This window comes from Serinus canaria, chromosome 1A (assembly GCF_022539315.1).
Source record: "Serinus canaria isolate serCan28SL12 chromosome 1A, serCan2020, whole genome shotgun sequence".
NCBI classification, from domain to species: Eukaryota; Metazoa; Chordata; class Aves; order Passeriformes; family Fringillidae; genus Serinus; species Serinus canaria.
Genome location: NC_066314.1, coordinates 2,204,236 through 2,780,951, shown reverse-complemented (window position 1 = coordinate 2,780,951; position 576,716 = coordinate 2,204,236). Strand labels below are relative to the sequence as shown.

The following is a 576,716-nucleotide window of genomic DNA, read 5'->3' as shown; positions in this document are numbered from 1 at the left end:
TACTGGCATTCACAGACATGTGGAAAGATAAGGAAATGCACAACTCACTGAACTCAATCATAAACATTATCTCAGACAACAATAACTGCAGGCAAGGGGCCAAGATGTGCTATGGTCAGAGCTATGCTCCCAGACAGAGAAGGGATTGTTAACCACCACAATAATTAGAACAAAATGATTTCTTGGCCAAAATAATGGTGGTTTGGTTTTGTTTTAATTTTAAAAAAGCTGCATGGAAACCATGGAAAAATGGGTGTGAGAGTGGAGAGCTTTGATGGCAGAGCCCCTGTAAAATGTTAAAAGGACTAAGAAAGTGAAATAGCACTTAGGTACCAATCAGGCTGGGCTTGGGCATGGAATGATAGGATATTCTGAGCTGGGAGGGACCCACAAGGGTCATCAAGTCCAGCTCTAGAGAGAATGGTCCACACAGGGATCTAACCCACAATCCTGGCATTATCAGCCCCACGCTCCAACAGCTGAGCTGATCTCAGGGTCCATGTCAGGCAGGTTAGACTCTCGATTTTACACCTGACCTAGGTCCCAGACATGGTTATTAAGCTTGCTCAGCCAGGAGAAGGAAGCAATTTTACAAGTTAGGAAACTGATAAAAGGATTATTCTGTTTGCCAGGGATTCTGCATCAATCCTAGTGAATGGGCAGAGCTTCCCCTGTTGGGGTTGGGGTCTGCATCAGTCCTGTGCTCTCAAAGTCTCTGCAGCCAAGTCTCCACAGTGCAACCAAGCCATTTCTCCAGGTGGGCAATGCACACCAGCCTTAGACTTCCCTGCCAGTGCTCTCCCTGGAAATTCTCTTTTTTAGCCCACCACCTTCCCCAGTAGGGGTGGAACGTGGCAGTTCAGGTCATAAAGTGATGCACAGTGCAGGGGAAAGAGCTGCAACCTTTCATAAAGCTCACACTCCTGTTCCTGAGCCCAAAAAAACCTGACCTGGAGCTGCAGCAGCAATTTCATCAGGAGCAAGGTGTTATAAAATAGCTCAAAGCAGAAAACGGGAATACAAAGAGAGAAATACACCCAGGCAGAGCATAAAACATCAAGGCAAAATGAGGGTCATATAAAACCTTGAGTCACACAGGAACAAACTTGAACGGTGGTGCTCATTGCCTAAATGAGAAAAACATACAGGAAAGCAAGAAATAAAGGAATAGTTTCAGTAATTGAAATTTCAGGAGAACACAAAGAAGCAGGCTGTGATTTACCATAGGTAAACATCCTCTCTGATACAAATCACCCCTGTGGCAAACATCTTGTAAACTTTATGGGCAGAAGCTCAGCAGTGAGAATATACGGCCGTGGGAGAGGGAGAAATCTCAACATTTGTTTTTCTCCCAATCCTAAGCACGGTTTACAGGGTGGAGATGGCCTTTGGATTGCACTTCCCTGGAGTGCTGAGCAGCAGAGGGGAGGCGAGTGACAGTTCTGGGTGTCAGTGGGATGTTCAGGAGGGGAGGATTTTCTGTTCCCTTGTAGTACCTGGCACGACTTTGGTCAGCTCTTGGGTTATTGGGACCCAGGACATTGCTCTGGCTGCCCTGGGTAATTCCAGACCCTGGCAGGGGGGCTCAGAGACCTTGGCACAGAGTCAAAACCACCTGTGCCTTTGATTTTAAACCACAAAAGCAATTACCAACTTTGTGTGAGGAGTTACAAGCCACAAGGGTTTGAGTAGAATGACAGTGAATTTGTCACAGGGTGAAAAAGTAGAATTTTGGGGATTAGAATGGGGCTTCAAGAGGAAAGATGGAGGAATCTGGGCCTGTCCTTCTTGTCCTCCATCTCCTGCTGTGATGGTGGCACTTTGGGATTGGTTTAGAGCAGAGACAGACTGTCTAACACAGGTGATAGGGATTGGGAAATGATTGTAAATAAAGCACACGTGGTTCTTAGTGTAAAAAGCCAACACCAGCCCAAGGGCAGGGACTGTGCCACAACCCGACCTGCTGGACAGATCTCAGCAGGGCAGAGAGAGAATGGAACAGATAAGAGAAAATAAACAGCCTTGAGAACCAGAGCTGAGGAATCTCGACTTCTTCAGTCTCGGGGCTGTGAAAAAAGACTTTTAATACCTCGGGGGTCATTTCAACCACAGAAACCTGAGATTTGGTATGTGCCAGGTAAGAGCTAGAGGAGAAAGGAAAACTGAGGTCCTTTCCATGGAATGGAATCATGGAATGTTTTGGTTTGGAAGGGAGCTCATTCCAAGCCCTCTGCCATGGGCAGGGACATTCTGCTGCTCACAGCCCCATCCAGCCCAGCCTTGAACACTCAGTACTTAACTCACTTTTCGAGTGAGTTTGAACTGGTGGCCTCAGAAAAGAAACTTTAAGGGAAAGTGCTCCAGGAAAACTTGACCCTGAGCTTTGCAGCCTGCAGAATGCAATGAATCCTCCTCTTTTCCAAGGCCATCTCCACACAGGAGATGGATGGAGAAATGCAGTTTTCTTCCCAGAGACTGCCAGTCACTCCTCTTTTTTTGTGGGAAATGGGTTGCAGCCATCCCAACTGGACCTGGAAACACCCAGCTAGACAAGGAATTTCACCACAGGCTTTGAGCAGTTGGATGTTTTGGTCCCATCCATTTCTAAAGAAATTTTTTTAATATGATTTTTAGAAATTTAGAAAAAGGAACTTTCAGGAGAGCTGGAATAGTGAGGTGAAATTCTCTGAGTGAACTTTCTTCCTGTGCCATAAAAGAAGTTGTATAGAAGGAGCTGTGTGCTTGTGAGAGCTGGGCCTGGGATGGGAGCCCACAGGGATGTTCAGGTGCCAGGTGGGCAAGGCCAAGTGCACTGGTGAGAATTCCTTGAGGTGGGAGCTGAAAGGACCAGGAGGGTTCTGTGTGGCTGGGAAAAAAGCTTTCCCTGCAGTTTCTGCTTGGAGTAAGGCTGCCTGGAGAACAGGGTGCTGACCAGAGTCAAGAGTTTGAAAAATCAAAGGAAAAGATCAAAACCGAGAGTTTGAAGTAGACAAATCTGGAAGTGAATCTTGCTGTTCCCTTTCCACAGATGGTGAATGAAGAGGTGAAAAACTCTTTGTTCTTCCTCCCAGTCCTCGTCCTCACTCTTGGTTTGTCCTTCAGGTTGCTGCTGCTTTTGTGAAACATCCACCAGTCCTGAAAGGAAAGGGGATATTCCAGGCTTTCTGGAGAATGAGCTACAAGCCTGGGACAGCAATCCTGGCTCTGGGGAGGCCCCACTGCCCCCTCTTGCCTCCTCTCTCCCACAGGTATTTGAGACCTGGCTTTGACCTGGACAAGGTTCAGACAGTTTTCAAGGGCAGGGAGTGCCACAAGTTTTAATCATTTTTAGGGTTTGGTCCCAGGATTCACATCATTTCCCAGAGAATTCCCACTCTTGTGCACCATCCCTTTTTCCTATTTGTTTTTTTCAAGAGGTGCATAACACCAAGCTCAGGAATGGCCCTAATTCTGCTCACTGCTGCTGTGCACCTCTCTCACATTTCCTCACAGCACAGAAAAGTCTTTGCCACTTCTTTCTCCTCTGTCCAGCAAGGTCGTGCAGAGACACTGCAGACTTCCCCCTCTGCAGATTTCCCACATCACCAGCTCTTTATCCTCTGCTCCGAGAGGACAGATGATTTGATCAGGAAAGCTATTTTCCTGCAATGTAGATTATAATGGAAATCTGGAGAACAGCCCTGACTCCGAGCCTCCGCAGCTTTATCCTTTTAAAAGCACAAGCCAATTAACCTCAGCCTGCAGGGAAAGAGCCCCTCTCTTAGAGGCTGCCTCTTGGAAAATGAGACGTGGGGGATTTAAATTCACAAGGCTCTGAAACTCCAGCCCAGGCACAGAGCACTGCACAAACCTCCCCAGTGGTGCCACACACGTGGACATGGGGCTCTACACACTCCATGGATGTCGGGACCCAGGACATTGCTCTGGCTGCCCTGGAGGACTCCAGACCCTGGCAGGGGGCTCAGAGACCTTGGCACGGAGTCAAAACCACCTGTGCCTTTGATTTTAAACCAAAAAAACAATTCCCAAATTTGTGTGAGGAGTTACAAGCCACAAGTGTTTGAGTAGAATGACAGTGAATTTGTCACAGGGTGAAAAAGTAGAATTTTGGGGATTTAGAATGGGGGTTCAAGAGGCAAGATGGAGGAATCTGGGCCTGTCCTGTCCTTCTTCTTCTTGTTCTCCATCTCCTGCTGTGATGGTGGCACTTTGGGATTGGTTTAGAGCAGAGACAGACTGTCTGACACAGGTGATAGGGATTGGGAAATGATTGTAAATAAAGCACACACAGGTTCTTAGTATAAAAAGCCAACACCAGCCCAAGGGCAGGGGCTGTGCCACAACCCGACCTGCTGGACAGATCTCAGCAGGGCAGAGAGAGAATGGAACAGATAAGAGAAAATAAACAGCCTTGAAAAGCAGAGCTGAGGAATCTCGACTTCTTCTTCTGTGACAGGCCTGGTAAAAAAGAGACTTTCTCATACCTTGGGGGTCATTTCAACCACACAAACCCGGGACATGGACACACTGGGGTCTCTGAAGCCCCCCCAGGATGTTGCTCCACTTCCCTCAAGCTGCTGTGGAGCTTGAAGGGTCTGGGTTAAGGACTGGAATTCCTGGGGACAGGGATATAATTCATATTGAGGTGGTTTGTGAAGGACGGTGTCAGGAGCTCTCTCACCTGGAGATGTTCATGGAGGATAAAAAACAGCCCAAGGCCCAGGCTCAATAAAGAAATCACAGGAATGGTGTTCTCACCATGGGAATTGAAGGGCACAAAGACTAATTAGCTCCTCAGGGTTACACCACGAGGAAAGAACTCAGCTCATCCTGAAACAGAAAAGATGCTGGCTCCTGGAAACTTCTGGTTTTCCCCATTTAAGGGGCTGTGATTGGCACCTGGGTGAGCCACTGATGCTTCACAGGATCATTGGGTGGAAAAGATCTCTAAGATCACTGACTCCAACCATTAAACAGCACTGCCAAGGCCACCATTAAACCATGTCTCCAGGGGCCACATCCATGTTTTTGGAACCTTTCCAGGGATGGTGGTTTCACCACCATTAAACCATGTCCCCAGGGGCCACATCCATGTTTTTGGAACCTTTCCAGGGATGGTGGTTTCACCACCACTAAACCATGTCCCCAAGGGCCACATCCACATTTTCGGAACCCTTCCAGGGCTGGTGGTTTCACCACTAACCTGAGCAGCCTGTTCCAATCCCTGACCATCCTTTCAGTGAAGAATTTTCCCTAAAATCCAGTCTCACCCTCACCTGGTGCAATGTGAGGCTGTTTCCTCTGATCTTTTTGCAGGTTACCTGGGAGAAGAGACCGAACCCACCTGTCTACAACCTCCTGTCAAGTCCTTTTTTCATGAAAGAAAATGAATGACAGAGGCAGGGAATTTTCCACATCTCTGCTGGTCTTCCACATCTAAATGTTCTCTGCTTATCCCACAAAACTCCTCTGCCATCTGATGTGCTACCCTGGCACCAACTGTTTCCTGGGGGAAGGCAGGCACACACAAAACACCCTCTCACCAGACACCTCTCCCCACATCATGCTAAATACCTGTCTTTGTGTTCCTTCCATGACAACAGCTCCTGTTTGAGACGTTCACATCTCCAGACATTTGACAAGCAGCTGAGTAAATGTCAACACCCTTCCAGAGGAAGTGTGGGATTTGAGGGAATTTAGCACTGACTGGGAAATTGCAGCTGGTTCTGGGGTGAGACTTTCTGGTTCCTACAGCTGAAGCCATGCCAGCATTTGAGGCCAGGCAGCAAACAATGCTGTACCCATTGGGATGGATGGAGAAATATCCCTGCTCCTTTTAAGTCACAACCTATGAGGGTGTTTTACAGTGGGGGAAATAATTTGGGGTTATTCTGGAGCACTGGAGAAATAAAGGAAATACTCCCTGAACAGCCTTGGATGTGCCTCTAGTAGGTGGCACCCCAGCCCATTGTGGAACCAGGTGATCTTTAAGGTTCTTTCTGACCCAAGCCACTCTATAATTCCAGGATTTAGTGGCTGTTGGTCTTTGATCCTCACCCAGGAATTCCTTGCCAAGTTCTCCTGGACCTGTTCTCCTCAGGAACACATTCTGGCACTAAGAGCAGTCCCCCAAAGAGAACACCAAGGAATTGCTTCAGCACAGCCTCAGTGGAAACAAGTGATTGTAGCATTTCCCAAAACACATATTTCCCACTGGAAAATAATTTCCAATTATTTCCAATTATTCCACTACTTCCAATTACTTTACCAAGCCTTTTCCTGTGAGTTCCTACAGCTTCCAGGCCCACAGGTCATTTCCCTGTGTGGGATATATGGGCTGGGGCTCATTTTCCTAAAGCTTTTTTGGAAATAAACACTGCAGGCACCTTCCTCTTTCTTCATCCCTTTGTAAGGAGGAAGAAACACTGTTATGGAGCAATCCAACCCACCTGGGAATAGATCCATGGAAAGGATGAGATGGACAGCTCCTGGACAATGCCTATGGCTCTCCTTCAACAGGTCCTGCAGGGAAAACACTCGGGGAAATCTCACCTGTGGAATTTCTTCAGGAAAGATGTCCATGATCACAGGGTGTTGGACAAGGTTCACTGAGTCACAGAGCTCTGTTTCTGCTTATTGGAGATATTTAGGGTGAGGTGGACTTGAATGATGATTTCTCCATGCAGATTTCAGGGGTTGTGTTCAGGGAGAACAGACCCTTCCCTCTTGGCCTTTGGATTCTCCATGAAGAGCCATTATTAATTTTAATTCAGAACACAACAGGCTGGTGGAACCCACTGCTGCAGGACATCAGAGTCTGCTGTGCCTTTAAATGGTGGCTGCACTGGAGGTTTGTGTTTTTAAGCAATAACTCCAAGCCAGTGGGTTGAAAGCTTGCTGAAGCTCATTTAGGCAAGATTAACACTGAAAAACATTTTCTAACAACACAAATAGGAACAGAATGTCCATGGGGGATGTGGGATGTCCCTTCCTTCATGAAAAGCCCCAGTGAAGAGGTGGCAGCACAGTTTTGGATGTCCCTCAACCTGCCAGGAGCAGAGGAAGGCTTAAGTGATTTCTCAGGACTCTTCCCTGTTATAATTTCTGGTAGTATGGAAGCCAATTTTTAACATCTTTAATTAAAAGAAAGAGATTGGACGGCATTGTTGAATAGCACAGGTTAAAAGGGACCTCTAGAGGTGCCTGGTTCAGCATCTAGCTCAAAGCAGGGCCACCTTCAAAGCTGGGCTATACCTCCTCCACAGGAGTGGCAAAAGATTTCTCACGTAGAGTTTGCATCACCTGTGTGGGCCCCAGTGCTGGTGCTGGGCCAAATTGTGAAGATTTTGTCCTTATTTCCAGCTGAAACTGGAAATTTCAACCAGTGGCTGCCAGCTCTGGCCATTTCCCTGCCCTTTCTGTCACCTCCTGGAGCTGGTGCCTACAAAGAAAATACTTCTCCTTGCAAGCTGCCAGCCTTGCCCAGGCTGAGCACACCCAGGATTGTGGTGTTTCCTTCCCAAGTCACACCCCCAGCTCACCAATGGGGTATTTCTTCTGGCATCCCAGGGGCAAAGGGGATCCCAAAATCCAGATCCTCCACTGCTGTGTTTGCAGCAGCCTCCATCCCTCTCTGCCTCCAGTTGCTAAGCGATATCTCTGCTCTCCAAAGTCACTGACACAGACCCTTGGCTGCTGCATTTCGCTATTCAATTTGCAATTTAAATTCCCTGACAGGCAGAAGCAACCAAGCTGTTCACTTAAGATTGCAAGAAGTTATATTGAAATCCAGGAAATCGCCAGTGCCTCGAGCTCTTCATAAATTTCACTTTGATAATAATAAAGACAGAGGTTGGAAGAGGGGAGGAGAGAGATAGGTGCTCGTGTGTGGGACAAAGGATGGAGCAGAGACATTGGGGTGCAATCACAGGGGTGGAGTTTCCCCTTTTTTTGTGTTGGTTGTTCCATGTTCTGACCTCTAAGACCTTGTGCTTCTGCTTGGGCTGGTTAAATACCTTTCAGTGAAGTTAAACACTCACTTTTATCTCTTTTTCAATCCTCCTTTTCTCTATTAGCATTTCCTAGAGATGGAGATAAGTTCCCTTTGCACACATTTTCCTTTCCTAAAACACCCACAGAGGGATTGTGGCGTGAGGGAAGTGTCCCTCATCCCAGGCAGGAGGGTCAGGTCCTGGATATCCACTGCTGGGATATCCAGGACCTGACCTGGATACCCTCCTGGCTGTCCCAGCTGTTCCCAGGGATGTCCAGATCTGAATTTTGGCCACCCATAGAAGATGATGTATTTTGATTTTAGTCACCTGTTTCCTCCCTGTACATGTGGGATTCGTGCTGCATGAGGAGGAGAGGGGCATTGCTGAATCAGACAGAAACAGCAGGAATTGTTTGGATGGGCAGCTCTGGGGAGCCTTGGGAAGAGGATCAGGAGCTTCAGTGCTGGGGGAATGGAAGCTGCCCTGGGCAGGAGTGGGGTCCTGACACCGGGCGAAGGTCAGGGACCCTCTGGAGCCAGCGCTCCCCTTTGATTCTCTAAAATAAATCAATGTCTAAATAAAATACAGGAAATAAATGAAATAAATGTCTCTAAACAGATGTTTCCTGTGCTGAAACCCTCGGTGGGCTCGGAGCCGTGGGGTTTTCAGGCCAGCAGAGGGAACCCTGCACCGCGGCCATCCCAGATCCCGCAGCTGCAGGGGATGGGGAGCAGCAGGGCGGGGGGCACTGGGGGCTTGCAGCTCCCCGAAAAGGAGCTGATCCTTCTCTTTCTGTCCACAATGAAGGAATTCCACTTTTTAAACGGGAGCACCTCCACGGATCCCTTAAAATCCTCTGTGGATATCGACTCCCCTTGGGTGAGGCAGGGCAGGGATCAACCTCTGCCTCATCTGCAGTACAACTGCCAGCCCTCCCTGCCCAGCTGTGGGGCAGACTGGGGCAGGAACCTTCCCTAAAAACCTTCAGCAGCAAAAACCCGGCAGCCAAATCCTCTTCCTCAGTGTGAGCCTCTGGATGAGGGGGTTTGGTGCAAGGATTCTCCCCGTAGGGACAGGAGTGTGACACAGGTGACATCCAGTATGACCACGGCAGATGCTCTGCAAGAGGCTGGTGTGGGCATCATTCTTTTTTTTACCTTTTCCTCCTCCACTCTGTGTCTCTCCTGTGTCCTTTGTCTGACAAAGGGCAGAGTTTGGCCAGCCAGGTCACTACAAGGAGGTGTCAGAAGTTTCTCACTGAGATTTGTCCCCTTGGCAGAGGCCACCAGGTGCCCCCAGTGGAAGGAGACAGCTCTGAAAGAGCTTGCTGGAGCTTTTTTCCCATTCCTAACTGCAATGCTTTTCACCTTCAGCTTCCCAAAGTGCCCCCATCTGGGAAATTTTCCCCACAGCCTCCACTTAAATTCCCAGAGGATCTGCTCCCTGGACAAAAAGGGACAGCCCTGGAGCTGCTGCTTTATACCCACGGACACTCTAGCAGAGGGAATGTTTGTAATGCTTTTTGGGAGACAACTTTCTTTTTGTTTTTGCCTAGGACTGGGTGATATCAAGCTACAGACTGGTTCTGGGGAGCAGCCAACAGCTCAGGCTCTTGAATCCTTGGTTTTAAGAGCTCCAGTGGGCATCTCTGGATTTTTCCATCCTGAACACTCTGTGGCAGCAAGTCACTCCAGCACCCCCAGGCCTATGTTAAATACAAGGCAAGGTTGAACTGAGAACAGCAGGGTGGTCAACAACCTGCCCCTGCAAGGCTGAATTTTCCATTCTTAATTTCAATGTTTGAATTATGAAAGCTCCAAAAGGTTAAAAAAAAAAAAAGAAAAAAAAGTACTTAGTCAAAGGATGCTTTGTCTTCTGCTTTGTCTTCTTGCACTTTCTTGGGATTAAAAAAACTGATTTGCTTTCAAAAGCATATTCAGAATGAAGGTTTTGTGTAGCAGGTAACACAGTGGGACACTGGGCTAAGCTCTTCTCCCTCCTTCCCACAACTCAGGGAATGTGACTTGGTGAATTCCCACCTGCTCCTGCAGCACCCACATTTATTCACTGCCCTGCCTTTATCTTTTGTGCTGTTCCTTCTCACAGACCAGAAATGCTGGATAACCCCAGTCCTTGGATGTGTTCAAGTTCTTAAAGGAAGGCAGCTCTGACTCCCTGTCCCTCCAGAGCCCTGCAGTCCTGAGCAGTTTAGGAGCTGTTGAGCTCCCAGCACATCCTCCCCTGTCCTGTGAGACCCCATGGTGCCACCAGCCAGGTGATGCCCTGGCCACTGGGATGGCCCTGTCTGCCCTAAAGAAGGGCAAGGAAAGGGAATGGGTTTCATTCTTCCCTTTCCAGGAAGGTTCAGTGGGAAGGGTGACAGCAGTGCCTGGTGGTTTTCAGCCAGGCCCAACCATCTGGGACATTTCAGTCCTTTGTACTTCAAGTCTGGGGTTGCTTTTGCTCCTTTCCCATCCTTTTTGGGATTGGTCACTCCTGAAGTCACTGCCAAGTGCAGGGGACACAGAACAGAGCTGCCCAGCCCAGCCAGATGTAGGGTTGTGTCCCAAAGCCAGGAACATCACCAGTTTCACAGGGAGATTCCTCGGGAATATTCTGGGCAGGTACTGAGAGTTAAAGGAATTTGGGTGGAATTCCGGGTCCTCAGTGCTGAGCACTGATGGAAGTTGGTGGCCAGGTCTTGTCACAGACAAGAGAAATGACAAGTGCCCATTGTGGTATTTTCTGGGGCCCCTGTTGTTGGAAGGAAATGATGAATCTGACTCCATGTTCTCAGAAGGCTAATTTATTATTTTATGATCTATATTATATTAAAGAATACTATACTAAACTATACTAAAGAATAGAGAAAGGATACAGACAGAAGGCTAAAAAGATAATAATGAAAACTCATTACTCTCTCCAGAGCCCTGACACAGCCTGACCCTGACTGGTCATTAAGTCAAAACAATTCACATGAAACCAAGGAAACAATCACCTGTTGGATAAACAATCTCCAACCACATTCCAAAGCAGCAAAACACAGGAGAAGCAAATCAGATAATATTGTTTTCCTTTTTCTCTGAGGCTTCTCAGCTTCCCAGGAGAGAAATCCTGGGTGAAGGGATTTTTCAGAAAGTATGATGGTGACACCCACCTAACTCTTGGAAGGACAGGGACTGCTGGGGGACACAATTCACCTTCTGCCCCACATTTCCTCCCCATTATTCTCTCTCTCTGCTCTTGCACATTTCTGGATAAATTTATTTTTCTCAAGTTCCTGAAGCAAGCAGGATGCCACATCCCTTCAGCTCAGCCATGAGCAATCCCATTCAGATGCTCCTTCTTCCAGGCCAACAAAAATGCTATTTCAGGTGTTTAGGATCCCCAAGAAGTTGTTGCTCTCTTTTCAGCTGGAGAAAACCTTGTCAAAATCAGATTATTTTCCCAGTGAGTATGGTACGGACCAGCTGCCATGCTCCCCTGTCCTTAACCCCACCTCACCTGTGTGCAGGACCAACAGGCTGGATTTGAGGCAGCACCTGGGGAAGGGCTGGCCTGCCATCCTCCCCTGCCTTTGGGGCTGTCACAGCAGCCTTGTTGGACTCATTGCTCTGTTCCTGCAGAAACAACCTGGCCCCTGAGCTGCAGCAAATTGATTCTCCACGCCATAACTGAATTACAAGCCTGAAATGCTCCCTCTCTCTCCCCCTTTCATCTTCTCCCTTCTGTTCCTGCCTGGCAGGCAGGAGGTGTTTTCCTCCCAGGGAGTGCAGGGATGGACAGAAGAGCTGGGCTGTGACCCATCACTGCCTGACCCTGAGGGACAACTCCACTTTTGTCCTCTGGAAAGGAAATTCAACACGTGTTGGTGGGGAAAGGTCAGAAAAAGAGGCAGTGCAAGGACCTGGATGTGGAAGGAGATCCTTCAGCCTTCAGAAGGAAGTTACCAAATCCTTTTCTCTGTCCCTGAGAGCTGTAGCAACGTCCCCAGCAACATCTCAGGGAAAAAGGTGATTTAGGGGATGAGACTCAAGTTTTTCTGTCCTGAAGTGGAGATGGAGATAAGGACATGCTCTCCCAGAGGTTTCCTTGGTTTGACCACAAACTCCCAAAAACCTCACTTCCTTATCAACCTAGGACACTTGTGAATCTCAGAGCTATGAGCACTGACCACGTGGAGTGACCAAAATGAACTTTACCCCCAGGACAAAGGATGTGGGATCTGCACTTCTCTGGCACCATTCACTGGCCATAATGACAGGATGCTCCTTTTCCTGATGCTCTGTGCCCATGCCCAAGTTTTGGCAAGTTGATTAATTCCTGGAAATTGTCAGTGCTAGGTTGGTCTTGCTGATGATCCAAGGGGAATATGTTTTTCCCTCTTGCACCCTCGTGGGGTTTGGAAAGACACCAGTCTCCAACTGAGTGAGAGAAATAAAGAAATTCTGAGCGTTGAAAAATGTCCTGAGTTCAGGGCAGGTTTGTCCTGTGCCTGGGGTCACTGGGGGAGCGTAGAAAACTGATAATCCCACTTTCAAAAACTGGTTTATGGATCCCAGAGAAAAGGCAGGAGAAATCCTGAGTGCCCAGAGTGGGGGCAGAGGAGCTGTGAGTGCAGCCTGGATTCAGGGCTGCTCTGTGGCTCTCCTCTGCCCTAAGGCTGTCATCAAATTCCCTCTGTAATCAGCACAGAGAAATCAGAGCTGCTTCAGGGTGATTCAAGCCCACTTATCTCACACACCTCTCTCAAGAGGCTGAAATTCCCCTATCTCCTTCCAGAGTGTGGAGATGGGGGCCAGGCCAAGGCCCTGGGAAAGGAGCTGAACTTGCAGGCAGGAAGAGATCCCAGGAATGCATCCAAGACCAGGAGCTCTGCTCCAGATCCTGCAGGCTCCAGAGCAGGACCCACTGATGTCCCAGCACACACTCAGAGCCTTTCAAGGGCAGGGACAATTGTGACAATGAATTTCCAAGGGTTAGGCCATGCTGTGCACCAGCCAGCCTGCTTCTAAGTTTGTTATCAAAGCCTCAGGAATTCGTCAAGGCTGTTGGAACATAAACTGTGCTAAATTAAGAAAAAAGAGGCTGAGGAACCAAACACCAAGACAGCAAGGACTGGATATCAGAGGACTGTGAAACACCTGGACTGTAACCAGTCATGTACTTGGGAAATGCAGGCAGAAAACAGGGAACAAGACAAAGGCACTGATCTAGAAGTGTGTACTTAGTAGTTAGTAGAATCCATAAATGTGTGTGTAATGTGAACAATAAATGGCTTCTGCTTGATCATGTTGGTCAGTCAGTCAGGAGTCTTGGATTTCCTGCAATAGACAATCCCCACTTTGCTGCCACTGTTCACCTCTGCCTGCTTCCAGAAGGTTCCATGCACCCAGGGACCCTCAGCATCCACCACACCAGCCTGTTCTGGAAGCACAGAGCTCCCTCTTCCTTCTTCCCACCTGATTTTTCCATTTTCTTCCCTTCTCAAACATCTACTTGTATCCACAACCAGAAACCCTATTTTTCCTTCCCCCCACACAACTACCAATTCCCCTGTGGAAGTACAGAGCTCTTCCTCCTTCCCACCTGATTTTTCCAACCTCTTCCCTTCTCACACATCCACAGCCAGAAACCCCAATTTTTCCTTCCTATTTTCCTTCCTCTTTCCTTCCTATCTTTCCTATTTAACCTATTTCCTAATTAACCCCTATTTTTCCTTACCCCCACACAACTTCCAATTTCCCTGTAGAAGTACAGAGTTCTCTCTTCCTCCTTCCCACCTGATTTTTCCAACCTCTTCCCTTCTCGCACATCCACTCATATCCACAGCCAGAAACCCCTATTTTTCCTTCCTATCTTTCCTATTTAACCTATTTCCTAATTAAACCCTATTTTTCCTTCCTATTTTTCCTTCCCATTTTTCCTGTTTCCTATTTAACTCCTATTTTTCCTTCCCCAAACACAACTTCCAATTCCCCTGTGGAAGTACAGAGCTTCCTCTTCCTTCTTTCCACCTTATTTTTCCAACCTCTCCCCTTCTCACATATCCACTCATATCCACAGCCAGAAACCCCTTTTTTTCCTTCCTATTTTTCCTTCCTATTATTCCTATTTAACCTATTTCCTATTTGACCCCTATTTTTCCTTCCCCCTACACAACTTCCAATTCCCCTGTGAGAGTACAGAGCCCTCTTTGCCTTCTTTCCACCTGTTTTTTCCAACTTCTCCCCTTCTCACACATCCACTTGTATCCACAGCCAGAAACTCCTATTTTTCTGTCCTATTTTTCCTATTTAACCCCTATTTTTCCTTCCCCACACACAACTTCCAATTTCCCTGTAGAAGTACAGAGCTCCCTCTTCCTCCTTCCCATCTGATTTTTCCAGCCTCTCCCCTTCTCACATATCCACTCATATCCACAGCCAGAAACCCCTTTTTTTCCTTCCTATTTTTCCGATTTGATCCTTATTTTTCCTTCCCCCTACACAACTTCCAATTCCCCTGTGAGAGTACAGACCCCTCTTTGCCTTCTTTCCACCTGTTTTTTCCAACTTCTCCCCTTCTCACCCATCCTGTCGTACCCACAGCCAGAAATCCCTGTTTTTCTTTCCCCATGACTCCCAACAGTGTGGAAGTTGTGCTTTTCTCTCCACACACCTTCCACTCTCCCAGCCCTGCTCCTCAGCCACAGCCAGGTTTCATCTCCAATGGGTAAGACAGAGCTGTCCAAAGGAAATGAGGAGCAGCCTTGCCCTGCTCTCCACGCCCAAGGGGATGGCAGCACTCCTGCGCACTGGTGATAAATGAGATCCACCCCAAATAAATAAATAAAACCCAGAGGGGAGCAAAATCCCCAGGTTATTCCTGTATTACTCAGTCATCTCAAGGAGAGAGCAGCTATCTGCTGGCAGCTGGCTGAATCATCAGCTACCTAATGCTGCCTGGAATGAATACAGATGCTTCGGAATTGCCTTGTGCGAGCTCCACAATAAAGGCAGCGAGAGCAGCTTTGCCATCTCCAGAATGGTGGCTGACAAATTCAATCAACAAACCTGCTCTGAAAGCACTCCTGGCAAAATATGAAAAGGGAATTACAGGCTCTGCGAGCCCCAGAGCCCGTTGCCTTTGTGGCTTTGCTGGGGAAAAGGGCTGGCAGTGCCCTGTCTGCTCTGAGCGTTTAACACCTCCTAATTCATCACAGCCACTTGCTCTTGGGGTGATTTATTTCATTTATTTCATTGCTCCCATTATTCCCAGAGCCTCCCTAGCACTGGCGTGTGCCTGTGTAGGGGCAACAGCCCTCTCCATCATATCTAATGGCAAGAGTCTGTCACCAGGGGCCTGGAGGGATGGGAACAATGGGAAAGGCACGTTGGGATGGATGGACCACCAGGAGCATTCATCTCAGCTGTGAGAAGGAATCAACAAGCCTGGCCTGCAGGACTGACATTAAGGGATGGGAGGATGGGATTTCTAAGGGGCTCACACAGAACCCCATGGCCCAGTTTGCCCCAGCAGAGACTGGGTGTGTTCAAGGACAGCTTTGCCCTCCGGGCTGGGCAGTGCCACTGCAGCCCCTGGCATGTAGGTGTTTCCAGACCATCTATTTTCCCTGCTCTGTGCCCAGGGAAACAGGACCTGGCTGCTGCCCAGCCTGCAGTGGCTGAGGTTTAATTGATGGATGGCTCTAGACTGAACCACAAATTAATGACTACAACACCTACTCATTTTAAATCTTTCTGCTCAAGCTTATGCTTACCAGGTTTCCAGCCCAGGGGAGTCCATGTGCAAGGGAGATCAGTAACCTGCAGGGAAAACATTCACAATTAACTTCTCCCCAGTATCTGCTCTCTGTGCACCCTTTCTTTCACACACTCTCTGTTCATCCCAGCTCCACATGCCACCAGGCTCTTCCTTCCTTCAGCTCCTCAGGGTGGTGGGGACAACCTCTGCTGAGGGACCAGGACTCCTGTCTCCAGCCTTGCTTTGCCACCCTCTGGGTGCAGACCCTCTCCCTCTCTGAGCAGGGCTGGGAGGTGGAAGGAAGCTGCCAGCTCCATGAGCTGCTGCAAAACTGCTTGGGCTGGTGGCTTGTGGCAGCCCCCAGAGATGTCCTGGCTGGCCAGAGACCTGTTTGAAGCTGGAGATGAGGTGTGTTTGTCCCCAGCAGGAGAACAAGCAGGACCTGGGCTCTGCAGCAGCAGGGTGGGAGGGAGCCCAGGACAGAGCACAGAGCAGGAGAGTTTTGGCTGCTTGTCTTCAGCTGCAGGAGGAGGAGGAGGAGGACGGCAGTCGAGAGGGGAAGGTCTGGCAGCAGGAGGGGGAGAGAGATTCCTCCTCTGCAAGGCTGGGAAAGAGGCCTCAAGCACCAGGTTGCCTGGCAATGGCTTTGAGGGTCCATCAATTGCTCTGAGCTGCTCACATCGGGAGCTGGCTCCCAATAAAAGCCTTTCTCTGGTCCTTTAAAGGTGGGGAGGAGAGGCAGGGGGGAGATGCAGCACTTGGCAACAGGATGCTGCCTCTCCCTCTGCACAAAGCTGCACTTGGGATGCTTCAGAGTGTTCCAGGTTCAGCCAAACACTTGGACCTGCCCTGGGGTGAGAGGGAGTCAGGAAAAGTCAGGATGAGGGGAATTAGAGAGGAGAGAGAAAGGTAGAGAAGGAAAGCACTCCTGATGCCCAGGCTGTATTGGTACCAGGGATGGGAGGCACCTGGATTTGGAGAGCTGGTGGCATGAGGCAGCAGATTGTCTGGGATGGCTCTGGGGAAACTGTGATCAGGAAATCACCAGGATTAAATAACTGGAATTACTAAAATGCTGGAATTGCAGCTGGGTGATCCAGCTTGGTCTTGCAATTCTCTTTGGACTCAAGAAAAAAAGGAAACCACTGTCCCCCTCTTCCTGTCCAAAGCCTTCTCTTGACAGTACAGGAGCCAACATTTTTCTCAGGTGTCCAGAACACACAAAGCTGGATTGATCTGCCCCATAAATCCTGCCCCACCCAGCAGGGATCAAGCTCCAAAGATTCTGATGTCTTCAGCTGGCAGATCCACCTTTCCCTTCCGAGCTCAACTGTACCATATGATCGTCAATTTAGAACTAATTGCCAGCTAATTAATCCAGTTTTGCTCACTCCATTTCAATGTCCTTGTGCTGCTGGCTGAACACTCCTGTGCATCCCACTCTGAACCCTCTTCCAAAGCCTTGGCTCTCACCCCTGCTCCTGCCTGGGATGCAGGAAGGGAAAACATTTGTCCTTTTAAAGGTGCAATGTGAAGGTACAACTGTGTGAGAGCAGGATCCAGGGGTTTCCAAACCCTTTTATCTCTGGATACAGGAGAGATTGAAGCACCTTGAATTATTGGGACAGAATGTCAGGGACCAGCTTGGCACTTGGTTTGAATTCCTGGCTCTGTCACTCTGTTATATCCCTGAGTCAGTGTAGATTTGGAGCTTGGAGAAATGGTTTAGTGGTGGACTTGGCAGTGCTGGGTTAATGTTTGGACTTGACAATCTTAGAGGTCTTTTCCAACCTTAATGATTAAAAAAAAAAAGAGGAAAATCTGTCCCTTGCTTTCCCAGCTGCAAAAAGGGCTCCCAGCAACCTCCCCCTGTGAAGGGTTGTGTGGCTTGTTAAACACCCCTTAGACACTCTGGATTTGTGGCATCCCCTGAGCTGCATGATCACACCAGAATAATGAGTGGAACAAGGCAAAAACCAGCCGAATGAAACACTCCTTCACTGAGGCTTGTCAGAACAGACAAAGCACTGCCAACATTCAAAACTTATTCCAAAATCCTGCAACATTTGGGGGAAGTCTTTTTTGGGTTGGGGGCAGACAGGGAAGGCATAGTAAAATCAGGGTGACTCTGACACAAGGCATGATTGGAATCTGACTCCATTGATTCAGAAGGCTGAACAATTGTTTTATTAAACTATATTATATTATATACTGCACTATATTAAAGAGATACTATACTATACTGTAAAGATACATACTAAAGAAAACTCGTGAGTGTCTCCCAACAGTCAGGACAGAGCTTTGAGTGACCGGCCAAGGAAACAAAACAATCCTCAGCAGAATCCAACTGACAAGTCACTTCAGGTAAACAATCTTCCTAACACATTCCACGTGTGCAAAAACAACAGGAGCAGCAAGTAGAGATAAGACTTGTTTTCTCTTTCTCTGAGGTTCCTCACTGTGATTCTCAGGAAATGTGCTTGGGAAGTTGTGCCTGCCTGCTCTCTATGAAGAGAGCTGTGGCTAAAGAAAGGAATAAATTTTTGCGTCCCTCACAAAATGCCTGAATTTAAGTTGGTTCGTTGTTTTAAGCCCTTGCCTCCCCATGGCTTTAAATGACAGAATCCAGCCTGAGCAGTGGCAGAAGGAGCAGCAGGATGCTGGGAAGCAGAGGGGGAAATCAGGGCTTTCAAAGGGCACTGATGGGGGTGCAGGGCTGAGCTGGTTTGTGTTCCTGAGGAAGGGGTTAACTCTGCTGGGGTACACCTGCTTGGGATGGGCTTGGGAAGCCTCTGGTGACTTCAGCAAGGACAGCTCAGCTGGGAGGGGAGGGGATGGGGCTGTGCCTCTGCCCTGGCTGCTCCCTGAGCCCTCCTGATTCCTTCCAGAGGCACGAGGTAAGGAATACATCCTTTGCAGGCTGTGGGAGCTCATTTCCAGGGCCAGCCTTGCAGAAAGGTTCAGCTGTCCTGAAGCCTTGTGAAGGCTGAGCTAGAACAGAGGTTAGACAAACTTAAAAAATAAAGCAGGGATTGATTCCAAGGATCTCCTCCATGGACCCACCTTGGGCAGCACCAGAGCCCAGCCAGGGCTGCCCCCAAGATGACCCAAAATGGCCCCAAAATGCACCAGCGCTCCCGGGGTCTCTCCCTGGGATCAGCTCTGCTCCATTCCCACCTTGCAGTTCATTGTCCCAGCCCAGCTTTAGCCCAGGCACTCCCACCCTGCTTGTTTTTCTCTCTCCAGCCCATGGGGTTTGTGCTCCTGGCCTGGGATTTGGCTCATTTGTCCTTGGTGCCCAGCTGGAGCAGGAATTGTTTTGTCTCCTGCTCTGTGCACAGAGCTCATCCCATAATATGAAGCCCAGACCCACACACCAAAGCAGCACAGAATGTGAAACATATAAAAGCTAAACCTGAGGCATCACTGGGAAAAGGTGAAACAACACCCACAGCATCCAAGTGCAAGAAGGGAAGGATGAGACCTTCACCTGTGCTGCTGCAGAAGGATGTGGCTTCCAAAGAGCTCTCACCTCTGTCCTGGAGCCCTTGGTGTGAGATCCAGAAATCCCAGCCTGAGTTTGGCCCCAGTGAAGGGTGGGAGGGTTAAAGCCCTTCAGTGTGACAGTCCCTGGTGCAGAAACATGCAGGGATGAGATTGGGCTGCAGATGAAGCAGACAATTGGAGTGGCAAAAAAAGTCCTGGAAGGTAAGAAGCAAGAGTGGTGCAGGAGAGTGGGACAGCAGAAAATCCTCCCTGAGCTGCCTTTCACACCTGCCCAGCTTCAGGCCAGTACATTTGTAGCTCATGAGGGTTGATTCACCTTTGCCACTCCCTTGCAGGCGTCCTGGGTAACTTGAGTGTCTGCAGTGACACTAAACGTGATGCTTCAGATCCTGCCTGGGATTGCTCTCCAACATGGCACATCAAAGAACCTTCATCTCCTGAGTCCATGTCAGTGCTCACATAGATAAACAACTGGACAAATTTATGGGCGGAAAAACCCAGCCAGGGCTGGTAAATATAAAAACTCAAAACACTCGTGATCTCTGGCTCACTGGGAGCAAAATCACTCTTACTTGGGTTTATTTTAGATAATCTCTTGGCACCTACTTCTGGCCACTCCTGGCAGCAGGACACTGAGCTGGAATGATCTGCTGGATCTACTCTGGCTGTTCTTATCCTTTAACTCCTGTCAGCTCTGTAACTGATCCGTTGTTTATGTGAGCAGTGGCTCCTCTGGCAGAGCATGAGATCTGCAGCTTCCCTGCATTTCCGTGGATTCTGAGGGGTGGGACTGGTCTCAGTCTCCAACAGCACAAGGAGAGCTTTGGGATGGAGCTGTATTGGTGAGGTTTGCATGGAGCTTTGTGCCTGGATAGGCAGAGGGAACAAGAATGAAAGAGAATCCAGAGCAAAAACCATCGCGGTGATGTCACCGAAACTGCAGGACAAACTAAACCTCTCCAACAGCATTTTTTTTAGTGTTCCAGAATTAAGGCATTACTTTATTCTGGCCAGGATGTGCAATAGAGATAATTTCATCCACACATTGCCCAGATGGTCCTTCATTAGATTTTTCACATACTTATCCACCACAAAACCCAAACCAATTCTTCGGTTCAATGTTCATTGGTCCCAAATGACACAATTCTTAGTTAGTTAAAAAATTTTAGAAGTTGCATCACTTCCAACAGTGATGCTCAGCATTATCCAGGGAGGGATGGAAGAAAACAACCCTGATTTCCATGCTGGTGATGTGCAAGACAAGGAGTCTTACAAGAGGAAGGGAATTTAAATCAGCTTCCATCTCCAAAGACATTGTGAATCCACCACCCAAAGGAATAACCACATCAAGGTGGGAATACCCTGAGCTACTGCTGGGAATGATACAATGCCTACAATGTCAAACTGACTTTAGTCAGGGGGTTTTGTTATCTTTGCCCAGGGGGAAGGGAGTTGAAGTTTCTTTTCAAAGGACTGTTCCACCACTTGAGGGCTGATGAGCTTAACATTTCAACAGACTGGGATTAGCACAGAAGAGACACACAAGAAAACGACCATTAATGAACATCAACTCCAAATATCACCCCTTGGCTTGGTGCAAGACTCCTGGCCTGGGAAAGGAGAGATAAAAGAATGAGGACCTCATTAACATTGCAGGTGAAGGGTTCAATGAGCAATAGGAAAACAAATACTAAAACTTGTGCAACTTGGCACCAATGAACATTGAACCAATGAATTTGTCTGGATTTTGACTGTATAAAGTTTGTGAAAAATCTAATGAAGATCATGTGCGATGGAATGATTTTCTCTTCACAACCCAGGCAATGTGTGGATGAAATGAATCCTGCTGCACATCCTGGCCAGACCTGAGTAATGCCTTAATTCTCTAAAACTAAAAATGTTGGAGAGATTTTGTTTTTCCCACAGCTTCGATAAAACATTCCTCTTATCCCTGAACACCTCACAGCATGCCATCATTTCCCCTTCATCCCTTCTAGGGCAAGTCAAACACCTTGGAAAACCAGTGTGGAAGCCCTGAGCACTGGGCTGGCAGGTGCTGGGGCTCCTCCTCACTGGGAGCAGTGATGGGCATCAAAGCACAAACGATGAGCTGACTTTTCAATGAGCTGATTTTCACTGATTTTCACAGCACCATGGCCTTGAGGGGGTGTTATTCCACACCTGGGAATGTCAGTTCCACTCAGCAAAGCCCTAATGGATTGTTTGATTTTCAGCAGAGTGGGAAATTCGTGGCTGGTTGAATCAGGAAAGGAGCAATTCCCTTGTGGCCAGCTGGGACAGGCAGGATTTGGTGGTGACAGAGGGACACGTTCAGACATTTGATATTTGGGATGCTCTGCCTCGTCTCTCCAGGGAGCCAAAGTCTGGCAGCCACTGGCAGCAGGATGTCTGAAATGCCTTCTCCTTGCTCGTCCTTGTAGCTGCAAAGAAATAAGTTCTACCCCCCTCTGAACAGGCAATTCCTTCTGTCTCAGCCTCCCTGAGACTCTTTCTCCACAACTTAAAATTAAATCACATTCCGTGCACAGATATTTATGCACTCTCACATAGGTGTACAAACAGAGAGTAGTAAATACCCTTAAAAAAACCCCAACAAAACAAGCAGTTTGCAAATGAGTCTAAATTCACACTGAATTTAATGAGTAATTTAGAACGAGCAGATGAAAGGGGAATTCCAGGAAAATAACAATAAAAAAACCCCCTTGTGCTTGGACAATTTCAAGAAGAATGTTTCAGGTGTTTCAAAGTAGGATTTTAATTCAAAGAACTGACCCAATTTTCGAAGAGGACAAGGACCAAAACTGAAAACATCAATATGGAGGGAAATTATTTTCCCTGTTGACTGAAATGTTTTGTCTTTAAAAACAGAAATGCAAACAAAACTGCTTGGTTTCAGGTCAGTGAGTCACAAACACGTCTTCTTCAGATTTTGTAGGTTTATTTCCCATTTAAATAATTATTCTGGGTCAAAAGCAACCAACTTGGCCTTGGCACTTGTGGGTTCTTTTTCAGCTTTGATGTAAAGTGAACCTATTTCTGGCCATTTCCAAAGTCAACAGAAGAGGTATTTTTCTTGTTTGCCTTAAATTTTTCTTATTTCCGGTACTGGGGCACCCCACATCCCACCACACTGGTGGTAGGGAATCCTTCCCAATCCTTCTGGGATGAGTCTTGGATCACTCTGCTGACACCAAACCACCATGGATGGGATATTTCCATATGAGCATGGTCTGGCTGTCCCATATAATTGAGGTGATGGCCCCAGGAGTGTCACTGGATCCTGGGAAAGCTGTTCTGTTGCCTTCTGGATTTTGGAGGAAAAACAGAGGAAAACAGATAAGCCAGTCTGGAAATTGGGCACCAAGTGGAGCTCAATTTGTGAGAATTTAATCTGAATTTGGGTTCATTTTGGTTGAGGTTGTAGCTGGGTCTCACTGACAAACAAACCTCATAATTTTTCATGTCTCCTTCTGACCTACTCAGGTAATTCCCTCTGAGCCCAGGGATGTGACCTCTCCATGCACTGGCACAAATGAAAAATCACATCCTCCAGAAAAAGACCAGGAGTTGGACTTTGCTCATCCTTGGGGGTCCCTTCCAACTCAGGATATTCTGGGGTTCTGTGATGGATCATTTCCTCTTATCATCATCACCATCATCATCATCACCATCCCAGTATCTTGGTCTTGAGCTTTTGAGCCTCTCAACTTGTGGCTGTGAGTTTGAAGAAGCAAAGAGGAATTTCTCTTGGAAGTTGAGAGCCAACATGCAACACTCCCCCCTCCATCTGCAGCAAACCCAGATCCCCTCCCCAGCCTCTCTGCTGATGTAAACTGGCCGTTCTTAGCAAAGATGTCATTTACTGGTGCTTGGAGGATAAAAAGCTTACAGAGCTGCCTGAATAGGGGAATTTGAAAGGACAACTTTTTTGTTAATGAGAATGTTTTTTGCAATTATGATGCTTTTGGGTTTGTGACATTTTAAATCACAGCAGCATTGTTTAAAGGACTTAGGGAGCAGTCAGCAAAGCAAGTTCAGCAGAGCAGGAATATCTGTCACATTCCTTGCTTGGAGAAATGTCCACCACAAATCCTTTCTGACTCCGTGGTGTTTCAAACTCCTGGCAAGGAAAATGATGTCAAGTAGTTCACTCCAAACATTATCCTTTTCCACACCTCATTTGTCTCCCTGGTGACTTTCCCCTGGCAAATGTTGGGTGTGCACCCTCTTTTACTGAAATCCCCTGATTTACAGCAGATCCTGCAGCTCAGACAGCCCATGCAAGGCAAGTGACACAAAATCTGAAGGCAAAAAGAGAAAAAAAAAAAAAAGCCTTGTGAAACTCTCCCCTTCTCTATTCTGGTGTCTCATCACAGAGAGAAAAAAAAAAGAAAGAAAATTAAGGCATTGTTTTTCCTTTTTCTTGTGTGGTGTCAGTGGTGCTTCTCTGCATTAAGGTGCTTTAGGGCTGCTAAGAATTTGTCTCTTGCCTATTGAATTGAATTCTTCTGACTTCTCATTTCTGAGCTCCTCTTATTATTTGCTGTAATTTCTGGCGAGCTGGAACTGGCTTCGACAGCATCTGTCAACAGTTCTTGTTTAATTACAGAGAAGGGGGAGAGGGGAGGTCCTGGGAGATTCTGGGGGACACAGGCTCACCAAAATATGTATGACAGGAAAAAACAAAGGAAAACAGGACTTAGGGAGCTTGGCATGAAGTTAGGCAGCAGTTATCCTGGCAGAGAGGGTGCCTAAGCGTGGCTGAAGAGCTGTGAAACTGCCAGCATGCATTGCTGGGATCCAGAAGGATGGGAAACATCTCCTTGCTGGCTGGGACTGCAGAGAAATGGGGATTTACAGAGCTGATCCTAGAGAGCTGAGATACCTCATGCATTGTGTTGGATAAAATCACTGCCATGACCTTCAGGTGGGATAAAGTCACTGCTGTGACTGTCACTGCCCTCCTGAACCTGAGACCTCGTCAAGAAGAAACCTGAGCACCTTTCACAGAATCCAGGATCGAGGATATTGGGGAATGGTATCTCCAAGCAGACTCCACACTCCTGCCTTCCCACCCTGCCACGAACCAGGATCTCTCCTGATTTTCAGGCTGTTCCTTCCCCTCAGCAGGACCCACACTCTGGGCCTGTCACCTCCTCCAGCCTTGCTCTGTCCCCAAATGTTTGAGCTTTTATATTGTTCACATTCCGTGCTGCTTTTGTGAGCAGCTCTGAGCTTCATATTATGGGATGGTGAGCTCTGTGCCCAGAGCAGGGAGACAAAACAATTCCTGCTCCAGCTGGGCACCAAGGACAAATGAGCCAAATCCCAGCCCAGGAGCACAAACCCCGTGGGCTGGAGAGAGAAAAACAAGCAGGGTGGGAGTGCCTGGGCTAAAGCTGGGCTGGGACAATGAACTGCAAGGTGGGAATGGAGCAGAGCTGATCCCAGGGAGAGACCCCGGGAGCGCTGGTGCATTTTGGGGCCATTTTGGGTCATCTTGGGGGCAGCCCTGGCTGGGCTCTGGTGCTGCCCAAGGTGGGTCCATGGAGGAGATCCTTGGAATCAATCCCTGCTTCCTTCAAGAACTCTGCCCAGCTTCTGTCCTAGCTCATCCTTCTCAAGGCATCATCAGAACATCCTGGGGTGTCTCCTGGGGTGCTCACCATGACCTAGAGCTCCCCTGAGTCCTGGAGGTGGCCTGGGAGCTCCTCCACGGGCACAGCTCAGTTGTTCCACACCCTTTCCATCCTTGCTGTCTTCCCAGATCTCTGAGCATCTCCCTTGGAGTCAGTGAGAACATCCCACTTGGTTTTCCCACATCCTTGCAAGAGGAAAATTCACCACTGCCATGGTGAAACTGGAGGACAAGACCCTTCCAAGGGAAATCCTGGCAGCTCAGATCTTCCCAGACCCAGAGCAGAGAATTCCCACGTCAGACCCTTCAGGAACACACAGCCAGAAACAAAAGTGATTTTTCTCCATGGGGTGGTCTGTCCCCAGACCCCTTTGCTAATCCCTGACCATGTGGATAGAAACTGTAGGACATGAGGCATCTCTGGAAAATGTGGGAGCTCAGGTTGCCTTGTTTCTCCAGCCCTGGAGCTCTTCTGGCCTCACAACCTCCCTCTGTGCTTGCACAGCACCTTTCACGGGCTCTGTGCTTGGCACAGTGATCCCATACTGCTAAAAATATTATTATTATTATTATTATTATTATTATTATTATTATTATTATTATATTATTATTATTATTATTATTATTATATTATTATTATTATCTTATTATTACCATCATCATCATCAGTATTAATATATATTAATTAATATGTATCATCTCACATAACTCTAGCTAAGTGCCTAAAATTAATTGCTTAGTTATGTCTGTTGGCAACAAACAACAGATTAAAGATAACAAATCCAAGCTCAAAAGAGCTACCTGTGAAGGAGCCGATGATGTTAACTAGTTTTGCCTGTTAGCTGTGGAGAAAATATAGACAACTAGATTATTAATAATATATATTATTATACATTATAATAAACTAATAAAATAATAATAAAATAATAAAATAAAATAAATAAAAATAATAATAATGATATTGATAATAATAGTAAAATAATAATAATAATAATAATAATAATAATAATAATAATAATAATAATAATAATAATAATAATAATAATAATAATAATAGTATGGGGCTGAGCACATCACCCCACCAGAGCACTGACTGCAGAGCCAGCCACGCAGCCAAGAATGAAGATTAAAAGTGGGGAAGAAATCTGGCAGAGAATTACCTAATTTAATACATTTGAATCTCAATAATTATTTCTTTAAAAATAGAATTTGCTGAAGCAACTTCTAGCTTTTAATTCTTTTCTTTTCCCTTTTTTCCCCCTTTAATCACTGCATAATAAAGTAATTAGTAATTTGTGTCACTTCTGCATTTTTTTTCCCCTCAGTGTAATCACAAGGGGTGACACATTTTCACAGCACACTTCAAAAAAAAGTATAATGGAGAGAGGCAAAAGTCAGAGCTGGTGTTTGAACCCTATCAAAAGTCAGTACTGCACATCATGTCTGCTCAAAATGATGATTACATCACTGAAGACAACTTATTAATTACAGAAACCCAGGGTGGAGGGCCAGGGCAAATACCCTGGGACAGATTCTGGGCTTGAGTGACCCCAAGGATTGCAAGCAGGAGGACAAGAGGCAGGAACTGATGCACAGGAATTTAACCCTGAATGGGAGGCTCAGAAGGATCCTGTGAATGTCTGAGAGGGATTTTGTAGGAATTCAGGAAGATCCTCTGTCTCTGGCTGTCCCACCCCTGAAAGTGTTCCTGCAGCATCTGGAGCAAGGTGGAGACATCTGGATTTATCCCTTGTCCCCAAAAATGGATGTGAGAGAGACTCCTGAGCCCTCAGGAGCCAAAATATTGCTGGGACCCCTCTCTCTGAGCCTGACCTGACCAAGGCTGGACCAGCACTGCCAGACTGGGACAGAAAATAATACTGAATTCATTGGGCTCAATTCACACACCTTTAGCTGTGGTCTCCAAAGGTTTTGGACTGCTTTGGTCTGGTTCAGAGCTCCCTGAGCCCTCTTAGCCCTGGCCAAGGAGGTAAAACCACACACATGGGCTGAGAGCCTCTGCTGAAAGGAGGGACCCTTCCTCCCAGCCCATTATTCCAGTTTCTCCCCACAATGGTCAATGTCCTCCCCTCCCTCTCAGGATTTCATTCTCAGGGCAATGATCCCAACAAGCAGGCAAACCCTGAGGGACAGGCTTTGCTCCTCAGCAACCCAAATTTTCTAAAAATACCGGAGTCAGGAGATCACAGAGGAGCAGCACACTGCTGCATACATATTAATGCTGCCTTTAATCCCCCTCCATGAATTTCAGGAGCTAAGTGGGAACTGGGATGTCCCCAGGCTGAAGGGTTGCTCACTTCTGTCCCTGCCTGCTGACACTCTGTGCCTCTGCTATTGCCTCCAGTTTCTCCCTGCTGCCAGATGTCCTCAGGTGACCTTCTTGTCCCTTTTCTGGCCTGATTTCCTCCCTAACATCACACAGGAGCCATCACATTTCCCTTTGATCAGAATCTCACCAGTCAGAGACATCATTTACAAACACAAGTTAAGCCCCATCCGCTTCTTTTTGGAAAATAAGTCCATTTTGAAGCTCTTTTCCCCAACTTTCTGCAGTTCTGGTGTCTCCAGAGGCTGGTTCTGAAGCCCTTGGGTTCAATAAAATCTCCTTCTTCAGTATTTGTGCCATATCTAGTTCAGATCCCTGCAAATTAATTAAAAACAAACAAAAAACCAAAGCCCAGCTCTTTGGGTTGCTGGTGAAGCTGCTGCCTGAGGTGGCTGCACATATCCATGGCCAAGACTCAAATCATGCCTGGGAATTGCATCAGGGCATGCAAACTAAAACTAAACTAAAACTAAAACTGAAACTGAAACTAAACTAAACTAAACCTAAACCTTAAACTAAAACTAAAATTAATACTAAGACTAAAACTGAAAAAACTAAAACTAAAAAACTAAAACAAAAAAACCCCAACAACCTAAAACTGAAACTAAAATGAAAAAACTAAAATTAAAACTGAAACTAAAACTAAAAAAACTAAAACTAAAAAACTGAAACACTAAAACTAAAACTAAAAAAACTGAAACTAAAACAGTTAAACTAACACTAAAACTAAAACTAAAACTGAAACACTTAAACTAGAAAACTAAAATACTGAAACTAAAACTATTTCAGGAGCTTCCTAACACCAAAACAGTGCAAGAACTTCTGTTCCTGTCCCTGGGAACATTCCTGCACTGGTGGTTTCCATGTGAAAGGGAAGGTAACACATCACAGCCAGGCTGTGTTTGGTGGACAGAGATTCAAGCCTGGATCTATTCCCAGTTTTCCTGGCTGGAATTAATTGAGTTTATTTCCTGTCAGAGCTCAGCATGTGCAGCCCTAGTTCATGGCCAAGGCAGAGATGGGTACTCCTGGATTCTGATTAATCTGGGCTGTCCTGAGAGCAGCTCTCCCTCACAGAGGTGATTTTTCAGGAACATACAGGCTGCACAGTGCAGAAGTAGCTGCAGGCACCAGCCTTTAATGAAATGTGTGAATCTTCCTTTTCCTTGGTTTCCCTGGACAAGTCACTACGTCTCTGTTTCCCAGCAGAGAAGTGAAGCATTTTTCTTCTCCCACCTCCTCAGAACAGAGAAGGATGTGGCACAGAGGCAGGCTAACCCTCTGATCCTGCAAACCTAATACGAAATCAAATTTATTTTCATTCCCAGTGGCTTTCATGCACAGACACAGGGATCTGGCCATGCTCCAAAGCAGGAAAACTGATGGCCTCCATCCCTCCAGGCACTCTGCACCCTGCAGGAGCCGTGGGTGGGCTGGTGAGGGGCTGCATTCCCCAAAACCACCTCCATCTCCCTTTCCCTGGTGGGTTCAGGAGAGCTGTGAGCTCTCCTTGTCCCCAACACCCTCCTGACCACGCTGGGGACATACAGCTCAGGCAAAGGTGACAACCACGTGCCCTCAACCCTACATGTTGTGGAGAGCAGAAGAATTTCCTGACCATCTCTTCTGCCAGAGTTGAGCACTTCAGGGGCTGCTTTTTGGCTTGAGGTGGGTGCTGCCATTCCTACTCAAATCCCTTAATAATCCAACATAGGAATGCTTGTTCTGGGTGTCAAAGGTTATTTCAGCCTTGTGGAAAAAGGTATCAAAGGGGAAGAGGGATGGAGGGGGCCTGGGGGAGAAGTGGTACATTGAAACTACAGAAAGACGATTTAATCACATTTTTTTTCCCCATCAGAATTTCTGGATGCAAGTGGCTTTATCCCACACTATGAGCTGCCATCACCAGAAAGTTCCTCAGAAGAGCTTGGGTGGATCTGCACAGAGGCAGGTGAACCTGTGGGCTGCAATTTCCAGTTTCTTCTGAGGACAAACACCACTAGCTCCAGCTGGGAGGAAATCCCACAGCCAAAGCCTTTTTGTGCTGTCCCTACAGTGTTTACTGAAGACATTTGTTTCTGTGACAGCTCTCTCAGAGTCCTCGGCATTGCAATGCCCTGGATTTCTTTCTCACTGAGTTAAATCAACATTCCAACAACTCCTCTGTCCCCTGGAAGGAGCTGTGTGAGAGACAAAGGCACAAATCATCCATCCCCAGCCCTGGGCAGTACTCTAATGGCTGGAGGTGTCACTAATGACTGGATGTGGCACTCAGGGCTGTGGTTTAGCTGCTGCTGTTTGGTCAGAAGTTGGACTTGATGACATTGGAGGTCTTTTCCAGCCTTAATGATTCCACGATTCTGGAGAAGCCCAAGCCAGTCCTGAAGTCCAGATGTGTGGTGTTTGTGAGGGTTTTTAGGATGAGGGAAGAGATGAATCTGACTCTATGTTTTCTGAAGGCTGATTTATTAAGAGATGATATTCATGATATGGTATTATATATATAATATAATATAATAATATAATTAATATAATATAATATAATAATATAATATAATATATATCATATCATATCATATCATATCATATCATAATCATAATAATCATATCATATCATACATATCATCAATCATAATATACAATATGTATATAGTTATGAATATACTATGTATTGTATATATAATATGTATGCATAATCTAATATAATATAATATAATCATAATATATAATATAATATATATAATATACTAATATAATATAATATATATAATATCATATAATATCATATTACTATAATCTACTATAATATATCATCATATCATTATAATATATATAATATACATATCTCCTATTATATTATATCATATTATGCTGTACTAAAACTATACTAAAGAAAGAGAGGATACAGACAGAAGGCTTCACAAGAATGAATAATAAAACTCCTGACTCCTTCAAGAGTCTCGACACAGCTGGCCCTGATTGGCCATTAAGTTAAAACAGTTTACATGGAACTAATTAAATATTCACCTGTTGGTAAACAATGTCTAAGCTACATTCTAAAGTAGCAAAAAAGGGAGAAGCGAATCAGATAATTATTGGTTACATTTTTCTCTGAGGCTTCATAGCTTTTTTCCAGAAGAATCCTGGGCAAAGAGGATTTTTCAGGAAATGTGACACTAACACAGATGTGTGCAGCACTGGGCTGCCCCAAGGCCAAGGCTCCCAGGGAGGGGTCAGGGCTGCCCGTGCCACACCCAAAGTGAGCAGCAGAAATCCTGATGGAGCTCCTGCTCCCTCCTTAGGAGGGAATTGGGAGCCAACAGCAAGGGGGACTGAAGGGGAGAAGCAGGCAGACAGCTCGAGGGAAAGCATCCAACATCTGGAATCCCTTCCCTAAAACCTCTGTGCGAATTTCAGCCCTCAGAGGCAGAGCAGACATGGATAATTCAGTTTGGGAAGCTGCCAGGGGGGATGGGGGGCATTTTGTGCTGCTAACGAAGGGATCTGATGAATGTTTCCATGCTGTGTGAACTTTGTGGCAGGAATCTGAACCATTTCAAACAGAATATTTACTTTCTTCCTACAAGATCCAGCGCCCGTCAGTTGCCATGGGAACTCAGCCCACTCACCAGCCTGCCACGTGAACAGGATTGTTTTGTTAGGAGTAGTAATATTCACATTATTTTTGGTGTCAGGGGCTGATCATTGCCACCACTTATGTTCCAATAACTCTTTACTGTAATGTCTTTGATGGGATTGTGCCCAGGGCTGTCCTGGTGAAGAACTGCTGGCACAGGTGCCAGAGTGGCTCAGAGGAGCCTTCCCTTCATTAGGAGATGATCCATTTGCCTGTTGCTGCTGGGTCCTGAGTCCCTGTGCTGGGAGTGAGCCATGAATCTCAGATTGTCATCCCAGCAAAACAGATAAGGGAAAAACCAGAGTGATGGGGAGGTGAGAGTGGGAGTGAGCACTGGGACAGGCACAGAGCTAATGGGGAGAGTCAGGGACTGAGGAGGAGAAGATTGATACTGGAGGGAAGGAGCCTGCCCTCCAGGGCAGTTTGTCAGGCCCTCTGTAGCTCTGGCCATGCAATTTGCAGATCTGCTGGCTGGCTGTGATGAATGGAGCGTGTAACACATCATATCTGCAGGAGAGATCCCTTGGCAAGTGACAGCCACAGAGCCCCCTCGTCAGCTGGGGAGGGCTGGAATGAAAAGGGAAGTTAAGGCAGAGGGTGATAAATAAACAGGGTCTGAGCAGCAGGGGAGGTTTGTGCCCTGGTGGACTGGGTGGTTCCTGCAGAGACAGAGAGAGCAGGGAGTGATGGATAAGAGCAGGGAGGGACAGCACAGCAGGGAATGGCTTTAGACTGACAGAGAATAGGGTTAGAGTGGATTTTAAGAAGAAATTCTTCCCTGTGAGAGTGATGAGGCCCTGGCACAGAGAAGCTGTGGCTGCCCCTGGATCCCTGGATGTGTCCAAGGCCATGCTGGATGGGGCTTGAATCACCCTGGGATAGTGGGAGGTGTCATTGCCCATGGCAGGGAGTTGGAACTAAATGATCTTTAAGGTACTTTCCAACCCAAACAATTCCATGATTCTGTGATTCCACGATCTCAGCATTCTCCATCTCTCTAACTGTGCTGATTTGCTGTCAGGGAGGTCACTCCTGTGCATAAATACATGGATGGAGCTGACACTTACAGGAAAATTAGAGAAGGAGCAGCACTCAGGATGAATTCAGCTCACACTGAAGGGCAAACTACTCCACTTTGGCAACTTGTCTCTCCTGCAAAACATCCAGAGATCTTGACCAAGACAGCAGGGGGAAAGGTTCAGGCATGGGAATTCTGAAATTTACCAGTCTTCTGCATTTTTCAGTCATCAGGATCTGATGTGCCAGACTGGTATAATACCTTCCATTTTGGAATACTTTCCATTTTCACAAGGGAAAACTGTGAGGATCACATCTATGTGTGGATGTGAGCGAGTGGTATCAGTATAAATGGGATGAGGTGGAGGGAGAGCAGCAGTGAGCTGGCACAGGTGCCTTCCCCATCTTAGAGAGGGGGAGAATCACAATTTTACTCCAAAACCCAAAGCTTTGGTAAGAGCACGGCAGAGAAAAGCTGTCTCAGTCCTTGCCAGCGATTCCTGAGCAGAGTGTGTTGGGACATGGGATGTGTTTTCAGGCTTCATCAAACCAGTGATGAGCCTCTTACCCTGGAACAAGTGTTCCTGCTGTTTGCAAACCATTCCTGGTACCATCAGCAGCACTGCCATGCAAATAACACCACTCACAGAGTATGTGTCCTCCTGCTTTGCCAAAGTTTTCCCAAGGAGAAACCTAAAACCTCTTAAAAACCCAAAATCTCTTAAGAAGTTTGTCAGGGCATTGAGCCCTGAAGAGGCCACATGTAGATCCCAAATGTGCTCTGCTTTTGTAGGGAGATAGCCTGTGGTAGTGAACTGTTGTTATCCAAAATTGTGGTGCCATCAGGTTTATGGGCTACACGGGCTGGTGATTTTCTTCCTTTGGATATTTCCCTGCCTTTGTCAGCCATCACAGCATCCTGTTTGCTATTCCTGTGCTTGGTAGAGTTCCCAGGGCTGTCAGCTTTCCCAGCTGGGATGGAAGCAGTGCTGTGCACATTCTGCCATCCAGAACGACGTGGGATGCTCCAGAAGAGCCTCCCTTCCAGAAAAACCAGCTGGACCTCTGCACTCCCCAGGGGAACCAGCTGGGAATCCAGGGCTACCAGCTGCACCACGAGACTGTCAAGGAGTTTTTGCCAGTAGATGTTTACTAGGGGAGCAGAGGAGGTCAAAGATTTGACCATCAGCAGCTCAAATCCTGCTCTGGATCATGAATCCTGCAATGAGATCATTCAGTTACTCCTTGTATTAAACTCATATTAGAGTTTCTCAGGGCTTTGCCATAGTTACTGATCAATAGCAGCACTAACAAACCTCTCCTCTGTCTGACTGTGGAATAGACTGCTTTTGTTTTCCTTTTTTCAACCCACAAACCAGATTTTTTTTCTTTCCTGCAACAAGAGAGCTTTTATACATAATTATACCTGCCATTCAATTTGTGTCAAGCAATATTCCCGGGTATAAATCTCCCTGTACTTGTTCCTGCAAAATAAGAAAAAGAAACCTCAAGCAGGGTCAGTGTGGTGGGGAGCTGTAAAATCCAAAATGCTTTGGTTTCCTGGAGGAGCCACTTGCCAAGTTTGATGCTGTTGTATTGCTGCTCTCTTTCTAACAGCTGCCTTTGATGCAGATTATTCCTTTAGCAGGAGTTTATCCCTAGGGAAATGCAGGGACCTGTATCACCAGAGACCTTTTGCAGTGCATTACTGAGCAGGAGGGCTTTTAAGCAGATTCCCAAAGGCAAAGGTCGTGTGATCAGCCTGAGTGGAAGGATGGAGCTCATCCCAGCAGCTGCAGGAATTACATGCGGACATCACCACATGAACTCCTCATCCAACCCTTTCCTCCCCAGGGAAATCAATAATCTGAGTTATTACAGTCAAGATAATGCCTCAAGAACCTTTTTCTCCAAAAAGTCATCCAGACTGGATCATGAGGAAAAGTCTACTCTGCATCACAGAACAGCAGGAGGAGTAGCTATTCCAAGAGCTGAGGGGATCATTAACAAGTATCTCACTTACTAATAACTATCTCACTTGATCACAGTTTCATCCCATTTGACCTTGATCATCCCTGCTGCAAATCACAACCTGTCATTAGGTGCTGGCTGCTGTCACACTGGCTAAACTTGAGCGTGGTGTGATCCTGTTCTTGGATAGAAGTTATTTGAAAATGCTTTTAGGAGGCAATTTTTAATTTAAAAAAAAAGAAAAAAAAAAGGATTATTTAAGAATGACTGCTGCCTGCATGGCTTTTCCAAGTTCTCCTGTACCCAAGTGATGTGGATAATTATTGGCACATATCAACACATGGAATGATGAACAGCTGGAAATGTTGTCTATGGACACGGCCCTGAAGAAGCTGTAACTCTTAGGTTGAAAGACAAATAATTATCATTCAGCAAGTCTGACTGGAGCCTTCCTTAGGGCAAGGGTGGAGGAGGTTATAGAAACTTAATTAATCAATTGGTCCACATTATAATTAAACCCAAAGCAGAAAAACAATTATGAATAAGTGCTGGTTAGAGGACATTTCTTTTAATGACTTTGCTCCCTTCCATTTTTAGTTGTGATGCACTTGATGAGATGAGGTGGATATGAGGCTTCTCTGTGTAATTCTAAGCTAAAGAGAGCTGGATTATCTCTCCTTAAAGGTGAGAATTCCTCAGATGTGTTCTGTTCTCACATCCACACACTCTTCATCCTCCATGCCCCGCATGCACCATTAAAACAAAGTGCTCTGAGTGTGGAACAGTGGAGCATTAAAAGGCCATTAATCATGGCTTTGTACTCCTTGCTGCTGGATGTTAATTTTAATTTACAGTCACTTATTCAGTTCCCCTTCAGTGGAGTGGCTGGCTCTGCTCCTAAAGGCCAGGACAATGAGGGAAGGGGGAGAAAGTCACCTCAGGCAGGGACAGGAGGGGTGTGGAGGGGTTCCCTGGGGATCCCATTCTTCTGGTCCCTCCTCCTTTCCCTGTGTTTACATCGAGAATTTGATGGTCCAGATGGAGGAGCTTTCAAACTCTACTGGAGGAGAGAATGACATTTCCCAGCTGCTCTTAAATAAAAAGAAAAAAAAAAAAAAAAGGAAGGAAGAGGAAAATTACTGATTAATCATGTCTGGCCCATGGGGTAGCAATTATCATGTTAATTGGGGAAGAGTCAATAGTGAGGAAATCAGGACAAGATCACCTGGTCTCCTGCCAGCCAGTTTCTATTTTCTAGGAGATAATTCCTGCCAGTTTTGGGGACACTGGCACTGCCACCTATGTAGGGAGGGTCAGGTCTGGAGCCACCCCATCAGAGCTGCAGGTAATGGATGGAGAGCTTTGGTTGGTGTCCTCATTGTCCTTCCTGGGCTGCTGGGAAAGCTGGAAGTGACAATGCTCCTGGTGGGAACATCTCAGAGCAGTGCTGGGAAGGAGCTGAGAGGGTGGATCAGCCTGAGGTGATGGATGTGTCCATGAGGTGAGGAATTTGCAGATGTGTCATCCTGGTTGCTCCCAGCATTGGTCATCACACACATTAACTCATGGGAAGTTTGTTATCATAAAATCATGGAATGGTTTGGATGGGAAGGGACCTTAAAGATCATCCAGTGCCACCCCTGCCATGGGCAGGGACACCTTCCACCATCCCAGGCTGCTCCAAGCCCTGTCCAGCCTGGCCTTGGGCACTTCCAGCAATCCAGGGGCAGCCACAGCTGCTCTGGGCACCCTGTTCTTTGTGATGTGAAGAACTGACATCATCATTACAGACATCTTCCTGCTACAACAGGAAGAAGAAAACACCACCAGGTTGTATTTCTTTAATAACAAAACCCAGTTTTGTTTATTTCTAGAGTGTCTACACAAGTTCTGCTGCCTGCCCCCCCTGTCCCTCATTCCCTCAGGGATGCTCTTTTCAGAGCAGTCATTGCTTCTAGAAGTTACAGTTTCTTATGATTCAGGGGTTCAGGGTTAGGGTTTTTCCTAAACAGGCATCATGCTTTTCCTTGCACTGCAGGATGAACTCCATGGTTACAAGCCTTCAGGAAAACATGGAATTTTTTCCATAGTCTATGGAGAGCTCCTCTTCACACTGCTGGTGAATGAGAGCTCTTCCTCACATTGCTGGTCAGGGATCCTTAAACATATGGGATCCCACATTTTTATAGATACATCAATCTACCCAGCACAAAGGGGAGAGGTGGATAGCAGCAATGTGAGGTGCTCTTCAACTGCAGCTGGATTGTTTGGTCTCATTTCAAAAGTGTCAGTGACAGCCAGACCAAAAAGGACAAGATCTGTGAACATGAGCATGTTCCAAGGGTGCATTTCTTTAAGAGGAAAAAAATTTCCCTGTCATCCACCTCTGGCTCCTGCTGGACTACAGTGGGAGTAGCCAGTGACATGGGCAAAATATTGAGTCCTGCTAAGGCTGTGCTGGTTGGCAGCTAGGAATGTCATGCCCCTCAACCTGTTGTTTTCCAAGCCTGATGCCAGGAAATGAGTTTTATGACCTGGAGCGTGACAAAAATTTGCCTGAGTGAGCGTTGTCCCTTTTGGGACAGCACTGGGCTCAATTGGTGCAGCATCTGCACCTGGAGAGCATCCCTGGGAAACTGTCCTGTCAGCTCATCCAGAATCCTGCCTGCAGAGGAGCCACTGGCTGTGGCTCTTAAATAAAAAGGAAAAAAGTGAGGAAGGAAGAGGAAAGTTACTGATTAATCATTAATCATGGATGGGTGCCCAAGAGCCAGAGCTCTCTGAGAGGTGAGGCACAGCCCTCCCTTGGCTGTGAGCAGAGTGCTCGAGAAGAAAGAGCTGAAGCAAGTCTCCATCTCCTGCACCTCCTTCTGTGAGCAGCCCTTCAGAGGCAGCAGATGGGTCCAGCATGGCACCAACACAACCAGAAATAGCTCTGGCACAGCTCCCTGTGTGATTTCAGACTGTCTCGTCCCTGGCCATGTGGCCAAGCTGCAGGAACTGCTGGAAAAAGTCAACTCTGAGCTTGCAGAGCCAGGATCTCATTAGGCATGGCAGGGAGGAGCAGGAAAACAAACACCTGGCACCACCACGTCCCTTCAGCAAGGATTGTGGTGTAAAAGGCAAAGACTGTGGTCTGTGGGAATTACAATTCTCCCTCCCAGGATTTCTCCTGGGGAAGGCAGTGAGAAGCTCAGAGAAGAGAACACAATTCCTATGTCTACTTGCTGCTCCCGTTGTTTGGCACATGGGGAATGTGTTTGGAGATTGTTTAGTGAAGGTGATGGCTGTTTGGATTGATTGGCCAGTTGGGTAAAAGCTGTGTTGTGATGGTTGGAGACAGTCGTGGGTTTTTCTTGAGTGTCTCTTTAGTATTTATAGGTGATATTTTTACCTGACGTCTGGGAGGAATGATAATGACGACTCCATCTTATCAGAAGGGTAATTAATTACTTTATTGTACTATATTATTCTGTATTATATTGCTCTAAACTGAATCATATATTATATATACTATATTATTCTTTATTATATTACACTATGTTACATCACATCCAAATAGAACCTGACAAGCACTCAACTCAACTGCACAACATCTGGTGACTGTCAGCCCAGAGTCCTGAGACACACACACACCTGGATTCAACTGGTCAGTGAATCAAAACCCTCACACCAGAATCCAATTATCAATTCCCTTCGGGTAAACAATCTCCCACAACGCATTCCAATGGTGAGCAACACAGGAGCAGTAAATGAGGTAAGAATTGTTTTGCTCATTCTTTTCTCTGCCTCTCTCAGGTTCAGACAATGTGAATCCCCACAAGTATTCAGTATAGTATCTCTTTAGTATGTAATTTAGTATAGTATTAGTGTAATATGGTATAGCTTACTTAAGCATTTGTTCAGCCTTCCTGAACCATGGAGTCAGAGCACATTATTCCCTGGATGGGGGTCAGTCATCTACTGCAGTGGTCTAAGAGGCAAACCCAGTATTTGCAGAGCATCCTCCCACCTGCCATGGGCTGGGACTGGCAGAAGGTCTCATGGCAGCCATCAGCTGTGGGCATGACAGGATTTGTGCTCCCAGCTTGGGCTCTGGGCTGGTCTCAGGAACTCTGAGACATGCCCACTGCAGCACCCTGGCCTGAGCAATTAGAGGGGTCTCCTATTAGCACCGACCTTTGAGCATGTGAAAGTGAAAAGAGCAGAGAAGAAATAAAAAAAAAAACCAACAAAATCAAGTCCAAGCCAGTGGAATGTCTCTGGTTTATTCATTGCTGCCTGATTTCTTATTTACTATTTATTTATTTACTTGAGGGCGAGGTGACCTTCAAAGCTGCTGCTTGTCACTGGCAGCCTCTTGGTTGCAGGTTGCAGGTTAATTTTGGCTGGGCACTGACACTGAGCATCCCAGGCATCCTGTGGGGGAATCTCTGCCCCTCAATTTCAGTGCTGTTTAAAAGCAGGAGTCTGCTTTGGGTAGCCAGGCTGGGTTTGGAAGCCTAAACCCTAAAAAGCTGTAGGGAAAATGTGAGCCTGGTGATGCAAATTCCCCTTGTTTTTTGTTCCACCTCATCCCACTCATGTGAGGGATGAGTGGCTCTGACTCTGTGCCATGGAGGGACTGTTTGCAGGTCCCACAGCAGATGTGGGAATGTTCTCTCCCTCCAAACTCTGCAGAGAACAATCATCCACCTCCCACAGACCCAATGCCACACAGTTTATTTTCATTTTTAACAGCCTGTAAACCCAAGCATCTTTTCCTCCAGCCTTTCCCACTCACCAGGGATGTCCATGCAGGTCTTCAAGGTGATCTTACAGCCTCCAGAACAGCAAGGTCACCACAAGCACAGCCACAAATGCATCCAAATCGTGTCTGTGGAGAATGACCAAGAGAAGATGACAAGAGGGGCTTCCAGGGCAGGAGCCAAAGGAAAAGATGGGATGACTGTGGTGTTTACAGCACTGCCAAGATGCCAACAATGATGCCAAGCACTTCAAGCCAAGACCTTGCAAGCCAGGCATCTCATTCAGGGTCTGTAGCATGTCCTGGACACTTCCCACCTGGGACATTTCCCTTTATTATTCCAAATAAATGCAGTGCTCTGCTCGGTATCTCAATTAAGGCAGCAGGACCTGACTCTGGGCTGGTGTGAACACAGAAAAACATTTCCCTGTGCTCTCAGACAGATGCCACACTTCGCCCAGAGGTGGAGGGGTTTTCTGGGAGGGAAAATTTGTCACCCTGGGTTTCACTTGTGCAAACAGAAGATTTTGCTCCTTTTAAAAGCAGGGGAAATTAAGGCAGGAAATGAAGGCATGCAAAAAATAAAGACAGGAAACTCATTTCTTGAAGGAGAGGGGGGTGGATGGTCTAAAGTCTTCATTTTCTAACCTTAAAAATGAATTATGGTGAAAACGGTCCCAAAGAGTGGGCAGATTGAATTCATGATAGAGGTGCCACTTTGGTAAACACACAACCTTAACTTGGCAAATCTTACCCATAATTTTGGATGTACATCCCTTTGGGAGGAGCTATTTCTTCCCCTTGGCACCAGGGGCTGCTTCAGAGGTAAGAACAGAGCCTAGGAATGGTTTGGGTTGGAAAGGACTTTAAAGATCATCCTGTTCCACCCCCTGCCATGGCAGGGACACCTTCCACTATCCCAGGTCACTCCAAGCCCCATCCAGCCTGGCCTTGGGCACTGCCAGGGATCCAGGGGCAGCCCCAGCTTCTCTGGGCACCCTGTGCCAGGGCCTGCCCACCCTCACAGGGAAGAATTTCTACCCAATATCCCACCTAAATCTCCCAGTTCTAGTTTAAAACCATTTCCCTTCATGCTCTCAGTATCTGCTGGGGTAAAAAGCCACGCACCTCCTTTTCCATCAGCCCCTTCAGACCCCAGCAGGGGCTCTGAGCTCTCCCTGGAGCCTCCTCCTCTCCAGGTGAGCACCCCCAGATCCAGAGCACAGGGCTCCAGCCCTTGCAGCATCTCTGAAGCCTCATCTGGAGCCACTGCCAAAGGTGCAGGGTGGAGGATGCAATTCCTAAACCCAAATACCTCACTCCCTCAGCTTGGACAGGCTGGGTCATTGCCCATTCCATGCTAAGCCTCTCCCCACAACACTCGCCAAGGTCTGCTCTAATTTTTGACTACTATAAGAGCAGCTCTGCTATAGCAGAGCCACCAAAAATTCCAAGTCACTCGTGATTGTTCCTCTCCACGGAAATCTTTAGTAAAAGGCGAAAGATTTGTTCGATCTGAAGAGAAACCGGAGCATGCTCTGTAGCCCCTCCCCAGGCCCTGCCCCGCACGGCTGTTCCCCTGCAGGACAGGCTGAGCTTCTCCACCTCCCACTGTGACCCTGGGCTCTCCCCAGACGGGTCCCCCGGCAGTGTCACAGCCTGCCCCGTGTCCCCACCCAAGAGTTCCCACGGCAGAAGTGGGAATTTTGAGCAGAGTGAGGCTACTCAGGCCCGCGGTGCACCCTGGGTATGCAAATTAGCCGAATGCTAATGAGACACAGTAAATGAGTTCTAGGGGAGTGTCAGCTGGCTCAGCTCAGCTCCCGTTCCTAACCAGCACAGAATCCCAGGATGGTTTGGGTGGGAAGGGACCCAAAGCCCATCCAGTGCCGCCCCTGCCATGGCAGGAACACCTCCCACTGTCCCAGGTCACTCCAAGCACTCCAGCCTGGCCTTGGACACTGCCAGGGATCCAGGGGCGGACACAGCTTCTCTGGACACCCTGTGCCAGGGCCTGCCCACCCTCACAGGGAAGAATTTCTACCCAATATCCCACCTAAATCTCCCAGTTCTAGTTTAAAATCATTTCCCCTCAGACTCTCAGTATCTGCTGGGGTAAAAAGTCCACGCACCTCCTTTTCCATCAGCCCCTTCAGACCCCAGCAGGGACTCTGAGCTCTCCCTGGAGCCTCCTCCTCTCCAGGTGAGCACCCCCAGATCCAGAGCACAGGGCTCCAGCCCTTGCAGCATCTCTGGAGCCACTGCCAAAGGTGCAGGGTGGAGGATGCAATTCCTAAACCCAAATACCTCACTCCCTCAGCTTGGACAGGCTGGGTCACTGCCCAATCCATGCTAAGCCTCTCCCCACAACTCTCGCCAAGTCTGCTCTAATTTTTGACTAATATAGGAGCAGCTCTGCTACAGCAGAGCCACCAAAAATTCCAAGTCACTCGTGGTTGTTCCTCTCCACGGAAATCTTTAGTAAAAGGCGAAAGATTTGTTCGATCTGAAGAGAAACCGAAGCATGCTCTACGGCCCTCCCCAGGCCCTGCCCCGCACGGCTGTTCCCCTGCAGGACAGGCTGAGCTTCTCCACCTCCCACTGTGACCCTGGGCTCTCCCCAGACGGGTCCCCCGGCAGTGTCACAGCCTGCCCCGTGTCCCCACCCAAGAGTTCCCACGGCAGAAGTGGGAATTTTGAGCAGAGTGAGGCTACTCAGGCCCGCGGTGCACCCTGGGTATGCAAATTAGCCGAATGCTAATGAGACACAGTAAATGAGTTCTAGGGGAGTGTCAGCTGGCTCAGCTCAGCTCCCGTTCCTAACCAGCACAGAATCCCAGGATGGTTTCGGTGGGAAGGGACCCCAAACCCCATCCAGTGCCGCCCCTGCCATGGGCAGGGACTCCTTCCACTGTTCCAGGCTGCTCCAAGCCTTGTCCCGCCTGGCCTTGGACATTCCTGGGATCCAGGGACATCTTGAGAGCCCCTGCTGATGCAGAAAATGAGACTCTTTTGGGTGACTCTGGTGAGAATCTTTGTGACTGGGCTGCTGGCAGGGGCACATCAGCTCCATGCCTTGAGTTAGATGGTCCCAGGGCACAGACTCTCTGCAAGGGTTTGCTTTAATTAAAAAAAAAAAAAAAAAAAAATCCCTTGTAGCACGGGCAGGAGGGGGAGAATCTGTGCTGGAAGGCAGCAACTCCAATGCCATGATTTGAGAAAAAGTCTCAGAGCATTGCCTGCAATCCCTGAGCAGGGCTGACTCAGCCCCTGGATGCAGGGTGAGCGAGATGAGGAGAGTCATTTCTCATCTGGGCATGGCAGAAGGGGGGACACCCTGCTCTGATCTCTGCGCCCCCAAGGGAGCTCCCAGTGCTTGGAGAGACATCAGGAGAGAGCAGCAAAAGTGACTCAGAAGGACAAACTCTGAGCAGGAGATGTGTCAAACTTACCCCGTTCAGTTCCTGGGGGTGACACTGGAGAGGTTCTGGAGATGTTTGGCTGATTCTGCAGGGGAGTTTCAGAGGAAATGAGAGAAAACATTGCTCAAATCAGGCTGCAGGAGGTAAAGACTGAGGTGAATCAGGGAGAGGATTTAGCATGCTGGGAAAAGGTCCTGAGGAGTCTGGTGGATTTTCTGTCGCCTCAGAACAAACTCTGGAAATCAGGCTGTAGTTCAACACAAAGCACTGGATCCCCAACAAGAGCAGGTGGGAATCAACCAGTGAATTATTATATAAAGATATGTAATATTTATGATATTTCACAAGATTTTATTTATTAATTTAAAACATTACATTTATTATATAATAAATGCAAAGTCCATAGTTAATTCCCGGTGGGGAAAAACAAGTGGGTTATGATATAAAGATATGTAATATTTATGATATTTTACAATATTTTATGAATTAGTTTTAACTAATTACAGGTATTATATAATCAATGTAAAGTCCATAGTTAATGCTAAGTATATAAATCTCTGAAATCAAGCCAAACTTCAGGCCAGCAGGAAGGTGGTGCAGCTCAGTCTGGAGCAAGATCCAAACCCTCTGAGCACATTTAAGGCTCCATCACTCTGCACAATTTAATTTTGCAGCCCTGCTCTGATCCAGGGGGCTGAGTGGCTGCAGCTATACAAAGGGAACAGGATGGAGCAGCAGCAGATGCAGAAGTGCAGGAGAATCCTGAGACTGTGATCTGCTGCTGCTGCTGCTGTTGGGAAGAAGCACAGCAGCTCTTTTTTGTTTTTCCAGGAACATCCACACTGATTCCACGAGTTGCTGATGCCCCAAACTGAGTGAAGGCTTGAGCAGGGGTCTTCTTTTCTCTGCTACCCCATTTCCTCCATCACCTATTCCTAGGGATGGTCCTGGCAGTCCAAAGAGCTGAGATTTATTTTCACCTCCTCTTTTCCCAAATTTCATCTTGGAGGGTTCTAACCTCAGCCCTTCTGTTTTTGTTTTTTTTTCCTAAATCACCATCTCTTTCTCACAGATCCACATTCTTCTCCCACTCCCATCAGCCTGTGAAGATCTTGTCCTGCCAGGCTCATCTAAGGCCTCAAGATCTGCTGTCAGAAATGATGAAGACGTTCCCAATTCCCAGGCTGAGCAGCCAGGATAGGGTTTGCAATCAGTTTTAATCACAAGTAACTGAGTGGATTGTGAGCCATAAGCCCCACAGCAGGCAGCTGTGATGTAATGGAGATGACACTTCAGAACTGGGTTTTGGGCAAGGCAGAGAACCACAAAATTAGCCTCAGTGCAGGGGAAAAAGAGAAGGGTATAAAGAGAGTGAGTGCTACAGGCTCACCCACTAAGAGTTCCCTCCCTGCCGGGCAAGACAATAATCAAAATTAATTTGTGGAGGAAGGCAGGCACTCAAAGAGAAATCAAACAGGTGACCACAGCTGGCGTGAAATTTCACAGGATGGGAAAGGAAGAGGGCTGGAAGGAAACAGCTACCAGCTGTCCCTGCCTTCCTGAGCCTGCAGGAACAGAGAGCCCTTTTCTCAAAATGCTTGGATGCTGAATGCATGAGAAACAGCCCTTTGGAAGAAGGAGAAATCTCCTGGGAGCAAACCTGGTGTCTTTAAATGCATGTTCAGGTTAGTCAAGCAGCACATGGCAAGTGATGGATATCATAAGCTCCTGCTCCTGCTTCTCTTTTCCACAGAGCAGAATCCCTGCTGCTGCCTCTCCCCTGCTCTCCTGGATCCACATCCTGGGTCCAGCCTGGACTGCTGTGCTCTGCATCTTAAAACAAAGAATTAATGGCTTTATGCTGGAATAAAGTAGGTTTAGATGAGATGTCAGGAGGAAATGCTCTCTTGTGAGGGTGGGGAGGCCCTGGCAGAGGGTGCCCAGAGAAGCTGAGGCTGTCCCTGGATCCCTGGAAGTGCCCAAGGCCAGGCTGGATGGAGCTTAGAGCAGCCTAGGACAGTGGGAGGTGCCCCTGCCATGGCAGGGGGTGGAATAGGATGAGCTCTAAGGAAAGGACCTGGTTCATGATGTCAGAAGATCTCACACAATAAATCTGCTCCCATCCTCAGCTAGGGAAGATCACTCTGGATTTGTCCCATTTGCACACACACCATGGCGGTTTTTGCCTCTCTCCATCCTGCCCTTGCTGGGTCACTTCAGGCTGCTGGACCATCCATCCACAGCTCTCCCCTTGTCACAATGGATCATGGCACGGCCCCTTCCTGCAGCCTGTGTCCTGCTGCACTGCTGGTGTGCTCCCTCCTGCCCTGTCACATCAAATCACTCCCTGCCCCTGCCTCCAGCCACCTCTAATATTCAATGACTCAGAAAGGAGCTGACCTTTATCAATAAGATGATGTCACCTGCTGGAAGAAAAACCTGATAAAGGTAAGAGCAGGCAACCTGATCTCCTTCCTGATCTCAGTGTCCAGAGCTACAAACCACAACAAAAGGGTCTGTTCCTGATGAAAATTCAGCTCCCTGTGCTGACCTCAGCCTGCTGTGTGCTTGGAGACAGGGATCTGTCCAGGGAAGGGCAACCTGCTGCATATTCACTCCCCAGATAAATTCTTCTCTGAAGCCAGATTGGGTGAAGGTCAGTCTGAGTGGAGGAGAGGAGAAAGGTGGCCAGCACATTTCACTTAAATCATCTTTTGTTAAAAATGTACCTGGTGCATTTTTGCCCTAAATTCCCTTGATTCTGTGCTCTTGTTGTCAGAGGGAAGGAAATCTGAGTGAACTGCTAATGTGGATTAGCTGAACTGCAGGAAAGCACAAGTATTTTTATTCAATTACAGCATCCTTAGCCTGACTCATCCCAATCCCTTTGGGCAGAGATTTTTTTCCCCACAGATGATAACTCTGTGTGACTGCTCCACCTGTCCACTGTGTTCACCACGGGCTATCACTTCCAAATTCTCATGTCCAGCCCAGCTTGGGTGCTGCTCGTGCTGCTCTCCAAGCAGGGGCTGTCAGAAGGAAAGAGTTTTAGGGGATGTCATGCAGGACACAGGGGTTGACTCTCCAATGGGTGCATGACCTCGAGTTGTTGGCTCCTGGTGCACCTCCTTGTCTCATGTTTCTAAACACAGCACTGACAACCATCTGTTCTGCCTCCACACCCAGCCCACACCTTCCCAAGATGATTCTGGCACAGCCTGGGTGCTCCAGGCTCTCAAGTGTGTGTGTGGTCCTCATCACTTCTCCAGGGCTGAAGACACCCGTGCACCTTGGCTTGCAAATGGACAAGGTGAATCCCTCATAAAAACCAACCTGTACCTCAGGTAAGCCTTCATGAGGGATGGAGAGAGAGGGAACAAGGCAGGGCACAGGTAGGGCTGTAAAACACACCTGTCCACAGTCACTCCATGACCTGGCTGAACATCATACCCTGAACTCTGGCATTTCCACTCTTTCAGAAGGGCTTTGCCTCCTTCCAACTCTCCTGTGCCTCACCAGTGAAAATATCCAGCTCTGTCCATGGCAGACAAGATTCCCACTGATTGTTTCTGCTGCTGAAGGGCAGCGAAATATTTCTGAATCATCTGCCTGCCTAAATTTCCTTAGATTAGCTCAGTAATATCACTTAATAGAGTGGGTTTTTTTCCATGGGGAGAGGGAGAGGGAGAGGGAGAGGGAGGGGAGGGAGAGGGAGAGGGAGAGGGAGAGGGAGAGGGATGAGGAGATATGAGGCTGGCTCGTTTGATAGTGCGCGATTATGCTCGTTGAGTATCGTTCTCTTTCTCTGTTACTTCTCGTGCTCTTTCTTGCTTTCTTCCCTCGATCTCTTGCTGCTTCGCTGCACTCTTTCTCTGTCTCTTGGCTTGCGACTTACGTCGTTCTCTTCGTGTTTATAAGCTCTTCAATCTTCTCCACATCATCGCGAATCTAACCTCTCGCTCTCCTTCCGCTCTTCCCGCGCACTCCTCTTCTCTACCTCCTCGCTCTCCGTCTCAGCTCATTTCGTACGTCTCTTCCTCCCCATAACTTCCAGCGCCGCTCCTCTCCTCGTGACCGCTCCTCTCCGCCCTCTCTCTCCCCTCCTCTCCCTCGCTCCTGCACTCTCCTCCTCTACTCTCCTCTCTCTCCTCTCCCTCAGTCCGCTCGCTCAGAGCACGATACTTATTCATTTTTGCTTTTCCTGACAAGTATCTCCCAGCATTCCCCATCATATTCATTCCCTTTGCACTGTGACTCTGCTTCTGGGGCCTTACATGGTCTTGTAGAATTGAATTCTGGCACAGAAAATATTCTTTTGTAGAGTTAAATCCTTTTCCTCTCCTGATCTGCTCCTATTTTGGAGAGTCAATATCAGCTTCATGACACAGCCACAGAGCAGTGAGGTTTGATTGTCCTCCAACCTCCAAGGACCTGAGAAAATTCTGAGGACTTCAAATCCTGCATAACATAATTCAGGAAATGTGAAAAATTAGTGTGGAAAAACTTCTTCAGGAGCCGTGAAGCTTATCCAGCAAAGAATCCAGAGAGCTGCCCTCCTGAAAAGCCAGGACAAAGTCCCAAGTCATTCACCATTTATTCATAGAATAGTTGGGGTTGTAAAATACCTCTAAGATAATTGAGTCTAACCATTAACCCATTATTACCAAGCCCACCCCTAAACCAGGTCCCTAAACACCACATCTACACATCTTTTGAACTCTTCCTGGCATGGTGATTCCCCCATAAATCTTCTGAGGGAATATATTTTCTGGAGGAGACAGGAAATCAAGCACTGATAGCATCACCCACACTCTGGGTCTACACAGCCCAGTTTAGGAAAAGTATAAGGTGAAACACTGGGTAATGCAGATATTTTTATATCCTCTAGAGAACAAAATCATAATTATTTCTGAAGTATCTTTGTATTTACTAGGAATCCCATGAATATTTTCCCATCAAGTTGTTGAACATTTTTCCATTGAGTAAACTTCCAGCATTTGCAGTATCCCTAGGCAAGGGGGGATTATCTCTTGATTACCTTCACCTTGTGTGAAGCAAGTCCTTTGTTCTGACCTGCTATCATCTCAAGCACCCTCTTTTTGTCTTTTCAAAGGAACAAAAAACAATAGTTGCTCTCTTTCATCCTCTTCATGCCACTCATAATCTGATAGACTATTATCATACTCTGCTGCTGTCATCTCTTATTCAGATGAAATATTCCTGGAGTACTTCATTGTTCTGTACCTTTGATCACTCTATTGCCCTTCTGCACATCTTTCCCAGTTCTGCTGCATCCTTTCTGTGGGTGGAACAGCAGAGCTGCTCAAAACATTCCCGAGGCAGACACGCACTGAATTTACACAGGGGTGTAATAATGGCTTCTATTTTGATCTCCATTCCTTTGCTATTAATTCTTAACATTCAATTTGCTTTTTGTCACTGCCATTGAGCACGGAGGTGACATGTTCATAGAACTGCTCATTATAAACACCAACTCATTCCTGAGTAAGTAATAGCCCATTCAAAGCTCATCACTGTAGGCAAAGTTAGGATTGCTTTCTTTTCCCCATGTGCACCACCCTGCACTTATTTCCCCTGAATTCCAGCTGCTCTTTAGTCACAGGACCGCTCGGCAGTGTGACGTCCCTCTGCAAGCCTCCCACATCATCCCTCATCGTTACTGCCTCTCACAGCACCAGCAGAGGGTTTCTCTCACCTCATTACATCACCCAGCACCAGCACACCTGAGTTATGTCCCCCTTGGAGCTCCTGCTCACCTTTCCATGCTGCTGGCCAGGCTCTGCTGCGAGCAGCAGCAATGCACACCCCTGCAGAGACAACACTCCTGTGCTGTTTGCTTCTCCAGGTCCTTGGGCACAGGCAGGTAGCCCTGGCACGTGGGATGGCTCTGCCTTTATGTGTGGGATGTGTGCTGCATTCAGAGCAGGCTGGTTTGGATAGTGTTTTGGTTTGAAAAGAAAACTGCTAAGGAAGGCAGGAGCCTCTTGAGAAATGGAAAATGTAAACTCTTTCTCTCTGAATTATTATGATTTTGAAACTAAGAGGCTCACAGGTAAAGACAGGGGAAATAGGAATAACAGTTCTTTACTAGGAAAATTAAAATACAAATGCAATGGTACAAACAAACAAAAAAAAACCCCAAAAAACTACTGCCAGAGTGAGAGCAGGAGCTGAGCTCTGTGGCTCAGGGTGGTGGCACAGTCCCATCCCAGGGGGGCTCAGGGTGGTGGCACAGTCCCATCCCAGGGGGGCTCAGTCCTCCTGCAGTGCCAGCTGTGGTTCTGCTGGAGCAGGGATCCTGCACAAGGGGGGAGTTTTCCTCTGCAGCTCCAGGGCTGCTGGAGATGGGCCTGCTCTCCCTCTGGGAATGCAGGGCAGCAGAAAGCTGCTCCTCTGGGAATGCAGGGGGCAAAGGCTGCTGGGCTGTTCCCAGGGCAGATTGGATCCAGGTAGGAATGCTTGGCTCCTCCCCTGGGTGGAGCATCTCCCCATGGGATGGTGGGATTTGATCAGCCCTGCAGGGACACTCAGTGGCCATGGACAGCAGAGATCTCCTGGAGGGAGGGTTGGCTGTGGGAGAGATAAAGAAAACTGCCCCATGTACAGAGAAGATAACTGCCCCAGCTCTGACAGATGGTAATTGAATACAGACCCCCAGCTAAACCTGAGAGAGAGAGGCTGTGGAACAGAATCCTCTGTGTGTGGGTTTTTCTGTGGATCTTTTATCTGCTGCCTTTTACGGGTGCGCGCGCGACTTCGCGTGTGGCCTCCCTCACAATTTATTCTCCCGGCTTTTTGATCACAGTAATAATCCCACTGCTAAAAAGGAGCCTTCCCCTTTAAATTCCCCAGTGCCAAGGAATGAACTTTGAAATGTGAAGGTTAGCAAAGACTTTGGGAAGAACTTTGAAAGCAGCTAAGCTGCGAGCGATCTCCGCGTCCTTTAATCAGATGCTCGGCTTTGCAGCTCCAGCCATCTTCATGGATTAACTCCCATCAACTTCCTGAACTGCTTTCATGGAAAAGCACATCAAACAGATGACTCTGCTAAGGGGGAATTAATCAATTAAGTAGAAGCAGGGAGGTCTACTCTCTGCTGAGAAACTGCTCCACGGACACCTTCCTTCTGCCCACTTCTTTCCTTCTGCCTTGCTCCGAAACTCGTTTTATTTATATAAAAGAGAGAGACTGAATTTTAGATTATTAGAATTTTAGTTTCACCACACACACAGAGCCTCCCTTCCTGCCATATTTTTCTGAAATAAATATGTTTTCTCTAATGTGTAGCTGTGAAATTTCAGGGCCCAGCAGCCTTCAGCTGTCGGAATATTCCTGGTGTGCCTTTCCCAGTAAGGCAGACTGACCCATCTCTCACTGTCCTGCATGATGAGTGTTGTGGTGGGGGGTCTTAGCTTTTCTGTCGGCATCTCCAAGAGAAGATATTTGGGATCTGGCATTTGCAGAGCTATCCCAGAGGCCAGCTGAGTGCCCCAGTCAATCAGTTCTTTGCTTCTGCCTGGTCTTGGGTCAGTTGGGCAGGCTTGGATCCAATGCCCAGTTTTAGTCATGTAACAGGTATCTGGCCCAAGCTGGTTTTCCAAGCATTTTCTAGTGTTCATGGAGAGAGAGAAAGGAGTTTCCAATAAAAAAATTACCCTTTCCTGGAATAGGTGTGGATCAGGTGTCATGGAGTGGTCACTGGAGGTGTGGAGGAAGAAACCCATGTGTCTTGGGGCCATCTTGCTCCTTCATGTCATCAGAAATATCTGTATTTATTCAGGCCACCCATCAGTCTCCCAAAGCTGGATTCACAGTGCTTACCTCCTCTTTGTGTGCCAATACAGGGAAACAAGGAATGCAGGCTCAGATGTCCCTTTTATCCCCCCAGATCAGGTTTCTTTTGACTTAAAAAGGGATCCTTCATGACAGCAAGAGTTATGAAATTATGGTTGTGCTGCAGAGGGCATTTAAGGGAAGTTCCTCCCATCTGCTCCCTCTCGAGAGTGGAAAATTCCTGATGTTAAAGTTTTTTTTAAAAGGGCAAAGAATCTGAATTTTTATTTTTGAGAAGATGAATTCTGAGCTGCCATGTCAGCCTTCACATCCACATGGACAACAAGCATGGAGATGCTCTGAAGAAAATTGGGTTTGTGGCCTCTGCAAAATCAGTTCTGCATTTCTCCTGATGTTTGCAGCAACCTTCTCCCCGGAAAAAATCTATTCCCAACTTCAGGAATACTTGGAGCTCAAGTCACAGCTTTTATGAACAGGAGAGCTGGGGTTCCTCTTGCAGAAGTGAGATGATTTCTACATTTCCTCTCAGAAACAATCCTTGTGAGCCTGTCCAGGATAGATGTGGTGTAAGGTCATTCTCTCCCCTGTCACATTCACTCCATCAGATCAAGGGAGAGGGAGGCAAATTAACACTTCTGCTTCTGGTCCTGAGGGGAGGCTGATCTACAGGAAAGGGTGAGTTTTAGCTCTAGTTCCCACCCTAAACCAATTCCTGGGCTATTTATCTTCATTTACACTGATGTTAGCACTGTCATTTTATGAAGTACCTCTTCATCCTCCCTGGTGCTTTCCCCAGGTTTATTTAAGAAAGTGCTTTAATATGTGGAAAACATTTACTATTTTTCAGCTTATTTCCAGCTGGGAAGGTGTTTGAAGTGTGGCTGTGCAGGGTTCAGGTGGCAGGGAGACAGAAATGTGTCAAAAGAACCAGTTAACATCAAAACTCCTTCACACAGAGATCCCTCCTTCTTTCCAGAGGCTACTTCATCAGGTTCTGTGGGATACCTCTTATTTCTGGATACCACAAGAACACCAGTGGTCTAATAATTCCTGCACAGCTCCTTTCCTGCTGTCACCCATCTGGCTCCGTGGATGATTCATGCTTTTGGTTATAGTTTGGGATAAAACTCCAGTTTTTCACAGAAACATTAAATCATGGATTGGTTTGGGTAGGAAGAGAGCTTAAAGACCATCCCGTTCCAAACCCCTGCCATGGGCAAGGACACTTTCCATTATTCCAAGTCTGGACACAGCTTCTCAGGGTAACCTGCTGCAGTGCTCAACCACCTTCACACACACACAAAAACAAAAACAAAAACAACAACAAAACAAAAAAAATTATTCCTTTAAACAGATTTTCTTTATTTATATTTATATATCCAGTATGTCCATGCCTCTCTTGCACTGGGAAGCTCTCCACATATGGCCTCAGCAGAGGGGAAGGATCATCCCCCTCAACAAGCTGTCAATCCTCTTCCTTAAAAGAAAAAAAAAAAGGCCTTCTGCTCTGAAAAACCCAAGACCCAGAAGCAAATCTGTGCTGTCTGTTTGAGAGCTGCAGCACACAGCTGAGCACTGTCAGTGCCCAGCACACTCAGTCCTCAGCTGAGATATTTCTGTAATGGGGAATTCCAATAAAGTCAGAGGATCTGCAGCATTTTTAAAGTTTATCAAGATCACTTTTGCAGCAGTAAGCGGCATTGAAATGGCTTGGGAAGAAATAAAAGGGAGAGGAAAAGGCGTTTTTATTTTGGGACTGAAAGTTAAGACCCTACAGATTGTACCATTTCCTGACTTTAATGAGCAGGGTATCTTGATCCAATCTTTTTCACTGCATTTTTGTCCCCCAGTCACAGGATTTTTTTATTTTAAAGGACACAAACCTGCGAAGATTTTACCCAGCTCTTCTTGAGCCTTCTGGAAAATGATAGGCCAGTTTTGGAGAGGATTGCAGGGAGTAGCTGGCAAAAAGAGTGGGCCTGTGGTTTGTATTTGCATGTTCATTTAGATAAAAAAGAGAAAGCGGCTGATCACAGAGAGGCAGCTCTGCATGTTCAGTGCCCCTTCATTTCCTGACCCTCAAAATCTTGTTAACAGGATACACTCTGTCTGCAGGAAAAAAAAAACTTCTTATTTTTGGCTTAATTACAGTATTAGCAGTTGGATCAAAATACTGATTATCAGTCTGGTTATACTAACAGTGCAAAGCAGCACAGAAAACAGCATCAATAATGAAATCAAAAGCATTATGTGAAATGCCTGTCCCTGCAGCCTTCACCACCCTGCTTCCACGGGTGCTGTAAGGATGCACTGCTGCCTAAAATGGATCCCATCACTGCCAGCAAAACACAGGAGAACACCCTGCAATTAAGTGTCTTGTGGCAATAAAACTGAACCCAGAAGTGTCTCAAAAGCAACATGTGCTCTCTTGGAAAAACCTTCTCCTCTTGAGCAGTTCCTCTGCATCATCACCATTCCTTTCTCCACACTGAGTTGGGGGAAGCTCAGCTTTCCCCTCGATGGGGCTGAAGAGAGGAGATGACAGAGGAAGGGGGGTGAAGCTTCCATGAGACAGCCAGATGAATTTATTGGGGCTGGAATTCCAGGAGTGGGATCCAGCTGTCCATGTGAAGGAGTGGCATGAACAGAGATGGATGAGGAGGGTAGTGGTGCCCTCAGTCTTCAGTGAAGGAGAAAATCTCAGTTCTCGAGACCCCTCAGCCCCAGGGGGTGAATTTGGGGGGGACAGGTGTCCCAAAAGCGAGAGACTGTGCTCTTTTTGGAACTGGGCAAAGCATCCTTAAGAGGGGAACCCTATAAGCAGCTCTGGTCCATGTGCAGTGGTGAGAGCACTGGGCATGGAAGGAAGATGTCACCATGCCAAAAGTTCTCTGGGCGGTGCCATGTGTGACATGGAAACACAAGAGGTTTCAACTGTGTTTCCAGAGGAAGCCTAAGGTACAAGAGGGACTCCTCTCTCCTTGATGAACTGAGAATTGATTATCTGAAGGGTGGTGATGGACCGAGAGTTAGTGATCTGAGGGGTGGTAATTGAATTGAGAATCCAAGGTTTTGTCTTACTGTGATGTGTTGGGAATCTGGTGGGTGGAGGAGGAGTGTTTTTGGAAGGTTTTCATTCTGAGTTCTGTGTATTTCTTTTATATATTGTAAGTTAATAAACTTTTTTTCCCCTTTATTCCTAAGCTGGAGCCTGCTTTGCTCTATTCCTGGTCACATCTCACAGCAGCCATTAAGGAGGATCTATTTTCATGGGGGCACTGGCATTGCACCAGTGTCAAACCAGGACAACATGGAAGGAAGATGTCACGATGGCAAATGTTCTCCAGGTGGTGCAACATGTGACATGGAAACACAAGAGGTTTCAGCTGTGTTTCCTGTGGTGCAAGAGGGACTCCTCTCTTCTGGATGAACTGATAATTGATTATCTGAAGGGTGGTGATGAACTCAGAGTCGGTTATCTGAGGGGTGGTAACTGGATTGAGAATCCAAGGTTCTATTTTGTGTGGTGGTGGAAACTGGGGGGAGGAGGAGGAATGTTTTTGGAAGGTTTTCACTCTGAGTTCTGTGTGTTCCTTTTTTCATATTGTCAGTTAATAAAGTTTTTTCCCTTTATTCCTAAGGTGGAGCCTGCTTTGCTCTATTCCTGGTCACATCTCACAGCAGCCATTAAGGAGGATCTATTTTCATGGGGGCACTGGCATTGCACCAGCATCAAACCATGGCACCCACACAGCCAGCAAATGCCACTTGAGGTGTCCCACATGTCCCACCTGGCCTGTACTTCCAGCCTAGAAGGGCACAGCTCCCCAGCTGGTCCTGTGCCATGTCCCCCACCCTCAGGACATCTCAGGTGGCACTTGGGGGTGCATTTAGAAAAGTGCCTCACCACTCCTGTGACCTCCAGGCCAGGTGAACTGTCTGGCATCCACTGTTTTTCTAAATATAGGCAGGAAACAGAGGAGATGTCTGGGGCTGTTGTCTCCAAGCTGTTCCAAAGTCAGAAATGGAAAAAGAAAGAATATTTCTTGATAACTGCTGGGCTCAGGGACCTGTTTGTCTTGGTTTCATGAGAACATAATTGAAAGCCAGGCTGTTTTCTACTTCATTCTGCAGTTTGGTTCATCCCTTCAGCCATAACTTCCCACAGCCCCTTTTAATGATGAGCACAAAAGCCTGCTTTTCAAAGAACAGCTTTTCCTGTGGTTTTGGCCCTGCTCCTGCAGAGAGAAGCCTCAGAGTAGTGCAAAACAAACACATCGGGTTCTGCCACGTGGGAACAGCCTCCTCCTGATCTCTTCCTTAGTTTAAGAATTTCTCAAGCCTCTTTTCACTCTCAGATGTGCTACAGAAGAGCACTGTGGAGGATCAGTGTTTCTTCCCTGCTCCAGAGCCCAGAGGTTGCCCTGTGGAGGTCCATAACCAAGGAGAAGTATCACTACAGGAGGCAAAACAACACAACACACACTGCTGTCCTCAAGGTGAAAGAAGGGAAGTTTATTTTCTGTCTCCAACATTTATAGATTTCCAAAAGTGACAGTGGGTTGGAGGGTGACAGTGCCACCTCTCCAATGACACTGGAAAAACCAACAGCCCAACAAATTTCTCCTCCTCCATAAAAGAATGCAAAACAATGAGTTATTTACAGAAAGTGTGTGAGAAAGTTCATGATAAGAATGTGAGCATCAGAAGGTTTAGAAAATCTAAAAACATCAGGGAGACAGACACGTCTCCCTGGAACGTGCAGTTGAGGGCTGCTGCCAAAGCTCAACCTGCAGATATTTATCTGTGGAGATTTTATCTCTAATGATACCCCCCAGCACTCTCATCTGAGCTGGTGGATGCTCTAATGCTTTCCATGCCATCCCTTTCCTGACCCGGGGATTGCTGCCACTCTTACTTGGTGTTTTCAAGCAGTCTGAATTCTCCAGAGAGTTGCAAGGCTGTTCTCATTTTCAGATGTTGGTTTTTTGGTCCTGATCTTGCCCCTGACAGTCTCACAGCTTCCCTCCAGGCAGGAAAACAGGAAAGTCCACTTTGTTCCAAGTGCCTGGGATAAACTTTGTGTTGAAAATGAAACTACACCGAGAGCACAGCCACAGCCCATCTGTGTCTGTCCCCAGAGTGAAATTTGGCTTTTCTGAGTCCACAAATCTTCCTGTGCCTTGCAAATAAACTTGACAGGGCGCCCTCCTTCATGTCTTCAATCTGATGGCAGATGCTGGTGTGGTTGCTGCTGAAACCCTCACCTGGCCTCTCCACACAGCCTAATTAAAGCTGAGATGAGGAATCCTTCCTACATTTGCAAGGCTTAGATTTTATCTGGATGAGAAAAATCTCATTTTAGCATGTTTTCCAACTCACAGCCTGGGGAAGGTGTTGGTGATGCTGTTACTGGTCAGAGCACTTGCACACTCAGTGGAGAAGTTCAGAACTGGGGAGAAGAAGAGATAAAATCCCACCAAATCTTATTTCCAGGTGGATCCTCTGCCCTGCTGCTTTCTCTGGTGCAGGTGTGGAGGTGCTGGGACATTTGATCTGCATCAGGCAGGGAAGGGCCCTGGTGGGTGTGGGAAGGGCTGGGCCACCCTGGTGAGACCTTCCTTAAAGGATTCACTGGTCAGGAAGCTGAACAGCAGCTGGGAGGTCCAGGGGGGCTGCAGGGAAGGGAAAGAGCCTGCAGTGCAAAAAATATTAGGAGTAAATTGGTGCTGAGGGATGGAGATTGTGGGACCTCAGCTCTCTCCCTGACCTGGCCTGACTGCATCTTCATGAGGCATCCTTACAGGGACAAAAGGCACCACTTTAACACCTTTTTTTTGTCTCATCTTGAAACTTTGAAAACTTTTTTCTGTTTTCCCCCCAGGGTATTGCTTGTGAGCAATGTACCTCTGCCTGCCTTACCTGCCTGCTGATTCACAGGCCTCTTCCAGACCCACACCACTCTCCTGCCTCTTCATATCCTAAATTTCACCTTAGCAGTGGTGGGGTCTACCAGGCAGACTTGGTGGGATGGATTAGGGACTGATGGACTTTATTCCATGATGAATGAGCACCTCTCTACCCTTGACTGTCAGGGTAAAGGTGACCCAGACACAGCCCTGGTGCATTTGGTTAATTTTTGCTTTCTTCCTTGCTTGTTCCTTATTCTGACAAGAAAAAAAGGAGGGAACAGCAGAGGGGCTGCTCAATTCCTCATCTGACAGGACCCCTGGAAGGTCAAAGGAACACCAAATTGTGATGAGACTGGCACATTTTTAATTCTCTCTCATTACAGCCTCTGTTAAACTACATTACAATAATTGCTTTAGTTCTGCCATGGTATTTTCAGGTCTCTTAATGCAGCTGTCAGCTCAGTGTGCCGGGAACCAGCAAAAAAACCCAAACCAGAATTAAAAAGAAAATGGAAAGGAGAAGAAACACACAAGTGAAAGCCTGGTAGAATGGTAGAGAGGGACCAGGACTGGGGGAAATTTGGGATGAGAGCAGGAGATGGTGAAGTCCAGGTTTGCCAGGGGTGCTGCTCAGATCCTGCTCCTGGGGGACCTCTGTGAGCTGGAGACAAGGTTTTCAGTCTCACATCTCACCACAGGGTTTGCACCAGCCCTGGCCACAGAAATGGTGGAGTTTGGCACTCTGCAAGGTCTGGCATGATGGGAGGAGGATGCTGAAGAGGCATTTGGTATTTTGGATTTGCTTGAGAGGTTTTGAAGCACCCTTCCCTATGGGGCAGTAGTTCTAAGAGCCCTCTCCTTGGGGCAGGAATCTGGGGCTAGCTCAGCTCTGTGGATTCACTGCAGGACTGACATTTACTCACAGCACATGGGCCATGGAGAGGGAGGACTCAGCACCCACACCGAGGTGTTTGCTCAGCTCAGGAGCCCTCCCAAAAGTCAAGGAGCCCCAGTCACAGCTTTTATGAACAGGAGAGCTGGGGTTCCTCTTGCAGAAGTGAGATGATTTCTACATTTCCTATCAGAAACAACCCTTGTGAGCCTGTCCAGGATAGATGTGGTGTAAGGTCATTCTCTCCCCTGTCACATTCACTCCATCAGATCAAGGGAGAGGGAGGCAAATTAACACTTCTGCTTCTGGTCCTGAGGGGAGGCAGATCTACAGGAAAGGGTGAGTTTTAGCTCTAATTCCCACCCTAAACCAATTCCTGGGCTATTTATCCTCATTTTCACTGTCATTTTATGAAGTACCTCTTCCTCCTCCCTGGTGCTTTCCCCAGGTTTCTGTGACTTCAGCTATCAGAGAATTATAGAATCATGGGAGTTGAAAGAGACCATTGAGTCCAACCCCTGGCTCTGCAAAACCCCCCAGAATCCCACCCTGTGCCTGTAAGCATTGTTCAAACACTTCTTGAGCTCTGCCAGGCTTGGGGCTGTGACCATTTCCTGGTGAAGAAGCTTTTCCTGACACGCAAACATTCCCTGGCACAGCTCCATGCCATGGTCCTTTCTGCAGCCACCCCTGGATTATTTGCTGCCATTCTCAGACAAGTGAGCCAGCTGTGCCTGAGCTCTCCTGGCCATCCCACAGCCAGCTCTGCATCCCAACCCCTCGTGTTCCTCCACATCTGCAGCACCATCTGCACCCCAGCCCCACAGATCAGCAGCTCCTCATGCAAACCCTCCCTCCCACCACAAGAGAGACCTCCCCACCCTCAGAAATGCTGCCCTAAACCTCTGCCTGCTTCAGAAAGCCACAAACACACCCTTTGAAGGACAGACACTCCTTCCCTCCCCACATGTGCGCTCCAAAAACAATCCCACCACGAAAACATCCCTTTCTCAACCCCACACCCTTCCACACAAACTGTCACACTTTCTCCATTCCCACAGCCATCCCACGTTCATTAATGCCTCCATAGGAATTTTCAGCTGTGTGGAGAATTGTTCATAATTAGTTAACAGGAAAGAAAAATAAAGTCTCCTAAGCTGTCAGCAATCCTCCAGAAAACCAGCAACAGATCTGAGCACCATTTGGTCTAATTAGCCTTGATATTTCACACAACATATTTCTCAATTTTTGGTGGAGGAAAGGATAAAAAAATCCCTCTGAGGAGAACAACAGGAGTATTTTTGTAGAGGGATTCAGTGGCAAAGCCAAGGGGAACTCTTAATCAACAAATCTGCATTTATATTCCTTTACTGAATCTTTCATAACAGTTCTGCTTCTGTGGGCATGTGCAGGCCTGGGGTGGGGCCAGGCTGCAGCTGACATGGATCAAAATAGTTCTTTTGTCAGTGTATCCTTAATTTCTCTGCTGTGGTGAGCTTGAAAGCCATTGGTACTGCAGGAGGGTGGAGTCTGTTGGTGGAAGGATGCTGAGATTTACAGCATGGGATCCAAGAGCATCATTCCCACCTCAACACCTTCATGGATATCCACATGAATATCCATGGATGTTTCCTCCTCTTCATGGATATCCACATGAATATCCATGGATATTCCCAGCTCACCCCTTCATGGATATCCACATCAATATCCATGGATATTTCCTCCTCTTCATGGATATCCACATGAATATCCATGGATATTCCCAGCTCACACCTTAATGGATATCCACATCAATATCCGTGCATATTTCCAGCTCACAACTTCATAGATACCACATGAATATCTGTGGATATTTCCTCCTCTTCATGGATATCCACATGAATATCTGTGGATATTCCCAGCTCACACCTTCATGGATATCCATCCACATAAATATCTGTGGATATTTCCTCCTCTTCAAGGACATCCCCATGAATATCCATGGATATTTCCTTCTCTTCAAGGACATCCACATGAATATCCATGCATGTTTCCACCTCATACCTTCAAGGCTGCAGCAAGAGTTGGGCTCTGCTGTCCCATTCCTACAAGTGCCCAAGGCCAAGCTGGACAGAGCTGGGAGTAAAAGCTGGTTTAGTGGGAGGTGTCCCTGCTCATGGGTTTGGAACAAGATGATCTTTAATGCCCCTTCCACCTCACACCTTTCTATGATACCCTGATTTTGTGTCTAAGAACAAAATTACGCAGAGCAAGTGAAATCTGCCTCCACTGAGAGGTGCTTTTCAATCCACACGTGGTGTCTCCAGGGTTCCTCACATTCTTGGGTGGACAACCAGAATTTGAGGTGACCCCCTCAAAGTGACCATGGTGGTGGTGGTGGTGTCCCATGGCTTGGGGTAAATTGCAGATTTGTCCTGTCTTAGGTTGGAAATGGAGGTGTGTGTTCTACTTGCCATCTGTCAGAGGTGGGGCAGTTATCTCTGTCCCTGGGGCAGTTATCTCTGTCCCTGGGGCAGTTATCTCTGTTCACTGGGGCAGTTATCTCTGTTCCTGGGGCAGTTATCTCTGTCCCTGGGGCAGTTATCTCTGTTCCTGGGGCAGTTATCTCTGTTCTCTGGGGCAGTTATCTCTGTTCCTGGGGCAGTTATCTCTGTCCCTGGGGCAGTTATCTCTGTTCCTGGGGCAGTTATCTCTGTTCACTGGGGCAGTTATCTCTGTTCTCTGGGGCAGTTATCTCTGTTCCTGGGGCAGTTATCTCTGTTCACTGGGGCAGTTATCTCTGTTCTCTGGGGCAGTTATCTCTGCTCCTGGGGCAGTTATCTCTGTTCTCTGGGGCAGTTATCTCTGCTCCTGGGGCAGTTATCTCTGTTCTCTGGGGCAGTTATCTCTGTTCCTGGGGCAGTTATCTCTGTCCCTGGGGCAGTTATCTCTGTTCTCTGGGGCAGTTATCTCTGTCCCTGGGGCAGTTATCTCTGTTCACTGGGGCAGTTATCTCTGTTCCTGGGGCAGTTATCTCTGTCCCTGCGGCAGTTATCTCTGTCCCTGGGGCAGTTATCTCTGTCCTGGGGCAGTTTTCTTTATCTCTCCCAATGCCAATCCTCCCTCCAGGAGATCTCTGCTGTCCATGGCCACTGAGTGTCCCTGCAGGGCTGATCAAATTCCACCATCCCATGGGGAGATGCTCTCTCCGCCCAGGGGAGGAGCCAAGCATTCCTGCCTGGATCCAATCTGCCCTGGGAACAGCCCAGCAGCCTTTGCCCACTGCATTCCCAGAGGAGCAGCTTTCTGCTGCCCTGCATTCCCAGAGGGAGAGCAGGCCCATCTCCAGCAGCCCTGGAGCTGCAGAGGAAAACTCCCCCCTTGTGCAGGATCCCTGCTCCAGCAGAGCCACAGCTGGCACTGCAGGAGGGCTGAGCCCCCCTGGGATGGGACTGTGCCACCACCTTGAGCCCCCCTGGGATGGGACTGTGCCACCACCCTGAGCCCCCTGGGATGGGACTGTGCCACCACCCTGAGCCACAGGGCTCAGCTCCTGCTCTCACTCTGCCACTGGGTTTGTTTCTTTATTTGTACCATTGCATTTATTTTTTTAAATTTGCCTATTAAAGAACTGTTATTCCTATTCCCAGATCTTTGCCTGAGAACCTCTTAATTTCAAAATTATAATAATTCAGAGGGAAGGGATTTGCATTTTCCATTTCAAGGGAAGCTCCTGCCTTCCTTAGCAGCCACCTGGCTTTTCAAAACAAGACATGTCACCACGTGAGGCATCCAGGAGGGAGGCAGGACTGCAGGTGCCAGTCTCAGCAGTGATTAGGGAAGAGGTCTGGACAATCACCCTGGGATACAATGGAGAATCTGCCTCTGAGCACGTCACCCTCAGTGATCTCTATCAGGAGAGACAGTCGGTGTGGGCACTGAAATTTCGTGCGGTTCATCTCTCATTCTCATCTCTTGAACGACAGCTTTAGCTGCACTGATGATCTCAGCTCGACCCCAGCTGCCTGCAGGGAGCCAGGACACTCAGCTCAGGTGCACATTTGTAGATTAAAGATTCTGCAGAGGGGAGGGGAGTTTAGCCGTGATGTTCGGTGGCATTTGTAGTGAAGGATGGATTTATAAACAAACCCACGCCTGAGCTCATGAAGATCTCAGCATCTGTGTCAGTGATCAACCCAGGGCTCACAAAATCCTCTACTTTAATGTGAGATAAAGCACTTTTTGGTGGCTTTAGGATTTTGTGGGATTTGGCAGGGGAATGAACACCCAAATCCCATTGAGAGCAGTTCCTCACAGACCCCAAAACTCAGGAATTTTTATGGTCTGGTTGACCAGGTGGTGTTGGGTCATAGGTTGGACTTGATGATCTCAAAGCTCTTTTCCAACCTGATTCTGTAATAGGAGATGCTACATTTTAGGTGGAAATATTCATCTGAGATGATCCCAGGACTCTCAGTGCAAGAAAGAGCACAATGGAAGGTTAGATCCCAGTGAGCTGCAGATCCCAGGTTCTACAAACCTTGGCCTTAGGAATGGGATGGATGGCATGGGACATTAATTCCCAGAAAATGTGGGGCATCCCATGCGTCCTGCTGATAAACATCCTCGGAGAAATGACATTTCTGATGAACTCTCAGCTAACAAACTGTAAAAATTGCACCCCCTCCCCCCAGAAAACCCTCTGCAGGAAGTCCAACAGCACCTATTCTAAGGACTTGGAAAGTATTTACATTACACTCCCAAAATATTTTAATTGATTTTTTGTTGTTGCTCAGAAAAAAAAAAAAATCAAACTCTGCTGTTAATTGATCCCTTAGCAGCTCCAGAAAAACTCTTGCATTGTTTATGCAGAATTTTATCAACTTCAGGAGAAAATCAGTCCTGGGATGAGCTGCAGCTTTTACCTCTGCAGTGTCAGGACTGAAAGGAGCAATACTCACTGAGTAAAGGATGGTCATCTTTGGCAGAAACACTGAAAATTAAAGCTTTTCCACCCTAGAGGGATGGGAGGGCACAGAGGACTTTGAAAACAGAAGAAATATGAATTTCTTTCCCCAGACAGAGCAACTGAGGCCCAGGGATGAGAGGCCAGGAGGACATTTCCCAGCACTGAAGAGCAGTTGAGGTGTTGTCCCATCTCCCAGGATATCTCCCATGTCCAGGATTTAACATGATGGATTCTGCAATCAGTCTGGCCCCTAGCCTGGGAATATTAATTTTCCAAAGTGTTTTCAAGTCTATTTTGAGCTTATTTCAATAGTTAGGAGTAAAGGTGACCACTTACAGGTATTTTTGAGGTGTTTAGTTGTAAAAATCTCTGCTTTAAGCTCTTAAAACTCATTATAACCTTAGGAATTCAGTCTCCTGGTAGACTCATAACCATTAGATCAGGAAGCAGGGTCACAGAGCACATGGTGGGGACAAATTTAAAGATTTCCCCATTCAGCCATGAATACAGGAGAGCAAAAGCTGATTTTATTCATATATTTTACATTTATTTCATATATTTTATTCATTTATTTTACACAGTACTGAGGAAGGTGGAGAGGGCTTTTATGGAAGCAGGAAGAGACACGAAGGGGAAGATATTTAGCATCTGGATTGGAACCTGTCTGCAAGTTTAACAGCTGTTTTTACCAAATGGGAGCAAACCTCCCCCAAAACCAACGAGCCGTGGTGTGTACAGCACTAAATCTTCCAGGGGAAAAAAGGAAAAGGAGATTTAAACTGGCCTGCTGTCTCCATCAGTGATCCTGCAGGGAATTTTGCAGTTGTTGAGAGGTTAATGTGGGTCCTGACTGTCCCCCTGACCCAGCTTCTGTGCTCCTCTGAGCTGGATATGGAAATCTTTTCCCTTTGCTGTCTTCAAGTAGGGAACAGCTCAGCCAGGAAGCAGTAATGGAGCCCAGCAGGGAGCAGCTGTGTTCATCTGTTGCTTTCTGGATGAAAAATGTTGCCTGAAATACACAGAAGAAACCAAATCCCTGCTCGCTGCAAACCCTTTGTGGGTTTTGAACCCCAGTGTTTGGTATGGGTGAGGAAACTTTTCACACTCCACAGGGGAAGAGTCTGAGGATGTGAGAGGAGAGGTGGAGCAGTAAAAAATACAGAATTCTTATCCCTGGCTGGAGATATCACCCAGAAATCCATCCCCATGGGTCTGCTCACTCCCTCCTCCTCCACCAAAGCCAAAGGATGTTCCTGAACATCCTCTGGAGTGGATGTCCAGGATGTCCAGAGCTGTACATGACACCAGGAGGGACAAGGGGTTGGGATTCTCTTTTGGATAGGTTTTGGCCTTGCTGCATTTGGTCCTGTATGGCTCAGGGCCATGAAGGAACTGATGGACTAAAGGCAGAGGGTGGTGCCTCATTTTGCACACATTTTTGGAGAGTCCTCTCCTCATAAAACTCAAACCCAGGGCTCCACGCAGCTTCAAAGCAGCTTCCCCCATCATCAGCTCTGCCTCTGCAGCTCTGAGGCTTCACCAGCACACACTCCTTCATGGAAGGGGGCTGGGCAGCCATGGTCCTGGGCTGAACCTCCTTGGAGTTCCTCCTTTGCAGCCTGACAAGCATCAGGAGCTTGGGAAGATCCCCAGAGGCTTTGATCTGTCCTTGTGGGATCTTCTGTGCACAGCTCTGGGTGAGAAGGGAGTCTGACCAGACAAAGAAAAGCTCTTCCCTCTATTTCACACCTACTTCTAGGAGTCACATTCCTTCCTTCCTTCCTTCCTTCTTTCTTAATATCCCTCTTAATTATTCTTGCTTGCTCTCCTTCCTTCCTTCCTTCCTTCCTTCCTTCCTTCCTTCCTCGTCCTTCCTTCCTTCCTTCCTTCCTTCCTTCCTTCCTTCCTTCCTTCCTTCCTTCCTTCCTTCCTTCCTTCCTTCCTTCCTTCCTTCCTTCCTTCCCTTCCTTCCTTCCTTCCTTCCTTCCTTCCTTCCGTCCTTCCTTCCTTCCTTCCTTCCTTCCTTCCTTCCTTCCTTCCTTCCTTCCTTCCTTCCTTCCTTCCGTCTCCCAAATCCCAGGAGAGGCCAAGATGGAAAGGACCCTGTGGGATGATCAAGTCAAGTCCAGCTCCTGGCCCTGCACAGGACCATCCCCACCTTGTGCCTGAGGATGTTTTGTTTTATCTTTTCCAACCACCAATTCCCACTTTCCCCTGTCCCTCTTACTCCCCTGCAGAGGAAGTGCAGACACAGGACACACCAGCCTTGTTCCCACCCAAGGATTTATCTGCTGCCAGAGCTCTGTGCCTCCAGGATCTTCCCAGGTCCCTGCCACCTCCTCCCCGTGCAGGCAGGAGCAGACCCAGTGCTTTATGACCCTTGTCACCAGCAGATTAATGAGAGCTGGGAGGACCCAGGGGGTCACAGCCTGTGAACCACAGACAGACCCCAGCACCACCCACCCCTCTGGCACAGGGATGATTTCTGCCTCCATCTCCCCCCCTGACAAGGTGCAGGACAAATGTGAGCTCTGGTGATCATTAAAACACAGGGCTGGGACAAGCTGGATCACACCCCTGGGATGGGATTTTCCCTGGGATGATGCTGTAGTATGGAGGAGGCTGGATAAGATTTTGGGCTTTCCACACCTCATTGTTTTGTCTAGCACAGCCTGGCTTTGTTTTGCAGCTCCCTTTGACATAATCTTCGAAAATACATCTGAATTTCCTTCCTAGACAAGTATCATACATTTCCTTTCCTGGTGCCATCTGAGATGCTCCAGGCTAGCAGATGTGACACAGACTGAGACTCCCAAACCCTTTGGGAATTGTGCTGGGGCCAGGTAGGGAATGGGATGTCTAAAATGACACCTATTTGCAGACAACCCACGGGCCTGGCTTCTCCCAGGCTCAGCAGCAGCCAAGTAAATTCCTCCTCACGCCTGGAAACATTCCCACCATTTGATTTGCACAATATTCCTTCAAATTTCACAGTTCCTGGCAGGAGGGAGGTCTGAAGTCACCCCCAAAAGTCGTGACAGGTTTACTCACTGAAAGAGTGCCACCACCACGGGTTTATTTAAGATTTTCTGGCAGTAGACAAATAAAAATGTCAGAGAGCAAGAAGTTATTTTAAATAGCTGAGGTTCTTAGCGAGATGAAAATTGATATTATTAATATGGGATGAAGTCACTTTTGTCCAGGATCCCAACTCTAATTTCTGTGGCATTGCCTGCACCTCATCATGGCATTTTTAGACTTAAAATTTACAAAAAAATCCTAAAAAATCTGTGCTGTGACTTCTTGGAAAAGTGGAGAGAAAGGAGGAAAAACCTCAACATTTGGGGATTTGTTTTGGTCAAACTATGCAGGTTTGAGTTTCCCTTGGAAATGTGCAATTTATTATCTCTGTCCCAGCTGTCATCTGTCTGGAAACCTGAGAAGGAATTTGGATGTCTTGCACCTGGGGAGCAGGTGGATTTTGGGAAGGACATTGATTGGGCTGAGGTACTCCTGAGATCCAGCCCAGCCTCCCAGGAGCAGCTGATCACACACTCCATGACTGAATTTGCACCGGAGATGGAAGCAGGAGAGGGACTGAAGAATGAGGAACTGCAAGAGAGATAAGAAGAGGAGGAGGGTAAAAAAACAATCCCCAAAGACGTTTCCAAAATGAACATCTGTTAGAGGGAGTGTGGGAGATAAAATAATAATAACAACAACAGCAGCATGAACAACTTGACTCTCCTACCTGCTTCTGAATCCCTGCTTTTCTCCCTCTTGCAGGAATAACTTGGCTGAGGAGCTGCTCCCTGCCACATCCCAAGCTCTCTGTCAGGAAGGGAAAGTTTCCTGGTGGCTCAGAGGTTTGCAGAGCACATCCCAGGTGTCAGATGCAAGAGGAAAGTGAAAAGAGAGAAAAACTTTGTTCAGTGGAGCATCAAAAGCAAATATTCCTTTGGCACTGTCATTGATTCTACACCTGCTCCAGAAGTTCCTCACTGTTATTTAAATCACTTCATCCTGTTAATCCACAAAAGGCAGGTGAGATGAGGCTGGGTTGGCAGAGAATTGCAAATGTGTTATTGGGATACTTTCTGTGAAGACAAATAGGCCTTAAAGCGCCTTAATGCCTGATGCCAGAACGCTGTGCTTAATTAGGCAGCTACAGGGGCCATTTACAAATGTGATTTCTCCATTGATTACCTATAACTCTCCCTGCAGCCCCTATTAACAGCCTCCTATGGAGAGGATTGCTTCCCATAAGTGGCTCATCCAGGGAGATGGGGTGGCTGCCTTTGCCAGGCGTCCTATTCCAAACCATCAGCCTGAAAATATTGACTAATCAGCAACAAATGGGGATGGGGCAGAGGAGGAGGGATAAATCTCCTCGGGGGCTCCTGGGGGGAGGACAACAGTGATGAATCTGCAGATTAAAAGGCTGTTGAGTTATCATTAGGAAAGGATAGGATGTGTTAAAGTGTTTTAGGCCAGATCCCAAAGCTTGTCCTGTGTGTTTGTGTAGAAGGCTGGGTAAAAACCTGACCCTAAGTAAGAGGGAGAGATTTGGGTGCCCTGTTGGAGTGGCCACTCAGCAAAGTGTCCAGAGGAAACTGTCAGAGCCAGGACAGGCTGGTTGTAAAACCCTTCCCAGAAGGATCTCAGAGCAATATGCAGCATTTTCTAGCATAACTTCCCATTGATTTCTGTGGAGTTGTTCTGCTGTACATCACCTGTTCTCTGCCCTTAAATAACCAAGATTTACAGCCTCCCTGCCAAGAGGCATAGCCAGGGACAGAGCTGGTTCTTTGTCTTCCCATCAGGAGCTGCTGACTGCCTTATGTGCAATTTGAAAAACAAGATTTGGGCAAGACTGGGAAAAAGCACAAGAGAATCCCCCCAAATGGAGAATCCAGCAGGAAGGGCACACAAACACCTGTCCAAAGGACATTTCCAGGGGTGAGGCATCCACAAGTTCTCTTGGCAGGAGAGAGAGATAGCCAGCATCTCTAGCAACAAAAATAACATGATCCCTTGCAGAGAAAAGCCTCCAGATTTCCAAAGACAGGTTTGTTTTTGTTTTTGTTTTTTTTTTTTTTTTTTTTTTTTTTTTTTTTTTTTGTTTTTTTTTTTTTAAAGGGACATTTTCTGCTCTGGAAGGACCAGCCTTGTGTCAGTGAAGCAAAGGCATCATCCCTCAGTTGATGGATGGAGCCAGTCCTATCTGTTGGATTTTTCCTGAGAGGACCATGGGGATAAAATCTGCCTCTTCCCAACTGCCTGTGTGCCCTGGGGAGGAGAGGGAAAAGAAGAAGAAAAAGAAAACACACAGAAGAAGAAAAAGAAAAATAAAAGAAAAAAAAGGAAAAATATGTCAATAATTCAAGAGACAAAGCTCCTGCCACGGAACCCAATCTTTTCCAGGCGCCTGCAGCAGCTTTTGGACACCTTGATTAATCACAACTGGCTACATATTATTTCCCTATAAGCAAACTACAATGTTACTCATACAAACAGCTTAATCTTGACAGCTGCAAAATGCCAGGATTTAATGTGGGACGGAGGGAGTTTTGCCATATGTTGCCACTCCGGGCCTGAGACGTTCTAATCCACAGCATATTGCCTGCTGGAAACAGCCATTTCAGGGAATGCCTCCCTTCCCTTTTAATTGCATTGCTTGTCTCCAGTTCACGTTGGCTCCTCGCTTTCCTGCCAGCACAGAATAAATCAGTCTCTGGGGGGGAGCTTGGGTTGGGTTGTTTTCTTCTCTCTGTTCCTGTTCTTGAGGAAAGGGGTTTGAGTCTCAGAGTCTCTGTGGTCAGGATGACACCGAGATGTGTCAGAAAGTCTCTTTTCCCAGCCCAGCAGTCGAAGGAGGAGTCAGAACTCTTCTGTTCTCCTTCTCAAGGCTGTTTATTATTTCTTATCTACAAAATTCTTTCTCTGGCCTGCTGAGGTCTGTCCAGCAGGTTGGTTCATGGCACACTGACCACCCTCAGGGGCGGTGTTATCTTTTTATACTAAAAACTACGTGTACTTCATTTACAATGATATCCCAATACCCATCACCCATGTCAGACTGTGAGTTTCTACTCTAAACCAATCCAAAAGTGCCAACATCACCCAGAAGATGGAGGCCGAGAAGAAGAAAGAAGAAGGACTGGACACACCCAAATCCCTCCATCTTGGGACCGTGAGCCCCCATTCTAAAACCCTAAAATTCAGCTTTTCACCCTGTGACACATTCACTCTCATTCTACTCAAACTTTCATGGCTTGCAGATCCTCATACAAGGTTGGTAATTTTTTCCATGGGTCAAAATCCAAGGCTCAGGGGTCTTGGGCTCTGTGCCAGGTCTCTGAGCCCCCTGGCAGGAGCTGGAGCCTTCCAGGACAGCCAGAGGGATGTCCTGGGTTCTGACAGTTGAGAAGGCTCTGAGGGTTCCTGTAGGGCCGGGGGTCACAGAGCCATCCTGGCTGGTCCCACTCCCAGCCCACTGTCCCACAGGCTGCCAGGTCAGCAGAGGCTTCCTGATCATGTCTGTGTTCACTGGAATTGCCAGATGGCTTGTGCAGGGGAGACTTTTCATCTCCCACTTGCTAATTTTCCTTGATAAAACAACCTGGAATAGCAATGTTAACTTTTTCCTGCTGTCTGAAATTTGAGGATGTGGTCAAGTTCTCCATCCCTGTTTGGAGATGTGAGCACAGGGAGGTCAGAAGGCAAGAAGAGTGCTCAGAAAAAGATAAATTGTGGGTCCCCACCTTTTTCTCTCTCTCAAGACCTATCCCAGGTAGCAGAATGTGTGGAAAATGCACCAGTGCTGCTTGATCCCGGGCAGGAATGAGGTGCTATGGGCACCATCTGAGTAGTGGTGGACAACAAATAAGGGAGATCCTCTGTATCCTTCATTTTCCAGCACCAGGTAAGACAAGTCTGGAATTTTACACCAGCTGTGATTGAAGCAGAACCCTGGGAACACACAACTGTACAGAAATGACCCAGGAGAAGTGGAAATCAGCCAGGTCACCACCTTCCATGCCAGATCTCTGCCCTGCCTCTAACACAGAACCATTTAGGCTGGGAAGGACCTCTAAGATCAGCAATTCCAGCTGTTAACCCAACACTGCTCCATGTCCTAAGCACTCCTGCCTGCACATCTGTATTTGCTGTCCCTTGGTTTTCTGCAGGTGGCCATCCTTTCTGATCAAAGAAGGGAATTTTTTACACTTTTCCAATTTTTTTACAGAGGTTTGGTTGGTTTGGATCTGTGATTCTGCTTTGCAGCTGCTGGAAAAGGAGAAAGTTTTGGCCCCCAAGTTGTTACAGCTCCTGCAGGCTCTCTGAAGGCTTGGATGCAGTTTCCAGCTCTGTTGCAGAATTCCTGTGTGACCCAGCTCATGCAATTTTTATAAATTTCTTTTTTTTTCCCCTTATGAAGAAGTAAAACAAACAAGATACCTATTTTTCTCCCTGTTCCACTGCTCTTCCTGCTGGTTCTTGCCAATTGCTCTGGAACATCCTTTTGGGGTGGATGAGGCCTCAAATTTAAGTCCCTTTCTCTGACAGTGGTGTCCACCTCACAGTCCCTTTCTATGCCCTAAAGGCAGGATTCTCCACAGACATTGGAGGCAGGAAAGCCATGGGGTTGAATTGCAGCAGAAAGGTTAACCTTGATATTAGGAAACAGTGAAAAGTGAGAGAAAAGTGGGGAAGATTGTTCTGATCCTTGGAGCAATCCTGCTCATTGTTTGTCAGGGAGCAAAACCATTGTCCAACTTCTTCCTGGATCTCTGCTGATCAAGGGACCTTTCCCTGTTCCAGCCCCCTGATGCTCCTGTCCTTTGTCATTCTTCATGGGCTAAATCTCCTTGTCACAGGAAAATCCCAGACTTTGCTCCCTCCCAGGAAGGTGCCTGAGGGCAGACTGCTACATGATGCATTTTGTTAATCAGATCTGTGCCATGACTCAAATGATGGAAAGGCACATGGTAATTCTTTGGGCTAAATAATTCACCTTAAAGCACTTCTTTGTTGCCCCTTTCACCACATAAATCCATAACTCAGCGTGGAAAGGAGAAAGAAAGGTTAATTGCCCACTTGCCCGAGTGGAATTGTGGTGGGATTCATCCTCCCCCATCTCAGATGGCTGGTGACAGTACCCACAACTCAAATTCATGTCTTTTATGCAAAGCAATCTCTGCACAGCTCTTCTTAGGAACACAACATGAGCTGGAAAATCACTGGAACAATTTTCCTGCCCAAAAGGCACTGAAATCTTTAAATATTGAAATCTTTCCTCTAGATGTGGTGCAAGGACTTCACCTGTGCCTGGGAGCTGCTGGGGTGGGAGCAGGGTTCAATTGTGGCTGCTCATAATGAACTAATTGTGGAGTGTTGGAATGGTTTGGGTGGGAATGGACCTTAAGGATCATATTGTTCCAGTTCCTGCCATGTAGGGACACCTCCCACCATCCCAGGCTGCTCCAAGCCCCATCCAGCCTGGCCTTGGACACTTTTAGGGATCCAGGGGCAGTCACAGCTGCTCCGGGAATTCCAGCCCAGCCAGGAATTCCTTCCCAATATCCCATTTGACCCTGCCCTCTGGCAGTTTTAAGCCATTCCCCCTTGCCCTATCCCTCCATCCCTTGTCCAAAGTCCTTCTCCAGCTCTCTCATGGCTCCTTTAGGTACTGGAATGTTCTAGAGGATCTCCCTGGAGCTCTTTCTTCTCCAGCTGCTGAGCTGCTTGGGGAGCTTCCATCAGTCCTGATTTAGGGGACCCTTAGAAGAAAATCAGCTCTTGCCTGGTTACTTGGACAAACCTTGTGAGCAGTGGGAGAAAGGAGCACCTCCAGACACCTCATCCTGCAGGAGGCAGGAATTTTCTCCTTTGGCCTCCAGAAGAAAATTATGGATTGTGCCTTGGATAGGGGAATGATTTGGGGCTGAGTGGCTCAGATACAAACTCTGCTCGGTGGCCAGGGGATGTTGAAGGTCAAACCAAAGGAATTCCAGCTGGAATGGGGCTGGGCTCCATCCACCATCAGCACTCCTCAACACCAGACCAGACAGATCATGGATAATTGTCCAGTGTTGCAGTAGGGTAGAAAAATCATAAAGAAAAGTGTTGGAACCCAGGACATCCCTCTGGCTGTCCTGGATGGCTCCAGGCCCTGCCAGGGGGCTCAGAGACCCTGGCACAGAGCCCAAGACCCCTGAGTCTTGGATTTGGACCCATGGAAAAACTTACCAACCTTGTATGAGGATCTACAAGTCACAGAAGTTTAAGTTGAATGATAGTTAGTTTGTCACAGGGTGAAAAGTTGAATTTTGGGGTTTTAGAATGGAGGCTTCGGGGTCCCAAGATGGAGGGATTTGGGCGTGCCTTGTCCTTCTTTCTCCTTCTTCCTAGCCTCCATCTTCTGGGTGATGTTGGCACTTTTGGATTGGTTTAAGGCAGAAGCTCACTGTCTAACACAGGTGATGGGGATTGGGAAGTTATGGTAAATAATGTACAGGTCGTTTTTAGTATAAATAGATAACACCACCTCTGAGGGTGTCAGTGTGCCTCTGTCTGTCCTGCTGGACAGACCTCAGCAAGACAGGGAACGAATGTTATGGATAACAGAAAAATAAACAACCTTGAAAACCACAGCTGAAGAATTCTGACTCCTTCTTCGACTGCCGGGCTGGGAAAAGAGTCTCTCTAACACACCTTGGGATCATCCTGGCCAGCAGAGATTCCAAGAGAAAGGCTTCATAAAATCAGGCCTTCTCTCCTGGAATCAGAGTCTGGCCTTGTCAAAGCTGGCATTTTGCAAGTTCCCATGTGAAAGCATTCCTGGTGTGAGGAGTTCATTCACATGACAATCTATTCCTGGGTAAAAAACAACCAGCACCTGTACAAACTGGTTTTACACCCTTAGATAGAAAAATGAAAACTCTCTCTCACAAACAACTTTCTCCACATGTACACAGACATGAGAGTTTGAGTGAAAAATAAATACAGAATAAGAATGACTAACCAATAAAGTAATTGGCAAGAAATCTCTTGACCAACTGGAGTCACACACGAGGCCTGTAAAACTGTATGAAAAGGATTTATGTGAATAAAGAATGGCCTTTTTTCCACCACAAAGAAAATGGAGTCCTTGTGATTTATTCCCGTAGTCCAAGACTCTTTCCCTGCTCTGTCCTCTCTTCCTGGCAGTAGATAAAGTTGTTATTTTAAGCATAGCACATTTGCACATGAATGGGGGTCCATGTCATGAGTAATAAATCATGTCTGGATTTATTACTTAGCAAGAGTGGATACCCACACACCTTGTAAGTGCTGTCCCTCCGTCCCCAAACCCACAGCTGCCAGCTCTGGAAAAGGGTCTGGATTGGAGCACACCTTCTGAGCTCCTCATCTCTTTTAGAGCAGCAAAAAGTTTTATTGTTTAATATTATTCTTTTTTGTGCTAGTGAATACTTTACCTGTAAACAGTTTAAAATAAACACTTTTTTCCACTTTTCTCCACAGTATTTTTCCCAAACCACTTAAAAGAAGAGACGATTAAATCTCCTTTAAGAACCCCTTCAGAAGTTCTCTCCCAATTTTACCCTAAACCAAGACACTTACATTATTAGTGACTTCATGATTCTCATATCCCCATTTGTCTGTTTTGCCCAGAAATAAGTTTTACACCCTTAAGGGAAAAATGCTGCCCAGGACACTCATGAGGCAAGTTTTGTTCAAAAGCATCAAAAAATGTTCAGTGAAGTTCATCCTCAGCTCTTCTCAAGAAATATATTTCACTATTGCTGAGAATATTAAGAGCCACACAAGCACACAACCTGTTAAACCTTAATTAAAATTGAAAAAAATTAATTCTGCTTTTAGATCTATAAACTGGGAGTGGGAACCCACAGAAGCTGTAAATTATACAAAATATTTTCTATCTCTGTATGTATATTTAATGGTATCATTATTATCCCAAATTATATCACAAATCTTTGAAAATTTCATGAAACAGGTAAACTATTTATACTTTTTATGCAAAGTATGTCAGTAATTCAGCACCAGCTCAGCCCTGCACTCACGCCTTCGGATTTGCTCTCATTTGCATATTGCTGAATTTACACAGTATGTTTTGCTAATTAATTTTTATCTGGAAGCCTCTAAAGCAGGGCTGTGGTTTTCCCTCCTCCAAGGATGACTTGTGTGGTTGTCTCTTCCCAGAGAATGATTTAATAAGAGAGAGGGACTTTTCCTGGGGAAGTTAATGGGGTTCATAAATTCAAAGTGAAGAGTCTTTTTTATGGCTTGGGTGGTTTTAAACAACACAAAAGATGTCCTCTGGCCTTGACTTAAAACATCCCTGTGAAGAGCTTCTTGTGAAGAACAGGAACTCACCTGATTTCAGAATCACCAGCACAAAGCCTGAATTTTTTGGGGGATGTTTAGAAGCACTATCAGCCCAACCAGAGAAAATCTTTGTGTGCATCTGGAAACTCTTCATGTGACCACAGACTCTCAAGCCTGAACTGATTGTGTGATAACTTGTAGAGGTCAGAGTTGTAATCCTGTGGTTTTCAGCTTCCAAATCATCACAAAATGTGCAGGAAAAATTGCTTTGGCCACCAGAAGAGTTCCCATTATTCTTTTTGTAGCCAGTTATAATGCTGTTATGCAAGCGCCTTGCACTTTAATGTGAGTTTTTAATAGTAATTTCTCCCCTCAAAACTTAGACTCATTTAGGTTGGAAATGACCTTTCAGATGGAGAACAAAATCAGCTTCAGCAAAATCAGCTGAAATCCTTGTAAATCAGAGAAGTGCAGCTTTTGGAGACGCTTTCTCCTCCCTTTATGATTGCAGCTAATTAACATAATGCTCTTTCTGCCTTCCAAAATGTTCATTTCATCCACCCCCCTGAATTTTGCAACAATTCCCTGAAGATTAATCACTAAAAGTGGCATTTCTCTGTAAAACTAAATTAGTCAGTATCATTAGAATTCCCCAGTATGATTGGTACCAGTCAATGTGAGCTTGTGGGTCCAGCGTGAGGCTGAATTCAGAGGGGTTTACATGAAATTAACTTTAGTCAAGCCTTACTGCCAGGGCCTCCAGCTGTGCTGAACTCTCCTCTGACAGGCACTGGAGTAAAATCAGCACCTGCCTTAATCCTGACTGCATTTGGGTGAGCTGAGTCATTCCCTGGAAATGCCAGGATCTCCCTAAAAGTTCCAGATGTGATCACCTATTGCACAGATGTTTGCACTCAGTCAAAAGAATCCCACCCAGGTCTTCAGAGGGTCTTTTGTCCTCATTCTTCTTGCTCTGAAATCATGGGAGGACCCCCCAGTCTCACAAGGTTTTGTCTGAAGGTGCTGAGAGACATTTGAGCAACACAGTAGTGCTGCCCTGTTGATGGCAGATGTGCAACCTCCAGGCACTCAGGGCTGAACTGACCAGCTCAGAATAAAAAGGGAAACCTAAATCTGGCCTGTCTCACTCCCTGCTCCAGACAAAGCTGCCAATGCCATGCTGAGCACTGTCAGGTTGGGAAATAGCAGTGTTTTTAAGACCAACTTCTGCCGTTGTCAAGCAGCACAAGAGAGACACCCTGATGCTTCCTCCTCCTCCTCCTCCTCCTCCTCCTCCTCCTCCTCCTCCTCCTCCTCCTCCTCCTCCTCTTCCTCCTCCTTTTTCCCATGCTCCTGCCTCCAAACTTGGTTCTTTTCCATGCTTTTTGACAGGCCTTTTTCCTTGGGTGATCCCTGGCAGGAATTTAGGATCACAGCAAGGAGTGACCCATTTTGGGCTCTGGGGAAACTGTGGGGAGATGAAACTTGAATTGAAGCTGGCCCAGGAACTGGGAAGTAAAGGTTATTTCTTTAGATGTCAGCAAGGAGAATGAATCAGTCACAAGTACTTAAGGAACCTCGGGGAGCAGTTCAGGCATGTGTGATGCATGAAGGCAGATCTAATTGGGGTGATTTTTTTGGGAAAGGTTCATAAAAACCTGCCTATCTCCATGGCAACTGAACTTGTAAGGGTGCACTTGGCCTCAGTTTGTGACTGTCCATCTCTTAAATAAAACCAAATTCCTTGTTTCCCATCTCTTTTCTTAGGCAGCAGCCTGGCTCTCTTCTCCCAAAGTTACATGAATGATTTTTTTTTTCCTCAAAATACAAAAAGCTGAACAGATCCAGTCTGCTGGAAGTGCAGGGGGGTATCCCTGGATATCCAACCACTTGGTCTCCAAAGAAAACTTTATCCCACATGTTTATTGTGTGCTAAATCTGGCCCAGATGTGGCACATGTTCTAAAAATCACTGGGCCAGCTCATGCAGGGGATGAATCAAGTAAAGCAATCACGACTTCACGTCAAATCTGAGGACTCTGCCCACGGTTTCCATTAGTTAATTGAGTTAAATCCCCACGTGGATCAGTCCTTATCAATCAGCAGGTCCAAACACACTCAGCCAGAACCCTCTGCTCCTGCCCAAAGAATGGGAGTGGATCACTGGGGAAAGCAAAAAGCCTTCTCCAGAACAAATATTAAAGCTGCCTCCAAGTTACTTGACATGGATTGGCAAATACAGGAAAGCAGGGGAATATAAAAGGTGATAAAAATAGTTCTATTGCAGCTCCTAAAACCAAGACTCTTCAAAGGTTATTTTGCTCTGGAGGGGGGGCAGAGGTGCATTGCAGTGTCATTGTTGGAGCTCTTCGTGTAGATCAGTGGATTGGGGCAGTTAATTGTTTTCCAGGATTAGCCCATGGATAAAATCATACAGATCTGGAGGACAGTGCTTTGTGTATTGCCAACAATAGATTAGCTCCTCTTTCAGTTGATAAAATAATTAAGGGCTTGGTTGAAAGGGCATATTTCTCTCTGTGGCCACTGGTGCCTGAAAGCATGAAATTTCAGAATGTTTCCAATAGTTGTTCGTTAAAAGAGGAATAATCTATTTTCTGCCTAATTATTTTCAGGAGAGCAATAAAAACTGAATTAGGAATATTTAAAAATGTAAAAAGTGCTCTACGTTCAAATGGCTTGAACTTTGGTGATGTACCATCGTTTGCAGATGATAATGAAAATGTTAACCTTGGGAGAAACCATTTTGTCCACAAATTAATGACAAATAAGAGGAATATTAGCTGCAGATTAATTGCTAAGTTCACATACTGCAGAGTGTGCTATATTTAAGTTGTCATTTGGTTCTGCAGGTTATATAACTAACTTTTAATTCACTTTTCCTCATCTAGCAAAAGGTTTCAGAATGACAGAAGAGACTTAATAGCTTTCAGTGTGGAATATATGAAAACACTGAGGAATGGCACCAGTAAATGGATGGCTGAATAACCTGAGTGAGTCTGATGACACTTCCCAGTTATTAGAAATTAACTATTATGGCAGAAGAAAATTGATCAGCTACAATTTTCATATTCCTGAAGGATGATGAAAATGGAGATGGTACTTTTAGGAACTCTAACTGGTTTCATTTCTTTTCACAGAAAGTTAAAAGCTGATCTGGGTTGTGGAGTTTCTTGATTTTCTCTTTTTTTTTTTTTTTTCTTTAATGGCACAGTCATAAAAGTAAAACAGTCTGATGTTGCACGAGAAGGAATTTATGATATAATGAGTTCGCTGAAGAGTGAAGTTGGAACAAAAAAATGATAAATCCTTTGGTCACACTGGTAACTCCTATCAGAAAACAAACCATGACAAAATAGAAAATACAGAAAAGGACTTTAGTTCTCTAATGCTTGACTTCACAATTTGATTTCAGCAGGGAAAATCCCATTCATCAAGGACCTATCTCTGAAACACATTTACTCTGGGGCTATTTTCAACCCTCAGTTCTCTCATTTTTTAAAAACTCATGGCAATGATGCTGGGCAGTTTTATCCTAAATGCAGCATGGAAGGATTATTTTTGGAGGCAAAAAAAACCCACTCTGGGCTTGCTGTGCCCTGAGCCAGGTGTCCCTGGGCTCACAAATGTCCTGAGGATTAGGGAAGTGCCCAGAAAAATACCAGCTCTGGGTGTGCCTGGGCTGGGCACTGGGAATCTGACAGCAGCACTGGGGACCAGGGACAACCAGTGAAAATCAGTGTTTGGACAAGGAAATCAGTGTTTGGACAAGGAAATCAGTGTCTGGTGGTCTTTTCTTTATGAGCATGGATTTAAAAGGGCTCTGGGTGAATTCCTGGGTGCAATGGGGTCTGCACATTGGTCCTCCTGCTGCATTTCTCCTCTGCTCAAGTCTAATTCATGCCTGGCCAAGGAAATAATCTTCTCTTGCCTTATGGGATAAACAAATGGATTCCAAGTACAGACTGCAGAAAATGAGTACCCAAAACTATTGGAATTAATCTTCAGTCAATGATTGACTCAGGTACTGCAAGAAAAGCCACCAGCTGCTGAAATGGCCCCTGCTGGGATGTGAACTGAGCTGCATATGGGAAAAAAGAGCAATTTTAGTCATTTATGTTGCCCATGGCACCTGCCCAAGCATCCCCTAGACTTCAGACTGGTGTTAAATTGGCACTGACACCCCTTGCAGGGTTGGGCTGACACCAGCTGCTCCATCCTTCATATGGATTATTCTTGTAGAATAATTAATAATCCATCCTTCATATGGATTATTCTTGTAGAATAATTATTAATCCATCCTTCATATAGATTATTCTTGCAGATCTCACCCAGACTGAGCTGATACTGCTGTTACAAGGTCTCTCCTGCCTGTGCAGCAATGTGCTTCCCAAAATCATTCAAGATACAGTTTGTGAATGTTTGACACCTGTGTTCCCAGAGAGAGATGATGGTGAGAAGATTCACCATCATCTCTCTCTGGGAACACAGGTGTCAAACATTGCTTCAGATGATGGATAAAAGTTTGAATTTTGGTCATAGAGTCCTTAAGAGGTTTGGGATGGAATGGTTCTTAAATTTCGTCCAGTGCCACCCCTGCCATGGCAGAGACACTTTCCACTGTCCCAGGGTGCTCCAAGCCCCATCCAGCCTGGCCTTGGACACTTCCAGGGATCCAGGGGCAGCCACAGCTTCTCTGGGAATCTGTGCCAGGGCCTGCCCACCCTCACAGGGAACAATTCCTTTTTAATATCACATCAAGATCTGCCCACTATTGGTTTCAAGCCATTACTTCCCATCAGTTCATTCCCTTGCAAATGGTCCCTTTTCATAACATCCTCAAAAATGGATATGGGCTCCTCCAAGGAGTGAGGATTGTGTGGGAAGCCAGGGAAATGTCTGTCCTCTTGCTAGCTGAGAAAAAAAGATGGTTTTTCACATCATTTAAATTCTAGGTATATTTGTGGTTGGTTTGTTTGTTTCTTTGTTCGTTTTTGTTTGGTCTTTTTTTTTCCTATTCATTCTTTTCCTAGCTGTACCATCTAGTTCAGATTTCATAAACAAATAAAATAAATACTTTGATCTGTCTTCTGATGGTTAGTGTGATTTTCAGATAACATCCCATCACTTTCCCCTTAGAGGTATCATGATCCTAAAATTGGGTCCAAACTCCAAAGCTTTAACATAGGCTATAAAACACTTTAAGGGATAATGGGATATGCATCCACTTTCTCTGCATGGATGAGCCAGCACTGCAGAGGTCAGGAGAAGGAGAACTGTCTTTAACACCCAGCAACGAGCAGGAAAATTTGTGTTGCAGGGAAGACAGGAACACTCCTGACATGCTGAGGTGCTGGGGAAAGGCTTGGCAGAAAAAAAACAGAAACAAGTTTAAAGATGGCTTTGCAAAAAGACCAGATATTTTAGAGAACCAGAACTGTGAAGGATGTATTGTAGTAAGACCACATGGGGTAAAATAAGAGGTGATTGGTGTTAGAAGTATGAGCAGCATTGTGTGGCAAAAGTTAATATGCTGAAAAACATTTAAAACTAGGAAATAAGTTGGTGTCTGATAGAATGGTATTGAGTTTTACATCTCTTGTGTTTCACTTTTTCACAAGACTGGTAACAGAATAAAATCTTATAAAATGCTTCTCAGCTGCCCCCTCTGCAGAGCTGGGATCTTCCAACAGGGAAAGGCTTCCCTCTGGAAGCAGGGAAGGGCAGTGGGGATGGGGCTGTGACCATGAATCCAATGGCCCAGCCAGAGAGGAGCTGGCTCATAAAGAAAACTGATGGCTGCTCACTCTGGCACTCACATTTTTCAGCCAGACCCCCTCGTGGAAGAAGAAGGATCCATCCTCTCCTGGATGTTGGATGATGGTGAGATTAGTGCCTAGGAATTATGAAGTCCTCCCTTTGACTCCCTCTGGCTGCCAGCATTAATCAGGTGCTTGTCTGGGATGTGAGGTATTTCCACCTGCTCCTTCATCCCAAGGCTCTGTGCTAAATCTTAGCCCTGCTTTGGGCTGGCTTCAGCCAGGCTGGGCTTGGATGCTGTGGAGTTTCTGGCTCCTTTATCCTGCATTTCTGCAAGGAAACAGAAGATGGAGTGAAAAGGGATGGGTTTAGGGACACAAACCAGGTGACATGCCTTGATCTTCTGCTGTTATGACATCTTTTAAATACAATAATTTAAATAAAGGCATTAAGATCCATTTAAGCAGCATGGTCCCTTACCCTATCTCCTCTGATAGCTCCTCTAAACCTTCTGGTTCTGATGATTTAACTGATTTTTCTTAATTATCAGCCCAAATTTATTCATGAGCTCTCTGATCCCTCTCTTTCAGTGTTCATGGTGTCAGTCCTGCCCTTCCTGTCACCTGTCTGAAGAGGTTTTAACAACTTCCCTTGTCTTCATGCAGTCCAGTGGGATTTTTCTGAGTGATAACTTCCTTCAGGAAATGAAATGTGGTGAATCTCCTCTCCTAAAACATGCCTTGCTTCCCCTCAGTCACCTGATCAGCCCTTCCCCGTGCTTGATCCCAGGAAAAGTTAATTTATGGAATAATGTCTTAGGTTGGAAATGCAGGATGTGGGAAATGGGGGTGTGTGTTCTACCCCCATCTGTCAGAGGTGGGGCAGTTATCTCTGTCCCTGGGGCAGTTATCTCTGTTCACTGGGGCAGTTATCTCTGTTCACTGGGGCAGTTATCTCTGTTCCTGGGGCAGTTATCTCTGTTCACTGGGGCAGTTATCTCTGTTCCTGGGGCAGTTATCTCTGTTCTCTGGGGCAGTTATCTCTGTCCCTGGGGCAGTTATCTCTGTTCACTGGGGCAGTTTTCTTTATCTCCCCCACAGCCCATCCTCCCTCCAGGAGATCTCTGCTGTCCATGGCCACTGAGTGTCCCTGCAGGGCTGATCAAATTCCACCATCCCATGGGGAGATGCTCCGCCCAGGGGAGGAGCCAAGCATTCCTACCTGGATCCAATCTGCCCTGGGAACAGCCCAGCAGCCTTTGCCCCCTGCATTCCCAGAGGAGCAGCTTTCTGCTGCCCTGCATTCCCAGAGGGAGAGCAGGCCCATCTCCAGCAGCCCTGGAGCTGCAGAGGAAAACTCCCCCCTTGTGCAGGATCCCTGCTCCAGCAGAACCACAGCTGGCACTGCAGGAGGGCTGAGCCCCCCTGGGATGGGACTGTGCCACCACCCTGAGCCCCCTGGGATGGGACTGTGCCACCACCCTGACCCACAGGGCTCAGCTCCTGCTCTCACTCTGCCACTGGGTTGGTTTCTCTTTGTACTATTGCATTTGTGTTTTTAATTTTACTATTAAAGAACTGTTATTGCTATTCCCTTATCTTTGCCTGAGAGCCCCTTAATTTCAAAATTATAACAATTCAGAGGGAGGGGGTTTGCATTTTCCATTTCAGGGGAGGCTCCTGCCTTCTTAGCAGACACCTGGCTTTTCAAACCAAGACAACACTCATGTCCCAAACTGCACACTGTATTCACCTCCTCACCAACACAAAATGAGATTGTGCTGACCTGCAAAGAAACTCAATTTCACACAGAGAGTTATCAGGGAATATATGGGAGTAGAAGACAGATGGGAGAGGCTGGATATTATTCCCAAGACCATGCCTGAGTCGGGATCCATCACGTCTGGTACCATCAGGAAGCAGTGCCAGCACAACTTTGGCTCTCAGGGGTTCCTTTTATGCGTTTTTTAATCAGCATCAAAGCAACTGGCGATCATGGCTTGTACCAGAGCTGGGAGGCAGCAACCCCCTGGGAGGAGTGGAGACAGCTGTGCCTCGGAGATGTGGGGTCCTGCCCTCTGCAGATGCTGCTGGCTCTGTTCTCATCTGCTGCACCACTGAGGGGTTTCTCTGCAAACCCAAGACCTGCCTGGAATTTCTCTGGCTGGGTGTGGGAGTGGAACCATGGAACCATGGAATCACAGGATCATGGAATCACAGGATGGTTTGGGATGGAAGGAACATCACCTGATTACAACTCCACCTTCCACTGTCCCAGGTTGCTCCAAGCTCCATCCAGCCTGGCCTTGGACACTTCCAGGGATCCAGGAGCAGCCACAGCTTCTCTTGACAACCTGTGCCAGGGCCTCCTCGCCCTCATAGGGAATAATTTCTTCCCAAAACCCAACCTAAATCTACTTTCTTTCAGATGGGCACCTGTCTTTGGGCAACCATCCTCATCTGTCTTTACAGCCTGGGGACTGCATGAGGCTTCTTGATTTAGGACCCAAAAGTTCAGACCTGAGTGCCAAGGATGGGATGCAGCCACATGTCCTGGATCTGGCTAAAAGCAGATTGGAAGAGCCCTGTAGATATTTTCCCCTTTGAATGAGAGCTAAGAGTGAGCTGAAAAGCAGCAACAACCACAGAAAGGAGACTCAGAGCCTCAGGACCTGCTGGAGTCCTTGTGCTTCACAGCTGCCTCTCTCCACATCAGGATTTTATCCACAGAGTCCAGAAGTGTTTTATATGCACATGACATTCCTCACATTTCAGGCTTGCACGGCCACTGCAGTGTGGGGAGTAATTTTTCTCATGGTTTGCTGCTAAGATTTCATCTCTGACAGTGGGATACACCTTGCTCGATATAATACGAGAAGCGGGAAGAATTCTGAGTGACTTTTTGTCTGCCAAGCAGGGGTTGCAGCTTTGTAATTCTGTACAAATAATAAGTTCATTGCTGATTTGTAAACAGGGTTGTACTTGAGGAGGAGGAGCTGAAGAGTTTTCCTTTGAAGGCTCTTGTCACCACTGTCTGAACGCAGCTGGCAGACAAATGCAAAATGAGATTTGATGGCATGAAGGGGAAGGTGGAAAATGAATGAAGGTGGAAAATTTAAAATGAAAATGTGAAGCAAACTTGTCATTTTGGGTTTTTTGGTTTGTTTTTTTTTTTTTTTGGTAGGATAGATCATCAGCAAAATGAATCATCCTGGGCAAGGAGTGAGATAAGTTGATAAGTCCTGCCCTTGAGACCTTTAAAGAATGGGAGAAAAACTTTGCCTGCCTCATAGGCTAAGAGTGAGTGGTCAGATTTCTCTGGAGGTCAGACAGGATCTTCTGGTTTTAATACCAAGGAATCTCACCTTGCAGGGCAGAACCCCTGTTTATGGACAGGGGAAGCAAACCCAGGGGCAGTAAGGGGCATCCTGAAAACTCAGGATGAGGAATAAAGGGAATTCTGCCCAGAGAAGCTCTGGCTGCTCCACCCCTGGAAGTGTCCGTCCAGTTTGGATGGGGCTTGGAGCAACCTGGTCTAGTGGGTGGCATCCCTGCCCATCTCAGGGGGTTGGAATGAGCTGGTCTTTCTTATTCCAACCCAAACTTTTCAGGGATTCTGTGGTTCTCAGGCACCCCAAAGAACTGGTCACTTCCCCTTCTCCAGAGAATGGCTTCTCCCACCTCATGCTTGGCTTTCCATGGGCTCCCAGGAGGTGCAGGCTCAGCCCCACTGCAGGTCCTTGGCTCTGCTCCCATGTCAGGAAGGGCAATGCAAGGAAAGCAAAGCTGCCTGCAGGACTGACCAGTTCTCCCTAAACATAAAATAATGGTTGGAGCTGAAACATGGATCTTGGCCTCCCCTTTTTGCTCTGATACAACCTCCCTCCTCCTCCTCCACGGGGAAGTTCCAGGTTGGGATGATGAGGAAGGAGGATGTTTTCCCCAGATCTCCAGTCTACCCCTGTGAACTGTGGCAAAGAGTCGAAGCGTGATTCCAACACATCACAACTCATAAAGAAACACCCCAGAAAATACACAGAACTTTCCAGAGGAGGAAGAAACCCATAAAACCCAGCTGACACAGCCCTGGGAATCCATGGCTGTTGTCATTACTTGCCTGGTAAGGGGTCAGGACCATGCAGAGATCTGTCACTGCCAGGAGGCTCTTGAACATCTGTGGCAACTGCAGCAGCATCTGAATGAGGAGGGAGAGATTAATCATGCTCTGGACATTCCTGGCTAATGCATCTTCCCTGGCAGCCTGCAGTCAGTGACAGGGATGTCCTGAACTCTGATTTGCAGTGGGCTCAGCAGGGACACCCAGACAGCTGGGAGGATCTGCCCTTAAATAGCTTCATTTAAAAGTTGCTCTCTGGTTAAATTGCTTTCAAATGTTGCTAACTTCTACCTTGTTTTGGTTTTTTTTTTTTTTTTTTTTTTTTTTTTTTTTTTTTTTTTTTTTTTCCACTTAATCCCAGCTTTAAGAGCAGCCTGGAAGGGGATGCAAACAGATTTTGGAGCTGGAATCAAGGTTGGTTTCATCTGAGCAAAGCAATCAGCACAGGCAGCGGGATCCTTCTGGGATCAGAGAATGGGGGTGCAGGTGGGGATGTCACACATTTAAAGGTGAAAAGAGAAAGAATTACAGCCCCTAAAGCCCTGCAGTTGCTGGATCAGTCAGGGAGTGTCTGCCTCCCCCACAGGTCACAGCTTTTGTCCCAACATCAGGAAAGGAAAAGGGAGGGGAATTCACTGGATCCATTAACGAGCTGCACAGAATTATAAAATTATTAAGGTTGGAAAAGACCTCCAAGATCACCAAGTCCAACCTTTGACTGAACAGCACCCTGCCCACAAAACCATACCACAAAATGCTACATCCACTCATTTTTTTGAACACTTCCATGGCTGAGAACTCTAAGAGCTGTCTTCACAGAAGGGTTTACAGGTTTTACAGACTATTAATGTCAGCTGAAGGCACTGGGGAGTCTTCTGTGGCTCATGGTAAGTGGAAGAGGTGGTGATTTAATGGACCCTTCTGTTGGCTGTCTGGTGAACTCTGGCAGTGATGGCTCCATCTCCTACACACCCACTCCCACACAAAAAGATAATTTTTATACTGGATCACAACATTCTTGGCCACCTGAAAAGTCAAAGTGATCTCCACAGTTTCACCTCACACAAATAAGAGTCACTCAATTCTTGGCATCCCCTAAAGACTTCTCCTTTCTGAGCCCTCTGAAAAGGATGGAATTGCAAGGGTTGCATCCCAGCCCCACATTAGGAATAACCAATCTGTCTGTGCAGGTGAGGGGCAGCAAATCCATCAGTGAACATGTCAGGGGAAGCACCAGCAGTGATGATCAGGTAAACTTCCAGGGGCTGAGGTGGTGGAAGGCAAAGTCCTCGAGCTGAGAGCAGGAACAGGCTGTGGAGGCAGCAATTTTTGGTGCTGTGGCATTTCACAGCTCCCTCACATTTTTGTTACATCACAGATTCATGGTGAAAATGGGGTTTTGTTCAGTTTTGACAAGTTCATCTCTCCCTCTGCAAGACAGGCCATTAAAGAAGTAAAGGTTGTATAGCAGCATTTATCTGAAGACTGTGGAAGAAGGAAATAAAATAGGGAGCAAAATAAACTGTTTCTGGCTCTCTGTGAAGGCAAAGCCACAGAAAGCAAAGACCAGATTCAGCCAGGCAAACTCCTCCTGCCCCCCCTGATGTTTCCTGCTGCCTTCAGAGGTGAACAGACATCCAGAACCAGGAGAAATACCACGGGACAATGGACAGTGACACCTGACCTCAGGGAGAAGAGATTTTCCCAGCTCCAAAATACCATTTCTAGGTAATTTTACTACAGATTTTGATGCCACGCTTGTTCTATCTCCCTTGATGAAGCAGAGCAGGGCTGTGGCCATCCCATGCTGGTCACCCCTGAGAAGCCCTGGGCTCTGGACAGAGCATGAGCACAAACCTCAGCTCTCCTGAGCACAAACCTCAGCTCTCCTGGGGGACACAGGAGGGGTTTCAAGGTCACTCTGTCTTGATTGTGGCACAACCAAAGAGCTGTTGGCAGCTTTTGTTCCCAAATCCCACCATCTCAAATCTCCCCCTGCCTGGAACTATTGTATTCTTGGGGTGCCCCGTGGCAGGAAGGAATGATGAATCTGACTCCATGTTCTTGAAGGCTAATTTATTATTTTATGATATTACATGATATTAAAGAATGCTAAATTAAACGACACTAAAGAACACAGGAAGGACACTTACAGAAGTTTAAAAAGATAATAATGAAAACTTGTGACTCTTTCCAGAGTCCCTACACAGCTTGGTCCTGATTGGCCAAAGAGTCAAAACAATTCATATGAAACCAATGGAACAATCACCTGTTGGATGAACAATCTCCAACCACATTCCAAAGCAGCAAAACACAGGAGAAGCAAATGAGATCAGAATTGTTTTCCTTTTTCTCTGAGGCTTCTCAGCTTCCCAGGAGCAAAATCCTGGGCGAAGGGATTTTCCAGAAAATGTGACTGTGACATTGAACCACCTCCTTCCTTCGGGGGCCATGGAGAGCTGGGATTGGCACCTGGGAGAGCTCCCAGAGCAGCTGGGAGTGAAGGCAAGTGGTGTCTCGGGCCATTAGCCCTGGCTCTGTGCCACCAAGCCCTTCCACAGCGTGTCTGTCACCGTGATGGATGATGGCACAGCTCAGCTTGTCCCCAGCCAGGGACTCAGAGAAACCTCCTCTGGGGGCTGAGGGCAGAGAAGGAATAAATAGGGCGTGAAGAATCTGTGGGGGAAGGAGGGAATGTCCATCCCTGACCACCCAGGGACCTCTTCTTCAAGGTGTTGTGGAGTTGGGGGAAGGATAACAGGGGGTGGAAATGAGAAGAAATGTCATTCTCTGGAGAATAGACAGTCAGGAGGCTGCTGGAGGTGCAGGGAATGGGGGTGGGAGAGGGAAAAACTGCTGGAGGGGCTGGGATGAAACAGAGCTGGGGAAGTGCTGCAGCCAGTGGGTGGCAGGGATGGAAAAAGGAATGAAGAGAGGTAATGCCGTGTTTTGGAAATTCAGGTGTCTGCTGAGGAAGGCAGGAGCCTTCCCTGAAATGAAAATGTAAACCCCCTCCCTCTGAATTATTGTAATTTTGAAATCAAGGGACTCTCAGGCAAAGATATGGGAGCAGGAATAACAGTTCTTTACCAGGGAAATTAAAAACACAAATGCAATGGTACAAATAAAGAAACCAACCCAGTGGCAGAGTGAGAGCAGGAGCTGAGCCCTGTGTGTCAGGGTGGTGGCACAGTCCCATCCCAGGGGGCTCAGGGTGGTGGCACAGTCCCATCCCAGGGGGGCTCAGGGTGGTGGCACAGTCCCATCCCAGGGGGTTCAGGGTGGTGGCACAGTCCCATCCCAGGTAGCTCAGGGTGGTGGCACAGTCCCATCCCAGGGGGGCTCAGGGTGGTGGCACAGTCCCATCCCAGGGGGGCTCAGGGTGGTGGCACAGTCCCATCCCAGGGGGGCTCAGCCCTCCTGCAGTGCCAGCTGTGGTTCTGCTGGAGCAGGGATCCTTCCTGCACAAGAGGGGAGTTTTCCTCTGCAGCTCCAGGGCTGCTGGAGATGGGCCTGCTCTCCCTCTGGGAATGCAGGGCAGCAGAAAGCTGCTCCTCTGGGAATGCAGGGGGCAAAGGCTGCTGGGCTGTTCCCAGGGCAGATTGGATCCAGGTAGGAATGCTTGGCTCCTCCCCTGGGCAGAGCATCTCCCCATGGGATGGTGGAATTTGATCAGCCCTGCAGGGACACTCAGTGGCCATGGACAGCAGAGATCTCCTGGAGGGAGGGTTGGCTGTGGGAGAGATAAAGAAAACTGCCCCAGGAACAGAGATAACTGCCCCAGTGAACAGAGATAACTGCCCAGGAACAGAGATAACTGCCCCAGTGAACAGAGATAACTGCCCCAGGGACAGAGATAACTGCCCCAGAGAACAGAGATAACTGCCCCAGTGACAGAGATAACTGCCCCAGTGAACAGAGATAACTGCCCCAGTGAACAGAGATAACTGCCCAGGGACAGAGATAACTGCCCCAGTGAACAGAGATAACTGCCCCAGTGACAGAGATAACTGCCCCAGGGAACAGAGATAACTGCCCCAGGAACAGAGATAACTGCCCCAGGGAACAGAGATAACTGCCCCAGGGACAGAGATAACTGCCCCAGTGAACAGAGATAACTGCCCCAGTGAACAGAGATAACTGCCCCAAGAACAGAGATAACTGCCCCATCTCTGACAGATGGGGATAAAACACACACCCCCTGCCACATCCTGCATTTCCAACCTAAGACAGGTAGCAATATCATTAATTAGATCAGGAAATGATGGGTCTGATCCTATCCCAGCCCCACCTGGAGGCAGGTGGATATCACAGGCTGATAAAAGCCAGTTGCTGCAAGTTGCCAATGCCTTGATAAGCCAGAATTCCAAATAAATCCAGCTGTGCTGAAAGGATTTTCTCCAGGGAGGGTTGCCCATGGTACAGAAAGGTCATGTCCAGATATTTAGTGAAGACCTTTCCCAAAGAGAGCACTTGGGTATATCACTCCTAAAGGTAGAATTATTTTTTTTACTCTGCTTTTTGCACACCTCTGAAAGTGTGTGTGAGTCTTTGGCAGGATCAAGAGTCGTGGGGATAATTTAAGACCATGTGGTGAAGGGAGCAACACCTGGGGAAATTCTGAGTGTAAGAAATCTCCCAAGTGAGAGATTTATTTTTGAACACTGTGGGACTGATCTGATGCCTGCAGGCTGCAGAGAGTTTGGAGAACCAGCACCTGGAGATGATCTCAGCAAGCACAAACCCACAAAAGTCTGAAAGTACCTGGTGCCATGTTAGCTTGCTTAAAGCTGTCTGCAAAAATCCTGTGCTCCTTCAATTTCTTAAATAGAATTCAGCAAAGTTCTTTGTAGTGAGATGAGTTCGTGTAATTTGTGAATAATTCTTCATTAAATCACAGAATGGTTTGGGTTGGAAGGGACATTAAAGGTCACTCAGTTCCAACCCCCTGCCATGGGCAGGGACACCTTCCACTGTCCCAGGATGCTCCAAGCCCATCCAGCCTGGCCTTGGACACTTCCAGGAATCCAGGGGCAGCCACAGCTGCTCTGGGCACCCTGTGCCAGGATTTCCCCACCCTCAAAGGGAAAATATTCTTCCTAATATCCAGTATAAACCTATTTATTTCCCTTTAAAACCACTTGTAAAGTGCCCTTTACAAGGACACTCCATGACCTTCTAAGAATTCTGTCTTCCTTGCCTTGGAAGCAGCAGCAGGGCAGCCCCAGCCCCGTTCTGCCTCTGTTCCAGGGATCCTGATTGTTCCTGATGATAATAACAGCATTTACAGGCTCTAATCAGAGCCAGTGCTGGGCTGGCTCCTGCCTCAAACACCCCACAAGCAACACAGACACCTCTTACAGCTCCCTGTTCTTTTGTGACACTGCTGGAAGGTGTAATTAACCTGACACCAGCAACAAAGCTGCTTCTTGGTATTTTCCCCATCTTGCTCTCCCAAAATTTTCCTTTTCCAGGCCATATTTGAGGTTCACCATTAATTTTCTGTATTTTCTCCAGACACCAAAATGCTGCTCCTCCCTTTACGTGCTACTAACATTACCCTGGAAGCAGAAATGTTGTTTTTGTTGGCTTGTATAAATCACCACCCAAATATTCCAGCACCTCTTTGATTTGTGTAGTCCTACTAATTTCATTCAGGTTTAAGCCCTGTCAGTTATAAACCCAAGGCCTGTGATGTGCTGTAAACCTGAAAGCACATGAAACATTTGTGCCCAATTTAAGAGCAGTTTGATAAAAGAGCAGTTTGCTGTGCTGGAAACCCTTGAAAGCTGTGCAAAAACCACTCAGTTAAGGAAGTAGTAGATGGAGAAATTATGTGTATGCTATAATTCTGATTGTTTGTGGGGAAACATCGTTCAGAGATAAAGAAAATGCTTTGTAAAATTGCCAGGGACCAGCAGAAGGAAAACATTCTGGATCTGCTGCTGGGAGTGCCCTGAACACCAAATGCCTCGCAGAGAGCTGGATTCTTATCCTGACACCCCAAAGACCCAGCTTGTACACCCAAAAAATGATATCTGCCCAGCTGGTGCCACCCAGGTGTCACCTGAGCTGTGATTTCACCTCCCTCCCAGCCAGCCTGGCTTGCAGGACTCCAAGCCCACGAGCTCTGGTGCTGCCAGCTGATGTTCCCAAGAGATAATGAACATATTTCAGCAATCAGTCATTTGGAGCCTGTTTGCTTCCACTTGTGCCACAGCTGAGTCTGGGCTCCTCTGGGGAATTGTCTCACTTCATTGCCATGGAGAGATCAAGTCTTGGGTGATCTTGCAAATATTGTGGACCTACCTCAAAAGTATAAAATCATTCTGCAGGCAAACTTGTGAGGCAACTTATTAGGAAACCCTGAGTGTGCATTGATCCAAGTCACTTATCTCTTCTTCCTCTCTGGGAAATAAACAGATTATTTTTGTTTTCCAAGGTAAAGCAGACTTGAGGCTGAAGTCAAGCCAAGCACACTCTCTTCACTGTTGCTGCTGTCATCTTTGGTGTCCCCATGGGGTTCCTCTCAGCCATCACCCATCCCTGGCAATTTTCCTGGGCTGTGAGCACTGGGCTAGGACAGATCCCCTGGTGCAAGGGGAGGCAGTGTTTCCAATATACAAGCACTGCAGTGGGAAGGGAGAGCTCTCTGCTCTGCTCCTTCCCTGGGCAGAGAGAGAAGCAGGTGGGCAGCTAAAGGCAGAAGCTGGCAAAGCTTGAAGCAGATTTTTTTATTACAAAATATAATGTTCCACAGCCCTCTGGGCCCTGCATTATTTTGGGTTTTGTTGTGGTTCCAAAAGGTGCTGCTCAGCCCTCTCACTGTGAGCTGTACTTGCCTTCTCCTTTCTCCTGTTGTTTCTCACTGTAAAACCATCCATGGCAGAAGAGAAGGGGAGGGATAATTCTTGGATTTTGCTTCTTAAACCATTCCTAACACCCTGAATTATCTGCCCAGCCTCCAGGTGCTTCTGCAGAGCCACAGGTATCACATCTTTCCCATGTCTCCTTTACCAGCCCTGTGTGGGGCTGCTGGCATTTTCAGCCCTCTTGAGTCCAGCTGGTGGATCAGCCTTGCTGATGAATTAAGGTGGGGAGGTTCCTCTGAGCCCAAAACAGGATAAAAACATGAAACATTTGTGCCCAATTTAAGTGAATAAACAAGAAGTGCAACAAGGAGTAAGAATTTAATTTTTTTTTCTCTTGCTGACAGACATCTGGTGTGGCTCAGGTTCACCTGGGAACCAGGAGAAGGCAGGTGATCTGCCCTACCTGCCTCCAAGGAACCAGCCCAGCAAGGAGAGATATTTTAAATTAATTTTTAAATTTTTATTATTTATTATTAATCCTGTTATTTTTAATTCCTGCACCTCATGTGTCCAAGCCAAGGGACAGAGGAGGGATCCCTTCACAAGACAAGGAAGAGAAGAAAAGCTGCATTCCACAGCACTGTGGACTTGAAAGCTTTAGCACAAGAAAGAGCAAGCCCTGGAGCACTACCCTAGCACAAGTTATTCCCATTTCTCCATTCTTCTCTCTTTTCCTCATTTTCTCCCCTTTGATCTTGGCTTGCTGCTCCTGAGGCTTGTGTAATTTTCCCCCTGGGCAAGGGGAAGAGCTGCAAACCTTCCCTTTCCTTCCTGGAGACACAACCCCAGGCACTTTTCTCATCTGGGTGCCTGTGGACAAGATCTGCCTTCCAGCACCAGGTCACCTTCACTTGGGGTCTTTCAGGGACATTTTTGGCCTCAGAGGACTGGCCATGACTTTTCCCCAGAGGCAACTCCACCTGGAATCTTTGTGATGCTGCTGGCTGGCAAGTTTGGAGTCCACAGCCAAGCCAGAGTGGCTTTGGTGTCTGAGGATGGCTCAGCTCCTTTCCCACGTCCCCAAAATGATTTGCTGGTGTCTTAGGGCACATGAATCCATCAGGGTTGCTTGTGCTTGAAATAAATTGAGTTTGAGAGGTGCTTCCATGCATTGCTGAGCCCATGGCAGCCAGGAGAGGAGAGGAGAAGAGCTGAGGTATTTCAGTCCTGCAAGGTGGCACTCAGATGGTCCCATTGGATATTTCTGGAGTGATCTCTGTACAGGTGGATAAAGGCAGAAACAGGATTTTTTTTTCTCCCCAAATCATGCTGTGACTGGAAAAGGAAATATTTCTTCACCACCACTTATTGGCTTCATGGTTTTAGAAAGACTTTTGGGGTTTTTCATCTCTTCATGTGGCTGAGAAAGAGAAAAATGGGAGATTTTTCTCAGCACAGGGAAGTCACCAGCAGGACCAAGGAGCAGTGATGGCTGACCTGGGCTCTCTTCAGTGCTTGAAGGGTTAATATTAGTTTAAACCAAAGCAGAGGTCCCAAAAAACTGCTCAGCAGGCCTGTGGGGAGCCCCAGATCTTCTTTGTGTTCCATCTGCTGCTGCTGACAGATCTCTCCAGATCAGAACACTCTCTCTGTGTGCTTGGAGTGGTTTCCTCCCCTTTGATGCCACTATTTTGAGTTACTCTTTGTCCTCTCTCCTCTGAGACGAAGATGTAGAGGGATTCCCATCCCATCACAAGGAAATACCTGCTGTTCCTAAAGGAGCCAAAATCCAACCCCGAGGAAAGTCTCAGGGAAGAGTTCATCCTCCAAAATCTGCTGCTGGCCCCATGCAGGCTTGAACTGTGGGACTAGACAGATTATTTTGGAGGTTTAACTCATCCCCCAGACTGAGAATTTTCCTGTGAATTATGTCACATTTCTCTTCAAATCTATGCTAGTCACATGTTTTCCAGCATTTCTGTGGACAGGATTTTTAGGGTCCAAACTGCTGTGAAAAGCAATGATGGTTTGTTCTGCATTTAATATTTTAATTATGATTTTTGTTTCTGCTTCCTGACTGGAAAGATTTTTTTTTTCTCCTCTTTTTCTTTGCTGATTGTGAATATTCAAAGACATTGGCCAGGTGCCTGGAGCTGTGCACACTTTTCCCTTGCAGGTATTTATCCTGAAAATATTTAAAGGAGATATTGGCAGTGGTACAAACACTCAACTTACTGCAGAAATCCCACTCTCAAGCAAGTTGAGTAATTTTAAAAAAAGAGAGGAGTTGAAAACCAATGTTTTTAGTGTGAAAATGCCCATTCGGTTACAACAGTGACTGAAGAAATCCAGTTTTAAAGCCCAAATCTGCTTTAAATAAAGTGGTCATGTAAAATGTCTTAGGATCAGCCCATGCTTCAAAAGCAGGAAAGTTGCCTTACATTGAAAATCCTGTTTTTTAAGAATGAGAAAAAATGAAATGAACACTCCTGTGTGCTCAGGACTGCTCTAGAATGGTCTCAGTGTCCTCCACCCCACCTGGGTTCCTGCAGCTTTCATGGGTCTGTCAATCCTCTCATAAGGGAAGGTTCAGCAAGAAACCTTCTGGTGGCTGGCTGATGAAAATATCCAGCCCAAAAGGGTTTTTAGGTGTGCCTAGAGGTTATCTCAACATTTTATGAGTCAGGTGCAGCAGTCTGGGTGCCCCTAATACACTCTTTTTTCTTTTATCATCCTCTTTTGCAGCTGAATGTAGCAATTCACAAAACAACCTCCTTCCCACCCCTCTCATTCCCTCTCTGAAGGGCACACTGATTATTGGTATTTTTTTTTATTTTTAAGAGTAATCTAAGCTTTACAGCACCTCTGCTGTCAGGCTGCTTCAGATATTGCATTGACAATTCCCTGCTAGATTTATCTCCAAGAATATTCAGTGCTTCCCAATGGCATTATCCTTCTGCTAAGTGAAATTCTGTCCTAAGGAAGAAAAAATGAGAGATATCCAAAGGGGGGCAAGAAATAGCAAAGCAAAAAAAGTAAACCAAAACAAGCCTCTGAGACAATTCCCCAGGCTAGAAATCTGGAATAATGTTTTATTCCTTTCCCTTACAGTCAACTTCCCAAGGGGGCTGTATTATCAAATATTACATGGGGTAATCTTAGTAACTAAAGAATTTATACATATAAATGAAACCCCACAAAGCTGATCACAGTCAGGGGCACAGTCCAGTGTCCAGGGCACAGTCCAGTGTCCAGGGCACTCTTCTGCTGGGATTCACCAAGGCTCTTGATGGTTTCTTATCAGTTGGCTTTTTAAGAGTTCAGAGTTGTTTTCATCCATTTTTTCCCAGATGTTTTGTCCCATAACATTTTGGGGTTTGTTATTTGGCCTAGAGCCCACATATGACCCTACCTGCATTTTTGACTGGTGAAAGAACCTTCCCAGAGAGCTGTTTTCAGAGTCAGGACACCAAGACACCCTCAAAATTTGCACCACTTGTCAGGAAAAACCATTCCAAATGTTCTGGGGCTGCTGCCTAGGTCAGAGCACCACAAACTCTTTGGCTTTTTATCTTTGAGCTCACAAAAGCATTTAAGTTTAAACAAACTCAGCAAATCTGCTGCTGGTTTCATTGTGGTTTGACATGGGTACAACTCCCTCCTGTCTTCAAGGGAGTTGGTGATCATTTATATCACAAAATACATGGCAAAAGTGACAGGGAAGGTACAAAAATGACAGGGAAGGTGCAGAAATCCCTGAGCCACTGAGAAATGCTGCCCTGTCGTGTCTCACGGTGGGATGTCCAGCACTTCCAGGTCCTGCTTCTTGACCTATCACACCAAATTCCTGAAGGCAGGAGGTTGTAAAAGTCCTGGTGGAAGGAGAAAAAGGGATACTGAGGAAATGTGAAGTGCCCAAACCCACTTTTATCTCACTTATGCAGACTGACCAGCAGGTTTGGTAGAGGAGATGGGGTGACCAGCATCTTCCAGCCTCAGCTTCGTGCCTGACCCTCGAAAATCCTTCCTTTATGGACTTTATTTTTTTCCTTGCTGAATTAGTGCTGAGGGTATTTTATGGTGCCTCCCAGCTTTAACTTCCAAAGGATTTGCAGTCTGGTTTGTCAACAACTGAAGGGAATCTTTGGGAAACATGGACCAGCTCTGAAGCCCAGGGTGCCTAAAAATCACCCCAAACAAGGTTGGAATAATTTAGTTTTATCTAACTTATAATGCTGAAATATTCCAGACTGGTTTTGTAAATACCTGCATGTAAAGGCCAGCAAAATCATAAAGGGGTGTCCCCAAGCCCCTCCTTGTCCCCTGAACCATCAAAGATAATGCAATTAAGGGAACATTGTTGTTTGGCCCTTGTTTGGCCCAACTTGAAAAGCAGCAGGGTGTGTTTTCATTGGGGAGGTTTAATGTGGGTTGGATGTTTGCAGTCTGGCTTGTGCCAGGGAATGGGTTGTGGATAAATAGGATTGAGGGGTAGAGTGAGTGCTGCTCTCACTCTCTGGGGTGAAGGGAAGGGGATTGGGTGTGGGTGGTCAGCAGTGTGAGACACCCACTGCTTTATATCTCCATTAGGAAGGAAAAGAAGGAGAAAGGAGATGAAGATTGGATGGGTGGGGAAAGTGAGGAGCCCTGGGTGAAGCCTGGAAGCCCCATCCTGTGAAGATGGAAGAGTTGCAGGAAAAGGGATTTACAGCCCCAGATGGCTCCTTGCATTTGTCCTCCTGCAGACAAACAGACCCCCTCTGAATTATGGGGCTGTAATTCTGTTTGGGGACGGTGCATGGGAAGAGGGGGGAGGCTGTGAGAGCTCTTTGGTGGTTTTGTGACCTCCCCAGAAGCCCTTGATGGAATTCCAGCCCCATAACTCACAGCTGCCTCCTCTGGATCCAATTCACCAGAGGTCTCTGATGTGGAAGTTGAGCTGGGGTTGGGAGCTGTGCCTTGCCCCTGCTGGGGAGTTAATCAGATTGCCTTTGCTAATGCAAAGCAGGGCAGGTTTATGAGCTAGTTTCCCTGGATTCTGGCTCAGCTGGGGCACTGGGAAAGCACAGAGCAAACTTGGGCAGTGTTAATGTAATTGGATCAGTGTCTGAACTTCTTCTTTCCGAGTCATCCATCACCAAGAAGGAGCACAGGCCATGGTGTGGCCCCTGAGGTGACCCTGGTAAGCCCTGGAGATTTTCAATGTGGCTCTTCCCAAGGGCTGAAAGCTGCCTGCAGATTTGTCCCCAAATGCAGATGGGCAAGAACCAACTCAGGGCCACCAGCCCTGATCCAGTGCAGGAGATCAGGACTCCTGGACAGCAAACCAATAGAACTGAGCAGAAGCTGTGTTATTGTTTACATTACGCTCTGTATATTCTAAAATAAAATTTCTACATTCTAAAACTACTGCACATGCTGATCACACATTTCTTGTCTGGTTCCTCTGTCGTGTCCTGCATGCACCTCTCAGGATTTGTGATTGGTTACAGTCCAGGTGCACCACCACTCTCTTTTATCTAATTCTTGTGGTCTTGGCGTTCTGTTCCTCAGCCTCTTCTTTCTTAATTTAGCACAATTCATGTCTTAGCAAGCTTAATGAATTCCAGTTATTATGTGGTGATAAGAATAACCAAATGTGGTTTGGCTGGAGCACACTGTGGCCTAAACCTTGCAAATGCATTGCTACAATCCAGGGCATGAGATCTGGCTCAGCTCCACACCTGTGGCCCTGGCCACAACATTCCAGAGAAAGACAGGTCCTGGTGGTGCCTCAGGGTTTGTATTTTGGCACCCCAGTGCTCCTCCAGCACAAGTTCAACCACCCCAACAGGACACCAGGACTAGCTTAACTCCAGCCAGTCTGAGGCAAAGCTGGGGTGTCCTGGGCTATAGCACTTTTTCCAGCGGATAGATTTCCCTCTGGCATCCTCTCTCTGCCCCCAAACTCTGCGTTTCAAAACTTAAATCCAACCTCAGACCATTTTTTAGGGCTCATTCACTTCCCCCCACCAGCCCCAAACAAGTGAACACCACACTCTCACTGTCAGAGCAGACTCAACCTTTAAAGCACCTCCTTTTCCAATGTTTTTTTACAAACACCTCCTGACCCTGTAGACCTTTTCCCAGTATTTTTTTGGTGTAGCTCTGTATATTTGGCCCTCTGAATCCACAATGTCTTAGAGCCTATGGGGCAGAGAGAGCCAGACTGGATGCATTTTTACCCATGAAGGGAAAAATAAATCCATCATAGATGCTCATCCCAATCTGTGCCTGGCCATTTTCTGGGAGAAACTCATCCAGAATTGTGCTGGGGGCCTGCTAACAGCTGAACACCACAGACAACTCATCACAGAGCCTGCTTCTCCTCCTTGGCCTCCTTTTATTTACTAGCACAGATGTAGCCAGGAAAAACACCATGCCTGCTGGTGTTCTGTGCTTGTCATGTCCCTGCCCACAGCATGTTTGTGTGCCTGAGTGCTGACCTGCCTGCCTGTGTTGTGGGAGCGAGGGCTGCATCCCAGATGGCAAACTGAAGGAAAGCTGGCCTGTGGAGAAGTATTGGCATCGTGTTTGGTTTGGGGAGTTATCAGGTCAGTGAGTCCATTTCCCTCTAGAATTTATGAGAAGGCAGGAAATTTAAAGGGAAAAAAAAAAAAAAAAAAAAAAAAAAAAAAAAAAAAAAAAAAAAAATTATTTTATTATTATTATTATTACATTATTATTAAAATAGTAATATAATGTATTGATATTCATTATCATTAATAAGATAATAATAAGTATATAATATATTATATCGAATATTAATTATATAATTAATATATAATTAATTAATATATAATAATATAATTAATCATAATAATATATAATAATTATAATCAATTATAATTAATCAATATATAATAAATGTATATAATTAATTAATATATAATATTATATAATTCTATCTATAATATAATATAATATAATATAATATAATATAATATAATATAATATAATATAATATAATATAATATAATATAATATAATATAATATAACAATATTGTAATAATATATTATTATTATTATTAAATAATATTAATAATTATAAATTATTAACAATATTAATATAATGTATTGATATTTATTACTATTATTGTTAATAATAATAAATAATAATAATAAATAATTATTATTATTAAAACAACAGTTGTTCTTCTCTCAATTTTCTTTCCTTGAATGTCTTTGCTGAAGGCCAAAGACCAAACTGATTCCTGCTTTCCTCCCAAATGCTTGCTGCATTGTGGGAACACACAGCACGTGGCAGAGAAGTTCAGGGCTCTGCTGTGCATAAAACAAGAGAGTTTGTTCCTAAAACAATTACAGTAAAAAAGGTCAAGGGAGAGCCACTGCTGGGATTCATCCCACCTGCCTTTGGAAAGGCACAGTGCAATCCCCTGCAGCTGGGTGAGCTCCTCCCTGGAGCCAGCCAGAGGAAACAGCATTTCCCTCTGTCAGTCCCTGATCTGTTTGAGCCAGCAGGGCTGTAATGAGATTAATTGGATCCTGGAAGGGCTCAGTTTTCACTGGTGGCTGCACAGAGAGACAGGACAAGCCCCACAGGAGAAAACACCCACGGCCCCTCAGAAAACTCCTCATCAGAAGAGGTGATTTTGCAGAGATCCTGCTCTGATCAACCTGATCTAGTGGGAGGTGTCCCTGCCCATGGCAGGGGCTTGGAACTGGATCATCTTTAGGTTTCCTTCCAACCCAAACCATTCTGTGGTTTTGGGAACAAACCCTCATTGATCCCAGGATCATTTTCTTGCCTCTCAATGAGCTGGAACACCTTGACACTGAAGCTGGCAGGTCTCTGCAGGGCAAAGGATTCAGAATTATGGTCCCTACCCCTGTCACTACCTTGGTGAGGAGCACCTGGGGCTGAACACAGGGAAGGGATACTCTGCTGAACCAGAAAACCCCTAGGATGGGGAATGGTGAGGGGAACATCTTAATGCAATCCAGGCAGCTGAACCTGGGAAGAGTCAGAAAGCAGGAAACAGGAAATAATAAAGGCAAATTGAATCCTCCCCGGGGTGCTGGAAATGGTCCCTCTCAGCTGACATCTGGGATTGCTTTGGGAAGCTGAGCTGCAGAGGAGTCACCTGGGAGATAAAGACCATCTCTGAGCTTTGCAGGGCCTTTTCCCCTGCCAGGTTTCTGTGGGACACTTGGGGGATATTATTTACTCCAGGGATGTCACAAACCTGAAGCAAATGGTCACCATTTGATCACTGGAGGAGCTGGAGGAAGGCAAGGACTGAGGTGCAGGAAATAGCCCTGATTTCTCATGGACCATAAAAGCAGGAAAGCTTTGAAAATGCCTCTTTTCTGTAGCTTGTGGGAGGGAGAATCCAGCATGGACAGAGAAACTTTAGGGAAAGGATGTGTCAGCTGGGGACATGGGTTAGTGGTGGCTTGGCAGTGCTGGGATAACAATTGAATTTGGTGATTTTAGAGGGCTGTTCCAACTTTATTGATGGCAAGGTGGCTCCTGCCTGCTTTGTAAATACCTGCTTGGCCTAGAGTATCCAGCTCAGCTCATTTGGGAGCTGGACAGAGGCGTTCTAGAGGCTGGAACTGGGAGAGGAGGCTGTTTCCCCCAGACACACACGTGTGACCACAGCCAAGGTCCCAGGGAGCATCAGAGTGATGCCCTGTCCTGCTGCAGACAGATCCATGCCAGAGGTTTTCCTCCTTCCTCCTACTCTTCCATTAAATCCACAGGGAAATTCTCTGCTCAGCAGCAGCAGCAGCAGCAAGCCCACACATGTAATCCCCCCAAAACCAAACATTTTCCAGCTGACAGCAGGGAGTTCCCACAAGCCTGGAGTCTGTTTGCTTGGCTGTGCTCACTAATTGCAGCTCCATTTAATATTTGGAAGGGTGTTTTTGTGGGAATATTGATGTTTTGTTGTTTTTCAGTCTTGGCATGGAAGACATGAGGAAACTGGTCCAGGATGTATCAACAGGGTCAATATTGGTCCCAGCCATGCTCTGCCTTATGGATTCTCCCAAATCTGCAGCACTCAGCTGTGGTCAGTCACAAAACCAGTGTCTGGGTGGGTTGGGATTGGTATTGGGCTGCAGATAGCTTTGCCTCTGAGATTCCAGGCCATCCATTTCACCTCTTCGTGCCTCAGGTTCCTGTTTCCTGTCTGGTCTTACTGACATGGAAGCTGTTATTTCTACAGGGACATTCTCTCTCTTGTGCAGTTTCTGGTGGAGACACAGCCTAAAACTACTCTGGTGGAAGTGTAAATACAACCACATTGTCTGAAAGGAAGGTTTTAGTGAGGTATTTCAGTTTAGGTTTAAGCAATGCCGTGAAGAACAAAACACTTCATAACTCTTTATTTAGAGGTGGTTTTGGGTTTTACCCTAAACACACTGATAATTCAGAAGAGCCCAAACCTGAAGCTCTTCCTTACACACAGAAGATTTTAGCATCAGTTCCCACAACTCACCCTGCTGGTCTGAGGGGTCTGGTGGGGGATGCTTGTGGGGATGGCACACTGCTGGGACTGGCTGAGCTGGGACTGGCTGAGCTGGGACTGGCTGAGCTGGGACTGACCCCCAGGAGAACACTGCATTGACCTGAGGCCCTGGAGAAGCTTCCAGAATGGAATGATGGAGCTGGGATTGTGGATGTGCAGTTTGAACAGAAGTGTGTGATACCCCAGGGTGGGAAACTCAGAGTTTGAGGGTTTGGAATGCAGTCATGGATAGAAAGCAAGGTGGAGGGTTTGGGGCAGTGCTGGTACTTCTTCTTCACCTTCTTCTCCTCCTTCTTCACCTTCTTCTTCTTCTTCTTCTTCTTCACCTCCTCCTCCAGGGGTTTGGGTGGTTTTGTGTCATTGGATAAAAAGTCCCCATTGCAGCCATGGGTGGTTGGTTATTGGGTTAAAAGTGAAAATAATTGAGGTGTCATTTCTTAATTGGACAGTTTATCCTTAAAAGGCCTTGTATAGATGGATATGGGGCCATTGTGTACCTTATTAAAGTGCTGCAGAACTCAGGGTTTGTGAGACTGTGACAGAGATAAGAACTAATAAACATCCGAGTCCCAACAAGAAATACCAATTCACACATTTAATCCCAACCCTGGCAGAGAGAAGAAGCAAAAGAATCAACATGATTTGAGCCCTGAGCCTTTTCCTCTGTGTCCCAGGGAGCAGCAGGACAGAGATGTCTCATTTCCATGGCTGCATGTGGTCAGTTACAGGTGCACATGTGCTGCTCTTCTGTAGGTACCCAGACACTGCTGAGCAGAACCATCCCGAGGCTGTCAGAGCTTCATTCAACTCCTTTCCCTCTCTGAAATCCACTCTCTTGCTTCCTTTTCATGGAATCCATGGAGCTGAGACTGTGGAAAGCTGTTTGCTTTCCACAAACCTCATACGTGGTTCCTTTAGTAGCATCCCTGAATTGGTGAGCTTGTAAACATTTTTTATTTATTTTTATTTTTTAATAGAGCTGATGACACCTCAAAAGCAAATGGAAAGGAATAACCTGTCTGGATCCCATCTCTGCAAGGAAAAAAATCAAACAATCCAGTGAATGTCTTTTTGTGTGACAGGGAAAGGAAAAGAGAGATGGCAAACAAAGGGAGGGAGGGAGGGAGGGAGGGAGGGAAGGAAGAAGGAAGGAAGGAAGGAAGGAAGGAAGGGAAGGAAGGAAGGAAGGAAGGAAGGAAGGAAGGAAGGAAGGAAGGAAGGAAGAAGGAAGGACAGGAAGGAAGGAAGGAAGGAAGGAAGGAAGGAAGGAAGGAAGGAAGGAAGGAAGGAAGGAGAGGAAGGAAGGAAGGAAGGCAAGGAAGGTAGGAAGGAAGGAAGGAAGGAAGGAAGGAAGGAAGGAAGGAAGGAAGGAAGGAAGGAAGGAAGGAAGGAAGGAAGGAAGGAAGGAAGGAAGGAAGGAAGGAAGGGAAGGAAGGAAGGACAGGAAGGAAGGAAGGGAAGGAAGGAAGGAAGGAAGGAAGGAAGGAAGGAAGGAAGGGAAGGAAGGAAGGAAAGGAAGGAAGGAAGGGAAGGAAGGAAGGAAGGAAGGAAGGAAGGAAGGAAGGAAGGAAGGAAGGAAGGAAGGAAGGAAGGAAGGAAGGAAGGAAGGAAGGAAGGAAGGAAGGAAGGAAGGAAGGAAGGAAGGAAGGAAGGAAGGAAAGGAAGGAAGGAAGGAAGGAAGGAAGGAAGGAAGGAAGGAAGGTTCCAACATGTGTGGATATGGGGACATGGTTTAGTGCTGGACTCAATGATCTTTAAGGTATTTTTCAGTTCCCTCCCTCTGGCTCCATTTGACACAGAAAGCAGCAATCACAGCCTGGGGCATTTTTATTTCTTTATTTTTTTTTAATAAACTTTATTCTATATTACAAATAGTTGGTTTTTTTTTTCTTTTTTGTTCTGGACTGCAAAATAGGAATGCCTTATATTTACATACACAGGTATACAATTAATTATAACAAAGGTACAGAAGCTTTGCCTTTACCAAGTAACAACGGGATTCCAATTTAAATAGTATAGATTTTATTTCTTTCTTTTTTTAACTAGGATCAGTTCAAAAGAAAATCAAACTAACAACAAGAACAACCTAAGAAAAAGGATCCCAACCTCCTTTCTAATGCTGTCTTGACATCTCTTTGAGGCTGTTAGTAACACTGTGGTGAAAGGAAATGTCTTTTCCATTGATTTTAAGTTGGAAGCTTTAGCAAAACAGAGAATGAGACTTCTGGGCTCACGTGTAAGTCCAAGACACGGGGTCAGACACAAGGAAGGGCCTCTCTTGTGACCTTAAATAATCCAGTTGCCTCTCTAATCCTTGGGGAAAACACTGGGAGCATTTAGCTAGCACCTAATCTCTCTGCTTCCTTACCCCAGCCTGGGCTGGAAAGTGGAATTTCTCCAGGGAATGGAGAAAGAGCAGCATAGAAAGTTTAAATAACACCAAGTTTCTCTTAAGATACTTCAGAAAGGACTTCAAGCTTGGACATGTGCCTTGGTTTCTCCAACTGGCTCTTGAGCCTCAGTCTGTCTGAAAGTGAACAGCAACTTCTCCACTGGGGAATGCCAGACCACACCAGTAAAAGAAGCCAATGCTGAGAAGAGCCTGAATGTCCTGGTTTTCCCTCTGTTTTCCACACCCAAGTTTGCTTTACTGAGCTTCCCTGCACACTGCTCTCTGCTGCGAGCGTCTTTGAGGTGATCTGTTCCCAAGCAGAAAGAATTTCTTGAGGTAAACTCTCCATTTTTAGAACAGAAGATTAAAAAAAACCCAACAAAACAAAAAACCCAACAAAACCAAACAAACAATGAACAAACAACAACGACAACAGAAATCAAACACGTGACAGGTTGATTAGACTAAGCAGCTTTGTAACTTCTGTGGGGTTTTTGGTGGGTTTATTTATTTTTCCAAGTGTAAATTGTTTGGGTTTTTTTAACTTTTTTTTTTTTTTTGGACATCTTTCTACAAATTCTTTTTTTTTTTTCTTTCTGTAAGCCTGTGTCCCCTTGGGTGCTTCTCCATCTGTAGAGAACTGGGCCATCCCAAATAAAACATGGTTGACAAGCTCTGTTTTGAAAGCATTCTCCACATAGCAGTTATTCCCAGTAAGACAGCAAGATTTTTTTGGAGAAAGGGGCATTGCACAGTCACAGAGGTGAGGGAAAACTGCAGGATTCCATGGACCAAGCACTACCCTGGAATGGGAGCTGCACCAGGTGCAAAGCAGGAAAATTCAGGCTGGGAATGGGCAGGAGGTTGAGGTTCACATCATGATGCTGAGGTTCACGTGTTTCACCAATTTCCTGCCCCACAGCACACTAAGTTTGGATGGCAAGAGTTAGGAGATCCCAAAACCTCCACCTGCCCTGGAGGACAACTCTCAGGACTTATATTTTCATTTCTCCTCTTTTGGAAGAGTCCCCAAATAGCAGTGTCTCTTCCCAAAGCACTTTGTTAAAGCCTTGGAGAAGGACAGATCTACATTTCATGTTTTGAACAATTAGTTCTGAACTATTTAGTTCTGAACAATTGTCCTTCTGATATTGGCTGTTGTGTGCTTGGGTTTTTACCTCACAGACATCCCAAACTCCAGGAAATTCAGAGGGGACTCAACAGGAAGGCTGACCACTGACTGGGCTCTTTAAATTTGATCTATTGGTTTTCAACAGCACTATTAAAAATAATGACAATTATCTGATTTGCTTGGTCTCATTCCCTTCATGGCAAACATTTTCTTGTGGATGAACGCAGAAGATCGGGAAACTTTGGTAATAATTTTTCAATCTAAGCAATTACCAAATGAAATTCTGGTGGTAAATCTTCATGACCCAATAAATTTTATGGTCTTCAGTGTCAAAGATGCGAGGTAAGACAGCTGCAGTGGTACCACTACAGGGATGAAAATTGGCACAGCCCTCTTATCTAATGGAGCAAGGCTGATGTGTGCTGGGTGTGACCAAACCTTTGGATGTGTTCAGGACAGAATGAAGAATGGGAAGGGAAGGACTGGGGCATGTTTAAACATTCAGACTCTGTCATCTTAGAGGTCTTTTCCAACCCAAATCATTCTATAATTCTGTGCTAGGAGAGGAGGGTGGCTTAATTTCTCCTTGATTGTTCTCCTGTGCTGTCTGTTGGAGGGCAAACCACCTCCAACACCTCATTCCAGACACACACAAATTCCCCCACGCTGGTGTTCACTGGAAGGCTCAGTCTGCACCAGCACATGACCTGATGGATCAGGTCTCAGATCACTGTCACTGACAGCTGAGTCCCACTCACAGGGAGGACACGAGGTGTTTGCAGAGGTGCTGTTCACCCTTTGCTCCTCTAACCCAGCAGCAAAGACCCAGAGCAAACCCTGCAGTGAATAAATAATCTTGACTCTTGCCACAGAACCTCTGAGAGTCTTTGTGAGTTCCCTTTCCCCTGTTTCTGATGGTGCTGCAGGTGCCAGCATTAATTATTTGATTGAAGTGTTTGAGAAATGCCCGTAAAGATCAGCCTACCATCTGGAATATTCTGGATATTAGGAGCCTGTCCATGGGCTTCTAGGAACTTGGGCTCCAGTTCTCTCCATGGGGTTTGAAAAACAGTGTGGGACACTACTTATTTATCAGGAATTTTTGGTCAAGTGTTGAAAGGGAGGTGGGTGGAAAAGAAATCAAAGGAAAAGAAAGCATCCGTGTTGTAGTAGGGCTCATTCTTCTGCTTGCATCTTTGTTTTTAGTTGTATTTTACATGCACTTAAAAAATAGTTAGCTCAACAGGTGAGGCTGGGAAGAAAGATGCCAAGACTTCTCATAGACTGGGGGATTCTGGGACACTGGTTGGAGATGGGAAGGGCACTGAAGGGGACAGGGGAGGAAGCCCACGCATTTACATCACAATTCTGGCACATTTTCCAAGCAAAAAAGCAAATCCAGCTCAAACACCAAATTAAAGAGAAACAGAAAGACAAAAAATAAAGAGGAGATGAAAGAGAAGCAAAACGCAGATTTTCTTTCAAATCCTGGGCATGGGGGAAAGAAGAGGGTGGAGAGAAAGCAGAAATGCCTAAATGGGAAGTTTGGAAAGGGTTAAGACACCAATCTCCTGGTGCTTCCCATTTCCCCTAAATGTTTCATTCTCAGTGTCTCTGAGGTGTTCAAGTTTTTCTCGAAAAATATATATATATAATATACAGATGAAAAACTCCGTACCAGCAAGAAGAAATAAAATAACAACCATGGAAAACAACCATAACAAACCAAAAAACACAGCCCTGAAAACATCGAAAAGAAACAGGGTGAGTCTCAGATTTCCCCTGTGGTGTTCCTCTGACCTCAGTAACAGTACAGGATCACACCAGTTCATTTTGATACTTTTTTTTTTATCTGTTAAACAGCTTCTTCTTCCTCTCGTGTGCGCATGTCCAGGCAGGATCGCCCATCACTCATAACCACTTCCCTCCAAGCCAGCTCTTTGTCCTTAGACTCCTACCATCCAGCTGTGAGTACAAGGCATGACAATAGGGTCCATATTTATCTTTTGTGGCACTTTGTTTGTCAAAACCTTTGGTTTCTTCCTTTTTTTTTTTTATTTTTAAATTTTTCCCCTTTTTTTTTTTTTTCTCCTTTTTTTTAAATTTACGTACTTATAAAAAATACTGTGTTTGTGTTGTTTGTTGTCATTTTCTTACCACTGGCTCTGGTGGGACTTCCCACTTTCACAGCCATAATCAATGGATCTGGAACATGCGCCGACGTTACTAAAATGGATCAACAAAACCATGGCAGAACCAACCAAACCCAAACCATCCCCAATGCGCAGGCCTCTTAAAACTGCTGAGATGTCCATAAGGTGCATGATGAGTCCATCAGCTCAGCAATCCAACAGAAAGCAAGCAGAACCAAAAAAAAAAGAGGAAGGAACGCACACGCGCACACAGATACACACGCACACGCACAAAATAATTGGAATTGTAATCAAGAGAGAAATGTCTGGGGGTTTAAAACCAAGACGTGTCCCTAAGTTTGCTGTTTCAACATGAATCTGGTGATTTTTCTCCCCACAGACATGTCCAGCTTTGGACTGAGTGGTTTTGGACTCGCCTACGTGTGTATCTGCTTGGCTGAAGGAAACCCTCCCGCTGCCTGACTCCTGCTTGCACCACACCATCCCTCACACACTCTCGGGATCTGTCACTCCCAAGAGGTTCTGGTTTGACACCAAGAGACAGGAATGAACCCAAACAAGCTCGCTCTGTAATCAATTTACACACCCTGCACCCCTTCCTCCCTCCAGGTGCAAAGCAGATCCAGGCTGTTGCTCCAAGGATGGGGTGAGGTGGACGTGGGCTGGTTCTCCAGCTGCTCCTCCATCTGCCAGGGAGCTCTGCTCATGGCTGGGGAGATGAATGCTGACCCAGCTGTTGCCTCCCTGGTGAGCAAGGAAGGTTCTCCACACCCCGAGGGTCTCTAATCATGGTGTTATCCGGGCTGGCAGCCGTGTGAATGGAACAGCTGAAGGCAAAAGAGATGCAGGAGCTCACTCCCCTTTGGTTGGCCATGAGACAAGTTGAGATGTTCTGGAGAAGCTGAGCAGAGGATAGCACAGGGACAGGGTGATCCCCCACAATTGTCCCATGGTGACAGCGATCCCTGAAGGGATAAGAAGTGCAAAGAGAGATAAAATCCTTCCTAGGCAGCAACTGTGCCTTCAGCAAGGCCTGTTGGTTCCAGAAGTGGAGGAGAGGAAAGGCCAGGAGTTGGCACCAAAAGGCAGATGGGCTCACAGCAGTTCAGAGACCTCCAGAGGACAGGCAGTTCGTCTGGGGGGATCTAGGTAGAAGAATTTTTTGCAGTGTTTCATTTGGATTTCCTCCAAGATTTCCTTCCAAAATGTGTGGTGACATTTCCTCTTAGGAGCGGCTTGGGAGGAAGGCTGTACCATCAGCCCTGTGCACCACCTCACTTCACAGCAAGCATTTCAGTAACCCTCTGATATTCCACTGTGGGAAAAAAACAGCTGTGTTCCAGTTGAGGAAACAAAATGGAAAGAACAGCTTAAAAAAAAAAATAAAAATCCTTCTGGATCTTCTTTTGAGGCTGAGCTCCTTGCCTGGAACAAACCAAGGCCTGTGGCTCCTGCTTTCCAAGCCAAGGTGGGAACGAGGGGCATGATGCTGTGCTCTCCACGGCCAGGAGGAGCAGGACCACCACCAGAGACAGGATGCCACCCAGCAGAGAGAGCATTTTGCTGCAGTGCTACGACCAACAGGACACGACGGGAAAGACGGAGGGGGACACGCGGCTCTTGGGAAAATAAGAAGAACCATATGAAACACATGGGCAGGGCAGCGCCGGTCTCCTCGTCTCCTCTTGACCCTTTCCCTGCCCCAGCAGGATGAGCCACAGTGGCCCTGCTCTGGACAAAGCTGTGGCATTTTTCGGGGAGCCTCCTCTCCCAGTGGGTGGCTACCAAGGGATAGAATTGCAATGGCTCTGCAGGAGTGGAGCTGGATTGGCTCTGCCCTCCAGGAGCCCTGCAGGCAGGCTGCCCTCCCCTTGGGGACACTTGAGTAATACTGAGTTCATTTCCATGTCCCCTCCAGAGGCTACAGCCCTCGGAGGGCAGTTAAAGCAGCATGACAGAAGTTACCTCCCGGTTTCACCTCTGCAGAGTGAGGATGTGGTGCCCGGGGAGGGTTGGTGGGGTTTTCCTGTGTGTTCAATTGTTTGTCTCTAGGGCAAAAGGCAGAGGGGAAGCTGTGAAAAGGAGAGCTCCACCCAAATGTCTTCAAGGCCCCAGAGCCAAGATTCCTCTGCAGTCTTTTCTTTTAACCCCTGGGGCTCTGTTTCTTTGTCCATAGGTTTGGAAAGAGAAGGAAAAGAGAGAAAGAGAGAGAGGGGGAGGAGAGAGAGAGGAGCGCTGTTCGGGTGGCTCTGCTTACAGCCCATCAAAACTTGCACTTGGTAAAGATGATGATCTTGAGTGAGGCACGACTTGGTTTATCCCTCCCAGGGTGTCCCTGGCAGGACAGTTCTCAGCTGTCTATGCTCATGAGGGTTATAACTTGTTCAAGTTTGTAGGCAAGTTTCTGTTTCCCAGCCTGGTCGTCTTGGTCGAGGGCTCCGAGAATCTGGAAAAGGAGAGAGGAAGACATGATAGGGATTTCAGTTTCTTTCCCCAGAATGACTGAGTCCAGCATTTTAAAGCAGCAGAGCGGGGTTAGCTTTCTCCAAGGCAGGCCCCAGGCTTAGTTTAGCTCATGCAAGGCAAGTCAGTCAGCCAGGAGGGAGCTAGGCAGGGAGCTAGGCAGGACTCAGTGCAGACCTCTGGACTGCAACCAATCAAATGGGTTCTTATCTTGGAGATTCAATGTTTATGAGCTTTATCCATCACCTGGCCATGCCGCTTGAGACGCCCTAAGGGCTCTCACATGGCCTTCAATACAGAGAACCATGCTGGACACCTTCTAGTCTGTGTTGGACCATTTTGGGATGTTTTAGGGTATCTGGAATGATGCTGGGCCCAGTCCTTAAGCAACTTTTGGCCATTGTGGATGTAAAGCTCATGCAGGGCTCCTCTGCAGTGAGTTAACATCTGACCATCAACTACTTCAAACCAGCTGAGCCTGACTGAACAAGAGAGACAAAAAACAGGGATCCAGAGAGGAGTACTGGGGAAACCCAAAATCCCAGACCTTCCCTTTCCAAACCCCAAGTCTTGTCTTCCATTCCTGAAATCCTCCACCCTCCCAGCCAGGATGCAGACAGGTATCAGTGACCCACCAGGGGATGGGTGGGCTGTCCCCTGTCCCCCCAGAGGTGTCCCCAGCTCTCACCTCCTCGCTGTACTTGCCCACGTAGGAGTAGATCTCGGAGAGCGCGCTCATGGTGTTGAACTCGTTCATGTGCATGCGGGACTGCTCAGCCAGGTAAGCATTCATGTCCTGGTCACTGATTGCTGGCATCTTGGCAATGTCTGAGTAGTACCTGAAGGGCACAAACACATGGGGGTTTCTTGAGGGGAAGAGCAGGAGATCAAGAAGTGAAATCCACAAAGGAAAAGGAGGAAAAAATCCACACGTAGTGCTGGGCTTTTCTGGTTCCTCAGGGAAATACCTGCTCGTGCTCTTCTTTTACAGCAAGAAAGGAGACTTAGCCAAGGTGAAAATGACTGAGCACTCATCCTGAGAGCCACATATGTCTTGTATTCACCCCAATCTGAGAATGAAGCCCCAAAAAGTATCCTGTGAGGTTTCCCTGTGCCGTCAATAGGAGCTGGATTGAAGCTGGATCACTCTGTCAGATATTCAAGGGCTTTTAGCCCTGCCTCTCTTCCCAGAAAGACCTTGCTGCCCACTGAGAGCTCAGGATTTCACTCCCACACACAGAAAAACCCCAAATATTTGTATTTTTCCTTGCACCATTCTCACCACTACATCTGCCCCCATTGCTAACATCACCCACCTTCCACACTCAATCCAGTCTACCCCAACAACTCTCTTGTTCAGCATCTCCTTTTTGCCCCATATTTTAAGCTGGCATGATATTTGTGGCAGCAGCCTTCAATTCCAGTCTGGCTGGGAAAAAAATCTGCTTTTCCTAGGAGTCAACAGCATTCCCCAGAGGCTCAGGAGGACTGGGGGGTTTATCCATAGGATCTGGACACCCCAGAACCACTTCCCAGCAGGCTTCATCTGCAGAGTGATGTCTCTTTAAGGAAGTTGCTATTTTTGATGTCCTTCCTCCCCTGGGTAAGGCAGGTCTTGGAGGACAAGGTTTGCAGAAGGTAATCAGTCACTGTCACTCGCAGCTGTGCTCTGCTGTCAACTGGTTAATTAGACACCATCATTTACATTTTTAATTTCTGCAATTTGACATTTTGTGCACAAGGAAAAAAAAAATATAAGAAGAAGGAGGAGAAAAAAAAAAAAAAAGCCCATAGCTGCTGCAATCCACAATTTTATAATTAGGAGGCAGAGGGGACGGGGAGCCAAAAGAGCTGACAGGTGTCCTGTAAACAGCGTGGAGACACCTGCTGAGATGGAGGCTGTGTGCCACTGCAGAGAAATTGGACATGGAAATGCTGTGTGGTGAGAATCCTTGAGGTGAGTGGGTGGGAAAATACTCCGTGACAGAGCAGATGAGCAGCTGCTGGTGTGGCCTGTGCAAGACAGAGCAGTGCAAGAGCATGGGGGGAAACCCTTCCTCAGCAGGAGCCTCCAGCTGTGCTCAGTCTGGTTTTGTGCCCTCCAACCCCACCCTGATTTACCCCAGTGAGTCAGCCTCTGTTGATAACTGGTTCTGGTGGTGGGATGCTGATGTAATCCTTGGCAGAGGGAAGCACAGGAGGCAGAGGTCCTTCTCGCTTGACATTTTCCAAAGCTAAACTCTGTTTCACCATAAAAACTCGTGCAAACCTCATTAATTTTACTGCAACTTCCAGCAGGCACAAAAACATCTCTCTCCCTGGAGTCCTGGCATTTTGTCTTCTGGGCTTAGGACCAGCCAGAAATCTTAGTCTAACTCAGTCCCGTGGTCTAAATGTTCCTCATTGCCAGTGCTCCAGTGAAAAGTGGTGTGAGCTTGATTTTCTTTACACTCTGCCTGACCCTCTGTCCTCAGGTGGACCTGGACAGTTGTCTGTGAGTAAAGTGAGCACCTGGAAATCCCAGGAGGCCCTGTCCTGCAGAACTGCCCTCAGGAGAAGATGCTGAGCAGGAGGAATAAATATTTCTTAGACCTTTGCCACTTGCAGAAAAACCTAAACAGGTCTTGGCATCACCTGCTGGAGAAGATTGGATCTGTGCTGCACACAGGAATTGGTGGCATCCATAACATGGCTGAGAAAAAAAGGAATCTTAGGGTCAAAGAGCAAGGAATTTTTGGGTCAAAAAGCAAGATGCACCTTGGCACTGGAGAAAAAAATAAATCCATGTGCCACCAACACAATTCACAGACTTGTGGGGAAAACAGGCGGCAAAGCAGTGAAATACACTGATTTATGGCACCTGAAAAGAGAGCAGCTCCTCATGAATGTTGGATAGGCACCCTCCTGATGAGTGAAATGAGAAGAGAAGGGGGCTCACCACAGCAAAAACAAATCGGTTTGGTGGAGGACATCAGAGGTGCCAGTCTGGCTCTGATAAGAAGTTAAAATTCTCCTTTTCCTCTCTGGCTGTGCTGTCACAAAGTGGTGGCAGGACAGTGGGTGTAGGGACAGGGTGCTCCCAAAAACTGGAGCACAGACACCACTTAGCAACTCCTTCTCCAAGTTTGTCCTGTTTCCTTTCCACCTGGTAGCAACAGACTCTTGAGTCTGTGACTCACAAGGGTTTGAAAGCTCCCCATCCCTTTCCAGCCCTACAGAGATCATTCCCCAGCAGCACAACACTCCTGTGACTCATCCAAACAAGGAAAAGCAGCAGGAAATGCTCCCTGGAGCCAAGGATGGGATGCACAGATCTGGGTTTCAAGAATCACAGTTTCAGGGCTCTGGCCATGACAGACTCCCTGGATGTGATCTCAGTGCTCTGAGGTCACAGACCATCACCCACCAAAGTGTCCTGGTCTCCTCCAGACTCAATTCCCTGTCATCACACACCTAAGCAGTCATTTCCCATTCAACCAAGGTGTTTTGTGGCAAAAATAAAAGAGCAAGACGTGGAAACAAACATGTGCCAATGCCTCAATCTAGATGAGTGAGAAGACATAATATCCTTCCATCCAAATTCTGCCATGGCCCAGTGACTTATTTATGCAGAAGAGTCTCTAATGAAGCCATCACTGTGCTCTCTAAAGAAATGATGAATGTGTGTATTAAAGCATCCTAGCAGGGAGATGACAACATCCCTGCTGAGTCTTTATTTACCTTCCATTCCAGCCCAGATCCTCAGAGGTACTTAGAGCCTCTCTGCCATTTGCATACCCCTAATGCAAAAACCACTGAGGAGCTGTCACCAAACCCCAGAGGCCCTTACATTCCCACTGCTGGAATTTGCAGGGCTGCCTGTGCTGCTTCCATCACCCCTGCTGCTGACAGCTGCCACAGCAGAGCTGGGCTGGCAGGCAGTGCCAGGGGCAGCGAGGTGCCCTGTCACCTGTGGAGGGCCACCAGGTCTCACCTGAGGTAGGGACAGGTCTTTGACCCACCTCCACAGCCAGCAGAAGGTTGGGAACACAACACTGAGCCGTATTCTCTCAGAATGAGACAGAAAGGTAGCAAAGCAAAGCAGTAAATTCAGTTTAATCTGTCCCCAAAGGGTCAGGAGGGAGAATCCTGAGCAGATTTGCTGCTACAGCTGTACTCCAGTTTTGCTCATCTCCAGTGGATCCTTCCCCAGCTGTTTCCCAAAGATCCTCAGATGGAGATCAGAAGATCCAGCCTTATGTGTCTGAGTTTCCCTGGATTCACAGGAGCAGCCTCCATTCTTACCTCAAGGCTTTCCATCCTCTGATGTGACAACAGGAAATGTGTTCATTAGACTTCATAAGCAATTAAAATCACGAGGAATTAGGGTGAACCCATCATTCCAGCACTCCAGGATGGGAGGATAACCAGGCCATGGGATGTGTCCTCACAGATATCACGGGAACAGCAACTCACCCCAGCCTGCCTTGAATGGAGAGAGAGCCCAGGAGACCCTCCATTGCCAATGGTGGATGCAGAAGGATTTGGGATGTACCAGGATACAGCTGGTACTCTTCCACTGAAAAAATAATTATTCTTGTTCCTTCCAACCTCATCTTTCCCTGGGTTGCATTTTGTTTTTTATCTTGTTTTGTTTTGTTTTGTTTTATTTTCCCAAGGAAAGCGACACAACAGTGACCTGGGCATCCATCACAATGACCTGGGAATATTTTTTGCCCTCTGTTCATCCAGGGATAAACGCTCTTTCCCTCGGCACCGACAGGGAAAGGCTCCTTAGTGGAGCTGTTTCACAAGAATGACTGTGCCTGCTGCCGCTCAGTAACTCATTAACTCATCAAAAGAGAAGAGAAAAGCCACGTTGCCAGCTCTTCCTCCCCAGCCCGAAATTTCCCAGCACAGCCCATGGTTTAGGCAGCTTAGCATGGAGCTAATTGCCTTCCAAAAGATCTTTTTGTCATGGCTGTTGTTTGTCGCTGGGATGGGACTGCACTCATTAATAATCATTTTAGCATATGAAAAGCTTGTAAGGAATCCATGTGCTGCAGACGGCAGACGCAATTACAGCAATAACATAATTAGGGTTATGCAATAGCCGGCTGGATCCAGACCACTGAAGGATGGAGAGGTGTGTGAAAGGGATATGGGGGACTCTTGCAGCAGGGAAGGGCTGGTGGAAAGCTTGGGAGCAACCAGCTGTTTTTTTGGGATGCACTGAAGCAGTGCAAGGACATGCTGTCAGTTCTTGCACTGACACAGAATGGCACTTGGAGTTTCCAGGGGAGCATCTGAGCTGCTGGTGAGGCCCTGGAATAAATTGCCCAGGGAAATCCAGGGATGCCTTATTCCTGGAAATGTCCAAGGCCAGGGTGGATGGTATCAAAACAGGATGACCCCCGTGGCAGGGAGAAATGATGAGGAGGACTCCATTGATATTAGATGGCTAATTAATTACTTTATTATACTATATTATTCTATACTATACTACACTATATTACATTACATCTAAGCTGAATCTGCCAAGCACTCAGCTCTGCACACTCTGCACAGAATCTCATGACTGTCACCCAACAGTCCCAACACACACACACACCTGGCCCTGACAGGCCAAGGAACCAAAGCACCATCCCTGTGGGTAAACAATCTCCATGTTGCATTCTACTTTTGCACAAACACAGGCACAGCCAATGAGATAAAAATTGTTTTTCCTTTCTCTGAGGTTCAGAAAATGTGAAACCCAGAAATATTCTTGGGAAAAATTGTGCCTTGCTTTTCTCTGTGAAGAGAAATGTGGGGACAGGATGGTGCTTGGGAGCAACCTGGGATGGTGGGAGGTGTCCCTGCCCATGGCAGGGGGTGAGATGAGAAGAGCTTCAAGGTGCCTTCCAACCCAAGCTGTTGAAGGGAACAATTCTGTGTGTGCAAGCCCTAGAAAGGGCAGTGCTTTTATTTTGCCTCTTCATGGCTTTTCCTGCTGCTTGTCCCCTGGGCATAAAGAGTGGAGGGCTGATGGACAGCTCTGGTGCACAGGTAGTTCCTCTGGGAGAGGAGATCACCCAGCACCACCTCTGAGCAGAGGATGTGTGGGGCTGCACCCTCCCCATACGGACACATTTTCATCTTGCCTGCTGAAAGCTGCACTGTGTAAGAACAGCTTTTTAGTGTGATGAGAAAACATTGGGATGATTTTTTTGTTTTCTTTTTGAGATGAAAAGTGAAGAAAGACAAGTGAGCAATCTTCAGATTCGCCAAAAGCTGCCCCAGAGAGGCAGGGAATGAGCTGTACCCCCTGCCATGGCAATGCCTGAGCTTTAATTACAGCCAGGGAGATCTTGGTTGCCCAGCAGGGAAAACACTGATGGGAAGGATGGGGAAGCACGGGAATGAATTGCCTGAGGACAGCAGAGGCTCTGTTGTTGGAGGCCTTTAAGAAAGGGGTAGACAAGCATCTGTCAGGAAGGCTTTAGACAGAGCTGATCCTGCCCTGAGGCAGGAGATGGTCGGATTGACCTCCCGAGGCCCCTTCCAGCACTGTTTTTTATTATCTCCACTGACAACACCCCCTGCCTTGACCTTTGGTATGCTACTTCTTGAGCCTTCTTTCCAGCAGAGAGAGAGGGGGCACAGAAAACTCATTTTTTAAAGTAGAGCCAGGATTTGCACCTCTCACGTGATGCTCTTTTTTAAAGCCCTCAGAGTTTCTCCTTAAAACCTCAATAACTCACAATGTTGGGGTACGTGCAGCTTTTTATTGCTTTAAACTGGTTCAGTTTGTCTTTCTTTCTAAAGTTAGCTGCAAAGTGGCCAACAGACATCACAAGCATTGCACAGGTAGAGATTTCCTAGTGACTTGAGAGCCCTGAAACCCCGGGCTGACACACTGGGTGGGTGAAATGCCAAATGGGTACAGGCTGTCTGTTTTGTGTACTCCAAATGTGCTCATAAAGCTCTTCCTAACAAGATCTAGACCTCGACATCTAAAGGCTAATGGGATGCAAATCATCGCTGCTTCATGAATCACCAATTCAAAAATGTTTTGGGTTGGAAAGGACCTTAAAGGTCATCCTGTTCCAGCCCCTGCCATGGCAGGGACACCTTCCACTGTCCCAGGCTGCTCCAAGCCCCATCCAACCTGGCCTTGGACACTTCCAGGGATCCAGAAGCAGCCACAGCTTCTCTGGGCACCCTGTGCCAGGGCCTTCCTACCCTCTGAGTAAAGAATGTCTTCCAAATATTTCATTTAAACCTCTCCCTTTTAGTTTAAAGCTGTTCCCTTTATCCTAAAAGTATCTGTACTTGTAAGGAATAAAAGGTAGATGGGATCATGGCCTCAGGAGTAGCACCAGCTGTGTCAGGCACTGTTTGCACCCAGGTTGACACAATAAAATGCAAATGTTCTAATTCTGAATCCCTCATATCAGATCCCTTTAAGCTTCTTTTGATCCTGAACCTGGCAAGCCTGTTTTGAAGGGTCTTCATTGGATGACTCCTAAGTGAAGAACACTTATGATGTCTCCATTAAGTTTTTCTTAGAGGGGCTCTTTTCAATATACAATAAGCAGCCAAAAGGAGACCGAGTCCCTGCAGGGTTGAGGAAAAAAAAAGAGCACAAGATCCTCTCCTTGCAGCCCTGCAGGTGTTTGGGATACCAGTGTGAAATGGAAAAACTCTTTGACTTCTGCTTTTTGTGCTCTGCCCCTTTTCAGTCTCCCACATCCTTGCCTCCGTGCCAGGCTTCAGTAGGGAAACATCATATTGATTGTGATGCAGGCAATTAAATGGTGTTAATGAAGTTCAAACAAGTGTTATCATAAGCTTGGCAGCATGGAGAGAAATGAAAGGTCAGCCACAGCCCTTTGTCATTTTTCAGCGTGGTGTTGAATGCTAATGAGACAGTCCCAATTAGAACAAGCTCCCCTTTGTATTGCTTGGGGATTGCATCAAATGCTCCCAAGTTCTCCAGATTTCCAGGCTCAAAGGGGACATTTGAAGTAAACTTGAAAAGATGCAGATCTGAAGCTGCTCTAATGTAAATTCAGCAGAGCCTATGGAGTTTTACTAACTGAAGTCAGATGAGATTCTGCTCTATCGTTACCATTCTTTTCCTCTTTTTTTTTTTTTTTTAATGATAATTGAAAAGCCTCCACTTTGTTTTAGAACTACGGCCCGACTCTTCATGGCTTCAACAAAAGCCAAATAGCCTGTCCCAATTTCCTGGGTTAATTGTCCTGCCTCCTCAGGCCTCGTGTTCTGCAGCAGGAAATCCAAGATGTGGCTGCACCAGGACACTTTTTAACCACGTGTTTCTAGCTCTGTGTGTCTCATTTAAACAGGGAACCTGCTTTTTCCCAAAAGCCAGAATTTCTCAGCTGGATTGTTCCAGCAGGCAGAGTCCACCTCTGCTTCCAATAATGTTACAAAAGGACTTTCATAAAATCACAGAATAGTTTGGGTTGGAAGGGACATTTAGAGGTTGTCTAGTCCAACTCCCCTGCAATGAGCAGGGAGAATCTTCAACTAAATTTAACTGATGCACAATAATTTTTTTGTTGCTGTTGTCAGCAAATCCTTTCTCTTGAATAATTATAGAAATGGGCACTAAACCAACCAACCTCCCAAAATGTCATGGAAGATGTCCATTTCTTATATAGTTTTCCATTAGGCCGACTGGATTACAAAAATTGGTAAATTTTAAAATTTCTTAATTAATTTCTTAATTAATTTCTTAATTAGTCATTGTCATGCATCCCAGTTCTGAGGGCAACTCTTGACTCATCACAAAGAAGTAACTGAAAATATGAGACAATCCCACAATAAAACATGAGCCAAACAATCAAACAAAGCCAGTGAAGACTCCTGAGAGTCTTGCTGTTGAAATCTTTTGCAATCAAATTTCCAGTTGACCACCTTGTGGAGGTAGATCACTGGTGAGGCCAGAAGCTGTAACTGTTCCCTTCCCAATGCACATTCCCAGGTGGAAAACAAATACGTGAAGGATTGGAGGGAAGTCCTTTCACCCCTGCCTCCTTCTCATGCCAAGGTCATTCCCTGCTCTGAGTTCTGTGAGCCCTAAAGGCTCCACACCAAGAAACCAGAGGTTTCAAAGGGATGGCTTGGGGTTACCCATCTCAGCTCCATTTCCAGACCTCTAAATCCAGGCATCTTTTAATCCAGAGTGCCTCAAGTTTGGTACAGTCTACCACTGACTAATTACCCTCTTAGAGTTCCCTCTTTGTCAAAGAAGTTCGTTTGATTTCAGGTTTTTCTGATTTACTCAACCACTTCTTAAACTCCCTGACTTTTTATCTCCTGATTCACTCTTTGAAGAAGTCTAGTGGTCTTGAAGGATGCCATCTCCAGCTGATGCTGACTACAGAAATAGCTCCAACCAGCACTGGAAGCCTTTGGATTTGGAAAAACTCCCTCAAAGCAGAACGCAGAACGGAGAGAAGGAATTCATTAGCTCGGGGTAGAACTCAAATTATATTTTATTCATCCCTGATAGGTTTTTTCCTTTCATCTCCCACAGCATCCAGGTGCCACTGCCTTGAGTCAGTGGAACTGACACACAAAAATAAAAGCAGGGAGGAAGCTCTAACCATATTCCAAAACCTGCAGTCTCCCCTTGGGCTGCAGTTCAAGTTGTCAGACATCAGTGCAGATAACAACCCAGCACATGCTGGGGACAGGAATCCAGGGCTGTTTACAAGCAGCAGGAGGTGTTATGTACCTCGTTTGCAAACCCAGTTGTTTGGGAAAACTTCCAAGGAAATGCAGCACCTATTGCTGAAGATCACTGGGCACCAGGATTTAGCTCCAAAAAGTTGTAAAGTAAAATCAATACTGGAAAAAAAAAAAAAAAAAGCAAAATGGAAACTGCAGCTTTTTGTTTAACCAGAGGGAAGAGAGAAAAAGAGGAAAAAAAGGTGTTTGTTGCATAAGGAAATATCCCATTCTCCACTTAAATATCTCAGTTTGTCACTCAAATGTAGCATCTCCCAGGATGAAATCAACAACTTGGAGATGAAAAACATTTGTCCACAGAAACAGCCCAACCACACAGAGTGTTGCTAAAGCATCACTAGAGAATGACACCTTTGGGTCACTGTTGGTGCAAACTTGATTTCTAAATGGAACCTCCAACACTTGCTTCCCATTATCCAGGTCAATCCAGCAATCAGCCTCAATACATAGTAAGAAACTTGGACATGGTACCAAAAGTAGGTCATAATTAAGCAAGGTAGCTCATAAGAGCCTTGCAGGTTGCCTAGAAACGACATTTGCTGAAGTGTTTAACCACATCTAAAAATAATTGTCCAGACAAATCACAGACCAATGGGAGAATGGTTGGAAAAAAAGCTGCCTCGTGCCGAGTATGGGACGGAGCTCTTTGATCAGCCACAGTCCTGTCACAAAACGAGAGAAAATCATCCCCAGCAAAGGCAGTACGGGGATTTATAGCACAGTGTGGGGTGTCTGCAGCAGCAGAGGCCTTGTACAGCCTGCAGGACGTGGTATCAATTTTAGGCCATGCCTGGGAAGTCATCCAGAGGAAATCATGGCTGAAAGCTGGATGCAGTGCACAGGAATGATCTGTAGGATAAACCCGCCTTTGTATTTACAGAGCAGCAACTGTTCCCCATCTGTGCAGTTCCCAAACCTGTCAATAACGCCAGGCAAGTGCAGAATATTGGAAAGCAAAGCCCAGTTCCTGCTGGATGAAGAACAGGATGTGCTGTTTGCTTGTCCTAGGGGAAACCCTATGGAAAATGAGGCCCCAGCATGCTGCAGGAATTGATGTTTTGGTTGTATTCCCTGTGGAGCAGCTTTGCCAGGCACTGACCCTCGGTACAGCAGATGGAAGTACAGCCACAGGTCTTGGGAGTGTGGACAAAATGCTTGGGAAGACCTCTGACCTGACATAAAATACCTGCAGAGCCTCAGTCAGCAGCCTGTCAATCGTCTGTCGTCTCACTCAAGGCACAGAAGAGCCTCCAAGGGAAGTTGCTGGGGGATAATTATAAATCCTTTGGGATGCAGGCAGTGTGGGGACTGTCATAACAGGGCTGAGAGCAGCAAACCACTCCAGGCCTGTGTGGAAAGGCTGAGAAGCCTGTAATCTTCCCAGGGCTCACACACATCACCTCCCCTTCCCTCCTCCCTCTGCCACTTCTCAAGAGTTTCTCTTCAAAGGAAAAAAAATGATGGCAAACACCTTCAACTCCCACCATTAACTAAATTTCCATCTCTGCTGCAAGGCACAAGGCTAATGTGGAGATTTCCACTTAGCAAAAGCCAAAGACAAAAAAAACCCCAGTTGGGGGCAGTTCCCAAAAGCAACAGTGATGCTCCCTCCTACCTCCACCCACAAAGCAGGGCCTGTTGTGCCACTTGATGTCATCCTGTTGGAACCCTGGGTGGTGAGAATTTCAGACTTTCTGTGCTGACAGGCACTGACCCCCAAGAGAACACTGCATTGACCTGAGGCCATGGAGAAGGCTTCCAAAATTAAATTATAGAATTGGAATTGTGGGTGTGGAGTTTGAATAGAAGTGTGTAATATCACATGGTGGAAAACTTAGAGTTTAAGGTTTTAGAATATAGTGATATATACAGCAAGATGGAGATTTTAGGGTGGTGGCTGGTTGTTCTTCTTCACCTTCTTCTCCATGGGCTTGGGTGGTTTTGTGTAATTGGACAGAAAAGTCCACATTATGGGCACAGGTGTTTGGTTATTGGGTTAAAAGTAAAAATAATTTAGGTGTCATTTCTTAATTGGACAGTTCAGCCTTAAAAGACCTTGTAGAGATAGATGTGAGGCCATTTTGTAGCTTGTTAAAGTACTGTAGAACTCACAGCTTGTGAGACTGTAATGTAGATAAGCATTAATAAACATCTGAGTCCAAACATAAAATGCCATCTCTGCGCATTTAATCCCAACCCTGGCCCAGGCAGAAAAAGAAGATAAAGAATCGACATCATTCCATAGCTGAAACTCACCTTTCCACCCAGTTCTTGTAGCTGGGGATGTCCTTGGCATAGAGGAGCTTGTTGGAGGGGGAGTCTTTGCCCAGGCGGTGCTCTGAGGTGGAGCAGGAGTCCATGAAGGTCTGAGCCACCACGGACAGGCAGGCGTCTGTGATGCTGTTTTTGTGAATGTCGAAGACAAACTGTGGGTTCTTGATCATGTTGACCCAAAACCGCAAGGGGAGGCTGCAGGAGGGGTGGCAGAGGGGACACAGTCAGGGCACAGCTCACAGGAGACACCACAGCAGCAAATGGAGGGTGGGGATCAAAGATCGCGCTGTGGGTATGAAGATTCTGGGATAAACTTTGCTATGCAGTGAATTCCTCCCCTACAAAGTCTAGGGATGGTAGAGGCATCACCTTTTGTCCTTGTAATCCTTACAAGGCAGTTTTTTTCAGTCTTAATACAATCTTGTTGAAGGTGCCCATAAATTAATGGGAGTAAAATTGAAGTCATGATGACAAACACTCTGAAGCTCTCTGTGCTAAGCTGCAATGGAAAGTTGACCCTGTTGGTTGCTCCATCACATGACTTCATGTGATGGAGCAACCACAAAAATTGAACCCACAAAAATTATTATGGTGTGGGTTATAAAGCACTGGAACAAGCTGCCCAGAGGAGTTGTGGTTACCCCTTGATCCCTGGAAGTGCCCAAGAACAGCTTGGACAGGGCTTGGAGCAACTTGGGATAGTGGAAGGTGACCCTGCCATGGCAGGGGGTGGCACTGGATGAGTTTAAGGTCCCTTCCAACCCAAATCATTCTGGGATTCTACACATTTGTCATTGAGGGACTTGGCTTCTAGCCCTCACAGCAATCCCATGGGAAGAGAGGCAGGTAGAGCTCCCAGGTGGAGACTGGGAATGCTCATGGCACACCCTGTGTGCTAGGACACCGTGTCCTGTCACTCTCTGCTGCCCCAGCCCAAGCCTGCACATGATCCCAGTACCCCGAGCAGGAAGCAGTTGCTACATGACAGGGAAAGCCCAATTGCCTCAAGCAAAAAAAAAAAAAAAAAGAACTGGGAAACAAGTATCACAGCCTTTGATATGAAAATATATCTGCCCTAACCAAGGAAATGCTATTCCAGTTGCAATCCAAAGCCCTTTTCCCCCTTTTTCTCCAAAGAGCAGCTCATTTGTGTGAGATGCCCTGAGGTCCATGTGTGAGGCACCTCCAGCCTTTGCCTGGAGCCTTTTGTCAGGGCAGATGCACTGCAGTGATCATGGCCCAGGAGCTGGGATGTGTCACTGAGCACAGAGCCCAGCCCCTGTCTCTCTCTCAGGCAGATTGCTAAATCTACCTTCACTCTCTGCATCTTTCAGCTTAGCAAATCCTCCTGATATTCCAAACAAACTCCCCAGTTCCTCCCGTTTGCTGATTGCTTCACAACACTGTAAAAACTCATCCCCAAGCCTGATAGATTTTGGGTAACAACCTTCCTGACAGAGGGTTGACACCGTGTTCTCCTAAACCTCTTTGTGTTCTCCTGAGCAGCAAAATCACAGAACAAACGTAAGGAAAGCTCCACACAGGGAATCTGGTCAGCCAAGTTCAGGAGAAGAGGGAGATGCTGGAAAACACAGAATTATAGAGTGTTTTGGGTGGGAAGAGACCTTAAAGATGATCCAGGTGTAGGGACATCTTCCACTATCCCAGGTTGCTCCAAGCCCCATCCAACCTGGATTTGAACAATCTAGGGATGGGGCAGCCACAGCTTTTCTGGACAGCCTGTCCCAGGGCCTTGGGGAAGAATAAGTAAAAAAGGGCAATGAGACACGATGGAGTTGTGTGAATTTAGGCTGGGAATGGAGAATCATCACTGGGGGGATGAGGTGGATGGGTGAACCCTGCAGAAGTCCTCGTGCAGGTGTTTGGATGACACACACAGCCATGGTGAGGAGCAGAGTGTGTGTTTGTGTGCCTGGCTGTGGGGAAGGGATGGGGGGACGATGTCCCTGGCTGGGAATAATGGAGCCCTGTGATGTGACTTTGAGTTAATTTGATCTGATTGAACAGATTTCTCCACACTGCCCCTTTTCCCACAAACACACACACTCTGCCTTCCCCCCTCCCCCCTTAAATAAACCTCCTGCTCATTTAGCCTGAGTGGCTGCAATCAGCCTTAGATTAGTGCCGCAGATAATGTTAATAATATGCTAATGTTTCATTAGTTGAAAGCCTCTTTGGTGCATGGGGTTTCTTTTTTTATGTCACCGGCACTGTGACGATCTGCCAACTGCATGGCTGGGAAAAGGAAAAAAATGCATGAGCTGGGAGCCCCACGGCTCTCCTCTGCTGCTCCTTTTATAGTCCCTGTGTTTGCACAGGAGAGGGGAGGGAGCCATTCCCCAGGGAGCTCTTTCCAACCGGGAGACTCAGCAGAAAGGAGATTTTTCTCCACTGATCCTGGCTTTTCCCACTGTCCCATTGCTGGGATGAGGAGCTGGAGCAGGGGGCTGATGTCACACTTTGCCACTGATGTCACCCTTTGTTACTCACTCCAAAGAACACTCACATCCAGCTCCAGACCCTTTAAATACTTTGTGCCATGGGAGATGCTCTCCTGGCCTCCAGCTGCCACCCAGGAGGGTACGAGTCTCCTGTGGGTGCTCCACATCCTCTGAGGATGTCTTGGATACCTTAAAATTCTCAGCTGGCCTGAGATACCTCTGTGTGGGCAAACAAATAGAGCTGGGAATTAAAACACCCAGAGCAGATGAAGGCAGTGGTGTTGAATCCTCTCCCATGCTTCCCTAGATATTCCTATGTGAGCCTGGCCATATTCTGGCATATTCTGCATATTCCTATGCAGAGCCTGAGCACTGCAACAATTAAAAACTTCATTTTACCTCATCAAATTCCTCACAAACCCTGCCATTTCCATGTAATACAGGGCAAACTGGGACCTGCTTAGCCAAAGTGCTAATGCTTTAGATTTTGGGATCTTCTGACTTCTCTATTGGCTTGGCAAGACTGAACCTCATCCTTTGAGCCCCACACCAGATTCTTCAACTCCTCCAGCAGTCAGATCCCAAACACACTTCCCTCTAGTCTCCTTCCAGCCCAGTATCCATGCTGGGCTGTCTCACTCACTCACTCACTCACTCACTCACTCACTCACTCACTCACTCACTCACTCACTCACTCACCAGTTGCTCTTCCAGGTGTGCCGCACGTGGGGGTCGTGGATGTTGTGCTTGTCTGCCTGCTCATCCAGGAAATCAAACATGTACTTGATGGCCAGGGGGAGGGCACTGCCACGGTGGGCAGTGCTGAAGATGGTCTCAAAGAGGTCATCCACGAATTTCTGGAGGGTGCCCTGGTGGGAGAAGAAAGGAAGGAAGGAAGAACATGAGGTACAAGTGGGCAGAGGACATTGAATTTTGGTACCCCACTGAAAACAGGGCCTGTCTGTGGATAAAGCAAGGTGTGATGGAAAATTGGGGGCCATCTAATATCAGTTAAATGTAATATCAGACACAACCTGGGAATTTCAATACAAATGTCTTAAAGCAGGAATGTTTATCATCACAAGAACCATTACACCCCATTTCCACACTGATTCCTCTCTCTGCATCCAATCCTCAGTGCTTTAGTGCATCCATGAGACAAAACCCAGACATTTTCCAGGCTGGCTTTCACCCAGGGACATCTTCTAAACTGGGAAGAGAAGTCTGCAGAAGGCTGTAGAGCACAGCAGAAGGTGTCATGGAGACAAAAAGGACAAGAGAACCCAGAGAGGTGGGTGGTTAATGTGTGACTAGAGTCCTAAATAACACAAATTTCATTCCCAAGAGGCCTCCTCATCTTTTATTCCCCATTGGCAGGAGAATCCCAGATCCAGGGCTTGGAAAGTCACCCTTGTGAGGACAGTTGACTTTTAGCAGGAAGGAGAGGAGCTGGAATATCTGAGGGTGACCAGGCTTGGAGAAGGGGACAGCTGAGGAGTTCTAGGCTGGGTTTGGGGTAAAACCAGGCAGGACATGTTTTCTCTGTCACCAGAGCTTCACAGGCATTTATATGTGGACAAACAGCTGCTAAAATAACCAAAAATCAGTTGAATCTCCAACAAACATTCCCTGATATGAAAAATTTCCTTTCCTGAAAGATAAAACTCTGCCCTTTCTCCAAGGACCTAGAGAAGAAATGTCTCCTTTCTAGAAACAAAGCCCCAGGTTCCACCAGAGTGGCTCAAGTTTACCTAGAGCTAACAAACACTTAATTAGAAATCTGGTGTCTCTGGCTGATTCACCACTTGATTTATTCTTTGGGAAACAAACAGAGGCACCTTTTGTTTGTGTGAGCTCCTTCGGGGTGAACAAAGCCCTGCAGCACATCTGACTCAGAAAGGGCTCAGGAGGGGAAATCCTCTTGGTCTGACGTGGAAGAGCTGCCCTCAGGTTCAGTTCCTGCAGGGAATTAGTTCTCTACATGCTCACCCTCATAAATGCCACAAAGACCTCTGAGGCTTGTAGGGGAGAGGCTCTTGGGTATCAGGGGTCAGGGATTTACCAGAACAAAAATCATTGTCAGTTTAACAAAGTCTTCCTGGGGATTGTATTACAGCAACTGCTCTCTCTCCTTCTCTCCCTCAAACAGTCACAATGAGAAAAGAAAATTACTCGGCCCAAGAGGGGAAACAATAAAAACCCAACCTTCCCACTCTTTTTGTTGCTGTGCAGGTTTTGCAGCTGCTTTCCTGATATCTCAACAAAAACAAAACAAAACAAAAACCACAAAAAATCCCTCCACCAAAACCAAAAACCCCAACAACAACAAAAAACACCCAACAAAAAACCCCAACCCAAGTGTTGAGTTTGTGACCCAGAACAGAAAGAAAAAGCAGTTCAGTGTGGGGGGGGTAGGGGCTGCATCCCCAGACAACATAAATCAGCACCAGTCCAATGCTTGCTGGTCTACACCAGCTGGGGCCTGAGCCCTGGGGAGCAACATTTTCCTTTTTCAACATTTTTCGCATGCTGTGTGATCCATAAAAGCCTCCTGATGCCAGGGAATGGGGCATGGACCAGGGGCTAAAGACAAAGCTGCCTTTCCTCCAAATCCCTCTGCAGCTCAGCCGGCCTGAGTGAGGCTGCAGGGAGAGCCAGACATCAGGGGCAAAATGAGCTGAGGGATAAATGAGCAGGTAAATCTGGAAAGCAGGACTTAAACTAGTGATGGAAATGTGTCTGATGGGCAAACTCAGGCAGCATTTGCAAGAGCACATGGAGTTGTGTTTGTGCCTATGAATACCCTGACAAAAAATGAAAAAGTTATGGATGTGTTTGGAGACTCAGGTCAGGATGTCCCTGTTCTGCCCCCACTTGATTTAATCTGTATTTTCTCTCTGTGCATGCTGTTTTCGTGTCTCATTGTAAGGTCAGTTTAACCTTCTCCAAGTCATCAGCACAAGAGTCTTTATTGGCCCAGGGAAAATGTGGAGGAGGATTTGTACCACAAAACTCAGGATTTTGTGGTATAGGAGCCATTTCAGACTGTGAAGCCTGACACATCTTTGGAGCCTGCTCTGAGCACCTGCCTGTTGCCAACATATTTTATGAAAAATCCTTTACTTGGGATTTTTCCTTTCCTGGGAGCTGAGAAGCCTCAGAACAAACTAAACAATTCTTATCTGCTGCTGTGGAATGCCACGGGAAAATCTGTGATTGGCCCCATCAGACTGTTTCAAATTAAGAGCCTATCACAATTCACCTGTTCGGCCTGTCTTGGGCTGAGAAGACTTCAGTTTACACATTCTTTTCTATGCTTAGCTTAGCCTTGTAGTGAAACCTTTCTCTTTACTCTTTTAGTATAGTTTCTATATCTTATATATCATATCATAATAAATCAAAGCCTTCTGATACATGGACAACGTTGTCGTCTCTTCCCTCATCTTGGGACCTCAGAAAACCCCTGTAATACCTGCCCTGGGTCTTCACTTGCTCAATTTTGGTACAAATTACAAACCAGTATAATCGACAACTCCAGCACCTCCTGCTGTGCTTTTCCCACCGATCTCATGGCCCTGGATTGTTACTCCTCCTTGCTTTTCCAGAGTCTCTTTTTGGACTCTGCTTTCAAAGCTCAATCTCCTTCCCCACATGTTTAGAACTCTCCCCTTGCTCTATTTTCCTTCTGTTCCTCTCTTTTTACCCAACCTTGGCATCCTTTGAGTGGCCTCTCACTTCTTGCCGACAAGAAATTCCACCCCACTCTCAAACCCCCTGTCCTCCACCCTCACCACATACCTTGGTGGCCAGTAACCTGGTCAGGTAGATCTCAGAAACCATCTTGCTCCCTCGGTCACCCTCTTTTTGGTCTCCATGCTCGTGGTTCTTGACCAGGTGCCACATCTTGACGCCGCTCTCCAGGTCGGGGGTGATCATGGGGGTGCGCGAGCGGAGGCTGTCGGGGCTGCCCGTGTAGCGGATCATGTTTTCTGCAGGGACACACAAACAGGGTCCCCACGTGTCTCAGCAGCTCTTGGCATTGGGGTTTTCAGGAATTCTGCTGGCAATGTGCATTTTTCAAAGCACTGCCTGCGTGGTTGGCTCAGCAGAGGCAGGCGATGTCACCGAGCCAGGTGTGATGTCAGTGTCGGCACTACTAAATTAAGTGAGGTGCAAACACTGATTTTCAGCTCTCCATAATCTTTACCTCTTATCCTGCTCCCTGGCAAGTGGCACTGTCACTGTCAGACACTTCCCAGGGCTGATTCAGGGGATAGCACCAGTTCCTTTTGGTAACCAGCTCCTTACGTCACTGGTTTTCCCATATTTTACCCATGCCATGCCATGCTGCTTAACATAAAAATATTGATGTCTCTAATGTAATCTCTTATTTAGCTCCTCATCCCCAGATTTAGAAGGAGCTGCCACCCCTCCCTCCCTTGGCATCAAAGCAAACAATTCCTGCCCAGCCATCCCCCTTACTCCCTGCTCCAAAATCTTGTTTTGACAGAAATCAGCCAGAACCCCAGGTGTGCATCCACAAATTTCCTCTCCAAGAATACTTTTAGCCTCCAAATTTTACCTCTCTTTGCCCCTGAGTGATGGCACAAGGCATTCCCCTCTCCCTGACCTTCTAGCAATGTTGCCTTTTCCAGCCATAATTATCAGAAGTGTTGCACCTTTCTGTAGCAAGATCTGAATCAGCCTCATTAATGCATTACCAATCTCTACATATTAATTATCAGATGGAATATCCTTTTTCTCTCTGGATGTTGTTTTCCTAATTGCAATTAACAATCACTTTTTGACCCACCACATCTTCTACTCCCCCTGCCTCCTTCCCTATTCCCTCCTCCTGAAAAAAAAAATCAAAGGGCAAAAGAATTAAAGAAATCCAACAGAAATTAACCCCCCTCAAGTCTTCCTTTCCAAAGGTCACTGTGTCTTTCAGTAATTGCAACAACATGGCAAAGAGGATGAATATTAATAAGGCCTCATGGATCATTTATGTCCTTGGAGAAAGTGGAAGGGGGCACCTCTGGACATTGAGTAACTGCACTTTCCTTTAAGATAAAGGGAGTAAGGAGGATTGGAGATGCTTCCATAAATTAAAAATATGAATAAAGTGATATGACAGCAGCATTCAGCTTGGAGGGGGGTTCACAGCACCCTGGTTGTGCATCAGGGATGTTTTGCTTTGCTGTCCAGCATCAACTTAGTGAGACACAGGCTGGATGCAGTTCTAGTGCAGGGGAGGAAGGTGGGGAGGGGGTGGGTGACGCTCAGGAGGTCCCTGTTTGGCCCTGCAGAAGAGTTCCCACCTGGTGTCCCTTCCACAGCTGTGTCACTCTCTGCTGTCTCATGGGGACAGTGGGAACAACAATCCACTGCTTGAGATCTGCTGATAAAGACCTCAAACTCTAAGAGTGACATTTGGTGATCTAAGAGGGAGGCAGTTAATTATACAGACTCCTCCTTTCATTAATGAGGGAGGAGAACCTCCCAAGAGCAACCCAACCTCTTGGATCAACAGTTTGAACGAGATGCCAGAGTTTTAGATGGCAAAATCCTCTCCTCCTCCCTCATTTCACCATTTAGTCATCTGCCCATCATTCTCCCTGCGGGTGCTCAGAGTCTGGTGACCACTGTGATGTTTGGGGTCTCTTCCCAGTGCTCTCCCAGTCCATCCCCGCACACGTGTCAGGACCTAGGACATTCCTCTGGCTGCCCTGGAGGACTCCAGACCCTGGCAGGGGCTCAGAGACCTTGGCACGGAGTCAAAACCACCTGTGCCTTTGATTTTAGCCCATGGAAGCAATTCCCAACTTTGTGTGAGGAGTTACAAGCCACAAGGGTTTGAGTAGAATGACAGTGAATTTGTCACAGGGTGAAAAAGTAGAATTTTGGGGATTTAGAATGGGGGTTCAAGAGGCAAGATGGAGGAATTTGGGCCTGTCCTGTCCTTCTTCCTCTTCATTTTGTGCTCCATCTCCTGCTGTGATGGTGGCACTTTTGGATTGGTTTAGAGCAGAGACAGACTGTCTAACACAGGTGATGGTATTGGGAAATGATTGTAAATAAAGCACACGTGGTTCTTAGTATAAAAAGCCAACACCAGCCCAAGGGCAGGGGCTGTGCCACAACCCAACCTGCTGGACAGATCTCAGCAGGGCAGAGAGAGAATGGAACAGATAAGAGAAAATAAACAACCTTGAGAACCAGATCTGAGGAATCTCGACTTCTTCGGTCACGGGGCTGGGAAAAAGACTTTTAATACCTCAGGAGCCATTTCAATCACAGAAACCCAAGACACACAAACCCTTACCATACTTGCTGGCTGACGTCCGGGACACCGTGGAGTTGTTGACTGCGTTGTAGGCAGTGACTTGCTTGGAGACCAAAGCCACCACAGATCCATCTGGGACCTGCATTAAAAAAAGGACTGGGTCAATAAACTTCTGAAAAGTGGCTGAGGACCATGCCCAGGGCAGCATGAGCTGCAAATCAGTGTCTCTGTAGGCAGGGCACAGTTTGCCCTCAAAGCTTCCATTTCTTGCTTTATTGAGTTGGTCTAGTAATAAAAAGGGACAAAATCTGCTGTGACACAGCCAGAATCTGCACTTGGACAAAGGGAGAACTGGTGTCAAACAGATTCTGCTCCGTCCAGGCCCTGATTCAAAGCCCAGTGACGACACTGTGAGTCACTGACTCGTTTAGGTTGGAAAAGACCTTTAGGATCATGGAGTTCAACCATTAACTCAGCCCCACTGTGTTCACCACTAAGCCATGTCCCCAAGAGCCACATCCAGAGGCCTTTTAAACACTTCCAGGGGTGGTTTTTGCATTAACCTCGGTAAATCTGACAAAAGGTTCATCCCAGGGAAGCTCTTAGGCAGAGCAGGAGCATGAGAATAACAAAATTATCTGAGCTACTTCAAACAGGTTTGGCTGTTCCATTAGGATGATAAAACCGATGTGAAATGTTCCATTCCTTCCTCCTGGGTTGCAGGTGATATCTGGGTGCCTGGTTCAAAAATTCCTGTCTACAGTTTTCCACTAGGATCCTGTCACCCTTCCCTGTGACAAAGGCATTGCTGGACTGAAGGGACAGCCACAACTTCTTTCTCTTTGTGGTGTCAGAGGGTGGAAAAGCAGCAGGTTTGGAGTGTCTGATGTCCAGGATGTTGTGGGACAATGTTTTGAGGGACCACAGGACTTTTTCAAAGGAGCCAGAATTTCTGTTTCTACAACAAGGCCAATCATGTGGGTCCCATATCAGAAATGTTAACAAGCCCGTGGCTCAAAAGAGCCATATCAGGAACATCTGTGATAAATAAGACATCATAAAGAGGAGACGGGTAAAAAAATCCCTTCTAACGACATCTAACTCATGTCTGTGTAATAATAATAATAATAATTAGCACTTGCATGGAGTTTTCATCTTCAAAGCACTGCAGAGGCTAATTAAATAGCCCCTCAGCTATCAGGGAAGGCAATTATTGGCTCTTTGTAGTTTTAGCCCCACACCACAGATGGGGAAACTGAGGCAAAGGCAATGTCAGTGTCTGTCCCAGCATGATCCATGTCAGCCTCCAGGACAGCCAGGAAAATGATGTTTCCTGAGGACCTGGCCCAGCTCATCATACAGCTGGGAGCTCATTGCCTGAAGCAAAGAAAACATGGAAAAAGCACAAAGAGGGGAGAAAATTATGCCTGGTTTGTTGATCAAATAAAGCAGGAAACGTCCTTGCTCTGTCTGGGGAAAAAAAAAAAATCAAAATCAGCCAGCAATGCTTCAGTCAATATGAAGTAAAAGTTTTGTTTCCTTTTCAAATTATTGCTTGCTGCCTCCTCAGCTCAGCTCTTAAGTGACAAGAGAAAATAATCTTGTTATGAAAGAGAGGTTGCTGAGGTGTGATGGAGGAAATGACAAAATCGTCAGCATCGGATTAAATTTAATGAGGTCTTTTTGTTGGTGTTTTTTTTTCCAAGGGAGAAGATTTTGACCAAAACTTCACTTTTTTCATTAAATCTACCACTTGTGTAAGACATTTTCAGACATCTCTAACCCTCTATTATGAATTTCCAGGTCATGCAGGGAGGAAGGGAAGCAGAGCAGGCTGCTTGGACCAGGTTAAAGATCAAAAAGAAAAGCTCCTTGTAATAAAAACTTCACTGCTCCATGGTTTCCAGCCATGCTGTTTTCCACCTCCCTTTTCCAGTCACCAAGCCTCCCTCTTTCCATTTTTCCCTCTTCCATCCTTCTGAACTCTGCTTGCACTAAAAGGCCATGGATACATTGGGAAAAGGGGCATGGAAGGCCTTAATTTGTTTGTCTGCACGAGAAATGTTAGCTTGTGTTGTCCTCATCTCCTCTTCACCCCCTCCACTCACCAGGGGTGTCCTCTGAGAGGGAAAGAAGATTTTTTCCTACCCTTGGCTTCCTCTCTAGTGCTGTTCAGGATAATGGGACAAGGACAGGAGGGATGTGCTCAACGCAGGGGTTCTGCCCAGTTACTGCCCACTCAACCACCCTTTACCTCTGCATCTTAGCACATTAAAAAACACAGAATTATTAAGGTTGCAAAAGACCTTTAAGATCCTCGAGCCCAACTGTTCACCCAGCACTGCCAAAGCCACCATCAACCCACGTCCCCAAGTGCCACAGCCACAAGGTTTTGAACGCTCCCTGGAGTGCTGATTCCACCACTCCCCTGGGCAAGACAATAATATTTTGCTTTTTTCTTTGCCAGAAAGGAGACCCAACTCCTGCCCACCCTCTCCCACAGGTACCTGGTAGTGTGCCAGCGTGTTGAGTCTCTTCCAATCGTTCTCTATCTTGGTGGTGATGTCCTCATCCTGAAGGATCATCCTCGCCCCGCTCGCCTGCCGCCACTCTGCAAGGAGAAACAAACAAACAAACAAACAAACAAATAAATAAATAAATAAATGAGACAGGTGCTGCCTTTTTCCTGGAAATGAAACTTGAGAAAATTTTAGTAATCTAAGAGCTGATCTTTATTTGAAGGACTTCAGGGGCACTTGTGGAAAGATGTCCATGAAAGTCTCCACCCCTCCCAGGGGTGAGTATGATTTTGTAGGCTTTAGGAAATTAGCATAATTGATAAAAAGCACCAGTTAGGAGGACAAGTGGTGATGCAATTCACCCCGCAGGTCAAGTCCCTTCTCTGGAGCCCCCTTGGCACTGGCTGTGCTTTGTCCATGAGAATGTAACTCAAAAAGTTGTTCTCAACTTTTGTTCCCAGGAAGAACCAAGATAGCACTGGGACCCTGCACCTCCTGGGGCTTGGGGCTCTGGGATTTGTGTTGTCTTTCTGCCTAGGGAAAGGCCATGGGAAATTACTGGGAAAACTAGCCATAAATACAATAGGCTACAGAGCTACCAAAATATGTGTGAATTCACAGAATTCACAGAATCCCTGGGTTGGGAGAGACCTTCAATGTCACAGAGTCCAGGCCAGCCCCAAGGGCTCAGCCAGAGCCTGGCACCCAGTGCCACATCCAGGCTGGTCAAACACCCCCAGGGATGGGCACTGCACCCCCTCCCCAGGCAGCCATGGCAGAACTTTCTCCCCCTGGCTGGAAAAGCTTTTTCCTGCTCTCCAGCCTGGATTTCCCCTGGCCCAGCTCAGGGCTGTGAGCTCTGGCTGTGTCAGTGCTGCTGGAGACAGAGCCCAGCCCAGCTGGGCACAGGCACCTTTCAGGAGTGCAGAGAGTGATAATTGAATAATACAGGGAACATAGAAGAAAAAAGGAAAAACCAAACAGCATCCCAGGGACAGAGCCCTGGCACTCCTGTGCCCAGAATCCACGTGGACACACCTGTGTGGGCACATCACTCATCACCTCTACACCCTGATTATTCACAGTCCTTAACTTTTAATTTACTCACAGCTCTGCTCATGCTCCAACACGGCTGTCCCCAAGACCAGCCTGCCCTTGCCTGTGTTTGTCATCCCCATGGGACAGGAGCAAATGCCACTTGTTCCAGGGACAGAAATCCTGGTGCTCTCTCCTTTGGCAGCACAGCCAGAGCCTTCAGCAGTGCCTGAGATCCGTGTCCCTGACAGGACCCAGCCCAGACAGGGCTCCCCCGGGCACAGCAGAGTCTGGTTGGGCACAGAACCTGTGCTGGGCTCAGCTCATGGCCATTGGTGCTCCCAAAATGCTTCTTGCATCTCAAATCCACTGATGGGCAGCAGGAAGCCCACAGAAAAAATCCACACATTTTTGCTTTTTATATATTTTTCATGTTTGTAGCTCTGTAGAGTGCTATTCCATAGTTACATAGTTCCTAGGATTTTTCCTGCCCTTCCTCTTAGATTTAAAAATAATAAGCTAAGCTTCTAACACATTCCTGAAATACTGTTTAGTCTTATTTTCAAGGAGAGGACCTACATGAAGAACATTTTATTTTCCAGTCAGAATCTGAGAAGACACAACAAGAAATGGGGAAAAGAAGCCCTGGATCAACTCCAATGGAGCAGAACCCATGGGGAAAATTGCCTGAATTCTGAATCCAGGGGGAAAATTGCCTGACCAACTGCTCTTCTAATTGGCCAATGTTTGTTAGATATGATAATTTGTTAAACTTATAAAACCTGTAGAAAGTCAATACTGGGTATACTCATGACCACTGGGGCACCTGGAAGCTTCCAGATAAAGGTGTGCTTTTTATTTTACTATTTTATTTTATTTTACTATTTTAACACCATTGCAAGAGTTTATCTCTAGGCAAAAATAGCAGAGGCACAGCTGGGGGGGAAAGCCAGGGATAGATCCAAATTCTGCTCTGTGGAGGATGTAAATTTTACAGGTTTTCAGCAGCTGCCTGTAGGCAGAAGGGCTCCTGCTTCTGCCACTTCTCCAGCCTCTGCCCTGGAATGATGAATTCCTGCAGCACTGGAGCAGCCCCTCACTTCCCAGGGTGCCATTTTTTTGCTCAAATCCTGAAGAACACTCCATAAAATGACAGAATCATTAAGGTTAGAAAAGACTTCTGAGATTTTGGAGTCTTGAGGAGGATTGCTACGGCTTTCTCCACAGAGGACTCATGGACTTGCCTAAAGCAAGGAAAACATAAACATGACCAAAAGGAGAGGAAAATTCTTCCTGTGCCTTCCTCAACCTGGGCCATTCAAAGCTCTCCTCTTGGTTGTCACCTTTCAGTCACAGTGACCCAACCAAATGCAGCTTAGCCAGAGCCACAGGAAAAAGTCCACTCATTTGCAGGAGTTAATTAAAATGAACTCTTGGATATGGAGACATCACCTGCCACCCTTGCTTGTTTTTCCCAATAGAAAAATGCAAGGACCGTTGCAAATTTCTTTTGGTTTCAGCACTTTTCTTATCACGTAATTAAAATGCAAAGGGAAAGCTGCACTTGCCTTTATTATTCATTTAAATTAGCAGGAAGAGGTCAGCAACTGTGTTTATTGCTGGGTGTTACTTTGGCTGGAGACACTGAGGGTGAGCAAAGGTTCTGTTGGCTGAGCACTGATCCTGAACTGCCCTTCAGCTACTCCAGCTCCTCAGATCCTCACCTGCTGCGGTGGTTTTGCATGGGAGGCATTTGTGGAAGGGATGGAAAGCTTCTAGCTGCTAGAAAATTTTAGACACTCTTGTGACAAACAAATGTTAAAGGTGAAAGAAACTCAGGAACTTTCAGGAGGTACAGGTACCACCTATAAGTAAGCACAAGACCAAAGAATAAACCTAACCATAAACAACATTTCGCAGATTATCCATGACTGTGAGAATACCATCAAACAAACCAAACAAATAAAACCCCTATGGTATAGTAGACAATAGTCCAAATATAAGTATAGAAAAGCCTAACAGATTAATTACATCATGCTACCCAAAGCACACCAAGGTAAACACTGGGGACTCACAATAATAAAAACCATCACTAAACAATTAGAGACCTACCCTACACCTCATGCTATGGCCTGCAACACCATCCTAGGTCTTAAAAAACAAGTTCTTTAAAAACCTAATACCCCTAAAAAAATTGCATCAAACAACAAAACTCATTTCAAAACCAACCTTATCAACACCTAAACTAAAGAATATAACATTAGGTGAATGTACTATATCCCCTACCATACACCAAATACAAAGAAACACAATAAACTATTAAAAACCACTGCACCTACATCACCCCTGTGGAGTCTGAGGATGATGCTCTCTGCTCATTCCCACCTGGGCCAGATCCCTGCCATCCAACTGCTCCCAGACACTGCTTAGAAGAGCAAAAAATGCTGAAGTTTGGGCTGGGATGGGAAATGAGGCTCTTAGGGAGTGCCCCACTCAAGGCCAAAGCCAATTCTGGTGTCACAGAGTGTTTCTTGTGTGCCTTCCTCACGGGGTCGTGGGGACAGTGGCACTTTGACCTCCCTCCTTCACAGCCCTGCATGTTCCTCTGGTCCTTTTCTGCCCTGGCTCACCTTTGGACAGACACACACTCGTGTTTTGGGAGGGATGCTCAGGTTTTTGAGCACAGCTTTTCTCATTTTGGGCTTTATTCCTATCCCAGGGCTGGGCAAGGTGCTCAGAGGAGATTTTCCCTGCTCCAGGGACACCCTGAGATGTTTCCTCAAGCCTTTTGTGCAGAGACTCGGGGGATTCCTGAGCCCTTTCCTTGGCCTTCCTGCAGGGAGGGGCTGTGTGAGGAAGAGTCAGGGCCAGCCTGACTGCACCAGACAAGGAGGAAAACCTTCAGGGCAGGCTTGGAGCCTCCAGTCTCAGTTTTGCAGCCTGATTTCCCTGCCCAAACACAAACCACTTCACCTCTGACACTTCACTGAGCCCCTGAGCAATGACAGGGAAATGTCCCCCATTGTCCCCAGCTCTTCCTGGCCTCACTGCTCCCCTTCTCCAAGAGCTCAGGGGGTCACAAACAGACCTGCAAGGAAATGGCAAGGGAGAAGGTGACCCTGCCATCCATCCTCACAGCACTGAGTGAGCCCCGTCAGCTCTGTCCTGCTGGCAGCACCCTGTCCCCTCTCTGCTGGGATCCAGCCCTCCTCTGAGCCAGCACAAAGGACAGACACACTCCAATCCAATTTGTTACACTTCCACCTTCCAGAGAGAGGGAGGAGAGGGGGAGGGAGGTAAAAATCCCATTAACTTTATCAGGCCTTCCAATCAGGAGCAGTGGTAAATGCAAACTCAGGAGACAGCTGCTGTGAAGCCTTTATATTTCATTCAGCAGATAGTGTATCTTTTTATTGCAAGCAGGAATTACTTCTTTGCTTCTTTTTTTCCTCTCTTTTTTTTTTTTTTTTTTTTTTTTTTTAAGGAACAACCTTTCTGTTCAACTTGACTGGGAAAAAGGAAATTCCAGGGCCCCTTTGACAATGAGGTGAATGCAGCAATGCCTGGCTAGGGGGTGACTCTAGAGGGAAGATGGGGAGATGGCACCCTGCACCTCAAATCCTACAGAAAATGTTACATCTCCCTCTGATCCAGGTCTAGGGAGAGAGGAGAAACTCAGCTCTGTTTCTGGGGTGGAGAAAGGGATGGGAACAAAAGTTTATCTCAGAACATGGAGCTGGAAAATGACAGAGAAATATTTCATCCTGTATGGAGTGAATCATAGAATCACAGACTGGTTTGGGTTGGAAGGGACCTTAAAGCCCATCCAGTGCCACCTCTGCTATGGCAGGGACACCTTCCACTGTCCCAGGGTGCTCCAAGCCCTGTCCAACCTGGCCTTGGGCACTGCCAGGGATCCAGGGACAGCCCCAGCAGCTCTGGGCACCCTGTGGCAGGGCACCATCATCCTCAGAGTAAAGAATTTATTTTTAAAAATCTAATCTAAAACTCCCCTTCTTCTAGTATTAAACCATTTCCCCTTGTCCTGTCACTCCAGGCCCTCACCCAAAGTCCCTTTCCAGCTCTCTTTGAGCCCCTTTAGGCACTGGAAGTTGCTCTGAAATCTTTCTGGAGTCTCCTCCAGCTCTCCCAGCCTGTCTTCAGGAGAGATAAATGCAAACTCCCTGTCTTGCCCTATACACACTAAAGTTAGATGCAGTTTAAATGCTTCCAGTTTAAATGAACCCACATGCCAGCGGTGCAGGGCTGGTGAGGCAGTGAAATCTCACTTGACAAGGTCCAGAATGAACCTGAGACAGCATCACTGAGAACAAGCCAAGCCAGCAGCTCCCTCCTACCACCTCTGACCTCAGCACCACCTTCCAAAAAGCATCCAGACCCCAGGGAAGAGCAAACACCTCGGCATGATGCCACATTCCTGTTTTGTGACCCTCACACCTTAATGTTTTCCCAAGGATGGGGTGTTTCATGTGTGAGAGAGATGTTTTAAAAATGATAATAACAAAAATCACCACCGTGGAAAGAAGTCATTACTCAGAGGGCTGCAATTTGGGGGTTTGGACTAAAACCTAACCTCAGGGTGTCCAAAATAAAGGCTTTCAGCTGACAACCCCCTCCAGGAGTTGCCTGGGCAACTGCCAAACGTTGTGACATTTGCCACACACACAAGTCCCTCTGCCTGCAGCTACCCTGCATTTAACAGCTCAAAACAACTCATTAGCTTGTTTGCTTTCTGCCATGTGAGCAATCTGGCCTGAGCGTGGACAGAAAGCCCAGAAAATGGTGATGGGAGCAGGAAATGATGCTGCTGTTTGAAAGCCACGGGTTCCAAGGCCAGATTGCAGCCATCTGCTCTGCCCTGCTCTGCTCCAGCCCCTCTGCAGCCCTGAGCTCAGGGCAGGCTGATCCTGAGAGCTCTGGGATGGTTCCTGAGGGCCATCAGGGCTTCCTGCACTCCCCTTGCTGCCTTCAGCATCTCTGAAGGGTGCCAGGTGCCAAGGAGCATCATTTCCTGGTGGGAAAGCTGGGATGGAGCTGTGGCTGGGTGTGGGGACCCTCTTGTGTTGTATTTGTGCTCCCCCCAGACGAAGGAAGGAATGATGAATCTGACTCCATGCTCTCAGAAGGCTAATTTATATTATATTATATTATATTATATTATATATATTATATTATATTATATTATATTATATTATATTATATTATATTATATTATATTATATTATATTATATTATATTATATATATTATATTATATTATATTATATTATATTATATTATATTATATTATCTATTATATTATATTATATTATATTATATTATATTATATTATATTATATTATATTATATTATATTATATTATATTATGGAATACTATACTAAACTATACTAAAGAATACAGAAAAGATACTACAGAATGCTAAAAAGATAATAATGAAAACTCTTGACTCTCTCCAGAGACCCAACACAACTTGGCCCTTATTGGCTAAAGAATGAAAACAACCCACAGCAGAATGCAATGAAAGAATCACCTGTGGGTAAACAATCTCCAACCACATTCCACATGAGCACAACACAGGAAAAGCAAATGAGAAAAGAATTGTTTTCCTTTTCTCTGAGGCTTCTCAGCTTCCCAGGAGAAAAACCCTGGGCGAAGGGATTTTTCCAGAGAATGTGAATGCCACACTCTTGTTCCTGTTTCACCCATGCTCCTCCCACCTTGTTATCTGCATTGCTGTTATCTTCTACTGGATAAGGGCTTTTTATTTCTATTTTAATTGTTTCCCCCCCGCCCAGCTGCCTCAACAGTGCTCCTGGCCAGAGCTGCCCATCAGCCAGTCTGTAGTCACTGTGGGCAAACCTCTTCTCTGAGGTTTGGCACATGCTCATGCCAATTTTCTGGAACTTTCTGCTCGTCAGTAGCAGTGAGGAGGTGACAGAATCACAGACTGGGTTGGATGGGAAGGGATCTGAAAGTTCCAACCTCTTTCTGTGGACAGCTTCCACCAGACCAGGTTGCTTCAAGCCCTGTCCTGTCTGGTCTGGAAGAGGCCAGTATTTCCTGAACCAGCAGCAATTCTGGATGCAGAACTGTCAGGCTCCAGCTGAAACCCTGCACACACAAACACTTGTGGTTCCCAGAACTACAGTGGAATCCAGTTAATCCCTGTATTTACAGTGTGCAGGTAAAATTCCTGCATCTCATTATGGACACATCCTTCATCTTCACAGCAGAACAAACAATCCCCAGCCACACCCAGCCTGACCTCTGCAGGAATTGGTCTCTGTGGCCACCGTGGGGCAGTTGATGGGCCAGGAGATGTGTCTGTGAACCCCATTCCTGTGGTGAGCTGTGCCCTGGCACCCTGCCCTGCCCTCCCTCAGGCTCCCCCCACCTCTCAGCACTCCAGAGCCATCGTGGGTCTCTTCTGGATGATGTATGTGATCTGATCTTTACTGCTGCTGGTTTTGGCAGCTTCTTCCGTTATTCCAACTGCCTTTGATGGGCAATTTCTGTCAGGAACTCCTCCCTCCCTTACGCATACACACACTCAGACACTTAACTTCAATCCCTGACCTCTCATTGCTGCCTTCATTATTGCTGTGAATTGTTCCTTGGCCTCGGTCCATTCCTTCTCCTCTTGGTTCCTCTGCAGCTCAGCTGGTTTTATAGACTCCATCATTTTCCAGCTCAGTCTCTTTCACTGAAGGTCACTGAGAGCAAATTCTGGCAGATTCAGCCACAATGGAGTCTCCAGCCCTCCACCAGACACTTCAGCAATGGCCTGAGCAGATTTCTCTACATTTTTTCATATCCTCCAGATTTTTCTACCTTTTTTTCATATTCTCCAGGTGTGGTACCACACCTGTCTGTGGACTCCAAATTAGAGACACCTATTCCTCCAAGCATCCTCACCCCAGGAATCCTTTTTCCAGGGGTCTTTGGCAAGAGACCAAGAACAGCCCCACTCATGCTTTTTCCAGACCTTTGTCCAAGATGAATTCTATGGGCAGAAAAGCATGGAACTGGTCTTTTTAAGGCCAAAGATTTCCTAAGCCAGGAGCATAAACATCACCAGAGTGTGCCCTCTGCCCTCTCACTGTGATTTCTCTGCCTTGCAGGGGTGTGGAGAGGGGCATTTGGTGTTCTTTAAAATGATCTGAGCTGCCCTGCCAGGCCAGCATCTGCTGCAGAAGACCCCAAAATCTCCTGCAGGTGCTGAGCAGTGTCCCCACACCAGTACCCAGCTGGAAGGTGACAGTGGTTACTCGATCTGGGTTATCCTGGAATTTCACAGGAATACATCCGCTCTAGAAGGTGACAGGAAAACTCTGCCTGAGTGAACCACGCTCAATCCCACCCTGGCAGTAATCCTTGCTTCCCTGTTTTCCAGCTCAGCTGGATGAAGGAGCAGGGAAGGCAATTCTTCACAAGGCTGCTTTTGTGTTCCAAGCACAGATGGGGCAGTTGGTGACCCCTGAAAACCCCTAAACACCTCTTTGCTCTTTGTCCAGAGCAAAGTGTCTGGATGGAGTTTGTCCACCTCCCAGCTCCCCTGTTCCCCCCGGCCAGCAGCAATCTCTTACCCAGGTCCATGTCAGCAGCTTTGGGCCGGTGGGAGCAGGGCACGTTCTTGAAGATGGCATCAAGGATCTTCTCCTTGACCTGGGTGATGGTGTCACAGTTCAGGATCTTCACTGGGATCTCAGGGCTGTTCACGTTGTCGGGGTTCACGCAGCTCAGCACCTGAGGGAGAGACACCACACCTGGCACAGGGCACTGGAACCCTCTGGCTGCCCCCCTCGTGGTACCTGCATCCTAGAGGGGTCTAGGGTGCAAAAAATTGTTGTATTTATGGGGTTCCTCGTCATTGGAAGGAAATTATAAATCTGACTCCGTGTTCTTAGAAGGCTAATTTATTACTTTTTGGTACTAGAATATATTAAAGAATACTAAACTATACTAAAGACTATAAAAGGATACAGACAGAAGGCTAGAAAGATAATAATGAAAAACTCGTGACTCTTTCCAGAGCCCTGACACAGCCTGACTCTGATTGGCCATAAAGTCAAAACAATTCACATGAAACCAATGAACAGTCATCTGCTGGATAAACAATCTCCAACCACATTCCAATGCAGCAAAACACAGGAGAAGCAAATGAGATAATATTGTTTTCCTTTTTCTCTGAGGCTTCTCAGCTTCCCAGGAGAAAAATCCTGGGCGAAGGGATTTTTGCAGAAAATGTGAATGGCACAAAAAATGAGTACCAACGGTATTCCCTCCCTCACATGGGCACAGAGGTGTGGTTCACATGGGGGTGTCTTCATTGTATTTAATCATGGAGTCACAGAAGGGTTTGAGTTCGAAGGGGCCTCAGTAATCACCTCATTCCATCCCCTGCCATGGGCAGAGACACCTTCCACTGTCCCAGGCTGCTCCAAGCCCTGTCCAACCTGACCTTGGACACTGCCAGGGATCCAGGGGCACTTACAGCTTCTCTGGGCACCTCTAACCCTAACCCTCACCACCCTCACAGGGAAGAATTTCTTTCTTAACAACAGAAAACCCATGAGCACATTTTTTACTGAGTGCTTTCAGTAAAAAAATGTTAATAGAGATGTCAAGGTGACCGAATTCAGGAGTGGCCTCCTTGCATTGCCACCTGGTTTTGATAATCCCAGTGAAAAACTTTACATTTGTCCATCTGCACAGCCATGGAGCTGAGCAGACCCTCCTCAGAAGAATGTTATTAATCTGAAATGCAAGGCTCCTTAAGAAATGAAACACAGACCAACATCAGCAGCTTTTGCTTTCACATACAGAATAAGAAAATCAACCCAACTGGAGAGGCCTCTCTTTTCTCAGAAAGAAAATTTAATTTTCTCTGCTCTGTCCAAGAGTAAATGCAAAGCACATGGTGAGGGGGGATACCTAAAACACAGAGTATTTCACAGCAATCTCCCTGCTAAGCCTTGGCTGTGCCTCTGTTGATCATTCTGCTCATTTCTGGTGGCACAAGTGTGAAGTCTATAAAGTTTTATAAACTTAGCACACCTTTGCACTTGAAAGGGGTGTTCAGGCTGAACATTAAAATGTTCATTAAAATGTTCCTGTGGCACTTTTACAAGCACAGCTATGTTGGTTTTGGTGCCTCAGACAAATTTTAACTTGACTTAAACTCCCTTCTGCTGTGCAGCATGCAAGAGGTGCTGGACTGTCCATCACTTTGCATCTTCACCTCCTAAAATGCAGTGGGAACTCAAAAATGGGGTGAAATCCTTTCAGCCTAATTACACACTGCCTCACCAGGCTCCCTTTGGGGATGTGGTGCTCAGCCAAGAGGGACTTGTGAAGATACTGCTTACAAAGAGCTCTGTGATCTTGCTGGATGAAAGGGGAGATGCAAATAGGAGATATTGATTAGATCATAATGCTATTATTTGTATGTCACTTCCAGAAGTATTGAAAAAGCATCAATTCAGACCATAATAACAGCACAGATTTACAGTTCTGGGGCACCTTTCATCTCAAAGGATCACAGAATTGTGCACAAAACTCTTGAAATGAGTCCAGTGTGGAAGGCCATTAGTTGGTGTTGTCCTCTGCAGCTCTCCTGGGTTATGCCCATTCCCAGCCCACAGGAACCTCTTCCTCTGCAAACTTCTTGGGTACCTCCAGAAAATCCCACCTGATTGCTGAGAGCCTGCACTGGTGTTTAGTTTATGATCTTGAAGATGTTTTCCAGCCTAAATTATTCTCTCACAGGGAAATGGAGCAGTGATGGCAGCCTGGGACATCTCTTTGGGGTCACACCTGGCTCTGGGGACCAAGTTTCTCTCCAGGTTTCTCTCTCAGTGGTCTGAGCTCAGCTAAAATGAGCTGGTGCCAGTCAAGGCAAGCTCTGTGGTGTGATAAATCCCTGATACAAACAGCTGGATTTTGGGTCAGCTCCCCACAGAAGGAACTTGGTGTTCTTCAAAATGATCTGAGCTGCCCTGCCAGGCCAGCATCTGCTGCAGAAGACCCCAAAATCTCCTGCAGGTGCTGAGCAGTGTCCCCACACCAGTACCCAGCTGGAAGGTGACAGTGGTTACTCAATCTGGGTTATCCTGGAATTTCACAGGGATACATCAACTCTGGAAGGTGCCAGGAAAACTCTGCCTGAGTGAACCACGCTCACTCCCACCCTGGCTGCAGTAATCCTTGCTTCCCTGTTTTCCAGCTCAGCTGGAAGGAGGAGCAGGGAAGGCAATTCTTCACAGGGCTGTTCTTGTGTTCCAAGCACAGATGGAGCTGTTGGTGACCCCTGAAAACCCCTAAACACCTCTGTGTTCTTTACTACGACTTTCAAGGCTCTTCCTCTAACATTTTAGGGAATTCAATCCCCAGGTATGGAAGCCACCCCCATTCCCAGAGCACAGTGGCTTTGGGATGTATTCCACAGGCTTTACATCATCTTTCCAGTGGAATTTTCCAGCTGTTTTTATGTGGAGCATGAAACTTTTTTCCATACTCAAGCCAGAAACAAATCCCACTGCTCCAGCAGTGCTGCTCAGAGCCTTCAACACAATCTCTGATGTCACCTGGTGGGGAAGAGAGCCCATGATGGGTTGTGTTCAACAGGACTGGTCACTCTGAGGGAGGTTCTGTGATGTGGATCTCCCAAATGCAGTGCTGCTGCTCCATCACCCACCACCTTCATTTGGGCTTCAGGGTGACTCAAGGATGTGACTATGTGGGCACTGAGAGCACAGCAGCACTGTTCTGTGCCTCAGAAGTCTGTGTCCCAGCAGGATGTGGGGTCAGCATGGATGGGAATGGGAGTGGGAGCACATGGAGGAGTTGTCTCCAAGCCCTGCTCTCCCACTGACTCCGTGTGGCCTTGGGACATCTCATTTCTCTGGATTTGTGTTTATTGACCTTTTACTCCATCCTTGGGCATTTTTTGTTTTATCTGCCAGCTGTTCCAGCCATGAGCTGTCTCTAAATGTCTGTATACATGCAAAGCTTGGCTCAGCTAAGCCCTAATTTTCACTACACATTAGTGGCATTCAAATACAAAAGGCACAGTTTGTGATTACTCCCTTGGTGACCCTGGGTCTGAGTTTGTGTGCTTTCTCCTGAGACCAGGACATCTCTGCAGTTCCTGTCCCAGGGACAGAAATCTTCTTTCACCTCTGCATTAGTCTGGAATGTTCCATGGGGTTTTCATAAAGTGGGGTTTGGTGGAGAAAAAGGAGAAAGACCCCAAAATCCAAGCATAGGAAAGCATTCTGAGAATTATAGAATTGTAGAATGGTTTGGGCTGGAAGGACCTGAAAGTTGATCTAATTCCACACTCTTGACATGGGCAGGGACACCTTCCACTATCCCAGGGTGCTCCAAGCCCTGTCCAGCCTGGCTTGGACACTTCCAGGGATCCAGGGGCAGCCACAGCTTCTCTTGGCACCCTCTGCCAGGGCCTCACCACCCTCACAGGGAAGAATTTTTTTCTAATTTCCAATCTAAACCTACTCTCTTTCAGTTTGAAGTCATTCCCTCTTGTCTTGTCACTCCAGGCCTCTGTAAATATTCTCTCTCCGTTTTTCTGTTGGAATTCCCATATTGCAACCACTGAATCAGTTCTGGCTTTATTTCATTACTCTATGTTTTTAATAAAAGATGTCAGGCAGCTCAAGGAAGGTAGAAGAAGGACAAAATAAAACAGAAACAGAGAGAAACAGAAACGAAGAACAATCCTATTCATATTCTGCTCCTTCCTAATCTCCTTCACCAGAGCTGATCTCTGTAAATCTGCTGAGATTCCTATCGGGGTATATTTGTCTGCTCTTGAGATGTAAGAGGGAGAGCTGATTATCATCAAACAGCACAAAGCCAGCAGAGGAGAGCTTTGTTCAGCCTGATGTATAATTACTACCCTTTGCTGGCTGCTTCAGATCAAGCCTAAAAGGATCGGGGGGATTTCCTTCGGTGAAAGTGATCACTCTGTGGCTGCATTTTTTTCTCTTTTCTGCTCATTTTGTCCATGTGTGATCAGTCTTCTGAAATTTTAGACAGCCACACATAACAGCAGAGAAGCAGCCCTCTGCCAGTTCAGTAGGAAAGTCACGTTTTTAATATGCAGAATAGAACTGTGGCCTTATTTGAGAATTAAGTCCACCCCCCCCATCAGACTTGGATTCAATCAAAGCTCAGCTCTAGACTGGAGTTAAAGAACACAAAAGGGCATTTCTAGCATCAGCCTGCCTGGACTAAAGTCTAAGACAGGTCTAAGGCAGGGTAAGGTCTAAGACTTGGAACTAAATGATCTTTAGGGTCCCCTCCCAAACCATCCCATGATTCTGTGATTGGACACAGCCCTCAGAGGTATCTGGAGCTAAGTGAGATGAATGCCCCTCATTTGAAAGTGCAAATAAAATCATCTGATCAGTTTAGAGCATCTTCTGACTGTCCTAAAACTTGGGATTTGCTGAGAATAAAGATGGGAGATAGAAAAATTACAAGGATCATTGAAGGCTTAGAAAGTGTTCTTCATCCAGCAGAGACTTAGAGGCTCAGTGGATTTAATGCATCCAGGGAAGAATGAGGGCCCACAAACACTCCAAGAAGAGATATCTAATGCTCTTTAATTGATGCTCTTTAATCAAGTGGGAAGAGGGTGTAATCTCAGAGCAGAAGCTGAAGCTGCACATATGCAGTGTGTATCTTGCCCCATGCAGACAATTCCATTGTGGGGGAAATGGCTCAGTGACAGGGATTGGTTTTCTTTCCCTTGAAATCTTTAAATCAAGTTCCTTTTACTTTGACTTGTGCTTTCTCAGGAGGGAGGACTGCACCAGCTCTAGAGCTGACCTGACAGGTCCCTGCACTTTGCACCTCTGACTATTCCTGGATGCTGAAATCCTCACTGGAGAAACACATTTTTAAATTTTCATAGCCAACCTTAGGCAACATTACCCTACTAAAACACAAGAACAGATCACCCCAGAGGGTCAACCACTGGTTTCTGCTCTCTAAAGGCCCTTCAGGCATTAGAAGATTGTGGATCAGCCCAGGGGAAGGTGTGCCCAGAGCACTCACCAGGGTCTTGTAGTCGATCTGCTGTCGGATGAGCTTGTCCTCGCTCAGCGAGTACCGCGCCTCCCCCGTGATGGAGTCAATGGGGCCCTTCTCCATCTGCTGCTTGATGGCACAGAAAAGGGAGAAGAGAGGCTCCCCAGCACACTCCTGCAGGGATGAGAGGAGACCACGAGGTGAAACCACAGGCTGGGATTGAGAGTCCAGCCTGGGCGTCCCAGTGACTGCCTTGGTTCGCCATCCCAAATCGCTCATGGTGGGTGTCAGTGGGAACCAGTCCAACAGCACAGGATCAGAGGTGACCCTCCACTGCCACAGAGTGCATCCAGCCCTTGGGCACACGGTGGGACCCTTGGGGATGGTCCTGTGCAGCACCAGGAGTTGGACTTGATGGTACAAAGCTCTTGGGCACATGGTGGGGACCTCAGGGATGGTCCCAGGAGTTGGATTTTATGGTACAAAACTCTTGGGCACACGGTGGGACCCCTGGGGATGGTCCTGTGCAGCCCCAGGAGTTGTATTTGATGGTACAAAGCTTTTGGGCACATGGTGGGACCCTCAGGGTTGGTCCCAGGAGTTGGATTTTATGGTACAAAACTCTTGGGCACATGGTGGGACCCTTGGGGATGGTCCTGTGCAACACCACGAGTTGGATTTTATGGTACAAAACTCTTGGGCACATGGTGGGATCCTTGGGGATGCTCCTGTGCAGCACCAGGAGTTGGACTTGATGATCCTTGTGGGTCCCTTCCAGCTCAGCTTATTCTGTGACTCTAAGTGTCCCATCATGGTGTCAGTGTTCCCTGGCAATGCTGGGGCTGTTCAAGGGATTGTCACCAGGCTAGGGCTTTGCACTGGTGGAGCAGGTAGTGGGATGTGTCCCAAATGACCTGGAAGCAGGTTTTAAAGGGAGATGGATGGCTGGTGCCACATCCTGGGTGTCTGGGCAAAGTCCACAGACTCCCTGAGCACTCTCATGCTGCAGGCAAACAGGAATTCTCAGGCCCAGATGTGCCCCTGGACACGTGAGGAGGTGACAGAAGTGTGGGGCCCAGCACAGGATGGCAAAAAGCAGCTCCAGGCAGGCACAGCCCAGCTCATCTGTCCCTAATTTCTCCTTCTCATCGTTTCCACTAGCTCTTCCCACGCTTTTCCTCCCTTGCTGCACTCCCTCAGTGCCACACACCCCGAGCTTTCTGCTCCTGCCTCCCATCCCCTTCATCCCACCCTCCTTCCTGCCCTCCTCACCCTCTCCTCTCGTGTCCCAGCTCAACCAGCCAGGTCATTTTCCTCTGGTGTAAATCCCAGCGAAAACAAGTTAATAATCGGAGGCAAAGTGGCCCCTTTTTCAGTCCCTACACCTGTCTCCCACTTAATTAGCTTATCTGCCAGCAGCATATTGCTTCTGTGTGCCTGTCTCCTGCCCTTATCAGGCCTCTGTTCAGGCTAAGGCAAGAAGACAAGTAGCTGAGTGGGGTGAAAAAAGCCTATTATAAAGGCAGCTCTTTAGAGAGTCACCTCCTTATATCCTTTCCTTTCAGCTGAAAGCAGGGATCTGATACTGGAGTCACTGAAATTACCTTCTAGGGACCTTCAAAACTTCCCCATGTGCTCGTCCTTGAACTGGTTGTGCCTGGGGAGGGCTCAGGGGGATTGGGGTTTATTTGTACAGCCTCAAATTGCCTGGCAGAAGGGGTTATTCTGTCCAAATGAGGATGTGAGGTGGGAGGATATTCAGCAGCTGCAGTGGGAGTGGGGGAGAGGTGCAGAGCTCAGCTCCTTCACAAAAACGCTGGCTCTGAGCTTGGCAATTGTGATTCTTGAGGCTCAGTGTGGGTCCTGCAGAGGAAATTGGATCCCCCCCGCAGTCAGTGGCAGGGCTCAAAGACTGAAAGACTTTTTCAACTCCACAAAGCCCAAGGAGACCTTCCAGGAGGAATGAGAGAGCTCAGGGGCTGCCTCAGATCCTTCCACTCAAGCTCTTTCACACAGCTCTGCTGATGGGCTCCCCCCACTCCTCGTGGGGCTGTGTCTCAGTGCTGCCCCTGAGCTGGGGTGGAAGGAGATCTCCATCCACTGTGCACTGGAAATATGGGTCACCACATGATGGAGACCTCAGTCTGCTGTTCAAAGCACAGCATTTCCACACAGGTCTCAGGCAGGCTCTGAAATCCTTCCCATTTCTGCTCTGACCCTCAGATCCCACCTCTGTACAAGAGAGGGACCTACAAGTTGCCTCTCTAACAAAGTGTCCCTCTTTGTTCTCCCTGGGTCAGAAAATAGCCCAACTCCTATTAGGCAGTGACCTCCTTCCAGAGGCAAAAAAGAAAAAAAAGCCTTTAACTTGTTATCTGGGAAGTTTTCACCCCAACTGATCCTCACCAAGAAGAAATGCTTCAAAGCAGCTGTTTTTCCAGGCATGCTCCTGCTCTTACCTTGAGGAACTTGTAGAGGAGGAAGGTGAACCAGTTGGTGAGCATTTTCTCAGCCACAGACTCTGTCCTAAAGCGGAGAAAAAAGAGAATTGGAAATGAGTTAGTCATGCTGGTCCTATCAAAATTCTGTCCTTGTCCATCTTCCTGCCCAGTCTGGCATGGCACCATCAGGATTTAGCACGTCCTGGGTTCCCTGTTTCGGTTTTGGATTTAGGAAACCTGCAGGAAAACCCTCGCTGCCCTGTTGATTCTCCTGTCCCTGTGTGTCTGTTTTCTAGTTTCTCCAACAACAAAAAGGAGTTGCTGACATTTGAAGGAATCTTCTCCAAAGAGCTCAGGGCGGATAAATCTATCAAATCTGAGGAGCTCAGAGCGAGGCCATATGTCAAGGAGGCTGGATAAATACTCAGGAGAGACAGATCTGAGTCTCTGGGGAGCAGTTATCTGGCACTGCCTATCTCCCTGGCATTTGGGAGTGATTACACTCCTCAATGTGTCACTGTGGCACATACACAGAGCTCATCCTTCTGCCCTTGAGCGCTCTGTCCTCAATCAAACAAAAATCCATCTCGAGGCTTCAGGGTGAGCTTCTCCTGCAGAAACTTGTGCTGGCTCCAGCACATGGACTGGAGAAAATACAAGAGAAACCAAGAGAAACTTGGGGAAGCCAAGAAAAAAAAACCCTGCCTGGAAGAATTAAAGTGGGTCCTTGCCATGGCTCTCACCTAAGCCATGCAGAGGTTCTGGCTTGTTGTTGCTGCTGCTCTCAGCCCAGAAAATCTCTTTGGGGCTATAAATGTCATGTGGGATGAACACTGGACACTGGTGAGGTGGGAAAACCACTTCTACCAGCTCCTTTCTTCTGTCAAACTCCTCCAAAAGATTCCCTTTCACAGACTCGTGGGGAGGGAAGGGAAGCATCATGTTGAATCCAGCTTCTCCAAAGAGCTGTCTGAGCACCTGACACCAACATCTGACCCAAGGCACTGAGCTATTCACATGTTCTGTTCTGGTGCTGCTCAGTGCAGGACTTCCTTCTCTGGCTTCTCCTGGTGCTTCCAGGGTTTGGAACACTGGATGTGCCTTCTTTGTTCACTGGCTCTCCTTCCAAAGGCCACAATTAATGTCCAACCGAGAGGATTAGACTTAGAAAAGAGCTGGAGGAAGGAGAAAGAGGAAAGATGGGATGCTCAGAGTGAGCAAGAAGGGAAGACAAAGAGATGGAGAGAGGGGAAGGAAAAGGAGGAAATGAAGGGGGGAGGGAGTGCCATCCAGCCTCAGAGAAGAAGCACAGGCAGGAAGCCTGGGGACAGCTGGAGGGAGGTCACCAGCCAGGCTGTAGGGCTTGATCACATCAGGGAGTCAACTGACACCAAAGCAAAGCCTCTGCCCCTGGCATTGCTGCCCTGAATGCCAGGAAGTGCCTTCTGCTCCTTTTCTGATGGTTCTCCACTGTGGGCCATGTGCCAGATGAAAAATCTCCCCAGCCCAGCAGGCACCAGAGATCTCCTCTGTGTCCAAGCTGTCCATTGTAATCAGCTGGGGGCTCCTCAGAGTCAGCTCTGAGCTGTGGCAAAGGCCACTCATCTCCAGAAGCACCCCCTGATTTTCTTTAGGGTCCTTGAACCAGGAGGGTTGGTCCAGTCTGTGAAAGGGAGGTGAATCTGATCCTGAAGGCAGAAGAGGGAGCACCTCCCTAGGCAAGGAAAGGACATCAATTACAGAGCAGTGGATTCCAAACTTGAGGTTTCCCCCAGAACTGTGGAGTTTAGACCTTAGGCCAGGCCAAGGAGCATCAATTCAAACTTGTTCCCAGTATGAAACCAGTTCTGTTGTCCCTCTCTTCTGCTGATTTTCACTAACTCCCAGCTCTGGGAGAGAAATGAGATCCCAAAATGCAGCTGAAGACCCTCCAGGTGTCTGTAGTTAAGTCAGGAACAAGAAACAAAGCTGGGAAATCCATGTCCCAGGCAGGAGATGGAAGATGACATCCTCTCACCAGGGATTTAATAGACCGTATATGTGACATTCCTATACACAACGCAATCAGAGTTTTCAGATTAAAAGGAAATGTAAACATAAATTAACATCTTAAGCATGCAAAGAGCCCAAAAGAAGGATTTAGCTCTTTCTCTTCTTGTGAAACTTTCTGGAGGATCCACATGAAAATCCAGAGGTGGATTCATTCTGTAACTTTTGATCATTAACTACTTTTTCTTTAGGGAGGAGACAGAGCAAGATCAACATCTCCAAAGATGATTATGATGTTTATGTGGGCACTGTGGGAAAGGTAAGAAGACTTCCAGAAAGCTATAAAAGCTGGCCTTAGAAACAGAAAGAACAGAAAATTTATAACTAGCTGCAGCTGCAAGTCTGAAAGTAGAAAAAGTTACAATAGTAGAAGCAAGCAAGGACATGAAGCAATAGCTTGAGTTTTAGGCTTGGCTGAGATAGACCTTAAGACTGCAGAAAATATGCTTAGCAAGATAGTAGAAGGTTTTAAGCTCAATAATTGTTTAGGAAGAAGGTTTTAAGCTTAATTGTGTATTGCTAATAGAAAGCATACAAGCAATCATTGTGTGAAGCAGGTGTACATGTGCTTTTAGTAATTGTCTAGAAAAACTGTGTGCAAGCTTTAGCAATATGCTATTGGCTAGAAAGTTGTTAAAATGCTCTGTAACAAAGTGTCTTAGGTTGGAAATGGGTTTTCTATTCCTATCAGTTAGAGGTGGGGCAGTTATCTCTGTTCTCTGGGGCAGTTATCTCTGTTCCTGGGGCAGTTTTCTTTATCTCTCCCACAGCCCATCCTCCCTCCAGGAGATCTCTGCTGTCCATGGCCACTGAGTGTCCCTGCAGGGCTGATCCAATTCCACCATCCCATGGGGAGATGCTCCGCCCAGGGGAGGAGCCAAGCATTCCTACCTGGATCCAATCTGCCCTGGGAACAGCCCAGCAGCCTTTGCCCACTGCATTCCCAGAGGAGCAGCTTTCTGCTGCCCTGCATTCCCAGAGGGAGAGCAGGCCCATCTCCAGCAGCCCTGGAGCTGCAGAGGAAAACTCCCCCCTTGTGCAGGATCCCTGCTCCAGCAGAGCCACAGCTGGCACTGCAGGAGGGCTGAGCCCCCCTGGGATGGGACTGTGCCACCACCCTGACACACAGGTCTCAGCTCCTGCTCTCACTCTGGCAGTGGTTTTTTTTATCTTTGTACTATCACATTTGTATTTTAAATTTCCCTAGTAAAGAGCTGTTATTCCTGCCCCCATATCTTTGCCTGAGAGCTTCTTAATTCAAAATTTATAACAATTCAGAGGGAGGGGGTTTACATTTTCCATTTCAGGGGAGGCTCCTGCCTTCCTCAGCACACACCTGGCTTTCCAAACCAAGGCACAAAGAAATCTTTGGCTTCTGCTGGTTGTACATCAGCTATTGCCATCTTCCAATTATCCCAACCATGCAATGAGGCTGCAGTAAAGCCCAAGCCACATCTCCCAGCAGTCCCATCCTGTCCATGAAAAACCCCAACACAGCCACAGCCCTCCCAGCCCGGCTCCCTCCATGCCCAGGCATCCTTACCTACGGAGCAGCAGCTTGGGGTGGTTCTTGCTCTCCAGGTTTTTGTCGATGAGGTCGGCCAGGAGCTGTTTGAGGACGTCGGTGGCGTACTCCAGCTTGCTCTGCAGCACCGTCATGATAAGCGAGGCCACGTTGCCGCGGTCGCGCATGGAGAAGCTGCGCTGCGACTCCAGCGTGCGGATGAAGGACAGCAGGAACACCTTGTTGTTGATGAGCTGGGCAAAGAGCTTCAGGCCCTTCTCCACCCGTTCCTGACGGTAGCCAGGGACCTGCACAAGAAGAAAGGGAGTTTCTCAGGTTTTGTGTGGCTGAAATGGCTCCCAAGGTATTGGAAAGTCTTTTTTCCCAGCCCCGCGACTGAAGAAGAAGTTGAGATTCCTCCGCTCTGCTTTTCAAGGTTGTTTATTTTCTCTTATCTGTTCCATTCTCTCTCTGCCCTGCTGAGATCTGTCCAGCAGGTCAGGTTGTGGCACAGTCCCTGCCCTTCTTTTATACTAAGAACTATGTGTGCTTTATTTACAATCATTTCCCAATACCTATCACCTGTGTCAGACAGTCTGTCTCTGCTCTAAACCAATCCAAAGTGCCACCATCCCAGCAGGAGATGGAGGGCAAGAAGAAGAAGAAGAAGGAGAAGGACAGGACACACCCAGATTCCTCCATCTTGCCTCTTGAACCCCCATTCTAAAAACCCCAAAATTCTACTTTTTCACCCTGTGACAAATTCACTGTCATTCCATTTAAACTCTTGTGGCTTGTAACTCCTCACACAAAGTTGGGAATTGTTTTTGTGGTTTAAAATCAAAGGCACAGGTGGTTTTGACTCCGTGCCAAGGTCTCTGAGCCCCCTGCCAGAGTCTCGAGTCCTCCAGGGCAGCCAGAGCAATGTCCTGGGTTCTGACAGGAGTTTTTCCTTTTCCCTCATTTTCCCACTGTCAAATGTCCTGTTGTTTCTCTCTCTTTGCTCTCATTCCTCCAGCTCCTCAGCTAAGGAAAGACAGGAAGGGAATCCATATATCATCTAAAGATTAGGAAGTCTGAGAAGACTCCTAGCCACATCCAGATGATTTTTCCAGTCCTGTGCTCCCCTCTCTGATCAGTACATCAGTGGCAGTAGCTCTCTGGCTACAGAGAAACACAACTTTCCCAGGCATTGTCCTGGGAAAGGCTGTGAGAAGAGCAGAGAAAAGAATGAAAAACAATTATTATCTTAACTTGCTGCATCTGGTATTGTGAACATGTGGAATGTGTTACTGAGATTTGTTTACCAAAGAATGGATTCTTAATTAGCCAATGGTGATGGTGTTTTAGAGGACAAATTAGGTCTACCTGCAGTGAACTTGGGTACAAAAGTATGGGTTTCTTAATAAAGATTATTATGATCAGCCTTCTGAAATGCATGGAGTCTCTGCCAATTATTACCCAGCCAGGGGCCTGCTTGTGTTGACATTCATCCAAAAAGGATTTCTGGTGCCTAAATGTGTCACCATGTCACATTATATTTTTATTTTACTCAGACTGAAGTCTTACTCTGATTTCATCCAAAGCTTCTTTCTCATTCCTGAAAGAATCTGGCTTTTTGAGGTGTGGGGCTCAGCTTTAGGGAGCTGGGAGAGGCAGCAAGAGAGTGAATGGGAAAGAGAGCCCAGGGTGAGGTTTTGAGGAGATGAAGAGAGGCAGTGGCTGAGATGGTGACCATGGAACTGGGCCTTGGTTTGAAGAGCAAGGCGGGTGAAGGTGTGAGAGGACACCCTGAGCTCCAGCAGAATCCCTGGGTTTGGGATCTGAGGTGTTTTGGAGACAGTGATTGATAAGTCTCATATTTCTCAGCTGTGAGACGCTGAAGAACTCATTTTTATGTGGAACAATTTAGGACTTCAGTGCTCCACAGAGGTCTTTTTGATCCTTCTGGCTCTAGGTGAAGATGGAACCTAAAGAGAGAACCCCAAACTCATCCCTCTACTTGCTGAAGTTGTTCCAACCTTGAAAACCTTTCTTGGAAGCTGGAGGGTCTCACCACATGTCACCAAGGCATATATGAATTAATAACCACCCAAATTTGGCAACTTTAATACAAAATAAGTTGGCTTGCTTAAACAGCCAAGCAATGCGAGGCCCCTTATAGAGTTGTTACTTTTTAATTCTGGAAATTAGAGTTCTCAACTCTTTTTGCATCCAACAAATAAATTACTTCCTAAATAGATTGAGGCAACCAACCAACCAACAAACCACCACCACCCATCCCGCCAATAATTATTTTTAACTCACTCACTTGAACATTTAATATTGTCTATCCCAGGGTTATTATGGAGAATTAAAACAAAATAACAAGAAAAGTATTTTGGCTGCATCTGGAAGCAGTTAATTAGCAAATGAACTGGAAATAAGTAAGACTGTCTCACTGTGGGATCTGTGCTGGGGCCTTTTGCAATAAATAGCAATTCCTTCTGGGCGCTACAGAGTAGGGAGCAGAATGGGAGCTGCCTTCATGTTGGCAGCCAAAGATGCTGACACTGAGAGAGCTGGTGAAGCTTTACAAAGGATTAAGGAAATAAAAACAAAAAACCAATAAATGGAATGAAAGGAAGAAGAGATCAAAGGTGTTGGGTTGAAACATTAGCTCAGTGTGCATCTACATAGGAGAGCATCTGTGCTAAGGCCTCTGCAGGGGTCAGGTGCTGTTCTGTGATCAGCTGGATGGGGTTAATGAACATAGGGATGGAAATTGGCTGTGGGGATGAGGGAAGTGTTTGTGTGTGTGTGCACACGTGTGAGAGGGAGGTTCAGCACCCCTCATTTCTCCTTATTTTTTGGAGTGCTCGTCCTGAGGGAAAGCAGCCGGATGCCACTCAACCTGCACTCCAAATCTTTATGGTAGCTATGTGTAACTCAGCCTCCTACCCAGTCCCACAAGCCCTCCTTGCTGACAGATCAGGTTCTTTAATGTCTCTCTCCACACAGTCGGATGAATTTTGGCTCTTCCCAGTGGCAGGAGCAAAGCCGAGCAGGCATCACTGATTACACAGCCAGCCAAGCGTGGTCCTGCCTGTGCCAGCTCCTGCTCCTCCTTCCTGCCAACCAAGCCCAGGCCTGGCCTCCAGCAATCTCCCAGGCCCATGCCAGAACCTCTCTGGAGCTCAGAGCCTGCCAAAGGCTTTGCAGAGAGCTCAGCCAACACCTTGGCCATGGTGTGGCTCCCGATTCTCCAGCCCAGGTATTCCTAGAGCAGAGCCTGTCCATCTGCCAGAGCCTGGAGCAGGTTTTAGCCTGGCAGACCTCACCTGGGCTCCCATCAAGCTCCTGTCACCACTCAGGTGATACAGGCTCTGTGCAGACCCCAAGATTTGTGAACAATCTCTCACAAATCTCCATTAAGGGCGTTGGGGTGGAGGAGGAAGATGTGGGCAGGGTATGGACAGACTGACACTGTGGTTTTCTGACCTCACTGCAAACCAGAATGCAGCAAAGGTGAACCTCCCTCAGTGGCAGGGGGTTATTTTTATAGGGGTGGGTTATTTTTATAGGGATTGCCACAAAGAAAACCTGGCCTCATAGTACTGAGGGTCATGCAAAGCTGGATGACACAGGCAAACATGCTCCTCTGTCATACAACAGGTTTTCCTTGCCCCTGCACAGCAGAAAATATTAAATCCAATCTAAAACTCAAGCCACAGAAGGGTTAACACCAAAGAGAAGCTTAATTGAGTAGACGTCTGATTCATGAGTTTTCCAAATAAGTGATTGATCAGACAGAATTTAGCAGGTAACAAGTGACAGGATGAGAGGAAATGGCCTTAAAGTTGTGCCAGGTGAGGTTTAGATTGGAAATTGGAAAAAATTTCCTAATTGAAAGGGTGATCAGATGGTGGAACGAGCTGTCCAGGGGAGTTGAGGGATCACAATCCCTAGAGGTTTTCAAAAAGTGTGTGGATGTCACACAGGGGGACATGGTTTAGTGATGGAATTGTCAGCATTGGGTTGATGATTGGAACCGATGGGCTTAGAGGTCTTTTACAATGTAAATGATTTTATGAGTTAATATGATTTAAAATAACAGCAAACATTTACTCTTTCAACCCAGATTTTTAATGAGGACCTGTTTCACCCCTTGTAGGACACAGCACAATCAAGTCATCACATCCCAACCACTGACACAGAATCTCTGGAATTCAGGACTGCAAAGGGAAGCATGAGAGGAGCTAGAAGCAGGAAATGTTGCTGTTTTACCTCCAAATCCCTCAGGACTGGATGATCTTCAATGCCAGGGAAAAGCACTCTCATCGTGTAGGTTCGGTAGTCGAGGAAAGGGATCCCAGCTCCATCCAGGTCACTTGTCAGCTCATGGATGTCTGTCTGCAGCTCTGCAAAGGCTGGCACAAAAACAGAACAACTCAGGGGGCAGTGAAAATCCAGATCAGCCTCACCAGAATGGGAAAAACCCCTGATCCTCATGAATGAGAATGAGGAATAAGGCAACGTGTGGAGAGGAGGAAGGTGGACGAGAGCAGGGTCACCTTTCCCACAACACAGCCTTTCCCCAGGGACATGTGTCAAGGATTTCTGTGGATTTTGAATTATCAAATCCAGTTAGGAGAGGACTGGGTGAGAGAAAGTCTGAACTTTCCTGAACTCTAGGAGAGGGTGGAGAAAGTCTGAACTGAGGGGAATCAAGGAAAGTCAGATTAGATCCAGGCTCGAGCCGCACCCACAAAGTTCAACACCGTGACATCTTGTCTCAAAGCTTTATGACTGGATGTCTCCCTCCTACCAACACAGTGTCATCCTGCCTCCCTCAGCCTACCTTCTTTGCACTCCAGGGCCACCCTGGACTCCAGGTTGTCCATCTGCATCTGCAGGCGCTTGAGGGTGAGGTCGCTCTCCCTGGACTTGCGCTTGTAGGCGATCAGCACGGCCACGATGAAGATGATGAGCAGCCCGCCGGCCACCGCGATGCTGACGATGGCTGGCAAGCTGAGAGGGCTGTCTGGGGAGATGTAGACCATCCCTGGGGAGAACTCCATCCCTCCCACACGAGCCTAGAGGGAAAGCAGCAAAGAGCTGCATTGAGACTGTCAAACTGAGCAGGAGCGCAGAGGAGCTCTGTCATCGTCCTGGCTGAGGGTGAACGGTGACAGCCCCTTGTCTCCCAAGCCAAAAGGGGAGGTCTTTGGATATGGAACAGCTTAAAAACACTTGAAATGATAGAATCACCTCTGTTGGCACTCACCATGAACCCAGCCACAAAAGGACTTGTGGTGAGACAAGTCGCTGGTCACAATTTCCCCAAATCAGTTTGGATTTCATCCTGGATTTTTCATTCCCCATCCTGATGTGTTGTGTGGGGCACTGATGTCACTCAGGCCCAAAATACACACAGAAAATAGAGCTCAAGGCATGGTTTGATGGCTCCTAACCCCACAATGGGGCAGAGGACACCTGACCCATTGAGTACAGTGGGACTGCAGAAATCAGAATCACTACTTTCTTTTGATTCTCCCACTAGATAAAGATGTACTTGGAAGCCTCTGGGATAGTGAAAATCCACCACAAACCCCACAAAGCCTGGCCCACTCTCTTTACAGCTCCTGTCTTAGGCACAGGTAGTCAGGGTGACTGCAGATGTGCACCAGTAAGAGTCAAACACAGCTTTTTGTTCTCCATGTACTTCCAGAAGTTCCCAGAGCTGCTCCCAGCCTCTGGAAGAAGCTGCTGTGAAAGGGCCTTGGTTTTAACAACCAGAAAGAAACCCTGCAAGTGCTCCTGCTGCAAGCCCAACAAAATGTTCTGCTGAAGCAAGTCCCTTAGAGCCCTTTTTTACAACATGAACACCACTCCCAGCAGGAATCCCACAGGACACAGCTGGCTTCAGGCTAATACAAGGCTGTTCAAAGCTATTTGTAGAGTTGGCAAAGCTTGAGTGGTGGGAGAAAAGCTCTGCTGGCTGGCCTGAAGGCTTCTGGGGCTGTGTTGTGGTTTGGGAGTGCTGGTTGTAGGTCAGCAGAAAGCTGGGAAGATGCCATGCAAAGATCCTGAAGGATGATGAGCCCCATCACTTCACCCCAGCTGAGCTGTGTCACAGAGGGGCACAGCTGGCCCTGCACAAAGGGCAAACTCCTGCTGCCAGGCAGAAATGCAATTAAGACCCAGGACTAACTGTTTCCTGCTCCCACTGCACCTGGGACCACTGCAGTGGGAAATAAACTGTTTTCTTCCTCCATTGTGAGGAGTTCTCCCTCACATTTCCTCAGGTTTCTCCCCCACACCCCAGTCCTGCATCCCACTGGCTCTCACCTAATCTCCAGCCTGTCTGGACACTTATTAATCCCAGGGTTTCCCCCTTCTCAGCTCAGGCACCTACTCAGGTTTCCTCTCTAGGCTGCAGGAGGAAGAAACTGGCCCAGCTGGAGCCAGCAGAAGGGACTACAGAGCAGAATCATGAATTAATGAATTTTCCCAGGTGCTCTCCACCCCAGCCCTTTCTGGGGACATGAATCCCAGTGACTTTATCATCTCCTAGAAGTTATTTCCGCCCCAGATGCAGCCCCAGGGAAGAAGGTTGTTTTGCTCTATCACCAGGTGTAGGCTGCTCCTCAGTGGCCAAAGAGACACGACTACAACCCTTATGTCATGGACCAGAGCAAAGAGAAGGTCTGAAAACAGCTAGTTTCCATCCATCCCTCTCATGCCACTTTGGGATGGGGTCTGGAGAGATGAAATGTCCACAATGAAAAACAAAACTAACCCTAAACTCCTCTCTTCAGGTAATAGTTTCAAGATGACCAGTTGCCACCATGACACTGATGGCTTGTAGAGCATTTTCAGTGGCCAAGGAACCTCAGACACACAGTTGGGATGCAGCAGTAATGAGTTTCCCCATCTATTTCAAGATACAAGGTCCAACTCACTTATAAATCCTGAGTTTTGTTGTTGGAACGTGGCCTGCTCAAATGAGAAGGCAAACTGCCAAAATCACATCCTAATCCCTGCACTGGAAGTTGCTCCCTTGTGCCCTAGACCACTTTCCCAAAATTTTCTCACAGCTCGCATGCTTTCCTTCCTGCCAGTGGATCAATAAATTGCTTAATTATTTTCCATTTTCTCTTTCTCCAAGCCCTGCAGTCAAACAAGTCCATTCAAGGAATATCAGACTAGACTCAAACAATCCCAATCCCAAATCCCAGTGCAGACCTATCCTCAAAGCTGGAAGAACAGCCCCTCTCCATGGGTGGGATTTCCCTCACCAAATATTCCACGTGCACATCCGAGTTCAACGCTGCAGCATGATTCCAGAGCCAACAAAGAGAAAAAGCACTTTCAGGATGTGATTTATGTGAGCTGCTCCCGATGCCTTTGACATTGGGATGAGGCGTTTCATTCAGTGGAAGTTCCCATTTCTCTCCACTCATGACAAGGGGATCTAAGCTCCAAAAAAGCAGATGTTCAAAGTCAGGCCCAGTGTGTTCCCTTTCAAAGGTGGTTTCATCACTGGGAAGGTCTCACGATCCACAAGTGCAGCTGCCATGATCTGAGGGAATCTGGCTCTTGAAGAAGAAAGCCTACGAGGCTGCAGTGTTATTGTGAGCTTTTAAAGGAAACACAAGAAAATATGCACATATAGCTCTACTTTACTTCTTAATCCACCGAGTGGTTCTGCAGGAAGGTATCTTTACCTTCCAGAAGGCTGACAATGAATCCCCTAAAGAACAAGAATCTAGCCATTTTTAAAGACTATTAATCATGAATTTGTCCTAAATTAGACTAAATGTTCTAAATGGGCTCAGTCAGAGCCTGATGTTCTCCAATGAAGCCTTAGTGGAGTTCAGGAGTTCTGAAGGAGTGTCATTCCTGGTGCAAATCTGGCCAAATTATCCCTCTAAGGATGAGATGAATCATTCCCTGACCTTCAGCTGCTACATTTGACCATCTCTCTGTTCATTATACCGAGTCTGGTGCACTTTCCAGGCTGAGTCAGAAACCAGCAAACCTTCAGATGTGTTCCACATCTTCCCTGCAGACCTCCTCTGGCGTAGCCACTCGTGGATCTTCCTCACATCTCTTTCTTTTCCTTGGAAAAACTTGCCTCTGAGTTTTAGTCAATGTTTTTAACCATCACCCAGGCCTTTTATTTCCTTGCTGTTTTTTTTTCAAATACTTAACTCTGTCATTGTGTAAAAGACAGCTCAAAATCAGACAGCTCAAAAGAAGACAGATCAAAAGCGTGTTGACATCAACGTATGTCATTGCCACTGCTCCTTCACTTAGAAATAATCTCTGTGCTGCACCAGTTGATTCATTCCCATGGCTCCCTCTCAGCTCGTGGCCACCTTACTTTGCAAGAAATGGTTTGTTCAACAATTTTCTCAAGGTCAGAGAGTAAATCCTTGGCAAAGGCAAAATCAGGAGGAAGAACTTCTATCAGTTATCCTGGCCATCAAAGAGATGATTGATGCCTTGAGAAGGCTGAGCTAGAGCAGAGGCTGGGCAGAGTTCCAGAAGGAAGCAGGGATTGATTCCAAGGATCTCCTCCATGGATGCACCTTGGGCAGCACCAGAGCCCAGCCAGGGCTGCCCCCAAGATGACCCAAAATGGCCCCAAAATGCACCAGCGCTCCCGGGGTCTCTCCCTGGGATCAGCTCTGCTCCATTCCCACCTTGCAGTTCATTGTCCCAGCCCAGCTTTAGCCCAGGCACTCCCACCCTGCTTGTTTTTCTCTCTCCAGCCCACGGGGTTTGTGCTCCTGGCCTGGGATTTGGCTCATTTGTCCTTGGTGCCCAACTGGAGCAGGAATTGTTTTGTCTCCCTGCTTTGGGCACAGAGCTCACCATCCCATAATGTGAAGCTCAAACCCACACACTAAAGCAGCTCAGAATGTGAAAATAGAAAAGCCAAACCCTGAGGTATCAGTTTGTGTGAAACGTAGTCCCAGCCTGAGCAGCAGAGATGCTGTGCCATACTGGAGGAGGCATTTTCCAGCCCTGGTTCCAGATGCAAAGTTCATCCTTGTGCATCTCCATCATCTTCCCAGTTTCCCAGCAGCATCCCCTGTTTGACCAGCATCCTCAAAAAGGGGTTATTTTATAATCTTTGGCTTCACCTAAACTGTCCAAAGCTACTGGAGCAGGGGAATCTTCCCAATTAGTGCAGCCTGGCCAGATGCCCATCATCCTGGATCCCCAGGGGTTGATTATTGCTCACCTGGCTTTGAGTTTTGTTTCCCCAGGATTGGCTTTGTCCGTCTCTGACAAACCATATGTTTAATCATATCCATGAAAATGACAAGGGAACATTTATTGCCGTGCTCAAAAGCTTTGGTTTTCACACAGAGAAAATCTCTCACTTCATTATTGCTCTTCTTGGAGAGTCTTAATGTGCTTTGCAATGAGTTGAGAGTCATGGTGTATTTGCATGGCTGGAGAGGATTATTGCCTCTATTTTCCAGATGACAAACTTTGGCACAGAGAAGTTAAGTAGCCACTACAAGGGATCCCAGCAGCAGCCACAAACAAGACCCAAACTGGTCATCATAAGCTCTGCTTCCTAAAAGTTCACTGAAAAATCTTTTTAAAGATCAAACTCTCTGAGTCTCATTGCACTGAAATAAACAAATTAATATGTGACAGATTCAGCTTTGGGGGGAGCAACAGAAGAACAGTTGTTCACGAGGAATGAGAAGCACTGATGTCAGTTGTCAGCTTTTGTTGTTCCCACCCACAGCTTGGTACAACTCCAGGGTGTTTGCTGATATGATGTTTATCAAGCACCAGCATCAAGGAATTCAAATTATTGAGAGGAAAGTGAAAAAAAGGATGATGTAATCACCAGGTCCATTCTTCACAGGTTCCAGGAAGGATTTGTAGGAGCACACTATGATTTATAGAAGTCAAAACTCTGAAGTCCAGTCACACTATTGTCCACATACTGCTTTTTTTTTTTTTTTTTTCTCTTACATAAAGGCAAATTTTAGTCACCATCCTGTCAACAAAGTGATGGGGACTGTGCTGAATTTAATAGTTTCATGTAGGAACATGTTACTCGTGATCTCAGGTGAGAATCCAGGGTTCACACAGCCCATACCAAAACAGAAGAGAGGCAAACTCTCCTACTGGGGTTTGATCATGGAAGGTGTCTCACTGCCCACAAAGACCTGCAGGTCACTTCTCCACTGTTCTACTTCTCCTTGATGGGAAAATTACACCAAAAAGGGGCTCTGATGTTTCTGGGAAGTCAAACAGAGATGCAAATGCCTTGGAGCCCTCTGCCCATTCTTTAGCTCTGCTGTTCCCTCTCAGGCCCACCTAGGGAGAAGGGGCTGAGGGTCAGCATCACTTACCATCACCTTGTGCCTCCCAATGAGGTTTGGGGACTCACAGAGGAGCTGCACGTCTGACACGGTCACTGCACAGGGCTTCTCCCCCACCAGCACGGTGTAGTTCAGCCTGGCATTGCCTCCTGCCACAGGTGGGATCAGATTCCTGCCCTGCACAGGAAGGAACATCACACCCCAAAATAACCAAATAAACATCAGGAAAGAGCTTTCTTTCCCCCTCTGGTTCATTCCTGGGATAGAAGTGTTGATATTGCATTTGATAGGATCACTGACACTGCTCCAGGCCAGGTTGGATGGATGGGGCTTGGAGCAGCCTGGTCTAATGGAAAGTGTCCCTGCCCATGGCAGGGGGTTGGAATGAGATGGTCTTTGAGGTCCCTTCCAAGCTAAGTATGATTCTATTATGACATTTGTAGCTCGCCATTTGCTCACACCGAGAGGAAAAGCCAATTTAGAAACTCACGCAGAGAACAGCGTGAGTGGTCACAGACTCAAAGCAGTGACAATGGCCTGTCCTGCTCCTCCCTCTCTGCCCCTGAGTGGGAAATGTTCCATCTAAGTCCTGCACAGTAAACATAGGCAGGCAAGCAAGTCAGAGCCCTTTCCAAACAGGCAAAAAGCATCTGCAGGTAAAATAACTTCTTTGCGTATTCACCGTGTAAAAAGAGCAGCACAGAAATGCTGCATCATAAAATTCCTTCTCTGTACTGCTGTGAAGTCTACAGAAATTTCAAGGGACTGATTTGGGTTAAAACAAGGGGGAGAGGAAGGTCTTGAATGAACAAGAAAGGAAACAGAGTTGGGTATTTCACTGTCAGCCACATTGCAAGGGTAGAAGATTTCTCTGGTGAACAGCCATGGGTATAAATTTAGGTTGCACACAGGAGTTAGTAATTTTAATTATGGGTGTGGGCAGTGCTTGGTGCTGGCTGATGGTGACTCTGATATGGTAGGAATGGAGGAAATTTCTGGGGTGCAATCAGGGTGATTTTTGGGGGTGCTGGCAGGCACAGAGAGGCAAGAGAAAGAATTTCAGTCCAGTCCTTGGTCCCCATCTCACCTTCAGGATGATGGGACTTCCAGGCTTCAGCTCCAGGATCCCTGAGGGATTGAAAACCTCGAAGATGGGGTTGGGGTAGTAGGTGAAGTTGGTTTTGTTGAGGATCAGCAGGGACTGCACATTGTCAAGGATGAAGCCAAACTCCTCCGGGCGCTCGGCGAGCTCAGACTGGTGATTGGGGTCCACAGCCAGAGCTGGGGCCTGGCAGGTCATCTCTGTGCTGTTCTGCACCTCACAGTTCTGGGGAAAGAGACCCAAAACAAGGAGTGTTTATGGAAACAGGGACCCTGGCAGGTCATCTCTGTGCTGTTCTGTACCTCACAGTTCTGGGGAAAGAGACCCAAAACAAGGAGTGTTTATGGGAATAGGGACTCTGGCAAAGTCAAAACCTTGCAATTAGGTCTCACACTCTGGTTGTTTTTTCAAAAGTGTTTTTGCAGTGCTTGCTCAGTTGTGCTCAGGATTCCAGTTTGGATATCAGGTTACCTGAAATGAATCCCAGCAAGCTGGAGAGGCAAAGACAAAGGTGAAGGTCTCAGAAGACCCTGAAGTTTGGTTCCAGCCCTGCCAAAAACCTTCTTTTTTTTGTGTGTGTGCCTTTCAGGGATGGGATAATATTTCTGGAAACAAATCTTGCCCTCTAGGGCTGCAATAAGAGATTTTAAGCTCCAGAGCTGTCAGCCAGCCCCTGTCCCCACTGTGGCATATCCCCTCCAATAGGAATATTACCAATATTCCAGCTCTGCAGTCGTACTCACATTGACATGCTCCTTTCCACCATGCTTGGCCCGGATCTGGGGGTTTTGGATGAGGTCCAGGTGAGTTCCCCACACAGCAATGGGAGTGTTGCCACTGGAGAATAAGAAATGGAATTAAAGAATGAACCCAGGTAACAGAACTCACCACGCCAGGAATGGGTGATCTGTGTTCCTAAATGTTGGTTGCAAAGTGTCTGAGCACGTCTCGTGGTCCCGTAGAGAGGGAAGGAAGAACAAAAATTTTTCATTCATTCATAAAGGGGAGAAATAAGTGAAGAAAAATGCTGAAACTGCCATGTCAGGGAGCCTCTGGGTATGGGTGCAAGGCTGGTACAGCAGGAGGTGGGGGCAGACTGATCCAGGGCTGAAAGGAGAGGAGATGTCCAAGAAAGCAAAGCCTTCACCTGTCAGAGCTCACACAGCCAGGACAGGAGGAGGAAATGCCATCAGCACACAGCCCCATCTCTGAGGGTTTCCCAGGGTTAGGAGTGCTCTCAGCAGTTTCAGCACCTGCCTGTGTAACTCCCTTTGGAAGCTGTCCAGGATGCAGTTTATTTCCTGCTGGGAAGGGGAGGCCATGTGGAAATCAATGGGGTTGTGAGAAGAAAGCTCAGAACCCCTTTCCTGCCCCCAGGTAAAGCTGCACGTACAGGAAAGGTGAGGCATGTGCATTATAAATGAGAAAACACCAGAGAACAAACACCCTGGGAGGAAGAAGGCAACAAATCTCCCCTGTTTCTGACCTTTGTTTGCAGTGTTCCTGATTTATCTTCCATTATTAATCAGCTGGGGAGGCAGGAGGGAATGCAAACACACTCAGAAGAGCTGCCAGGTTGGGTGAGCTCTGCTGCAGCCCCTCCAGTGGCACTCACACTGATGAACAAAACAGTTTTGGGGTTTATTCAGAGAGAATTGGCACAACCACATCTCCCAGCAAATACTCGTGGGACACTTCTCTGGAGGCTCCTCATGGTGGTTCACTCAAGGGCTGGACTGGTCCATGGTTAGGGCAACATTTGACCTTGAGCTCTGCAGAGTATCTCAAGTTTTTTCTCTCTAAAATATCAGCTATAATGGGAAATTTTACAGGGCAAACCCGAATTTTGTTGTTTCCATAAGATCTGGATGAGTTTTTTTGAATGCACAAGGGATCCTGATGAAGTCACACATCTGCTTACAAGAGACTTTCCCTGCCTTACAGAAAAAAATATCCTCTCTCCAAAATTCAGCTTCCCTGTAAAGATTCCTGACATCATCCAGGGAGAATCCTTCAAAACCCAGAGGTGTATAAACCAAATTCTTCTTTCTCCACTGATCTGGATCTTCTGAATTTTGGCTGTGAGCCTTTAAATTAATAATAATAATATAATTTCATTGCTATTATTATATAATGTAATAGTAATATAATTACTAATATAATTAATTTCTGCTGATTCAAACTAGAAGGGATTTTATATCTTTACCTGGCTGAAAGTTTTGTGTTCCACAAAAACCCAATGTGTGAACACACCTGCAGGTATGTGTGTCTATATAAAGACAAATCCTTTTATTTAATCAGCCAAATCTGTGCACACAGTTTTAAACCCACGAGTTAAAAATTCTCTGTTTGGGTTGGAATCTGAGCTTGCAGGCTCAGACCACAGGTAATAAACACAGTCACAGCACCTGACCTGAGAGAGGGAAAAGAAAAAAAGGTAAAGCAGTTTTTTTGTTTGATGAAGACTTAAAATCACCCCCAAACCCTTTCTGGCTTGAAAATAAAGGAAATAAAACTGTTTCTTGCCTTGAAAATCACCAGCCATTGGCATTTGTGCCTGCATCTGGATGCTCAGCCAGGTGGGAGCAGAGCCTGGAGACCTGCTGCTGCCCAGCAAAATAACAGAGGTGCCAAAAGCCCTCAGAATTTAACAGTCTATTGCCCCAAAAGACCCTGAGTATCATTTTCTGCCTGCAGACTCAGGTAATTGCTGGATGTAACTCAAATCAAAACCAGATCAAAATTATTAATGGAGACTCATAAAATTTTATTTACTTGCCAGCCCAGTGTGATTTTTTTTTTTGGCTATGGAAATAAATTAGCAGTAATCTTTTCTTTATTGTTTTGAAAAAATAAAGGTTTTAGGCCAGGCTTGGTGCATTCATTCACTGGTTTTGCAAAGCTGGCTTAGTGGCAATCATCTCTCCCTGGGAACAGCTCAGCCCCACAGTTACAGCACCTAAAACTCTCCCTGACACCCCAAACCCCTGTAGCAATCCTGGATATTCCATCTTCTCTCTCCAGGGTTGTGCACCTTTGGAGTGACTCAAAAGTGCTTAAGAAGGAGCATGAAATTGGGTAGGTCTGGTTGAAAATGCTCAAGTTGATGCTTCCTGATTTCAGATGAAGAAAGCAAAGGGGAGAGGTTGTACCCAAAAATGCTCTATCCCTGGAAATGCTCAAATCATGCCTGGAACTGTTCAAAAGCTGTGTGGATGTGTCACTTGGGGACACATTTTGGTGGTGAACATGTCTTTTGGTGGTAAAGAATTGGAGACAATTATCTTAGAGGTCTTTTCCAGCCTTAATCATTCCGTGAGTGATGAGACATGTGCAGTCCCAGCCATCCATCCTAACAGCTACACACCCCACAAATAACCTAGTACCTCCTAAACAAAAACCTCACCCTTATTTCCATTTTTCAGGGATTTGGGATGGGAGGTCCCATCCATCCTAGCAGCTACACACCCCACAAATAACCTAGTACCCCCTAAACAAACACCTTACCCTTATTTCCATTTTTCAGGGGATTGGGGATGGGAGATCCCATCCATCCTAGCAGCTACACACCCCACAAATAACCTAGTACCCCCTAAACAAACACCTTACCCTTATTTCCATTTTTCAGGGATTTGGGATGGGAGATCCCACCCATCCATGGGACACAGAGTCCCTGCACCTCCAGGCTGGGCAAAGCTTTGCCAACACACCTGAGGCATCTCCTTGGCTGCTCCTTCTCCTCTTCCTGGCAGCTTCAGCAGAGAAACCAGGGAGCGAGGAGGCTGTGGAGAACTCCTCACCTCCCAGCCACACCTGAGGCCAGGGAGGAGGAGGAAGAGGAAGGTCCCTGTGCTGCAGCTTTCCAGGGGATTTTCAGGAATGCGCTCTCCTGGGCTGTCAATCTTGCACCTTTAAGCAGCACTGAACTGGCTTTATAAGGGAGTAAAGTGATTTCTCATTTCACTGATAACCTGGACTCTGACTGGAAATAAAAGGCCCAGATGGAAAATCCTGACATTAAAGCTTCAAGCCCAATGTGCAAAGACTCAATCCGGCTAAATCAGTAAATTCCCTCACGGTAATTAAAGGCACTAATTGATTTGTGAAAACATCTTTGGGATGGGAGCTGAAGTGGGGGGATTTACAAGCCCTGCTCCTAATCCCCAGGGACTCCAATCATCCAGTTTGACAGGGAAGCAGAGAGCTGCCATGGATGAATGAGGGGAGACTAAGATTTCTTATTTTGTATCTTTTCAAGGAAATACCAGTGCATTTAATGACCAATTTCTCCCTTCCTCAGGCCATTTCTCCAGGCTTCTGAGAGTTTGGGTATCACTTTGATGCTTCCCACAACCAGGGCAAACGCTGCTCTCAGGCACCTTCACGTGAACCCTGAGAATGCACCAAAGCAGCATCAAGAGGGTGAAGAGAAAAAGGGATCCCTAACGAGGATAAAGGCTCTTGGATAGGGCAGGGAGCAGGGCTCCCATTGTGTTTCATCTCAGGACAGAGCCCTGGGGCTTCCAGGCACCATGGCCAAACAGGCAGGGCTTAGTCCTGAAGCATCCAGTCCATGAAGGCTGTGGGAAATATAGGAATTTCAAATCCATGAGGGCTGGGGGAATTGTGGGAATTTCAAGTCCATGAAGGCTGTGAGAATTGTAGGAACTTGATGTCCATGAGGGCTATGAAAAAGGTAGAAATTACAAATCCATGAAGTCTGTGGGAAATATAGGAATTTCAAGCCCATGAAGGCTGTGGGAAAGGTAGGAATCACAGCTTGCAAAGTGTGAGAGAATGAAATGGTTCTTGGCTTAAATATTGCTAAAATCATGGAAATCATGGCTTAAATATTGCATAAATCATTTGCCCACTGCAGCAAACTGCAAACAAGCAGCTACTCATCTGTGACTACTGAAGCCACCCCTCCCCAAATACACCTACAAACAGATTTTGGAGTGTGGAGGGACCTTGGGATGAGATAAATGTGATGCTATTGTCCAGTCCTCCCAGGCTCGGGAGAAGAATGTGATTCTAGAAGAGACACTGGGATGCTCAAACATTCAGGGGAAGATGCCATGGGCAAAGCACCCACCCAGGTGCCAGGGGCAAGCTCAGCCCAGCTCAGGCTGCAGCTGGTGTTGGACAAAGAAGGAAGGAGCCAACCCTGGGAGGTGGGAACCTTGTTCTTATCAAGTGTGATGCCTTGGGAAGGCTGAGCTAGAGCAGAGGCTGGGCAGAGTTCCAGAAGGAAGCAGGGATTGATTCCAAGGATCTCCTCCATGGACCCACCTTGGGCAGCACCAGAGCCCAGCCAGGGCTGCCCCCAAGATGACCCAAAATGGCCCCAAAATGCACCAGCGCTCCCGGGGTCTCTCCCTGGGATCAGCTCTGCTCCATTCCCACCTTGCAGTTCATTGTCCCAGCCCAGCTTTAGCCCAGGCACTCCCACCCTGCTTGTTTTTCTCTCTCCAGCCCACGGGGTTTGTGCTCCTGGGCTGGGATTTGGCTCATTTGTCCTTGGTGCCCAGCTGGAGCAGGAATTGTTTTGTCTCCCTGCTCTGTGCACAGAGGGGAGACAAATCCCATAATATGAAGCTCAGACCCACACACTAAAGCAGCTCAGAATGTGAAAAATAGAAAAGCCAAACCTGAGGCATTGAGTGAACTCAGCTGTGATAACTCCCCTGCCCAGGGCTGGGACATTCACACTGAAGGTGCTCACTCTGCTGCTGGGCCAGGATGGGACATAATGGAGCCAGCTGGGCTGGTGCAAGAGGCAGCTGTGCCAACTTAGAAGGTGTCAAAAACTTGTGATCCACCACATTCCATCATCCTGGTGTCCCTGATCCACAGCTTTCCATCATCCAGTGGGAAACTCCCTGCTGGGTGTTCCCCCCTAAGTATAAACCCAACAGAGGTTGTGTTCTGGGGATTTTCTTCATTATTTCTTTGGGATGCCCCTTGTCCTCTGATGGATCCACTCTGTGACCATCACTTCAACTGACTGACATCAAAATTGCAATGACCAAGTCCTGTGGAGCCTACAAGTGGTGCAATCTTTCTATTCTCATCCTTTTCTTTCTTACCCATTTTTTATTTGATATTTTTAGGCTTATGTATTTTCATATTGCTCGAGATAATAACAACCAGAATGGATTTGTAGCTAAAACCAAATTGTTCTAAAATAAACCTATATATATATTTACATATATATATTTGCAAACACTGATCATTCAGTGTCATTTCACTCTAATCCACCCTGAGGGATTTATTGGCTCTGGAAAGTATCTCTGCACAAATTCTTGGTGCACACAATGCTTGGAAATCAGTTTCTACACCAAGGGCCAAAGTTATCAGGGCAGTGCTCCTTTAAAAACCCATGGGAGTTGGGAGAAAGGTTTTCCTGGGATACTCACCTGAAGATGCTCCACTCAGGCTCGATCCTCAGGATGGTGGGATCCTCTACATATTCATAGTGCAGCTCCTGATGGATCTTGGCCTTGTCCACTCTCACAGACACCTTCACCTTCTCAAAGCCTTCGTAGGAGGCCGTGGTGTTGCAGACAATGTGCTTGGTGGATCTCCTGGGAGGAGGAGAAAGTAAATGTGAACCAGGTGCTACCAGCAGCAAAATGGTGCCAGAAAGAGCCCAACTATTTATTCTTATGTCCTGTGGCCAAACCTGTGCACTGAAGAGTTGGAACTCAGTGTGAACCATTTGTGTTCCTGTAGCAGTGTCTGGGGAAGTGGCATTGCCTTTTCACTGGTTTAAATAAAACCACAAGAGCCCTCATCTCTCAGGACTCAGAGTAAAATCTGAACCCCAAGGGCAGTTCAAGCCAGGCCTCTCTGCAGAAGTGTTTCTCTGTGATTAAGTATTTGATGGATGTTTCCTTCCTGCCTGCAGACATGTGCAGCAGCAGCTCGTAAAAGGGGTGTTTGCACCTCAGCTTTGCAGTCTGGGATCATAAAGTTTACTTTGCATTAGGACTGTAAGTCTTATTTAAGTGCAGTTTGCAGCATGCCTGGGACCTCTGCAAGTGTAATATAGTGGGAAGCATTTTATGATTAAAGAGGATTCTGCATAAACTTTTCCTTTTTGGCAGGGCTCAAACCCAGCTCCAGGTCTGCATTCCTTTCAAAATGAGTCAAAAATCCGGGCACCAAACATTCTCAGACTTCCCAGTCCTGTGGTTTGTGATGCAGCCTCACCTTATACCCCTAAAATGGGGGTGTAAGTCACCTCTAAAGACTGCACCCTCCAGGTGCCCTCTAAAATTCCCCAAAAGACAGTGCTCAATCCCTCCTAAAATTCCCCAGCCTTCAGTGAGCATCTCCAAGAAGCTGTGGCTCCCACTTGGCATTTCAAATCACAGCCTGTGACTTCACCCTGCTGAATTTCAGATGCTGGATCGCTCCACAGTCATGACAGGCTGCTAAAGAGGATCCCCACAGCCAGGAGAGGGAAGGGCATTGCCCCAGGGCAGTGCTCCCAGGTCTCCTGTGAATGAGCTTTTCCTCTGCCAAGGACATATTTGGGAGAAATGTGCCAACTTCATCTTCAGCCCCCATCTCTACTGGCAGCAAAATGTGCTGCTCTGGGTAGTTTGGAGCTGCAGGAGCCCCTGGGAATGGGATTCAGACTCATTCTCACAGGGATCAGGGAACATCCAGCAGGTAACACTGACATTAAGCCTCTCTGAAGCGCCATTGAGCAGGAGCCAACACGGAGCTGAAATGTTGCAAATCATCCATTTCTTAGCACTACAGGACTATTCTGGGATAAAAGGGAGGTGGTTTAGTACTCCGAACTGATGTTGTCAGATTTTCTTTGTCACCTCCACTAAAGCAGGGACATGAAAATGAATCTTTTAAACGACGTACTCCCAGAGCAAGTAGCAGAGCGCAGGACCGTGGAGAATTGTACTGAAATCTGACAAGAGGCCACGGGAAAAAGCACATCAAATACCAGTCAAAACAATGAAATAAATCCTATTTTCTCTCCCCAAAACATGGCCAGCAAGGCTGTGCATGGTGCAGAATGCACAAGTCCTGTCGCAGCAGAGGAGGCACTTGAGGGACAAGGTGTCAGGGCTGCAGGAGAAGTTTCCTGACTTTAATTGACATTTAATCTTTCACACCCAGGCATGAGCAGCAGGAAGGGCTCATATGTACCTGTAGAAGAGGCAGGGCTGTCTCCCAAAGGTCACAATGACATTACTGCCAGCGTTGAGGTTGTTGCCTGTGATTGTCACCTGGGTGCCACCCGACACTGGTCCTCGCTTCGGCTTCAGGTCGGAGAGGGTGAGAGTCTGTGGAGGCAAGGGGAGGTGTTGGAGACACAGCAGAGGGACCTTCCCCCTCCTGTTAGTGCTGGAGAGAGGGAGGCACCCCCAAGGATTAATCAGGGCTTCTGAAGTTGGCCACACCTGGCTGATAAAGGAGCCTGGGGTGACCAGTCCTGTCAGAGACCCTCTGCTCGAATGCCAGGTTTGGTGGGATGAGTTCAGACCCAACCCCAGTCTGTTCTCACTCCTCCAAAATGAGATCTGCCCTTGTACCCACTCAGAAACATTCCTACAAAGACAGGTCCATGCCTGGAGCACCTTGGGTCACATCCTCTCCTCTCCACTGCTTGTTTGGCACAGCCCAGGGATCTTTTTGCTGTCACACAGCACCAGCACTGCAGGATAACTCAGGCAGTGAACTGGTTTGATTGGATCTTAATGGGGAATCTCCACCACCAAACTGTGGAACTCAGACAAAAATTGCTTGGTTTTGAGAAGGTCACTCAACTTTACTGATTCTCAGAATCACAGGATAGTTTGGGTGGGAAGGGACCTTAAAGATCAGCCAGTCCCACCCCAGCCATGGGCAGGGACACCTCCCACTATCCCAGGGTGCTCCAAGCCCTGTCCAGCCTGGCCTTGGACACTGCCAGGGATGAGACACAGCTTCTTTGACCTCACCATCCTCACAGGGAACAACTCCTTCCCAATATTCCATCTAACCCTGCCCTCTGGCAGTGGGAAGCCATTCCCCCTTGGATGGAGGAGAGCTCAGCAGAACATCTGAGTTTGCTCTTGTCTCTCCCACACAGGATCCCAGAACCACTGAGGTTGGGAAAGACCTCCAAGGTCACCGAGTCCAGCCTGTGACCCATCCCCACCTTGACAACCAGAACAGAGCTCATCCAGCTGTTCTTTGAACACCTCTAGAGATGGGGCTCCATCACCTCCTGGTGCAATTCCAATGTTCAACCACCCTTTCCATGAAGAAATTCCTCCTGATGTCCAGCCTGGACCTGCCCTGGTGCAAAATGCCCACACACAACCCTAAATCTTTCTCTGTTCTGACCTGGATGTTGAGGCAGCCTCGAGCTGTCCTCCACCATGGTGATGGTGCTTCTCTGAAATGCCACAGCCTCAGAAGCAGCACTTCCCACTTGAACACCTTTTCCCTTTTCCTGCTGATTTTCTGAGCCTCTTTTCCCAGCCTAACACAGCGTTGTGTTAATATATCAAAAAGAGGCACAATTCCTTCAGAGGCCCCAAATCTCAAAACTCTTTTTCTTACCTTGCAACCCTCCCTTCTTCCCCAAATCAAGATAAAATACTCACACTCTGAAGGCACAGATCACCCTGTTACCACAATGCAGAGAGGAGACATCAATATTCAGGGAGAAATTTGGTGTTACAGTTTATTCTTTCATTTGCATTTTAATAGAAAAACTTTCCATTCAGTCCCAAGTGAAAAGCTACTATATGCATTTAAATGAAGATTATTTCTTTCCCCCTCTCTTTAAGAATGATGACACAAGTGCTTGAAGCTCTCAGCTCCTCTGAGCGAGCAGGTACATCATGCAGTCACCTTATTGAGCTTTGGAGACCATTAATCCATGTTTATAAAACCACCTGACACACACCACAGCTCCCACTCTCACACACACTGAGCCACCTCTGTTCCCAGGCCCCTCTGGTTCAATCATTTTGAAAAACAGCGGCAAGATTTCCATTTTTCCATTTTGCTCCTATTCTAAATGCAGCTCTTGGAGGAAGGGCAGAACATGAAAACCAGACTTACAGCTCTGTAGAAGGATCTGTTGTCAGAGCTGGGCACTTTCTGTGTTTAAACCTGGCTGGTTATCACCTGATGGTTTGGAAGCTGGTTTTATCCTTAGAAACATGGAATTTTTGAGGTTGGAAAAGACCCCTGTGATCTGCAAGTCCAGGCATTAACCCAGCACTGGCAAGGCCATAACTAAAGCACCTCTCTAAGCACCTTGATCACTTCCAGGGACAATGATTCCACCACTTCCACCACAGGGCAGCCTGTGCCAGTGCTTGGCAACCTTCTCATCAAGAAATTTTCCTAAAATCCACCCTGAGGCTTCCCTGGCCCAGCCTGAGGCCGTTCCCTCTGCTCCTGTCCCTGTTCCCTGGAGCACAGCCCGACCCCCCCGGCTGTCCCCTCCTGGCAGGGACTTGTGCAGAGCCACAAGGTCCCCCTGAGCCTCCTTTGCTCCAGGCTCAGCCCCTTCCCAGCTCCCTCAGCCCCTCCTGGTTCTCCATTCCCTTCCCAGCTCCCTCAGCCTCTCCTGGTTCTCCAGACCCTTCCCAGCTCCCTCAGCCCCTCCTGGGGCCCCAGACCCTTCCCAGATCTGTTCCCTTCCCTGAGGAGCTCAAAACTGGATCCAGGATTTGAGGTGGGGTCTCAGCAGTGCCCAGCACAGTGGGGCAGGCACTGCCCTGGTCCTGCTGGCCACACTATTCCCGATACAATCCGGGTGCCATTGGTTTCTTGGCCACCCGGACACACCTGGCCTCGTGTTCAGCCACAGGTCCTGTTCCACTGGGCAGCATTCCAGCCATTCTCCAAGCTTGGAGTGTGATTTTTCTGGGAATATTCTCTACCATTCTCTTTTAATGGAATAAAAGCTGCAGGAAGAGTATGGAAATGCAAAGGATGCACTTCAGTACTGCTCCTTTGTATTTTGGGTACCACCTCAAGCTCTGATGGCAGCTCCCTTACTGATGGACACCCCCACCAGTACAAATTCCTGCTACCTTGATGGCTGATGCTGGCAGGTGACCTCCCAGCTGGCAGAAAATGGGTTGGGAATGCCCAAAGCCTACACAGCCGCACTGCAGCGGCATCTGATTCAAAAATCATAGAGAACATTTGAGTTAAAGGCCCAAAAGAGCTTTGTCCCACCCTTGGGTGGGTTCCCTGCCCTCTCCTTGGGGTAGGTAAAGCAGCCATGGCCTTTTGAGGATCCTCACAGGCCACAGCCACAGCAGGAAGGCTCCTTGGCAAAGCCCTGCTGTGTCTGGAGCCAATCTTACAAACGGGTTTGTGGCTCAGCTTTCAAAGCTGTGATCAACCTTTAATTATTCACAGTGGCCTTCCTGAATATCGCACAGCACATTCACAGCAAAACTCCAGATTATTCACCGTTTCCTCACTGGTGGAAGGTGGTGGAAAATGCAAAGAGAGTCTTGTGGATCTGTGATAGGCTGGAGAGTGACAACGAGGGAAACAGAACAGGAAATTTTCTGTGTTGTCTAGGATTTTACCTACTTTCCTCACCTTCCCAACCCTTTCTTTCCTCCAGCACCTCCTGCACACAGGTTTTCCACAGAGAAGCACCATCAGAGCTGGGTCTAAACTGCTCCCCCATGGAGCTTGTCAGGACCTTGGTTCCCATTCCACTCCTCCTGGGAACACGGGAAGAGCAAGCTGTGACTCAAACACAGCTTGTGCACCTGGTAGAAGTTCCACAGCAGCAGCAAGAGGGGAAAAGATGAAAGGGATGGATGGGGAATGCTCCCCAAAACGAGGATTTTAGGAGCAGACTCAGAAGAAATGTGGAGCAGCCCACAACACCTGCACTGAGACACAATATATTCATCTAAAGCCAGAATAAAGGTAAACTTTCTTCAGTAAATGTAGTATTCTTTTTCATTGAAAGACTGGGGCAATAATCACAGCAAGAAAATGAATAACTAAAAAAATATATTTCATTTATATCATCATAAATTTCATTCCAGCTTTGTTTCCCTCTTGGCTTATTGTACTTTCTAATGCAATTTGCAGGTTTTGATCACAGATGAGTTTAAAACAAACGAGCAGCTATTTGAATTTAAAAGTTCTGGTTAGAAAGGTGGAGAAGAACCATTCTGGCATCTCTAAACTAAGCCACCTCTTTCTCAAAACACTGAAATTAAATACTTTGTTGAGTCCAAACCATTATCTCTTTGAATTCTTGCAAGACAGGGAAAGGCTGAACCAATTGGCCAACTTCGACCAAGTTTTCCTTCAGACCTCTCGAAAACCAATTTTCCAGAAGATTTGCTGTGAGTCAAGAAGTGACATTTATCTCCCAGGTGATGCCCTTCCTTGGTTTTCAAACATCTTCCTTCCCTTCAAGCTGCTCTGCAGGATGCCAAGGCACGTCGAGATTCCTGCAACAGCATCTCTGCCCTCCCGGCAGAAAAACCCGAGGAAGCCAAAAAAACACAGCTCCCACTGTGAAAGCAGCGGACACGGGAGAGGGAATATGATGGGCAGGCTGGAGAGTGTCTGTATTTTGGGTTTTTTTTGTCTAGCACAAAGGTGTGGAGGTATTCAGCAGAGAAAACCCCGGCGGCTTCGCGCTCGTGCCCTGGCAGCCGGGAAGGCGGCAAGCGGAGGGAAAAGCTGTCACAGATGGACACGGATGATCAAAAGCAGACAGCAATTCCAGGAGTAGCAAAGGTGACACATTGAAGTGTAATGTCCTGGAAAGAGCCCTTCTGGCTGCCTGGTAGGGGCTTTCTCTCAAGGTGTTTCTGTGCCCCTGCCACAGCAACACCTGAGTGACATCGGGAAATGCGGAGAACAGAGAAACTTCTGTAGCTCGAGGGGGGAATCCAAGACATTTGCATTCATTACAAGTTCCCTTTACCATAAAGAAATGCTCAGGCATGTGAATAATTTCAGAAGAGACCCATTCTCTTGCAAGAGTAGAGAGCTTTTGATGGGAACAAAGGGACCCTCTCATCTCAAACCTGCACAGATCTGAACAGATCAAGGCCAGACAATGCTTGCATGTCCCCAGCAAGGGGCCTTAGAGGAATAATCAGGTCTCTTGGACAAGGAACATCATCAGAAGGGAGGAAAAAAGCACAGGTTGAGTGTACAACATGTGTTTGCACTTGAACTGAAGCTGAAGCTTGCAGGTGTCTCTTGTTTCATCATGGAGCATCCAAAACCAGCACTGAGCCCCAGTCACATCTTACAGCTCACCACCAGCCTGAGCTGGATCTGTCCTGATCCCAGTGCTCCTGGTGTGGATGGGATGAATAAACACCTGGGGAATCCAGGAGGGTGGAGAAAGAAACCCAGTCAAGACCATCACACTTATGCTGCTGAAGGGTTTTAATGAGTACTGGCAACCCCTGAGTTTCTTCTGGACAACACTGGTGGCTCCAAGCAGAGGGGTGTTGGTAGCAGAAGCATCACACCAAAAAAAAAAAAAAAAAAAATATACTAGGGAAATTTTCCCCTTTTTTAGCTCTTTTTTTTTTTCTTTCCTGCACAGCTCTTTTAACTATTAATGAGAATTTTCTGTATTAATTTGGACCGCGGCTGCATGGAACTGTAACTGGACTAATAATCTGGACTATTATTAGGTTGTTAAAACTTTAATTAGACCAGCTATTTTTGCTGGGAACAAGATGTTGAAAGGAAATGGAATGAACAATTTGGTGCACCGGAACGGCAGCGAAGAGTTCGGAGGCTCAGCGTGGTGAAAGACAGTGGGCAGAGGGAGGAAAGAGGAGCAAGGCCAAGGAGTTCAGGGCCAAGGAGAACTTTTTCAGGAACTTACCATGAAGTAGTAGAGCTGAGAAGACCTGGCCATGAACTCTGGCTTGCACTCGGCCACGCAGATTTCCACGAATCCGGCGTGCTGGCTGGGCTTGGCCTCCCCCATCTCACACACGATCCTGAGGGGAAAATACCGACCAGGAGCAGAGTTTGAGGGGTGGTTCTGGTAAGATGGAATTGCACCTAAGAGCCCACACTGCTAGGGGATGGACTGTAGATTAATCCACCCTCTTCTGTCCCATCCAGAATCCAAATTGTGGTTGAAGTTATTCTTGAGAAAGTGGTGGCTTCTGGCTGGGACAAGTGCTGAGGTGGGGTAAATCTACTTAAATACACAGAGAAATGTTGGGCTGAGGTCTGGCTCCATCCCTTTAAGCTCCAGCCTGGCATGGTAGAGGCAGCTCTAAGGTTTAATGATCCCTCCTGCATTTAGCAAGAGGTTTTTCAGGATTGCTGCCTTCCAAACAGGAATTGAACACCTTGGGGTGACTGCTTGGTGAAAACCAGGATAACTTCAGGCCATTTGCCATGAGGCTCACCTAATTATGCAATCCAAACACAGTAATGAGTGGATTATTAAATAAATGGAATATCCTGAGCTGTATGTGCTGTATGTGAGGAATGACTTCTTCCATCCCTCAGTTCCCAGGCTGGAATGGGTTCCTTGGAAAGCCCTGCAGGTAGGAATGTCATTAGGTGTGCTGTGGCCTTTGGTCTGCCACACACCCCACTTACTGCTCTGCCGGGATGTACCCTTCCACCAGGGGCTTGCACTCCACGCCGGCCACTTTGACGTAGGACGCGATATCCCGGAATTCCAGCCCCAGGTTCTCCCCACGGATGGTCACTCTGGTCCCTCCCTCACGAGGGCCTGTCACGGGGTTGATCTGGGGAAACAAGCCAAGAGAAAGTAGAACGATCAAACCAGGCACCAGAATCCTCTCTGTGGCATTCACATTTTCTGCAAAAATCCCTTCACCCAGGATTTTCTCCTGGGAAGCTGAGAAGCCTCAGAGAAAAAGGAAAACAATAATTATCTCATTTGCTTCTCCTGTGTTTTGCTGCTCTGGAATGTGTTTGGAGATTGTTTACCCACACGTGATTGTTCCATTGGTTTCATGTGAATTGTTTTCACTCTTTGGCCAATCAGGGCCAAGCTGTGTCAGGGCTCTGGAGAGAGTTTTCATTATTATCTTTTTAGCCTTCTGTCTGTATCCTTTCTGTATTCTTTAGTACAGTTTAGTTTAGCATTCTTTAATATAATATAGTATCATAAAATAATAAATTAGCCTTCTGAGAGCATGGAGTCAGATTGATCATTCCTTCCCTTCGTCTGGGGGCAACACAAATACAATACCTGTCAGGTGAAAGAACAGGCAACTTTTGGGGATCACTAGGGACACTTATAATTATAAATGCTGAACAAACCTACTTCAGATACTCAGAGTACGCAAAATTCTGCCCCAGACCTCATTTACTCTCTTTTAACTACTTGCAAAACATTCAGGGGTGAGTAGAAGATTTTTTTGTAGGGATTTGTGGAGCTGCAGCTGAGCTTTGCACTTTGTAGATTTTCGCCATGGAAAGGCAGCAGAGGGACACAGTGGAGAGAAATGGGAGAAAGAACAAGACAAGGACATAAAGGGTTGAGCTAGTCACTTGAAATCCTAAATTTCCAGCCCAAAGCATGTGGAGGTAATGGTCATGCAGCAGAAATTCATCTGAAAATGTCCTTTGTGAAAAAAACCAGTCAAGCCACAGCCCCAGGAACAGGGTGTTGGGTTAGGTGTGGAGGAAGTGGATGGAGACTGAGACAGCAGCTCTGTGCTAACACCTCTTCCTGAAAGAGCTCCAGTTTCCCTCCTGGGACAGCTGGGGCCATTGGAAGGGTGGGCAGGGAGCATGGACAGATTATTTTTGGATCTCTGAGTCTCAGCACCAGAGGAGCAACCACCCTAGCCAAGCTGGGGGCTGCTGGAATGGTGTTTGCATCCCAGCCTGGCCCTGCACCAGACCCTCACAGGGCCTTGCTCCATCCCCCTTGTCCAGAGCCAGGTGGGAATCAGCCCTGGAACTGTCTCCTGAGCATTGGAACAGGAGGCAGTTCCAATGCTCCAACCAGAATCACAGGGCTGGCCCTTAATTATCTCCATTCTGCCCTTCCAGTTCCTCACCATGCCCTCTTTGCCATGCCACTGCCTGCTTGAGAGGGGCTCAAACACTTCCCTTGCAGGGCGTTCCCTGCTGCCTGCTCAGGATGCCACGGCTGCCATCTGCCAGGGCTGGCACAGCTCTCCCTGCAGTGAGCAAAGGGGAATTCCCTGTCTCAGGTCCATTCCCACTGCCCCTGGCTCTGCCAGGTGGGAATCTGGGGTTGGCAACCATACCCTGCTGCTCCCAGCCCCTTCTCAGCACCCCGCCTGGCACCAGGGTTGGTGTAATTCCCACCCAAAGAGTGATGTTTAGAAGGCCCAATCTTTAATAAAAGGTAGGAGAGCCAGGCACCTCGAGGGGACATTTAATTTTAGGATATTAACTTTAGGATAATAATTTAATAACTCAATTCCTCAATGAGTATGACTTATCTCTGACTCTAAAGGGAACCAGGAGGTATTTAGGGTGGTTTGCCAGGAAAGAAAAAAGAAAGGGAAAGGGGAAAGGGGAAAGGAGAAAGGGAAATAAAAAGGGAAAGGGGAAAAGGAAAGGGGAAAAGGAAATAAAAAGGGAAATAGGAAAAGGAAGGGGAAAGGGAAAGCTGTCTAAAACACAAGATTTCAAAAAATTCTTGCTGTGACTCAAAAAGCAACAGGAAAATTCCTAGAGCAAAGCCAACACAGCACTATGGAATCCTTCCCTGGGCAATATTTCATTTGTGAAGGCCAGCTTCAAAACCCACTTATTTCCTGAAATCCCACTTATTTCCTGAAATCAGGAGGGCCTGGGATTCTCCCAGAATCACATGGAAGATTTTTTTAACTCTATTTCACAGCTCTGCCATAGATTCAACCAAGAGGAAGGTGTTGCCAGGTTGTTTTCACAGCAGGAGAGGAGGAGCCTGTTCAATCACAGGTGAAAAACATGGCACAAGACCTGTCAGTTTTGGGGAGGAAAATCCAGGCAGGGAAACAAAAGCTTCCAGGAAGCCTCAGCTTCCTCTGAAAGACCCAGAGCTGCATCTCAATTTCCAGTCTCTGCTCACATCAACTGCTGCTTGTCACTCCTAAAGGAGGTTTTTGTGGCTCAGCGAGTCTCTAAGTCCCTTAATTTCCCTGAGTGGCTCTGTAAATGCCAGAGCTGGTACAGAAATGGGGAGATCAGTGCTGCAGGGGGTGTGAGTGCCCCTACAAGTGTGAGTACACGTGTTCTTCCCTGCAGAGATCCAGCCCTGGCTCCTCTCCAGGCTCTGGATGCTCCCACCCCACAGCTCCAGACCTACCATTAGCTGCAATATATATCCAGTCACTTGAGATTACTTCCATGCTAATGGCTCAGAAAAAGGCCTTCCAAGAGCTACTTAGGATTGCAGCAGGCAGCTGGAATATTTCATGAGTGAGTGTTGCAATGATCTGTTTGAGCTCAGAGAGTTGTTGGAGGAAATGCCAGCAGAATTTGAAGCACTCTGGAGCTGTAGGGTGGAGAATGAGGGGTTTGCTCTTCCAAATGAGACTGGAGATGAAGGATTAGGGTTAAAGCATGGCAGGGAAATGTGGATGAACCTTCAGAACCTCTGCACACCCTGGTCCTTGTGTTTTGGATTTCTGTTTTAGTTGATCATCCATCAGCTGCCCCATACCAAATTCTATCATTGTTTCACAAGGTCTGAGAATCTGAAAATATTTTTAAAATGTTTCCCCCAGCTCCAAGTGATTTTCAAGACCTCAGAGTTGAATTTTCAGTTGAATTTAGCTGTCTTTTCTGGCTGTCTGGGTTTGATTTCACAGCTTCAGGTGGTTCAGGTGGGGTCAGAATTATCAGTTTCAGATAAATCCAAGTAAAGTAGAGACCTTCACCTTGGAAACACCAGAATGAGCCATAAACATCAGAATAAACTGAACTCCAACAGTTCAACTGAGAGAGAGCTTTGAAAGCTGGTGAATGACAGGGAGATGGATCAAAACACAGGGAAAAGGGTTATTTTCAGTAACATCTAGGCAAAACAGATTCAACCCAGCCTTTGCTCTCCCCAAATGTTCAAGCATAGATCTTGGTTTAGGGCTCTTCCATAACGCCCACGCTTTTTGAATCTGAATCAAATACAACTTACAAAAGTCTTTCTTGCTTTCTAGGAAAATAACCCACCTAACTATTCCTATTAAGCCTGGATTTTCCTCTTTTGCATTTTTCCATGTTTTCCCTGTTTCATTTCCCTGACTTTCCCATTTTTAAATCAGGCCCTGTTCACATTGAAAGGGTGCTCATGTTGAGTAAGGCCTGGTGACTGAGAGGTGCTCAAGGCAGGAGGCAGCTGCAAGGGATGGAGCCCTCATTTTCAAGGCTCAGGTCTGTCCTGTGACCCTGAAAACATTCCTGGCATTATGGCAAAGTCATCCTAAGACAGCAGGCAAAAATCCCTTTAGATTTCAGGCCTGGCTTGCCTCCCCTGCCTTGTCTCCCTTATTCTGCTCCTTGTCTTCATGGTCTTCCTATTCTCTCATTTCCTTTTTGAATCTTTCCTCCAGCTCTTCCTTTGGCACAGTCAACATGATCAATAGGGAACTCTAACAAACTAAAAATGCAGCCCCCTCTCTCTCTACAAGGCCTTTTAAGGATAAACTGTGAAAGTAAGAAATGACACCCAAATTATTTTTACTTTTAACCCAATACCTAACCACCCATGGCTGCAATGGGGACTTTTTTATCCAATTGCACAAAACCACCCAAACCCCTGGAGAAGAAGGTGAGAAGAAGAAGGAGAAGAAGAAGATGAAGAAGAAGGACCAGCCTCCACCCTAAAACCTCCATCTTGCTTTATATCTATTATTGTATTCCAAACCCTCAAACTCTGAGTTTCCCACCCTGTGGTATCACACACTTCTGTTCAAACTGCACACCCACAATCCCAGCTCCATCATTCCATTCTGGAAGCTTCTCCAGGCCTCAGGTCGGTGCAGTGTTCTCCTGGGGGTCAGGGCCTGGCAGCACAGACAGTCCCAAATTCCCAGCAGCCAGGGTTCCAACACCCAAGGTCACCATTTGGTTGTAAACACACAAAAATTTTGTTCCTGCCTTGGAAGCCACCGTGGCCTCACATGCCCAGAGTGCCTGAGGCTTTTCCTGACCCAGCAGAACCCAGCCCTGACCTCCCCATCCCCAACCCAAGCCCAGATCAAGGAAAACAAACCAAGGAAAGGGAATCCCCCAGCTCCTCGCAGATCCACGACTTACATCCGTGATCTTGGGGTTGGTGCACTTGCCCTTGGTGCTGGAGAGCTCCAGCCACTGGCTGTCCTGGGCTGGGCAGTGCTGCTTCAGCGTGCACTGGTTCTGCCCCTGGCACCAGCCACACTCGAAGTCGGGGTCGGCTTTCAAGCAGAGTCCGCAGCTGTCCCGCATGGCCCCGCACTTGTACAGGTGAACTGCAGGGACAGCAAACACACGGGGCCTGAGGGAGGCAGCAGCTCAGGGGAGGGTGGGATGGCAGGGGGAGAAAGAAGGGAAAGTGTTCTGGGCTGTTTGTGCAAGAGGTACGACAGCAGCTCTGCAGGGGGCTGAGTAATGGGGGTAAAAACATGGACATCCTCCTTGAAATAAAGTTAATTTGTTAGTTCATTCTTCATCAAAGGTGTTTTGGGAAGCTGAGAGCAGGAGGGATGAGGTATGGGAGAGGAAGAGGTGTGGGAGCAGAAGGTAAGGTGAGGGACTACAAGCACCAGGTTGGAGGAAATGATGCCTGGGCAGTGATTTGGCCTCAGTCCCTCCCTTTCTCACAGACTGAATGTCATAAAGTGTCACCAACAACCAGCCTCAGACTCAGCACTTCATCCTAAAAGAATTTTCTAGACCTGGCCAACCCACAGCTTAAACTTGGGTGTGAAACTCCCCAGAATTTTGTGTTAAGGTGATGCCACTCAGGTTTCCCACTTGACAGAAATCCCAAAAGGTAACAGTAAGTACACAGTGGTTCCTTACTGGGCTGATTCCAGGGATTCACAACCAGCCTTTACCCTTTCTTCTGCTCCAGAAATTCAGTCTGATTTCCACTTTGAAGCAGAGTTGATTCCACTCTAATACAGACAGCAGTGATTATTGCTTAGCTCCATTTTGAGGTGTTAAGTGATTAGAAGCACTCTGAGCTTTTTCTAATAAAACCTAAAAATATTGAAGTCCTCCTACAAAATGAGATTGTATTATTTATCCTTATTTTACAGATGTATAAACTGAGGCCTGGCTTGCACAGGGGACTGCTAGCAGAATCTTCTCCTGGAAGATGAAGGTGACAGAATCAAGGCTCTCAGACTTTTTTCTTTCCTTCATTTTTGGGTATGTTGGGAGATTTTCCCTCTGTGCTTCTGTTTTGCTGTGTCCGTGGGTGACTAAAGTGGTTTTTTATCTTTATACAATCCCAAATCAAAGGCTTTGGAAATATTTATTCTGAAAGGCTCTGTCTCTCCATACCTTCCCCCTCAAAGTCAGCAAGTATTGGCCAATGCAAGAAAAAACTCAGAAACTCTTTACTTCTCCAGGCTGGGGGCAAGAAGAGAACCCAAAAGTACCCAAAAAAGCCTGCAAAACATCTGTCAAACACAGTCTTTTCCAGACTTTGTAGGATACACATCTTTCCTTAGTTTTCTGTGGGATTTCCTCAAGTTTGCTGAGTTGTTCTGCTTGAGATGCAACCAGTGGGATCCCTGTAGATAATTTAGCAGGTTTGGGTCAGTTTGGTATTTCAACCTCCCAGCCCAGCCCATGGTGATGCTGGATGTGAAAGCAGTGGCATCTTGTTCACCTCTGTGTGGCATTGCTCCCATGTGGTATCTCTATGGGCACATGCCTCAACTCTCCTCCTGACCAGAAACATGATGCTAAAATCCAAATTACTCATCTGGGAGAGCCACCAGCCAGTGCTGCTTCCCAGATTTTTTTCCTAGTCGTTATTTGCAACGTTTTGGCTTGGAATAACCCAAAAAGGCCTGTGCAGGAGACAACTCTTAAGTTCACCCCCTGGTCTGTTTTATGTTACTGGCACAGACAGTCCTAAAATATGATCATCATGATTATGAGATTTATTTCATTCCCATATCACCTAGGATAGCTCAATGCAGCCCAAGAAAAGGATTTACATTTTTGGTGTGGATCGCCTTGTGTCAGGGGTGCTCATTTTACAGTAGCACAAAACTAAGCAGGACTGGGGCAAGAGTTCAAATTCTGACCTCCAAGCCACACTGTTGAAGGTTCTCCCAGTCCATGGCACTCTTTTGGCCATGGAAATCAGCACTGTCCTGGAAAAACCTTGGCACAACTTGGAGTAAAGGAGACAACTTCAGAGCAGAGGCAGGGTGGCAGTTTCAGCACAGGCTGTGCCTGAGTGCCAGGGCTGGGCAGGAATGTCCTGCTTGTTGTGTTTGCTGATTTAACCCTCAAAAGCCACAGTTTTGGTTTTTTGTTGCCAGAACTCTGCCATTCAGAGCGGGAGAAGGGCAGATGGGGATGTGCCACAGGGAAAAGAGCTGCCTTTTGTGCTGCTCTCCAAGTTGACCGTGGTGTTGGTGGGAGCCTCACCCACCTCCCCTCAGCATGAGGGTGGGTGTGTGTCCTAGATTGCCAAGCAATGTGTATTCTATTTGCCATCTGTCAGAGGTGGGGCAGTTATCTGCTTTTCATGGGGCAGGTTTCTTTATCTCTCCCACAACCCATCCTCCCTCCACGGAGATATCATCTGTAAATAGTTCACTGAGTGTCCCTGATGGCTGATAAAATTCCATGGTCCCACTGGGAGATGCTCTGCCCAGGGGAGGAGCCAAGCATTCCTACCTGGATACAATCTGAGATTCTGGGACACCAGAACAGCCTTTCCACTGGATTTCCCAGAGGAACAGTGGCCTCTTCCACTGGATCTTCAGAGGAATACTCCACCCTTGTACAGGATCCCTGCTCCAGCAGAACCACACCTGACACTCCAGGAGGGCTGCAGCCACAATTCCAGTTGGACTGCTACCCACAGGGTGTCAGGTTGTGTTCTGACTCTGTCAGTGTAGTTTTGATTTACTGCATTGTTTATTTTATTTTTATTTTCTTCCCTAGTAAATAACTGTTATTCCTGCATCCATATCTTTGCCTGAGAGCCCCCCTTAATTTCAAATTTATAACAATTTGGAGGGAGGGTGTTTACAGTTTCCATTTCAGAGGAGGCTCCTGTCTTCCCTTCCTTAGCAGACACCTGTCTTTCCAAACCAAGACAGTGTGGAACTGTGTGACAGCACCATGGCAGAACCTGGTGGGGACGGATTGAGTGGGAGAAGGTGTGGGAAGTGTCCACAACATGGTAAAGAGAGGGAGGGAGACATTTCTGAGCGGTGATGATGTGAGAAGAAGAGAATCTGCAGGTGTGAGCTGCAAATGCAGGGCAGCCAAGGGGAGGGGTTGCCTGGGGGGAAGGTTCTAGGGTGGAAAGACAAGAAGAAAGAAGAAGATGTAGACAAACCATCCATCTTCAGAAACACCCAGCCTGCCTCAGGGCTGTGGCTGGATGTGCAGCCCCCTCTGTGAGAGGCACATCCAACCTGTGCCTTTGGTGGTGGTTAAACACAGGTGGTTTTCAGGTCCTTTTTTCATCATCGTCATCATCATTCTATTTTGCTCAGAATTCTCCCACTGGAGAGCTGCAGCCTTCCTGCTCCCCTCCTGCCTTCCCCTGCTCATTACTAAATTGCCTCTGAGCAGAGAGCCCTCTCTCCTGGCGTGTTAACTTGAAGAGCATCACTGCAGGAGAAATAAAGAGGGGGAGAAAAAACCTGGAGAGGGAGGGGCGTGAAAAGCAGGCACGAGGATGTGGGGAGAAGCGGGAGGCAGAGACGATGAAGGGAGAGGGAGAGCGACACAAGTGGGAGGGAGAGTCGCATTTCTCAGGTGGAATGAGAGAATTGGAGGGCTGGGGGGAGGCACACAAAGCTCTCAGAAATTGGTAATTTGCAGAGTGCAGAGAACAAGTGTGCAGCAGCCAGCACGGGGAGACGGTGGCGGCTTTGTTAAGTGTAGGGAGCGAGGGCCCGTTGCTAAGGTTACTGCTTCCAAGGACAAGTTGAAATAACTCTTTACCTTTGTTCTGTGCTGGGTTGTCAATGTTGAAATTCCCGTTCCACACGACTGTCAGCTCCACTGGCAGGCTGTTAATCTCCATCCCTTCGTACGAGTACTAGAAGTGGGAGAGGAAAAACAAAACAAACCAAAAAAAAAAAAAAAAAAAAAGCCAGACTTAGAGAGTGCCTGGAGGTGGGGAGGGGATGGGATGAGGCAAGAGGTGGTGCTGAGCATGGAGAACAAGAGAAATGGAGCTGTGACTCCCCTCCCTAATCAGCAGCACCTGCCAGAATGCCAAGGGATGCTCTCAAAGCTGTGGAGCTCCAACCATGCCCCTCATAAAAACCCACTTATCCATTAGATGAACATTAGATGAGCATTCATAGAATCCCAGAATGGGGATGGAAAGGACATTAAAGATCATCCAGTCCCACCCCTGCCATGGGCAGGGACAGCTTCCACTGTCCCAGGTTGCTCCAAGCCCCTTCCAACCTGGCCTTGGACACTGCCAGGGATCCAGGGGCAGCCACAGCTGCTCTGGACAACCAGAACCTCACAGCCAAGAATTCCTTCCTAATATCTGATCTGAACCTTTCCTCAGCTTAGAGCCACTCCCTCTTGGCCTATCAGTCAGAAAAATATTTCATGATGTAAGTGCATTTGCACATGATGGGCCTTAACTTTGAAATCCATTTTTTGGGTGCTGAGCACAGCTTTGAAAAGTATTTTTTCCAAGTTGGGTGAAACTTTGAGGTGTAAATCACACATTCTGGGTCTTCCATCCAGCTGTGCCTCTGCTGGGTATTCCAAAGGTGCTGAAGGGGTAGGTGAGGTTATTTACACTAGGAATGTCTTGAAGAACTCTTGGAAGCTGAGTAAAGTTTCAAAATCAGGGAAACCCCCCTGAAAAAGGGGAAAAATGGAGCCAGTGTGTAATTATAGACCTGTCAGCCTAACTTGGCTTCCCAGAAAGAAAGTACATCAAATTATTAAACAATCAATTTATAAGCACCTGTGAGATGATAAGGTGATAAAAATCAGCCAGCACAGATTTGTCAAGAACAAATTGTGTCAACCCAATCTAATTTCCTTTTTGACAGGCTTAATGACTTTGTGGATAAAGGGGAGGCAGCAGATGTGATTTATCCTGATTTCAGGAGAGTGTTTGCTACTATCCTACAGCAGATCCCCATAAACAAACCAGGGAAATATGACCTAAGAAAGGCCACCATAAGGTTTATGCAAAAACCATTAAACAAAAAAAAAAAAATCAGATAATTCCATGTCAAGCTGGGAGGATGTTTCAAAAGCAATATTGTCCTGAGTCTGGCATTACTCAGTATTTTCACTACTGACTTGGATGATTTCATGACTGTTCTGGAGGGGGTGTAAGTACTTCCAACAGCAGGGTTAAGAATTCAAAACAAACTTGACAAATTGTAGAACTGGGCCAAAATCAACCAAATGAAATTCAATGCTGGCAAATGAGGACTATTTTTTCAGTAGGAGGAATTGATGCAAACTGCTCTGAAATTGGAGTGGCTGGGCAGTGCTGCAGGAGAGGGTCTGGGGACTGCTGGAGATCATGAACAGACTGTAAATCAACAATTGCTGCCAAAACCCAAACAATTCTCCTTCGGGGATGGAGCAGATAGAGTTTGTTACATGTGTAAACCCCAGGAGGCAATCACTTTTCCTTACTTGGATCCAGAAAAGCTTCAGCTGGAGCAAGGAGTATCCAGTTTCCAGCAAATATGTTTTAAAAAGCTGCAAAAACCTCTGAGAGAATTGGACAGATTTAAACAAATGCTTGTCAGGGGCAGTCAAGGCACACAGAGGTGACCCCAAGGAAGGAAATGGAAGCTGCTCTCTGGAGGCCCTCTCCATGTGGTGCTGAGTGCTTTTTTCCACCTAGATTTTGATTTATCTCAAGCCAGTTCACCCAGGGTTCACCCTGCTGCCTGTCAGGTCCCACTGCCCACCTCCATCAGCATCCACCCAACACCTCAGCAAAAGGTCAAAGCCTCATGGTGGGAGAGGAGATGGCTGATGAAAGGACAGAAGGGAGCAAGAAAGAAGGGGAGAAACTTTTTGTGTCTCCTACTATTGCTGAGCACAGTGCACAGTAGGATTTACCCTCTCCAGTAGCATCAGATTCTCCTGCAGTTTGTGCAAATCCATATCCAGGCCTGAGCACTTGCAGCATCCTGCCCCTTGGTAATTTGGCTTGAGCACACTCAGGATGATAAATCCAGAGTGGTTTCATGGTATATCCCCCCTTGTACCTCAAACATGTCCAGTAGTGGGGAAAACTTCTGCAGAATTTTAAGAGCAGGGATCTCCCACTGCACTGGGATCTACAGCAGGACAAAGTCCCACTTTGAAAGGAAAATATTTTCCCCACTACAAGGTTAGATATAACTCAGCAAGCTTGTTTGGCTGGGCCAAAAAAGTCACTAAAGAGTCCTCCATCCCTTAAAGTCCTTTTGTGGTTATCCACAGAGCCAAAGCTCTGAGCTTTGCAGGTGGGTTTTCCTGGATCCATTAATTGCTGTATAATTGAGGAGTAAATGGTAACTGGTGATTTCTGTCCATTACAGCAGAGTGGGAGCTGCTTGCACAGTAATTCCTCTTTGCACAGACTAAACACAATTAGCCATTAATCTGCAAAGTGCTGTGATTATGATCCAGTTGTAGGGAATTGATGGGTATTTGTGGTTTCCATGGAGGTAAAGAGCAGCCCAGGTGAACCAGGTCCTTTGCAGTAGACACGCCAGTATCATTCAGGATTTGCATTTTTGGGACACTTTTGGGGATCACAGCCAGCAAGATCCAAGATGATGCAGAGCTGTCTGAACTCACACCACTGTCTGTGAGGATGCAAGGATGGGGAGACAGGAATGGGAAGGAGAGTGCAAAGAGTGGTGAATAATTAAACTTCTGGCTCTCAGGAACCCCTGCTTTGCACAGCACTTTGAAAACACTGATTGGAAATGGAAAAATGGGATATATACAGAATAACTGGTCGTCCTGAAGTCCAAGAAAGGGCCTCACCAGAGCCTCGTGTGTGTTTTGGGATTGAGCTGGAAGCAGAGCCTAGGCAGGGCTGCCAAGGGACAGGCAGCTGGAATCTCCTGGAGCCTTTCTTCCCATGGAAAATCCCAGTGCCAGCAGCAGGAGCTCAGCTGGGATTTTAGCCCTTATCTGTCTGCAGCACCAGGGGCAACCACATATTAGACTTTTTAACCTAGCAGGCTTGATCCACACCTGGAAAGGGGTGTGAGGGGATAAATCCCATGGAAGAGCAGTGAGGATGAAGCCAGCTGGGATGAGGATGCTCACACTGGCAATTTGCAAAGGAGCCAGGAGGAAATGCTCTGTAATTTTGACACCACCATCGCCGTTTCCCTTTAGCAAGAACTTCGCTTTTCTTCCTAAGAAGTAACCTAGTTTTGAAAAATTCTATATTCATCTCTAAAAAAATAAGACAAGTATTTGTATTAAAAGCTGGAGATCAAGTTATGGCTTTCAGCAAGTTACGGCTTTTTTTTTTTCATTTTCAGCAAGTTATGGCTTTTTTTTTTTTTCCTTGTGTAAGCATAGATATATATTTTTAAAACAAGTTTCAGTAAGTGTCTGGGCATTAGTACATATTTTCTGTTTCCAGTATTTTATGTGCTTTGCATCTCAGAAGTGAGTCTGCCAAGGCACTTAGAGAATGTAAGCAAGTCTTCCAGGGACTTCATGAGAATGGGCTACCACTGACACAACACAAGAACCTATCCACCAGCAGAATCAATCCCCCAACCAAGCATGTTTCCTTAATAAACACTCAGCACCTGCTAGAAATTCCACCATCAATAACAACAGTAAAATAATATTAATAAAGAAAAAAGCTATTTACCACATGTCACTAACAGAGAAAAGATTTCCCCTAATAAAAGCACAGAACAGTAGATCTTGGCTGTCACTGGTAACAACACAGGGAGGCTGTTTTGTTATCTAAAAAAACCAAACAATTAACAAAAACCAAATACCACAGGCTCGCTTAAAGAAACAAGTGACTCCAAGAAATCCCCTTCTTTTTATCTGTCCTTGGAGGTGAGTTTTGGACATATTAGACTTTTTAACCCAGCAGGCTCGATCCAGACCTGGAAAGGGGTGTGAGGGGATGAATGCCATGGAAGAGCAGTGAGGATGAAGCCAGCTGGGGTCAGGATGCTCACACTGGCCCTGCCCGAGCCCATCCCATGCTGCGGGGGCTGCACGGCAGCGAAGCAGAGCAATTTGCAAAGGAACCACCAGGAAATGCTCCGTCCTGCCCAGACCACAGGAGCTGCTCACTCATTGTGACCCCTCTTCAAAGCCCACTGAACTCAACAGGAGTCTTTGAAAAGGACTTGCTCAGCTGTGACAATTAGATGGAAATGTGTTTCAGGGGAGAAAAAAGGGCTGGAGCATCGATCTCCAGGAGAGCGGAGCTTCCCGGACACTCCTGAGAAGTGTTCATACCATCAGGGCTTGTCTCTCCACCCTTCCTGGAACAGCTGCCTCCAACACAGGCAAAGCATCCCAGATGATGTAAATCTGACCCCTAAGTCTGACCAGACTGGATTCTAATCACAATAATCTCATCAAAGCAGAAAATTATGGGCAATTTGGGGATCTGACTGAGAAGGAAAGGCTGTGCTGCCCATAGCACAGACTGGCTCTCCTCAGGAAATGCCAAAAATCTACTAGAAGGAGCTGTTGCACTTCACAGGAGCAATGTTTGGATCTCACAAGTATCCTTATTTTTGCCTTTTAAACTCTCCTGTATTACCAGATCCTCCTGCAGTTTGTGCAAATCCATATCCAGGCCTGAGCACTTGCAGCATCCTGCCCTTTGGTAATTTGGCTTGAGTACACTCAGGATGATAAATCCAGAGTGGTTTCATGGTATATCCCCCCTTGTACCTCAAACATGTCCAATAGTGGGGAAACTTCTGCAGAATTTTAACAGAATTTTAGGGTTGGTTTCTCTGACACCCCTTTCGTGATTAGAGCTCAAAGCCAGGGATTGATTCCTGTACCTGGCTCTGCCACCAACCCCAGGGCTGATCCTGTGGAAACCATGTAATCTTTCCTTGCATCAATTTTCCAGCCATAAAAAGTAGGAAAACTTCTTGCTCACTGTCATTCTGTTTCCTTGGATCCTTGGCTTCCCAGAGCTGGGACTGAATTTTTATATCTGGGTATCACCCACAAACAGAGTCCATGTGATTACTGGGGTTTCTCTTTCATTTAAATGTAGATAAATAATAATTAGAGAAGTGGATGCACGAGGGTGACATTCCTGGTAGGAGGTTTGGAACTAGATGATCTTTAAGATCCCTCCCAACCCAAACCATCCCCTGATTCTACAACTCACACCCTGTGCTTGTCTTTTGGCCACCCACAACTCTGTTTTCCCATGATTTCTGTGAATAGCTCCTCATTTTTTTCTCAGCTCTGCTTTCTATTGGATTTTTTTTTTTATCACTCCCTTCACTGTGAGCCACACCACGGAGTCAAATGCCACTGAGATCTCTTGCTAAAGTGCAATGATGTGACAAATAGAACTGACTTGCTCTCCTGTCCCTGAGCCCACAGCACTTTCAGCTGCACCACCTCGGGTCTCACAGCACGCAGAGCTGTGAAGGATTCAGGGCAAAATCATCAGCAGGGATTTTCCTGGTGGGAACCAGGGTGTGCCAAGGCCAGGGGTGGGCAGGAACCAAGCAAGGATGAGGGATCAGCCACTGGAGCAGGTAATGGCACTGATCATGGCATGCTCAGGTGGGTCAGCCCTCCCCACCTCCCTCTTCCTCGTACCAAAGGATGATCATTTTGGGCTGATTGCAAGTGCTGGGGCTCCCATTGCTTCCCACTGGGAAGATTGCACTCTGCCCTGATACATCCAGCAATTTCAGCCCTTCCTGCTGACATTTTTACTTCCTTATTTCTGCGTCTCCTTAGCTCCCCTGCTTTTCATCCCCTCCCATCCCTCCATGTCCAGGCTGTTGGCAGAGCTATCAGGAGTGCAATAAGGGATGGCAGGAAGGGTCCCTCTGAGTGATAATTGTGTGCCTTGGGTGGTGTGACAGAGGACAAAGCCCAGAGCTGAGAGTCTCAAAGCACTTGACAAGAACAATAATTGTCCCGAATGGTGCTGCCTGCAGAGACTTATTGCTGTTATCAAATGAAATATCTCTGGGAAAGACAGGGAGAGAGGCAGATCTGGCTCCTGACTGGGCTGAGCACCCAGGGATCATCAGTGCTGGATGTGGCATTACTGACAGACAGACTGCTCACACCTGGGTGTCCTTAGAGCATCTTTCACTGAAGTTGGAGCCACTTAAAAAAGGTGCTTAAGCTGGCTCTGACCCCTGGTGTAAATCCTGAGGGATCAGGAAATGCAGAGCAAAAGTTAAGGCTCTTTCCCTGATTGTATCCCGTGTGAAAGTAGGAAAAGGCTCTTTCCCTGATTGTATCCCATGTAAAAGTAGGAAAAATCCTGACTTCTGCAGAAGTTTTCCTGTGAGAGGCAAATTTGAGCTCCTGGGTGCCTCATGTGAGATGGGAGGGGGCAGATCTTGGGGCTCCTGCTGGAAAACAAGGCAGGACTGATTGCTTAGTCTAGCATGCAGCACCAACAGAGGGATCTGCTGGCAGGACAGCATCCCTTCAGGGACACACCATCACAGCACGTCCTCCCACCCTCCCCTGGACCTTCTCCAAGCCTGCAATGCAGGTGCTACTTTCAGTGCCTCCTCCAGCAACTCAGCTCTGTCAGAGGGGGTTGGTTGGATTTGCAAACAGGCTCAGACAGCTCTTTCCAAAGCCAGGTGACCCCCGGAGCAGAGGCTCATTGTGCTGCAGTGGCTCCTGCCTGAATGCTAATTCTGGCAGGGAAGGAAATAATCATGATGGAGACAGATCTCCAGCACTCCTTCCCTATTGTCTGTGTCCTCTGCCACCTGCTCAACCAGCCAGGGCTTCTCTGCTGCCTTTTTGTATCTCTCTGAATGCTGCTTTCTTTTGTCTGTCTCTCCCTTCCACATCTCTTTCTCTCAGTGTCTGGCAAATTCCAAGCAACAATGAAATAACATTTCTCAGGGAGAAAAAAAAAAGAAAAGAAGAAAGACCTCAAATCAGAGAGTCAAAGCTCCTTCAAAAGGAAGGGGAAGAAAAGGGGTGGAAAGGAAAGACAAGAGAAGGAAAGGGGAGGAAAGGAAAGACAAGGGAAGCAAAAAGAAGGAAAAAGGAGGAAAGAGAAGGAGAGGGAAAGGGGAGGGCAGAGGGAGAGAAAAGGCAGAAACAGGATAGAAAAGAGTTGATTTTATTCCCAAATGAGCCTCTCTCCCTGGAGAAGAAAGAGATCCACCTGAGCCACCACCAAACACAGGACAAGCACTCAGCAGTGAGGTCATGGAGCGCCTTGGCACCAGCCTCAGGCTCAGCCCTGCCACTCTCTGCAGCTCTGGCACAGCCTCCACTGTTCTGGCTTAGGGAAACAGACATTAGAGTCAAAATGGTGCAGTCGCAGCACTCAGGCATCCTATGAGCAAATCTATCTGGGGACTCATCAAACCCCACTTCTCCAGTCCCAGGCAATGGCAATTACTTGGAGCATGCAGGCAGTGTGGGAATAATCACCATTACCTGTCAAAACCACTCTTTCATTGGGTTTGCAAAGTGGGATGCTGAGGCTGGCTGGAGTTACTTTCCTGCTCAGCCCAACTATGCTTAAATAATCCTTAAATGAGATAATTCATTGGAATGCCTACGTGTGCCAGAGAATTCCTGACTCTGAAGGGTCATTAAAGGTCTGTCTTGCCTGCTAAGACTCTTTGGACAGATATAATCTCTGCCCACCACCAGGCAATTCCCCCTTAGCTTCCACCATTTTAAAATAATACTTTAAAGAAAATGTGCATCCCTCCTGAACTTCCCAGCCTGTCCATTTCTAACCTGAAACCTGAATGCTCACAGGTCATTAACCAGTAATGGAAATCAGGGAGAGATGGGAGCGGGGGAGACAAAGGGACAAATAAAAGAGCATCGTTTGGGAAGTTGCTTGTTTGCAGCAGATGTAAAATGTGTGAACTGCCTGCAGTCTTCAGCCCTGCTTAATGCAGCAGAATATGTTGTGACAAGCGCTGCCCAGCGTGGAGTGGCTAAAGCCTGTAATTAGCTCTTTGACTAATAAATCATCTCACAGCAGCAGCAATGGAGATGACTCAATGCATATCCTGGAGACATGGATAAACCTCTGGAGAAGCAGAGGCCTCCACTGCACGTGGGCACAGCTCCTGGCTGCTGGCAGCTGACTGGGTTTGTCCCCAGAAGTGACATTGCTGTGGTGACAGCACTGCCGTGACTCACACAGGCTCCATGCAAGGAGAGTCACAGGTCCTGCACTTCAGGTGGGGAACTGGAGGTGGGCAGAGACACAGAGACTGCTCAAGGGGCATGTGAGGGCTGGAGGGAGGTTTGACTCAGCCTAATCCCATCCATTCTTGGATGGCATTTGGTGCAGCCTGGTGCAGTGCAAGGTGTCCCTGCCCACGCAGGGGGTTGGAACTGGGTGATCTTCAAGGTCCTTTTCAACCCACCTCATCCTGGGATTCTGTGTTCTCGCCTTTTTCCTGACCTGTGTCATGCTGGCATGTGTCAGACTGCTTATATGGGGTTTTATCATCAAACTTCCCCAAAATAACCTTCGCTCTCACATTGACATCAACAGCTGTCTCACTGGAAACCCTTTTTGTGGGAATATGAGCAGGTAAAGCTGATATTATTGCCTGTGGGTCACAGCTGAGGTGCTCCCCAGCCCAGCCTGGGGATGGGATCCAGGGGCAGAAGCAACAACTGAGTGGTGGCACCAGCCAGTCCAAGAAGGAAAAAAAGGGCAGTCTCAAGCTACCAGCCAACATTTTCCTGCCTGTGTTTGGAACCACAGAATCATGAAAGCTGGAAAAGGCCTCCAAGATCATCAAAGCCAACCTTTGACTGAACACCCCCGTGCCCACTAGACCAAATTGTGAAGTCTACGCCTCATTTGAACTCTTCCAGGGATGGTGACTCCACCACTGCCTTCATCCTATTTTAATGTTTAACCACTCTTCCAGCCAAGAAATTTTTCTTAATATCCAACCTGAACCTCCCCTGGCATTTTGAGGCCATTTTCCCTTGTCCTATCACCAGCTGCCTGGGAGAAAAGCCAAACCCCAACCTCACCACAACCTCCAGGTGCTTCTAGAGAGCAATAAACTCTCCCTTGAGCCTTCTTTCCTCCAGCAGAGCAAACTCCAGCACCCTGAATTAGGTGAGAAAGGCTGTGACAGGACCCCATCTCCCCTGGGGACAGTGCTGTGGGCACGTGTGTGCCCTGCAGCTCACCGAGGTGTTCTGGCACTGCACGCTGGAGCTGTTGAACCTCAGGGCTGGCACCCTCTGCTCGCTGCCCTGGATGTTCAGGATGCACTCGTAGCCCCGCTGGCCCGACTGTGGCTGGGGCAGGTTCTTGGCCTTCAGAGTGATGGGTTTGATCACCTCCACGGGCACCAGGATCTTCTCGGCCTGCAGCAGCTGGGGGCAGTCCTGGGGAGAGAGCAGACACCAAACCAAGTCAGCACATGGGTTTCCCAGCCTCAGGAAGAGTCCTGTGGTGCTTCCCAACCTTCTCAGTTCACCTGATTACAAAGCTTTTGCAGCTCCCTGGGCTTTGGTTTGTTACTGAGCTGTTCAAGGAGCATTCCTGGGAAGGCTCAGATAAACAGGTGAGGAAGGATTGCTTTCCTTCCTCCTTTCCTGCACACCATCCTTTCCTATCTCCCTGGCTCACTTCAGCCTCCAGGACCCAGGGAAGCCACCTCTGGTGCTTTTTCATACCTGCTCTACTTATTCAGGTAATGGAAAAGCAATCATGTTCTCTCCATGACTTAACCCAGTCACAATGCCATGATGAAAGTGAATAAAGCAAAAATCTGAGCTCAGTTCCTCAGCTCCCAACAGCCAACACCACTGCACAAAAGGCACAGCTCCAGCAAGACCTGTTGGAACCTATGGAGTCAGGGTTGTTAAAAAAAAGAATTTATTTTGGCTCAGAAGAGGAGAAAATATTCATTACAGAGATCTGGACCCAGCTGCCAAGAAATAACTGTCACAAAAAGCATGGAGACCCCTTGGAAAAGCTTTCCACTGGCTCACAAAAGGAGAAATGCCAAGTGGGTGTTGCTAATGTGGTGCCTCTTCATGGGTACCTCACACAGGTCAGCTCTGGACACCCAAAGCTGCCTAACAGGTGGCTGCATTTAAAATTTCATTAATTAGCACAGCTTAATTAGTCAGAGTGGCCATGCTCTGCTTCTTCACAGCACAGTCAGACAGCTGCAAGGTGTCCCTTTCATGGATTCTGGGGTGATATCAGCTCTTTAGGAAATTACTGCAGCCTGTGCCTGTCCTGCCCAAAGTTAAACCCAGGTCCAGTTGGTTCCAGCAGAGACAGGGAACTGTAGGTGAGGGCATGAGGAAAATTACTGATTCAGGGGAGAAAAGAAGGGAAAAGGACTGAAGGGTTCAAAAGTAGAATTTATGGCTCATTGAGAGCCTGGGATCTTGTTAGAGCAGATGGTGGGAGCATCTTACTGAAGCAAATAGCTGAGGGAGATAAAGAAGGATCAGATGTGCAACATCTGTAGTTTCACCAACCAGGGACAGAATTACCAGAGCCAACACTCATCACATGGAGGATGTGAGCTCATCCCTGGCCAGGGGCAGGCAGAAAATCCAGTAAGCACCCACTGCATCCCTGCAGTGAAGTCCAGAACCTTCCCCAGTCCCAAAGAGGATCTGAAGGTCTGTCCTAAGGGGCTGCCAGACTGAGGAGCCTGAGAGATGACTTTTCATCTGCACTTACAGGGTGATGCTCATGGTGGAGGTAACTGAGAGCCACTGATGGGTTTCAACTGGGCCTGCCCAGGCTGGCACCAGAACCAGGACAGCCAAGCACAGCCACTGGAGCTGGGTGGAGCTGAACCACCTTGGATCCAGTGGCTCTTTGCCTGAGATAATCTGGCACAAGGCCTGGCTTGATGGGCCAGGCTATCAACTGCTGCCAAGGCTTAATAGGCCATCCCATTAACCTGGCTGGAAGGAGGAAGGGTTGGAGGTGGAAAACCCATGGGGTACTGCAATGCAGGGATGAACTTTATCACTGTCACCCTCTGCACTCTTGGGGGTGCAGGATTGAAGAGCTACACCCTGTTCCAGCACTCCCTGTCCTTGCCACTGTTCTTTTCTGTGATGGAACCTCTCCAGGGAGCTCCTAATGCTGAGACACAATGGGTAAAGTGTCACCAAAGCATTTTTCTTGATAAAAGAGCAAGGTTTAACCATCTGGAAAGTATTCCCAAGCTTGGGTTCAATGGTTCTACCATACCATGGCACACCAGCATTACGGCTCCCTGCAGCTACTCAGCACAAGAAAGGGAGGCATGATCTATAATCCTGGCTGATTTAAGACCAATAAAAACCCCAGAGGGTAGAAGAAGGAGGTGATCCAGGCTATATTGAAGTTTTCAGTACTGATCACACCAGCAGATGCAAACACCATGGAACCTTATGTCTTCAACACCCCTGACCCTTCCCCATCACCTGCACAACAAGTCCTGAGGCCTCTGCCTCAGCTCCCTCTCTTTCTCCTGGAAAGAGAAAGACATTGGCAGCAGCCTCTCCTTGTTTTTTCTTTTTTTCCAGGAGCTGAGAGAGAGATGCTCTGGCAGAGGGAATCAGTGGGGCAGGAGGCTGGGGAAGCCCTATCTGCGGCCGAGCAGCCGTTTCCCAGGAGCGGGCATTTCACTTGATGTGTGTCACAGAGAAAAGCCTCTGATGGGGGCTGTGGCATGGTGGCTGCAGATAGTCCACTCTGCTACCTGCAGGCCAATCCCAGCCCTTCAGCCTGGTCTTTCTTGTGTGGCTTTATCCTGTCCCCCTCCAGCACTGGTGCTGTAACCTTTCCGATAACACTTGTTTCAAGTTCATTAACGAGCCGTGATTGAGGCAGCCCCAAAACAGGGTTAGTTTGCATATAAAAAGCTTTGCAGTGCTGTGAGGAAGTTCATTATAGATAATTGAAGAGGCAAGCGCCATAAAGAGGAAATCCTCCCAATGTGGCTTTATCTGATTGACCTAATGTTCTTTCTAATTGAAACGGGGAGGGGAAAAGGCAATTTCATTGGGTGATGTACTGCATAAAACCTCAGAGCTTGGACCAGGCTCTGGGTTCAGATTCAAACACAGAACTCATTTTGCAGCCTCTGTCAAGCTTTGGGTGGTTTGTATTTTTGGGAGTAAAACAGGCCAGGTTTGTGTTTTTGAGGGTAAAACATCAAGCTGACCAGAGCAGACCCAAGCAGAAAGCTTTGTAAAAAAGAGTTATTTTGGACATTTTACACTGGAGACACGTTCTCTTCACCCTTCTCCTTTGCTATGAACATCACCTAGGTTGGAAAAATACCAACCTAGGTATTCATCCTGTGGTGAAAAATACCACAGGATGTAGGGGAAATAAAATCATAGACTGCCAACAACTGCACCAAGGATGGACACAATCCCATCCCTTTTTGCCTTTGATATATAATAAATTAAATCTTTTGCCTGACTCTAAGGGGAGCTGGCAATCCAGAGAATCATTGTTGATTCATTTTGTGTGTGTAGCTTCATTCTAGTTCTTGAATGCTTTCAAATGAGTCAGCCCATTTAAAATAATATCCTCCACCCTTGCCAATTACTGGTATCAGCAGCGATGCACACCTCACATCACCAAAATTTTGCCAATTACCAAGTCAGAGAGCTTTTTGCAGTGAAACCACTGCACGAAATGAGCTGTACTCATTGGGTCGATGGTAGTTTAATTTTCTTTATTTATAACTCCTCATAGAGCGCCTGCAAATGTGTTTTGTTGTAGCTTGCAGGAATAATAAAGTCTCAGAAATATGAGGACCTTTTCTCTCACATGTGTGTTATGGCCTTCATCAGAGCTGAGCTGAGCTGGTCTCCAGTGAGAGCCATCGTGAGGATGCTGCTAAAGAGGATGAGGAGGCCTCTCTGAGGCTGTGTGGTCCTAGCCCTGAACTAATTAGTTTGGTTTCTTTATGGTGCTTCATACACCCAGAGTTAGGATTTCATGGAGGTTTCACTGTTTGTTTCCCAGTATAAGCTGGAGACTGATAAACACCCTGAGTTCCTCTCCTAGGAAAAGGCATGTCAGGATGTCTCACAGCCTTGTGATGCTACAACTTATTTTGCACATTTTGGTTCTCTTGTTAGTGTTTTTGGCCAGGATGATGATCCAAAGGATCATCAAAGTGTTTTCCAGTTCCCAGTAGAAAAGGAGCTTTATCATGGCTGACAGGCATTCCACATGGGAACAGGGAACACCTCCATGGTGGTTTATACAATGAACCCTCCACCTACCAATAGCCCCCACCTTTTACTGCTTCACCCATCCCTGCTTGTGCATATCATCAGCCAGAGCATCCAGGGGAGGGAACCTTTCCAGCTTTTCCTTCATACTCCTCCCTCACAATCCCTGGCAGCTTTGGCTGGATCTCCACTTTCCATGGAAGGAAACTAAAGCTCACTTAATGCTGAGGGCACTGGGGGCACCACTGCCCAGATATTAATTTTCTTCTTTACTCAACCCTTGGCAATGGGTTTTCCCCCTTCTTCTCCCAGAAGAGCGGGAGTCACCTCCATTCAGGAACAGACCACTGATTCCTTCATTGCTCCTTCATTGCTTCATTCCACCACTAACTCCATCATTATTCAAAGCATCCAGTTCCTCTTTTCTTCTGCCACAAAAATCCATTTCTTTATCCTCAACTTTACAGGGTTTTTTTTTTTTCCTTTCAATATCTCTCATCCAGCAAACATCTTCGCACCTTATCTAAGGCATCTTTCCTGGAAAAAAAAATGACCATACAGTGAATTTAAGCGGTGACCAAGACTGACTCACTCAGGCCCTTTGGGACCCCATAAGAAATGAAACTCAGAATGTTATTTACTCAGTTATTACGTAAATAAATACATCTTTTGTTCATCTGCTCTGCCGAGCTGCAATGTTCTGTTTTCTCTGTGTTCCCTCTGGCTTTGTCACCCACCCACTCTGCTGTAATCAAGTCAAGAGGGTAAGAGTTGAGAGGCAGGGATTGGGTTTTTATAAAGATATCTAGACCACAGCATCTGGATGCTCTGTAAATTAAACTAGATTAAAAAAAAACAACCACTAGATTAAAACAAAAACAGACCAAGGAAAGAGAAAGAAAAGGAAGGCAAGGAATGGGAAAAAGGAGAGGGAAAACAGGCAAAAGAGAGGCAAAACCCCGCTAACCTTTCATTAACTTTGCAGAAATCAGATTTCACCTGGATAAAATGCAGGAAAAAAGCAAGTTTACAAATGAGAGGCAGCAGGGACTGCCTGGAATGTGTTTCCTGAAGTTGTCTCTCACACCTCTGCACAGTCACACGGGGTCACCACCCTGTACTGCTGCAAACCCAGGGCTGCCAAGCCGGTGCCTTTTAAACTCCTGCACAGCTTTCCAGACCCTGGGTAGTCTGGAGAAGGAAGCAGCAAGGAGCTCTCCATCCCCAGTGCAGGAGGAAAAGGGGTGAGTTACAGTCCACGCTGTGTTTACATTATTATACCACTAATTCTTAGCGTCGTAAAAATTATATTTAAAATTTACACAAACAGTGCTGGGGAACGTTATTATGTTATAAAGCAGGATCAGGTCAATGCCTTGTAGGCAGGAATCCAAGCTCCATAAATTTCTGGATATACTTCTCCCAAATTTACATCGGCACCAGCAGCAATCAAACCAGCTCCGAAAAAAAGCTCACCCGGTCAAAGAATTTTTTAATGCGCCATATATTTTATCTGCACTTCCTAAGTTTACAGTGTTGTTAGCCTGATTGATGGTGTGCTTATTTATTGGCACAGCAAAAGTAATAATACATGAGGAAAATGCTCCGAACTTTAAAGGCAGCTGATGAGGAGAAAGCAACAGGATTTATGGGAAGTGTAAACATCTGCAGAGACAACAAAGGAATAATTGAGTCCCTGCATCTCTGTCACTTCTGGTGGCTCCTTTCTAGTCAAGAGCCTTCCACACACTCAGGAGCAAATTCCAGCTCTCTTTTTTCAGGCACTGCAAGGGGTTCTGGTGCCTGGCAAAAGGGGGTTGGCCTGGAGGCTGGTGGCCAGGCTAGGGAAAGATCTGGCCCTGTTTTATCTCTGGGCACTCTGGCAGCTGCACATGTCAGTGCTGGCTTGCACAGACCCCAGCTGGAGGGAGACCAGCAGGTCATAAAATGGGCTGGGCTGGAAAGGATATTAAAGATCATCCACTTCCCCCCCATGCCGTAGGCAGGGACACCTTCTGCTATCCCAGGTTGTGTCAAAGCAGCAAAGGGCTGAAAGACCTGGCCTTGAACACTCCCAGGGATGGGACATCCAAAATTTCTCTGGGAAACCTCTACCAGAGCCTCCTCACTGATGGACAGGAGATCATCAGCTCAGCTGCCCTGGGTCCCTGGCCTGGTGCTGTGGAGGCTGGGGAGTGATGACTGATGCTGATCACCAGAGAGTGGCTGCTCAACAGCAGGATCTAAATGAAGATAAGCAACCTCCCCTGCCATGGCTCACTGCCCACTCCTGGTGATTGGGAGCAAAGTGATTCCCCCAAGGCCACGCAGGCAGTGCTGGGAAATGACCCAGGTCTGTTGAGAGCTTGATCCTAACCCAGGACTGCTCTGCCTCTGAAGTCAGTCCACACATCACTGCTGATGAACATTAATGATTTTACCCTCCTTTAATTCTTTATTAATAGAGTCTTTCTTAGCTGGTCCATTATTTCACGAGGATCAAGGTCAGGCTGCCATAATTATCCAAGCGCCACATTTATCCTTTTTAAATAGAGACACAACATTAGCTTTCTTTCAGCCCTTTGCTGCTTTGACACACTCTCAGAAGGAGAAGTAATGATCCAGAGAGCAGGAGCCTTCTGGTCACTGGATTAGGGGAGAGGACTAGTGACAAAAATAGTCTATGGTTTTGTCAGGAGGTCCATCTGCTCGCTGGAAAGAGGCTACTGGGGACACGTGAGCAGCCTCAGTCCTGATGCTTCCTGAGCTTGGGAATCATAATATGTGCCTTGAGGAAGGTGGTGTGTGTGCAAGAGACAAGAAAACCACGTATTTACTTGGGCAGTCTGTCTTTTGTTAAAGGACAGCCCTGGTTAAGTAAGAGAGTTCTTCCAAACAACTCACACAGGAAAACTGGATCGTGCAAAGCTGTGGAAGGCACGGAGCAGAGCAGCTCATAAAACAGTAATTAATTCCTTCTCTAATTAGGCCTATATAGATCTACACCCTTCCCAGCCAGCCTTCTGTCCTTCTCTAAGGAGTTCTACCAGAAGTTCACAAGAACTTCCGTGCATGTTCCTGCCCATGGCAGAGGGGTTGGAATTAGATGTTTAAGGTCCCTTCCAACCCAAGTCACTCTGATTCTATGATCATGACATTGACCTGTCACTCCTCAATGGTGTTCATTATTAAGCAGTGTCAAGCTATGGGTTTGGCACACATAAGGGACATTATCCAACTAAGAATTCCTCTTAGTGGGATAATGTCCCTTATGTGTGCCAAAGGGAAGTGGGAGGCATTCCCATGACAACACTCTCCCATGGGGATTTCTGGGGTCTAATGAGGGTTGAGCCCAACCTGTAGTGCCATCTTCCTAAGAGGACTGAAAGTCTATTTCTCCTCTAAAGCTGTGCATTTATACAGCCAGCAGGAACCTGGGAACTCCAGACTCCCTGGAAGTTTGAGGGCTCCAGACTTTAGCCCAACGAGGCCAAGAATGGTCAGCGAGTTTGGCAGTGGATGGAGGAGACAAACAAACAGATGGGCTGGAGGTTGCACAGAGGTCACTTCCTTTAGAAACCAGGACAGAAGCCCAGGGGATCATCATAGCTTGGCTTCCACAGTGGGAAGGTCAGGACCACGATATCACAGCTCTTATCATCCTCTCCCTCCCCGAGATCCACGGCAGCATGAGATAATACCCAAGCCAAAGCAAATGGACTCATGCTCAAAGAGCAGGCAGGGAAGGAGGGCCTGGGCTCCTGGAGATGCCCCAAGAGAGGCAGGACACACATTCCAGCCTCACCTCTTATCTGCAGCCTCACCATCCTGAGAATGTTTCTCCCTGGCCAGCCCCCAAAGCAGTGAATGCAGCTGATGCTACAATGGAGAAAAGCAAATTCTTCCGAGCCAAGACATCACCCTGGACTGTCTGAATGGGGAATTGTCCTTCCTCCCTCAGACTGCAAGGTGCCACAGGGATCCCAGCAGTCCTGACAGATGTCCAGAGAGCCAGAAAACCCTGTAGCCACTTGAGGCATTACAATAGCATTGCACTGAGCTGGGCTTTCAAAACAACATAAGCTCTTCCTGGTGTTTTGTCAAGGATGCTGTGTTGGCGGGGACAGATGAACATTACCCTGCTGCATTCTGAGATCACTCTGTCCTGTGGGATAGATAATCCTGCATGACAAAGATGAGCAGCCCAACTGTTATGAAAAACAGCAGGGACACAGTACGGAGTGTCAGATGTTTCTTGTACCTCTCATTCCAACCCTGAGCTGCTCCTCGAAATCACACGAGCAGGTCCTTGATTAGTCACTCAAGGTGAGGCTGAGCTCTAAGAAAACAAGATGTGCATTAAGGTAGGATGTACTGCTCTCAGAAAAACCCTTTTCTATCATTTCTCAGATCCTGTGGGGTTTGGTTGGATGTCTCAACGAGAGGAGAAAGGATGGAGCTGTTGTGCACCAGGACAGATTTCCTGAAGATCCACCACCGTAATGATCAGAGATAGATTAGGTATTAGATAGATGAGATATATATTAAGAAGAAATTATTTATTCTGTAGGTGATGAGGTCCTGGCACAGGGTGCCCAGAGAAGCTGTGGCTGCCCCTGGATCCCTGGAAGTGTCCAAGGCCAGGTTGGACAGGGCTTGGACCAACCTGGGATAGTGAGAGATGTCCCTGCCCATGGCAGGGGATTGGAATGAGATTATCTTTAAGGTCCTTTCTAACCCAAACCAGTCTATGATTCTATGAATTAATACATCTCTGAAACTCTGCTGAAAGTTCTGCAGAGATGGAACAAGTTACCAGCCTTTTCCCCTGCCAGTGGATAACTGCAGGGCAGAAAGGCTCAGAGATGGCAAAAAATACCCAAAAATAACAGAAGAAGCCTCTTCACACTATCCTTCTTCTTCACCTCAGTGCAAGTCACCGTGACTGGCAAACAACAGCAAATTATCTAATTTGTAGGTGCTCAAAGGCTTCTCATGAGCAGCCCCCACTGTGAGATCACAGCTCCAGGAACTAAGGATGGTACAAGCACCTATTAACTGGAACTGCTTACCCAAATCAGAAGGTGTGAGGGAATCAGGGGCACGGAAAGGTGAACATGTCCAAGCCAACTCAGAGTCAGAAATACAACTCTCATCTGCTGAAATAAAACCTGTGGCTCTGACACTGGCTCTGAGCAGCATTATCATGCTCTAACAAGGCTCCCTGAACAAAGGGGAGCTTTTTGCCCAGCCTCCATTTTCTGTGTTTAATTTCCTCTCATCATTATCTGAAGCACCCCCTCTGAAGAGGATGTACCCACTACAGGACACATCTCCTTCTCTGGGAGAGTGCTGTAATGATGGATGGGGGCTGAAATGCCACAGCCTGAAATGCCAAACCACCAGGAGTCCCAAGGCACAGCTGGATCCAAACCACCAGCTGCAGCCTCCTCCTGGATTACCCCTGCCTTCTCTGGACGTGATGCAGAGCAGACCAAACTCCATCACACGTGTTTGGAAACCCTTCTAGGAGTGAAATAGATGCTAAACACCAACCTCCTGTGCTGCAGGTGCCACAAAATGTGTGCAGATCCTACCTGCATGGGGTGGCTGCCAGTGCCCCTGATGCCTCAGGTATATAATATACCTGAAATATATAAAAAGTACATAAAAGGCATATAAAATATGCCTTTTATACTATATTTCATATTTTTTTTCAGATTCTGTGCTGCATTAGTCTGCAGTTCTGAGCTTCATATTAAGGGATGTTGAGCTCTGTGCCCAGAGGAGGGAGACAAAACAATTCCTGCTCCAGTTGGGCACCAAGGACAAACAACCCAAATCTCAGGCCAGGAGCACAAACCCCGTGGGCTGGAGAGAGAAAAACAAGCAGGGTGGGAGTGCCTGGGCTAAAGCTGGGCTGGGACAATGAACTGCAAGGTGGGAATGGAGCAGAGCTGATCCCAGGGAGAGACCCCGGGAGCGCTGGTGCATTTTGGGGCCATTTTGGGTCATCTTGGGGGCAGCCCTGGCTGGGCTCTGGTGCTGCCCAAGGTGCATCCATGGAGGAGATCCTTTAATAAATCCCTGCTTCCTTCTGGAACTCTGCCCAGCCTCTGCTCTGGGTCAGCCTTCCCAAGGCGTCACCCCTGCCTTGCCCAGCAAGCTGCCTGCAGTTGCCATAGAAACTCCACCTCACACCCTCCCCTTAATGACAGACAGGTGCCAGGATAAATGAAGGGATAATTGACAAGCCAGGAAAGGGTTTGGAGCACTGGGATTGGCCTGGCTGGAGCTCTCACTGCAGCCCCTGAGAAAGGAGAGGTGCATTCATTTGAGCAGGGATGGGTTTTCTCCTCTCCCCGTGCTGAGGCTTCCAGCAGTCGCCTCTCTAGATGGGTTAAGTGAAGCTGGAAAGAGGAGAGGGATGAAAACTGAGCAGTTGCCACAGCAACAGCTGAAGATGCATCACCAGAAGGGTTTTTATGCAAGGGAGCAAGGAGTTGCCCATGCTCCCCCAATGGCCCAGCAGGTCCTCTGTCCCCTCCCCAGTGCAGCCACCCAGTTCACTGGGGTGCATTTTGGGAGCAGGTGGGTGCTGTGACTTCCTTCTGCACCTTGAAAAGAGGACAAAACAGGACATTTGGAGGGCCTGGAAACATGTCTGGGTTTTGGAGACCTTGGGGCAAAGTCCCCTCTGTGTCTGAGAGAGAGCAGCAGGATGGGGAACGCAGTGCTGAGTTTATTACAAAGCCCATGATGAGGAGACATGGACATGAAACAAATAAATTGGGATGGGATGGGATGGGATGGGATGGATAGAATAGAATAGAATAGAATAGAATAGAATAGAATAGAATAGAATAGAATAGAATAGAATAGAATAGAATAGAATAGAATAGAATAGAATAGGTTTTAAGTTCAAAGGGACCTAACAGAGCAGAATAGAATAAAATATTGTATTTTTGGTTCAAAGGGACCGACAACAACCATCCTGCCCAACTTCCTGACCACTTCAGGACTAACAAAAATTTAAAGCCTGTTACTAAGTACATTATCCAAATGCCTCTTAGATGCCTGCCAGTTCAGGCATCAGCACCCTCCACCTTCTTTTTCCCCCCTTCCTTCCACCCCATTTCCCAACAAACACCTTCCCAAGAAGGACCAGCAGCCAGGCAGAGCTAAATTAGTGCAATGGTGATGGAGGCCACCAGGACAGCTCTTGGTTTGGCCCAAGGCAGGAGCAAAGCCGTGCTCTGCTCCTCAACAGCTGCTCTCCAGCACGCAGCTCACAGGGCTCCCCATCACTCCTGACAAATGAATATTTGAAGCAGTTGTTCCTTTTATGTGGGCTTTGCTGTCATTAGCACGTACAACTCCACATAAAACACCTCAGTGAGAGATCTTTTCTTCTCTCCCCTTTTTAGGCAGCAGATGAAAATCCTTTTAATGAAAGGCTTGTTTGGGGGAGAAAGAAAAACACATGCATGCACATGTCGGCTGAGCAGGGAAAGATGAAAACCTCCTTCAAGGTAATTAAATTATTATGTATCTGTTAAACCTGGTGAATAACAGATTTGTTATCTAGGCTTGCTTTTGCCTTGTGCCATTTTCCCCCTTCTTTTTTTCCCTACACAAAGCTAAAATCCTTGCGAGGCCTGGAACAAGATAATGTTCATCTTAGAGAAAAAGGCACAAATAAATGATTTATTCCTTTATCCCATCAACTCAAGCAGGCTATCCCAGCATCCCTTCCTTGTACAGAAACATTGACATGAAAACTTCTCCCTGGATCAGAGCAGGTCTGAATGGAGACAAGACAGATGATGCAAGCAGCATTGGGTAATTGAAATCAGGAGACAGGTGTGGTTTCTACAGCCCCTGTCACACTGGAGACCCTCAAATCCATTGTTTTACACTTCTTGCCTCAGTTTCCCCCCAGTTCTTGTTGACTGTCTTGCCCATTTACAGAAGAAGTGGCTGAGCTCTCTTGCTTGGGGATTGTGTCAGGTAAGGGTTGATTTCAGAGTGGGAATCTGCAGTGCAATGGTTTGTGCTCAGACTCTGAGCCTGCACTCTGACTTCAGCTCTGGTCAGCAGCAGATGTCAAAAGCAGAGACAGGATGACAAAGAAAAACCCCCAGAAGTCCCCTCCCTTCTTTCTCTGAGACTAATTCTCCACTTTTGCCATCAGCTCTTTGGGAAAAGCAACAACAGCAGCAACAACAATCCACTCCAGTATTAAAATGTCCTTTTTTTCCCGCGTGCTTTCCCTTCCTGCCTCAGTAACAATAACATCAGCTCCCCTTTCTAAAGCAAGAAGTCACTCAGTATATTTCAAGTGAGTGGGCCTGGCTTTCAAAACCCTGCTGTAAAGGGAAATTACACGCCAAGGTGAAGTATTTCTTCTACAAATCATCTGGGGACATCATGAACCCTCTGTGATTAAGATCAGTGCCATAATCATAAATACTCCTGCTTTATGACTAAGCTGGAGCTCTTCACTGGAGCAAACCTGGGCTTTCCCAAAGCTCCCTGAGTGGCTGATCCACATCTGTAACAGACAGAACTGATTCACCTGACAGGTAATAAAGTCATATCTCAGAGCTGATGGTGAGGGAACAGGTATTTTCTGTCCTCTCTCCATCTCTGGTTGTTTTGCCATTCCCAGCCTGGGGCTGGCTGATCCCAGCTATCCACAAGGCAATTCAAAGGCTGCCCTTGGATGGTAGGTTACAGCATTTCCTGGACAATGTGGGTCACTGCCAAAGCCTTTCTGCTGTCCCTCTGGATCAGTCTCACATCCATCCAGCATCCTGCACTAACCAGCAACTCACACTACAAGGAAACACAAGCAAAAACCCCAAGATCTTCTCAGAGAACATAAATAAGGCTGAGCCCAGAAATTTGTGAGGCATCCTAAAGAAATGATGGAATCAGGAGGACACAAGGGCACAGCCTTCCTTTTGGAGCACTCCAGACTGGCACAGGGGTGAGGGGTGCCAGCCCAAATGAGCCCATTTGCAGCCCAGGCCACCTGCAGAGTGGGAAGCCTCTTCCCACAGGATGGCAAGATGTTGTACAGGCAAACAGAGAAAAAAAAATCACCTGAGGGTGGGCATAGCAAGAGAAGGTGAAGGCCACAGTGATGGGGAGGGTGAAGGCTTGGTGTGCCAGCACTGATGGCTCCAGAGGGAAGGAGTTTCTGGCACAGGTCCATGTGACAGAGTAACACCAACATTTGTTTTGGGAAGATGCCTGAGTTAATCAGCTCAGCAAACTCACGGAGAGACAGCAATGGGATGCTCCAACCACCCCAGACTTTCCATCAGCACCTCCTCAAGATTTACTTAGCAGGTACTCATGCCTGGGTGGTGGCAAAGCCTTCCCTCTCCTCATCCTCCAAATGCTCCAGGGCTCCAAATGCTGGAAGGGGAAAGGATTGAAAGGAGAATGGATGTGAGAGGCCAGTGAAAATAGAGACACTTTTATAGTGAGGGTGCTTTGAGCTCTGCTGAAGATGGGGACAGACCTGGGTCTTACAACCAACTGAGTCACGTTGCATCACCAGGAACCAGGGGAAGGTCTGGGCTGGCAATGAGGAGCCAGGCTTGGCTTCTTCAGGGTGCTGAATGGTTTCTGTTGTTCAGAGAACCCACTCAAGTGCACAGGACAGAAAATAATAGAATTGCAGGTGACAGTAAAAGATAGGCAGTGGAAGTTTCGGTGAGAGCGGTGAGTCAGTGAGAAGATGGCTTTCAGGAGAAGCGTGGGAGATAGACATTCCTTCAAAGTGCCATTTGACAAAAAAGGCAAAAAACCCAAAAAAACAACCTTTCTGGCCACAGAGTGATTGTAAATCTGTTTGTCAGAGGGCACTTGTGATGCCATCCTTCCCCAGCCCTTGAGAGCCACAAACACACAGAGGGAATGAGAAGGAGCCTGGAGCTGCAGGGCATTTCTCACACTGCCAGGCACAAAGCAAGCTCTGAAAGTTCTGGGAGTTGCAAGGCCTTTATCTTGCAGATTTTATCATTCCAGTCCTTCCTCTGTGCAGCAGACAGCAAAACCAGCTCCTGAGTTTAGCAGATTATTTGGAATAATCTGGATCCCAGGGGAATGAGATCCCATTTGTGCCCAGAGAAGGCAAAGGCCCCCATTAGGCTGCAGCCCCCATTAGCAATGAGCAGTGTAACATCCATGGTGCTGTCATTGCCTTGTAGATCAGTTGTGGCTTTCCAAGGTCAGGTCTGTGCCCCTTCCTGCTGCCATGGAAATCTCACTTTGACAAGATCAGAAAGGGAGTGCACAAAGCTTAGCAGGGAATTCTCTGTTAAAGGGGGTAGAAGAGAGGAAAAGCAAATTCTGCTGACAAAGCCCCCCAGAATGGAGCTGCCTCCTGAAGAGGACATCTTTCAGAAACAGAACTAGAAGAGAGGTGATCAAGCTAAAAACAGGCAGAGTTTGATGAATTCCTGCCTCCCCCAAGTTCTGCAGAGCAACACCTTGGAGAGGACAAAGCAAAGAGCAGGGCTTAGCCACCCCCTGTCCCTTCCCTAAGAAACTGGGATAACTGGGATAACTTTCTGGTGGATCAGGAGATCCACTGGGGTTTGTGGGCATCTCACTTTGGGCAGGGGACAGGAGGGGAGGAGAGCTGGGAGCTGGGAAGGTGAGTCCTGTCTTTGAAGCACACCAGAGGAGAGCAGGGGTGGTGGTGGTGACATGGCACAGTGGAAAACTGAGACAGGGTCCAGAAGTTCCCACTCAGTGAGAAAATGAGGTTCCCACATTGCCTGGACTGGATGGGACGGAATCCTGTGGCCAGCAGGACTTTGGAATAACCCTGGGCTGCCTTTCCTCACACCTCCACCACCAAGCTCAGGGCATCAAATCCTGCAGCTCCTCAGTACATTTACCAGTAGTTCTACAGAAAATCCTGAATCTTGGTAGGTGGAGAACTCATGAGTATTTAAGGCTTTTCCCAGTGCCAGAGCAGGTCAGGATATCTGATGCAGGACATCTCAGCCAGCACAAATGTGACAGCTCAACCAGCATTTACAGAAGGGGTGGGAGGGAATGGCAGTGTCACAGACACTACACGTGGGGCCAGGGAGGAATTCAGTGGCTTCCTATTTGTATTCTCCTTGCCTGCAAGGGCTCCTTGCTTACAACACCAGCCAGGCAGCACTTGCAGCTCTGCATTACGACCCAAGCTCCAGTTCAACTCTGTCAGTGGCAGTCTGGGGGGAAGCTGGATGCATCTGCCATTAGGCACCAAAACCCACAAAGCCCCAAAGGTGTCCCAAACACAGCTGGAATCTACTGACCCCATGGCCAAAGCCCTAAATCCTCCCCAGGTCTCAGCAGCCTGGGGTTGGTAACCTCCTTCTTTCCTGGAGGAGATGCACATCCAGTGTTTGCCACCCCTCCCAGACCTTTGGGGACAGGAGTTTGTGATGAGTTTCCAAGGTCACACACTTTTGGATTATGCTCTTTTCTGACCCAGAGATGGGGCAGCTGAGAGGCGTTTCAGAAACTTTTATTCCATTTTCAGTCTCATGTGAAGGGTGGGACAATACAGATGTTATAATTCACCCCACCACAATCAGAAGCCAATTATTTCTTAATTACAATACACTGTAAGTGTTTCTGGGCCTATCAGCTTTAGCCACACCATGCTGTAGCTGCCTTAAAGCCAATCATCTAAAATTACTCCTGGTGGCTCCTACAATGCATCTTTCACAGTTCTATTTCTCCAAAGGATCCAATCTTATTTGCAAGGCCACCCTTTGAAACTTGTTTCCAGTTCCATTTCTCTCTCAGCAATGTCTGTCCCATTCCAGCCTTCTGTCAGGCTTTGAGAATTTTCTACAAATTCATTTCCCACATTACACTGCCTGTGGTGTGCAGGAGGGAGGGATCAGGTCCCTGGGGGTCCGGCAGAGCAGAGGGGAGAGGAGATCCCTGCAGAGGGGGAGGGGAGGGAGAGCAGAGGAGGGAAAGGGTGGGGTTGGAGGTGCAGAAGGCTTTGTGGGCTGACAAAGGAGGGAGCAGGGAGGTCATTGTGCCCTGCCCTGGGCACTGGGGAGGGCACACCTGGAGTGCTGTGCCCAGCTCTGGGCACTGGGGAGGGCACACCTCAGTGCTGTGCCCAGCTCTGGGGGCACTGGGGAGGGCACACCTCAGTGCTGTGCCCAGCTCTGGGCACTGGGGAGGGCACACCTCAGTGCTGTGCCAGCTCTGGGCACTGGGGAGGGCACACCTCAGTGCTGTGCCCAGCTCTGGGCACTGGGGAGGGCACACCTCAGTGCTGTGCCCAGCTCTGGCACTGGGGAGGGCACAGCTCAGTGCTGTGCCCAGCTCTGGGCACTGGGGAGGGCACACCTCAGTGCTGTGCCCAGCTCTGGCACTGGGGAGGGCACACCTCAGTGCTGTGCCCAGCTCTGCCCCCCAGCTCGGGCAGGCCCTTGGCACACTGGGCAGGGCCAGAGGGGCAGCGAGGCTGGAGAGGGGCTGGGAGCACAAACCCTGAGAGGAGCCCCTGGGGGAGCTGGGGGTGCTCAGCCTGCAGCAAAGGAGACTCAGGGCTGCCCCCAGCCCTCCCTGCACTCCTGAAAGGTGCCTGTGCCCAGCTGGGCTGGGCTCTGTCTCCAGCAGCACTGACACAGCCAGAGCTCACAGCCCCGAGCTGGGCCAGGGCAAATCCAGGCTGGAGAGCAGGAAAAAGCTTTTCCAGCAAGGGGGAGAAAGTTCTGCCATGGCTGCCCGGGGAGGGGGTGCAGTGCCCATCCCTGGGGGTGTTTGACCAGCCTGGATGTGGCACTGGGTGCCAGGCTCTGGCTGAGCCCTTGGGGCTGGCCTGGACTCCATGCCATTGAAGGTCTCTCCCAACCTGGTCATTCTGTGAGTTCTGTGAAGGTGACATCAGCCCTGGCCATCCCAGACGTGTGGCACATTCCCTGTGCCCGTGCCTACCTCAGGCATCTTGACTCGTCCCTCCTGGAAGGAGCAGGAGCTGGGGTCGTGGGTGCACACGTGGCGGTACTTGCACCAGTGGCAGCGGTAGGGGCTCTCCACGCACGACAGGCACCTGCAACAGGGACAGAGAGCAATCACTCGGCCACCTGGCTCCTGATGAGGCCTTAAATTTTAGTTTTTACATTTTCCAGCTCCTGTCCTGCATTAGTGTGCAGCTCTGAGCTCCAGGCAGGGTTTGTGAGCTCCCTGCACAGTTTGGGCAGACAGAACAATCCCTCTGCCCTGAGAGCCAAGGACACCTCACAGCCTCAGGCCCAAAAAGGACAAACAGAAGTGACCTGGGAGCAGCAAACTGGGGGAATGTGACTTCATCACCTGAAGCTGTAACTGGACAATTAACCCCTGATATGCAAATGGACCAAACTTATCAGCCCAAAAAACTTGTGACCATCATCCATCCTCGGTCTATTTTGGGTCCATTTTTGGTGTAGCCTCTGCCAGGCTCTTGCCCTGCCCAGGGTGTATCTATTTAGGCCTTTAATAAATTCCCACTTTATTCTCCAGCTCTGTCCAGCCTCTGTTCTAGGCAGCCAGTCCAAGGCATCACTGACAGCCCTTCCCAGAGGGAAGGACAGCCTGGAGAACATTGCTTTTGCAGGAGGACACAAGCTTTGCACTGACCCAAAGAGCTGGGTTTGCTCTGGCCTGAGCTGGTTTGTCACTGCCATCTCAAATGTCTGATGGGATTAAATAATTTAGATTGCATTCATATCATTGCAACTAGAGGAATAATAAATATTTATGGTACTTTGGCTGCCCTGGGCACCAACAATCCAGTCTGGTTAATTCTCCCACACATGACACAGAGGCCAGAGACAAACTGGGACGTACCAAAGCCAGAAAACCAAAGATGAAGCCCTGTGTCCCACAGGTTTATTGGTGTGAGTTGATGAGGTTCCTGCCAATACATTAACTCATATTTTTCATCTCAGAAGAGAAATAAAGACTACTGGAGCAGGTACCTGGGAAGCAGAGGGCATATTTAGGGCATCACCTCCTCGGGGTGCAGGAAAGAGCCATTCCCTCCATCTTACAAGGTTTTGCTCTCCTGTGCCCCAGGGGCTGTGCAGAGTCAGAGCTGCAAACACCTCCCCTGGCTGTGTTACAGCACCGACTGGACCTGCCTCACACTTCCCTTTAAATTTAATCTGATGTCTGCTCAGCAGAAACCAAACCCAGCTCTCTGCACGATCCTGGGCGTTCACACTCTGGAGACCTTCATGACAAACACCTGGAGGGGCTGGAGAGTGTCCAGGGAAGGGAATGGAGGTGGGAAGGGTCTGGAACAGCTGAGGGAGCTGGAAAGGGGCTCAGCCTGGAGAAAAGGAGGCTCAGGGGGGACCTTGTGGCTCTGCACAACTCCTGACAGGAGGGGACAGCCGGGTGGGGTCAGGCTCTTGTGTCAGGTAACAAGTGCCAAAATGAGAGGGAACTGCCTCAGGCTGTGCCAGGACAGGTTTAGATGGGCTATTAGGATTTTGTCATCATGGAAATGGTTGTAAAGCACTGAAACAGTCTGCCCAGGGCAGTGGGGGAGTCACCATCCCTAGAAGTGTTAAAAAGCACTTGGGGACAATGGCAACCATGATGGTGGTGCTGGTTGACTTGGGCTTGGTCATCTTAGAGGGCTTTTCCAACCTTAAAAATTTTGTGATTTTATGAAGGCTTTTCCAACCTTAACAATTTTAGGTTGGGCTTTTAGAGGGCCCAACCTTAGAGGGCTTTTCCAACCTTAACATTTTAGGGGGCTTAGAGGGCTTTTCCAACCTTAACAATTTTAGGTTGGGCTTTTAGAGGGCCCAACTCTAGAGGGCTTTTCCAACCTTAACAATTTTGTGATTCTATGAAGGCTTTTCCAACCTTAACAATTTTAGGCTGGGCTTTTAGAGGGCCCAACCACAGAGGGCTTTTCCAACCTTAACAATTTTAGAGGGCTTTTCTAGCCTTAACAATTTTATGATTCTATGCAGCTGCAGTACCTGGAGGGTACCTTGAGCAGACTTCAGGGAAGTAAATTTTCCTGGTCCTCATACACCACTGGGTTTTTAATGGGCAGGAGAGAAAAGCTCCAGAGCTCCTGTGTGAGCCCAACAGGTGACACACCCCCTCTCTCCTGTCTCTGTGAAATCTTTCTCAACCCCAATCCACTCTCAGCTCTGGTACAGCAACTTATTCTTCAAATTGGTAACAAGTGCTTGCTCTGATACATCGAATTAAAAATGGATAGCGTATTATAGTTTGTCAAGTAAGAAACCAAAACACGCCATAAATATTTAACAGCACCATCTCTGCTGCTCTCCCCCCCTCCCCAACACTTGCTTTCTGACACTGTTTGTCAAAGCAGCAGGAACATGGAAATAAGATTTGCCTTTCCTTGTGAGTTGCTGAGCCGCAGTAATTATCTGATTTTGGCACTTGTGACGCCTCAGTGGTGGGGACAGAGCCACTCAGCCTTGCTCAGGGCTGGGGAAGCCTGCTGCAAGGACATCTTCTGCAGGCATTTGTGGGTCTGGGACAGCTCCTGAGCAGCCCTGGGCAGCAGCTGAACCCCTGGAAAACAGGGTGTGAGGCAGGGAAGGTGCTCACATCATGGGTAACGTGGTCTAGAGGGATCAGCTGGGCTCAGTGCAGATCCTGCAGGAGCCATAAGCTTTATTTTTCCAGGTGGGAGGGATCAAGTCTATGTTAACCATGTGGGGTGGGATACTGGTGGGACTGGCAGCATGGATGAGGGTTGGAGGTGCATAGGAGGAGCCAAAAATCCACCAAAAAAGAGTAAGAAGAATATTAGGGGGCCACGTGCTGAGGGCTCAATTCAGTTTTGACTCAATTGTGAGGCAAATTGCTCCTAATTTAATGCTCTGCCTGCAGGAAAAGTGGTCCCCACGCTCTGAGTCATCTCAGGAGGGACCCACCATTCTGGCCACCACACAAGTGACCCCAGCCCCTGGTCACCTCCACACTTTAACATCCTCCTGAGGGACACGAGCCCACGAGAAACTGGTAGCAAAGGAACTGAACATACGAGTTGTGGACGCTGCAGTTGTAGAAGACAAAGCTGGTGCTGGCAAAGGTCATCCCCGTTTCCTTGGACTTGAGCTGCAGCTGGACAATGTGATGGTCACCTGGGGGGAAAAATAGGCACATGAGGGTGTGACTGCTCTGTTAGCCCTGTTGGCCAGGCCACCAGCCTGAGCCTGGGGCTGTCCCATGGCACCTTGGCTGGGCTGTGCTCAGTAAAGGTGTAAAATAGATGTAAAAAGTGTTATAAAACCCTTCTAGAGCCCAGTACTCCCACAGGAACAGCATGTCTCTGCCACTGGAAATTATTGTGCCTGGTAGAAGGGTGTCACTGACATGTATTATGAAAAATCTTTTTGTTTAGGATTTTCCCCCTCTTGAGAAGCTGAGAGGCTTCAAGAACAAAATGCAAACAATTTTTATTTGTTGCTGTGGAATGCAACAGGAGGATCTGTGATTAGTCTCATCTAGCTGTTTCTAATTAATAACCAATCACAGTCCACGTGTCTAAACTGTCTCGGTCAGAGACAAACTTTTGTTATTTTTTTTTTATTATTCTTAGTTAAGTTTTATGATGAAATCTTTTCTTCTACTATTTTAGTATAGTTTTAACATAATATATATTATAAAATAATAAATCAGCCTTCTGAGCATGGAGCCAACTTTCTCGTCTCTTCCCTCATCCTGAGACCCTGTGAACAATGCATCAGCAGGGTCTGGGCTGGAGGGTGGCAGCAGGTCTGATTTCAAAACTGTGGTGACTGAATTCATCAAGGAGGAAAACCAACCTCAAAGAAGGAGTGCAGATATCTGGAAGGCCATTAAAATATAATTTTGTCCTTAAAGTTGGTCCGTACTGCTGGTTCACTCCACATTCCCAGAGAAAAAGGGCATGTGGACATTCCTTCCATGTTCACTCCCCCCACTCACCCCAAGCTCCCTTCCCCTCAGCCTGTGGCTGCAAGGAACCCATCTCAGTGTGAGAGATGTGAAATCCATTGCACTTCCAGGGGATCCACCCATTTCTGCAGCTCTCCCTTCTCACCTCAGCTCCTCCACACCATTCCCCCATCCCTTTTCCCACTGCTCCCAAGCTGGGCAGTCAGCTGCTGCTTCTTCCCACAGCTCAGAGAGGGCAAGCAGTAGATGCAGTAATTTGGTGGGGAAGTGATCCAGGTTTAATTTGAAATTTACCTTGGTGTCCCTTTCCCTGCTATTTATAAAAGGGCACAGAGTGACAGGACAAGGGGCAATGGCCTTAAACTGAAAGAGGGCAGATTTAGGTGGGATATTAAAAAGAAATTCTTCCCTGTGAGGGTGGGGAAGCCCTGGCACAGGTTGCTCAGAGCAGCTGTGGCTGCCCCTGGATCCCTGGAAGTGTCCAAGGTCAGGTTGGACAGGGCTTGGAGTAACCTGGGATGGTGGAAGGTGTCCCTGCCCATGGCAGGGGGTTGGAATGAGATCATCTTTCAGGCCTTCCAACCCAAACCAATCTATAATTGTATAACTGTATAATTTTCCTCCTCACCTGAAAGATTCAATAATCAATGAAGCCAGAGTGAACTTGAGAAGGGGTCACAACGAGCACCTTGTGCTCACTCACCCCCCTGGGGCACACACACCCCACAGACCCCACTGAACACATCTTGCTGCCAGTGCCTGGCCCTGCTGCCCATCTGCTCTGCCACATTAATGACTTTGCCAGTGTCTTGCAGGTATTTTAAACCAGGATATGAGGATTGGATGGCCCCAGGTGGGATAGTCACACATCCTTTGGTTCAAATCCAGCCTCTGGCACTGTGGGGAGAACTTGGTTTTTGCAGAGGTGCAGAGCAGCAGCTCTGAAGCTGAGACAAGCTGCAGGTGCCCTGAAAGCAGATAAATCTCTCCCTGTTGTCCTGTCTTCACCTTTCACTGCTGGTTTTGTTTGCTGGTTGATGATAGCCTGGCCTGGCACAGATTTCCATAGCAAGGGAAGAATTTCTGGTGCCTGTCTTGGTAAGCAAACATGACTGATAACTCAGTGGGACTTGAAAGTGGTGACAGCCTCCTGGGAGCTTGTTTTGGGGCTGCAGTGGAGAGCACAGCAGCTGTGTGCAGCTCAGGCAGAGCACAGGTGATGGTGACAGTTCATGTCACATCATTTTCTGTGGTCTGAGGATCCCCAGAGGCAAATTTTACAGTAAATCTTCACAGGAAGCCAAGGAAAAAAATTGGCAGCATCCTCTCTGTGTCTCATGGGGATGGTAGGAGGGTCAAGGTTTTTGTTGTAAGTCCCTGTAAAGAGCTACAGGAATTCTTGAAATTACCCAGAAAGTTTGTTAGAAAAGAGAAATAATAAATTTCAGGAAGTTGTGAATAGGGGGAGCACCCTTGGAGACAATATGTTTTTCTGTGCTGGACCACAAGATGTTTTTCTGTGTGGGAGAAGGAGCCAGAAGCAAACCTGGAACAGCTGAAGGCAGTAAAAGCCAGGAATTGAGACAAGGAGCTGAGCACACAGACTTAAATCTGGGAGGAGCAGGGTGAAATAACAGAGAGGATTGTCCAGCTCTGCAGGAATTTCTGTCTGTTACACGGGATGGGATGTGTTGAGAGCCTGCACCCTGGTGTGTAACTCCAGCCTGGCCAAAAGGAGAGGGAATATCCCACATCCATGTCGTGTCTTTGCTGGATTCCTGCAACTGCCACTCGGTGGCAGCCTGCAAACACCTCGTGTCACACAGAGGAGCACCTCAGGGCAGATGCTGGGGCTGCAGCTCAAGGCTGGCACTCTTGAAACACTCACATTCACACAACTTTGCCATGATGTGCAGCTCCAGAGTTCCTCCAGCTCCCAGGGCTTTCCTTGCCCTCTCCTCAGGCTCTCAAGAGCCAAATCCTGCTTTGTGAGGATGCAGGATGATGCCTCAGGGTTTAGGTTTTCTATTTTTCACATTCTGTGCTGCTTTAGTGTGTGGGTCTGGGCTTCATATTATGGGATGGTGAGCTCTGTGCCCAGAGCAGGGAGACAAAACAATTCCTGCTCCAGCTGGGCACCAAGGACAAATGAGCCAAATCCCAGGCCAGGAGCACAAACCCCGTGGGCTGGAGAGAGAAAAACAAGCAGGGTGGGAGTGCCTGGGCTAAAGCTGGGCTGGGACAATGAACTGCAAGGTGGGAATGGAGCAGAGCTGATCCCAGGGAGAGACCCCGGGAGCTCTGGTGCATTTTGGGGCCATTTTGGGTCATCTTGGGGGCAGCCCTGGCTGGGCTCTGGTGCTGCCCAAGGTGCATCCATGGAGAAGATCCTTGGAATCAATCCCTGCTTTATTCTTTAAGTCTGTCTAACTTCTGTTCTAGCTCAGCCTTCACAGGGCATCAGGACAGACAGCGTGTGGGGTGAGGATGGGAGGGAGAGGTGCAGGTGGAGGAGCTGTGGGGTACTCACCATTCTCTGTGATGATCTGGGGAACCTCCTTGGCAGCTGGAGAGATGCACTGGATCTGGCTGCCCACCACCAGCCCATCCATCTCCGAGAGGTCCTCGAAGGTGCAGTTGACTCCTGCAGACAGCTCGGGGACGTTGTAGGTCTCCAGGACCAGCTGCAGGCGAAGACGGAGGGAAAGAAGGAGAGGCAGGAAAAGAGAGAAGAGAGAACACTCAGCCAAACAACAGAGCTGGGCCAGCAGGAGAGAATTACACTGGAGAGGTCGGACAAAGAGCCTCTTGCTAGAGAGAGCATCCTCCTTCAGCAGAAAGCAGCGACTGGGGAGAGGGACGAGTGAGGAGGGGAGGGCACGAGATGCTGGTGCTGGCACAGGTGGCGGGTGGCTGTGCAGGGACACCTGCACAGTGTCCCACTGCTGGCTGGGAGGTGCAGGGGAGGGAGTGCTCGCTGTCTGTCATGCAGGTGTCAGGTTAGGCAGGGAGTCTTTGGAGCCAGCCGTGGGTCCCAGGGCTGTGGTGGCCCCCAGGGCCCGCGGTTTCTGAGGAAGGTGACTGCTACTCACAAGAGGCACTCTGCAGACTCCAGAGAAACTGGAGCGCTCCAGTCTAACTCTCTACGGGCTGCTCTGCCAGCACCAGCAGGGGGGAGCACTCTGTCCCCAAGTTCCTGTGTGAGGAGAGTCTAGTTACAGCCTTCAGTCCACCACAAAAAATCCCCTGTCTCCACAGGCACAGAAACCTCTCCTGCCCATCCCACCGAAGAACCAGCTGGCTCCTCGTGCTATCCTGGGGTTCCAGATGGGAGAAAAAAACCATGAAGGAGGATTTGCTCGTGTTTCTGGAGTTCACAACACCCTCTGGCATTGCTCATGGCCATGGGAAAATGAATCTCAGGGCTGGTTTGCACCATGTCCATGCTTTGGAACAGCACAGTCATGCTGTCAGCTTCCCAAAAAAAGGTCCTTTCCCACGGCTCTCCATGACTGAGGGTCCTGCTCAACTCACCAGGCCATGCCTGAACACAGAGGGGCACCCCAGGGGACACCTATCACCTGGTAATTGGTGAAAATTTAGTGGTTTTGTGATCAAACACTGGAGCCAACCACTCAGCACAGGCTCAAATGCAGATGCTCTCCACACTTGCCTCATCCCTGAGCTGGCTGAGGCCCCCTCTGAGGTGACAGCCACTGAAAGGAGACACAGGTACATGCTGAGGTGTTGTTTGAACCAGCACAAAGAGCAGGGGTCAGTCCAGGTGACAAAGCAGGACGGATGAGGAGGTGACATAGCACTCAGTGCTCCCACACACTGTGTTTTCCTCACTTAGGGAAAGGCTGGAGCTGTTTCTCCACACTGAGGACCATCAGGGAGGAAGGCTGAGCAAACAGGCCTTAGCCCTGGATGCCATTAAGCCTTTGAGAGAGTAGGATCATTTTGGGGCCATGGGAATGGCAGTAGGAAAGGTGATTTTTTTTTTTTTTTTGTTTTGGATGAGGAACAGGAAAAAGGTTGGGTTGTTTGGATGGCTTTAGCACTGAGGCTGAATTAACTCTCCCTGCTAGCAGTGGAGAAGTGGACTCTGTCCTCCTTAACGAATCTCCCTCTGGGCATGGATGATGCAGGAGGAAGCTGTGCCATGCAGAAGATGACACTGGTGGGCAGACCAGTGCTTGGCCCCAAGCTCCATGAGCCAGTGCACACCCCAAGCAGACAAGAAGTCCTACATCCCATATTTCTGGGACAGCAGGGAAAGCATGGAGCCTTCCCTCAGCAAGCAGCTCCTCTCAGAGAGCCCAGAGCAGTGAAACAGACTCAGGTAAGATTTTTCCAAGGCCCTGTTAGTGCCCAAAATTTAAAACTGTGGCTGACCACTCAAACACCTGCTCTGCCTCCATGGACAAGAACTCACTCACTGACACTTTGCTAGAACTCGAGATCCTAGCATTCTAGATTTGAGATCTGCCAAGGACACCATCAACCCTCTGTTTGTTCCCCTCCTGGTTTGCCTCTGGTGATGGGATGAGCTGGGTCACCAGTTTAGCTGGGACTGGGCTGAGACTGCCATCAAAAGGGCCATGCAGATTGCTGGGTAACAGATGATGGCAACTTCTGATCCCAGCAGCTCTGGGCTGACTCACCCTGGGAGTAACCCAGAGGAAAAGGTCTCTTATTCTGTTATCATTTTCAGTCTCCCCGAGCCAGCCAGTCCCCCAGGATTTATTCCAACATGAAAGAATTCAACAGCTACTGAGAGAATATGGAAAGGAAACCTTGAACTCCCAGAAGAACAAAGAACTTAAGATGTCTCAGATCAGTTTTGTTTGAAGCTTGGGGAAAGTAAAGTCACAGCAAAGTTCAGAGGCTGAAACAAAGCAGCAATGATTGGACATGCAGGCTTTGAAAGGCTGATTTCATTATCCCTGGAGAAATCCAAACCTGTCACCTGCTGGAAGGTGTCTGGCAGCTGCCTAAATTCCATTTAGGCCTTTCAGGGTGTGGGGCTAAAGACCAGCTTGTCTAGAGATGGAGCTTTTAGGGCCTGGGTAATCAACTTAATTGCAGCCCACATTAGCATGGTCAAAAAGACAGAGCACTGGTAGCTTGAGAGAAATGGGGTTTTGTCTCCTTGGAGCATGTTGGGATCTCACCACATCTGGTGCTGCTGCCATGAGTCAGGAGGCAAACCAGAAACTGGTCAGATCTTCAGCAGAGATTTCCTGCCTCAAGCCCAGGAACAATCAGGATCATCTGCTGCTCTGCCAGCATCCACTGTATGGTTTCCTTGGCTGCTGACTGAGTAGCTCAAGGCCAGAAAGGTTAAACCTTGTCCTGTGGGAGGTCACAGGAGACAGCAGGAGCCCTGGAAGCCTTGGGTTTCTCTGCACAGCATCCTGCCTCTCTGCTCTGCGTGCCTAGTGCTGGAGCAGGATGGACTTCCTGGGGGCTTAGAAGGAGACATTTCCATCCAAAATGATAGGAGCTTGGAGATCACTGAAATAATTCATATCATCCTTCACTTGGCTTTATTTTAGAATGCAATTTCTAACCACGAAAATGTCCCTTGCCTAAAGCTATTCATTAATTCCTCTCCTAGGGCAGCACACAACACTTGAAGGACACAGAGTCCCTCCAGACCTGCCCTCACAGACAACAAGGAAGACTCTTCCTAGTCCACTTCAAGACTTCCAAACAAATAACCAATGCCCAAATGTCAGAGAACAACCAATGCCAAAAGGTCCCTCTGTGGTGAATCTTTCCCTGCGCCAGCGGAGCTGCTGGGGAACTTAATGGAGTCTGGAGAACCTCTTGCTGCTGAACCCCTGGATCTGCCACGCTGCAGGAGCAGGTGAAACCCGGGGAGAGGGGCAGGGATTGTCATTCCTCACCAGAACGTTGTACTGGGACACGGAGATGTTGTTGGGGTGCACGGTCAGGCGGACGCACTGCTTCATCTCCGAGGCGAATCTGCGCGGCTCGCTGGAGCGCTCGCACCGCTCCTTCCTCGTGCACCTGGGGAAACAGGAACAGACAGGGACAGGGTGAGCACAGAGCCAGGCTGGCAGCGTGGGGACAGCTCTGGGAGGTGGGAGCAGCAGTTGGTGTTGATAGGAAGTCGGCTCTGTGCTCTTTGGGAGGGCACAAGTGGAAAAGCACACTCCGGCTCATGGGATGGTGGCGAATATCCTGAGCTGCAGGGCACCCACAAGCATCAGCATGCCCAACTCCTGGCCCTGCACAGGACATTCCCAAGAGCCCCACCACATGCCTGAGAGCATTAACTCTGCTGCTGGCAACTGTGGGGTTGCTCAAGCAGGCTGGGGAGTCGCAAGGAACCTGTAAGAAGAGGGAGGGTGATGGCTGAAAGCTCCATCCCAGCTGCAGGAATTCTCTGTCTCTCCACCCACCAGCACAACCTTCCCTGGGCCAAATCCCCAGCCCTCCAAACTCTGCTGTCCAAGGGCTGTGGGACACCTCAGGCAGGGCTGTCCTTGTAGAGAAGCCGTGCACAGCCCATGGTTTTTGTCCCTCCTGAGAATGCTGCACACTTGTGGTGCCTCTGGGCTGCTGGTATCTCACCTCTGGGATGGGGTCACCCCCCAAGCAGTTGTCCCTGCAGATTAAGGAGTTTTTTGTATCTGCCTTTGTGGGATAGGCCAAGAAATACTTATAATGTATTGTAATTCAGAAATAGTCAGCTTTCTGATTGTGATGATGTGAATTATCTGTGTCATCTCTCCTTTCTCATAAGACTAAAAATAGAATAAAAGTTTTTAAAACACCTCTCAGTTTCCCCATCTCTAGGTCAGAAAAGAGTATAGTATGACATGCCTTGAAAATGGCTGACTAGAAGTGCTGAGAGTTGAATCTTAAAAATTCAGGTGTTTCCAATAAGTGACATCTCAGTGAAATTTGTGTGTGCACACACCTGGGCTGCACAAATGCATGAAGTTCACACCACCCACTAACTATTGATGTTTTCAGTGCTGTCACTACCCCTCATCTCACCTGTGTGGTGCAAACACAACCCAGAAAAGTGGATTGGTGGCTGTTTGCCCCATTTCCACCCAGGTTTGCACTCATTTAACATAAACCACATCTGTAATTCACTCCACACCTGCTGCCAAGGCTGTTGCTCCAAGGAAGGTGTCTGCCTGGAAATCCACAGGGTTAATCCAAAAGGACAGCTCCAGCTGCATGCCAATTACCTCCTGCCATTAAGTTAATGTTATGGACTTGCACAGGGTGTCTTCAATGGATTTTGTTATTAGCAGTGCTATTACCCCCCATTAAAAGCAGCTATAAAGACTTAAGTGCGGATGTTAAATTATTCACCTGCTCCCAGACTTCGGAGTCTCACTTGTGAGAGAACCTGGGGGCTGCTGGAGCTCCAAGATCACCCCTCAGCATTCCAAATCCTTGGAGCAGAGACTGCACCCTTGTGCCCGGGGATTTGCAGATGAGGATCCATGGAAACACGTGCCAAATAACTCTGTATGTGGTTCATCCAAAAGTTACAAAGCTGGGGGCTGCCTAAAACTTCAGGGCTTGGTTTCTCTCCAGTGACTGACTAGATAAAGTGAATAAAGTGAACACCCCAACTCCAAACTCTTAATTTCTCCATCTTTCTGGCAAAGTTTTGTGTTTCCAGAGGCAGGACCCATAAAGGGATATTTAGGCCATTCTCAGCACGCTTTGCAGGTTTGAGAGAGCAAAAGGAGCACTGCAGCTCCTGCTCTCTGCTCCTAGGAGCCCTCATCCCATTAAATCTCCTCTGGCACTGCCACATGCTGGATCAGGAATTTTAAATGGGCACTCTCCAGAGGGTTGGACCAACAGCCCATTAAATACCCCCAAAACTCTAAGTCCCCCGTGGTGGCACAGAGGCCAAAAGGCAAAATGCTGACCTGAGATTTTTCCAAGCACTTCCATAAAACAAACAGCCACAGCAATCCTATCAAAGCTCCACAGGGTGTGGGAGCTCCTCTCCTGGGAATAGCTTGGAAGGGAAACCTTTTTGGGCTCAGAATCCAAGCACAAGGGCCCAAATTCTTCAGGATGTTCTGTTATCTCCCATTTATTTCCTTCAGCTGAAGCACAACATAACTATCTGGATTTTCTAAAATTAAACATCCAGGCTCAGTTCAAATCCATAGATATGTATTAAGCATCCAGGAATGTGGTTTGTATTCCCAATCCCACTACTGAGCAGGAATATAATAATCCACATTTTCCTTGCTGTTTACAGGTCACACACATTTAAAAAATGAAACTTTTCAGACCAAACTCTCACTGCATATTAGACTGATGTGCCTTGCAGCCTTGATATCTGCCATAAGGTGAAAATAACGTCATCCAAAGCATGAATTTATGAAACACCAAACCAAACTAAGCCTGGGTTTAACATAATGTTAAGGCTGCTGTGTCAGGGTCTCAGGAATTAGGGACTGCCAGACTGAAAGCAGCTTCTGTACTTCCAAATCTGCTGCCTGCACTCACACACTGCAAGCCAGATTTTAATTACAGGATCACAGGTTATTATTCCTTTTTTCCATGGTGACCTCAATTCTGCCCCTTCCTAACTTTTGACTCTCACTGTCTGACTTTTTGAATGCAGTTCCTCAGTTAGGAAAAGCCCTAAATACTGTGCCTGGTGCTGGAGTCTGGTGGTGGGGGAGTTCTGCTGAGCTGGGCTCTGGGTCAGGGTTCAGGCTCGGGGGTCAGCACCCAGGTGAGTGACCACAGCTGCCTCAGGAATCAAATCTGAAGGGATGGAGCCAGCTGCCAGTGGCTATGGCAGGTTTGTGCATGCAGAAAGGAGTGATGGTGGCTCCCTGTTGGAACCCAGGACATTGCTCTGGCTGCCCTGGGTGATTCCAGACCCTGGCAGGCTCAGAGACCTTGGCACGGAGTCAAAACCACCTGTGCCTTTGATTTTAGCCCATGGAAACAATTCCCAACTTTGTGTGAGGAGTTACAAGCCACAAGGGATTGAGTAGAATGACAGTGAATTTGTCACAGGGTGAAAAAGTAGAATTTTGGGGATTTAGAATGGGGGTTCAAGAGGCAAGATGGAGGAATCTGGGCCTGTCCTGTCCTTCTTCTCCTTCTTGTCCTCCATCTCCTGCTGTGATGGTGGCACTTTGGGATTGGTTTAGAGCAGAGACAGACTGTCTAACACAGGTGATAGGGATTGGGAAATGATTGTAAATAAAGCACACGTGGTTCTTAGTATAAAAAGCCAACACCAGCCCAAGGGCAGGGACTGTGCCACAACCCGACCTGCTGGACAGATCTCAGCAGGGCAGAGAGAGAATGGAACAGATAAGAGAAAATAAACAGCCTTGAAAAACAGAGCCAAGGAATCTCGACCTCTTCTTTGGTCTCAGGGCTGGGAAAAAGAGACTTTCCAACACCTTGGGGTCATCTCCACACCAGAGACCTTGTCACGTGGGGACTGTTGGGTGACAGTCAGGAGATTCTGTGCAGTGTGTGCAGAGCTGAGTGCTTGGCAGATTCTGTTTAGATGTAATGTAACATAGTGCAGTATAATATAGAATAATATAGTATAATAAAGTAATTAGTTGGCCTTCTTATATCCATGGAGTCCTCCTCATCATTCCTCCCTCATCGGGGCATTTCCCTGCAAATACTTGTCCTAGGTTGGCTATATGATGCTTTTATCCCAAATTGTCTTGTTCTGTTTATGCTGAATAAGAAGTTTGCACCTTTAAGACTTGTTCCAGAGAGTGAAGGAGGGACAGAAGCAGTGTGCAGTTTATTTTCAGGCTCTGCACTCACTCCTCCACATTCCTGCTCCTGGACTGTGCTGTCTGTGGATGGACAGACAGCGGGACAGAGCTCTCCTTTGTTTTAGCTAGTTTAGCTAGCTGAGGCAAAGAAATTCCCTGGACTGTGGGTTTTTTTCCCTTTTCTTTGGACCTGTTTAACACAAGATTGAACACCAGCAGAGCACGGGCAGCTCCACCTGTGGCCACCAGCATTTCCAGCACGGCGGCGGGACTGATAAGGGACTGATAGGGGACTGATAGGAGACTGAGTGAGCTGAGCTGCAACCCGGGGAGGGAATTTTCTGAGTTTGTCATCTCTTTTGGAGCAGCAAGGGGTTTTATTGTTTAATACTGTTTAAGTTTAATTTTTTAATAAACAGGTTTTTTTCCACTTTTCTCCAAAGAGGTATTTTCTCCCACATCGGTTGTGGGGAGAGGCCGATTGAATCTGCTTTTCTAGAGGAGCCCCTCTGGGGGTTCTCTTCCAAATTTGCCCTGAACCAGGACTTGCTATAAGCTGGAGCAGCACAGAACCTGGGAGGTGGCAAAGGGATTGCTGGCACTGCTGCAGCCCTTGGGTTTCCCTTCTCTCCACAAAGCCCCAGCCTCTGGCAGAGGGCGAGCACAGGCTGATGGATCCCCAGAGCAGCGAGCCAGCATCACCCAGGGGTGTCTGTCCCTGTCCCCTGAGGAACAGGCAGGTCTGAGGTGCCTTTTGGGAGTGATCAGCAGAGGGAGCTCGGTGGAAGCCAAGTGCAAACCCTGGGAATGGCAATTTCAGCCAGGACTTAGGGGCAGCAATCTGGGAAAAGGATGGCAGGGCAGAGATGCTCGGCTTCGAGAGGCTCTGGAGATCCAAATTATCCAGCTCAGGCTCATCAGTCGGGTGCCTCTTTCAGGGTGAGATGCAATGTGACAGCTTCATTCCTTTGGGGGGAAAAGGTTTGGTTTTTTTTAATTTTCCAGTCATAAAGAAGGGTGAGAGGGGAACAGAGCAATTAAAGGAATCTGGGGATGCATTAAGAGGTTTGTTGTAACCCAAATCTGACCAATGTTCAGAGCCAGCTTTGGGTCTCCTGAGGTGGCTTTATCACCAGGGGGGAGCAAGGCTGGGGAAGGAGGGAGCAGCTGAAATTTGCCTTTCCCTCTGCTGGTGCCAAAGCAATTTTTCTGGCTGGAGCCAGAAAAAGGAAGAGGACTCAGTCCCACTCTCATGTAAAGTTTAAGGTCAGTTTTAGCAATGTTTTGACATTTCCAGGTTCCCTGGGGGTCCTGAGAACAGGAATGCCATAAATGTCGAGACACAGACATAACTGACCTTAAACTTTACATGGCCATGTGGTGAATACCCCACTCCCTCCCTGCCCTCCCTGTCTGGCCTCCAGGCTGCCCAGGGCATGGCTGAAATTCAGCTCTCCCTGGCACCAAGAAGTTAAATTTGACCAACTGCCCAGGATACTCCATTCTGGACAAAGAAAAAGGCAGGGGAGGCTCCAGGAAAAGTGACAACTTTGAGCAGGGATAATGCACATGATTACTGCTGGCAAACCTGTCCTGCTGGTGAGGAGTTTTCTCAGCAACTTCATGAGTATCTGAGGAAGGAGTTGAATATTTCATCTTTGGCTCAACTCCCCAAAAGCTGCTGTTTGGGCATCAAAGATGAACTGGACAAAGTGGGGAAAGCCATTGGGGGAAGTAAAAGCTGTAGGGTCTTTAGTGGATGCTATTTGGGCACCAAGAGGTCTGTGAGTTTTTCCAAAGAGACCTGGAAGTAGAAACTCAAAAAATCTGGAATTCATTCTGGAGATTTGCATCTCCTCAGGGTAATTTTTAAGGAACCACAAGCCACAAAATTCTTCAGACCACCATCCAAAGCTGCTCTTCTCAATGTCCCAGGGGGGCATTGAGATGAACTGGACAAAAGGGGGGAAAAGACACTGGGGGAAGAAAAGCTGTAGGATCCTTGATGTTATTTAAAATGTAAATCTACCTCTTGGTGTTATTTGGGCCCCAAGAGGTAGATTTTTCCAAAAGGTCCTGGAAGTAGAAACTCAAAAAATCTGGAATTCAATCTTTGGAGCTTTGCATCTCCCAGGGATGCAATTTTTAAGGGACCACAAGCCACAAAAATCTTCAGACCAGCATCCAAAACTGCTCTTCTCAATGTCCCAGCGGGGCAGCCCTGGGTTGAAAGAGCAGAACTCCATCCCTGTCCTTGTGCTGCAGTTTGGGGAGGGAAAATCTGCCCTGCCAAAGCTGCCTCCCCCCAGCACCACCGCCCCTGTCGCCTGGCCAGAACGGAGCGAGGCTGCTAATTGCTCTGCCTGCTAATCTATTCTAATGCATGGTAATAGAAGCCGAGTTTCTGCCCTGATAACTCCGCCGGCTCATGCAGCGGAACCGCAATCCCCCCGCCCGCCCCTTATCTCTGTCCCCAGGTGGGCTCCTCCCTCCAGCCCAGCAATTGTGCCAGCCCACCCCCGGAGCCCCACGGGGCGTGGGTGCAAGGGATTTACTCCTCCATCTCCCGCCCTACAAAGCCAAGCGCTCCACAAATAGCATCCCTCCCCCCTGCTCTGGGGGATCTCATGCCACTTCTCCTTTCCCTGAGTCCCCTCCCCAAGTTCCAGCATCCCTCTCCCCCACTTTGGGGGATCTCATGCCCCTTCTCCTTTCCCTGAGTCCCCTCCCCAAGTTCCAGCATCCCTCCCCTTCTGCTTTGGGGGATCTCATGCCCCTTCTCCTTTCCCTGAGTCCCCTCCCCAAGTTCCAGCATCCCTCCCCTTCTGCTTTGGGGGATCTCATGCCACTTCTCTTTTTCCCCAGCCTCCTCCCCAAGTTCCAGCATCCCTCTCCCCCACTCTGGGGATCTCATGCCCCTTCTGCTTTCCCCCAGCCCCCTCCCCAAGTTTCAGCATCCCTCCCCTCTCCTTTGGGGGATTTCATGGCCCTTCTTTCCCCCAGCCCCCTCCCCAAATTTCCAGAGCTGTGGATTGTCTTAGCCCTGCTAATTTTGCCTGGGGGAGGCAGGGTTGAAACATCAAATGCAACCTTGAGTAGCCCTGGTCCTGTTCTGAATCAAGACAGGCTGAGAGACAATGATATTCATTTCTCCCATCTCCAAGGGGAAATCTGAGAATTCCCAGCCCAGCCAGAGCCCATGGCAAGCCAGGCTGTCCCTGCAGCCAAGAGTCAAACTAGAAAAACTGAACAGATTCACAAACTGGGGATCCCCAGCCCCGGGGCTGAAGGAAGGTCCAGAGGTGGCCCAAGGACCACCCCAGGTAATGCATGGCTGGGGTGTGGCCAGGGATTTGAGTGCACACACCTGTGTCCCTCTGCAGGCACATCGAGATGAACAGGAGTGTTTCACATGCAAATCCCTGGAAATTTGGTCCCTTTGTCACATGAAGAAATGGAAATAATTTGCTGGCACATGGGGAAGGAGGGTGTGGGAATGAGGGAGGGTTTCTGTGGAAGGTGATGTTGAAATCCACTGCTTACCTGGCTGATATGGAAAAGTGGAGTTCCTCAGCAAATCACAGGATCGTGGATTCATGGACAGGCTTGGGTTGGAAGGGACAATAAAGATCATCCATGGGCAGGAGCCCTCCGACCACACCAGGGTGCTCCAAGCCTCACCCAACCTTGGGCAATTCCAGGGATCCAGGAGCAGCCACAGCTTCTCTGGGCACCTTGTGCCAGGGCCTGCCTACCCTCAGAGCCAAGAATTCCTTCAAAAAATCCATTTCTAAATAATTTCCTGCTGTAGCAGCGGCCTGAAAACAGCCAGCACCTGTGTGGGGATCTCCTCCCTCAATCCTCTGACCTCCCCAACCTCCTGCAAGGGTCAAAGACACAAGGAAAGGACATTTCTGAAGCTGCAGGGTCTCTGCTTTGCTGCCCCTTCAGTCACAGCCCTCCAGGTCCTTTTGCTGCTGAACTTACCAGGCACAACACGAGCCTGGTAGCTGAAGGAAGGAGGAGAATCTCAGAGCACAAAATCACAGGCAGGAGGCAGAACTTCAGCCAAAGGCATGAGAACTGCTCTCAGTCCACAGCACTGAGGTGGTCCAGAGGAAAGGAATCACAGGAATCTGCCTGGAATCTGCCTGGAATCTGCCTTTTGCCCTCTGCCCCTGAATGGCTGAGCTCCAAATGAAGATGGAGAAACCCCTGGAGGCTCAGCTGAAGGCTACCTGGGTAACACAAGCTCCTGTCTCTGAGGAGGCAGCAAAATAACTTTGCCCACACTGAATTCACTTAGAGTCGTTATAAAGAAAATTAAAAGAAGAAGAAAGTGAGAGAAAGGGAACGAGGCTGCTAGATAAGGCAAGTAATTAATGAACAAAATTACTTTTCCCAGAGAGCATCCTATCATGGTGTTTCCTATTCATGCTAATTATATTTGTGAGTGTCTTCCCCAGAACCTGGGTTGATAACACCTACACTCTCCCGTGCTCCTACATGCTCTCCTCTGCAAGGGCTGATGCAAATAATCTGTTCAAAGGGACTGAGGTTCTTTGTTCCTGGCCTGATTCAGAGCATCATCCCCAAATTCTTCATGGGAGCTTTTCTGGAGTAGCTCTAAGGAAATTAATTTGGTGTTTTCCCCTTCACTCTGGTCCAAATGGCAAATATCTGTTGGTGAAGATGATGGGAGGTGCCCTTGCCTTCAGAAAGGTCAAATTTGGGGTGTCCTGCTCAGAGGCTGGGGCTGATTAATGGTGCTGAGGCTTCCTGGAGGCTGCAGTGAGACCTGCAAGTCCTCAGGGGAGGGTTTGATGCCACTTCAGCCTTGTCTTTTAAAAGGCAAATGAGGATCTGTGTTCGAGGATGATCTGTAAACAACAACTTACAAACACTCGCAGGCAACAGGCTGATCTTCAAGGTCCTTTTGTTGCAGCAGACAAAGGGCAAAATAGTAACAAGAATTTGAAAACCAATGCTCAAAATTCAAGCTAAAAAGATGTCTTAAACACTTGACAGAGATGCAAGCCAACAAAAGAAGCAGTGACCCAGCCCTGTGCACTGCCCTCCTCCTCCTGCTGGCACCAGCATCCCCACAGCTGTTGGGTGGTCCATACTGGGAACCTGCCCACATGAGCTCAGCAGAGAAAATGGCTCGTTCCAGCCCCAGCTCCTTCCCACATGGGTCCACATGCAGAAGGAAAAGAGAAGACACAGGAACAAACAGAGCAGCAGGAGCCAGATGACTGGGCTGCTTCTCAAGGCGGTATAGTTTGAAGTGATTGTTGAAAACGTGGCCAAAAAGTCCTCCAGGTGGGAGGGCTTGGTGCCACTTCAGCCTTGTCTCTTAAAAGGGAAATGAGGATCTGTGTTCGAGGATGATCTGTGTTCAAGGAGGTTTTCCAGGAGGTCAGGGAGCCATGGGAAGGGCACTGTAAGGAGCCCCCACTCACACAGACACTGAATTCCTGCCAGGCTCAGCCAGCACACCATTTCACTGCTCTTTTGCTGTCAGCATCTGCTGTCCTGCCTTTGGGGAGCAGAGCAAGGAGAGGGAAAATATTCCCAGGTATTGTATTTGCAGGGTCCTCTGTGGTAGGAAGGAGTGATGAATCTGACTCCATGCTCTCAGAAGGCTAATTTATTATTTTTTGATACTACATGATATTAAAGAATACTAAACTAAACTATACTAAAGAATAGAGAAAGGATACAGACAGAAGGGTAAAAGATAATAATGAAAACTCGTGGCTCCTTCCAGAGCCCTGACACAGCTTGGCCCTGACTGGCCAAAGAGTGAAAACAACTCACACCAGAATCCAATGAAACAATCACCTGTTGGATAAACAATCTCCAAATACATTCCAAAACAGCAAAACACAGGAGAAGCCAATGAGATGATATTGTTTTCCTTTTTCTCTAAGGCTTCTCAGCTTCCCAGGAGAGAAATCCTGGGCAAAGGGATTTTTCCAGAAAATGTGACTGTGACACCCACAGGACAGACTGATCAGGCATGAACGTTTTTCATCGAAATCTCCCACCCCTGGAAACCTCTGGAGCAGTTTTACCCAGAAAGGTGCAAGGCAGAGGGGATCCTACAGAGTTCCTCAAACCTGATTCTTCTAACCCACTACTCCTTTTGATCTTCACCAATATCTTTATTTTCACACTACTGATAAGCTCCTTTCCTCATCCTTATCCATCCATCCATCCATCCATCCATCCATCCATCCATCCATCCATCCATCCACCCATCCATCCATCCATCCATCCATCCATCCATCCATCCATCCATCCATCCATCCATCCATCCATCCATCCATCCATCCATCCATCCATCCATCCATCCATGCATCTTCCATCTTCCATCTCCCATCCATCCCTCTGCTCATGTCCCCCAGCAGCAGACCCTACAGTGGTGGGTGCTGTAACTCCAGTATTTGCTCTTGGCAGAGACAATTCCTCCCTCTGGGCCCAGACTTTTCTGCAGGAAAAACAGAATTTCTGCAGAGAGCAGCCAGAAAAGCCACAGGATAGCACAGAGGGAGTTGAATCGAGTGCCCATTCCCACACAGGCCTGGGAAAGGAGTCTCCAGGAGCTCCATGGCTCTGGTGGGAGAGGAGACTGTGCAGGAACTTTGAAAAATAAGCCAAGGAATCTCTCAGCCAAGGCTTGGCTTTCCCTGTGGGCTGTGAAATCAGTGGGATGGGATTTTCTACCTGAAAAAGGCACCCAGGCACCTCCACCAGCCCCACTCAGACCATGCCTGAAGCCCTGGATCCATCCCATAGCTATTTGTTTCCTTGGAGCAAGGAAAAAGGCTGGGCTGAGCTGGGTGCACAGCCTTCAACAGGTGAGCAGAGATCAGAAATAAGGAGAAGCTGTGTTTCCATGGCAGTTTTCAGACCCTCACATGACCAATGCACAGGCTTTGGATCTGAGCTGCAGCTTCCCAGCTGCTAAAATCAGCATTTCTCCCCAGTTCTGACAAAAACAACAATAAGAATTCTGCCTTTCACACCCTGGCTCCTTCTAGGAAAGGGAATTTGGGGGGCAGAATGATAGGAGGAAAAGTAGAGCAAGAAGGATTTTGATTCTAGTCTCACTGTCTTTCTCTACCCAAGCCTGATCCAGCCAAAAAGTCAAGGAACAAGCTGAGATTCTCTCTTCCTAAGCCTCCTCTCGAGCTGGATCTGCAGAGAGGTTTGGAGTGGAGGGAGGATCCATCCAGAGCCAAGCCTTAAGAAACAGAAACAGAAAATTCTGGGGCTCCAAAACACCCTAAAACCAATCCTGGCTTCATCCCTCTGCTAGTTTAAACATACAGTTAAAAGGAATTATTATTATTATTGTTGGTTTTGGTTATTTTTTTCCATTATTACGATTTTGGGGGTAATTCTCCTGAACCAACCAGGTCAGGCACACCCCCCTTCACACCGTGAGGCTCTGGGAAGCACTCCCTGACCCGAGGCTACCCCAGGAGCCCCAGCTCACGCTCCAGCTGCCAGGAAAACGCTGTCAGCAGGTGATGGATGGATTTCCCCCCTCTGTGCATGGCTGGAGGGGCTGGGTTAAGCACTGAGAAATCGCCCTGGTGCTGGGGGTGACCTCCAGCAGCCTGGGCTGTCGGGTGCACGGTGATGGAGCCATCCATTACACATTCCAGGTGTGCCTCTCCAGGCTCATTTCCTAGGTCCCTGCCCTTTGGAATTTCTGGACACAGCTCACGTGGTGCTGCTCTCTGGGCACGCCTGGGGATGCTGGGTGAGCCAGACAGGGGGATGTGATGGGAGTGACCATGAGAACAGGTTATTCCTTCTGGCTGAGGCAGTGCTGTGTCATTCACATTTTTGGAAAAATCATCTCCGCCCAGGATTTTCTCCTGGGAAGCTGAGAAGCCTCAGAGAAAAAGGAAAACAATTCTTATCTCATCTGCTTCTCCTGTGTTGTGCTTTTATAGAATGTGTTTGGAGATTGTTCACCCACAGGTGATTGTTTCATTGGTTTCTGCTATGAGTTGTTTTCACTCTTGACCAATCAGTGCCAAGCTGTGTCAGGGCTCTGGAGAGAGTCAGGAGTTTTCATTATTATCTTTTTAGCCTTCTGTCTGTATCCTTTCTGTATTCTCTAGTATAGTAAAGTGTAGCATTCTTTAATATAATATAGTATCATAAAATAATAAATTATCCTTCTGAGAGCATGGAGTCAGATTCACCATTCCCTCCTTCATCAGGCACCCCTCAAATACAATACAGTGCTAGAACCCAGGAGGGATCCAGAGTGGGCAGGTTGGAAAAGGCTGGGAATGCTGAAGGAGGCAGGAATTCAAGTGCAGTTTCATGATGTTGTCCCTCATCCACCTACATGAGACATCTTCTCCCAACATGCTGATTTCTGACGGACAGAAGTCCAATTATGCACTTGAAGGGCAAAAATGTCCTGCCTGAAGTCCATCACAATCAACACCCAATCCAGAATCCTGGATTCAAGCTATCCATCTAATGGGTTAGTGGCAGAACTCAGGTTTTTAATTGCAACTCCCAGCTTTTAGTCTCTCCTTCCAGGTAATAGGAACAGGACAAGAGGAAATGGTCTCAAGTTGTGCCAGAGGAGGTTCAGGTTGGATATTAGGAAAAGTTTCTTTATTGAAAGAGTGGTTAAGACTTGGAACAGGCTTCCCAAGAAAGTGGTGGAGTCACCATCCTTGGAAATGTTCAAAAAATGAGTGGATGGGGCGCTTGGCTCTACGGGCAGGGGGCTTCAAGACAAAGTTTGAGTCTGATGATCTTTGAGGTCTTTCCAACACGATGATTCTGTGATGCCCCAGCAGTGGAGAAGGCTTTTACATCAAACTGCAGAAGTGTCCTTGGCAGATGGGCAGATCCACGGGACAAAGGGTGCTGGGTGCAGGCTCTGCCCCTTCCCCTTCTCCTGTGTATCCATCCCTCCAGCCCGGGGTGTTAAGTGCCACTGGAATCAGGTGCTGTGCAGGAGGTGAAGGTGTTATTATCCAAGCCACTGGTTCCAATGAGATTATCCAGCCTAATGGAGCAGCTTGCATGGACCTCCTCTAAGCCTGAATTTTCACTGTCAGAGGATCCCCAGTCAAGTGGAAAATTAGAAGGAGAAGGGAAGAGGGGGTTGTGGAGGGGGAAAGGGAGGGGATGATTAAGTCCTCTAGAAATTAATTCATAACTAGAGAAATGGAAATATTAACTCCCCAAGCCAATGGACAATCCCCAGCAAACATATTTCAATTTGGAAGCCGGCTCTGCTGCCGGTGCATCGTTTGCTTTCTGGCTCCTGCTGCTTCACTGATTTAATTTTCCACCCAAGGTGTTGACTTTGTCCTGGGATTGTGGCTCCTGCCATGGCTCGAGTGGCTCAGAGCCCCCTCACTCCTGCTGGCTGCCCAAGCTGCACTGCCTGCTGTTGGGAGCACTGGCTCCAAGGGAAAGGCCTCACTTTTTAATTCTCTTTGGCTTTGGTTGTTTGGGTTTTATTTTATTATTTTTCTTCCCCACAGGAATGGATCCCAGTATCTAACAGGTTTACAAGCTCTTGTGCAAAGCACACTAAGGCCTGGTGGAGTTCACAGCCAGCACCAGCTCTACCCTGATAGTAAAATGTCCACGTGCCTTTGGTGGGGTCCCACACACTGTCCAAGGGCAGGACAGGACCTGGTCAGAGCCTCTGGACTGTCACAGCTGTTTGTGAAGCAGCTGGATATTTAATTCAAAACCAGCATGGCTTTATTTAATAGCAGTGACACAAACAGCAGATCTGTCCCTTGTTGTCAGAGATATCACAGCACAGGTTCATGAACGGTTTCTTACGACCTGACTCCCAAAAACCTCAGCCTCAGCTGTGAAAAGCCAGGCCTCTTTCCCAAAATCTGTGTGGACCTCAGAAATGGCAAAATAACAATGCAGAGCTTTTGGTCCCAGCCTGGTCCAGTGGGAGGTGTCCCTGCCCATGGCATGGGGTAGGAACTGGATGATCTTTGAGGTCTCTTCCAACCCAAACCATTCTGGGATTTCATGATTCTGTTCAACTGAACAGCCACACAAAATTGGGACCTCAGGCTGAGTCAGGGACAGAGGATCTCCAGCTGAGCCTTCCATTATCAGGGGTTCCCGAGCTGAGATCTTCTCAGCCTGGCTGGGTTTGCACACTCAGTTGCCCCGAGATGGGCTGGAGAGAGTTAACAATTGTTTACCTGATTCCCCAGTGCAGCTCTGTGAAATGTTACTGCTTCCCAGAGGCACAAAATATAATTTTGCCTTAAAGGTTAATAGTATTCGACTCACTGAGGGAAGAAAGGAGTGCTCAGGAAGCTCTTTAATTCAGATCCCAGCCTGCTGCACTTCAGGTGGTTCCCAGGGCTCTGGTCATCGAGGGGAGTTGGCCTCTCCTGGCCAGACCTTGCTCTTTGGACAGAAAGATCTCTTTCCAGGGATTCAGAAGTTTCTAGCATTGAATTTAAATTAAAGGTACTACTCCTGACCTCAGGCAAGAGTCAGCCCCTTACTTATGAAATGCCAGTGGTGTTTCTGTGCTTTGTGGGGATTTTTCAACCCTAAAAATGATAAAATCTCCAAAATAGAGGAGGGGGAAAGACCAATCCTTGTGGCAGGGAGAAAGCTGAGTCCTCACTGACCCAGAGGCCAGCCAAGAACACCCTCAGTAGAATTTGGGGGTACAGATGCAGGTCAGGGAATGCTGCACCCTCAGCTACCAGGCAGCTGGGGACTGGGAAGATGCTTCCCTGAGGAAGCCTAATGTGCTTTTCAATCCTCTCCCAGAAGGAAAGGATGCTGGAAAATGAAGCTGCTCCCAGTTCATGTGTAACCATGCCAGGTGCTGTGGTCCCGTTGCTTCCTGCAGCCACAGAGGGTCTGAGCAGAGCTTCTCATCAGGCAGAAGCTGTCTGGGTCCTCCTGGGCTGTGGGTGACACCTCACAGTGTTTGCTGCCTCTGAAGCCTGTTCAGGGTGGTTGTGGGGGTCCCTGGCTGGATCAGACAGTGCCTGCTCACATTCAGCCCTCCCAGGCTGGTTCAGCACCCTGATCCTGAGGCATCCCAGGCTCCTGGTGTTTCCTCCCAAACAGAGCTATGGGAACACCAGGCTGGCCTGGATGGATTCAGGGCTATGTTTAATGGCCAGTGTGGGAGGCTGAGGCACACATGAGGCTCAGAGAACCTCTGCTCCACTCTTGCTCCTGCTGCCTCCCCAAGCCCTGCTCTGGGCTCAGATCACCCAAGGAACAGGCTGCCAGTTGCCCTTTGCCCAGCTGGTAGCCACAGACAGAGAAGCAGAATAATCACTGGGACAGATATAAGCTGCAGGGCACTCCCCAAGCTCCATGAGCCTCCCAACAGATCCATCACCTCCCCCAGCAGCTCGGGAGAGGATGTGAGCCATGAAAGGCAGCAGAAGTTAATCCTTGTGCTGCATTAACCAGCCAATAATATGCAGGAGGTTTCCTATTAACCACCACACATCCAGACAATTACTCTGATTGATTCCAATCAGGTTTTACACCAGGCTTTATCCATCAGCACAAAGCTTCCCTGCCTGTTAATATCATGGGGAAAACCATTCCTAATGGAGGCTGCCAAACTCTACAGCATCAGCATTAAGCAGTCACAAGAATTGATGAAGCAAAGGCAGCCTTGGGATGGCTGGGGGTTTGCAAACTGCATGGAAAGTGCAATAAAAAATCCATTGGAGCATCCACACAACACCAATACCTCTCCCTGTGCTCTGAATGGATTTCTGTTCTGATGGGAAGGAGTGGAGAGATACCTGGAGGGAGATGTCTCCTGCAATCAGGATTATTACATGTGGGAGATGGATGGATGGATGGATGGATGGATGGATGGATGGATGGATGGATGGATGGATGGATGGATGGATGGATGGATGGATGGATGGATGGATGGATGGATGGATGGATGGATGATCTGTTTTTTTCCCTGCTGCCTTTTAGAGGGAACCTTCCCCTCTGTCCATTCCAGCAGAAATTCTGTGTCACTGTCACATTTTCTGAAAAATCCCTTCGCCAGGATTTCTTCTCCTGGGAAGCCGAGAAGCCTCAGACAAAAAAGGAAACAATATTATCTCATTGCTTCTCCCTGTTTTGCTGTTTTGGAATGTGGTTGGACATTGTTTATCCAACATGTGAATTGTTTTGATTTAATGACCAAACATGGTCAAGCTGTGTCAGGACTCTGGAATGAGTCACAAGTTTTAATTAGTATCTTGTTAAGCCTTCTGTTTGTGTCCTTTCTGTGTTCTTTAGTAGAGTTTCAGTATAGCCTTCTAAATTAGCCTTCTAAAAACATAGAGTCAAATTCATCAATTTCCCCTTCATCCTGGGGACCCTGAAAACACCACAGTTCTGTAATCTTTTTGTTTTCTCTTTTTAACACATTTACAGCAGGCACAGTGACCAAAAGGAGGGTGCTGGATGTAAAAACCAGAGATATCCATGAACTTTGAGGACATCAATCAACTATTACTTTCTCAATTATTTTTGTCCTCTACCCCCTGTCCTGATGCCAAAAATCTCTGTGCAGCAGAGGGAAAGGTGCACGAGGAGGATACTCTGCCTCAAACTGTTCAGCCTTGAACTGCCAGAAGCAGCATAAAAACATAAATTCATAAATATCCTGAGCTGGAAGGGACCCTCAAGGATCATTGAGTCCAAAAGGAAAGTCCCCATGGGAGCCCTTGCAGGGTGACACCAATAGGACCTTCCTCCATAGGGAGGAGGTGGCCAAGCCATCCCAAAAACCACACTGAGCACACCAGAGCCTTCCTACCCCAAACACAGCCATAAAATCTCTCCACAGAACCACAAATCAGTGACACAGTAGGTCCAGCCCAACAGCTCTGCCTGTAGCAGCTCCTTGGGCCCCTCTTAGTTATTCACCCCAAAATTCTGAACCTGGGGCCCACATCCCAAGGGATTTTGGAAAACATCCCTGTGTATTTTCCAGGCATCTCCTCCAGGATGTTCTCCAGCCCCCTCCTGGATGCTTTAGTGATGTGTTGCTGCCTCTTCTATTAGGAAAAGTTCTCCACAAGCAAATGAGTGCCCGTGTCAGGGATGTCCCTGGTGGCAGTCTCAGGTGACAGGTTCACTCCCAGCCAGCCACTCTGCAGAATCCCTGTCCCACACTGATATTCCCTCTCCCAGACTGTTCATTGTTTACCTCCAGCACGTGGATTTAGCTGTTTTGGGCCATAATGATGAGATGTTCCTCAGCCTGCTGTTGAATAAGATTTTAATTCAGAATCATGGGTAGGAGCTGGGCAGTTGTCCTTGCTCACCCCATGGCTGAATGTGTGCCAGTATGGATTAAAATTTTCCCAGCACTTTATCTCCTTGTGTTTTCAGTTCAGCAGCACTAAATTACCAGCACTGCACCTCCAGTAGATGTCTGTGATCACCTTTAGACACTCCTCCCCCAACATCAGCTTTCTCCTTACTTTTTTCCCTGACTTGATCAGTTTTCCCCCATTTTTTCTCTCATTCTTACCCAGCAGGAAAAATACCCAACACTTTCAAAGTGCTATCAATATCACAAAATACTTTTTGACCAAAGCCCTGGGTTATTTTGTCAGATGTTGAGGAGGAAAAGCAATGGCAAACAGCCCAGAGCACTGATCAGAAAACCTGGTTCAGCTTATTAATTTAACACCTGGCATTGGCTGCCTTGTGCAGCAAGGTCCATAATATGGATTCCAAATAATTAGAGGAAGGTCAGGGGCAGGTACAGACCTTCTGCCTGCACTGAGGCAGCCAGCTCAGGCACAGCAGGTGGGAGATGCTGACCTCAGATTTATGTAGGGGTCTCATTTCTAGTCAGTGATTCAATATCTAATTAAAGCATGTGCAGCACCATGGAGGGATTTGTTGGAGCTGCTCTGAGGAAGCACCAGTTGGGCCAGAATTTTGTGAGAAGCAAATCCCTATTCCCACCCAGGAATGTCCCACTCCCTGGTCTCACACAACCCCTGAGGTACAGATTTTATTTTTTGTGCTTCAGTAACAACCTTGAATTGTTCCCTCTGATTTTAAAGGAAAGAATCAGAGATTTCTGCCCATGGTCTTGCCAAGGAGGACAGGGACAACCTGGAATGCTCTGCCAGGCCCAGACTATTATTCCCAGCCCTAATTCCTTCCTTAGGCCCAAAAATCCCCAAAATTCAGAGGAAAATCCTTATATTTGAGAAGTGACAGTGCCAGTTTGCAGTGACACACACACAGACCTGGGTGGAGGTAGGAGAGAGACTCAGAGAGCTCTAAAGATATTTAATAACTTAATTCAGAGGAGAGATCCTTATATTTGAGAAGTGACAGTGCCAGTTTGCAGTGACACACACACACAGACCTGGGTGGAGGTAGGAGAGAGACTCAGAGAGCTCTAAAGACATTTAATAACTTAATTCCTCTGGAACAAGAATCGTGATGCATCCTGAGAAACTCTTCTAAGGAGCTTTTCTTGTAACACACGAGGAAATTCACTTGGAGGGATCATCTGTGGGATGCTGGGTGATTCAGGTGGTTGATGGTTATTTCCATCCTGCTGCAAGGTTGGTGTTCCTTTTTTTGCACCTTCCCTCCATCCCCTCAAACACAGCTCAATCCCAGTTTGTCTTTGCTTTATGGATTCCTTTCCTTGCTTTCCCCTCCAGGTCTTTGGCAATTGCCACATGCAAGGAAAGGGGATTCTTTCCAGAAAGGGAATCCTCAGCACTGAGGAGGTGGCTGGAAAAGAGGAGCCAGCAGCAGCAGCAAGTCAGATCCCTCTCTGGCACAAGAAACTGATCCTGTTAAAACAACTCCTCCTTTATTCCCAGTCTGGCCAGAATGGGAGCCCACCAGCTCATCCCAGAGCTCACAGCGGGCACAGATCTCACAAGACATGCACATCCAGGGTTTTCTCAAGTCTACCTTTAAGTCTGAGGTCCAGCAAGATCCATGCAGTGATTCCCTGAGGGCATCCTATAGCTCAGCTCAGGGATTCCTCCACCCTGCTATCCCTCATGACCTTGTCTCAGTGAGTGGCAGGTTGAATTTTAGACCAGCTGGTGGCTGTGACATTGACACACCTCATGCTGGAACTGTTTAGATGAGCAGATAAAGTTGTCTTTCAAAACCCACCTTTAAAGCATCCCCCATCACACATCTAAAGGAAATCCATAAATCCATGTCCTCCCTGTATGCAGGGGGGAGCAAAACTTTGAGTCACCTTTTTTATTTTTCAGGCTGTAGAACCTGAGACCCACAGGAGAAACATCACCTGCCCATGGAACCTTGAGTTTTAGAGGGAAACCAGGAATCCTGATGCCTGGCCTGCAGGGGAAAGACCACTTCATAATGAACCCAGCATGACAGCACTGATCCAAACTTCATCAGCTGCAATTATGGCAGGAAAACAAAGGAGGGGATGGAGGGACACAGCAAAAATGAGAGTGGAGATGAGCCGAGCACACATTTTAATGGGGATTTGGACTCCCTACTGCTGCTGCTGAAAGGCTTCTGCAACAATCTTGGCTTCCCCTTCCTGGATTTACTGAGCTAATCAAACACAATTCAGTCTGGACTGTGAGCCAACAAAACTGCTGAGAGGCAGTTTGGGAGCAGGAGCACGGGGTGGCTGAATGGGAGAGAAGCCTCTGCTGCAGGCAGCACAGGGAAATGGCCAAACACCACCCCAAAGAGCCAGAGCAGCCAACCCTGCCAAGAGCACAGCCAGGGCCACCTTCAAGGAGTGCTGGGCAGGGGGAAGAGCAGTTTGGTGGCTCCACGTCTGCAAAGGGTGTCCAGACTCCTCCTGTCTGATTTGGCATGGCCAAGGTGCTCATCAGGCTCTACATCAGCAGCTCTGGGTCAGTGCTGGGGGCTGGACTAGCAGGGACACATTTCTGTGGGGGTCTCATTTCTAGTCAGTGATTCAATATCTAATTAAAGCATGTGCAGCACCCATGGAGGGATTTGTTGGAGCTGCTCTGAGGAAGCACCAGTTGGGCCAGAACTTTGTGAGAAGCAAATCCCTATTCCCACCCAGGAATGTCCCACTCCCTGGTCTCACACAGCCCCTGAGGTACAGATTTTATTTTTTTGTGCTTCTGTAACAACCTTGAATTGTTCCCTCTGATTTTAAAGGAAAGAATCAGAAGTTTCTGCCCATGGTCTTGCCAAGGAGGACAGGGACAAAGTGGAATGCTCAACCAGGCCCAGGCTATTAACTCCAGCCCTAATTCCTTCCTTAGGCCCAAAAACCCCAAAATTCAGAGGAGAAATCATTACATTTGAGGAGTGCTAGTGCCAGTTTGCAGTGACACATACACCAACCTGGGTGGAGGCAGGAGAGAGACTCAGAGAGCTGAGGACACAGATCAGGGGGTTTTCATGTGCAAAATTACATTTGAGAGGCTCTTGAAAATGCAGAAAAGTAGAAATGGCTGCAACAGCTCAGCCCAAACATCCATAGAGCCGTTCATTCATTTTCCCGCTCTAATGGCAGAAAAAAAATGACAAAACAAAGATAATAAAGTGAAAATTCTCCTGGTTTAAGCTCCCAGCTTCCAGCCAGCACTGGCAAGGGACTGCCTGCCCTGGAGCCTGCACTGATGTCATTGTATTGAACAGCTCTCAACAGATCTTTCTTTCATTAATTTGTCTAATTGCTTTCCAGCCAGTTGTGTTGCTGTCCTCCATAATGTGCCTCTCAGTGCTGCACAGATGAATGATACACTGTATGAAAATGTCCTTTCTTCTGTTTGTTTTAATATTCCGCTTGATAATCTCATATAAAGTTCCCCAGATCTTGTGTTATGAGAAATGGGCAGTAATCATCCCTTCTTGGCTGTCTCCATTGCCCTCCTGATTGTCTGGATCTATTGTGGCCCTCTCAGTCATCTCTCTTTTAAGATGAAAATTGCCAAGTCACACAATCTCTCCTTGTGTACCTCTGACAACCCTGAAAAACCCTCTCTAGCACCAATTACCTTTTCTACTTCATTCTTCACCCATTTTTAGCCCATTTATAAATACACCAAACACCCTCAGCAGACATTCCCATGGGACCCTCTCAGAGGCTCCCTCCCTCCACCACAACCCTTTATTCATGGTCTTTATTTCCCACCTTTGAACTGGCTGCTGATCTATCAGAGGACTCATCTTCCTGTCCCATGACAGCATTGTTGAGGTTCCTAGCTATGGGAAAAGCACAAATTCCTTTGTATTAACCACATCATCCCTATCACACGGGCTTTGATTTATTTAAAGAGCAATAATTGACTCGTGACACCCACCGCCCTCCCCCAGCATGTCAGGTGCTTTTTTTTATTCATCTATTCTTAATCATGGCTCAACCAAATTAATGGGAATAAAAATATTCCAGAGAATCATAGAATCCCAGAATGGTGGCTTGGAAGGGGTCTTAAAGATGATCTAATTCCAGTCCCTCTGCCATGGTCGCCTTCCACTGTCCCAGGTTGCTCCAAACCCCATCCAATCTGACCTGGAATACTTCCTGGGATGGGGCAGCCACAACCTGGATTACCAAATTTTATGGTTTCAAATTCCAGATCTTGAAGCTTTCAGGAGTTTGATTAAAAAAAAAAACCCAACCAAACAAATATATATGTGTTCCACCTTTCATTCTTCCATCAAGGCCGGAATAGGCAATGAGGTGTAGAGCAGATTTAATAACGTGGCAATTTCACACCAGAGTTTCCCAAGATCTTGTGGTGAACATCACTTTTGTGCTGTAGAAGCATTTTTTTGCTGAGCCCCCAGCAGCAGCCACTTCACACAGCTTGTGCCCTTTGGAAAGTGAACTTCCGGGGGAACCTCGTTAAATTTTAATCAGTTATTTTTATTAGGTGAGCAATGTGTTTCCTATGTGGGCTGCTTGATGATTGTTTTGCAATTCACACCCCAGAGCCAGTCATCTTTTTATTCTTTGTTTTTATCTTTCATTGAGTGCAACTTCAAATTTTAAATAATGTCTCTTGACTTTGCCATTTAAGTAGGTATTTTAATTCTTTTTTCATTCCTTTTACTATCTTTAGGTCTTTTTTCACAGCTCATATAACTTCACAAGCCTCTAACATGATGTTTTTATGCAGGATACTGTGAGGCACTGCACCTTTTTTTTTTTACCCTATCTGCTCCTTTTAACAAGCTACTCAATTTTACGTTCTTTCCACTTTGAAGTTGAACTCCACTAATTTTTATTTATTTATTTATTTTACTCTGCCTCTACAGGATTTGAGCACCACGTGGTTGGCCTTTCAGAGCAATGCACTGAATATCTGTGCCCTGCAGCACATCCTGGGAGTAAATCAAGAATAAACCCACGTTGGTGTCTCTGTTCCTGGGTTTACAGGTAGGAGCTCTGAGTGTTGTGACATTTGCTCAGTGCATACAAAGCCACTCGATGTCTCTCATTACCACATTCTCTGCCCTCCCAACCTCTTACATCTCTCCCAGCCTGTCACTGTCACTGTCACAGCCTTCAAGTGGTCAATAAACCAGCCTTAACACCCTGCCCTTCCCTGGGGACACCTTGTCACTTGTGCGCACATTGACCTTATTTTCTTTCTTTGATTTTACATTTTCTTTAACGTGAAAGCCCTTCCTTTATCACTCTGGCCTCCTCTTTTGTTCCTGGGTGATTTATGCCATAAATGAGCTTCCCTTTATCGAGGTTTCAGGCTGTGTATCCCATTAGCATCTTCCTTTCAAGCAGACTGTGCACAGGAGCAAGTATATATTTAATTCTGCCTGATTGCCTGTTCTCACGTGCCTTGATTAAAAGGGACATTCATTGGGATTGATTTTTGATGCTTTAACCTGAATTTTATCAAGTTCCAATCCAATCACCTTCCAAGGATAAAGGCATGTTATGACTTCACCTTTAGACAATGAGTTCCAACCTTTAAAACCTCTTCCCTGCCTAATTTTTATTTAACTGGCAAAAAATATCTTCCTTCCTCTGTCAGTTCCCACTCTTTGAAAAGGTTTCTTTATTCCTCCCAAACTTTTCCTACTTTGTTTTCTTAACTAATGCACTGAAGCATTTTTTTCTGTCCCTGGCTTTGCATTTGAGAAAATGCCTCCATAAAAACGTTGATTTTTAGCCCATTATCTCAACAGTGTGAGTCTTTCCTCCAGGATTTTCCACCTACTGTCCCTCTGCAACTGGGAGCTGTGGCAACATCCCATTAGTGCATTGAACAATACCAGGAAATATTCCCTAATCCTGGGGCCAAATGCCATGGTCTGATCACAGACACGTTATTGAACTCTATTAACTTCCAAAACACCTCCTGGAAACCCTCCCTGATCCTTTTAATGCCCAAACACATCCAGGAATTGTTTGAGGGAGCCATAGCTAGCCCAAACCAAACTCCAACTCCATCCTAATAAATTTGCAGCATTAGGAATTGTCTTCCAGTGCCTAATAATATTCTATGGAGTTGTTTTAATTCCTGCTGTACATATATGTTATATGGCCCAGCACCACAGGATTCCTCCCACTGGAGTCTCTCTGATTGCCCTCAGAAACGTGCAGAGATGTTCTCCTGCCACCAACTAATGGCTTCAAACTGACAGAGGGCAGGTTTACATTGGAGATTAGGAAAAAATTCTTTATTGTGAGGGTGGTGAGACCCTGGCACAGGGTGCCCAGAGAAGCTGTGGCTGCCCCTGGATCCCTGGCAGTGCCCAAGGCCAAGCTGGATGGGGCTTGGAGCACCCTGGGATGGTGGAAGGTGTCCCTGCCCATGGCAGGGGGTGGAATGAGATGGTCTTTGAAGCCCCTTCCAACCCAAATATTTTATGATTCTGGCAGACCCACACCAGTCTCTGCTTGCCCAAACATCTCTCCCAGCCCACCCAAAAGCCTCTCCTTTCTCTGTTTGTGTTTTTTTTGGCTTTTTCCCCAATGCAAACAGAAAGGTTGAAGTGTCCTGACCTGGTAAGCCAGGGAAAAGAATCTCTTCAACATGAACACTGTAAAATACAAACCAAGGCAGCAGCAGGAGGCACTTAACCCATCTTCCCACCCTACAGAGATCTGTCAGTCTGTCCAGCAGTGCAGTGACCCTGGGCCTGCTCTGCACCCCTACAGGGTTACACCAATGAAACCTTGAACAGATTTTCTCCTCCAGGGTCGCTCCAGTGTAACCCTGGACCAGTTTTTCTCCTCCAGGGTTATGCCAGTGTAAACCTGATCAAATTTTCTCCTCCAGGGTTATGCCACTGTAACCCTGGACCAGATTTTTTCCTCCAGGATTACTCCAGTGTAACCCTGCTCAGATTTTCTCCTCCAGGATTATGCCAATGTAACCCTGCTCATATTTTCTCCTCCAGGATTACTCCAGTATAACCCTGCTCAGATTTTTTCCTCCAGGATTATGCCAATGTAACCCTGCTCATATTTTCTCCTCCAGGATTACTCCAGTATAACCCTGCTCAGATTTTTTCCTCCAGGATTATGCCAATGTAACCCTGCTCAGTTTTCCTGTTCTGTTTGTGTTGGAAAATGTGAGATAACTTCATGCCAAGTATCCCAAAGGGGCAGCTGCAGGAGTGGCAGGCAGGCCAAACAAATTCCCATCCACTTTGGGAGAGATGTTTCATCTGCAAATGGGTTGTACATGACAGAGACAAGTTGCTATTTCAGATTTTCGGAGATATGCTATAACACTGCTTGGCCTTAATTTTGGGCTCCAGCAAGCTATTGATTTTTTGATTCTTTATATTATGTTAATGATGTCATGATCATATCAGAGCAGCAATGTACTCCTGCAAAGCTCCAGAGTGCAATATTTAATAGATACTGTTAGTATTAATTGATTTTGCTATAATTCATTCTACTCATGTTTTCAAGCTGAAGGGTTGGGTTTTTTGTTTTTTTGGCAGTTTTTTTGTTTTGGGTTTTTTTTTTTTTTTTTATTAGCAGTAAATTCTCTTAACACCCAGGCAGAATGAAAAAGTCAAAGCACTTCTCTTATTTTTAAATTTGGGGATGGGGGAAGTGGGGAAGGCTGTCCTCTCCAGCTCACCCCAATCAATAGCAGATCAGGTATGACACTCAATAATGGGACTGATGTGCTCCTCAACAGCTCAAGAGGCCATCAAATGATATTTTATCAATTGGACAGATGAGTTCATGCTGTGGCTCCACTCCCCTTCCTTTCTCATCAGCCCTTTTTGAGCCTAATCCAGATGCCCCTGGATCCCTGGAAGTGCCCAAGGCCAGGCTGGACAGGGCTTGGAGCAGCCTGGGATTGTGGAAGGTGTCCTTGCTCATGGCAGGGGGTGGGACTAGAAAATCTTTTAGGTCCCTTTCCACCCAAACCATCCTAGGATTCTGTAATTCTATGATCTTCTATCAGATAAATCCAGGAGGGAATTCCTCAGGTCAGGATTTTTTGTTTTGTTTTTGTTTTTATGTCCTCAAAAGCAGAGAGGGGAACAGAGAACAAAGATTTACTTTTACCCTACAATTCTGGTAAAAATTAACTCTCCACAACACAGGTCCAGGTACACTGAGACCCTGCCCAGTGATGCTGCAAAATTCAGAAAATTTTCTGAGAATAAACTTTCCAAGGCAATAGCCTCAAGATGGAAATATCATTTCTGCTTTCTTGGCTAATCATACACTTAAAGTTATTTGTGAGCTTGTTTGCAGGGCTGGGGCTGGGTGAGGATGAGGAAGGGATCAGGTTGGTTTGCTTGTATCCATGTTTGCATTTTCTATTCTCCCTGAGAAAAGCACAGAGCTAAAGCTCCTGGCAAGCATCCCAACACCCTCCTCCTCCTGTCATTAATTGGCTGCCTCTTCAGAGGTGCTGGGTGGAAAAGGGCCAGGCCCACCTGCAGAAAAGCCACCTCTGGCCCTGCCACATCTCAGAGATGCTCTGCTCTGATAACACCTTATCAGGCCAGGCAAGCTCTGAGAGATGGGGAGCAGACAAAGCAGGCAAGTGTTATCTGAACTGAAACCCTGCCCTCCTGCCCTGCACAAAATCACCCTGTGCTCCTGGCACGGCTGGCTGGCATCCCTTCCAAACTGGGGTTGGGGGCAGGATGGGTCTGGCTGCCTGTTCCCAGCTCCTGGGGAGCCACAGGGAAAGTCAGGTCCAGGAGTATTGTATTTGCTGGAATGATGAATCTCACTCCATGTTCTCAGAAGGCTAATTTATTACCTTCTAATACTATATTATATTACAGAATGCTATACTATACTAAAGAATACAGAAAGGATATTTACACAATGCTAAAAAGATAATAATGAAACTTGTGACTTTCCAGATTCCCAACACAGCTTGGCCCTGATTGGCCAAAGACTAAAACAACTCCCAGCAGAATCCAATAGAACAATCACCTGTGGGTAAACAATCTCCAAACACATTCCACACAGGAGAAGCAAATGAGATCAGAATTGTTTTCCTTTTTCTCTGAGGCTTCTCAGCTTCCCAGGAGAGAAATCCTGGGTGAAGGGATTTTTCAGAGAATGTGAATGCCACACAGGAGGGACATTCTCCTGTCCCTCAGCTACAGCTGAGAAAATCTGCAGCCAAAACCTCTTTGTGGTGGGGGTTTGGGTCTGAAGGACAGAAGGAGCTTGGTTTTGTTGTGGTCATCTCCTCAGCTCTGAGCCATTGCAGTGGGGTTTCCTTATAAAGGGGACTCATTAACACAGGGGTCCCACTAATCCAGGGCTCTCATTAATCCAGGGCCCTCATTAATGCTGGTTTTAAACTGAAGGAGGGTCAATTTAGGTGAGATATAGGAAGATTATTTTTTTTTTAAATAAGGGTGGTAAAATACTGGCAGAGGCTGCCCAGAGCAGCTGTGGCCACCCCTGGATCACTGGGAACATCCAAGGTCAGGTTGGATGGGGCTCTAAACCACCTTCACCCCGAAATATGCACCAGGCTAGCAAGGGAGAAGCCTTCCAGGCATGGGAAGTTAGACTGAGTTAGATTGAGGTTATTTTCTTCACATGTCTCAATTAAAATGCAGATCTCCTCTGCTGCCTGGGGCAGAGGGGCAGGAGGCATTGGGAATGAGATATGGGAGGGAGAAGCAAGGCCTGGGGAGTGTTTGCTTCATCCCTGTCTGCCTTAACCCTTCTGCTGCCACCCCTGCTCTAACAGAAGGGGGTTCACTGGGATAATCAAGGAATTGCACGTGTGTTTGCACCTTGTCATGTCTGCCAAGGCTCCTTCTGCTCTAATGAAACTAACTCACAACCTACTCAGACACTTGTGGGATGAAATTATTATTTTTGTGCTTTATATATGCTTTATATATATATATATATATATATACACATATAATTTTTTTTAAATATATGTATATTTTACTGCAGTCATCACATCCAGCTCCTCACAGGACTTCTGCAATCCGCCCCTTGTCCAAAATATTTTAAGCCTTAGGATCTCACACCCAGTCATGAGCTGCTCCTGCCCTACAGACAAGGGGCTAAAACACAGGGAAGTTAAGGACTGGAGTCATTTTAAGTCAGGCATTGTTTGAAATGGTCGTTTAAGGCTCCTCAGTAGCTACTAAAAGAAACTGGCACTTCCAGAAGGCAATTATTCCACTGCCTTCAACAGCTCAGGGTTAGGAGGAATGTGCTCAGAAAAAGTCCTTGTCTCCACTGTGTGCAGAGACAGGAAACCGAGGAGCAGATGGAATAAATCCCATCCTCAGTAATTTGTCCAGATTCATACAAGGTACCACGGCAGAGCAAGGAAATTAATTCTGCTCTCTCTTGCCTAAGGAAAATCCTGTGAGCAGTGGATCATGCTGATGTTCCTTTCTCAATGTACCAAGGGCTTCAGGATGTGTTTTCTCCAGCCAGAACCTGTCCCAGATCTTGTATTACAACAGTGACTCAGTCCTTCAGCCCACAGCAATCCCCACTTCCCTGACGTCTCAAATCCCTTTATCCAGGCTAGGCAGGATCATCCTCCAGCTCCTCCACTCTGTCCCAGCAGAGCTTTCAGCATTTCCCCTCCTCCTCAGAATATTTATCTCAACTTTTCCTCAGCTTCCTCTTTATTTTTTTGCCACAAGACGACCAACAAAAAGACGTGCTAATTGCTGGTGAAACTTCCCAGGCAGGGAAGAAAATGTTGGAGGGAAATTAAAAGAAACCTGCTCTTCCTTCCATTACCAGGTGGATGCTTTTCTGCAAGAAACAGCCAAGCTGTTTGCTCTGGGGCTGCCCCATAGTCCCTGCAGCACACAAGGAAGCAGTGGCAGGAGAAATTCAGAGCCAATACTTCTGTTCTTCACTGGGAATTTGGCCTTCCCTGCAGGGGATGGCAAGGAAACACATTTTCTTTGAATATCCTGGTTTCTTGCATCCATATCTGAAATTGGAAGCAATGGAAGAGAAGATGTTCAAGGAAACAGGAACATGAGTTGCTCAGAGCCACTCACCAAGCAAAAGAAATGCAGATGTTGCTGGGGCTAGGAAGAAAAAGACTCTGAGGAGGATCTCCCACAAAACAAAGCCCCACAGCAGGATGAGAGAATCAGCTTCAAGCCCAGAAGCTCCTGTGAACTCTCAGAACCTCCCTCCTGGACCACAGCTCTGCTTGGAAGGGAATCCTCAGTTGGAAGGGACTCACAAGGATCAACTCCTGGCCCTGCACAGAACACCCCAAAAATCCCACCCTGTGCATGAGAGTGTAGCCCAAACTCTGCCTGAGCTCTGGCAGGCTTCATGCTGTCACCATTGCCCTGGGGAGAGGGTTCCAAAAATAACCAATTCTTGTATCCAAAACTTAATAATAATAATAATAATAATAATAATAATAATAATAATAATAATAATAATAATAATAATAATAATAATAATAACAACCTCCCTGGTACAGAAGTCAAAGGGGAAAGCATCTACCTTTGCAGCTCTGCTGGGGGGATGGAGTGCAGGGGATGTGGGAGCACTGGGGAGATTTAGGGGCTGTGCTGGTGGCACAAGGAGAGATTGGGTGGCAGGTTGCTGAGTGTGGGAATGTGCAACAGAAGATATTGGGAAGGGATTCCTGGCTGTGAGGGTGGGAATGCCCTGGCACAGGGTGCCCAGAGCAGCTGTGGCTGCCCCTGGATCCCTGGAAGTGTCCAAGGCCAGGTTGGACAGGGCTTGGAGCACCCTGGGATGGTGGAAGGTGTCCCTGCCATGGCAGGGGGTGGAATGGGATGAGTTTTGAAGGGTTCTTCCCATACAAATGGTTCTCTGGTGGCCTGAATTTATGGGCAGGAGTGTGAGCAGATCCATGGAGAGACTGAGGCTGGATAAAGACACACCTTAAAGGTGTGCTGTGCTTTCCTTTAGGAGGAATTTCTCCCTGATCCTCTCCTGCTCCATTCCCTTCTGAGACTTGCACAGGTGGAGGCTGATGAAATGTCACAGAGGCAGCAGTGGCAGCACAAGGCCATGTCTCCCCACCCTGGGGAGGGCTGGTTTTAGGTTCCATTTCCCCTCATTGGCTGCAGAGGCACCGGGGAGCACCTGACAGCAAGACAGATTCCCTAAAAGAGAGAGATCCCCTACAAACAGCCCAGCTCCCTGACCCATCCATATTCCCTGACACTCACTGAGTGCCACAGCCCTGCAGCAAAGCCTAGCCCTGCTCCCTTGCAAATTAGGGCATTGCAAGGATTTAAAATTCACGGGAGGGGTGAGAGGGCTCACGTTGCAAAACCCACAGAATTTTGTCCATTCTGAGAATTTGAGAGAGGAGAACATCCCAAACTGGAGTTAGGCTCTATTGTGTTCCCAACATGAAGAGCTCTAAAGTCACTTGAGATGTCCTCAGGATCCCATCTTATCCTGCAGAAAAAAATTAGACTCTGTGCAGTATTTGTCAGCCCCAGGGAACGTCTCACACCTGAGGTTCCCCAGTTGCAGCACAGAATCAAGTTACTTTTGTACATAAAACCACCTATAATTCAAAGTCTCCTTATCTATCTGTGTTTAAGCACCTGAATTATTCCTTACTTTGCTGCTTCTTGAGGTCTGAATCTCCCTGCTGGCTCTGCCAAGATCCACGTTGCAATTCCAGTCAGGGAATATTCGTGTGACAGTCCCTGTAACTTTGCATCTCATCTCCAGTGATTTTTTGAAATTTTTGTAAGGCTGCTTGGGGTGGCCATGCAGCTTTCCCCTGCCCCTGCTCCTTCCCTGGATGTCTCCTGTGGGATATGTAGATATTTCACCCAGAAACCTTCCCCTGAAGGGGCTGAACTTTCTGCAACGCTAAACCCGAGCCGCCAACGTTCCTGTGACGGAGACAAATCCCAAGTAGGACACCAAACTCACAGGGCTGCAGGAAAAGAAAGCTTCTGCTGGAACCCACTGCACAAACTAATTATCTTCCCACCCTTCCCCACTGCCCTCTAGCAAAATAAGCTAATCAAAGGAAAGGTTGTTATCAAAACACATTTACCACACGCCTGTGTCTTATGGCCCACAGTGCCCAGTGCTGTCCCTGAGTTGCCTCAGGCAGGTACAGGCACTGAGATAATCAACCTGTGAAGGGCACAGCTCTGCCCTGCACTGCCTGGCTCACCAGGGCAGGAAAAGTGCTCCCAAAGGGGACACGATGGCATTGAGGGGAGGGATGTAGCCATGGGTCGATTCTCCGGTGTCACCACATTTCTCTTCACAGAGAAAAGCAAGGCACAGCTTCCCGAGAATATTTCTGGGATTCATGATCCCTGAACCTCAGAGAAAGGTTCTGATTAAAAAAAAAAAAAAAGAAAAAAAGTCACCAATAACTATTAGAAATCCATTGAGAGTTATCAAACAATATTGAGAAAATTCCTGGAATGCCTTGGCCACAGCCCTTAATTGAATCACTGGGACTGAGGCTGACTCCTGGCTTTCCAGCACTTTGAACTGACAATGAGAGGTCAGCCTTTTCCTCCAGAATTATTTTTCCTTTCCCTGAGGTTCAGAGAATAAGAATCCCAGAAGTTTCTGGGGAACTTCTGCCTTGCTTTCCTCTGTGAAGAGAAATGTGGTGACACTCCGGGGCTGGGGATCTGCTCAGAGGGGTTTATTCAGTGTTATCCAAGACAAACAGGATTCCCAGGAGCCTCTGATTCACCCCGGGCTTTATCACCATCAATAGCCACGCTCCCAGGGCTGAGAATTCCCTCCTCCTCCCTGGGGATCTCATTTCAAAAGGCCAGTGCAGAGCTGTCCCATCTGGGGCTATTTCCTTGTCCAAAGGTGTGAAAGGATGGGTACTTTAGCTGTACCTCAGCAGAGAGGTCAGAGATTCCCTGGGCTGGGACAGGATGCTTTGATGCCCCCCTGCTGTGGTTCCCTCTGAAACACCAGCTCCAGTTTCCATAACTGTTGGGACCCAGGACATCCCTCTGGCTGCCCTGGGTGATTCCAGACCCTGGCAGGGGCTCAGAGACCTTGGCACGGAGTCAAAACCACCTGTGCCTTTGATTTTAGCCCATGGAAACAATTCCCAACTTTGTGTGAGGAGTTACAAGCCACAAGGGTTTGAGTAGAATGATGGTGAATTTGTCACAGGGTGAAAAAGTAGAATTTTGGGGATTTAGAATGGGGGTTCAAGAGGCAAGATGGAGGAATCTGGGCCTATCCTGTCCTTCTCCTTCTTCTTGTTCTCCATCTCCTGCTGTGATGGTGGCACTTTGGGATTGGTTTAGAGCAGAGACAGACTGTCTAACACAGGTGATAGGGATTGGGAAATGATTGTAAATAAAGCACACGTGGTTCTTAGTATAAAAAGCCAACACCAGCCCAAGGGCAGGGGCTGTGCCACAACCCGACCTGCTGGACAGATCTCAGCAGGGCAGAGAGAGAATGGAACAGATAAGAGAAAATAAACAACCTTGAGAACCAGAGCTGAGGAATCTCGACTTCTTCTTAGGTCGTGGGGCTGGGAAAAAAGACTTTTAATACCTTGGGAGCCATTTCAACAACACAAAACCTGAGACATACCTGCCTGGGAAGGAGTGGGAATTGATCCATTCCAAGGCCAGTTTTGGGAAGATGACTCCATTTTCCCACACTGGCAGGTGGAAGGGGCTCTCAGGCCAGCTGTGAGCCAGGAGGAGTCAAATAAAGATGCTGGAGCCTTGGATGCTGAGAATTTTAAACTTTCTGTGCTGAAAGGCACAGACCCACAAGAGAACACTGAATTGACCTGAGGCCGTGGAGAAGGCTTCCAAAATGGAATGATAGAACTGGGATTGTGGGTGTGGAGTTGGTTAGAAGTGTGTAAAATCACAGGGTGGGAAACTTAGAGTTTGGGGTTTTAGAATATAGAAATAAATATGAAGCAAGGTGGAGGTTTTAGGGTGGAGGCAGGTTGTTCTTCTTCACCTTCTTCTTCCTTCATCTTCACCTTCTTCTTCCTTCTTCTTTCCCTTGTTCTTCACTTCCTTCTTCTTCACGGGTTTGGGTGATGTTTTGTAATTGGACAGAAAAGTCCACATTGCAGGCTTCAAGTGATCAGTTTGAAAGGAAAATAATCCAGGTGTCAGCTCTTAATTGGATAGCTCAGTCTTAAAAGACCTTGTAACAAGAGATTGTTGGTCATTTTGTGCCTTCTAATGAAAGGCTGCAGAACTCAGGGCTGTGAGGCTGTAACACTGATAAGAAATAATAAACACCTGAGTCTGAACATGAGCTGTTGTCTCAAGTGCCTTCAATCTTAACCCAAACAAAGGCAGAAAAACCAGAGAACCCACACCAAGACATCCTGAGAGCTCTTTCACCCCTTCCTTTGCCACCAGTGACTGCCAAACAAATGATTGGAGACTTTCAAACCGAATGAAAGGATTCAGGTTTCCTGGAATTACTTTTTTCCCCCCAGCATTCATGTTTTTCTTCCTGTCATGCAGCAGCACAGAACTGGAAATCTCCTTTGCAGTGGGAAATGTCCACAAATACCTTGGACACACACAGGGTGTTGAATTTAACAATTGAAGTAGGTGAGTCTCCCCTCTAACGGGGAGGCACAGCCCAGATGGGCACAGATTTCCAAGAAAAAAACAGGATTTGAGCTGGAAACCACATTCTCCATGTGGCTGCTCCATCCTCAGGAAGATTAGGACAATTATCAGGTACCTTTGACAGGAGTCACAGGTGTCTGAAGGCTTCAAGAGCTGCCCCACGGCAGGACAGAGTTGGGGCAGGAAAGGAGAAAGGTTTTCCTATAAAAGTGGCCCCAGCCATGATTGTGAGACCCAGAGGGTGGTCAGGCAGTGGAACAGGCTCCCCAGGAATGTGGTGATGGCACCAACCCTGCCAGAGCTCAGGAGGAGTTTGGACAATGCTCTCAGGCACCTGGTGTGATTTTTGGGGCTGTTCTGTGCAGGGCCAGGAGTTGGACCTCAATGATCCATATGGGTCCCTTCCAACTCAAGATGTTCCCTGATTCTATGACTTTCTCATCATTCCCTTCCAACTCAAGATGTTCCCTGATTCTATGACTTTTTCATTATTCCAGGCAAGAGCAAAACACCTCCAAACTGCTGCCTTATTGGAGGGACTCCAGTTTGCACCTTGGGACAAAACAGCATGGGGAGTTCAAGGCAGGAACAGCTGAGGGTTTATAGGATCACAAACCCCTGCAAGAGCCAGGAAATCCCTCTTTTCTCACTGTTAAAGCTCAGGAGTGATAGTCCAACCTCCTGCCCTTCTGAATCCCTGCAGCCTGACCCACACAGCCCCTTCTGGAAGCAGCACTGGAGGAAAAGACTGTGAGGCAACAACAAGGAGGTAAAAAATGGGAAAAAAAAGAAAGAACAAAACCCTTCAGACTGAAAGAGTCACAGCCTTTCAGACAGCAGAAAGTCGAATGAGAAAAAGACCCTTCAAGAAAGGTCTTATTGCAGCCTGTGCAGGCAGCTGGGGTTACCTGAGACTCTCTGGTGGTTCAGAAGACTTTGACCAAGAAAGTTAAAGCCAGGGACGATCAATGAGCTCTGCCAGAGGCAGTGCATCAGGTTACCTGCTGAGCCCAGACACCACGAGCTGCGCTTTGGAACTTTCCCCTTTTTTTCCTCCTGGTCTGGCAGTGAGTCTGAGTGTGGATAACAAACCTCCCTCCCCCTCCACTGTGATCACTGGAAAACAGCTTGTTTAAATGCCTTTTCTCCCCCCTTCATGTCCTGTTTGAAAGGAGAGCTGTAGTTTCAGGGTGGATGAGTTGTCCACACGAGGGGCTGTGGTGGATGGGAAGAGGTGGAGGGCAGGAGGATGTGGAGGGTCAGACCCTGGACACCAGAGAATGACATCAAACCCTTCTGAACAGGGCTGGTTTATGCTGGGAGAGCAAAAAAAATCTCCTATTGAGCCTCAGGTTTGGCTTTTCTATTTTTCAGATTCTGTGCTGCTTTAGTGTGTGGGTCTGAGCTTAATATTATGGGATGGTGAGCTCTGTGCCCAGAGCAGGGAGACAAAACAATTCCTGCTCCAGCTGGGCACCAAGGACAAATGAGCCAAATCCCAGGCCAGGAGCACAAACCCCGTGGGCTGGAGAGAGAAAAACAAGCAGGGTGGGAGTGCCTGGGCTAAAGCTGGGCTGGGACAATGAACTGCAAGGTGGGAATGGAGCAGAGCTGATCCCAGGGAGAGACCCCGGGAGCGCTGGTGCATTTTGGGGCCATTTTGGGTCATCTTGGGGGCAGCCCTGGCTGGGCTCTGGTGCTGCCCAAGGTGCAGCCATGGAGGAGATCCTTGGAATCAATCCCTGCTTCCTTCTGGAGCTCTGCCCAGCCTCTGTCCTAGCTCAGCCTCCTCAAGGCACCACAGTGGCTTCTGAGGTGTCTCATAACAGCAGAGATCCAAAATTTAATAGTTAATCCAGACCAGCTCCACCTGAGGAATTGTGTGTGGGAGATTTTGGCCTTCCCTTGACTAACCCAGAGTCAGAGGGATCCAGGAGGGTGACTGGTGTGGCCCAGACAGGAGGGTCTATGTCACAGCTTCTTCCATGGGGTGAGGATGCCTTCAGGAGGCCACTGGCTCCCATTCCCAAGGTTCAGGAGCAGCAGGATCTGCTGGCACGAGCTCTGCAAAGCCAACAGAGCCAGCTTGGGTGCCTTGGGGAGGCTCTGGGTGCCAGAAGGACACACAGAGGACACGAGCAGCTCCTCAGAGCTGAGCAGAGGAGTGCAGGGAGCAGAGCCAGCTCCTGGCTCAGATATCTCCAAGCAGGACAGACTGGAGATGCCTAAACAATCCCTCTTCCCTCCACAGCAAATGTCAGCTCCTCTAAACCAACAGCTCTTGTTGACTGCTTTGCTCAGTCTCTAGGGCTGGTAAAGGCTTCTGGGAGAGAAAGAAATCACAGATGCCCAAATGTTTCATTCTGATGGAAAAATAAAATTAAAAAGTAATAATGCTTCCTTTCAGAATGACTTTTTATTTTGAAATCTCAAGCAATTTGCTAAAAACTGAAATCAAACCCCAAAACGAGGACTTCCAAAGTCTAAATGAATCATTCTCCAATTACTAAATGGAATCAGTCCCTTCCAGAACAGCTTTCAAGAACATTTCTTATTAAAAAAATAATTGGCCACTGTGAGCTGGAGGGAAAAAAGAAAAAAAAAGTTTTGAACTATCACAAGTTCTCCCAGAAAATGGGACTGTTTCCCTCTCTGATTGCAATTAATGACCTGCCAGCCAAGGAGTCCCCAGACCTGCAAGGGCAGATTCCAGAGCAGAAGGAGGCTGGTGCCTGGGGCTGCATCCTCCTTGAGGACAGCTTGTGTGTGTTCAGCTGTTCCTCCTGGAATTAGATGGATGCTTCATGGGATGAAATGAGGCAGCAAAGCCAAAGTCCAGGAGTGTCACTAACGCAGCAGAGCCTGGGACAGGTCCCTTTGCACCCAGCAGGGGATTTCTCTCTAATAAAATGTTGCTCTTCTCTATAGGGACATTGCTTTGCTGCCCCAAATTTCCAGTTTTGTGGCAGCTGGGGTGATAAACACAACCCAGGGCTGAAAACCTGCGTGGTGACCACATGCAGATGGACCAGGGAATGTACATGGAATAATGGGATGGTTTGGTTGGAAGGGAACCTCAAAATCATCCAATCCTCTCCCTGCCATGGGCAGGGACAGCTTCCAGTATTTCAGGTTGCTCCAAATCCCATCCAGCCTGGTCTTGGACACTTCCAGGGATCCAGGGGCAGCCACAGCTTCTCTGGGTACCCTGTGCCAGGGCCACACCACCCTCCAGGGAACAATTCCTTCCAAATATCCATCTAGAATTAGGGAGGGCTCTTTCAGGAGCTGAAGGGTTTATCCCTGCTCTGGGGATAAAGAGCTTGAACTGCTGATGGGAAAGAAGGAAGAGGGATGGTGACAGTTTGGGTATGGGTGAGGCAGGAGTAACTTGCCAGGGGATTACAAGAGTGGTCAGATTTGGGTGGCATCTTTGGGCAGCACTGCCTCTGACACAGGAGGAAGCTGCTGAATTAATTCCAGGCTTGCAGAAAACTTCACTTTGCTCTCAGCCCTCCCTGCGGCCCCCATCCAGGCTGGTGACATTGCTGTGACCTTGCAGCAGGCACCCAGTGCCAGCTTTGCAGCCTGCTCCATCCCCACTGCTCCCAGCCCAGCCCCTCTCCCTCCCCCAGCCAGCGAGAGCCACAATTTCAATTTACACCAAGTAAATGATTCATCACCACCTAAAGAGGCCTGAGAGAGCCCGGGAGGGAGCAGAGCTGGGAAAAGGAGGGGGGACAAGATGGGGGTAAAGATACAGAGATGAAAAGCTCGGTTAACCTGCTCTGTATCAGCTCCTCTCCTCGGGGCAGAAGCCAATCAATCCTCCCCCCCTCTCTCCTGTCTGTGGGTCTGTCTGTCTCTGCCTCTCTCTCAGAGGACTCGAGTTTCTCAGTGTAAGGTTAGGACAGCAGAGCTGTGGAAATCAATTCCTGAGCCCTGGCTCGCTGCCCTGGGCACAGACAGCCCAGCTCCACCAGGAAAAGATGGATGGGGAGCCCTCCCCAGATCTCTCAGTGCTGGGAGCTGAGGAGAGCTGGAAATGGGGGTCTGGGGAAGAGGAGTTCCATCAGCCCTTGTAGGGAATATCCCAAAATAAGAGAGGTGTGTCGCCCTGTTCTCTAAGTTCTTCTAAGCCTTCTGATGTTTATGTTCTTGTAATAAACTTTCTCAGGCAGTTTTATGTCAATCATTATTGGTTTAAATTCTTCTCTAAAGAAGAAAAGTTTAATAAACTGTTAGTTTGTCCAGTATTATTAAAGAAGTAGCACTTTCATCCTCCAATCCACTGTCACTTTTGAAAAATCTATAAATGTTAAAATCAGAAAATAAACTTCCCTTCTTTTTACCTTATAAGTTTCAGTGTACATGTCGTTTTATTTTGAGTCCTATGGCAACAGGGGTGTGCATGGGAGAGACAAAACCACCCTGCTGTAACCCACTGGGCAGTTTTCACCTGTCCCCCAGTCCACCTCTGCTCCTCTTGATGGTTTATACTGGAGGAGGATGAGAGAACAGCGTGGCTTTGCCCTAAAACCTGGCTCCCAGCCCTGCCCTACCCCAGCTCCTGCACAGCCCAGCTGCCTCCTCCGTGCCTTCCACATCACTGGATCCAGCCCTGCACTGGGAACCCCCTGGGATTCCTGACTGGGAGGGAAGAGGGAAGGGTTGGCAGCCGGGATGGGAAATGTTTATGGCACTTTTCCCCAGGGATCCTTGTGCAGGAGCTGTTGATGACGTATGCCACTTGAGGAAAAGTCTGTTAATGAGGCTTGAGGGGTTCTGATGTGCAAAGATTTCTAATTAGAGACTCAGAATTCCAGTGTCCTTACCCTAAATACCCTGTGCAGCCAAAACTTGTTGAGTGGGATGTAATTGGCTCCTTTGCTCTCAGGGCTGCCCAAAAGGATGAGGGAACTGAGACTCAGAAAGGAGCACCTGAGGCTGCCCTGAAAACCCCTCCCAAACTAGGACTGAAAATCAGGTTTCTTAACTGAGAAGGAAGGAACAGACTTGAAAGGGGATTTGATACCATTTGCCTTCAAAGTGCTTCAAGAAGACCCCACAGGGAGTCAGTCTGAGTGACCCTGCTGTAAGGTACATAAACAAGAGGTGTTTCTCTTTTCCAGATGAGGAATCAGAGGTTAAGTGGCCAGAGGGGGGAGGACACACTGCCATCAGCCCAGTCCAGACCCCAGCCACACTTCTCCCTCAAGGACTGAGCCTGCACAGAGATGTTTTTTAACCAAATTCAATCTACCAGCCCCACCCATCACCCTCCATTTCATTTCCAGGACTCCTCATTCTGCAGTTGTCTATGCCCCTTCTCTCTCTCTTTTGGGGATTTTTTGCTGCATGTTTTGCTTGTTTGTTGCCACTGACCCTGGATGCAAGGAGATGAAATATCCAGCGTTGCTGTGGTACAATCAGTGAACAAATTCATGCCTTTCTGTGCTGCTTGCCCATCTCTGTGCTGTCCCTTCACTGACAGCAAACACACTGGAGGATGGATCCAGGATGAGATGGGATGGGATCTCACATAAAGCTCGGTGTCAAAAGGAAATATCCTCAGGTCAGCAGGATGAAAGTTTTCTGGTCTCCTACCCACCACACCACAATCCAGGACTGGTTTGCCAGAGTTCTCTTGAACAATTCCAGAGCATCAGCCCCATTTTTGGATGTGTTTTGGGATAGATCCCCAGATCTGATTTGAAATTAGGCAGACTACCATGGTTTTGGATGAGGGTCATGCAAGCTGACAGAAGCAGAGCATTCAGAGCATCAACAGAAGGCTGGAATATGGTCCAGGTTTGTTCCCTTCTGTTCCAGCAAGGAGAGGCAGCAAAGTCTATCACATCAACTGGATCCCTGCCTCCACCTGGAGAATTTGCAGCTCAACAGGAAGAATTCAGGTGAACTCAGAGGGTGAAGACCAACAAGAGCAGGGCCCATCAGAAAAACCCTCCAAGGCTGCCAAGGACACTGTGAGCCTTGGAGTGACAACACCCTGCAGAGCCACTCTCAGCTGGAGCCCTGGGCTAGACAGATCCCATGCACTTCCCAGCCCCTGTCTGTGCTCAGAGGGGCTTGGCAAACGAGACCTCCCTGCCACTCAGGGCCAGGAGCTCAGCCAAGCTGACACCTCCCTCTCCAGGCCTTTGGCAGAGTGCTCTCTGCGGGAGGAGATCACTCAGGGAAAGGCTGCAGAGAGGCAGCTTCAAGATCAATGGCATCACGAGAAAGCTTAAAGAAAAACAACAATGAACTGATATCCCAATGAAGTGATGTCCCAATGAAGTGATGTCCCAATGAACTGATATCCCAATGAACTGATATCCCAATGAAGTGATGTCCCAATGAACTGATATCCCAATGAACTGATATCCCAATATTGAGGACACCTGGATCCAGTATTCCTTTTGAGGTAGTGGATAAACCAGTACAACAAAACAATGGGAGAGTGGAATGAGGCCCCTGCTTGGCCTGTTCAACCATAATGTCCCAGTGAAAACTACCTTGGAGTGGACCCCTTGGAGTGGACCCTGGTGGATTCCTCTCTAAGGGCAGTGGAGATCCTGACAAGTCCAGAAGAGGAGAGGTTCAGGTCAGCACTGCAAAGCTGGAGGCGCTGGGACAGAAGCTGATGGTCAGAGCCAAATTCCCTCAAATGGAATGGGAACCACCAGGATAATGTGACCCAGAGAAGAGCTGCTGGAGTGTTGAATTAAGAACACATCAGGTTGCTTGGCTGCTCCAAAGCTCTGGTGGAGAAGCTCTGTCCAGCCTCTGCCACCCTTCTTTCCCCTCGTCTTCCAAAAAATCCTTTCACAATTAAGCAAAGTCTCTCTCCAGCAAATCCCAGAGACTTTTTTGGAGGTACCCGGCTCAGCCAGGGACTGAGACAGCATTTTGCTCCTCTACCTTGATGCCTTAGGTTTTAGCTTTCCTATTTTCCAGATTCTGTACTGCATTAGTGTGTGACTCTGAACTTCAGATAAAATGTCAGCAGGTTCTCCTCACAGCTCAGTCAGACAGAGCAATCCTTTTCCAGCCCCAGAACCAAGGACACCACTGCAGCTTTGGGCCCAAAAAGTGCAAACAACAGGGAACTGAGGAGAGCAAACTGGGAGAATGGGACTGCAGAACCTGGAGCTGGGATTGGACAATGAACCCCAATATGGAAATGGACCAAAACTTATGAAAATGTGAAAACTCATGACTCAGAGTCCATCTTGGGTCCATCCACAGCCAGGCTCCTGCACTGCCCAAGGTGAATCCTTTGAAGGCCTTTTAATAAATGCCTACTTTATTCCTTTAACAGAAATCCCTATGCAGGAAAGTAGATAAATAATCTGGATCAAGTTGACTGATTATTTAGGCTGTTGAAAATAAACCATGTATGGTGTGCTGCTAAGTGCAAAACATAAGAGAAAGGAAGTGTACTCACTTTTTTTCTCACAATGGTAATAGATGATGCAGTGAGGTAAGCAAGCACATTTTGGTCCTAAGAAAACTGTTACATTAAACACCCTGAACCTGTTAGTTTTGGAACATTTCTATTACTGAGTCTGCACTAGGTTAGGGTTAAGATTAATCAAGGGTTAAGATTATCATCTTAATGCTCAAGATTATAATTTTAAAGGGTTGGATTATTATCCAACCATCACTGTTTTCTTAGGTTTTAATAATGCCACTGCTCACTTAATTTGGCTGGATATGGCTTTGCTACCAAGTAAGTTGTGTTTTTTCATGAAACATGATTTTAGGTATAGGCATTACCTTCACATATTAACAGTAAGAACCACTTAAATCCCTACTTAATGGAGAAAACTACTGCTTGCCTGAATAGACTCTGCTCTAGGTAGCCTCCCCAGGCATCATCTGTGTTCCTGTGAGGGCAGGTGGTGGGGACAGGCAGGGCTGGGGTGGTGGCAGGGCCCAGAGGTACTCACGTGTTGTGGAGGACACACCACCCACAGTGGGGGTCTCCCGAGCCCAGGCACTCGCTGCAGGTCTCGTACTGGCTGCACGACTCCACAGGCACCCTGGTGAGCTGCAGGAGGAAAGGGGACAACCTGTCAGGCCTCTTACACAGCTCAGAATGGCTTGATGGAGGAGCCACCCTCCCTGTCCCCTTCCCCTGGTGCCTGTCTGTAGTGGATATTTTTCGCCCCCGACAAAGGAGGAATGATGAGGAGGACTCCATCTTATCAGAAGGCCAATAAATTACTTTATTAGTCTATATTAGTCCATATTATTCTGCATTATATTACAATACATCTAAACTGAATCTGCCAAGCACTCAGCTCTGCACACCCTGCACAGGATCTCGTGACTGTCACCCAACAGTCCCAACACACACACACACACCTGGCCCTGAGAGGACAAGGAACCAAAGCACCATCCCTGTGGGTAAACAATCCCCACATTGCATTCTGCTTTGGCACACACACAGGCACAGCAAATGAGATAAGAATATTCTTGGGAAGAATTGTGCCTTGCTTTTCTCTCTGAAGAGAAATGTGGGGCTACACACCTGGCCCTGACAGGCCAAGGAACCAAAGCACCATCACTGGGGGTAAACCATCTCCATGTTGCATTCTACTTTTGCACAAACAAAGGCACAGCTAATGATAAGAATTGTTTTTCCTTTCTCTGAGGTTCAGAGAATGCGAAACCCAGAAATATTCTTGGGAAGAATTGTGCCTTGCTTTTCTCTGTGAAGAGAAATGTGGCTACACCTGTCCTCCTGCAGGAACACCCGTGCAACTGGCCTGGGTCAGGCAGAGGGATGGGGATGGTTTGTTCCAGAGCTCAGCCTGGAGCAATCCCTGTCCACATCTTGCTCCTCATCCCCTGTGGCCTTTCCCTCTCCCTGTAGCCCTTCACCACTTGCAGGATTTCCCAGCAATCAGCAAATCAGGCAGGCTGTGGGGATGTGGTACCTTGAAATTAAATTAATTAGTTTCAATTGGACAACAGGAGATCTTCTGCAGTAAGTTAAACTCCCTGGATCTCATTGATCTCTCTGGTTTTGGACTCTGCTGCTTTCTGTCTTCCTCTGAGAACTGAGATCTTGTGATGTCTTTGTCTCCCTGCCATGACCTCCTTCCACCACCAGTCCCCACTGCCACCACCACTGCTGGTCCCAGGGAAGCATTAGCTCCATTCCCCTTTGCCCGTGCATCTTTCCAACCATCTCTTGTCCCATCCCTGCAGAGGCTGCTCCCAGCAGGAAAGGGACAAAGGCTACCAGGCTGGATATTTTCTTCCTGTAGCTCTGCTTTTGCAGCTCAGAAGGCATTAGAGTAGGACCTGAAACACCCAGGTACTGCCAAAATACCGCATTTTATCATCTATTTTTCTTTTATTTTTCCTTTTTAATTAAAGTGTTTCAGCGAGAGGTTTCAAAGGTTGAAGGCACTGCCCAGCCTGACCTCCTGTCTCACAGATTTTGATTCCCTTTACGTTTTGTAAGCCCCTCACAGCTTTTGAAGCCAAACACACAATTTGGGCCCAATGACCTGCTAGTCCCTTTTCCATTGAATAAGCTTCAGAGAGCCTCTGTAATATCCAGTCAATTGCTGGTGTCTTCACCCCAGTTCCTGTCAGCAGGGAGAGTTTATTCCCTCAGATGATGGAGTGAGGTATTATCCTGATGAAACGCCACTGAGAGCTGCCAGCTCTAAACTGCAGAACAGTTACTCCTGACAAATGACGAGGGAATGCACCTGGATCCCAGGGACAATTCTTTTACTTGGCACTGCATTCAGGAGATTTTGAGCTGTGGAGTGGCAGACTACGATCCATCTCAATTGTGTCTGTAAATGAACCAAGAGCTGGCTTTTAAATTTATTTTTAATTTTAATATAAATATATATCAGGCAAAATTCCAGCTCTGTATGAAAACCTTTTCTGGTTGTATCAGAAATTGTTTTTCTCACCCCTACCCACAAATCCCAGTTGATAGTCTATAAGCAAAAGCTGAAAATGTGCAGCTTTGCCTCTGGCAAGTGGCAGAAGCTTTAGAAAACTTCAGGTAGAAACACGATGGGGTTTATTTACCATTGCACCAGTGCCTGTGCCAAGTCACCCAGAGGAGCCAACTGCGGCTACTGAAAGCCTTTAATGAAAAAGTGAGAATGGGGGAAAAAACTCAAACAAAAACCAACACAAACTCACTTTTCTCAACTGAATCCATGGCCATGAGCATAAAAACATAATCAGAACAGATCACAGAACAATACAAGTTATAATAACAAGACAGGCAGGGAGTAATTCAGGTTTCTTCAATTATGGTGGCCCTGGCAGTGGTGAATGAATGGTTGGATTTGATGATTTTAAAGGTATTTTCCAAGATTCTATGATTCTTCCAAGAAGCTGAAAAATTAAGATTATTTGGCCATGAATGAGGTTGTTTCACCTTCCTTAAGCTTCTGATCAAGAAGGTATCACCTATTCATGAAGAATAAATTTTATGCCTCAGGGTTTCACCCAATTAAACTGGTTGAACCCAGCGGTCTGTGTTGAATCCAAATTCCAAATAAACAAAATTTTTTATGAGAAGATACCAAAAGGTATCACATTATAATTTATAATATATAATATATATCACATTATAATTTGTAATTAACAGTTCATAATTTATAAATTTATAATTTATAAGGTTCGCGTTGTAATTTATTATGTCAGCCATTCCCACCTCATATTTCCACCTGAGAAAAATGTATTGTGAGCTATCTTGATCACATCAAGCTTGGCCATGTTTGCACAGTGGCCACCAGAGGACTTGAAGAAGGACCAAAATAATTTAGTTTTGAAAGATTCTAAATCTGCCATTCCTCAATCCAGATGCAATTCCCACCTGGTAATTAGGATTTTGAGAGCACAGTTGGGTTTGGCTCTGCAGTTCCCACCCAAACCACCCTCAGTCTGACATATGGTGCTGCTTGATTTATCCTCATTAGCTCTAGATAGTTCCATCCAACCTCATTTCTGAGCCAGTTTACACCTGTCTGGTGGAAGTGAGCCTTGGTTGAGAAGTTTAGATCAGAAAATGAACTTTTCCAACACCTGGTGATCCTGGCTTGAATGTTCGGAGTCAAAATCCACTTGTGGCTCTGATAGAGGTACAAGAAAGAAGTCCTAGAGGACTGAAATTTGCCATTTCTTGGCAAATTGCTGTGAAAAGAGCAGATAAAAGGTGGTCTCTGTATGTTTTATTCTTATTAGTTAATTAGCCATCAAAGGATAGCCAAGCTGGTTGGCAGGAGAAACCTACTGGGAACCCAGACATTATTTTTGCAGAGATGTTTTCTTTTCAGTGTGTTTGGGGGTATTTTGTGGGATATGTGTTGTTTTTAGGAGCCAGGAGCACACCTGGCTTGTGCTGCTGTCCCAAAGCCCACAGGGATGTGTCAGGAGCTCCCCACATCCCAAATCCTGTCCCACCAGGGTGTGTCCTGTGTCTCTGTGTGCATTATTCCTGCCCTAAAAGTCCTTTTAGGAGTTCACCTCTAGCAGTTTTATTGTGAGATTAATTAAAACTGTACCATGCTGATAAATGTCTGGGGCTGGAAGTGTCAGACCTTCCAATTAATGCAGAAAGAAAACACAAAAAACAAAGGAGCTGCAGCAGAAAGAAAAGCCACCTAAGGGTTGTCTGCTGAAAAGAGGAAGAACATCAAGCAAATAAGGCACATCAGAGGTCTTATTTTCCTTTTTGGAGCATAAACTGTAATTAATTCAGCTCAGCTTTCCACGTTGAAGGGCTTGAGAGCTGACTGTGTCCCTCCAGGGAACAGCCACAAAAATGTCAGCAGAAGGGAAGTCCATGCAGCCTCCCAGTCACACAGCCTTGCCTTTACTCACTTGATGAATAATGATGAAGGGACCAGGCAGTGCTGGAGGTGGAAATCTCCATGGCAAACCAGGCTGTGCTTGCTCCCTCCACCCCTTCTCCATCCTTGGAGAGCCTGACAAACTCTTCAAGGTTATTTCCCAACCTCGGTGAGGGTCCCTACCCCTGGTTCTTCATGGGAGTGAAACTTGGATTCAACTTTTTGCAGCAAAGATCACAGAATCCTGGAATATCCTGGGTTGGAAGGGACCCACGAGGATCACTGAAGTTCAATCCTAAGCCCTGCACAGGACAACTCCAAGAATCCACCATGTGCCTGAGAGTGCTGCCCAGATATAACCAGGGATTCAGCAGGATTAGAAAAGGAGAGTGTCTTTCTTTCATTTTGGGGCATTAGGAGACAGTTTGGAGTAATTTATATTCCTGCAATGGTCACAGCTTCACTGATATTTTAGTGTCACTGTGCCAGAGCAATATATGGATGTAAGAACAGATTGGTGTTGTTGTCAGGGCTTAAATCCCATATATTAGGAAAAGGTATGATAACAGGAAAAGTTTCTGCCCCCAGAGGGTGGTGGGGCACTGAACAGGCTCCTCAAGGAATGGGCACATTCCCAAGGCTGCCAGAGCTCCAGGAGCATTTGGCCAATGCTCTCAGGGATGCTCAGGGTGGGATTGTTGGGGTGTCTGTGCAGGGCCAGGAGCAGGAGTGGATGATCCTCACAGGTCCTTTCCAGCTCAGGATATTCCCTGATTGCATCCCCACATCTCCCCATTTTATCAAGGACAGCTGAAGCTGGAAGTGAGGGCTCAGCAGCAGAAGGAAGAGCTGTCTCAGAGTCTCTGAAGGTGTGGGTTCATGGCATCTGAGCAAGTTTGAGGAGGAAGTTCAGGTAACACCTGCTCAGTGAGGACCAGGTTATTAAATACAACACATTCAGGCCCCGGGTTAATGGGAATATTGAAGATATAAAGGTAAGATCCCTTCTGATGCCTGTCCACACACCTGGTGGACATCCAGGAGCTGCTGTGCTTCCAAAGATCTGCCCAGGGCAGAGCAGAGGGAGAGAGGATCTCTGTCCCAGTGAGATCCAATCCCAGAGCCAGGGCTGGACAAGGGGAGGGTGACTCTTGTGTCCTTCTCAGGGACAAAGAGAACAATGAGCAAGCCCAGCTGGCATGGCTGCAGCAGGATTGGAAGAGATATTTCACCTCATCAACACTTTCATTCACTGGTCCCCAAAGAAATCACACACAAGTTTCTGGCTCACAAGGACATCTTTAAAATCTGGCCAAATCTGCAAAGTGCTGAATGGTTCAAAGCTCAACTGCTCCTTCAGGGTGTTTCACACAGCATCTCACCTCTGATCCTGCCTAAATTCCAAACTGCAGATTCTCCAGCTCCCAGCCTCCCTTCCCCTCCCTGTTTCTAGTTTGAATGAGTTACAAAAAGTCATTTAAAACAAAATGATTGAGTTTTTTGGATCTGATAGACAGGAACAGCTAATCCTGTTAGAAATTTGGCTCCTGCTTCTGCCATTATGCATTCACAAAAGCTCCTGCTATGTGCTCAGTCACAATTTTCTGGCTCCCATTTTTGACTTTTTTATTTCAATATACTTTACTTCTTTTTCCCCCTTAAACTGCCAACATTCTGGTCAAAACCTGAATCATTGCTCAATCTCTGTTGTTATAATTGGATGTTAATACAGCGGCAGGATTTATTCAGTCTGATGGACTAAGTTAATTTAAATGAACAAAAAGGCATCTTAAGTAGCAATTTCCTTCCCAACAGTCAAAAGATACATTTCCAAAACACTGAACAGTGGCTCTGTCAAGCCATGTGGGTTCTGTGAATGCTGCTATCTTTCAAGGCTCAGCCAGCCCCACAAAACTGCAGGAAGATTAGGAGTGGAGCTGATTTGATTTCAAAGCCCTGAATAGAGTGTTCATGATAATACAGTTTATTAAATAGAGGAAGGCAAAAAACCACCTGAAGGAAGCACAGGCTGAAGCACTTCTGCACCTTTATAACAGTCAGCGAGGGTGTTCAGTCACCTGCACAGCATCCCAGGATGCTAATTTTATTCTGGCCTGAATTATGGACAAAGGGACTTGGAATTCCTCTGTCATGCTTGAATATATATATATATATGTGTATATGTATATGCATATATGTATATGTATATATAGATAAAAATTTAATTAAACAAAAATATAAATAAATAAAAATAAAATTATATACAATATTATATGTATTATTATATGTATTATTATATGTATTATATATTATTATTATTATTATTATTATTATTATTATTATTATTATTATTATTATTATTATTATTATTATTATTATTATTATTATTATTATCTCACCAGGGTAAATAAATAGAAATGATTTATTTACCCTGGTGGGAAACAGGAGTCACAGACAGGGAGATGTCAGACTGCTGGGAGAGCAGCTGGGTGTGATCCCAACCTGCCACTTCTGCAGGATAAGCACATAACCTGCCAGTCCCACTGGGACAGGGGATGTCATTTCTCATCAGACCCCCCCAAGCTCTGCCTCTTCATTGCAGCCCTCTTCCCACTAAATCCATGCTTACATCCTAGGAAAACTGGGGGGTTTAATTAAGGGTGTTAATTGGAAGCAGCAGTAGCTGTCAGGGACAAATGACACAATAATTAAAGTGGGGGTCAGTGTCCTGCTGCATGGCAGGATAAATTACCTGATCAAATATCCTTGTTCACCCCTACCTCCAGTCGTGTGTTTGCTGTTCCTCCTCCTCTCCTGGCTCTGTTCTGGGCACCTTTGGTGAGAGATTTCTCCACTCTGGCACTGCCAGAGCAAATCCCCACTCACAACCACGCTGCACTCTCACCAGTAGAGGCACACCAAGAAGATGAATAGGAAGATTTGGTGCCCACAGCCTCTGTGGCAACAGCTCCAGGAAACTTTGAGGTGAGGCTGAGTGCTGGCAGCTCCCATCAGAAGCTCTCAGGATGAGATTGCTGCTCCTGGAGCAGTGAAATTGGCTTTGCACACCTTGCAGTGCAGTTCTCCTCTTCAGACACCCCTCGGCAGGACCCTGCCCTGCAGCTGGCTCAGAAAACCCCTCAGATCAGGGGTTTGCCATGTAAACCATGCTGGGCTTCATTTCTGATCTGTCACGTCTGTCTGTCTTGCAGCTTGTAGGGAACAGCTTTGTCGTGGCAGGTGTGAAAAGGGAGGGCTTTGCCTTTTCACTAAACTCTGTCTGCAACATCAGAGTCCAATTCTGGGCTGGGAACTCGTGCTCTGTTGAAGCAGAGAGCTTTTGCAGGGCAGGGTTTGTCTGCTCTCTGTTTCAGATGTCAAGCAGGGATGAGATAAATCACACCCTGGATGTTTCTGTGTCTGTTCAGTGAATATAAAGGACAGCCAGGTCAGGTGGAGACACAATGTACACCACAGTCACTGGGTGAGGTGACTCCCACACCAATGCCACGCTGCTTGAAGAGCATTTCCTGCTCTTCCTCAAATTTTGTCACTGAGAACAATCCTCAGATATGTTCAGGCCTCCCCTCTTCCTAATGGCAGCACCAGAATTTTGTGTCACAACACAAAATATATTTTCTTTAATTTCCTGGGCAGTGCTGTAGGAAATCCCCTGTGTTCCACAGCTTGTGAACCATTGCAGAACTCCAAAAGCCCTGTGTGGTGACAGGGGCTGTGTTTGAGCAAGAGCCTCTCCCCATCTGCTCTGTCACAGCCCTCACACCAACCTCATCCCTGCTCTCTCTTCTGGCTGTATTTACAAGAAAATAGATAACAAAGAATATCTCAGTCCTTTTCTTAAAGGTTTGGCAAGTTCCCAGTTTTCTCTGCTCAGCCTCTGCCCTGTGCTGTCCCTTCTTCAAAGAATTCCTCCTCTCCTAGAGACTTTCCTCCCAAAAACATCACTCCAGGAGGAGCAGGGACACAGCATCCTGCCGGGAGCTTGGCTGGCATCCTGGAGGTTCAAAAGTGTTTCACACACTCAGAGGTTTCAGTTCAGATTTCCACCAAATTCACCCATTTTTCCCTTATCAAGGTTGCCAAACCCTTCCTCAGCTGGGATTGCATCCCACTGGCACAAGGCAGGGAAATCTTTAAATTCCCTTGTAAAAATCAGAGTTCACCAGCTCAGAGGTGTGGAAGGAGAGAGAGGTGATTTTACCCAAACCTGATGAAACCAACCACCTTCTTCCCCACCCTACAAACCACCAGCTCTGGCTGATTTCCTCTGCCTGCAGCACCCCATCCTTGTTTCTCCCTGCTGCATCCAGGTACCCTCACACTCCCCCTGCCTTGTTTACACTAAATCTTGATCCCCTGGTCAACTGTTTCACTCTGTAAATTGTGAAACAAATGAGGTTTGGCTAAACATTTGTGTTCAAAAGCCTTTAAAAAAAGAGCTTCATGTCACAATTAATGCAGGGCCAGCCCAGGCTTAATGAGAGCTGGTGCCTGTGTGGCCACTGGAGCGTGGCTGCTGAGCAAGGGAGAGATTGTTACCCAGGCTCCAAAAAAGGCTATAAATAGATTTAATTGGGACCTCTGAAGGAATTCATGCCACTGCAATGGGTTTGTCAAAGCTCAGCATCCCTTGAAGGCTCTTGGTGGAGGCTTGAAAAGTTAAAACACACAGGGAGAAGTTAGGAGTTGTTTCTGCTGGTGATGGTGCTTTCCAGGTCATGTTGTTCTTTTGAGATGTTCTCACCACAAAATCAGAGAAAGTCTTGGGTTGGAAGGGACCTTAAAGATCATCTGGCTCCAACACCTCATCATGGGAACGGATCCTTATCCTCAGTTATGAGTGAGCATCTTCCTGTAGATTAATTCTCCTCAGCAGCCCTCTCAGGTATCTCCCTGTGTCCATTGCCATCAATTCAATCCTGTCACACCTACAGATTCCATCTTTACACATTTAATATTGTCAGAACTCAAAACATCCCTCTGGCTGCCCTGGGTGATTCCAGACCCTGGCAGGCTCAGAGACCTTGGCACGGAGTCAAAACCACCTGTGCCTTTGATTTTAGCCCATGGAAACAATTCCCAACTTTGTGTGAGGAGTTACAAGCCACAAGGGTTTGAGTAGAATGACAGTGAATTTGTCACAGGGTGAAAAAGTAGAATTTTGGGGATTTAGAATGGGGGTTCAAGAGGCAAGATGGAGGAATCTGGGCGTGTCCTGTCCTTTTCCTTCTTCTTGTCCTCCATCTCCTGCTGTGATGGTGGCACTTTGGGATTGGTTTAGAGCAGAGACAGACTGTCTGACACAGGTGATGGTATTGGGAAATGATTGTAAATAAAGCACACGTGGTTCTTAGTATAAAAAGCCAACACCAGCCCAAGGGCAGGGGCTGTGCCACAACCCGACCTGCTGGACAGATCTCAGCAGGGCAGAGAGAGAATGGAACAGATAAGAGAAAATAAACAACCTTGAAAAGCAGAGCTGAGGAATCTCGACTTCTTCTTCGGTTGCAGGGCTGGGAAAAAAGACTTTCAATACCTCAGGAGCCATTTCAACAACACAAAACCCAAAAAATATCTCTCTGGGCTATGAAGTTCCATCCTCATCCTCATCCAACAGCCTGGAGGAGCTTTGCCTCCTCTCTCTCCCCTGGCACCCTGACCCTCTCCCAGATTTCTGGCTCCCCCACTCCTGACCCAGGCAGTTCCTGAAGGAATGTTTTGATCCAACTCCCTTGTGCAGGATGCAACCCCTGCCAGCACTACCAGGCTACAGGAACTGGGGCAGTTTGATAAATGCCCCTTTTCCAGTTACAATTAGATTTTGAATCCCCCATAATTCCACACAGGAGCAGCTGTACTGGCTGGGACCAACTCCCCACATATCCCAGTTCCTTTAGCCATGGCCTGAAAGGAAAGCACAAAACCAGAGTAAACTCATTTATTGTCCCCAACAGCTACCCAGCCTTTGGCTCTTTCCATTCAGGGGAACTTTGTCTGTTTCTCCATCATAACCCAAAGATTTATTTATTTATTTGTTTATTTATTGAGGTTTATCCTTGAAATTGCATTGTTGCATCCACAGCATGCTTTGCCAGGGATTTTCACAAATCCAGAGCCCACTGCTTGAAGGAATCACCTGCTTTCATTTGTTCAGGCCTTGGTTTTTCAACAGTTTAATTTCATGCCCTGTAATTCTTGTATTTGCAGAGGTGTTGAGCAGTCAGTTCCTATCCATCCCCTCCTGCCATTCCTGAGTTTGCCAATGTCTCCATGTACCCCAGCTCACCTCCCTCAAGGCTGAGGAGCTCCTGCTTCACCAGTCACCTCCCACATGGAGACCACCATGTGCCTCTGATCAGATTAGGGTGAAGAATCATTAAGAATCATTAAGGTGGGAAAAGCCCTCCAAGGTCATCGAGTCCAGCCCAGCCCTGCCAAGGCCACAGGATGGTGCCACATCCACAGGGCTTTGGAGCACTCCTAGGGATGGTGGCTCTGGGCAGTCTGTTCCAGTGCCTGACCACCCCTTCCATGAAGAAATTTTCCTGAATATCCAACCTAAACCTCCCCTGGTACAACTTGAGGCTGTTTCATCCCATCTCTGTTCCCTGGAGCACAGCCCAACCCCCCCTGGCTGTCCCCTCCTGGTAGGGACTTGTGCAGAGCCACAAGGTCCCCCTGAGCCTCCTTTGCTCCAGGCTCAGCCTCTGCCCAGCTCCCTTAGTTGTTCTTCATCAGACTTGTGCTCATCCTTTCTCTTTTAACCACTTATTTACCATTTTTAGCCACATGTTGGGCAAAAGGAGAGGCTGTGTGGTAGCTGAGGTCATCTCTCTGTAGCCTTCACCATCTGGTCCCCTCCCTCTCAGGCCCTGATGTCACCAAAAGCTCTTAAATCACTTATTAAATCACTGCCTTTAGCAGGGTGTCACCTCTCAGTTTGAGGCACAGGGGTGTCCACATCCCTCAGGCTCATCCCAGGTGACAAACACAGCACATCAGATTGACCTGTGACTGTTTTATCAGAGGCAGGTAGCTCATGAATCTTGATTGTTTTGGTTTTTTTTTTAGTGGCACTGATCTTCACACAGCTCCCCAGAGCCCACATCTCCTACCACAAAAATGGGGCATTTGGATTGCTCCCAGACACCCTCACACACACCCCACCCCAAATTTTCCCCTCCTATCACTACCCCCTCTCCTTTTATACCTCATTCCCCAAGCAGTGCCCTCAAATCTCTCTGACAGGAGCTCCACAGGCAGCATCAATCAGAGTGATAACATCAGCTGAAGAGCTCTGAGGTCACACTGCTTAATCTGCAGCCCAAAATCTTCAGATGTGAGGCAGGGAGAGCAGTGATAACGTTTGCTTGCAGCTGTTCCTGTGCAAACACACACCAACCCAACCCACAGCCCCAAAATTGGGGCTGTCAGGGCTATCACAGCACCTCTGCCTCTCCAGAGCTCTTACCACCAGCAGCCTTCCTGAGGGTTTCACTCAAGACTTAAGCAGGATTCAGGGAAAAAATGTGAAGCAGGCTATTCCCAAACCTTTAAATGTATGTTTTCATTTATGGAAGGAGAGAAAAGCAGACAGCACTCCCTGCTCAGCTGGTGCCTGTGGCAGCCCTCGAGGTTTGGGGGGTAATCAGTGCTACCAGAAGGGGAAGTGGCCAGGCAGAGATGCAGGCCAATATTTTGGGGCACATCCATTTGTCTTTAGCTATCCCTGCTGTTTGTTTTGGCGTGGAATTAGAGGGAAGAAGATCCCAGCAAAGCCCACTTCCTTCTCCATGTGGTTTTAACTCACAAAGGGGGCTTGAAATGCAGAATTCCTACTGAGTGCTCCATCCCAGTGCCCATATTTCAGTGGATGAAGCACCACACGTGTTTTCCCAGCTTTCCCAGGCATTCATCTTGCCATAAAACGAAAGCCCAAGGATATTTAATTCAGGGATGATAAAAATGCATAACTTTTAAGATTAGAAGGGACCACTACATTATTGTATTTGCTGGGATGCCCCGATGAAGGCAGGAATGATGAATCTGATTTCATGCTCTCAGAAGGCTAATTTATTATTTTATGAGACTATATTAAAGAATACTAAACTATACTAAAGAGTACAGAAAGGATACTTAGAGAATGCTAAAAAGAAAATAATGAAAACTCCTGACTCTTCTCAGAGTCTCGACACAGCTTGGCATCAATTGGCCATTGAGTGAAAACAACTCACAGCAGAATCCAATGAGAAAATCAAAATTGTGAATAAACAATCTCTCCAAACACATTCCACATGAGCAAAACACAGGAGAAGCAAATGACATAAGAATTGTTTTCCTTTTCTCTGAGGCTTCTCAGCTTCCCAGGAGAAAAATCCTGGGCAAGGGGATTTTTTCAGAGAATGTGAATGCTACACTATATTATCTGTCCTCACCTCCTGTACGTCACAGGCCACTACCAACCTTCTCTTAGGCTGAACCAGATAATCTGGGTTTAGCTGAGGCATCTTGCCTTAGATCTCCCATGATGATGTGAAGATACCAGGAGAGGAGGAATCCTCCAAATGGCAGCTTGTCCCAGCAGCTAATCACTCACACCATTAAAAGCTTGCACATGCCTTACTTTTCATGTGAATTCATCAGGCTTTGGCTTCCAAACACTGATCTTTATTTTGTTGTTCTTTCCCAGGTTGTAAAGCCCTCTAACCTGCTGTTTTCCCCCTGTGAAGATGCTTAGAGATCCTGATCAAGTTATTTCTCAACATTCTTACTGATTAATTAGCACTGAGATGCTTTCAAGCCCTGCCAGGACCTTCCCACTTCCTACAAATAATTTTTGTGGGTCTTTAGTCCTGCTTTTCCTATCTGGTCACAGAGCATGACTACAGCTCTCCCACTTCCCTCAAAGTGCAGGATGATGTCAACTTGCTTCTACAAGAGGCCAGACAAGGAAAAAACCCATTAGAAGGATGTGAAGAAATGGGCCCCTCATCCATTTCAATCTCCCACTTCCCAGCCTGACCTAAATTCCTTCCTGTGACACAGCAAAGTTTGTGTTTGTTTTGTCTGAGGGAGCCAAAGTGGCCCAACCGCTGTGCTCTGGGGGTGGTTTATGCTGAGCTAATCGTTGTTCCACTGAATATTTTATCTGTGGGATTTAATATCAACTTCCTGCTCATTCATGAAAGTTTTCAATAGAATTGGGCCCAGTATTGATCCCTGGAGAATACTACTAGGAAAACCCTCAGGCTCTTTGAGAGCTGCCAAGTATGAAGCCATTTCAGAGATCTCTTCATGCTATTTTTAGGGTTTGGGACTTTTTTTTTTTAATGGGAACAGGCTGTGGAGTTGTGGAAAGGTAAAGACAGGGCATCCACAAAGAAAACTTCATTGTTTCCTTCAAGAATGGATCATCTATTTCCTCACAGATTGACAAATATCTTGTTTTTCATAAAATCATACTGTACAGATGCCATTTGGCCCAAATCAGGAGCTTCATATTTATTCAACATTTTCTAATATTACCCCTTCTAGCCCTCAGGAATCATTAGAGCAGGAGGATGAGTGCTCCTAAATCATGAATGTAGTCCCCAGCATTTTAGATGTAGGATAACTCAGGTCTCAGGTGTGCAAGGTCATCCTCAGAAGAGCCATGCATTACCCAGTGCCTGTTTGTTGTAGCTTTACACCTCAATTCCCTGCTGAAGAGCCCCAAGTTCCACAGGATCAACCTGGGCACTAGGAAACCTGTGGAGTTGGAAAAACTTCCTTATTCCTGGTAATAACCCCAAAGTTAGGCCTCTGCACCATCCCTAAACTTGTGCAGCAGCACATGAGGTTCTTATTCCTCCAATTAGTTTCATTTGTACTCTGGTGAATTTTTTCACATTCCTCCCCAGCCAAAGCAGAAAGACGAGACTCCCACCGCACCTTTCTTTTTATGGAGCGACAGACCCGGCGCCCAGATTTCCTGGGGAAAAAACAGCTGGCATGAGGCTCTGCAGGGAAACAGAACTTTTGTCCCTGCAGGGAACTATTCAAATTTGATTTGAGGTACAGCTTTGGTGCTGTTTGAAACAGGGAGATCCCGTTTCAGCTCCTCCAGCCAAGCCCTGAGTGTATAAAAGCTGCCGTCCAGGGGGGCAGGGATGGGGTTGGGGATGGTGTTCTTGGATGACTACAAGGTCATCGCTGCCAGCTGGCCTGTGCACAAAGCACAGAGACCCAAGAGACCCCACAAAGCCTTTGCCAGCTCCATCCAGGTGGTTCCCAAACTGGCACCCTGAAAGGGAGTGGGATTAGCCCGCTAAGGCACCTTAAAGGATCCCTCCACCTCAAAGATCAAAGGCACGCTGGCTCCAGGGCTCTGGTTACACCTGCCTCCCTTGTGGGCAGCCCTTACAAAAGGGTTTGGGCTGGGGGATTTGCTCAGGTGCATTTCACAGTGCTCACCAAAAAAACCCCAAATAATACAACCCCCACATACCCTTTTGTCCCTGGTCATAAAGGAGGGAGCCGTACTTGGCATGGCATGCAAGGGGACAGAAATGAGAGCAAGGAGCAGTGCCAGGTGCTCAGAGAGCACCTCTGAAACACAAGACACCCTGTGCAGCTCAAAGGACTCTCTCCTCCCCTCCACCTCCAGCAGCTGGGAGGGCAAAACTTCCTCACTGCCCCAGCACTTTCTGCAGGGCTGGCTCACAAGCAGGTGACATTTCTCCCTCTTGGCAGGACACTGCTGACCCTCCTGAACCGCTCTGTGTCTCACCCTCACCCCCAAAAGAAGCCAGTGGCTTCAAAGAGTTTGTAGTCTCCTGAATCCCTTTATACATTTCTCACCCTCATCCCAAAAAGAAGCCAGTAGCTTCAAAGAGTTTGGAGTCCCCTGAACCCCTTTATCCATGTCTCACCCTCATCCCAAAAAAATAAAGCCAGTGGTGTCAAGGAGTTTGCAGTCCCCTGAGCCCTTTTCTCCATGTCTCACCCTCATCCCCAAAAGAAGCCTGTGGCTTCAAAGAGTTTGGAGCCTCCTTGCAGAGCTCAGGGCACTTGGCTTCTCCATCTCAGTATTATCTCAGTAGTAGAGGTGACCTTCTCATTGCTGCTCTTTACTCCTCCTTTTCTCCAGCCAATGCACACACACTCACAACAGGGCCACTGCTTCTCACCTGTGGCTCTCAGGCCCTTCCAGGAAGGGAACAGGGAATAAAAAGCGTCAGGGATGAGGAGAAAGCCAGGCCTAGCCCTGGTGTGGCTGCCTGAAGGTCAAACACACTCATCCTTTCATTGGCATGAGAACTGACACCAGTTTTATTAGAGCAGTCTGGCCACTGTCTAAATACTGCTGTAGCCACACGTGGCCTGGCTAAGCAACCCTCTGATGCACAGACTGGCTGAAGTGCAGGGAAGCTGGGCAAGCTGACATCCCTTCTCCTGATCTCTGGACACTGGGTCTGTCCTCCTTCCAGCCACAGCAGACTTGTGCCATGCACAGGATCAGCAGAGGTGCTGTTTGTGAAAAATGCCTATTTTATGACTGGCTTTTTGCAAATATTCAAATGAATACTCTATGTGTTGTGTTAGAAAGTGATGCTGTGTTAATTCTCCTAAGTAGTGTGGCAAATATAGTTTTAGATTATAACAAAAAGTTAAAATAGAAACTATGCTATGTAAGATACTTTTTTTAAAGTGAGGACTCGCACTGAGATAGCAGCCACAGGACACCTGAATCTTTCAGAGGAAGAGAATTTATTGCCCCATTATCAGGAGAAATGAACTTCTTCCTGCCTCGCTCAGCCCTGGAGAGGTGTCAGGAGTCAGAGGGAGAAGCTGGCACTGCCCAGACAGAATCCTGTGTTTGAGTGGAATTTATGCATCATGGATGAGCTGTATGAATGTGCAACAGGTTATTGTTTTTAAGGGTTAATCCTCTGTTTACATGGGTCCTTTTTCGGGCTTATTTTGCCCAAAAAAAGGTACCTGGGCATCCACAACTCTTTGTTTCTATTGTCTCTTATTGTCCTAATCCAAATTGTCCAAAAATTTTATTACTCTAATTATATTGCTCTTTTTATAACCATTTTATTACTATTAAACTTTTAAAAATTTAAAAACAAGCAATTGGTGTTTTTCACACTGATGATGATCCCCAATCCCGCTCCTCCTGAGCCCTTCCTGGGTGTGCACACCCCCAGCCTGGCAGCCAGCTCACGGTGTTTGTAAGCCCTGTCAGGTTTGTACAGCACAGCAAAGGGGATGTGGGGAACATTTCTTTTATTTATCAGATTCCATTTCACACCAGTGAACCATAAAATTATAACCACAGCTTTTCCCCAGCCTGTTACGGATCCGTGGCATCTGTCTGTCTGTCTCTCTCCTACCCACATGGGTGCAGCCTGGTGGCAATAATGGATGTCCTGAAGGAGCAATTTCACCTCTGCTTCCCCAGGATTACAGGCTGCCTCTTCCCAAAGCAGCAATCCCTGCCCCTGGTTTATTAACCCAACAGCAGGCGTGGAGAAAAGCCCTCACCCGGCACAGGCAGGAGAGTGGTTTCCTCAGCATTTATGGAGAGCAGGAAATTAGGAATGTGTTATCAAGCCAGATGAGGATCAGGTTCAAATCTCACCAAAATAATAGGTGAGGAGGAGATTTTACCTAAGGAGAGCTGTAGATGTCCTGCTTTAATGCCAGGATTTACAATATCACCTTTTTGGCTCCTGCTTCAGGAAAACACAAGAGTTCATGCTCCTGCTCCTCTGTCTCCTCCAGAGGACACACAGATTTTATAGGTGTTTGTCCCAAAAGGAGGTGAAGGGAAAGTGAGGTTTAACACTTATTTTATTTCTTGTTCCAGCCACCCCTCCCTGAATCAGCAACTCCAAACATCCTTTCCTGTCTGAAGATCTTATTTATACCTTTGGAAACAGAAATAGTCTGGGAAGAAAGGAATACAAGCCAGGTAGGAGCCCAGCTCTTATCCCTTCCCTGGCCAGAGACCCTTTATTTATAATTTATTTAATCTCCAATTCCCTCCATGCAGCCAAAGCATCTCTGAAATGGACACAAACCCCACCCAGGACTATTTCTGCCCATTCCTTATGAGGGGAGGTGGGATAAATCTGGAGCAAGTTTTTTTTTTCCCCTTCCCCATGCACAGCAAGAGTTAGATCCTATTTGCAGCTCCCAAGGATGCTGTGAAGCTCCGGGACTGCTGGGATTGCCTGGTGCTAATGGGGGATGTTTAGAAAAGCATGTTCTGAATCCCTGGAAACATTTAGCTCAGCTCAGTTTGTTTTCCTGAAAGATATGAAATATTGCTGAGCTGAGGGCTCAGAGCAGACATCTCCCTGAGGAGCTCTGTGACCTGAGCTATGCAGATCACATTAGACAATCACACCAGTCTCTTTTAGCTTTCAATTCCATGAATTTATAACTAGTCACCAAATAGTTCCAACCATAATTGTCAGCCTGGGCTGAAAAGAGCTTAGCTAGGCACACAGGCTTTATGTGAAGTGAAAAGTTTTTATTATTATTATTATTTTTATTTTTATTTTTATTGCAGACGGGTTTCGTCTCGCTCAGCTTTAAACTCCATTTTCTCCATCAGGATGCAGATTTCACAAGACAAGTTGCCTGACCCTGTGACCAGGCCTGTAATGGGACTGGGACAGTAATTGCCATATTTGCCAGACAAGGATGAATTGCCTCTTCCAGATGAGCCACACAGACAGCAGAAATGAAGTTTATCATCTCCCTAGATGTGTTTTGTTTTCTGCTGATGCATAAACATCCCAGCTATTAGCTTGCTGTGTTAGGGGCTCCCTTTTCCACCTCATTTTCCTGTTTATGTCAGAGTTTTTGTGGGCTATTGACAGAAGAGGCTTTTAAGACAATTCACAGGGAAATAAAGAGTGGTCAGACATTGGAACCTGCCCAGGAGGGTCAGATATTGGAGCCTGCCCGAGGAATCACATCCTTGGGAGAGTTCCAAAACCACCTGGATGTGGCACTTGGGGTCAGGGCTCACTGTTTGCCTTGGCAGTGCTGGGTTACTGGTTGGCCTTGATGGTCTTGGAGGGTTTTTTCCAGCCTGAACAATTCTGTGATTCTGTGGCAGTTCCAGCACCCTCAAATATTAGTGCACAAATCTGAATTCTTTGCTGTTTTGGAATTTCTCACAGATTTAGAGCATTTGTGATGCTGGAAACTCTGGGAAAGAGGAGGATGTTGGTTGGTGGTGTAAAAGATATTTACCAAGATGAGAGTAATTAATTCAACTCCCACCTAATTAGGCCAGGGTTTCAATAAAGACCCCAGTCCTCTCCTACTGATGTCACAGAATCCCAGAATGGTTTGGGTGGGAAGGGACCTTCAAACTCATCCAGTGCCACCCCCTGCCATGGGCAGGGACACCTTCCACTGTCCCAGGCTGCTCCAAGCCCCATCCAGCCTGGCCTTGGACATTCCAGGGATCCAGGGGCAAACACAGTGAGACCATCTCTGGTAGTTCCTAAAACTTGACCACATCTGAGTCCCTAACTTTAAATTCAGAGTAGCCCATGAAAAATCATCAAAATTGGTTTTTTGAATGCAGGCTGAACAGTTCCCCCCTGATCATCTCTGCAGAAATCATAATCCTTTCAGAAAAGAATCTAATTCATTCATTTTCCTATGACTCCAGACAGGTCAGATCTCAGTAAAATTCCATTTCACCAGAACATTTAGTTATAGTTTGGTATTAACTTCTCCATTTCCTTGGCTTTGTTTGTGGTTTTTAATTTATTTTTTCATACAATTTGTCAAGCAGAAGTTGATGCATGGCCCTCCTTGCAAAGGATAGCTCAGAGACCAATTAGTCAACCCAGGGATGGCCAAACTCCTCCCAACAGAACTGCAGGACTGCCACAAAATGGCAGCTAAACAAAGATCTATCTAGCTTTTAAAAATATTAACCTTTTTATTGACACTGCCATCTATCAGAAGGTTTATCCTCTGAGTGACAAGGTGGGGGAAGCCAAAAGCTGAGCTAAAGGCCACCAGCTCCCCTGTCACCCCACAGATGGGGAACAAATGCCCAGGGGTGCCTTTAGGCATAAAGGCTCACTAAGAAACCATTTTGGCAAAATAACTGAGATTAAAGCGTGATTTAGAAGTACAATTTATATCAAACGCTTCCTTAATTATTTAGAAATTGACAGATTTAATAAAAACTAATATCCAGCCCTCTCCATCTCCTGTTTCTGCTGTCAGCTCCAGCGGGATGCTTCATAAAAGGGGAAAGTGTCCTATAAAAGCCAGAGCCTTATATTAGGTATCTGTATTTTCTAGCACCTAGAGAATGGTTTATAATCTGAATCATTTAAGTCTTCTAAATGTCTAGGCAGGTACTATTTTTTAAATTAAAAATCACATTAAAGCATTAAGCTGCAAAATATTTCAATTTTTTTTTTAGGGTGGTTTTTTTTTTCCTGCCTTTGCTTGCAAATGCATCACCAGGAATGTTGTTTAGAATGAAAGAATGAGGACTCAAACATAAATAACCACCTTAGTCCTTGTCCTGGGGAAATTCTGTCCAACAATGGAGAGAATCATTGCCAGGACCCACTGCAAGGGCTGAAATTAAACCTCCATGGGGAGATGCTGCTTCACAGAATTCAGTCCACTGAGCCCTGACAGATTGCAAGGAGCTGTTTTTAGGCTCAGCACATCAGAGAGGAGGCAAAAAAACTTGTAATTTGCAAGTTGTGCACCTGAACTTAGAAATGCTGAGCTGGTTTTGGAGAAATAAGAATAATCTTTTTTCCAAATAAACCTTTCCCCCCCAGAAAGGAATTAGTGGATCAGGAGTTCTGCTGGAAATACCTGTGGTAGCAGTTTATCTGGGACAGCTGGAGGGTGGGAGGTGGGCAGAACTTGGACCCAAAGTGCAGGAGATGAAGGGTCTGTGGCAGAATAAACCTCCAGAGATGATAACTCGGATAAATATATATGAGCCAGCATGAATAAGTCATTAATGAGTAGATGTCTGGGAGATCTCTCTGCAGAACCTGTCCCTGCTTGAGAAATGATTGTCCCTGTTACAAGAGATCCCTGAAATCCTGGGTGTCACATCCTGAGAGGCAGAAATGGTGAGTGAGGACAGGTAATTTTCACCTTTCGTGAGAACAAGAGATGCTCTACAAATTGTCCACCAAAAGGAAGGAAATTGAAACCTCTCCTGGCTGCTGGACCAGAATTCCCAGGCTTGGAACACAAAGCTGAATTCCCAGAGCATCCTTGAGCTCCCCTGGCTGCTGGATGTTGATAAGCTCAGGACAAACCCCACGGATTATTGGGAAAGGAGGGGGGTCAGAGTGCAGCTCCACCTTTCCCAAACTGGTTTCCAGTTTTTTTCCTTTTCTGCTGTGTTTTTTTGCAGCCACTATTCCTTCATCCAGCAGGACAGGGAACTGGAATCTGCTCAGAGCTGTTTGTGAGGCAGGATCTCACCTGGCTGTAGGAGCTCAGGCTTGAGGAGCTGTTTCCTTCTTTTTAGAGGTTAAAAACATTGGTCTCAAAGCAGGGATTTGCTGGAGAAGCTGTTCTGCTCTTTTCTCCTTAATTTTTTTTTTTTTAGTTAAACTTTAGGGAAAGGCTAAGGATTGCAAATGTGATATTTGGCTAGGAAGGATTCTAGCATGAGGAACCACAACTCTTCCTCTTGGTTTGAAAAGACCAGTCTATTTAAGGTTCAAACCCATCTGTTGCTCCATCCCCAGTGCAGCTCCATCCCTTTTGTTGCCTGGCTGCCAGCACAGAGGATGCCACTTCCCTTCGTCTGGCTCAAACCCGTGGTGTTGCTGATGGTACAGCACAGATTATTCCCCAAATCTTGCTTGTGTGATGATGTGACATCTCAACAGAACTCCCTGCCAATGCTGTGTAAAAAACACTCCCAGCTGATGCCAATGTCACAGACAGAGACATTTGCCTGGGAAGTTGCTGCTGCCTTTGAAAACAGGAAAAGGGCAGGCAAATAAACCTCCTCCTCTAATATTGCCTGTTACCTGCTGCTGTCCTCAAAATCTAAAGCCAGCTTCCTAATCAGGGGTATTGTGTCTTCCTGAATTGAAAAGAATCCCAGATTTGAGTGGCAAAACCTTCAGATTCTGGGGTGGGGGAACCCATTTCATTGTCCCTTACCATGGAATCATTAGGGTGGGAAAAGACCTCCAAGACAATCAAATCCAACCTTCAATCAAAATACCCACTAAACCATAGGGTGAAGTGAGAGATCTGTTCAGTTTTTTAATATTTCCAGAGGTTGTGAATCCACCACTGCTTTTGGCAGCCTGTTCCAATGCTTAGCCTCTCTTCCAGTGAAGAAATTTTGTCCAAAATTCAATGTGAACCTCCCCTGCCACAACTTGAGGCTGTTTCCTCTTGAGCCTGACCCACTGACCCCCACAAGCTCCTTCTAGGTAGTTGTAGGGTGTAATAAAGTCTCCCCTGAGCATCCTTTTCTCCAGAAAAGAACAGGAATTCTTCTTTCTGCCAGAAAGATCCTCAGCACAAAGCCCCACATCTTTTGCTGATGGTTCCTGGTGCCTGAAGGTGGAGACTGAGTTAAGTCCCAGCTCTCATACTCAGAGAGAAGCAGAGCTGCTACTGTGAGTAGGACTTGACTGTGTAATCTGCATTTCCCACCTGTTTTGAATCAAAAAAGAGGGTTCAGCTGATGAGTGGGCATTAATGACAACCAAAGCCATCAGTGCAGACATGGTTCAGGTACATGAACCTCACCAGTTTTGGAGGAAATGAGCACACACACGTGAGTGAAGTCTTGAGTAATAACATTTCAGCAGTTCTCAGATGACACAGGAGAACTGCAGAAATGTCAAACCTAACCCCATTATTCAAAAATAGGAGCACACGATTAGACAAGCAATTATACACCGAGGAGCTTAACATAAATTGTGGGTAAAAATATCAGAAACAATTTTTCAGGATTTAGTGAGGGAAGCACCTTGTAAAGCATAATTGGATTAGAGGAGACAGCCAGCATGGATTTACAAGCAGGAGGTCTTTTGCTTAACTAACTTGTGGGGAGTTCTTTGAAGCTGCAGCATTACTGCCAAGGTAGGCAAGGGAAATGTAATAGATGTTATGCACTGAGATTTCCCAAAAGCAATTGCAGAAGTTGTACAGTGAGATTATCAGCTAATGGAAGCAGCCGTGCTACAAAAGTGGGCTGGCTTGGAAAAATGGCTCAGAAGCAGAAAACAGCCAGTGTGTGGGCTGGCTTGCCATGTTCCCTCTCAACCTCAAAAGGGAGTGATTTAAGTGCTTGGCCTGGGGAAGAAGGAGGTGGAGGGCTTCAGGCTTAGAGATCTCTTCTGCTGGGATTTCAGAGAGCTCCCAGCCCTTTGCAACGTGCACATCTCCCAGCAGAGCTCAGTTTATCAGTGCCCAGGATGGGGACAGCCCAGGGACATCATTCCTCCTCCAGACTGTTCAAAGGCAGCACAGGCTGCTCACAGAACGAAAACCAACTTTCCTTGCCCTAAATGAGGGAGGAAATTGAAGCACAAGAAGGAAAAGGGGCTTGAGCTCTCCCAGATCAGTGCCAAAGGGAGCACAGATGCCTCTGGCTCAAAGCAGAGGAGTTCTGTGCACGTGCAGGGTGGGCACAGCCTGTCCCTGCCACAGGGAGAGAAAAAAGGTTTTGGGAAAGATGGGTGCTTCAAGGAGTGAGTGGGCAGAGGGGGGGTGGTGGCAGAGCCCTGCAGCAGGAGATGCTCTGCTCTCAACCCTCAGCTGCAGCCACAGACAAATTTCATGGAGTCACAGAGGGGTTTGGGTTGGAAAGAACCTCAAAGCCCATCCAGTGCCACTCCCTGCCATGGGTAGGGACATCTCCCACTGTCCCAGGTTGCTCCAAGCCCTGTCCAACCTGGCCTTGGACACTTCCAGGGATCCAGGGGCAGCCACAGCTTCTCTGGGCACCCTGTGCCAGGGCCTGCCCACTCTCCCAGCCAGGAATTCTCTCCTTACATCAAATGTAAATCTCTCCTCTTCTAGTTTTAAACCACTTCCTATCAGGATTTGTCCATCAAAATTCCACTCTCCCTCGTTCTTCTAAGAACCCTTTAAGTACAGAAAAGCCACAATAAATTCTGCCCAGAGCCTTCTCTTCTCCAGGCTGGGCACCCCCAGCTCTCCCAGTCTGGCTGCAGAGTGCTTCCACCTTTGTGGCCTGCTCTGAGGTGTGGATTTCCACCAGGAGGGGGTTAAAGGAGATGGTATGAGTGATGGGATTTCAGTCACAGTCCCCCAGCTCTCCCAGGAGCCAGCTGTTCCCTGTGCTCCTTTTCCACACCATGTCTCAGCAGCAAGCAGGATTTTGCTCCCAGGCCCAGCTGCTTTTCCTGGCAGCCCTTGGAGCCTCCAGAGCTGATAATGTTGGAATCCAGGTTCAGGGCAGTCCTGCTGCCACCCAACAGCAGTGGGATCAGCACATTCCCAGGGATTCTGCAAGGCTTTTACGGGATGCCCTGCAGAGCCCAGTCCAGCTCACAGACCTCACCCTGCCTCTCTCCTCCTCCAGCACTGTCTGTCATCTACATCACTCCTCCTGGCATCCTCAATTCCCTGATTCCCTCTTCCCCCTTTCCCCCAGAACATGACCCACGTTTGTTATGGATCATTGTATTTACAAAGCTTAAGCTGAAAATCAATTTTAATTACCAAAATCAGATTGCTGTATCAATAAATCACTTGGGGCCTCTTGGAGACACGGACAGAAGGTTGCACCTGGATGTGGAGGGAAGGGGAGATAATGGCTCATTTTCCCATCAGGCCTCTCCCTGCATTCACTGGACAATATTCATCAGTGTCATTATCCTTTGTATTAATATGAAAAAAGCTAAAAAAGGGACATGAATAAAACTGGAGCCAGTTTGAAGCAAGTAGTGTTGGCTGAAACTTGATTTACCAGTGACCTCCTGACCAGAGCTTTTTAAAAAATATATATTTAGGATACTTGTGATTACCCATCACCATTTCTACAGAGTCAGCCTTACTGGGACGTCTGCTGCTTCAAGAGATTTTCTTTTTTCCATTCCAACATGTTTCAAAACAGGCCCAAAACTGGGAGAGGAAAGCAGCTCAAACCCAGAGGGTGGTTGGGATATGGGGTATCCCAAAAGTTACTTGGCTCCTGTACCTTGATAAAGGATAAACCTTTCTTCAGAAGGAACACCAGGGCCCACCTGAAGTTTGGTGGCCTCTCCAAGGGTGAGTTTGGCCCCAGTGCCAAACTTCAGGCACCCTTGGAGAGGCCACCAGAGCCAAATCAAGCCATGTTTGACAATTATTATTATTTGACAATTATTTAGGCACCTTTGTGTCCAGAACCACAAAGGGATGTAGTGGGTTGCCATCACTGACATCAGAGTGAAGAAAAAGATTAAATAATCCCAGATCAGCCCAGAGCAGAAAGCCATGATCACATCAACTCTCCAAGACAGACATGAGCATTTCACTGCTCTTGTCAAGCCCAGACCCTTTCCCTGGACACTTCTCAGCACTTTTGGGAATTCATATTATCAGAGCCAAACCCTGGGGATTTATATAAATTTGTGTCTCCTGAGGAAAGTCTAATTAAAATAAAAGCTTGAGCTTTGTCTTTTTTTCCCTGATGCATAACTGCCAAAGACTTTCTACATCTTCCCTTGCAAAATTAGACCAAGTGTGAGGGACACTTGGTGAAAAATTGAGGGAAAAAAATTGTCATCAGAGAGTGTCCAGAAGCACTTGGGAACAGACACACATTCTCTCATCCATCAAAGTTGTTATCCCTTGGCTCTCAATTCCCCTCTGACGGATACATCAGGCAGGGTACCAGGGAGCAAATAAATAAATAAATAAATTGGGATTTAACGGAGTAAATGGCAACCCCCTCCTTGGACTCCCATCAGGGCAGAAACAGGAGAAACACAGAAAGCAGTTCCAAAGAGAGAGAGGTGAGAGATGGTAAATTTGAGAAAAGCCCAGAGACTTCCTCCACCCTCCTCCTGCATCCTGGATGTGGGAACTGCATCCAAACTGGAGAGAGTCAGACAAAATCAGACTCAGATGGAGAAAACAAAGCTCCTGTGAGGAAAAAGAGCTTCCTTGGCAGCCAACAGAGACATTTCTTGCAAAGATACCTCTTTTATCTCCCTGATACTTTTATGAGCACCCAGATGATGCTGCCAGGGAAATGAGGTCAGCGAGGGCCAAGCCAGATCTTCCCACCAGAGGTGATAACAGCTCCTGGCTGGATCTCTGGCAGTTTCCTCTAGTGCTAAACCCCCAGGAGTTATTGGAGGTGAAAAGTTCCCCCTCACAGCCCATCTCTCCACGTTGCATCCCCCCTGTTCACCCTGCATGGACAACACACAGCTGATTCCTTGCTGGATGCAGCTTCCAGAGCCGGAATCCCCTTTTTCTGTAACCTCACGAGGCCACCTCAGATCTCTATCATATAAACCATGAGAATTCCCACCAGCTGAGCCCCCATTCGGGGCAGGAACACTCCCTGAGTGAATCGGGGTGCAGGAGGACAGGGAAAACCCAATCCTGTGTCAGCGAGACCCCGCTGCGGATGAGCCGGCCGACGGGAACGCGGCGGATTTTTGGCAGCCTCCCTCCCTCTGCTGGGCCTGGTGTTTTTCCAACTCTCTTGCCCTTTTTCTGCCGTGGGTGGCAGCAGGAGTGCCAGCTGCTGGAAGTCTGTGTGCTTTTCACCCACCCACGGCCCCACGTGTCCTCTCCCAACACCCGGGCCTGAAGCACAGGGAGGAATTTTCCGGGAATTTGCAGCGCTGAGTGATTGCAAGGGAGGATGACTCTGCTCCTCCACAGATGGTCCCTCTCACCATGCTCTCCTTCCCACAGTGGATTTCTGTGCTCAGGGCCCTTCCCAGATGCTAATATTAGCCAGGCACTCCATTCCCATGCTTCCCATGGAAGTTTCATTGGAGGCACCTGCAGGAAAGAAGCCAAGGGTTTGCTGGATGGTTGAAAAGAGTTTTGCACCTCAAATATGAGTTTTCAAACTCAGCAAGAAGAGGAATTTTCTCTTTTATCTTCCTAATAACCCTGAAGCCTGACAAGGGACCGTCAGGTGGAATAGGGGCTCTTCAGCTCCGGGTTTGAGGACTTGTAGACGTGGCACGTGGGGACATTATTTAGTAGTGGCTTTGGCAATGCTTTGTCCATGGTTGGACTTGATGATCTTGGAGGTCTTTTCCAACCTAAACAGTTCTTTGATTCTGTAGAAAAAGAAATCTAAGGATTTTCTGGGTTTGGTCTTTTGGTTGGTTTTTGGGTTTTTTTTGTTTTTTTTTTTTTTCTGATTTGCATTTCTTTGGGTTTTTTCCACTTTAACAAATTTACACAGAGACATTTTTACACAGAGGCACAGAAATTTTTTTTCCTTCCTGGAAAATCACAGAACAAGAGTAAGAAATGACACAAATTTGGTCTCATTGTCTTCCCCAAACAATGACAGTCAAGTTTGAAATAAAAATCTATAAATAAAAGAGTGATATTAAGAGGGAGATGAATGCATTCATGAAAAATTTTGAATGAGGTAAAAAACAAAAGGCCCAATTGTCTCTGTGACCAAAAATATATATCTTTGTTGGTGCTTCCAGAGCCTCCTTTTGCATTTGAATGCTGGTTGCTTGCATATGTTACCCATCACCCAGCAACTGCCTCCACAGCACATACATGTGTTTTATTTCACATATTTTTTCAAGAGGCTGAACATTTCACCCAAAGATTCCTTATGAAGGAAGGGCAGTTTTTTGTTGATTGGGTTTTGGGGTTTTTTTAATGATAATGATGTAAAAAAAAAAAGAAAAAAAGGAGAAAATGGGGAAAACAAAAGTTGGACTCTTCCATCGTTCTGCATGAGGTTATCATGACATGGGACAAGTCAGAATAATCATCCTGGCAGGAATGGCATCCAAATAATGAGATTCCAATGAATTGCTTCTTTCCTCTTTACTTTTGCCAAAGTTTCAATAGCTCAGTTCCCATTTTGGTTTCCTGTTTCAGATGAAGGATATATCCTGGCTATCTGGCAGGGAAATTTTACTCATGGATGGTGTTTTTTATAATATTTAGACATTTTTATGGTTGTCAGCATGGGGATTGTTTTATTATCCAAACATGTACACTAAAGCCCCCTCTGCAGAAACCTTAAAACTCCTTTGGGGTGCCTTGGTGCAAGATGGCAAAATCTCTTTAAGGCTCACCCTCCTCTTCAGGATGCCTTTGGATTTGGACTTTAAACATCACTTGAGCTGGCTCTCAAGGCAAGAATTTTGCTGGGCTCCAAGCAGGTGTTTTCTAGCCTTGATGTCTTGGTGGAGACATGAAAAAGACCTGAGCCTCTCTTACCCTTTGCTCATTTTCAAAGAGGAGTTAATTCAGGGAAGTCCCTGGTTTGTTTTGTTGTGTTTTTTTGGTTAGGAGATTGCCACAGTCCACCCCCACCTTGCAGGATTGAAGTCTTATCAGATCCTGTGGCTATTCTTGGGAAAGAGGGATCATGAGGCTGAACTCTCACACCCCAAAAGAAGATCCTTTCAAACATCTGGTGCCTTGCACACCCAAATCTGGATGTGCTGCACCAGGAAGTGAATTAATTCTGCAGAGGGGGATAAATGCAATGCCCACTCACTTCTGCTGTCACTGACAAGCAGGGGGGAAGCACTGAGCTGGAATCTCTAGAGCAGGGACAGAGGGGAGATCAGTGAGAGGTGACACTGTGGTCCCAGCCAGAAAACCACATCCAGTGTCACACTGCACACCGCTCCCTCTCCTTCCAGCCATCTCCTCCTCCTCCTGGCTCCAGTTCAGTGATGGGTCAGGTAATTTTCCCTCCTGGCCAAGATCAAAAGCAAGGCCCAGGCACGGCTACAGATCCGATTTGGCAAAATCTTCTGAACAGAAACAATTCCCAGAGCAGTCTGAGCTCCTGGAGAACACTCGGGCTGTCTGACAGCTGATGCTGTTTTGTGCACTCAGCTATCCTTTCATTCACCAGAAATGTATCCTGTTAAGATTTATTAAATTACATTTATTAAATTAAGAAATAAACTTGAGGCAAGCTGCCTCTATTTGCATAATGGGAGGCTGTGCAGCAGATGGGGAATGGGGACCGTGGGCAGGCAGGAGCCTGCAAGTTTGGGAGATGAATATCCTCCAGAAAATTCTCCCAGTTGTCTCTGAATGGAAAATAACCACAATTTCTATGGACTGGGTGGTGACAGCAGGGTCATTGGCAGGGGACAATGAGCAAACTCCTGGACCCCAGCTGGCTGGAACAACCTTATCTATTCAGCTTGTTCATCTGGAGCTGGCTAGTATTCCCAAACAAACCTTTGGAGGACTTCTGGAAAAGCGTAGCAAATACAAACAAATGTAATTTTCCCAGGAGGGCAAGTCTGCCCAGATAATCACACAACTCTGCACAAATAAAGCTGGAAGTGATTTCTGTTCCAACTCAGCAAAGTGGAGGAGAACTGCTGGCCAGAGGAAGTCCTAGGTCTCCTCTTAATTAATTGATTTGTTAATTTTGATACCTAGCAATTATCTCATCGTCACCTGATCAGTGTCTGGTTAAATAACAAAGTCTGGAAGACAAACAAGGAAAGGCTCCTGGGGCAGCAGAGAAAGCTGATGAAATTAGGAGCAATTTATGCTTCATAATCCTGATCCTGCTTTAATAAACAGTTTCATGCCAGGTAAGGATCCTGTTGGTGGCATGCATTGCTCTGCCCCCACACAGAGGCAATCCCAGCAAGACTTCCAAGAATCCTGGCTATCAGTCAGTTATTTACCTGATTAACAGATTCCCTGTTAAGCTGCATATCAGGTATTTATCACTGAAATTAACTTAGAGGAATGAGTGCAGAATTGCAAAGAATTGTTCAAAGCCAGCTGGAGAGACACAGAATGAGATATTGCTTGGATAAAACATCTGTAACTCAGTTTGTCCTGGACCCACTTGCTTGTGGCTGATCCCATCCCAGACCTCCAGAGGACCCAGCTCAGAGAATTGTTTGTGATGAACCAGGTGTGGGTTATCACAGAATGGCCTGGAAGAACCTTAGAGATCATCCAGCTCCCGCCCTCTGCCATGGGCAGGGACACAGGGAACCTTTGGATACCAGATCCAGGAGGGTGGGAAGAAGGACAGAGCAGGCAGAGGGGACAAAAAGAGAGATGAGCTTCAGGAGAGGGCAAACAGCTCCAGACAGCACTAGCAAAGCCTGAAGGCCACGAGGTCAGTGAGGTCCAAGGATGAAAATTAACCACTGGCCTGATTTCCTGCATTTCCACCAAGGTCTTTCAGCAGAGTGGGAAACTGGGCCACGTCTGTTCCACTGACAGAAGGGGGTTTGTACTTCTGGTATTGTGGTGTCTTTTTTCTGCTCTAAGTAAATCCAAAGACTTCCTTCTCCCATGGGAGAGATTTTAGCTGTCTCCTAACTATTGCTGAATTCCTGAGCTCACTGATCATCAAACAACCCTCCCCCACAAAAATCTGTCTATTAAAGATCCCCAGGAGAAACAAATCAGATTTTGCTCATTGATTTGAACCTAAACTGGCCACAAAACCAAAATTAAGATCAGCTGTGGAGAAGTGGTCAGACCTCAGCCTACTGTTAGTCAGGGGTGGTTGAGTCCTGGATTAGTTAAACCACAGATCCACAGTGGTGAGAGGCAGCTGAGAGCTTCTGACACCTCTGTGCCACGCAGAGCTGGCACTGGGTGGACTTTGGAGTTAAAACTCCCCAGCCCTGGACTGTGCAGCATCTGGTGTGCAGATCTCCCTGGTGTTAATTCCTCACGGATCAACCTTCATTAGAGCAAATACCTGACAAGTTACAGCTCCTGCGTTTCTTCCTCTGAGTTATATTTAGATTTATATTTATATTCCTGGTTTAGCTGTATCCTTGTGTTTATTCCCCCAGGCACGTGTTACAGCCAACTCCAAAATGTTGATATGCTCTAGGTGTTGGTGACAAGATGTAAAACCTGCAGGGATGCTTTTGCAAATGCTGTTTGCACAAGTTTGGCACTCCCCACCCTGGGAAAAGGTTTGCTTGCATTGCTTTCCTTTAATTTCCATTTGTTCAGTTTAGTAAAAATGTCATAGACCAGTAAAAGCAAAGGAAAGCTGTGTTCTTCTATGTACTAAGTCTCAAACCTCAATTTTCATTGGTTTCTCCTCTTACAACATGATAAAAATGTGGATTTCATCACCAGAGCTCACACACTGTGGGGCAAAACTTTAGCACTATAAATTGTATATTTGAATGTAGGGCTCATCCAAAACCACCAGTTTATATATCCACAGAAGTTAAGTTAGACTTTGGACTTGTTTACACACAAGCTTTATGTGAATTTAATTTAACCTATCATATTTCAACCAGAATTTAATTTCAACTAGCATATTTCAACCCGATCATGTTGTTCATTGACTTTTATTCCAGTTTAAAACTTTATTTTGTTGTTTTTTTTTTTTTTAAGCTGAGCTACTACTCTGCATCATCCAACAGCAGCTAAACAGACACAGAAACTATGAATAAATAAATAGAACAGCACCATAAAAATTGCTGAGCACATCTAAACACACCAGTTTAAAAATGGACCCTGGAATAAATCTTGAGTGTCCTGGAATATCTGGATTTTAGTGTGGCACCTAGGAGTGCTCTGAAAATCTCTTACTCTGCTCTTTCTTGAGAAAAGGATGGAAGATTCCATTCAGCTCTTAGCAGAGCTGTTTGACACTGATTCCCTGGAGAGAAGGAGCTGGGAGCCCCAGTTCAGCATGGCACTGTGGGATCACACTATTTTCCATCAACAGAGCAAGCCAGTCCTCTTCTGCTTCAAGGATCAGAAGAGAATCAGAAGGGACAACAGAACAAGATTCTTTGGGCAAATGAGGCGTTTCTGGCCATCCTGGAAGCACTGGCATGTTCATGTTGTCCCATGGCATTAGAATGAAATCCCAGACTCCCAGCATGTTTTAACGCATCCTTCACCATTTCCCCTGTGGGTTTCTTTTTTATGTGTTCCCCTTCAGGCTCAAAATCTCCTCTTCTGTGTGAAAACATCTTCAGGACAAAAAACAAATCAGGGGCAGCAATTTAAGAAGCAAGAGGAACGTGCCCCACTACGTGAGCTGACATCTGCAACACATGGAAAACTCATCCTTCCCAGAAAAATCATCCACAGAATGTTGGAACCCTGGCTGCTGGGAATTTGGGACTGTCTGTGCTGCCAGGCTCTGACCCCCAGGAGAACATTGGCCTGACCTGAGGCCTGGAGAAGCTTCCAGAATGGAATGATGGAGCTGGGATTGTGGGTGTGCAGTTTGAACAGAAGTGTGTGATACCCCAGGGTGGGAAACTCAGAGTTTGAGGGCTTGGAATGCAGGAATGGAGAGAAAGCAAGGTGGAGGTTTTGGGGCACTGCTGCTCCTTCTTCTTCACCTTCTTGTCCATGGGTTTGGGTGGTTTTGTGTCATTGGATAAAAAGTCCCCATTGTGGGCATGGGTGGTTGGGTATTGGGTTAAAAGTGAAAACAATTTAGGTGTCATTTCTTAATGGGACAGTTGATCCTTAAAAAGCCTTGGAGAGAGAGAGATGGGGCTCATTCCATCCCTCTGCCATGGGCAGGGACAACTCCCACTGTCCTAGGTTGCTCCAAGCACTGTCCAACCTGGCCTTGGACACTTCCAGGGATCCAGGGGCAGCCACAGCTGCTCTGGGCTCCCTGTGCCAGGGCCTCCCCACCCTCCCAGACAAGAATTTCTTCCCACTACCCAAACCACTCCTTCCCTCTGTCAATAAAAAGCCATTCCCCCTTGTCCTATCACTCCATGCCCTTGTCTCAAGTCCCTCTCCAGCTCTCCTGGAACCCCTTTAGGCACTAGAAGGTCTCCCCAGACTCTTCTCCAGCTTGAATACCCCAACTCCCTCTGCCTACCTTCATAGGAGTGTCACTGTTTGTAATCTAGATTGAGGTCTGTGCTTCCACCACATGAATCCTGTAAAAATGGTGTTCAAATACATGTTAAGGACAGTGCTGTATCACCCCTGTGCCAGGCTTGTGTGTGTGCAGCATGCTCCAGATCCCCTGCAGTGTCCTGCACTGGGGGATACTTGACAGGACAAAGTCCCCTAAAGTGCTGTCTGGTAAGAAAAACCCTATTTAAATGTGCCCATGTCACCAACAGAGACACAGCCTGACATTTCCACTGCCTGGAGGGAAAATATTTTATGCAGCTGCACATTAGGTTTGTCAAACAAGTCAAGGGAAAAGGAGATCCATCTTGCATCTCATCACCAGGATGGGGATGGCAAAAGCAGCAGTCTGGAAAGCTCTGCATGCATGAGACACTCTGAACCTTCACTCTCTGTCTCACTCCTTCCAAAAAAATGTTATCAGCCATGGGGGGAGGCAGAAGGACAGGGAAAAAAAAGCAGGTAAAAGAGGAAGTTATGAATGTGAATATAAGTAATGAAAATGGAATAACAAAAAGACAAAGCTGTGATCAGAGCAGCTGGGTTGTCACACTACCCCTGACAATGTTGATTGTCTCTCTTGCATCTCATCCTTCACCTCCTGAGTGTCTTCTCTTCCTGCAATGACTGAAGGATTGGTGCTGTACTGCTAGAAATTACATTTTCTAGCACAGACTACAGGGATGTCCATAGGAACTCAGACTGTGTTGGTCCAACTCCCATCTCAAGCTGACCAACCCATCTCTTGCTCCTTTCTATCCGTGTCTTTGTGTATAAAATGTCAAACAGAATGCATTAAATTGCCACTTTTTATTGGATCAACTCAAAATTGAATAAATCATGTGCAGTTTTGGGTTAGACTTGAATATCCAAAATGTTTTTTTCCCATTTCTTTTGCAGACATTTAAGCTGATTATTAGATCTGCTACAGGGTGATACTTCCATTTAACTCATTTTCTCTAAACACATTATCTGACTTGTAGATGTAGAAAAATCCCCTCACATTTTTTCTTGTGGCATACACAGGCTATTTATTCCTGGTTTTCTTAATTATTATTCACACTAAGCACTGGCTGCATGGCATTTTGGCATGTGCTGCTAGGATGGACTTGTCCATCATGAGCAGAATTAAAACCCTTCCATAGATGCAGCATCAATAGATTTAAGATCCCTTCTTGGCTGAGGTATCCCAAAGGAAAATGATGAAGTTTAGTAGCAGATAATGTCTGGAATATTGGTCAGCAGCAGCAGTGGTCTCTTCTGTAGGATCCATCACTGCACATCCCAGGAAAAATAGAGGAAGGTTGAAAATGCTGACAGAGGGCTGTTTAATTTACCTGGTTTGGTAAAAGGAGACAATGGAGCAAGGGAGGTTAAGTCATGGATAAAGCCAGGCATGCTAAAGATGGGAATTGAAAATTCATAAAAATAAGAGCTTCTTATGGTCCATGGAGTATCTTAGAGGGGGGCAGGATATCAGCCCCAAAATGTGTTGCCTGTGCCACAATCAGACCCCCACCATCCAGTCCAGTGCCCCCAGTGAGCCTTTCAGATGGACAATTAACCAGGAATGCCAGGCTTTGGCCCCTGGTGGGGTGAACAGAGACAAACAGTCCTGAAATATATGTGGCTGTTTTGAGGAGAATTCTGACATTTCTGTGCTGCTTGCAGGGTCTGGCAGCACTGAGGAGCAGCAGGCTGGGTTGTTGACTGTCCCATAACGTTATCACAGTTGGTGTGTCAAATATGGTTGGAGACCACAGAGGGATTGGAGAAATTCCTGCAGGGTTTGATCAAGAAACCCGTCTGGCCAGGTCTGTGTGTCCATCCAGGACACAGCAGGATGCTCTCTCTGGGACAGCTGTCCTGCAAAGGCTTCTGGAGTTTGTTGGAAAGTGACCCAGGACTGCTCAGCTCGGTGTGAAATCCCTGGCATTAAATGAAATGGGCAGCACAATCCCTGCTTCTGCAGCAGATGGAGCGAATTCCAGGCCAGCCTCTGCTTTGCAAACACTCCCAGGAACAGCCTCCCCATCAGCAGCACTGCTGACTGACTCACCACAGCATCCCAAACTCCACAGCATGGCCAGGCACACACTGTGGGGTTTGTGAGGGTCTCCAGGACAAGGTGAGAGATGAGAATCTGACTCCATGTTCTCAGAAGGCTGATATATATTATATGATATTATATTATATTATATTATATTATATTATATGATATTATATTATATTATATGATATATTATATTATATTATAGATATATTATATTATATTATATTATATTACATTAATATCACATTACATTATATCATATCATCATATCATATCATATCAATCATATCATCATATTTATTATGCTATACTAAAACTATACTAAAGAAAGAGAAAGGATACATCAGAAGGCTTCACAAGAATGAATAATAAAAAATGAATCTATTATTCACAAGAATGAATAATAAAAATCTGACTCCTCAGAGTCCAACACAGCTAATGGTGATTGGTCATTAATTAAAACAATTCACCTGGAACCAATCAAACATTCACCTGTTGGATAAACAATCTCCAGACCACTCCAAAGCTGCAAAACACAGGAGCAGCAATCAGATAATTATTGTTTTCATTCCTCTCTGAGGCTTCTCAGCTTCCCAGGAGAAGAAATCCTGGGCAAAGAGGATTTTTCAGAAAATAGGACAGTGACACCAAACCACAGGGAATGTCCTTGTCCCCATCCCAACCAGCTCAGGCTGTGTCCCAAAGGTCAAAGAGCCAAGGTCAAAGAGCCAAGTCCTTTGGGGTGAGAGATAAAAGCAGCCCTGTTCCTGCCAAAATATGCTCTGGGCCCTCCCTCCTGGGGAGGTGGTGGGGAAGGGAGATGGTGGGTTTGAAAGCTCCTGGTTGTTCAGAGCTCTTGGCTGTGCCTGATATTTGAGTTCTGGATGAATCCCTCAGAACTGTGGGGTCAGAGCATCCTCCCTGCAGAGGAGCTGCAGGATGTCCCTGTAGATCCATCACCAGGCACACACAAAGCTGCTCTCATCCCACCCCTACCTTCCCCACCCTGTGAGGAGTCCCTGAGCCATGGCAGGGGCTAATCAATGAAGACACAACCTGGGGATTGTCAGACATATTTGCTGAAAAATCCTTTTGCCAGGATCTTTTCTCCTGAGAAGCTGGAAAGCTTCAGCTTCTCCATGTTTTGCTGCTTGGGAATGTGGTTTGGAGAATTGTTTTCCCACCATGTGAAATTGTTTTTACTTGATGACCAATGACAGCCACCTGTGTGGAGGCTGTGAGCAGTCACAAGATTTTATTATCATTCCTTTCTTTTCTTTTCTAGCCTTCTGATGAAATCCTTTCTTCTATTCTTTAGTGTAGATTTAGTATATCATTTTCTTTTAATATAATGTATATCAGAAAGTAATAAATCAGCCTTCAATCAAGATTCTCATCTCTTCCCTCATCCTGGGACCCCTGCAAACACCACCACGAGGGATCCCCATCACTGAGAGTTGTCATTGTCACCTGAGGACTCCTTCCTCCACCTCTCTGCTGCAAGATCTGAGCTTCTCCTCCTTTCTCAAGTGTTTTCTGCAGGTTTAAGATGCAGCTCTTGACAACCTCAGCCCTGCCCATCCCTCCCTGAAACTGGACCTTTGTGATGGTGACAAAAACCAGTCAGGGACACAAACAGTTTGGCAACAGGAGCCAAATTCATCCTGAAATAGTGTCAGAATGAGGACAGTGCTCCCCCCACACCCCACAGGGCAGCCCAAAAGCTGAGATTCAAGTTGGCTCTGGGTTGGGCACCAGAGCTCCCCAAAACCACCAGGAAATTTGGGTTTTTATCTTCATTCTTTGGTATAATCTGACATCTGCTGCTGAAAACATCTTCCCATGCATGCCATCATTTATTTGCACTGATGGGTCAGCACTGATGATTTTGTGGAGACAGGTAAATGGGAAGAGTGTTTTGCACCATTATGATATTTTTTTAAGCTACTCTCATCTTTTCTATCCATATCGTAACTTCAATAATTTTTAAAGGAATTAAAAAAAAAAATCAAAGTAATTCTCCAAGCTTGCAGGTGGCCAATGCAGCATTCCAAGACCTTTCTTCCTATTCTTTAATTTGACTCAAATCTAGAGCTTTCCCTGTCAGGCTCTGACCATTTAGCTGCACAGAAAAGGCTCTAAAAATGCAGGTTCAGGCCAGAGAAAACCCTGTGCTTAGAGTTTCTCTTGCAGGATATGCTCCTTTCCCCCCCACAAATAAAACAGAACAGCAGAAGAAATTAAATTATCAATTCCAGCCTCAAAATAACTCTTGTAACAACTTGCTGCTGAACCAGGTGTCTGAACAGTCGTGCCAACACCCCAACATGTGCCTGCACACAGAACCCAACTCCCAGCCCCTCCAGGGCTCCTTCTGTGCCAGTTTTCTGATCAAACTCACTTCAGGAATCATCAGTTTCATCTTCCCTCACCTACATCAACGTTTTTCCCAGTGCCCATGGTCATTACAGGCTTTTGTAGCTTTTTGCTCCCTCCAGTTCCCTTTTCAAAGCCAATCCTTTCATTCCCACTCCATTGTCGTGGGAGGACTCGGGCCTTTGGACAAAGGAAAATGACAAATTTTATCACAATTCATCTCATCCCCCTCCTTTCCCCTCCCTGCCCACTGGCCCAGAATGTGGCAGGAGCTGTGATGCTGCAGGTCAGCACTGGAGGCTGCCTGCCCTGCAGTTTACCTGCACCTTGCATGGAATTAATGGACAGCACAGGAAGAACAAAGTGCATCCCTACATCAAGGGAATGCCATAAAAATCACACACTCAATTCTTTCAGGAAAAAAAAAATTCCTTTTCTTTTCTTTTTTTTTTTTTTTTTTTTGTGGGAAGATCAGTAGAGCTTACAAATCATCCATGCCTCCATATAGATATATTTGGAAAGTACTATTCACCCCAAAATAAATCTCTTTGCTGAGCATAAAACCACCTGAGGGCACACAGCAGTTTGAAATAATCTTATAAATATTAGGTGTCTTTGTCTCCTTATCATTATTCATCTCCTGGTGCCATGAAAGCACACAATAAAAATAATCTTTAAAAAAAAAATCTTAGGGAGGACATTATTTGGAAGAACAGGGATCATTTAAAACCCTGACCTGTCAACCCAAGGGTGCAGCCAATGGAAACTGGGTCAAAAATACAGAGCAAAAGTGTTCAGTGGGCACAGGAAATAATGTCAAACACTGGGAGGATGTTGGAGCTGTACAAGGGCAGAAGTTAGGGGAAAAAAATTATAGTAAACAAATTTTCTCTTGTTATGTTTGCCAGCCCTCAGAATAAATCTAGGAACTGGGATCAAACTGAAATTTGGATATTTGTGGGGTTTTGTTCCCTCCCCTCCCCAAAAAGGACATTAACAAAAAACAATGAGAATGGTTCAAGTGGCCTGTAAAGGAAAAAATAATTTCATTTTAGTCTCCTGCAAAGAAAGGGAAGAAATGAACTTATATATAGAAGAGAGGAGAAAGTCAACATGTCTTTAAACAATAGCTTTCAGGAAAAAATATGCATCCAAGATGCAAAAAAAGGGTGGTTGTTCTCCAGAGTGGTTGAACATAGATTCTTTCTTCACAAAAAAATACTTGACTCCTTCAAATAGCCCAACTTTGTTTTGTCCAGGGTTTTCTCTTTCCAGAGTACAATGAGGATCCCCCAGGGAGAACAGAAACACCGAATTTTTTTGAGTTTCTGCGGAGGGGAAATTCCCTTTGCACCCAAGGACCAGAGCTGATGGTTTGCATGCTGGAAGCAGAGCCTTGCAAAGCCAGGCAGGGTTTGTGCTCTGCTTTTCCCAAAGTCAGCTCTTTTCCATATCCTGCAGTCCCACAGGACACGAGCAGCAGCAGCAGCAAGGCAAAGCTGAGCCCACACAGGCCTGAAATCCATCTAATTAGTCCATCTTTCCAGCCTGATAATGGTGAATCCAAGCTGAATCCCAACTGGATTTCCCAGCAGCTTGGCTGTGAGAGGAGACTGCTCCCTGCTCCTTCTGTCCTTGAAGAGGAGAAAGCCTGGACAGATACTTAAAGAGTGACAAACTGTGTCTGGACAGATTTGTCCTGCTTACCTAAGTTGAGTCCAGACAGAGGACAAATTAAATCACATTTATCTGCTCCTGCTCCTTGTCAGACCATCATTCCCACTCTGCTTAGCTGGACAGTGTCACCCTGTCCTCTACAGAACCACACCAAATGAAGAGTCATGGGTAGAGTGAGCCCTGTCAGGATGGGGAGAAATGTGAAAATAATAAGTCTTAGAATTATGGGGCTTGCCTGGAAAAAGGTGGAGCACCACCAGCTCCAAGAACTCATCCAGCTGCCCTTGTTCCAGAGGTGATTTTGCAATGACTTTGCTTGTCTTGGGGCTGGACACTCAGCACCAGTGCCCACCTGGATTTGCTTTCCCTGTCCTACAAACAGGTACAGCACAAACACATCCCACACGCTCACAGGTACAGGCAGACACAGAACTGGGGATAAAATTGGATGTGTGAAATGCCCGTGGCTGTGTGCAAACAAGCTGTCCATGCTCCCTCCCTGGGGAGCACAGGGACACAGGAAGGATGGGGGGAAGGATCTGGGGAAGGATTAGTGGAATCCTGGTACAGACAGCTAAGGAAGTGAGGGAGGTCACAGCATAAAAATAACTCTGCCAATGGAGTCTCAGGTAACTAATCAGATGAAAATCATCATCACAGAATCATCCCAGAATGGTTTGGGTTCAAAAGGACCTTAAAGATCATCCAGTTCCACCCCTGCCATGGCAGGGATACCTTCCACCATCCCAGGTTGCTCCAAGTGTCCAACCTGGCCTTGGACACTTCCAGGGATCCAAGGACATCCAAAATTTTCTGGGCAAGAAGAGATGCTTCCATGGTAGACAAAAGTTTAGTTGAGTTTTCCTTGGTGTGTCTCAGTTTCCTGGGAGCTCTTTCCATTCTAGCACAGGACACCAGAAGAATACCAAAGCCTGAGGTTTGCTGCCAACATTCCAAATGGATTTGAAGGACCGTGACTGGTTTAGGTCTATTTCTATTCTACCTACAGAGCCTGAGGACCCAGTTATAGAGGTGAAGCCATTAAATTTACAGGCATTTTAATTCTAAGCAATTATATAAACCCTATCTGCTTGTAGAGAAAGCCTCCCTGTGTCAGAGCTAATATTAATTTTAAATCTCCAACCTTTTCAAATTAATGTGAAACTGTAAGTTTCCACATTCTTTGATTAAACATTCTGCTGTGTAATGACTACTTTATTATTTCCCCCCTCCAAATTACTGATTGTTGTCTTACATTACAGCCTCATCGGTACTTATTAAATTAACAAGACTTTGAAACACTTAATGAATCAAAACTCATCAAGTGTTTCCAAAGTTAATAACTAATCTAAAGATTCTTTTTTTTTTTCCCTCCTGCACTCTATATCTGCATGTGAATTTATACATTCCCCACACAATCGCTGAGGTTCAGATGGTCCTAATCTCATGAAAGATTTATTACCCCATAGCTCAGTGATTTATTCAATGTTTGCTGGAGCAACACGTAGCATGTGTGAGGAAGGGAGGGAGGAGGGTCTCTATTTATTATTTCATTTCCAAGCTTTATTCCAAGTTCTTGGGACCTCTCCATGTGTGTGTGTGTGTCGGCAGACTGGAGCTGAATAGCAAATTTGTGGTTGTTAAATCGGGAGTAGAAGCTGGGGGTGCACAAAGGATGGCAGAAATCCATCCAGAGTGACTGGATAGTGACAGGGACAGAATAATGGAGAAATTGGTGCTCTGTGCTCTAAAACATAAAACCAAGAGGAAAAGTATTTTCCAGGATTGCGAAAAAGCAAAGATGTTAATAGGACAATTAATGATGTAGGAGAGATGTGCTTGGTAGATTTTTGGGAAAGGTATGAAGGTACAGCACAAAACCCAGGAAGAACAAGTGGAACAGCATCCTTATTCCCAGGCTGTTCAGCCTGGAGAGGAGAAGGCTCCAGGGAGAGCTCAGAGCCTCTTCCAGGGCCTGGTGGGACTCCAGGAGAGCTGGAGAGGGACTGGGGACAAGGCCTGCAGGGACAGGAGACAGGGAATGGCTCCCAGTGCCAGAGGGCAGGCATGGATGGGATCTGGGCAATGAGGAATTCCTGCCTGGGCTGGAACTGCCAGAGCAGCTGGGGCTGCCCCTGCATCCCTGGAATGTCCCAGGCCAGGTTAGATGGGGTTGGAGCAGCCTGGGACACTGGGAGATGTCCCTGCCCATGGCAGGGGTGGCACTGGATGAGATGTAAGGTTCCTTCCAACCCAAACCATTCTGTGGTTCTGTGGGGTCTTTTGAGAAAAATCCCTGGAGCAGCATCTGTTCCTGGGGAATAGCTTGGTGAGGAGAAAGCAAAGCTTTTCCAGTAATCTACTAACTCCAATTATTCCCAATAATTCAGTAACTCCAGCAGAGATGTCTCCCTGGGAGCAGAGCACAGGGAAATGCCCTTCCCGCTCACCTGCACCCACAGAGAGGGGCTGGCTCTTAGGTGGGCTGAGAATGGAAATTACCAGGATGTGAAAGGGAGGAGGAAAGGCAGGAGAGGGAAGGGGAGCAGCAGAGAGCTGGCTGGATGGTCACAGCAGCACTTTCCAGGCTCCAGCACCAACACAGGCCCAGGTGCTCAGCTGCCCATATGGAGCCTCCTGCAACTCCAACAGGATTTATGCTCTGTCCATATAAATTGCATCTCTCTGCCAACAGTGTGATAAATGTACCCTACAAAGCTCCCTCAGGCCCCACTACCCTTTTCCCCCTGCCCTGCACCATCTCTGTTCTCAGCTACCTTGGGGCAGCTGGATTTGTGATTATCCACTCCAACACCCCATTAATCTCAGGCTCCCTTTTACACATGTAGGGAGAGAAATCTTGGTGCAATGACAGCGCTGTAAAACAGGGAGCCTGAAGTGCAGCCCTGCTCAGAAAGAGCTCACGAGCACCTTCAGGGGCTGTGAGGAGAGACCAACAGAGCAGGCTGAGAGCAGAAATCCAACCCAGCCATATGGGGCTGGGTGACAAAACCCATCAGGCGGATACGGGAGAAGGGAAATTCATCCGCAATTTGTGCTGCAGCAGCTGAGACCCCAGAGTGGCCTTTTAACTGGATTTTACACCAATTCTCTCTGATGCATTGTGAGGAGAGAGGCAGGCGCAGGAGGGCCGTGGTTCAGCCCTGCAGGCAATTGTGGAAGAAAATGCAATTACATGTGGCTGCTGAACTTGCCCTTGCCTTCCCCCGGCTGCACGAGCTGTGCTCTCGCCTGGGAAAATATCCATGCAAAAGGAAGGGATTGGGATAGATGGCCCTGCCATTCCTATCAGTGACCCCGTGCCCAGGCCCCCTGTTCCCTGGAAAAAAGGTTCACACTGCTCCAGCCACAGAGTTCTTGTATTTACGGGGTTCTCAGATGAAGGGAGGAATGATGAATCTGACTCCATGCTCTCAGGAGGCTAATTTACTATTTTGTGATCTATATTATATTAAAGAATGCTAAACTAAACTACACTAAAGAATAGAGAAAGGATACAGACAGAAGGGTAAAAGATAATAATGAAAACTCGTGACTCCTTCTAGAGTCCTGACACAGCTTGGCCCTGATTGGCCAAAGAGTGAAAACAATTCACATGAAACCAATGAAACAATCACCTGTTGGAGAAACAACCTCCAACCACATTCCAAAGCAGCAAAACACAGGAGAAGCAAATGAGATAATATTGTTTTCCTTTTTCTCTGAGGCTTCTCAGCTTCCCAGGAGAAGAAATCCTGGGCAAGGAGATTTTTGCAGAAAATATGACAGTGACAAAGAGTAATTGCAATTGGGGCAGGTGGAGCTTGGCCCAACTGCCTCTCACAGAAGTCTTGTCCCACACTCTGGAGACATTTTAGAGCAGTTTCTCCACAGAATGCACTGGAATTCCACCCTTCCACTCCTTACTTCTCCTCCTGCATGTTCACCAAGGTGTGGGAGGGTGAACATCCCATGGCCAGGTGTCACGGGAGCCACCCCGGCTGGAGGACGAAGCAGAGGGAAGACGAATCCTCTTGTTACAATCCACCCAGCCAGGCTTCCTTCCATAGGATTAGGGCTTACCTCAGGAGGAGACTGGAACCAAATTCACCCCCAAGATCTCAACCACACCTGCAGCACACTGGCTTGGGCATGAAAATTCCCTCTGTCTCTTTTCCCTGCTCCACACAGCAGTGATGGTGTTACTTCCCTCCTAGTGGGAGTGAGTTAATTAATTAGTGGATGATAAATGAATTACTACTCTCACCTTCCCTGCTCCAGTTATCCCTCTTGATCCAGAGCCTTCATTTGTCCTGAAACACCAAGATCTGGATTGAACCAGGGACAAACTGGAACTGAGCTCCATCTCTGTAGTTCAGTTCTGTTTCCTTACAGATTCCCAAACAGGAGCGAAGACCTCACACGCCTGGTGCTCAGCATTTTTATCAGACCATGACATGTGATTTTCTCAAGGTCAGAGATGAAGTGACTCATCTGCCTTTCTAGCATAGTGTCCTCCCACTGCTGGTGAGATGGGAAACCAGATGTCCTCACCTCCAAGTTGGTGTCTCACCCCGGAGATGAAACCTCTCCAAACCCAAAGCTGTCTTACTGAGGGTTGAACAGGAATCTGGATGTGGAGCCCGCCAAGGAGGCAATTTTGAGCCAGAGACAACACAGAGCCCTCCAAAATACCCCAACCTGCCAGCAGTGTCAAGTAGTCCATAAATTATCCTTGAAGCCTTCTGGTTTTAATCAGTCCCAGTCCCTGATTACTCTTGGAACGTGACTCCAGGCCCCTGCATGGAGTATTTATCTTGCATTAATTAGATTAGAAAAGCAGGGGTATTCAATACACCAACTAATCAAGTCAAGGGATCAATACAGCACGTGGCAGAGCCTTCCAATGTCCTCACTCTGTGTGATGACAATGAATCTGTTCCAGAAGGTGCTCAAAATAACCCTTGGAGACTTAACAGAGGGAAAATCTGAACTTTCATCTCTATCCCCACTTGAGAAGAAAGAGATGGAGCTGGGGTATAAACAGCAATTCCTGCAAGGCAGAACTGGTGGAGCTGAGAACTGAAACACAACTCCAGGTCTTTGGCCAAGGTGGAAGGGTAGCCAGGGCTTCAGGAGCATTAATTACAGCCAGCCAAGGTGCCTGGTAACCCTGAGGCACCAGCTCCAGGTCTTGTTGTCAGGAGGGTTTTCTCATCAATTTTGGTGCTCTGTGGTTTAGCCACTGGGCCATGACAATACTGAGTTATTTGATGAGGAGTACAAAAATAAATTAAGGCAAAAAAAAATTTATTTAGCAGCAGCCATCAGCAGATGATGGAAGTGCAGCCTGCTCTGTTCCAGGCAATGATGACTTACCCATGGAGGAATGGGCTTACTGAGCATTTCGGGGCACTGTTTATTATGTTACAGGGCTGAAGGGTGGGGGGGAGTCCTGCCTGAAAGACAGACACACAAAGAAAGGTGACCCTGAGTTCACATCAGCGCTGAACTGGGGCTGAGAGCCTGTCTGGTGAAGCCCTGTGGGCTCCTCAGGACTTACAAGAAGTCTGCAGAGCTGTTCCCACCCACAAGCCAAGCCCTGACAAGGATGAGTAGAGCAGAGCCCCTGAGCTGCAAGCACAGATTTAATGTGAAAGACTGTCCAAGCAACCTTTTAACCTCCTGCTTCCCTCTCCCCGCCTCCAGGGCTTTCATCACTGTTAGAAAAGAAGTTATTAGAAGAAAGGAAGATGTTGTTAAATCAGTAGCTGCTCTCTGATATTCCACATCCTATTAAATCATCGTGTCAGGTAGAGGGATGCTGGTTCCTTGTTTATAGCAATAACAGGGTGAGGATGGAGAGCTCTGACTCAATTCTGTCTTGTGTTTCTGCCCATTTTTTCCATGACTTAGATTTGTCCGCCATGACTTCCTAAACAAGATCACCCATTTCCATGGAACCATGAGATGGTTTGGCTTGGAAGGGACCTTCAAGATCATCTCTTTCCAGCCCCATTGCCATGGACAGGGATCGCATTTGCTGGGAAATGTCCCGACAAAGGCAGGAATGATGGATTTGACTCCATGTTCTCAGAAGGTTAATTTATTACTTTATAATACTGTGTTATATTTAAGAATACTATGCTAAACAGAAAAGATACTCATGAAATGTTAAAAAGATAATAATGAAAACTTGTGATTCTCTCCGGAGTCTCTACACAGCTTGACCCTAATTGGCCAAAGAGTCAAAACAACTCACATGAATCCAATCCTGGGTAAACAATCTCCAAACACATTCTACATGAGCACAACACAGGAGAAGCAAATGAGATAAGAATTGTTTTCCTTTTCTCTGAGGCTTCTCAGCTTCCCAGGAGAAAAATCCTCGGCGAAGGGATTTTTCCAGAGAATATGAATGCTACACACAGGGACACCTTCCACTAAAGTGTGGAAATAATGCCTCAAATCTAACTCAGAGCCTATCCTTCACTGAGAAATTCATGTGAGGGTGAAGATTCTGACACTCAAAAAGATGGGGAAATTGTTCCCATCACTCACTGTCTGGAGGGAAGCAGAATTCCTGCATAAGCAGCATCTCTGTAAAATAATTAACTTTGTTCCTCCTCTTCTGAGCATTTGCTTCACAGGAATCCTGACCAAAGGGGCTGCATTAAGAGAAGTCTGGCAGTCATCTCCTCCATGCCCCTGGCTGCAGCTCCATCCCAGCCCTGCAGAGCTGGATGTGCTCCCTCCTCCCTCTGCCCTGTCACACACAGAAGTTGTGCAGCATCTCTGCAGATCGAGCTCCCACTCCAGTTAATTTTCTCTCTCCCTGTGCAGCCCGCAGCAGTTGGAGCCTGCTCTGAGATGTAATGATCTCCTGTTTTTGTTCTTGTGAGTCAGACTCTGCTCAGTACAAACCTCTGAGCTAATCCCAGCGTGAACAGCTGTTTCTGGCAAAATGAGGGACAACAGGCAGACAAAGCTGCTCTGGCTGTTTGTTTCCTTCTTCTTCAGGAACTAAATCTTCCCAGTTTAAGTTCTTGAGGACGTCCATTAAGTTTATTGAGCTTGCAGGAGGTCCCAGCTACAGCTCACTGTTTTGTGCTGGGCTGTTTAGGGAAAAGCTGCAAAATTTACCAACCTGGTGGGAGGGAAGAGAGGACTGCAGTTGAAGGGTGAGGGTTTTTTTTTTTTCCCCAGGAATTATCATTAAAAACGAAATGCTCTGAAACTGGAAACATGGTGAATGTCAGAAAAGAGACTTCAGTAGTCACAGTCACTGAAGGCTCTGCTTCCATTGGCTTCCATGAGAAATCTTGTCAGAAAAGGCTGGATTAACAAGATTTGGTGTGCCCAGGGGTCTACAGGCATTGAGAATGAAGGAGTTCCTTTACCAGCTCCATTTCCCCCTACTAACTGTGTGGATCACATGAACACACAGGGCTCTGGATGAGATATTTGTTAAGTTTTCCATAACAAAAAACTTCTCCTGGTCTCTTCTCAGGCTGCAGCCTGGGGAGGAGGTGGAGATGGAGAAGAGGTGGTGATGTGCCCCAAATTCTACGGCAAGTGCAAGCCTAAGGCAGAAATCTCCAGTGCCTTGGTCCCCTCTGCTCCCTGCTTTCCCTGTTAAATCCCCCCCAAAAGCAGGAAAAAACTGCTTGTCCTCTCAAAGATGTTGGGAGAAAAGGGGTGATGAGGGGCATGCACACGCCACGGTCACTACATGGTGTATCCTTCTAACTCACTCTGTTCTTACTTCATCTTTCCTTCCTGGGAGCAGCTGATTTATCTTTATTATCCTCCTCTGTTGTCACTGTCATTAAATTTTGTTGAGCCAAGAGACTCCACTGTGTGCTTTAGTAATTCGATCAGAAGGGAGGGGAAGCAGAGCTGAGGTAATAGGCAGCATGGAAGAGGTCAGGAGAAGCAGCCAGTGGCACATTAAGGGAAATACAGATCCGGGTTTGCTTGGAAATGCTGGTCCTGGAGCGTGCCTGAGCAATGGGCAGCAGCAATCGGGAGCAGCAGCGACCCTGTGCCCCTCTGCTTTGGCTGCCTCATCTCCCTAAGACCTCATCTTGCAGGGATGTCACATCCCAGGCTTTACTCTGTCTTTACCAATGCAAACCAGCCCCTGGAATCAACAAGGGAAGAGCTCAGGCAGTGCTTTTCCCAGCTCCCTGTTTTCCACTCCGTGTGAATTTGGGGGTTGTTTCGTTTTAAGCATCAGCCATCAAACGAGCCCGGTGGCAAAGCTGTCGTTTATCTCTGCTATTTTATTGATGTGGCAAGGTTTCCCTGCTGGGAGGAGCTGTGCCCTCAAATTGGGCCTGGCTGGGATGGAGTTAATTTTCCCAGATCCCTCTCAGTGCTGGGGACTGGCAGATGGGAAGGTGTTGGTAACACTCCAGTGTTTTGGCCACAATATCAAGGCTGTCTCTCCAACATTTCCCCCTCACCAGCAGGCCGGGGGTGGGCAAGATCCTGGGAGGGGACACAGCCAGGATAGCAGTCCCAAACTGACCAGAGGGATATTCCAGACCATATGGTGTCTGCCCAGCAATAAAAGCTAAATAAAAGGAGGAAGAGGAGTTGGATTTGTTAGTAAAATATTTGTCTTACAAACTGCCAGACATACTGAAGTCTTACTTCCTGGGAAGTGTCTGGACATTACCTGCTGATGGAAAATAGAGGATACATCTTTTGTTTTCCTTTGCTTTTGTGCACAATTCCCTTTCTGCTTTATTTAACTGCCTTTATGCTGACTCACCAGGTTTTTAAAATCTCATTTTCTGTCCTGCTGAGGAGGGGAGTGATGGACTGGTTGGGTGGTGGGCACCTGGTGCCCAGCCAAGACCAGCCCACCCCAACCCTGCTGCACACTTGGAGTAAAATACATTCTTGTCCACATCTAAATGATGAGAGTGGCAGAAAATTCAGGGAGAAGAGAATCTCCAGGCACTGGAAATTGAACAGATTGATCTCCTACAGATCAGAATAATAAACAGAGAAAAGAGAAATGATTTACCCCAGAGGTCAGAGTCAAAGCCCTGTTTCTGGAAGGCAATGCAGGCTGGATGAGACCCTGAGCACCCTGATCTGCTGGGAATGTCCCTGCCCATGGCAGGGCTTGGACTGGACGAGCTTTAAAATCCTTCCAACCCAAACCATCCTGTGATTCTGTGACTCCATAGGTAACCTCAGCCCCCCAGCTACAGCAAGAAGATAGACCTGAATGTCACTTTTTTGGTGCTTCTAAGGCAGACCCTCAAAAAGCCCACACAGATTAGGGGTTTTTTGTCATTTTGCTCTGGGTTTATTTTCCCTAGTGTCTCATTACACTGGGTAAATTATAAAGTGCCTTGTGGTCAGACACTTCTGTCCATGCAGCACCCCCACCCCAGGTACTCACCTGGATGTGCCTGATAAGAAAACTGCAATTTGCTAATTATACAGCCACATAAAATCATATTATTATGGTCCACTGCACAAACCCCACATGTTTTTACCCATACAAAGGAGACACAGTTCATCTGCTGTGTTTTCAATGGCTGTTTAGAATGGAAAAAAAAGCTCACCAGGAGCCCCAGTGACCACCAGTGACCAGTCCTGCTCTGGAGAGAGGTGTCAAGAATCCATCATTTGTGTTGGATTATGAAGGGAGCCTGCACATCCAAAACAGAGGGTTGGATCTCTTTTTTTACAAATCCTCAACTAGATGACCTTTAAGGTCCCTTCCAACCCAAACCATTCTATGATTCATGTACAGATAGAAATTACATCTCTTTGCTCCTGTTTCCTGCCTTCACATGCACATGCTCTCCCACAAATGCAAGCACACACACACAAACTTCATGGACTCCCTGAAAAAAAAAATAACAAAAATTATATAATGAGAATATAGCCAAGATGTCCCAGATCCCACGTGCACTCCGAGCCATCTAAAGTCTGGCACAATAAACAGCAATTTCTTCAGAATAAATTATTTATTAGTTTTTGAGGCTTTCAAAGAGTTTTTTTTTGGTTTTTTTTCTTCTTGAAGCTCATAAAGGCAACAATGAAAAATTACTCCAGAATTTATTCTTTCTGCATGCTGGGAGAAACATTGTGTGTCTCTGTACATACGCAGATATAAAGCAGACCATGCTGTGATCTTATGTTGTTATGAGCAGACTGCAAGTTCCTGCACGCCGCAGAAAGAAGCAAAATGCCATAAAAATTAAAAGGAGCAGTGCAGAATTGCAGTATTTTTGTGGGCACATCAAAAGGAAGAGGTCCAGTTTGCTTTGGATACTGGAAATGGCTGTTCACCTTCAGGTTATTTAGGCTGGAGGTGATTTTTGCCAGATGATCTCCTCTCACCCTTCAGGCACTGAGATGCTGTGGGACAATGCCCCAGAGTGTGGCAAAATGCACAAAATGTGCTTAGGGCTGCCTGTGCACAAACACCAATGAAGACCCCAATATCCTCCTAATTTTCCCCTTCTGTTTCCTCTCTGGCCACAATCCTAACCCTGCCCAAAAGGCTCCCTGTGGTCCCAGGCTGGTTGGTAGCAAGACCACACTGGATGTGCCAAAATCTCCACAGTTTTGAAGTAATTTTTCAGTTTTACTGCTCTCCTGCAGCTCTGTTATTCCATTCACAGGCCATGCCCAGCTTCCCCACTGCAGCTCTACCAAAACTTGACAGCACCTTTGAGGTTCCAGTTATGATGATAAATGGAGATAATTTACATTTTCTTTTCCCTCAGTGTGGTTTAAACTTTAAGTCCAATTTTAGCCATTTCTAGACCTCTAGCACTTGATCTGGGCTTTTTGTTAAGTTTATCCTCCTGTTACAAAGAAGCCTGAAAGTGTTCAAAAAACGCATGGATGTGGCTTTTAAGGTTATGGTTTGGTGCTGGGCTTGGCAGTGCTGGGTTAATGCTTGGACTTGATGATCTTAGAGGGCTTTTCCAGCCCTAATGATTCTGTGATTTGGAGAACAACTTTACAACTTTACTTTTTGAACAACTTGTTCAGAAAGAACAACTTTGTTTTTTTTTTGAAGAAGAGCTTCACGCATTGAAGCACAACTGCAATATTTAACAGAATATCCTCCAGCATCTAAGGATCAGCAGCTGAATCAGTGCAGTGCCCAGAAGGTTAGAGGAGGATGGAAATAACCAGGAGATGACAAAACTTTGGGAAGAATATCCTGATCCCTACTGCAATTTGTCCGTAAGAACCAAGCCAAGGAGCTTCCACACCTCAGCTCCCTCAGGGAGCCATTCCCACAAATTCCCTGCTTCCCTCTGTGCTTGAGGCACTCTGAGAAACAACCCCACAAATGTCCTTGAAGGGCTTTGCCATGGATCACTGATTTCCCTAATTTCTCTGGAGTTCTTTGTCAGCTCTTTTTTACCTCTGGGATCCCTGGACACAGCTCCTACATCAGTGATGTGGGTTTGGGTCTTTAAAGCCTTGGAACTGAGGGCTAAAATGCTTTAATTAATGGCAGATTAGCTGCAGTCATCCTGACACCCCTTGATGTCTGAGCCATGCTGCTAATTCCAGGGGGGTCCTCTCCTAGTGTGGGGTCTGTGTCCCTGGAGTGTGATGTGCCTTTCACAGAGTGCCTGAGAGCCAGAACAGAAGAAGGTGAGAAGAAAACCTCAGTAGCTAATGTCCTGGTTTGACACTGGTGCAATGCCAGTGCCCCCATGAAAATAGATTCTCCTTAATGGCTGCTCTGAGATGTGAGGAATAGAGCAGAGCAGGCCCCAGCTTAGGAATAAAGGAAAAAACTTTATTGACTTAAAATATGTAAAAAGGAACACACACAGGACTCAGAATGAAAACCTTCCAAAACATTCTTCCTCCTCCTCCTCCTCCTCCTCCCAATTTCCACCACAGCACAATGAGATAAAACCACCAATGCAGCTACCACCCCTCAAATAATCCACTCCCAGTTCATCACCACCCCTCAGGTAATCAACTCTCAGCTCATCAAGGACAGAGGAGTCCCTCTTGTACCATAGAATTCCCCAGGAAACACAGCTGAACTTGGTCTGCTCTATTTCTGGTCACATCTCACAGCAGACATTAAGGAGAATAGATTTTCATGGGGGCACTGACATGCACCAGCATCAAACACTCTAAAGTAAAGCACAGCTTGAGTTTGCCAGAATGCTCAGTCCAAGCTCTGAGACCTAAAGCTGAAGAAGTGATTTGATTATGTGACTTCTCAGAACCCATTTCTGGCCATTCTTTGGGTAGCAGACCCCAAAACCCCAAAACCCCCCAAAACCATCACTGCTCAGGCCACCTCAGATGCACAGAATAACGACCTGGGCAAGCTGGGGACAGAGAGAAATGAAAGGTGAAGTGCTGCACCCTCTCAAAGGGATGAGAATTCATTCCCTGGGGGGGAAATGTATTCATTGCCCAGCAGGGACAAAGCCACGTGCTGCCACTGGGGCAGAATGATTGGGATAATTGTCCACAGAGCAGGTTGTGGGGTGTTGTTGGGTGTGAGCCTTAGACAAAAATCTGAGCTGCTCCTTGGTGGCAGAGCCAGAGGCTCCAACATCTCTGCAAGGCTCACAGGGAATCCTGAGGAGGAGAAACACAGACACTGGAGACAAGCCAAGATCCCTTAGCTGTGGTATAGTGGAGACTTGAAGTAAAAATAATTTCTGACAGACATTGCAAATAACTCCCCAAAATGAGTGCTTTGGCTCTCTTTGCAAAGCACTGCTGTGAAGCAGCCACTGCTGAGGGTCCCTCATGTTATCCTAAAGTTGAACCTGCAGGAAATCAAGTGTATTTCACCCAATTCCCACCTATTTCCCTCTCCCACCACCAGCAGGTGTCTGGATGCTTTCTCTGGATGCTTCATCTGCTTCACCTGCTCAGAAGGGAGGATGCTCCCAGATTCCTCCCTCTTGGATGGGTTTGGATGGTGCCAGCTTCAAGCAGAGGTTAAAAATGTTGCCTGCAGCCCTTTTTTTGGCAGGGAACTCACAGCTGCAGCTCTGCTGTGCTCCCCTCTCATTGATAAAAGGTGTCCCTGCTCACAGGGCTCACAGAGATAAGTGCTTGAGGGATGCCCTTGGTGCTTTTGCAGCTTTGCCCCAGTGGTTTTATGATTATTGGCTGTAGCTCCAGCTTTCTCAAAGGAAGCCAGAATTAAAATAGCTTTCTATATTCCTTGAGTACCTTCCATCATCCCTTGGCAGCAGCCATCCCTCCACATCCTCCTCTCAATGATGTTACTGGCACCAAGCACGGGGCCCCACCATTCCCAGCTCTCTGATGCACTTAATTAAAGCAGAATCACTCAATAATTCTGTTGTGCTTTCCTGGGCATCTGCTTGTTCACCTCTCCTGTGCACAGGCAATTAATTTTTAGCTTTTCCTGTACAAAGGGGTTGAAATAAGAATATTAATTCCAGCCCAGCAGGAGGGAAGGAGAACATTTTTGCTGGGGGGTGAGTCCACCTGCAGGGCTCTGCCCCTGGGTTGGGAATGCAAAGTTGCCCAAAGGCTTCCCAGAGTGCTGGGAGTTGGAAGCAAGGGAAGGTTTGGGAGATGAAACAGTTCTCCTCTCCTGCTCAATTCCATTAATTCTGAGAATAAATTAATGAGCATGTTTCTGCCTGGAAACCTCACCAAAATCAGTGGCACTGGGTGTTACATAAGGATAAATGCCAGACCTTGCTGCAAGGAGCTTTTTGTGGCCTTTAGTGACTTGTGGGGGATCACATGGAGACCATGCAGCAATGACAACCCCAAAACTCCTGATTTATGGGCTGGGGTGTTTTCATGAGTTCATACCCTCTCTCTCAAGCTTAAATAAAAATAAAAATACTAATAAAAAAAAAAAAAGGCAGAACAGAATCATCATTTTCCCCTGGCATTTATTGAAATGTCACATGAATGGGAGGAAACAATGCTTTCTGCTCCTTTGGGTAACTGATATGGACAAAAGTCCATAAGAACAAGAAAACTGCAGCTCTCATCTACTTAATGGATACTAGGGGCACAAAAATGCTTTCAAATGCACACAATTATTTTTTCCTCAGCTAATTGAGGGGGTGAAAGCTTCTTTCTAGGAAATATGGTAATATATATTGATCAGAAAAAATAAGCTCCCATACCAAACCCTGAGCACGATGCAAGGTTAAGGGACTTTAATTAATGAAAAAGCTTTTTTATGAAATGATGCCACCACTCAAGGAGAGTTTACACTGTGACCTCCAGTTAAGTGGAGACACCTTTTAAATATGACACTGCTCATACCAGCATCACTCACTCCCTTTCTTGGCCACATAAATATTGATCAGACCTCCTGCCTGCCCTGCTGAGGTGACCACTCCAAAAATGTCAATCCCAGACAGGGATGTCTTCCAGATGTGTCACAGATCTGTGAAGGCATCAACCAGCACTTGGGTGGGATAAAATCTGCATTAGGGAGTCAAACTGGGGCTGCCCCATCCCTGGAAGTGTCCAAGGCCAGGCTGGACAGGGCTTGGAGCACCCTGGGATAGTGGGAGGTATCCCTGCCCATGGAACGGGCAAATCTCAAAGCCTCCTCCACCAGAAAACATTCTGGGATTCTGTGAACAAATTTATAACAACAAAGAAGATGCACCCACAAATCCCATGCCCTTTGCTGCTCAAAACTGTTCCTCTTCATTTATTTAAGTCCAGACTCCCACAGCTACCAAACACCCAAGCTGCCATTGAAATTAAATTCTCCCAACTCCCTGTGAGCACCTGGATTTATTTACTAGCTGCTACAAGCACGAACAGAAATATAAATTAGCTCCTTTCTTCACTTATTTTGAAACCTGCTCAGCTCTCCTTGCAAATGGAAATATAATGAATTTCAACTTCAATCAGAAACAAGTTCTTTAATTGTTCAGTATATTAGAGCTACACTGTTTACAGGATTATTCTTTCTTAGGAGACACAGCCAACTTAGACTGAGTCCCTAATGGTTGGCAGATTGGCAGAAACCTAACCTGCAGCAGTGATTTTGCTACCTGCAAGGCAATATATTTACTTCTACCCCACTGGGATCCTTCTGCAGCTCAGACTAGTAGGGGACAGATGTTAAATTGCCCAAGGAGGCAGAATGACCATGTCCAAGGGCAGGATGGAGACTTTGCTGCAGAATTCAACTGAGGAGCTGCAGTAAAGCAGGGAAACAGAGACACATTTGCCTTCTATTATCAATATATGGCTGCAACCCTGCCTAAAATCTCACCTGGAGCTTTTTTTCCCAGCAGGACAGGTGAGACCCACTCGGGATGGAGTGACAAGATTATCCTGCACTGATCTCCAGTGGGGAGGGGAATGTTTGTCACGGAAAATTGCTGATGTGTTTTCACTTCTTGCAACGTTTTTGCAGTGTCCATGGTAAATTTTGGCTGTCCAAATTCCTTAGAGAGAGAGAGAGGGAGAGCCAAATGGGGAAGGATTGCTGTGCTGGAAGTGATTACACCAGGCTCAGAGGCTGAGTTTAGAGAGAGGAACCCAACAAAGAGCCTCATTAAGGCAGGGAGAAGTGGACAGCACTAAACAACCCTCCAAGAGGAGCACTCCCTCCTCCTCCTCCCACGTTTTTATCTTGCTTCTGCCACTGTGCAGCGAGTTTGGGAGAGGCCAGCAGAGTCCAGGGGAAATTCAGAGAAAAGCAACATTATCCATTGAAACATCAGACAAATATCGACTTCTCCACTAAGGGCTTACTCAGACGCCCTCACAGAGTCAATATTTGGTGGGCAGCATTAAAATTTCAGAGCTCCTTGGCCAAGGTGACTTTCTGCAGGCAGGAGTGATGTCTCTCACAACAAACCTGCCCACCAAAGCTGTGCCAGGTGTGGGGCAGAGGTGGTTCAGTTCCCCCAGCCCCAGGTCTGCACCTGGCTGACAGCAAAGCAACGCTCACCTGGATGAGAATGGAAATCTAGAGGTGAAAATCCTCCTCCCTGGTTCTTAAGTAGCAAGTCCAAGGTCCCAGTAAATCCATCAGAAAGGTGGAAAAGGAAGGGCAAGTCTGGATGTTTTGTGAATAGAACTGATCATTCAGACACACTGAAAGGTAAATTTTGGGCATTTTAGCCCATGAGCACACGCTGTGTAAAGGCCAGACTCACTTCCAGCTGCAGGGAAAAGGGAGATTTCGTGCTCTGCAGGAATTGTCAGTCCCCAAAAGCTTTCAGGAGCTCATGACTGCATTTCCTGTGCATTACATCCCATTATGCAGATGCCTTAAAATAAATGTAAATCACATCAAGACTAATTGTGAAGGGCTTTCAGTGGTGAGAAGCAAAGTGCTCTGAGATGGCTCCTGACGCTCCACCAGCCTCGTATCTTTGCCCTCTTCCCCTCTCCCTCCTCTCCCAGCCTCCCCTCATCCACATCCTGCTCTCCTGATCTCTGGCAGACAAGGCCAGCAGGGCTCCCTGGGTTAATTAAATCAGCCTCGTTTGTTGTCTGGAGCTGGAGGGACAAATGCATTGCCAAGTGATGGTGGCTCAGGGCTGCCCAGGCCTGTGCTGGCATTGTCACCCAGCTGGAGCCACCACAGCCCAGCCCTCTGGTTTTCCAGAAAGCCCCAGCACTGCATCAGTGCAGCAGTGTTGGAACCCTGGGAATTTGGGACTGTCTGTGCTGCCAGGCTCTGATCCCCAGAGAACACTGCACTGACCTGAGGCCCTGGAGAAGCTTCCAGAATGGAATGATGGAGCTGGGATTGTGGGTGTGCAGTTTGAACAGAAGTGTGTGATACCACAGGGTGGGAAACTCAGAGTTTGAGGGTTTGGAATGCAGTCATGGATAGAAAGCAAGATGGAGGTTTTGGGGCACTGTTGCTCCTTCTTCTTCACCTTCTTCTCCATGGGTTTGGAAGGTATTGTATAATTAGATTTAAAAGTCCCTATTGCAGGCCATGAGTGGTTGGTTAGTTATAAAATAAGACTCCAACACAGCAGCACATTTTCACTCTGCTGGAAGGCTCCCCCTTGCCTCCTTCCCTTCCTGGGCTGGAATGAGATGTCAGGGGATGATTGGGAAGACTGAAAGGGACAGTTCCCCTCCTCCCCACTCAGGCTGTGAATGCCAGGTTAATTTTATTAGCCCAGGCACTCCATTATCCCCAGAGCCCCTCGGCAGCCTCCCATCTGTGGATGCATGACTGGAATGGTGCTGTGCCCTGCCAGGCCCAGGCTGCCTTCCAGCCCAGCCGTGCTTCCCTGGCAGATAAGGTGATCCCGCTGGGGTTGGATATAGAAATGTGTAAAAGTGCCAGGTAATGCCTCTGTGACATGATTTTCACAGGATCCCAGAATGACCAGGTTGGGAGAGACCTTCAATGTCACAGAGTCCAGTCCAGCCCCAAGGGCTCAGCCAGAGCCTGGCACCCAGTGCCACATCCAGGCTGGTCAAACACCCCCAGGGATGGGCACTGCACCCCCTCCCCAGGCAGCCATGGCAGAACTTTCTCCCCCTTGCTGGAAAAGCTTTTTCCTGCTCTCCAGCCTGGATTTGCCCTGGCCCAGCTCGGGGCTGTGAGCTCTGGCTGTGTCAGTGCTGCTGGAGACAGAGCCCAGCCCAGCTGGGCACAGGCACCTTTCAGGAGTGCAGGGAGGGCTGGGGGCAGCCCTGAGTCTCCTTTGCTGCAGGCTGAGCACCCCCAGCTCCCCCAGGGGCTCCTCTCAGGGTTTGTGCTCCCAGCCCCTCTCCAGCCTCGCTGCCCCTCTGGCCCTGCCCAGTGTGCCAAGGGCCTGCCCGAGCTGGGGGGCAGAGCTGGGCACAGCACTGAGGTGTGCCCTCCCCAGTGCCCCCAGAGCTGGGCACAGCACTGAGGTGTGCCCTCCCCAGTGCCCCAGAGCTGGGCACAGCACTGAGGTGTGCCCTCCCCAGTGCACCCAGATCTGGCACAGCACTGAGGTGTGCCCTCCCCAGTGCCCAGAGCTGGCACAGCACTGAGGTGTGCCCTCCCCAGTGCCAGGGCTGGGCACAGCACTGAGCTGTGCCCTCCCCAGTGCCAGAGCTGGCACAGCACTGAGGTGTGCCCTCCCCAGTGCCAGAGCTGGGCACAGCACTGAGGTGTGCCCTCCCCAGTGCCAGAGCTGGCACAGCACTGAGGTGTGCCCTCCCCAGTGCCAGGGCTGGGCACAGCACTGAGGTGTGCCCTCCCCAGTGCCAGAGCTGGGCACAGTGACCTTCCTGCTCCTGCTGCCACTCCATTCCTGACCTGGGCCAGGTGGCACTGGCCTCCTTGGCCACCAGGGCACACTGCTGGCTCGTGCCCAGCTGGCTGTGGACCTGCACCCCCAGGTCCCCCAGCCCTTTTCCTCTTGCCCTCTGGCCTGGCAGGAACATTGGAGCAGATCTCCACATGTGCAGCAGGTTCAGGTGCTCTGTTCTGTTTCTGATGAACTCGTCCATCATCATCCTCATCATCTCACCACAAACCTCTTTTGTGGAGGGGAAAAGAGCCTTATTCACCCCCAGCCTGCTCCCAGTCCCGCACAAAGGCGAGGGCAGTTTGTTAGGAAAACGCTGTAGCCTTTTGTGAAATCTTTGAAGAAATCACTAATAACTTATAAATATTATCTGTTTACATATCATACAATGGTTTGGGTTGGAAGGAATCTAAAGATCATCTCATTTCCTAAAGATCATCTCATTTCACCCCCTGCCATGGGCAGGGATGCCTTCCACCATCCCAGGTTGCTCCAAGCCCCATCCAGCCTGGCCTTGGACACTTCCAGGGATCCAGGGGCAGCCACAGCTTCTCTGGGCACCCTGTGCCAGGGCCTGCCCACCCTCACAGCCAAGAAACTCCTCCTAATATCCAGTTTAATCCTGCCCTCTGTCAGTTTGAGGCCACTTCCCCTTGTCCTGTCCCCTCATGCTCCAGTAAAAAAAAAAAAAAAAAAAAAAAAAATTATATAGAAATAATATCTAAAAATGTATAAAATATATAAAAATGTATAAATATATAAATATATAAAAACAAATTTTATATAAATTTATATATATTATGTATTTATAACTTCATCACTTCCCTGTTCCACATGACTATTTTCATGGTCAAGAGGAAAAAAAGCACCATCCCAGGCTAAGAGCAAATCACAAATCACAGAGTCAGAAAAACCTTCTCCCCCCCCACAAATGGACCACAAAATTCAGGATAATTTTTGACAAAATTTTAAAAATCCAAACAAAAGATGTTATTATCTTGGAGAGGCACGATAGCAGAAAATAAATAGCAAATGCAAGCAGAAGAAGAATAGAATTGTCCCATGGAAATTCACAGGGTATTTTCAAGGATCTGACCCAGCTGAGCAAAAAAAAATTCATCTGCTCAGTAAAAATGCTTTTTTCTCCTTTTTCAGGATCCTGGGGTAAAACTGTCAATGCTTAAACCTACAAATAGTCCCTCTGCTTTTAGGAAAAATGATTCCTTGTTGTGTGTGAATCCTCTTTCCTTCCAAACTGCACAGGAGGAAGCAAACCAAAGGCCACAAACACAAAAATATCCATCAAACACAAATGCTTAAGTATTTAAAAGATCTTTTTGCATCTCCACCATTACCACTGCTCCCAAAAGTGTCAGAGCACTGAAGACTGGGGAAAGGAGTCCCTGTGAATTTTGGGCTGGGCAAAATTTGTGCCACAAAGAAGCAGCAGCTGGATTGGCTGTCAGCTGAAAAAGGAAATCTGGAGAAGAGGAAGGGGGGATGTTGAGTTGTGTGGGAAGCAGGGATGTTTGCCACAAGCACTTTTGTCTGTTTAGCTATGAAAATTAATGAAAATAAATCATCAGGAAGGCGATAAGTGGGTCTGCAGTGAAGGAATGCTGATCCACTGTTTACACATCTAATGTTTGTTTGGAGACTCCACATCCTCCACGGGATGCTGCAGTGCATATGGTGGTGTCACTGTATTGCCTTTTCCCTTTTTATTTATTGATCCAGCATGGGAAGGTGTTCCCCAAGCCCAGGAGTGGTTTGAGTGGTTTCCAGAGGCTCCTGTTGATGGCAGGAGGGTGCACCTCAAGAAAACCAGTCCTTGAAGAAAAAAACCTCAGCAAATGGAGATTTCTCTTGGTGTCACAGCTGTAACCTCTGAGGCTGTATCCATGCTATGAGATAAAAGAGGTCAACGACCCCCCCATTTGATTTTTCTCACCTTTTTCCATAAGATATGGTTAATATATCCCCCTCCAGAGGCTGCTGCCAGCTCCCCCAGTGGGCTGCTTCACATTTCCCCAAACATGGCCCCACTCTTCTCTTCTACTCCTTTATAAGAAGTATACAAGAACTTTATAAGAAGTTCTTCATCAAGATTTTAAATGTCTAATTAGCACCACAAGGAAAAAAAAAAACAAACACTAAATGCTTGACAGCTTGCAATGGCTCCTGTCCTGTGAACTACCACAGAATCATGGAATGGGTTGGAAGGGACCTTAAAAATCATTTAATTCCAACTCCTGCCACGAGCAGGGACACCTTCCACTATCCCAGGGTGCTCCAAGCTCTGTCCAGCCTGGTCTTGGACACTTCCAGGGATCCAGAGGCAGCCACAGCTTCTCTGGGCACCCTGTGCCAGGGCCTCATCACTCTCACAGGGAAGAATTTCTTCCTATTATCTAATTAAAATATCTTTTTTTAATTAAAAACCATCGTCCCCTTGTCCTATCACTTGCTGTCCACGTAAATAATCATTCTTCCTCTTTTTTATAAGCTCCCTTTAAGCACTGGAAGGCCACAGTGAGTAGCAGGGACTCTGAACCCTCCTACACAAATCACACAGCCTTGTACTTCACATTCTCTGGAAAAATCCCTTCGCCCAGGGTTTTTCTCCTGGGAAGCTGAGAAGCCTCAGAGAAAAAGGAAAACAATTCTTATCCCATTTGCTTCTCCTGTGTTTTGCTGCTTTGGAATGTGGTTGGAGATTGTTTATCCAAGAGGTGATTGTTTCGTTGGTTCCATGTGAATTATTTTGACTCTTTGGCCAATCAGGGCCAGGCTGTGTCAGGACTCTGGAGAGAGTCAGGAGTTTTCATTATTATCTTTTACCCTTCTGTCTGTATCCCTCTGTATCCTTTAGCATAGTTTAGTACAGCATTCTTTAATATAATATAGTATCATAAACTAATAAATGAGCCTCCTGAGAGCATGGAGTCAGATCCATCATTCCTGCCTCCAGTGGGCCCTTTCCCAGCAAATACAATGGGTACCAGTCTGGACAGCTCTGTCTGCCCTGGGACGTTTCATGTGCCTGCCTCACTCTGCTCCTAAGGCCAGTGAATGCAGAACATCAGAATTACACCTCATTTGGCTCCCTTAGCCTGTAAATGGAGCAGCTGCAGCCAAAATGCCTCTCAGGAACTGTCACTGGCTGTGGGCATCCCTGAAACACGTCCAAGACTGTCTGGGAGTCACTCCCAGGCCATTCCTGCTCCCATGCCACAGGTACCTTACTCCAAGGTGAGCACACACACTCCTGAGGCCTTGCCTCGAGCCAGGACAGCAAAATGCTCACTCTTAAACACAATTCTAAAAGAGAAATTAATTTAAATACTTTATTTTTCAGCTATCATCAATCTAGAAGCACAAAGCCAGGGAAGGTTTGTGCTTCAAACAGATCCACATTGACACAGAAGAGAAGACACCATCAATCCATGATCTGAAATAAATGTTCTCCCAAAAAGACCCCATCCTTGCCTCCTTGGTGGGCCACAAACTGCTGGATTTTCAGATGAGCAGCACAGAAGGTGTTTTTCTCTTTGCAAGCCCGCGGTTGAGATGGGCTGTGCAGAGACTGAGGTGGATTTTCCCAGAGGTGTGAGCTCAGCCTTGGGAAAGTGCTGAGTGGAGGGATCAGTAATTAGTGATGGATAGTGTATTCACCAAGGCCATTAGCTGGAAAGAAAAGCAAACCTGCAGCGTTCTCAGCTGCAAAGAAAAGCAAACCTCCAGCAGGCTCCACATTCCTTCCCTGCATTTTCCTGCCTCCTGACAGCATCCCCACGACCCCTTCCCAGCACAGCCCTCACCACAGCTCTGCTCTCATCAGGGACTGGCATTTCCAATCAATTAGAAGTGTCACCACTGAATTTCTCTGCTAATTACTCCAGTTTATTATGTCTAAAGCCAGGTTAAATGCGGAATTGCCCAGGTCAAGCGGGGTCACCCAGACAATCAGTTCCACATTTTCCACAGCAAAAGAGATCCCCACAATCAGTCACTGCCAAGGAGGTCCTAATGGCCAAGCTGCCAGTTCATGGCCTGAGGTGGAAGTTTCAGCAGGAGATAATGCTCTTGGAGAGGAGGAGGAAACCTCCCAGAGTCCAGGAATGGCTTTAGGGTTTATTCCCTATCAATTTGAATGGAGTTATCCTTTTTTTGGGGGGAGAGGAAGAAAGCTGAGATCTACAGGCACGAGGCAGCATTTGGCTTCACAGCCAGAAACTGTTCACTGTGTTATTGCATTTAACCAAAAAGTGGAATAAAACAAGGATATCACTTGTGGGAATAAAGGAAGCCTTGTCCTGATGGAGCCCAGGTCAGTGCAAACATCTCCCTCTTTCCAGCGCTCCGTGAATCCAGCATTAATGATGTGAATCACCCTGGAGTCCATGCTCCATTCAGAACACATTCCTGGTGTGATGCTTGGAGGGAACACATGGGTTACCTTCCCTCTTAGGGGCAGAAACTACTGACACGTGAACTGACAAGTGCTTGGAAGGTTCCTTCCAGGGAAAGCTTCCCAAATTGTGTCACGAGGGCAGGGATCTTGTACAAACACTGTCTTTCATCCTCCAGAAACCCAAAGGGCTTTGCAGGTTATAAATCCATCACGAAGGCATCCATGGATCCAGACTCTCAGAGGAGGGACACAAGAGCAGGTGTTTATGTAGGGAAAGAAGTGAATTCAGGAGGGGAACGGAAGGGAAGGATTCCTAGGAATGATGTGAGAAATGCTGCAGTTGGGATGAGATGGTGAAACTAAAAGTTTAAGGAACATTATTTTAAAAATTCCCATTATTTAAAAAAATCTTAACACGGCCTTTATCCAGGCAATGACATTTGGGACATTTGGCAGAAGAATTCCCTTTCCTATGTGCAAACAGCCACTGACTCATCCACACAACTTTTTGCATGGATTTTGCTGTCCCCTCCAATCTTCCCAACCACCCAAACACAACTGAAAGCCAAGTTTACACTACAAACTAAAATACAGCAGAGTATTGACCAAGTGCTCAGATTGCTGGTTCAGAATGTCTTTCTAAAGGAAAAAACAAAAACAAAAACCAAAAAACAAAACTAAAAGCAAAAAAACAAACAACAAAGCAAGACAGACTAATTTAGGTCTCAAGTATTCCCATTATTTCTCCATCCAGTTAGGAAATAAAACAAGAAAATAATTTTCAGGGTAGCTGAGTACTCTTGTCTGCAATCACAAAATGGAAAATCTCAAGAGTTGGGAAAAAAATGCAAACCCCGAAAAAAAATAGGGAAAAAAATAACATTCAAGTATGACTTTAAAGGTATTTTTAATAGAAAAGAACATAAAAGCCAGTTTGCCTTTCAAGGGCAGGTTCTGGAATGGATTTCATTTTCCAGTTCCTACTACATATGATGATAATGACTGTATCAAGCAATATAAAGTGATGAAAGATATTTAGCAGGGGCCTTACAGCAAGAAAGACTCAAAGCCATGAGTGCAGAAGACACAGCAAACTCTGGAGCATTGAAAAAAATTCTCCCTGAGTCTTACAATGAAATTCCTATTAATCCACTAACATGGAGTCTGCTTAGGAGTTCAGGGATATCACATGAAAAATAGAAAATGCATTAGAAAATGATAACTCTGTGCACTTATGGTACAAGGAAATGCCCCAAGAGAGCAAATACTTGCCTCAAAGAAACTAACAAGACACATGAGCTTGTAATGGAAAACAACTTTGGAAAAATGTTTAAAATGCAATATTTAAGAGAACAGTCCCAGACAGGCACTGGGTGCCTGATGCCTTGAGAAGGCTGAGCTAGAGCAGAGGCTGGGCAGAGTTCCAGAAGGAAGCAGGGATTGATTCCAAGGATCTCCTCCATGGCTGCACCTTGGGCAGCACCAGAGCCCAGCCAGGGCTGCCCCCAAGATGACCCAAAATGGCCCCAAAATGCCCCAGCGCTCCCGGGGTCTCTCCCTGGGATCAGCTCTGCTCCATTCCCACCTTGCAGTTCATTGTCCCAGCCCAGCTTTAGCCCAGGCTTGTTTTTCTCTCTCCAGCCCATGGGGTTTGTGCTCCTGGCCTGGGATTTGGCTCATTTGTCCTTGGTGCCCAGCTGGAGCAGGAATTGTTTTGTCTCCCTGCTCTGTGCACAGAGCTCACCATCCCATAATATGAAGCCCAGACCCACACACCAAAGCAGCTCAGAATGTGAACAATATAAAAGCTCAAACCCTGAGGCATCACACTGATCTGGGGAAGCACTCAAGGATATGTTAGATGGAGCAGCCCCACCCCAAGAGCTGTGGATGTGCCTGCAGCTCTGAGCCGTGGGCATTGTCCTGCCCAAATCCCCCTCCCTGGGAGCTCTGGTGCCCTGGCTGGGCTGTGGAACCCCAAAGCAGAGGATGGTGATTAACAACCCGTGCCCCTGAGTGACCTGCAAGGGCAGGAGAGGAGGGGACCTGGCTGTCAGGGAGATTGGAGCAGACAGATGTTTAATGGAGTCCAGGATTACACATCTGCCAGGCTTCACATGTAATCACCAACTTCTTAGGTTTCCTCTTTCTTCTCCCCTTCTCCTGGGTCTGTTACAGGGTCAGGGGCTGGGGGAAGGGAGGAGGGAGATTTTCAGATTTCCAGCTCAATTCCTTGAGCTGCCCTTAATACTCTGACCTATTCCTAGCTGAAAACACAACCTACCAGTCTGACAGGACTCAGGGAGATGAGAGTGGGGGGCTTTTTTGTTGTTTAAAACATGAGAGGGATGCATTAAACTCCACACATCCACCTTCCTTCTCCCAGAACAGCCCAGCAGCTGCAGTGAGCAGCCTGTGTTTGACTGCACAGAGGAGCAGCACCACAATCAATAGTGCCAGGTGACCCCCAGGCCATGTGCTGGGCAGCACTGTGCCCCAGGGGACACATCTCCATGGCCTCCCACCCCAGGATCAATAGTCCCTGCCTCTCCTCACCCAGGGAGTGACTCTGCAAGTGTTTTCTGCATTTCTGGGCATTGCTCACTCCTTCTTCCACCCTTCCTTATTTTCTGTCTCCTGTATAAGGCAGGGGGAGCTGTCAGCAGACCCCATGAACTAGAGAGAATAATTAAAACCTACAAATGTGGTGCAGGAGGAAGGAGACTTGGTTAGACTGAATGACCCATCCCATTCCTCATGTCCTGACAGCAGGCAAAGCCCTTATTATGTGTCCCCCATATTTAAGCAAGGAATCCCAAAGAAGAATTAAACCAGAGAACACAGCACCCTCAGAGCCCTCTGAGAATCCTCCAGCTCCGGTGCTGCTTCTCTGAGCAGCCTGTGGAGGAACTATCCTGGCATGGGGACACGGCTTTTTTGGCAGGCTGAGAGATGGATGCTGACATTAGTTCAGGCTGCAGCTCAAGCCAAATGCAGCTCCACAGATGGCACTGGGAAAGCTGTGGTTCTACCCTCAAATATTGAACACGTAGAGCAGGGTACAACTGAGAGCTCAGGCACAAATATGTCACCACTGTCTGAACACAGGTCTTTTAGTGTGACAGGCAATAAATTGTGTTCATGTGGGCTAAATGCACCCAAATCCTGGCCCAGGGGGGACCCAGAGACTCAGCCCTGATGCTCTGCTCTGTCACAGGCACAACCAAGGACGTGTCACTCAACCCCTCTGCTCATCAGAGGAAAAATTTCACCAGCAGTGCTCTGACCCAGAGTTAGAGGAATTCATGTCCTGCCAGCAGGCAGGGTTTAGACTCTGTCCACGACCAAGATCCATGAACCCAAAGTACTGCAGCAGCTGCAGATCCTCCCCCACAGCTGGGCCCAGTGATTAATACAATGTGCTTGCAGGGAGGTAATTTCCCTGGGATGGGGCAGGCCTGGAAGGGATGGATCTGGCATGGATCAGCAAGGCCAAGCACAAAGCAAAGGGATCCCAACCTGCAGCTGTCAAACTGTCCCTGCTGGTCCTCTCCACAGGGCTTGGGCTCGTCAAGGTTCCTCTAGATGGGATCAAGGAAGCTTTAACTCATGTCACTTAGGTGGCTACAAATTATTCTCTGAAGGAGCATTTCTCTCTCTGATGCACAGCAAAGCTCAGACTGGACATCTGATGGTGACAAAGCAAAAGTCCTTCTGAAATTTTTCCTTCTGAACAAAGCTCTCATCAGGGCATGGACACAGGTCAGGAGGACGGCTGAGTTTTCAACAGTCAGTGGCAGGTTCTACAGAGTTCCAAAAGAGGTCCTGATCTTGGAAATATCTTCTGAACCTTCAGGGCACAGGGAGTTACAGAGGTTTGCCCACAGCTGATATCACAGAATTCACAGAATCCCTGGGTTGGGAGAGACCTTCAAGGCCATGGAGTCCAGGCCAGCCCCAAGGGCTCAGCCAGAGCCTGGCACCCAGTGCCACATCCAGGCTGGTCAAACACCCCCAGGGATGGGCACTGCACCCCCTCCCCGGGCAGCCATGGCAGAACTTTCTCCCCCTTGCTGGAAAAGCTTTTTCCTGCTCTCCAGCCTGGATTTGCCCTGGCCCAGCTCGGGGCTGTGAGCTCTGGCTGTGTCAGTGCTGCTGGAGACAGAGCCCAGCCCAGCTGGGCACAGGCACCTTTCAGGAGTGCAGGGAGGGCTGGGGGCAGCCCTGAGTCTCCTTTGCTGCAGGCTGAGCACCCCCAGCTCCCCCAGGGGCTCCTCTCAGGGTTTGTGCTCCCAGCCCCTCTCCAGCCTCGCTGCCCTTAACTGTCAGTGAATCATAAATTCCTAAATCTCCTGGACTGGAACGATCACCAAGTCCAACTCCTGGCCTTCACAGCACCACCCCAAAAATCATATTGTGTGTCTGAGAGTGCCAGGAGTCTGTGAGCAAGGCAGGGAATGATTCAGGGTCTCCCAAATCCTGGACTTTCTCCCAGCCTTTCCTCCTTCCCAGTGCACTTTGCAGAGTCCTGGTTTTAGGGCAAAGTGAGGCACTTCAATACAGCATCGGCTGGCTCATGAAAACCTTTCCAAAGCAAAAAAAGAGCTTAATTCAAGTGTGAAAAACCCAAGGCTGAGGCACAGTGAGAGCTGGAATTCCAGCTGCCCATGTATCTCATGGGATGGAGACAGCCCCAAGTGGAATTTCTTCCCTTGCCATGAACGATGCATTTGGGACACCTCCAAGACCTCGAATGTGTTCCTCTCCTGCTCAGCTCAGCATTCTCAGTTATTCACATCCCTTCTGGAACACCCAACCAACCCAGCAGGAGGTTAAGGGACTCCCTACTCCCTGAATTACCCCAGCTTACTCTAAAACACCCACGTGAAAGCAGCAAATGAGTTAAAATCAAGCTAAATTATGACTTTTTGCAATAATTTGCCTTTTGCTGATGAAGAATTATTTCAAAAGAGTCAGCAGCACAATGCACTGCTGTTTTGCCAGTGGGCCAAATCACTTTTATCCTTCTTGGCTGAGAAACACAGGCACTCACACAGGGTCTGTTCCATCCACAGCTGAGCATCCATGCGGGATTTTCCATCTCTTCAGCCATTTCTCAGAGGGCATCTGACCTTATTTAACAAGCCCTTAATTAGGTGAAAGCAAATGTGAGGGAGAGCGGAGTTCAGCCTCTGATATTGCTGAGGGTAATGAGGAGTGTTGCAGGGGCAGCAAGGAACAATCAAAGGGAACAAAAGTTGCCTTTGCTGCCAACTGGGATTTCACTCATTGCTTGAGAGGGATTGAGTGAACTCTAGGAACTGCTCTTGCCCATCAATTTTGTGCAGGGCTGCCCAGGAGTGGGACAGCTGGCAAGGAAATGGGTGGTTTGGAGTCCTCTGCTTTAGAGGATTTAGAGGGAGAGGAATGTGACACATTTTTGCAAAGACGGTGAATTCGACAAAGTTTTGGGTGTCTTAGAAGCTCTGGTGGCCTTGATTTTATGTAGGATGTCAGTCTGGCTTGGGAACAGCCAGTTATGGAATCATGGAATGGTTTGGGTTGGAAGGAACCTTAAAAATCATCCAGTTCCACCAGGGATACCTCCCACTATCCCAGGTTGCTCCAAGCCCCATCCAGCCTGGATTTGGACACTTCCAGGGATCCAGGGGCAGCCACAGCTGCTCTGGGCACCCTGTGCCAGGGCCTCAACTCCCTAACAGCCAAAAATTTCTTCCTAACTGCCTGATAATTAATCCAAGGAAGAGATGATGCTGCCAACACCCTTCCAGAAGCTGAGTAGTGAAGGCCTGCAGAAGACCTGACCACCTCCACACCTCCAAAGAGTGGATGTGCACAGTGATCATCTTCCACAGCCCCTTCTAAATCAATATTCCAAGATAGCAGAATAACAGAAATCTGCAAAAACAGCACCAAAATTTACAGTTTCTGGGTGTCTCTGCTGCTTTTAAATCCACAGGTCAAAAAGTCACACCTATTGGATAATCTCAGCTTTGTGTTTTCAAACAAGGTCTTTCTGCATTTTCTGGTTCTGGCCCAATGATGAAAAACATGATTTGCACACAACCTGATGGCTCACCAACAAACAAATGCAGGCTAAAAGGAGAAAACAAACAAACAAACAAAGTCACTTGAGCTATTTTTAAAACTTGTGATCTTGAGCCCGTGTTTTTGGGGACAGCTTTAAACTGACAATCCCCTAGAAACAGCCATTCCAAAACCAGGAGTTAATGCTGCTTGATATCTTGTGCAAAGACCACATTTGAAGAAATTAAGCCATAATTAAGCAAAGTTATTAATGATTGCTTTAACTAATTGATACTATTACATAAGCAGCAGACAAGACTTTAATCAGTGGTCATGAAACCAGAGGTAAACTGGCCAGACACCCCCTCCTCTTTGGCAGCTAATTTGCCAACAATAATTCTGCTGCTGATAGTGACTCAGCGGCTGAAGGGAGAAGAATAAATCTCAGAAGACAAATAGGTATAAGCCTTCCTCATTTTAATGAGAAACAGACACAAAAAGGCCAAAAAGACCCTGTCAACATGATTTGCAGTACAGTTACTTAATTTTTACCAAATGTGCTTTCTGCCACGCTTTGGTTGAAGCACATATTTATTTGATATTTCTCTGGCAAAGTTTAAAAGAGCCTCCAAAATACCCATCTGCTTCTGCTACGCATGACCCTACCAGCCTCACCTCCGACACACTGTAATGGTTTTAGGGAATGATAGCACTGCACAGATGTGATTTATTCACAGATTGTGGGTGACTTTCTGCTAATTTACAGGGGAAAAGCACAGCTTTCCACTAGAGCGTGAAGCTGACCCACAGAACAAACCTGCCTGCACAGGGAGGGACAGCAAATCTCCTTCCTCGAGGCAAACACTGAAGCACAGGATGGTTTTATAAGGGACAATAAAAACCATCCCATTTCCACCCCTGGAATGACACCTTCCACCATCCCAGGTTGCTCCAAGTCCCATCCAGCCTGGCCTTGGACACTTCCAGGGATGGGTAAAGTTGCTCATAAGTAACACAAGGTTGCTCAAAATCTGGTTGCAGAACAGTCTTCCCTAACCTTCAGTAAATCAAAGTAAGAGGAAGCTCAAAACCAAGAGATTTAAATACTATGAAGTTGACACCTCTTCCCCTTTACCTGCTGGATTTTGAGCCTTTAAGGTAATTTCCTCCAGCTCTTGCCTTTGATCCCTCTGTATCAAAAGGAAGGGCTGAGATTCCTGTCTTGGAGTTGCTTCCATGTGTTGTATGAGCTTTGTAAAATGCTGGGAGAGACCCAGGAGCCCAGCTTGCTGAAGCAGAGTTATTTAGGGGGTGATGGAGGTGACAGGGGAGTGAGCATCCTGCACCTCCTGGCATGCAGAGGTGGGCTCAGTGTGTGTGTCAACACTTGAGCAGCAAGGAAACAAGGAGACAGCTGGGAGAGCACAGAGCAGAGAAACAGGGATGCCAGGAGTGCAGGAGGGCTGGAAAAGCAAGTGCAAGCCTGGAAATGAGAGGAAAGGGCTGCAAAGGATCAGAGAGAGAGAGGCAGGGAGAATGAGAAAGGGGTGGAAGAATTATCTCCATCCCTGCAAGGACTTCCAGGGAGTTTCTCAGCTGGGAAGAGAAAGACATTCAGAGATGATGAGGTGAGGGAAGGAAGCCCAGGCATGTGTGATGAGGAGCAGGGAAGATACAGAGAAGCTGAAGCAGACACCCTCCTGTTCCCCCAGGATTCCCCATCTGCTCCTCATCCCCTGAGATCAGCATGTGAGGCACAGGGCTCCCCTGCACTCCAGAAACAGAAAAAGGAGAAAGGAACAGCCTCCAGTGCACTGACATAAGAAATGTGGAGAGGAGCTGTTTGCAGGGCATGTAGTGACAGGACAGGGGGAGAATGGCTTCAGACAAAGGGAGTAGGTTTAAATGGGATATTAGGAGGAAATTCTTGGCTGTGAGGGTGATGAGCACTGGCACAGGCTGCCCAGAGAAGCTGTGGCTGACCCTGGATGGCTGCAAGGTCCAAGGTTGGACTGGATGGGGCTTGGAGCAAGCTGGGATAGTGGCTGTAGCTCCCTCAGAGTGTTTGTGAAGGCTGCAGTTAAAGGGATGATCTCCTGATCCATCCTGGCAGATCCCATGTGTGCACCACCCCTTTCCTGTGCTGTCAACAGGGACATGAAACACATTCACACCTAAAACACAGAGATGTCCACACCTCTGGGAAATGATGGGACCTTTGCAAGCTCTGTCTCAGGGTTTCAGTGACAAATCTCCTCTCCCTCCTTCAATCACTGTCTGTATAAAATATGTATTTCTATATAATGGTGAAAAGCTGTTGATTCTGCTCCTCAGAGCATTGCACCTCTGACTGAGTGTGCAAGTGATGCTTGCCGCCTCTCAGTGCCCAGGGGAGCTGCAAGGCAGGGCTTGTTTCAGCCACAGACCACAAGGCTGAGCTGGGTTCCCTCTCCCTCGGAGCCCAAGGAGTTCAGCTCCAGAGGAAAACCCCCATGTGCAAACCAAGGAACCCCAGGTTCACTGGGGAAAGCTTTCCCATGCAGAAGTTGACCTTAGAAAGGCCAGGGGATTGTTTTGGCAGCATGAGAAAGATGTTCCTTCTACAGATTTACGGTGACAGCTCTTTTTTAGGTGTCCCAAGTTAAAGGGATGTCCTTTAACTGGGATGTCCAGACTGGGACAAGCTGGAGAAATTGGCTTTGTCCCAGGGGCTTCCATTCCTGTGAGAGGTGGAGCCAAGTCTGGCAAAACCATAAGGTTTGGAGCACGAGTCCGCTGAGGAGTGGCTGAGAGAGCTGGAGCTGTTTATCCTGGAGAAAAGGAAAATCAGTGAGGACCTCATTGCTCCTCACAACTCCCTGAAAAGAGGTTGTGGTGAGGTGGGAGTCTGCTCCCACCACCACCCCCAGGACAAGAGCAAGTGGCCTCAAGCTGCACCAGGGGAGGCTCAGGTTGGATATTAGGAAAAATGTCATCAGTGAAAGAGCGGTTAAGCATTGGAAGAGGCCCTGGTTGAGATTGGAAGAGGCTGCCCAAGGCAGTGGGGGTCACCATCTCTGGAAGTGTTCAAAACACAAGTAGGAGTGGCACTTCATGATATGGTTCAGTGAGCACAGGAGCATTTGGTCAAAGGTTGGGCTTGATCATCTTAGAGGCCTTTTCCAACTTTAATGATTTTGTGATTCTATGAAAACAGCTTTTAATAACTGCACTGGTAATAACAGAACCACTCTTATCTCTGGGGCACAGACAGGGCTGAGCTGAGGAAAAAAAAACAAAAAAAAACAAGGAGAAACCTCCTCCTTCCCCAGGGATAGCACAAGCCCTGGTGCCTGTCTATCTTTAAAAAGGTCAGGTTAAGTCATCACCCTCCTGTCCCTCATCTCCACAGATCCCCCAATACCACTGGGGGCAATGAAAACCTCTGATAAGTCAGATTTCACCCTTTTATAAAAGATCTGTACATGGCTTGTAGAGTGGGTGGGATATTTGCTCCCAAAGGGCAGCCTCTTCATAATCCTGCCTCCAGCAAAGGCAAACCCCTGCACCCACTCACTGAGGCTCTCCAAATGTTAATTTATTCAAGCATTAAAGTGTGTTCTGCCACGAGCACACAGGTAGTGACTGCACTGCTGTCACTACCTGATGGGATGGCAGCGTTGTCACTCACATTGTCTCAGATAAAATCAGATTTGGGCAAAGGCTGGTGTGGTGCTGAGTGTTTCACAGGCTCACATCAGATTTTAAATAAATACAGACATGCCTTTTTCACCAGCCTCTCTCACAGAGACACCCATGGGTGTCAAAGATGGGTGGAAGATGATTGATAAATCCCAGGGGGCTCAGAGCTCACAGAATCACTAGGTTGGACGAGACGTTTGAGATCATCAAGTCCAACCCACGCCCTAAACACCTCAACTGAACCATGGCACCAAGAGCTCTCTGCAGGGCTTGGGTACCTAAAACCACCAGCTTTGACTTGTGCTTTGGAACAGCCAAGCCAAAAATGAACATGCTCGTGCTGTAATGGTCAGGGAAATGCAGGCAGTCAATTGACCAACCAGAACAAGTTTTTGGAAGTCTCTGGAGGAAAAACAAATTGTTCCTTTTGTTCCAGATTTCATGTTTTAAGGATGTGAGGGAATGAAGGTGGCTGTCCCACTGCCCTTTCCCCCAGAGGTCTGAGACAGCCCCTGGGAGAGTCTGTAAATCTGAAGGGCTGTGCAAAGGCAGTAGCGGTGTCTGGGTCTCAGTTTTCTGTGGTTGAGAGGACCAAGAGGTATTAAAGTCTTTTTTCCCAGCCCCGTGACCAAAGAAGTCGAGATTCCTCAGCTCTGCTTTTCAAGGTTGTTTATTTTCTCTTATCTGTTCCATTCTCTCTCTGCCCTGCTGAGATCTGTCCAGCAGGTCGGGTTGTGGCACAGTCCCTGCCCTTGGGCTGGTGTTGGTTTTTTATACTAAGAACTGTGTGTGCTTTATTTACAATCATTTCCCAATCCCATCACCTGTGTTAGACAGTCTGTCTCTGCTCTAAACCAATCCCAAAGTGCCACCATCACAGCAGAAGATGGAGAACAAGAAGAAGGAGAAGAAGAAAGACAGGGCACACTTAGATTCTTCTGTCTTGCTTCTTGATCTTCTAAATCTCTAAAATTCTACTTTTCACCCTGTGACAAATTCACTGTCATTCTACTCAAACTCTTGTGGCTTGTAACTCCTCACACAAAGTTGGGAATTGTTCCCATGGGCTAAAATCAAAGGCACAGGTGGTTTTGATTCCATGCCAAGGTCTCTGAGACCCCTGCCAGGGTCTCGAGTCCTCCAGGGCAGTCAGAGGGATGTCCTGGTTCTGACATCCGAGGTGACCTCAGGTGGGGCTGCACAGAGAGGACACTAAGCACACCTGGAAACCCTGGGTTGGTTATGGGTGCATTCACTGTTCTGCTCCAGGGCTTTGACCCTCAAGGAACCCCACTCTGCAGAAGGAATAAGAAAGGGCCCAGACAGCAAAAGGAGGAGGAAAAGGAATGGTGTCATGCTCAAAGTCTTGCAGGAGCTCGGGCATCACCTGCCTCCAGCTTCTCACCCCATCCCAAAAAGTGACTGGAACTGTTTTCACTTCAGGACTGGAACTGAAATCCCATCCTTGCCCAGCATGGAGCAGGTAAGAAGGAATCCCAGCTCTGTCATCCTGTCCTGAGTTATGGTATCTCTCAGCCTCTTTAATCAGAAGGAATTTACAGAGTTGCTCCCCTCCCCACACCAAATTTCACATATAAATATGTACAGTAGAGGGAAATAGTTGGAAACATCACAAACCACTTTATTTTAAGTGGTGCATGAGGAAGAGATGACACTTGTAGATTAAAAATATAACCAGTAATACTTGTTTAATAAATCATTGAGCATGTATGGGTGAACATGTCCTACTCAGACTGCTGACCTCCACTGTGGGACAGCTGCCATCACCCTACCACAATCCCTCATTGCTCCCATTCTTTTTGAGGATTTAAAGCTCCTCATGAGCACCTGTGAATCAGCCAGGTATGATAGCTCAAGTAATCCTGCACACTTACAGGACTAAGTATAAACAGTGAGTTCTTCATGCCAAAGTAGCTCCTCCTCCCACCCCTACCCCAAGAAGCAAGCTTCCCAAGGCCAGAAATTCCACTGAAATCAGCCAGGATTCCATGTTGAATATGCAGATTCCTTCCCTGGGATCTGGCTGCCAGCATTTTCAATCAATACTGACAACACAACAGGAACACCAGGCTAAACTTGGCCTGCACCCTGGCTGGCAGCATCCTACACTCCTGCCCAGTGTCCCAAAGAGGCTCCAACCTCTCCAAAAACTCCAGGTAGACCCAAATTATTCAGTGCTTTGGCTCTACACCTTCCTGTGTCTGTGGCAGATGCAGCCACAGTTTGGGTGGAGGTGGAGAACAGTGCAGCAGCAACTCCTCGTCCAGCAGCCAGCAGGACAAAAAAACTCTGGGGGTGGTTCCTGCCCCCGAGTTCTGTGCCCCTGGTCCCCCAGTATTACAAAAGTATGTAAATGCCATGGGTTTATGAGCATAAAACCCTGAGGTCAACAACAGAGCCCATCCTTGTGGGAAATGTGCTGACTGGCAGAATTCATGAGCAGCCCTGATGTCCACAGCAGGATGGAGATGAAAGGTTTATAAAGCAGCACGGGCTGCTGGAGTTCCTTACCTGCTTCTCAGACATGATGTAGAGGTGTTCATGGTCCATGGAGAAGGCCATGTCCCGGAGGATGGGGCCAGTGTCCACCACCTGCACGATCTCATACTCCAGCGTGTTCTTGGTGGTGCCATCCACACGGATCTGTGCAGCAACAACAAGGGCAGAGGGAGAACATGAGGATTTTCACCTCCTTCCACTGAAAACAAATAATTACAGAACCACAGAGTGATCTGTGTTGAAATGAACCTTAAAGACCATCTCATTCCAACCTCCTGCCGTGGGCAGGGACAGCTTCCACTGTCCCAGGGTGCTCCAAGCCCTGTCCAACCTGGCCTTGGGCACTGCCAGGGATCCAGAGGCAGCCACAGCTGCTCAGGGAAACCTTCTCTCTCACCACCCTCACAGTAATATATATCTACTTATAATATATACACAAAATTATATTTATATATTTTTATATGTACATATTTATTTTTAAATATATATATATTTTTAAAATTTATATTTATATTCATAGGTATAGTAATATATTCATTTATATTTATAGTTATGTGTTTATTTATAGTTATAGGTATATTTAAATTAGTTATATTTTATATATTTTATATGTCTATTTTATACATAACTATATAATTATGTATTATATATAATATATACAAATTATAATATATGCATGTATTATATATATCATAAATATATGTGTATTCTATCAAAATATATAACATATATTTATATTTATATATATTTGTATATACATCATAGGTTTAAATCTATATCATATATTTATATTTATATCATGAAAATATATGTATTATATATGTGTGTGTATATATATCATATATGTAAAAATAATATATATTATATATGTATGTATAAAAGTATTTTATATATATATATTATATATACAAAATAATCACTGGACAAATGCACTGTGCCCCAGGTCTTTCAGAGAACAACCACTGCCAACAAAAAGTGAGCTTTTCCCAGGCTCCCCACCAAAAGGACGGAGCAGATTTCATCACTTCTGCTGGTCCTATCAACACAAGAGCACTGTAAGACCAATGCAGAGCCTGCTGGCTTTTATCTGGCACTGTCACTGTGCTCCTGTCACCTCCTGGACAAATCCACCACGCTCAAAATGATGGCAATGAGGGAAGGATCTGTGGTGGTGATGAGCAGAAGATAAAAAGCCACACAAATCTGCAGGAGTGACTCACTCGAATGCCACTCAGATAATATTATTGCTCTTATTGCTAATGTTCCATGGGGCAATTTATTATTGCAGAGCGTTCAGTGCAACACAGACTATTTCTCTTGCTGATTGCAAATATCAGGTGTTGAAATCAGCCCTGCACCAATGTGGCACCTTATGATTCCAGACACCTCTCATAACAGGGTGTCACTTAGGGACATCAATAACTGGGATTATGAGGAGGAACCAGACACACAGTCCCAGTCTGTCCCTGACAATGATCCAATGATGCAGAAGAAAATTCAGAAAACAACAGACTTTTCTTTGCCTGCTTAAAAACAATTTCTAGAGTTTGGGTCCAAAAGCAGCTGGAGAAGGTTTGCAATTCATTTCAATAGAGAGCAAGTCAAAATAAAATAGCTGCTCTCAGGAGTTGTCCTGAACCTTCTGAGGCTCTGTACAGCAGCAAACCCCACAGTCATGTTTCAGAGGTGCATCCACATTCCTTATCTCCCTCTGCTTCCCATGTGCTGCCTTTCACTTCCTGAAAATGTTCTATCCTGCAGCAACACAAACACCACAGTACCTTTCCCTGAAAGAAACAAAGCTGTAGGAGATCTTCACCATGCCCCACATTATAATCTCCATTCCTTCCTGACCAAAGATCCCCAGCCTGCAGTTGGACAGCTGAGCAACAAGCACCCTTCCCACCCAAAAGAAATAACAAGCTGTGGAGAACTTATGGTGTCAAGACCTGTTCCCACTATTCCCTGGCACAGTCCTTGAGCTTGTTCCTTCTGTATCAACCTCTCAGCCAAGAAACTGAGCCTGAATCATCTTCTGTATTAGAAAGTCAAAGAGAAGGGAACAGAGGGAATGATAAAGGGTCTGGAAAGTCTGTATGAGTAAAGGACAGCAATGATAGGCAGATTGTTATCTTTGTCCGTCCTTGATCTACTCACCTGCTGTGGGACAACAAAGGAATATTATTTCCCCAGGAATGATAAAGAAAATGAAGCAGAAAGGATTTAGAGGGGCTCTCTGTGCCAGCTAAGGGTGTGGAGGGTGCTCAGGGATGCTCAGATCCTACGTGTTATCCATCAGACTCCTCAGAAGTGGGAGCACGTGCAGGCCTTGGCTGCTGGGCTGCTCCAGTGACAGGGGAGGGTTTGCAGTTAATTTGTCATCTTGATGGAGCTGCTGATGAGAGCAACACATGGCCAACATCAGCACACACAGAGGTCAGGGCATGACACCCAGCCCTGAGCATCCCTGAAGCACCCAAGGGGTCAGGGACTGAATCCCAGCAATGAGCATCCCTGAAACAGAAAGAATTCAGGGTCTGAAGCCAACCAATGAACTTCCCTGAAACACAAAGAATTCAGGGTCTGAATCCTAGCTCTGAACATCCCTGAAACATGAAGAATTCAGGGCCTAAACACTGAACATCACTGAAACACAAAGAATTCAGGGTCTGAATCCCAGCACTGAGCATCCCTGAAGCACCAAGGGGTCAGGGACTGAATCCTAGCACTGAATATCACTGAAACACAAAGGAATTCAGAGTCTGAAGCCCACCAATGAACTTTCCTGAAACACAAAGAACTCAGGGCCTAAACACTGAACATCACTGAACCACAAAAGATTCAGAGCCTAAAGCCCAGCATTGAACATCACTGAACCACAAAGGATTCAGGGCCTGAATCCCAGCACTGAACATCCCTGAACACACAAAGAATTCAGGGCTTAAACACTGAACATGACTGAAACACAAAGAATTCAGGGTCTGGATCTCAGCACCGAGCATCCCTGAAGCACCAAGGGGTCAGGGACTGAATCCTAGCACTGAATATCACTGAAACATGAAGAATCCAGACCCTGAAGCCCAGCACTGAACATCCTGTACACACAAAGAACTCAGGGTCTGAAGCTCAGCACTGAATTTCCCTGAAACACAAGAACTCATGGTCTAAAGCCCAGGGCTGAACATCCCTGACTCCCACCAGCTCTGGCTGCCTGGGAGCAGGGGCTAGCTCATGTCCATGGTTCCTCACAGGGAAATTCAGCTTCTCTGAGTTCTTCCTTCTTAAAAACAGATCCTGATGTGAATCACCCATGAGGTCAAGGGCAAAGATGCCAAGAGGCTTGGGCTGAGTCACTTCCCTCAGGACAGGCAGGGGAAAGGAAGGAGGCAGGAAGGGCTGCAGGCTGAGGAGCACAGGAAGCTCCCTGCTGGGGCTCTGCTCCAAGCACACCAAATACCCCCACAGCAGGAGCCTTTCCTCTTTCCCTCTCAGGCTTTCCAGCTCCAAGTTCTCCCTCTCAGGGAGCAGCCAGGGAGCTCTGTCTGCTGTCTCCACTCTGCCTCCCCTCAAGCCCCTGGTGGCTTCTCATTCCTGTCACAGCATCCTCTCTCTCTGCTGATCCCTGTGCTAAACAAACCTCACATCTTCACTTTGACCTTGATTTTCCAGCACCACCGTGGTCAGATCTGCAGGCTGCCAGATATGTAAGCAGCCAATTATCACCCCAGGGCTCAGTCACTGTCCTGAGCCTTTGCCAGGCCCCATTAGAGGGGAAAGAGCTCGGGGATGGAAGAAGCAGGCTGGAGGAGCAGCCGGCTGGAGTTAACAAACCATGGAGACAGGAGGCACAGCCCCCAGGGATCTCCCCTGCGCATTTGGTGCAGGTAAAAGATTGCAGAGGCTTCACACCAGGAATACAGAGCTACTGGGAAGTGATTTAACAGCTATTGCTGGCCTAATAGCCTGAAAAGTCATTATTTTGCAGAGGGGGAGGGAGGGAAGGAGGGACAGGGCTCGTTGTGCTGTACATGTGCAAACACACACACGTGTCACACACCCACAGCCCAACAGCTCTACATGCAGAAACCCCTCTCTCCAGTCAAATCTAGTAGCTAATAAAAAGGAAAATTCAGGAAAAGGCCAGAAAATCTGGCAGACACCAACCCACACTGCACAGCCTGTGCGAACCCTGTGCCAGCAGTCAGGTGATTATTGGAGACTGCAGCCAGAAGTGTAGCCCCTAACTCCAACCATCCCTTTACCTGTCTAAACACTCTATTTCTTATGTTGGACCCCAGGCACAGAGTCCTGAGGATCTCCACCTTTCCTGTACATTCTTCACAGTCCTGAGCATCAGACAACACAACTGCATTTTCTCTTAGAGATTTATTCCTGGCTCGGAGGCTCCTGCCAGAACCAGGGCACTTGGGCTGGTGGAAAAAATCAAAGAAGGGTCTGTGAAGGAAAAATGGGAAGATTATCATCAAAGCCTGCAGGTGATCACCATTAAAGTCAGGGAGCCAGACACAATCTCTGCTTGGAAACACAAGTTTCCAGCTACAGGGAATTTGAAGAATGTACCACCCATTCCCTCTGCTCCTGCTCTTCTCTGCTGGCATAGCCCCAAACCCCAACTGGAGCTGGGGTGCTGGCATGGACGGAGTTTTCTTCTGAATGAATGATGGGCATTCCCATATTCAAGATGTTTTTGGGGGCTGTGGGATGAGAACCTAACAGTCCAGTTGGGATCACTTCTGGAAGCTGACTGTGAACCATGAGCTCCTCTGCAAGGCAAGAGGGAGGGGGACAACAAGTGACAGAGGGGACTCCAGGACCGTGAGTGAGTCTCAAATTGCTCAGTCCACCACAACCCCCAGTCCACAAACACCCCCATCACTTCCCCAACAGGATCATCCACTGCTCCCACTCCCTGAATGTCTGTCCTGGACATGCCCACCACCCCTGAGAGCCCCAGATGCTCAGCTCAGCTCCCTTGTCCTCCTTTAACCCAAGACATGTGGGAGCTCCCAGGGCCCAGCACTCTCAGGCTGCACATTAATCCTTCTTCTTCCTGGAAGGCTTCACTCCCTGGGCTTGGCTGCTATTAAAACATCAGCATGATGCTTCCCGAAGGTCAACTACCAAGGGACCCATTCTGGCAGCTGTTTGTTTGTTTGTCTGAGCATTATCTAGGGCTGGCTGTTTATTTACATCCATTGAAGTATCAGACAATAAATATCCTCTCCCAGTAGCAAACAGATGCTTGCACTCGAACGTTCTGGCTAGCGCTGACTTCAAAACCATCTCCTTAATGAGCAAACAACACCATTAATCTTTAAAGACACAGGCTCTGGCCTTCTCTGAGCTCCCACCCTGGCCATGGCTACACCCACAGGCAGCCTGGCAAGCAGCCCACAGGGCTGGTAGATGAAAGAAGGTAAAAGATACCTTCCATCACTTGGCTGGTGGGCTTCAGCCTTATCTGGGCCTCCCCAGCTGCTGAAGGATCCATGGGAGGCTGATGCTCAAGGACATCTTCCCCTGCAAGTTGGTGGCAGATGCCTCAATCACACTTCTAAGAGGGACAGAGAGGTTGGTATCATGTAGTTATCAAAGAGAGGGACACAATAACTCTATCCAAATCATGGGGATGGACTCAAAATTGTCAAGGAAAGAGCGGTGGGATTGGGGGACAAAAGGAATTGATGGTGGCAAGCAGTTGGTGCCTTTGCTGGAAGATAAATCATGATTGTGGCAAAACAGAAAATATCTTTAAGCTCAGCAGAGCAACAGAAACACCTGCCTTCCAGAGAGGGCCACACACCTCTGTTAGCACCTCTATTCTTTCCTATAAAGTGACATTTCCTGCTAAATTCCATCCACACAGATGTACTTCAGGAGCTTTACTCCAGGCCCATCAAAGCCTGATCCTGTAGACTGAATCAGTGTTTGGAGCATGTTAACATTATCCAGTTTTGGTTTATTCAAGAAAAAGGCACTGGCACAGGCTGTTCAGAGAGGTTTTTTAAGTCCCATCCTTGGAAGTGTTCAAGGCCAGGTTGGATGGGACTTGGAGCCTGATCTAGTGCAAAGTGTCCTTTCAAAATTATCTTCAGACTCACTTCAGAAACACACTCCTAACCCAATCTCCTGCTACAACCTCACTTCTATTTTATTTGTCCAAGCAGCTTGGACTGGTCTCTGGCAGCAAAATAAGAAAAAAAAAGGATCCTTTCCACTGTGCCAGCTGGGCCCAGCTGTTTCCTGCTGCTCTAAAACCATCACCTCCTGCCCAAGAACATCATTCTCAGCCCACCAGAGTTAGAATAAGGTCCCCTTCAATTAATATCTGTGTATAAAGCACTTGAAAACCCTCCAGGGCTGCTGGGAGCGTGGTGAGGAGTGGGATCACGTCAACCAGCCAGGCGGGCAGCAGGAGCAGACGCTGAGTGGATGAGAGTCATTACAAATAATTAAACAAATAACTAAGCAGAAGAGGAGCTTGGTGAACCATGGCATGCTCGGCCAAGCCATCCCTCCCCACCACTCTGCTTTTTGTGCAGCGTCAGCAGCCCCTGGGCTGATGAAGTTCCAGGGAATTCATCACCTCCTGCCCCAGCGCTTCCAGCCGCTGCTCCAGCAGCTCTCTCAAGTCATGCTGGTGGCTTCTTTTGGCCATGAAATTGCCCCAGTTCCCCGGGGAGGGGATTAAATGGACTGCCAGGAAGATTGCAAGGGTGGATGTCAAAGGGAAAATGCTTCAGGTCATGGAATCAGGCCCTGCTACCTCTGCCAGCATGCAAGGGAGAGACCGTGACTGTGGTACTGCCTTGGAAAGTAGGGAAAATGTTTTGGGCAGGGAAAGGAAGAGGTGGGAGGACAAGCTTTGTCCTCTTCATCCTCTGAGGCATCCTTCCTTTGCTGTCCCTGCCTCTCCTTCTTGCAGGGCATCTCACTGAAATCACCATCATCATTTCTCACTATTGGATTAAGAACCTGCAAACACCATTTCCAAACACCATTTCCAGGGGATCCAAGCAGCCCTGGAGCCCAGCACATCAATCAGGACTGCTCTGAGAAAGGCCCAGCCAGAGCCTTACGACTGCACAGGGGCCACTAATACTTCATTGCTTTTCCAATAGCAGTTCCTCCCTGTTTTATGAACCTAATGTTCCCCAGAGGATGCCAGGACTGCTGGCTGCTGTTCCTGGCATGGAGAGGGAGAAAGAACACAGCAGGCAGTGTATGATCTCATGTCAGGCCCTTCTGATGATCACCTATTCCTGCTTTTCCATTGATTTGGGTTGCATGATGGAGCTCCATCGATCCCAGCAAAGACAGGGAAGGGGCTGGTGACATGCCATGTTCTGCCCATTTCCCTCCTTTTTCCAGTAAAATAATCTGTTCTAATTTGCCTAAAGCCTATTAACAGGAGATCAATTCCTAATAAAACATGGCATTTCAATAGCCCTGTCTATCCACCCATCCTAAAGGCCTTTAGGATCACTAATTGAAAAAGCAAGGCATGAGGTACCCTTAGCTCCTGCCTCAGCCAGCAGCTCTCTCTCTTCTCCTGTACACATATTTTAAAGTGCTGCATGCCTGGACCATGCCAGCCCCTCCAAACACAGAGCTCAGAGCACCTCCAGCCATGTGGACAGCAGGAAAACCTGGTGTTTGCAGTGTTCTGGAAACTCCTGCTCTCAGTGCTGTCCAGAACCCAAAGTGTCGTGACAGGAGCCACTCGAGCAGAGGGGAGAGCTCATCTGGACAGTAGAGTCATGGAATCAGGGGATGGTTTGGGTGGGAAGTTACCTTAAAGACAATCAGTTCCCCCCCTGCCACAGCAGGGACACCTTCCACTATCCCAGGCTGCTCCAAACCCTGTCCAACCTGGTCTTGGACATTTCCAGGGATCCAGGGGCAGCCACAGCTTCTCTGGGCACCCTGTGCCAGGGCCTCACCACCCTCACAATCAGGAATTTCCTCCTAATATCTAATCCAAATCTCTCCTCTTTTACTTTAAAAAGGTTCCTCTTTGTCCTGTCTCTATCACCCAGTAAAAGTCACTCTCCCAAAATGTAGGTGCACCTGAGTGCACACCACCAAACAGAAGGGACAGCAAAGCAGGTTGGCCTTGCAATCCCAGCAGGTTCCTGGCTTGTATTTCCTTTGTCCAGGAGGTCTCATGTGACAGAATAACAGAACCATTAAGTTTGGAAAAGGCCCCCAAGATCATCAAATCCAATCTCACAGAGCAAATCTTGCTGTCAGCAAAGGAGGGTTGTTTGCTACACCTACAGCACAGCAGCAGCAGGGAGAATGGTTCTTCCTCAGCTCTCCCCCAGGGCCTTTTCTCCCAGCAGCAATACAGGGTTTGGAAGAAGACAGCTTTCCTGGAATAACTGCTGGCTAATCCTGATCATCTGCAGTGTAATCCCCACCCCGCACACCCTGGGCCAGGGGGCACAGGGGCTTCACTGGGCAGGGCCACAAGGTTTAATCCCTGCACAGGAGTCACCCACTGACCTCTGGTGTAATCCTGGAAAATTGGGTCAAACACAGCTGTGCCTGGCTGCTGGAGAGGAGATCACCCCTGCAGAGCCAGCACAGCACAGAGGGCAGAGAGGGCTGCTGCATCAGGAGGTCCAAGAGAAACATGGGATAAGATGCTGGTGGGCATCTGCTTGGTTTTCTAGAGACATGTGGGTCACCAAGGCTTGGCAGAGCTCCTGGGTGTTGTGGTTTCATGGGGGTCACTGTCTCACATGCATCCAGCACAGTGGGATCCAGTGGGATCATGGAATCATAGACGGGTTTGGGTTGGAAGGGATCTCAAAGTTCATCTCATTCCACTCCATGCCATGGGCAGGGACAGCTTTCACCATCCCAGGGTACTCCAAACCCCACCCAACCTGGCCTTGGACACTTCCAGGGATCCAGGGGCAGCCACAGCTTCTCTGGACACCCTGTGCCAGGGCCTGCCCACCCTCACAGGGAAGAGTTTCTCCTTAATATCCAATCTAAACGTACCCTTTGTCAGCTTAAAGCCACCTGCTTTGGGCCAGAGGGTCCTTCAAGCCCAAAGACAAATTCCCAGCTGACAGAGATCCCCTTTTTTCCAGTCCACAGTGGATCCCCACTAACATTTATTGCAAGACATACTCCTGACTGCAGTGGAGTTCTGAATTAAATTAGGCAAAGTGAAAACATTTCTGTCACCATATTGCAGGGGTTCCATGCTGTTGTCTCCTTATCACAAAAGTTTCACACCTTCTCGGTGTTTCTCATGGGCAGCTCCTCAGAGCACTGACTCTGTCCTTCACAAAGAGCCAACTGACTCCAGTTCCCCTCTCACCCAGCCACCCCACTCTTTTACAGCACTCTGCTTCTCATTGCTCACAGCTGTGGCCATGTAAAGTCAGGCCTGCTCCTAGACTTTGATAATTGGCCCAGCTGCAACTCCTTAGGGCTGAGATTACTTTCTACACCATCTTTATTTTCTTATATTCTATCCCCCTACAAAGAATAACTTTCTCTTCAAGCCCTTCATTCTGGCCTTGGACATCACCTAACACAGTTGGCTTCTGACTGCTGCTCCCAGCACCATAAAAATTAACAATTACAGCTTTAAGTGTGGCCAGTCGGGCTGTACCTGAACTGCAGGGCTCACCCCACAGTGAAACAGCAGAGCTGGAAGCAGAGGGAAAGGGAAGGACATGGGCAGGTCCGTGTCCCTCAGCAGGGAGAGCTGTCAGGTATGTGCAGCTCTCTGGTGCAGGAGCCCCTTGACAGATGACATCATTTTGGAGAGCACGGTTTACACGCGCTCCCACGGCGCTCCCTGATTGATAAATTAGACACTCATGAGCCATGTGCTAATCAATGCAAATCATTAGTTTGTAACAACACAAGGCAAGCTCGGCACAGCTCGTTTTTCAAGGTAATGGCCTGCCAAGCATCCGTGTTCAGCTCTGAGCCCTGCCAGGTAATCCATTACTGGCTGCTGGCACTCACCTATGGCACAGGCTGAGTGAGGCCTCTGCAGTCCAGTCCCCACCAAGGGCTGTGAGCAGTGCAAGGGCTCCAAACCTGATTCTCCTCCTCCTCCTCCTTCTCCTCAGCTCCTGGCTCTGCTGCAGTGGCCACCCTAGACCCAGACATTTGGAGCGCACTTGCTCCCACAGACCCTGTGGTGCCTCAGGGTTTAGCTCTTCTGTTTTTCAGATTCTGTTCTGTGATGCCTGAGGGTTTAGTTTTTATATTTTTCACATTCTGTGCTGCTTTCGTGTGTAATTTTGAGTGTCATATTATGGGATGGTGAGCTCTGTGCCCAGAGCAGGGAGACAAAACAATTCCTGCTCCAGCTGGGCACCAAGGACAAATGAGCCAAATCCCAGGCCAGGAGCACAAACCCCGTGGGCTGGAGAGAGAAAAACAAGCAGGGTGGGAGTGCCTGGGCTAAAGCTGGGCTGGGACAATGAACTGCAAGGTGGGAATGGAGCAGAGCTGATCCCAGGGAGAGACCCCGGGAGCGCTGGGGCATTTTGGGGCCATTTTGGGTCATCTTGGGGGCAGCCCTGGCTGGGCTCTGGTGCTGCCCAAGGTGGGTCCATGGAGGAGATCCTTGGAATCAATCCCTGCTTCCTTCTGGAACTCTGCCCAGCCTCTGCTCTAGCTCAGCCTTGACAGGGCATCACCTGAACATTTGCTCTCCACTTAGCCCAACCCTCCAACCTAAAAGTAAATCTATTTAAGCCTGAAAAACTGTGCTCTGTCCTCTATCAATGGAAGGTGAAGGTGGGTATTCAAGGTGTTGACTTGCAGGTGTGTCGTAGGAAAATCCATCAGTGGCATCTCTAAAGGACAATGTCTGCATCGAGTTGTGCCTGCCCAAATAAAGAGGCCATTGGAATGCTCCAGCCACCAGATTTAACATCCAAATTTCTGGCCTCAGGCTCTTACAAGCTCTGTCCAGCTGAGTGAGTGCTTTGGGGGAATGAAACTCCATAAGGGAAGGATATGCCACCAATGACCATCCTGTGGAAGGGACAAGGGTGGAACAACTCTGCTCCTGCACCACAGGAGCCTGTCCAGGCTCTGTGCCTGCCTCCCATGCTCTGCAGGATTTCAGTCCCACTGGCAACAGAGCAGGCTCTTCATCCATGGGTCATTCTCAGGCACAAATCCTGCCATGGGTGCTCTGCAGAGCCACTCCAGGTGCTTCATGGAAAATAAGGATTCTCCGTTTGACATTCCCAGAGGTAAAGTTCAGGTCTCATAAAGTGTCCTGCTGCTGGATGCTCGTATTTATGATCCCAGTGGGTAATCTCAAAGGTCACCCCAGTGCTACTCAGGTGCTTCTGTTTCTCCCAAACTGGTGGAATTTCTTTTACAAGGCAAATATTTTGGGAACTTGCTAACTTTTAAATATTTATGGCTGTTTTTACCATCACTCCTGGTTCTTCATAAAGAGACTGCTTTGGGTCACAGTGGTTCTGATTGGGATTAAGGGAACAACAATGAAAAAAAAGTATGAAAATTAAATTTTTGCATGTGAGAGCACGGATGTCAGCTCGTGAGCTGCAGAAACCAAATCGCTCCCTAAAATCTGGTCAGCTCTTCAGCAGGGCTCCAACCTTAGATAAAAACAATTCAGACAAGTTCCAACACCAGAGAGACTCAGAGTTTTGCCTCAGAAATTTCACCAAGCAGTGCAGAGTGTGTGTGTGAACAGGACTGACCAGACACAACGATCCCAACGCAGCTGGCCTGGAGCAGAAACCCTTCTGTGGGACAGCTCAGAAACCCAGGCAGGGAGTAATATGGCATGGAATGAAGACAGATGCACCACAACACAGGCTGGATGATGAATGCAAGTCCTTTATAAGTGTCTGTTCACGGGGCTGAGGGACCAGACTCCCGCAGGGATGAGCTCATCCCGCCGGGAACGCGGTGACCCCGAGGGTTGGGAGCCATGGGGAGGGGGGTGCAGGGCAGCACCACAAAGGGTCCTTTGACTGTGGCCAGACAGGGAGAGCTTGGAGACACCCACGGATCCTCACCACACTGTGGCACTTGAGAGGGAGCCAGCTGCCCTTTGGCAACGGGAGGCATGAGTGGAGAGAGGGAATTCTCATGGAGACGCGGGAATTCTGGATGTGCGGGAATTCTGGATCATGGATGTGCGGGCAGTGGGGTACACGTCAGCACAGCAGAGTGAAAGGGTATCCAGGCAGGCAAAACAGTGAGTGTGGAGACACCCAGAAACACCTGGATCATCCAGGATCATCCTCCTGGCTCAAGGATGTGCTCACCAAGGGGTGATGGAGAGATGAGCGCACACATGGACTGGCTTGAAATGAGGGAAAAGCAGAATCATGGAATGCTTGGGTTGGAGGGGACACCTCTGAAGGTCACCTGGTTCAACAGCCAGGGACATCTCCAACTGGATCAGGTTGCTCAGAGCCCCTTGTAGCCTGGCCTTGAGGGATTCCAGGGAAGGTGCATCCACCAGCTCTCTGTACAACATGAGCCAGTTGTAACAACTCCCTTGTATCTCATCTAAATCAACCATCCTTCAGGATAAAACCATCACCCCTTGTCCTGTCACACCCAGCAGAGTCTGTGGAGACCACAGGCATTCCCCCAGAAGGACCTGCTCCCTGGGAATCTGATCCCAAGGGGGGCATTTCCACACCTCGGGTGGTGCAGGGCCCTGGGCAGCTCCAGGCGCCAGCGAGGGCAGCGAACTCAATCACAGCCTGTCACGTTCAATCTTGGAGATAGAGAGACACATTTGCAATTTCCCTTTCAAGCTTAAGAGAGGCAGACCAAAGCTCCTGCTTTGCTGAGGATTTGGGTACTTTCTCTTAAAAAAAAAAAATAAAAATCAGAAATCGTATCCCAGAGATGATATCACAGGTCAAGTGAGATTGGCTGTTCTGGCACTGATATTTGTGTCAGATGCTGGTGCTAAATGACTTCAGAATTGCAGAGTGATGGGCTGTGAGTGCATCACTGAAAACAGAGAAATCTGGGACCCACAGCTCTTTCCTCACTCCCTCGCTGAGAGCACTGGGCTTGGGTGGGTGTCTTGGGAACAGTTCCTGTCAGCAAAATGGGGACAGGTTATCTCCAGGGCCAGGGGAAAGGGGAACCTGGAAGAAAAGCTGTCCCCAGCCCCTTTTGTCAGCTGACACCCCTGGGGCTAAGGTTGAGTTAATGAGGTCCCACATATCTCTGGGCCCCAGCCCCACTGACAGGGCTGTGCTCTGAAAGGTTATTGTGATTCAATTGCTGACTCTTTCAGCTCCTGGGCTCCTCAATGCCAAGGTGACCTATTAAGAACTTAATATCAGATAAAAAAACACCCCTCAAAGCTTTTTTAACCTTCATAATCTATGTTTATCCACAGAAAATAGAAGGAGGAGACAAAAAGAGAAAGCGAATGCTTATCTTCCAATATTGCCTCAGATAAAAGGGAAGCACCATCTGAGGACAAAACTTCACATTTGACCTTTCTCCCCTCTCGTGAAAGCAGCCAGAAAAACTGATCCAGCACTGAAACAGTGGACAAGGCCTCTTCCATTCACCTCCCACAGACTGAAGGATGCTTCCAGTCCAGCTCTGATTTTGTCTCTGACACCTGACCAAGGAGGACTCTCTGCAGCCCAGCCCCAGCACAGACCTCCTTTCTCCCCATCCAGCCCCAAATCAGCAGCACTGACCCCAGCAAGCCCCAGCTCTTCCACCAGCCTCAGCAAAGGTCTCACTGAAGCCTTTGTCTCCCCAAGAACTCCTCTCACCTCCCACTGCTCCCTCATTAGAGACCCAAAAATGTCTCTCATGCATTTTTTTTCCTTCCAGCAACACCTGACAATTTGTTGGTCCTCTCCATTCAGAGAATCACAGACTGGTTTGTGTTGGAAGGGACCTTAAAAATCATCATTCCAACCCCATGCCATGGGCAGGGACACCAACCCAGGGGATTTAAAAGCCATGTAGATGTGGCCCTTGGGGACATGATTAAGTGATGGTCTTAGGTTGGACTCCATGATCTAAGAGGTGTTTTCCAACCTTAACAACTCTATGATTGTATAATTTTAATTATTGACTCTAATAGTGCAAGAATGACACACATCCCCAGACCCTTAATGACAGAGGTTCCTGGCACATCAGTCAGAATTAACCAGAAGTGTATTCAAACCACTTGATTGAATTATCCAAAACTAATGCAAATGAATTTAAAAAGAACACTGTGGCAGGCCCATTTTTAACGTCAGTAAATCACCAGCCAGGACCATCAGTGTGAAGCCCCCATTCAGAGGGAAACAAAAGGTGGGATTGCAGGGGGTGAGGGTGGCAGGGAGTGATTTCCTCTCAGCCAAGCACACCCAGCACCAAGCCAGGTGTGTGGGAGGGAAGCTGATGACCCTGTGGAGGAAGCAGAGCCCTCCATGAGCATTCCAAAGGATTAGGAGGTCTGCTGGGAACTGCCCTGAGGAGCTGAATGGCACCGAGGGCAAGGCTCAAGGCATGTTCAAGGGAGAATTAACAGAGCCAGAGGGATTTAGGAGGGGGTGCTGGCATATTATTCCACTTAAGCAGAGGCAGGAAATTCCTGGGAGGGGAGAGAGGCTGCCTGAGCCATACAGGTGAGCTGGGAACCAGACCCTGGATCAGGCAGGTGAGGAGTCCAATCTGCCCCATAAACTGGTTAGAATGGCATTCATGAATTTAAGACCATTGATGCCTCAGGGTTTGGCTTTTCTATTTTCACATTCTGTGCTGCTTTAGTGTGTGGGTCTGAGCTTCATATTATGGGATGGTGAGCTCTGTGCACAGAGCAGGGAGACAAAACAATTCCTGCTCCAGCTGGGCACCAAGGACAAATGAGCCAAATCCCAGGCCAGGTGCACCAACCCCGTGGGCTGGAGAGAGAAAAACAAGCAGGGTGGGAGTGCCTGGGCTAAAGCTGGGCTGGGACAATGAATTGCAAGGTGGGAATGGAGCAGAGCTGATCCCAGGGAGAGACCCCGGGAGCGCTGGTGCATTTTGGGGCCATTTTGGGTCATCTTGGGGGCAGCCCTGGCTGGGCTCTGGTGCTGCCCAAGGTGCATCCATGGAGGAGATCCTTGGAATCAATCCCTGCTTCCTTCTGGAACTCTGCCCAGCCTCTGCTCTAGCTCAGCCTTCTCAAGGCATCACCATCATGCAGCATTGACCCAGCCCAAAACATCTTGTCCACAGGAAGCAAAATAGGAATGTAGGGAAATGCAGGAAGTAGAGAGTCTGGAAAAGCTGAGCACACAAAGGACCTTTGAGATAACCAAGTCCAACCTATGACCTGACACCTCCTCATCAACTAAACCATGGCACTGAGAGCCACATCCAGGCTTTCTTAAACACCTCCAGGGACAGTGACTGTGCAGGGTCTTTGCTTCTTTTTTGCCAAGGCTGGGATTAAATGTAGATCTCATGAAATGAGATGGTATTTCTTGTTGGGACTTTTATATGTTTATTAGTGCTTATCTATGTCACAGTCTCACAAACCCTGAGTTCTTCAGCACTTCACTCTGACAAACTAAAAATGGAGCCCCCTCTCTCTCTTTTCATGGCCTTTTAAGGATAAACTGTTCAATTAAGAAATGAGACCTAAATTATTTTCAGTTTTAACCCAATAACCAACCACCCATGGCTGCAATGGGGACTTTTTTTATCCAATGACACAAAACCACCCAAACCCCTGGAGAAGAAGGTGAAGAAGAAGGAGAAGAAGATGAAGAAGATGAAGAAGATGAAGAAGATGAAGAAGATGAAGAAGAAGGAGCAGCAGTGCCCCAAAACCTCCATCTTGCTTTCTATCCATGACTGCATTCCAAACCCTCAAACTCTGAGTTTCCCACCCTGGGGTATCACACACTTCTGTTCAAACTGCACACCCACAATCCCAGCTCCATCATTCCATTCTGGAAACTTCTCCAGGGCCTCAGGTCAATGTTCTCCTGGGGGTCAGAGCCTGGCAGCACAGAAAGTCCCAAATTCCCAGCAGCCAGGGCTCCAACAGGTGACTCCTCCCTGAGCAGACAATTCCAGTGTCCAATCACTCTTTCAGTGAAGAATTTTTTTCCTGATTTCTAACCTAAACTTCCCTTGGCACACTCGGACAGCAGAATTTGGGAAAAAACTGCTTCCCTAAGACAATCAAAGCACTCACCAAGGTTCCCCAACTGAATATTTTCCCACCATTTTGACCATGTCCATCAAGGAGGAGAGCACGCAGCAAGCTCAGCTGCACCTCTGGTGATGGGAAGGTGATGGAAGAAGAGCCTGGGCAGCACCTCCTGTCTCCACAGCCATCCCCTGTCTCCCGTGGGCAGGGAGGGACAGCAGGATCATGTCCCACACACAAGCAGAGGAATCACTTTCCTCTGGGACCTCAGGGTAACCCGGGCAATGAAACTCAACCCAAAGCCACTCTGACATCGGTGGTGGCTGGAGACAAAGCAAGGTCAGGAGTTCAGCATCAATACAGGGAGTGCCAGTCAGGACACAAAAGCCCCGGGATCAGATGTACCTGAGAGGGCTGCTGGGGAGGGAGGGCATTGAGATGCATAATTACTGCTCCTTTCATCCCTGCTGCTCCTTCCCTGGTTCACACGGCTCTCCCGGCTCTGTCCTAGCACGGGCTGTGTCCCAGCAGGGTCCCCCCACCACAGACACAGCAAAAAGGGGCTGGAAGGTGAGGGGTGTCAGAGCTGAACCCCCCTGCACTGAAGGTTTCAGCAGACTCATTCCTAAGAGCAGCCAGTTGTATCCATGATCAGCTCCAGCTTTGTGCTGGACTAAATCATGGAATCACAGAATGGGTTGGGTTGGGAGGGACATTAAAACTCATCCAGTTCCATTCCCAGGCTGCTCCAAGCCCCATCCAACCTGGCCTTGGACATTTCCAGGGACCCAGGGGCAGCCACAGCTCCTCTGGAAAACCTCTACCATGGCCTCAACTCCCTCCCAGCCAGGAATTCCTCCCCAATATTTTATCTAATCTAATCTAATCTAATCTAATCTAATCTAATCTAATCTAATCTAATCTAATCTAATCTAATCTAATCCAATCTAATCTAAACCTCCCTCCTGCAGTTTAAAGCCATTCCCTGGCTCCTGTCCCTGCAGGCCTTGTCCCCAGTCCCTCTGCAGCTCTTCTGGAGCCCCTTCAGGCCCTGGAATGTGCTGGAAGCTCTCCCTGGAGCCTTCTCCTCTCCAGGTGAGCACCCCCAGCTCTCCCAGACTGCCAGCAAGGTTACCCCACACCCGTAGCACCAGAGTACATTCAATTCATGTGTGCTGGTGACTGCAGCTAAAAAGAAAAAGGACTTTAAGCCTCCAAAGTAGGAGTGACTCCTTTTCCTTGAAGTGCTGCCAGAGTGGGATAGTGCAGGTGTTTCACATTCCCAAAGTTTGGGGTACTTTGCACTGAAATCCTGAGTTAAGGAGACATAAGATGCAAAACCCTTTTCATTGTGAGGTACACACTGACCTCACCCAAACCACAGCTTGAAACACCTGAAATATTGAGGATTCTCCAAAAAACAGACTTTTTACAGGAATTGCCATTTGCTCCCTCTTTCTCAAACCCTCATCTCCTTCTCAGGGAAAGCCTTCCACATTTTGTTGTGGTGAAATTAGATCAGTTCTACAAAACTGAAACAAAACAGAGCAACCCCAGGTTTGGAGATCATCACAATCCCTTGAGGATGCTCCACAGAGCCCTGGGGAAAGCTGACTGACAGGTGCCTGGAGCTCCTTTGTTTTATTCTCTCCCTCCAGATCTGCTTCATAGGACAGAAAAGGAGGGGGAAAAGATTTTTAACAGGTATTAAACCAACCCTTCCCAAACTGCATCAAAAGTTTTCCTGGTCCACGGGAGATGGCAAAAAAAACATCTCTGCCTCAACATCTGGCACAAAAGGAGGGGAAGGAGAAGGGGCTGGGGATGGACTGCTGGTTATTTTTGGAAAGGACCGACCCAAAATGCTCCTTTTTGGCCGGAGCTTCTCCACGTGTGCAGCAGATGGCGCAGCTGCAGTGGCTGTCCCACTGCCACCTCCGTCCCCAGTGTCCCCCTGCCAGCCCCAGGACCATCCCAGAGGCTGTCCCCCTCTCTCTGGGGTGTCTCGTCCTGCTTTTGTTTGGCTGAGTCTGGCCCCAGCACTGGATTTTAGCACTCTCCAAGGAGTTCAGAGGGATGAAAAGCCACCAGCTGTCCCAGAGAGGGGGGACAAGAGCACCAGGGATGCAGGAGGCACAGCTCCATCATGGATGTGCCATTAAAGCCCCAGCTTGGTGCCTCCTGGGGCCCTGGCATCATTCCCAGCCCTGAGCCCTGCAGCTCTCCCCAGGCTGTTTAAAACAGGGTGAGACAAAGGACAAGCCCCAAAAGGGACCATGGGGAGCAATCCAGGGCTGGCTCATGTGCTTCATTTCCACAGCAGGAGGGCAGAGCTGCAGCCCTGGTGCAGGGCACTGCCAGCCTGGGTGATGGAGGCCAGACCCCAAGCAGCTGGCCCAGGAGCCAGCAGCCAGCCCCCTCCCACTGCCTGCACCCTCCTGGGCACAGCATTCGTGGCAGAAGACTGGAACTTCTCATCCTGGCCCTAATGGTTCCCCCTGGGCTGCTATTTCTGTTTCAGAATAAACGTTTCAGAACGTTTTTCTGTGGGGCAGGGACAGAGGCAGGCAGTGTGAAGCCTTTCCTTTTGGGACTCTTTTTTGGGGCTATCTTTGCAGGCTTTGTTGTTTAAAGGGCCAAGCCTGCTCCCTCCATGACAATCAGCTGCTTCTCCTCTCATCTTCAAAGGCTGCAGCTAAAACTCATCACACTGCCAATTTTATCCCAGGCCAACCACTCCCCCCATCCCTTTTTGTGTCAAGGAGCAGAGCATGATCCTGCCTCTCCTTCTCCTTCTTTTTTTTATCCTTCCTTTCCTTTTCTTACTCTCTCCTGAAGGAGGAGGAGTTGGTGGCTTTTAAAAGGGAGAGATTGGTGCTTTCACACAGACCTCTTGGAGGCTGGGAAGGGAAACACCAAGAGGAAAATATTATTCTGTGTGGAAGCATCTTGGCTCTGACAAACCATGAGAGGAGAAGGCAGGAGAAAGAGTTAAAGAAGTTATTTTGGTGAGGAAGTGGCCATGTCTCATATCTCTGTTGGCAGTGGCCTTTCCCCACCCCAAACTGGGAGCTCTTCAAAGCTTCCTGCCCTTGGCCCATGGCCTTGGAAGAGGAGCAGGGACAGCCACGAGCAGGCTGCCAGCCAGCCAGCTGCCACCTTTGTCCCTGAGGCAGCACTGAAAGCACAGCTGGGAAATGTCTGCTGGATTTGTTTCCCTCTTTTTTTTTTTTTTAATTCCTAGAACAGTCCCTTTTTTTTTTTTCTTTTTCCTGGAAGAACATTTTTCAAGCCCAAATTTGCCCAACCCTCCCATGAAAAGTCGCTGCGTTTCTTCCCGACAGCCACAGGGTGTCAGCAGCTCTATGGAGTGGGTTCCTAAAGGGATCCCAATTCCCTGAGATGTCCTGGAGCAGGAGCAATGATTTGGGAAGGGTTTCATCCCGCCCTCTCCTCCCACCAGCGATCCCAGTGGGCAGAAGAGAAGAGCTTTGTCCCACTGCCTGCAGCCAGGATTTGCTCCAAGCCCCCCATACAGAAGATTTGGGGGATTTTAGGGTGATGTCAGTTCTTCCCCAGAGGTGAAATTATCCAAAATGATCCCAAATGATCCATGAGCTGGTGGCACATCCTGGCACAGAAGGACTTTAGGGTTGGAAGGGGGTTTAGAAGAGAAAAAACCCGGAGGTGGCATGTGTGAAAATGAACTAAATTTCCAAATTCCTGTGTTTCTGAAGGTTTGAAGCCAACTTCCAGGAAATATTCCCAGGGGGACATCAGTGGGATTGGGGACAGCCAATTCCCACCTCAAACACCACCTTTATGGCCTCTTTAACACAGGGGTTGGGTGTTTTTACCCACACCAAAGAGTTAAAAACTGCCCTTGACCTTCCCAGCTCTACCTGGGCAGGGAAGCAGCAAGGAAAAATCCATGGGCACACCCATCCCTGGTGTGGAGGAGGCACAGGGGATCAAATCCTGTGCCAGTCCCACTCTGCCCTTCCTTGTCACTCATTCTGTGCCTCCACTGTCCCATCATGGGAGCACTGAAATCTCCCTCCCTTCCAAAGCCTGGGCAGCAGGAGAAGGAGCTGCCTCAAGGATGGAGAAACGTGGCAGAAACCCTTCAAATGCCACATTTGTCACAAACACTGCCCCATCCACTCCCCTGACGGTGACAAAATGAGGTGCCACTTGTAGTTACCCAGCTCAAAGCAGGATATTTCAGGTGCAGAGAGGTGCAAATGAAACCAGCCTGAAAACAAACAGCTGAGGAGAGAGCAGCCAGGCTCTGCTGGCTCCAGAGACATTTTGCTGTCACCAGAGTCACCTGCCTGCCCTCCAGGCAGGCACTAAATGTGGGATTCATCTTGTTTAACATGGTCCTGCCCAAAATTAGACATCTCACCGAATGAGTCAGGCAGGTTTCCCCTGGAGTGGATGGGAAGAGACAGGTTTCACCAAGGGCTGATCTGTGCCATCCTAAATAGGTGTCTCAGGCAGATGGAGTGAATTGCTTTCTGGAGGTGCCAGTCTCTCTCCATTATCTATAAACAGCAGCTCATTTTGATTCAGTGCTGATGACCAGCATTAGGTGAGACAAATTTCAGGCTGAGTGAGTGTCTGGCAGCTCTCACAGGTGGGCCAGACCCACTTTCACTCATCTCTCCCTTTCCTGGCTTCCCTGTGCCAAAAGGTGTGGATGGGCTAGTGCAGAAAATTTTAATTTTGAGGGCAGTGTTTGTTTGCTCAATGTGTCCTATTGCAACAAAAGGGTCCAAGAATTGAGCTTTAATTTCTGCTTTTCTTGTTTTACTCAAATGGCACACCATGGGACTGTTGGGGTGTCTGTGCAAGGCCAGGAGTTGGGCTTGAGGATCCTTGGGGGGCCCTTCCAACTCAGGATATTCTATAATTTCACAATGGGATCAGTTTTAACATAATTCAACCAATTTTCAGCCCCCCACTATCCTGGTTCCTACATTTTATAGTTGGGAATAAAATTCCACAAGACAACTCTGAGCATCAATTCAGGTGCCAAAGCACATTGATCAGCTGTGAGGGGAACCTGGAAGAAATTACAATCATAAAATCATTAAGCTTGGAAAAGACCTCCAAGATCAAGTCCAGCCTTCAACCAAACACCACCACACCCACTAAGCCAGATCACAAATTCTGTTTGCTTTTTGAACACTTCCAGGGGTGATTACTCCACCACTTCCATGGGGAAACTCGGTTCCTGCCCCATTCAACACCCAGGGTTAGGTTTGAAGGGAGCTTTGGCAGCACCTCACCAAAAGCTTTGGCTCTGCCCTTCCTTTCCCACAATCTCAGCTCCATCTCCATCCAAGTGCCTCCTCCATGGGAGCTCTAGCCAGTTCCCCTCTCCCCACCCTTATCCATGTTTTCCTCTCCATCTCACATTCAGCACCAGTTCAAATCCACAATGGAACACTTTTTGCCCCTGGACAGCACCAGGCTCCTGTGCATTTCTGCAGCAATCCAAAAATAACCCTTAAAAGCCTCCTCTTCTGCCACTGTCATACTTTCTGCAAAAATCTCCTTGCCCAGGATTTGCTCCTGGGAAGCTGAGAAGCCTCAGAGAAAAGGAAACAATATTATCTCATTTGTTTCTCCTGTGTTTTGCTGCTTTGGAATGTGGTTGGAGATTGTTTATCCAACAGGTGATTGTTTCATTGGTTTCATGTGAATTATTTTGACTTAATGACCAATCAGTCCCAGTGCTGGGACTCTGGAAGGAGTCACAAGTTTTCATTATTCTTTTTAGCCTTCTGTAAGTGTCCTGTCTCTATTCTTTAGTATAGTTTAGTTTAGTATTCTTTAATACAATATAGCATCATAAAATAATAAATTAGCCTGCTGAGAACTTGGAGTCAGATTCATCATTTCCTTCTCCATCTGGGGAACCCAGCAAATACACCACTCTTCCTCCTGCTGTCCCATGGAATTCCTCCCAGTGGGGACCATTCCCAGCACCACTGGCACAAGTGGAGCGTGCCAGGCTCCCAACATCTGCCAGGCACATTTCCCATCCCCTGCGAGGGGCTCTCGGAGCAGCCCTCAGCTGGGATGTTTGTACAAACATGTGTATTTACTGTGTCAACACACATTAGAGAGCAAACACATTAAAAGGAAAAGGAAACAGACTGCGAGATGAGGCCTCTGCAAACCTCGTTCCGTGGCCTCTCAGGCTGATGGGGAAAGATCTCACTCCCAAAATCTCACCTGCCTGCCCCCACATCCACAGGGATCAGGTCTCTCTGGCCAGCAGATATCTCTCTGCTGGACATGTGCCTGAAGATGGAACATTTAAATGTCTTTGCAATGAAAGGACAGGATTGGTTCAACACGAGGAAATCCATCTGGGACGGAGCAGGGAGTGGGAAGTGTGGATACCATGGGACAGGGAGAGAGAAACAGCAAGCGTTTCTCACAGCGGCTTGTGAGAAATTTTAGGGAGCTGGAAAGATGTGATAACCTGTTGACTATAAACAATTTGCAGGTGCTGTTTTTCTACCTTGTTTTTCTGTTCCTCTTAAGGACAGTGAGTGAGAAAGATGTTTCTGTTTGTTAGCCAATAGAACAGAATCTATCGTACACTCTACAGAAACCACGCGGTTCTTTTGAATAAAATTCTTCTTCGCCTTTGCTACAATCCTGCCTCTCATCTGTTCCTGCCCTGACCTCGGCACGCGAGTGACAGGGAAGGACATCCACAGGGATCAGGTCTCTCTGGCCAGCAGATATCTCTCTGCTGGAGAGACAGATGCTCTGGGGATAGATGCTTTCTCCATTCCTGAAGATGGAACATTTAAATGTCTTTGCAATGAAAGGACAGGGTTAGTTCAACATGAGGAAATCCAACTGGGATGGAGCAGGGAGTGGGAAGGACAGAGGGAAGAAGAGGAATGCACAAACACAGTTCTGGTTCAATCCCAGCCATCTCCAGGGCTGTTCTGCCTTGCCTGTCATGAAGTTTAACCTGAAGGCATCCTCCTCACAGCAGTCCCAGGAGCTCAGTCCCCGGGGAACACTCCTTGATATACAGTCCCCAGGCAGGAGCCAAGTTCACAGAGACATAACCAATATTTAGCAAACCTCCATTATTTTTTTTTCCCCCAACAGGCTGAGGATTTCCAGGGTTTTTCATTCAGAGGATGCTGCAGCCAGGAAAAGCAGCATTGAGATGGAGATAAAAAGATGTTTAAAGAAAAACAATCCTGCCTGATGTGCCACATAGTGGATCCAGCTGTTCCTTGCATTCACTGCTTCCTCTTGAGCACAAGTGCACATGTGAGTGTGCATGAACACACAGGCCAAGACAGAGGTAATTACAAAGCTGGAGCCACCTAGAACTTCCCAGCTGTCAGTCCCAGGAAAATAAGACATCATGATTTAAATGCAGAGACATCCACCTCTTCAAATAAAAGCAGAATCCCTGCTACAAGATGTGAAAAGTAATTTAAATATGTCCTGGAGAGGACAGGGATCTGGAGGTTTGATGTGAGTCCAGCAAAAGAGAAAAAAAAAATTGAAATCAAAATCATAAAATTGTGGAATGGTTTGGGTTAGAAGGGACCTTAAGGATCATCCAGTTCCATGGGCAGAGACACCTTCCACTTGCCCAGGGTGCTCAGAGCTCCATCCAGTCTGACCTTAAATGGGTTGGGCCATCCACAATTTCCCTAGGCAACCTCTGCAGGGCCTCCCCACCCTCAAAGAGAAGAATTTCTTCCTAATATCAAATCTACACCTATTCTCTTGTCAGTCTAATGCCATCCAAGGCCATGGGGAAAACCCCACTGTTGTGCCACACGAAAGTTTTCTGGGTTTATACCACAGCATCAAGGGCAAAATCACCTCCTAAATTCCATTCCCTGCCAAGAAGAGGCCCCAGGACCAGGCACCAGATCCCCTGCTGGTGCAAGCCCAGTTCCCAGCCAGTGCAGCAGCAGGATATGGGAACACTCTCATTTGGGGAGCAGGGGAAATTCCCCATTTCCAGGAACCCAAATCCAAGGCAGGTTGTGGAAGTTTTGCACTGCACATCCTCGACATTCCCACACCAGACAGCCTGTCAGCAGAAAGCCTGGCTCTTGGGAGGGCAGCAGCAGGGAGAGCTTTACAGAAAATCAATGCCAAATGATGTGATTGACACTTCAAAGGGTGTTTGGCACCTTGCTGAGGAAAACTCTCCATTGTTTTCAGGATCCCTGACCCAGATCCTCTTGCCTGCCTCCAAACCATCCTTCCTTGCTTGTCCACTAGCTGGGAAATCCTGGGCATGTGGATCCAGAGTCCTGGATGCCACAGGCTGCTGCTGGTGAGGGAAGGAGTTCTTCCCATCCTGGGATGCAGGAGAAAGGAAATGTAGGTGAGCAATCTCCAAGAGATCTCATCCTTCTGCTGCCTCTGGGAATTCAATCCCCCCTTTGGGAGCACCAGCATGGGACAGCCTGAGCTTTTGGAGGGTGCATCAAGCTCCTGGGAGCTGTGGGAAGACACCCAACCCCTTTGGCTGGCTGGTATTCCCTGGATGACCAGGATGAAAGAAGAAGGTTGTTAAATCAGGAAAGGCTGTGTGAACAGTGGAGAGCCTGGGATGCAAAAGCAGCTGGATGAGCTGAAGGAACAGTTCAGGAAAAGGAAAAATAAACAGGACTGGACTCAGGGAGGGCAAATACTCTCAGGCAACAAGAACTGAGAGCAGAGTCAGAGCAGGACTCGGTGGCACTGTGGGACTGAGGCACAAGGGGGATAAATGTGCTTAAATCAGCTCCCAATCCCAGGGAGAATCGGCACGTGGGCACATGGCACAGTCCAGCTGCCCTGATGGTGCTGCCAAGGCCAGGAGTGGGACACTCCAGGGCACCAGACTCAAGGGGGACCTTGAAGAGCCAGAAATTCCATGGCAACGTAGGAGGAATTGGGGAGGTTGTTTAGAGGGGAAATAGAATAATTTAGCTTCAAATGTGGAGCAGAAAAATGAAGGAAATAAATCTTTCTCCCTGTCTGGGGTGGGTATTCTGTGGATAACAGTAGGGAGGCTGGCTTTAGACACTGGAGAAGCTTTTTAGTGGTTTGGGGAGCTTGGAAGTGGATGAACAGGGTGCAGGACCTTCTGTCAGGTTGGATATGGGTAAGAGTGGATCCTGCCTTCAGTGGGATGGGCTGGGCAAGCTCTCAGGTGTCTCCCAACCCAATTACCCACTGTTTTTGGAGAGCCTCCCCATGCACAGGGGAGGTTCTGGCTGGGGCTGACTCTGCAGCTGCTGCTTTGGATGAGAGGAGCTTCCCAACCCCGCTGAGCTGGCAGGGACCCAAAGCCACCTCCTAGAAATGACAAATCCCTGTTCCTCACCCCTGCTGGCTTCATTCAAAGAGTGGATACTGTTCAAATTAGCAGCCACCTGCACTTTCAGGGAGCCACAGCTCTCCTGAGGGCATTTATCCCGGGGCATGGGCTACATCCTGCTCCACCCTGTTGATCTGCAGGAAAACAAAGCACTTTTTAATTGCTTTTTTCCTTGGACACCATGGGAGGTGATTTTCTGTGCTCATGGGGGCAAAAATATGGCAAGGATTTTGGGGGGATGATGTGGTGTTGTGTTGTCACAGGTTTCTGCTCCAGCCTGTTCCATCTGCATCCCTCCTGGAATGATTAAACTGCACCAGCACACCAAAGGATGTGGTGGTGCACATTTGTCCATGACAAGGAATGAGAAGCAGTGGAGCGCAGTCCCTAGAGTCCATCACAAATGCCATCACCAGGCCCTTTTCCCAGCACAATCCATGGAAAAGGTAACACCACCTGCCAAAACACCCTTTGGGGTGTAAAAACACCTTGGAGGCAGTGCAACCTCTGCTGGTCCCCAAAAAAACACACAGCAGGCACACAGGACCCCTCCTAGTCAGGCTGGGGACAGGGTGAATCTATTTCGGTGGAATTTCACTTCATCTGCTGGATTTAGGGATGGCTGCCCAGGCTGGACATGCAAGAACCTCCTGGCACACAGATGGAGAAGGAATGTTGGTATCCATCCCCACTGCAGCTCCCAGACCTCCCTGGTAATGGGTGATGCTGAGCCAGGTTTGTTGTCAATAGCTGCACAATTTATCTGACAAATTCAGAGCTTGTTGTGCAACTTCATTAATGCATTTAATTCATTGTTGCATTTCCTTCAGGTTCATGGTTTGAGGGACCAGCAGAGTTTAATCTCTGCAGCTGTTATAAAGTGCTTGTTCCTTGTTAAAGTGCAAAATGGAGCCAGCCAAGGAGATTTGGGGATGGAAAACCTGCTAGAGCAAATCTCTCACCCTGGTGGGCTGAGTGGGTGTGGAAGGTGGGATGGTCACATTAAAATGATGCAGATAAAGATGGTAAAATCAGAAATCAGCATAATTTCTCAGTGTATTGTCTCTGGATAGTCAGAAAAGCAGAAATAAAAGACAAGTGTGCCCAAACTCCCATCCTGGAGAGAGCAGGCCTGAGCTCCAAGACTTCAAAGAAGTAAAAATACACTCCAAGCTATTGAAAAAGTCTTGTCAGAGAGATCAGAGAATCACTGAATGGTTTGGGTTGGAAGGGACCTTCAGGACCATCCAGTTCCAACTCCCTGCCTTGGGCAGGGACACCTCCCACTATCCCAGAGTGCTCAAAACCCCTGGAAGTGTTCAAGGCCAGGATGAACAGGGCTTGGAACAACCTGGGATAGAGTGTGGCATCCCTGCTCATGGCAGGGTGCTGGAACAAGATGATCTTCAAGGTTTTTTTCAAGACAAACCATTCAATGAGTCAATGATTTTAAATCAGTTCACGTGTTATAAAATTCCCAGTTCTTTCCACAAAATGTGTGATTTTATAGGAAACATGAGGGAGAATTTAATCTGATTCAGGCAAGATAGTCCCTAAATTAGTGGATGGGGAGGTAGGACAGACATCCTGAGAGTTATGCTGCACTAAATATCTGTTTCAAGTGTTCAAGGCCAGGCTGGATGGGGCTTGGAGCAGCCTGCTCTAGTGGAAGGTGTCCCTGATGATCTCTAAAGTCCCTTCCAACCCAAACCTTTCTATGGCTCTGTGATACATCCAAATCCCAGTTTGGATGTAACACATCCAAATCTGTTTGGATCACAGGACAGAGAAGAGCAGTGGTGTCCTTTAACCCCTGGAGAATGTAATCCAGAGCAGAAAGCTGGCTGCAGCCTCACATCAGCTTAAAGCTGTGGGGTAACAGCAGATGTGGAAACCCCAAATGAGGGCCCCAAACAGGGGAGAGAGGAGAGCAGAACGTTTGAGGCTGCACACGTGGACGTGGACACTGCCACGAGTCACGTTCAGCCTCGTGTCCACCCTCCTTGCCAAGGAGAGCATCCAGCAGCCAGGCTGGAACAGGTCAAATTTGGCACTGCTAGGGGCACAGGGGGCACGAACCAGATGGCAAAATCTGAGGATGTTTTGGGTTTGGGACCACCATAAAAGGAAAAGTGCATTTTTGGAGTCATGTAGAGGGGAGGTGCCTTATCTCAGAGCACAAAAAGGTGCTTCATAATTTCTCTGCACCACAAGTTTGCAAACCTTGCCTGCCCCAACACAACCCCCCCCAGCCCTGATCTACCAAAGGTTTCTCAGGCTGAAGTTTTTCCATTTTAAGGACAGAATGGGAGCATTATCCCCAGGGAGGAGGGTCAGGGAAGCTCCTGTAGTGCTGTGTGCCCAGCAAAGTCAGGCTCCTTGCTGTGTGACACGCTTCATCCCAAAGCCTCCTGCAGCACACGCTGAATATTTATGAGTGCAAGACAAGGATCAGCACAACTACACAACACAGGTTGCCACTTGGCAAAAGGGAGATAAAAAAAACCCAACTGGTTGGAGGAGGGGTGGGATATCAGCTGTAGATTTGCCAGCCTCTGGAGAGAAGACAGAGCCAGGGTGCTGTAAGGCCATTATTCTGCTGGATGTTGCCAAAAAGGAATGCAGGGAATGCATCTATGGGCCATAAAGTGCCCCTGCTGCCACAGCTGTGTGGCCAGGAGGGGCCCCAGGCTGGCCACCCTCTCTAGGGGACATCTCCTCAGCTCAGACATAATGAGGGGTGTTGGCATTAACTTCACACCTCTCCAAACTGGCACTAACCAAGTGTGGTGTTTGGGAGGGTCCCCGGGACGAGGTGAGAAATGAGAATTTGACTCCAAGTTCTCAGAAGGCTGATATTATATTATATTATATTATACTATATTACATTACATTATATTACATTACATTATATTATATTATATTATATTATATTATATTATATCATATCATATCATATCATATCATATCATATCATATCATATCATATCATATCATATCATATCATATCATATCATAGAATGCTATACTAAACTATTCTATAGAAAAGAGAAAGGATAAATCAGCAGGCTAGAAAAGAATGAATAATAAAAACCCATGACTGCTCAGAGCCCTGACACAGCTGGCTGTGATTGGTCATTAAGTTAAAACAATTCACATGGAACCAATCAAACATTCACCTGTTGGTAAACAATGTCCAAGCCACATTCCAAAGCAGAAAACACAGGAGCAGCAATCAGATAATCATTGTTTTCTTTCCTCTCTGAGGCTTCTCAGCTTGCCAGGAAAAAATCCTGGGCAAAGAGGATTTTTCAGAAAATATCATGGTGACATTGAAGGTGTTTGTCCCATCAGCTCCATGCACCTATTTTGGAACAGGATGAACCAGCTGCCAATCAACAGCTTCCCTGGCACTCCCTGGTATCACTGCTGATATTTGCTGTGGGAGAGGAACATGGGCTGGGTTTGAGGCACCCTGATGGAGATGATGGGGTGGCAGAGCTCTGGTGTGATCTGTTGGGTCAGGAAATTGCCCCTTGGAGCTGCCTGAGAAGTGCTGCACCCTGCCAGGAAACCAGCTGTGATGCACTCTGATTTTCAGGGGATGAGGGACCTCCCCTGGGGCAGGGCAGGGCTTCAAACTCTACCTCCAACTTCTTGAGGTTGGGATGTGGCTTGCACAGTGAGCTCCTCTGCCCAGACTCTGCCAAGAAAGCCAGCATAAGCACAGTGGTGCTTCCTGCACATAACTCCCAGCACATGGAAGCACAAACCCCAACAGCCCAGCCACAGTGTTGGATTATGCTTTTCTCTGACCCAGAGATGGGGCAGCTGAGAGGCATTGTCACCGTGATATGTTCTGAAAATTCTCTTCACCAGGATTTCTTCTCCTGGGAAGATGAGAAGCCTGAGCTTCTCCATGTTTTGCTCCTCTGGAATGGGGTAATGTACTCGTGGTTTTAGTATAAAAAGATAACACTGCCCCAAGTATGCCTCAAACCAACCTGCCAGAGAGACCTGAGGCGGGTCAGAGAAAGAATGTTATAGATAAGAAACAATAAACAACCTTGAGAATGAGAACAGAAGAATCCTGACTCCTTCTTCGACTGCCAGGCTGGATAAAGAGACTTGTACACATCTCAGAGTCACTCTGACCAGCAGAGATCCTGAGACCTTCCCGAGCTGAGGGGCCAGAGCTGGACACAGCACTCAAGGTCTGACCTCCCCAGTGCCCAGTGCAGGGCACAATGACCTCCCTGCTCCTGCTGGCCACACCATTCCTAATGCAGGCCAGGATGCCACTGGCCTTCTTGGCCACCAAGGCACACTGCTGGCTCAGATTCAACCCGCTGCACAGGAAGGTCTGCAGAATCCAAGAGGCACCAGATTCCTCCTCCCCTCGGGGGTTTCCATCCGGGAAGAGGCAGAGCAGTGGCAGGCAGAGTCCAGCCTCGCTGGGAAAGCTGTCAATGTGGCAGGCAGAGCCCTGTCCCCCCCGCCCTCCCCTCTCCCCTCCATGGAGAGCTATTTTAAGCCCCACTTGTGGCTGCCTTTGTGATTTCCCTGGCAGAGCTGCCTCCCTGACATCAGAGCAGAACAACAGGCAGCTGGAAACCCTGGGAGCAGAGGCACCATCCCCCTCCTCCATCCCCGGGCTGATCCCACAGGATGATCCCTGCTGCAGGATCCCAAATCCCCTTCAAAGCCCCAGGAGTGTGTATCAAAGGGATGAGGGGAATAGGCTGGACAAAATAACCTCTCCTTGGTATCTGCCAGTACCTGGTGGTCTCACCTGGCTGATTACAGCTTAAACCAGGACCAGCATTCCAGTGACAGCCAGTTTGGGATGCTTCCAGCATCCAAAGAGCCTCAGACAGTGGCAATACATCAATTATTGGGATAATTTGTGCTTTTCTTAGCCTAAAAATCACCTTGCCTGGCCACAATTGAAAACCCCAAGGAAGAACATTGATCAAAGGAACTTCTGGCTCCATGGCTTTGTACTGGCCCCACCAGCAGCAGGAGAGGATGGATGCACCCAGGGAATCTGTGGCAGTGGGACACAGCCCTGGCTGCCCCCATGCTGAAAATTGAGGCTGAAGAGCTTTGAGCACAACGTGGGGCCACAAGTGACATCAGCCTCTCTTAGCTGGCGGCTCCCAGACTGCCGCCACTGCCTTGGGTGGTGGCAGCAGGATGGAGAGCCAGAGCCCTGCCCCACGGGGCATTCTCCAGAGAAACAGCTCTGCTGATTCCTTTGGCACTGCCTGATGCCAAAATAGCCTGGAAAATATCTTGGTGTTGTCCATGCCTCTCCCAAAGCTCCTCCTGTGAGTGGTAGCAGGAAAGATGGGCTGGAAGGAGCCCTAAATTCACCCCAAGGTGCCAGCTGGCAGATGTGGTGTCCCAGGCTTTGGGGGACCATGGGACAGTTGCTCTATGACAGCCTCATACATAACATAAATGCAATAAAAGTGTGGGAATTAAAGCAAAGGAGGAAAGAGCTGATGTGTGTAAGGGCAACCCAAAGATGTGGTGTGGTCACCTGCCTTCACATCCCAAATGGTTTTGGAGCCAGCATTTCCAGGATGCAGTGGCTCGCCTTCAAAAGCAGAGAACTGCAGATTCCAACAGAATTTGGGGGTCTGAAACAGGAGGGACCTGAAGTGCTCCTGGTTAGACTGCAAGGACCTTGGCTCCTCTGTGTCAGAGTTCTCTCACAGGACACCCTGCAGCCTTCCCACAGAGAAAGTTTGGTGCTGACCCCACGAGGATCTGTCCTGAGACTCCAGTGCCACAGCCTGTCCCAACATCACCCCAGCATCCCACAGCAAACTGCCTTGAATAACCCCTGTTCCCTTCCCAGACAAGTCTGAATCTCCTGAGAAGCAGCACCTGGGAGAGAAGGGGACTGCAGCCAGCATTTGGCACCTGATAGTTCTTTTTCTGGAAGGTGCTGAAGTGTCTCAAGGACACGGATGGGAACAGTACAGCACAGCCGTGAGTGTTTTAGGATCCTCTGCCTTTGTTTTGACACTGTGACTTGTGCATAATTATTCTGAGGCACAGCCTGAACTCTCCTGCTGCTTAACAGGGGGAGTCAGAGCATCTTGGCAGGATCATTTTGAGAGAGTCTGATGTTGGGAATAGCTTCTCAGAGCAGCAAACCCACTGAGCTCGAGAGTCAGCAATAAGTGAGGAGTGCTGAGAGCTGACTTGGACAGTGACTCCTCAGGAAGCAAATTCAAACATCAGCCAGAGTTTTTGGCCAGAAGAACTCACCCAAAATCCATGGTTATCCAGCACCAAGGAACTACCAGACCCTGGGCTTCATTTCTTGGGTTCTGCCTTGGTGTAACCAGTGAACACAGAACAACATCATGGGAGCATTAGGGTCCCTTCCAGCCCCAGCCATTCCATGGCTCTGTGATATCTGGGACCACTCCTTTGTTTGACACCAAGTGCTCCCAGCTGAGAACTCTCAGGACTTTTGAAGGAGTCACTCCATTCCCAGTGGGATGCAGATGTCCAGGGCCAAGTGGACAGGTCAGAGTCTGCCCATGTGTGGCTGCAGTGGGTCCTGTGCTCATGCACTGCGAGTTTCTGGTTTAATACACAGATATTCTAGTTTAATGCACAAATATTCTGGTTTAATTAATTCTGGTTTCTGGTTTAATACATAAATCTGGAGACAACCAGCTCAGGACCACCTGGGCCTCCATCAAGACACCCAACACACACTTTTCCAGCTGTAGAGAAGCAGCTCTGTGATAAAACCCTAAACAGAGTGACAGCTTGGGAAAAATAGGTCTATTGCACCCTGACTATGGCATCCACATCTCCCTGCCTCTGGTGGGTCAAATACCACTGCTGGAGGGCTGGGTAGCTGCACAAATGCTGAGGGTCAGGTCTCTCACATCAGTGTGATTAACACCTCCTGCTTCAGAGGATCAAGTATTATTACAGGTGATAGCAAGGTTTGCACAGAGGTGCAGCATGTGGCCACCATCCCACATCTGGGCTCAGCATCTGGGCTCACTCTCCGTGGCTTTTGTTTATTTCTACAAAACCCCAGAGGCTTTGGCTGTGCTCCTGACAGGAATTTGGGTTTGCTGAAGAGGTAGAAAAATGTTCAGCCTTCACAGACCAGCGGTGACTGTTGGAAAGGTGATGATGAACCTGGAGTAGCTGTGATCTACATTCCTTATCCACGGGGACATACAAAATGCAAGCATGTCCATGAGCCCTGTGGCCCAAGAGCTGAGGTTGTGTCCAACACTGGTGATATAACTGTGTGAGATAAGCCCAGCACTGGCTGCAGAAGGGACCCCAGACACACAAAGCTGCTTCTCCCCTCAGGGCACAACTCCTTTCCATTCTGCTTGGCCTCCCCACACCCTCAGGAGGGGCAAGGGGCTACTCTGTCCATCAGGCTGACAGGACTGGATGGGCAATTTCATGCCTGCCACTGGCCCTCCAGCTCGAGGGCAGGAGGACACAAAAGAGCTGCTGCTGATGTGTTTCCTGCTGCCCCCCAGGCAGGCAGCTCTGCCTGCATGGGGACAGGTCTGACCTCCCTTCCCCATCATTGTTCAGCTCTGGCAAGAGAGCAGGACCTCCAGCCATCCCTTTTTGTCCCAGCCTTACTCAACAGACACCAAGGCTCACCTGGAAAAGAGTCTGGAAAAGCCCAGCCTGGCTGAGCACCACACCAGATTGCAGGGGGATGGAGGACTGCAGGCAAGCTCCTGCTGGAGCTGCAGGAATTAGGGACTGAGAGTGAGGAAAACTCTGACAGGGAAAGGAGAAAGGCGATAAGCAAGACACCATCACCCCTTCTTTGCCCTCCTGGCTGGAAGCACCTCCAACCCTTGTCTCCACTGGGATGCAGCTTCAGCTCCTTTGGTTTTGATGATGTGGCAAAGCCAGAGGACCACAGCAACTGCAAATTTTGTGGCTCCTGGTCTTGTGCCCCAACAGGAGCTGATCCCTCCCAGACCCAGGCTTCTTCTAGGGCCAGTCACTTTTTTGGCAGCTCTCCATCTGAGCAGCATCCAGCTAAAATCCATCCAGGGATGGATCTGCTCTGCTCTGTGCTGTCTCTGCAAGAGGGAACCAAGCCAGAAAACCTCAACAGCTCAGAGCCAGCCCCACCTTGCTCTCACCTGTCCTGTTCTCTTCCCTTCAGGTGAAGGTGCCTGGCTCCCAACCAGCAGAGCTTTCTGGTTTCTGACTCTCTCTTCCCACTTCCCACCCTCCTGTCCCTTCTCCTGTTCTATTCTTGCCCTTTCCACACAAAACCAGGTTTTTTCTACCTTGTACCAGTCCCTTTTTCCCAGGCTGTGAGAAGGGCTGACACAGAGAAGATGCTAACAAGTTCATTTAGGGCAGGAGACCTCTCCCACACACATTTTGTTTTTTTTTTCTGGGGCATGGGGGGCAAAGTGACAACCTCCACATCCCACCCCACCATCCCCAGCATGGGGGATGCCTGAGCCTTAGGATTTTTCTTCTGGAGGGACCAGCCAGGCCCTTGCCCAGCTGGCAGTGGCTGGAGCTGAGTCCCTGTCCCTTCCCAGGAGCATCCATGGCTCCTGCCTGTGTTAATCAGCAGCTTTGTTCTGCATCACCTCACCGTATAATAGCAGCAGGAATTTACACATCCACAAATGAACAATCAGCACAGAAACCAGACACGTCCTGGTGCCCTCCCTGCAAGGGGACAGGGACACGGATGCTGGGGACATCCAGCTTGCCATGGCCTCTCCACCCTGCCAGCTGGGCTGTGCTGCCACCACTAACAAGTTGCTTCCTGCTGCCAAGGATAACAGAGCCACTGGCACCCAACCCTGCACTCTGCTCTTGGCTGCCTCAGGAACCTGAGTCGGGAAGGATGGGGTTTTTTTTGCACTTGTCATTTCTCAAGGAGGGAGGAACATCTCTCCCAGCTGCTTCGGCTGAAATCCAGTTTTTATGTAATCAAATGTGACCTCTAGCTGTCTGTGTTTAAGGCTGCCATCGCTGAGATATCACTCAGACTGTTAGGACCAAGTCATCCATCTCCTCAACTATAAATACCTTATAATCATCCCCAAGGACCTGCAGTGCCTGGCAGATGAAGATGCCTGGAGAAAAGGGGGGTTCAGCTCCCAGTGTCACTCCACTCCTGAAATGCAGCTGCCTCTGAGTGTGGAATGCACAGCGGGTTTTCAACAGCTTCTGGTCAAAGTTACCAGCAGAAAACCCACGGGAATTGCCAAAAGGATGGAGAGCCACCCACACCCAATCTGCAGCCAGATAATAGACTGTGGTAACATAGGCACTTCTGCAGAAATTATGTCCAGGCCAGTTCTGCATGTTCATCCCACTTTGAATCCTGCTTTGGGGAGGGGGGAAAAACCATCCAGGCTGTTTTAGACAGCACCAGCCACTCCTGCCAGGCTCTGTAACGTGAGGTGGAAGAGAGATCAGAGCAGACACAAAGCCCTTGCAATGAAGGTTTCCACAAGAAACCCAAACTGCCGACTCTTATTTACTTGTGCTACACAGTGTGATGTTAATTCGACAATTAACGCTCGGGCTGATAATTGCTGGTCCCACCTCCTCCAAAGGCTGCACCTGCTCCCCCTTCCAATCGTGCACTCCCCAGGAATCCACAATGAGGTGAGGGAGGCTGCAGCAGCCGCCTTGTGCAGCGGCTCTGCTTCCACAGCCAGCAGGATTGGGGAGGAAATCCCCAAATTTGGGTGAGATGGGTGTGTGTTCACAAATCCCCAAGTCTGGGTGAGATGAGTGTGCGTTCACAAATCCCCAAATTTGGGTGAGATGAGTGTGCGTTCACAAATCCCCAAATTTGGGTGAGATGAGTGTGCGTTCACAAATCCCCAAATTTGGGTGAGATGGGTGTGCGTTCACAAATCCCCAAGTTTGGGTGAGATGGGTGTGTGTTCACAAATCCCCAAGTTTGGGAGAGATGGGTGTGTGTTCACAAATCCCCAAATTTGGGTGAGAGGGGTGTGTGTTCACAAATCCCCAAATTTGGGTGAGGTGGATGTGTGCTCACAAATCCCCAAATTTGGGTGAGATCCTCCTGGAGTGGTCTTGCATCAGGAAAGAGAGACACACTTGATTTTTTCAGTGTTCATGTCCTTGTTTATTGTAATCTTATCTAGAGTTTTTGCACGCTGTCCACACCAGGCTCCGGGCACTGGAAAAGCACCGCAAAAATGGCAAACAGTCTCTTGTTCCAAGGTCTTTTAAAGCTAAACTATCCAATTAAGAGCTGACACTTAGATTATTCCCCTTTTAACCCAATAAGTGATCACTTGAGGCCTGCAATGGGGACTTTTCTGACCACTTACAAAATGCCACCCAAACCATGAAGAAGAAGGAAGAAGAAGCATGGAGAGGAAACCCAGGATGACACTCTGTGCCTTCATCTTGCTTCCAGCCACAAGATACTAAAAATCCCAAACCCTCAATTTCTCACCCAGTGACACACCTGCACTGCTCTCTAGAATCTATTTCACACTTTTGTGGGTTCCAGTCTATCTTGAAGCCTAGGAAAACTTTCTCCATGGATGAGGATCAAAGTCAGTGCTCCCCTGGGGGTCAGGGCACCCCAGAGCAGACAGAGAAATAGTCCCAGCGCCCTGGGTTTCCACACAGCTTCACAAATTCCCTCCACTCAGAGACATTCCCCTCAGGTGCCAGACAACTCTGCTAACTGGGATCCACTGGCACAACTTGCCTTGAAAGCCTCTACCTCCTCCTCCTCCTCATCGTCACTCTCAGCCACCATCACAGTGGGACACTGATTGATTGATTGATTGATTTGTTTGTTTGTTGGCTGGTGGTTTGGGGCTTTCTTTTTGTTGGAAGGGAGGAGGGATTGTGTTGTGGTAAGGAAGTCACACCCCCCTTTACCCGTGCAGTGGTGTTGGGTTGGAAAGGATCTTGAAGACCATCGCATTCCAGCCTCCTCTCTGTCAGGATGGACAGACAGGACACTGTGCTGTCCCCAGCCTCCCAAATGGACACTGCCAGAGGTGGTGGGAGCTGCCAGTGCTGTCCCAGTGGAAGGATGGGTGAGATTTCCCCACCAGCAGGGTTAGGGCAGGAGGAAACCACTGACAGTGAAGAAAAACTCAGCTCCACGGATGCAGGAACAGCCCTGTTCACACCCACCCCTAAAAACCCTTTCTCCAGCCTGTTGCAGCTGTAGCACATCTCACAGAACTCTGGATCAGCTCTGCTCTTCCTGCCAGCCCCTTCCCCTCACCCTATGAAAGCATAAAATGTCCTTCTAAAGAAGGAAACCGTGACAATCATGTTCTGGTGAAATCATGCCCTGCTCTCCATGCCTTCCAGCCTCTGTCTCTTTGCCTGCAGCTTAATTACCTTCATTAACAGCAGGAAGGAGAATCCTAACAGCTTTGTTTTGTTGTGAATTTTAGTTGTGTGCCTCCCTGAGTGTTTGCAGGTTGGGGTATAAGAGCAGGGGCTGCTTCTGGATCTGCTCAAATTTGCCAAGAGTAATGCAGCTCTGACCAGGAGCTTCCAAGGGTCTGCCCTGGCAGCTTGACCTCTGGTCGAGGAGCAAAGGCAGGAAATTCCAGAGTTCCAGAGTCCAAGGAGAAGCCAGCCAGGCAGGGAGTCAATCTGCAGCCAGGGAAGGTGGTGGATACCTGCTTGTGGCCACGTGGGAGATGAGCATGGAGAATAAGGCAAGGAAAGCTGTGTCTTCTCCTCCACTTTTATACACTTTTCCCCCACTTTTATACACTTTTATACTCATTCCCAGCGCTGCAATGCTGGATAATTCATGGAGAAGCTGCAGCAGCGTGGCTGCAGGGCACATGGCATCAGTGCTCCTGTCAGGCAGGTCCGCCAGGATTTGCAGTTAAATGGCAAAATATGGAAAACAAACAAGGGACGACACAGGGACAATAAAGCTTATTCCCAACCTGGACCAAGGGATGAGATTTGCTGCCAGGCTATGGGAGAATTCCTGCCTTCACAGGCACACAAACTCCTGCTCTCTGTTTTTCCAGACCTGAAAAACGCCAAGAACAGCAAGGAAGACGAGAGGGCCCAGCCACACACGGTTCACAGACAGGAGAAATAAGTGCTTTTTCTTTCCGTGTTTCCTTTTATTCTTCAGACAGAACACCTTTTAGCACCTAGTGCAGATGCAGTTTCACACCTCCAGGGTGGAATTAGCGGGTCCCAGTGCACCCCAGGAGGGAGCAGTGTGTGTGGGCACTCTGCAGAGAAAGTGCTGTGAGAGGGCAGTGAAAAAAATCTCCATTTAAGGGGAAATTAACGGCACTTATTTCACAGTGTCTCAATCCTTTTGTTTCAATCCTGAGGACTGGAGCTGGGGATGCTCTGAGGTGTGGCTCCACCAGCATCCCCCAGTTATCCCCACGTGCTGCTCACCAGGTCACACCACAAAAAACCAAATCCCCCAGAGCAAAACCCAACCAGAATGTGGGAACACACCGAACAGGCTCCTCCCCACAGCAGGAATTGCCACTAAATTTCCATCAAAGTAAAATCCCAGCAAAATACAGGGTGGCCTGTAAAGGGATGGGGCATGAAACAGCAGTTGGGGTCTGCCCCTCTTCTCCTACAGCCCTGCCCCTTGCCAAGGGGCACATCTGTCCCCTGACTGTGCATCTGTGGGTGCATCTGTCACTCCAGCCCTGTCCCTCCTGGCCATGTGGCACCAGACTGGAGAAGTTTGCTCCAGAAGCCTTTGAAGTTCGATGCCACGCCACGTTTATCACTGCTCAGGGGACCCTCCACGCTGAAAAAAATAAGGGCTGGGGCCTTGCTTGTGCCTTGAGGGACTGAGCAAAGTGGTGTCAGCTCTGCTGGCTCATAAATCTCCTCCAAGGAGGTGTTGCTGGTTTTCCTGTTGGAGGGAAGGTGCTCTGTGGAGCGCAGGAGCACCGCAGTGCTGCCGAGGAAAAAGTCAAACTGCAGATCCTGGCTCCTCTGTTAGCTCCCAGCTGGAACATAAAATGAGCCCCAATCACTTCTGCTGTCCCCAAATGACATGGCACAGCTTGGGTTTGTGCTTTCATATCCTTTTGCTACCAAACCAGGGGGATTGCCCCAACTCTGCTTACTGAGGATGGGTTTTGGGAGGTGTTAACCCTTGGAGCAGCTCAGCTCTTTTTGAGACCCAACAGATTGGCTGGTGCCAAAACCACATTGGCAAATGTGTTGGTAATTAGACAAAGTGGGCATTCAAGGGGCAGGGAGGGTGTTTAGCATCCTCCCAGAGGCAAGACCTGCAAGCTGCCTGCAGCAGCAGCAGACAGAGGAGGCACGGCAGCCAGCAGCAGTGCCAAGAGACAGACTCCAGAATTCCAGCTCTCTGGCATGGCTGACAGCCCAGAAGATACTGCAGCCCCTCTCTGGAAGCTGGCTGAGGAGTCAGGAAAGCACAGCTAAAGCTTTGACAGTCTGCCACCTTCATTGTGCAAAGAGTGCTCCTGTGGGCTGCTGAGAGGTCTGGGGACACACGGTGTGAGCCCCCGTGTCACCAGCCTGGCTGGGATGCTCTGGGGACTCTGTTACAGCTACAGAAGGGACCTGTGGGGAAAACTCTGCTGGAACTGGGACAAGAGGGGGTGGAAGAGTGTACCCAGGGACTGCTGCATGCAACAATCCGTGGATAAATGCATGGGCACATCCTAATCCTGATTGTAGAATTACAGAATCATCGAATGGTTTGGGGTGGAAGAGACCTTTAAAAGTCACATAGTCCAGCTCCACTGCAAAGATCAGGGTCAGATTTTGGCAATGTTAATGGACTCAGGGTTGCCCATCAGATCTGTCAGTTTTTATGCTTTAGGGGCATTATTGCCACTCTTAGGAGTTTCAGGAAGAGCCTGGCCTCAACACCCAGAGTGCCCTCCCAGCACCAAACCAGAGGGCAGAATCACTCCCCAGGAGCACCCAGCTCGTCCCAGTTTCCTGGCAGGCTGTGCACTGCTGCCTACCCCTGAATTACCTCAGAACAAGATAAAACCCAGTAAATTAATCATTTCCCTGAACCATCTTTCTAGGAGGAACCTTCACTCACCATCTTTCACAACCAAAGGACATGCCATGACATTTTTCACCTCTCCTGTCAGGAGGGCATCCCCCTTTCTCTCCAGCTGACTCACGAACCAGCCCCACCATCCATCAACCCCCAGCAGCCATCTCCACTTGGTGATTTCACTCTTTGGGCTTATTCCACACAATTTTGGGTCCCATCTGTCAGGCCCTCAAACACCTGCAGGCATTTAGGAGAGCAGAGAACAACACTTGGCTCTGGGCTCTGGAGGTGGCACCAATGGCAGGCGCTGTCAACGCGGTGTGGGCAACGTCTGCTAACCCAGCCCTGCACCCAGCCCTTCTCCCCACTGCATGCTAAAGCGTGCTGAAGGACAAACAGGATTTTTTCCATATTTTTAGGCTGTCTCAACGTAGCAGGGCTTTGATCCCCGCTGCTGGGTCAAATTAAAAGAAAGCCAGAAAGTGCCCGATGTAAAGGTCAGGCTTTACCGCTAACGACTCGCAGAACCCACTGACATGTGGTGAGGAAACAGAAAGCATGGGTTTGCTGGGGTTTGGGGGTTGCATTCTTGCATAATTTGTGCAATACTAAGGGCATTACATGTGGTTTGTTGCTGTTATGTCCTGCAGCCATGGAATGGTGTTGGTTGGGGTTTTTTTTAGTTTCCTCACAGGCCTTTGCAGCGAGCTCCAGGCACCAACTGTTGCTGAGCGAACTTTTGAACCTCTGCAAAAGCACAATGTGTTAAATTGCTAGAAAGGGGGAAAACAAATGTATGATGTTCTGTGACATCCACAATCTGCAAAGCTTCACTCCTTTGGACTTCCCAAGGAGAAGAAAGGGATAACTGAGACTATTTTTTTGCTTTAAACAATGACGAGCACAGCAATAGATCAAGGCTTTAAGGCAACCCAAAAGCCTTCAATACTTCAATTATGAGTTGTTTAATAAAGCAGAGTCAACTAAGGAAATTGGGCGAAGGCCACCCTTGCATGGAAAGAGACTGGCCATGAGCATGGGTGGAGAAAAATCCCAGCATAAAGCTAAAAATGCCCTCAAGCCCCCCAGACCATCGGGTGGAGACCTGCACCACAAAGTGAAGCAGCTTTTGCATGCTGCTTTCAATAGATTTGAATAACTCCATCACTCCCCTATTTCACGGGGCACAGAAAAAAAACCCTCTCTAAGTTGAGAAGAAAAGCAACTCTCCACCCTGGAGAGGGGGAGACGGGGAGGCTGTCTGCTCCTCCTCAGCCTCTCACCCCCACGTCCTGCTTTGCAAACAAACCCAAACTCGCTGACTTTCCAACAGCTGCTCCCAGTCTGCCCGGCTCCCACATGGCACAAGCCCCCCAGCCTTCTGTGCAGCCCCGGCATGCTGCCAGCTCCCACCAGCACCAGCATTCCCCGAGCTCCAGTCTGCCTGAGCAGGACAAGGAAGGGAGGGGGGATGCTTCAGCGTTTGACTGCTGGTGGGTTTGTTCCAGGATGCCCTCTCCAAGACAAGATTTGGGAAGCGATGAGGTCTCTGGTGTTGAGATGACTCCAAGGTGTTAAAAAGTCTCTTTTTCTCAGCCTCGAGACCGAAGAAGAAGAAAGGATTCTTTGGTTTTTGTTCTCAAGGTTGTTTATTTGCTCTTATCTATAAGATTCTTTCTCTGACCTGCTGAGATCTGTCCAGCAGGTCGGGTTGAGGCACACTGACCACCTTGGGGCAGTGTTATCTTTTTACACTAAAAACTACAAGTACTTTATTTACAATCATTTCCCAATCCCTATCACCTGTGTTAGACAGTCTGTCTCTACTCTAAACAAATCCAGAACTGCCACCATCACAGCAGAAGATGGAGAACAAGAAGGAGAAGAAGAAAGACAGGACATGCCCAGATTCCTCCATCTTACCTCCTGAGCCCCCATTCTAAATCCCCAAAATTCTACTTTTTCACCCTGTGACAAATTCACCGTCATTCTACTCAAACTCTTGTGGCTTGTAACTCCTCACACAAAGTTGGGAATTGCTTCCATGGGCTAAAATCAAAGGCACAGGTGGTTTTGACTCCGTGCCAAGGTCTCTGAGCCCCTGCCAGGGTCTGGAGTCCTCCAGGGCAGCCAGATCAATGTCCTGGGTTTTGACAGGGAAGGAGAGGATTTTCTGCCTTCTCCCCACAGAGCTTTCAGAGCACCCACGTGCCTCCAGCACAGCCACTCGTGAACACGTGCTTGATCCCACGAGGTGCTGTTGGCTTTCATCTCCCATGGAATTCAGGGCTCACCAGAAGAGGGGGTCCCAGGTGGGAGAAGAATTTGACAGATGCTTGCAAAGGATTAAGAGTTTCCAGTGGCACTGAGGGAGACGTGATCAGAGGGAGAAGCTGTATTCAAGCTGCAGTGAGAAAGCACCTCCAGTAAGTGGATTAGAGGAGTGTTATCATCCAGCACGAGCCTCTCCTGGCAGGCATGGTGGCAATATTAGAATAATCTGGGCACCTGGTGCAGCAGCAGCAGCAGCTCTGCAATGAGATTAATGGGCCTGCTGGCGGGCAAGGAAAACTTTGGGGAACAATCTGCCCTGCTGCTTCTCTTCTTTCAATTCCCCCTGGCAGTGGCAGAAGGGGGAAGAATAGGTCTGGATTCAAGAGGAATTTAGGCTCATGCATTGGTATTTCCCCTGCCAAGCTGGAGAGGCTGGGAACCTGCTCAGAAGCACTTCACTCCAGGATTTAACCTGCCTGCCTTGATGGAGTGTGGTGAGGGGTGGCTGTGCACACACTGAATGCTATGGTCATTCCCAGGATCAAACATCCTGGTTACAAGCCGAGGGAAACCTCTCTTGCTGGTCTTAATTTTGGTCAGGGTTAATCCACACCACTTGTCTCCCCAGCTTTTCTTACTTAAATGAAAGACTAGTGAAGGGAAATGGGTCAGGTAAAACAAAACAACTTGCTTGACCTGAAACAAAACATATTTTTTCCCTCTTCTGTTCTTAGTCTTTTCTTATTATCATCAAAACCAATGTCACCACCATGCTGATGTTAATCAATAATATTACAGTTGGCTGTTTTGTTTCAGTGAATTTTGAAGATAAGCTCAGTTCCCAGAGGAGTAATTCACAAGTTTCATTTCAAAACCCTAAACCCACAACAATTTCCAAATTCCTATCCAAGCCTTGCTTACAGATTGCTTTCATTGGAAAAAAATAAATTAAAAATCGCCTTGAATTTGATACAAGTTTTCAGTTAGCAACACCCTGCACTTTTTGGTGATTAAAATAACCAGGAAAAAGAGCTTGCAGCAGCACTTCCACACTCCATGGGATGAAGTGGGATCTCCCAGCCTGCTGCCAGCGGGGGCTGTGCAGAGCACAGCCCTTCCCGGACGTGTTGGATTTACAGCTGATCCCTACACGTGCCTGGGAGGTGCTCAGGGTTTCTGGGTGGATGGCAGCCAGACCAGAGAGGCTTTGCAGTGGTTCTGCTCCTTCCCAAAGGAGAGAAACCCACTGCAGATTTATACAGAAGGGAAAAAAAAAAAAACCAAACAAAAAAACCACAGCACGCATGAAAACCTCAAACCTCAAACACCACCTGGACAAGGACTCTAGGCAGGAAAATGAATATAAATTCCCAGAAATCCAGATGCAGCAGGGCTTTAACCTGAAGGCAACTCTCTTAATTCAGCACAGCAAATTCCTTCAATGTGCAGCAATTGTGACAGCTCGTGCTGTTACCCACCCGAGGACACACAGCCAGACAAGTGCTGGCACCTTGGAAGGTGGCACTGTTTTCACCCAGCCGTGACCATCTGGGCTGTCGGATACACTTTTTTTTCAGATATCTTGTGCTTGTCCATGTGGTACCTTAGTCCTGAGCAGGTAAATCAGTCAGAGAGAGAGGTCTGTAGTGGATATCTTCCCTTCTCAGCCTGGTTTTGAGCATCCCTAACTGGGGTGGGACGAGCTCTGAAGGGCAAATCAGTTTTAGTTTGGAGGATGAATGACACCAGGACACTGCTGTGTAATTAGAAGTGTCTCAAGCAGATGCAAGTGAAGCTAATCAAGCACTGCTTCACAAGAGTGATCATCAGCCTCATAATTATTATTATTCAATTCCCAGGAGGCAGAGACAAGGGGACTTCTCCTTCACATGACGTGTCACACAAAGGCAAATCAAAAATCACAGTTCCTGCACAAAACTGCTCGTGACTTTGGTCGTGTGCACCTCCCACTCACCAGCCCAGCCCATCCTGAGCCAGCTCATCCCTGTCTGGGGGGAAAAAGCCAGGGAAAGCACCTGGGAGCCCTTTCAGGTAGCGGGGTGACATGGAGGCAAGGTGTTACTCAGGTGTCTGAGGCTCCCTGGGGCTCAGCCCTGCGTGGCTGTGATGTCAAAAGCAGATGGCTGTGTCGTCAGGGGGGAGGTGGGGCTGCACAGCAGATGGGCACTTCACAGACAAAGATCCCTCTCATGCAAATTGCCCCCAATGATAATTTAAAAAAGAAAAAAAAAAAAAAACAAAAAACTTACTAAGAGAGAGAGAGAGAGAACTGGAGAAAACATCTGATGTGTGAGCAGTACAGTCTCTAAATAGAATATTTTCCCATTTTCCCATGAAGCATCAGGAGGTTCTTAAGCTCCAAAGTGTTCATTTAACTCCTCGAGGCTCTGGTCTCTCATTTCCCTTGCACTTTGCTGCCCTAATACACAACACACCCAAACTGCTGCCTCTGGGTTTATTTCTAGAAATCCAAACCTTGTGCACTTGTTTACACACAGAACTTAATATAGCACAGATCATTTTGTTAAAGGAAATTCCATCCCAAGTAGGATGTTCTTGAGTTCTTTGAGTTCTTAAAATCAGACAATAGTTGTTAGAACCCTGGCTGCTGAGAATTTTTAACTTTCTGTGCTAACAAGCACTGACCCCCAAGAGAACACTGCATTTGACCTGAGGCTATGGAAAAAGATTCCAAAATTGAGTTACAGAACTGGGATTATATGTGTATAGTTTGAATAGAAGTGTTTAATATCACATTGTGGAAAACTTAGAGTTTAAACAGTTTAAACAGTTTATTTTGTAAAAAAACTTCCAGCCCAAGTGCCTCCAGGGGATTTACAGCCAATGCACATCCAGGGTTAGAAATCAATCAGTGTGCACCAGCATGCCAGGTTTGTATTTCAGATGGGCACACTATGATTTTAAACAACATAATCAGAGTTATTTCCTCCTCTTGGAGCACTAGAGAGAGAGAGAAAGGGAGAGAGAAGATAGATAGATAGATAGATAGATAGATAGATAGATAGATAGATAGATAGATAGATAGATAGATAGATAGATAGACAGACAGATAAACAGATAGATAAAGTTCTTAAAATCAGACAATAGTTTGATCTTCAAGATCATCCAGTGCCACCCCCTGCCATGGGCAGGAACACCTTCCACCATCCCAGGCTGCTCCAGGCCCAAATGTCCAACCTGGCCTTGGACACTTCCAGGAACAGCCACAACTTGTCTAAGCACCCTGTGCCAGGGCCTCACCACCCTCACAAGTATTTCTGGTTAATAGCCAATCTGAATGTCTCCTTTCCCAGTTTAAAACACTTAAAACACCCTTTAAAACTTTAAAACACCCTTGTTCTGTCAATATCTGCCCATGAAAAATTTTCAGTCAAGTTCACTCCCAGTTTACAGCAGTGACAAGTGAGGGGAGAACCCAGCTCACATCTGAGAATATCAAGATTGCTATAAATTAGAAAGTGCAGAAAATCCCTTGATACATTGAAGAAATGCAGCTGATTTTGGGCTTAGACACAGCAGCAATGGAAAGTTTATTCAGCCTCTGAAATTCTCACAGATGTTCCCAGGGTGCCTAAATGAGCAGTGAACATGGGGAAAGTAAATATGCAAACAAAGCCATGGCTTCAAACCAAGAGACACCATCAAAAAAACAGAATCAAGGAATCATTAAAGCCAGAAAAGATCATTGAGCTCAACCATCAATCTGACACTGCCATCCTCAGCACTAAACCATGTCCCTGAGCACATTTACTCATTTTTGGGACATTGCCAGGGGCAGTGATTCCACCACTTCCCTGGGCAAGCCTGTTCCCATGTGTGACAATCTTTTCCATGAAGAATTTTTTTTTCCTAATATCCAATCTAAACCTCACCTTGCTCAGTGAATCCATTTCCTCCTGTCCTATCACTTGTTACCTGGGAAACCAGAGCAACCCCCAGCTGTCTACAACACCAGGGAGTTGTGGAGATCAAAATGTCAGGAGGAACAAGTGTATTTCAACCTGCACCAAACAAACAAAATATGTTAAACACACTTCTCCATGCACAGGCATGGGGAGATCTAAATAAGGGATGTGAGATCCATTTCTGCCAAATTAGAGCTTGGTCCATCTCCAGTCTGGTGAAGCAAACAGGGAGGCTCAGGATGTTGGATTAAGTCCAATCAACAAAATCATAGAAAACATAAACCATCTACAACCTAGACTTCCTCCTCTTTCAATAGTTCCAAAAAACTAACCTCTCCTTGTCATCAACTTAGAAGAATATTTTTTCAACATTTCACTGCATCCAGAGGATGCTCCTCAATTTACCCTTCCAGTTCCAGCCATCAGTAGAAAAGAACCACAGCTTTAAAAAAAAACCAAACACATTGTTATACTCCAAAATACCCATGCATATTTACATACACACATATTTACATACAAACATACACATATATTTATATACACATACATATTTACATACATATTTACATATAAACATACACATACATATATTTACATACAAACACACACACATATTTACACACACTTACATACTATATAAACCTTCTATCAAGACTTAAGAATTTTCTACAAATCTATTTCCCACATTGGGAGAGGGCATTTTTAGGGGTGTCAGAGGAGTGAAGCTGATGGAAGTGGGGAGCTGCTGTTCCACAGGGAATGGAGTGTGGTCTCCCTAAGGGCTTGGGCAGCCCTGCTCTCCAGAGGTGGTGGCAACTGAAAAGTAGAGATGGGACAACCTCTCTCTCTCAGAAGAGCCTGGATGGCCAAGAAATCACCCTGACAATGATAAATGCAGGCATTTACTTGGGGCAAGGAGCTCCACTCTCAGGGGCATGTCTGCTGTGGAAATGGAGCAATGTCCTTTCCAACCCTGCTGCTGTGGGTGCTTCCAGCTCCTTCCTCCCTCTGCTCTCCTCTGACACTCAGGGGTGCCCAGGGAATCGTGTCAGCTTCCCCTGTGATCCTGGAAACTTCCAGAGTAAGGGCTGGAGCTAATGAACCCTCAGCAGTGAGTAAACAATCCACATCCTTGCCTGTGCCCTGCTGCAGCCAGGAGCCTGGTGACAGCTGGGTGACAAGGGACACGATGGTTTTTGACCCTCTGGCTCTGGCAGTGGGGGGTCAAGGCTAGGAGCTCCAGGGAGCTCCCACATTCCCAGATCCTTTTAATCCCCCTGGACATGAGATTGCTGCCCACATGGCAGCCTTCACTCCTGCTCTGCCAGCACCAAGGAGGACGAAAGGACAGGAGAGTGGGAAGAGAGGTGGACAAAATCCATCAGGTGATGCTGGAATTTTGGATGCTTTGCTGGCTGGATCACTCAAGCTGCTGAATGCAGAGGGAGGATCAGCCCTGCTGGCCAAGAGCCTGGATGATACCAAATATGACTGCTCTGAATCACCACTCGTTTCTTCCCCTGCCACCTCTGTGGCAGTGAAGCCAGACAGTGACAGGAGAAGTTGTGGCCAGGAGAGGTGCAGGTACATCCTTCCCAAGTCACCCACAGTCACTGCTCAGGGGTTAATGCAGGTTCAGACCAGATGAATGAACACAGGGGCATAGGAGCACACACAGAGTGATTTAGGATATCACACCAGCCCTCTCCCAGCCCCTGCTGCCACCACTGGTCGTGCTTTGGGCTCCCAGTGGCATCAACAGCCACGGGATGAAAATGAAACCTGCTCCACTCTGGGGCTTCCAGTTTGCAGCAGGCTGATGTCCACTTGGCCTGGAGCATGAAGAGGGTGAGACCAGAGGTGCCTGCAGAAGATGGCAAAGGTGGAACCTTCATCTGGCTGGAAGAGGTCAAAGCAATTGGTCACCAAGCCTGGGTGGACCAACCTTCAGGGCACAGACCCTGAGACTCTGCAGAGGAATTCAAGCCACCAGCCCAGGTGGAGGTGGAGGAGATCTCCCCCTTCACTATAACCAAATCCAGATTTTCACCACAACAATCACACAGAATCACAGAATTTTCTGATCTGGAAGGAACCCACAAGGATCCACAAGATCATCGAGTCCTAAATCAGCCCATATGGGGGCCAAATCTTCAATCTTGGCATTATTAGCACCATCCTCCCACCAACTGAGCTGATCTCAGGGTCTTCTTCAGCTGTGACTCAGCCTGAAGTCACCTAAAGATTTGTCTCAGAAGAAAATAGTAAGGATTAACTCTGAGAAGTTCAGGTCACAGAGAGCAGGAGATTGGCGGCAGTTTGGATGGTGGGTTTTGGTGCAGAACGTCAACTCTGCAGTGGCCAGAAAAACAGTCTGATTCATCCCTGAAAGCTCCTCAAAACTGAAAGATTGGAGGTTTTGGGACTCTGCTTTGAATCCATCATAATCAATTTCAAGTCTAACAGAGATAATTTTTGCTTCAAACACAAGTTGGTTCAAATAGGAGGCCCTAAAAGCTGTGTAAATTATCAGATTTTACTTTTCTACACTTTCCAACACTCCACTTTTTTTTTTTTATTCCTTCTGAGATCTGACAATCCCTTTCACAAAAAAATGATCCTAGCACAGAAAAATGAAGTCAAAACCAGGCTTGTGACTGGTTTTACCCCACTGAGCTTTAGTTAGCCACAATGTTGAGCTGGAAATTGTCATCTCAGGCTTCCCATCCAGTCAACAAGAAAAAGACAGATCCCTTGCCAGGGCAAATGAGATATGAATTACCTTCTAAAGACTGTAACCACAGAGTAATTGGTGCATTGACTTAGCCGGTTATTTTTAAGTCATTTCTAGCAGCTGGACAATGGGATATAATTTCACCTTCATGGGATCCAGCTGTACAGCCTCTTGCTCCTACCAAAGCAAGAATCTGACTGTTGGCAGCTCTTTGGAAGGGGTCATTTTGGGACAGGTCATCTCTGCTGCTTCCCCAGTATCCCAGGATCTCTAATTAGAGAAGTGTCAGCCCTGTGCTGGCCACCTTTGAAAACCCTGCCATGACATTTTACCCAGTGTGTTAACAACCACCTCACACTTAAAACAAAAAAAATCCACTGAAATGCCCACTCAGCAGCCTCGTGGCAAGGAGTGCTCTGAGAGCATGCCCAGGCAGCAAGGATAGAGATGTTCTTCTCACATTCAAAGATCTCATCTCTCCAAGTATTAACCCTTGAACGATGGGGCTAAAAATCACCTACAAACCAACTCAATTTCCCCTCCTCTTCAGGATTATTACATGTTTTGGCTTTGCCTGCAGTCCTGCTCATGTCATGCCTGGCGTCAACCACCAGATTTTAATAAGAATTTATTTTCTCTTGTATGAGAACGCATCCGAGATGCTTCACACAAAGCCAACTTCACCTGCACGCCTGTGAAAAGCTGCCCCTATAGAAATGTGATCCCAAGAGTTGCCTTTATCCAGTTGCTAATGGATGTTTAGCGTGTGAGAATCCGTATCTGGCGAATTTTGAACATAATAAGCTTTCTGTGAGCTTTTCATATAAGAGATATCGACTGGAAGTAATTCAGAGAAGTTATTCAGCAATTGCTTGGCACAACAAAAGAGCTTGAAGCAGATTTACTGCCAGTTGACAGCCTGCATGCCACACTGGTGCAGCTGCCCACTCCTCCAGGAAAATTCCTGACGTGCTGTCGGATCTGGGCTGGCCTACACCAAGATACCTTCAGAGAGGAAACAACTGGATTTTAAACAGCAAAATACCAGCCCAGCTGAACCAGCAAAGCCAGCTATCACCTCTGGAGCCAATAACCTGACTGATTTATTAATGCATGTGTAGGATACGCAGGCTGTGGGTGTTGGAAGGAGAAATTCACAGTGAAGATGGTCTCGAAATCCATGCAGGGAAGCCAGCAACACTCATACAGGGACAGACACACTGCAAGTTAATTTATCTCTTTCCCCATCATCTGTCATTTGGATGCACACATACTATCCTCCAGGCTTGCTCCCTACGTCAAGCAGCACTCCGGCTGCCTCAGTGCAAGATTTGGCTACTTTTACACCCTGCCAGGGGTATCTGATTCCAGTATCTCATTCCCTGGCAGCTTTGAAGTGTCACAGTGTACTGGCTGCAGCCGTTTCGAGCAGGTGCAGCCTCGCTGTGGCTTTACAAGGATGCATTTTTTGCCTCTTTGCTCTGTGACTCGGTGCTTCACGTCTGAAGTGTTTGTGGGCTCCTTGCCAGGGCATTGCTTTCAGGCTGGATCCTGGTTGAGTGCCCCTTGTTTTCCTGCCTCCTGCCAGCAAGTGCCATTTTTTTCCTTTTGAAAGTCTTCACTGCAGCAGGTGGGAGAGGGCGTGGACTCAGCAAAGTAGGCACAGGAAAAGGCAGAGGGGGGGACAAAAAGGGTAACAGAGGTTCCAGTCTCAGCACCTACTTCTTGCGTGAGTTAGAGATGAAAGGAGATAAACCCAACAGAGTGGTTTGATTACCAGAGGGGCAGAGGGGAAGGATGGGGAAGATGAGGGATGTCCCCTCCTTCACCTCCTGCAGGGCTTCTTTTCCCCAGCCCCTCATCTCAGCTGGGCAACCCACCTGGTTTGGAGCAGGAGAAAAAGATTCCATAAGGATGGTGTGGGGGAGCAAAGGACTTACAGAAGGCCAAGGAAGGGAGGAAAGGTAAAAACAGCATCAAAGAGGAGGGAAGAACAAAAGCACTTCTTTGCTGATCCACAGCTGAGCTGGGCAAAGTTAGACACGATAAATAACGCTGACATTACAAAGCTCTGGTTAATTCATTTTTCTACTTGTCACTCCTTCGGATAATTGGCCTCTACAACAAATGGTGGGGAAGGAGGTTGGCTCTTTTTTGTCTCTTTCTTTTTTATTTTTTTTCCTTCCTGAGAGGTACAGCTAGGATTAGGCAGTGTGCTACAGCACTGATAAAATAAAGAGAATGATCCAAAACACTCCAACTTTAATCCGGAGGGGTCGCCGGTGAATAGCAACAGTGCTGGGGGATGAAGTGAGACCTGGTTGTCTCTATGGCAACTAAACCATCACGGAGCAAGGATTGACCTGGAGCCTTCCAGAGAGTTTGGCTTCATCCAAGGCACTGTCTGGTGTGAGCTATTTCCTGTCGGCTCTCCTGATTCCAGGGAGGTTTTCATGGCAGCGCAGAGTTTATTTGGAATTTGTGGAATCGCGGAACCATTTGGGTTGGAAGGGACATTTAAAGGTCATCTTGTCCCCCTTCAATCAGCATGGATTGAAGGGGGATTGAAGAAGGACAAGATCTTCAAACCTGACTCAAATATTTCCAGGCTTCTGGATTCTCCAGCTTCTGGATTCAAGTGATTCATTTGGAATTCCAGTGTTGGCTTCTTTGTGTAAAAGGAAATTCTGGGTTCTTGGGTGGGTGAGGCCTGAAAATACCACCTCACCTACTTCAAACTGAGGAGGGCCAGTCTTGAAGCAGCCACCCATTTTATGGACACCACCAAACAGAAAACACTGCCTCGAGGGGTTCCAGAGTACAAGGAGAAACCAAGATAAAGAAAGGAGGCTGGAAATCAGCCACAAACACAGAGAAACTATAAGACAATCAAAAAAGTTCAAATTTATGATGATTTTTTAATCTGATGGTTCCCAGTGCCTACTCAGGATTTCAGGAGCTGAGGGGCTGCAGAGCAGATGGCCCCAGATGGCCGCTGGCTTTCAGTGCTGCTTTATCACTCCATGAAAGGTTCAAACCTTGGCTTTGAACACCTTCCTTCCCATCAACCACAATATTGTCTATTAACATCCAATCTAGCCCTGCCCTCTGTCAGTCTGAAGCTATTCCCTCTTGTCCTGCCTCTCCAGACCCTTGTCCAAAGTCCCTCTCCAGCTCCCTTGGAGCCACAGGCAGGTCAGGCTTTGCTGCTGGGCTGAATTCACCAGTGTTGGGGAACACAGGTAAATAAAGGAGAGAAGAAATACCCAGCACCAGGGCTGGGGAAAGGCAAGGAATGGAAATTTCCCAAATCATGTCACCTTTTCCCATGGAAGAGCACCCCAAAGCCCACTCCTGGACAGAGCAGTGCAGGGAAGGGGCAGAGGACACACTAACACGAGTTGTGCTGCTGCTCAAAGCTTTAAAAATGAGGAGGGTGCAATTTCCTGACACGTGAGGTTCTCAGTGCACAGCCTTTGGAAATAAATCCATTTCCCCCTTGCTTCTCACATTCTTCTATCTTGCCTCAATGAGCCAGAGACATTTAAGAAATTTTAGGAACCTTTCAAGAAGTTTGTAAAGTAATTTACTGGGACAAGGATTCTTGTCCTCTATGAAACTGGATGACTGAGTCACCCTGAGCTTAAATGTGCAGAGCACAGAAGGAGCCATAAAAACCTTGAAAAGAATCCTGAGCAGCTCCACTATGCATTAAAAAAAAAAAAAAAATCACATTTTTATATCTAGCATTTAAATGCTTCTAGGATTAGAAATAAATATGACACTTCCTAATGCAGACCCAGTCCCCTGGATGAGAGAACTTCCACTTCTCCATCTCGCATATAAAGACATTTTTAGGCCCAAGAAATTTTGGAAACTTGCCTGTCCTGAGCTATGGGAAGGATTAGGCAAGGAATTGAAACTGCAGGCTTTGGGGCAGAGATGGGAAGTACAAACCTTGGCAGATTAATTTCATTTTTCCGTGTCCTTGGTCGCTGAGGACGCACAAGAGTTTGGGGGCTCAGAGTGAATTCAGGGACATGGATGAGGAGGATGGGCCAGCTGAGCATTCCATGGCCACGAGGAGTGGTGCAATTAAATCCCACATGCTCCATGAGATCTGGCTTGGGGTCACCATCAACAGGGAAGGCTTTGGGATGAACAAGATGACAACTCCGTGCCCGTCACCGTCTCCCGCACTACTCCAACCCTTCCTTCCCTCACTCCCTCCCGCTCTCCCTCCCCCCTCAATCCCAAACACCCAATCCCAGGCATCCATCCCCCACCCCTCTGCCCCCATCCCTGCAGGATGGATGAGCTTGCCAGAGCAATCTGGCCCTGGCTGGAGAAGCTGCCGGGCAGCCGGAGCGAGCGCAGCAATCGATTGGACACGGGACATTTACGGATCCCGGGGCCGCGGCGCGGCGGCTTTGTCAGGCTGAGCACACGTGAGGATTAGGGCATTAACAAAGCTCCCTTAACCCACCAGCCTGCCCCTAGGTAGATGGGGGAACAGGGCTGGGCTGGGCAGGGACAGGGATAAAGGAGTGGCAGCGTGAAGTCGCCTTCCGTACAAAGGAGCGGAGGAATAAGAGGTGCCGGAGACACAAAACTGCCACCTGGGACTGCTGAGCCACAGCGCTGCTCATCAGGGCTCTGGGCCAAATTTCCTACCCGCATAAATCTGTTTGATGCCAAGAGAGTAGCCCAGAGATGGATTGGACCCGATGGGGAGGGTTTGTGGCCTTTGGTTCAGGCAGGAAGACAGGGCTGTGCCAGCTGGGGTGTCAGACTGCTTGACTCAAGGAGGCTTAGGCACCTAAATCTACTGGGTGCTCCAAAAAAAAAGATGTTTTCTCTTATTTTAAGATCAATTCATTCATTTTTTCCCCTTTATTTCTTTTCCTGGAGGCAGCTTTGAGGGCCTCTGTTTACTATTGTTCTTAATCGAAAAATAACAGTAACAACTTGCCAGTACAAAGGGCCTTTTATGTTTCTGCAGAGGCTTTTATCTCCACTCATTTTAGTAAGTGCTATATCAAAATCACCCCGCCCACCCTCGAAATTCAGTCATCTGTGGACTGCAGAGCAGCAGCTGGGTGACTGTGTGCAGGAAAGCTGAGCAGCAGCCCAGGACAGCCAGGGCAGGGGAGCAGGGTGTGAGGTTGGAGCTGACAGCCCCCCTCCAAATCAAATGGTACCTCAGAGCAGATGGGCTCAGCAAAGGGTTCAGCAGCCTGAAGCAGGTCCAAGCAGTTATAGATTAAATATTCCAAAAGAATTTCTCTGCTGGGAGAATGGTGAGGCCCTGGCACAGGGCGCCCAGAGAAACTGTGGCTGCTCCTGGATCCCTGGAATTGTCCAAGGCCAGGTTGGACAGGGCTTGGAGCAATCTGGGATAGTTGAAAGTGTCCCTGTCCATGGCACTGGGTGATCTTGATGGTCCTTTCCAGCCCAAACCATCCTGTGATTCTCTGATTCTAATCAGCATCTTGAAAAGATCAGATTCCCACCCAAACAAGCTCCTTCAAAGCATCCCCAGAACAACCAGTGCCCAAACGTTGCAGTTTTTATCTCTTGAGAACACCCTGCAGGGAAAGGAAGTCTCACCAAGCCTGTCAGATTTCAGAGTATTTGGACAATGCTGGTTTAGTTTCAGGTAGATCTGTGAGGAGGAGGAAATTGGACTTGATCTTTATGGTCCTTTCCCACTTGAGATGTTCTGTGATTCTCTGAAGTGTTAATGCTGGAGGCTGGGGTCTAACAGGCCTAAAGGAATCAGGGATTTATGCAGTTTATCCCAGAGAACAAGTTGTGGGACAATAATGAGGCTGTTGAGGAGAAGTTTTCTGAACTATCCTAAATTTAAGGGAGAGAATGAACATCTCCCAAGCAAGCCAGGGAAGAGGGCACCACGGGCTGCTAATGGACATTGCAATGTTGGCACAGAGGGAGGGCACAGGGAGGTTTAGCAACAGAAACCCTGAAAGAGGATGGGGCAGGGGAAGTTTTAGGGGCATGGATGGATAGGAAGAGCTGTTCCTCTGAAGCTGTCAGTGAAAGGCACCTGCAAAAAGCTTGTTCTGAAGGTCAGATCCTGAGCTGGGACTGAGTGATGGTCAAGGTAATGATTTTGACCACAGTGCCTAAGAAAAAGTAAGGCACAGAAAACCTGAAAGAGAGACCTGAGCCTTTGCAGTCTGATATTCACTGCTTTTCATTACAGATTCCAACCTGGGATGCCTTTAGAGAGACTTCCCACAGCCAACAAATGAAACAAGTGGGAAAGAGGCAACCTGCTGAGGTGAGCTGTCTGCTTTCCCTGCTTTGGAGAGAACCTTTTCGTTCCCAAAAAGGGAGCAGACATGTGGAGCCCCGTTAGAAAAGAAAAAGGGGCCAATTCCCTCATATTAAGCCTGTTATTAGGCTCAGAATCAAATTAAACCACAGGACTTTTCACTAGCAAAGTGCTATTTTAAGGCTTATTAGACTATATTAGGATTGGCATGAATTTCCACTGACATAATATAGGCTTTTAATTGGATTTAAGGGCGAGGAGGCTGCATTAAACTAAAATCAGTCCTCACAGAGGGAAATTGGGTATTCTCCTCACAACTCCTCTCCTTTCCCCTGGCGTGGATCCCGAGCAGCCGAGCAGGCTGGGGAACCCATTGAAATCCAGATGCAATTTCATATAGGCTCCTATATCAATTTGATAAGCAAGCTGGCTGCCAAAAGACAGCACTCACCCCTGCTTGTTAGCCAAAGCCTGGCTGCCATGGCCAGAGCTCTGCCTCTCTGGCAGCCTGGGCAGAAATGGCATTTTCTTGGCCACAGCCTGCCTGCCAGACTTCACGTGAAGTGTTTGCCCGTGCAAGGTTATAACAACAAAAATCTCAAAGCCAAGACCTTGACTTAACCTCCAGAGAGCTGAGAGCATCAGAGCCACAGGCAGTAATGAAAACATGACCCTGCTGGTCCCCCCGTGCTGGGAGGGTGAGTCAGGAGTCACTGCCACGACCTGGCTTGTTTCATCTGTCCCCTGATTAGACACGGGAGGGTCTCAGGAGCTTGGAGGTCAGGGGCTCTCTGTGACACGTCCCTCCCTCTCCCAAAAACCACTGAGAGCAGCCCTGAGACGTGCACAGACAGGTCTGACATGTGGAACGTGGTGGGTTTTACACTCAGCAGTCCCCAGACTGCTCTCCTCTGAAGAAGGTGTTGGAGAAATTAGAGATTTTTATTTTCTGTCCGCTCCTGAGTAAACCAGCCTGTGTGAAATATGGAAAGAAATGTGGAAACTTAGGAAGGAGATAATAAAACTCACTTAAATCCTGGGTGGAGCACCTCAGGTTTGAGAGGGGCGGAGGCTGAGTGATCATTCATCCTGCACCGTGAGAGATGTCCCTTATTTCACATCTAAATGGGCCAACACTGGCTCTACCAAAAGACATCTGAGCCCTTCCGAAGCCCCAGAGACACAGAGCAACCTTCCACCATGAAAATACCACTTTGTACATCAGTACTGATATTAGGAGCTTATCCACATCCTGGTGACATCTTGTGACAATTCTGTTAAACAATACAACCCGTTTTTACAACACCAACCACTCCATGTCTGGCTGTGTCAGGGATGGGGTTCCCATAAAGAATATCCTGCAAGGGCATGATGCCTCAGGGTTTGACTTTTCTATTTCTCACATTCTATGCTGCTTGGGTGTGCAGTTCTGAGCTTCATATTATGGGATGGTGAGCTCTGTGCACAGAGCAGGGAGACAAAACAATTCCTGCTCCAGCTGGGCACCAAGGACAAATGAGCCAAATCCCAGGCCAGGTGCACAAACCCCGTGGGCTGGAGAGAGAAAAACAAGCAGGGTGGGAGTGCCTGGGCTAAAGCTGGGCTGGGACAATGAACTGCAAGGTGGGAATGGAGCAGAGCTGATCCCAGGGAGAGACCCCGGGAGCGCTGGTGCATTTTGGGGCCATTTTGGGTCATCTTGGGGGCAGCCCTGGCTGGGCTCTGGTGCTGCCCAAGGTGCAGCCATGGAGGAGATCCTTGGAATCAATCCCTGCTTCCTTCTGGAACTCTGCCCAGCCTCTGCTCTAGCTCTGCCTTCTCAAGGCATCGGGGGAAGCAGTTTAAGTCCAGGACCAGCCAAACTTAAGGTTTTCCTGACAGAATGCTTCAAGATCCATTCTTCCAAGGAATGAAGGTTTCTAGAGAAGCTTTAGAGTCTTTCTTCTCCCAACCCATGACCTCTTAAGTTTTGGGGGATGCTACCAAAGCTTCCTTTCTGAACTTCCCAGTCCATAGTCCCTCGACAAACATGTTCATCATTAGTGGAATATTAAGAAAAGGAATGAGTTTGGTCCTTCTCATCAAAGAAATTTCAAAGGATGCTCCCAGGTGGGGATGGACATTTTTGTGAAGTAGATTTTAGGAGAAATTTTGTTATTTCATGTTCCAGATGTGGGTGCATTTGTCCATGCATGGGGTGTGTGTGTGTGGTGAGATCTGACATGTCACAGCTCTGCAGCTGCAGCCCATTAGCACAAACATCGAGCTGCCCAAGAAGATTATGCTTTTCATCTGATGAAACAAACCTTATTCCTTTTCTAACAGCCTGAGGATTGCTTCAAGATGTATCTGGGGAGCTCAGACAGGCCAAATGGGGCTGATGGATCCAGGGTGGCAACACAGCCCTGCAATGCTCTGTGTCTCCCAAGCAGCCACAACCCTTTTGCTGTCACATCCCTTCCCAGTGGCCTGAATGGACGTGGTTTTATCTGTGCTGTCCTGGCCTGCTGACACTCACCTAGCCCAGTCTGAAGTGTGTGGGACCTACCTGCCACTCAGGGATGGCTCAGTGGTCAGTAAAAGCTGCATGAGAGAAGCTGGAGCTGGAAAAAATCCTTTGATTGCGCTGAGACCTCAATCTTTGTTCTTGGCTTTAACCACATCCATTAGAGGAGCCCAGATAACTTTGTTGGGCAGTGCCCAGGGGAGCCAGAGGAAGGAAAAACAAAACTGGGAACATCAACTTGCTACTGAACATCAGGAATAAAGATGGATTTGCTGGTTGAGAGTCACAGCTGTGAACTTGAGACTCAGAAGTCTCTCTGAGCAACCTCCACTATTCATTTACCTCGCCAGCAACCAACAGAGCAATGTCTGTAGAGCAGACATCATGGAAAACATGCCCTTGCTTTGGGGAGTTACTTCTCAGTGCTTGCAGGGATCTTTTCCCATCAGTTTGGACTGAGCAAAGCCTGTTTAAGAGTTTTGGGTGATCTGTGCCACTCTGCAGATGAGCCACAGGCAGGCCAAGGAATGGAGCTGCAATGCTTTAGAGCAGTTTCTGAAATAAGTGCCTCTGACATGGGCTCCTTTGGAAAAACACCATCCTGAAAGGGCTGCTCTGGTCTCTGCCCTAGTTGCTCCCACAGCCTTCTGGTCCGGTGGGAACAGGTGATTGAAAAGGAGGAGAGAGCAGGAACTTGGAGCAAGCCAGAGCTGCCTCCTCAGGGCATTCCTATTTTTAATGCTCCACATGATTCTGCACTTTCTGGCTCCAGATGGGACCCAAATACCAATGAATCAGGGAAAATGCTGTCCTCATGGTATTCCTGAAGTAGCCAAACTCAGGGAAATTCTAGACAGAAGATGGATTTCCCAGCTGTAGAGAAACTGGGTCAAACATCTGAGCTTTTGGGTGCTCTGATGCTGCCTATGGCCAGTTCTTGCCCGAGGTGCCAGGACTGGCCCAGTGCTGCCAGAAAGCCAAACCAAGAGGGGGAGATGATTTTCCAGCTCTGCTGCACTAACAGACAGCTTTAGAGATGCTTTACAAATGCCTTTCTCTTCTCCTCTGCCCTTGGGTATGGTCTCAAGCCCTTCCTCAAGAGTCGAGAGTGGATTTTCTCTGTTCTGCAGCTGAATTCTGCCCCAGCAGGAAAGCAGAGGCTGAATTTCGAGTCCCATTTCTGTCAGTCTGCAGGCAGCTCCCTCCTGAGACACAGGAGAAGTCCCATGGCCTCAGGGGTCTCTGCAGTCAGGATGACCCCGAGATGTGTCAGAGAGTCTCTTTTCTCAGCTCAGCAGCTGAAGAAGGAGTCAGGGTTCTTCTGTTCTGCTTTTCAAGGTTGTTTTTTTGCTGTTATCTATAACATTCCTTCTCTGGCCTGCTGAGGGCTGTCCAGCAGGTCAGTCAGTGGCCCACTACCCACCTTCAGGGCAGTGTTGTCTTTTATACTAAAAACTACATGTGCATTATTTACCATAACTTCCCAATACCCATCACCTGTGTTAGACAGTGAGCTTCTGCCTTAAACCAATCCTAAAGTGCCAACATCACCCAGAAGATGGAGGCCAAGAAGAAGGAGAAAGAAGGACAGGGCATGCCTAAATTCCTCTATTTTGGGACTCCGAACTCTCATTCTAAAAATGCCAAAATTCAGCTTTTCACCTTGTGACAAACTAACTCTCATTCTATTTAAACTTTCGTGGCTTGCAGATCCTCATACAAGGTCGGTAATTTTTTCCATGGGTCAGAATCAAAGTCACAGGGGTCTTGGGCTCTGTGCCAGGGTCTCTGAGCCCCCTGGCAGGAGCTGGAGCCATCCAGGACAGCCAGAGGGATGTCCTGGGTTCTGACAGAATATCAAGTCCCATTTCTGTCAGTCTGCAGGCAGCTCCCTCCTGAGACACAGGAGAAGTCCCATGGCTTGGGGCATTTAGAGTTAGACTGCCCAAAGCTCTTGGGAGTCTCTGTGGGGAGACAGTCTCGGCCCTGCCCCTGGAGAACAGAGCAGCCTTAATCAGCCTTCCCTGTGTCTGATTTCTCTGATCCTCTGATTAAAGTATGTTCATATCATTTGCATTTGAATTTGCTTTTATCCAGCCCCCCCTCCAATGCCAAAACATCTAGGCAGGCAGTTCAGGAGATGATGTGTTTATGTAACTGCAAACTAGGTTTATAGCAGTTTAATTAGTATTAATTAGTATTAATAACGTCACCTAAGCTTAATGATGCCAATTATAACACAGTAAATATTTCTTGTTGGATTACAAGTAGCAATATTGAAGGATGAACTTTCATGCTTGGTCAAACTTTCTAAACATATTATTTAAAAAGAGCGATAAGACAGTTTGCTTTCCACATGTGAATGGCTCTTTTAATCTCAAAAAAAAAAAAAGGATAATTATTGGAAATAAATATTTGCAAATGGGAAACACCGTCCCATTTGACAGCACCTCTCCTCTCCCTGCTTCTGCTTCTGAAAATTGGGAGGGGAGAGTGGGGTTGGCCAAGTGCACCAAGTGAAAACCCCTTTTTAATACCCCAAAAGGTGATTAGGAGCTGCTGGGATGCACAGAGGGGGAGAAAGGATCACAGATCTGCAAGGGAGGAAGATCAAGATTACATTAATCTGCTTAAGATGTGCTGTGTTCTTTTAGGAACTGTGGATGCAGGGGAGCCAGAGTTAGGAAAGAGCCTCCAGGTCATCTGGGATAGGACTTGCACTTTGGCCCCAAGGCAGCTTTGGAAGGTGGCAGATGGAAACAGTTAAGGCAACTGAGAGCTGTTTAAAATCCCATCAATAATAGCCCTGACCATGTAGGATTATCCTTGGCACCTCTCAGGACTGCTCAGGCCCTGCTCACTCTCTCCTGATCCTGGTGAATTTGTCCCACTTCTCATTCCTGTACCCTGACACATTCTGGATTGCCTCTGTCTGTGCCCATCCTACACTGAAATCTTTGGGATAAGAGTTCTCTTCCATATATTAATATCTTCATCAATTATCTGGATGAGGAGACTGGGGGCACCTAGTTGGGTGGGAAGGCTCTGCAGAGGGATCTGGACAGGCTGGATCCATGGGCTGGGAGCAGCTGGATGAGGTTCACCAGGGCCAGGTGTTGTGTCCTTGGGTCCCACCAACCCCATGGAGCTCCACAGGCTGGGCCAGAGGGGCTGGAAATGTCCCTGGGGGTGCTGGTGACATTGGCTGAACATCCCCAGGTGTGCCCAGGTGGGCAGGAGGCCGCTGGCACCTGGATTTTAGCAGGAATGGAGGGGCCAGCAGGGTTAGGGAAGGGACTGTCCCCTGAGCTGGCACTGCTGAGGGACCCCCTGGAATCCTGGGGTCAGCTCTGAGCTCCTCAGGTCAGGAAGGACCTGGAGGGGCTGGAGAGGGTCCAGGGAATGGAGCTGGGAAGGGTCTGGAGAACCAGGAGGGGCTGGGGGAGCTGGGAAGGGTCTGGAGAACCAGGAGGGGCTGAGGGAGCTGGGAAGGGGCTGAGCCTGGAGCAAAGGAGGCTCAGGGGGACCTTGTGGCTCTGCACAAGTCCCTGCCAGGAGGGGACAGCCGGGGGGGTCGGGCTGTGCTCCAGGGAACAGGGACAGGAGCAGAGGGAACGGCCTCAGGCTGGGCCAGGGGAGGTTTAGGTTGGATAATTTGAATATTTCTCCACTGGAGGAGTGGTCAGGCATTGGAACAAGCTGCCCAGGGCAGTGGTGGCATCACCATCCCTGGAAGTGCTCAAAAGCCCTGTGGATTTGGCATTTGGGGTGGGTTTGGCAGTGCTGGGGGAATGGTTGGCCTCAAAGTTCTTTCCCAGCCTAAAAGATTCTATGATAAGATCCTTATTTATACAAATGATATCATAGAAGCAGACTGTCTTCATCCTGACTGTGCTTCCTCAACATTCTCTTCCTGAACTTGGATTTACTGGAACAGCCTGGAGAAACAAAAGGCCATTCCAGTTTCCAGCAGGGAGGTGCTCTTTAGAAGCACTGCAGGAACTGTTCAAGAATATCACTCTCCTGCTGTTGCTCTTTGGGTCTTTCCACATCGCTTTTCTTCCCTGGAAAGTTTCTCATCCCACTTTCCTTGCCTCAGTCAACGTTTCTCTGTTAATCAACCAGACCTCTCTTCCACTTGTATTTTGGAAGCTGGGGGAGTTTTCAGCACTGGTTCAATGGAACTGGGGAGTGAGGAGGGAAGGGGAATCCTGTGTGGGGTCTGTAGCCGGAGCAGTTATTTGAGCTCTGGAGAACACACAGCTCATGGGCTGGGCTGGAAAACACATCCTCAGGTCACAGCCTGAGACAAGGCACCCCAGGAGGTGCCACTGATCACTTAGTTGACTGCTGTGCAAAAAAAATGACAATTTTGGAGGTCTAAAATGCATGGGTGGGAATCCCAGCCTGAATACCACCCCCAGGAAAGCCAGCAGGTCTCACAAAGGAGCCGAGGGATGAGCAGAACTCCCAGATCTCCCTCCTCATGGCAATGTCCCCACAATGTATGTGACACTTTTCTCTCTCTGATTGCTGGGGTTTTGGGTTTGCCACACAAAAGTGTGCATTGAGGGAAGGAGAAGAAGAGCAAAAGGGTCTGTGGAGGGTAAGGAGCAGAGGGAGGGAATCTGTCTTTATTCACAGCCTCACCACATGATTTACAAAAGGGGGCAACTCATCATAAATAAGCTGGAGCTCCTGGGAACAGTGACCTAATCAAGATGTATAATTGCAAGCCTTATCTAAATGAAAGCATCATTTCAGAAATGATAATGTGCATTGCGTGGATTCAACTGCTGTGGAGTTCAGCACTGAAGGGTAATTATAATGTTTAACAAATATATTCCCTTTGGGGGATTGCAGTTAGAGATACCATGTCCTGGTTTCCCCCCATGGTGCACTTCTACCACCAAATTCTGAGGGTTTCCTCTCCCTTCTGGAATTTCTCATTCACCTTCCAAAAAATGGTTGGATCTTGTCCTGGAAGGTGAGAGGCAGAGATAGAAAAAAAGAAAGAATAGTAAACTAAGAAATGAACCAAGGAAAAAAGTAGTTTTAGAGAAAAAGGTGAAACCAAGCACAGCCAACACCACGGAGATCTGACAGCTTTGGGTTAAAGGCTGTGACCAGACTCTCCTCACCCTATAAGGAAGGATGTTCTCCCCTCTAACAGCCCCTGCTGCCTGGAAATTGGATATGATTCCTCAAAAACCTCTTTGTTAATTTTCTCCCCTTCCTTCTCCTCATATCCCTGCGGATAATTCCTGTCCCTCAGGAGGGGAAAACATGGCTCAGATTGCTCCAGGTTGGTACCATGCAGAATTGATCTGCTACAGCCAGTGTGAGAGAAGGCCTGACACAAACAGGTGCTTTTATATTTATGCCTCATATTTATTTTGTTATCTTCATGCAGAAGAAGGGCATAAAATAAGCAGAAGTACAAAACAGCTTCAGAAAAGGAGATATTGGACCAGTAGCTTTTAGCCTGGAGAAGAGAGAAGTGATGAGGTGTCTATGAAATCACAGATCAGAGGCAGGGAAGAGCAAACATATTTTCCTTTTCTAGCACACAGGAGCAAAGGGATCTGGCAGAAGCAGCAGCAGGTTGAAGACAAAAGAAGGGAAGCACTTTTTCATCCAGTGTGTAATTAAATTACAGAACTGGTCTGGGCAGGATGTCAGGCAGGCCAACAAAACATGAATGAATTAAAGAAAAAATAAATTAAAACTCGGGTGGTTGAAGGAGGATGAGTCCATTAAGAGCTATTAAACACTGCTCAGGATATGACCTTCACCTCAGGAAGTCCTTACACCACTATCTGCTGGAAGTCCACAGGATACCCAAGACAAGCTGAATTTCCATGTTCAACTCTAGCACATGCCCATGGTGCAGGTTAAGCACATCAGTGCTCACCACCAACACTTTTTGGCCTCTCCACGACAAGGTTTGTCACTGTCATATTTTCTGGAAAATCTCTTTGCCCAGGATTTCTCTCCTGGAAAGCTGAGAAGCCTCAGAGAAAAAGGAAAACAATATTATCTGATTTGCTTCTCCTGTGTTTTGCTGCTTTGGAATGTGTTTAGAGATTGTTTATCCAACAGGTGATTGTTTCATTGGTTTCATGTGAATTGTTTTGACTTAATGACCAGTCATGGTCAGGCTGTGTGGGGCTCTGGAAGGAGTCAGAAGTTTTCAGTATTATCTCTTTAGCCTTCTGTCTGTATCCTTTCTCTATTCTTTAGTACAGTCTAGTATAGCATTCTTTAATACAATACAGATCATAAAATAATAAATGAGCCTTCTGAGAACGTTGAGTCAGATTCATCATTTCCTCCCTACAATGGGGGGGCTCAGAAAATACCACAAAGGTCCAAGTGCCACAAAAGGGGCAGAGTGACAACAGAACTGCCCAAGGGTGTTCCAATTCTCCCTCAGAGGCACAAGCAGCATTGGTTGATCCATGGAGATGCCTTATAAAATATCCCATAAATGCCCCACTGAGCCCCCTGGGAGCAGCAAAACCACCCCAAAAAAGCATCTGCTATTGCAGTGGTGTCCTGGTTATCCCATGGTGGGAGTGGGACTGTCAAGGCATGGATGAGCTCAGGTCATTACTGCTGTAGGGAGAGATAAGCCCGTGGAAAAGAAACATTTTTTTCTTCTTTTTTTTCTATCTTTTTCTGTATTTTTTTAAAGTTCATACATGATGGATGAACTCAGCAAGAAAGACAATCTAGTTTAGAGACAGATCTGTCAGCTGCAAAATAGCTGATCCTGCTTTGGGTTATTAGTTGGGAAAACAAAATTGAGCCAGCACTGTAGTTTGAGAATCTTTTTAAACCCACATTAATAAAAAAGAGAGACAGAAAAACAGAGAGAAAGAGAGTGAGAGGGGAACTTGGTTAGATGAATAATTTTTGTGTCGTCTCCAACACTCTGATTAAAGCCTTGGTGCCTAAATCAAAGATACCAACAGCAACCTTAAAGGAAGACTGAAAACAATTTTGTGCGCTGCCATTTTTCCCTCTGCCTGTGTTTCATTATATAGAAAGTTTTATTTTGTCCTCTTTTGATCTTTGAAAGCAAAAAAGCAAGAGGGAGGTAGGGAAACAAAAAAAAAAAAAAAAAGAAAAAAAAAAAACCACAAAAAAAAAAAAGTGACACCAATCTTGTTTGCCTCCTTCTCCCTGCCTGCATCGATAACTCAATTGGATCAGAAGTGAAGCGCCAGCAGAAATGAGCTGAGCAAGGCACCAAATGAAAACCAAATGCTGGGCTGCAAAAAGCAATATTTCCAATAACACCAAATTACTGGGCTGGCTCTGCTCCCTGCCCCCATCCCATCGCAGCCAGGCTGCTGTGGCCACCAGAGCAAACTTTATCTGCCTCAGAGGGGACAGGGACACTGCCTCTCAGCTGCCCTGGAGCTGCATCCCTTGGCATGAGACTGGCAGAGTGGGAGACAAATAAAAATAAAAATAAAAATATAACTAAAAGTATAATTATATAAGTATCTATAAATATAAACAAGATAAATATAAAGGTTGTGTCCCAGGCTGCCAGGTGTGTATGGAAAAATGGATTGATGAGTCCAGTTCCATTCCCAACTCTACTGAAACACGTGCTGGACAAGTCACAAATTCCCAGAATGGTTTGTGTTGAAAGGGACCTTAAAGACCATCTCATTCCAACCCCTGCCATGGACAGGGACACCTTCCACTATCCCAGGTGGCTCCAAGCCCTGTCCTACCTGGCCTTGGGCACTGCCAGGTCACAGCACCACTGTCCACACAGAATCACAGAACAATCTGGGTTGGAAGGACCCCCAAAAATCATTTAATTCCAACCCTTTTGCCATGATCAGGGACACCCCTCACTGAACCAGGGACACACACACATATCTATATTTACAAATTAGGATTGATGTCACCTCTCCTCCTTTATTAAACCTTTAGAAACAGACATGCAAGCTGCTTAAGAGTGGGAATTTTTACAGTGTTCAGCCTTAACCTTAAAAAGCAAAACAAACATGGAAGATTTCTGCTTTTAAAAGCCCTCTCTTTGCTCCCTGTAGAACAAATTCATCTGTATTGCAAGTTATGTAATTGCAATGTACTGCAATTCATCTGCCATTGCTGGGACAAGGGTCACTGATGAGACACACAAGAGGATGAGGGTGATCCTTCATCCCAACCCCATCCTCCCATGGCTGCTGCCATTTCTCCTCCCTCCTCTTCCCAGGTGTTCCTCTCCCAGGTTACGTGGCAGCTGTCTCCCAATTCCAGGGATACACGATCCATCAGCGTGTCCACCTCTTGTCCAAGTGACAAATTAAATGCTAAAATCCACAGGGAAGGACCTTCTTACACACCCAGAGAGCTGCCTGAGAATGTGAGCTAATGCCTTCTTGAATTTGGGATTCCTGTTGCAGGAAAACACACTGGGGGCACGGCATCCATCTCTAAGAGCAGGATTTCATCCAGCTGATCCCAGGGACAGAAGGGCCATGAGAGAACAGCCCAGGAGATGTGCTCAGAACAGCACAGATCCCTCAAAAGCAGAGATACATTCTCCCCACCTTCTCCACCCTGGAAGTTCATTAGGAAGGGAAAGGAAATGACCTTGCACCCTGAGAAGGTCTCGTGGTCCTTGTGAGGGAGCAGCGAGGTCTCCACAGGAGCTCTGGCATAGGAAGAGGCAATTGTCTCATTAGTTTGAGTTGTATGTTTGTTTTTCTGACCACTGCTGCTCCTTTCAACTCTCCTCGTCCCCTCAGGCAAAAATCACTTGCACAGGCTGTATTAAGCTTTTCACTAAGCCTCCTCTTTGATTACAATTCCCAGCAAACCACCAGGGTGCAAGTAACATAATTAAATACCTTGCTTGCTCTGTAAACAGCCAATCCCCAGAGAAGGAAACCCAGGACTCCCCAGATGGGCTACCCAGAAAAAGTCTCCCCAACTCCAAGGTGAGGCTGGAGAAGCCATAGAAGTTGTATTTCTGTCCCTGAGACACCATCCCACCGGGCCATGCAGAATGCCAGGAGTGGAGTGACCCAGAAAGGATAACAGAAATCATTTAAGAGATAAGTGACTCGAACTGATAAAAAGTAATAACTGTGCAAAGTGTGCAGCCAGCGCTCCTTCCCTGCCCTGAATGCATTGCTTTGAACATAAAACTCATCAAAAGCATTTAGTTCTCATACAATTTCTCCAGAATGCCTAATCTAATATCTAATCTGTTCCTGGCAAAGCCCTGGGAATGGCCTGGGAAGGAGCACATGTGTAATCCAGCAGTCCTACAAAACCCTTCCCTCCTAGAAGAAGTAAAGAAGTTTGTTAGAAAACCTCCCTCAGACTTCACCTATCTGGAATAGTGGGAATGCCAGAGGTTTCCCTGTTGCTGTCTCTGGAGAGCCTTCCCACAGCTCCCAGCCACGGAATGGATCTCGGGAGGATAATTAGAGCAGCAAACCCGAGGCAGAGCCATGTGTGGATCAGAGCACCTGTGGGAAGTGCTGGAGGGATGTTCCCTGGGGAAGGCTGAGGTGAATCTCTGAAGACTGGGTGATCAAGCACACGGTTTTTTTAGTGAATTTTGGTGACTCCTGCAATTATCTGAGTGAAGGAGATAAAAGTAAGGGGGGAAAAAAACCCAGAAGAATCCTCAGGCTTCATAAATGAAGTTCACAAGCTCATTCAAGGGAAGATGAATTACGGAGTTTTTTCACTTCCAACAGTCAGTGCCAGTCTGGATTTGTCCCCCTTTCTGTAAATTCCACCACACCATCAGCTAAAGAAGATCTGCTGGAGTCCAAGCAGAGCCTTGAGAAGAGCCGAGGCTGTCAGAGGTCCTTTGACATCCCAGAAAGGTCTCAGGATGGGCCCAGGCAGCGTGGCCAGGGCAGAACGGGACACCAGGTGTGAACATGAGCTGATGGAGCCATCCAAGAGTGAAACTCCAAAGCTGTCCCCAAGGAAGGGGATGTCACCTTCAGCTCCAGCAGACTTGTACAAGGAGGCTTGCTCAGACCTCAGCGAGAGATCTGTGGTGCTTTCAGAGCAAACCATGACGTGCCTGGCAGACCATGAAGTCCAGATGTCCTCCAGAACCCGGGAAAACCTCACAGAACATCTTCAAAACGTGAAAGCAGAAAGAATTCAAGCACAACACCCAAGACATTCTCCTTGACACACACACCAACTCTGCTCTCCCCTCTCCATCTGCTTCCCTCTGGGAAGGAGGATTGCATGACCCAGCAGTGCTTGGGATGCCGATGGGAAGCTTTGATGCCGTTGTGCTAATTCAGAACTTCTATGGGGCCTTCCTCAAACAATCAAACATTTGTGGTGATGTGGTTATTAATTGCCTTTTCAGCTGTTGCATTAAATAATGAGACACCCATATGGAATTGGGGGAGGGGGAGGCCACAGTAGCATAAAGGAAAGGAAACCAGGGAAACGTGAAACTTTCATGTGAGATAAGAACCTCATAAGACTGTTATTATATCCCTCTGCAGTCAGGCCGTCTCCTGGTTTTAATAAAATCTCATTTTCCTTAAATTTTCCCATGTGGCCGACGTATTATGTGTGGAGTTTAATGTAGCAGGATATGATCTAAACTTAGACTCAGGTGGTCCGAGCCCTCTGGAACAGACAGGCTGGACTGTCAAGCCCTGATGGGGAATATAAACAGCAATAAAAAACTATTCCCCTTTTTTTTTATTTTTTTTTTTTTTTTATTTCTTTCTCTTTTCCAAGATCTGCAAAGACCTTACTATAGTCAATTAATGATCCAGCCAGCCAGCCCAAATCAAAGAGACATGCATGCAGCTGTGAAGGGAGGGAGCACAATCAACACTCACTTTTCCTTGCTGGAAGCAACAGAGAAATGAAAATTATAAAAAAAAAATTTCAAGATTTTTACAAATGATTGATTGCTGCATCTTGGTTGGTTTTTGAAATTATTTTTATTTTCAAGGGTATGTGTTTTCTGTGAATCTCTGCAGTTTTATTCCCTGCAGAACTCCTTTAGATTTTCATTAGGACAGGGATATCATGTTCATTAGGATCACTGCTCCTGATTAATTCATTTTTGTTGTCACATATGATTCCATAAATGGATCTCACTTATCGTTCCAGGGGTGATCCTCTGTCACACAGCATCACTTGTCAGATCTTTCAGAAATATTTCTGAATTGGGATGGATTTCAGCACAGAGAAACATTCTCTGCCACAGCACCACCCGAGAGCATTGGGGAATTTTGCTTTTTTATTTTCTTGGTTTTTTTATCAAGGATGCATTCCACTAAATTGCATGTTCCTAAGAGCAGCTCACCAAGAGGAACTTCCAGAGCTGATGCAGCCCTGAAGGAAATTCTATGTTCTGGTTGTAAAGCTGAGTCCAGCCAACTTCTGATTTTATTTGCAGCATTTTCTGCCCTGTGATATTCCTCCATGCATTTCCAGGAGGCACAGCCAGGTTGTTGCTGCAGAAGGGAGAACATTGGGGGGGCAGCTAAACAAGACATAATGGATCTGTGGAGCCCAGCTGAGCATCAATTTAGGAATTTCTGGCCCTGCCTGCAGCCTTCCAAATATAGGATCTCACAGTCAGAGATGCCCAGGATTAACTGGCAGGACTTGCTGGATCTGCACTGACTGGTCATCCCAGTCAAGGTCAAAACAGGTCCCTTCAAACCAGGACACAGGGGAAAAGGAGCCCCCCCATAGCCAGGACTGGGTGGTGGGGACATTTAAAGTGCAATAATTAGGGTCAGGTTGGTGAATATGGGCACAAAGGAAATGCCCCAGTGAGGAAAGATGACAAATCCATCTGCTCTGACCACGAAGATTTTGACAACCTGAGGGAACTTCAGCCTCCTCTATGAAGCCAGCAAGACACCATCCTGCCTGTGGAGGTTGGGAGCTTGAGGACACTGGAACAGGATGCCCAGGGAGGTTGTGGGGTCTCCTCCTCCTCCTCTGGAGATAGTCTCAACGTGCCTGGATGTGACTCTGTGCAATCTGCTCCAGGTGATCCTGCTTTGGCAGCAGGGTTGGGCTGTGTGATCTCCAGAGCTCCCTTCCAGCCTCAACCATCCTGTGATTCCATGAGGCAGAGAAGTTTGAAATGTCAGGATCTGTGGCAGAGGACCCAGACACTATTTTTCTGCTTCCAGCATTACTTTGCAGTAAGATACAGCTGCTTGTGGAGGGAACAGGTCCCCACTGGAACTCCAAGGTGTTTTATCCTCAGTGCTTCCCTCAGAAGCCAGCCTCATTTGGAAGCTCCCTACTTCCAGCTGATGTTCCTGAGCCTCCCTCCTGTGCTGGAGAAAACCACCACCTCCACCACAGTGCCCCTCCATGCAACTGCAACGAGGGGAATCCAGATGGGGCAGTAAAACACAGCCTAAAACCCTTCCCAAAAGCAGAACCAGAATTTTAAGAGGCAGCTTGGCTCTTTCAGCCTGGAAGAGACTGAGGGAGACTCATCAAGGGCTGCAGGTTTCTCCTGAGGGGCAGTGGAGGGGCAGCTCCAATCTCTGCTCTCTGTGACCAAGCACGGGGGACAAGGGAATGGCTGGAGCTGTGCCAGGGAGGTTTAGGCTGAAGATCAGGAAAAATTTCTCCATCTAGAGGATGGTGGGGCACTGCCCATGTTCCCCAGGGAATGGCCACATTCCCAAGGCTGCCAAAACTCCAGGAGCATTTGGACACCACTGCCAGGGATGCCCAGGGTGGGATTGTTGGGGTGTCTGTGCAGGGCCAGGGACTGCACAGGATGTTCCTTGTGGATCCTTCCAGCTCAGAATGTTCCATGATTCTGTGAAACTGCAGCTGCCATTTCTAACTCAGTGTTTTGAAGGGATCAAGTGGGCAAAGCTGCAAAGAGGGCAGGACTGGCTCATGTCACAGGTAGGGAACAATGGTCTTAAGAGTGAAATCCCATCCAGCTCCTTGCAGAGCTGCAATAACTGCTGCAAACCAGAAATCCCCTGGTCTGTGTGGTTTTTACCCACGTTGTGCTTCTGTAAATGGTCCTGGTCAGCAACAGATGGGACCTTTGGGGACTCATCAAAAGCTGCAGATATTTTACATCAGAGCTGGGAATTGCACCTTGAACTCCTAAATTGCAGCCCAAAGCATTAACCAGGGGCTCATCCACTTATATTAAAACAGTGGAAACATTGCCTCCCTGAGGACTTGTCTTCTGGAAAAACTCACTGCCTTTAAATTCACACTCTGTTATGCTCTGGAAGAACGTTCATATGTCAACAGCTAAGCAGAAATTATTAAAGATAACTGTTTCCTATTCCCCTGATTGTAAAAAAAAAAAAAAAAAAAATTAAAAAAAAAATAATAGCATCAGACAAAGACAGCCTCAAAATCCCTTTTTCCATTTCCTACATGAATAGACACAATGAGGTACCCCAAGCCCTCAGCATCCCCCATCAACCTGCTGAAACAACTCATTCAGAGTTGTTTCAAAATACGTCTGGAAGGAAGAAAATCTTTTTGAATGAGCACCTTTCAAGCCGTGTCAAGTGAACACAAGGCTTTGTAACGAAGGGGTGTTGAGCAAGATGCAGCTCATCAAGGCTCAGAATGCAGGGCTTAGATCTGAGGCCCGGGAGGCCCTTGCCTTCCAGATAAAATGCTCCCAGGGTTTTGATCAATCTCAGATAACGCCGAACCCCAAGAGGGAAAATTAGTAAAAACTGGTCAACTGATCTCCCAGTCTAGCAACAGCATAAGAGCTAATCTCCCTTAATCTGATTCAATGGACTCGACTTAACATCCCCTGCCCTTTCATTCTTGGTGGGGAATAGCGAGGGATGAAATCAGCTCCTTTCCGCTCGCTGATTGTGCTCAGATCCTGCAGACCTTACACTTCCCCCTCCTCTCCCACCCACCAAGTGCCACCCCAAGACCATTCTTCCCCTGCCATCTAAGATTTCTCCCCACCTGAGATTTGTCCCCTCCGTCCCCCTGCCGTTGCCCCCCACGCTTTGAAGTCTCCTGGAGCTAATTAGATCACTTGATTGGAGCAGGAAAAAGCGGGATACAGCCCGGAGCAGTGTTTGCTTACGGGGGAACTCGTCCTGCCTGCGTGCTTGCTCTTCATCAAACATGAATGTCAACAAAACCTCACTTTCCTCTTTCATGAATTTTGAAAGAGCTCTTTCTGGTTTTTATTTTTCTGCTATTTTTTTTTTCTTTCTTCATTTCTTCCTCCCCTTCCCCTGGGATTTGCAAAAGGGAAATGGTAGAGTTTTATTACAGAGGTCACTACGTCAGGCCTGTGAGTTTGATGGTCCACAGCCTTCCTCTTTGCCTCCTGACCCCCCTATAAAATTATTATAAAAGCCTTCCACGTGACTCATACAACAACCCCCCAGGAGAGAGGATGAGCAGAGGCTGCACCCAGACCTCAAATGCAGCAAAGAAAAGGAGCTACAGATCCCGGGGAAGAAGGAAAAGGCACATTTCCCTTCCAGGGGCCAGGAACACCCCTGGGTGTTTAACACCAGGTAAAGCCGTGGATGAGGACATCACCTGGACAAGGCAGTCCCTGAATCCCATCCTAATGAGCCATAAATGATGAGAAACTTGTAAACAACCAGGCTGTGAAATTGCAAGTTTGGCATCTGAATTCACCCTCTCTGCAGCACTGGGATTGAGTTACTCTGGGCACTTTCTTCTGCCCGGGTGATGAGATGAGCCTGACTGATTTCAGTCATTTCAGGGTCTCATTCCAACAGATCTGAGCTGTACTATTGAGAGAGTTTTCCTGACCCGTGAGGAAAATGTTAATTCCAAACAAGAAAAGAAAAAGTGGAAGACTGGGGAGACTTTTTTAAATTGTGGTTTTTCTTTAAATTGCACCAAAGTACATTTTTACCTTTATCTGACAGCATGGAGATAATGTTTTTATTGCACACAAAGCCCTCATTAGGAGAAATTTTCCACTTAAAAATTAGGCTTTTGCTTTTTATTTCTTCTTAATATTTTTTTTTTACTGAGAACTATCTCATCTTTATTCTTCATTTATCACCCTCCTTTGTTACAAATACCAGTAGAGTGGCTCCCCTACACACACTTCTCCCATTACCACTTTGTTTCTATTGCCCTTTCTCTGTTTATTGATTACAGCAAGAGCCAATCTATTTTTTTCTGCTTTTTTCACCCTTTTTTTTTTTTAAAGGATATATATCACTGAGCCTTACAGCCACAAAGAACAGGCATTTTGAAACTGGTCTGAGCTCCACATGCTGAGTGGGCCAACGAGGATTTAATTCAAAGGCTCCTAGAATCAATACTAGCCTTTGACTTGTCCTTATTTTATCCTTGTTGATGGTTGATGTCTGTTGTCAAAACTCCTGGAAGGCGTCTGCTGTGATTTGCTGTAGAGGCTGTGGAGACTTTAATGAGCAGAGTTGTTCTTATATTTGAGATCACCTTCAAAATCCATTACCTGCTCTCACTAGAGAGATCTTGGATATCTTCCACATGGAGAAGCAACCAAACACATCCTGTTGCTCCATTTTCTCTTTCATGGTGGGACTGACCCTTCCTTAAATTGGCCACTTTGCAGGCCACAGCTCTCGTGATCCCTTCCACCATCCCTGAGGAGCTGTGCACAGGGTTTGGGGTCGTCCAGCCTCCTGCATCCCTCAGGTTCCAGGCTGGCAGCCCCACATTTTTTCACAGGAATATTTCAAAGAGCATCCCAAGCTGACAAGGAGCCATCACCCTCATCACTCTCCCCATGAGACAATCAAAGGCAAAGATTTGCCCCAGGAAACCTTCACTGGTGAATCACACACAAAACCCCACTCCCAGCCCCTGGTCTAGCACTGACATCACACTCCACAAGCAAAAGAACTTAAAACCTCCCTTTAAAGAGCTCATTAAACCCACCCCAATTCTGCCTGTGTTCAGACAGAGCAGCCCGACGTCTGATAAAAGCCCGAGATGAGACTGGATCTTTATCGCCCTATTTTGGTCTCCAGCCCAGAGCAAGCTGAGGAACAAGGATTTTTCCTGGCACTTGTTTCAAGTGAGCCATAAAAACTCTCACAGCAGCCCTGACCACGAGCCCTCCTGTTTGGTGGACGGGCGCGTTCCGTGTAATTTACCTTCTGCCTAATCGTTCTCATGCACGCGTTAATTGTTCTCCTACACGAGCAGGATACTAATGGGGGCTCAGAGAACCCCTCCATCCTACTTTACATGCTGGTTCACGCTTTCCCTTATTTTAACTGGAGCCGTTTTTAATTCCAGTTAGGAAATTGATTATTCACACTTTTATTTGCCTTCTTTAAGAAGAAAGCGCAAGGAGCGCGAGAGGAATTGTAAATGCCTGGGTTAAGAGCAGGAATGGAAACCCTGCATGTCAATGTGTGCCTGTGGACGTGTTGTGTGCAGGAAGGGACAGGCAGGGAAGTGTCCCCATCATGCTCCTGATCAATATTTGGGATGCTTTCTGCAGCAAAGGTGCTGAGGCCAGGTCAGCAGGGCACAGAGGATATAAAGCTTTTTAGGTTGGGCATCAGAGGAAAAAAGTCTCAACCCAGCACTTAAACTGCTTAGGTTTTGTATTATTTCTGTTTAAGCTGCTTTTTTTTTTTTTTTTTTGGTGAAGTCTATACATGTCTCAGGGGTTCTGAAATTTAGGAGAGAAGCTCAGCTTGGGAACATCAGAAATGGAAGTGGAGCTGCTCACGAGGTGGGTCGGTGAAAATGGTCACAGAATCACAGAACGGCTCAGGTTGGAAAGGGCCTTAAAGATCATCAAATTCCAACTTCCCTGACATGGAAGAGCATCTTCCACCAGACCAGGTTGCTCTGAGCCTGGTCCAGCTTGGTCTTGATCACCTCAAAGGTGTCCTGGCCTTGGTCACCAGAAGGGAAGAGTGGGGCAGGTTTATTCTCAGCTCCTGCTGGGGTTTGCGTAGAAACAAGCAGGTGTTGAAGTCAAAATGCTGGTCCCAAATCTCTCTGTGACCCTTCAGACCTCACAGCTTTGTCTAGAAACCCTAAACTCAGGCTCTGCTGTGCTTTCCTTCATCCTTAGCTGGTCACTCATCTCCCTCAGCCAAGAGAGAAATGGGCAGCTCGGGGCACCTGTGCTCTTTGAGATGGGATGAGAGGGTTTCAGTTCAGAAATTCCCATCCCTCCCCACACAAAGGGATGGGATGACTGCACCTATGGACACATCACAAGGCTTTTGGAGACAGCCATGAGATGTCCTCCAGGGCACTGGAACTTTTCAAAATCAGAGGGAGGCAAAAGAACCTGCTGGAAAACACACAGCAAGAACAGATTTCAGCTATGAAAAGCCATAAGATACTGGATGTGTCCAGAGAAATTCCCCCCCCCACAAAAGAATGTTTCTCTATAATCCACGTGGCCCATTCAAAGCTGTAATTTAAGTTTATCCTCACATTCCATGGTCCTGGGCAGCCTGAGGTCTCCAGATGAACACCACCCCTCATTACAGGACACAGTGAGTGGTAGGAAAAAAGGCATCATGTCATTCTCTGGCAAATGGGGAAAATTGGCAAATTCTGTCTCAAATAAGGAAAATTGTGATTCTCTGGCAAATTGGGGCTGTTGTTGCTGGAGCAAAGGAGGACAAGCAACCAAACCACAGCAATCACCAATCCCAGCTGGTATATTTTCTTTTCCAGTATTCTTCTCTTTCTTCTTTATTTCATTGGGTTTTTTGCTTTTGATAGAAATAGCAGAAATCTCTACATAGTCCAAATTCTTCTGAAAATAAAACCTGCTCAGTAAAAAGCTGGCTTTGTGCTGAAAACAATAATAATAAGAAGAAGGAATAAAGCTATTTTAGGCAGATAATGCTTGGCTGGCCCTTCTAAAATCCTAGAGGAAGGATCCAGAGCCTGATTCTGTGTTCACATGCATGGACAGCCTTGGATTCCTCTTGCACACTTGAATCCACCGAGGTCAAATCCTCAGCCTGGTTACATGATGCAGACAAACTCCACCCTTGGGATAAGAAAACACACCAAAAAAAAAAGAACTTTTCTTTCCTTTTGACCTGCTTAAGACTCAAACCCAGGAGTCAGGAGCCAGCACGAGGCATTCACCAGTATCCAGCTATTTCATCTCTGGCCGGACACGCTCCGATGAAGAAACAACAGCAGCAGAGTCCAGATGTATTTGAGATAGGCTGGGTGTCCCTGGGCAGAATGCAGCAAAACCCCACTCCCCGAGCCTGCCAGGGGCAGTGGCATCTTTATTTCAATCTAGTTTCTACTTTTCTGGTTGAATGCACCAGGAAGTTCCATTATCAGGCGTGGAATGTTTGGTGCTGCTGAAGTGGAACCGTGTTTCTGATATCATCGACCATTAGGAGCCAGGCTTTGCTTGTGATTTCCCAGGTCTCTATGAAACAACAGAGGACTAAAACTCCTGGAAGCTGTGGGAATTTGAGGGCTCCTGCACTGCCTGCACAGCCAAGCAAGTCCTTCCCTCAGTATTTACAACAGGCTTTAGGCTCCCCTTTTTGGAGCTCGATTTTTCGAGCAAATAGTTGAGGACACAAATAAATGTTCTGTCCTGCTTGCAGCAAGAAACACTTCCAGGACCTGCCGTGTCCTTTCACTCCTGTTCCCTCCAGGCAGTGCATTGCCAAGTGCCAGTGGGATAAAATTGCTTGGATGTGGGCTGAGAGCTCAAAAATCAAATCCATTTCCTCCCAATGGCTGTAGTTTGGAAACACCAAATTCTGCCTGCATTTCCCCCCCCCTCCCCTGACTGGAAGCTGACCAGCAGGCAAGGAGTTACTTTGATAAAAGTGGAGGTGACAGCACTGGGTCCATAAAATAAAACAAAACAAAACAACATCTGCCCTCAAATTTCCCTTGAAGTAACAGATATTTTAGGTACTGTCTGCAGACAACAACCCTCTCTAAAGAACATCTGCTCTGGTGAACACCAGTTATGAGTTCTCCTCTGGTAAACCTCTATAAATAACAGAGCACTGAGGGCTGGGTAAAACCTCATTAAATTTGGAAAGCCTGAGAACTGCTCTTTGGTCAGCACCCAGGGAGGGGAGGAAAAGAGGAGAAGCAGAAGGCAATGCCCAAAAGTAAGACCATGTGCAGTGTCAGAAGAGGAGCCCCAGAGGCCAGGCCCGATTGGAAGGCTCATGGATGCAGATCCTGGGGGTTTGATGACGTGCCAGAGCCATAAAGAAATCAGGCTGGGCTCCCCATAGATAGCTGGAAGGGTGGAGGGAAAGTTTTTAGGCAAAGTGCTAACTAGAAAAAGGAACCACAAGCAACTTTACTCCCGTTGTTTGGCTGCCAGACGTATTCAGGGAGCAGAACTTTATGCATCCTTTCTACGAGAGTGGGATTTCATCAAAGGGATAATAACTGCATCATCAATTTCTCCTTTGAAATGAAACCCAAACATTGCCTGAATGCAGAAGCCAACAGCAGTAGCAATAACAGTGCTGGAAAGAAGTCTGTAATTGCAATGCCATAAACCATAATCTTTGTTTTAGAAATAACACCTGCTCTCCCAGTGACTTACTCTCCGTGGTACCACCTCTAGAAACTCCCTGCTAGCAGTGGCTTAGGAGCTCATATAAAACGCTCAAGCACCCCCGCCTCGTGAGAACGTATTAACTAAATGGAGCTGCAGGCTTCATTCCTCTTCCCTGGAAGATGATTCCTGCCTCCAGCTCCACTCCTCATAATTTATTTTCCCTTTTTAAGTGCTGATATGCACGCTGGTGCAAGAAAAAAGAAATGCTTTTCTGATTATAGTGGCAGCGAGAAGGCTGCAGAGCTGCTTTGCTGCTCTGCATGGGAAACTTTAGTTCACTTCTCTCCAATGAAGATTTCTTTTTTATCTCCTTTGGGTGTTTTCGTTTTTGGTTGGGTTGTTTTTCAGTTGGTTTGGGTTTTTAGTTGAAAGCTCAGACATACTTATTATCCTCTCCATCAAGCAACCTCACAGCTGCAAAAATGAGGGGGAAGTTATTAGCCCAGAGAGCAACAGGGACTTATTTTAAGCAGGGAAGGAAGAGGGTTTGTGCAGCTCGCTGGGAGAGGATGGAACAGAGCAAATGACTGCTCTGAAGGGGGGCAGATGGAGTTCAAGCCACTCCAGAGTTCAGGGCAAAGTGCACTGAGGATTTGTGGAAGGTGCTGTCTCAAAGTGGCCTGGACTGCAGAGCTGCTTTTCCTGCTCCTCATTCATCTCCCTCAGCCCATCACAGAATATCCTAACTTGGAAGGGACCCATAAGGATCATCAAGTCCTGCCCTGCACAGGACACCCCCAAGAATCCCACCATGACCCTGACATGAAAATCATGGATATAGGATTGCCTTTTTAATCAAAACATAGAAAATCAAGAGCCTTGGTGTGAATTCACACTACAAGGGACACAACCCTCTTCAGTCCTTGCTGATTTTCTGTTCCCATCCCTTTTTCCCAGAGTTGCCAGTGGGAACCACCATCCAGCTTAAACCATTTTAGGATTCTATAAAAAAGAAGCAAAGGTTCAAAGAAAGGACAAAGGGTGAGTGGTAAAATTCAGATATTTGGGTCCTGTTGCCTCTCCAAAGCTTGGGTCTTCTTTAAACTGAGGAATTAGAGATGGGAAGCATAAATTTGTATCTGTATTGTACCTTTCATTATGGTCTTGAATTAATAAAGGAGTTAATCCTGGACTTTAGGGCCATCAGGTAAATCCAATTGCCAAACCCTTCACCAAGAAAATCTAGGTGCCAGAGCTGAATTTCCCTCTGGCCTCAGTAGGGTCTGCCAATAAATTTCTTATCAACCACGAGGCTTCAAAATTGTGTGTTTGGAAACTCCTCTGTGGTCTGTAGGACTTGTATGGGATAATATAAAAGAGAGAGCAAAAGGCACCATGGACAGAAAAAGGAGGGAGTGACAGGTAGATGCTGCCTTTGCAGAAGGAGGGGAGGATTTTTGGGACTGGAACAAAACTCACCCAATGCTGCTGCAAGAAAATTACTCTGCACATTGCCTGGAGCCTCCCAAAGTAACAGGAGTTTCCCACTGACTTCAAAAGGCTGTAGACAAAACCCACAGAGAGTTTTTCACTCCCCTGTGCTGACAGAAAACTGAAAATTGCAGGAACTGGAGCAAATCTTTCCTCCTCCATTTGTGATATGCAGGGATTCCCCAGATGGGCTGTTCCTGCATGGAACAATCTAGTCTTTAGGAGAGGCACCAGGAAAATGGACTTGAAAGGAAATTTGGAGCTCATCCACAGAGCGTGTAAAGCAAAATAGAGGTGACTCTGGAGCACTACACAATCCAGGCTTAAGATTTAGGGTAAGTCTGGACCCCCTCCATCTCCTGCCCAATTCTCTGCCTGCCTTTGAGCAGGATCAGCAATTCAGGAGGACTGAGTCAAAGTCTACAGTGAAAACCAAGATGGAAAACAGTCATGGGAAGCCTTTTCCTTCATGAATTTGGAATAGCAGCCAGGACACAGCTCACATTCACATCTGACCCAGTACTGTGCACTGATTTAAATACTGACGTGGGCTGTGTTGGGTCCTACAATCATGGAATCACAAAACCATTGAGGTTGGAAAAGCTCTCAAAGACCACTGAGTCCAGCACTGCCAAGGCCACCCCTAATCCGTGTCCTGTGAACCCAAACCACCCAACCCTCTGCTCCCAAGGCAGGTGTTTTCCTGCCCAGATGCCAAAGACAAAGCCCAAGAGTGCATGCTGGTTCTCTCACTCCACATGGGGTCACACCACCAACCCCTAAGTCTCAACTCCAGCTTCCTCCTCATCTTCCCACAGTGCTGACAGAGCTCACAGAATTCACAGAATGACAGAATGCCCTGGGTTGGGAGAGACCTTCAATGGCATCGAGTCCAGGCCAGCCCCAAGGGCTCAGCCAGAGCCTGGCACCCAGTGCCACATCCAGGCTGGTCAAACACCCCCAGGGATGGGCACTGCACCCCCTCACTGGGCAGCCATGGCAGAACTTTCTCCCCCTTGCTGGAAAAGCTTTTTCCTGCTCTCCAGCCTGGATTTGCTCTGGCCCAGCTCGGGGCTGTGAGCTCTGGCTGTGTCAGTGCTGCTGGAGACAGAGCCCAGCCCAGCTGGGCACAGGCACCTTTCAGGAGTGCAGGGAGGGCTGGGGGCAGCCCTGAGTCTCCTTTGCTGCAGGCTGAGCACCCCCAGCTCCCTTTGGGAGCCTTTCACTGCTGTGAACTTTCTCTGCCTCCAGCCCTGGTGCTCTTTTCCCAGCTCTCTCTGTGGGACTTTTGTTCCTCCCAGCAAAGGGAGAGCTCTGTTCCCCAGCCAGGGAGCTCCTTTTCCCGTCTGGGTCCTGATGAAAGGAGAGACACTTGAAACCAGCCGGGATGGCTCTGGCCCTGTTTCTAATTAGCACATCATCTGCTCGCTTCTAAAAACAGCCGCCCAAATGTGTGCCTGGAAGGGGAGCCGCTTGCAGCAGCATCTCCCTCTCCAAGCAGCCTGGAATCAGCCTGGCTGGGCCACCTGGACACACACCAGGGCATCTGACGTGGTTTTGTAGCCCCAAAACCCAGCCACGGGGCATCCAGCACAGCCAAGCAGGGTGTTTTTCCCTAAGGGGAGGCAGCTGAGCAGGCAGACTCCTCATCCCCTCCACCCAGGGAGCTCTCCAGGCTGTCAAATCTTCCTCGAGTTTCTCTCCATGCTTGAAGTTTCATGTTGGGATTCAAACTGACTTCAAATTGACACCTAAACTGCTTTTACTCAGGACACAGGTCACAAAAAACCAAACTAGAATAGGGATTTATGGGGAGATTTTAAGCTGGAAACAGCAGTCTGGTCACAGAATCATTAAGGTTGGAAGAGTCCTCTAAGATCAAGTCAAACTATTACCCCATTTTAATTTCTTTCATACAAACAAAAGACTGTACCTAATCCTTCCTTACTTCCTTCCGGAAGGAAGGAAGGGCTTCCTTCCGTCCGAAGAACGAAAGGAAGGAAGGAAGTCCGGAATGAAGGGAGGAGGAAGAAGGGAAGGAGGGTCGGACCGGAAGGAAGGCAGGAAGGAAGGAATGCCTTAGGAGGAAGGAATTCCGGCCGGCCGTCATGAAGGACCAGAAGGAATTCCTTCCTTCCTTCCTTCCTTCCTTCCTTCCTTCCTTCCTTCCTTCCTTCCGTTTTATCTTTTCCTTTTTACCGCTTCTTTAATTTTTTCCCTTTTTTCCCTTTTATTCTTCTTCCCCTCCTTTTCCATTTTTCTTTTTTTTCCTTTTTTTTCTCCTTTTTCCCTTTTGTTTCCCTCATTTTTTTTTTTTTTAATTCATTAGGCAGCACAGCAGGAGCTCAGCCATTGAGAAACTTTCTGTGACACGAAAATACCGCGTGCCATCTCGGGGAACAGATCCGTGTGGGAGAGAGGTAATTACTGCTCTCCGTATCTGTCTTTGGCTCTGGAATTAATCCATGGAGAGCACTGAATTAACTCAGGAGCGGGGAGATCTGAGGATTGTGTCTGGCAGTCCAGCCCAGCAATGCCAGACCTGGTGCAAGCCTTTGGACAGGAGCCAAGGCTGACTGAGAGCCAAAGGCAGGGCTGCAGACACGGCAGGTCCTGCTGGGACACAGACAGGCCCTGGGAGGGATGTACATGAAAAACTGGGGGAGGTTTGTCATTCCATCCACCCTCCCAGATCACGAGGAACACAAAATTCTGCATGCTAAAATCTGTCCTTAAATCTCTCCTAGGAAGGGAGAGGAGAGTGAAAAGGAAAACATCAGAAGGGAAGGAAGAGTGAGGTCCAGGTCAGCAAGGCAGCATGTAGGACCAGGAAAAGGATTATATTCTTTCCATCCTCTCTCCTGTTTCAGATCTGAGCCCACTCAAATCCAGCCTCTCCTGGGCTTTATTTCTACAACAGCAGTGAAGCAAGAATTTAAATTTTTTTAACTGTGAAACAGCCACTGTGTCTATTGAAATCTCTCTCTGGAGGGAAGCAGGAAGGGGTGTAAAGATAACAAATATCTGGTGGGAGGTGTCCCTGCCCATGGCATGGGGAATGGACTGAGATGGTCTTTAAGGCCCATTCCCACTCAAACCATTTAAGGATTCTATAAAAAAGAAACAAAGGTTCAAAGAAAGGACAAAGCGTGAATGGTAAAATTCAGATATTTGGGACCTGTAGTCTCTCCAAAGCTTGGGTCTTCTTTAAACTGAGGAATTAGAGATGGGGAGCATAAATTTATATCTGCATTGTACTTTTCATTATGGTCTTGAATTAATAAAAGAGTCAGTCCTGGACTTTAGGGCTGTCAGTTAAATGTTGGATGTGCTCCAGCCTGGATTCAGCTTCCTACAGAGAGCAGGGGCAGCCTTTGAGCTCAGTCAAGGCTCCACATTTTGCTTATGGCAAAGTTCACATTCCAAACCTGAGTTCAGCTCGCAACAGAAGACACATAACCCCAATCCACTCCTGATCCCAGGATTCATTCCTCCCACTCATCAGCTCTCAGATTCATTTTGTCCATCCATGCTCAAATATCCCTGCTCCTCTGCCAGTGTGGGATGCTCCACATGCCCGGAGAGCTTGGCTGGGCAGCTCCAATGCCAGCTCTGCCAGCCTGCCCACATGACCCGTCTGTGGCCCTCTCCAAAGGGTGTTTGAGAGCTGTGGGATTTCCTTTCTGAGCACAGCTCATCACACACCAAGATGTGATTTCTCTGAAGCTTTGCCCAACCAATCTCCAGCTCGCCGTAAGCCCCTGGGGATATTGAGCTAAACGGGGTCCAGATGGCACTGGAAGACATGAGACATCAGCAACTCACATCCAGCCCAAGACAGGGATGTCTTTCCAGGGGCTGCCCATGCCCAAATGATGACAAGGAAAATCAGAGCTGACCTGAAAAGGAAATGGAGCTTTCCCTCCCCTCGACGCTGCCTCTGCTTCACGAGACTGTTTCCAAACCTATCGACTCCCTTGCTTTTCCTTTCACAGTTTCTTCACAGCTCCATCTCAGCCAGAAGTTGAGCCATCTGAGCTCACATGAGAAAGACTTTTCAGATGTGAAGTCTGGCTCAGTGGCAAACCTGAAAATCCCAGAGGCAAATCGGGCACATTGGATTCACCACCAAATATCCCAAAGGTTCACGTGTGTCACCAGAGAAGAACTCAGTCTCAAACACTAAATGAACCCTCTGAGATTTGTCCAGTGTGGCACAAATCTTCTTAAATCTGTGTTAAAAATCTTATAAACCTTATAAACCACATTTCCTGTTCTCCCTGGTGCAGTTCACCCGGCAGTGCCAGCTTGGGGGGATTCAGTCCATACTGAAGGATATCCTGGCATTTCCCGGACATCCATGAGCACCCTGTAGAATCAGGGATACAGCAAACAGACTCGTATCTCTGGAGAATTAATGCAGAGTAAACTACAACAGCTGACCTTCCCCACATCCCCAGAGGCCATGGCAGCATCTTGTGCACGAGCTCCCAGTGCCTGAGAGAGGCACTGAACAGCTCTGTGCCCAAGTGACAGTACAGCGGGCACTGATTGCAAAACCTTGGGCACAGAATGCCCTCAGATCACCTCTGAGCACTGCTGACATCCCTCAGCCTGCTCCACGCTGGGAAGAATCTGCTGGATCAGTTTGCAGCCGTTTGGCATCGGGAGAACTGGGAGTCACCTTTGGGATGTTTCCCTCTGAGCACCCCCATGCCCTGCCCTGAATGCAAACACAGCCCAGAGCCTCAGATTGGTTCCCACTGTCACATTCTCTGGAAAAATCCCCTTGCCCAGGATTCTTCTCCTGGGAAGCTGAGAAGCCTCAGAGAAAAAGGAAAACAATATTGTCTCATTTGCTTCTCCTGTGTTTTGCTGCTTTGGAATGTGGTTGGAGATTGTTCATCCAACAGGTGATTGTTTCATTGATTTCTTGTGAATTGTTTTGACTCTTTGGCCAATCAGGGCCAAGCTGTGTTGGGGCTCTGGAAAGAGTCACAAGTTTTCATTATCATATTTTAGCCTTCTGTCTGTATCCTTTCTCTATTCTTTAGTATAGTTTAGTATAGTATTCTTTAATATAATACAGATCATAAAATAATAAATCAGCCTTCTGAGAACATGGAGTCAGATCTATCATTCCTGCCTGCCACGGGGCACCCTGAAAATACAAGACCCACAACTGAATCAACCAGGTTGTTTTGATCTCTGCTCCTCTCTGCATAAAATAAATAATAATCATAAAAGAAATAAATATAAATAATAAATTAAATCCAGCAATCTATGCTTTGCCCATGATTATTGATGGGAGAGCTCTGCATGCGAGTTGTCAGCATTGGGGAAATTGGGTATCTACCCAGAGTTTCCATCTGTGCCCTGCCAGAGCTGCACCTCAGTCCCTCCTTCCCTAACAAGGGGGATCTCTCACCACGGGGGGATTGTGAGCACAGGGATTTGGGAAAGGCTTAGGCATGGAAGGGAGATTAACACAGCCTTGAGCCGTCTGGCTGCAAAACGTGGGAAGCATCAGAGTGATATTCACTGCATCCAACACTCCAGTGAGGCAGGACAGTTGCTGCCTTTCCTCTCACCTACTGCATGGAAAACTAAGCAAAAATTTCCTTAAGATTTAGTCTTTTTGTGGGTTTTTTATTTATTTTTTTAATTATTCCCAGCTGGCTCACAAGTGGCTGATGATTTCCAGGGAGTGAACGGCCCTGCAGGGTGCTGGGAGGACGATGGTTGTGGTCCCTCCTCCCTGGGAAAAGCCTGCTCTGAGGGACTGCCTGTTCCCTAAGGCAGGTGAGTGGAGGATGCTGCATGGTTGGAGCCCCACAGATGTGGGTTAGCACCCCCTTGTGGCAGGCTCCCCATCTGACCTTGAACATGCTGCTTAGAGGTTCATCTCCGAGCCGATTAGGGGATTTAAAATAATATTCCTTCAAAGTAGCAGGAAGGGTTTACTTAGGGGTTGGTTTGGTTTTTTTTCCATTTCTCTTAAATCTGTTAGGTGGCTTCAAATATCTCAATCCTAATCTGCTTGGGTTGCAGATGCAGCCATGCAGCAGATGCAACTGCTCTATGTGATCATAAATGAATTTCAAGTTCTTTGGACTGAAGGCATGATCCCCATATTATAATTTCACATTCTGACCACATAAAATGACTTTTCAGAATCAAATTTCATTGCAAAAATGAACATAAACTGTGGTACCTGAAAAAGAAATCATTTGTAAGAGTGCTAAAAAAGCACTTTGTGAGGGTGTCCAGTCAGAGCAGAGAGAAATGAGTTGCAAACACCAGGCAGCTCATCCCTTCACACCAATCATCCCGCTCAGCAGGACTCAGACACCTCAGGTGACCTGAAACTGGACTAGATTTAAAAGTTCTCCTTGGTCTTCTCATGCAGCTGGAGCTAAACTTGCAATGAGATCTCTTGTGGGCTCCACCAAAGGAAGGAGTGCAAGTGCATGGAGGAATAGAAGCCATGCAATCAGCTGGCCAAGAGCTATATTTAATCTTGTCTCTTAAAATTAATGTCTTTTCTGAGGCCAAATTAAAGCACAGGGTTTTGTGATACTGGGGTGTGAGCTCCTATCTGATCCTGAGATAAACAGGAACAGAGCTGTGTGAGATCTCAGCCGATAAAATTTCTGCCTTATCCCCGATCACTCTGGCTGTGACATTTCTGCCCTCCAGCTACAGGGACTGGGTGATCACAGCCTTCATTTCAGCACTGCCAGAACTGGGTTTAGATCTCCTGCTGCATTGTGGATGCTTGTTTTGCTCTCATGTTGAGAGGACTGCTCCAGACAGAGGAATCATCAATGATCCCAGAGAAAAAGGATGCCGCCTTCCGTGAACTTTTGTGTGTGACCTCCCCAGAGAAAGTCGTGCTCTCAAGTTCAGGTGTTGTTAATATCCTCCATGAGGAGGAAAACACAGCAGCTGGTGTTGTGAGACTGACTACAGAGAGAAAACTCCCACCTCAAGGCTTCAGTGTCGTGGGAGAGAGAAATATTAATCCAAACCACCTCAAGCTTTTGGTGGAGGTGGCTTAATTTCATCTTGTTTCTCCTCAATTCTGCCAATACGGGGATATAAAAAACACTGAGACAGAGATGAGCAAAGCAGGTCTCAAAGCCAGAACTTAACACCAAGATGCCTCTGGTGCAAGTGCTTTGGGGTTGGAGATGGTTTGGAAACTGCAACTTGCTTTCAAAGACCACCAGAAAAAAACACACCAAAAAAAGGAGAACAGACACAGGGAGATGAGAGAGTGAGGGTTTACTCTGTTTAGATTATATTCCTCCCTGCCAGGAATTTTCAGTGGGGATGGTGGGCAATGCTGGGCTTAAGAACGGGTTGATAAACAGATAATAAATAGATAATATATAGATATTATAGATAATATAGAGATGATATAGATAATACTCCCATAAAGGCAGAATAGGAGGGCACAACCCATTTTGAAAAACACAGAACCCACCACCAATGCCTTTGCAAACACCCAGAACTTCTCTTCTGCTGAATCCAGCACACCATCCCCATCATCTTCTATAAGACCTCTCAAGTGCTCCTAAATTTGGCAGCTGTCATCTACAGGAGTTACATGATCTGGAGCTAATGCAATTAGCTGTGACTTTGAAGGCACACAGCAGCTTCTCATCATTCTCAGAAGAGCCTCAGACAACTTGGGGACAGCAGCCAAGCTCAGAATGACTGCCAGGAGTGTCATGTGCTGTTCCAGAGCTGAGAGAGTGTCTGCAACAGGAGCCTTGAACAGATTGGGGAAGGGATGGAGCAGGGAGGGAAGGCAGGAATGAATGAAGACAAAGAGGGAGCAGCATCAGAGAGGGGATGGCCACAGGTTACAGGGTCAGAGTGCAAAGGGAAGAGGGAAGGATGGTGGGAATGAAGGAAGATGAGACAGAGTAGATGGAGGGGGTAAGGTGAAATAAAAATAATCAAGTGGATTAAACTGGGCTAGCTGGAGGAGAGAATTGAGATTGGGAAGGGGAAGGCAGTGCACTGATATTGGGAAGCTGGGCTCAGTTTGCACTAACTGTAAGAAGTTTTCATCGATGGTTATTGATTGAACATGGCCTGACAAAAAAGGTGATACCAATAAAGTGCCATCAAATGCAGGAAAGGGACACTTGTCTGCAGCAGATCAAGGAAATAAATCAAGAAATAGTCCCTACTGGCCGGTAAAGCTGTTCCAGTTCATGTGGTTGTGTCTTTTATTGGACTTGACAAATGACAAAAAGTTGTAATAACTGCTTCCAAGGACCAGGAGTTTTGCCAGAGGCTCTTAGAGGTTCCATCTTCTTCTTTCATCTTTTTGCCAGAGAGGCACCAATGGTGCAACCCCTTTACCAAAGAGCCCCTTCCACTGCTTTTGGGGGAGCAGGGTCCCAGCTGGACCAGGGAAATGATTCTGTGAATTTGGGGGTGTTCTCCCTGAGCATTGGGGAGGGAGGGAATATCCAGGCACAGCTACACAGGCAGGACCTCTTCAAATTAGATGTGAGGAAGAAATTTTTTTTACAGTGGGCATGATGAGGCACAAGTTGCTCAGAGATGTGGTAGATGCCTCATCCCTGGAAAAATTCATGTTCAAGTTGGACAGGGCTCTGGACAATCTGGTGTAGTGGAAGCTGTGGGTTGGGCTACACCTTGGAAAGTCCCTTTCACCCCAAATTATTCTATCACACCATACATGAAAGAGATCAAAAAGAGCTGTGGCATTACAGCAAGCCATGATAGCATTCCTTAGGATTTCCAGCTCTTACCCCATACCTGCCAAGGCAGCAGGACTCCCAGATCCCCATTTTCCCCCAGGGTGCACACACATTTCCCAGGCTGATCCGCGTCACTCCGTGTGCTCAGGGTGGCTGTGGCTGATGTCACACTCGGAGCTGTCACACTGACTGGGGACAGCTGGGCTTCTTGGCCACACAAGATCCCTCTGTGGGGCGTCTGTGCTTGCAGACAGTGTGTGGCACCTGCAAAGTAGGCACAGTCAGAGCCTTTTGGCATGGGGAAGACTGCCAGGATCCAGGAGCCATGGAAAAATGCAGAACTGCCTCCAGCTCTGCATGGGGAGGAACATGCCTTCGGATTCTCCCCGTGTGTGAAAGTTGTACACAGATACTGAGTGTGTTTCTGCCCTAGGAGCTGGTTCTTAGAACAGCTCAGCATGGGACTGTGCACAGACAAAGTGCCTGGTGGGATTTCGAGCTCTGCAATGAGGTGTGTGCGAATCCACGTGTCTGTTTTCAAGGATATGATGTTCATCCAATCTCAGAACAGATGATAACCCAGCCAGTACCACCTGTTTTCTGTGGCACAGACAGGAACATGGAGCAGTCCCTGGGCAGTGTCACAGCCCCACTATCTGGATGTATTCCATTTGAGGTGTGCCTGCTTTTACATCTCAAAAGAAAAGCCCAGCCTGGAGGTTCACACCTTCCAGGAAAAGGAATCACAGAGTGGTTTGGGTTGAAAGGGATCTTAAAACTCATCCAGTTCACGGGTAGGACACCTCCCACCAGACCAGGCTGCTCCAAGTCCCATCCCACCTGGCAAAGAATGTATTCACATGAGAAGATCCTTTGAAACTAGGACTAGGAGGAGATCGGTGTGATTATAAACCACTCCAGCATCAGCCTTAGACCTCATAAGCCTAAATTCCAACATCCCACCTTCCTCACCCTTTCCAGTCCACACCCCTCAGTGCACAGCACAGTTACCAAGAGCAGGGCAGAGAACCTGCTGCAAAGAGATGCTGAGGCTGGGGCAACCAGGCATGCAAAGACGAGCAGGTGTCAACATCCCCCCAGCCCTGACACCATCCATCCTGCCAGGCTGAGACAGGCAGTCTGCACACGGCATCCACCCCAGCACGCTGCACCACAAAAGCCTTGGCTTGGCACGCACCGAAGTGGTGCCAGCCACGAGAGGACTGATGGGGTGGAGGAGAAAAGCATCTTCCTGTGGTTTGCAAGAGGAGTCTGCCTCCCTTCCTGCAGCAGCTTGAGGAGGCAGCGGGATGAGGATGGAAGGAGAGACGTGCGGCCGCTCGAGTTGTTCCGGAGAGACGAGCGGTTCACCCACGGCACAGAACTTCCCCAGCCAGAGCAGCTCAGGTAATAAAAGCTGCACAAACACTGTCTGCACTGCGAGGAGACTGGGAAGTTAATCACTGAGCACTTTGTAAAGTGAAAGGAAACTTGGGAGTAAACATAATTTTTTCCCAGAGCAGCATCCTGTGCCTTGATGGGAGAAGACGACAGCTCTGAGCCCAGCCCTGTGCTGCACCAGGGAGAGATCACAGCTGGGGCATCTCTGTGAGCTGTACCCACCCTGGTATAAATTAGATGGAAAAGGACAGGAAAACTGAAGCTAATATTCCCAGAACAGCCAGGACTTGGAGGTTATTAACCCCTATTTTCTCATTAAATTCTAGCTTAGACAAACACTTTTCTCTCATCTAATGTAACACAGAGAGATGAGTCACTTCTCCCCCTCCACAGCTGTTAAAAGCACTGCTGGGCTGTTCCCCCACTGCAGGGAGAGCAGCTTTTCTCTCCTGAGCGCAGCACAGTGGGATAGACCAGAGCCCTTCCCTGTGCCCTTTCCCAGATTTGGTTGTTCGCAAGGGATTGGACTCCATGATCCTTGTGGGTCCCTTCCAACTTGAGATATTTCATGATTCTATGAACAAAACCTCCCATTTTAAGACTAAAATCCTCATAAAGGTTCCCACTGGCCAGATCCAGCTCCCAATGTCACCACGTGTACCTTTAATTCAGTGGCTCTGCAGAGCATCCACCGCACTCACCATGATGCAGAGCCACCAAAGTGTTCCCCAAGACTGACAGCAAGAGGATAAAAGCTGTAAAATCCAAATGGCACAGGAGGAGGGAGAGAAGGACACTGCCAACACAGGCTCCTTGCAGCAGCTGCTTAATTTGTCAGGTAGTAATTCATTAGGTCTTAATACACAGGGTGGATTTAGAACAATGAGAACTGAGCAGCGCTCAACGTACACATCCTGTGACGTGCCAGCAACATGGAACTCTCTAGACAGCCACAGATTTGTTATGTTAATACCCCCTCGTCTCCTTCTGAGATTATCAAAAGGCAAGTGCTGTCACGCAGGAAAAAAAACAAAAATTACAGTTGGGGATGGATGGATGTGACTGGTGCTTATTGCTCATGCACTGCTGGGAAGGCACTCAAAAGAACACTGAAAAAAACTAAGGGAAAAAAAAAGGATTTTACCATTTTTCTTCTGATTTATGGAATATCTCCCAGTTGGGATTCCCTGGACCAGACTCTGCCTTCAAGGATATGCTGGAGTAATGGCATGGATTCCTAAAGAGATCTGCTCCAGCCCAGGATGGAGTAAAGGCGGTGGGAATCCCACCTTCCCTCTGGAAGTGAGGCTGCCCTCAAAAGTTGCAAGCCCCAGGGAAAGGGGCCTTGTGGGAGTGCTCAGAGCCTGCAGGCAGAGCCCACGGGTCCTAGACAGTGTTCAGGAAGAGCTGCTTTAGTTATCAAGCTCCTAATTGAACTAATTGAGCTCCTGCAATTTGCAGGAGTTAACCCTCCCCTTGCCCACTGCAGGAGGCCAGAACTTGAAGCCAGTTTGGTTGTGCAGGACATTTTCCACAACAAAGGAGAGATGGAAAATGTTGTCGCTCCCAGACCTCTGAGGGTGTCCCTTTGATTGTTGCATTTCCTCCCAGTGTCAGCACTTGTGATATTAATGATGCAGGCAACGGGTCATTAAAAACCATTGGGGAGGGGGGATGCAGGCACCTAAGGAAGGATTAGAGCCCCGGCGTTATTAAAGAGTGAATATTCACTCTGTCCAATTAAAAGGATCTTTGCCTAATAGCGGGAACACCGCTCCTCCAGCTCCCCTCTGGCAGCAAAGCTAAGGAATAATTTCATCACCCTCCCGAATGAAGCTGAGGAGATGGGGAACAAAGAAGCTGTTTGCCTGCATCTGAGACCTGCCCACTCCAAAACATGAAAGTGGCGCCGCTCGGGGAATCGCGGGCTCCGGTCTGAGGAGCTTCACAGAGCTACTGCAACCAAGGGAGACTGGGGGCCACGATGAGGGGGACCTTCAATTTCAGTGTCCTTTCATTTTCTCTGAGTGTTAATTGGATTAACATTTCAATTGGTTGGAGGTGTATTTTTGTACGTGTGTGATAAAGGCGCGCCAACGCGAGCACTGTCGATGGGAGAGGAAACAGGGAAAGGGGAGGATGAAGAGGCCGTGGTGGCTCAGAGAGGAGCATCACCCACAGCTTCTTCCCCAGCCTTGGGGAAAGCAAGATCTCTTTATTCAGAGCTGTGAACTTGATCTTACCCCCAGCCTGGAGTGGTGGGAAATCCTTTCTTTTGTTTTGTTTTTTGTCGGGAACTACCATTAACACAAAGACCAAAAACAATGAGCTGTGCAGGAGGAACAGCCAAGGAGGAGTTGGGTGAAATGAATCCTGTGCAAGTCCATGTAACCTTAGAGGGGAAGGGAATAGAGCTACAAAACCAGAGTCCCCACTGTCCCCTCCTCTGCACAGCCTTCACCAGAGCTGCTCACAATTCACAGCATCTTCCAGTATCACCAGTCCAAGAGGTCAACAAGCACCAGTCTCCCTGGGAGAGATGGCGCACAAAGAAAATAATTTCTAGCTCCTTCTCTCGCATCCTTTGCTCTCCTGGCCCCCAAAATGACCCTGCTTCACTTAATTGGACCCCCACCTGACCTCCAAACCCACCTCCACCTGCAGAGCTCAGAGCAACCTGCCTTCTCCAAATGAAATCCCTGCCCATGGGGATCCCAAAATCTGCTGCCAGCTCACGTATTGCTCTGCTGTTCTCTGAGCTCCCGAAAATCACCTTGCCCAAGCATGAAAAGAGAGCCCCTCTCCCTGCCCTCTCCAGGTTATCAGCTGTAATCTCCTCCAATGAAAAGCACAACGAGAAAATGCGATATTATTACGGCTACTTTCCCCTCCGGAGCTGAATTTAAGGAAGGTAAATAATTTGCATAAAAGAGGCTTTTGAAAAGCAGGTCTCTGTACCCATTTGTTGTGGATTTCTGGCAAATGCATCACACCCAGCTCTCGCCAGCGAACTCCATCACCGTCTCATGGGGAGAGAGAGATTAAAAAAAATAAAAGGCTTCTATTTATTATAAAACTTTAATTGGCTTTAAAGAGTGACTGTCGTGCTGTCTGACACTTGAAAGTGTTCTCTACAGTAGGAGACATAGAACATGAATCATTGCACTTGTTTTTCATCGTCTTTCCTGCCACATTTGCTAATTATTTAATCTCCCATGTCATAAGTGAGTCTTTTGCTCATTTTTCTGCCCCCTTTTCTCCCCCCCCCTTTCCAGTTCTCTCCTGCACTAGAATATGGAACAGGTATTGTCCTGGTGCAGTTTGGGTGCCAATGGCAGGAGATTTGGGGGAAGGGTTCAGAAAAGGAGTTAAACATGTGCAGGGGTGGAAAAATCATTCGCAGCAACTCAACACAACCATCCCAATGCTACTTTTTGTAGGAATTCCTCATCTTCTTGGTGGAAGCCAAGGGTTAGACATCAGGTCCACCCTCTGCTTTTATCCCATTCCCATAACCATGGCTATTATCCTTGGAGGGATTTAAGAGGTCTGTGGATGTGGCACTTGGGGACATGGGTCAGTGGTGGCCTTGGAAGTGCTGGAGAAAGGTTGGACTTGATCTTTGAGGACTTTTCCAACCTAAATGATTCTATAGTTTTATTCCATGACTCTAAAAGGCTTGTCCAGCCTGAACCCCACCATGATTCTATGCTGGATATTTGTCCCAGGCTGGGAGAGCCTCTCCTGACTTTTTTTGCCTGTTAAATTCTGGTCAACCCCAAGGTCACAGATCACAAGGTTTACACGAGTCCTGTTCACAAGGGACCCAGGGATATTTGTGGAAAAATTCCTGAAGCACCAGAGAAGCTTTGCTTTGTTGGGACAGAGCAGCTGCTTCTCTCCAATCACACAAAAAAAGGGTTTTCTCTGCAGAATAGGGGGAGCAACACCTTTGTCCAACATTTCCTACCACATCCATCACCCTCTGAAGAGAAACACTCTGCTCTTCATCCCTGGGACAATGTCCTCCCCATGGAGAGAAAATATCACAGAATCACAGAATTACAGAAGGGGTTGGGTTGGAAATATCTTCTGATTCCACCTTCCCTGCCATGGGGATGAAAATCCTGATCCTGTATCCACTAGGAATTCTTAGAAGATTACAGAGAGCAGAAATGTAATTTTTGCAGTTTTTCTAGTTTGTAGCACTGAGACAGAGGTCCTAAAATAATGCAAGATATTCCAGGGTAAGAGAGAAAAGCCCAGACCAACAAATGGACAAAGTCACAGTCTTGTTTTTCAAACACTGTAACTAACAAAATCCTGCAAAACTAAAAAAAAACCAAAACAAATTAATCCAAAAAAATCCAAAAAGACAAAAAACCACCACTAAACAACAACAAAACACCAAAAAACCCAAACCAAAAACAAAACAAGTAGGAAAAAACCACTCATAAAAATACAGAACAAAACAACAAAAAACTCCAACAGATTTTCAGCCAGAAGCTGCTGATGTTGACATAGGATCGGTCTTTTGGAGGTGACACCAGTCCCTCAAGGAGACTGTGGCTCAGCAGTGCCTCTGTGGCAGTTTCCACTTCCAACAGGGAAATTTCCTCCTTGGCAAAGCCTTAAACAACAAAAATGAGGGTGAAAACCCCAGCAAGCCAGCAAGACCTCATCCACCTTCCCACACTTCAGGGAAAGATCTGCAGGGTACAAGACCCCACTTTCCAGCTGGGAAAAGGTTTCCAAGTTGTCAATTCCCCATTCTGGAGGTGTCCAAGGTCAGGCTGGAGGGGGCTTGGATCAGCCTGGGATAGTGGAAGGTGTCCCTGCACGAGGGTTGGAATAAGATGATCTTTAAGTTCCCTCCCAACCCAAACCAGTCTGTAATTCTTTAATTTCCAGTGAAAATTTGACTTTCTCTTCTGCCTCTGTTTCCCAGCTCCTAAGGGCTGGCACCCCAGGAGGATGCTCCCCTCTGCCAGGCTGAGTGCCCACACTGGGATTTATCCCTTGGCAGCAGAGCTCTGTGGCACAGAAGCTTCTGAGGCACACACGGCCCTCCTGGAGAGATGAATCTGGGAAAGGGACAAGAATTCACCCCCCTGGGACCCCCATGTGCAGTTTGGGGCTGCTGAGTGGTGCCTCTGATTGCAGGTTCCTGGAAGCTGCCACAGGAGCTGGGAGCAGGGGGGGTGAAGAAGAGTCTCAGATGTTTGCAGAGAACAAATAATAACACCACTAAAAAGGCTGCATAATTTTATGGCTCCTGCTTCCCCATCTTCAAAGGGCATCCCACAGCTTTTGGCAGGGCCCTGTGAAGCAGGAGCCAGCCCAGGGTTCAGCAGCAGCAGCAGGATTTAAGGTGAGTGTTGGTACCATTAATACAAACACTGGAACACAAACTGGGCCTGGGGACTGCTCCCCAGGGGAAAGAAACCCTAATTCTGGGTGCTGTGGGGGCAGAGGAAGGGATTTTACTGCTCCAAGTAAAAACTGAGCACCTTGAAATGAGAGTGACTCAAGGAAACTGCTCAGCTTCGTGTCAGGGGGTGACAGCATCACTCGTGCCCTGCTCCTCAGGGTGTGGCAGATTTGTTGCCCCACATTTCCCCTGCAAACTCTGTGCCTCCCTTTGAGCCATCAGAAGTAAAGCTCCACACTGCCTGAGCAGAAGGCTCCAGGTCACCTCTCCCCACCTGAGCTGAGGTTCCCCAGTGTCCCCATCACCCTCTCCAGGTGATGGAGAAGTTCCTGCGCTGCAGGGAGCAGACACTGGCCATGCATGACACCTCTGCCAGGTGGGCTCTGGCAGTCACAGCCCCCAGATGTGGTCAACAACCCTCAAAGGCATCTGAAGAAGGGATTTCTGCACCCGTGGAGCCTCTCTGGATATCACATCCCTCCCCAGATCCCTCATGCACTATGAAAACAACATGTGAAGCATTATCAGTGCAGGGCTGCTGGCACAACTGACTGACCCATCCAGGCAATCAGCTTATGATATGAGGGATGGGATCACACTGGCTGAGCAGGCACAGCTGCTAATGTTATTCTTGTTCATCAGAATATTTAATCCGACTTTTTTTTTATTTTTTAATAAAAATAAATCCTCAATGACTATTTGCCCAAGGCTTAAGTTGGAGCAGCTAATGGGAGGGGGGGGGGGTCACGTGAACTGAACCCTCTTTATGGAGTAGTGAACAGTAGCAAGATTGCTGAGCTGGGGTTGGGAGGGCCCAAATGTGGGAGGAAAAAATCCATTCATGTGCAAGCCTGTGTAGGGAGAGGTCAGGAATTGCTACAGCTGGGAAAAATCCCAAACAAACAGTGCCACAAATGCTGGGGATGAGAAATGTGGCAGGCTGGAGTAAGACAGAGCAGAGCCCAGAGGAGGAAAGTGCTGGGCAAGAAACAAGGCACAGCTCTCCTCTCAGTCAGGTTTCTCCCCCAGTCCCAAACCTTGGGCTGGCCCTGACATTCTGAGAGACAGCATCCAAACTTTTCCTCCTCCAGAAGCACAAACACTCCAGCTCCTGGCACAGAGCAGCAAAGCTCATTCAGGAGGCAGCAAGGAGCACGTGCAGCCCCACTGTGGTGCCATGGGATGGTGTTGACACTGTCCCACCCTGCCAAGACGTGTCCTGATGCCTGACACCCTCCCAGCACTCCAGGGAGCCAGACCCTGCATTCCTGACACAGGCCACCAGCCAAGGAACCATGGAAAGCCTTGAAAAGGGCTTAAAAGGTTGGAAAAACCTCATCCAGCTGATGGAGAGACCCTGGGAAGAGGAATGCCAGAGGGACATATCCCACCCTGCCAAGACATGTCCTGATGCCTGACACCCTCCCAGCACTCCAAGGAGCCAGACCCTGCACTCCTGACATAGCCCATCAGCTAAAGAACCACTGAGAGCCTTGAAAAGGGCTAAAATGGTTGGAAAAATCTCATCCAGCTGATGGAGACACCCCAGGAAGAGGAATGCCAGAGGGGCATACCCCAGCCTGGACAGGCGGCTTCACCATGCAATGCTTTTTTTGCATCTTTTATCCTTTATTTTTGTTTACAGCCCCACTCCTGCTCCTGTCAGAGCAGCCAGAGCAGTTCACACCTGCTTTGCTCTGGGCACTGCAGCCCTCTGAGCCGAGTTTGAGCCCAGAGCCCCAGCACCACACGAGTCCTGAAGCCAACAAGTTTCCAAGGCACGCTTGGCACACAAAGGGAAGAAAAGAAATGCCGGAAGATTAGACCCCGAGCTGAAACTAATTGTTCAATAAGCCATGAACAATCCAGCCTTGGTGCAGTTTGCTTCTCTGCCTTTCATCTGTGGGAAGGGAAAATAAACAGCACGGGGAGAAGGGCAAGAGGTGCCAAGAGCCAGGACAGGGTTGGAAAAGCAGTGTGTGAACCAGGGTGGAGCTGGGATGCTCCCGCCTCACCAGTGAGCTCCTTCAGCAAGGCTGGCAGGTTTTTAGGCCAAGGAAGGCTTGATTTAGCTCACAATAATTGAACAGCATCACTCTGGGGCCAGCAACATCAGGGTGTAGTCCATGAAGCAGATGAGAAATAAGACTTTACATTCAAAGCTATTATTCCAAGAGCAGCAGCGACTCATTCGGATCAGATTAATTGACAGGAATAAAAAAGAGTATGTTGATAACTCCGGACATACAGAACGTTTTTATTCAGTCTGGAAAGAAGCCCAGATGTAATAGACTTGCACAGACACCTCCCCCCTCTCCACGGAGTGGGCACCATCAGCAATTTTTCCCTGATCCTTAATAAACCACAGGCAGGACAGGATCTGGGGCACCCAGCATCGACACAAGGCAGATTTGCTGGTCTTTGGCCTAGTGCAAAAATTAACCATCCACCCAACATATGGGTCCCAGAGAGTCTCCTGCAGAGCCCACTCCTGCCTCCAATTCCCACCCCCTCAAGGAGGATAATCCCCTTATTGTTATTTAGAGACACAGAGGTGGATCTGATCCGTAACCCCAAAATCCCCGTGTCTGGGAAGAGCTGAGGAAGAGATTAGAGATTCACCTCCCACGAAGGGAAAGAACTGAAGAGTCACATCTAGACTGCCCTGAAATCTGTGGGTGTCTGAAATTTGGCCTCAGACCCAAATTTCTCAGACACAGCCCGGCTCCATCAGCACTTTGGGGCTTGCTGCAGCCTAGCAACCAACAGCTGATTTCCTCATGAGCTCGGAGCTTAAGGAAGAAAAAAGAGGATCAGCTTCAAAACAAGGACAACCTCCGAGCAAACAAAGAGTTCAGGCTGGTGAAACATTGATATAAGGAGCAATTTTTTGATGATGGTGGTGGTGAAACCTTGGCACAGGTTGCCCAGAGAGGTGGTGACTGCCCTGTCCTTGGGGTCGTTCATTCAGGGTCAGCTTGGACAGGGCTCTGAGCAACATTTTCTTGTTGAAGAACATGGCAGGGGGCTTCGACCTGGCGATCTTTAAAGGTCCAACCAAATCCTGATGGAGCAAATTACAGAGAGAAAAATGAGCAACATCTGTAAGGCGAGACTGCCAGATGTTTTCTTTCCAAGCACTATCCCAACCCCACTCCTGCTCACGTGGCTGGGAGGAGGAAAACCCTTGGGCACAGGACCCAGAGACTGGCTACATCAGCATGGTGCAATCCTGCTCTCTCTCCTGCTTCATGGCTCGGGGTGTTGGGCACATCCAGGAGACAAATCCCAGCTCAGAACCTGGCAGGGAAGAGGAGAGGGCCAAATACTTCTTCACCCAAAGAGAAACCCAGAAGCAACTTGATCTGCTCCAAGAAGGAGTGAGATGACCATGATGTGCTGAGACTGGAAGGGGCACCAGCTCCCCTTCCCAAGGTCCCATAATTTGGGATGTTTTCCTGCAGGACAGGGTCTCCCAAATGCTGCCTCCCACAAAATGAATCTCTCTTCCTCTCACACATGGTCTCAGTGCCACCATACAAGAGTCAGGTAAAGAAAATCACTTTTATTCCTTCTCAGATTCTGTCATTCCTGACAAAACAAGAAATCCTGGATTGCTTTGCTCACACTCCAGAATCAGTGCTAGGTCAGATCCAGAGGGAACTGAAACACAGTGAAAACTTTCTTTCAGTCTACCAACCTGGAAAAGATCAGAAAGTCTGTCAGTGTGCCCCAAAGCAGCCAGGAATAGCTGGGAGGGAGACGAGAGGCTGGAGCTGTGGGGTTTTGGGGAATATCTTTCCAGCATTTGGGAGTGGGAGGTGCTGCCATGTGCTGTCCCTGATTCAGTGCCCAGACCTATTCTAGAGAACACACACTCCCTGCTGGAGCTGAATTCCCACCTTTTTTCCAACACTGCTGAGGCAAGCTCAACTCTCGTCTTCCCAGACGTCTTGCAGTATCCCTAAATCCTTGCAGGAATCAGCAGGGAGCTTTATTGACAGGCTTGTTGTGGCAGCAGAATTAACTGCTGGGCTGATTTTACCAGCCCAACCCATCAATCCCATTTTCCATTATTAGGCACCTGTGTGTTATGTTCATTGATTCCGGGCACTGAATTTCCTCAGGGGTTAACAATATTTTTAACACACAGGCAAAAATCCATGGAAGCTTTAGGAATACTGAAGCCCAAGATTCCCAGAAGTCTCCAAGGCCTATGTTTTCTTCATTTTATAGAGACACATCAATATATCTCCTTAATTCCATCTCCTTGTCCCTCCTGTGTAGCGTGTGTTCCCTCTAGGTGGAATTGAGGGAGTTTTTGATGACAGACAGGGAGATTCACTGTCCCACTCTTGGGGTACACCTTGTTTTTTGGGAGCTTGGTGGCCAGGCTTCAAGACCAGAGTGAAAACATGTTCAATTCCATTGGTTCCCACAAGAAAAAAATAAATAAATATATAAGCATGAAGGTCTCTTGTGGATGCAATGTGTGATTCCAAAGGGATCCCATTAGAAAAGTCTAATTAACGCCCTATTAGAAAATGAGATCCAGAGAATATCCCCATTAGCTAAGCAAAGATGGGCAGGGATTTTAACGTGCAAAATCAACAGTGAAAAGGTAAATGGAGTCTAAATGAACAGTCCAGACTGAGGAGAAGAGCAGAGGGATGACAGGCAGAGGAGCAGGAGAGCACAAGGCGAGGCAGGAATAGGAAGAGGCACAGCAGGAGGATGGATGGATGGATGGATGGATGGATGGATGGATGGATGGATGGATGGATGGATGGATGGATGGATGATCAGATGGCAAATGCTGGCAATTCCACTGTGTTCAACCTAGACCTGTCCTGGCTCTTTAGCACTTCCTTAAAAATGGCACATGGACGCCAACTCAGGCTCACAAGAAGAGAACCAAAAAAAGGAAAGAATCAGCTGCAAGGGGGAAAGTGCTTCCCCAGAAATGGACACAATCCAATCATGATCCCAATGTTTTAAAACCTGGAATCTCCCTCATCCATCAGCATCCTATAGAGATGATTTAACAGGTACTGAAGGGTGGATCACTGGTGGGGGACCAATTCTGGTGCCACAGTGTTACTCTGAATGCTGAAGGGTTTCTCAACTTCTCCAAAGTCACACCAGAACACTCAAAACCCAAATCTGGCCCGTTCAGAGCAGCCATTTACCTTCTGTGCAGAATGCAATTTCCTTACATCTGTTCTGGCTAACAAGCAGACAGAAAGGGTGAGACACTGAAGGCAGGAAAGACAGGAACGGGAGCTAAATGATGGCTAATGGGCAACTGATCGAGTGGAAGGACAGATGCAGAGAAAGATTAATAGAATAGATAAACAGGCATCAGACCCCAATCTCCCAGCAATTACAGCCTGCTCTGGATATCCTAATCTTCTGCAGTGTCTCTCTCCAATAAGTCCAGTTAAATTAGTTATTATCCCTCATTTGTGTTCGTCCCTGGAATTATTTTGGTGGCGTGGATCAAAGAAGCACCACGGGCTTTAATGCGGCGTGTGCTGCCGAGGAGTCAGAGCATTAGGAAGTGCTCCCTGCTCTAATGCATTCCCATCTCGTGCCAGAATGTGGATCTTTAACTTCTAATTAGTGCATCCCAGGATCTGTCCAAACAAGCCTGCCGTGTCTCTCCTCACAAACACAAACACAGATGAGCTTCCCCAGGGACCCAGCTCAACACCTATGAGGGGCAGCAGTGCTCTCACAATTAATAAAGCACGAGCAGGCACTGAGCAGAGCTGAATGGAGCTCTGCAGCCCATTTGTTGTACTTTATTTTCCCCTTTCCCACTCCGACTTTCCCACTTAAGAAAAAAAAAATTAAAAATTCCTTCTGCAACTGTAGTGAAAAATAGATGAAAAGGGGGAAAAGGATCTCATTACACATTTAATTTAAAACTCCATCAGCAATTAGGATATTTATGGACTGATCACCTGCCAAATGTTATGGTTTGAATCAAAGCTGCTCTGGAGTGGTGCAGTTAAAAATCTGGTGTAGTGGAAGGTGTGCCTGAGCTCAGCAGGGGCTTGGAGTGAGATGGCCTTTAAGGTGCTTTCCAACCCAAACCATGCCATGATTCTATGAACCATAAAGAAGACACAGAGTTTGGGGATATTTTTTTCCCCCCTCAGCTTTGGAAGATTCTTTTAATTTCAAAGTTTAATTTAGGAGATCAAACAAAATTAAGGTCTCAGACCATAGCAGGAAGCTCTAGTTGGAAAACTGAAGTCACACATTCTACACTTCCCATGTCACCTGAATTTGAGACCAGAGCTGGAGGAACATCTACATGCAGAGACAGCTTTGATTCCCAGATCTATGAGGGTTTCCTCTTAAAAGACACAAAAATAATTAAAATTGGCCTTGAACAAACAGCCTCTTCTCATTCTGAGCAGGCCTGCGTGGAGTTCAGCCCCAGTGGAACTGGGCAGGCTATCAGGGATGGCCCAGGGGACAGCCCTAATCTGCTTCCTGACATGCACAACACCCATAAACAAATGATTACACTTCTGTGCCTGAGTCTCCCTAATTTGCAAAATGTTGATAATGATCGGGGCTAATTGAAAATTTCCCATCAAGCATTATTAGGATGGGGAATGGGGATTTTGAATGAACCACTTGCAAAAAGCCCAATTTCCCCCATCTATCTGATTTCTGACAGCAAAACAAGCAAACAAACAAACAAAAAACTCAAAACAGTCTTAAGAGTCTGGGTGATTTTTCCGTGGAAAACTAGCATTTACTATTTTCTGGATAATTCAATGATTTCCCAGGGTTCATAAGGCTTCAGAGGGTTCTTTTATTGCTCTTCTAAATAAGTACAGATGCTTTATTGGGAGGCTCAGTAGAGGAAGCTTTATTTGCAGTGATCATGCTCAGGCCTCTGGCCAAGTGTGACAAATCTCAAAAAAGGATGTGGGGAGAGGGCTTTTCATTCCCTTATGAGAGGGACATCCAGATGACGAAGAAATTGCAACAAAAAATGGCCAGACCTTGTGGTTTTACACCTGGTGCCAGCAGGTTTTGGAGCAGCAGCTGCTGGCAGGGAGAAGAGCAGGTCTAGACCCTTTTTCCCTGTGTTTTCTGGAGGACTGGGGGGCTACATCTGTGGATAAGTCAATAAATCAGATCAGAGCTGATATTCTCCTTGCTTCCTGAAGCAGTTCATGTCCACACTCCTACCAGGGCTGAACTTAGCTGCTGTCTTGGGGTGAACTCCACCCCAAACTACTCCAAACCTCATCAGGGCATGAGCTGGGAGCTGGGAATTAAACTCTGGGGACAGCCATGGGCCACAGCTTGTGCATGGGAGAATTTCTGTCCCTGGCACAGCCTGAAAATCCAAGCCAGGCTTTACCTGGTGCATCTCCCCAGCCCTCAGCGGGGTGGGAGATCCCAACAAACCACCTGCAACCTCAAATTTGGAGGTCAGTGCTCTCTGGCACCTGCCAAAATTGACTCCATCCTCTGCACCTGCCTTGATCTCCTGCCCAGCCAGGCCTGGTCTTCATTCAGATTTAATTGCAGAGGTGACCACAGGCTCTGGGGCCACAGTGTCACTCCCACAGAGCAGATTGTCCCTGCTTAGCCTCTGCTTTTCCTGGGAGAGCAGGGCCAGGGGAAACACACAGAGCAGGAGGACACAGCAGCTGCTGCACCGCCGGACTAACAAACATGCAACACACAGCAAAATTAGCAAGCAATTAATCAAGGGGAATAATTAGCAGAGCCCTAATTGAACCCACGAGCAGAAACACACTGAAGGCAGGGGAAGGCTTCTGTCAACATGAGGGGACATTTGGGACCAGGCACCAAAGACACCTCCATGGGCAGTGAGTTTTGGACACCTGCCCTGCAATTTGCCTTCAAGCCTGGTCTCTGCTCTTTTTTTGCAGCCTAAAAGGAGCAGAGGAGCTGTAAAATCCACAAGGAGAAATATCACTGACCAGGGTTGAGGTTTCAGAGAAAATTGGTTCCAGCAGGACTGGATTTGCTGCTGCCTGAGAGCTCGGGATCCTCCTGTCAAAACAGATCTGAAATCCCAGCTCCCACCTGAGCCACAGGAAGGTTTGGGTCTGAAGCCCCAAATTTCTGTGCCCTGCAGCTGGGAAACCAGAGTTGTGTGTGACCCCAAGTTCTGGTTCACAGCAAATTCCACAAGTTTGGGCTTCTGTTTGTGTTTGTTTGATAAAATGTCATATTTGGATATTTCTATGAGTGACACTGGGAGGCTTCTTTATTGTCAGTGGAGAGGCTTCACTTTGGGTTCCCTTAAATGAACATGGCAGGAAAAACCACTCCTTGCAAGGCAAGAGTTCATTAAAAAAGGCAAAGTACCTAATTTTACCTCCTGATCGAACACAAAGTAGCTGCTTTCAGCACAAAAGCCCCCCCATCAAAATCAATAAACCCTCACAGAAAGATTTATAGAATCAGAGGAGAGTTTGGATGGGAAGGGACTTTAAAGAGCTTTTAATTCCACCCCTTGCACTGTCCCAGGGTGCTCCAAGCCCTGTCCAACCTGGCCTTGGGCACTTCCAGGGATCCAGGGGCAGCCACAGCTGCTCTGGGAATTCCATCCCAGCCTCTCCCCACACTCCCAGCCAGGAATTCCTTCCCAATATCCCATCTAACCCTGTCCCCTGGCAGTTTGAAACCATTCCCCTTTGTCCTGTCACTCCATGCTCCACTCCAAAGTCCCTGTTTTGTGTGGCATTGCTTTAAAAACAAATGCCTGAAAATACAAACATAAATCCCCCCTTTCCAAAAAGCCCACCGTGCTTCTCAGGATGCTGCAGGGACTGGCAAAGGGGTGTCCCCCATCCCCACAGCCTTGGTTCCTGACCATTATTATTGTGGAAAATGCAATATTTGAAGTGTCCCAACAGGATGTGTCCCCCAGCACAGGTCACCTGCAACCCCAGGGAGCTGCAGGACAGGCTGGCCACTGCAGGAGGGATCAGCAGGCAGAGTTCAAAGAGGATGTGCAGAGGGGAGGGGAGAGGAGGGGGTGGAAATCAGTCACTGGGAAGAAGGGAGAGGGGAGGAGGAGAGCACAGAGGTGAGCTGTGCTCAGAAAAGGGATTAGCCAGATTGCCTGAGCCCCTGCACCTTCACAAATCGATTTGGAGCTCCTGCTCTGCCTGCCTGGGGGAGGAAACACACATCCTCCACTGCCCACCCTGCTGTTGGGATCCAGGACATTCCTCTGGCTGCCCTGGGTGATTCCAGACCCTGGCAGGGGCTCAGAGACCTTGGCACGCAGTCAAAACCACCTGTGCCTTTGATTTTAGCCATGGAAACAATTCCCAACTTTGTGTGAGGAGTTACAAGCCACAAGGGTTTGAGTAGAATGACAGTGAATTTGTCACAGGGTGAAAAAGTAGAATTTTGGGGATTTAGAATGGGGGTTCAGAAGCCAAGATGGAGGAATCTAGGCATGTCCTGTCCTTCTTCTTTTCCTTCTTGTGCTCCATCTCCTGCTGTGATGGTGGCACTTCTGGATTGGTTTAGAGCAGAGACAGACTGTCTAACACAGGTGATAGGTGTTGGGAAATGATTGTAAATAAAGCACACGTGGTTCTTAGTATAAAAATCCAACACCAGCCCAAGGGCAGGGACTGTGCCACAACCCGACCTGCTGGACAGATCTCAGCAGGGCAGAGAGAGAATGGAACAGATAAGAGAAAATAAACAACCTTGAAAAGCAGAGCTGAGGAATCTCGACTTCTTCTTTGGTTGTGGGGCTGGGAAAAAGAGACTTTTAATACCTTGGAGGTCATTTCAGCAACACAAAACCTGAGACCCTGCCTGCACCCCCATTTCCACGTCACACGAGCTGAGTGACATTTCTGACAGCCATCAGGGACCCCTTTTTCCTGCAGGAGAGGAGGGAAATATTCCAATCACGTCCAAGCTCTAAATGCAGGGTTATCCTTGGCAATGTGTTTGACACAGACATGGAGCCCTGCAGGAACAGAGACACAGGGGACAGGGATCCCAAGGGGTTTGTAGAGTTTTGGTGGGCTGCTGGTGGCGTTTTGAGGGAAAATGGGAAATGCTAGAAGGTGGGGAAGATGGGATGAGCACAGTCATTATCCAGGAACCCACAATCACAGAATGGGTTGGGTTGGAAGGGACATTTAAGGGTCACCTAATCTAAGCAGGGACAATCCCAGGATGCTCCAAGCCTGGCCTTGGACACTTCCAGGGATGGAGCAGCCACAGCTTCTCTGGGCACCCTGTGCCAGGGCCTCACCATCCCCACTGTAAAATCCTTTCCTATATAACGTATCTAAATCCAACCTTCTTCACTATAAAACCATCCCCCTTGTCCTTTTGCAAAAAGCCCTGGTTAAAAGTCTGTTCCCATCTTTCTTCCCATCCCCTTTAGACCCTGGCAGGGGCTCTGAGCTCTCCCTGGAGCTTTCTCCAGGTGAGCAGCCCCAGCTCTGCCAGCCTGGCTCCAGAGCAGAGGGGCTCCAGCCCTCTGAGCATCCTCGTGGCCTCCTCTGGACCTGCTCCCACAGGCTGTTCGTGTGTCTCTTCTCAAACACCCCTTCCAGGCAGTAAAACCTGACCTTGCCTTGCCATCCCAAAACCTTTCCTGGCTGCACTGGGATTTTGGGAGCTTGGCAGCCTTGGAAAGAGAGATGATTGTTGGGTGGAGAGAGCTCAGGCAGAGCTGCTCTCCACAGCTGGAGGGCTCTGGCTGCCTGTGAGCAGGCATTGAAGATCAAGGAAACACCAACATCCCACCCAATCCCTGGAAGCAGAAATCCAGCTGCTGTTGCTGTCCATGCCTTGTTCCCTTCTCCAGGGGCTGGGGCAAAAGAGAGGTCCCCACACTCGAGAGTTTCATACTTTAAAAAGTATAAAATTATTTAAACCCAGTGTTTCTGAGTCTCTGGAGAAAGGCTCATAAACTCTCACCATCATTTGAGGGCTTTGCAGACCTCATCTGCTCCTGCTGCATGTGCAAGGGGAATTTCTGCCTTCCCAAGCACCAACATCTGGCCACACACTTATTAAACAAATACCTCAGTGCAAAGCTCAGCCTATAAAGGCCCACTCCTCCTGCCATTCCCTCAGAACAGGCTCTCCTGCCAGCCCCACACTGTGGAGTCTCTGGTGTCCTGGAACAGGGCTGTGCTCACGCTGAGATTTGCCCCAGGGGACAGCTCTGATTTGTGTCTCTCTGCTTCCATAAATGAACTGAAAATCCTGGAGCGCCTTTCCTCCTGGTGGAAAGAGAGATGATTTCCTTCAATCATCCATTCACTGACCACCAGAGACTTTGCTGGCAGAGGGGTGGGAGATGCTGGGAGCCAGGGTGGGCCAAAGCTCCCTCCAGCCTCCATCCTACATCTGGCAGGGCTTCATGCTGATGTTTCAGGAAAAAGCAGCTCAGCCAGAGCATCCCACAGCTGGTCCATGGAGAGGGTGGGATTCCAGCTTGGGCAGCCTTGGCATTCAAGGAGGAGACAGAACATGAGGGTCCTGAGTCAGCTCTAAGCAAGATCCAGAATGGTTTGGGTGGGAAAGGACCTTAAAGATCATCTCATTCCAACCCCTGCCATGGTTCCACTAGCCCAGGATGCTCAGAGATCCATCAGGGATGGAGCAGGGGGGTGAAAATCTTCATTCCTCCTCTGGATCTCACACAACAATGCTGCAAAGTCTGGTAAAAAAGGGAAAGTGGCATTTGATTTCATTTAAAGGCCCTTAATGAGATTGAACTTAAGTTGATCCACATGGGAAACTCGACAGAATAGTACCAGCTGCCAGGAATGCACTGGGGTGGTCCCATCACTCCAAAAAATTCCAGCAAAATCTGTCCCAGGCTGATCTCACCAGCTGAAGGCTCCCAGGATAGAAGGGAGAGCAAAATGAACCTCCCTGCCAAAAGGCAGAGAAATGGAGAGAGAGAAGGTGCTGCCCACATCACCCAGCAAGCCAGGGATTGCTCATTCATGAGGTGGTCCCATCCTTCCTACCAAGAATCCCTGGGAGTGCATCATGGATCCCTCAATTACTCAGATCAGGTGGGATTTGCAGTTTAACTCCTGTGGAGGTATTGCAGGCTCACTCCAGACACTCACTGCTGTGTTAGTCCATCAGCTCTGTGCTGAGCAGAAAGATCTGACCTTCAAGAACTCTTAACTGTGCAAGATTAGATGGCATCTAAACCCCAGATGCAAGTTCTGCAAAAACAATCCTTATTGAAAATAATTATAATCGCCTTATTTCGCAATAAGCCTCGGAGTTTTCTGTGCAAAAAAAAAAGCTGCTTATCAGAGATCTCTGTGTGCTTTAACTCCAAGACTGGAAACCTCATCTAAAGAGCACATTGTCAGTCTTGCAGCTGAAGTGTAGGCCAATTTCTCTTTAATAGAATAAGATCTTCCTTGGAGGAGATTTTGTGTTGCTGATAATTATCTGGTGACACGTCGGGGTTTAGCAGGTGGTTTAATTTCATTTTACATTATTTTATTAGTGCCACTGGAGGCGTGTGTGGCTGCATCCTTTTGGGCATTAGGATGAGGAGGCTGTAGTGTATTTTACAGGCTGTAGAAACAGCTGGACTAAAAACAAACCTCCACTGGGTTTTATTTTTTTGGGAAAAGCCTCTCCTGTGGATGGTGTGCTGCCACGCCAATCACAGGGAAAGGCCACACTCAGCCTGTTAACTGCAGATGAAGGATGAAACAGGTGCCCAGGTCCCCGTTTGGGGCTCAGGAGAGCTGGGTGTGATCCCAAACTGCAGCAAACACCAACACAAAGCTGGATATTATGAGATGTGGCATCCTTGAGGGCTCCCTCCCACCTGCAGCACCGAGGAGCTGCAAAACTTTCTGCCCTCCTCAGCTCTTGCTGCCAAACATCTCAGACCTCTTGATCCTGCCAGAGCAATTTTCTGTGCACTCTGCTGCAGCCTGGGCGTTCAGCAAACCAAATGACTCCACACACCACGGGCTTGTTTTTAAAAAAGCTGCCCAATCTATCCACCCCTGCTTCCCAGAAGATTTATTATACGCAGGCACACGCGACGGGGGAAACAAGAGGCTGCTGCTCTCAGAATATTAAACAAATAAATTGGTTGCCCTCTAACACACCTTTTTTTTCCCTCTCACAAGATGACCCAGGCTACTGAAAAGCTAATCCAGCTTTCTGCAAATTGGGAAAAGAGTGTGTGGAGTTCAGGAGGGCTCAGCTCTGGAGCTGGGCTGGGATAAACAGCAAAGGTGAGAAGGAGGAGGGTGAAATGGCTCTAAAGAAGGATATTGACTGGTTATCATGAGGGACAGCTGGAAGAAACTTGAGTGGGATCTACAGGAAATACACTGAGAGTAGCATCTATTAGACTCTGAAACACTCTCCAAGAAGAGGGGGAAAGAAGGCTCTCTCCCTGTCCTTCTAAGTTATTCTAAGCCTTCTGATGGCCACATTTCTGTAATGGAGTTTCTCATACACTTTTCATGTAAATAATGATTGGTTGGCATTCCTTTCTGGAGGAGGAGAGATTTGATGGACTGTTGGTTTGCCCAGTGTGGTTGGAGAGGTGGCAATTTCATCCTCCAATCCACGGTCACTTTTGAAAGTCTATAAATACTGGAGTCAGAAATAAACTACATTCTTTTTACCTTGGATATCCCCAGGGCTGTTCTCTTCAGGTAACAGGAAGAAATTCTTCCCTGGGAGGGTGGGCAGGCCCTGGCACAGGTTGCCCAGGGAAACTGTGGCTACCCCATCCATGGAAGTGTCCAAGGCTGGCTTGGATGGGACTTTGAGCAGCCTGGGATGGTGGAAGGTGTCCCTGCAGATTTTGGAAGAGTGTTAAGGTCCTTTCCAACCCCTGGAGAGGGGCTGGGAGCACAAACCCTGCGAGGAGCCCCTGGGGGAGCTGGGGGTGCTCAGCCTGCAGCAAAGGAGACTCAGGGCTGCCCCCAGCCCTCCCTGCACTCCTGAAAGGTGCCTGTGCCCAGCTGGGCTGGGCTCTGTCTCCAGCAGCACTGACACAGCCAGAGCTCACAGCCCCGAGCTGGGCCAGGGCAAATCCAGGCTGGAGAGCAGGAAAAAGCTTTTCCAGCAAGGGGGAGAAAGTTCTGCCATGGCTGCCCGGGGAGGGGGTGCAGTGCCCATCCCTGGGGGTGTTTGACCAGCCTGGATGTGGCACTGGGTGCCAGGCTCTGGCTGAGCCCTTGGGGCTGGCCTGGACTCGATGCCATTGAAGGTCTCTCCCAACCCAGGGGTTCTGGGAATTCTATGTGTGTGAAGAGGAGAGGCAAAGTTTGGGTTTATATGATTTTACAGCCTCCCCAAACCAACCTTCTCCCACACAACACCCAGAGGCTGCACAAACATCCCCAGGTTTTATTCCTACTCTTCAAGGCCAGGTTTGGAGTGACCTGGTCTAGTGGAAAATATCCCTGCTGTGGCATGGGATGGAATTTGATGATCCTGATGGCCTCTTCCAACCCAAACCATTCAACAATTCAATGAGAAAAACAGCCCCGATTCAGCCGTGGGTATTCCCACTTGTTTGGATGCATTTTGGGGGGCATGGGCCATGCTGCCAGACCCAACAGGGCTGGAAGAAGGAAAGATGCTGAGTCCTCAGGATACCCTGGATGCCACTGCTGCTCCCTCCCAACCACAGCAGCATCATTCCATGGTGGAGCATGAAAATGACCTTCTGCCCATATTTTGGGGAGCCCTGGTTACAAACATACATAATTTTCATTTCCTTCTCTATAACCTAGAGCTGGCTGGGACAAGGCAGAAAAAACCAGCAGGTTACTGGACCAGATTTCAGAGGTGAGGACAAATTGTTTGGCCTTGCTTGAGAGCAGCAGCTCCTTTTCTGCTTCATCCCAAAGCTCCCAGGAGCTCAGCTGGCTGGACCTGCTCTCCAGCCTCCCTCAGCACATGGAGCCTGATAGGTGTTTAAGCATTTCTCTTGAAAAAAAATGACAGAGCCCAGGGCAGAGGCCTGGGATGAGAAATGGTTCTCATTTTTGTGAGTGCCGTGGGTTCAGCCCGGGTCGATGGCGGCGGCGCCGAGGGAAAGCCACTGGAAAATACAACTAACTTTGCCATCACTCACCTGCCTCCTTCCTCAGCAGCCTGTGGGGTTTGTGGAGACAGCAGCTGAGGGGACAAGCTCAGAGAAACAGGGGTGCTGCAGCAGCTTGGGCTGAGGGCTTTGAGCTCCTTTCCATCTGAGGATGAAAAGGGCGAGTGATGCCAGAGACACTGACAGCCCAGCACACCTCAGCAAGGTGTGTTGTGGCTATCAGTGTGAGCCCTCCAAGGGTGTGAGCCCTCCAAGCCCAATTCATTAAAAAACAAAAAAACACCTGCAAGTCTCCACACAAATATTAGAGGTGCAACAAAACAGGTTCCACCTCAAAAACATGGACATAAAACCACACACGGTGCAGGCTCTGGTTACCTCGGCACATACACTCACATGGGGCTCGTGATCCATCCCATGCTGGAATCTGAAATGTAAGGAATTCTCAGAACTTTGGGCCAAAGCTTGGAATTAAACACAGGATTTGATCTGAGACCTTGGAAAAGGCTTCCAAACTCAGGTGCTCGAAGCAGAATGTGGATTTATAGTTTGAAGCAGAGACACATTAAGCCAAGTAGAGGAAATTTTAGAGTTTTAGAGTTTAAGATCTAGAAAAAATAGAAGTAGTTGCAGAGGTAAACAAGGAGTTTAGAGTGCTGTAGGTTTGTGTGTCATAACATGATTGGCTAAGGAAGCTCACACTGTAGCATGGGTCCATAAGACAACATATTTAAGGATTGGGTCAAAAACATAAATATCCTTGTTGGCAGTGTTTTATTGGTCAGTAAATCCTTAAAAGGTTTTCTAACTAGGGGTCTTGTGACCTCCTGAGCCATGCACTGAAGATGTGAGCTGAACTTACCCTTCCTGCCTATATAGAAGATAAGAAAAAAAATTGCATCATCAAAAACAACTCAGAGGTCCAGTGTCTAACTCATTCAAAACTCCTTCAAAAATCCCCTAATCCCTCACTTTCTAACCCCCTAAAAAAGAGCATCTCTCTGGAGCTCTGTGAGAAACCTGTGCTGTTCCCCAAAAATAGTCCCCAGTGTCATGGACGGCAAAGCAGCTCACCTGTCCCAGGCACCTCTGGGATGAATTTGTGGAGTTCGAGCTAAGCAGGACCTGCTTATTTTAATGAAACACATCCCCAAACAAAGCCCTCCTGCCTTTGTGTGTTTTTACATTAATAATTGAGGGGAGTTGATGAGCACAGTGGCCAAAGAGTGAGGTTAATTGGATCAGCCAGAGTTGTGAACTGCTGCTGCCACACAGCCCATGGTTACAGCTGGTCCCTGAGCTGTGTCCCCGTGGCCTCCTGAGCTCCTCTGACTCTGGTTAGAAGGCTGCAGGTCTGGGCAATTTATCCCATCAGGGGTGGGATGTCCTGGCAGTCTGACTGGAATGCTACAGGGAAAGCAAAGAGGAACAGGGAGGGTTGCCAAAGGAAGCACAACAAAAGCCAGCCCCAGAAATTCAGTCCCACACTGAAGGCAAACCTTAATTCTGTGAGCAATTCAGGCTCTGCATTTGCTTGGTTTCTTTGCACAATCCATTTGCCACAATAAGAAATGCCATCACTAACACACTGCTGCAGGTTGGGTTTTAGCTGTGGAATCCCCATTCAGCTCCAAGATTTCCCTTCTGCACCCATGATCTCCACATCAAGACTTAGGATTACATTCCTTCCTCGTGTTTGGCTCTGAATAAAGACGAATATCCCATTTTTAAGGCTGCTGGGATCACATTTTAGCTCAGGAGATGTGGTGTTAGTGCTGAAGGGGCTCTGCTTCTCCAGCATGGTCACTCCACCCACCCCCAGCACTAATCCAAACCATGTGTGGGGGTTGGCTTGCACATGTGGAGGCCACAATTATTATATTTTATAGGAGCTGTATATTAAACTTTAGTCCCCAAACTCCTATCATTTTCCTCACAAGTTACCACCCTGCCCACATGCACTGCAGCAGGACTTCTGAAGGGATTATACTGGGCTTTGACATGAAACTGCAGCTGCTCAACAAGAACAGCCTATCCTTTGCTGCCCAGAATTTCTCCCCAGAGAGGACAACCCTCTGTTAACACTAATCATAAAACCATATAATAGAATTATAGAGAAAGATTTGGGTCAGGAGGAACCTTCAAGATCATCCAATTCCAATCCCCAGCCACGGGCAGGGACACCTCCCACTATCCCAGGTTGCTCAAAGCCCCATCCAACCTGGCCTTGGACACTTCCAGGGCTGTGGAATCCTTCAGTGACATCTTACCTGGCTGCATAAACCTCCTGCCACATTCCTGGCAGGCCTTTGTCACCCTGTCTGATCACCAGCTCCTCGCTCATGACACAATTCAGGAGGAGCAGTTCTGGGTCCTGGCCAGGCAGACTTGGCACTCAGTGCCTGGCAGGGATGTGGGATGTGCTGCCCAGAGCCTTCCTGGACTCCAGGCTTGTGGCATTCACATTCTCTGAATAGAGAGACAAAATTCTCTCTCTCAGGTTTTTTTCCTGGAGAAGCACAGAGAGAAAACAATTTTTATCTCTGCTTTCTGCTCCTGGTGTTTTACACATGTAGGATGTGTTGGTAAAGTTGTTTACCTAAAAGAATTTAATAATTAAATTCTAGTAGAAATTATTTATGCTAATTAGCCCATCAAGTCCAAGCTGTATAGACTGTCAAGCTACACACAGTCACAAGTTTTTAGTTAGTAGTAAGTATTCTTTAATATTCTTTGTAATATAAGTATAGTATAGTATAGTATAGTACAGTATAGTATAGTATAGTACAGTACAGTACAGTATAGTATAGTATCATATAATATAATTTTAATAAAATAAATAGTTAACATTCCAAAACCTTAGAGTCAAATATCAATCATTCCCATGACAGGGGCACCCTACAACTTTTATACAGGCTCACTGCAAATAGAAATAAAAACCAATCCAGCTTCTGCCTGCACGTTTTACCCATCCCAGCTGTGTCTGCATGGAGTATTGTGCTGTTTGCTGTCATGTCACTGTTTAAGGGTTGACAGATTTGGTCCCAGGAGGAGCTGCAATTAAGTGCCACGCTCATCTTTTTTATTCATCTCCTTTCACTGTGCTGGAAGCCCAGCAGCCAACCCCCAGCTCTGCTGAAGATAACTCTGAAACTCTGATCAGGCAGAAGCAAAACTTCCCCCAAGACATCAAGGAACAGAGTGAGTGGAGTCCTATTGTATTTGCAGGGTGCCCTGTGGCAGGCAGGAATGATGAATTTGACTCCACGTTCTCAGAAGACTAATTTATTATTTTATGATACTATATTATATTAAAGAATTCTAAACTAAACTACACTAAAGAATAGAGAAAGGATACAGACAGAAGGCTAAAAAGATAATAATGAAAACTCCTGACTCTTTCCAAAGTCCTGACACAGCTTGGCCCTGATTGGCCAAAGAGTGAAAACAACTCAGAGAAACCCAATGAAACAATCACCTGTTGGATAAACAATCTCCAAACACATTCCACATGAGCACAACACAGGAGAAGCAAATGAGACAAGAATTTATTTTCTTTTTTCTCTGAGGCTTCTCAGCTTTCCAGGAGAAAATCGTGGGCGAGGGGATTTTTCAGAAAATATGAACACCACAGAGTCCAACTCCACTTTCCCCTCCAGCCATCCATCTCCCAGGATATTTATTGGATCTCCTGTCACTGCAATATCTGAGTGCTCACAGCACCCCACCAAAGCTGAAGGAAAATCCTCAGCAGAGTTTTGGCGTTTTGATGCCCCAGCAGCACCCAGGGTCACCTCCAGTGCACAGCAATGAAAAAGAGAGATCCTCCCAAGCCTTCCACTGATAACTCACACAGAGCCTGGGGTTTGCTGAGGGCTGCCTGGGTGCAGGCTGGAGATCCTGGATGAATAATGGTTTAGCTTATTGGAAACTCGCTTTTCATTTTGCTTCAATTAAGTGACCGGCGGAATCAATCACGCACCTTCTGCAAACACTAAATCTTCCAGAGGGAAAATATTTATCAAGTCCCAAGCCACCAGCTTTAGTCCCCTTATCCCTCTTGCTCTCTAGAATTGCTTAGAAGGGTAGAAGGGAAAAAAAAATAAGAAAGGAAAAAAAATTGACAAACTGGAACCTCTGAGGATGAAAATCAGGTTGTGAAGCAGCAATGAGGATGCTCAATAGAGAAACCTCCTCTGGATTTTAGCAGAGACCAACCCTGGTGTGCATCCAAGTGTCACTGAGATGACAGAACCTGAGGGAATGGCAGGAAGCTGTGTAGGGGAGATTTTGGTTGGATATCAGGGAAAGGCTCTTTCCCCAGAGGGTGGAAGGATCCCCAAGGAATGGGCAGAGCCTCAAGGCTGCCAGGGCTCCTGGAGAGTTTGGACAATGCTCCCAGGGGCAGGGTGGGATTTTGGGGTGTCTGCGCAGGAGTTGGACTGGATGAACCCTGTAGCTCACTTCCAAGCCAGGATATTCTGTGATTCTGGGCACAGCTGAGGATGAGCCCCTTTGCACAGAGTTTCTACATTTAGATATTTTTTAACATCCTCTTGGACCTCTGTGTAGGCACAAAGCTCCTCAGGCCAGAAGTTGGTTAAAATGAAAAGTTTGTTGCTTTATTCTGTGAGACTCCTCCGTATGGCAGCAGCAGGAATCTGCCATGGGGGAGCTGAGGTGGAGCTGCAGCAGCTTTGGCAGACTGGAAATAAAACTGGGTTTGTCTCCAGCGTCAGGTTCAGGGTAAAGTCTCATCTCATTAAACCCTGCTGAGCCTGGCTCACAGCACAGTGGTCAGGGATGGACAGGCTGTCCTTGGCATTACCACAGCAATATTACTGAGGATTTTATCTGTGCTGCCTTTTCATCCCAATGGATTCAGGGATCCAGTTCTCATTCCACTCCTGGTTCTCATTTTCTGAGTACTGGGACACTGCAGGACCACCACCCTCAACCCAAACTCAGCTAAGTGGGGAATTTGCAGCTGCATCCTCATCCACACCCAGATTTCCTTAAAGTAGGATGAACAGAGGCCTGGATTTCCTCTCTTCCTTGCTCACAGTTTGGGATTTTCTGCTGGATTTGGAAATGCCACCCATGAAACTGGTCCTGAGGAAAGGGTAGTGACTGCAGGTTGCTGGCAGAGGACAGGGGATTTAGCTACCCTGGAACTCAGTCCCTGCAGGGTGCACTGAGGTCTGTAAAGGTCTGAGGAAAACTCTCCAAACTCCCAGAACACTGGAGCTGAGATCCTCACTGCTAACACCCAGGGAAGGAGCTGATTTACAACATTCCAGGCAGTGGAGATCCCTTGAAAGAGATGCTGCTTTGATTGCCTGTGAAGGCTGAGCTAGAGCAGAGACTGGGTAGAGTTCCAGAAGGAAGCAGGGATTGATTCCAAGGATCTCCTCCATGGCTGCACCTTGGGCAGCACCAGAGCCCAGCCAGGGCTGCCCCCAAGATGACCCAAAATGGCCCCAAAATGCACCAGCGCTCCCGGGGTCTCTCCCTGGGATCAGCTCTGCTCCATTCCCACCTTGCAGTTCATTGTCCCAGCCCAGCTTTAGCCCAGGCACTCCCACCCTGCTTGTTTTTCTCTCTCCAGCCCACGGGGTTTGTGCTCCTGGCCTGGGATTTGGCTCATTTGTCCTTGGTGCCCAGCTGGAGCAGGAATTGTTTTGTCTCCCTGCTCTGTGCACAGAGCTCACCATCCCATAATATGAAGCTCAGATTTGCACACTAAAAGCAGCACAGAATGTGAAAAATATAAAAACTAAAACTTAAAGCATCAGCTGCTTTTACAACCTCCTCCTGAAGGAGCACAGGAGAATCTGCTGGGGCAAAGGACAAAGCTCTGAGTGCAGACCTTGTCCCTCATGAGGTCAGTGCTTGACCTTGTCCCACATGAGGTCAGTGCTTTACCTTGGCCTTTCAGGGCACAGAGGTGGCACTGCCAAGTGAAAGCAAGAGCAGAAATCTCAGTAGAATCAGGGTCCCTCCTGGGACTACCAGGACTATGGCTCAGTGGAGGGATCTTCTGTGTTAAACCCTTCAAAAAAGGCTTTCAAGAACAGAGACATTTTGGTGAGGGGGGGGTTTCCCAGGAGTTACATGAAAGCCTCTAATCAAACACATCTGAGAGAAAAGGGAAAAATGAGGGGATTCCAGTGTGGACTAAGCAGAAGCATTAAAAAAGAATGTCTGAGGAAACACCACTTGCAAACTACACTCACCTGTTCCACTGACCAACCCACAGGAGATCTGAGTGCAAACACAGATCTCTCCACAATCACAGGCACAGAGATTCCTAAATGAATCCTCTCCTGTCTCTCCCAGCTGACCCATTGCTGGGATGGGGGATGGAAATGGTCAAAAAGGGTCAGAGCTGTGGGAGGGAGCAGCAGCCACCACCAGACAGCAATCAGACAGCACCAAAGAGGTTTGGACATTGGAGATGCAGGCTGAATAAATCAATCCAAAATTCATGGGGAGGGTGAGGGCAGGAACAGGAGTTCCAAATGTTGCTCAGTGATCAGACAAGGATTTCAGACAGGCAGGAATCAGCAGCACAGCATCAGAGACAGCCAAAATGTTTTGTTACACATGAGAAGACAACAGAGCCCAGTCCTAGCAGAGCTCCTGACCCAGGGATTCAGCCTCCTGCAGCCCTACATTCCCATGGGATACAAGTGGCTCTCCTCTGGCTTGCTTTGTCCCAGGTTTAATGTCCCACTTCTACCCCTTTGCTTCCCACACAAAGCAGTGTCAGGACCTTTTCTCACTTCACTTCCAGGGTGAAACAACCAGATCCTTATTCCCTATCCCATAATGTTCCTGCACCTTATTTCCTACTCCTGATACACAGCTTTTTTCTCTCTGCAACTCCACAAGCAATCCAACATCCCTCAATTTTTACAGCCTTCCCAACCCTCTGCCTACCCACGCAACATCCACCTGGGAAACAGGGAGGATTTAGATTGGATATTAGGAAGAAATTTTTCCCTGTGAGGGTTGCCCAGAGAAGCTGCAGCTACCCCACCCCTGGAAGTGTCCATGGCCAGGTTGGACAAGGTTTAGAGCAATCTGGGATAGTGGGAGGCGTCTCTGCCCATGGCAGGGGCTGGAATTTGATGATCTTTAAGGTCTCTTCCAACCCAAACCATTCCATGATTCTAAAGTGCACATCACTCTTGCCTCCACTCTTTCCATGTCTCCTTTCCTACAGCTTTGTCCTAACTCTTCCCTAACTCAGCCATGGATAGAAAACCTCTGAAAAAGAAAAAAGGGGTCATTTAGTGAAGACCTTAGACTAAGACCTTAGACTAGACTAAGACCTTAGACTAAGTCTCCGAGAAGGATTCTGAATCTCAGCCCCGGTTTACATGAAGATAAACCCAAATTCTCCCAGAGAGATTTCCACAGGTGGTCTTAAAACTCCTTCACATCATCTCTAGGAGCTTAATACTCCTTCCTACTCAACTCCTGAAGATGTGGAGAACATTAGGACTCAGTGGGTTTTTAGTCTCTGGTCCACGGGCACCTTCTCTAGCCACATAAAAGGTGAGAAAAAAGGAAAGTAATCCATAGATACTATGAGGAAAACATTGTGCATGACAGTCCTAATAAGAAATTAGTCCATAAATCCAAGAACTCTGAAAACACCCACAGAACAGTTAATCCCACTGAAGCTGTTTTGAAGGCCTAAGCTGGACTTGGCCATGATGCTGAGGTCCATAACCTCAGTCTGCTGGTTTGGGCTGTGGGGCACTGTCCATTTAAAACAGCCACAAGGAAGTCAGGACTAAAACTTTAACAACTCCAGCTTAACATCCTGCCAAAACATCAGCACATTCCAGAAAAAACACCATGCACCCCATTGTTCCACTGCTCCAGCTTCTGCCACTTTGGGGTTTTAAAGCTCCTGACCAAATGCTACCCCAGTCCAAATATTTTAGCTTAAAAGTTAGAGGAAAATTAATGCTTTGGGATCCCTAACTTCAGCTAAGCACGCTGCTTCCAGCAAAACTGCCTGACTGAGGACCAAATAAATTCCTCTCACAACTCCAATAAAGCAATTCCAACGGGTGGAAAGACTTTAGAGATTTATCTGGTTGCAGGACAAGGTCATCTTTTCATGCAAAAATCAGCAACTTTCCCGTGAATCTCATCTAAGTAGCAAGAGAATAACAATTCATTTCAGTCCTTTATGGATCCTCACTCTTGGCTTCCTGAGGACAGAGGTTCTGCCAGGCGTGTCCAGTCCTCTGTTTTTATCAATGGTTATTGATGTTTTTCAATTACTCCTGTGACACTTGCTGAAATACATTTGTGTGTGGAAAGCACTGGATATAATCCCATCCCAGCACTTTCTCCAGGCTGGGATCCTCTTACTGCTGAGCTGGGCTCACATTTTGGCAGTTTTTACAGCAGCTCTTCACTGCTTGGCCAGCACATCCCTCAGTGCCACCCCATGGATCCTGTCTTTGCTAGGATAACTCCACATCCCTCTGTGCATGCAGCTGATGTGGATTTGGGTCACATCTCTCAAAACCATCCCTCTGCAGCAATATTTTCTCAAAACACCTTTGGAATCACTGTATCCACGTCCTGGAATTAAGACCCTTGCAATAATATTCCCAAGTGTGGTTATTCTGCCTCTCAAGCCCTCCCTCCAAATTTTTTTCCTTTCCTAGTCTTAGCGGCTTATTCCTTTCACCATTTTCTGAGTTTCCAATTGTATTTTCCTACAACTACCACCATGTGCTGGTTTTGCACCAGGGAAGTTTCTGCCCGGTTTCAAACTAAAACCATGACACACACTAAAAAAAATCTCCCAATATGTCTGAACTTCTACTACCAAATACTGTCCCATGCTGGATTTTACCAGAGACAATTAAATAATTAAAAGCTGTGCTGAGTGAAGACCTTGCCTTGGTGGCAGCACTCTCCCAATCCGTGCCCCCAGCTCCCAAGCAGCCCAGCAGTCTCCAGTGCAATCACTTCTTCCATCAAACCTCCCACAAGCCAACAAATCACAAATGAAACCAGACCTTGGCACTTCCCATTCTCGCCTTGTTTCTCTGGGAAGGAGCTCAAACTCTGCTGTAACTCTGCTCCCCAAGATATCCATGCAAGCCCCTGGATCATTCCATGCAGGATCATTCCAAAACACAGCTCATTTCATCCAAAGAACCCAACGTGCTCATGGAAGCTACAGAGTTAGCACAAAACCACGACTCTGCCACAAAAATGAGCTAAAAATGATCATGAGCAGAACTGATGGGAGGAACATTTTTTCACTAAAAAAAAAAAACAAAACAAAACAAAAAAAAAAAAAACCCTGCTAATTTTTATTTTTTCATTCCTGTCCTTTATTGTAAATTCATAAAATATTTTCAACATCAATTTGGGGAACTAGAATTCCTGTTTTCACTGGAATTAAAGACCATGGGCTGTGCAGAGGTGTTGGTTTTATGGCCATATACAGTGATGGCATCTCCCTTCTGCACTGGTACTGAGAGCATTTTTTCCTCTCTCCCACTGTGTGGGACCTGCCTCCTCCACTGTTTCTACCACCCCTCTCGGCTTTTCAGATGCTAATTGCTTTTCTCACTAAATTGAAGGCTTAATTAGATTAAAGGAAGAACAATAATTGTGTCTAACTAGTATTTAACTGGGATTTTGCTGTTTCTTTTCAGATCCCACAAAGAGATTTCTATAGAAAACCGGGGGCCCGTTTGTTTTGGGCTCTATCTGGAGATGCAGATTTTTTTTTTTACCTCTTCTTGAAGATTTGACACTCTCATTCCATCAACCTGGAATCACCACGGCTAAACCCACATTATAGATTTAGAAGAGCATATATTTATTTTTATTGTACCCACCACACCAGGCTGGTTTTAGACAGTGGAAATGGACACAGCTAAATAATAAATTAGACATATAATTATCATGGCTGCATTCAATATTTTATAGTGCCTGTCAACACCAAAAGGGATTTCTTCAGCATTATCAGGTGGTTTTCCAGTAAATGGAACACAAAGTTCTTTGGCAGGAGGGTTATTGGTGGAACAGTCAAATTCTGGAAGTTGGGATTGGAGCAAATATTTTCACCCCTCACTCCCACATTCTGGATGCAGCATTATCCCAGGCATTTACAGCTGAAATCCATGCTGGCTGAGGGAGTTTTTCCAGGTAAGCCACAGCAGCCCTTCCTCTGGCACAGACTGGCAGGATCCATCAGAAATGAGAAGCAATTTTCTGTCTCAGACAGAGACAACCACATCCCTCTTTGATGGTGCCTCAAACTTTAATTGTTAATAAGGAAACCAGCAACTGGCTCAGGCCCTTCCTGACTCTCATTTCCCATCCCACTTTTTCACTGCATACTTAGGGCTGCACTGAGCTGGGCAAGAGCCCCTTGAGGGAGGAATATTGAGGATCCTCCTTTTAGCAGTTTGTAGGAATTAAAGGTGGCACCCTGAGTAATGCAGTACATCAGCAAGATAAAGTGCTTTCCCCAACTGAAAAAAAACAAAAAAACAAACCCATGGGGAGCTTTTTCTTTGAGGAAAAAGTTATCCAGACCTCTGTGTTTGGTCTGTTACACTCTGCACAATATCCCCGTGCCAATAGCTCTGGAAAAGGGGTACAATAAAGAAACTTCTCCCTACCAGGAGGGTTTGATGAGGAATAGCAGTTAAGGAAGAGAGGAGTTTTATTTATGCAAGTTAAAACAGGAGCTGAAGAGGTTTAAATCCTCTGGATAATCAAAATTAGATTAAATTCTTGGTGTAAGACCCGATTCAAAAATAAATTGTAATTATAATGAAACGCTCAACAGTAAAAGCATTTTCTTACAGGGCTCTTTTATCTTGAAAGATCCCCCAAGTCACAAGGGGCAGTGGTTTTCTCCAGGATGAGACACAGCCAATGCATGATAAACCTTGCACACAAGAGAGATTCTTTTCTAACTGGGAAGAGGGGAAGCAGAACAAGGAAAATGAGACTACAATTTGCTGGGACACTCCAACTTATCCTTCCCTGCCCTCAGTGCCCACAAATCAAATCCCCAGGTCACAGCATCACAGAATTGTTAAGGTTGGGAAAAATCTCCTGGAATCTCTAACAACTGTAGTAGAGCATAAAGAGAAATCATCAAATACCATCATAATCAAGAAGAAATCATCAAAAATAAACATAATGCAGGGCATTTCCACAGAGCGAGGTAACCACAGGGCACTGTAACCTGCCTGGCAAATTCAACCTCTTCCTACCCTCTAGAGGGATTCTCAGGGAGTCAGACAATGTGTCAAACACCTGGGTTTGGTCAGACAGGGAAAACAGGGGCTCCAGTTCAAATTAAAGACTCCTTACTCTGCCTGGTGCTGTAAAATGATAAAAAAAGATGTGAATAGGATGAGCATCCATCCAGCCCATCTCTGTCCTGTCTTCCAGAACAGGGTGAATATCCTCACTGCAATAAAGGATGAGACACTCAAAACCAAGAATAATTCCCTGAACAAAACCTCATCAACTCTTCCTTTTGTACCTGTACATCTTGTCAGCTTCTTGTCCAACTCCCAGTGAGGTCCCTGCTCCTCACACTGGCCCAGAGAACACCATGGAATCCCAGAATGGTTTTGGGTTGGAAGGGGCTTTAATGATCATCTCATTCCAACCCCACTTCCACAGGCAGGTGATGCCTCAGGGTTTAGTTTTTATATTTTTCACATTCTGTACTGCTTTTAATGTGCAAATCTGAGCTTCATATTATGGGATGGTGAGCTCTGTGCCCAGAGCAGGGAGACAAAACAATTCCTGCTCCAGCTGGGCACCAAGGACAAATGAGCCAAATCCCAGGCCAGGAGCACAAACCCCGTGGGCTGGAGAGAGAAAAACAAGCAGGGTGGGAGTGCCTGGGCTAAAGCTGGGCTGGGACAATGAACTGCAAGGTGGGAATGGAGCAGAGCTGATCCCAGGGAGAGACGCCGGGAGCGCTGGGGCATTTTGGGGCCATTTTGGGTCATCTTGGGGGCAGCCCTGGCTGGGCTCTGGTGCTGCCCAAGGTGCAGCCATGGAGGAGATCCTTGGAATCAATCCCTGCTTCCTTCTGGAACTCTGCCCAGCCTCTGCTCTAGCTCAGCCTTCACAGGGCATCACAGGGACACCTTCCACTCAACCAGACTGCTCAAAGTCCAGCTCGAACTTGGTCCTGAACACTTCCAGGCATGGGGCATCTGCTTTTCCAACAAACTGGGAGACCCATGGAATGCCTACACCATGCAGATCTCAGCAGAGCCATTTCAGAGGGCTCTGCTCCACTCTGGTTTCCTCCACGGGACAAACCACACTTGCCACCTCTCCCTCCTGCAGCCTGGAGCCCTCAGCTCTTGTTTACCAAGTTTCTGCAGCTTTGTTTAATTTAGAGCAGCTCTTCTGGTGAGTGTCACCAGTTCCACTTGGCTGGCTTTGACGAGAGCAATGTGACTGCTGGGAACTGAGACAACCCTTCCAGAGCTTCCACTCTGTTTCTCCCTGTCTTTCTCTCCCTGAAGCATTTTTTTTTTTTTGGGGTGGAAGGAGGAGAGAGGAACGAATGTTGTCGGATTGAGCAGCACAGAGTCATTTGCAAACTGGCCTCAGGAACGGGTCAGGGCCCCAGGCCTGAGCAATCGGAGCCATTCAAGCCCTTGCTTGACAGCAAATAGTTCAAAGAAAAGAACATTTTCATCTTCAGAGAAATCAGTGATCACCCCAAGTCAGATGCTTCCAGAGACAGCAATACTCCCTGTCCCTAGGACAGTTAAAATTAAGTTTTCATCTTCCCTGTTTAAAGACTTTTTGAACAAAGGCCCAGGAAATAAAAATACTTTTCCCTGTATCCTACAGACTTGATAACCAACACTCAGAGCTTCCATCTCTTCCTCTGTGCCTCATGCCTCAGTGTTTCACATCTCTTTTTACATTATCTTTGCAAATGCACCCCTGTCTGGCGTGAGGGCCCTGGAAAGGTCAGCAGCATTTGGGCTCCATAGGGCTGCTCCATCAATCTTCTCCCACACAGGCTCCCAGGCATCCCCTCAGCACAGACCACTCCTGGCACCATGGCCTGGAAGAAGAAATTCCAGAGGTTTGCAAGAGCAGAGAGCTGGAAACTCTGTGACAGGAGCCAGATTAGGGGCAGGCACCTGTGAGAGCAGCTGATGAAGTGGTGTGGAAGGGGAGGATGGAAATGGAAGGGAAGGATGGAAATGGAAGGGAAGGATGGAAGTGGAAGGGAAGGATGGAAATGGAAGGGAAAGATGGAAAAGGAAGGGAAGGATGGAAATGGAAGGGAAAGATGGAAAAGGAAGGGAAGGACGAAAGTGGAAGGATGGAAATGGGAGAGAAGAATGGAAGTGGAAAGGAAGGGTGGAAATGGAAGGGAAGGGTGGAAATGGAAGGGAAGGGTGGAAATGGAAGGAAAGGGTGGAAGTAGAAGGGAAGGATAGAAGTGGAAGGATGGAAGTGGAAGGGAAATATGGAAGTGGAAGGGAAGGATGGAAGTGCAAAGAAAGGATGGAAGTGGAAGGGAAAGAAGGAAGTGGAAGGGAAGGGTAGAAGTGCAAAGAAAGGATGGAAGTGGAAGGGAAGGATGGAAGTGGAAGAGAAGGATGGAAGTGGAAGGGAAGGATGGAAATGGAAGGGAAGGATGATGGCAGGAGGTGCCAGCAGCCCCCTGAAGATCCAGGGAGCACTAATACATCAAGAGCCAAAGCTGAAAAGCATCAGGGCCCACAGCTGCAGGCTGGGGACCTGCTTTGTTTTGAAAAGCTGTCCAGCTCCACTGGCTTGATTAAGTATTAATTAGCCAAGCAGCTGAGAACACACTGACCAAGGTTTGGCCATTAGCTACAGAAGAGGAAAGAAATGATGTGAATGCCTGGGGGAAAGGGGGATAAGAGCTGGAAACCCATGGCACTTGTGTCTCTCCCTCCTCTTCCTCTCACCAAATACTTAAGGAAACACTGGAAAACTGTTCTCCTTTTTCTCCCTGTGGCAGACTGTGTTTCCTCATTACTCACAGTGACTGTAATTGCATTATTTCCATAACAACAGACTGTGAGATCTGAGAGCTGCACATGAAGGGCTGGAAAAGGAAATCAGCCACGTAGGAGGACTTAATTTCTCCACGTTTCTTCTTTGCTGAATGGGACCTGGGGAGAAGCAACACCCAAAACACCCCGTGAAAATCACTGGGGTGACACCAGTTACTCCAGTTGAGACTCCAGCTCGTGCCCACCAACACCAAAGAAAGGAGCAAATGTGGAGCCTCTCTGCAGCTGGTGTCAGGGCTGGAGAAGATGAACAAACCCTGTCACTAATCAATTCCTAAAAAACCCCACATGCTCTGATTTGTGTCACAGCGAGGTCCTTTGTCCTCATGTAAGAGATGGAAGACGTCAGCATCTCCCCAAAAGCAGGGAAGAGGCTCTTTCTCTGGCATGGCAGGGCAGGATTTGTGGTGGGAGCAGATGGGGAGAGTGATAGCCCCTGAGCAGGAGCTGCCACCCCAGCTCCATGGGTTGCACAACCTCAGTGCTCTTGAAGGGAATGGCAAGTGACAGGAGGAGAAGTCACCTCAAAAAAGAAAAAGGAGCCTCAGTCTTCTCACGCTAACATTTTGTCCCTCTGAAACCACTTTACATCGGGGGAGAGGGGAAGAGGGAGGGAAACAACCCTGGGAGGAGGCAAGGAGCACTAATGAAGGGAGAACATGCCAAGAGCTGAGCTAAGAAGCATCAGAGTTCACAGCCAGAGGGTGTGGAGCTATTTTGCTCTGAAAAGCTGTCCACCTCTGCTGGGGAGAGCAGGAGCAGTTGTCAGTGTCTGCAGGAGCACAGACGGGAGGCACCGAGGGCGATCTCCTGCCATGGCCTGAGTCACGCAGGACAGACACGTGGGGAGCACAGACCACCCTGGCTGTGTCCTCCCTTCACCTCAGCACTCAGCATGCTCAGGAAGAATCACAGAACTCACAGAATTCACACACAGAATGACCAGGCTGGGAGAGACCTTCAAGGCCATGGAGTCCAGCCCAGCCCCAGCCCCTCAGCCAGAGCCTGGCACCCAGTGTGAGCTACACCCACAGGTGCTGTGTGCTAAAACTGAACCTGCCCCATCCAACAGCAAACAGACTGGCAGACAGAGGTGGAGGAGACTCCAGATCTGTTCAGAAACCTGGTTTTATCCACATTTGTTGTGGACATCTATGTGAACAAAATACTCCATCCCCTGGAGGCTTTGTGGTTTGGCAGCACCAGCTGAGCTCTTTGGGCTGTGACTGCCTGTGGGACCTGCCCTGGTGCCAGGAAAAGCATTTCACAGGATCCCAGAATGACCAGGTTGGGAGAGACCTTCAATGGCATCGAGTCCAGGCCAGCCCCAAGGGCTCAGCCAGAGCCTGGCACCCAGTGCCACATCCAGGCTGGTCAAGCACCCCCAGGGATGGGCACTGCACCCCCTCCCCGGGCAGCCATGGCAGAACTTTATCCCCCTTGCTGGAAAAGCTTTTTCCTGCTCTCCAGCCTGGATTTGCCCTGGCCCAGCTCGGGGCTGTGAGCTCTGGCTGTGTCAGTGCTGCTGGAGACAGAGCCCAGCCCAGCTGGGCACAGGCACCTTTCAGGAGTGCAGGGAGGGCTGGGGGCAGCCCTGAGTCTCCTTTGCTGCAGGCTGAGCACCCCCAGCTCCCCCAGGGGCTCCTCGCAGGGTTTGTGCTCCCAGCCCCTCTCCAGGGGTTGGAAAGGACCTTAACAATCTTCCAAAATCTGCAGGGACACCTTCGACCATCCCAGGCTGCTCAAAGTCCCATCCAAGCCAGCCTTGGACACTTCCATGGATGGGGTAGCCAGAGTTTCCCTGGGCAACCTGTGCCAGGGCCTGCCCACCCTCCCAGGGAAGAATTTCTTCCTGTTACCTGAAGAGAACACCCCAAGGAGGGCCAGGCAGAGCAGCCTGGCTGCCAAGGTGTCACTAAACCAATGTGAAAATGGCTCTAAAAACAAGAGGCCATGGCACCAAAGGGTCTCAGCCCTGGTGCTACCACGTGGTATCAGCATCCATGGGGCAGGATTTTGGCTCACAGCACACACTTGGACTTCAAGAGGCCACAGAGAGCCAAGGATTTCTCATGAGTGAGTCAGCAGCAGTGCTGAGTTAGTAGTTAATGTTAGTAGCAGTGCTAGATTAATGGCTGGACTCAGCCTTAAGGGCCTTTTCCAACCTAAAGGATTCTACAGTTCCTGCACCACGCTCTAGCTGTACTTCTGTGGAAGCAGAGCAGACCATTTTTCATCCTGCTGCATTCCCAGTCGGAGTTTTCCCCAGCAAATACCAAACAGCAGCAATCAGCTTGAAAAGAAAAATATCTTCAAGATGCACTCGGTCAGAACAATGACCAACTGCTCTGTGGCTTTCATTTAGGGGCTGGGCAAGGGGTGTTTTTAATAGCTCATTAGCCAGCTTTCTCCAGCAGTCATTAAAACCTGCTAATTATCCCGTGGTCTGAGAAAGAAGAAGAAAATCTCTCCCTCCGGATTATTCTGGCGCTGGTGAAAAATCTTCAAGGCCAACAAGTTGTCACTTTCAAACTTGGAAAATAAACTCCAGGAATTCGGCTTGGTGTGGGGGTTTTCACTGCAGCTTTTCTGCCTTGCACATGCTTGCTCAGGGCTCAGAGGGGAGTGGGCTTCCCACTGAGCTGCACCCAAACCAGAGGGTCTTAGAGGAAGGTTTAGGGGCTCCTGATCTTCGTGGGTCTGGAAGATGAGATGAAACTACAGGGATTGTGATGGACCTTGGCAACATTTTTATGGCACCAGCAGTGCCACAGCCCATTTGAGCTGTGCTTCAGGAAATCCTCAATCCAGGGGCTTCACTCAGGGGGTCTGCGTTGTCCAAGGAGGAGCCAAAAAGATGGATACCCTGCACCCCTGCTCTGTAGGCCACGGAGAGCTTGACAGTCTTGAGAAATCTATCATTTTGTGTTAGTGCTGAACATCCCACAGCCTGGACAGGGCTCAGCCCCTCTCCTGCGGAGTTCATGGCAGTATTGACCTGTGCAGAGCAGTTAGAGACAGAAAAACCCAGGCTCCTTGGAAATATTGGCACAGAGCTCCTGAAGGATGGCTCTGAGGCCTTGTTTTAAATCAAATTAGTCATTTCATAGATCTTCATCACATGAAGGATTTCCCTTTGAGCTCTGTGCTGTTTATTTTAGTCCATACCCTAATGCCTAATGCACTTCTGTGAGATGAGCTGAGCATCAGGAAGCTCATTCCAGCAAGAGCCTCACCCTCTACCCTGGATTTTGGATCATCAGTGAGGAGCAGGAGTAAATGACAGCCCCTGGTGAATGCTTTGCCTCATTATCTTACACCTACAGACAGCTCTGAATGCTCATTTTGAAGGTTAAACCTATTTTCCAGCAGTTTCAGTGCCCTGGTAGGAGAGACACAGAAAATAGGAGTGATATGGATTTACAGGATGGAGTTGTGAGCAACCTGTGGGGGTTTAGGACCACAAGAAATCAGACTGGAGCCACAGAAGCAAAGCAGAGAGCGTTTGGCAAGTTGTTAAAATCAAGGATAAACTGAGACAGCACAGTTTATTCATCACAAAAAACAAAATAAAATATAGTGTATTGACTCAGACTTCCCAAAGAAAAAGGCATTAAAAACAGCAAGCAAATGAAAATACTGCTCCTGAAGGGGGAAAAAAATAAAAACTAAAACAACTTAGGATTTTGTTCTGGGTAAAATGAGTTGCAAATCCACAGGCAGCTGGGGGATTCAGGTGAACAGAACCAAAGCAAGGTCCTACAGAGGAACGTGGCTGGAAGAGAGAGGCTGGGATTTCCAGCTCAGCTCTGAAGGAAATGTCTCTGGGTTTTTTGATGACCAGAAGTCAAGACATGACTGTTCCCACAACCAAGGCTGACTCTCCCCACGCCCTCCACAGCTCCCCGTGCTGCACTGAAGCAGAGGAGGAGCAAGAACCATCACAACAGCTTTCTGAGCTTTCTGCAGCTCCCAGGAGCTCCATGCAATGGCTCAAATGGGGAAACCTGAGAGCAGGACAGGAGGGGGGTGGATCCAGAGATCACCTCTGAGCTGAGCACCCCCCCACACACACAAGGAACCCAAGCAAAACCAACCACAAATTGATTTAGGCTCCAAAATCCCTCTGAGACCATCAAGTCCCCCCACGGAGCCAGCACTGCCAAGCCCACCACTAACCCATATCCCCAAATCCCTCCAGGGATGGGGACACCCCTACCCTGGGCAGTGCTTGACAACCTTTTTGATGAAGGAATTTTTCCAGATTTCCAACACTTCCTGGCACAACTTGAGGCCAAGAGGAGAAAACAGCTTTGGTGCTGCTGCCTTTGTGCAGAAGGAAACAAGGTCTGCACGGAGCAGGGACCTGGAGGAGATTTAACTGGAAATGAGAATATTCCAGGGGAAAAAAAGAACAGGGAGAAGGATGGAGGGACAGCAGGAGTGCTGCAAGGATGCTGATGCAGGTGAGCCTGGTTGCTGTGTAAATATTTTTATCCCAAACTTAGCTCAGAGGATAATTCCACCTCCTTCATTGATGGCTGTGACCAATTCAGCAGAGTTCTGAAATATGGGTAACTCAGAAGAGTTCTTGTAGGTTCATGGACTTCCTAAATGGGGTTGGTAAGAGGAGGAAGGGAGGGGGTTTGTGGAATTGTCTCTCTCTCTTTTTAAATACTCAAACAACCTGCAGGCTGAGAAAACAATTAAAAAAATACACACTCCATTAAGATACTTGTAGGAAAAAAATAATCACTGCCCCTGGATTGCTGAAGCTTGCCAGTTTTCTGCCAGTCTCACTGTATTTGTTCTACACTGGGAAAGAAAGGAAGAGAAAGGGAGAAAAAAAAAGAAAAATACTAATAATAGAAGAAAAACAATAGTGTGAAATACACTGAAATAACATGAGTTGCTGTGACTGTATTTCCCAACAGACAGTGCAGGGATTGTGTTCTGCAAAAAAGAGAGAAAGAAAGTGATGCAAATGTGTGGTGAAAGTGATGGGAGTACACCCTAACCTCACACTCACACAAATTAATAAATAAATAAATCTGGGGCTGGAGGGAGAACGATTTCCCTCTTGCAGAGGGAAGGTTGGCAGCTGGGAAGGAGGTGATGTTTCCTCCCCATCCCCACCTGCTCCTCCCAAAGTCCTCATCCCAACACCAGCCCCTACATCCCAGTGCCAGGTATGGATTATTCCACACCTTAGTGGCTGGTGTGGGGAAAAAAATCTCCCTCAGCATCACATTTTCTGGTAGAACACCCACCAGCAACTTCCTTGAGGATGCTCCTCTGCAATCCAGCCTTGGTGGGTCTGCCCTGTCTGTCTGAGATGGGACACCCTGCCCCAAGTCCCACGGATGTGCCACTGCACAGGGGACTGCCAGCCACCCCAAAAGGCATTGATCTGCCCTAAATAAAGCCCAGGGAGCTGTGACAAGGCTGGCCAAGGTCATGGCAAAGCTTTGCTCCTGAAGGGGGATCAGCAGGAGCTCTCGGGCTGTGCATTTCAGAGAGGAGATGAATGTGAAGAGGGATGATAAAGGTATAATAGGAAATGATAGAGGGATCTTTTGTTCTTTCTGCCTCATAACACAAGGAAAAGGACAATCCCACAGGAAAAAAACAATGGAATTAAAATGTCCAAATACAAAACTGATAGAAGGAACTGGTTTTTTTCTCCTGTGCTGTATCATCATGGGAACTTCTGAGGCAAAAAGTTTACTGAGCAAAAGGAAGAAGTTCATGCATTTATGCAGTCAAAAAGAAGCATTGCTGGGGAAAACATCTGCCACCCATCAGCTTGTGTGCCTGCCAGCCCTGAGCAAGCCCAGGACACACTCAGGAGACAGCAAAGGAAACTTCTTCAGCCTTTGACAGAAGTTGCCCTGCCTAGGTTGGTGCAAAAACCAAATCTGCCGTCCAGACCCCCAGGAGGGGCTGCAGGTGGTGCCCACCTGCTTGGTGGCAGCCAGGGAGCCGTGCTGGGAGCTGGGATTCACCTCTTTGCCATTCCCTGCTGCTTCTTTCTCTTCCACTCCTGCCCATGAGTGGCTGGAGATCACCACAGCTCAAACCCCTCAAACCCCAGCACAAGCCAGACTTGAACCACTGTCACCCTGATTTTTTAAGATTTTCTGAGCCTTCTGATGTTGACATTCTTGTAACGAACTTCCTCACACCCTTTCTGTAAATAACTCATTGGTTTGCATTCTTTTATGGAGCAGGAGAAATTTGATGGGCTGTTGGTTTGTCCAGTGTCATTGGGGAGGTGGCACTGTCACCCTCCAGCCACTGTCACTTTTGGAAATCTATAAATGCTGGAGTCAGAAAATAAACTTCCCTTTTTTCACCTCGAGAGCAGCAGTGTGTGCACGTCACGCTGTTTCACATCCTATAATGACAAACCCCCCCACCTGCAGCCTCCAGCTCCTGCTCCTTTCAGCCCCATCTCCCTGACCCCACAGCAGTGAGGAAACCTCCAATCCACCACCAAGCACAAACCTCAGGCAGAATCTCCCCTCTCCATCCTGCAGAGCCGTGCAGAGAAGCCAGAGAGGCTGGGCCAGCTGGGACAGTGCTGGCAGCAGCAGCCTGCAGGCACACAGAGATGTCAGCAGAGATGGAAAAACAGCAGAGCAGCTCTGCCTTTGGAGGAGGAGAGGGCAGCTCTGATAAATTCTGGTTTTTCCTCCCTTCCCAGCAGCTTGCCCAGCTCACAGCGCTGTCAGGAATGGGGGCTGAGACAGAAATTAAACACTCAGAGACTGGGATGAGGAAGGTAAATCAGCACCAGGTAAATCATCCAGGTAAATCATCCAGGGGTGGCTCAGAGCCTCCTCCAGAGCTGATCCTAATCCCAAAAGGACCAAGAGGGTTTGTTTGCTGTAGGGGCACCTCCCATAAGGGAGACACATCAGATATGCTGTAAGAGCATTTAAAAAAGAGAGAAAAAGTCTAAATGAGTGGCACTAGGGATGCAAGATGGGTCAGATATAGAAATGGCTCCAACAGGTAGTGAAGCAATGTTCTTGAGGAAGGAAAAAATGAGTTGCAGTAAAGATCTACCCAGATCTACCCTGCAGGGGTGGTGGTGCTGCCACTGTGGGATGCTCCATCACCCCACAGACATCTGTCCTCCCCCCTGCCACAGGAAACTGGTGCTCAGAATTGCACCCAGCCTTGTTCTGGCCTTCTCCTCGCAAAAATTACAGCAGCAGTGCGAGCTCCCCCTTCCCACTGTGCTGCAAAAGAGGATTGGCAGTGAGAGGAGAGCTCTGTTGGATCCCCAAACACCTCTGGGATGCACATCCCTGCAAAAAAGCCCCTCACCCACGCAAGGAGAGGGCAGTGGGGGATGAGAAGCAGAGAAAATGAGTTAACATGACCAAAACGAGCTCCCAGGGAGCTGAAACCTGTGCCAAAAATGAGGAAATCCCAGTGCCATACCTCCCCCTTACCCCTCCTTCTGCCCTGCACTCAGCCCCAAATGCAACAAGCCTAATTCCCCTATTTTTAAATTTATTTCTCCCACAGACAAGCAAATAAACCACTCGATGCCAGAGGGAGACCACAGATTGTCCTGGCAAAGCCCCTCCCAGTGGGGGCTCCAAGTGCATCACTGTGGAATGCTGGAGAAAAAGGAAGAGAGCAAAGCTCTGGGGGAGCAGGGGTGTGCCAGGGATGGAGGAGGGTTCAGAATTTCTTGAATGCAACACAGAAAATTGCATATGCATGAGCCTGAATGAGACATCCCCAGGCAGCACCTCCCAGCCTGGCAGTGGTTCAGGTGTCCCCTCCATTCAGGTCCTGGCATCCAAGTCTCCACCACGGATTTTTTATTTTTTTTTTCCCTCTTTTTCCTCTCCTCTCTCCTTTCTGGAGAGTGATGTACTACCCTGGCAGCCTGCCATGCTCACGTCTGCCTCCCACTTCACCCCCATCTGCCATTGTTTCCAATCAGTTTAGGAAACAGCACTGAGAACAATTAGAAAAGATAACGAGGAAGAATTACATAATTACAGGCCACCGCATCCAAAGCATTTTCCCAGTCTGAGCTCTGCCTGGGGGAGGGAGAGGGACTTCATCACACTCTGTCTTTGCCTTAACTTGACTGTCTCACCATCACCATCATCATCATCATCACTGTGGTACCTGGAGAGAGCTCCCTTCTGCAGCTGGACACTGCAAGCTGCCACAGGAAAGGGTTTCTCCCAAAAATCCAGAATTGGGCTCGAGAGGAAGGGAAATGTTTCTTCCTGCCATGCCTTGTCTGTCTGGGGGAGGTTCCAGCCCTGCCCAGCTGGATCTCCTCAGAGCAGCAGACTTCACCAGCAGCCAGAAGGAAGATGCTCAAGGAATTAATCTGCTCCCGAGGTCCCCAGTGAGGCTTATGCAATATTCCCCAGCTAAGCCAGGCTCTGATGTGCCAGCAGGAAGATCATGGACTGACAGCAAGACACCGAGGGCAGCTCCACACACTGGGACAAAGCTGTGCCCCTGTTACGAGCACCATCCCAGACCATTCCCCCAAGGACATTTTGCTCCAAGGAAATCTGCTTGTGTGGCTGCAGCTCAGCCAGGTTACACACCTCACCTCTCCTCCACCCCTGTGGCATTCACATTCTCTGGAAAAATATCTTCACCCAGGATTTTTCTCCTGGGAAGCTGAGAAGCCTCAGAGAAAATGAAAACAATATTATCTCATTTGCTTCTCCTGTGCTGTGCTGCTTTGCAATGTGGTTGGAGATTGTTCATCCAACAGGTGATTGTTTCATTGGATTTCTGTGAATTGTTTTGACTCTTTGGCCAATCAGGGCCAAGCTGTGTAAGGACTCTGGAAGGAGTCACGAGTTTTCATTATTATCTTTTACCCTTCTGTCTGTATCCTTTCTGTATTCTTTAGTATAGTTTAGCATAGCATTCTTTAATATAATATAGCATCTTAAAATAATAAATTGCCCTTCTGAGAGCATGGAGTCAGACTCATCTTTCCTTCCTGCCACAGGGCACCCCACAAACACAACACACCCCTCCCACCCAACTCCTGCTGGGCATTTCACCTGTGTGGCCCCAGCCCCTCGTTGTTCCAGTATTTTCCCAATTTTCTGCTGTGACACCAGAGCCCGGGTTCCTCCAGGTGGCTGGGAGGTGGAGCCAGGAATTCCAGGGCTGAATGGGAATGCTGCTTGCCTTGCTGAACACCTGCCTAATTCCCCTTCTCCAGTTCCCCTGGCCCTCCCCACACCACAGGTTCACCACCTGCCACCTCTGGCATTAGAGCTGCAGGGAATAGAAGGCCTGGAAAGGAGAGGCTTTCCCAGGAGAGCACTGCCTTGGATGGTTTTTTTTGGAGGGTTTCAAAGCAATTCTCCTGTCATCATGCTGGTGCAGGTGGAGGCAGGGGCTGCTATGTGAGCTGATATTTGATCTGGCTTCAGAGCAGCTCTGAGCTCACTGCATCCTCCTTGCCTCGCTGGGGTTGGTTTGCTGCTCAGCCATTATTTCTGGGAGGAAAAAAAGAACATCCTCGAATTCAGGAATCGACTTCTTTGGCCACAAGTGACTCTTAACGAACATCAGAGTAATTAAAAATCTCCCCAACGCAGGGGAGCAGGGCAATGCCTTTGATAGCTGCTCTGAGGATGGAGGCTCTCTCATCCTGGCTCGGTGTGTCACAGATGAGAGCTGTGAGTTCCCCTTCCTTCTTTAACCTCCTGAGCTCAGCAATTCCACCATCACCCCGTCCTTCCTGATCCAGGTGTAATTCACAGCTTTTGAAATTAAAGCCCTTTCATGGCACCTTTGATTGAGACGTTCCTGCAGAAGGACTCCAGGGCCTCCCTGCTCCCTTTTAAGATGCCATGAAAGTGAGGAACTGTCCAAGCTTTGAGGGAGGGCTTGAAATCTGAAAATCTGAGAAATAACACACAACACGGGGATGTACAGAAGTTCCTACAGGCTTGGAGCAAGAGGGCTGGGCTTTTTGGAGGTTTCTTTTCCAGTTTTGGCTGCTGGGTGTTCCCCAGTTATCATCAGGTCTTGCTGGGCAAGCAAAGCATTGGGAGATCTTTGTCCAAAAATGCCCATTTTGTCATTTAAAGTAAGTCAGTGCAGACCAAGTTTGGGGAAATACACAGATAAAAGATGGACAAGTTTAAAAATCAACTCCTCTGAGATCCATCATCACAGAGAGTGCTCAGACCTGGATTCACATCCCATAAATTTAAGGAAATTTAGGAAAGCAGTCACTGCTGCTGCATCAGGCAGTGAGAAGGAGAAGGCACCTTTGGAGAGCAGCTCAGATCCAAGGCTGGCACACACCTGGGTGTAGAAATGGCCCAGCAGGGCCTGTGGAAGGGTCTGGGGGACTGTCCTTGCCCATGGCAGGGGGTTGGAACTTGGTGGTGTTTAAAGTCCTTTCCAAGCCATTCTGTGATTCCATGAAGCCCAGGGGAGGCCTGGCAGGTCACTAAGGCTGGGACTGTGTGACTTGAGGATTTTACCATAAATACATAAAATAAACCACAAACAGGGACTGCAGGGGCATTAGCTTTCTTCCTGCTGAGGCAGTCAGGACAGTGATGCAATACTGGAAAAAAATTAGATTTTTTACACATTTTAGCAAGTCCATAGAAGGTTACCTTGGATTTCAGAACCCCTGCAATAATTTAGGTTGGAAAAGCCCTCCAAGAGCATCGAGTCCAACTCTTCCCCCAGCACTGCCCAGGCCACCACTGACCCATGTCCCCAAGTGCCACACCCACGTGGATTTTAAATCCCTCCAGGAATGGAAATTCCAGCACTTCCCAGGGCTCAACAACCCCTGCAGTGAAGAAATTCTCCCAAATATCCAATCTAAACCTCCCCTGGCACAACTTGAGGTCGTTTCCTCTTGTCCTGTCCCTTATTCCCTGGGAGCAGAGCCTGACCCTCACCTGGCTCCACCCTCCAGGGAGCTGTAGAGGAAAAGCTTTGGAACTTTTAGAACACGACAGAAAAGCCACCCCAGGTTTAGGGTTCCCCAGGCCTGCTCTGGATGCATAAAAAAACTGAAATAACTCCTTCATACAATATAGCAAAATAATATATAACATTATAGTATCATATCCCCAACAGCTCCTGCAGAGAGGAGTTTCATGCAGGATTTGAGGAGCTTAGGATGGACTTGGAAAGAGCCAGGGGAGTTCCCAGGGAAGGAACAAAAGCAGCAACACGCAGGGAGGAGCCAATGCTTATGCAGATGCTTCTGTGTTTTAGAAGAAAATGCAAAAAACAAAGCGTGAGGTTGGTAAAAATAAAAAATTCCATATCTGAAAGGAGGGCTGAATGATCCATGAGGAAAATTCCCCTCAGAGCTTTGCAGGGGCCCTCAATGGCCCTTCAGCACAGCAGCATATTGACAGCAGCTCAGGGGAGGGGCTGCTTCACATCCACCTGAGAGGAGGGAAAGCTCCTCTCCCAGGGTGGGGAGCCCAGGCAGGGGTGGGCAAGGAGGAGGGGGTCCTCTTCTGCCTCTCAGAACCATTCCTCATGGCACTGGCTGATTTCCCATTGCTCCAAAGGTGGCTTCCCATCCCTGCATCCATCCCCAGGAGGGGTGAGGGGATGGAGCAGAGTCACCCCTGAGATGAGCAGCCCAGTGGGGCAGAGCCCTTCAGAGGCTCAGGGCACCCCAGCTCTGATGGCAGGAGGGGTTCCCTGGGATGTTCTCCCCTGCTCCCACAACGTTGTGACCCTCCAGGGTCCATCCAGACCCCACTTTGCAGGGTCCTCACGAGCAGAGAGGGTCTCACAGCCCTCCCTGGGAAGAGCAGCTCCTCTTGGCACCTTCCAGGTCCCCAGAGCCCACCTGCACCAGCTCACCCCAGGAGAGCAAATCTCCGACAAAACAACAGCAGAAAAGAAGCCTTGAGGGCGGGAGAGGAGGGAAAAGTGGTTTCAAAACCTGGACACATCAAGAGAGTGTTTCCATGGCAACCTCTTGTTCCTACAGCAGCTCAAGCCTGTTTTAATCAGTGGTAGCATTTACCAATAAACTCTGCTGGGGTCTGCACTCCCTTCCCAGAGTACCTGCACTGGGATGGGTGGGGCCAGGCATTCCCAGAGGCAGGGAACAGGGAAATTGTTTGTTCCATGATTTGTTCCATGATTTGTTCCATGTTTGCTCCATGGGGCTTCCTGAGCTGGAGCCAAAGTGCCCTGATGCCTCCCCCGTGGCAGGGATGGGGTGCCAGGGATGCTCCAGGCACAGTCACCTCTGCCACCATCCTCATTCCCTCTTCTCCTCCTGGAAAACCTCAACCCAAGCAGCTCCACAGCCTCCTCAGACAGCAGGTTTAGCCCTGGGGTGGTTTGCAAAGCTGCCCCAAAAGCCTGCAGGTGACAGTGCTGGCTGTAGGGAACAAACCAGGTGGAAAAGGTCCAGAGGGAGCTGCTGGGGTGGAGGGCACAGGGACACACTGTGCTCATGGAGGTGGCACTTGAAGGAGGGGAGCATCTCAGTCCTCAGCACTGCACACAGGGATCCTGGTTTGGGTTATTCCCACTGGCCTGGTCCAAGCACAATTTGTTCTTTCCTGCCTGGAGCCTGTGAGAGGCCAAATCTTCCATGGGTTTGTAATGGTGTCATTTCTAAGGAGGCCAAGAAGAAAAGGTTGAAATTCAGCTCTGGTTCAACTCCAGAACAGCAGGTCTTGGTTAGAGGGTTCAAATCAACTTCCAGTCCAAGTTCACCCCAATTCCCCCAAGATTTCACAGTGCAAAATTAACCCAACTGATCAAAACTCCAAAATGCCCTTGGACTCTGCAAAAAAAAAAAAAAAAAAGAAAAAAATTCCTCAAGCAGGAGGAATCCTCAGTTAAAAATCTTCCTGCTCACTCATTTTAAACAGCATCTCTCACTGGGGTCTGAGTTAAAACTGGACAGAGATGTTGACTTGTCATCAGTCAACACAGGGCAAGCATTACCCACAGCAAAATATTCCTTAATAGCTTGGAAAAGTTTGGGAAGTTTCTTTGTCAAACTGCAGCCTTGAAGATGCTGATGTTTCATTTTGAAGGAATTTTTAGTGGATTTTTTTAAATGACAAAAGTTAGAAAGTATCAAAGTGAGGAGGAAAATATTTAATGAAGCTTCAAATAATTAACAGTGCTCTGTGTTAAAGCATTGCATTCTCTTGCTGCTTTTTAAATGCCTTCATTTTAACAGAAAAATGAGAAAAAGAGTAGTTTAGGTCAACCAGAAGATTTTCCATGTGTTTTTGCTTTGAGCCACTGAACCTAAAATCAATTATTTGTACATGTTTAGCCCTGATCCATGACTAGGACTTACCCAGTAATTCAAATAAGCACAAATTGACAGTAATCTCATTTGTTTGGGTTTGCTCTCTGCAGATGTTCCAATGGACCAGTCTGCTTTCTGCAGATGGACCAGTGTAGCACCAGGGAATTTTTCAAGCGTAAACATGGGGAGCAATTTTCAGGGAATTCCTCTGGAGGGTGAATTTTGAACACATTTACCTGCTTTTCTGAGCACAGAAACAAGTGGTCTGTGGCATCAGACCCCCAAATTTCATGGGATTGAGGGAAGTGCCTGATAAAGCTCCCTGCTCTTTCCAGCAGGGATCACCCCACGGACCTGAAGCAAAAAAAATTCTTTGCACAAAACAAAATTCAGTGGAGAAAAATCCACCACCTGCCTTAAACACGGGAGCAGCACACAAACCATGCCAGGGATGCCTCTTCCCCATGGCAAGCTGTGTCCCTGGTGCCCCTGGGCACCTTCCCTGCAGCTTGTGCTCACTGTAAATATTTCAAATGCTGGATGTCCCTGGGGACCCCCTGGGCTGAGCAGTGAGCAGCTGAGCAGCAGCCAAGGTTAACAAATCAGAGTGAAATGTCAGAGCTTAGCCCTTCCTTCCTTCCCTGGCACCCTCCAGAGCGTGGATTGGAGCTCCACAAGCCACAGGGTGTTGTTGTATTTGTTTTTTCTTGCAGGGAGCTATTCCCATCTAATGCCTTGCCTGACAGCTGCTGTGATTAATAGGTGATGTGCCAAAAGCCACAGACTATTATTATTATTGTGGCAACGTTTGGAGGTCACCACCAAGAGCAGGGGTCCATTGTGCCAGGCACTGCACGCTGCTGGAAGGGGTTCCTGACTGAGAAAAACTCCATCTAAATAGGAATTCCTGGGAACAGGCAAAAAGAACAATGCACAAAATTCTAAGTGCTGTGGGGTTTTTCTACAGTTTCATGCAGAAGGCAAGCAGAGGAAGAGAACAGCTGTCCCCCAATACCCTGACACCCAACATGCTGGGGATTAATTAATGTTCATGCATAATCACTCCAGCATTTCTCAGGGTACGTGCATGGCTACAAGGTTGAGGTTACTTCTGCAAGGTTAGACCAGCACATTCACGAGGGAAGAAAACCCCAAAAACCCCAGGCAAAAACAAGCAAATAAAACCCCAAAATGATGTTAGTCGATGTTAGAAAGCCATGCCTTCAGTCTGGATTCCCTGCTGCATCCTGGAGAGCTGAAGGCTCCCTCTTTGTCACATGCATGTCATCAGAACTGCCTCACTTTCTAAAAAGATCAACCTAAACACCAGGTCGAGGGATTTCCCAGGGATTCTGAGAAATTTGGTGGCAATGGCACAGAGAAAACCCCAAAATCAGAACAGCTTGTCCAGTGTGTTGTTAGCTGGATCCTGCACCCAGCCCTGGAAGATTCTGCATCCCTCATTTCCCTACACCACGGACTTAATTGGAAACCTTCTGCCCTCCCAGGTGGAAAATACAGGTTTTGCTTGATTTTTGTCAGCTGGTGAGAAATGGAGATCCAGGCACTCAGAGGAGATATTTTGTGTCCTACAGTCACACAGATGAATTCCCAAATTCAGCCAGTTGTAAAACAGGGGTGAGTAATATCCTACCTCCAGTTTTCTGTCTGCCTCTGAGCTCAGGTTTCATTCCATCCCCAGTAAGAGGGAGAGGAAACAACCAAAAAGATGAAATACACAGGACTAAAAGCACAGACATAAATTATTATTTAAAAGCTGCATTTACCTACAAGCTGTACGTTCCTTATCCCCCTGAAGTATTTAATTTTCAAGCTTTTAACAGGTTTGTGCCCAGGGGCTGAAATCTGAACCCTGCCTACATCTACTTTTCAGCATTTATTCCAGAATTGATGGATTTTTCAAGTCTTCATAGACACCTGTGTTGTCAGCACTGGGAAGACCCAAAACCAGGCTACTAACCAGACACTCTTTTTAGCTGAACCCAAACTGGGCAGAAAGAGACCTAAGGACATGACAGATCAGTTTTAGGATTTTTCCTGCTTTCCCCTTGAAGGAAACCACGCGGTGGGAATGGGCAGAGGGATGTTTTCCACTGAAATCCACATTCATAACAAACATGTGCCCATTTTTCTGCTCTCTCAGCCTTGAACCTCCACTGGCAAGGTGTGGACAAGTGACCTCCTATTCTTTGTCCCCCTTCTCTGCCCTTCCCACCTGCTGGTGGCCAAGTCCTGGCTGTGGATCTCAGCTGTGTTATCCAAGTGAAACCAAAAAACAAAACAAAAAAAAAACCCAAAAATCTTCTTGTGTCATCTCCCAAGAGCAAGGTGTGAGTCAGATCCAGGGTAAACCCTCTTCCCAGGGTTATTCCAGCCTCACAGAAAGGGAAAATAACTGGAAAGAGGGAGATGGAGAAGTATTTCTGGCAGTGTCTCATGCAGCACACGAGTGACTGGGATGTTGTTGTGCACTGGGGCTCCTTTCTACGCCCAACAGGAACAAATCCTCTATTATCACACAGCATAGTGTGGGTTTTTCTATTGAGTAAGAGCCACTTCCACTTCAGAAATTGAATAAATAAGAAAATAAGAGTAAATAACACAGAAAAGCTGCCGTGGATCCTGCTGGGATATCACATTTGCCCAGGCCTGTCAAGCCACACGCGTCAGAAATTCCATTATGATCCAAAACAGCCAGCTTGGGAGGGAAAGGAAGTTGTCCCCCAATAAAACCCAATTTGCCTCCTTTTTGCAGTGCTGTCTCTGAACTAACCAGCCTGAGACTGCCTAAAAACAGGCTGACATGCAATTTATACTATGGTTCAGGGAAATAATTTCCCTTAAAGATGAGAGGGCGTCAAGTGAATCAGAAAAGAGTTACACCTGTGGAAGAGAAGTTTAATGTAACAGTTCTGGGAGAATGAAATCGATAATTCTCCCTTATATATTTCCACTTTTTTTAAAAAAAGCAAAACAAAAAGACAAATAAAGCCCAAATCCACCATAACTCCCTGCAATGCTGCTGATGGAATCAAACAAATCTCTCCTCCATGGATAGTTATGAACTGTCCCTTGTTTGTCCAAAGGACAAATCAAACAAGAGCTGGGGCTTTGCAAGTGCTTCTGAGCTTTTCCATGCTCATGAAATAGTCATCATGTTTATCTCTGCAGGAGGATAAAAAACCAAAAATTCTTCTTAGGGGGAAAAAAAATTAAAAAAGAAGGCTTGAAGGCAAGAGCCACACCAGAGGAGAGGGGGGAAAAGCACAAAGAGCACAAAGCCATCCCCAACAGAACCTTAGCCAGAAACAGCCCCTGGAAATCCTTTCCCTTTATTATAGAGTGTTAAAAGAAAATGAAAACCAACAAGAAGCAAAGATGGTTTTATCAAGCCTCCACAAAAGCTGAGCTGCTCCTGGGAGCTTCTTTTTTCCCCACCCCGTTCTGAGGAAATCAGCAGTGACAGAAAAGATGATTTCTCCTGTGTACACCACCCAGAATTCCACTGTGGGATTTGATGTTTCCAAAAGGAAGCTTCAATCCCCAAGAATAAAAGGGAGTGTTTGAAAGAGATGATTCACCTGCCATATCACCCAGACAGGGGGGAGCTCTGGCTTCCAGCAGGTCTGTGATAGGACAGACTTCACCCCTCCAAGTCTAGATCCAAGCAGAGACACCAGCAATGAATTTCCCTCAAGTGCTGATAGAAGTTATCTGCAGCTCTTCCTTCTCTTTGTGTCCTCCTCATACTGGAGCATCAACCACAGCCTGGGCTGTCCCTTTCTCCCAGGGCTGATGTGGGTTTGCTGTTTCTGACCGAAGAGGGAGCCTTCTTTATTTGTTCCAAAGGCAAAGCTCCATCTCATGGTTATTGGACTCTCTTCCCACTTAAATCTGTTTGTTGCCTGCTCTGAGCTCCCTTCACATTCTCCCTGCTGCTTGACTTTCCCCAAATTGCCTGTGCTACAGACCTTGGGAAGAGACAGCCAGGGATAACCTTGGAGATAACTCCAGGTTTTGCATCTACTGGGAGGAGAGAAAATAGCTTTAAATAAAAATGTAAATTTAAAGCAGAAGGAGGACAAGAGGTGATAGCAACAGCCAGGTCCTGCTGTCAAATAGCTCAGTGCAGTGTTTACCCTTCATATAAAGCCATGAAATAGTCAAGGGCTTTTCAGTCTTGAAAAGACCCAACAGTGAATCCAGTTCAGTTCCTCTGTTGTGCAGGTGCTCAGAAACATGAGTGATGAAAACAATTAATCAAAAGCACACTCCTGCCTTCCCAGTTTCCCTCCAAACAGCCCTAAAGTCACTCTTTCCCCCCTGCTTTCCTCCTCTCTGGGCCAGCAGAGGCCTCTCTGAGACCTCTCTGGTCTCTTTTACGTTCCTGGGGCTCCTAAAAGCATCATCCATCCTAAAGCATGGAGAGAAGAAAGGGAGAGAGCAGCTCCATCTTCTCAGGAGACAGCAGCCACCTCCATGCTCCAAAGGATGCTCAGACACCTCAGCTGCCTCTCATGAAAAATTGAGGCAAATCCCAAAGACTTTTTTGAAAAATTCCCTCAGAACTCTTCCTTACAACGCCCACACTACTGGAAGCTGGGAAAATGGAGCTGGTCCATTTTCACACTCTTCCTCAGGGTCCTGCTCACTTTTTGGATACACAGGGGGCTGGACTGGTCCTAAAAGTGACCTCGACCAGGCAGCACTTCAAGCACCTGTGTGAAGATGAAAACAACTCTACCTCTTATTTAACCTCTCTCAGTCCAGACAAAAAAAAAGTCACCTGGAATAGCACGAATTTCACTGTAGACAATAAAAACTGTGTTTTACCTTAAGTTCCTCTTAATTTGCTTTAGAGAAGCATCAGGGAAAAGAGAAAATGGAAGAAGCAGAAAGTAGTGGGAGAAGAAGAAAGAGAAAAATAAAAAATAAAGAGGAAGGAGAAAAAAAAATCTACATTAAAAAAAAAATATAATTAGTAGAAATTCTGCTCTGACACAAATTAGTCCTGATCTTTTAGGCATCATCCCAGGGAGAGAAAAAGGGTCAGGGAACCCAATTTCCTGCCCTTCTTCAATGGAGCTTCTCAGTGCCAAAGCAGCAGAGCATTCCCACCACCCCAGGCTACACTTCATGCCACAATACCCATATTTGCATGGGGGAAGAAAGAAAAAATACAGATGCTCTGGGCCAATCCTTCAAGGAATTTGCTGTTCTGCTGGCCAAAAGTCCTTTAAGGGAGAAAGCAATGGATCCTTCTGGATGTGAAGCCAGCATGAGCAGATGTGTGATGGTAGAGAACTCCAGAATTCCAGACCTGGCATTCTGTTCCATGGGTGGAATCTGGTATTTCTGACACACAATTTGTGGGGACAAATGGACTGCACAGTGGGAATTCTGGGCTATCACACTGCTGCTTCCAGCCTCACTCAACATTTCCACTCTCAGGGAAAGGCTTGTAACCTCCCAGGAGGACTGACATTATACTGCAGACAGTTCTGAGCAGTTCCCATCTCTCCCCGAGAAGGGGAGACTCCAGAAAAAGCAGAGACCAGACCACCAGTAACCCTCAGAACCCTGTCCACAGAAAAATTCCCAAAAAAACCCACAAGTCCCAGGTAATCCTTGAGGTCACCAGGCTCAGAAGTTTTATTCAGATCCCCAACAGGTCATCCCATATCACCCATTTTCCTGTGGCAGCATAATTGCTTTTTTCTGACTGGGAGAAGGATTTAGGTTCTGCTTTTCCTTGGCATGACTGGAAAAAACAATAATTAAAACTTAATTTTTTTCATTCCAGAGGTGACTCATTCCCTGCAAAAGTCCCTCATTCTTTCAGCAAAAAAGACAATGAACAGTTGATCTCCATCCAATTTCCATGGGAATTCCTCCCTCCAGCCCGAAAAAGAACTCACCAAAACCCAACAGCAACAAAAAATCAAACAGTGCTGAAAGCTGGATTTCTCAGCAGGAAAGGGAAACAGAGGAATTACATCTGGTAGGAGACCTGTCTCAGTTTCCAGGTGATTTTTAATCCATTCTTTAGTGATCTTTAGTGATTTTTAATCCATTCCAGGTGATCTTTAATCCAGTCAAGACTTTATATCTTTTGTCTACATTTGCTGTTTTACCAAACACTTAACCACTCCATAACAACTCCTTCTTCACCAAAACCTCCTTTTCAGCACCAAAAACTGACATCTTTCACTTCCATGCTCTCCCAGGACTCGACTTCATGGATACGTAGGATCCATCTGAGCTTGACCAAACCACTTCCAAATTTCAGCAGCAAATCCAGGCCCAGATCATTCCAGAGGTGACTCATTCCCTGCAAAAATCCCTCATTCTTTCAGCAAAAAAGACAATGAACAGTTGATCTCCATCCAATTTCCATGGAGAAAAGCCAGCCTCAAAAAGAACTCACCAAAACCCTACAACAACACAATCAAACAGTGCTGAAAGCTGGATTTCTCAGCAGGAAAAGGAAACAGAGGAATTACATCTGGTAGGAGACCTGTCTCAGTTTCCAGGTGATTTTTAATCCATTCAGAACTTATGTCTTGAGTTTTACCCAACAATTAACCACTCCATAACAACTATTCCTTTACCCAAACCTCATTTTCAGCACCAAAAACTGACATCTTTCACTGCCATGCTCTCCCAGGAATTGACTTTATGGATATGTCAGATCCATCTGAGCTTGACCAAAGCATTTCCAAATTTCAGCAGCAAATCCAGGCCCAGATCCCCTCTCTCCTCACAGCCCCTGGTTGTGCACACCCATCGTGCACATTTCCATTAGGAGCATTTTGCAATGGATCTGTTGATTCCTTGTAACAGAATTGCAAACAAATGGAATCATTTTCCCCTCACGCTCTTCCTGGAGAATTCAGAGCTGATTTCCAGGCACTGTCAGGCTCCTTGACTGACACTCCTGCTTGATTTGAACCCTTGGAGGTTTCTCCCTGCAGCCACTCCTGCTCATCAGTTCTTCTGCAAGAGCTCAAGAGCTTGCAGGAGCTCAGGCACCTGTGCTGGCTGACACAGGCTCCACATTTCCCCATCCTGTACATGACTGATCACTGCTCTGCCTTGGAATCAGAATGTGACAGTGAAAAGTAGGGGCTGAGGGGGGGGCAAATTCTACATTTCATGTAATTCCTCTGATTTCAACATTTGCTGTGTGCCAGATGTGCATTTTTATCCCACCCAGACCTCCAATGCTCTAGGCAGTCAATGCAGTGTTTAATCCATCAGGTGCTGGGTTTTTTTCATTTTTCCCATGTGGTTTTTTTTTCTTTTTTTAACAGACAAATGTGAATTTGCCATGGCTGCTGTTAGATCTAGAACCACAGCAAAATACCTTCAAATGCTGTCCCATTCTTTGCTTGCATAGAGACCCATAATAATGGCTCTCACACCCATTTATAAAAATCACAAATATTTCTGGATCCTGATGTGGCAGACTTGCATAGAGAGGTTTAGGATCTTGCACTGAAAAATGGAGGGACAGCAGCAGGAAATTATTTGAGCCCAGTTTTGCAAAGCTGGGCCTTTCTGGAAGATCAATGCCAACAGAGCAACCAATGGAAAGGTGGCACTTGGAAAAGTCTTTCTTCTCATCAGAGAAGACAACAGGATATAAAAAATCCTTTTGGGATATGTGCAGCTCCCAGGGAAACCTGCAGGGATTTCTGCACTGCTGTCACTGGGAGCTGCATCCTGATGGAAGATTTTTAGGATATTTCAGCATATTCTGCCTTAAAACAATGAGATTTGGGCACCTTCAGTAGAAAAGTGTCCTCACACCCCCATGAATCATAGAATCCCAGAATGGTTGGGGTTGGAAGGGACCTTAAACATCACCCAGCTCCAACCCTGTCCCATGGGCAGGGACACATTCCAGTGTCCCACGCTGTTCCAATCCCCATCCAGCCTGGCCTTGGGCACTTCCAGGGATCCAGGGGCAGCCACAGCTTCTCTGGGCACCCTGTGCCAGGGCCTGCCCACCCTCACAGAGAAGAATTTCCTGCCAACAACTGATGTCAACCTCTCCTCTTAGTTTCAAACTGCTCCCCCTCACCCTCTGCCTGGGGATAAAGTCACTTCCTCCCTTTTTTCTAAGAGCTGCAAGGCCACAATGAGCCTGGATTACCATGTCAGAGATCAGCTCTCCCTGCAAATGACCAATTAGGGATGCCAAGGTCCTACCCATCTACTAATTTATGACTTTAAAGCAAAGCACCAGGGCATCAAAGCCACCTTTGTGGAGTACCAGTGCAGAATCCCCAGCTGGCGAGGCCAAGGGGCCCTTGGATGCCCAGGGTTCAGGATGCTAAGCAGGAAACACAGGGAAAGATCTTTTAGTGCAGGAAATAATTGATTCAAGACAAATGAAATTATCTGAGACCTTTAAAACAGAATTGTGCAGAGCCCTGGATAACACACTGGGATGATGTTAACCACGAGGAGAGATAATTGACAAACCCTTCCAAACTTTGCTGACTGGATAACTGAGCCCTCCTTCAGCTGGATTCAAAGTGATCCTTGCAGAGACCTGAGGGCATCTCAGTGCAGGAATGAGCTCCTCTCTGCTCCTCTGCCTCCTGCACAGCTCGTGGAAAGCCTGGCCCAGTGCCATTCATAATGATATCTCCTGGGTGTGTTTCCCTTCCGACTGGCTGACTGATTTTATTACTGTGGCAGAGAATTGCAAAATATGAAGTGCTCAGTGTAGCAAAATGACATTTGTGTAAGTTATATTGTAAATAGTTCCTGACACGCTGACGTTGTTGGTAATGTAAGGATGGTAAGAGGCTATTAATTACATTAGTGCTTCATCAGCACCGAGCACGGCTGCTCTCCTCTCCATCCAGCTGCTCAGCTGCTGAGGTGTCCTCCAGAGAGGAGGATGGGGGTGCAGGAGAGTGCTGCTGATGCCAGATGATGGTGCATGGCAGGGCAAGGCTCTGCTCAACATCTGTGCACATCTGGAGCCAAGATGGGATAGCTGCCTTTATGAGCCCTAAATGGATGGGGTGTCTGGAAGATTTCTGTGGTGTCCAAGCCCTGAGCTGAATCTATGAGGAGATTCAGATTCAGCCTTTTCCTGGATCCTCAGATGAGCATTAAAAATCATCTTTCTTGTGTTGGGTTTGGGTTTTTTTTTCCCTTGCCTTCTCTTCCCTGTTTCTTCACATCCCTGCTGCAAATCTGAGAAACAGTTTCAGTGTAACTCAGGCTTTCCCCATGGCCCCAGGAATAAAGTACATCCAGGACAGAAAGGACCATTTCACACCTTCATGGGTACAATTCTCATGTTTATGAGAATGTCTAAACCCCTGGGATTTATGAACTCCAATGTCTTCATCACTTACTTGTGGAAATGGCCTCAAGTTGCACCAGGGAATGTTGAGGTTGGATATTAAAAAAAATCATGGAAAGAGTTGTCAAGCCTGGGAACAGGCTGGCCAGGACAGGGGTGGAGTCCCCATGCCTGGAGGGATTTAAAAGCCATGCGGATGTGGCACTTGGGGACACTGTGTAGTGGTGGCCTTGGCAGTGCTGAGGGAATGACTGGACTCGATGATCTTAGAGGGTTTTTTTGCATCCTAGATGATTCCATGATTCCATTTGGTAAAATCTATTCTTTTGCTCATTCTGCCAGAGTTCATTGCAGGTCAGATCCAGAATCTAGAGACTTTGGATCTAGAGACTCTGAATTTGAGACTGTAAGCAGCCAGAGCATGAGAGGAGAAAAAAGACCTGTAAAGTCATTGAGTCTCTGTTAGTACAAGAAGGGGCTCCCTTGGGGAGACCAGGGCAAAAGGACACAGAGAGACAGCTCGTGCACTGGGAGAACTATTAGCCCAATGAGTTGAAAAAGTGACAGACTGATAAGAAATAGCCTGAGCATGAGGAATAACTTCCTGACAGCAAGAACCACCAGACTGCAGGGCAGAGGCCGGGGGGGAAACGTCGGGAGGAGCAGCACTTGAGACACAGAACAAAATATATCTGCACAGGAACCTGCAGTGACCAGGAGACTAAACTAAGCCCAGTATCTTGGCAATAAGTCTTTTCCATAGCTAATAATTCACGAGGAGATATCTGGAGACACAAACAATGTCCAGAGAGGAATGCAGTTGACATGTCTGACTTCACCGAGCGAGCGAACAACTTCTCCAGCTCATGTGTCCCCTGGGAGCTGGTGCAGCTGAACTTGGCTGAACACAGAGATTTGCAAAAAGGCCAGAATGCAGATCCCTCCCCAGCACTGGCTAGCAGCAGCAGCAATGCCAGATTCACCACTTCATGTGTCCTTACAGGCAGCAATGACACAGCACTTCAAGGCTTCCAGGTGATCCCAGGGAATGGTTTGAGTATCATCCAGTGGGGATGTGAAATTAAGGACAGGTCTTTTGTCAGCAGAAAGCCATGTAGGAAAGTCTCTGCATGATCCCTTCCCACAGCTTCCACCTTGGATATTGAGTGGCAGCACAGCCAAATAAGAACAACAGAATGGTTTGGGTTGGAAGGAAGCTTAAAGATCATCCAGTTCCAGCCCCTGCCACAGACAGGGACACCTTCCACCATCCCACTTTTCTCCAAGCCCCATCCAACCTGGCCTTGAACACTTCCAGGGGTGGGATATCCACAACTTCTTTGACAAATCTGCTCCAGGGCCTCACCACCCTCCGAATAAAGAATTTCTTCCTAACATCTAAATCCAAAGCTGCCCTCTGCCAGTATGAAGCCATTCCCCTCTGTCCTATCACCGTCTGCTCATGGAAAAAAATCACTCTCCCCTTTTTTATAAGTCCCTTTTAAGTACTGAGAGGCCACTGGAGAAGCCATTCATCACCACAATGATCCCTGGGGAGTTCACCCACCAAGGACCACGTGTTCATCAACAGCTTTGTGAAGGTCATGTTGATTCCAAAGATAAATCAAAAAATGGTTGGGATTATCCACTCCAGGGTTGAAATCCTCCTGACTGGGATAGGAGATGCTGGGACATCAGACCCAGAAAGATTGAGCGCATCCAGCCCTGGAGATCTGAGTGAGAGCTACTTGAGAATCAAAAACTGAATCAAAACTCACCTTCATTCCCTGGATCTGCCTCTGACTCACTGTCTGACCTTGAGAAAGTCATTTAATCTTTCAGTGCCTCGGGATCTGCATAAAAATAATTATTGTGGCTGATGTTTTATGGGAAAAGACTGCTACCATATAAAGCATCTTTCCAAAACGCCCTTTTCAAATCCTTCATCAGAGAAAAAAAATAAAAATCTACAGGGGGTCAGAATGGTAGAATCTTATTAAGCCTTTCCCAGTGCCTCAGTGTGTTTGACTAACTCTCAATACACATCATGCTACATTTAAATCAGACTTTGAGACGATGAATTCAACATAAAACCTCCCATCTTACACCCGTGGCAGCTTTAAGTTCTGATGAGGAATTGTATCTAATTAGTTATTTTGTCATTTGCAAAGATAGCTGGATAATAAATCACTATTTCTAGCTAGAAAACTTTGACTTAGCATCTCCCCTCCTTCTTAATCAACTTTTGAGCCATTCATTAGGTTTTCATCCAGAAATCCTTTTTCAAACCATTGTCAAGCCACCAACATTTTTCATGTTAAAACAAAGCTGGAGATTGGGCAGCTTTTTTCTTATTTTCGGGGGAAAAAAATCAACTCCCTGATTGCTGTCAGCCAAAACACCATAATACATTCAGCTTAAAGCTTATCTTCTGTAAAATAAATATTCCTACAATTTTTCACCAGGTTCTGAGCTCTCCAGCCAGAGAGCCAAGGCAGGGGTTGGTTGACAGCAGTGTTGACCAGAACAGATTTTCTCCCTCTGGTTCTGGTTATCATCTCTGGGGAGGATGGTCAGAAAAAGGGGGAGTTTCTGATGCTTCTTCATGCCAGCATCATTCCTCAGCTGGAATGGTCCTTCCAAGAGCAGCAGTCTTCACCATGAAAATGAATGAAGGGGTTGATCCCTTCAGAGGGCTCAGTTCTTCCCTCCCACACCATTCCTCCTGCTCTCATGGCACAAATCGGGAAGCAGATCTTTTATCTGCCACTCATCCCAAGTGCAGAGACAAAAGTCTTCTGAGTGGAGCCACCACAGCTCAATCAGTGTCACAATTACTCCTGTCACTCACAGATTACATGATTCCTTCAGATTAAAGACCTCCTCGGAGCTGAAACTCGGAAACACCTCGGCATCACCTGCTCCTCACACAGCAGGAACAAAGGAAAGAGTTCATTCAGTAGCTTTGGGAGCTGCAGGGGTGGTTGTTGCTGTTGTTTAATGGACAAAAGAACTCTTCCAGGGCCAAAAAAAAAAAAAAGGTGTTTGGGTTTTGGTGGTTTTTTTTTTTGGAATGACTTATATCTCCGAAATGCCATCGGTATTTTGATTTGAAAATTTTGATCAGCTTTCTGATCACAGCTTGGATTTTCTTGACGGAGTTTCCAGCCAGCAGGATGTTCCTTGCTGCAGCACTGGAGGGTTTCTGGGACTCTTTGGTTGCCTCCAGGCAGGGAGCTGTGAGGGACAGCCAACACCCAGGCCTGGGGGATGGACCCTCCCTGTGCCCTGCACTGCAGGGAAGGTCAGGATGAGCAGCCTGGTTAGAGACTCAGGGTCAGGAGCAGGATCAGGGGAAGTCTGGATGTGCTGACCCTGGCAGCGAGCTCCATCACCCCATGGCAGGAGGATATTCCACCTCCAACTCAGTGCCTGCCTAAAGAGGCCACAGGAGTGTCAGAGGGAGCACAAAGGAATCCAGCAGGAGTGTGCAGAGCGTGCTGATGCATCCTGATGGACTGACAGGGAGGGAAACACACGGCCAGGACCATCCTCAGTGGTTACAGGAGGTCCCAGGGCACCCAGATGAGAGGGAAATCCCACAGGAGCTTTGAGGGAACATTCTGCTCTGCACGCTCAGCTGGGTCCCTGTGCTGGTCCTCAGCTTCACCATGATAAAAATCACAGAATCATTGAATCCTTTGGGTCAGAAAAGATATTTGAAATCAAATCCAACCATTAAGACCACAGAATGGTTTGGCTTGGAAGGGACTTTAAAGATCATTTCATTCCACCCCCTGCCACGGGCAGGGACACCTTCCACTATCCCAGGGTGCTCCAAGCTCTGTCCAGCCTGGCCTTGGACATTTCCAGGGATGGGGCAGCCCCAGCTTCTCTGGGAAACCTCTGCCACGGCCTACCCACCCTTTAAATAATGATTTTTTCCCCCTAATATCTAATCTAAACCTTCTCTCTCCCAGCTGAAAGCCATTCCCCCTTGCTCTGCCCCTCCACTGCAGCAGGCAGATCCCAACAATCCTGCCCTGCTTTTCCAAGTTCAAAAACGAGCCCTGGATTCATTCACATGCACTCAAATCCTGGCATCTTTCACATGCCTGAAGGTTTCACCATCTCCTGAGATTTCCACTTGAATTACAGCAGCAGTGGGAAAAGAGTGAATGAGTCAGAGGCTGGAGCTCTGCCCTCCTGCCATCCCCCTGAATCACACTCAGATAACCTGAGGAGAGGCTGTGCCTCACGGATGGAACGTGCCCAACGTCCCATCCCAAAAACTCAACTTCCAGAGCTGTGGGAGGAGAAGCCAGAGCCAGCTCAGGCACAAATCCAGCCCTGCTTTCTGCTCTCTCAGCCTCAGAGCTCGTGCCAAGCTTGCAGGAGAACGTCAGGGAGCTGCCAGTGGGTGCTCGACGTGAAGGGCAGGGTCATGGGGTGGTAAAAGAACTCCAGGAGTTTTGGGTGGCCCTGAATCCCACTGAAATCCCACTGATCCATCTACCTCACACCCCTTCCACAGACATTATTATCCTTCACAGCCCCCAGGGCATCAGCTGTTGAAAAGCTCTGACACCAAGCTGGAGGTCTGCAAGGAGCACAGAGATTTATGGAATGTCATGGAATCTGATTCTGTCATGGAATCACAGAATGGTTTGGGTTGGAAAAGACCTTCCAGATCATCCAGTTTCACCCCCTGCCATGGGCAGGGACACCTCCTTCCACTATCCCAGGGTGTTCAGAATCCAATCCATCCTGGCCTGGAGCAACTCCAGGGATGGGGCAGCCACAACTTCAAGGCTTTGGCCTTGAAACTTTACATTTCAACTCATAAGCCAGCCCTACAGGTGCACCCTACAAAGGCAGGTGAAGGGGAGATATTTCCATCGGTTGGAATATCTAATTCAATCATAAAGTCACTTCAGTTGGAAAATATCTCTAAGATCATCCAATCCAACCATCAACAAACACCACCACGCTCCTTTCCTGACAGTTTTCCTGCTCCTTGTCCTGGAACCAAGGGCAGAAAACCCCCAGAGGAGCTGGACTTCACATCCACTCAGATTCTCTCTTTGGTCAGCGGCTCTTTCTGCCCCCTGAAGCACTCAGGTGTCATCTTTGTAATGGGAATTTTGGTCAGGGAGACGGGGAGTGGAGAGAAAGCAAGAAGCTGACACTTCTACATGCACCACATTCTAATTGGGGTCAGGGGATGCAACAGTTGGAGAGCAGCAAGTTATTTTCTGCATCACTGGCCTGTCAAAATTATGTTTTTGCTCAGAAATAAGGAAGGAAAAGGACAGAGTCTGGGAACAGCTCCCTGTCAAGTCACTTCTAGGAAATGTGGAGTGCCAGCAGCTGCCACCCTGAGCTGGGCACAGCAAGGTGCTCCAACCTCATTATCCTGGAGATGGTGTGGAGCTGTGGTGGTGATTGGAGAACCTCAACCAGCCACAACAGAAGGAGGAGAAGCAATTTGAGGCAAAAGTCACGCAGAAATCATTTTCACAGGTAGCTCTGCCCATGAGGTGACACAATCCTGTTGGCATTTGGTGGACTTTGACTTAGCAGGAGTGTTTACCCAGTTCCCAAGGGCATCAGGGGTGAAGCAATCACCTTTTTTACAACACCTTTGCACTGTCAGGCAAATTTCCCAAATCCTAAAAAAAACCCAGCCTCACCTGAGTGCATCAGCCAAGCATTTCCCTCCCTTCCCAGCTCATTCCAAGAGAAAGATTGTGAGCCAGAGTCTGGAAAACTAAAGACCCATGTTCCAGCTGGTCAATGGTGTGAGCCCAAATCCCCAAGTAAATCCCCAAATTTCTGGAAAAGTCTCTCTCTGATGACAGAACAGCTACAGACTCAATGTGGAAGAAGAGAGAGAAGAGCTCTTGTGATGATCATCTCCAGCTTTGGCTGGAAAGGACAGAGGGTCTGAAGGGCAGGATGCAAGTGAGGACAGGGACAGAGAACTAAAATCTGTGAGAGGCAGGGCATAGTCCTGTGAGAAAACGACACAAAGCATTTCCATCACAGAGCTGGAGAGGGAAACGTACAAAATTTGGGGCTGCTATCCAAGTCAGAAGGGCTGAACTGGGGATTCCAGAGGCAGATATACCTGTGCATCCCCAGGAAGGATCCCTGCACTGCACTGCCTCACTAAAATGGTTTAGATTGGACCCAAAACCTCACAAATCATGCCAAAAGCAGAGCTCAGTGTCAGCTCAGGCTTCCCTGCTACATCACTGCACAAACCCCCCAGTCTGATGCCCCCTCCCCATGCCCAAAGATGCCCATTCCCCCAGCACAGACACCACAAGAACAGCACCCAGCTAGAAACAGCTCCATCCTTAGCACACAGAGATGTTCCCTGTGCACAGCCCTTTGTAAGCCTCCCTTCCTCATCAATGAGTGATGAGGGCCCTTTAATTGAATTAATTGTAATGCTGATCCCGGGAGAATTATTAATGGGAAGCAGCAGCACAGGCACAGGGTGCTCACACAGCACTGCCTGGCGCTGCTCTCTGGTGTTTCCAAACTATGGGAAGGGTGGGAGAAAAGGGCCAGGGGCCAAGGGCTGTCCTAATGGGATCATCAGGAGCTCCTGCAACACCACCTCTCACTGCTGGAAGCCCCCAGCATATCCAGGACACATCCAGGAGGTTCTCTGGATGCAAAAATCATCTCTTCAGATGCTGTGTGAAGGTTCTGCTTGAAATAATAGAGGTGTGTGAGAGAGGAAGAGGCTGCTGCTGCCCAAAGAGACCTCCAGGCACCCCAAACTCACCCCACCACCCCAGCCAGGTGAGGAGATAGAAACAAAGAGTCGTGGAATGGTTTGGGTGGGATAATGAAGGATCAAGCACGGCTGAGAGTTTGATCACAGAGTTGTGGGCGCCCAACAAGCTCAGGTCCAATACCTGACCTGCAGAAACATTTACCCTCATGGACCAGCACCTGAAAATGGTTTTTAAGCAGCCAGGTCAACCAGCAGCCCCTGAGACATCAAGGCTTTTCCTGCCTCAGCACAAAGGGTGTTCCCTGCCTCACAGGAACATCCCACCTCGGAGTGGGATCATGTGGCAGGAGCCAAGCAGCCAAAGCTGCTCCCACCTCTGCTCCTCCCAGCAGGCAGGTGTGAGGAGCCCAGCCATGCAGGAGCAGAGCTGCAGACAGAAATGTGTCAGGCTGTGCTTTATCTCCTCCAGAGCCAGCACAGTTGGAAGGGAGGGGGGGGAAACAGCACCGTGGTGGAGATAACTGAGATGTGAGCAGCGGTGCAGAAAGCAGGATGGAAGCAGGTGAGAACAATCCACTCCCCTCCTCCCACAAGCATTCTCTCCAGAAAAGACTCATCCCACTTCCACAGAATTCCCACAGACATTCCCAGGGCTGTTCCCTCTGACAGAAGTTTCAGCAGGGCCAGGATTTTACCCATTCAGCTAAAAAAAAACCCCAAACCCATGATGGCTTCACACAGCCCAGACACACACACACAGATAAACTGCTCTGTGTGAAGGTATTGGCACCTCAGCAGCTCAGTCCCTCCCTCTGGGATGGGCTCTCTGTCCTGCCAATTCAGCATATCCCACCTGTTGCCTTGGGATTACCTTCCCTCTCCAGTTAATCCCCGGCACAGCCAGCAGCTCATCCCCCTCCACGAGCTCCATCCCTGGCAATGCTGATCAAAGACTGCTCCTGAATCTCCTGAACAGGGTGCCCAGAGAAGCTGGGGCTGCCCCTGGATCCCTGGAATGTCCAAGGCCAGGCTGGATGGGGCTTGGAGCACCCTGGGACAGTGGAAGGTGTCCCTGCCCATGGCAGGGGTGGAACTGGATGATCTTTAATGTCCACTCTAACCCAAACCATTCTGGGGTTCTCTGATAATTTCCTCACACCAAGCAGCCACTCAGCCCCAGCCCTCTGTGGCCCATCAAATTTTCTTCAGCCACTAATCTAAACCAGAATCTAACCTAAAGCAGAGTCTACCAGTAATCTTCAACCAGAGTCTAAACAAATAAAACCAAAGCAACTGTCTCAGTCACAAGTTTTAGGGTCAGATTTTGGTGGTACGGAGTCTATCCAAATCTTGTCTCCTGCCTCCAAAAGCAATCAGAGATGACATTTCATGGCACAGGGAGAGATTGATTTTTCCTCCAGTGCAGGAAATATGCTCAGGAAAATCTCAGCAGACACATAACACCCAAACACAACAGCAAGGAGGAAGGGGATAGGTGATGGAGTTTTACAAATCCAGGCTGGAGGCATTGGTGGAGGTGTAACCAGTGAGCAACTCTGGGTCAGTGTCTTAGGCTGGGAATGGGGGTGTGTGTTCGATCACCATCTGTCAGAGCTGGGGCAGTTCTCTGCTGTTCACTGGGCAGTTCTCTTTATCTCTCCCACAGCCAGCCCTCCCTCCAGGAGATCTCTGCTGTCCATGGCCACTGAGTGTCCCTGCAGGGCTGATCAAATTCCACCATCCCATGGGGAGATGCTCTGCCCAGGGGAGGAGCCAAGCATTCCTACCTGGATCCAATCTGACCTGGGAACAGCCCAGCAGCCTTTGCCCCCTGCATTCCCAGAGGAGCAGCTTTCTGCTGCCCTGCATTCCCAGAGGGAGAGCAGGCCCATCTCCAGCAGCCCTGGAGCTGCAGAGGAAAACTCCCCCCTTGTGCAGGATCCCTGCTCCAGCAGAGCCACAGCTGGCACTGCAGGAGGGCTGAGCCCCCCTGGGATGGGACTGTGCCACCACCCTGAGCCCCCCTGGGATGGGACTGTGCCACCACCCTGAGCCCCCTGGGATGGGACTGTGCCACCACCCTGAGCCACCTGGGATGGGACTGTGCCACCACCCTGAGCCCCCCTGGGATGGGACTGTGCCACCACCCTGAGCCCCCCTGGGATGGGACTGTGCCACCACCCTGACCCACAGGGCTCAGCTCCTGCTCTCACTCTGCCACTGGGTTGGTTTCTCTTTGTACTATTGCATTTATATTTTATTTTTTATTGCATTTATATTTTAATTTTCGTAGTAAAGAACTGTTATTCCTATTCCCATATCTTTTCCTAGAAAAGAACTTTCCCATTCCCATATATTTTCCTATTAAAGAGCTGTTATTCCTGCTCCCATATCTTTGCCTGAGAGCCCCTTAATTTCAAAATTATAACAATTCAGAGGGAGGGGGTTTACATTTTCCATTTCTGGGAGACTTCTGCCTTCCTCAGCAGACACCTGGCTTTCCAAACCCAGACAGTCAAGTCTTGTAAAAAGGGTCCTGTAGCTACACACCACTTACTAAGAGTTTAACCCCACATCAAAGACACCTCAATCAATTACCACAGTCTGATCTTTCATTACACAACTGCCATTAATACAGGCAGAAAATGAGTGGCAGGGCTGTTTTCCCAGTCCTTGCACTCTCACTGTGCTCAGCACCACGGCTTCTGGGGAGGGAGAGGATTTATTTACTACAACCAGTTTACGATGTGTTTATTCTCATCCACGCCGTGACCTTTGTGGTTGGGAAATGGGCAATTATTAGAAGCAGCTAAAATAATACAAGATAAAATAAAATAGCTGCAGCATCATTAAGCTGTAATTATTATTGAAATGTGACCTAAAAGGGATTCCATCTGTGTAAAAACCCCTCTCTCTTTAGATGCACAGATATAGATAATATTTAAAAATAAACAGCGACAGATCTCTCTCTTCCTCTGGAGGTGTAATTATACAGAGACATCATCTACACAGAGCCACCCTGGGTGTAAATTCCACCATGCACATACAGTAGGAGGTGTATGCATGAGAAGAAAGTTATAAACTATATTTAAAACATGATCATTACTCAGAGTATTTGACACCTTGAGTATTAAGAGCTACATTTGCAACAAAATCGTGTTCTGTTTGCTAATCACTCAAACCCCAGTTTCCTATGAGCTTCCCATCTCCTCCAAGCAATGGACTCAGCTATCTGAAAAGACCAAGAGATGTTTCCTGCTTGTCAGTTAAAGGCAAAGCAGAACTGGCTGTACTCAAAATAACAAACAAAACCCGTGCAAATTCCTCTGAGCAAGGGCTGGGTGCTCTGTGCTGACTCAGCTCCCCCAGGACACAGAGCAGAAGGAAAAGCAGCCATCAGAGGAGCACTCAGAAGGAAAACCAAACAGAAAGGCAAAACTAACCTTGTCCTGCACCACGAAATCAGAGGAGGCAGCAGCAGGAGCACATTTCATATTATCTGCTAATAAATCCCTTCATCACATTTAGCTGATCTGTGTGAGGTGAGCACACGTCTCTATCAAATATTCCTGGTGGAAGCACTTGCAGAAAAGACATGCTCAATGCACCATTTTTGCTGCTTTTTATGAAAAAAAAGCCAGGAGAGGCAATTTTAAAGCATCACTCCAAAGCTGGAGTCACTTCCCATCACAGCAAACAGGGGAGGCTCAGGTTGGACTTGATGACCTTGGACTCAGGAGGAATTTCTTCATGGAAAGAGTTCTCAAACCCTGGAATGGGCTGCACAAGGAGGGGCTGGAGTCCCCATCCCTAGAGGTGTCCAAGCAATGACTGGAGGATGCACTCAGCGCTCTGCTTTAGTTGAAAAGGTGGCCACAGGTTGGGCTCGATGACCTTGGAGGTCAATCCCAACCCAAATATTCTGGGACAATGGTTTTGTGACACCTGTGGCTTTGGGGCTGGGGTTGCACCCCCAAAGGAGCAGCTGCATCCCACAGACACCTTGGATGAGGCAGCATTTGGGCATCCTGAGCTCACCAGCTTTGTGCAGACAGATGAAAACCCTCTCCTTGTTTGGGGTGATCTTCTCTCCTGACACTGAATCAAAAAGTGCCTTTGGCCCAGCCCTAGGATGTCACCTCTGGGCTCCAGCAAGGACAACATTGGTGGAGGAGGCACCTTCCTGGGTCTGAGTTTAGGTCCAGTTCCTGGGTCTGAGTTTAGGTCCAGTTCCTGGGTCTCACTTTAGGTCCAGTTCCTGGGTCTGAGTTTAGGTCCAGTTCCTGGAGTTTAGGTCCAGTTCCTGGGTCTGAGTTTAGGTCCAGTTCCTGGGTCTGAGTTTAGGTCCAGTTCCTGGGTCTGAGTTTAGGTCCAGTTCCTGGGTCTGAGTTTAGGTCCAGCTGATCCCACCTCTCCCTCACCAGCAGTGAGGAACCCTTGGGCAAAGCCAAGCAGAAGAAGAAGATGAAGGCAAGGACAGAGCCTGCAAGGTTTGCAGTCAGAACCACACAAAGGGATGACATGGCAGGGACAGAGATCTGACCCAAAATGCCCTTTCCAGTCCCAGATCTCTATAAAACAGGGCAGAGCTCTGCTCCCTGACCCTTCAACAAGTCCTGAGGTAGCAGTCAGAAAAGTCCTCCTAATACAGAGCAGGTCACATTTTGGAGAGGACATTGATCTACCTCCTCCCTTGACCTGCTGTGGTTTGAAATGAAGCCAGGGAAGAAATCAGGAACTAATCCAGCAGCTCTGGGAAGGAAGCAGACAGAGAGTTTTGTTTTTCATTACAAAGTCCCAACTGTGCAGAAATAACTGCAGGGAGGTGACTGGCAATGACCCTCTGGGGACAGCATGAAGGAAATCATGGTGACAAGGGGCTCAAAGACAGAGGGAGAATGGGATAAAATGCAAAAGGGATGAAAAATATCTGGCTGATTCATTAGAGGCTGAGAGCAAAGTGTGGCTGTCCTCTGTGGTGTAGAGACATCCCTGAGACTGAGAACTCCTGGCCTTCAGGAATCAAAAAGCAGCAGCAGCTGAGTAGAAGGGGAGCTGAGATGTTCCCAGGAAGAGGAAGGTGCTCCCCATTAGGCCAGTTCTGCAAAGATGGTTTTTGGGAAATTTCACCTCAGCATCACAGATGTTACATCTCCTGGGAAAATCACGTAAAAAAATACAAATAATTACAGGGCCACATGCATTTGGTGGCAGTGAATGACCACAGTGTCCCCTCTGCCCTTTTAAACATTTCTCTCTTGTAGTGGGAGAGCCAGAGCCTGCAGGAGGAGCCTTGGGCAATGGGATGCTGTGATGGCAGAGGCTTCGAGGAGACACAGAACTCTGCCACGAACTCTGGGGGTTGAGGATGTTTTGTTTGAGGCAAGAAATCTCTTAGATATCAGGATAGGGCACCAAAATTGAAAAATGAAGCCAGCCATGGCTGAGGAGCCACAAGACCAGTGAAGACTCCTGAAGAAATGTGGGATCAACGAGGGTATAGAAGTAGAGAAGGTATGAAATGCCACTACAAGGCACTCTGGAGGTGTTTGAGCACCAAGCCTGCTCTCCCTGCCTGTGCACACCCCGAGCTCTGCTTCCCTCCTAACTTATTCATGATGTTCTGGCAGGCTTGCCAAGCTCACCCCAACACAGCTCATGCAAAAAACAAAAGCTGGGAGCATTACAAAGGGCATTTCCCCAGCGTGGCAGAGGGAGGAGGGAGCTCACAGAGCTTTTCCAGGGAGTGTTGCAGCTCCAGGAGCTGCAAGGGGCAGGGAAGGAAGGTTGTGAACTTCTGGGAAGCCAGGGCCTCCCACTGGGATGCAGAGTCAGCTCCAAGGAGCAGGGTTTGAAGCAGAGCCACTGCGGGGAGCTGTTTCCAATTGGGACTCAAAAAAAAACAGGGAAAGGAATCCTATAATCAAGCTGCAGCCCTTCCACCTCTGTTACCCCTCTCACACAGGCTGAAAAAATACAAATTGGCTCCCAGCAGCTTCCCTGGCAAAATAAAAAGTCAGTTTATTTTTGCACACTACTCTGGCCACTGTCTCCTGGTTATTGCCAGCACGTGGTTGGAGTTTGCATCCTCCAGAGGAGCAGATATCCATGGAAGAGGCAGGAGGAGTGTGGTCACCTCCTGAACACCTCAGGGCTGGTGTTGAGGCTGGAAAGGAAGCAGTCATGGAGACTCACTCATCCAGGCTTTGCTAATTCCCCACCTTTTTATGCTGTTGTCAGCCCTGGGAGACGTCCCCTCATGTCAGCACTGCAAGGAGGAGATACAACAAATGTGATAATGCCAGATGCTGCTGATAAGGGAGGGAAAAGAGGCAGGTAGGGCTGCTTGCTCCCCTCCAGGGAGAAGAAGTGAGATAAAACCACAGCTCAGAGCAGCCCTGTTCCTTCCCCGTGAGGATCCTGATTCTATCTAACAGAGATTCTCTCCTCCTGCCTTTCAGGAATGCTCAACACTGACTTGCAGGACCCCAAAAAGACCTCCTGGATCTTTAAGAGGGCACATCCCAAAGAGAGGCTGCTCCTGCACGAAATGGTGCTCATTTTTAATATTATTAACAACAAATGGGTTCAGCTCAAGGCAAACACACAAAGTGCAGAGGTATAAAACCTTGAAGAATATTCCCTTTAGTCCCTCCTAAGATCATCCTGCAAGATATAATTCAGGTTCTGGCTGCATTTCATTCCCTGCAGGCTCTGCCCTGAGGGAAAATGAGGATGAAGAGGATGAAGCCAGAGCCCTGTGGCCAAGGGCAGCGATGGGTCAGGGTCAGAGCATGACCCCAGGCTGAAATCCAGCCCTGCTGCAGGGCAGGGGAGCAGGTGATGGAAACCCAAGCTGGGCTCCAGCTGCCCAGCTGCTATAAATAACACCCTGCTGGCTCTCAGGGAAAGCCAGGGCAGCAAACCCAGCGTGGCTCTGGGAGCAGGGCACCCCACACACCTGGGGCAGGGCACGTCAAGGCCCAGGCAAATCCAGACCCTGGGAAACTCATCCCAGCTCTTGGGCAGGCTGGGGAGAATGATCATCCTTGGGTTTGGGGTTTTTGGGTTTTTTTTTTTTCCCAAGGGAATCTCTTTATGATGGGGCCTCTACTCAGCCCTTGTGAGACTTGAGCTGGAGAGCCACACACAGCTCTGGAGTTCTCAGGATAGGACAAGGACCTGTCAGAGAGGGTCCAGAGGAGGCCAGGGAGATGCTCCAAGGGTTGCTCCTCTGCTCTGTCCAGCCTGGAGAAGAGAAGGCTCCAGGGAGACCTCAGAGCCCGTTCAGGACTAAAGGAAGCTTTTAGGATAAAGGAAAAATAGCTTTTTACACAGGCAGGTGGGGAGGTCCTGGCACAGGGTGCCCAGAGAAGCTGTCCCTGGATCCCTGGAGCTGTTCAAGGCCAGGTTGGACAATGCTTGGAGTGACCTGGGATAGTGGAAGGTGTCCCTGCCATGGCAGGGGTTGGAATTGGATGATGTTTAAGGTCCCTTCCAACCTAAATTGATCTGTGGTTCCATAACCCTAACCTGGCTCTATAAATTATTTAACTCCTTTGCATCCCAGGTTGGACAGGTTGAACAGGGCTTGGAGCAGCCTGGAATAGTGGAAGGTGTCCCTGCCATGGCAGGGGTTGGAACTGGATGATCTTTAAGGTCCCTTCCAACCTAAATCGTTCTGTGGTTCCTTAACCTTACCCTGGTTCTATAAATTATTTAATTCCTTGGCATCCCCAGCCAAGGGAATGGATCCAGTATTTCCTGCCTTTGGCAAACTGAGAAATCCAAGGAGGAAGGTACCTTCAAAACTGGAATTGTGTTTTTTCCAGGCCACCCTCACACCCACCTGCTGACAGCAGCAATGGCAAACACTGACCAAGCTACAAATCAGGGGAGGGAGAGTGTGAATTGTGCAGCTTCCAGCTTCTCATGTGCCTCCTGCCTGGCCCACCCTGGACATGCCAGCAAGGTTCAGCATTGCTCCCATTGGAAATCAAGTCTCCCCACGGAATTTAAAAATACCCCACTCTCATGCCAACAATAACTCTCTGCCACGCCACACTGGCTCTGTATTTATAGCCATGATTTCTCCATGCCACACCTCCCAACAGCACAGCCAGCTCCATAAAAAGGGATTTTGTTGTTTTAACCCTCATTTCTGCCCAGGAGTGAGCTCCAGCCCCATAACCACATGTCCACATCAGCACTGAATTTCCCCACGCCTGCTCCTCCAGCAGCAATGACAAGGCAAAGCCTCCCAAGGGTAAACACAAAGCTACAACCACTTCCATTTGAGCCATAATTGAAAATCAATAGGATTGGTAGCTGGAATGTTCATGTGCTTAAAGCAGAGGCCTGGGAGTCAGGAGGAGTCAGCAGCAGGAGTGATTTCTCCTCCCAGCCATGACCATAAGGAGAGATATTTTTTAGTTCTCTCAGCTTGTGATCCAGCACCAGTAAAATGGAGATAATCCAGTGTTGGGTTGGAATGCACCAGAGCTTCAAAAGTGCTGAGGCAGAGAGGTGCTGGGACACGCTCTCAGAAGAGTTATTTTTAAATATATTGCAGTGAGAGGCAGCGAGGGATGCTGAGCCTCCCTCCTTTTTATTTTTTTAGGACCATCAAAGAAAACTCTGCATCAGCAATCCCTGCTCCACCTGACTGATGCCAAGGAGCAGCAGTGCCAGGACACCCCAACTGAGCTCAGCATCCCAGCGCTGCCTTAGGTGGAATTACAGATAAAATATCCTCATTTGGAATGGGCCCACAAGGATCATCCAGGCCAGTTTCTGGCCCCAAAAAGGACCACACAAAATATCCCACCCTGTGCCTGAGAGCACTGCCCAGACATTCCTGGAGCTCTGGCAGCCTTGGGGCCCAAACATCCTCTGGATAAAGAACCTTTTCCTGATATCCAGCCCAAACCTCCCTGTCACAGAGGGAGCCCAGCCTTGCTATCAAAATAATGGACTTTTTTACATTCCCTGACCTCTAGCACCTGGAGTCCCAGGAATGGCACTGCCTCTTTATGGATATTGCCAGCAGGCTCTGGAAAGAAGGGATTCATTTCACTAACAGGGTGAAAGACCTTTGTGGAGGTGAAGGGGAAGGTGTAATTACTGATTTATCCTAAGTCGGGATCTGTGGCAGGAGGAGAGGATAAAGGTGCCACCAGCTACACTGGCTTTAAATCAATCAATCAATCAAAAATCAACTGTTTCCCTCCTCAGCTGCAGAGAATTGTACCATGCACTGCTCCACATCACCCATCAAGGAGAACAGGGTTTTAACCAAACCAATGCTCCAGTGGGAGCAGAGCTATCCCAGATCAGGAGGATTTGCTGCAACATGACATGTTGTCCCTTTGCCATGTGTCCTAGATTGTAAAATAAATGTATTTTCTATTTAACATATGTCAGAGGTGGGGCAGTTCTTTGCTTTCCATGGGGCAGTTTTCTTTATCTCTCCCACAGCCAACCCTCCCTCCAGGAGATCTCTGCTGTCCATGGCCACTGAGTGTCCCTGCAGGGCTGATCAAATTCCACCATCCCATGGGGAGATGCTCTGCCCAGGGGAGGAGCCAAGCATTCCTACCTGGATCCAATCTGCCCTGGGAACAGCCCAGCAGCCTTTGCCCCCTGCATTCCCAGAGGAGCAGCTTTCTGCTGCCCTGCATTCCCAGAGGGAGAGCAGGCCCATCTCCAGCAGCCCTGGAGCTGCAGAGGAAAACTCCCCCCTTGTGCAGGATCCCTGCTCCAGCAGAGCCACAGCTGGCACTGCAGGAGGGCTGAGCCCCCCTGGGATGGGACTGTGCCACCACCCTGAGCCCCCCTGGGATGGGACTGTGCCACCACCCTGAGCCCCCCTGGGATGGGACTGTGCCACCACCCTGAGCCCCCCTGGGATGGGACTGTGCCACCACCCTGACACACAGGGCTCAGCTCCTGCTCTCATTCTGACACACTCTTTTTTTTGTACCATTGCATTTGTATTTTTAATTTTCTTAGTAAAGAACTTTCCTATTCCTATATTTTTTCCTATAAAGAACTGTTATTCCTACTCCCATATCTTTGCCTGAGAGCCCCTTAAATTCAAAATTATAACAATTCAGAGGGAGGGGGTTTGCATTTTCCATTTCAAGGGAGGCTCCTGCCTTCCTTAGCAGACACCTGGCTTTCCAAACCAAGACACACAGGATCTGCTGTCCTGCTAATATAAATCAGCAGGGACAACATCTCACTTCTTTACTACAGCCCAACTCCTGTGGCACTCAGGGTTTGTGCCTGAGCTGCTTCACATCTGTCCTTCAGTTCCCTAGCAGCTGCCCAGCTCCTGCCCAGGCCCAGCCTTCTGCCAGCCAGGATCAGGAGCACAAACTTGGCAGCCTCAGTGGAAACCCTCCTTTTTCCCAGACCCTCCTTTTTCCCAGACCCTCCTTTTCCCCAGACCCTCCTTTTCCCCAGCATGGTCAGAGGTGTCATTAAGAATCCAATCAACGTGACGTCACGGGTGTAATTAAATTATATGTATGCTCAGCAGACCCTTTTCCACTTGGTATCCCCATTGGCTAATGTTGAATTATGATGGATCATACACAGGGATATATGAAACATGCATGAATAACCCAAGCATGCATTTTTAATGATACCATCCTGATAACTTCCCCCTCCTAACAAAATCAAAATGAATTAAACACAAGTAGCTGTCAGTGGCATTAAAGAAAAAAAAAGGAAAGAAACCCTCATCATTTAAATGGCAACACGAAATGTTCCTGAATTGCAGGAATTGCAGGGTGACTGGAACCGTTTGTTGCAATGATTCCAATTAACATATCTATCTATATTTAAAGTTTCCAGGGCAAGAAGAAAGAGCAGCTTGGGTGATATTCTGGGTAGGGAAAGAAAGGTGAGGATAATGGATGGCTGGGAGTGAATAGGGCTGAAATGAATGGGGTAATTCAGATGAATGTTCTGACAATGGCTGGATAATCCCCCAAAGAGCACGTCCCCAGATATAGGACAGAGCTTGCAGGCTTGTGACATTCATTAAAATAAAATAAGGGTGAAACCTGCAAACCCAACAGTCAGAAATGATCCAAGTCAGGCAGAGGCCACTGGACTCCAGGGCTCTGGCTTGAGACTCTGCAGTGGCTGAGTTAATGGGAACATCCCAGAGGAATGGTTTGGCTGCAGTGGCTTTGCTTTGGGGCCCAGGGAGATTTCTTGAGGTCACTGCCATACCTGTATTCCCTGTTGGAACTGTATTTCTGATTTTATCAGGATCACAGGAGAGGGAATCACTCGCAGGAATGCTCTGGCACCTTGGATTTGCATTCTGAACTATGACTGAGCTCTTCCAGCTCCAGCCAAGAGCCATCTTGCCCATCCCTGGACATGTCCAAGGCCAGGCTGGATGAGGCTTGGAGCACCTGGGATAGTGGGAGATGTCCCTGCCACAGCAGGGGATTGGAACTGGATGATTTTAACATCCCTCCCAACCAAACCACTCCATGATTCCATGGCAAGGAGGCAACAGGGCCCCAGGTCTGTGTGCCTGCATCTGTCACAGCCATCCAGATTATCTTTTACCTTCCACCACTGCAATTTATCAATATCAGTCATCTAACAAGCTCTCATGAGCACTCTGCCCTGGGTTATAGCTCCAGCTACCTGGGGTAACAATGTTCTGATTTCTGAATCCCAGGAAAAAATGGGCAGCAGCCCTGCCAAAAAAAAAAAAAAATTTTGTTAAATCCAATTTTTTAAAGTAAGTTCTTGAGGACTTCCGGACTTCTAAAGATTTTGAGTCATAAAGAAGAAAAATTTGTTCCCACTGTGCAGATGAGGAGTTTCTGTGTGTTCAGTGAAAATCAGCCATTTATTTCAGGTTGCAGATTTAGGATAAAGCAGTGTCACAGACCTTGTTCCTAATTGCAGGCTGGCTGGACACGGTGGCAGAGGATGGAGCTGCCAGAGATCCCAGGATATGTCTCATAACAAGCTCATTAGCTCCAACATCAGCCCCACTGTTCCTCAAAAACAGACCCAGGGCCCTCTCAGGACTTGCTGGAGCAGCAAATCTCCTGAGGAGGGGAAGTCAATACACTTCATAACAGATGAGTGTCCTTTGCAACCAATAAAGAGTTCAATAAATAAATGGGAGATGTTTATCTCTCCTGAGTGTGTGCCTGCCATGCCTTTCTCGCCTTTTAACAAGAATTTGGCACACCAAGCACCACCAGCACATCCTGAGGATGTTGGGACCAGGGTAAAACACAATTTAGGGCAGAAATAGGGTCAGGGAAAAACCCCTCTTCCCCAGGTGCAGCAGAACAACTTGTTAAGGACAACTCCTGTGATTAAGGGAATAATTTTGCTGTCAGCCCAAGGACCTTGAGGTTTATTCCTGTTGTGCAGCTTGGTGCAAGCCCAGAGTTCCTGCTGTGATTTCCCCCATGGAGTCACCCCTGCAGCAAGTCAGGAAGGGAATTTTGTGACTCTCCCCTTAAGGGCTGGAGTTTTTTATATAGAAAATAGGCAGATATCTCCAAGATATACCCACAAATGATGCTTTTAACACCACTGACTGTACACACAAGGACATCCTGGCTAGGAAGTGATGTGAACCCCTCTCAAAATGAAATATCTGCCTCTTTTCCAGGTAAATCCACTTGAGCTCAGAGCCTGAATGGTTTTGCTCCCTCTGCAACTCTGAGACAGTCCCAGTTCCACACCTATCCGCAGAGCTGGGAGGATAAATACATTTTTTGATTTGATCTGCTGGGCAGACAAATCCTACAGCTGGAAAATCAGAGTGGCAGCTTTAGCAGCATCCACAACACCCAACAGACACAACCAGGGTTGGGTTGGAGCACCAAAACTTCACTTCTCTTTGAAAAAACAGTAGAGATTTTTTTAAGAAGCTGGTATTTATCAGGAGAGGAAGACTGGGAAAAGACACCTTGATTTCTAACATTCCACACATTCTGAAATGTCAGCATTTCTGATGCAGCAAGAGCTCAGTGCCCAAAGTCACACCTGAGTTTTCCTCACCATGGCTTTGAGTTTGTGAGAGAGTGGGAGCACCATCCCTTGAAGGGATCATTGGTGACCAGAACTGGGAACTGCTCTTTACAGACAAATCATCCCTTAAAAAGAGTCACACCAAAAACCCTCAATTTTAGGTGGGTTTTTTTTCCCCCTTTCTTCTTTACACTGCCTGCTCTGCTGTATGTAAATGCTAAATCATGGCATAATTTAGAGGCAGGGCTTTTTATTTCAGTTTAAAGAGAACCAATTCATCTTTCATGAAGAAAAACCTGAACGAGAAAAATGCCTCAGCTTTGTTGAATTTCAAAACTCAAATCACTTCATAAAAAGCTGCTCAGAGATGGCACATCACTGGGAGATATTTAAATGCAGACAGCAGGTTTTTAACTGTTCCAGGGAAACCTTCCTGTTGAGCAGAACGAGGGCCACGGGGTTAAAACACAGCCATCATAACCTTTATTGCTTCATTTTTGTGAAGTCATTAACCACAGGAGGACCCCAGATGTGCCACAGCTCTGGCAGCTGGAGTGAAATCCAATCCCCACATCAGAACCTAATTTATGGCCAACCTGTTGGGAGGGGGCAAGGAAATCAGGGATCCTCAGGGGGCTGGGGAAAGCCTGGTGTTGACAGAGCTCAGCCCAAGCCCTTGCACAAACACACGTGGGAGGAGCCCCCACTCCCACCAGGGAATTCTTGCACGTGGAAATTTGTGCATCTGAAAGCAGCTGAGCCCCAACAGCACCCAGCTTTGAACTCTGGGTTCAGCAGCCTGGGAAGCATCAGGATGACACCAAAGGGTGGCTGTGCTCAGGACAGGCTCATTGCAAGTGACAGCCCATTCCCCTGAAGAGCTCAGGGAGGAGCAGGGCAGGGATGGGGAGAGGGGAGGGATTTGCCCGAGGTCATGCTGCAATCAGCCACAGAGCCAGGAATAGATCAAGGCTTCCTGCTCTTCCATGATGTCACACTGGGGTGTTTATGACCATTTCTTATTGTTTTTGTGGGGTTCCCAGATGAAGGGAAGGAATGGTGGATCTGACTCCATGTTCTTAGAAGGCTAATTTATTATTTTATGATACTATGTTATATTAAAGAATGCTAAACTGCACTAAAGAATAAAGGATACAGACAGAAGGCTAAAAGATAATAATGAAAACTTGTGACTCCTTCCAGAGTCCTGACACAGCTCAGCTCTGATTGGTCATTAAGTCAAAACAATTCACATGAAACCAAGGAAACAATCACCTACTGTAAACAATGCCCAACCACATTGCAGAGCAGCAAAACACAGGAGAAACAAATCAGATAATATTGTTTTCCTTTTTCTCTGAAGCTTCTCAGCTTCCCAGGAGAAAAATCCTGAGTGAAGGGATTTTTCCAGAAAATATAACTGTGAAAATTCCTCATGCTCTCCACATCACCCCCAACCCAAGCTGGCCTTTCCCATCCACTCCTTCTATGGAATTTGCTCCTCTCCACACTCACCCCTTTTTCAGGGTCTGCTCCAGTTACTTTTGCCCTTTTGATTGCAAGTTCCTGGGTGTCAGGGCCTCCTCCAAGTGCAGTCATGCTCCTGAAAGTATCTTGATTTCATCTTTGCATGCCTAAATACTTCCTCACTTCTTGAATCCACCCCATCATGCCAACTCCAGTCTCCAAATCACGTGGAAGTACTTTGGGCATTCCAAAATATCCTCAAGTGTGCCGTGCCCCCCAAAGCATCCCGTGGTGCTGCTGCTGATGCCTTGAGAAGGCTGAGCTAGAGCAGAGGCTGGGCAGAGTTCCAGAAGGAAGCAGGGATTGATTCCAAGAATCTCCTCCATGGCTGCACCTTGGGCAGCACCAGAGCCCAGCCAGGGCTGCCCCCAAGATGACCCAAAATGGCCCCAAAATGCACCAGCGCTCCCGGGGTCTCTCCCTGGGATCAGCTCTGCTCCATTCCCACCTTGCAGTTCATTGTCCCAGCCCAGCTTTAGCCCAGGCACTCCCACCCTGCTTGTTTTTCTCTCTCCAGCCCACGGGGTTTGTGCTCCTGGCCTGGGATTTGGCTCATTTGTCCTTGGTGCCCAGCTGGAGCAGGAATTGTTTTGTCTCCCTGCTCTGTGCACAGAGCTCACCATCCCATAATATGAAGCCCAGACCCACACACTAAAGCAGCACAGAATGTGAAACATAGAAAAGCCAAACCTGAGGCATCAGTGCAGCAAAACTCACCTGTGAGTGTCAGATGTGTGATCCCAAGCAGATCCCATATCCCCCTCCTAACTCCCTGAACTGGCTGGCAGTGCCCCTGCTCACTGCAGGTGCCAGAAATCCTGCAGGCTTCCTTTCCCTTTTAAGCAAGACTAAAGGTTTTTCCCCTCAGCTTTTATCAGTTTAGGGAGAGTTTGTGGTGGCATCAAAAGGAATCCATGGATTAGAGGGTGCTGATGTGCCAGGTCTGTTCCAGCCCTGTTTTCCCCCTAAACCACCTGAGATGAAGTTGGAGCCCAGTGTCCTTACTCTTGAGCCACCTCCTTTATTTCCTTTGCTTGGCCCAGGTAAGCGACCCTGGCCTTCACAGAAGAGGTTAAATCCCACCTGCAGTGGAATGAAGAAAACACGAAGGACCAAAAGAAATGCCCCCATCTGAACATGTTAATCAGATTTCCAGCAGGAAAACCCTTCATGAAATAACCCTGCACTGAGCTTTTCTATTATCATAATGTTGGAGCACCTCATGACCACCAACTGTTGATGAGACCCCTATCAAAGCAGAGAAGCACCATTACTGTCACTTAGAGCCAGGGAACAGAGAAATAAGGGATGTTCACATCTGAACAAGTTGTCCTTAGCTCTCCTAAGCTCTAATGGAGAGAAAAAGAACCTTTTTGGACATAATTCACCTGCCCTGCTTAAGGCAGTTCCATTCTCTTGCAGAATGAGATGAGCTGTGTGCTCAAAGGTCTGATTTCTCCTTGGAGTGGGAAGAAAGCTGGCAGAACTTCCTGGGAATGGAGATTTCCCCATTTAATGAGCTGAAACCCCACTCTCCAAAAGCTAGGTCCATAAAAGTCAGTAGCAAAGCAGGAAGTGAGTTCAGGATTCTTATATTTTAGTCTGATCAAACTGAAGATGGACATCAAAGGTGAACAGAGCCAAAGGGTGACCCCAGGAGTAAAATATTGTGGGGGCTTGAAGGCAGCTCCTTATGGGTAAGGAAGAGAGGGGATGGAGGAGGGAGAACTGGAATATCCTAAAAAGCAAGTTAAAAGAGCATTGAGGCAAGGTGATTAGTGGAAGAAAGGAGGTGAATGACAGAACAGGAGAGCTGGGGGTCACACTGCTCATAAAACTCTGCAGATGTGAGGATGATCCAGAGGGAGCACACACTGACTGTCCCAGTGAATATATATGGGAAAAACCTTGCTCAGACACCATCCCCAGTCCAGATATTGTAAAGGAGGAACTCAGTCCTGCCCCAAACATCATCTTCCCACCCTGCTCTTAATTTGAATAATTTGCAGGATAAACAGGGAGAGCAGACAGACAAGCCTGAGATCATCCAGAAATCACTCAGGGAACATAACTGGGAGTAGATCCCACCCCAGCCTGAAACCCTGAGAGGGAACTTTTGGGGAGTTTGGCTCCAATTCCAAATTTTGCAGCTTTCTTTTTATTTGAAAAATAAAAACAGAGAAGTAGATTTGGGAGCCAGGTGACAAGGCTGACCTGGAGGGAGGAACTGCAGGGTGGCCACCAGCACCTTTCCATCAGGGGAGTGAAAATAAGAAAAAGCAAGAGCAATCAAAGAGCAGTTAATGAAATCACCTGCCACAGAGAATTGACAAAACATAGAAAATAAGTCACTGCAGAGTCTGCCAGAGCATCCCTGGCATGGACAAGGGGATATATTTAGTGCCAGTGATCTCATCTTTCCTAGCAGGGAGGAGAAGGGCAGCACTGCCATGGCAATGTCAGGGAGGGCTTGCAGAGGGAAGAGCCTGAGATTTCCTTAACAGGGAAGGAAGCAGCACAGAGGCTCCAGCACTGGGGCAGGGGCTGCAAAGTGAGCAAGGTGAAAACCCCAGGAGGAAAAAAACCTCACGGGATATCAATGCTGGTTAACAAAAAATGACAGAATCTGTGTAATGACTTTGGGGGTGTTCAGCTCCTGTTGCCACGTCCCAGCCTGGGACTGCTCTGAGCTTTTCTGGAGGGGTTGAGCTCAGATCCCCCCTTGCCAGGTACCCTGCTTCAAGCTAAAGATTAATCCTTATTTAACAGAAGGGCATAAAACACCTTGGTGAGCAGCCCTGCACCTGCACTCCCACCCATTGTGCTGACAATTTGTTAAAGCAGAGCATTGGAATATTAATTACAACAGATCTCCCAATCTCCTGCCCTCCATCTCTACTCTATGAAGAACCAGATTCCTCTAAAAACTGTTAAGAGGTTGGCTTAAAAATCATGAATTAAAAATCAGTGCTCAGCTTTAGCTTGCTGTTATAGGAACTGTCAGTGTCAGGATGTGTTTGGGACTGTATTTATGTTATATTTACCTGCATCCCTTCAGCCCCCTCCCCTCAAAACAAGAACATCCCAGTCATGTGCCCCAAAGCCAAAGCCACACCTTACACCTCCATGAACAGATGGAATACACCAGGGCAGTCCTGCACTGCTCACCATCTTAAAATATATTCTTTTCCTGCTCTATTATGATAATTTATTTCACTACCAGGGCTCCCAGGTGAGTTCAATGCTCCAGCTTCCAAGCAGACAAAAATGCTAACCCGGCAGAAGAAGTTTAACAAAGAGACTAAAGGCAGCAGTCTCACAAGATCTCCCACCTCTCCACATACTGCAGACTAAGACAGACGTGCAAGGAAAACAGACACACAAATTTGCAAACATTTTTTTTTCCCCTCTCTCTCTCCATTAATAGAAAAATTAGCTAAAAATTCAGAATTTAGGTGGGATTTGGGGAATTAATTTACATCATTGCAGGGGGAGAAGGGGCTTGAAAGCATCAAAACATTTTGACTTTTCCAACTCATGGTAGAAATATCTGTGAGAAGAGAACTAATTAAACAAAAATAAAAAAGAAGGGAGGGGAAGGGAGGGGAGGAGGTCAAATAACCATAAGTGGTTGTTTCATAGACCATACAACTTTCACAGCTTGTTTGTTTTATTGAAAGAGAGAGGAGGGAGAAGCAATCAGTTTTGATTTGGCACGGGGCTGCGTTTGGGTTGGGTTTATTTATTTCTTGTAAAATGTTGTTCTGTTCCGTGAGAAAACAGCAAAACGAGTTATTCTCATTGTAAGAGACACTCCAAGCTAACAGGGTGCCAGGGTCCCACCTCTTCCCAGAGCACAGGTGCTGTCTGAAGGGCAGGAGAAGTGTCCTTGTCACTCAGGTTCCCTCTCTGTCCTCAACACCTTCCCTTAGACCCCGAGGAGATCAATCAGCGGCAGAGGAAACCCGAGAAAAACCCACAGAAATTTGTGAGCAGCGGGGGGGAGAAGATCAAAGTGCCTGTGCTGTGTGGAAACCACATCCACCCCAGCAGATATCACAAGCCATAAACTCCCCCTGGTAACCCAGCCCTGATCAGCCACATGACAGACACAGGGAGATGTGCACAGTGCCAGTGGTGATGTTTAATTAGATTCCATCAGGAGGGGTCCTGAAAAATGCATAGGATGAATTCTGCCACTCTCAGTGATAACCTTTTTCCTCTGACATCACTGGAATTTATTGCCAGCTTCAGTTTAATAATAAAATTGCCAGAAGTCAGGAGGATGACTCCAGAGCTCATCCACGAGGATCTCAGCAGGGTGGGATGCCAGCACAGCTGGCAGGAGAGGCAGAGGTTTGCACTGCCAGCGCACCACAGATGGGGTGTGCTGGGCTCCTCTGCCAATGCACCACACCAGCTGCAGGAACAACCCTCAGCAGAGCTTCCCAAAGCCACCAGAACCCCCCAGGAGTTGCTGTTTTGTTATCCAGACTGACCCAGCCCTGGGGATCACCAGCAGAACACGTTCAGCACAACAGAGTGCAAACAGAGCTGAAACCCACAGAGGACTTGCTCCCAACTTTTCTCTCCAGACTTTATTGTATTTGCAGGGTGCCCCTGTGGCAGGAAGGAATGATGAGTCTGACTCCATGCTCTCAGAAGGCTGATTTATTATTTTGTTATACTATATTACATTAAAGAATGCCAAACTAAACTATACTAAAGAATAGAGAAAGGATACTGACAGAAGGGTAAAAGTTAATAATGAAAACTCCTGACTCTCTCCAGAGTCCCGACACAGCTCGGCCATGATTGGCCAATGAGTCAAAACAATTCACATGGAACCAAGGAAACAATCACCTGTTGGATAAACAATCTCCAACCACATTCCAAAGCAGCAAAACACAGGAGAAGCAAATCAGATAATATTGTTTTCCTTTTTCTCTGAGGCTTCTCAGCTTCCCAGGAGAAGAAATCCTGGCAAGGGGATTTTTCCATAAAATGTGACTGTGACACAGACTTTGCTTCTCTTGGCACCCCCTGGGGTCCCAAACCATCTCTCTTTAGAGCCTTGGAGTGTTCCACTGGATTCCAGCACGCACTTCCAGGCTGGCTGCTCCAAGGGGGATCCCAGCTTGGTGCCTGCTGGCAGAACAGCTCTCAGGGGTGATGCTCCATGGGATTAAGGGTTACCTCCACAAACACAGTCCTTCCATCTCTATTCAAGTGTGGACACCAACCCAGCTGGCAAACCTTTTTTTTTTGGGAGGGTTTCAAATTCAAATATCACTCCAACCCTATAATTTAATGCCACTTTTAGTTTAGAGGAGGAAAGACCATCCTTGGTGCTGTAGTGACATTGGCCAGGATGAAGAAATCCAAGAAATTAAGGTCAAATCATGAGAAAAAAGTCATTGACATCAACCTAGATTTGACACCACCAGGTTACAGTCAGGTCTACAGGTTTAACTGCTGCTGTCACAGCCAGGAAGATTCTTTTGGGTCACCCTGGGCACAGCATCCCAGGGGGACTTGACAAATCTCATCTTTGATGAACTGCCCTGGTCTGGCCTTCAGTCCATATTTCTACACCCCTCACCCAGCAATCAAAGCCTTCCTAATTCCAAAAAGGGCCAGGAACCTGCAGCTCTTCCATATGGCTTCATTTAGGAGAGGTGAGAGGTCACCAACAGGGTTTGGGAGGTTAAAAGAAAAAAAAACCCAAAGCAAAACAAAAAGACAAGTGTCAGAGCAAGCAGGAACAGATCCCTGAATCGCACAGAGCACCACACATCTTCACTCCCACAGACACCAGCTGGGCTGGGACCTCCAGAAACCAGCACAACACACCAGCCCAACCACCAGCAATCCATCAAACTTGCCTCCAAAAACCAGCACAACTCCTCACACACCAGCCCAACAACCAACAGGTTTTTGTCTCCAAAAACCAGCACAACTACTCATAGACAAGCAATCCATCAAGGCTTGCCTCCAAACACCAGCACAACTCCTCACACACCAGCCCAACAACCAACAGGTTTTTGTCTCCAAAAACCAGCACAACTCTTCACACACCAGCCCAACAACCAACAGGTTTTTGTCTCCAAAAACCAGCACAACTCTTCACATACCAGCCCAACAACCAACAACCCATCAAGGCTTGCCTCCAAACACCAGCCCAACCACCAGCAATCCATCAAACTTGCCTGCAAAAACCAGCACAACTCCTCACACACCAGCCCAACAACCAACAGGTTTTTGTCTCCAAAAACCAGCACAACTACTCATAGACAAGAAATCCATCAAGGCTTGCCTCCAACCACCAGCAATCCATCAAAACTTGCCTCCAAAAACCAGCACAACTCCTTACACACCAGCCCAACAACCAGCAACAAATCCATCAAAGCCTGAGTTCTCTCCAGCCAGGCTGCCACCACAGAACAGGACATGACAGAGCCCAAGGATCATTAAACCAAAATGAAAGAAACATGAGGGGAAGGGCTCGAGTTGGAAAGGAGCAAGGAGGGTTTTATTTTATTTTATTTTATTTTATTCCTGCTTTTGTTCCTCAAGCCCCACCAGGAGCATTCACAACTCCTGGGTGTGCTGGTGGCACCAAAGTTCCCTGTCAGGAGTTCACAACCTCTGCACTGATCTGGACATGGGGTGTGTGCAGGGGAGATGTGGAGAGAGATCTTCAAACCACCCCCAGCCCAACGCTGTTTATCCTAACAAAGAGAGGCACATTCCTTTTTGCCTTCTAATTAAAAGCTGGCCAGTAAATCAAACCTCTAGTTCCTACACTTCGTAGTAATTTGAGGGAAAAGCTCTTTTTCCAAGCTGTGGTCCCTTCTCAAGCTCCAGCACAACTAATTTCACCACTTTTGTTTGCTGTGAACTCGCCCTGCCTTTGCCAGGCCAGCAGTTGGACTCTGATCAGCACCACAAATGCCTAATTATGGGTCACAAACCAAACAAAGCCTCCCCCAGCTTGAACATCAGCAGAAAGGAGGAGAAAATTACTGTTAAATGCACATTCCCCTCTATTTCCTCGGGGGTATCCCACAGCTGGTTTCCAATTAGAAGGTTCCTAGAGGTGAGCTGGGAGAGCTGCTTAAGGCAAATTGTTTTCATAGTGCAATAGTCAGAGAACAAAACCTGCAAGGCACATGTTTACTTGAGAGATTTTTTTTTTGCATTCATAGACATATTTACACAAAATACATTTCAGAATTATGCATCTGTGGCTATTCTGTTTTCAGCCCCTCCAGCCCTGCTGCCTGCACTGCAGTGATTTCCAGCACCTGGGAGAAGGTGTCAGCCCAGAGTGCAGCAACTACCTGCAGGAAATAGCCCAGCTGAGACTCAGCAAAGCAGAGTCAACCTGAAGAGTGGGGACACGAAATTTCTGTGCAAAACATTCCCCATAGGCACAATGGGATCCTGTAGAGAGCTTCAGAGAACCACAGAATATTCCTCAGTTGGAATGGACTCACAAGGATCATCCAGTCCTGCTCAAGACACCCTAAAATCCCACCCTGTGCATCCCTGAGAGCATTGGCCAAATGCTCCTGGAGCTCTGGCATGAGCCTGGGGAATGTGGCCATTCCCTGGGGAGCCTGTTCTGTGCTCACCACCCTCTGGGGGAAGAACTTTTCCCTGATCTCCAGCCTAAACCTTCCCTGACACAGCTCCAGATGTTCCTCTGGGTCCTGTCCCTGGTCACAGAGAGAGGAGATCAGTCTCTGCCCCTCAGGAGGAAGCTGCAGACTGCAATGGGGTCTCCCTCAGACTCCTCCTCTCAGTGCTGAGCAAACCAAATGACCTCAGACATTCCTCAAATGGCTTTTCCCCATCTTCATTGCCCTCCTTTGGACACTAATGGCTTTATAGTCACCTTTCTTATACCGTGGCACCCAAAATTGCACACAGGACTCAGAGTGGGAGCAAGGCAGGACAACCCCCTCCCTCCAACCCCCCAGCAAAGCTGTGCCTGATGTCTTCCAGGACATGGCTGGTCCATATTCCACTTGCCATTGAGCAGGAGGTGAGGGGCTGGGAACACAAACCCTGAGAGGAGCCCCTGGGGGAGCTGGGGGTGCTCAGCCTGCAGCAAAGGAGACTCAGGGCTGCCCCCAGCCCTCCCTGCACTCCTGAAAGGTGCCTGTGCCCAGCTGGGCTGGGCTCTGTCTCCAGCAGCACTGACACAGCCAGAGCTCACAGCCCCGAGCTGGGCCAGGGCAAATCCAGGCTGGAGAGCAGGAAAAAGCTTTTCCAGCAAGGGGGAGAAAGTTCTGCCATGGCTGCCTGGGGAGGGGGTGCAGTGCCCATCCCTGGGGGTGTTTGACCAGCCTGGATGTGGCACTGGGTGCCAGGCTCTGGCTGAGCCCTTGGGGCTGGCCTGGACTCGATGCCATTGAAGGTCTCTCCCAACCTGGTCATTCTGGGATCCTGTGAAATGCTTTTCCTGGCACCAGGGCAGGTCCCACAGGCAGTCACAGCCCAGAGAGCTCAGCTGGTGCTGCCAAACCACAAAGCCTCCAGGGGATGGAGTATTTTGTTCACATAGATGTCCACAGCAAATGTGGATAAAACCAGGTTTCTGAACAGATCTGGAGTCTCCTCCACCTCTGTCTGCCAGTCTTTGCTGTTGGATGGGGCAGGTTCAGTTTTAGCACACAGCACCTGTGGGTGTAGCTCAGACTGGGTGCCAGGCTCTGGCTGAGGGGCTGGGCTGGGCTGGACTCCGTGGGCTTGAAGGTCTCTCCCATCCCAGGAATTCTCTGAGTTCTGTGAATCTGAACCTGGATCTCACTGCCAAGGTTCACATCCCCAACAGTGCCCAGCTCCTCTGCTCTGCCCATCCCTTCCTAAGGCCAGGAGCTGTCAGACTGTGCTGTCTGCATTCCCCCCATCAGCAGCTGAGGCAGAGATCAGACATCTGGCCAGAGGGAGAGGGAGGAGCTGATTTTGGGCACAGCCACAGCAGCAGGGTGGTGGGGAGGATGGAGTGGAAGACAGTGAAAAACAAGAAACCAAAGGCCAGTGATCAGCATCCAGGCTCATTTTGGGTCTTCTGCAAACAGTTTGTAGAAAGATGGCATTTCAACAAACTACATCCATTTTCTAAAGCTTCAATGCTTTCCTAGCACTAACAGACAAAAATTAAGACAATGTGAAGAATCTCAAAAAAAAAAAAATCATCAGGACCACTTCTTAAAAAGATCTGCTTGCTACAGCCAGATGCAAAGTGCAAAGGAGAGATGGATGCACAGCACCTTATCAGGGACTTGCTCTTCTTTCAACTGGCTCCTGATAACATATGGAGCTTAATCAAATATGCAAATGATGTCCTATCTAGAGACAAGGGAAACAGAGGAATAAACCCAGAGACCGTGCATGAAAACAAGCCGATAAAATAAGGGAGTGGGGAGAAGGTTTCCTCTTTTTGATAAAATTATTTCAAAAGATTAAATTAAAGCAAAACTAATTAGGAGAACCACACTTAAGCTGACTTCCCTTAAGAAGGGTCAGCAGGCAAGAGGCATTCAAATCAAAGGCAGATGCAAGAGGCACTTCAAGGGCTCCCTGAAAAGTCATTATCCCAGTCAAAAAGGAAGGGGCTAGAGAGGAGGAAGGCAGCACAAGAGCCTTTTTGGCTGGGCATCCATCTGGGAATTCACTGGAGTGCATGGAGAGCTCCACAGCCTCTCTGGAGGCTGGAGAGCAGAAGGAGCAGGTAAAGACCAAAGCTGATCACCTGATGTCCCAGCCACAGCAATTCCCTGAGAACAAAGGGACAAAGAGAAGCAAATGGACCAGAGGGACATGGGAATGAATTTGTTTTTCCTTGTATCCCACTCCTGCACGATTTCCACTTGCTGTGCTGCTGTGGCAGGCTCCACAGCCTGAACACCCCACAGAGCTGCTGACACCATGCAGAACATCCCCTGCCACCACCTCAGGGCAGGTGACACAGCCAGCTGTCCCCCAGGAGGCTGCAGGACCCCTGAATTCCAGCAAGGAACAGGCAGCAGGACGTTGTTACCTGTCCCCTCCCGTTTGGTTTTGTCACTGACATCCCCCTGCCGGCTCTTTCTCAGCCCTCGGAGGGGAAACCCAGCTCTGCAGAGCTGTCAAATGCAGGCTGCATTTAAAGGATGGGTTTGAAGAGAAGAAGGCACAGCCTGCTGCCTTCCCTGCTGCAGTGGGCTCACTGGAGCCTGCTCTTTCTCCTGGAGCTGGGAGTAGAAACACACAGTGCAGAAGTGCCGGTGTAGAATTTGGAGGGATTAGACAGTTATTTGCAAATCTCACTGCATGATCACAAGATTCCATCTCTGACAAGACTCTGAGTCACAGCTAAACCAGAACATCCAGAAAAAAAAAAAAAAAAAAAAAAAAAAAAGAGCAGCACTCAACACATGTAGGAAAAGCACCCAGTGAAAGCACAGCTCAGCCAGCACAGAGAGTGCTGAGTAGTCAGAAAGCAGAGAGGGGTATTCGAAGGAGAGATGTGGAAAATTAATTGCTCTCTGCCAAAAAGCAGGCTCCAGTTCTTCCCAGGAACAGCAGCCTTCATGTCACAGGGAAAAAAAAAAAAAAAAAAAAAAAAAAAGGAGTTTTCCTCCTGCAGTTAGACACTGCAACAAGCTGCAGTGTGAGACATGGAGAAGTTGTAACTGGAAGTCTCAGAGTAATGGAAATGAGGGATGTGAGAGGCAAAGCAGCCACCTGCAGTGATGGAACCCTCAGTGGGTGTTTCACACAAGTGCTGGCTGCACCAGTTCAGGGCCTGGACAGAGCCCCTCTGGTGTGGGTTTAGGGCAGAGGAAGGATCACAGGGTAACCCAGGCTGGAAGGGACTCACAGGGTCTCTAACCCAACCTCCTGCTCAAAGCAGGTTCTGCTGGGAGATCAGACCAGGTTCTTTCCCTTCTGGCCTTGAAAGTCTCCAAGCACAGGAACTGCTTCTCCAAAGTCCTCATGGACAAAAAGCTTTTCCTTGTGTCCAGTTGGAATTTTCTCATGCCAGCTTATGCCTGCTGTTCCACGTCCTCTCCTCACTCACCAACACGAAGACTCTGTCTCCAACTCCTCAATAACCTCCCTCTTGGCATGGGAATGCTGTATCCTGGTCCCTCCACATTTTTCTCATCCCAGCCTGAATAAGCTCATTTCTCTTTTCCCCTCCTCTCAGGGCAGGTTCTCCAGCTCTGGCCAAACTCTCAACCCTTTCCTGAGCTTGTTCTGATTGTCAACAAAGCTTTTGCTCTGAGTAGCCAAAAACTGGGTGCAGCATCTGGCAGTTGAGCCCAAGGTGATCACCTTCCCTCCATCTACTGGCAGCACCCCTATTTGCATACCCTGCATCTCTGATTTCCCCCATGGGAACAGAGTCCATTCATGTTTAGGTGATGTTTGAGGACTTCTTAATCACTAGACAATGATTATTACATGACCCAGGAGAAACTGTGCCACTGCCCAATGTCCACATTGATTCCTGTGGAGACCCAGGGCACTGGGAATATTTCTCTGTCTGCTTTGGGGTGCCCTGACCCCCTGGGGAGCACTGACTTTGACCCTCATTCATGGAGAAAGTTTCCCAGACTTCAGGATAGACTGGAACCCACAAAAGTGTGAAATAGATTATAGAGAGCAGTGCAGGTGTGTCACTGGGTGAGAAATTGAGGGTTTGGGATTTTTAGTGTGTTGTGGATGGAAGCAAGATGGAGGGCACAGGTTGTGGTCCTGGGTTTCTTCTTCATGCTTCTTCTTCCTCCTTCTCCATGGGTTTGGGTGGCATTTTGTAATTGGGTAGAAAAGTCCCCATTGTGAGCTCTGTGGGATCAGTTATTGGGTCAAAAGGGAAAACAATCCAGGTGTCAGCTCTTAATTGGATAGTTCAGTCTTAAAAGACCTTGGAACAAGAGATTGTTGGCCATTTTGTGCCTTCTAATGAAAAGCTGCAGAATTCACAGCAGTGAGACTGTTTTACTGATCAGAAATCATAAACACCTGAGTCTGAACATGAACTGCCATCTCAAGTGCCTCCAATGCAGACCCAGAGTAACCAACACCTTCCCACCACCCCTTTCACCCAACACAAGTACCAAGTGCCGAGTTCACCACAGCTACCAAAACCACAACTCTGAGTGCTTCAGCCAGAAAAATTAACTGATTTCCAGGCATCTAAGCTGGCAACAACCTCTCAAAGAGGGGCTGCACATCAAGGTAGAACACAGACAACTGCAAACATCAAATTCTGACAGGAACCAGCATCACTCCATCACTAGTCAGTGAAGCACCTGGGCTCCTGCTGGCTCAGGAAGCTGTGAGGAGAGGCCTGGGTGAACCAGCCCCTCTTGCAGAAACCATCTTCCCAGCAGGAGCCAGAGCCTCTCCAGCATGTTTTCAGAGCAGTCAAGTCCACCTGCCAAACAGCTGGGGGGAAAAAAAAAAAAAAACTCAAAAGATCCCCAAGTCTTTAAAGGCAGCAGAGGGAAGGAGAAAAGGGAGCAGAGATTCCCTGCTGGCATTCACACAGAGCTGTCAGCTGCAGAATTCCCTCCAGGGAGTATCAAAACCGAGCAGGGCTTCTTGTTTTGTGTGTTCTCAGAATCCCCCTGGCCTGGAGGAGCAGTGGGGATCTCTGGCTGTGCCTGCAGCTGCCACCAGACTGACATTCCCTGCATGGCAATCCCAGAGCTGCCCCCTCCTCGGATGGGAGGCAAATCCCAACCCCCTGGCTGGAACTGGGACACCAATTCCATGGCCAGGGACACCGTCCACTCCACCAGGTTGCTCCAAGCCCCATCCAACTCTCAGGACCCAGGACATTCCTCTGGCTGCCATAGGTGATTCCAGACCCTGGCAGGGGGCTCAGAGACCTTGGCACGGAGTCAAAACCACCTGTGCCTTTGATTTTAGCCCATGGAAATAATTACTAACTTTGTACGAGGAGTTACAAGCCACAAGAGTTTGAGTAGAATAATAATTTGTCACAGGGTGAAAAAGTAGAATTTTGGGTTTTTAGAATGGGGGTTCTAGAGGCAAGATGGAGGAATCTGGGCCTGTCCTGTCCTTCTTCTTCTTGGCTCCATCTCCTGCTGTGATGGTGGCACTTTGGGATTGGTTTAGAGCAGAGACAGACTGTCTGACACAGGTGATAGGGATTGGGAAATGATTGTAAATAAAGCACACGTGGTTCTTAGTATAAAAAGCCAACACCAGCCCAAGGGCAGGGGCTGTGCCACAACCCGACCTGCTGGACAGATCTCAGCAGGGCAGAGAGAGAATGGAACAGATAAGAGAAAATAAACAACCTTGAGAACCAGAGCCAAGGAATCCTTTCTCTTCTTTGGTCTCAGGGCTGGGAAAAAGAGACTTTCCAACACCTCGGGGTCATCTCGACCCCAGAGACCTCATCATCCAACCTGGCCTTGAGCACTTCCAGTCACAGCTTAGCACTTCCCATCACCACTGTGAGGGGCCAAAATGAGAATTGCAGATCCCAGCTCCCACATTTTAAATTCTCCCTGTGGTGCTTTGTCTCTGGATCCAGGGAAAGCAGGGTCCCAAGGGATCAGGGTTATCCAGAGGGTGGATAACCCATGGAACTGGGCAGTACTGAGGATGTTCTAAAAAGAGCTGATACCTGGTGGGAACTGCTGGCCAGATTTCAGAGCTGTTGGGTCCAAATGAAAACCTTCACCCAACACGACATTCCACATCTAAAAACCCTTCAAAGACCACAAACTGATTGGATGTGATGAAAAATTAAATACAGCCCCCAGAGTGAAAGTGTTGTTTTTTAAGTTAAAGTTCTCTCTCTGCAAGGAATTCAGCATAGAAAAGGCTTTGAGTGAAATATTTGGATAGAATAAAAAGAAACCAAACAATTTCTTCCAGGGAAGTTTCAAATAAAGGAAAATTTCCACTACTCCATTATCAAATAAACATTTCAAAATAGACCAGATTCTTTTTTTTGTTTTGTTTTTTTTTTTTTGTGAGAAATGCAATTCCTGGGGCTGCTCCCAGGCTGACATTTTTGTAAGCTCAACTCTCCCTCTACACCTGCACCAACCACACAGAATTATTGCAGGCAAGTTGTATTTCTTTGACTGGAAATGATCTGTACAAAAGCAGTGACCCATAAATTAAATGCCTGGGGAGGGAATACAAGGAATATGGAATATTGCTACATTCCCTTAGTGATGCCAGGTATTAGTGGCACCAGGAAAGAAATCCAAGCCAAGCCCATGGATACATCCCTGTTTTTCTCCTGCCACTGAAGAGCTGGGTGTGAACGAGAGAGTGAGCAAAGAGAAAATCAAAAGCCAGGGAATTTTGGCACCTGGCTGTTTCACAGCAAAGTGGTTTGCAGGGAGAACATCCCCAGGAATAGCTCCTGTGCTGTTTGCAGGGAGACAAACCAGACATTTAAACTCAAGTTTCTTTTTGCATCTCCTGGAAGAAATCACTATAAACTCCCAGGGTTGCCAACTGCATTTCAGCCACGGGTTCTGCCTGAAGCATTCCCCAGGGGGGATGCAGAGGGGTTTGCAGCCAAGGAAGCCCATCAGGATCCCTGGATTGCACTAAACTGTGGGAACACTCAGCACCCAAGTGCTACAGACACATGGGAAGACCATGGGACAGCCAGCACAGGAGGAAATCAGACACTGGGTGCTAACCAAAGCACAGCAAGATTAAATATTTCTCATTAAACAATGCCACGGGTGGTCAGGAGCTGGTTTTCCATCCCACCTGATCTGTTGAATTCAGCTGTTTGAGGTGATCACACACCTCACAGCACTTAACACATTCATTTTCTCCAACACTCTTTGAGCAAGGAAAACATTCCCTGCCATTTGCTGGAGAGAAAATGAGACATGGAAACACACCAGAAGTTCCTGGCAGAGCAAAGGACTGAACTTCTTCTCCCTGGGCCACCCTTCTCCATCCTGAAGAAGCCACAAACCCCCATGAAACCTTTAACATAAGGACAGTGGTTTTCATATGGACAGGGAGAATTTTTCCTTTTCCACAGCTCTTCATTTTTCTCCTATTTATTTCTTCATTCTGCAGAGCTGGGCTGTGTCACATTCACATTCTCTGGAAAAATTCTTTCACCCAGGATTTTCTCCTGGGAAGCTGAGATGCCTCAGAGAAAAGGAAAACAATATGATCTCATTTGCTTCTCCTGTGTTTTGCTGCTTTGGAATGTGGTTGGAGATTGTTTACCCACAGGTGATTGTTTCATTGGATTCTGCTGTGAGTTGTTTTGACTCTATGGCCAGTCAGTGCCAAGCTGTGTTGGGACTCTGGAGAGAGTCAGGAGTTTTCATCTTTTTAGCATTGTGCAAGTATCCTTTCTGTATTCTTTAATATAATATAGTATCATAAAATAAAAAATTACCATTCTGGGAGCATGGAGTCAGATCCATCATTCCCTCCTTCGTCTGGGAACCCCACAAATACAATAGGGCTGTGCCGTGGACAAGGCAGCAGAATTGGAGGGACTATTTCTCCAGCACATTATTCTCTGCCTTCCTGATGGACTGCACAGGGAGCTCTGTGAATGAGCAGGGGTTGCAAAATATATTTTGCCTGGGGCAGTGAAATAGCTGGGGCCAAGCGTGTCATTCGGTTTCACTCACACTTTCCCTACCCTATCTCTATCTTGGTTTTTCCTTTTCTTTCCCTCTTTGTTGTCTTGGTTACATGGGCAGACTCCTGATCCTCTGCTAGTATTCATTTTAATGATATGTTCCTGTAAAGCACAATATTTTCCTTCAGTTGTGTGTGCCACTGGATAAATTCCTTTGACACATGTGACATTTGTATATCAACTAGCAGATATTGCTTTATGACTGTGGGTATTTTGCAGAGCATTCATGGATCACATAAATCAAAATCTGATACACAGTCTGCCACTTTCATACATAAAAAAAAAAAACCCACACAGAGAGGAAAATACTGAAAGTGCACGGACAAAAAAAAGCAGGAAAGTTTCTCCAAAACCATCTTGTAATGACTTGCAGCGAGTCTTCCAAGCACAGAATAAATCCTGCTGTCTTGGGGATAATCTCAGAACTCCTCTTTCATGCCATCCCAAATATTCCACTGCAGCTTGACCCAGGAGCTGCACTGCACCAGGAGAAGCAGCAGAGTGTGGCACGCCTGGTAGGACCCAACAGCACCAAAAGGGAAAAAAAAATTTTAAAAAAAGTTTAAAAAAAAAATCCCAGCTCCTGGGATTTGTCCAGGAGTTTCATCTAATCCTACAAGGCTTACTCCAATTTTACCAGTGTTTCTGAAGAGAAAACAAACTTCATGCTGAAATAATGGATTAGGCTGGAGCTGCAATCCCAGTGCAGCATTTTCCTGGCAGCACCCGATCGATGAGCCACGGTGGAAACCACAGCATCCAAAGGCCCATGGCAGGGGTCAAGGAGCATCAAGGGAAAGTCCTGAGTGCCAGACCACCCAGAGGAGGTGACAGGTTTCTCTCCCAGGGTCAGACACCCTCAGGAGCACTGGAGGGGGACAATGTGAGGAGCAGAGTCAGGGGTTGCAGAAGACACAGCAAGGATTGGGCTGGACTTAAAGGTTTCCAGGAGTCTGGATCAACTGGTCCAAAATAATCACACGTGGTTAGGGAGCCTCATTTTGCTTTGTGTTCTGCCTCTTTGGAGGAAATTCATTCACCTGAGCAAATCTCAGCCCAAGGCTCCAGCCCTGCTCCAACTCACCCAAAGTGAGAACTACCACAAGTAGAATATTCAGCATGGTAGGAAAAAGGGAATAAAATGAAGCTTTCTCAAGTTACATCAGCCACTTCTGCTCTCCTCTCCTCATTCTTTACCCTATAAGGCTGTCCCTGCTCCCTACCACACTCCATAAAGCTCAGAAAGCTTTCTCTCCTTTTTTCCCCTATTAAAAAGAAATCAGATCTTGGATTCTGCAGTGCGACCTGCAAAGGCAAAGACAGAGCTGTGGCTGAGTTTTCTTCTCCTGAAGCCAAAAAAAACCCCTAACCTAAAGCTTGTGAGTGCAGGGAGAGCAGTCATTAAGAGTTTAGGTCTTTTTGATATTTACCATTCAGATCTCAGCTGCCCCATTTCCCTCCCTCCAAGAGACTGACTGGAGAACTGAACTGTTTATTATGATATCACACATGACAGGGAAGCAAAAGCTAATTAGCCAGGGGAGGAGATTATTTTTATTATGACCATTTTTAAAACAATTTGGCTCCTTTTTCACATGCCTGAATAAAAAAAAACTACCATATTTTCTTTTCAATAGCACGAGCAGCCTTTCCTCTGCTTCGAGCAAAGCCAGAGACATTTGCCAGTGGGCAGGATCCCATTCCTCCCTCAGCATGGGGGAAATGCCATCTGAATTTACAGCCCAGATTTGCTTTTCAAGTGAAGAAACAGGTAGAGGAATAAAACCAGAGATTCCCAAATATCCTTAAGCATCCGTGAGCAAACAACTCCCTTCACTCCCCACAAGCCACAGTGGGTCACCTTTTCACAGCACTTCATTTGCCCCAGCTTGGAGGTCTTTGCTTGCAAAAGGGATTTAAAGAGCAAACATCCTAAAACATCACCAGGCTCTGCCCAGCCTCCCTTCCCAGCTTCTCCTCCATCTCCATGACCATGGCCAAGCCACCATCTCCTTGCACAGGCAACGTCTTACCACACCCCTGGGCTGAACATTCAGACCAACATTGTCAGACTGGCACAGAGGGGCTGAAATGGAGCCAGGGCCCATCATTAGCCCACTTCCAACAACTCATCTTTCCTTGGGAAAGCCACGGGTAGAGGATTCCACCTCCCCAGCCTCTCTGGGGGCTTCACAAGGCAAACCCCAGCCATGCAACAGGCACATTCCAGTGAGAACGCCCAGGGAGGAGCACAAACACCCTCTTGATTTGTTGGTGTGGCACCACCAAGAACACAAAGCCCATTATGGCTCAGGACACAGCTTTCCTTTGAAGCAAACCCTCTTCCTTCAGCACAAACCCCAGCCTGACGTCAGCGGGGCGGCCGCTGATCCCGTGCTGGGCTCGTGGTGAGATCACAGCCCGGTCACACTGCCCTGGAGAAAGATCTCTAGAGCGTGGATCCTGTTTCCCAGACTTCAGCCCCAGTCTGATTTTCTCCAGCATGCACAGACACCCTGTGATCTCTCACTCAATTAGAGATGGTCTGAACACCGAAAATTCTGTTGGATGCAAATTACATCACGTCCATCTGTGACTGTGGTTTGACTTCTGAAGCATTAATTTCCTGATGAATAACCACTTGGAAGGAGGATTTTATCCTTTCTCAGATCATCTCTATCCCTTGAGGGTGAAACACAATTTTTTTGCCAACCAAGCCATTTTTTATCCTCAAAGTAGGAGCACCTTAGGACAAGGACCGCGCTCGTGCTCGATGCAACACTTAAACCACCATTAAAATATGAAAATCTGAGTCAGAGGACCACGCAGGTCTTACCTTCTTGAGCTTCCCACTCTTGGTGCCCACAAAAGCCAGGGAGTGGTTCTTGTAGACGTAGGCAATCACCGAGGTCATCCTGTCCCCATCCTCGGTGAAGATGGGGAGCCCTCGCACCATGGATGATACTCCCAAGGGGGCATTCATATCCAGGCCACAGAAATTGTCATCAATTGTTAACAGCTGCAAAGGAAGAAAGGAGAAAGGGGTAAACAGCTGAAGTCACCAATTTTTCAGCCATTTGGGAAGAGTCCATCCATTGCGTAACGTGCCTGTAATTTATGCAGGCTGACAAAAATCAAGAAGGGCTGGAGAAAGAGGTGGAAAAAAGAAAAGAAAACTCTCTGAAGTTACACAATGAGTTACAGCCAGAAGGAGAACTGGAAAGTTGGTTCTCTTGAATGACAGCCCAGCAGGATACATTACATTAAGCCTTTTTCCTACTACTGTACCAGTCAGGACTCACCAATCAAGTGCAAGTCTGCTGAAAATGTCTTAAACATACCCAAGTTCTGTCAAAAAAAAATAAAAAAAATACACCATTCCTGTAGATCCAGAGCAAGAACCACTGAGCTAAATCTGCATTGGCAAATAAAATAGACCCTGACCTGTTCTCTAGACCCAAGATCCAACCCCAAGGATCACATCTACAAAGCCTAAATAACCACTCCTCTCCTAATTCTAAACTCAGCCAGGTTGCTTATGTGTCATCTTGGAAATTATCATCCTCCAAGGGGTGTCCAGGCATTGTCCAAGCAAGAGATGGTCAGCCCAGGCCAAAGCTGCAGAAGGGACCATGGTAAGAATTAAATATCATGAACTTAAAGCCCTTTCCAGTGCCCTCAGGGGGCTCCAAGAGAGCTGGAGCAGAACCTGGGACAAAGGATGGAGGGAGAGGACAAGAGGCAATTGCTTCAAACTGTCAGAGAGCAGTGTTAGATAGGGAGAAATTGTTGGCTCTGAGGTCCTGGCACACATGGTCCAGAGAAGCTGTGGCTGCCCCTGGATCCCTGGAAGTGTCCAAGGCCAGGCTGGATGGAGCTTGGAGCAACCTGGGATAGGTGAAGGTGTCCCTGCCCAGGGCAGAGGGGTGGGATTGGGTGGTGTGAGGAAAAAACACCCTGTGAAAAGCCAGTGTCCATAAAAGAGACAGAGTTCTGCAATTTTATTGGAATAAAGGGAGAGAGAGCCCACCGGGGCATACCCCCATGGGGTTTCTCTCTCTAGGTTTCAGAGGACACAGCCTCCTTTTATCCTAAACTCACCCTCTTCCTTTCCCAATCACCAGGAAGGTGCAGCCTTCCCAAACCACCTCCCACATATTCCCCTTGAACCAATCATCTCCCCCAAAACTCAGCAGTTTTGGCTGTCTGCCTTCAGGGGATCCACCAGAAGTGCCACAGACTTTACCCAGACCCATTTGTCCAACCCTAAAGCTCAGGAGTTCAAACCTTAGCTAAAATTCATGGGTTTTGTTGGTTGGTACAGACATTTAGACCCATTTCAAAGACATTAACACCCATTCCTCCTAAAGACCCCTCACCCATCGAGTTGTTTGTAAGGACATTCCCACCCATCTTTCCTCCCTTGAAGGCACCTTCCAACCCAAACCATTCTGTTATTTTCCATCTTACTCTGATGCTGTAATTCCCTGTGGTTCTTTGGAGAGGAGGGAAGCTTCTACAGCTACCACGGGGGATTTCCAGCTTTTTTGAGTTGTTTTTTTGTTTGGTTGTGTTTTTTTTTGGTTTTTTGGGGGTTTTTTTTTGAGATATCCATGAACTCCCAACAACCAGAGAAAACCCCCTGTCCATCATTACTGCTGCCTGAGCTCCAACACCCACTGCGTTTGAACTCCAGCAGCATTTTCACCACATGGATGCTCCACTGGGATCCCTTCACTTAAATTAATGTCATGTCCAGTTAAAGGGTGTTTCCTTGGGCTTCAGGGAGCTCCAGAAACACAGCAGGAACGTGGCACAGGCAGCTCTTCTACCTTCAGGCACCATCAAGGCAGGTGAAGCTAACACAGGTCACAGATCTCCATGGAATAAATCAAATAAAACTCCAAATATCCCAGCACACAACTGCCAGAGCAGTTGGACTTTATTAACTTCTCCGGGGCTACTCACAGATTTTAACACTTAAAATGTTTTGCTAAGGCCTGGAGAAGCAATAATGAAGTGTACAGGAAAGTTGCCTAGTTTTGATGTATCAGAACTAAAGGACCACGACAATTTTCTTTGAGCTCACATCTTCTTGGAAACACAGCTAAAAAAAGTGATGGTCCCTGCTTGAGTTCAGGAGCAGTAAAAGCCTGATAGCTGATTCATTTTATCCTCACCCAGCAATTACAGGCAATAATTACAGATGGTTTTGCTGAATAGAAGAATAATTCGTCCTAAATGTGTTTATAAATACATAAAACCTAGGAGGAATTCAAAGGGCCATTAGGAGGGATCAGCTAGCCTGAGCTCTGGCCTGCAGGAGTCATTAGTGTTTGTGGACTGGCCTTTTTAGCAGAGCTAAAAGAGCAATTAGGGAGCAGCTCAGCAGCCTCCAGCAGCAGCAGGCAGGATGCTGCTAGTCCAGAATGACAGCAACGAGTCCAAGATAAATCTGCAACCCAGTTCTAGTACGTGAAAATCCATAATCAGCAGGGAAAGGAGGTGTGTCAGAGAAGGAACCACCCAACCAAACTGGAAATCCACTTTCCAACAGAGCCAGGTGACCACAAAACTACTCCAGGTGATCCCCTCAGCCCAAACTCCATCCCCTCAGCCCAGCTGTGTGGCCCCCTGATGTCCCTCCAAGCTGAATTGTCCTGTGGATGTAAGATCCAAGAGTCCAGGTCTCCAAGTCAGGCCCAATTTGCCCAGAAACTCTTCAGCTTGGAAAGGAGCACAATGTGTGTTTCTAGGGGTATAATCAAAGTGGCTAAGTGCTCGCTCTGATGGCCTGACAAGCTGGAAATAACCACTTCAGGCTGAAGGCAGGAAACTCCCAAACAGCAGAAAGAGGGAGGAAAGTTTCCAAGGAAAACCAGACAGCTTTCTTCACCAGCAAGATGATGAAAAAGCTTCATAGTGCCAGCAGACATCTCACCTGAGGTGCAGGGTGCAAAGCTCCATCGCAAACCAGAGAAAGTTACTCTGACAAGCAGTGAAATGAGATGAATCCAGCAGAGCTGGCTCAGTCGGAGTCACAACCAAAACCAACACCCCCAGCTGAAGCACTTGAGACCAAACAGGACCCACAGCCTCCTTTCTTTGAATCCAGACCCTCCCAACCCCAGGCAGGAGGCTGGGCGGACACAGCCCCCAAAATCACAACGTTAAGCACCAACACCTGTGGCTGATTTGCAGCCTCTCTCCAACCTGTAGAGGTTTCATTAATCTAATTGCCACTGGGTAGTTCCTCCTGCACCTGACTGGGCTCCAGCTGAACTCAGACCTACCCTTAATGGGGCTGATAATCCCACACTGACACAAAATTAAATTTAAGCCTTTTTATTTAATATTTTTTTCCATATTATTATTTACAGGAGAACACATCCTTATAAGAAGGGCTTACACAGAAATAGGGGGGCAGATTTTTTTAAAGAAGGTAGAGTCACACTAAGTTTAAAGAAGAAATTGTTTATGATGAGGGTGGGCAGGCCCTGGCACAGAGCAGCTGTGGCTGCCCCTGGATCCCTGGAAGTGTCCAAGGCCAGGTTGGACAGGGCTTGGAGCACCCTGGGATAGGTGAAGGTGTCTCTGCCTATGGCAGGAGGTGGAATTTGATGGTCTTTAGGTCACCTGCAACCCAAACTAATCTAGAACTCTGTGTGCTGCTAGTTGGGTGCCAGAGAAGCAATCAGAGCCTTGTTGGTTTGCCATGTGGACAGCCCTCCCCCAGGAACAGGAGCAAGGCCAGCAAGCCACAGGAAAACTATTTCCATTGAACATATTTGGGTTATTTCCTCTGGGGATCATCTGCCAAAAAAAAAAGCCAGCAAGCAAAACCCTCCAAATAAACAGCACCCAGCTCCTGCACAGCTGTGGCTCTCAGCTGCACACAGGCCTTTGTAGAGACAGAAATACAGTCATCTTCTGCAGCAGAGAGAGACACGTAAGGAAGTTTGGATTTATGATGAAAGGGTCAGGAGTTGCAAGCACAGGTTTATTTTCAATTCCAGACACTCCTAGCAGCAATATAAAGTAGCCACGTTAAACTCTCTGGAGCTTCTCTGCCTGGCAATTTCATGGTAACGACTTTGCAGAAGGGAGGAGGAGGTGAGGGCATGAATTCACTTCTAAGGGTGGCTGGGATAGCAGGGAGAGGCAAAGGGAAGGTCTAAAGAGGTGGGAATGATATCAGCAATTCTCACATCCTGAGCAGGTAAAATCCAGCCCAGAAAGTCACAGCCAGAGGTAACTTGGAAGGGAATGGGGGCCTGCAGTTGGAATGCTGGGCTGGGATCAGCCACTTCATCATCCCACAGCAAAATGAGGGAATATTTCCCACCACCACCCTGCCCCAGGGAAACTGAGAAGCACAGGTGGTCTGCACATCCAAAATATCTTCATCTGAGATGGACTGGCAGCTCCCAGGGTATAAATGCCCTTCCCAGTCCCACCAGCTGCCTCTCTCGACCTGTGTTCTGCTCCTGCCACCTCTGCCTGTGTCACCAACAACCTGCAGCCCTGACACCATGGCCAAGTGTCACAGTCTCCACTGAAACAGGAAGGATGTGCAAGAGAATGGCCCTGATTTACAGGATTCTGGCAGGTGTTTGCCTCCTCCAGGATTAAACCTATCAAATAAATAATTAACACATCCAAGCCCTCCTGGAGAGGATGGCTTTACAGGGCTGGTGCTGGCTCAGTCCTGGAGGGATTCACTGAGCTCCCAAAACCCCCAAATTCAGCAGAAGGGTTGGGTATTCGATTCCATCACCTCCTTCTCTGTCCTCATCTCCTTCCCAGCAGGAGTGAGTGTGCTGGCACTGCAGGAGTGGCAGAAGCACCAAATATCAGGGGACAGGGGCAAACAGTGCTCATAATACACCAATTGTCCCTTAAACGTCTGCTTTCACTGCTTGCCTCTGAAACAGCCCCTGATAATCAAACACAGCCTAATCCACATCTGGGGAAGGGCCTCCATAAAGGATTAGCTGCCCCTCACTCCTCCTTGCTTTCACTCCAGCAGAATCTTCCTCCTCAATCAAAGCACTGGAGCCTTTTTTCCCAGATATCTCAGCAGGCTCCAGAGCAATTCCACAGACTCACCAGGGATAAAGGCTGTCCCAGTGGCCAAGTCTTGCCTTTGATTTACAGCTAATACCTAACAGCCCTGTCTTCATGTGGTGGCAGGTACTTGGCTCCTCTCTGCTGTTATCTCAGGCTTGGCTGAGGCAGAGGATGGAGGGAACACACATTAATGGATGTCTGTGCTGCCAGCAGGGCCAGGGAGCCAGCAGCAGTAAGAAATCAACAGTTACAGGTATCTGAGTCTTTGCAAGGAGACATCCAAGGTCTTTTCCATCACCTGACTGCCAGATCTCCTTTCCTGCCTGACTGCAAGGGCTGACTGAGGGTGAAGGTGGGCACACTCAACAGGATATTTAAAAATCTAGGGAAAGATGGAAGACATAGAAAAACCTCCCAGCAGGAGCTCCATGGTATTTGAAGAGACACAAGCTAAGAAATTTGGGGTCTAGGGCACCTGCAGCAGGGGTGAACCATAAATCCCCACAGAGTGGAGCTGGAAATAATGGAAACCATCTCCCTGCAAACCACAGGACTTTAAATTCCAGCAGCAGCAGGATGGTGCCAAGGCCTGTGCTGCTCCTGTTTGCCTGCACACATTCTCTTGGTGGTTTGAGCACGGTTGGAGTGCAAGGTGAACCCCTGGTTGGTGCTGCTTTGCCCTGCCCATGGCATTCCTGAAGCTGGATTGACTCTCCCTCCTGCAGCATCTCTGCTTCTGGCCTTGCTGCCTCCTGTGAAATCAGTGGCTTTTGGTCCACCCGCCCTTTCTTCCCACAGAAGCTCAGCAGAACCACCACGTTTCATCCTGCTGCTGTGCTGAGCTGTGACATCCCAGTGCAGGATGGACAGGGCCCCTCTGGCTTTCCCCTCCTGCCACATCATTCCTGGAATTTGATGTCTGTCACTCCCCTGTTGGTTTCTCTGGGTCTGGATTGAAGGCACTTGAGATGGTATTTCATGTTCAGACTCAGGTCTTTGTTGTTATTGTTTCTTATCAGTGTTACAGCCTCACAGCCCTGAGTTCTGCAGCCTTTCATTAGAAGGCACAAAATGACCAACAATCTCTTGTTACAAGGTCTTTTAAGACTGAACTATCCAATTAAGAGCTGACACCTGGATTATTTTCCCTTTTAACCCAATAACTGATCACTTGAAGCCTGCAATGTGGACTTTTCTGTCCAATTACAAAACACCACCCAAACCCGTGAAGAAGAAGGAAGAAGGGGAAGAAGAAGGAAGAAGGGGAAGAAGAAGGAAGAAGGGGAAGAAGAAGGTGAAGATGAAGGAAGAAGAAGGTGAAGAAGAACAACCTGCCTCCACCCTAAAACCTCCACCTTGCTTCATATTTATTTCTATATTCTAAAACCCCAAACTCTAAGTTTCCCACCCTGTGATTTTACACACTTCTAACCAACTCCACACCCACAATCCCAGTTCTATCATTCCATTTTGGAAGCCTTCTCCACGGCCTCAGGTCAATTCAGTGTTCTCTTGTGGGTCTGTGCCTTTCAGCACAGAAAGTTTAAAATTCTCAGCATCCAGGGCTCCAACACTCCCCATCCTGGGTCAGGAAAAGGCTGCAGGTTTGCCTGGTTGCAGACCTTTGTCATCTGCAGCTCAAACTTTGTGAAGAAAGAGATGGGCAGTGATCAAAGATAGCACAGATCACCAACCCACCCCTCCTCAGTGGTCAGTCTGGAGTCTGATGACATCCAAAAATAGCCAGCCCTGCTTGCCCAGGGTGCTCTGTGATACAACAGAAGCTGGATCAAGAGCCAGCATTTGGAAATATGTTCTAATTGCACCCTGCTTTTCACTTGTGCACCCACAGCAGTGGCTGCTGTGCAATTACACGTCACCATATACAAATGACAGTGCAGTTACAAGAATTTTACCAATTACAGGGAAATTGCACCCACTGTGCTGAAGAGGTTTTCATTCAGACACAGCTCAGGAACGCAAGAACAAGAGGGAAAGTTACTCAAATTGACTAGAACTGGTGCAGGCATTTGGGTTTTAGGTCTGTAGTTTAAGCATCGGTTCAAGGACTGGTGTCAAGTTTCCAGAGTGCTGCAGAATCTTAATGGAGTACAGACTTTTTATGCCTGCATTTATGTTCCTGCTCTGCTGTGAGTGTGAGGCTCCCCAACAGTCCACACCGTGTTCCTCCACCTCGTAAAATTTGCAATTTCCTGAAGAGGAGGCTGCCTTTCTTGCAGAGAGCAACAGGTTCCTCCAGTCTCCAGGCCTTTTGCTCAGCAGAGCTGGGTGATTATCAGTAATTGTGGATAAAAGGAATTGTGCTGTAAATTTGTGCTATAAATGTAACATCCTCCAAGTCCTGACTTTTTAAGGGATTAAAGTGCCCAAAGATGAGCGCAAACTAAATCCATTAGTGAGCCCCTACACATTTTCTAGAGCCCAGTAATACAAAATTTAAACAATTCTGGCTGCTTTCCTTCCTTTTTTTGTCACACCTCAGAGATGCAGAGCCCTGCTTTCAGCATCTGCTGGCCCTGTCACAGCCATGGTGACACAATTGCAAAGATTGGTTTTTGCTTGTTCTCCATCCCTGGTTCCCACTTTTGCTGGGACTGCTCTGGAAGCAGCCCTGGGCTGTGGGCTCTGAGCAACCTGCCCTGCTGGGAGGTGTCCCTGGCAGGAGGGTGGAACTGGGTGAGCTTTAAGGTCCTTTCCAACCTAACCATTCTAAGATGCTGTGATTAGAGGGAAATTGCTCATGTCCCCATGAGGGAAAGTCATATTGTGATTTAAGTGCTATTTCCAGTGCCTTGCTTAGACCCCAGAAGTCTGATGTAGGCACAGAGAAGGGACAGTACCTCCAGCAGCAATGCAGACCTAGATCATAAAACACAATAAATAAAATATTCCACTCATGGACATCTTCCCATTCCAAATCCCAAACATCACCGTGTCAGCCAAACCTCCCTTTTGCATATTGCATTTCCATCTCTCCAGAAAATTTCCAGCATCACAACTCCAAATCCCAGCACTCCAAGCCAGGTGGGGTGAAAACCACACCCTAGAGCTGTGTGGCCACTGAGGTTCATTCCTACAAGCCAGAAGGATGGATGTGAGCTGAAGAGCAGCAGGTGTGACTGTAAAAGGTGTAAAAGGAAGCTGAGCTTTCCTGTGGTCCCATAAACTTCCCCTTGCTGGCTCAGAGGATCATGTGGCTGTGGCGTTGAGGGATAAACACAGGAATATAATCTCTGTGGCTCTCAGATCAGTGCTTTGAAAAATTCACTTAAAATTTTTCACACCCCAAAAAAAAGAGATTATTGAGTGTGGAGACTCTGCCTTTGAAACTGGCACGGGCTGTTGGATAAATAAGCATTTAGGGATTTTTCAAAAGGGAAGTATTGATCAAATAAGCTGCTAGAGCTCTTCTGTAAGAACTTATTCCCGCAGCAAAGCTCTGCTACACACCTGAAACACAGCAGCACTGATATTCTCTGGTGCTGCTGTAGCTGAGACAGGGAGAATGAGTCCCAGAGAGAGGAAATCTTAGGTGAAAAGGGGGTTTTGTGTAAGCAGAAGGACACCTTTGAGAGAAGGTGCTGCATTTTATCTTAAAGGATGTCCCATTTCCCTGATCAGCCCTCTCATACCTATTGAATGCACACCAGCACCTGGTCAGAGAAAGTCTGGCTGCCTCCCTTTGATGGCACCACCAGCAATTCACTGCTGCTGCAATCACAATTGCTATAATTATTATTTTACACAGGGAAAAAAAAAAAAAATTCATCATTTGGGCTGCAAAGTGCCACCCGCGCCAGCAGCGCTGCAGAAATGGAACAACAAGGCTGCTTTGCATGCAGGCAACACCTTCACCCCGAGAGCCCTGTGCCTCTTAAAAGCATTAATTAAGCCTCACCACGGTCCTGCAAAGGTGATTTAAGAGCTGTAATGAGCGAGATGTATGTGCTGCTGCTCTTCAGCACCGGGAAATGGTGAGAGCTTGGCTCGCTCAACAAATAACTGAGAGTTGAGATCCTGTATCAGGGAGAATCGAGATGTGTCTGGTGCCATCATCTCACAGAAGATGCATTTAAAGAGGCCTGGTTATCAGTTTAAACAACAAACTAAAGCACTCGAGCCCTGAAAGGGAAAATCTCCCTCTTGTAGCTGCTTATCTGAGCAGATCTTGGTGCTTGAGGAATTCAGAGTTTGTTCCAGGCAGTGTCAATTCACTGAAGCTCCAACTGCTCCAGGATCTGGAAGCAGGACTGAGCAACTGGGAGGCTGCAGGAGCCCTGGGAGCAGGGACACCATCACAATCACAGCCCTGTGTTTCCTGGGGTGGGATCCCCACCAACAGCTCCAACCCAAGAGTGCTGGGCTGTCACTGCCATATTTTCTGAAAATCCTTTAACTAGGATTTTTCTCCTGAGAAGTTGAAAGGCCTCAGAAAAGAAATGTAAACAATAATTATCTGATGGCTGTGGAATGTGCTCTGGAGATGGTTTACCAACAGGTGCATCTTTGATTGGTCTCATGTGGATTGTTTTTAATTAATGGCCAATCCCAGTCCAGCTGTGTCGGGACTCTGGTCAGTCACAGGTTTTTATTATTCATTCTTTGCTAGCCTTCTGATGTCTTCTTTCTCTTTCTTTAGTATAATTTTAGTATATAATTTTCTTTTAATGTAATATAATATCATAAAATAATAAATCAGCCTTCTGAAACCTGGAGTCAAGATCTCACCTCTTCTCTCATCCTGAGGACTCTCAAACACCACCACACTGGGTCATTCCCTCCTTAGGAGGAGTGAATTTTTATTATTCCCTGCTGCACATTCCCTCACTCTGCCTCTCCCACTCTCTCTCCTTGTCCAAATACGTGCCTGGCTAACACTGCTTGTTTACAGGATAAATCAGCTGTACAAATCCTATTATATTTTGGATCACTGACAACGGCGGGGTAATGACATTGAAACGGGGAAATGCAATGTACTGCTCTAATGTCACCCACATGTTCCATCAGCTGCACCAGCTCCCAGTGCTGCATGGAGGACACAGAGCAAACTCTGGCTTTACCATTCAGTTCCAGGCCTATCTGGCTGTCTTGCCTTTCCTAGTGTTGAGTATTTTTTTAAATAAAGAATCATAGGATGGCTTGGCTTGAAAGGGACTTTAAAGACCAGTCAGTCCCACCCCGTGCCATGAGCAGGACACCTTTCACTGGATCATGTTGTTCAAAGCCTCATCCAGACTGGCCTTGAACACTTCCAGAGATGGAACTCCAGCTCCATCCTGAACCTGGATACAGCAGCACAACCAGGTGTGTGCTGGCTCTGCAAACACCAAATTTTGTCCTAAAGTTGCTGCCAGGTCACCCAAAGATTGTCCCATTCTCAATAAAATGCTTCTCAAACAAACTCAGAGCAAAAACTATATCCTCCAACAGCAAAGCCTTGCAGGTGCCAGGCTGGGAGTGTCTGGGGCAAAATATGGTCAGATGTGATTCAGGCATCTCTCTGTGAGTAAAACAGATTTTTCATCTCCATCTCCACTCCATCCAGTCTTCCAATATCTGTGTTACCCTACCAGGTACAATAGGAACCCATCCATGCAACTTGGATAAATAGAGACATTTCAGGGAGGGAAAAACCAGATAAGTCTCATGTTATACTCCTGGAATATAAATAAATAGACACACACATCAGATCGCTCCCGGAGGCTGAATGTCTTCTCTGAGTCTCCAAGTTCTGAGACAGAGCCTGCACTGTGTTTCACCCCCACAGCTCCACGGGCATCAGGCAAGGGAGGAAGGGTCTGTGCAGGATTTATCCCAGAGAGCAAAGCTGAATCCAGCACCCCTCGACCTCCTCCTCAACAGAATGGGCATTGTACACCCTCCCCTGCTCCGGCTGCTTTAAATAGCAGCAGCCTCACCAAGGGAGCTGGAGTCATTTTGCTTCTGGCTCTTCCAGGACATCTGGGGTTTGCTTTCTCTGCCTTTTTTCTTTTTTTTTTAATTTAAAAAAAAAACCCTCTTGCACAAGCCTCTTGGCCTGCCAGGCGACCTCCTGGCGAGGCAAGGCGAGGTCAGCCTTGCGAAGTCGCCGATCTCCTGGCGAGGAACAGAATGGGAGCAGATCACGTGGAGGCCTCCAAAAATGCAAAGCTGAGCCACAGACGACCTCAGGGCTCAACCACAGAAGAAAACAGCCCGGGTTTTTGCTGGCAGGGGAAGCAGCAAAGAGCAGTTCCCAGGAATAAATCTAATTGTCCCTGTGGCAGGGAGATGGCGCAAGGATGGAGGGTCTGGTGCTCTGCTCACCTGCACACCAGGGAGCTGCAGCACCTGGGGGATGCTGAGCTGCTCAGGCACAGCCAGCTGGTGTGGGATGGGAGGGATGCTGGGGGAGGGAGCTGTGCCTGGAATATCTCAGACCCAGCAGCCTTGGGTCCTGCTCTGCCCTCAATGAACATTTTGTGTGAGCGCGGTCACCCAGATGTGAGAGAGCAGCTCTGTGTTGGCACCCAGCCACTTTCAGGAACAGGCTTTCCTCCTGGTTTGTGCTTTGGAAGGAAATAAATGGGTTTGAGAAGGTTGTTTCCAGTGCATGTTTGGGTTTTTTCCCCCAGGACAATGGGGGTTTGTGAAGGAGAGGTTTCAGGGTGGGGGTGTTTCAGGGTGAAGGTAATTAATTACTGCCAGAATTATTTCTGCACCCCCTGGTCAGGCAGAATCCTTTCAAGGACAGGTGTTTAATACTGAGAAACCTACTTAATACCTCAAATGCAATCATCCTCTCCACGCAATTAGGCCCTGATTTACAGCCCTTAAGTGCAAGCTTCTGTTGATGTAGGGGATTAAGAGTTTTTGTTTTGCTCTCACTCAGAGCACCCAAAGCCCCTTTTTTTCCTGCCTGGGGTGCAGAGCACTTTGCAGAGGCAGGGACCTGTCCTTAGGTGGCACCTGGGAGAGGGAGCCATCACCCAGGGCAGAGATGAACCCACACTCTGCCTGAGCTGACCCCACAGTGGGGAGAATTTCCCAATCCCAGTTCAGGGGGGCCAGGACCTTACTGGGAGCGCTGGAGACATGAACTCAGTTGCTCTCCAAAGAGCACAGCCCCAGACATCTCTGGCCACTTCCACCACAACCATGAGAAATACCAGCTGTGTGTCTCCCTGGAGAGAGCTCCCTGAGCTGCCTCCTGTGGGGAGATAATTGGAATTTCTCTCTGTGGAAGTTTTTCACCCCGGAGCAGAGCCAGCTTTGCAGGGGAGGTGATGCTCAGGCCTGCTGGAGGGAGAAGATGCAGAGGGGAAATTTGCAAATCCCAGAGCTCAGCTGCAGAAACCCTGAGCCAGAGCCCTACCTGTTGGATTAAGCCCTTTTCTGACCCAGAGATGGAGCATTGAGAGGCATTTTCAAAACTTTCATTCCATTTTCAGTCTCACGAGAAGGGTGAGACAACACAGATGTTAAAATTCACCCCGTCACAATCAGAAGTGATTGTGTCCCTCTTCCTCCCCAGCTCAGATCCCACCCTCTCCAGCCCCCAGTGTCAGCAGGAGGACATTTGTCACCTCTTATCACAGCTGCTGGGCCCAGCACGCACCCTGCACACACACCACACTCAGCATCCAACACAAACTGATGAGAGCAAGTGCACAAACACAGATCTGGCAGCCACCAGCCTGTTTGCTCCAGCTCCCAGTCTCCAGTGAGCATTCCCAGAGAGGCATTTCAGCATTGCTCAGGGTACTGCCCTTCCAAAAACTCAACTTTATCATTTCTGTGGGGGTTTCCTGCTCTTATTTGCATTTTCAGAGGAAGAAGAAGAAAGTGCTGTTAAAAATTGACCAAGAGCTGACCTCAGCTGTCCACAAACCCTTTGAATCAGAAACACCAGCCTGTAAAATTTGGAGTAAAGATGTGTACACAAAACTTGTGCATGGTCTGTCCAGCTGGGACGTCACCGTGATATTTAATGAAAAATCCCTTCTCCAGGATTTCTTCTCCTGGGAAGATGAGAAGCCTCAATTTGTCCATGTTTTGCTCTTTTAGAATGTGATTTAAAAAATTGTTTACCAAGCATGTGAATTGTTTTTACTTGCTGACCAATCCCAATCCATCTGTGTTGGACTCTCTAGCCAGTCACAGGTTTTTATTATTCATTCTTGTCTAGATTTCTGATGTCTCCTTTCTCTTGCTTTAATATAATTTTGGTATATAATATAATATAATTAATATAATATAATATAATATATATAATATAATATAACACTAAATCAGCCTTCTAAGAACTTGGAATCAGATTCTCATCTCTCACCTCATCATGGGGACACAACACTGTAACACTGGGATGAGCAAAAAGTGCTGTTGTGCAAGCACCAGTGGCACTGAGACCCACACAGGGATTTATTTAGGATAGTCCAGCTGGCAAACAGGGAGACTGAGGTAAAATAACTGATAACCCATCCCTGGGATTGATCCATCCCCCTGGGAAAGAGTCAGGCTCACATACTCACCAGGAGAAATGGGCAGGGCTGCCAAAGCCCCTGGACTGCCTGGACCTCCTTCCACACCTTTCTCTTCCCAAGGACTCACCAAAAGCTGACACTCCCTTCCCCCAACCTTTCACTTTTAAGGGGAAATAAGAGAAATGACACATAGGGATGACAATTCCTGCTTTTTTGCTTGTAAAGTGTTTTTTTCCTCTCGAAACCCCCCTTCTTTCCAGCACCTCCAGCTGGTCCTTCTTTCTAAATGACCCTGTGCTTCTTCCCACCATGCCAGAGAGAAATGTAAGAGCAAAGGAGATATTCCCTCCTCCTGCAACATGTGGGCACAGCACCAAGATCCAGGAGATCCTGGGCTAAAAATTGGGGTTTTGTGCCTTGTCCAACCCCCCTGTAAGACAGCCTCCTGCTGCCCCCCATCCTGGTGTCTCAGAGGTGCTCTGTGTCCTGTTACAACCAGGGATGGTGAACACAAGCCTGGCAGGAAGAGGAATATGAAAGAGGCTGAAAAATCTTGGCCATCCCTGTTCCCACCAGTGATTCCAAAGAGAAGCCCTGGGAGGAAGAGGAATGTGAAACAGGCTGAAAAACAAAACAGTCTCAGCCATCTCTCCTCTTCCCAGGAGCCAAGCTGACTGTCCCATACCCTACACAAAGTCTTTCCACCTCCTGAGCTGGAAATGGTCCCTCCTAACCTGGTGGGATGGAGCAGGAGGGAGCCCAAGGGTCATCCCCAAGGAGCAGGCAGTGTTCATCCCCATGCTGCCAAAGGGAAAAGTCTGTGCACACAGCTGGCCTCCAAACATGCCCAAATCCAAAAACTGATCCAAAAACTCCTCCTGAATCCAGCTAAACCCTGTGCCAGCAGCACTGCTTGCTTGGTGGGCCTCAGGAATGGGCAGGAGAGAGCAGGAGAGAGCAGGACAGAGCAGGAGAGAGCAGGAGAGCAGAGCCCACTTGAGGAACAAATGCATGGAGATGATGGAAGTCTCTCAGAGATTTCCCCAGCAGCATCTGCAAAGAGGTTTTGGGGAGTTACCAACAGCCACCAGAAGCACAGGAAGCCTTCACAGCCAAGCCACTCGTCAGACAATGGCTTGGGACCCAAACATCCACTTCTGGTAGCAAAGTGTTGGGGAAATATTGCCCAGCTCTTCACACAAGGCCTTTTGTTGGCCAGTCAGCTCTGAAAACATTTCTGTTCTCCCCCAAGTGACAGCGCTGCCATGAAAAACAGGAAGAGACTGAATGCAGCAATTTAAACAGTCAAACCCCATTTCCTGCCAAAAGGAAAGGAAAATAGCAGCAAAAGGCAGAAGCCAGGCAGGAGTTGGGGACTGACACTTTGATTATCTTGGGGAGATATTGGTGCTGCATGTCTGGTGGGAGCTGCAGTGGTGGAGGTGACAGCTTTTCATGGCAGGGACTGGAGTCTCTTAGGTTGGGAGGTGGATGAGGAGGAGGAGGAGGCCAGGATCTGCCAGGAGAGCAGCCCTGGGATGTGAGCAGCTCCTGAGCTGACAGCCAGGGTCACCCTGGGTTTGGGACTTCATTGCCAGCCAAAGTTCCAGCAGGATCCCTGCTCCTCTCCATCTCCCCACAGCCCTGACACCCTCAGGCTGCTTTGGGGTCAGTGTCCAGCACCCTCCACTTCTTCTTCCACGCTTTTTGTCGCTCAGCTTTCACCTGCCTGGTCCCCAAGGCAGAGGGGAAGGATCCCCTGCCTCCTCTGCTGAGCATCCCAGGAGTGGAACTCTCACCAGGCTTCAGAATGCACCCACTGATCTTATTTCATTGTAATGACAATCAACAAATCCCTCAATGATCAGCTCCTGGACAGAAATTACACATTTACATCTCCATCCTCCTCTCAAACTGCCTTTTATTCCCCCCCACCCTTTAATTTTTTTTTGTTTGTTTAAGAAATCCAACATTTCCCAACACTGTCACAGAACCCCAGAGTGTTTTGAAGGGACCCCAAAAGTTCATCTAGCCCAGCCTCCTGCCCTGAGCAGGGATAACTTCAGCCAGGTCAGGCTGCTCCATTACAAACTTTATGAAGGACATTGAAACCACAGCCTTCTTTACCCAACATGAAGCTGTTTTTCTGTTTTAAGAAGCCTTTTTTTCCCTCTCCAGAGCAGCCCTGCCTCTGCCAACACCCTGCATGTCCACGGGGTTTGAAGGTGCCCTCTGACTGCATAAGTAGGAAGGGCTTCAGTTATCCAGAGAGGAGATTTAGATTCCACATGAGGAAAAGCTTCCTCACAGCACAGACAGATTTTAGGGAGAGAGAGGGATCTCCATAGCCAGAGGTTAAGAACAGGTGAGACAAACATCTGTCAGAAGCGTTATAAGTAGGGCAGAAGGGCAAATCAGATGACCTCAGAAGAATCCTTTTTTCCCAGCCTCGTTTTTCTCTGATTATATGAATTTCTAAGCATTTGGGGTCAAGTGTACTGCTTAAATATAAGCTATTATCCTGCTTTTGCAGAGAGGCATTACCTGAGACCATTCATCACCTGAGTGAACATCACCAATTTGCAAATCAACTGCCCAGACATAAAAATCTGTCATTTTTTTTCGATTTCTGCTGAAGATGAATGGGAGGACAGCTGTAACACAGGGATGGGAGAGGAATGAACACTGAGGATTCTCCATTCATCTCTGGACTTTCACCTTTCCCACCCTAGAAATTCTGCTACCACACTGCTGACATCTGCAACAGGCACTCGGAGGCAGCCACAGGCTCATCACAGAATTTTTTTGGTTTTGTCTTTGCCTTGACCTTTGCAAACCAGACTGGAACAAGCCTCCAGGACACCCAACCCTGCAGGACATCTGGGGACTCAATGCCTCCTGCTGAGTTCTGACCATGAGACAAAGTTGGTCCAGCCAAGGTCTTTCCTGACCTCAACTCTCTCAGCTCCAGATGTAACCAAGCTGCCTGAGCAGAGCTACAGAATCTGCTGCTGGGGACCAGAGCATTGCTCCCCCACCTTTGGGGTGAATTATTTGTGTGCACATTGCAGGTTAGGAGACTTGTGCTGGGAATGGTCCCCAGGAGGTTTCTCTAGCCCTGAAATAGCCTTGAGCAAGGATTACACCAGGGCAGGAGCAGAAGTATCCAGTCACATGGATCCCCCTTGAGTCACTTATCACCCTGTCAGAAATATTAGAAAAAATAGAAGAATATTTGTTACTAAAACAAACTGGTGCCTCGATAGGCAAGGACAGGGCAGCGAACCCAGCTCCTCAGTCCTACAAAGAATCACAGAATGGCTTGAAAAGGATCTTAAAGATCATCCAGTGCCACCCCCTGCCATGGGCAGGACACCTTCCACTGTCTCAGGCTGCTCCAAGTCCCATCCAACCTAGCCTTGGACGCTTCCAGGGATCCAAGGACAGCCACAGCTTCTCTGGGCAAGCTGTTCTAATGCCTCAGTACCCTCTGTGCAAAGAATTTCTCCCTAACACCCAATCCAAATCTCTCCTCTGTCCCTTTGAAATGCTCAGTGCCCAGCACATCAGCTGGGCCCATTCCCACACAGGATGGGCAGCAAAGCTCAAGTTCAGTTCCAGCCTGGACCATAGGCATGTTAAGCCTCTGTTTGCACCAGCAGAGAAGCATTTGACATCCCACAAACCCAGGGAAAGGCTCACTGATGGCTCTGTAATTGCTTTTAGAGCTGCCTCTAACACATGTGTGAGTGGCAGAGCAGCAGTGCTGGGGCTTGCCTGGCAAGCAGGACACCAGCAGAAGAGACCAGGCTCTCACAGACACACATCCAGCCTCCAAAATACTTCACCAACCATCAAATATTTTCCAAGCTTAGCAGCTGGACTCTGCAGCCCCTTTCAGCAGCCAAGTCACTAATACCTCTTCCCTCAGGCAGCACAGCTGATCTCAGGCAGGGCTTGCCAGCAGCTCTAAGCAGGCTCATTTAAGGAGAGTTCAGCCTACTTAGTTACACACTTCAGACTTCCTGATTTTAATTCAAGCATCTCCAGGTCCTTTTGCAGTGCCTCTGATTCACAGTGAAGATGTACACTCATAAATGTGCTCTAACACTTTTCCCCACCGTGTCCTCTCTCCAGGCTCTGCACTCCTGTCCCTACTCAGTGTGACACCAGTTTTCTTGGTTTGGGACTCACCCCGTGGGACCCAAGAAAGCTGCTGGCCTTTTTTGCTCCTGTCTAAAGCCACAGAAGTCAGGGCTGAGAGGTTTCCAACCTCCTAATTGGAGAGGTCCAGCACTGCAAACGTTAGTGTGGAGCACAAGCAGAGCAAATATGCAAATGCATGGAGAGGCTTAAGAGCCCAGGAAAGAAACTCCAGTGGGAAGCTCCCAGCTTAAATCTGAAGGCAGCTCTTTGAATGTGCACAGGCCTTGAGGCTAAACAAAAAAATCAAAGCCAGATTTGGGCACAGCCTTTCTCCCTGTGCAATGCTCCACAGGGAGCTTTGAGGGTCTCGGCAGAGATCCCAACTGAAATCAAGGACTTGTCCCTTCAGTGTGGGGGAATGAGGGCAGGGCAAGGTCAAGCAAGGACACTGAGGGGTGTAAAGGGAATCAGGGCAGAGGAAGGCAGGAGCAGTGTCCTTGCAATGAGACTGCCATCCACGTTCCTCATGGTCTGTCCTTGGAGCATCAGAAGAACTCCAAGCAAACAGAGCTTGAGCACCAAGGAGCAATCCCATATCCTGAGCACTGCCTGGAGATTTCAGGGCAGGAAAGCACTCTGGTTTTTCCCTTGGCTCAGACTGGAACTGGCCTCTCACTTGAAAGAGCTCATTAAGGGTGGGAATCAAAGCCTGGGGAGTGGCTCCTGCAGCCCCCGGCCGTAATGCCCGCGTCTGTGCCTGCCATCAAAGCCAGCCCTGTGCTCATTCCTGCAGTGCCACTCAGAATAAACCGAGGCAATTTCTTCAGACCATTTGTAGGTCAGACAGACCAGCCTCTTCCCCAATCCTGCCCTTAAATCTTGCAGTGTTTAGTCCTTGATCTGCAGCCAGGCCTTAATTTCTCACTGCAGAGCTGGCTGGAGACCGGAAGGCGAGGGGCTTTGATGGCTAATGGCCAGTGCTTCTCAGCCCTGCAAGAAATGAAGCCCTGGCTTCATAAAGTTCCTTGAATAAATCCTGCCTCAGATACAGCCCAGGAAAGCAAAATGACAGCAGCACACACAAAAACTGGCACAAGCTGTGACATCTCTAGGTCCTGTTTTGGTTTAGGTTTGAGCTGAGAGTGCACCTGGATCTAAGTGATTTCACCCTGTGATTTGCACCATGCAGTAACTACAACAGCCATATTCCCCCCAAATATTCCAGGGCTCCTTGGTTTAGCTCATCAGCAAACACGGCATGTCTGCTTGTTCTGATACTTCACCAGCTCGTCCATGAGCTAACTGGGGCATGAACTGGTTAAATGGGGTGGTGTGGTGAGCTGGAGGCAGAGCCAGCCCTGGGACAAGGCAGTCTCAGCTCCTTGGCCTCTGCTTTGAGATTGGTTATTTGAAGACAAGACCTGTTGGTTATTTGAAGACAAGACCTGTTGGTTATCTGAAGAAAAGACCTGTTGGTAGTTGAGGAGGGCAAGGTGGGGTGCTCAGGGGCTCCACTTACCGCGCTGCTACAGGGAATGTCCTTGACCTTGAGCCAGGCCAGGTCTAACGTCCCCTCGCCCCTGTAGCAGGACTGAAGCCTGTCCTTGATGCGGTCGTTGATGTTCTTCAGGACAAAGATGCAAAGAGCAGACTCATCCAAGGACTTCATCTTCCTTTTCTGCCCCTTGGAGAAGACTGTGAAGAGGATATCATCCTCAGGGCCAACTCCCAGAGACCTGGCCAGGATGGCTCCAGCCTTGGACAAGTAGGCAGCCTGCAGCAATCGATATTCCACCCCGTTCTTCTCACAGCCAATGGGCACCTCCACGTAGGAGTTAAAGGCCGTGTCCTCCTTACAAAGCCTCACCAGCTTGGAGGTATAAACCTGCTCCTTCGTGGTGGAGCCAGGGGGGGAGATCATCTCAGGCTGCAGAGTCAGGAAGTAGACAAAGTTCCCGCTGCTGAAGCCGTAGATGTAGTAGATATCAAAGTCGGGGATGATGGTAAAGGTGTCTGAGGGGATCTTGATCATGGAGGCCACAAACTCGTCATGAAAGACATATGCAAACATCCCATCAGCCTCGGAGTTCTTGGTGAGCTTTCTGCTGGAGATGGTGGGGAAATACTCCGGCTTGCCATCCACGGCCGTGGCGATGAACAGCTTGTCGTCCATGTTGCTGTAAGAAACAATGACTCCAAAAACAGAGCCACTCTCGTTCACCCCAGAGAGGTAATGCTCCTTCTTGTGGAAGGGCTCTCCCAGCTTGAAGAGGTCATCCAGCCTCAGGAGCTTGCAGATGCCCTGGTACAGACTCCCACAGGCTATCAACCGATTCTCCTTGTAGTCTATGAGGAGCATTTTGTTTATGTTGTTGGTGGGCGTCAAGGGTTCGTTGCAGGTTTGGACTATCCTGGGAGGATAACACTTGGGATTGTCATCATCAGGACCAGTCTCGTGGGTCACCAGGACCTTCAGGTCACTGGAGAGTTTGTAGATCCTGTTGACAGCCCCCAAGTAAATGTGCCCAGTCCTTTCGTCCACCACCAAGTGGTTGAAGTTTCCCTCTGCTTGCTCTCCAGTGAAGGTGATGAAGGGCCTCTTTGGATGGGGTGGCTGCTGTCTGCCCAGAGGTGACACTGTGGTGGACAGCAGGAGGTGGGAAACCAGGCAAGTCCATTTCCACATGGCCGGCGACATGATTAGAGAGGTTTGTATTCCCAAGGCAACAAGGATTAGAAGCTGTAAAACTCTTCAAAACGCCAATTCCCCGGCAGATTCTGTCCTACAAGCAGAGAAAAAAGAAAACAAAAGTACATTACTATGGAGTATTCCTTCCTCCTCCCTCCTTCACAACCATGCCATCATCAGAGCGTATTTAATTGCTAATCCTCCCTTTCTCCACTCTGAGCTCTCTACTTAAAACCAGCACAAAGGGAACCCTCCTGACAGAAAAGATGCTGGGAGAAAAAGCAGAAATCACACAGCAGAGTAATAAATCAGCACCTTTTCCCTCTCCATTACACACCCACGTGCCCCACAGTGCAGCATAAATATTGACTGCAAGTGCAGAAGGGTAATGGTAAAAACATCACCCAGCATTGCTGCCTGCACTGCCAGCACCAGCCCAGCTGTGGATTTGCTATCTGAGGCGCCAGAACTGGAGAAGGATTATTATCCTGCTCTTCTGGAGGGGGCACTGAAGCCTGGAGAAGGTCAGGGATCTGCCTACAGGGATGGGGCCAGATGGATGCTGAGCTCTCCCACAGCCCTTGAAGTTTGCCAGGAAGGAGCCAGCTCTGGTGTGACATTAACATCCTTTTGGGGAGATCCCAGCCCAGAACAGTTCTGTTGGAGCAGGAGCTCCATGGCTTCCAGATCAAAGCTGCCTCACAGCAGCCCAGCCTGCGGCACAGACCCAGGGGTTGTGGTGTGCCAGCTGTCACTGCCACATCTGCAAAGGGCTGGGAGCAAAAGTAGCACTGGGTGTCCTCTCTGCCCTGGGCTCTCACCACAGCCCACTCTCCACCCACTTGACAGCCAAGGGAACATCATCTAAAAGAGATCCAGCTCTCCTGGGGATCTCAGCTGAGTGAGGAGAAAGGGGTTACTTATCTACCAGCAGTGAGAAAGCCTAAAGCACCATGAAGTAGGAAAAGCAATGACCCAAGGACCAGCCTGGTACCTTTCCAAGGAGAGGGAAGAGGCTTTCCTTGCACCAGTCAGTCCCTTAAAATCTCCCAGGTTTTGACCATGGTGATGGCAGCAGTGTGGGGTTCCAACATTTGGTGGGCACATCACCAAGCCCCATGGAAACATCTCTTCCTACTCAGCACATCCACCTGCTCCCTTGTCCTTCACTTTTTTGGTTGCTTCTGTACTAAGAACAGCTTTACCCCTTCATGGCCCCACAGAGCATGTGGGAGATGGAGTTCTACCAGCTCAGGCCTCACAAGCCAAGCTCCTCGCTGAGTGCTGACCACACAAACCTGGTGAAGGCCAGGCCCTTCATCCCTCTGTCACCCAGATCAGAACTTCACAAAGCTGCTCTTGATTTTTAAAAGGACACCAGCCAAACACAGCTCCACTCCTGCAGTGTCCCAGCCCCTCTGTCACAGAGTGACTTTGCTGAAATCAGGGGTGTCATCAGTGATGACAGCCAGGCTGGCACAAGTAGGAGGCAAAGAAAAAATCCCTGTGTGCAGATCCCAGCAGGGAGGAAGATGTGACAGTGACACAGGCCTGGATGTGCAGCTTTTTCAGATCTCTGCAGCTCTGCTAACGCCAGTAAAACTGAAAAAATTACTTCAAAAATAATAGGGAGAATAAATCCCACATTCTTTTGACCCATAGGCTGATCAGATCCTGTCACCATGATATTTTCTGAAAAATCCCTTTGCCAGGATTTTTCTCCTGAGAAGCTGAGAAGCCTCAGAAAAGAAATGTAAACAATAATTATCTGATTGCTTGGAACGTGGTTTGGAGGTTGTTTACCAACAGGTGCATCTTTGCTTGGTTCTGTGTGAATTGTTTTTAATTAGTGACCAATCACCATCAGCTGTGTCAGACCCTGAGGAGTCAGTCATGAGCTTTCATTATCATTCTTTTTTACCCTTCTGATGTATCTTTTCTCTTTCTTTAGTGTAGTTTTAGTATATCATTTCTTTTAATATAATATAATATCATAAAATAATAAATCAGTCTTCTGAGAACATGGAGGCACATTCTCATCTCTCACCTCGTCCTGGGGACCTCACAACACCACAAGATCTGACAGTGGAAAGGGTAAGTCTGGGCTTGTAGAGCAGCCACCACTTTTATGCCACCCCAAATAATTCAAAATTCTCTCCCAGCAGCCAGAATTCCCAGTCTGTTGTAGCATCACCTTCACCTCCTGCTGCCCTCCCTGCTGCAGCAGCCACAGGCATTGCATGGATGATGGACAAAGGTCAGCCCACATTTACTTTAGTCATGTTTACTCTGTTCTGCTTTGCCTCTCTGGTCAAGCAAATATTTAATAAAGCCAAGCTTATAGTGCAGAGTTTGCAGGGCTGGCTCTGCAGGGATAGGCAGGCTGGTCACGTAGGCTGTTAATAACCTTTATAATGATGGATAGAGCAGTGGTGGGATGAGCTCTCCCCACACAACCATTCCTCTTTCAAAAGGGCCCATCCTTGAGGGAGCAGCAGAAGAAGGAAGCTGTCCCTGTTTGAGCCCTGTGTTCAGAAGCATCACGTGGTGACCCTGAACACTGGCTCCCGTCACTGATGAGTTATGATCCACCTTTCTAACAGGCACTGGTTTGATCAGGAGCTAGGCAGATCTAGGGAGAAATTATTCTTTTCAAGTACTAAAAAGGTATCTGTTTTACCCCTCTCTTTTACTGTCTTTTGCTCTGCAGAGTCAGCAGAGCTGCAGGGAAATGGGAACTGCTGCAGCTCCAAGGCTGATACTGAGCAGCCCCTCTGCCCAAAATTCATCACAGCACCTGCAAAAATGGGATAAAATCTGCCCATTAAAACAAACCAAAACAAAATGAGGAGAGACAGGCTCCAGGCATAAATTCTTCAAGGCCCATGCAGGTGAGAATTGATTTGAGGTCAGGCTATCACCAGCAGGAGAAAGGAATGGTGAGGAGAACCTTGCTAGATCCCTTCCAACCCAATGGTGAGGAGAACCTTGCTAGATCCCTTCCAACCCAAACCCTTCTGTGATCCCTCCAGAAAAAGACAGAAAATTTCATCTGGAGACCAGAGAGGCTCCAGTGAGCAACTCCAGGAAGGAGTTTCTGTATTTTGCTGTATTTGTATGTATTTTGCTCTGCAGAGTCAGCAGAGCTGCAGGGAAATGAGAACTGCTGCAACTCCAAGGCTGATACTGAGCAGCCCCTCTGCCCAAAATTCATCACAGCACCTGCAAAAATGGGATAAAATCTGTCCTTTAAAACAAACAGCCAAGACAAAATGAGGAGAGACAGGCTCCAGGCATAAATTCTTTATGGCCCATGCAGGTGAGAATTGATTTGAGGTCAGGCTATCCCTTGCAGATGAAAGGAAGGTGAGGAGAACCTTGCTAGATCCCTTCCAACCCAAACCCTTCTGTGACCCCTCCAGGAAAAGACAGAAAATTTCATCTGGAGACTAGAGAGACTCCAGTGAGCAACTCCAGGAAGGCTTTAAAGCAGGCAAGGGAGCTTTCCAGAGCACTGAGCCTCACAGGGGAGGAAGTTCACCTGCAGAGGAAGGAGCACCAGCAGTCTGAGAGCCCCAGGAATGCACAGGAGCAGCTTTCTGGGACAAAGCAGGGAGAGCCTGGAGCTATTTTGCCATCTTCCAGCAGCCATCTGAGTGACCCTAGGAGCAGGATTTTCTCTCTGCTTGCTGCTGGCACTCTGTCCTCTCCCATCTGCTCCTGCTGTACCCTCTGTCCTGGAGCCCCAATCAGTCCTGGAGCCTCTGAGGGCTATGATTTATAATTTGGCTTAATTAATAAATAACAGCAGAGGTCAGGGGCAAGGAGGCCTGGATGTTTAGCCTGCAGAACAGAGCAGGGTTTGTACAAGCCCTCAGAGGATGCACCAAGGAGAAGGAGGTTGTGGATGGGTTTTTTTTTCCCCTGTGTCCTGATGGCAGGAATCACAGCAGCTGGGAAGGCAATAATACAGTGCCATGGACATGCAGAGACTACAAGAGAGTAATTATATTCTAAAAACAAAGTAAATAAACAAAAGGCCCCAGCCAGCAAGGGCTGGACTTGGGCTCTGAGCTGGCTGTTTCCAAAATAAACCCAAAGTGCCTTTTCCACTGGGGATGTGGCCAGCAGGGATGCCATGAGCCACCACACAGGGCCCCTGTGTGAGGCCAGGCCATCCCTTGACGTGGCTCCTGCCACAGCAGCCTCTCCATCAGCACATCCAAGGTCCCTGGGAAGGTCCCAGAGCAAATCCAGCTGTTTCAGACAGCTGTTTCAGAGGTTTCACACCACTGTCCTGCCTGTGGAATCACAACTTTATGGCTTGCAAATAACACATTGCCCAGAAGATGCCTTGAACTCCCAGAGTTTGGCTTAAGTACTGGTTTGTTCCTGGAGAACAGCAAGTTATGGAGCTAACCCACAGCCTGGTTACTTTTTTTTTGCTGTTATTAAGCATTTCCAGCAAAGGTTTGAGACCACTGAGTTAAAGGTTACAGTTTAGATCTGCTCAGGGATCTCCAGGACACAATCCCAAGACTCCAGAACATGAAACTCTGTGGTAAATACATGGGATTCTGGGCAAAACCAGCTTGGGTGTGAAAGAGAAAGAAACAGTTTGGGAGTCTCAGAGGAAGAAACACTCCAAATGTCTTTTAACTCTGATTATTAGATGGGGAATTTAGGGAATGATGAATACATCCTCAAAATGCAGCAGCATGCGAGGGGACAAAGTCAAGGATGAGTTATGCCTGAGGAAGTAGGAATAAATCAGGAATAAAGAGGACACAAAGGACTGATCTGTCAACTGAGAGAGAGGGAAGGACTCGGGAGGAAGTGTACAGGGAGAGGGGAAAGAGAGAGCTGGGTTTTGATTGACAGTCTCACAAAATCCATGGTCATGTCCCTATCCTGGAGTCTGGGACAAATCCACCCCACTCCTGAAAGGAGCAGGTCACTGGGTGAGCATGAGACAACAGCAGCTTGTCACCAAAGGGGCATTAAGGATAGCCAAAGGTGATACAGAGACTCCACCCTCAGAGGGCATGAAAAGACCCCTTATTATTAGAAATTTACAGTTCTTATAGAAATAATGGTGGACCTAAGGCCTGATTGGTCTTTAGGAATCTTCTCTGACACTGTTGGTGACCTCTGAACAGCAACTCTGGGGAAGCATATCTGTAAACAATGGGTTTTTTACAGATATTTGTTTTTATTATAATAGATATTTTATATGGTACTATATCTTAATTATATTATATATATATTATAATGGTTAATAGATATTTTTACAGAAAGAGAGATAATAATTGTTTGAATCCTTCTCTCCAAATTCCCCACAGCTTCTCACAGTTTCCCAGGAAAATGCTGGGAGAACCATGTCTCTCTGCTCAGATAACATGTGATTACCACAGCATTTCCCTCAGAGGCACACACACACAGCCCTCCTGCCATCAAAGGTGTCAGACAGAGCCACCTCACCAGGGCCCCTGCCAGGCCACCTGTGGCAGCAGGGACACCACAAAGTCAGCAGCAAGAGCCTGGATACAGAAAGCCATGGAAGCAATCCCACTCCGGGTCCAGCTCAGAGGAAAAACATACAGATTAAAACTTGAATGCAACCAAAATGAGCTGGAAAACAGCTCTGGGAAGGAGGGAGGGAAAACTCAGCACATCCTCATGGGCAGGGCCTGGCAGCACCTCAGAGTCCTGGCAGGGTGTGTTCCCCACCTGGCTGGGGGGAAGCCAGGAGCACCCAGGGCTCCTGGGCAGTGCCAGGGTGGTGAGTGGAGCCCAGCTATGGAGGCAGCACCTCCTGTGTTTGCTTTTCTGTAGCTGTGCTGAGAAGGCCCCAGCGAGGGAGGAAATGATGAGGAGGACTCCATCTTATCAGAAGGCTAATTAATGACTTTATTATACTATATTATTCTATATTATATTACATTGCATCTAAACTGAATCTGCCAAGCACTCAGCTCTGCACAGGATCTCGTGACTGTCAGTGACAGTCCTGACACACACACACACACCTGGCCCTGAGAGGCCAAGGAACCAAAGCACCATCCCTGTGGGTAAACAATCCCCACACTGCATTCTGCTTTGGCACAAACACAGGCACAGCAAATGAGATAAGAATTGTTTTTCCTTTCTCTGAGGTTCAGAGAATGTGAAACCCAGAAATATTCTTGGGAAGAATTGTGCCTTGCTTTTCTCTCTGAAGAGAAATGTGGCTGCACTTTTCCCACACTCAGGCTTGTGAAAAACACCCATCACTTGGTTTTAAAGATTTTAAAGTTTAATAGTAATAAAATGGTTATAAATAGCATTGTAATTCGAGTAATAAAAATTTTGGACAATTTGCATTAGGACAATAGAAACAAAGAGTTGTGGATGCCCGGGTACCTTTTCTGGGCAAAATAAGCCCCAAAAAGGCCCCAGGTTAACAGAGGATTAACCCTTAAAAGCAATAACCTGTTGCACATTCCTACAGCTCATCCATGGTGCATCAATTCCATTCTCACCCAGGATTCTGTCTGGGCAGTGCCAGCTTCTCCCTCTGAATCCTGACACCTCTCCAGGGCTGAGTGAGGCAGGAAGAAGTTCATTTCTCCTGATAACGGGGCAATAAATTCTCTTCCTCTGAAAGATTCAGGTCTCCTGTGGCTGCTGTCTCAGTGCGAGTCCTTTTTTTAAAAAAAGTATCCTACATAGCAGAGTTTCTATTTTAACATTTTGTTATAGTCTAAAACTATATTTACCACACTACTTAAGAGAATTAATACAGCATCACTTTCTAACACAACACATATCATATTCATTTGAATATTTGCAAAAAGCCAGTCATAAAATCCACATTTTTCACAGGCTGTTCATGCCCAGGATGCAGGGGATGCTGACAAGGCAGACACCCAGCACCAGAGCCAGCAGGGAGCAATTCAGCACCAAGTGCAGCTACACAATCCCTTTAATCTCATCTAAAGAATTTTGTTCCTGGTTTCCTTTAATAAACCCTGATTACCATGGACAGAAGCTTTTCTTTGGGAGCCAGCATGGCAAGAAAAACCCATATAGGGACATTGTCAACAGCTTCCCCAGCAAAGACTGGATTCTAACTTTGGCTAAATCCTTTCTCCCTGAAATTACAGCCTGCCCAAGCTGAAGGCAAGTCTCACTTTGGGGACACCCCACACCAGAGCAGCTTTACTTTGGAGCTCACCAAAAAGAACAGCTCCCTGCAGGAGCTGCAGCCTGTCCCAAATAAAGGGATTTGTTTCAGGAGTGGTTTGTTTGCGAGAGAATTAAAACACAGAGGGACAACACAGCCTTCCCTCATCACACAGATTATTTTTCTCAGGCACTCAGATGCTGCCCATCACCTTGTCACCTGTTTCTGTGCCAGAAGAGTATTAAATGATGGGATTAACACATGCCATGAGTGGGAATTTATTCCCTTTTTTCCCAGCTCTTCCCATGTGATAAAACTGCATGTGGATGTTGTTTCTGCCTGCATTTCAAATTTGGTTTTCTACCAGCAAAAGCAGGTCAGAGCTGAGCTCCTCTGTGTTGGGAGAGCAGAGGGGTTTGTAATGATTTCTCAGCTCCTCCAGGAATTTGCTACAGAGACTTGAATGAAAGAACACAAATATTCAGCGTCACAGAAATGAGAATGGAGTTTTGAGGTCATGGAAATAACCTACAAATCCAAAGAGTGGAGCAAACTCTCTTTTCTGGAGCAGGCAGGGATGTGAGTCCCCAGGGCTGGGTGCTATGGAACACCCAGAACTGGAAGGGACCCAGCCTTGCAATGACATCACACAGGTGATAGGATTTCCCAGCCTCCTGAAAGTGTCCTGAGGACAAATCTATGAAAATGACTCCTTATCACAGCAACTGGGGAAATGTAAACCCCCCCAACAAACAAACTGGTGGAGCAAGAGCACCCAAGGTCACTGATTTCACGTCACAGCAGTGCCCAGCTTGGCTGGTCCCACCTTTTGTGGGTGTGAGATCACAGAGGCACTGAGAAAAGGGAAATATTGCCACCAGCCAGAGTGTCAGGTTGACTTCTGTCTCATTCCTGTCCCCTGCAAAGCCACCACACAGTGCTGGCACTCTGCCCTCCCCAGCACTAAGAGTTTCTCTGCTGTATTTCACTGAGGTGCAGCTCTCACGGGGTTGGCAGGTTGGCCAAAAAAATTAAAATTTTATGGAATATTCCTAATATTCAGGGTCAGCTGTGTGCTTTCCCAATTCCTGGTGCACCTCCAGCCTCCTCCCTGTCAGGCCATCAGAAGCTGCAAAGCCCTGGAGTTATTTTAAACCCTATTTAACAGCAACTGAGACCATCAGTGTGTTATCACCACGATTCTCACACCAAATCCAAAACACACCATCCCAGGAAGAAAATTAACTTTATTCCAGCAGAAACCAGGACAGCAATTTACTGGGAAGGAGACCCTGATGAGCTCTAGACACAAAGAGGAATAAACTCAGCCTCTGCCCCTAAAGGAGTGATGAATATTGAAAAGCAAATGAACTGGGTTTCATCCCAGCAGGTCTCCCCAGCTCGTGTATCCATTCCAGCATTTTAGGACAGCCTTGAGGAAAATGCCATTTCCTTCCTCAGAAGCTCAGTTTATACTCACACATTCCCTTCCAGGCTTTGGGGGCTCTGAAAAAGCCCAAAAGAAATCAGAATTTGCTGGGTGTGGTTCAGGTGGGAGCCCTAGCACAGGCAGGAAGGGTCTGTGCCCTGGCTTTGCCCACGAGGTGCCAGGCAGCTGTTCTGTTTCCTTGCTGGCTGGAGCAGTTTCAGCAGAGTTTCTGTTGCTCTGGATGCCAGTGGGTGGATGTTTCCCCCTGCCTGGCAATTTTGGGAAGAGCTGTGAGACACAAGTCCCCTGCCTCAGGCTGAAGCCTCACAATCAGCTCTGTGTGTATCCCCCAGGAGCCAAATCTCTCTGCTCTTCAGCTGCCTCCTGGAAGCCTGGCAGGGAGAGCCACTCTGCTTTCACAGGGACTTGGTGGCCACTGGCTACTTCACTCTCCAGGTCTCTGTGAGATAAAACATGGGACTTCAAGGGAAAAAAACCAAAACCTTGATCAGCTGGCTGTGGGAGCACTGAGATCTAAATTTGGAACTGGGGAAAACACTGGCAGAGAAGGCAGCAGAGAATCCCCAGCCTTCAATGTCTGAGATTTTTGCTGTAATTTCAAAACACAGCTGGAGCAGAGTGGTCTGAGGGAAAAAGTAAAAGCAACAGGACTGGGAAAATCAGAGATGATTCCAAGATCAGGGAATCCCTGAATGGTTTGGTGTTGGAGCCCTGGCTGCTGAGAATTTGGGACTTTCTGTGCTGCTCTGACAGCCCAGGACAACACTGCACTGACCTGAGGCCCTGGAGAAGCTTCCAGAACGGAATGATGGAGCTGGGATTGTGGGTGTGCAGTTTGAACAGAAGTGTGTGATACCCCAGGGTGGGAAACTCAGAGTTTGAGGGTTTGGAATGCAGTCATGGATAGAAAGCAAGGTGGAGGGTTTGGAGCAGTGCTCCTCCTTCTCCTTCTCCTTCTCCTTCTCCTTCTCCTTCTCCTTCTCCTTCTCCTTCTCCTTCTCCTTCTCCTTCTCCTTCTCCTTCTCCTTCTCCTTCTCCTTCTCCTTCTCCTTCTCCTTCTCCTTCTCCTTCTCCTTCTCCTTCTCCTTCTCCTTCTCCTTCTCCTTCTCCTTCTCCTTCTCCTTCTCCTTCTCCTTCACCACTTTCTTCTTCACCTTCTCCTCCAGGGGTTTGGGTGGTTTTGTGCAATTGGATAAAAAAGTCCCCATTGCAGCCATGGGTGTTGGGTTATTGGGTTAAAGTGAAAATAATTGAGGTGTCATTTCTTAATTGAACAGTTTATCCTTAAAAGGCCTTGGAGAGAGAAATGGGGCTCCATTTTTAGTTTGTCAGAGTGAAGTGCTGCAGAACTCAGGGTTTGTGAGACTGTGACAGAGATAAGAACTGATAAACATCTGAGTCTCAACAAGAAATACCATCTCACACATTTAATCCTTGCAAAAAAGGAGATAAAATCTCAACAGTTTGGGATGGAAGGGACCTAAAAGACCATCTTGTTCCAGCCCTCTGCCATGGGCAGGGACACCTTCCATAGACCAGGTTACCTGGATGGGGATGGGGAATAAGGTTTGGAAATCAAGCACTTGCTGGCTCACAGCAAGTGGGAACTCCTCCCAGATGAGGAGTTTACAAGTGGTTAATGCAGGGCACAGCTGTGTGCTCCTGGAGAGCCAGGATCCCTCAGGGAAGCACCATCAATCCTGCAACTGCACCAAACCTCGCAGGAAATGGGCTGGACACGCAGCAGGAGTGGCAACATCAAGGAAATGCTGTTAGCAGTGCTGTACTGCTGGCAGGGAAGAGTCAGAGGTGTGATAATTTCTCTTGTGTGGTGCAGGGTTTGCAGCAGAGGCGAGAACAGAGTCTCTCTTTATGCTTTACTCAGCATAAAATCTCCTGCTTTCATTTATGGCAGGTATCCAGCCCCTTTTGGAGCAGCAGCCACCAGCTCTGGATGGGGCCAGGGAAAAGATCTGACACAGCAAATTCTTCATCTTCAGCTTCTCGTGTGAGTGGCTGAAGGGAGCAGATGAGCCAGCCCCATAAAACAGGGGTGGCTGGGCCATCCCAAATCCCAGCCAGATCTCCAGCCCAGCACACCCCTGGGAAGCAGAACTGGCATTTGCTCTCCCAACCCTAAAAAAAAAAGCTGCATTTCACTGCAACCATTAGCAGAATTTTGATATTGACTGGAGATTCTGTAAAAGAAACTTTTAGATTCCTCCTTGTTTTATTTGCTCTGCACTTCCTAACTCTGATCAAATTCCTAAACTCTTCTGAGGGGTTTTTAGGCACCCTGAACCTCCTGAGCAGACATGTGCTGCTCATTTTATCACTCTGCCTTCTGCATGACAGCTCTTCCACCAACTGCTCCCTGTCTTTCAGCCCTCCAGCAGGTCAGATGAGGTCAGGTGAATCTTTTTTTTTTTCCATCTTGTAGCACCCAGGGCAATTAGGTCCCAGTCTGGACATTCAAAACCTGCACGTGTCAGCTGAAGTAGTCTCATTCCTGCTGCCTCCAAGGGCTTGGGAAGAGCTCTTGAAGGGGTGTCAGAAGGATAAAAAGTCCATACTTCTGCCCCAAAGCTCAGCAGTCCCAAATTCCAGGCATCTTCTGCAGATATGAGATTGCTGCAGAGCACGACCTCTCCTTCACAAATAATACAGCACCAAATAGACATTTTTTAAACTAATGCTAATCTCCTGCATGCTTTTCTTGGCTTTCCCTTACAAATCCCATCAAAACTGCATCACAGTTGTTTATCATTTTTAACCATTCTGGCATGACAGTACTTTTTGTGATGTTCAAAATGAACCAGGGCACGGCACAGCTGCTGCATCCAGAGCAAGATGCTCCCTGAGAAGAAACACCCAAGATCACACCAAACAAGATCTGCCCTCTTCAGACACTTCCCCTCAGAGCATTCTGGTTAGAAAAACCTCTGTCCCCACTTGCCTTGGATGTTTTGAGCAGGCTGAAGGGCAGCTGAGCTGCTCCAGAGCCAAAAGGCAGGCGCAGGGACAGCGCTGATGGAGAGCCCCACGTTTGCTCCAAGCAGAGACTTCCAGCTGAGACCCAATTTCCAGCCCAGCAGCAGCACTGGGGAAGGACTCTCTGTGCTGAGAGCTGTAATGAGGCACTGTGGACACAAGCCCTGATAAGCTGCAGCTTTGGGAGCATTTCAAGGGAAAAGAAAAAATAAAAAAGCAGTCTGACATCTGTCCTACAACCATGCCGTGATGTCCCAATTTACAGGTGACACAGGAGGACCACAAAGGCAGAGAATCAGCAGCAAAACTCAACTCCCCCTTGCAGAAATAAATACATGGATAGAGTATTATTAACTTGCTGTAATTTTCTCTCCCAGTGACTTTGTGACAAGCCCAGCTACTGCCAACACATCCAAAGGCCAATGGAAAGTTATTCTTAGAGCCCAGCCTGGCTGTTGCTGCAGGATAAATAATCCCAAATCATGCCTGAGAGTCCTGAGCTGCTGCTGAGCTGGCCAGGACACCCATGGCCAGGATCAGAGGCAGGCAGGAGGCAGAGCAGTGCTCATGTGGGTGAGCAGATCATCACATGCTCTGGTTGTTAAGGAGCAGATTAGAAAGGAGCTGCTGTACACACACACACACAGAGTGTTTGCAGGGACATACACAACTCCATCCCGTGCAGACACATTTATTTTTTGCACCACAATGACACAATTCCCGTGCAGGGCACTGTGTGCATGCATAATTCCAGTGAGCATTAGCAGCAACACCCACAGCTCAGGTTGTCTGACATGTTCTGTGCCAAGGCTCACTTTTAAGGTCCTCATTACTTTGACAGACCTGAACCACTCAGGGGACAATTTCCTGAGCTCACTGTCTGCCTCAGGCTACCAGCTCTGTGGAAAGCTGCATTCAGAATGACTTGGGCAATGCTGAAAACTAAATTAGGGGGAAAGTTTTTGCAAGTTACTGATTTTAACTTTTTTTTTTCCTATATTTGACCTCAGTTAGATTCTTCCTGCTGCCTCACTGAAAAGGTGGCACGTTTTGGAGCAGGGAGGAAAAATCAGGATGCTCCTCTTGTGGTCTGTCTGAATTTGACCAAGTTGAGCATCTAATAGCACAAACACTGCAAGGAAAAGTTTTGGTTTTCCACTGCTCCTAGGATGGATCAGACAACTCTTGGGCTTGGAGGAGGAGAGGAACTTGAGCCTGATGAGCAGCCTGGGCTAGTGGAAGGTGTCTCTGCCCAAAATCATTGAAGGTCCCTTCAACACAAACCAGTCTGTACTTCTGTGACTTGCCCAAGGTCACACAGAGCCAGCAAATATTCATCCCACATGTTGAATTCCCAGCTCAGTGCCACAGCAGCAACTTTTATTTTGCAGAGCTGTAGGAGTGTGGTTTTTGTTGATAGAGTGACAAAATTATTTTTTGTCTTTTTAAAAGGAAAGAAGTTTAGAATTTTTTTTTTTAATTAAGTGAAAAGAAACTTTATAGGACCCAGGGGACTTTAAATTTAAAGATAGTTAATTGGACCAAAACTAAAAATTTTTGTTTAAGCAATTTAGTAGGAAAAGAAAAGAACAAAAAAACCCTAATTGCTTTTGTAAAGTGTTTTACTAAGAGGAAAAATGTTTAGCACCCAGCTCAGTTTTTCTGTTTGTTATTTTGCTTTTTATTCAACTTTTTTGTTTCTAACACTGCAGCAAAAGCTAGCTTGCTGATTCTTATGCCTCCAAAGATAGCTGAGCTGTCTTAAGTGTGTTATAAGCTCCTAAGAGCTTATACTCAAAAAAGTTACTATAACACAGAGCCACGCATGCAGCACCAGGGGAACCTCCTTCACCACTGATTTTCTCTATTCTTACCTCCTTTGGTGCATGTTTGAGGGACACACACCCAAAAGTGATAAATTCCCCTCAGTCCTAACCCATCCTCTGGCCCAACACTTTCCCAGCATCAGCAGAATTTGCATTACACACCCGAGTGCCAGCCTTGGAGCGACTTTAAATAGTTCAGTGGTCACCCTGCTCAGCTGTGGGATGCAGGGATGCATCCAGCATGTCCTGAAATGATACAGCAGAGCCCAGCTGCTGGCACCCAGCCTGGGAGGCCGGGGGGAGGAAGGGAGGAGGTGTCTGCTCCTGCTGCTCTGCTGCTAAAGCTTTCTGCAGTTCACCCCTGTGCTCCCCCACACTGACCAGCAGTGAGAGGAGACACTGCCAGCACGCTCTGCTCCGTGTGGGCAGCTTGCTGCTGCTGCTAAAAGGCAAAATCTCCACTTTTCCCTCCATAAATACGTCCCCATGTCCACTCAGACACAGATGGAAGCTGCAGGTGCCCTGCACTTCACGGATGTTGTGGTGTGGAGCAATATCCTGTCCCTCAGGTGTGCCAACTTCCTCCCCTGCCCCTTGCCCCCTTCCTAAGTGCTGTCTGTCAGGTTCCACATTCCAGCAAGGGCATCGTGTGATTGGCAGCAGTTCCAAAGATGCTTCTCAGACCTGGGGTCATTGGCCTGTCCAGGTGTCACTGTCCCCTGAGACCCTCCCCCTCCCACCTGGTTGGTGGCTCACCTATCCTTTCCCTCCCCCATCCCTGTGGGCTAAAAAGACACTGGAACCATGCAGTTACTATTCTGTTGGAGCTGTTACCAAGGTTCAGAGATGGATTTAACCCTCCAGCAGAATCCGCTCTCTTTCCTCTTCACCATCACCTGAACCTTTTCCACCAGAGCTAAACTGAGTTTCTGCCATGCCTGGACTCATTCTGAGTGCCTGACTGCAACCTCCAGCCAGCCAAAGGTGTCTCTGAGGTGAAACACCACAGCTGCTGCCTTTGGTCCAGAGCACCAGGGCTGGACCAGCCCAGGCACGTTCCACCCAGCAATATTGGGATTTTATTCTATTGCACGGACCTGACCCTTCACCTGCACGGATCTTGCCTGGTGCTATCAGCAGCTCCACAATTCACCCCAGAGCAGCCACAGGGAGGGTGATGCAATTGTTTTAGCTGTTTGCACAGCCTCATGATGGCAGATGCATCATCACAAAGCATGAGCTGTGTTAGGACAGGTGTTACACAGAAACCCAGTGGCAGAGAGGGGCAGGCTGCAAAGGACACTTCAGTTTGCAGTAAGAGGTTGGAGATCTGGGCTGTGCTACCCAGAAGAAAGTTATTTGTTTGCTAAGCCAGCTGCAAGCAGAACTCTAATTTAATCCAGATCCAAACACCATCTGCTTTGTTCATCTCTGCTCACGCAGGATAAAGGCACCTGTGGCTGAGACAAGAGGTGTTTTTAATGTGGGGGGTGTGCAAAGGTCACCTCTGTTCATAAAATCCTGCTCAGAGGAAATGGAGGCCTTGATAACACAGCTTTTAAGAGCTGAAGAAACACTATTAGGCAGATGCCCAGGTGCTAAAACAGTAAAACCCACAAGTACTGCACCAATGTGCATTCCAGCCCCTCAGCCCCGCCTGACACTGCCTCCACCTCTCCACTCCATCCAAAGCAGGACCTGCTGCTCTCTTCCCTCTCCTCACAGGACTTGGAATGCCACACAAGTCTCAAATGCTGTGAAAAGCTGTAAATCTGTGCCCATTGCCCTTGGGGAGGCAGTCACAGCTGTGGGATGTGAGGTAGGAGCATCCTCCCTGCTCCTGGAGAGCATCACCCGTGCTCCACCTCCCCAGGCTCAGGACCAGGGCTGGGGGACACAGGGCCTTCTGCTACCCCCTGTGTGGCTGTGACATGTCTGGGGACTGGCTCTAGTGACAGGAGCATCACTCAGGCAGGAGGCTGGGCTGAATTTTGCCCTTGACTCGAGTTAGAGCCTGTAATGTTTTAGTTTGGACTAGAGGAAAGAGGGATGGAGATGAAGTCTGGATGGAGATGTTAGTGCTGGCATCAGGCTGAAAACAGCAGCGTTTTGTGCTGGGTGCTGTTGTGCTTTTTATCTTATTGGGAAAGGTAAGATATAGATAGCTTATCTTCATCTCCTCAGATTTTCAAGATTTCTTATCTTCATTCATAAGATTTGACTTAGATATTCTTAAGATATAGAACTTGTCACCATACTACTGTAACTCCACAAATTAAACATTAAAATGTAAACAGAAAAAATCCTGAACATTCCAGTCAAGCATGATCTATAGCAGAGCATCTCTTTGTGACCAAGAAAATCCTGTAAAAATAAAAATTCTTCCAAAATGGCTTAGTTTTTTCTAAAATTTAACATAGAAGACTAACACACTAGTGTTAGAGCTGAGGAAAGGCATCCAGGGGTAACTTCTGGACTTATTTATATTTTTACCTTAGCAAAGCAAAAAGTATAGTAGTAAATAGGAAAATAAAGGATTTTTGGAAAAAAAAAAAAAAAAGAAACAGGACAAGGTGGAATAGCTTTAAATTGAAAGAGGGCAGGTTAAGATTGGATATTTGGAAGAAATTCTTCCCTCTGAGGGTGGTGAGGCCCTGGCAGAGGGTACCCAGAGAAGCTGTGGCTGCCTCATCCCTGGGAGTGTCCAAGGCCAGGTTGGATGGAGCATGGAGCACCCTGTGCCAGTAGAAGGCACCCCTGAAGGCAGCTGGAAGTAGAATTTTAAGATCCCTTCTGACCCAAACCCTTCAGTGATGCTCTGAAGAAGCAGCAGCCCACAGAGCAGTTCCCAAACCAGAGTAACCTTTGCCAGGTCAGGGAGAGCAAATACCCCCAGCAGCACAGCACCAAAGCCCTGCTGTCACTGTCACATTTTCTGGAAAATCTCTTTGCCCAGGATTCTTCTCCTGGGAAGCTGAGAAGCCTCAGAAAAAAAAAGGAAAACAATTCTTATCTCATTTGCTTCTCCTGTGTTTTACTCCTTTGGAATGTGGTTGGAGATTGTTTATCCAACAGGTGATTGTTTCATTGGTTTAATGTGAATTGTTTTGACTCCATGGCAAATCAGGGCCAAACTGTGTCAGGAAAGAGTCAGGAGTTTTCATTATTATCTTTTTAGCCTTCTGTCTGTATCCTTTCTGTATTCTTTAGTATAGTTTAGTTTAATATTCTTTAATATAATACAGTATCATAAAATAATAGATCAGCCTTCTGAGAGCATGGAGTCAGATTGATCATTCCTGCCTTCATCAGGGGTCTCAGGAATTAACACACCCTGCAGCCAATTTATGATCAGGGCTCAACATCCCAAATCCTGCCCTCTGTCTCTACAGTAAATAGGAACCCCCAGCAGCTGCCTGAGCAGGGAGCCCCCAGCTCCTGTGCTGAGATAAAAACGGCAGCAGCGTTTCCACGCAGGTGGGAAATTGATGTCACAATTCCGGGGGTTATTAATAACAAGATATTCCTATTCTGGGGCCAATTTATGGTCAGGACTCAACACCCCAAATCCTGCCCTGCCCTCTGTCTCTGCAGAAAATAGGAACCCCCAGCAGCTGTCTGAGCAAGGAGCCCAGAGCTCCCAGCTGTGCTCCTGCCAGAGCACCGAGATAAAAACCCCAGCAGCGTTTCCACGCAGGTGGGAAATTGATGTCACAATTATGGGGGTTATTACTAATAAGATATTTCAACTCTAGAGCCAATTTATGGTCAGGGCTCAACACCCCAAACCCTGCCCTGTCCTCTGTCTCTACAGTAAATAGGAAACCCCAACAGCTGTCTGAGCAGGGAGCCCCCAGTTCCTGTGCTGAGATAAAAACGGTGGCGGCGTTTCCATGCAGGTGGGAAATTGCTATCACAATTATGGGGGTTATTAATAACAAGATATTCCTCCTCTGGGGCAAATTTATGGTCAGGGCTCAACACCCCAAGTCCTGCCTTGCCTTCTGTCTCTGCAGAAAATAGGAAACCCCAGTAGATGTCTGAGCAGGGAGCCCCCAGCTCCTGTGTTGGGATAAAAACGGAGGCGGCGTTTCCACGCAGGTGGGAAATTGCTATCACAATTCCGGGGGTTATTAATAACAAGATATTCCTCCTCTGGGGCCATCTGCATCCCACACACCCCCACAAATCCGGCACTTTCCTCTTCCAGTTACAACAGTCAGGGCAGATAGTTCCCTTTTTTTCCTCTGCCTTCCAGCCATGCACGAAGGCAGAGCTCAACAGGCACTTTGCTGCTCCAGACCATGCAGACAAACATTGTGCCAAGCCCCACGAACTCAGAGCTGGGGTTTTCTTTCTACCAAGGTGCCAGATATAATACAAATAAACTCTTCTTCTCTCCCTGGCTTTGTATCTACAGCTCCCACACATCACTACCAGCAGGGCTTTAAAACTAAAACAGACTGGGCCTACGTGGCTTGAATTTACTCTGGAAATTTATCTCTTCTTGCTGAAAGCTCTGTGTTTGCTTGATCTTCCTGCCTTCCAAGCCCTACAAGTGCCACATGTTGCACAGCTGGATTCCTGACAGAGAAAGAAAACAGGAGGGAAGAGAGAACAGATATTTTATATATATATTTATATATATATATACACATGAATGCAATGGGCAAGGTTTTCAAAAGTCACTTGTGAACTTCAGCAAAGTGCCTTCAAATATCTGCAAGGGACCTGTGCACAGGAGAGACAGAGCTCTTGAGCTTCCAAAAATCTGCTCTCCGCAGGTAGAAGTGGAAGGAAGAGGAAACAGGGCTCCAAAGGACTTGCTCCTCTAAAGATGCTCAAGACCACCCTTGCAGGAGAGGATTTGCAGCAAAAGCTGTGCCAGGGAAGGCTGGAGATAAGTCAGCCAGGAGGAAGAAGGACAGATCCATGTGGCACTGAGGGAAATGAGGAGAATTTTTAATTCTCAGACTCGCTGGGCTCTGACTACTAAAATAATTCTGTGTTTTCCCAGCTCCAGGAGAATTTGTGAACCCTCAGCAGCTGTAACAGGGGAATATCCCTGGTACCCCAAAAACGTGGGCAAGCAACATCCACTTCCAAAGAGACAAGCCAAGGGGAAAGCACGGAAAGCTGAGGGGAAGAAATCCTGTTCATCTTGAGCAGCTCTTCAAAAAAAATTCCAGCAAAGGAGAAAATGAAGAAAATGTTATTTCCTTTGAAATGGAGCACTGCACTCTGTAACAGGAGGGGAGAGGGGGGGAAGCAAACCCAAAGTGAACCAGAGATTCAGTTCATAAACACAGGAGAAGGTCAGCTTCCCCCTCACCAATAACTCTGTCCCAGAGGAGCCCAGCATGGCATTTGAGATAGGGCAGATATTTGATTCCTTCCTCTGCGTGGGGAGCCTGACACACACATCCTCCATCCACCCCAGCATTGCCAGGGGCTGGGCTGGGCCCCTCCTGCAGCCACCCTGCCTCAGCAGCAGCAGGAACCCCGGTAAAAGCTGCTCCTTGAGCTGAGGAAGGGATTATTTCTCTCCTGTGTTTGAGAAGAGGCAGTGGCTGTGAAACCTTCTGCCTGAGCCCAGCAACAGTGAGACCTTGGGAGAGGCTAATTATGGGTGGTGAGAGAAGTCACCCTCTGGCAGAGAGCAGTGCAGGAGAGACAGGGGAGCACAACCCTGCACCTGGAGACCCTTTTGCTTTTCATAAAATAAAGCTGATTCTGCTGCCTGTGTTCCCAGGGAGGGAGAAGCAAGGCAGGAGAGAAGACAATGACCAAGTGAAACCAAAAGGCAAATCACTGAGTGAAAAGGCTTCAAGTGATGCCTTGAGAAGGCTGAGCTAGAGCAGAGGCTGGGCAGAGTTCCAGAAGGAAGCAGGGATTGATTCCAAGGATCTCCTCCATGGTTGCACCTTGGGCAGCACCAGAGCCCAGCCAGGGCTGCCCCCAAGATGACCCAAAATGGCCCCAAAATGCACCAGCGCTCCCGGGGTCTCTCCCTGGGATCAGCTCTGCTCCATTCCCACCTTGCAGTTCATTGTCCCAGCCCAGCTTTAGCCCAGGCACTCCCACCCTGCTTGTTTTTCTCTCTCCAGCCCACGGGGTTTGTGCTCCTGGCCTGGGATTTGGCTCATTTGTCCTTGGTGCCCAGCTGGAGCAGGAATTGTTTTGTCTCCCTGCTCTGGGCACAGAGCTCACCATCCCATAATAGGAAGCTCAGACCCACACACTGAAGCACAGAATGTGAAAAATAGAAAAGCTCAACCCTGAGGCATCACAAGCATCTCACAGTCACTTTCCCCAAACCCTTGTGCAGGTACTGGAGAAGCCTCAGAATTATCCTCCCACACAAATCCCCAGAGGGAAGAGAGGCAGAGCAGGGCAGCAGAGCAGGGCCTGAGTGGCCAGCAGGGCTCTTTGTGGGGGAAATGTGGCTCAAAGAACCCTGAGCATCAACCAGCAGGAGGCAGGGAGACCTCTGCACGTGTCCATGCACAGCCAAGGACTGGAAAGCAGAAAAGCAGATTGTCATGGAGCTCCAATCTGCTTGGGATCTCCTCCAGGCACCTCGTGCTCCCTCACTTGAGTGCTCATGGCCAGGGTCCAGCTGAGCCACTGGGAAGGATGAGAAGGGAAGGTTGAGAAATGCTCACAATCATCCCCTACCCCTGAGAGCCCCTCAGAGTCTCCTTTGCCACCAGCAGGGCCTGGAGCAGCACCTTCTGAAAAGCACTGGGACAGCCCAGCTCAACTGGAACACATTCCCAGACACCCAAATTTGCTCTACTTCTTCCAAGTTCTGTGGTGGAGGAAAACCTCAAACTCTTTTTTCCCTTCCCTCTCCTCCCTACCAGCTGGAAAACAACTCTCTGCCTCCAGCATCTGATCAAGGGATGCTGGAAGAAAAAAGAAAACTGTTGTGGTTTTTGGTTTTTTTTGCCTTAATCCCTCCTAACTCCAGCTATTGCAGCAAGGCTGCTCTTCCTTCTCCAAAAATCTGGACCTGCAGAACCTTTCCTGAACTGTGAGGGAAAATTGGCAGTGATCTGTGAAAAGTGCAGGGTGAACAGATTGGCATTTCCAAAGCATGTGCAGTTTGCATTTGTGTGTAGCAATGTGCATATAAATGTGTATTTTTATGTATATGTATAAAACATACACACACACATATATATATCTATATATATGGAGTTGTATTTAGGGAAAAAAAGGCATCACAACTTCCAGCAAAAGATAATGAGAGAGCTGGGAACGTGCAGGCAGCATGATGCAACTCCAATCCCTTCCTCACACTGCAGGACAATCAAGGCTTCTTCTCTGAAATGAATGCAGAAAAGGGCCCAAGCAGCTGGGGAAAGGGTGATGCTGGTGAGAAATGGGCTTTTTTTGTGGCTCATGCATTGCAAAGTGTGTGTGTGTGTGTGATGAGTCAAAGTCTGAGGGCTGCCTTGTGTCAGCCATTGACTGTGCCAATGACAGCCTTTAATAACACCACTTACAGACTCTGCAGCAGGGGGAGGCAGCACCAGGGGGGGAGGAGAGAGCTTCCCTCGCAGGCTGGTGCACAAAGCGTCCCCGGGCTCGCCAAAATGTGTCACAAGAACCCGTTGATGGCTCCATAATTGCAGCCCACGCTGCAATGTGTTGTTCTAAGAGGCAGCAGAGAGCACAGCCAGGAGAGCAGCTTTGGGTACACGGCCAGGAGGACGTGGGGACATTGTGGGGACATCGTGGGGACATGCTGGGCTCAGGTAGGGTGGAGTGGGTGCTGGTTTAGGCACTGATCCCAATCAGAGCAGCTTTGGGTACACAGCCAGGAGGACGTGGGGACATCGTGGGGACATCATGGGGACACTCTGGGCTCAGGTAGGGTGGAGTGGGTGCTGGTTTAGGCACTGATCCCAATCAGAGCAGCTTTGGGTACACGGCCAGGAGGACATGGGGACATCATGGGGACATCGTGGGGACAACATTGGACTCAGGTAGGGGTGGACTGGGTGCTGGTTTAGGGGCTGATCCCAATCAGAGCAGCTTTGGGTACACAGCCAGGAGGACGTGGGGACATCATAGGGACACGCTGGGCTCAGGTAGGGCTGGACTGGGTGCTGTTTTAGGGGCTGATCCAAATCACATTTCCCAGTGCAGCAAGGCACCTCCATGTGCTCACATTCAGGTTTATACTGGGAAGCAGCCAGGAAATTCCAGAAATTCCACCCAGAACAGGTCAAACAGGGAGAAATGTCTGCAGGAATATGCAAGTCCTGCTGCCCACCTTGGTTCTCAGCATGAAAGAGGGAAATGAGTCCCTGCCAGGTCTCATGGATGCTGGGGAGCTCCTGGAAGGCTGGTGAAGATGCTAAAAATCCTCAGCTCAGTCCAGATTTGGAAAGCTTTGGGAAGAGCTTCAGGAGCTCGTGGTGTCCTGATTATTTACTTCTCCAAGCTGAGGAGAGACCTACTTCACACACGCCTCCTGGAGAGGCGGAACAATCAGGCATGTAAAACAAGGAGGAAATGGAAATCGACTTGATAGCTCCTTCCCCTTCCTAATGGGGAATACTTACCTAATTAGGCCTGCTTGCTGTTTCCTCTCCTTGCTTTCTTTGAGACATTATGCAGAGAGAAATTTGCCCTAAAAGTTGGTGCTTTCATTCTCAGGCATCCCCTTGAGTGTTTGCCTTGCTGAGGCAGGCAAGGGCAGCAACTCCATTGTAAAGGAGGGGGGAAAATCCCTCCTGAGTGGCTCTAAGGGGTGCTGGTTTAAGTCCCCAGCTCCTGCCATGGCTCTCCTCCCTTCTCCATCCCTCACCCAGGCAGAGGGTGCAGCTCCAAGGTGCCTCCTGCCCTTGCCTGGCCCAGGTGAGCAGCTCCTGATCTCTGGGAGTGGCCTTGGAGACCAGGAAGGGAAAGACAGAGGATGCAAAAGTGGCCAAAATGACTCCACCCTCAGTGGGCTTCTGGAGACAGACCTGACACTGGATGGTCTCAGGGCTGGTGGGACCCACAGGGACTCCCAAACCGGCCCCAAATCCATTCCACCGCTTGGATGACCTCTCCAAACCACATATCCAAGCAGCTGGTGCAGCTCAGAGTGGAAAAAAAGGGGTGGTAGAAGCAAAACCCAAACCCTCCAGACCCACATGGACAAGGGTGACCCAACCAGGACGCAGCCAGCTCCCCTCCTTGCAGAGAGGCACCACTCTGCTGGCCTCCCCTCACCAGGAGAAGGGGTTGGGACATGCAGGAGCACCTCCCAACTATCCCTACAACAGAGCCAGGCTGGATGTGACCCTACAGAGGGATTACAGGGGTCTCCATCCACCCCTAGACCCGTCTACTATACCCCTTCATCCCTTCCTCCATTTCCAGGAAGGGCCCCCATCCCCCTCAGCCCTGCTCCTTCACCCCAGGAATTTTTTTCCTCTTCCCTGCAGGGAGCAGAGCTTCCAAGAAGGAAAATGCAAAGCCCAAAGGGAATGACTTCAAGCAGTGAGAGGGCTCTGCAAAGGAAGGTGTTTTATTCCTGCCTGAGGGGGTGCTTTCAAGAACCTCCTTTTGTTTCCTCAAAGGCTGACAGAGGTGGAGACCTGCAGGCGTTCAGGGAACTCACTCTGCAAGCAGCAGCAGCAGAGATTCCCCCAAGCCCGGGTCTCTGCCTCCCCAGCATCCTGCAGTGGTCCAGCCATTCCTGCATCCCTCCCTGCCCCACCTCCAGGGGAGCACCTGAAGCCAGCCCTGCACCTGCAGCACCTGTGCAGGCTGTGAGAGGAGGGGCTGAGCCACCCCCTGCAGCTGCTCCAGCCAGCCCTGGAACTTCACCTCCCAGTTGTTCATCCAGAAAAGCTGTGTTGTTTTCCTTTTCTCTTTCCTTTCCCCCTTTTCTTTTTTTTTTTTTTTTTTTTGTTTTTTTTTTTTTTGTTTTTTTGAATTTTTTTTGTTTTTGTTTTGCCTTTTTTTTTTCCACTAGGCAATTTCCAGGGAACAAGAAAGAACTGCACAGCTAATCCCTGCTGCAAGCCAAGCCCCAGCCAGAGAGGAAAAGCAACCCCACTCCTCCCAGAGCCTCTGGACATCCCTCCATCCTCCCACATCCTCCTGTCCCCAGTGAGCCACCCCTGTGCAGCCACTGCAGCTTCCTCAGGGCTGCCAGGCTGTGAAGGACAGCAGCAGGGAAGGAGGGAGGTTTCCTTGAAGAGCCACCTCTGCAGCACTGCCAGCTTCCAGGGGAAGCTGTGAATCCAGTGGCTGTAGGCAGGAGAGCCCTTTGCATCCCTCTTGCATCTCCTGAGAATTCCCAAAACCAAGGGATGTGCTGGATAAACGGGGTCTAGGCAGGTCCCTGCTGCAGAGCAAACCTGCTCCTACCTCCTGCACCCATTCCTGGGGAGCAAGACCCCCCCAAAGCAGGACCCATCCCAGCCATGGGCACTGGAAAGTGATGGTGAGGGCAGGCAGAGCCATGGCCTGAGCAGGGCTTGCTCTGCTTGGCCCCTTGCGGCTCCAGAGGGGCTCAGCTGAGCAGAACCCCAGGACAGGAGCATCAGAGAAGGGGCTTGCAGACAGGAGGGGACTCCAGCAAACAAGGAGGAGCAGCAGAGGCAGAGATAAGAGCAGGTATTGAGCAGGCAATGCCCAGGAGGAGTTGTGAATGCAGCATTTGTGCTGGATGAGCAGACATTGTCCCAGAACTTGATGCACCCCGAGTGGTGACACAGGATTACCAGTTTGGAGAAGAGTAAGCTCATTACAACACTCAAATCCCCCTCCAAAGGAGGGATCTGACGAGGGAAGGGACCTGTGACAGGAACAAACTGGGGGATTTGTTTAACCAGATCAGCCTGCTGGGCCAGCACAGCACGGTTCCCTGCCTCCAGCGTGGATAAACCTGGATTCCCAGGAAGCTTAACCCCCCCATCCCACATGGACAGGGTGGGCAGTGTCCCACAGCCACCACTGGGGTCTGCTGGCCACAACCCTGCTTTTAAGTGATGAAAAGAAGCACCTTTCAATAATAAATAATAATGCTAAATATGTGTTTCTATAGCAACTCATCACCATAGCAGCTCGGCACAGGAGGAGAACTCAGAGCTCATCCCGCCGTCTTCAGGGTGAGGAGGCAGCTGCCCTCCCAGAGGTGGCCTCAGTGGTGGCACAGATGGACTTAAAGCAAGAAGTCCCCCTCCAGGTTGTCCCTGAGCACTGCCCTCCCTGGGGAAGCTGTGTGGGTGAGCTGGAGAGGAGCAGTCAGGGAGCCAAGCAATGATTGGGGTGTGGAGCCTCAAAAGCACCAGGTACTGATGTTACTGCAATCCCTAAATCACTCCTGGGGTCCAAGGAGAGATGGGGTATGGAGTCTCAAAAGCACTGGGTATTGAGGTCATTACAACCCCTCAAATCACCCCTGGGATCCAAGCAGTGATTGGGGTGTGGAATCTCGAAAACACCAGGTTCTGATGTCCTTGCAACCCCCCAAACCACCCCTGCGATCCAGGGGTCTGGGGTATGAAGCCTCAAAAGCACCAGGTACTGATGTCACTGGAATCCCCAAATCACCCCTGGGATCCAAGGAGGGATTGGGGTGTGTAGTCTCAAAAGCACTGGGTATTGAGGTCATTGCAACCCCCCAAATCACTCCTGGGGTCCAAGCAGTGATTGGGGTGTGGAGTGTCAAAAACACCAGGTACTGATGTCACTGCAATCCCCAAATCACCCCTGGGATCCAAGGAGGGATGGGGTAGGAAGCCTCAAAAGCACTGGGTATTGAGGTCATTGCAACCCCCCAAATCACCCCTGGGATCCAAGGAGGGATGGGGTATGAAGCCTCAAAAGCACCAGGTACTGATGCTACTGCAATCCCTAAATCACTCCTGGGGTCCAAGGAGGGATGGGGTGTGGAGTCTCAAAAACACTGGGTATTGAGGTCATTGCAACCCCCCCAAATCACTCCTGGGGTCCAAGCAGTGAAGGGGATGTGGAGTGTCAAAAACACCAGGTACTGATGTCACTGCAATCCCCAAATCACCCCTGGGATCCAAGGAGGGATGGGGTGTGGAATCTCGAAAACACCAGGTACTGATGTCACTGCGATCCCCAAATCACCCCTGGGATCCAGAGGGGCTGAAGGAAAGGAGGCTGTGACAGGGGACAGCCCCACTGTCCAGCCAGGAGGAAAGGAGACAGTGCAGAGGGTGAGGCACAACCAAAAGGAGGAAACACCCAAAATTATCCATGCAAATACCAACCCCTCAACACTCACACAACTCAGGAGAACAGCTTAAAAACTCCACATGTGGCTCTGCTTTTAGCAAGACCCAGAAATTTGCACCAAAACTCTGACAAGTAGAAGTTTCCCAAAACAGCCCAAAACCTCCTTTTTCCTAAGAAGGAGTTTCCCAAAACAATCCAAAAACTCCTTTTTCCTAAGGTACACAGGCCTATCCTAATTTGGGTGTGGGTTTTTCTTCCCTAGATTGTCCATTAAAGATAAATCCAAGCTTTTGATTGGTTCCACAATTGGTGGGGCTGTATTCCCAGCTCACCTCCTCTCCCTGGCAGGGCTGTGGGGGCAGAGCCTTTGCCTTGAATACAGAACCCCCTGTTCCTCAGCACCTCTGAAAGCCTCTTCCCAACCAGCAGAAGAAAGTGGCACTGCCCAGGGATGGGACAATGCCCATTAGTGACAATTATCCATGGACATGATGCCATTCCTCAGGCTGCTGAGTGAGTTCCCAACAAGCCCCCATCTCACCCTGGTTTTACTCCTTTCACAAAAAATGAGTCATTTTCAAAGGTCATTAGAGCAAAGCAAGCATTAGGTGGTGGCTGAAGGGACAGTCACTTCTAGGAGACCTCCTCCACTTGATAGAAACAAGAAGCCAAGGAAGCCCCTGAGGGCCGTGGGACAGCTCTCCATCAAGCCCAAGTCTCCCTTTGGCAGCCCAGGAGAAGTTTCCCTAAAGTAAAATGAAGCTGTGTAGCACACCAAGCACTTGCTATTCCATCAATAGGCAATTGTAACAGGATACACCTCCTTAGTCTCTAAATGAGTTTTCTTTCCAGCACTACATTATAGACAAATCCCCTGTCACAAAAAACAAATAAATCCCTTTTCACAATCAAATATGCTCTAACCAAGTCAAACAGGGCCACACGCGCGTGCAGCGAATGCGCAAAGCTTCTCCCACCTTCCCAGCCTGACCATCCTCCCTCCAGCTGGGGAAAGAGGCAAAAGGAAAGGAAAGGAAGAATATTTGATGGGAGAAGCAAAGTGGCAATTTCCCAGCTCAGCTGGGAATCGATCTGTGGGCTCCTCGTGTTCCTGCTCTCGCTGCCGAACCCAGACTGACACACCACCAGAGCTTGACTTACTGGTGCTTCAACCCAGCAAGATATTTTTAATTTAAGCCCTGCCACTGCTGAGGATGAAGCCATCCAGGCTGTAATTTACTGCTAATTCATCCTCCTGATCCCTATAACTCTAAAACCAAGTCACCAAGCAGTGCAATGCCCGGCCGGTCCCCGGCGAGGCTCGGCATGAATGAGCATCAGGGGGCTGCTGGCAGCAAGTGTGAGCTCCTCATTCAGAAAAAACAGCAAATATATAAATGTTAACCATCTACAGGCGGTCACCAGGCCAGCATCACCTCACTGTTTCCCAGGAAAACACTACTGGGAATAAAACACCTTCACCAGCCTCACCTTTCCTCCCTCGTGGAGCGTTTTAAGCTCCAGGAGAAATAACACAGAGGTTGTGGAGCCTCGTTTCACAAACATTTATGTTCATTTGGCTGAGAGAGTTCACCCAGGATCAAGATTTATCCCTCTGGCCCTTGCAGGAGAGCAGAGGAGGGGGAAATGTGTGGGTTTAGATCATGCAAATGCCTGTAGTGGAAGTTAACCTGTGTTATCTACATCAGAGCCACACATTTGTCCTGGCAAACTCAAGTGCCAGTCAAATCCCATACATTTATTGTCAATGGCTGGGTGGGAAAGCCCCAGCAGATCAGTGTGGGGATAACAGAGATGGAAGGAAACTCGGAGATCAGGCATGAAAAGCAGGAGAATCAGAGGTCCCACATCTCCCTTTTGGGTCACAAGTGCAAATCCTGCCACACTCAGCAGGACTTTTTATTTATTCCTATGCAAAAGAAGCCTGGGAATCTCAGCCACTGGACTTTTGGGGCTGGATTTCTGTTTCACTGCATGAAGCATTTAAAAAGCACTTTTTAAAGGGGAGGAAACCCTCTCAGCAGCAAAGCCTGGAAGAAAAGCAAGTCACAGAGTCTGCAAATGATCTCTCTCTCTCTCTCTAGTGATTCCAGGTGAGGTCAGAGCCACCTGCTGAGAGGCAGCAGAGTAGGATGGGGGTTTGAACCAGTCACTGCTCTCCCCCAGGTCTTCAGGCTCTGAGAACTTGGTGTCTTCTACAAACATTGATATTTGAGGTAGGAACAGCTGGGAACATTGTATTTCAGCAAAAATTTGGCTTCCTCCATGGCTCCAGGAATCCCCTTGGAAGGGAGCAGGTCCCTGGCAATGTTCACATCAGCTGGAGCTGGAGGGCTACAGGTGTCTAAAATGAAGTGGGCACTGGGTTTTCAAACCACTGTTCTGGGCCTTCAGAGCATCTCTGGGGGCTCCCAGAGGTTTTTACCAAGGAAAGGGCTCAGGACAGGTGCCACATGACACAGGGGACACAGAGTTGGCACCTCTTAGCTGGGTGGTTGCTCAGCCCCTCAAGGATAAAGCAAACTCACAGAGCTCTTGCACCAACAAAAAAACCCAGAATATTCTTTGGGATGAGTCAAAAGAACCCCAAGGGAGAATGCCAGATACAGAGAATCACCACACAGGCTGTGGGGAACTCATCACGTCATTTTTGCAGTGATGTCTCCATTCCCAAAGGTGATTAAAAACATTTTGCAGCAAATTTTAGAGGTGCTGGGACTGAGGTCCATGAAAGCACAGCTGCTCCCAGGCCAGTTCTCTAACCCAAAATGTTTGGTTGTCTCTGCCCAGGGCAAGGCCTTGGAACTAGATGATCTCTAAAGTCCCTTCCAACCCAAAATGTTCTGTAATTCCATGATTCTTTCTCACTTCAAAGCACCCATTTGCCATTTTAACTGGAAAAAATTCAATCCTGGAAATGTCCTGTTCTGTCCAAGGGCTGCTCTTGGCTGTTGAAGCACAGACTGGAGGGCAAGGGCACCACTCCCTGCTCTCAACAAAGTCCCACCTGGGGCTCATTTCAGGCTGGTGAGTGAGAATTCCTCATCAATAAACCTGGACTGAGCTGTTTGCCTCTCTGTGCCTCAGTTTCCCAATCACTCAGGAATTGAGTGAATGGTTATGTTTTAGAGCCCTGTGCCTCAGTTTCCCTATCCACACCATGGGAATGGAGTAGATGATTCTCTTTTAAACCCCGTGCCTCAGTTTCCCTATCCACACCACAGGAATTGGGTGAATGGTTCTGTTTTAAACCCCATGCCTCAGTTTCCCTCTTCACACCACAGGAATTGGGTGAATGGTTCTGTTTTAAACCCCGTGCCTCAGTTTCCCTATCCACACCACAGGAATTGGGTGAATGGTTCTGTTTTAAACCCCCTGCCTCAGTTTCCCAATCCACACCACTAGAATTGGGTGAATGGTTCTGTTTTAAACCCCCTGCCTCAGTTTCCCAATCCACACCACTAGAATTGAGTGAAGGGTTCTGTTTTAAACCCCCTGCCTCAGTTTCCCTATCCACACCACTAGAATTGAGTGAATGGCTCTGTTTCACACCTTGTGCCTCAGTTTCCCTATCCACACCACGGGAATGGAGTAGATGGTTCTGTTTTAAAACCATTCAAAGCCTGAGTGAAAAACATGTGGGCAGCGCTACATAATTTTTTTTTTCTTCTTCTTCTTTTACTTTTTGTCTCAGGCTCCTTGAGAGCTCAAAGCTGTGGGATATAAAGCACTTTTCACAGGAAGACAGCCAGGCAGGGAAGCACGCTCATCACTGATGCCCTGCAGAAAGGCACTGGGCTGCCCCGACTCTCTGCACAGACGGGAAGTCTCCTTGCCTGGAGCGCTGCTGTCCCTTCCCTGAAGGAAGGAGTAAGAAAGAGCCCTCTGAAGCCTTTCAGAGAGCCAGAAAGGTTCCCCAGATGCTTTTTGTTAGAGCATGAAGCAGTTTCAGCGCTTTGCTAGGGGGAACAGTCACAGCCCAAAACGCATCCCAGGCTGGGGAGGGGGATTCATGGGCAGCACACGAGACTTTGGAGTCTCAGCTACGTGGGACCCCACTTTAGAGGGGTTATAAATAATAAATAGATCAAGAGCAGCCAAATGATTCCCAGGACACCACGCCATCCCTCTCCAAAACACATGTGGGCACTGCCAAGCCCCAAACTCTGGCACTGCAAACTCCAAAAACTCAGCAGCCCCACCTCTGACACCTCCCCAGGTCAGATCGGCAGGGAGCACCACAGCATCCTTCTCGACTCTGCAGGAAGATGCTCAGGGTTCCCTTCCTCACAAGAAACTGCTTCCCACGCGGCTTTAACCCTCAGTGCACACCCCGAGCATCCTAAGACCTTGCCGGGCTCTTCAGGCGAATCCAGCCCCGGCACAGCGAGCGAGAGCTCGGTTTTACTGCAGCCCCTCGGCATCGGGAGGCAGAGACAAAGCGGTTGGGTAAAAGGAAAAAGATGCAACACAAAAGGGGCGCCGGCATCTCTCCTCCCCCTCCTCAGCCTGCGAAAGTGGAGGAATTGATATGAAAGCGGCTCCGGCAAGCCTGAGCCCCCCGGTATGGGGCTGCCACAGACGGCTCCTGCCTTCCCGGCAGCACAGCTCAGCCCAGCCGCTCTCCTGCCTCTGCTCATCCCTCGCTTTGCCTCACCCACCGGCTCCCGGCTCTCTGCGCCGCAGGGAGGGGTGCTGCCAGGTGAATCCGCTGAGGAAAAGCTCAAATATTCGCTCTCCCTGCGGAGAAGTTCAGCGTGTCCCTTTGGGTTGGCAGCATCCCTCCGCAGGCTCGCAGAGCGCGTTTGACAGCAGCCTGCCCTCGGTGCCTGCGAGGCAATTCCGATCCTCGAGCAAACGCTTTCCTACAGCACCGCGACTGAGCATCAGCCCGGCTTCTAAAACACCCGGCTTGGACAGAAACAACACTCACATCATGCGGCTGTCATTGATTTCGTGGGGTATCGATACCGCTGACCGCCGCACGTTCGGCATGGGACAGAGAGAGAAAAAGCCTTGGAGTGATCCTTTCGGAAAAGAGACACCCCATGGAGGGTGGGTCTGAGCACAGGAGGGGAGAAAAGCCCAGCTTTTCGTGCCGGGGCTGGGGTTGCGTGTTTAAACCTGCCTGCACACGAGAAACACACACACACACATCTGTTGCACCGCTTGAAGCCCGGCTTAGCGAAGGATCCCACACACACAAACAAACAAACAAACAAACAAACACGCATTTCCCCCGGCAAAGATAAAAAAAACAAAAAACAAAAACACAAGAAAAACGCTGCTCGCATCCCCTGCACCTCCAGCCAGAGGCTTAGGCGAGAGGAGGAAGCACCTAATCCCACGCTGGGAGGCACACGCCGTAATTAAAATCACAGAGAAGCCAAAGCCCGAGCCCCCCGTGTCCCCCGAGCCCCCTGGTCCTGCCCGCTCGCGGATTTGTACAAACAACACCCAGCTGAAACAGAGGGCAGCTAAGGAAAAGAAGTTAGCACGCTTTCCGCCCTCCGATATATCTGTGCATGCTCAAGATAAGTCCCTAGAAGGCTGCGAGCAGTTTGCATCGGCTGTAAAAATCCCCTGGCACCGTCATTGTTCCCGCGGATCGTGAGCATCCCCCGGCAGTCTCGGGGGTCCCGGTCCGAACCTCCCCTCTGCACCACTCACCCCACGACCTGGGGAGCACCAGACCCACGTCGCTTTTCCCAAAATCTCTTTTCCCGGCAGCGGAGGGAAGCCGTAGGCAGTCAGGTGCTTTTGCAGCGAGCTGCCGGCGGCAGGGCTGGGAAGCGGCGCGGGGTGGGGAAGTTTTGCGGGAGAGGTGCGGAGCCACACGCGTTCCAGCGGCTCCTGCCCACCGCGGCGAGCCCTGCTCCGGGGTCCTAGCCCCGCATCCCTTCATCTCTTCATCCCTTCCCGGCACGGCGAGCAGATGGAGCCCCGGGAGGAGGATTTCCTCCGGGCTGGGGATGGAGCAGCCACATGCAGCCGCTACAAACCCAAACAGCCCTGCTGGGGCTGAGCAAGCGGGTTTGTTTGTCTGGGAGGAACTCGGCTGCTGCCGGAGTATTAGATTTCCAGCAAAAACAACGTGGATTTCCAGCAAAACAACGCGCGGCTCGGTGTTTAGATCACTTCTCCCGGTCTACATCATTTAAGGGCATATGTCTGCTGAACGCAGAGCATCGATACGCAGCACACACATGCACCGAGGGAAAGGAGGGAGGTTCGGCAGCGCTGACTCCGCAGCCGGGATTTGGGCAGGAAAACTCTCCAGCACCTTGTAGGAAGGGAAGCCACCGGGGTCTGCCCTTCCGTCTTAGGTGTTCACCACCGGGGTTGGCCCCTGTCCCCTGTCCCCATCCATGGGTCACACGGGAGGTGTTATCCTTCCCGGGAATAGGGCTCTGCCTCCAGCCCCGTCCAGCTGCAACCTCACCGGGAGCAGGAAAAGTTTGCAAATGCCTCCAGCTCCTCGCCCGAGGAAAGCTCCGGAGCATCGGAGGGGGAAAATACCCCCCGAGGGGAGGAAAACCCGCAGCCGGGGGATGCCGAGGGTGACGAGGGACGGGCTGAGCCGCTGGAGCCGCTACCTCCGGGGAGAAAAGTTGAGCCTTGTGCATGGGGAAAAAGCCATCGGGGAGCCGGGAACGGGGGACAGCGGGCACCGCGTCCCCTCCGCGCTGGGGATGTGGAGAACGGGGGCTCCCCGCCGCGCCCCCCGCCCAGCATCCTCCCAAGCCGGGCCGGGAGGGGCCGTGCCCGAGCCCCCCGGCTCAGCCCGCTGTCCGCGGGGGTCCCTGCCCTCCAGCCCAGACCCCCTTCCCGGGACCCGAGGGTGGTAGGGGCGCCTCCCAGAGCCCCCCCTTCGCTGCCGCCAGGTGTGGAGGGCAGGTACCGCTGCAGCCCCGCCAGCCCTCCCGGGGCATCCTCCGGGGCATCCTCCGGGGCATCCTCCCGCAGCCCCCGCTGCCCGGGCGGGGCGGGGGGCTCCTTACCTGGGAATGCTCCTCGCTTGCTTTGGGTGGGTTTTGGTGTATATATATATATGTAGAGATATACATATATATATATTATATTTCTCTCCTCTCCTTTCCCCCCACTTCAGTCTTCAGAGCAGGCGCCGCATTGACACTGCAGATGGTCTCTGTGTGCGTGTGTGTGTGTGCGCGTGTGTGCGTGTGTGTCTCTCTCCAATCCCAAATACTCCACGGAGGCGGAACACGGAGCCCCTCTCTCTGCACTGGGCAAACCGTGTCTGGCTCGCCCAGAGCCGGAGGGGGGGGAGAATGGGGATGGGGGGGGGGGAACGCAGCTCCAGTTTTCACTCCCCCCCCAAATCACCCCTTCCCTCCCCTCCCTCCCTCCCTCCCTCCCTCCCCCAGCCCTTCCCCCCCCGCCTCTAAACCAGGCAGCAGTGAGGGGAGCCGGGCAGCGGAGCTGCAGGCGGGGTACGGGCAGGGGATGCAGGCAGGGGATGCGCTACGGGGCCATGCCCGGCTCCGCGGCCTCCAGCCCGCCGGGGAGGGCTCGCACTGCGGCTGTCTCGCCAGCCAGCCCTTCCTCCCCAGCCCTCCTCTCCAATGGTGGCTGCGGAGCCGGCTTGGACACCCAGGCTCTTTTGCAAACACAGGCACACGCACAGGCACACACCCCTTTCCGAAAAAAAAAAAAAAATTAAAAAATAAATAAATAGCCGGAGAGGTGTAGAAGTGCTGTGGCTACAGCCGCCCAATGCACGGGGGAGGGATAATAAAAAAATAAATTAAAAATTGAAGCGATAATAAAAATCCCTTTCTATCCTTTTTCTCTTTCTTTCCTATTTTTTTTTAGCTTTGCAGAGAGAGTGGCCGCTTGCTCCTCCTTTCTCCAGCCCACCCACCTCCGGGAGAGGGGAGAAGGCGGAGGAGCGCAGGTTGTCTCTGGAGGGGGTCCCCCAAGGCGCTTTTCGTCGTCCTAAAGTTTGCAGGGGATGGGGAAAGGGATGGGGACGGGGAGGGAGCGGGGCCGCCTCCCGGGGCTGCCGGCGCCGCCGCCGTCGCTCTCCCCCGGCTGGAACTCCGGCTGCCTGGATTCCTCCTCCTCCGGTGCCTTCCCTCGCTCCTACTCACTACTGACACCTAGGATCTCCAGCCTGATTGGGCTAATTGGGAAACGTCTCTGCCCTCCCCGAAAAAAAGGAAAAAAAAAAAAAAAAAAAAAAAAAAAGGAAAAAAACCCCAAACCCACTCACGGAATCAACCGCATCTCGCTGCCTGCCCCCATCTGCTCCTCTAAAAGGCCCTTCCCGGCTTTGCCTGGCATCTCCCTTCCCTTTTCCCTGCCTTCCCTTCCCTCTCCGCTGCTCTCCTCCGGCTTGGAGGCAGCGAGGAGGGGAGCGGGGCGTGGGGAGGCTCCGGGGAAGATCAGTCTCCCAGCTGGGGTGAGCAGTAATCCCGGAGAGCGGCTCCAAGCTGCTCCCCTGGCCCGGGCTCCCTTCCATTCCCTGCAGCCGCAGGAATAAAGGGATTTTTTTAGAAGCTGTTGGTGCTTCCTACCTGAGTTTGGTGTCCCCCAGAGCCCACCCCAAAAGTTCATTCCGTGTGTGAGAGCCGCACTCCTCCCTGCAGGTGATGCCGGAGCAGGCAGCAGGTGGTGGGAAGGGCAGGGATGCTCTCAGGGTGGTGATAGCAACAGGGCTGCTCCCCAGGGAGCCCTGATTCCCCGAGGATGGGCGCCTCACAAAGGTCTGAAGAAGAGGAGAAGCAGCTGGGGGAGATCTCCTCTGCTTCCAGGGGGTCTGGCCATGCTCAGGCCGGGGAGAAAACTCTGCAAGTGACCCTGCAGCTTCCCCTTCCCCAGCAGAAGGCAAAGACATCCGGCAGGGAGGCAGGGGGTGCCTGGGGAAGGGGGTCCCAGCACCCAGGGCAATCCAGACCCGACATCAGAGGCAGGAATCTCCTCTCAGGGGTTGTGCAGCACCAAGCACAGCAGGACTCCCCCTCCTCCCCACAGCCTCCACCACTGACAGAAAATCAGGCTTAATCCGAGCTTAGTATTTTTAATTATCTTAAATTTATGCCACAAAGCACGGGGGCCGGGGGCTGTCTATTTGCATCCTCCAAGGTATTTATTTAGAAACAATATCATGTTTTCCTTAAAACAAGTTTTATCTCCCCGGCGCGCTCCTCTGTGTGTGTGTGTTTTGCCTGAGCTCCCGTTTACATTTCTTGATGGATGGATGGGGGATTCAGAACCCTTTTTTTTTTTTTTAATTTTTTTTAAGGTGGTGCATAAAATGTATTTATTATTCTTTATCTCCTACCTCTCGCAAGGAGTCATTTGTTTTCATTCAGAGAAATGAATGCGATGTGAAGCCTGAGGAGTAAT

The 576,716-nt window shown here is 47.8% G+C and overlaps 1 protein-coding gene and 2 non-coding genes across 3 annotated transcripts; all 3 read right to left on the bottom strand.

Moving 5' to 3' along the window:
• Positions 1-40,045: 40,045 nt before the first annotated feature.
• Positions 40,046-40,160, bottom strand: LOC115485275 (U5 spliceosomal RNA). The gene has a single exon (XR_003946035.2). It is a non-coding gene; the product is annotated as a U5 spliceosomal RNA (small nuclear RNA).
• An 876-nt stretch (positions 40,161-41,036) lies between these two features.
• On the bottom strand, positions 41,037-41,151 carry LOC115485276 (U5 spliceosomal RNA). The gene has a single exon (XR_003946036.2). It is a non-coding gene; the product is annotated as a U5 spliceosomal RNA (small nuclear RNA).
• Positions 41,152-102,177: 61,026 nt separating this feature from the next.
• On the bottom strand, positions 102,178-574,633 carry PLXNA4 (plexin A4). Its single transcript, XM_030237722.2, has 32 exons — positions 574,346-574,633; positions 540,503-541,766; positions 521,121-521,303; positions 335,506-335,637; positions 262,494-262,594; positions 221,614-221,737; positions 218,229-218,382; positions 214,803-214,902; positions 211,715-211,829; positions 194,711-194,911; positions 185,306-185,402; positions 181,436-181,626; positions 176,786-176,937; positions 176,052-176,169; positions 170,357-170,493; positions 168,598-168,765; positions 162,922-163,015; positions 162,164-162,403; positions 161,107-161,253; positions 155,577-155,811; positions 155,003-155,145; positions 150,776-151,044; positions 147,202-147,268; positions 144,770-144,916; positions 139,273-139,432; positions 130,619-130,722; positions 128,151-128,250; positions 125,624-125,814; positions 122,525-122,694; positions 119,346-119,558; positions 108,037-108,187; positions 102,178-107,331 (listed from the first exon to the last, which is right to left on the bottom strand). Exons 2-32 carry the CDS (start codon positions 541,679-541,681, stop codon positions 107,236-107,238), a joined length of 5,679 nt encoding a protein of 1,892 aa, XP_030093582.2. The 5' UTR covers positions 541,682-541,766; positions 574,346-574,633; the 3' UTR covers positions 102,178-107,235.
• Between the last annotated feature and the right edge of the window lie 2,083 nt (positions 574,634-576,716).

Coding starts and splice junctions, on each gene's coding strand:
- PLXNA4 (XM_030237722.2), bottom strand. CDS start 541,681: ATGTCGCCGGCCATGTGGAAATGGACTTGCCTGGTTTCCCACCTCCTG. Junction 218,383..221,613: donor TGTCCCAGTACAACGTTCTG/GTGAGGAATGAC, acceptor CTTCGCCTGCAG/CTGGTCCTGGAGACCTACAA. Junction 181,627..185,305: donor CAACCCAGCACAGAACAAAG/GTAAAGAGTTAT, acceptor CTGTCCCTGCAG/TTCACCTGTACAAGTGCGGG.